The sequence below is a fragment of the Delphinus delphis genome, chromosome 19 (genome assembly GCF_949987515.2).
Source record: "Delphinus delphis chromosome 19, mDelDel1.2, whole genome shotgun sequence".
In the NCBI taxonomy this organism is placed as follows: Eukaryota; Metazoa; Chordata; class Mammalia; order Artiodactyla; family Delphinidae; genus Delphinus; species Delphinus delphis.
The window spans coordinates 58,299,645-58,849,056 of record NC_082701.1 but is presented as its reverse complement, the minus strand read 5'-3'; the positions used below and the strand labels follow the sequence as shown (position 1 = coordinate 58,849,056).

General features: G+C 58.8%; 16 protein-coding genes, 1 long non-coding RNA gene and 1 pseudogene across 53 annotated transcripts in view; 11 read left to right on the top strand and 7 right to left on the bottom strand.

Annotated features, from left to right (window-relative positions):
* Positions 1-21,624: 21,624 nt before the first annotated feature.
* RAI1 (retinoic acid induced 1) lies at positions 21,625-126,739 on the top strand. 4 transcript variants are annotated; one of them, XM_059997986.1, is made up of 6 exons: positions 21,625-21,953; positions 56,522-56,659; positions 112,737-118,260; positions 121,910-122,003; positions 125,103-125,152; positions 125,475-126,739. In XM_059997986.1, the coding sequence occupies exons 3-6, from the start codon at positions 112,753-112,755 to the stop codon at positions 125,487-125,489; spliced, it is 5,667 nt and encodes a 1,888-aa protein (XP_059853969.1). In that variant the 5' UTR covers positions 21,625-21,953; positions 56,522-56,659; positions 112,737-112,752; the 3' UTR covers positions 125,490-126,739. The 4 variants fall into 4 exon arrangements, with proteins under 4 accessions (XP_059853969.1, XP_059853970.1, XP_059853971.1 ...); XM_059997987.1 differs by lacking the exon at positions 56,522-56,659; XM_059997988.1 differs by lacking the exons at positions 21,625-21,953; positions 56,522-56,659 and adding an exon at positions 112,103-112,217.
* A 1,004-nt stretch (positions 126,740-127,743) lies between these two features.
* Positions 127,744-143,975, bottom strand: SREBF1 (sterol regulatory element binding transcription factor 1). Of its 9 annotated transcripts, XM_059997999.1 has the most exons (21): positions 143,719-143,975; positions 137,124-137,136; positions 136,657-136,700; positions 134,909-135,325; positions 134,364-134,551; positions 134,148-134,285; positions 133,846-134,067; positions 133,014-133,128; positions 132,648-132,868; positions 132,237-132,438; positions 131,938-132,116; positions 131,398-131,659; positions 131,151-131,317; positions 130,830-130,998; positions 130,299-130,407; positions 129,932-130,041; positions 129,684-129,816; positions 129,352-129,517; positions 128,775-128,975; positions 128,563-128,674; positions 127,744-128,199 (listed from the first exon to the last, which is right to left on the bottom strand). In XM_059997999.1, the coding sequence occupies exons 1-21, from the start codon at positions 143,852-143,854 to the stop codon at positions 127,970-127,972; spliced, it is 3,534 nt and encodes a 1,177-aa protein (XP_059853982.1). In that variant the 5' UTR covers positions 143,855-143,975; the 3' UTR covers positions 127,744-127,969. The 9 variants fall into 9 exon arrangements, with proteins under 9 accessions (XP_059853982.1, XP_059853977.1, XP_059853981.1 ...); XM_059997994.1 differs by lacking the exons at positions 136,657-136,700; positions 137,124-137,136 and having other exon boundaries at positions 143,764-143,975; XM_059997998.1 differs by lacking the exons at positions 136,657-136,700; positions 137,124-137,136 and having other exon boundaries at positions 134,909-135,113; positions 143,764-143,866.
* A 6,220-nt stretch (positions 143,976-150,195) lies between these two features.
* Positions 150,196-232,863, bottom strand: TOM1L2 (target of myb1 like 2 membrane trafficking protein). Of its 7 annotated transcripts, XM_059997732.1 has the most exons (16): positions 232,726-232,863; positions 189,313-189,397; positions 183,607-183,685; positions 179,833-179,982; positions 175,492-175,626; positions 174,137-174,277; positions 172,355-172,471; positions 167,509-167,642; positions 165,556-165,604; positions 165,132-165,255; positions 163,661-163,778; positions 162,263-162,335; positions 160,159-160,248; positions 155,607-155,666; positions 153,996-154,032; positions 150,196-153,353 (listed from the first exon to the last, which is right to left on the bottom strand). In XM_059997732.1, exons 1-16 carry the CDS (start codon positions 232,775-232,777, stop codon positions 153,205-153,207), a joined length of 1,593 nt encoding a protein of 530 aa, XP_059853715.1. In that variant the 5' UTR covers positions 232,778-232,863; the 3' UTR covers positions 150,196-153,204. The 7 variants fall into 7 exon arrangements, with proteins under 7 accessions (XP_059853715.1, XP_059853711.1, XP_059853712.1 ...); XM_059997728.1 differs by lacking the exon at positions 160,159-160,248 and having other exon boundaries at positions 162,260-162,335; positions 165,132-165,258; XM_059997729.1 differs by lacking the exon at positions 160,159-160,248 and having other exon boundaries at positions 162,260-162,335.
* A 516-nt stretch (positions 232,864-233,379) lies between these two features.
* Positions 233,380-256,747, top strand: DRC3 (dynein regulatory complex subunit 3). Of its 2 annotated transcripts, XM_059996416.2 has the most exons (12): positions 235,720-236,891; positions 239,447-239,563; positions 241,815-241,981; positions 244,508-244,654; positions 247,209-247,328; positions 247,875-247,987; positions 248,981-249,155; positions 249,950-250,081; positions 251,679-251,749; positions 252,802-252,925; positions 255,769-255,900; positions 256,073-256,747. In XM_059996416.2, the coding sequence occupies exons 1-12, from the start codon at positions 236,735-236,737 to the stop codon at positions 256,184-256,186; spliced, it is 1,569 nt and encodes a 522-aa protein (XP_059852399.1). In that variant the 5' UTR covers positions 235,720-236,734; the 3' UTR covers positions 256,187-256,747. The 2 variants fall into 2 exon arrangements, with proteins under 2 accessions (XP_059852398.1, XP_059852399.1); XM_059996415.1 differs by lacking the exons at positions 252,802-252,925; positions 255,769-255,900; positions 256,073-256,747 and adding exons at positions 233,380-233,638; positions 234,019-234,098 and having other exon boundaries at positions 236,730-236,891; positions 251,679-252,251.
* Positions 256,748-257,316: 569 nt separating this feature from the next.
* On the bottom strand, positions 257,317-270,294 carry ATPAF2 (ATP synthase mitochondrial F1 complex assembly factor 2). Of its 5 annotated transcripts, none has more exons than XM_059996417.1 (9): positions 269,989-270,294; positions 264,045-264,092; positions 263,658-263,803; positions 262,565-262,662; positions 262,177-262,281; positions 261,081-261,161; positions 259,446-259,558; positions 258,986-259,101; positions 257,317-257,590 (listed from the first exon to the last, which is right to left on the bottom strand). In XM_059996417.1, the coding sequence occupies exons 1-9, from the start codon at positions 270,119-270,121 to the stop codon at positions 257,453-257,455; spliced, it is 978 nt and encodes a 325-aa protein (XP_059852400.1). In that variant the 5' UTR covers positions 270,122-270,294; the 3' UTR covers positions 257,317-257,452. The 5 variants fall into 5 exon arrangements, with proteins under 5 accessions (XP_059852400.1, XP_059852401.1, XP_059852403.1 ...); XM_059996418.1 differs by having other exon boundaries at positions 264,045-264,089; XM_059996420.1 differs by lacking the exon at positions 262,177-262,281.
* Positions 270,295-270,529: 235 nt separating this feature from the next.
* On the top strand, positions 270,530-288,900 carry GID4 (GID complex subunit 4 homolog). Its single transcript, XM_059996796.1, has 6 exons — positions 270,530-270,923; positions 274,932-274,991; positions 280,142-280,249; positions 282,307-282,408; positions 283,599-283,729; positions 286,049-288,900. Exons 1-6 carry the CDS (start codon positions 270,735-270,737, stop codon positions 286,110-286,112), a joined length of 654 nt encoding a protein of 217 aa, XP_059852779.1. The 5' UTR covers positions 270,530-270,734; the 3' UTR covers positions 286,113-288,900.
* Positions 288,901-295,562: 6,662 nt separating this feature from the next.
* DRG2 (developmentally regulated GTP binding protein 2) lies at positions 295,563-310,033 on the top strand. Of its 2 annotated transcripts, none has more exons than XM_059998708.1 (13): positions 295,563-295,719; positions 299,043-299,203; positions 300,731-300,820; positions 301,377-301,437; positions 302,710-302,800; positions 303,328-303,400; positions 303,503-303,593; positions 304,263-304,360; positions 304,585-304,661; positions 305,693-305,781; positions 306,498-306,556; positions 308,861-308,898; positions 309,250-310,033. In XM_059998708.1, the coding sequence occupies exons 1-13, from the start codon at positions 295,656-295,658 to the stop codon at positions 309,287-309,289; spliced, it is 1,032 nt and encodes a 343-aa protein (XP_059854691.1). In that variant the 5' UTR covers positions 295,563-295,655; the 3' UTR covers positions 309,290-310,033. The 2 variants fall into 2 exon arrangements, with proteins under 2 accessions (XP_059854691.1, XP_059854690.1); XM_059998707.1 differs by having other exon boundaries at positions 308,861-308,914.
* A 6,410-nt stretch (positions 310,034-316,443) lies between these two features.
* On the top strand, positions 316,444-367,013 carry MYO15A (myosin XVA). Its single transcript, XM_059996658.1, has 66 exons — positions 316,444-317,537; positions 317,682-320,136; positions 322,106-322,188; positions 322,723-322,786; positions 323,380-323,489; positions 323,822-323,896; positions 324,028-324,118; positions 327,685-327,690; positions 327,815-327,918; positions 327,997-328,060; positions 328,929-329,042; positions 329,574-329,735; positions 330,558-330,671; positions 331,234-331,292; positions 331,380-331,503; positions 332,432-332,527; positions 332,888-333,019; positions 333,507-333,632; positions 334,304-334,381; positions 334,925-335,073; positions 335,190-335,235; positions 335,371-335,495; positions 336,490-336,607; positions 336,930-337,105; positions 337,615-337,762; positions 338,350-338,403; positions 338,501-338,582; positions 338,660-338,790; positions 339,209-339,304; positions 339,730-339,965; positions 341,310-341,491; positions 341,758-341,830; positions 342,027-342,215; positions 342,443-342,603; positions 342,712-342,806; positions 343,307-343,427; positions 343,627-343,694; positions 343,767-343,844; positions 344,002-344,182; positions 344,275-344,407; positions 344,733-344,838; positions 344,978-345,050; positions 346,082-346,203; positions 346,377-346,436; positions 346,875-346,950; positions 347,236-347,351; positions 347,440-347,558; positions 348,655-348,796; positions 349,257-349,368; positions 349,467-349,541; positions 349,931-350,109; positions 350,661-350,776; positions 351,030-351,102; positions 351,536-351,608; positions 351,841-351,914; positions 352,145-352,227; positions 353,474-353,604; positions 354,707-354,801; positions 354,967-355,044; positions 355,383-355,479; positions 357,189-357,349; positions 358,072-358,205; positions 361,345-361,478; positions 361,741-361,874; positions 363,087-363,227; positions 366,244-367,013. The coding sequence occupies exons 1-66, from the start codon at positions 316,444-316,446 to the stop codon at positions 366,343-366,345; spliced, it is 10,599 nt and encodes a 3,532-aa protein (XP_059852641.1). The 3' UTR covers positions 366,346-367,013.
* Positions 367,014-370,428: 3,415 nt separating this feature from the next.
* Positions 370,429-394,067, top strand: ALKBH5 (alkB homolog 5, RNA demethylase). The gene is made up of 4 exons (XM_059997893.2): positions 370,429-371,376; positions 379,358-379,438; positions 388,883-389,038; positions 389,816-394,067. Exons 1-4 carry the CDS (start codon positions 370,607-370,609, stop codon positions 389,991-389,993), a joined length of 1,185 nt encoding a protein of 394 aa, XP_059853876.1. The 5' UTR covers positions 370,429-370,606; the 3' UTR covers positions 389,994-394,067.
* A 5,900-nt stretch (positions 394,068-399,967) lies between these two features.
* On the top strand, positions 399,968-415,457 carry LLGL1 (LLGL scribble cell polarity complex component 1). Of its 3 annotated transcripts, none has more exons than XM_059997376.1 (23): positions 399,968-400,115; positions 403,232-403,329; positions 405,176-405,257; positions 405,353-405,483; positions 406,483-406,641; positions 406,733-406,895; positions 406,983-407,118; positions 407,356-407,410; positions 407,529-407,683; positions 407,751-407,974; positions 408,144-408,211; positions 409,267-409,420; positions 409,494-409,598; positions 410,009-410,301; positions 410,433-410,580; positions 410,658-410,811; positions 412,476-412,771; positions 413,127-413,391; positions 413,493-413,607; positions 413,771-413,877; positions 414,066-414,186; positions 414,335-414,422; positions 414,966-415,457. In XM_059997376.1, exons 1-22 carry the CDS (start codon positions 400,035-400,037, stop codon positions 414,411-414,413), a joined length of 3,189 nt encoding a protein of 1,062 aa, XP_059853359.1. In that variant the 5' UTR covers positions 399,968-400,034; the 3' UTR covers positions 414,414-414,422; positions 414,966-415,457. The 3 variants fall into 3 exon arrangements, with proteins under 3 accessions (XP_059853359.1, XP_059853360.1, XP_059853358.1); XM_059997377.1 differs by having other exon boundaries at positions 410,664-410,811; positions 413,765-413,877; positions 414,966-415,456; XM_059997375.1 differs by having other exon boundaries at positions 413,765-413,877; positions 414,966-415,455.
* A 43-nt stretch (positions 415,458-415,500) lies between these two features.
* FLII (FLII actin remodeling protein) lies at positions 415,501-428,097 on the bottom strand. Of its 2 annotated transcripts, none has more exons than XM_059997372.1 (30): positions 427,934-428,097; positions 426,292-426,402; positions 425,914-425,985; positions 424,491-424,571; positions 424,078-424,163; positions 423,833-423,994; positions 423,592-423,695; positions 423,102-423,277; positions 422,861-423,018; positions 421,982-422,066; positions 421,489-421,636; positions 421,174-421,310; positions 420,824-421,036; positions 420,488-420,667; positions 419,714-419,796; positions 419,523-419,597; positions 419,227-419,310; positions 418,944-419,115; positions 418,347-418,451; positions 418,067-418,258; positions 417,633-417,821; positions 417,417-417,556; positions 417,113-417,335; positions 416,851-417,005; positions 416,714-416,774; positions 416,502-416,630; positions 416,320-416,426; positions 416,124-416,229; positions 415,966-416,031; positions 415,501-415,884 (listed from the first exon to the last, which is right to left on the bottom strand). In XM_059997372.1, the coding sequence occupies exons 1-30, from the start codon at positions 427,994-427,996 to the stop codon at positions 415,750-415,752; spliced, it is 3,798 nt and encodes a 1,265-aa protein (XP_059853355.1). In that variant the 5' UTR covers positions 427,997-428,097; the 3' UTR covers positions 415,501-415,749. The 2 variants fall into 2 exon arrangements, with proteins under 2 accessions (XP_059853355.1, XP_059853356.1); XM_059997373.1 differs by having other exon boundaries at positions 421,174-421,307.
* A 671-nt stretch (positions 428,098-428,768) lies between these two features.
* MIEF2 (mitochondrial elongation factor 2) lies at positions 428,769-433,104 on the top strand. Of its 3 annotated transcripts, XM_059997378.1 has the most exons (5): positions 428,810-428,872; positions 429,999-430,053; positions 430,456-430,613; positions 430,777-430,957; positions 431,380-433,104. In XM_059997378.1, the coding sequence occupies exons 2-5, from the start codon at positions 430,023-430,025 to the stop codon at positions 432,432-432,434; spliced, it is 1,425 nt and encodes a 474-aa protein (XP_059853361.1). In that variant the 5' UTR covers positions 428,810-428,872; positions 429,999-430,022; the 3' UTR covers positions 432,435-433,104. The 3 variants fall into 3 exon arrangements, with proteins under 3 accessions (XP_059853362.1, XP_059853361.1, XP_059853363.1); XM_059997379.1 differs by lacking the exon at positions 429,999-430,053 and having other exon boundaries at positions 428,769-428,872; XM_059997380.1 differs by lacking the exon at positions 428,810-428,872 and having other exon boundaries at positions 429,245-430,057.
* A 2,576-nt stretch (positions 433,105-435,680) lies between these two features.
* On the bottom strand, positions 435,681-462,669 carry TOP3A (DNA topoisomerase III alpha). 3 transcript variants are annotated; one of them, XR_009517081.1, is made up of 20 exons: positions 462,407-462,669; positions 455,266-455,325; positions 454,308-454,381; positions 453,301-453,376; positions 452,456-452,564; positions 451,192-451,335; positions 450,909-451,079; positions 450,590-450,690; positions 448,911-448,985; positions 447,599-447,681; positions 446,455-446,662; positions 444,954-445,139; positions 444,701-444,830; positions 442,248-442,361; positions 441,987-442,152; positions 441,196-441,339; positions 440,425-440,547; positions 438,882-439,570; positions 437,331-437,859; positions 435,681-436,498 (listed from the first exon to the last, which is right to left on the bottom strand). XR_009517081.1 is itself a non-coding variant. In XM_059998147.1 (19 exons), exons 1-19 carry the CDS (start codon positions 462,584-462,586, stop codon positions 437,681-437,683), a joined length of 3,012 nt encoding a protein of 1,003 aa, XP_059854130.1. In that variant the 5' UTR covers positions 462,587-462,669; the 3' UTR covers positions 435,681-437,680. The 3 variants fall into 3 exon arrangements, 2 of the variants coding, with proteins under 2 accessions (XP_059854130.1, XP_059854132.1); XM_059998147.1 differs by having other exon boundaries at positions 435,681-437,859; XM_059998149.1 differs by lacking the exon at positions 448,911-448,985 and having other exon boundaries at positions 435,681-437,859.
* Positions 462,670-462,873: 204 nt separating this feature from the next.
* Positions 462,874-474,392, top strand: SMCR8 (SMCR8-C9orf72 complex subunit). 2 transcript variants are annotated; one of them, XR_009516989.1, is made up of 3 exons: positions 462,874-465,706; positions 470,215-472,135; positions 472,941-474,392. XR_009516989.1 is itself a non-coding variant. In XM_059997287.1 (2 exons), the coding sequence occupies exons 1-2, from the start codon at positions 463,347-463,349 to the stop codon at positions 470,666-470,668; spliced, it is 2,814 nt and encodes a 937-aa protein (XP_059853270.1). In that variant the 5' UTR covers positions 462,874-463,346; the 3' UTR covers positions 470,669-474,392. The 2 variants fall into 2 exon arrangements, 1 of the variants encoding a protein (XP_059853270.1); XM_059997287.1 differs by having other exon boundaries at positions 470,215-474,392.
* An 11-nt stretch (positions 474,393-474,403) lies between these two features.
* On the bottom strand, positions 474,404-495,809 carry SHMT1 (serine hydroxymethyltransferase 1). Of its 2 annotated transcripts, none has more exons than XM_059997288.1 (12): positions 495,705-495,809; positions 489,469-489,583; positions 488,181-488,326; positions 483,601-483,716; positions 483,182-483,342; positions 480,698-480,779; positions 480,097-480,309; positions 478,391-478,507; positions 477,101-477,223; positions 476,118-476,234; positions 475,578-475,688; positions 474,404-475,373 (listed from the first exon to the last, which is right to left on the bottom strand). In XM_059997288.1, exons 2-12 carry the CDS (start codon positions 489,562-489,564, stop codon positions 475,201-475,203), a joined length of 1,455 nt encoding a protein of 484 aa, XP_059853271.1. In that variant the 5' UTR covers positions 489,565-489,583; positions 495,705-495,809; the 3' UTR covers positions 474,404-475,200. The 2 variants fall into 2 exon arrangements, with proteins under 2 accessions (XP_059853271.1, XP_059853272.1); XM_059997289.1 differs by lacking the exon at positions 495,705-495,809 and adding an exon at positions 494,833-495,256.
* A 32,923-nt stretch (positions 495,810-528,732) lies between these two features.
* On the top strand, positions 528,733-529,933 carry LOC132415320 (nucleophosmin-like; annotated as a pseudogene).
* A 13,853-nt stretch (positions 529,934-543,786) lies between these two features.
* LOC132414405 (uncharacterized) lies at positions 543,787-546,082 on the bottom strand. The gene is made up of 3 exons (XR_009516947.1): positions 546,030-546,082; positions 544,984-545,067; positions 543,787-543,953 (listed from the first exon to the last, which is right to left on the bottom strand). It is a non-coding gene; the product is annotated as an uncharacterized lncRNA (long non-coding RNA).
* A 372-nt stretch (positions 546,083-546,454) lies between these two features.
* Positions 546,455-549,412, top strand: part of PRPSAP2 (phosphoribosyl pyrophosphate synthetase associated protein 2) — a 39,080-nt gene continuing 36,122 nt past the window's right edge. For 2 of the 5 annotated variants that reach the window (XM_059998508.1, XM_059998514.1), the window contains exon 1: positions 546,662-547,159. The gene's annotated coding sequence lies outside the window, so the exon portion shown is untranslated. Of the gene's footprint in view, positions 546,541-546,657; positions 547,160-549,412 lie in introns of those variants that run through there. The other 3 variants (XM_059998509.1, XM_059998513.1, XR_009517114.1) reach the window with 3 other exon arrangements.

The window sequence follows — 549,412 nt, the reverse complement described above, 5'->3', positions numbered from 1 at the left end:
GCAGTCCCAGGAGCTGTTTGTGGACCTCTGAGTAGGGATGGCCCTCACAGCTGCCCACCCTGCCTTCATGTCTGTATCAGTTAGGAACACATTTACCTGCAGAACACCAAAATCCAACCAACAGAGGCTTAAACAAATTGACAGGAGGTTCGTTTTTCCACAAAACACAACTAGAGGCAGGCAGTTGCTAGCACCAGGGACCCCGACTCCACCATCCCTAATAAAACTGACCTCTCAGGCTTAGGCTTTGGCCTCATAGTCACAAGATAGCTGCCATAGCTCTAGTCATCACACTTGGCTTCCAGACAAGCCAAAGGTAGGGGAAAGGTCAAGGGCCACAGTAGCTGCACCTGTCTCTTTTCATCAAGTGAGCGAAAGCTTTCCCAGAAATGCCCTGCAGCAGACTTCCACTTTAGGACTGATTGGCCAGAACTGGGTCACACAACCAGCATGAGACACTGGGAAATTTGGTAACAAAATGACCATGACTGGCTTAGAACACCATATCAAAAACGAATGGAGGTTTTGTAAGCACAAAAGGAATAGGTGTTAGGAAAGAGGCCAACGATGTCCTCTTCTCCTAGGATCCAGAGGGCTTCCACGCCTGGTCTTCCGAAGGCCTGAGGCTCTGTGGGGATAAATCCGCGGGACCCTCCCACGTCCGCCCGCAGCTCTGTCCTGGTGCCTCTTCCCAGGAAGCCCTTGGTGTAACCTCTACAGCCTGTACAGATGGGCTCTCCCAGCAGAGACTATCCCAGTCACTCAGCAAAGCTGGACTCCGTCCCCAGGAGATGGAAGGAAAGTCCATGAGTCATTCCCCCAGTGAAGGCGGTGGCTGAATCAGTGGATTCTGCAGAATAAACACAGCATTCTCAGTTACTCCTATCTGAGGGACTGTCACAGCGCTCCACCGTAGCTGCAAATAACCACTGGGCTCACAGGTAGAATCCAGAATTCCGAGGAAATGGAACTAAAAATAGCCGGAGGCAGGAGGATGTGGTCCCAGGCAGACAACGTTCAACCAAATGTGGGAAACAGAGGGAGGAGTCCGGGGCTGACAACAGGGTGACAACAGCGAACTCGGACCAGGCACCTACTGTGTGCCAGGTACTGAATGGGGCTCGTCCAGGCATCAGGGTCTCATTGGAGCCTCCAGCCAGCCCAAAGAAGTTCTGTCACCTCCCCCATCCACAGACAGGGACACCGGAGCTGTCAGGGGTTATGATGTGAGCTCTGTGTTCTCCCAGCTTGTGGTTCCCTGGCTGTACCTGAAACCCTTGCACCTCAGTTTCCTCATCTATAAAATGGAAATGATAGCAGTACCTACCTCATAGGCTCACTGGGAAGACTCGCTATATTAACACAAGTAAAGCTCTCAGAAAAGGGCTGGCAGGAGATAAGCCCTTGAGCTACATGACTGGAGCAAATCCCTTTAAACCTCAGTTTCCTCAACTCTTATATGGTGATAATACCTCCATTCTCATGGGGTTATTGTGATAAGACGGTCCGGGTGAAGCGTGAGCACAACTCCCAGTAGCTGGTTTATGAGCCCTGAGCTGCTCGTTCCCACCCATCGCTGGGCTTTGCAAGGCTGTTGTCTCCCACTCCACAAGCTTCCCTTTGACGCCTCCAAACCATCCCTGTATGACAAGCTCCAGCTCTGGGTTGACCTTCTTGAAGAAACAAAAGAAATGTTTAAACACACCACTGTTGCTGGGAAGAGGACCTGCACAGATGCTCGCTGGGAGGTGGGCCGTCAACCTCCACGTCCTTTTTTGTGGGATGTATATCAACAAGAAGGTAAGCACACCTGCCCACTCACAGCTTTAGGGGACCCACTCACCTGTGCACCTAGTGGAGATGTTTCTGGGACTCAGGGCCACCATGCCCAGTTGCACAGGTTGGGCACTGTGCAACCCAACAGGGGTACATTTGCAGACCTGGACATGACTGACATCCTCCCTAGGGTTAGGCGGTGCACAGCTTGCACAGTGATGCCTGGCAGGCGTGGTCAGTGTGGAACTGCTGTGTTTGGAAGTAAAGGAGTTTCCTTGAGAGATGGGAATGTTTGTGAGAAACAAGACAGTTTTCTCTGCTTCTGAAGGTCAAGTGAACTCTGGCATTTAAACACAGCTGCTGGAGTCACCCTACATTCTGTGTTTTCCTCCTAAGAAGGAAAGCTTGGCCAGGGAAACGTCAGCTCTGAGGTCCACGCCAGCCTCCGAGGAGCTGTGTTGCGTCGCCCTGTTCACCTGGGCGGTGGGACCCCCCCACCAACCCCCCGCCTCGTGCATGCAGGACCTGACTCCTCACAGGCCAGGCAGGCCCCGCCTCGCTCGGCCTTGGGACTGCCGCGCTGGGCCGCGCGGGCTGTGCCCACACATCAGGAATCTGCAGTGGGCACAGCGCCCCCCGGAATTGTGCAGACACGACCTGCCCTCCAGACTTGGGCTGGAATCCCAGCTCCACTGGGGCTGGCTGTGGGACTTCTCTGAGCCTCTGTCTTCCTCTGCAAAGTGGGAACTAGAGATGGAGCTGCTGGAAGGGATGGGGTGTGCGCGGGGGGCCCTGGCCGGCCGCAGGAGCTGGGTAACCGTAGCCCTTGTCATGATCCCTGTACTCATTCTTGGAACAGGTGGGAGACACGAACACCGACCCGCACGCAATCCCAGCCAGGCTGCACAGTCCTCCGAATGCCCTTGCTAAGCCAGCACGTCTTACTGACTCTTTTGTTCTTCCTTTGTAAGAAAAACACCTAAAATGCAGGAAAATGGAAAGAATGATAAACAGCCAGATTTCCATCACTCAGAGAAGTCCAGCTTCCAGGCAGGCAGCCCTCAGTGGGGGGACCCGCTCGGACAGAGGCAGTGCTCCCCTGCCTGCCCACCCAGCTTCCCCTGGGGATGGCCTGGGTGAGATTCGGGGGCCGGCGCTGCAGGAGGCAAGGGGGCAGCCCCCCTGGTTAATCTCACAAAGACAGAAAGGCTGGACAGCATCACGGAGGTGCCGAGAGGGTCACGCCCTGTGGTCCTCACGCCACCACCGTCAGCCCCCTTGGCCGTGACGGGAGGCTGTCCGGGCAGGAGAGCCCTGCAGGCCGTGTCCACCACTGTCCCCGGATCAATGCCAAGTGTTCGTCCTGTTGCTGCTGCAGCCCTGGCGGCAGCCTCTAGCAGCCCCTCCCATCCTGGGGGTGGGCGGGGACCTAGCAGCCCGACGTGATGGTGCGGCATCACTGAGGGGACAGTTGTGCCAGGCTGGGGGCCCGATGGACCCTCGAGGGCAGGTGTCTACTGGGTATTTGGGTAAAGGAGGACCCTGGAGGGGTAAGTGAGGCCACGTATGTGACTGGCCTGGCCCACATGGGGCTCAGCAGTGTCTCAGGCTGGGGTCCCCTCGGAAGCAGACCCCAAGACGAGGGCTCCAGAGCAGTGACTTCTGTGGGGGGTGACCCCACCCCAGAAGCAGTGGGAGGAAGGTGAGGCGGGGAGGGAGTGCTGGCCACGCCAGCAGCTCTGGGGGTGAACCCAGCCCCCGACACTGAGCCCCAGGGGACGAGCCTGCACGGGGGCCAGGCAGGCCCAGCCCAGGTCCTGACTCTGCCGCCTCCTGGCCACTCTCCTGGGCTGGTTGCCGAGACTCTTCCCCTCGAAGGTGAGCTCAGGCCTCGTAGAACAGATGCGAGGGCACGAGGGGAACCACGCCAAGTGCTTGGGGCAGAGCCGGCCCTCAGGATGCGCTCAGTGGACACTCCAGAAACCCGTGGCGGGTCAGCTGTGATCCCAGGTGCCAGGGCGGGACCTTCCAGGCGGGGTTGGAGGCCAGCAGGAAATGCATTTCAAGTGCAAACCCCCTGAGGCCCGGTCCTGGCTGGTTTCGGCACCAGGCTCGGCGGGGGTGGGGGGGGCAGGGAAAAAGGGCCAGGAGACAGCGGTCAGAGTCTGGCCTGGCCCCGCGGCCACAAGGCCGGTCACCTCCCAGCACAGCCCCAAGCCCACCCCACCAGTGTCCAGAGAGCAGGTGGCCTCGAGGAGCAGGGGGTCCAGGCAGTGAAGCCTCAGGGAATCGGGGCTGCGGGGAGTCCAGACGGCAGGCCCTGAGGGAGCCACTGAGCCCTTGGCCCGGGAGGGGTCGGCACTAAGTGATGGGGGAGAGGCTGTGCCGTGCCACTCAGAGGACAGAAGCCAGCCTGCAGCCGGGTCTGCATCCTCGCCCTTGCCTCCATGGGCAGGTGCACTGTGGGGCCCGCAGTGGTGGGAAGGGGCCCCAAGCTGTGGACTATCCCGTTCTGACGCTCAGCTTTGCCAGAAGATACAAGCAGTTGCACATCCCTGCTGCTGGGACCTGCATCAGGTTCAGTGTGGAGCTGCAACCACACTTACGTGCTCAGGACGGAGTGGCGGACTGCTGTTCATTTATTGATTGAATGGTGAACCGGCCAACTGCGCGGCTACCACGGGCCAGGCTGGGGCCTGCTGGACGCCCTCACCCGCCGCCTTTAGGCCTCTGCTTCAACATCCCCTACCTGAGACAGCACCTCCACCCTGGACACGTGCCGCAGCTGAAACACGCCCCAGACACGTCCACGTCCTAACCCCCGGAGCCTGTGAATGTTCCCTTTTACGGCAAAAAGAATAAATAAAAATAAAAAAATAGAGGTTTCCAGGTGTGACTAAGTAGAGGATCTTGAGATGGGAGTTGTCCTGGGTCGGCGGGGCCCCGCCTGCTGTCCCCGGTTTCCTTATAGGAGGGAGGTGGGGCGGAGGGGGGTGAGATGCTGACCTTGAAGACTGGGGGGGGTGGACACCACGGCCAAGGGGGGGTCAGGCGCTGAAGCCAGAGCAGGTCTCCTGGAGGGGACCCTCCCCTGGAGCCTGGGGGCAGGCAGCCCTGCCCACACCCGCATCTTGGCCCAGCAGTACTGGTTTCAGGCTTCTGGCCCCCAGAGCTGGAGAGAATACGTTTCTGTTGTTTGTGTCCGTGAGTTCCAGCGGGAACAGGTACTCTCTCTGTCTCTGATTCCGCTTCCCCAGCTTCCAGCTCTTCTTCATCTGCAGGTCTCCTCCCAATGGGGGCTCCACACCGAGTCCCCTGCACTTGCCGTGGACTTGGGGCCAGGAAGCCCACAGTCCCCGCCATTGAGGGATTCAGGACCCTCTATTTTATCAACCAGACAGGTAGGGAAGGCAAGCCGTGAGGGGAGGGGAGCATGGATTTTCCCAGAAGACTGGTTTCCTGTGGGGTGAAGGCCGGGAGCAGATGTGAAGAAAGAGGTGGCCCTGCAGAGCTGTCATCTGAGTGGGGCTGCAGGCGGAACCCTGGTGTCTCTGGCCCTTTAGAAAATGCAGAAGGGACTTCCCAGGTGGTGCAGTGGTTAAGAATCCACCTGCCGATGCAGGGGACACGGGCTCGAGGTCTGGTCCGGGAAGATCCCACATGCAGCGGAGCAACTAAGCCCATGTGCCACAGCTACTGAGCTTGCGCTCTAGGGCCCGCGAGCCACAACTACTGAGCCCACGTGCCTAGAGCCCCCGCTCTGCAACAACAGAAGCCACTGCCGTGAGAAGCCCGCGCACCGCAACAAAGAGTAGCCCCCGCTCGCCGAAACTAGAGAAAGCCCAAGCGCAGCAACAACGAAGACCCAACGCAGCCATAAATAAGTAAACAAATAAACAGATGAACAAATAAATTTATTTTTTAAAAAGGATAAGGGAGGGAGTCATTGCCAGGGGAGCAGCGCCACCTGGTGGACTGCGGGGGCATGACCAGCACTGCTCTTTGGGCGGCCGGTGGAGGTTGGTCCCTGGTGCCCCAGGACCCCAGCCTCGCCCAGGCCACCGACACTGTGGCGCTGGTTCCTCTTTTCCTTCCTCCTGACGGGGCTTCCTGGGTCTCTTCCCCCACACGGCCACCACCCCAGGTCCCTGTCTGGACAGGCCCATCCAGCTCCGAGCACCTCTGACAGGTGGGTCCCATGCTGCCCCCTCCCCACCTGTGCTGACAACCAGGGCCAGGCGTGTCACCGACGAGGACACGGGGCAGCCACGCACCTGTCCTTCCTTGGGCCGGCCTGCTGACACCTGGCACCCTGCCCCCTTTCCCTTCCGGAGGCCCCACGTGGACGGCCACTCACATAGGGGTCGGCAAACCTGTAAAGGGCCAGTGAGCGGATATTTCCGGCTCTGCATCCCACACGGTGTCTCTGGGACCACTGGGCCCGTGTCGTAGCCCTTAACCCTCAATTTGGACTTGGTTCCATCCCCTTACAGGAATCCCCAGGCCTGGGAAGCCAGTATTCTGGAAGAATTCCTCAGTTTCCCCTCAATTCTGCCGATCAGGCAGGTGACCCCTGCTCCCCGGGGACACTGACCCGGCCATGACCGGGAAAGATGGTGACCACGGTCCTTAGCCTTCCAGGTGACTCTGTGTAGCATCTCCCCCTTATAAGGACACCTGTCATTGGATTTAGGCCTCGCCCTATATCCACAATGATCTCACCTTGAGATCTCTACCTAAGTACATCTGCAAAGACCCTGTTTCCAAAGGAAGTCACATTCTGTGGGGCTAGGTGCCCATGACTTTGGGGGGAATGCTCTCCGGGACCACAGCCAGGGTCAAACAGTAATCCATCTCTGGACCCCACCCCACCCCTCCCCACCCCTCCCCACCCCTCCTGCCCTCTCCAGGGCCAAGCTTCGCCCTGCCCTCCCCCTAAGCGCCTTCATACTTTGCCACCTGCCCATTCAGCCCCCTCCCCTCCCACCAGCCACCCCTAGCCTCTTCTGTTGGCAGCAGTGCTCCCTGGCCACCCCTACTGTGGGCCACAGCCAAGTGGCCCTCAGCACCCATCCCCCATCCCCACCTCCTTCTCCGCCCCCCTGGGCAGCGAGGCCAGAAAGCTGAGTCCCTGTTCCCGATCCCCTGCGGCCAGCTTCTGGGTTCGATATTGCTCTGGCCGTTCAAAGAGCTGATCCCCAGACCGGGAAGGAGAGGGAGGGAGGGGCTCCTCCCTGCCTGGGGGCGGGGTGTTGGCTCCAGGATCCAACGCTGGGGGCTGCTGTGGTGGCAGCGGCATCCTGGCCCAGCTTTGGCAGGGGGCGGGGGGTCCCCGACTCCCCACTGTCTGGATTGTAGCAGAGCTGGACGGTCTGCTCTGGAGCCTGACTCTGCAGGCCAAGTGACAGTCCTGTTCTAATTGCTGCATTAGTTAGGACACACGAGGTTATGCTGCCGTAGCAAGCAGCCCCGAAACCTCAGCGGCTTTTAAGCCTTAAGAGAACAAAGGCTGAGCGATGACTTTTCAGATACAACACCAAGTCGTGATCCATCACAGGAAGAATCGATGAGTTGGACCTCATTAAAATTTAAAACCTCTGCTCTGTGAAAGACACCGTCGGGAGGATGAGAAGGGCGGAAAGGACGAAAAAGAAAGAAGTGATTTCTCGCTCACGCTGCACATCTGACCCAATGGGCAGGGAGACACCCCACGTCAGAGTCACCCAGGCTGCCGAGGCTCGATCTTGGTGAGGGTGGGCAGGTTCGGGCAAAGGGAGAGGGAAGAACTGCAATCCCTCTCTGGAAGCTGCTTCCTGGAGCGCGATTTCATTGGCCGGAGCAAGTCTCCTGCCACCCTGACTTCAAAGCGAGCGGGGGCGTCGTGCCACCGTGTCTAGTGCCAGGAGGGGAAGCAGAGCGCCCGTGGTGGTCACAGACGTCACGTTCTCCGGGGGGCCACACGGAGCCCTGCCTCATGCACACGACACACGCACACCCACCTCCTCCGCACCCCCTGACATTCCGGCGCGGCTGTTCCTCAGCTGTTGAAAACAAGGGCCCTCAGTTTGGGGAGGGAATCGTTTCCAAAGCAGTCAATCAAACCTTCATTGAGAATGTTTGGTTCTGCTCTCACAGCCAGATGAAGGCCCAGGCGGCCGAATGGAACGGGGCCGAGAGTGGTGTCTCCGGAGGTCCCTCCGTGGCTCTAGTGGAGGGTGGGAGGTCATGAGCCCCAGGCTTTGCGGCTGGATCAGTACAGTGTAATGACATGCAGTTAAACTGACCGGTTTTTAGTGTACACTTCTGTGAGTTTTGACAAATATGTAAAGCCGTGTAACCACCACCACCACTGTCACGACACGGAACACTTACCTCACCCCCAGAACGTTCCTGGGTGCCCCCTGGGTTGACCTTCTCCCCACCCCCGGGCCCTGGCAGCCACCGGTCCATTTTCTGTCCCCGTCATTTCCACGCTCCCAGAACGTCACGTAAACAGAATCACAGTTTGCGGCCTCGCGATCCGGCTCCTTCCGTGCGGCGAAACGCGTGTGAGATTCACTGATGGCTCTGCCTATCCCGCAGTGCATTCTTTTTTATTGCTGAATAATATTTCACTGTAGGGATGTGTCGCATTTGCTTATTCATTCATCAGTTGACGAACATTTGGGTTGTTTTCAGTTTGGGGCAATTATGAATAAAACCGCCACAAGCATGTGTGCAGACATATGTTTTCCCTTCTCTCGGGTAAACACCTAGGAGTGGAAAGGCTAGATTGTGTGGTAAGCGTATATTTAACCGTATAAGAGACTGCCGGCCTGTTCTCCAAAGTGGCTGTGCATGTCACATTCCCACAGCCTTGTGTGAGCGCTCCCCCGGTCCCGTGTCCCGGATCCTCCCCTGAACTTGTGTTACCGTTTTTCCCTTGTAGCCGTCCTGGCGGCTGTGATGGGCATCGTCCCCTGCGCTCACCGTCCCTCTGTACCTCTTCTGTGGGGAAGTGTCTGCTCGGGTCTTTTGCTCACCTTGATTGTGTTGTTTGTCTTCTTATGAGTTGTGAAGGTTCTGGGTTTGTTTTGCTGAGCAGAGCTTGCAGAGGGGCCGGAGCAGAGTCACTCCGGGCAAGAGGAGAGGGGAGCTGTTTGCCACCAGCAGACAGCTTTGTCACCCACCTCTTTGTCACCCACCACTTGCGTCTTCCACACCAGTCCCCAGGCTCACTGGGCCTTTCCAAGGTGAAGAGCTGTCCAGGCTTCCTCGGCCTTAACTAAACCCCCTCCCCAGGCCTGGCATCCAAGGCCCGGCCGGCCCAGCCCTGTGGACAGCCCTGGTCCCTCTGTTCCCTCCCATCAATGCCGGTGACCTGACACGCCCCTCGCTGTGGAGCCCACACTGCTCCAGCACATCGGCCCTGCAGCACCTGAACCTCAGGGCCTTTGCACTTGCTGGTCCCTCTGCTTGCATGTCCCTCCTTCCTCTGGCCTCTGCTCACAGGCCTGCCCCCTGACCACCCATCACGCACTGTCCTTATTGGCTGACTTGCGTGCTGTCCATCTCCCATCAGGCTGAAGATTCCCAAGGGAAGGGACTTTGATCGCTGAGTCCACAGGGCCTGACACACAGTCAGCCCTCAATAAAGACATGTTGAATGAATAACGTTGCCGTCCCTGGACTCACGTGAAGATTATGTGAAATATCGGGTGCGATTGCCTTTCACAACCTCCTGTGTCCACAGAGGAGGAAACTGTGGCTCAGAAGGGGTGCCCACGAGGGCCGCAGTCAGACACTTGGGCCACCCCTCGCCCACCCGGCCTCAGGCCAGAGACACACGCTGCGCACACACTGCCCACATGTCTCCACGTGTAGATTCGTGCAGCTTTGCACACAGGTGTGGTGCACACACACACACGGGCGCACAAGCCACTCACGCTCGCGTCCCACAGCCCAGGCCCAGGTGACTGACAGCCCAGGACTCCAGCGGGCCTCCATCGCTATGACAACGGACAGTGCCAGCTCGGGCTGTGCACAGCGGCCAGGAAGGATTCAAACCATGTGCGTCACGGCTGTGGCGATGCTCCTGGGCTCCCCGCAGACCCCTGGTGCCAGCCTTTCCTGGCCGTGAGCTGACCTCTCAGACGTGTGTGGAAACTGCGCTTCCTCACCCACCTCGGGGACGAGGCTCCAGCTCCCCAGGGTCTGTGCCGGGTGCGGCATGGGCCCAGCGCTTCACACACGTTTTCTCCCTGCGTCCTCAATGTCCTCCAGATGAGCACTGCCAGGGAACCCATTCCACAGGTGGCAAACTGAGGCTCAGAGAGGGCAAGTCTCTCGCTCAGGGTCACTCAGCAGGTAGCCAGCAGGGCTGAAAGCTGGACCACTGCCCTGGGCCCCATCTCAGCAGCATGGTTTCTCCAGCAGCAAGCAGTCTGGCCATCCTTTGGAAGGTAGTGAGATCCCCCTCATGAGCGGCATTCAAGCAGAAGCTGTCAGAGTTCTTACCGAAAAGGATCTGGCTTCAGGACCAAGGGGTTGGATGAGCCGGCCTCCCATTAGTCTTTGAGTTGCAAATGACAAAAAAATTATTTGGTGAATGTAACTGGAAAGAAGCTAGCTTCGGACAGAGCTGGATCCAGCTCTCAGACGTCATCAGGAGGCTTCCTCTGGGTTTCCCTTTCTGCTGGTTTACTTCATTCTCACATCAGCTTTCCCTGGCCTGCATGACCCCCAGAGCTCCAGATTTATATCATATGAGCTTAGTGCCCCCCAAGAGCAAGCCCAGTAAACGTTTGTCAAGTGAACGCTAAAGCACGGATAAGGTAGAGGTTTGAGTCCAGTCGAGTCCCAGCCCAGCCTCTGGGAGAGGAGCCCGGCACCCGTGGTCACTCGGACACAGCGCAGGGCCTGTTCCTCTGCGCGGAACACCACCGTCTCTAAAATGTCAGAGCACGGACATGGTGTTTGCTGCGCACCAGGCTGTGTCTTGAGCACTTTACAGATATTAACCTATAGAAACGGCGTGGCAGCCCTGTGAGGCTGTCACAGTCCCCATCTCCTGGAAGGGAAACTGAGTCACAGAGAAGTGAGGTGGCCAGCCCAAGGCAGGGCTGCAGCCACAGGGCCACTCAACATGCCGGGCTCGGGGGGGCTCCACCTCCTGCAGGGGCACGAGCGCTGTCCTGAAGCCCTCGTCTGCCCAGGGGTGCAGAGGACAGCACCGACGCTCACTCTGCCAGGCCGTCCTGGGGTTACTATGGGATGGAGCCTGGAGGAGCTGAAGTTTCCAGCGGCTGAGAGCTGGGTCTGGTCCCAGCCTACCCGTCTGTAAAACGGGCAGGCCACTCCACTCAAAAACACGGCTCTCGTGTCACGCTGGACCCCCTGCTTTCCGTGATGTCCCCCGAGGTAGCCACACGTGGCTTCGAAAACCTGAGCTGTGGGTGGTGTGACCGAGAAACCACAGAAAACCTTTTTTTTTATCTCCTTTAATTAGTGGAAATTCAAACAGCCCCACGTGGCTACTGACACCTCTGTGAGCAGCCACCTCCAGGGCTCCAGACGGTCGGTCGATCGAACGTGGTTTTTCATCTTGGTTTTGTTCTGTCCGCTAGTTACCCGCCCTGCCCCCACTCCACCAGGCAGGTGGCCCCGCATATCCTCTCCAGGGGAGTTTTGCTGGTGTCTCTCCCGGCCAGGAAGAGGCGGTCACCTGTCCTGACCCACAGCCCTGCCAGATAAGATGGCCAGACTCAGAGTGGCCTGAGTACCTTCGCGTCACTGAAGGGGACGGGAGCTCCAATGACGGCTGGGATCTAGTTTCCCGGCAGCCAGCTGGAGGCGGGCTTAGCACAGGATTTAAACTGATCTAAAGACAGGAAGGAAGCCGGCTGCCTGCGGCACACCTGCATTTTCAGCTGGGTCTGTACCAGGTACGCACACCTACTCCCTACCAGTGTGGGAGCGCTGCGCATCTGTGCCTCACACCCCAGCACGCACACTCACACACACACACGCAGGTGTGGACCCGGCCCTGCTCTGTGGGCTTCCTCCTGCCGAGCTCCCGGCAAGGGTTGGGGGTAACGACATCCTGTGCCCTCTGTTCCGAGGCCAGGAGGAAGCCAGCCGCCTTCTCCAGGGTGACCCCAGCGGCACCCTGACACCCAGGAGCTGGGCAGAGGTCAGGCATCCCCAGGAGCCCAGGCCTGAGCTCAGGGTCCAGTAGCTTTGGGCCTCGGCCACCTCCCTCCCCTCCAGCTGTCCCTGGGGGTCTGCAGGAGTGAGTGACCACCCCCTGCCCTACACACTCACCTCCCAGCTCCGAGTGAGCAGTGGGCAGGGAGGGGGCTCAGAGTGGTAGCCGAGAAGTCCTAAAATGTAAGAGGATTCGCTTCCCGTGGCCCCTGTAACACAGGCCTACAAACGTGGTGGCTTAAAGCACAGACATTTATTCTCTCTCGGTTCTGGAGGCCGGAAGTCCAGAACCAGTATTGCTGGGCCGAATCAAGGTGCTGGCGGGCACACTCCCTCCTCTACCAGCTTCTGTGGCTTCCTAGGCCCGGGGCTGTAGCCCCGCCCCCATCTTTGCCTCTGTGGCCGCGTGGCCTCCTCCCCGGCGGATCACATCCCTTCGGCCTCTGTCTGAGGACACTTGTGTGGCGTTTAGGGCCACGGGCCTGATCCAGGACGATCTCCCCGCCTCAAGGTCCTCAGCTCAATCACGCCCTCAAAGACTCCTTTTGCTGTTTATATAAGTGACATCCAGGTCCCAGGGGTTGGGGCGTGGGTGTCTTTGGGGGCCGTTTTCAATGGGCCACAGAGAACCACGTGGGGTCTGAGCTGTGCCCGCTCCTGCAGCTGGCTCTGGCCGTGACCAGTGCATGACCGAGGGGAGCCGTGTACAGCGACAGACCCCGGATCCTGTGTGGTACCAACGTCAAGGGCCTCAGGGGCCTGCGGTGCCTGCCTGCGGGGACCCCTAGAATGAAGGGCAGGGGGGCAATGGGGCCGGGGGTGGCACTGGGGGGAGTGAGCACGGGGAGGACACCCGGGCCGCCTCCTACCTTCCCGAAGCCCCCTTGACGGGTCAGAAACTGGCAGGACCAGCCCACGGGACAGGCGCCGCAGCTCCAGGTCCAGAGGGGTGGACGCAAGGTAGACCTGCCCCAGGACACATGGCAACAGGTGGCAACAGTGGGCCCCTCCGGTGACCCGGGCCCCGCGTTCCCCGAGCCAGGCTTTGAGCTGGTCTTGGAGGCTGGGCAGGATGTGGGGAGGAGGGGAGTGGAGGAAGCCTGAGAGCTGAATGGACCCATGGGTGCTTCCTGACTTCCAGAGGGAGAGGCCCGGGGTGTGAGGGCTCGGGGGGCAGATTCCTCCTTTCGGGGCCCCAGGACGGACCCCAGCAACCCCCGGAGGGATTGGATCCACAGTGCCCACGTTCACCCCACGAGTGTTTCTTGAGGGCCTGTCGCGGCCCCTCCCGGCCCGTTCCCTCTGCCTTTCGCCAGCTCCCAGTCCCCAGGCCCTGGGGGCTGCAGAGAGGAGGTGGGCAGGGATCTGCTTGGCTGGGAAAGCAGGAGGGGTGGTGGAAGGGGTGAGAGCCCTGCCCTGGACTCTGAGGGCACATGCTCACAGCCGCGTGTGCAGACCCACGACCCCACCCTCACTCACCTGGGCCTGCGGACCTCAGACACCCACAAAGAGCGGGCCCCTTGCCTAAGGCAAGCACGAGGACAGTCGCTCAGGCCAAAGCCCCCGAGTGCCCTGGACTCCTCTCTTTCTGACCCTGTCAATTTTACCTTCAGAATATATCTGGGATTAGAACTTTCACAACCCACGGCCCACACCCTGGCCAGTCCCGTGGTTGCCCATCTGGACAGGTGTTCCCCTCACTCAGCGTCATTGCCAGAGGTCTCTCCGTGGCCACCCATGGCCTTCCTGACCGCCTCTGGCCCACAGGCCTCCTCCCATCCCCCTCATTCCGGCCTCAGGGCCTTTGCACCTGCTGTTCCCGTGGCAGGGCAGGCACTCCCCTCCAGCTCTCCACGACTTCCTACTTAAGTAACTCAGAGCCAGCTCCTCACAACTAGCCTGTGTATTTACTTATCTATGTGTTTGTCTGTCTCCCCCCACCCCCCAGAATGTCAGCTCCACGAGGACATGAATTTGTGTCTGTTTTGCTCACCGTTGCTCCCTGCCCAGTCCCACTCCTGGCACAAGGCAGACCCTACCGCCTGTGGACTGCAGGAAGCCGCAGATGCAGGTGGACACCCATGGAGACGGTACATGTGAGCAGCACTGCGGCCCACCACGCCCGCCGGGCCCCAGCCCCTCTCCTCCCGTCGTTCAGCCCTGACACATCACAGCCGGGAGGGACGCGGGCAGCCCAGGTGCGGCTGCTCCACCGAGTGGAAGGGGAGACTGAGGCGGGAGGTTGAAGCCCAGGACGTGGCTCCCTGCCCAGCCTGCCCCTGCTGGCTTGGCCACCTCCCAATCCGACTCCGCAGCCCGGGAGTATGCAGTCACCACGCACGCTCCCACCAGCCAGGCCTCCAGCCCCATCTTGGCCGGAGGAGCTTATCACCGATGACTTTCCAGACAGAAATCGATAGAAAACGTTTTATCTCCTTCCCCAGGGGCAGCCGGGCCTGAGAGCAGAGCTGGCTCCGTTACTATGGTGACCCTCCTGGACCTCCCCACTCCCTCCCCTCCCCCTCCTCCACTCCCTCCCCTGGTGCCCCCACTCCCCTTGTCCCCTCCCCGCAGCTCCCATCCTGCTGCCTGCTGGCTGCAGCATTGCCATTCTGTGGGCCTGAGAGGGAGCGGCCTCGGGGCCCCTCAGTCCACCCGAACGTGACCTTGGGGCCCTCTGCTTCCATACCAAAGTGTGGCTCTGGAGGCCAGCTTGGGCCTCATCCCTCTGCCAGGTACTGTCCTCCGTGTTGTGACAATCCTCTGATCATTCAGCTCAGTTTCCCCTCTGTACAATCAGACGGGGAACAGTTCCTCCCTATAGGGCACTATGGGCACCCTGGGCGACTGGACCTGTAAAGGCAGGGAGCACAGGGCTTGGCTGTGATCAAGAAACGCCAGCCACTGTAGATAAGCCTCGATCTGCACATCTGCAGAATGGGTACACGAGAGATTACGGTTGTCAAGTCTAAATGAGACAGGAAAAACCGTCTGGCCCTCTGCCTGGCACGTCCTAAACGGTGCATTCTCTGGAACGACCATCGTCCAGGCCCTGCTGTGGGGGTGGGAGGAGGTGGGAGGGACAGCGGTGCCCCACCCTCCACGGAGGCTCCCTGGCCATGGCCTCCATGTGGCCCGCCGTGGACAGTGATGCCTCACGGGGCCCACATAACCTGTACTCTCCCTCCACCCACAGAGCTGTGTGGATTTTCTCCCTGCCTGCAGGCTGGGGTCGCGTTCCTCCTTCTGCCTCGAGTGCCCTGCCCCACGCGGTCCGCTAGGCCACACACCTCCGGGATGGGAGGCACCACGTGTGGCACAGAGACTGGAGCCAGACCAGCGGGGGTGTCTCAGCTCTGCCGCTTGGATAATGGCCGCTTGGCCACACTTCTGTGGCCGCTGGATAATGGCCCCAGAGATATCCACACCCCAATCCCCAGAACCTGGAGTGTGACCTCAGATGTCAGAAGGGACTCTGCAGGTGTGATTAAAGATCCTGAGATGTGGGGATGATCCCACCTTATGCGGGTGGGCCTTACATGTCATCACAAGTGTCCTTCCAGGAGAGAAGAGGGGGAGAACCGACACAGGTGAGGAGAGGTGACGATGCAAGCAGAGAGGCAAGGAAGCGGCCACGAGCCGAAGGGCGCAGGCGGCCCCTGGAATCTGAAAAGGGCGAGACACCACCGTCGCCTGGAGCCGCAGGGATGCTGAGCTGGACTCCTGACCTCCAGGACTGCGGTCTTAAAGCAGTAGGTCAGCGGCAGTGGTCACGGCAGCCCCGGGAGATGCCCTCTTGGTGCCTCTGCAACTGGAAAATGGGCTGATGCAGTGCCCCCTCCCTGGGCTCTTGGGAGGCTGACCGGAGTGGACAGTGCAAAGAGCTTAGAAAACTGAGATGGATTGTTTTTAAAATGACTGTGCAAAAAGCTGGTCTGCCCTAAAGAGGACAGCACTCCTGCCCTCAAGGAACTAACTCATGACCTGGAGCCAGAGACTTACAACGAATAGTGATCTCTGGGAATGTGACAGGAGGGCCTCAGGGGACCGGGGAGGTCTGAGAGGGCTTCTTGGAGGAGCCCACTCTTTTTTTTTTTTTAAGATTCAAAATTATTTATTTATTTATTTATGGCCCCGTTGGGTCTTTGTTGCTGCGTGTGGGCTTTCTCTAGCTGCGTTGAGCGGGAGCTGCTCTTCGCTGCAGTGCGCGGGCTTCTTACGGCGGTGGCTTCTCTTGTTGCGGAGCACGGGCTCTAGGCGTGCGGGCTTCGGTAGTTGCGGCTCACGGGCTCTAGAGCGTAGGCTCAGTAGCTGTGGCGCACGGGCTTAGCTGCTCCGCAGCATGTGGGGTCTTCCCGGACCAGGGCTCGATCCCTGTGTCCCGCGCATCGGCAGGCGGATTCTTAACCACTGCACCACCAGGGAAGTCCGAGGAGCCCACTCTTCATTTGAGCCTGGAAAGGTGTGGAGGGAGAAGCCACACAAGGCAGAGAGGGAAGGGTGTCTCAGGCAGAGGTAGTGGCACGTGGGGACGCTCAGAAGGTAGGAGCTGAAGCAACTGAGGGACCTGTAACAGAGGGACCTGTAACAGAAGGTAGGAGCTGAAGCAACAGAGGGACCTCTGCAGGGCAGAGCCGGAAGGATGTGCAGGGGCCAGGCCAGCCCTGGGGTGTGTGTGGGGAGTGCAGGCCGGGGAGGGACACAGCGGAACAGAACAGGGCCACCGTGAAGAGGGTGGATGGGGGTGTTGAAACAGGGTGAGGAGACAAGTTACAGAGGCCGCGACCAAGCAGGGAGCAGAGTGTAGAACTGACAGGATTTCGGGACAGCCTGGACCAGGCGGGTGAGCAGGGGAAGGGCCGGAGAGCTTGGAGCACTTCGCCCGGACAGCCATCGTCCTAACTAGCGCCAGCACCTGGCTCTCACCACCTACACGCCAGGGGACGTGCCAAGTGCTGGATGTGCCTCATCTCAGCCTCAATCCTCACAGCCCTGAAATTGTGATTGGCCACAGTGTGCAGAGGAGAGACCGAGCCCAGACACAGAGCAGGGGGGCGAGGGGGCGGGGCGTAGGGGCTGGGAGGGCAGGGGTGGAATAGCTTTCATATAAACTCGGTAAGAAATGGTTTGGGGACTGCTTCTGTAATAGGTTTTTATTACAAGAAAGAAGTAAAGAAAGAAGGAAGGGAGGAAGGAAGAAAAATATTCATGTTTTATTAGTACCTAAGTGCTTTTATTTTCACCACTGGTAATAAGAAAAAAGTCTGTACAGCCTGAAAGTATGGCAATTCAAACCTCTGTTAAAGAAAGACCTGTGACCTGCACAACCCTTAGGACGGTGCACACGTAGTAACAGCTTAAAGCTGGAGCGGGGGGTCTATGACCAGGAGCTCAGCTGTATCGATGAGGTTTTATTTCTCGAGCTGACACTGGTGGATGCAGGGGTGATCACTGAATATTTCTTGTACCTTCTTGACTATCTTAAATATTTTACAATTAAACATTGGGAGTCATTGATGATCCCCAGCTGTCCACTAAAGCTGGTCTGAGGTCCCAGCTCATATCCATCTGATGACAGGACCGCTGTCCTTGCAGCCAGCCTGAGTCCCCTCCACCACATCCTGCCTGTTTGCACAGCCCCAAGGAGGGAACTTCCTCTGTCCTGAGGCAGTGCATGGTCTCCTCTGAACAGTTCTTATTGTGGGAAAGTTCTGCCTCATAAGGAGTCAAAATGCACTCGCTGGAAACCCACAACCTGCATGTGAGTACACAGGGCCAGGGCAGCCCTTCAGATCTTTGAAGAAGTCAGTCCCCTCCCCTCCTCACCCTCATTTTTCTTCTCCAGGTAAAGCAGCCTTAGTTCTCTTTGAGACAAGCGACAGAAAACAAACTTAGGCTGGTTTAGGTAAACAGGTAACCTTACTGGCTTGCGTGTAATGAGCTTCAGGTGTAGCTGGATCCAGGTGCCCAGCTGGTGTCTCTACGTGTGTTTTGACACTGCTCTCCTACATACTGGCTTTATTCTCAGGCCCACAACCAACCAGCTTAACACCCCCTGGAGGTTCCAGCAAAGCTCAATGCTTCCTGCAAAACTGCCAGTGGCCTTGGGTCATGTGGCCATCCCTGAACCAGCCACTGCAGCCAGGGAAATGGGGCACTTTGATTGGTTAAACCTGAATCCTAGGAACATCTCTGTGTACCGGAGGTAGCGTCAGCCCCGGCTGAACCACATAGGCAGATAGTGGGAAGGAATGTTCCCCCAGGAAGTCAAGGTGTGATAACCACCAAGAGACAGGTGTGTGAGCTGGGACAAAGGTTCTCTGTCGCAGAGATCCACAACGGCTGAGACAACGTCGGACTTTAGCCCTCCCTAATGTAGCTTCCTCAGGTAGGCAGGCTGGCTGCGCAGAGCTCAAGCTGGGCCCTCAGACGCACCTGCAGCCCACTCCGCACGCCCCACTCCAGGTGCCTCCCCTCCCTGTGCTTGGTCTTCCGTGTGACAGAGGGGTGGGGGGGGGCTCCTGAACTGGGGATGTCCCCACGGAGGCGAGCCACCAGTAAGCCAGTCCCTCAGGGTACGGGAGTCTGTCCGGAGGTGGATCCCCCTTCCCTGTCTTCCAGCCCCGGGGACCTCTCTCCCTCGGCCGGGAGTCATTGTCTCCTTTTGGCCTAGGAGAAAACCGAGGGGGAGTTCCAGGCCAAGGCACAGATGCAAAACTGAGTCTTAAGACCCCTGGGGAGCGGGGAGGATATCTCAAACCCAGTGCCTTTGGGGGCAGTCGGTGATTTAAATGTCGGTGTGGGTAGTGGTAGGGCCGCAAGAATTTATATTCCTTAAAGGTATTTCAACTCCAAAATCTTTAGACACTTTTCTCTCCAGTCAAAACAAGCCCACAGCCTGGATCCCACCTCGAGGCTGCAAGTTCGACATTTTGTAGCAGCACTGTCTTTACTGGGTGTCTGTGTTGGGCAGTGGGCCCACTCCCACCTTACCTCCCACCGCATCCCATGAGAGGTGACAAGTAGCTTCTCAGCAGAAGTCTCCCGGGGCCTGGCTCTGCTGACCAACCCCTGATGGTGCCCACAGCAGACTGAGCACTCTCCTGCTCAGAAGCCTCCCCTCCCTAAATTGGGCTACCCAGCCTTCTGAAGAGGCCTAAGGATCACCCTCCAGATCTCAGCTCACAGGTCACCTCCTCCAGGAAGCCTTCCCTGAATTCCTCAACAGGACCAGGTCACGACACTTTGTGCCTGGGCTCCACAGCACGTTTTTCACAGGTAGCTCTTACATGGCAACCCAGAACCTAACCCAGTGTCTGACCCACGGTGGGCACTCAATGAATATGCATGGGAGAGGTGAAAAAGCTTACCTGCTGTGTGACCTTGGATGAGGGACTGACCTCTCTGAGCCTCAATTCTTTCATCTGTAAAATGAGTTGTGATGAGGGAGCACTGAGAGGATGCATGGAGTGTGAGGCTGAATAACAGCTCACAGAGATATCTGGGTCCTGATCCCCAGATCCTGTGAATGTTCCCTTATGTGGTAAAAAAAAAACAGGGGGTGGAGGGTCCTTGTAGGTGTGCTTAAATTAGGGTCTTGAGATGGGACAGTCTCCTGGGTTATCCAGGCGGCCCGAATGGAATCGCAAGCGTCTTATAAGAGGAGGCAAGAAGGTCAAGGGAGGAAGCAGGAGCTGTGACAACAGAAGCGGTTATTTCCTGCCTTTTCTGGTTCCTGGAGGTCACCAAGGGGGCACGAGCCATGACATGCACGTGGCCTCCAGAAGCTAGAAAAGGCAGGGAACGGACTCTTCTGTTGATGCTGATTTCGGACATCTGCCCTGCAGAACTGCAGAGAATAAAGTTGGGTTGTTTTAAGCCACTCAATGTGTGGTCATTTGTCGCAGCAGCCCTAGGAAACTCACACCCACGGAGAGCATCTGGTGCACAACGGGCCCTCAGAAAGGCAGTGGTTAGTGCCTAGACCACGCCATCTCCTCCTCCCCCGGGACACCCCCCCTTCTCACCGCCCACCGAGGTCCCTGGTGCCAGGCCTTCCCTGGGTTCTTCCCAGAGCAGGGGAGGGCAGGGAGGGCAGGAGGCTGGACATGGCAGGGGGTAGAAGCCCCTGGATGTATGGAAGCCCCATTGCCCCTCCTCTACCTCGTGACCTAAAGCACTAACAGTGTTCACGGCCTCCAGGCTCCGAGCTCGACGCTCCACACTCCCACCTCCTTTAGTCCTCAGGAACCCGGGAAGTAGGTGCTACTCTTACCCCCATTTTACAGATGAGGAAACCGCGACTCAGCATGTCAACTGGTTTTTCCAAAGCCTCCCAGCTGGGCCCAGAGAAGCCAGGCTTAGAGACGAGGTCTGTCTCCCCCAGAACCTGTGCTTAAAGCCACGCTGCGCACCCTCTTATCCCGCTGCTGTCCGGCTCTCAAGCTCGCCCTCGGGGGTGGTGGCTGAGTTGGGTGCAGGTCTTGGGTCTCGCTTGTCACCTTAGCTTGAGACACTGGACAGATGACTTCACTGCTCTGTGCCTCAGTTTCCTCGTGAACAAAAGCGGTGGGTTTGCCTCCTGGGGGGCGAGGGGGCCGTGGGTGTCAGGATCGGATGAGAGGACGTGTAAACAGGGGGACAGTCCTCTGTCACAGAGTAAGAGCACCGTACCCACCACCTGGCCTTACCTACAGGTGAGGAGGCTGATGTTCCCGGGACCCTGGCTCCTTGACAGCCGTCCCCTGCTCGTGGGACCAACAGACCCCGGAGGCTGGGTGGGAGCAGGAGGCCTTCTGCCTCGGCTGTGGCGAGCGGAGGCTTTGGGGCAGGAAGTCAGGCAGTCTGTAAGCTCATAATAGGTTCACTCACCCATTCATTCAGCATTCCTCTGCCCAAGCTCTGCCGATGGCACTAGAATTGCATCCAAGGTCCCCACCAGGCCCTGGTAGTGCTGAAGACCCGGGTCCTCCCTACGGCTCTGCCTGTCACCCTGCTCTCTCCTGCCTCGGGGCCTTTGCACTTGCTCCTCCCCCTGCCAGGAACGGTCAGTTCCGTGCTCACACCCAGCTAAGTAGCCCCTGTTCTTCACGTCACTAATGACTAGCGCTCATTTGTCCCTGGAACGATCTTCCTCACGTGTGGAAGCATTTGTTTGCTGTCTGTCTCTGCCCACCAGGGTGCCAGCCCCATGACGACAGGACCACTTGTCTCTGCTGATTTGGCGTCCAGCGAGGTGCCAGTAAGTGAAGAAATCCATGCTCGGCGGCCTACTGAGCTTAGAGGTCGGAACGTTTCCCAGACTGTGAAGGGGAGGTCACGGGAGGGCTGTGGTGGGTGAGGGCGGGAGCCTGGCCCAGGGACCCGGCCAGAGCCTGGGAGCATCTGAAGACCGGTGCCGGTCCACGTCCTCCGCCTGAGGTTCCGGCCCCGACCCCGGCCCGCGAGTGCTTGAGGGCCCCCCGGGTCCCCCCGCCAAGCCCCCTCCCCCCAGGCCCGCGGCGGGCGCTGGCCGCCAGGGGGTGCTGTCGGGGCGCGCGGCCCACCTGGCTCCCGGGCGGCGAGCGAGCGCAGCCAGGCGGCCGGGAACTTTTCTCCTCGCGCTCTCGCCGCCTTCTCCCCCCGCGCGCCGCCCGCCGCCGGCTCTTCCTGCGCGGAGGGGACCGCATTTCCCCGCGGCCCTGCGACGCCAGCAGGCCCGGCGGTGCGCAGCCAGGGCCCGGTCCCCGCGCCCCGGGCGCCGCCCCTGCCCGCGGCTGCGCTCGGAAGGCGAGGTGCGGAGCGAGGCGCGGCCGGAGCGAGAGCGCGCCGAGCAGGCCGCCCAGCCCGCAGCCCGAGCGCCGGCTCGAGGAGGGGGCGCCGAGGCCCACCCTCTTTCCTGCCTGGCTGCTGGCCGGCCGGGCCGCCGCGCCCCGACCCCCATGGCCGCCCGAGTCTCCAGGCAGCGAAGTCGCAGCGCCAGAACCCGGGCCCCCGAGTGAGCGCGCGCTGAGGTGAGCACCAAGCGGCGGGGCGGGGGCGCGGGGGGCCGCGGGAAAGTGCTTTGTGTGCGGGGGGCGCGAGGTCACCGGATGGCCGTCCGGGGGGCTGCGGGGTGCGGGCGCGAGGAACGAGGGTCGCGGGTGCGGGGGTTGTGCGCGCGGTGGCGCCGGGGGTCAGCCGAGTGCGGGTGGGGACCGGGGCGTTCGCGCGGCGCCGGGGCCGGAGGCGAGCTTTGTGAGTGCGTCCGGGTGGGGGGTGGGGAGCCGACTTCTCCGGGGGGACTCGGGGCCTGGTGGGGCCACGGCGTGGGAGCCAGGGCCTCGAGGGACGGCGAGGGCCGTGGTGGGGAGGGGTGGCGCGCGGGGCTCTCAGCGGAGCCCGCGGCGGTGCCCCCTCGCGGGCGGCGGCGCCCGGGCCTGTGCGCAGGCCGCGCGACCCGGCAGGAAGCGGCCCCGGAGGCCGGGGAGCTCCGACGCGGGCAGGCCCGGGGCGCGCGGGCCTTTCGGGGTGACGTCACAGTGGGGGCTCCGGCCACGCGAGTCCCGTGTTCCCGGACGGACGGCTGCGCACCGGCCGTGTGCCTGGCTCCGCGGCTCCGCGCCTGGGAGGCAGGGGACCCGGGAGGAGGACGCGGGGACCGGGCGCAAGGCAGTGTCGCCGAGCGCGGCGGGTGGGGGGGTGTTGCAGGACGCGGGGTTGACATTTGGAGCCTTGGTCGCCGGGGGCGGCCGAAGAGGGGCGGAGGGGAAGCGAAACACCAGACAGGCCCGAGGCCGCGGCGGCCCCAGCTTCCTGGGGCGCCCGTTTTCCCAGCGAGCTGTTTCCCTTCTTGGGTTCTGGGTCGGCCTCAAATCCACGCCAGGGGCCGGAGTGCGGCCCGAGCCGTGCCCTGGTTCGGGGAGCCCCCGACGGGCGCGGCGCTGGGGCTCCGGGCCTGAATGGAGACGGCTGTCGAGAGTAACAATGCGCTACTGGGGGGCTGGGGGAGGGGAGGCAACGCGCCTGAATGGCGACCCGGGCCCCGGGCTTCCCAGGGTTTCCGCAGGCTCCGATCCGGGACCCGTGCGGGACCCTCACGGTTCCCTCCACCCAGAGTGCCCCCCCCATTTGTCTTCCAACGCAGCGGCGTGTTGAGGATTCAAGGGCATTACATCTGGTTGCAATCCAGTTTCATGCCGCTGTTGGGCTGTTAAGACCTCGCGCTGACGTCAGAGCAGGGGAATTACTTCTTTTTATTTTATCTTTTTTTAGTTGTCTGCTGCCCGGGGAGGGGAGGGGAGGCGGGGTGGGTTAGGCGAGTTCTGATGTGGAGGCGCCAGCGCCGTGGGAGCCCCAGGCTGGGGGCTCTGCCTCTCTCCCCACACCGCATCCTCCATTCAGACCTGGCTCTGCCTGGGGTCAGGCGCACCCTGGGTGGGGGCAGCCCTCGCTGCAGACTCAGTGGAGGCCCCTCCCGACTGACCACACAGCTGCATTTCCAGAGGCTTCCCTGGGACGTGGCCTCAGGATCTGGAAGCTGGAAAGGAATCTTCTAGTTTCCCACCCCTCCCCCTTGACAGTGAGGGCCTCAGGAGTGTCCAGAAGGGAGTCCTTAGGAAAAGTGGCCTTCTGGGTAACACAGAGGAGGGGACACAGACATTCTGGTTTGGGGGAGGCTCAGCCCCAAAACTGTGGCAAAGGCTCTCACAGGCAAGGGGCTTGGGAAGGAGAATGTGTCCAGGGGTGATCCCGGCCCCAGAAGCCGCGTATGGAGTGGGCTGAGTGTGACCCTTCCCAACAGCCAGAAGCTTCAGTAGCTTCCTAAACAGAGGGGGGGGGGGGTCACCTGCTCCGTAACGGTCTTTCTCTCCCCATTGACCAGGAGGCCCCTGCAGGCAGGGACCCTGCTTATCCCTCCTTAGACTCTTTAGTCTGGACTGTGGCTTCCAAACCCTCCGCTGTGACCTATAGTAAGAAATGCATTTTAGGTCACAATTCCATTCACGCCCACTGTGTGTAACTGGAAAAAAAAGTTCAGTGACATAGCTCTTTACTCTGTTATGTACCCTGGTCTGATACTTTCTGTTCTAGTCTATTTGGTTTTTGTTGTTTTTTTAAATTGCTTTCTGTGACCCACTAAATTGATTTCACGATCCACTAATGGGTCCTACCCAGAGTTTGAAAAAACAGGCCTAGGAAATGAGTCTGCCTTCTATTCATTCAACAAACATTAACTGAGGCCCTGACAGTTTCTCTCAATTTCTTCTTTTTGAATTTCTCAGGTAGGACATGGGTTTGTTCTCATTGTGAACAATGCAAATAACCCGGAAGTACACAGAGTACAAGTGCCCCCCAGGTAACCGCAGTTAACACCTCGAATATGGTTCGCTCTTCTCTTATGCATACGTGTATCATGTACACAAATACAGAGTTTTCTCTTACCCCAGACGAGACCGCCCCTCAGGCTCTTAGTGTCAGCTCCCTTTTCCTTCCTGTTGTCTTGGCGGGGTCACAGGTGGGGTGCTCCAGGGCAAGGCTTTGGGTGACTCCTGGCTCCATCACGTCCTGAATGAGTTGTTCACCTCTCTGTGCCTCTGTGTCCCCATCTGTGCAACGGGGGTAATAACAGTACCAGCCTCAGAGGACTGTGGTGAAGCTTTGACAAGTGAGTGAGTCCACGTCAGCCTGTGAAGCTGAGAACAGTACTTGTCCCAATAAACGTTAGCTGCCACTGTCACCATTACGATCACCACTGTCTTCCCATGGCCGTCCACGTTTGCACCTCGTTGCTTTAATAGCACCTGTGGCTGGGCATGGATGTCCCGCCAGCGACGTGTGGCTCCGCAGGCAGGCCCAGGCGGAGCCCTGCACGCCGGGCAGCGTTCCTTCGGGAGAGGCACCGGGGCTCACTGGCCCACCAGGTATTTTCCAAGGGCCCACGGTTTCGAAGTTCTGTGCTTAATGCACCTGCCTCCAAGGTCACAGCCCAGGGGTGAGAACCAGATGGTACCCAAGGGGACGAGTGGGAGCTCGCGCCAGGTCTTGGCAGGAAGCAGGGCCTCGCGTGGAAGCACTGACAGGTGTTCTGGGGACAACGTGGGAAGGAGTGGGTCGGTGTCTTTGGCGGGACTTGGGCACGCGGGGAGGGGCAGGGGGGACCACGGAAGCCAGTTCCAGGATGGTGGGCAGGTAGCCTGAGCTTTAGGGTCCAAGGATGAGTATGTCCCAACTTGACCAGGGTTGGGGCTTTGTGGAGGTGCGGCTCCATGGCAGAGGGGGCTTGGAGCAGGTGCTTGGAGCACAGGTAGGTGATGAGGGGGCGTTCCTGGCAAAGGGAACACACCAGCGATTCTTCGGCAGCTGCAGCGGACATGGCCGGTGTCCTATGGCCAGGAGGCAGGACTTGGCTCAGAAAGAACGTGGTGGGAGAGGGTAGCTGTTGCCGCGGCCTCCTCACCGGCCTCCCTGCCTCCATCCTGCCCCCTCCCAGCGTGGGCCACACTGCAGAGCGACCTTTCTCAACCATGGCGGTGACTCCCCGGGGCTCCGGCTGCGCTCTGAATCAAGATCTGCTCCGGAGTCCCTCCCGCGCCGTGCGGGCCTTTCTGGTCCTCGCCTGCTCTGGTCCCACTCAGGCCCCGTCCCCTCCTGCCACAGCCGAGCCCCCTCCCAGGATGCAACCCTGGCGTTACTGCCTCTGTACGTTGGCCCAGGCTGTTCCTTCCACCTGGGCTGCCCTTCACCTTCCTCCCTGCATCCCGAGACCCAAACAGACGTCCTGTCCCCTCCTTCTCCGACCTCCACGGCAGAACTGAGTCATCTCCCTTTGTCTATGGCTGAGGCATGGCGTTTATCACAGAATTATCGGTAATTCTGTCGGTGTCTGTCCTCCCCAGGAGGCCGGGGCACCCAGGCCCAGAGCTCGGCTGCCTCATCTGTGCGGCCCCAGCTCCAAGGGTGAGGCCGGGGGGCGCGGGGCGCTCAGAAGTCTTCCCGGCAGGAAGGGCCGGGCGAGGTGGGGTGGGGGAGCCCAGCATTGTTTCGGGGGCCCCTGTGGGATCTTGGGGATTCTTGGGGAGCCAGTCAGGGGATTCTATTCATCACCCTCAGAGGAGACCGGCAAGGCCAGAGAGGGGCCCCTGCTCCTTCTGGGGGGCTGAGGAGAAACTGGCTCGTCCTGTTTCCCGGGATTGAGGCAGAGCCGTGCCCCGTGCCTGGGTGGGTCACCGGGATCCGAGACTGGAATGTGACACCAGGGTGGGTGCCAGCAGCTGGAGGTGCAGATGGGGCTCGGCTGCCAGAGGAGAGCTTTTGCTCTACTGGTTCTCGAATCTGTGTGGATAGCGTGTGTGGTGGTGGGACACCGGTGGGGCTGGTGGGAAGGAGGAGAGGGCGACGTGGGAAGGACGCCTAGTCAGGAAGGACAGAAGGACAGGCCAGGAGCACCAGGGCTCTGCTGTGACCACCCGATCGTCGCTCACCCAGCAGACACCCCCTCCCCGCCACGTTTCTTCCCCTTGGCCCTGGGCTCGCCGGCCCCGGAGATGAGATGCTCAGGGCCAGTGGACAGCAGGCGTCCAGTTTCTGCATGGTGATCGGCCTCAGGAGGAGGGGGTCCCGCAAGCCCGGAGGGGAGCTGTCGGGAGGTGTAGGGGCCCAGTGGGGGGGCTGGGGCCCCTCAGGGTGAGGACGGGCCCCAGGCTGGGGGTCCCAAGGGAGCTTCTGGCCCCCCTCTCCTCCCGTCCCCTCCCTGGAGACATGCCTCAGTCCAGTCTGGGCAGCACGGCTGAGCAGGGGAGCGGCCCTGGGTTTGGAATCGGGACAGGGTTTGAGTTCCAGCTGCTGCTTCAGGAAAGTCACGCCCTCTCCGTCCCCCCTTCCCCCGTCCCCCGCCCCCACCACCCCAGCACATTTCCCCTCCTGTCCGAGAGGGGGCGGTAACTGCTGCATTCAGTGTGCTCTGTGATCTGGAAAGCATGGGGTCAGAAACACAGGCCAGCCCGGGTTCACATCCAGGTGCCACCGTCCTTTCAGGGGCTCCGTCTCCCCACCTTTGAAACGGGCACAGTCACAGGCCCCGAGTCACTGGCTGCTGGCCCGTGGGCTCGGCAGGGACCAGTACTCTTCCTGCTGAAGGACTTTGGGGGAAGAGGTCGCTGTTGTCACTCCTCCCCTAGCCTTCCCTGCGGTGACGTTGGCCAAAACCAGGAGTTCGGTGCCTGTTCCTTCCCCAGCCAGGCTGAGGTGGATGGATTGCGTGTCTCTGTCACCCGGTGGGGCAGGTGAGAATTACCGTTTTCCGGCCAGTTTCTGTTTGCAAAGAGGCTTTGCCCCGATGCTATAGGTGGACTTGGGCAGCAGTGTGACCACAAACTCATTCATTTCTTTGTGCATTCATTCATAAATCACATACTGAGTATCTCCCGCACACCAGGGTGCTGGGAACACAGCCGTAAACACAGACTTTTTGGCCGTGAACACCTTTCAGAGTTCAGCTGCCTGGGTTCGCATTCCGGCTCTGCCGCTTGCAAACTCGGACAAGTTACTTCTTTGCTTTACTCATCTGTAAAATGGGGGAAATCGCAGAGCTTGCCTCAGGGCTGTTGGGAGAACTAGTGAGTTGATGCAGATAAAATTCTTAAGACAGGGCCTGTTTTAATACCTAGAGATACACAGAAGGTGCTCGAGGATGGTTGTTTTTTATTCCTGCCCTGAAGAATCTCAGCGCCCGCTCAGCACTGAGGGAAGACGGTCCAGCCAGGGCCTTCCGGAGACGGGTGACACCTGGGAAGGGGGTGGCAGCCCTCCGAGCCCCGCCCTCGAGCCCCGGCCCAGGCGGGCCACTGCACCAGGTACCTCTGCAGTCAGACCTTCCGTGCGGCCCTGGGGCCAGGTATCTGCAGCAGGACCCCAGTGGGTGAGGCCTGTCCACCTGGGAAGGTCTAACTCTGCCTGCACCGGGCGGGCTTCAGACTTCGAAAAGTAATTTCAATATCAAGGGTTGAAGCTGAGCAGGTTTTCTGATTGGCATCCTCAGTTGCCAGAGGCCAGCAGACCACCTCTGGATGTCCTCAGGCAGGTTCCCCCAGCTCCCTGGGCCTCTCTTTCCTCCTTTATAGACAGCAGAAACAATAGTACCGACGTCATCGTTTCCCTTTTAAGAGGATTGAATGAGATGATGCCTGTGAAGCGCTCAGCTGTACTTGGCACATAGCAAAGTGCTTAATGATGTTGCCTATTAGTAATAATAATTCTCAGAGAATGTAAATTAAAAACCATCTGAAAGATTTCTTCTTGGGCACTACAGCTCCTTGGAGGTGTGACGTCGTCACCCTCCCACTAGCTAATAGGACAAAGAATTGTTACAGTGATGCAGAGACGTTGAGGCCCAGACAAGCTTAGCTGCTGACGCAAAGTCACACAGGAGCCCAGGGCAGGGTGTGGAAGGGGGAGCAGAACTGGGTTTTAGTCGGGTGCTCTCTGATGCTTTGAGAGTTATTCCTGCAGCAAAATGGTAACTGGTGATCAGCTCTGATATACAGCTGAGGTCCAATGGGCCTGTATTCTGGAAGCTTCTGGTCTGATAGGGAAGATGAAATTTGTACATGATTATGGTAAGAGGAAAAGAGGTAAAAATAAAAAAAATAAAAATCACCTGTTCTGTTGGGGGCAGAAGGGAGAGTCGTGCATTCACTCGTTTTGGGGGGCGGGGTGCCAGGCCTCAGAGCAGTGGTTCTCAGTTGTGGGTAATTTTGTCCCTCAGGGGACGTTAGGCACTGTCTGAAGGCATTTTTGGTTGTCTTCACTGGGTGGGGGATGCTGGCATCTAGTGGGTCGAGGCCGGGGACACCCCCCCAACAAATTACCGGGCCCCAAATGTCAACAGTGCTGATGGGGTTTGAGCAGCCTTGCCCTGGAGAAATGGGTGACTACATGACGGCCACCCCTCCCCTTTTGAAGCCCACAGTCGGGTAGGGGAGTGGACCTGAAAGACATGATTCATAGATGTGGATTCAAATGTGGTCGTGTTGCAGCTAAGAGGGCGCTCCTCGCAGGGGAGGCCTTGGGGGAGGGCTTCCAGGCTGGGGGCGCGGGTGCAGCCCAAGCAAAGGCAGAGAAGCAGAAAGGCAAAGGTGTGTGGTGGGAGGGGCAGACGCCTGGTGTGTGTCTGGGGCGGCAGCAGACAATGACCCGGCCTCAGGGCTTCCAGAACCGGAAGGCCGGAGGACTTCTCCGCTTTGCCTGGTTTGAAGCAACTTTGTCTCCTAGCCTGCTGTGCTCTGGGGGACTGGTTGTGGGGGGGAGGAATGCTGCCCTCCGAGGGGTCCCAGCTCTGCCCCTTCCCTCATTTGCATCCATCTGATAGGTGGGAAAGAGAAGCAGGATAAAAAGAAGAGGAAGAACGATACTTTCATTTCAAACACAGATAGGGATGGGGAGATGGGAAGGAATTCGGTTTAGGGTACCTTTGAGAGGAGCACAGAAAATCCCCACCATGGCCCAAAATAGCACTAAAAACGGACGTTTTGCCAGGTCAGACTTAACCGAGTGGCTCTCTCTTGTCGAGTCCAGCAGGACGTGGACGGAGTTGGCTTTGTTCCCTTGGGGTGACATTGACCCCTGGGGCCCCCTCCCTGGCAGATTAAACAGAGAGGCCCTGGTCTCCTGGACAGGACAGGAGCCTGGGGAGCTCAGCTTGAGCGTTCCAGAGGGCCAGAGATGGTGACAGGGGGCACGCCCGGCAGCAGGGCCAGATGGGGGATGGTTCCTCTAATAAGTGTATGCCTGGCTCTCTGGCTGCCGAGAGGGATCATGGAGCAAAGCCGTCATTTAATGAGTGCCTGCTTTTCTGCTTGGCGCTGGGTGGTCCTCTGTAAGCCTTATTAACCGCCTCATACAGATTATCAAGGAAACCGAAGCTCAGAGAGGTTAAGTGACCTGCATGAGGTCACACAGCGACCAAATGCGATTGGAAACCACATCTCTTGGGCACCAAAGCCAGGCCCTGCCTGCTCCTTGCTCACTTCCTCATGGTGGTCACTCATCCAGTCAGCAGATAATCTCTGACTGTGAAATAGTACTGTGACCTGGTGGGAAATTTTAGAGTCGGAAGTGGGCTTGAATTCTGACCGGAGCAGTTTTAGTGTCTGGAAGTTGGAGCCTCCTTTCATCTGTCAAGCGGGCGTAACCATACCTTTATCCTGGAGTTGCTGTAAGGGTTAAACTCTGCATGGAAGGGGACAGGAAGGGGAAGAGGGAGGCCCAGGGAGGTTAGGACCTGCCCTGGGCCACCCAGCGTGGCAGGGCGCAATAAAAGAGCCCTGGGTAGAAGGAACCAGGCGAGATTGTGGTATCTCTGTGCATCGGTGTTGGGTTTCTTTATTTGAACCAGGAGAGAGGGCAGCCCCACTCTGCAGGTAGAAAAGGTGGTGTGGAATGCGGGTGTTTATTTTTCTTTGCCTGTGAAAGCCTTGTTTCAGCTCAGGCCGATAGGGCTTCCCAAGACACTGCAGAGGGTGCCTGCCATGCTGAGGGGTCTGCTCAGGTGCCTGCCTAGGGTGGGCACTGAGGGGGCACCTACCAAGCCAGGCTCCCAGTGCAGCCTGTGGACCCCCAGAAAGAGTGAGGGTGAGTGAAGACCGTGAAACCGGGGCGTCGCTCTGCCTCCTTGAATTTGGCCTTCCTGGTCCCATTCATCTCCTTATCTCTGACAGCCCCCTTGGGTTGCTGGGAAGTCAGGGGCAGCCTTCCTGATTGACAAACAAAACAGGCCTTGCTCACAAAAGGAGAGGGGAGGTTGGCTGGACCGCTCTGGCTCCCCTCCCCCTGTCCCAGCCCCTGGCTGCAGGCATCTCTCCTGCTCCACCCAGAAGACACCCTACATTCTGAGAGGCAGTGAGGGGGCTGCAAAGCCATTTTCAGTCAGATCGCCCTGGCTGGTCCCCAGCCTCCAGCAGTAAGGAGGTGGATTCTCGGAACGATGGGGTGGCCGCGAGACAGGGCTTGCTGTATGGTCGGCGCCTCCTTCCCTTCAGCAGGCTGGGAAGGCAGCTTGGAGAGGAAGCCAGGCCGGCAGGTAGCAGAGAAAGACATCGGATCCAGGGGGAGCAGCAGAGAAAGCAAACAAACAGGGCTTTGTGTGGTTGTAGATCGGCGGCTCAGAAGGGAAGCCGGCTGGTGGGAGGGGGAGGGGGAGGAGGGGAGTGCAGGCCGGGCCAGTGCTCTGGGCAGATAGGTGGCCGGACCAGCCCAGGCTGGGTGGCCACGGAGCAGGGAGTGCCACTGTGTGTGGACAGGCGTCTGGAGTCAGCCTGGCCGAGTCCCAGCCCTGCCACTTCCCTCCTTAACAGATCTGGGCTTGTTTGCCCACCTACCCGGGCAGAGCCACTCACACAGGACTGGGGAGATAAGTCATCCGGCCCGACTGGCCTGGCCTGTCGTGTGAGCCCCCACCCTATGGGGATGCAGGCCAAGAAGGGGTCAGGGTCTGCCTGGCGGGCTGCCAGCTTGGCTGGGTCTCCTGGGAGGGCACTGCGGGGGCCTGGACGGCAGCCGAGCAGAGGAGTTTGCACTGTCCAGCAGCAGATGACTGGCGTGTGGGTGGGCAGAGGCCAGCATCTCGGGCCCCCGGCCCTGGCGCGGAACGTCTGCACTGTGGTGGAGGGGCCATCTCGGGGCCAAACCCTGGATCCTAGCGGGGCTGGCCCGCCTGTCCAGGAGCGCGCAGCTCCGCCTCGGGGAGGGCTTGGCAGGAGCGGGCAGGCCAGACACGCAGGCAGCTGCATTATCGCCTCCGGGGCCATGTCGTCTCCTCCCTGACCTCGGGAGGGCAAACGCCCGCGCTTTCTGGCCTCCCTTCGCTCCCGGCGGCGCCCCCACCGCGGCCGCGCCGGAGCCTCCGCGCGTCCGAGCGGATGAGCCCCGCTGGGGCCGAGACCGCGACACGGGGAGGGCGGGGCGGGGCGGCCGTTGCGTCGCCATGGCAGCGCCCCTCCCGGCGTGCCCCGCGCCGCCGCGGGGCGGGGCTTCCAGGCCCTGCCCCTCACCTCGCCAACCCGCGGCTTCCGGGAACCCGGGGCTGGGGGCGGGGCTTCCATGCCCCCGCCCCTCATTGCCCGCGGCTTCCGGGAACCGGGGCGAGGGGCGGGGCTTCCGGGCGGTCTGCCTTCGGCCGGGTTCTGCTCCCGCGTCCGGTACCGGCTGCCGGGGAGCTGCGGCCGTGAGTCCCGCGCTGCTCTGCGGCGCGGGCCTGGGGTTACCTCTGCCCCTCCCCCGCCAGCCGCCGCTCCTGTTTGGCGCCCCTTCGGTGGCCCGCTAGTCACTCCCGGGCTGCCTTCTCTCCCGGGGCACTCGCTAAGCTCTGCCCAAGCCCACCTGGCTTGGGCAGGCCGCCGGACGTGGTGCAGCCTTGGGCCTTGGAAGGAAGGGGGGCTCTGGGCGGGGGCAGTCGTCCTTGCCCTTTCCCGAGCCTCGCCCGGGGCACGCGCACCGGGAGGGTGAGAATGGGCTTCAGCAGCTGCGGGAGGGACTTGATACGGAAAAGAACTTCTCAGGCCTGAGCATTTTGTTAATAAAACCACCAGGTTATAAGCATGTTGATTTTAGAAAAACCTAAAAATACCGTAAGACAAGTAAAAATCTCCTATAATTCTACCCCCAGGACACACCATTGTCAACATTTTTTCTCTAGGCATGTGATAAACAACATGATAAATGTAATAAATATAAAATGTGGAATTATGCAATATATTTGGTTTTGTAAGGCACTTGGTGGTTTAATACCTTTTTTTAAATCACTATAGAGGGAGGACAGGCTTATTGTAGACTTTTGGAAAATAAGGCAAGTTAAAAGAAAAGCAGTTCACCCGAACTCCCAGTCTCCAAAGGCAGGTGCATTTGACTTTTCTTCGCACCCACCCCCACCCCCGTTCACGGGGTCTCTGTTTAAGTATGCTGCCACTCCTCCCCTGTGTCCGTCTGACATCCTGCTTTTCTCCCCTCCTGTTGTGGGACCTGCTCCTTTTTATTGAGTCTGTGAGTCTGGAGGGAACTGCAACCAGGTCTTGGGAGAGCTTCAGACAAGAGTCGGGCTGGGGGGCTGCTTCCTTACTTAGTTCGTCTTCTCCCCACCTGCCGACCCCAGGAGCCCTTCCCCACAGCCACTCACTCTGATCGGCAGCTTGGGCAGGGGCCACCCAGCCTGAACAGGTACGTTGAAGACTTGTGGCCCTCTCTGGGACCCAGGCTCCAGCCGCAAGGCCACACCGAGGTCTCAGACCTCAGCCTCATCCGGGGCCTCCTTTGCTCAGCACACTCGGACTCAAAGACCCCTTGTTGGTCCTGTGGCCCACCTTCTGCTCCTTCTCTGCCTCCTAGGGGCAGGTTTCTGCGGCCCTGGGCTCCTTAGCCTCTCCCCGGGGTTGTGTGTGGGCCTGGCACCAGGCACAGCCTCCCTCTGCCCAGCTGCCTCTCGAGCTACAAGCTGCCCTTGCCCCTATCCGTCCCTCCTGCCAGGCCTTCTCTTCCCCATTCCTCAACAGTTCGATTCTAACACATCCCAGCCCTGTGTGAAACAGACCTTGGAAAATCAGAGTTGCCAAAGATGGATTGGCATTTAAAAGGCATCCAAGGGTTGGGGGGAAAAGCCGGAGAGGCAAGAGAGCACAGGGCCCTGTCCCTGAGCAGTAGCAGGATTTAGTGGATGGAAAATCACAGAACGCTCCCTTCCCTGGAATAACAGCCTAGGCAGAGGGGCGGCGGGTAGGGTACCAGACAGCATGCCCCACTGGCCACCACCTGCCGTCACTGCCGTGTGCTCTCCGAAGTGAAAAGATGCGGGAGGGATGTTGGGAGCCTGCAGCCAGTGGCCCTGTAAATTGTATTCTTTTAGCAAGTTTATTCATGTATAAAATATGTAAGGCCTGCTTCACCTCACCTGTAGCAAGGAGGCGGCCGGGTTGGGGCTGAGATTGATGCGCTGAGCGGTTTACTTATCTGGAGCTGCCCTTCTGGGCTGGGCACTGCCTGCCATGTGGAATTTAACCAAGTGGCAAGATGGGTGTGTGTCTGTTCCTGGGCTTGGGGGCTGTGTGTATGTGGCGTGTGTCTGTCAGTCTTTGGGGGGCTCTGTACATGGAGGGTGATGGTTCTCGAGCGGTTGCTGCATCCAGGCATGTGTGTGAGTCTGTGTGTGTCGCATTGCCGAGCGTGAGCTCGTATGTGTGATGTGTGTGTGTGCCTGTGCGTGTGCGTCTCGGTTGGGAAACGAGTTAAGGGGACAGGTTTTGTGAGCGTGTCTTGGGCGCTTACATGTGCGGTAGCGTCCACGACGTGGGGGGAGGACACGTGCTCCTCTGTGTGTCTGCATTTGTGAGTGGGGCCCCACGTGTCGCTGAGTCTGTCGCGTGTATGTGTGTCCTGTTTCCGTGTGCACGTGCGGTGTGGTGCAGGACTGTACGTCAAAGGCAGAGGCAGTGCCGCCGGCTGGGTTGTGGAGGACCGGCTTACAGCCCTGGGCACTGGGAGGGATTGATGCCTGGGGCACCTGTGTTCTGTGACCCCTGTGTGGCTGGGCCTCAGGCTCCAGGAAGGACTGGCCTCGGGGACTCAAGGGAGGCTGACGCCCCTGGGCCTCTTCCAGCAGAACCGGGCCTTCCCTGCCCTGTGACTCAGAAACCAGAGGGAACTCCAGGGTCAAGGTGGTCTGGGCCCACGTTAAACTGATGGGGAAACTGAGGTCCAAGGGCACACAGCCTGTGGTGGCCATGGCAGCCCGTAATGCCGGGCATGGCTCCGGCAGCACACCCCCACCCCGCCAGGCTTAAGCTTCCGCTTCTGTGCCTGGGGGCTTGGTTCCCAGCCATGGTCCTCTCGCACAGAGGCCAAGGCACAGAGCAGGCAGGGGTTCGTCGGGGGTCACTCGGCAAGTCGAGTCCAACCTGGAGGCAGGCAGCGAGAACAGCAAGGAATGATGGGGAGACCCGGCTCTGGGGGCGGCTCTGCACCTAGGCGGCGTCGCCGTCCCTCCCCTAGCTGCAGCTCCCGGCCCAGACGCGGCCCAGTGGCATTCTCCTCAGCCTCGTGACAGCCCACAGCCTCCCCCACCTCAGCAGCTAACGCGTCTGTCACTACTTTCCTAATGAGGCTGCCGAGGGCCCCCCGGGACTGATGATACCTTTGCAGGCCAGCCGGCAGCTGAGAGGGTGGGCCGGCCTCGGGTCATGCCCGGGAGGGGCAAGCCCCTTTCCTGCCTTCAGCCCCAGCCAGGAGGGCATCGAGGTCCGTCCAGGCCCCTGAGCCTGCTGCTTGGGGGCGGGGGGTGCCCGAAGGCTCTGGGGAGGCAGGAAAGCCCACACCGGCCACATTTTTCTTTGGCGCCGCGACCGTTTATAGTAACAATACTTCATCCGGCCGGTAGGTGTGTTTGCGGGCCTACTGTGTGCCGGGGCTAAAATCATCCGTCATCTGGCTGTTCGTAAGCCCTGCCCTTGGGGAGCTGTGGCCAAAGCAGGAAAGACAGTAATCAACTGAGTTGTTTGGATCGTTACGCATTCCCGTGTGGGGATGCGCCTTTGTCACGAGCCAAGACAGAGGCATGGACCAAACTTGCAGAGTTTTTCTAACAGAGAGCAGGAGTCCTGTGCCTAGGCTGGGCCACACCGGCCCCTGCAAGGCTCAGCTAGGACTTGAATGAGTCAGGGGACCGAGACCCTTGCTGTGTGGCCCCAGGCCACTGCCCACCTTCTCTGGGCTCCCTAGGAGCTAGAAGTTCCCTTACGGCTCCATCACCTCTGACTGGAACTCAGGCAGCGGTGTCTCTTTGCCCTCCCCGCCAGGGCCCTCAAGACATCAAAGCTACAGCCTTGACTTGGGAATGCCAGAGGCACTGCCCCAGGGGACCCGGGAGCCTGTCCTCAGGCCCCACCTCCTTTTGCTCTCACAGAGGCTGTCCCTGGGCTGAAGGAAGCTGGGAAGAGACGCCCGAGTGTCAGGCCCAGCCCCTCTGCAGCAGAGGGAGGTATTTGTTCATTCATTCACCTGCCCACGAGTGCCTTTATTTTTTTATTTTTGAAAATTTATTATTTTTATTTTTGGCTGCGTTGGGTGTTCGTTGCTGTGCACGGGCTCTCTCTAGTTGCAGCGAGCGGGGTGGGGCTACTCTTCCTTGCGGTGCGTGGGCTTCTTATTGCGGTGGCTTCTCTTGTTGTGGAGCACGGGCTCTAAGCGTGCGGGCTTCAGCAGTTGTGGCTCACGGGCTCAGTAGATGTGGCGCACTGGCTTAGTTGCTCCGCGGCATGTGGGATCCTCCCGGACCAGGGCTTGAACCCGTGTCCCCTGCATTGCCAGGCGGATTCCTAACGACTGCGCCACCCTGGAAGCCCCTGGACGCCTTTAATTGCCGGGCACTGTGCTGTGCATGAGACCAGATGCCACACTGGTTGTCGTCTTGCCACATCTGGCCCCCAGACCCACCTTGAAGGCCCACCAGTGTTTGGGGGGGGGAAAAAGCAAATGAGTTGCCAGGGAGCAGCCCTTGGGAGATGTCACGTCCAATTCCAGCTTACAGCTCACCTGGATTATTGCAGCCTGCTTCCCTCAAGACCACGCTTGGTGGCCCTCCTACAGCCTGACACCCAGGAGGGGTGGGATGGTACACCTCCTCCTAGCCACAGCCCCCCCGCCTCCCTGGCGTCCTGGCTGTGTTGCCCGTGGTGATGCAGCTTCCTGGTTACGAGCCCAGCCTCAGGAGCCAGACGGTCGCCCTGTAAATCAAGTCCCTGTCTAAGCCTCAGTTTCCTTCTCTGTCAAGTGGGGTCACAACAGTAAGGACCCACGAGCTCCTGGAGTCACAGGAGGGATTAAAGGAGAGAATTTTTAAGTGCTTAGAACTGGCTTCAGCGTTGGCTGCTGCCCTTGTGTCCCTTGCTGGGGACCCTGTGTGGCACGCGCACCTCCAGGCTTGTTTCCCCAGGTGTTTCTTTGGGAGAGAGACACCTGCCATCCCCGTTGGACCTCGTCCCTCACCGTCCAAAGACCTAGTCTTGGGACCTGGACTGGGCCCCTGGGGACCTGGACCCCCACCCCGTCCCAGGCGGGGCCCCCGTGGGTGGGGCTTCACTTGGGACTCAGGTCCCGGCAGCCCTGGGGTCCCGTGGCCCTTGGAGGGTCTTCTCGTTCTTCTGCTAATGAGCTGCATTAATGCTTCGTGGCCTCGAGCATGGGTTTAATTGCTCCTGTCGGGTTGCCGGCCTGCGTGGCCTTCATTACCTGGAAGGTGTGCGGGGTCGGGGCGGGGTGGGGGGTGGGGGGAGGCTGGGGGGTGGGCTGGACCAAGGTGGGCTCAGGCTGCGTGCGGGTTCATGTAATTGATTCGCTGCCACCCGCCCGCCCTTCCAGCGCCCGGCCAGCTCTGGCTTGGCGTTCAAGGCCCTGCGGGACCGGCTGCTGCCTGTGGCCTGGCCTCACCCTCTGGCACCCACAGTAACAACAGTGGTCGCTCACTGCATGCCAGGCACCTGGTGGGCAGTCCGTGTCACCTCTCGGAGGCCCGACACCTCCCTCTCCCACCCTCCCTGACCATCCCTGCCCCTCCCAGGCGAGCCTCTGCGCCCCAGGGGTGGTCTGGTCCCCCTGCTGGGGGTGGGGCAGCCCAGGGGGAGGGGAGTCAGTTCCTTGAGGCCGCCTGGTCTGGCTGTCCTGCCCCCGCATGGCACCTGGGGGTGGCACAGGGCTTGTGGCTGCGGTGTTGCCCTAAGCCCTCTGCCCGGGCTAGGGGCCCCGGGGTCGTGGGAGCAATGGAAACCTCCCAAAGCCTTGAGGCTTAAGGGGGTCCCTGTGGGACCTGCCTCTGCTCCTCCGCAGCCTGCCAGCTGAGCTTCGGGGGTGCGCCCCAGTTCAGGGCAGCTCACGTCCCCTTCTCCCGCTGGGTCCTTCCCTCCCACCCTCTCCTCTCCCTCGGGGGGAGGGCGAGAAGGGAAGCGGGAGCGGGAGAACTGGTCAGCGGTTTCCCCAAGCTGGCCTTCTCCTCCCTGCCCCTCCCCTTCCCTGCACCCCAGCCCCTCCGCTAGGCCCCCTCCAGCCCACCCCCTCTGGTCTGCACCACCCGTGTCTCCCGAGTGCGCTCCTGCGCCCCTCCCCCCGTGCCACCTGAGAGACAGAAGCATAAGGGGTCACGCAGTGCCCCCCTGTGGACACCGACCCCGGCCCTGTCAGGTTGGGGCTCTGCCTGCCAAGGATCCCTGTCTGGGCGGGTGGCCTTAGGAGGGAATCCCTGTACTGCAATGTGAAAAGGACCAAGTTGGGGGAAGCAGAGAGCGTCTTTGAGCCCAGACCTGGAAGGTTAGGGGAGGCTGCTAAGCCCGGCCTGGAAGGATGAGTGTGAGCTCCTCAGAGAGGCTGGGAATAGCCCTCTAGGAAGGGGGCAGTTGGAGCAAAGGCCTGGCGGACGGTTCGGGGCAGGGGGTAAGGGATGAGCACGCGAAGCCCGAGCGCACAGATGGAGGTGAGGCCCGAGTCTGGAGATGTGGGCAGAGGTCTCTTTGCCACTCGACACTCTTAGTGGCTCCCTGCTGCCCAGGGGGCCAGATGCGTCCCTCTGAACTCGGGCCACCTCATCTCAGGACACAGCCTGGCCTCAGCCTGATTCCTTCCACCAGCACAGTCCTTGGTGTTTATTGTGGGCCGACTGTGTGTGTGCGGGTGGTGGTGGGCGTGGGGTGTTGGCAGTGACTCTGTGGCTCTGGGGCAGTTGGGCCTGCTGGGTGGGCCTCTTCTGTTTTCCTGGGGTCCTGGCACAGCTGGCCTGCAGCCAGGACTTGGCCTGCTCCATCCTGGCCCTGTGTCCTTGCAGACAGGATGGAGGTGAACGGGCAGGCTGCCAGGGGCGTCAGGTGGCATCCCAGCCGGGCAGACAGTCCTCCCTGTTTAATGAGGCGGTGGAAAGCCGGAGGGCGGTCTCCGTTGGCTCTGCCCTGGCCTGTCTAGGGGAGACATGAGGCCTACGCGGGTTGAGCACCTACTGTGTGCCAGGCTCTGCTTGAGGCTCGGTACCACCCACGCGGCAGATCATACTCCTGTCTCCTGGTGCAGATGGCGGCGCTGAGGCTGGCGGGGTGAGACAGCGGCCAGAGGCACTTAGCTGGGGGGCAGGTCTGTGCGCCTTCAAGCCCGTGTGTGTTCCCACGGGTCTGTGCAGCTGGACCGTGGGCTGGCGGGGAATGGGCCTGGCCGTTCGCAGCTCTGCCTCTCAGGGTGGACGGCACGTAGCAGATGGTGCACAGATGCTGTGGGCTGAGGGTTGGGCTGGGGAGCTAGGCGTAGGGTTCCTAGGTGCTGGAAGGTTCTGCCGCCCCCCCCCCCCGCCAGCAGCTGGCGGGGCGGGGGCTTAGTGGGTAAGGGGACTCGGAGACTCCAGCCTTCCGGGCAGAGGATGAGGCTGGGAGGACGGCTGGCCTCACTGAGCCAGTGACACTGCTTGGGGCGTGGATGCCGGGCGGGGTTTGGGTACGGGTGGGGGCTCTTTCTGACCTAGCTCCTGGGCACGGAACCCCTTTGGGAGGGACCAGGTGAGAGGAGCGCATTCTAGCGGCAGCCAGGGCGAGAGTCTGCACCCGTCATCTTTCTGGTGTGGGACCCCTGTAGTTCAAGAAATAAGTGAATCAAGGTCTGGGGCTCAGGCTGATGGGGGGCGTGGTGGGCAAAAAAATACCAGTAACAACCATAACGGCCACAGCGTTTGTATCAGGTATCGGGTACGTCATCTGTACTCCCGCTCACAACCCCATTTTACAGATGAGGAAACGGAGGCTTGGGGAGGTTCAGGTCACAGAGCAGAGCTGGGATCTGACTCCAGGTGGGTCTTTTCTCAAACTCCACTGCTCCCTTTTCTTTTGTTCCTTGCCACTCTGCACAACCCCCACCCCCACCCCAGTGTGGCCTTCTGAAGGTCACCAGCCTTGTTTTCAGAAGTCCTGGAGGTGACACCTTGGAGGAGAGACTTGCCTCCGTCTGTCTCTCTTTGGCCTCCGCTATGGGACTGTCCCTGGGAGCAGGTGCCGGCTGCTCAGCCCAGCTCCTCAGAGAGCGGCCCAGGTGGTCAGGGCTACAGGCTTGCTGGCCTGGAACTGGGGACACTACCTTAGTGGACCTGCCTGCAGGAAGGTGGAGTGTGTATCACCACCCTCACTTCTGAGGGTCCCTGGTTGAGGCTGTGGGTGCCCGCGGGCACCCAGTGCTGTCAGGGCAGTTGGGACAGTCAGGCCACAGTGGACAGGGACTTGCAGCCTCGTCTCTGCCATGCATAGCCCCACGGGGTGACCTTGGCCCGGTCACCCCTCCCTCTGGGCCTCCATTTCTATCCGTGAAATTTGGGACCAGCATCGGGGATGTCTGGTTATGGGACATGGCAGGGCCAGGAGGCTCTTTCTGGTGGGGACAGTCATCCGACCAGTGCAGTCCTTGCCCACAGCTGGCCTTGGTGGAGGAAGCTGAGAGCCTGTGCCCAGCAGTGGGCTCCATGGGGGAGTTCGCGAGGTCCCGGAATTACCCACGTGAGTTCTGACCTCGGGGTCCCCACGTCCAAGCTGGGTGATCTCGGTGAGTCAGTCACTTCAGTGTCTGGCCTTCAGTGATCTCATCAGGAAAATGGGGCTCTTCATGGCACTGGCCTCAGAATAACGCGTGAGCATTAAGGGAAATTCCACTTTGGCCCTCAGACCAGCATCCAGGGCACAGGAAGTACTGGATGAGTGGCCTCTGCTGTTGGTATTGGTGGCGGTGTCATCAGAGGTGTCAGTCGAGCTTTTGGTCCAAACTCCCAGTTCCCCATCCTCCCGAGCCCACGGTAGGATGAGCTTCTGGGACGGCTTGTGGTTGGTTGGGGTCATGTGACCAGGTCTGGCCAATGAAACGTGTGTCCCTCCCTAGCTGGGTGTGTCACTGCCAGGGCCACCAGCCAGGCCTCTTTCCCTTGGCCCAGGTGTGACGACTTGGTGAGCAGGAACCTCCCTGCCACCCTGCCGGACCTGCAGTGTGAACGGGAAGTAAACCTTTGTCATTTTGTTTTAAGCCCTTGAGCTTTGGGGCTTTTGTTACAGCAACACAGCCTAGCCCATTCTGACTGATGCACCGTGACTGTCGTCAGCATCGTGTCCAAGCGTGCCCCCTGCCAGGTCTGTACCGGAGAACTGTGCGCCGTGGAGGAGACCTGGCAGAAAGTAGAACGTGATTGCTGACCTGTTGCCAGAGCCTTTCCACTCAGACTCTCACTCATTTATTTACCTTCTCGCTAATTGGTTCACATCATTCATTCATTTATTCAGCAGGTGTCCCTTGAGCACCTGTTCACTGGCCTGAGGGAGCCCATAGGACGGTGGGGAGCTGGAGATCGTTGTGCAGAGTGACGGTGCCCGGCCCAGAGAGGGCCGGGTCCCCTAAGGGGCTAGTGGTGGGGGCACCCTGAAAGGGCGGCGGGCAGCAGACTTGCTGAGCCGGGCAGCGGGCGCTGCTCCAGCAAAGGCTGAGGGGTGACGAGAGACCTGGGCGGTTGGGTGTGGCCAGCAGGGCTGGGGCCAGGGCACGGCCAGGCTGGAGGGAGACTTTGGCCTTTGGTGCAGTGCTCTGGGCTGAGAGATGAGGCTGAATCACGGGTAAGACAGAGGCCAGCACTTGGAGAGGGAGACCAGGTAGGAGCCAGGCCGTGGATCCGGGTGGGCAAGGGCCGGACAGGGGTCTGAAGAGGAGAGACAGGCACAGGGAGAGCCTGGAGGACGGCCAGTGTTCCCGGGGGAGTGGTGGGTGGGTAGGGGCGCCCTGCACAGGGATGGGGAAGGTTTGGGGGGTCAATGCGGCCAGTGCCTGAGCAACACCCGGGGGTGACGTCTAGGATGCAGGGTGGTCAGCGTACTGAAGGAAAAGGATGACCACCCTTCCTGCCCCAGATCCAACCACTGCTTTGGGGGTGGGCCTGGGCTGGGAGGGGTGGCACGTGTGTCTTCTCTGTGCCGTCTCAGGAGAAAAGAGAATTGAAACTGCGACAGGGGGAACGTTATAAAGATTTCACCATTCAAGTGGAGGCTCTCCTGTCTCAGAGAACAGGGTGTTGTACCCATTCCCACGCATTACTGAGCCCCTGCCCTGTGCCGGGCGCTGTTCTGGGTGCACGTGGATGAACAGAGCAGAGGTCCTGCCCTGCTGGAGCGTCTGCCCTAACGGGAGACAGTACCACAGAGGATGTTAGAAGGCGAGAAATGCAGCGAGGAAAAAATAGCGCAGGAGTCGGGGAGCCGTTCACAGCTTTAAATTGGGGAGTCAGGAAAGGCCTCCTGAGCAGGCGACTTGAGGGAGGTCGGTGAACCTGGGGGACATCTGGGGGGAATGGCCGTGCAAAGGCCCTGAGGCAGGAGCGTGCTGCACATGTTGCAAAAACAAGCGAAGGGACCAGTGTGACGGGTGGAGTGGGGGAGGGATTGGGAAAGGCCTCTGACCACGGCCGGACTTGGCTTTCACCCCAAGAGAGCTGCCCTGAGCTGATCTAGGAGCTCACAGGCTCCCTGGGGACTTGAAGGGCCAGCAGAGCTCAGAGAGCAGGAGAAGCTTCCCGGAGTCCTCAGGCCCTGCAACCTCATGGGCCTCAGAGGCTACTGCCCACCCCATCTCCCAGAAATAGAGGAGTGGGTACCCCGCCACCCTCGTCCCCCTCCCCCTCCAGCTTCCCTGCACCCCACTCTCTGCCCCCTTTGCCCTCCAGGATCGCTCAGCCTGCAGGCCCGGGCCCTCTCCCAGTGTATGTGACCTGGAGGAAGCAGCAGGAGTGGGGGCTGCCCTCCAGGGGGAGACCCCTTGGTGGATGTGTGTGCCCGCGGCCCGGATCGAGGGCTTGGCTCCCACGTCCTCCCGCCCGCCCCTCTGGCTGCTCTCCCTCCCGGGTGAGGCTGGGGGACCAGGTGGAATCCTGAGGTCTCAGCGCTCCTGGGCGGGATCGGCCTCGGTGGGTCACGACCTCCTGCATCTTGCACGCCTGCTGTGACGTCCCCAGACAGTGCATCGTCTGTCACGCTTGAGACCCAGGGAGACTCTGTGTCCCCGTGTCCCCGAGCCCCCATCCTTCAGCGGTGGCCGTCTCCACCCACACTCTCCTTATTGTAACCGAGGGGTTCCAGACAAGGTGAGGGACACAGAGCAATGGCCCAGAGTCTGGAGACCAGGTCCCTGTCCTGGGCTGGGCACCAGCACACTGACCCAAGCCTGTCCTGTACGTGCTGAAATCCTCTAGCCCGGGTGGAAGCGCCCACAGCATCCCAGCTCGGCAACTGCGGGGAGCTGGGGGGTGAGTCCCGTGCCCCGCCCCCAGCTCCAGGCACAGAGGGGAGCGCACTCAGGGGCAGGGTGGGCCAGGGTGCCCCTTTTACAGGCGGGGAGACTGAGGCCCAGGGAGAAGCAACTTACAGTGGGAGCAGGGCTGCAACCCGGGGGTCTCCTGCGTGGTCGGGCAGCAGCCCGGGAACCGCTGCAGTGCCAGCCCCTGGCCTCCACCTGTGAGGAGGACGGTCCACGTCCCAGCCTGGGTCGGGGCAGAGCTGGGAGCCCCCGTCTTGTCCTGTGTGGCTGTTCGTCTCGGTGGCCCCCATTTGGTCTCTCCCACACGCTCAGAAACCCCCCTTCTCCGCCCATAGCCTCCACTTCCCCCTCATCACCCCGGCCTCCGGGGGCCCTGCTGGTCTCCTGGCTTCCAGCTCTCGTTACCCCTGTTCTGTTGTGCCTATAAGCTGACCCTCCCTTGTCCCAGCTGGGAGCAGTGGCTGAGCACCCCTGGCTGCCCCCCAGGGTCTCTGTCCCGCACAGCCCTGGGTCTGCTCCCTGCCCCCCGTGCCCTTGCAGGCCGCTGACCTCCCTCCTCTGGGCCAGGATGTGGCCTCGAGGCCTGACCCAGGACCTGCTGGGCCTTGGGAAGGTGGGCGGGCCCCTGCCCGGGCTCCTTGCACCCTAATACCGGGTCCAGAGTCCGTGCTCAGTGCCCAGGCACGTGGCCGGCAGCATTCCTCTGAGTGTCAAGGGGCCCCCAGATATGAGCCCCGGGCCGGGGCGCATGCGTGGGTGCAGCTGCCGGGGTTGGAAGCTGCTTGTTCTGGAGCCGGAGAGCAGGAGCCTCGAGGGGCAGTCCCTGGAGTCGTGCCTCGGCAGGAGGTCCTCCAGCTGGGTGCTCACCCTGGACGCCAGCCTCCACGCTGTGGGCACGCTCGTGGGTGCTCCCAGCCCTTCCACGGCCCGCACAGCCTGCGTCTCACACACACACACACACAGGTGTGCCAGCTGGCCTTGGACCAGCCGGACCCCGAGGCACAGATGGACATGCGGACGAGGGCGTCGGGCTCCTGCACGTGCTCCGGTCAGAACTGGTGGCCGCAGTGAGGGCGACTCAGCTTCTCACTGAGAAACAGCCACTGACTCCGGGGGGAGTCGCTCTACTGACACGCACACGCGTGCGCGCACACGGAATGACGCACGCAGACGCAGCCAGAGACTCACTTCCCGCTGCTGCTGTGGGGACTTTTCCTCTTGGCTTAGGCGGTGTCCCATCCCCCACCCCAGAGCTGGGCTCTGCCCAGAGACCCCCCCCTCTCTCCTGGCGCCGCGGGGGAGGCCTGCCCAGCGCCCTTGGTGCAGGGGATGGGCCTTCCGCTGGAGGCCCCGCCGGTCCCGCGGCGGGCGGGCGAGGCAGGCCTGAGCCCTGTGACTGGCACAAGCTGCTCTGCCAGCTCCTCGGCCCCCCCTGCCTACTGAGGCTTTGCCCTCCTCACTGTAGAGGTGGGGAGACAGAAAAGGAAGTGGAAAGAGCCTCATCGGGGACCCTGGGCACACCTCCCTCACACCCTGCCTCCTTTGTGACAGACAGCCCCCGAGGAAGCCCGTGCATCCTATAGCTGGGGACCTTCAGGGCTATCTTCTCCAGAGGCCCAGAGAGGGCAAGGGTCTTGCCCAAGGTCACACAGCAACTCCACGGCACAGCTGACCAGACTTACTCCAGAGCTCTCCTGGGGGCCCCACATGTGCATCGGAGGGGGTGTGGAGGGGGAGTGGGTGGGAGGCAGAGCTGGGTTCACATGGAGCCTCTCCTCTTACCCTCCCCTGCTCCCTTCTCTTCCTCAAACGGGTTTGTTTGGAGAATGACTCACAGGAATGCAGCAAAATCCTGATGGATGAGAAGGCAGGGCCGCAGTACCCGGAAAACCTCTCCGGGGAGGCGGGACTGAGCCGTGGGGCCAGGGAGCCTGGCAATCCAGGGAGCCCTGCATGCAGTGGGGGGGAGACCGAGGCCCTGGGAGAACTCCAGGCTCTGCCCACCGTGGAGCCTGCTATCGTCAGCGTGAACGCGCACACGCACATGTGCGGGCCCTACTGCAGCGGCGCATCTGGGCTCCAGCTCTCCCACCTCTTCTCTGTACCTGACCCCCTACCCCCACCCCCACCCTCCAGGGCTGTCCTGGGTTTTCCATCGCTGTGTCTCCTGCCAGCGCACAGTAGGTGGTTGGCAAGTGTGGGCACTGAGCGTGACCCCAGCCGGACTTTTCTAGGTGCGTGCTCGTTCCAGTAGATCCCTCAGGGCGGGGGCCGTTCACTCAGCCCCTTAACGCATCTTCCTGCCTCCTATGTGCCCTACTGTATGCTGGGCGCAGCCAGGGCCAGGGGAGGCTGGGAGGGAGAGGGTGCCCCCTAGCTCAGTCAGAGGGGGAGGTGGGGGACACCCGAGGGGGCAAGTGAGGTGGGGTCCCTTAGCAGGTGTGGGACCACGGCGAGAGCAGGCACCGGCTGCAGCAGCTGCTAGGGTGGTGGGAGCTCCGGTGCCTGGGGAGGGGCCGGGCTGTAGCTGGGATTGGGCGGGGTCGGCTGGGCCTTTGTGGGAGCCTCACCGCCTGCTGACGTCGTCGTGCGGCTGTGCAGGCATGGATGACCAGATCCGAGTTTTCAGAACTCCCCCGGCAAGGTCTGGAGAGGCGCCGTGTGGCTTGCACCTCGCATGCCCACAGGCAGAGGGGCGGCCGGTTACAACGGCTCTGTAGGCGCATGGGTTTTGCATGTGCTCCTTTACATTGCTTGTTCTATTGGAAACAACCCAAATATTCACTGAACTGCAACTCAGTGCTAGGTGCGAGCTGCCATTTTAGTGGAGAAGATGGGACAGAAAGAATGTCAGGTGATGTGTCCTGAAGAAGAAAGCAGAATTACAGGGAGTGGTGGGGAAAGTTGAGCCTAGCAGAAGCGTGTTCCAGGTGAGAGGAACAGCTGGTGCAAAGGCCCTGGGGCAGGACCATGCTTGATGGAGGCCAGCGTGCCTAGAGCAGAGGGAGCGAAGGGGAGGGTGGGAGGAGGTGAGGCAGCAGAGGTCCAATTGCACGGGACTGTGGGCCGAGGTGTAAGTGAGGTTGTAGCTCGGGTGAGGTGGGAGCCGCCACGGAGGGTTCTGAGGGCGCGTGGGCAGGTTATGATCTGACCTGAGTTTCAGCAGGCTCCCTCGGCTGCCAGAGTGCTGAAGGGGGCCGGGGTGGGCACAGGGAGGCCGGGAAGAGGTGCTGCCCCGGCCCCTAAAGACGGAGAGCAGATGAGCGGCTGACAGGGGCTGTGGTGTGGGGGAGACTGGGGTGACTGCTCATGGGTACAGGTTTCTTTCTGATGAAAATGTTCTGGAAATAAATAGTGGTGATGGTTGCACAACTCTGTGCATACACCAGAAACTGCTTTAAAAGGGTGAATTTTATAGTATGTGAATGGTATCTTAATTTTTTAAACTTTAGAGCACACGAGGATTTCTAACCAAAACTGATGTGTGTAGAGAAGATTGGAAGGAGGTATTAGTGGTCACTGTCCCAGGGCGAGGGGAACCTTGGCTTTTTCTCCTTTCTCCTTTTGTATACTTTCCAACTTCTAAAATCAAAAGTAGGCATTTCCCTCTAAAAGTTAAGTGCCTCGTGATGTGGGGGGTGGGGGGGCAGGTAGGGAATCGATCGGAGGGCTGGGCCCCTTCCTCCAGCCCGTTTCCGATGCCGTCGGTGGGTCTGCGGGCTTTCACCTGGCAGCTCTGGCCCCCAGCTCTGACCTTCTGGAATTCCGTGCCTGCTCACGTGGCCTCGGGCAAGTCACAGGACCAGAGGTCCCCGCGGCCCTCCCCCGGCCTGCATGCGAGCCGCCTGCGCGGGGCCCCCGCCCGGAGACCCCCTCGTCTGCTTGCTCACCGTTAGCCACAGGCCGCTCACCACCTCCCCGGGCGGCAGGCTCATTCCATTCCTGGGCAGCTCTTGCCTGTGAGCAAGTTCTTCCTTATATGGAGGCGAAAGCTGTCTGTTGCTTCTCCTTCTCCTCACCTCCCTCTCTGGGCCCTGGTTTCTGGGTGCGCGGCGCGGGGCTCCCGGCGCCTCCTTGCCCTGCGCTTGGCTGCTGGGAGGCTGTGGAGGGATCTGGGGATTAGCAGCCCAGGGCGGTGTCGGTGGCCGTGCGGTTCTGGGACGAAGCGGGTCTGGGCCTCTGCCCCAGGAGCACGGCTGAGGAGGGTGACCACATGCAACATTCAGACCATCGCCATGGAACTGGAATTTGATACTCATCCCAGAGGCTGAAAACTCAGCTCTCTCCGTAGACCAGAAGGGAATAACCCTCCTCAGAGATACAGCAGGCAGATCGCGCAGTGACTTCCACGTGCTAATTTCCATTCATCAACACCCCCTTTTAAAGGTGAAAAAACTGAGGCTGAGAAATGCGATGGGGAGCCGCTGAGTGAGTTCTGTTGCCTCAGGTCCCGGGAGCGTGTGGACCGTGCAGGAAGCTGACCAGCAGTCGGCCTCTCCGCCCAAAGCGCAGGGGAGCAGCTGGAAACGCTGCTAGTTGTGGCTGGTTGGACTTGGCTCTTGGCCCTGTCAGCTCGTCCAGTGAAGGGTCCTCACATCGGTTTTGGTCCTGGGTTTGGGAGGAGTCTCCTGGTCGCACACTGTGAGCTTCTTGCTAACTTTGGGAGAGACCTATTACAGCCTAGGAGCCTGCTGTCCAGCCCGTGTCCGCCCCACTCCCATCCCCCACCACTGTCACGCACAAGCCGGAGCAGACGCATTATCCCTCTTCTCAGCTGTGGAAACCGGGCCCAGAGAGAGTGTGGCGCTGCCCAGGGACACACAGCCGGGATATGGCAGAGCTGGACTTGCTCTGGGGGCAGGTGGGGGCCTGCCTTTCCTGGTTCAGGGTGTCTGGGAGTGTGGTGACCTCAGCTCCCACTAACTCTCCTGGAGAGCCCAGCAGGGCGTCTGAAGCCAGGGTTGGACCCTTTCTTCCACACGTGTGCCGGGTGGGCTGCGCGGGGCCGGGGCCTGGGCGTAACAGGTGCATAAGAGTGGCCCCTCGAGAAGCTCTGGGGACGGCGCAGCGGTTCGGGCTGGACCTGAAATCACCCAGGCCTGAACCTTGCTCCTCTGCTCCCCCAGCCCGTTTTCGCGTCTCTAAGGTGGGTTGAAGACTCCTACCTCCAAGGCTGCTGGGACGGTTCCCGGGGGAGCGCTTGGTGGAGTTGACGCCATCTCCACCCGCCACCCCTGCCCCCACCCATCACCTGGTTTCCACCGGGGGATTTGGGATGGAGCCAGACTAGGAGGCGGGGCACGAGAACCGTGATTCCCCTCCCCTCCCCCTCCCCCATCCTCGCACACTCACACTCACGCAGCTCCCCAAACGGCCCCCGCCCACACCCTCCAGCAGTTTCTTCTCCATCCTTCCAGAGGACATTCTCTGCAGATCCAGGAGGCCCTGAATTCAGGCTCTCGATGTGAATGTCCTCGGGATTCACCTGCCCCTGGAGAAACTGGGCCCGGGCCGCCCTCATCCTGCCAGCTGGGTCAGGGGACTGGGTCCCCCTTAGGAAGAGCGCACCACAAGCAGCCTGGGGCCAGGCGGGACAAGGTCAGGAGGACTCTGGGTCCTCAGGTGCCGGGGGCTGTGGGCCAGGAGAGTCCCTGGGGGCCGCATCCCTGGAGCCACCAAGTCGAGGGAGGGCAGAGGCCCCAGGAGCTCTGAGCGGAGCTGGGAAGGGGCTGGAGGGGTCACGTGAGCCACCAGAGGTAGGGGCACCACGAGCGCTGGGGTCGGGGAGGCAGGTGTGGGGTGTGTGTGTGTGGCGCTGTCACAGAGGAGTCTCTGCGTGTCCTCACCCTGTGCCCCTTGCACGTGCATACACGCCCTGTGTGCATCTCCTCGCCTGCATATGAGTACGTGTGTGTCTAATCGGGAGTGTGTGTGTGCACGTCCTGACCGCCTTGATCTGCTGTGTGAAGTGGGGGGAGTTTGGGGGAGGGAGCAACGCTCGCCCTCTTGCTGGACTCCCTCCCAGGCGGGCAGAGGAAGCCACGGGGCCCACGGAGGGGCCGTGAGGAAGTGGAGGGCTGTCTGTTGTCGCTCCCATTGTCTGATGCCTGGGGAGCCCCTGGGCCTGGGCCGGAGGGGCTGTGTGGCCCAGCGAGAAGGGGCCGGGGGCAGGGGGCACAGACAGTCTGCGTGTGCACACGTCTGTGTGCTGTGCCCTGGGGCCTGGCTGCGTGTGTGCGTCCAGCCTCCCCAGTCACCGCAGGCCTGAGGCCTCTGTGGCCACTGCGGGCTTGCTGGTGCTTCTTCCCTGGGGGGTGAGTGGCCCTGAACTGGGCCTTCTCCCTTCTTCCTACGTGGTCCCCAGAGGAACATGTCCACAGGATGGTCACCACAGTAGGCCTCTGCCAGCATCAGGGTTGAGGCTGGGGCCGGGGTCAGAGGTCAGCCTGTGGCTAGAGACTATGGCTGGGGTCAGAAGTCCAGCCCCGGCAGAGGGCGGGGGTCTGTCTGTGGTTGGGGTCGGGTCAGGATGCTGGCGCACTGACTGGGATCAAGGGTCAGTCTGTGGCTGGGGCCAGGGGTTCATCCGCATTGGTGCAGTGGACTGGTTAGGCCTCAGCCCCACTGTGGCCCCCAGCCCCTTGGTGGGCCCTGCTGGGCACCAAGCAGGCGTGTGGCTGCCAGGAGCTGCTCCCAGGGCCAAGTCAGGATCGCAGCCAGGCCAGAAGTGCTGGGAGTGGGTGGCCTTGGTCATAGCCAGGAACCGAGGTGTGCCCTCCGGTCCCAGGAGCTTTCCAGAGAATGCAGAGCGGGAGAGGCACCGGGGGACCCCTGCCCACCCTCTCCTCCAGGCTCCCTTCTTTCCTCCCTTCTGCTCCCATCTCTCACCTCCTTCCTTCCCCCCTGCCCTTCATCTGCACTTCCCGTCTGTCCATCTGTCTTCCTTCCCTCTTCTTTTCCCCCCACTGATCCGCTCTCCAAATCTGGGGCCTTGCAGTCTCCAAGCTCAGGGACAGAATCCAGCACCTTCAGGTGCGCTGGGACGCTGAGAGGGAGGTGATGGCGGGGTCAGGGTGATGGGGCTGCACTGGCCTGGATCCCCCAGCAGAGGGAGGCTGCAGAGGCTACTGGCAGGGTGAGTGTGTGAGAGAGAGAAAGTTTGGGACCTCCAGGCCAGGTCCCACACCCAGGGAAGAGGGTCCCCTAGAGGGTCCCCTAGAAGGTGGGTGTGCCCTATCTGAGTCTGAGTTACATGACCTCATCTAGTGGCCTCCCACCAGTCTAGAAAGGAAGGATGGACAGACAGATGGCAGAGATCAAAGGTCTTACAGACCAAAGGCACAGGGAAGAAGGACTGGTCTTGGCCTGACGTTCAGCAGGCACTGTGAGTGGACCCCAGTGCAGCCAGCCCCAGGGCCACAGGCCAGCCCGGGTAGGAGAGGTGGGCGCCACGCAGCCCTGCTCCTGCCTGGACTCTGAAAGAACCTAAATGAGGAGACCCCACACCTTCCTGCAACCTCTCCTGCTGGCCCCTGGGATGCGGGGGAGATGAACAAACTGAAAATGTGCCCCAAACTTAAGGGAACTTGGGCATTATACTCCTGATTCCCCGCCCCTGCCCCCAGCAAAAACATCAGGTTCTTTGCCCTGAGTCCACATTGTGGCCCAGCTCTCAGGAAGTGCTGGGCGTGAGAGGGTTTGGGGAGAAAAAGGAGGCGGGCGGGAGCTGTTTGCTGTCCACGTTGGCCCGCGAGGGCAGGGTGCGGGTCTGCCTTGTCCTTTGCTGTCTCCCCGGCTCCCTGACAACACCTGGCACCCGGTGGACACTCCAGAAACGTTGGGCCAAGGAGCGATCCGTGGGGCAGGCCTGCCTGCTGGTCTGTGAGGTGGACGGGAGCCGCAGGGAGGGAGGTACGCGGCCCTCGGCTGCTGACCTGGACCCACAAGTGCGTAAAAAGGGGAAACTGAGGCTCGGAGTGGACTCAACTTGTCAGGTCACCAGAGCTGACCCAGGCGGGCACGGCTCCTGGCACATCTGCTAACAGTGGAGGCATCTGAGCTGACAGAGTGGACGTGAAGGTCACAGACCTGTCACAGGCGCAGGAGGGCTGGGGGAGCCCGCCCCACGTGCTCACCTGGCTGCCCGCACCGGCTAATCCTGTCAGCCCCGCCTCCAAAACAAACCCAGAACTGGACGCCCTCTCGGCTCTCCCTGGTCCCCGTCCTGACCAGGCCACCTCCCTGGGCTCCCTGTTCCTGCCCTGGCCTCACCCCTGTGAGGACCCGTGGAGGTCCCTGGCCTCCTTGGCTCAGAGCGCTGCAGGGACACCTCATCTCGTGCCCCGCGAGAGCTGCAGGCCTCACAGACGTGCACAAGGGCCTGTGGGTGGCTCCTGTCCCTTCTCTGTCCCTGTTCCCTCCCACGTGCCCCATCGCACCTCCACTCCGGCCTCTGGGCTTCCTCCGCCCTCGCTGTCCCCTCTGTCTGCACAGCTCTGCCCCCGGTAGCTGCCTGCCTCACCGCCTTCATGTTTCAGGTCTGTTCTCACCTGTTTCAAGTGCCGGTTCCCTGGCCAGTGACAGGAAGACAGCATCCCCGCCCCGGGCTCCCAGCCCACTCCCCAGCTTCATTTGTCACAGCACACCTCCCCTAAATGTCACAGACCACGGAACTCGCTCACTCATGCAGTTTCTTGACAGTGTCTTGATGAGGACGAAGGGGAGCTTTGTCTTGTTCCTTGCTCTGAATCCTCACGTGCAGAACGGTCCTGGAACATAGTAGGTGCTCAGTAAATATGGGCCAAGCAGTTGGGTGACGGTGGGCCAGTCAGCCATCTGGACCTCAGGGACCCTGTCTCCGAGATGGGGAGGGTGGCCGAGATGAGGGAAAGATGGAAACTTGAAACTGCTGGTGCACCTCTGACCCCAGGCCTGCGCCCCTGCAGGCCAGATACCTGGTGCTGCATCCTCTCCTCGGCAAGCTGCAGCCGCCCTGAGGCCAGGAGGCCTGGGGGTCACCAGAGCAGGGCTGAGCTGGAACGAGACTTCTGGGTCTCGGTAGCACCCACCTGGCCTGGTGTCTGGAGCGCACGTCCCTTTTCTCCGCCTCTCGTGCCCACCAGGGTGGTGCCTGGCTCACCCCTTCCCTGATGGCCTGTCAGTGAGCCCAACATCTGGCAGCCCCACTGACCGCATTGCCTGCCTGGGGTCCCTGTTTATTATTTCACCCTGGACAGCATTTGGACACAGGCTTTGCAGGAAGGTGGCTTTGCAGACAGTGCTGGGAGAGTGAAGGGCCGCCAGTCCAAGCCCTGGCTCTGTGACTGCAGCCACGCCTCCCCAGGAAGCAGCGGCCCTTTGAGACCGTGAACACCCCACCCTGGCCCACGGGACTCTCCTGCCAGCCACGTGAGGGCATCCCCTGTCCCCGCCGAGCCTGGAGCAGGACGCACATGGTGAGCCGTGGACTTAGACCCCTGGCCGGAGCAGGGAGCTAGCCAGCCTGGCAGCCTCCCCTCAGTGTGGACAGAAGACCTGCCGTGTGCTGGGCACGGCTGCCACAGTCCCGTGAATCCTGCTAGTAGGGTCTGATGGGACAGGCGAGGGGTTGGGGGCTGTGCAGACCTAAGTCTGGATCTTGGCACCGTCACTTCATTCATTCCTTTGCTAAGTGCACACTGAGTGCGCGCTCTGGAGACTTACAGTCGGGTGGGGATCAGCTTGTCCTGCTGTGTGTCCTTGACGAGTCCTCTGATGGCTCTGAGCCTGGCTTCTCTCAGAGATTGGCAGATCCCTTCCATGAGGGGCTGTCCTCACCACCTTCCATGACGACACTGGTGGGAGGACCCTGGCCAGGTAGGGGGTCTCTGTCCTTTTTGGCGGGTGTGAATCTGGACCCTCAGCCATGCCCTTGTCCTCCTTTGGGATGAGCCATGGCTCACCATCTCATTCCTCCAGACTCTCAGGACTCGTGCTGGGAATCCAGAATCCATGAAGGGCCCTAGAGTGACCTTGGATGAGTCATACCGTCTGTCCTTGCCCCGCTGTTTTCTGTCCCCTCCCATTGTTCTCCAGAGGGGCCCTGTGTTCAAAGAGAAAGCCCTGGGCTGGGTCAGGCTCAGTCACCAAATACTTATTGAATGTGTGCCAAGCACCATTCCAGGCACGGAGGATACACCAGTGAGCAGACAGACAAAAATTCCTACAAAATACATATGTCAGTGAACTGTATGGTACGGTAGAAGGTGGGGAGGAGCATTCCAGGCGGAAGGACCAGCAAGTGCAAAGGCCCTGAGGTGAGAACGTGCCTGGTGAATTCAAGGAACCGCAAGGAGACAGTGGTGAGGGGCAGGGGGCGCTGATCGTGTGGGAGCTTCAGCCACTCTGAGGACTTTTTCTTCTGATCACTCTGAAACCAGGAAGGGGAGGGAGCCTGTGCCTGCCCCCCAGGGGAAGGGGGCATCCACTACCAACCTCATTCTCCCACCTGCCGCGTAGCCCGTGGGTGGCTGGAGGAGGTGGCTGAGTCAGAATGTGACAGGGACAGTCTGAGGCTGTGGGTCAGGTGGCACTAAGGCTGGGTCGGGGGTCCCAGCAGGGATTGGGACTCTTTTGTCTCATGGTGCACACAGTGGGCCTCTCCTGGCTCGCTGAGTGGCCTCGGGACTGAGTGAGCCTGGTTCCCAGGCCAGATAATTGAAGATGGAGCCTAAGCAGTCTGCATGTTAGAGGTGGGGGGTGGGGCTAGAGCCCAGAGCAGGGAGAGGCTGCTCAGGGCCTGCTGGTGGGATCAGGTGCCTGCAGTTGGCATCTCTTTTTTCGGTGCGTCCTTCCCAGGTGAGTCTGGGGTCAGCCTAGAGGGTCCATTTCTGGGAGCAAAAAGGGCTGCTCTTAGCGCCGGGCGGCTGCACTCAGGACTGGGCAGGCTGTAAGATGTTCCAGGCCAGTGGTTCCCAAGCCTGGCTGTGAGATGCTGATTCCCAGGCAGAGGGAACAGCCTATGAAGAGGCGTTGGGCACTTGGGTTGATGAGGTCTGGGCTAGAGCCCAGGAACCTGTTTTTTTCATCCCCAGTTGACACCCTACAAATGGCAGGTTTGGGAGTGACTGTTGTGGTCACTGGGGTCCACATGGCCCCTGTGCCACCAGGACCTGGGGGCAGAGCAATCCTTCATAAGCCCCCCCTCGAGTGCCCCCATCCCCAGCCCAGAGAAGGCCGGGCTGAGGAGGCCCTCCAGCAGCGGTGTGATGAGCTGCTGGCTACTGCCCTCACCAGGTCTCGAGGAGGGCGGGGAGAAGGCAGGGGTGGGTGTAGGCTGTATGAATCCGTTAGTGGGGGGGGGGGGTTAGTAGGCGGGGACAGGGGTCCCCTGAATCACTGAAAAGCAAAGCCCGAGTGTGACAGGGCGTGGGGTGCACTCCTCCCTCCTGCCAGGCAAGGTGGCGGCCGAGGAGAACGGCACGGACAGATTGGCGAGCAGGAGAAAGTGGAGAGAGCCAGCTCTGACGCGTCAGGGTGATCCCTGGCGCGATAATCGGGCGGACGGACGATAGGCCGGACACGTGTATGGATTGAAGGTGGGTGGATGGAGAGAGGATGGATGAATGAATGAATGGCTGCGTGGGCGGTGCGCTGCCGGGCGAGGGGCGGGCTGCCGAGCGCTCAATCACGGCCCCGGGGCGCGGCGCCCGCCTGCTACGCTCACCCCCGCCCCCAACCTTGGCCCCGCCCGGGGCGCGTAGTTCCGCGTCCCTGGGGCTCTGGGGCCGCTGCGGCGGCGGCCCCGGGACTGGAGCGAGGAGGGGCCGCCCCTCGGCCGCGGGGGAACCGGAGGTACGGTCCCGCCTCGAGGCCCCGGCCCCGCTCTTCTTTGTCTGGGCCTGGTCCTCCGCCGTCTCCGGACCGCGACCCGCCTCTGCGGGCAGCCCTCGCCGCGCGCTTCTGGGCTGCTCCCAGCTTGGGTCCCCGCTAACCCCCAGCCCGTAGGCGTCTTCCCGGGCCGGTAGGGTCCTCCAAACCCGGTGCCTCTAGGACCGCGGGGCTGGCCAGGGCCAGGATCTCCAAGCTGCGTCTCTGGTGCGGACGGGGGTGTGGGGTGGGGGCGGGATGCGGGCCCCCGGGTGTCCGCCTTCTCTTTTCCGCCACCACTCGTCTCGCTTCGCCCCGACCCCAGCGCGGCCTGTTCGTGCCTCAAGCGCCTCTTCTGCGGCGGTGCGGTCCCCGACGCCACGCGGACCCCCCCCGACTCCCTCACAAGCCAGGCCTCGGCCCTGCGCGCAGAACACTGCCCCGCCAGCCCCACACAAGGCCGCCTGCGGGCGCACCCCAGCCGTGCACGGTCCCTACAACCGCAGCCCCACGCAAACAAGCCCCCACGGAGACACGACACCCCTGAGACACACTCGAGCCCACGCAGACACAAGCCCATAAACACACAACCTCACGCAGACACGGCCCACACAGGCGCAGTCCCGCAACCGTCGATAAACAATCGCACACAAACAACCCCACGCAGGCACCGCATCACTCCGTGCCCCCGAGACCCAGAAGCACATTCGCAAGCTCGCCGCAGGCCCCCAAGCCCCGTGATATTCACACGGAAGACAGACCGGAAACACACAGCCACACTGATACACACACGGGCCCAAGCGCGCAGCTAGGAGCTCATCCACGGGCTCGTAAGTCACTGGGAAAATATTAAAGCGTTCCCTCCCTCTCTCCCTCCCCTTCCATGTCTTCGTGCGCGCGCGCGCGCGCGCGCACGAAGACACTTACCCCCACCCCCACCCCCCGCCCGGTCTCTAATCGCCTCGGAGCCTCCTAGCCGTTGACCCCGAGCCCCTGCGGTGAGAGCCGCGGGAGCGTCTCCCCGGCGCCCCCTCCTCCCGCTCGCTTCACCAGCTCCCGCTCCTCCCCCGCCTCCTCCTTCCCTGCCCCCTCCGCCTCCTCCCCTCCCCCGCGTCTGGGGCGCGGGCTGCGCGCAGCCAAGCCCCCTCATCGCGCGCCCCTCCCCGCGCGCGCCCCGTGCCCGCATCGCGCTCGCCGAGTGGATGCGGCCACTGGGCTGTCTCTACCTCCTGCCCCCGGTGGCCCGTGAATAATGGCTACTGAGGGCGCTCGCAGGGTCTGCTGAGAAGGAAACGCGGGGCGCTAGAGGCGCGGCGCGCGCGGGAGCGCGAGGGAGAAAGGAGCGAGCCCCGGGCCGCCGCGAGCGGCGGGCGGAGAGAAAGGAACCGTGCGAGCGCTCACATTTTTTTCTCCCAAGGATCTCATCCGGCCGCCGCGTTCTGGAAGAGACGAAGGGAGAGCGCGCGCGAGCTGAGGAGGAGGAGAGGCGGCGCGGGGAAGGGAGGCGGCGAGACGCGCAGCGCTGGCGCCCGGGAGACCCAGGAGGAACCCGCAGGTATTGTTGGCGGCGGAGCTTTGTGTCTTCGGGGGGCCGATCCGGGCGCGAGGGCTCTCGGGGCTGCCGGCGGGGGTCGCCTCCCGCCCCCGGCACCCCTCCCGCCGCGCCGCGATCTTGGCTAGAGTTGCAGATCTGCCTGTTTGGGGTTTTCCACACCGGTTGAGGAAATCGGGCTCAGAAGGAATTTCTTTTTTCTTTTTTTTGGCCGCAGTTTGGTTGTGCTGGGGATTCCTCCCTCCCCTTTTCTCCACCATACATAGGTGAGGGGTCTTGGCGACAGCGCCACTGGCCTAAGGCTGGGGTCTGAGATGGCGGGGCTGGTGGCCGCGGACGGGAGGGGAGGGACGCGGGGAAGGAAGGAGTTTGCTCAAGTTCGCAATCTGCGCCCGGGAGCTGGTCAGGCGGGGAGGGGTGTCTGCGCTCCCAGTCCTGCTCCGGGCCACTGGTGGGAAACTTCCCGAGAGCGCAGCCTCCCGGGGGACTCGGCGCCCCCGACGCCTCGGGCGCTTCCTCCGGCCGCCACGGCCCCTCCTTGCAGCCCGCGAGCGCGGAGGTCGCGCACTCCCCGCCCCCGCCTTCCTTCTCCCCCGGCGGCTTCCGGATCTGGACAGAGCGAGAGGAGCTGCTCTAAACACTTCCCCTGGAGACCCCTCCCCACTGGCCGCGATAGCTCCCCTGCCCTGCACCGCCGCCTCGCGCGCGCCCCAGTGGCCAGGTTGACAATGAAACCTCGCGCCTGTGCGGTTGCGGGGGGAGGTGGGGGGGGGCCGAAGCTCGGTCTCTCCGGGGGCTGCTGACCCTGGCCAGGGAAAGGGGGAGGGGGACTCCTTAGGGGGAGGGGCTTGTTTGGGTTAGAGATGTTGACGTCGGATGGGTCGGGCGGGGTGGGGTGCGCAGTGGAGGCCCGAGGCTTGGGTTCGGGGCCCGGGTCGTGGGTTCCAGCCTCTCTCGGGCTTGGTGATTGGCTGGTGACTCCAGGCACGTCGAGGCCCCCCACCACCAGCCTCCTCCCCTCGTGTACAATGCGGGCTTCAGAGGTGATCCCGAGGGTGGTGTGTATGTGTGTGTGTGTGTGTGTGTGTGTGTGTGTGTTTGTGTGACGGAGTGTGTGTCTCCTGCGATCCACAGTAGACGCTGCTCCTTGACCGGAGATCCGGACCCTCGCCCCTCCCCTAGGGGCTGGGGGAGGGGAGAAGAGGGGTGGGAACTTCTCCTTTCCCGCCTGGGCCCTGCGAAGGGAGCGCTGGCCCGGAGAATTTCTGGGGACCGCAGTCCTGAAGGGGGGCTCGACTCAAAGTGGCGGCCGCAGGGTCAGCTAAGCGCTCGGATTCCTTTGCTCCTTGGGGGCGGAGGGGAGGGGTGAAAGGGGTCGGGGCTAGTTGGAATGGGAGAGGGGGTGAAGGAGAGTCCGTGGAAATCTGCCTTCGTTGGGTTCCAGGCAGCGGCGCAGGGCGCTAAGGGGGGCTCTCCCCTTTTTCTCCCGAGGGTTGGGCCCAGCAAACCCGGTCAGGGGAAGGAAATCCTTCTACTTAAGAAGGCGTTCCTGCGGGAGGGGGGCAGCTGTTCTGTGGCTCCGTCCAGGTGTGGGAGGAGTTAACCCTCCCGGGAAACCTGTCAGCCCCAACCTGGCAGGCCGCAGTGTGGACCTTTGACGTGCTGTGCTCCCGCCTGGTGGGGTGGTGCTTTACTCAGGGACCCTGGGGAGGTGGGAATCTGAGCCCAGAGAAGGTGCCCGCAGCCAGATAGCAGCTGTGTGGCCTCAAGGGAAAAGGGGTTATGCCTACTGCCTTGGGGCTGTTGCCGTGGACGTGGGGTGGACGCGTTCCCCCGGTCCCCATTCCCCGGCGTTAAGCGTGGGTTTCTGACCCGTAGGCTAGACTGTGAGGCCCTGGCAGCTGAGGGCAGGCCTGCCGAGGCTGCAGGAAGGCAGGACCTGGCAGGATCGATTTCTGCTCACCCGAGGGCCAGATACAGCACAGGCCCCTGGTGTAGATCCTGGGGTAGGGGGGCGCGTCTTCCCTCCCCCACTGGTTTCCCTTTCCTGTAAGTGAGAGCCCATCCTGGCCATGATGAGCCGTGGGCTTTGGCCGATGGACACAGGGGTGAATGCATCAGTCATGAATGAATGAATAAATGAACGGTAGGGGAAAGTTTCTCAATTGGAGGCGTTCAGTCCTTGTTTTTTTTTTAAACGGTATCTTCAATGTATATGTTTTAAAATACGGCTAATAGAAAAATGTGAAAAATAGAGAAAAATAAAAAAGGTTACAGACAGCCTCGGTGGGCTGTGACAATTTTAGTATTTTGTGGTCTTTTTCCACGGTCTTCTTGACTCGGCGGTTGGTTTGTTTTTTAGAGACTTGTCGGCATTCTTTATGTTCAGACGTATATCCTGCACTTCGTTGGCGCTAACGGGAGCCTTTTCCTGTTTTGTAACCAGCTCTTCATAAACAGCGCAGCTAACGTCTTCAGGCTTTTCCAATTGGATGGATGTGCCACCGTTCACTTAATATTCCCCTTTTGTTCCACGTTCTGGATGCCCTGATGAATGAGATAGTGGATTTATTTGTGTGGAGAGCTTTTTTTGACGTTTAAAATGATTTCCTCAAAATGACACTGCTCCCACCTGCAGCGGGAGAAACGGGCTCCTCGTTTTTTCCCTGATAAGTGGAACACTCTTCTCCTTCCTCCCCACTATCTAGAACCTTCTCTCAGAGCCGAAAGAGCCTTGGCAGTGAATTGCCTGTCTGACCTCCTTCCTTTGACACAGGAGGAAGCGTGAGCCCAGAGAGGGGAAGTGAATTCCAAGGTCACACAGCAGCCGCTGGGCCTCGTAGCGGCCACGAATGGGCTACTGACCTGCCTTTTGGTTTCCGCATCTGGGAAGAGTCCCTAGGGGTCTTCTAGGCTGACCTTGGCCATTTCACAGATGGGGGCACTGAGACCACAAGAGAGGAGAGGCACCTGGCTGGCCTATCACGTTGGCAGCTGGAGCACCAGACAGGCTGCTCGGCCCGTGTGTGTCATGCACACTGGCTGTGGCCACGATGTCCACGGCACCTGGGGCCACCCAAGGTACCGGCCTGCCACTGGCCCGCCGTGGATTCCCTGTGGCCCCTCCACACGGCTCCCCCTCCCTCCTTGCCATCCCATTTTCCAGGAGGAAAAGCCGAGGACCCAAAGCAAGTGCAGAGAGACGGTGGGACTGCAGATGTCAGGGGACCCCAGGGGTCATGCCCCTTCCCCCAGGCCTCCGTTTACCTATCTGGAGACCTAGCTCTGGGTCTTTTCAGTGGCTGGGAGTGGGTATTGGCACAGACGGCCACTGCGGGGCAGTGGGGAAGGACCAGCGACATCTCACCCACTCCCTCTGGCTCAGCTTGACCCCAGGAGGCCCCTGGGGAGGAAGGGGAAAGAGGGAGGGGAAGAAGGAGGAGACAGGGAGAGAAGGCTGGGAGCAAAGGCACACGGAGAAAAAGGGATTAGAAGGGGGGTAGAGGCAGAAAATGGGGAAGGAAAGGACCTGTTTAAAGTGAAAAAAGGAGAGAGGAAGCCCCCGGCCCCCAGCCTCATTGGGCACCCGAAGGAGCGGCTGGGGGCAAGGCTCCCAGTGCCGGCGGGGACTGGCCAGACCTGCATGGCCCGGAAAGGCTGGACCTTGGGGTGGGCTCACTCAGGGCAGAGTGGGACAGCTGTTCAGGGGGCTCTGGAGATCAGGAGGACCCAGACCAGGTGGGTGGCAGGGAGGCAAGACCTGGGCGGTGGCTTCTCTGTTCGTGGGTCCCTGTGGGGCCCCCTCAGGTCCGAGGTCAGGGCCGGGGTGCATGCGGGGGCGAGGCGATTGTGGCTCGGACTCCCCACTGCAGGACAGGGGCCTTCTATCCCCGCTGTGCGCAGCCCTCCCACGATTGTGGGTATTTGGGCCTTTCTGTGGTGTCTCTGGGCTTGGACGCCTTCTCGTGTGCTTGCATGTGCATATGTCTGTGTGTCTGATCCTGTTTGTGTGTTCTTGGGGGTCGGCGTGCCTGCCAGCCTGGGTGTGTGTGCCCATGTCTGCGTGCCTCGGGCCGTTTGTACATTCTTGGGCACGTGTGCGTGCGTGCATACCTGTGTGTGTGTGTGAATCTGTGTGTCCCCACGTGTGCCGTGTCTGTGGGTCTCTGATCCCATTCGCGCATTTCCAGGGGGAGAGCGCGCCCTGGAGCTTGGGCACGTGCGTGTTTATCTGTGTGCGAGCACACACTTTCCTCCTAATGGCCCCAAGAGGGATCTAGGCACCAGGCTTTTGTGCTGCTTTCAAGGTTGCGGCTGGGGGGTGAAGGGGGGCGGCCTTCGACTGGGAGGGGGAGGTGGGGGGAGGCAAAAGAAAATCTTAAAAGACCGTCTTCCCTCTGGTCTCCAAGGAGATCAGCCTGTGAAATGATCTGCACGTTAATTAAAAACGATTATATCCTGATTGAGCCATTTCTGCTCACATCCCCCAGCCGGAGAGAGGATGGGGCTGCGGCCAGAGATGTAGGATGGGGCGGGGTTCCACTGCAGGGCAGGGCCAGCTCGAGACCCGGCCCCCAGAGTGGAGCGGACCTGGAGGTGGGGGCAGGTGGCGAGGTGTTGGGGGTACGTGTCCACGGTAGATTTGAGCTTCTCCTTTGAGTTTTGAAGGTGCCCCACTCCCAGGTATGTTCTCTGAGGTACAAACAGCTCCATCCAGGAGGTCGAGGTTGAGAGCCACCCTCCCTCGAGTGTGGGCATTTGGGCACTTCTGTGCTGTGTCTGTGTGCTTGGGTGTGTGCCTGGGTGTCGGGGTGGCAGCCACCAGGCCCCATAGATGCCCACTCATATGCAGGGCACTGGGCCTGTTTGCACACATCCTGCGAGTCAGCGTTTGTGGTTCCAGTTTTATAGAGAATTGGCATGCTTGAGGTCACGGAGTCAGAGGTTGGGGACCCCGTCCTCTGATCCCGAGGCCCAGACTCCCACGACGAGGGGTCCTCCCTCTGCAGGACCCCTGGGAAGCTGGGGTGCGCAAGGGCAAGCCTTGTCATGCTCACAGCACTTCTGAGCTTGTTCGGCTCTGAGGTCCGAGCTGCATGGGGTGTAGGGCTAGGGTGCCCGCTCACGTGGGGAGCAGATGGCTCGCCAGCCCGGAGCAGCTCCGGTCTCAATCGTGTTGTGTTCATCAGCCTGGGCAGGGCCTGGCCAGGAACCGCTGGCCACCGAGGAACCACACTCCTGGGTCCATTGCCACCAAGACCTTTCTGGAGAAGTCTGGGCCAGGTCACACTCTGCCTGGCCTGGTTGTCTGGCCCCCAGTCAGCCCTGTAAGCCCTGCAGTCATGGAACAAGTAGCCGTAATAATAACAAGAAGCCAGGAGACCCTCAGCCTGCATCCCAGAATCAGGTGTTGTCGCGGTCTGTAACTGGGAGGCGCTCGGGCGAACCGGGTCACCTCCCATTTGTGGGGACCCGACTGTCCAGAAGGTGGCCCACTGCCCTGCCCCTTGCACTGCACGCACTCGGCACCGGCCACGAGCATGGGCCTTTCATGCTTCCTCCAGCCTCAGTTGCCCCTTTGTGCTGTGGGAAGCACAGCTTTTTCCTGACCGGACTGTCGGGAAGGTAAGGAAAACCAGGTCAAGTTTGTTCAAGGGCCCGGTTGCATCCGGACGCACAGAGGCTCGTTAAGCGTTTGCCTGCGCGTCTGTCCAAGCAGGGCACCTGTGCGTTGCCACGGCAGGGGCCCTGGGTTTGCTGGCTTCTGGGAGGGAGATGCGCTGTTACTCCTTCGGTGCTTCCGGGGGACATTCTGGGGTTGAGGTGGCTGTCGTCTCGGTAGGAGCCTCCAGGGGACTAAGGAGTTCACTGGGCCCACCTGAAACTACATTATCAAAGGTAGAGTGTCTGGAAAAAGGGAGGGGATGTACCTGCTGGACCAGATCCCACATTCCTAGGGGGAGCTTGACCCAGGGGAGGGTTCTGGGGCTAGAAATGGTGTCATGAGGAACTAGAGGTGTCGATGGGACCAGAAAGGTCCTCTGTCCATTCCCAAGGGCAGCGCTAGGAGAGAGACAGGCAGATGTTGGCTTCTCCCACGAAAAGCCCTTCGCACTGAAGCAGGCAGAGACCCTGCCCGCCCGGGCCTGCAGGGTGCCACCTTCCAGGAGCACCTTGACCCACGCGGTATCGGCCTTCTTGCCTTTCCCAGGGCCGGAGAGGCCTCCTCTCTCCTCCCACAGAATCCTGCTTACACAAAGGCGTGTGGCCCAGGAGTGACCCGGGGTGAGCTCGTGTCTGCACAGCGCAGGGCCAGCAGGCATATCTACCGAGGGTAGGGGGGCCGCGTGGTCCTCGTGGGGGGCAGCAGCTCAGCTCTGCTGGGTGGCATTTGGGGATGTGGCCCAGGTGCCGTTACCCGCCTTCTTAGGAACTGGTACTCAGGTGTTTACGTGACATCTTCTGGTTAGGGTACGTTGTCACCTAATCCGGCAACTCGCCTGTGGCCAGATTGAGACCCCAGGCCGCAGTTTGCAGCCTCCTGGCTAAGTGGCTGTTCCTCAGGGGTCACTGTAACCACCCTCTGTGTCCAGCCTTGAACCTCAAGTCTACCAGCCTCATGCATGTCTGCACTGTCCCCAGCCCTGTTCGCCGTCTTGGAGGTGAGGCTGTGGGAGCAGAGAGCACACCCGGGGCTGCCGGGACCCACCTGAGCGCCAGCCTGCCCCGTCCCCCTGTGTGCACAGCCGGGCGGGGCGGGCATCTGATGGGCACCGGGGTCATAGGTCAGGCTCATTTCCTTCAGATGTTTGCCGACAGCACCCTGGCCCTGTCCCAGGGGAGTCAGGGTGGGCCTCCCAGAGGAAGAAGGGCACGGGCACACCTTACAGCAAGCCTGGAGGCGGGAGAGAACCTGCAGGGCTCTGGAGGTCAGACGGTGGGAGCAGGAGAGGTAGAGGCAGGGGTGGAGGCTGAATGGAGTCTGGGCCATGACTGCTGTGAAGGCAGTGGGAAAAGAAGGGTGCTCTGGGCGGGGAGCATGGCTGGAGCTGCGGCTTGGAGGTGGATGCACTGGGGCTGACGAGGGAGAAGTGGGAGGACCTGGTGGGCCAGCGTGACCCTTCAGGGCCTGAGTTTGCTCCCTGAGAACGCCCGCCTCCTCTGATTGTAATTGGTGGCACGTGGACTGGACAGCACTCAGACCTGGGGCGCCACTCGAGGGCGAGGCAGGGGCCTGCGGGGCCTGCAACTGAGCCCAGCCCCCAGCCAGAGGGATTATGACATCTTGGCTGGGGAGAGAGACGGCGGGCCACGGGGACCAGTAATTAAAGCCCAGCAGATTGTAATTCCCAGAAGGAAGCTCAGCATGGAGAGGAAGGACACCCAGAGAGGGCAGGAGGAGGGGCAGTAGGGATGGGGCAGGAGGGGGGGCGGTGGGGATGGCAGGGGGCAGAGGACTGGTACCTGGAGTCCTACTGTTCGGAGCATCCTCTCTGCAAGACCTCCTGCTGCTGGGCCCCCGAGCACTTATTTCCTGTCTTCAGACCCCCTGTGAAGGAAAGTCTCCTGTTGTCCCCATTTTACAGATGGAAAAACTGAGGTTTGGAGGAGTCAGGCACCTGTGGGTCAAGGTCCTCGGGGACAGTAAGACGCTCAGCTGGGGTGACCCAGGGCGGGCAGCGTCCCAGGCAGGCAGGCCTTCCCACACCATCCCTCTGTCTGGGGAGGGGGCAAGGGGAGCTGGCATCGTGGCTCGCATTGTGGTGACTGGAGGCGGCCGGCCACGCAGGGCATCACCTGCTGTGACACGAGGCAGGGGCGGCCCCTCCCAGGTGTCTCCGCACCTGCCCGGGGCTCCAGTTATCTTGGGGTTTCTTGTAGCCTGAGCAGCGGGGATGGCCGATAGGGCAGAGACCCTGCCGGTGAAGGGAGCTGACCTCTGGGACTTCCTCCTCCTTCCCCGCCCCATCCTACGGGTCCCTCTGAGCCTCTCGCACTGGGGGCTTCGGCCATCACCTCCGTCTGACAGAAGAGCACCCGAGCCATCTCCTAGAGAATTAAAACACTTTCTGCAGTCCTGCCCTCCCCCACTCCCCCACTTCACTCGGGGGAGAAACTTCTGTCGTGTCTGCCTTTGGCTCCCTTGTCTGAGCAGACCACCCTCCCAGGAGGGGCCAGAGACTGGGCGGGAGACCTCAGGCCAGAGGTTGTCCACTGATGATGCCTTCGGATGGGCGCTGTGTGGCCCACACAGGGTTTAAGAAATAGCAGATTTCACATAAAATTCCCACTTTTTGCTTCTCTTACAACTGGCAGGTCCTAGCACTGCAGGCAGAGCCGGGATCAGGCTGCCCACCACCTGGGCCTCTGCAGTCCCTGCTCAGTCTAGTCTCCCCCCCACCCCCCAGCTTACGCCTGAGTTCCCATCCCGGCACCCCAGCTTTCGGCACCCCAGCCTTTGCTGATCTTGGGCAGATTACGTCTTTGACGCTCATCTGTAAAATGTCACAACTGAGGAACCGATTCAAACTGGGTCTTGAAGAAATTCTCCAGCCAAAAGTAAATAAAATAAAAGGAAGGAGGGGGCTGCGTGGAGAAGAGAAGAGGTGTGGGAAGGGGCCCGGGGTGCCTGGGGAGCATCGCCGAGCTCTCCTGCCCTCACGCCTGCTGGGCAGCACCTGGACACTGCCCCCAGCCGGGCTCTGCTGGTTCCACATGTGACCGTGACTGCGACTGCTGGGTCCAGCCTCACATCCACCGTCCCGGCCTCTCTGATCGAGGGAAGAGGGTGCAGAGAGGTGAGGGACTGCCGGGTGCCACCCAGTCCAACACCCGTTCTCATCTCAGATACTGTAAAATTGGCCGCGTTTTCCCTGTGCATTAAAAAAAACGCTCTTTTGGTTAATATGTGGGAAGGATTTTGATGTTCTCACACATAACCTTTTGCTGAAGCGACAACGTGCAATGAAAGGGTCCCGGGAGAGTCGGTGTAATTTGGGCTATGAGGGACGGAGAATACCAATGCAGACGCCTCCAGAAAGTCTGCGGCCCCGGAGCTGAGAGCCCGGGGGACACCCCACCCGCCGTCCCACGCGAGGCCTCGCCCCCTGCTCTCCGTCCTGGCCCCGCAGACCACGGTCCATTCAGATTCGGCTTTTCTCTCTCCCGTTCTTTGAGTGGGGACGTGAATTCCCAGAGCGGGAGGTCTCCATGGAGAGAGGATGACTCTCTGGGACGAGAGAGATTGAGGGGGACAGATGTGGAAGCCCCCTTTCTGGGCAGGAGCTGGCCAGTGTGGTGGCAGACAAAGGGGCCCACGCCGAGGGAAATCGAAGGGCACCTTGAAGGTGTGTCGTGTCTGCCCTTGGCCCCAAAGGATCAGAAAAGGGGGCTCGGGAGGTTCCAGTTAATTGAGGCTGAGTGTAAATCGGGAGGCCTAATAAATGGTAATTATCTTCCCGTGGGAGCAGACCAGAGCTAACCGATGCCACCAGGAGCGGAGACCGGATCGGGCCCCCTTCCCCTCCTGCCCACCTGGAGGCTCTAAGAACGGCCGCCCCGAGGTCTGAGGGACAGACCTGGTGCGGACGGGCCACCTCCTCCCTTCCTGGCTGCGGGTCCAGGGCCTGGAGGTGTACTGCATGCCTGCCTGTGTATCTGCACGTGAGGACACACGCGTGCACGTGCCGGCACGCCCGCCCTCCACCCAGGTGTCTCCAGGCCCCTTCCTGCAGAACAGCTGACCCCTTACCTCTCCACACTGTCTGGGGACAGGGAGGGGGGCATCTCCTTGTGAAGTCTCGGTGGGACACAGGCTTCGCAACTCCAGACAGCAGTGCCGGGCCATGTGGGCAGAGGTGACTTCGTGGAGTTTCAGTTCCACCCAGAGAGGAACTTGCTGTCATTTCCCGTGGCCCGGAAGCAGCGGGACTGCTCTGGGGCCCCATCCTAGTAGGTATGCGAGCAGGTCAGGAATGCACACCCTCATCTCCCTTCTGAGCCCAGAGTCCCGGGCCGTGAATTTCCCCCGATGACACATAGCAGTTACTGAGGCCGCCCTGTCTGGTTGGAGGGCCCCAGCAGCGGCCTTCTGCCCCTCGGGGTCCCCAGACCTGCCCAGAGAGGCGGGGAGCGTGGAGGAGGGTGGGGACGTGTGTTCTGTGCGCTTGCCCGGGTGGGGCTGCACGCGTGTGTGATTCTGAGGGGTGGGAGGGGGGGCTGTGAGTGCGGGCACCGGGGCCAGTGGACGCGTTTGTGGTGGGGGGGGGGTGCCAAGGCCCCGCCCACCCTTCCTGGGCCAGACCTTCCCACCCGGGCCCCTCACTGCCCCTGCCCCCGGGTCAGACCCGAGAGGGTCCGTGCTTCCCCGCTTCCAGGGACCTCGACACCTGCCAGCCCACCTCTTACTTTATCCTTGCTCCTGGGATATGAGCAGGCCCTGCAGGTGGCCAAGAGATCCCCGGGAGATCCTGAAGGAAGTGGGTTCCTGAGTTTCTGCAGCATCTGGGCCAGAGGGGGAGACCCTTGTGGACACACCGTGAGCGTTTCCAGATGCAGAGGGAATATTTCCAGCAATGGAGTGTTTTTAGAAATGAGACATGGCGTTTCTGGAGAGAGGATGAGGACGTTTCTAGAGACGATGCAAAGTTTTTCTGGAGGAGGGGCATGAAGATGGAAGGTGAAATGGAGGCATTTTGGGAACTAGAGGGCATTTTCTGGGGTGAAGATGAGGCCTTTCTGGATTCCAAACATTGTTAGAGGCGAAACATCTCTGGAAATGGACTATTTCTAGAGACAAACTACGGTACTTCTGGAAATGTGGAATGTTTTTGAAGATGATGCTGGAGTATTTCTGGACATAAAATAGGGCACTTCTGGATCTGAGGTATTTTGGAAGCTGAAATGAAACATCTCTGGAGACGGGGTGTGATATTTCTGGAAATGGAGCGTTTTTGGAGCTAAGATGGAGCCTTTTTAGAGAGCGCTGGCATTTCTGGAGATGGGCTATATTTGAAGATGAGAAAGGATATTTCTGGAAATCAGATGGAACATTTCTGGAGATGGAACATTCTGGATTAAACAGAGGGTTTCTGGAGAGGAAATGGGTCATTCTCAGAGCGGGGACGTGTCTGGAGAGGGAGTTTTCTGGAGATGAGGGTGGCGTAGTTAAGGCTGGCTGTGACTGCTTCTTGAGGCGTAGATGGGGGGTGGCCTTGGGAGCCCAGGAACAACCCCACCTGCGACCCTTGCTTTGTGGGGTGGGCCCAAGGCCTGGAGGGGTGGTTCCTGCCTAGGCCCACCCCTCCCCGAGGGAGGCCGGAGCCTCCTGGTCCTGCTCCTGGGGTCCCCAGCCCCTGCCTGTGGGACCCTGGCCGCCTCGGGGCTCACTGCAGGAACAGGCAGAGGCTGAATGGTTAATTTCCCTTGATGCAGCTCCCCGGAGCCATCGGAGGCTCACTCCCCTGCCCCCCTGACAGGAGCTCCCACCCTCTCGAGCCCCCCAGCACCCCCTACTTTTGAGCAGCCCTGAGGTTGGTTTCGGTTCAGCAGAAGGGTTGCGGGGTTCAAGGCCAAAAGTGGGGGAAGGCCAGGTGCCTGCTCGGACCCAGGCTGACCTCGGGGTCCCGGGCCACCTCCCCCCCACTCCAGGGAAGCAGATTTCGAGGACTGTCACCATTTGAGCTGGCCTGGAGCCCCGGAGTAATTATTTCTCGTCCTTAATTGAAATTTCAGCCTCAGTGATCCTGCCTTGGGAGCACGGGGCCGGCAGAGACCCCGCACCTGGTGGGGTGGGAGAGGGCAGGGAGCCCCCCACCCCGGAAGGAGGGAGCTAAGGGGGCGCCCCACGCCCCGCATGCTGGCGGCGGGCATGGGGTGGAGGGCTGCGGTTCAGGGAGATGGAGGTCTCGGGCAGTTGTGGGGACACTGCAGTTAAGGGACGGACCCTTCACCCCTCACGGTTTGGGGAAAGGTCAAGAGCTGGAGGGGGGCTGGCCTGAAGCAGGTGTGGATCCGGGGCAGCCTGTGTTGGGGGCTTCTCAGCCAGGGTACCAGGGGGGCGGCCAGGGGCTCTGGCTCAGGCCGAGGCGACCATGGCCGTGGGCCCGGTTCCTGGTTCAGGGCCCGGGGAGGCGCTGGCCGGGTGGGCTGGGCTGGGGCTGGGCAGGGGGGCGGGGCGGGCAGCGGGGGCTGGGAGCCTGTTTTCCCAGCTGCGGTCAGCTGGGCGGAGCGTCCGGTGGGCTGGGTCACCGCACACACACACACACATTCGCTCACTCTCCCGCTCTCTCTGCCTGGGTGGTCCCTGCCGCCCCATGGGGCCGGGGGGGGGGGGGCCTGTCTGCTGGAGGGGACAGAGGACCCCAGGGGCAGCAGGAAATGGGGAGAAGGGTGGGCTCCAGCAGGCCTCCTCAGGCTGGGGGCGGGGAGCGGCTCTGAGGTTCGGGGATGCAGGGGGCCCCTGGGGGTCTCAGTCTTCCCCATCTGGGAAGTGGGGTTTGTGGGCGTTCTCAGGTGGGGCTGTTGGCGCGCCGGGTTGGTGCTAGGGGTGTTTTCCTGGCACCCAGAAACGCCTGTGTGGGGGCCCTGCACCCGGGGCGCAGGCTACGACAAGGGACGGTGGGGCCGTCCGGGGCGAGGGCGGAGGGCGCTGTGTCCTCTACGCACCCTGGAAAACCATTACGATGAGAACTGCGCGCGGCAAGGCTCCCTGGAGCCCTGGCTCTAGGAGCGCACAGCCCACCTCTGGAGGCGGTTGGGTGAGCTATGGCTGCCCTCCAAGGGTGAGGGGCCAGAGATGGACGGGAAAGGACAGGCCAGCCCTGGGCGCCGGGGAAGCAAAGACGGGGGTGTTTTCGGGGCGGGGATGCGGGTGCAGACAGAACCAGGCAGCAGGGGGCCGGGCCTGGGGCCCCTCCACCTGCAGAGCTGGGCGGGCGCGCTGCCCTCTCTCAGCCGCAGACCGTCCTGCGCCTGCCCCCTCCCCTGACCTCCAGCCGCCCCCCACTGGCCTCCCCTTGCTTGGGGATTTTGAGGCTTAAGCCACCACCTGCCCTGAGCTGGGCCCCATCCTCCCTCGGGTGGGGGGCCTGGAGCCCCAGAGGCTGCCTGTGGGCTGGGTCCCAGGCGCCAGCCCAGCCAGCCGGTCTGCTGCTGGGCTGACCTCCTCACCTTGGGCCCAGCAGCAGCGCCTCCCCCGAGCTGGCGGGCTGACTCACCTCACCGCCAAGGGGGAAGGGAGCCTCCTGATGCTGCAGCCTCCCCCCCCGCCCCCCCGCAGGGACTCAGAGGCCAGGCTGAATCCCCTTCTAAGCACGTGGCCCGGGGTCCAGGCATCAGTGCTCCAGAGCACATGGGGGTTGCTCATCTACGCGGGCCAGGCCCCATGCTGCAGCCTCAGGCTTGGTGCCCTCCTGGAGCCTTGGGACCTCGACGTTGCGGGGAGTGGTGCACACACGGAATGCAGATCTTTGGCACCTGGGCCAGGGCCCCTGCCTGCCCCTAGCTGCTGCCATGGCCTCCTTTTGGGAGGACCCTGGCCAGGGATCCCAGCGCCTCCTCCACCCAGAGAAACCCTGGGTACCAGGGTCAGGGACATGCCCTCTTCCTCTGAAACCTCCCAGAGGCTCTGGACCCTGCACAGCCACCCCTCCCCAGGGGAACTGGTGTCACTGTCACTCCTGTTTCTTTCCACACTCCCTCCCGCCCCATGGGAAAGTGACTCCTCCCATCAGCCCAAGAGCTGGCCAGGTCGGGGGAGAGACCTGACACTGTGCCAGGGGCTTCCTATGGTTGTCATGAAAGGCCAGCAAGCCAGGCGCGGAGAGCGAAAGAATTTGCCCCAGGCCACGGGGCAAATGTGGTCACTAGGCTGGGATCCGACCGGACTCTGCTGACCAGAGCCCTTTTGGTGGTGCTTCCCTGGACCACGCATCTCAGGCAAGAGGTCCAGGCGGCGCGGACCTGTGGGACGCTGCTGCTGCTTTTCGTGTTCCTTTCTGACCCCCACCCTGGCGGGCCCTGGGACAGACCTCCGTCTTGGTTTTCCCCAGAACAAAGCGGTTTTGCTAGACATGCCACAGCAGAGGCTTCAGTCAGAGCAGGTGGAAGGGGACTCCATCTGCCTTTTGTTACTCCAGGAGGGAGTGAGGGGATGGATTTGCCCTTGAACAGGGAGCAGCAGAGTGGGGAGGGGTGGGGACGTGTGGGGAGGGGGCCGGGGACAGACATACCTGAGACAGACACCCCGCCCCCTACTCCCACCCCCGTTGGCACCCCAAGAGTGTGGTCACCATTTTTGCATTCAGCGCACACGCCTGCGCACACACGCACGCTCACACACACACACACACACACAGGCGCACACGCGCGTGCGCGAGCTCTCACATGCGCACGCACACGCGCTCACACACACGTCACTCCCAGCTTTCTCCACCCAGCTCTGAGGTTCCCTGTAAACCAGGGAGGTAACCTCTGACCGGCAGAGAAAAAAGAAAAGGAAAGAGGAAGGGAGATTAGTGGAAGAAAAACCCGATCCTGGAGTTCCCTAGTTCCCAGCTCTAAAGACTCGTGGGGCGGCGTGGCCACCTTCCTGTGCGGGAGGACCATCCCCCGGGCCCCTCCGTTGCCCCATTAATGAGAGTTCTGCGGCAGAAAGGGAAGAATCAAGGACTTTTCAGTAAGAGAGAACTCCCTGGGTGGCTTTTTGTGTGGCCGCGAGGGACAGTCCTCTCCTCTCCTCGCCTCTGCCCTGGCTTCCTCCTGCTGTCTGGAGCTGCCACTCCTGGGTCTCCAGATGGACGAGCTCCTTTCTCAGGAGCCCAGTCCTTTATTGTTCCTGCCTTTCCCTCCAGACACCCTCAGCTTAGCGGAGGCCACGGGCGCCTTTGCATCTCAGGAAAGCAAGAGAATCCCTGAGATAATTCTCAAAAGGCTGGCACCTGGGGAGTGGGGCTCCTGCCCTGTGCCAGGGGCCAGAGGCGAGCCCCCCACCCCACCCCGTGCCCAGGTGCTGGACCTGCGGGGCCCAGGCCAAGCCGTGGAAGGGGTGGGACTGGAGGGAGGGTGGGCCCAGGGGAGGTGATGGTGGGAAAGGAGGCAGACAAGCAAATCTGTTTCATTAGATGCTGCATATCTTAGGAAAGCACGTTTCAGCTCTTCTGGCTTTTGGCAAGCTGGCCCCAGCCTTTAATTTTCTAATAAAAAGGAATTATGTTTGCTGAAAAGGCAGTAACCAGCTCATGCCCGTGTCTCTCCCAGAGACCGAAGTTCCATCTTGGGCGCCTGCCGGCTTGGGGGTGGGGGGGGGTGGGGGCTGGGCTCCCGTGGCCGCAGGTGACGCCGTACAGGGGCCAAGGGGCGGGGATGCAGGGGGCACACGGCAGGAGGCAGGCAGGGGCCTGTGCACCCCAGCCCGGCCCCAGGCCACAGCGCCAGGCCTACCACAGAGGCCCGGAGACTCACGGCAGACACGTGATAAATATCTGTGAATGAATCAGTGAATGAATGAATGAATGGCTGCTTACTGCCAAGGCCTGGGGTAGCTGGCAGGCAGCTCGGAGGGGCAGGTCTTTGCCTCCTGAATTAATGCCTGTGCGCACACGTGTTCCCCAGTCTGAAGTCGCCTACCCCGGAGGGCCTGCCAGGCCCACAACCCCCCACCCCGGGCACCGATTCACTGGCAACTTTGCCAAAAGTCATATCCTTTAAAAAAATAATAACGTGCATTCATTGTTTGAAAAAAAAAAAAGACAAAACAGAAGCGTGTGAACTCATAAGTTCATGTTCCCAGAGCTCCAGGCCCAAGCCGCTGCCACCCCCCACCCGCTGACCCCGGGTCGCATCCCGTCGCCGGGAATTCTGTGCGTTTCTCATGCCTCTGGGGTTATACTCCATGGGACCCTTCCGCACGCAGTGCTCTGCAGCCCCGCGTGCCCCTGCAGTGTCCCCTGCCTACCACGTGAACGGCTTTTCTGCTGTTACAAATTCCTTCATTCCAGTCCCAGTTTTATTATTTATTATTATTATTATTGGCCTCGCTGCTCAGCTTGTGGGATCTTAGTTCCCCAACCAGGGATTGAACCCGGGTTCTCAGCAATGAAAGTGCAGAGTCCTAACCATGGGACTGCCAGGGAATTCTCCCAGTCTGGGTTTTAAACAAGGTCATATAGGCAGAACGCTCGATAAACGGTAGCCTTTGCGATTTGGAAGGAATCTGTACTCACTTCCATGCCCGAGACATTTCTCCTGTCTCTTCTGTGTGCCGGGCCCCCGGCCGACGGGGAGGCCCCTGAGCAGCGTCCAGGGGCGCAGCTGCCCCCCACCCCTTGCAGTTCATCACCGTCGGCGCCCAGGCACCAGCGGCCTGGGTTATGGTACCGGCAGTGCTGGGGCAGGTGGGCGGCACATCTCACACTCGGCATTCTCTCTGGGACCGCCCCGCATGCCGCTCGGGGCGCCAGGCTGCTGCTCGTCGGCTGGCACGCTTGGGAGCAGCCTGGGGCTCGTCTGGTCGGGCGTCTGGTCAGCACACCGTCCCTGACCTTGGCCTGCCTGAACCACAGTTCCCGGGGTGGCCCTCAGGTGCCGCTGATGCCAGCCAGGGCCCCGTCCGCTCAGGAGTGCCCTGGCTGGGCAGCAGGGCAGCCAGCGGGCTTGGGGCGGGGAGGGGACATACGAATGGGAACGGGCGGTGGGACCAGTTACCCGTGTCCCCTGCACAGTTCTGGGCACACGGGGCCTAAGAGATGGCTCGCCCACGTGAGTGACCGCGCAGAGGGTGGCATTTGGACACGCCCACTGTGGGGTCCCACGTGCTGCCCGCACCCGCCCCTCCTTCTCACTGAACCAGCTTGGCTGGGGGAGACCCTGGGGCCGTTGCACACACCCCTTCATTGAGCACCTACTGTGCAGGGAACCCTCATCCTGCTGGGGAGACTGGCTGGGGCCGGAAGGGCGCCGCCTGTAGGTGCTGGGGAGGCGTCACGGGGAAGGGCCTGCTGGGAGACAGGTCGGGGCACTGTGGGGCTCAGGAAGGGCCCACGGGTCCCCTCGGGCCGTACAGACTTCAGAAGTGCAGAGGGGAGGAAGCACGGAGGGCACCTGGACCTGGATCCAGTTTGGGACCCGTGGCCCCTGGGTCCCCGCGGTTCTGCCGGGTCAGGCCCTCTGCGAGCAGCCCCTGGGAGGACAGGCGGGCGGCCTCGGGCCCTGCTCTGTTCTGAGCGACAGGAGCCACGACGGCCCGAGCGGGCCAAGCTCCGGTCCCCTGTGGGTGGGAGCCGACCTCCAGTACAGCTGTGGGCCGGCAGGCGGGTGGCCGGGGGCGGGGGGGGCGTGGAGGTCTGGCCTCCATCCCAGCCCCCACTGCCCGGCCCCCATCCTGGGCGGGATGCCCCCTGCCAGCACCTGTCACATCTCGCGGCAGACAGCAGTAGGCGATGACCGAGCGCCAGGTGCCCCGCTGGTGCCCCTGCCCCCGCCCGCCACCCTCTGCTGCTCCCCAGAAAGACAGACCTTGGCACAAAGCGGGAGAGGGAGCGGACGCGGCCCATGGCCCATCTGGGAGCCGACGTTATTTTCTGATCCAAGGAAACATGTGTTCCTGCTTCTCCTTTCAGAGCAGGGTGGGCAGCAGCCCCAGGACCGGGAGCCCCGCCCTGCACTGGGCAGGGAGGTAGGGACCTGGGCTGAGCCCAGAGCCCCTGTTCTCTGCCCTACTCCCCCCGCCCCCCTACCGCCTGTTCTCTCTCCAGGGACTCCTGGCCAGGTGCTCCCGCGTCACGCCCCCCCCCCCCCCGCCAGAAGATGCCCGAGGCTGTCACTGCCGACCCCCAGGTACAGGGGCTCCTGGGGCACACATGGTAGCCTCCCCTGGAGTGCCATGTGTGTTTACTGAGGGGCCCCCCTCCGCTGTTTCTCACACACAGGAGCCGTGTTTTTGAAAGATACGGCTGCCAAACAAGCTGCCTTTATTACATGATGATTAATGCATTGCCCCCATGTCTTATTAATCAAAGACATCCATAACTGCCTCCCCGAGCTTTGGGTGGGGGGAGATAGCCAGCGGGGCTGTGAGCTGACAGCTCCTGGCCCAGAGCAGGGCGCTGCTGGATTTGTGTGAGCGTGGCCTCGTCTGGGATAAATGCATAGTGCCCCTGAGCTTCCTGGAAGAAGTGGAGACAGCTCGGGGACCCCACCCGTCGCTTCCCTCAGCTCCTGGGGCCACCTGGGGTGTCTCATCACCCCTTCTCCAGCCAGCCCCGAGCTCAGGCTGGCCACTTGGCCACCGGCTGACCGGCAGCATGGCAGAGGATGAGGGAGCGGAGTGGGCCCATCCCCATCTCTGGGAGCTGCCGTCAGCGGCTGCCTGGGGAGGAGAGTGGGGGCCTGGGCCGAGGTCAGGACTGCTCCGAGCAGAGATGGACAGCAGCCTGGCAAGCTGGTCCCGAGCACGGAGGCTGAGAATCCTGGGGTCCAGGGGCATCTGAGATGCCTGTCCTCTCACCTACCAGGGGCCAGACAGAGGAGGAGGCTGCGGTTGGGCCTGTGCCATTCACCCCTTCTTGCAACTTCTTTGTCTGACACTGACTGTGGGGCCTGGCACCCACCAGGAAAGTCACAGTCATTGCTGCCCCGTGTGGTGCCGTGCCAGGGGTTGCCCAGGGAGGGAGGGACCAACAAGAAGGCACTTAAGCCAGACCAGGGGGTGTGGTCAGGGAAGGCTTCCCGGAGGAGGTGCTGCTGCAAGAAGTTGGTTGGTGTTTTTTGAGGTGGGGGGGCTACTTTTTAAATAACTACTTCGTGCTGTTTGCCATCAGGTGCTTTTCACAGACGCTGTCGTGTTTAATTTGCACCAACAATGCTGTGAGGTAAGAAATAGCTTCCACATGTTCTCAATGAGTAAGCTACGGCTTGGAGGGGAAGTTGCTTGGCCACCTCACTCAGCCAGGTTTAGAACTCCAAGGGGTTCTTAAAAAGATGATAGAAAAGATGTAAGGGGATGGGAGGTGAGTCTGGCACGCCTGGCGGAAGAAAGAGTGGACGCAGAAGCACGGCAGTGGGAGCAGCTGTGGTGCAGAGGTGTGCTGGGGTCTGGAGGAGCCTTGATGCTCTCAGCAGACAGCTGGGGAGCCGAGGCAGGTATATGAGGGCGGGAGTGACGTGGTCCCGCTGCAAGTCACTGGGGGCTCCAGCTCCTGGTCGGACCTCCCCTGGCCAGCAACCTCCTGCTTGCCCGGTGCCCGGCACGCCTCCCAGATCTGCTGTGTCTTTTTCTGCTCCTTATCTCAGGAGACAGCAGCCAGGCTGGCATGGGGCATCAGCGAAGTGCTCAACGCATCAGCCCCCAGGGACCTCCCAGACCTGCCCCCAGATCCTCCGCTGCCCGTTTCCCTGTCCAGAGGAGACTGAATAGCAGACAGCATCTGCCTGTCAGCAGAGAGTTCCCGCTCAGCCCCCCCCCCCCCCAGCCGCCTCCCCAGAGAGCCAGCAGCACTTCCGCTGCTGCCTAATAGCTCTCCCGGCTGGAGACAATCCTTGATGTGCAGCCTGCGTGCACGAGCCTGAAGAGCAGCCGCCAGCCCTCCCTGCCCAGCCCTGCTCACCTCCTGAACCGACGTCCCCCACCTGCACCGCACAGGCGGCCGGCAGAGGCCTTGGCTCCCACTCTGGGTGATGTCGGGATGAAAGGGCATCCAGGAGCGTCGCAAGTGGCGTTCTCTCCCCTGCGATCCAGAGATGCCCCGAGAGGCAGTCTTATTAGTGTCGCCTTCGTTTCAAAGAGAAAACGGAGGCTCAGAACGGGGAGGTGATGAAGTCGGGCCACTTCGGCTGCATCTTTCCACCTCTGGGTTCCAGGAGTGGACCGTGTTCCCTCAGGCCGAAGGACCTCCACTCCTGCGGCCTCTCCCCTTCTCTGCCCTCTCTTTGAGACCCCATCTCAGGGAGGCCTTTCTGCCCCAGTCCCCTGCCCTGAGCACTTACTGAGGATGGCCTTTGTTGACACCTAAGCTCCAGGAGGGCATCCCCAGAGCCCCTCATGAGTATTTATTGAAGTGGTAAACGAGGAAATGGGTAAGTGGATCCCTGAGCTAGTTAGGGTAAGGCTGGTTGCAGTAACAGACAAACGCTAACGTTTCCAGAAGTTCATTCTTCACACATGAGGGCAGCAAGAGTTTCTGGCCGATGGGTTGCTTCTCCTGTGTCGAGGCCCTGCCTTCCCTTGCGGCCTGGGCTTGGTCCCCATGCCTGGGCGGGGCACCTCACCTGCCCTCACATGCCACTGGCTGGAACTCAGTTATGTGACTGTCCCCAGTTGCAGGAGAGGCTGGGAGATACAGTCCAGCTGCGGCTCCAGGGAGAGGACGTGGGTTTTGTCAACTTCATCAATGTAGTTTTCATTGCGGCCCCGTAAGACGGGGATTACTCTCAGCCCCTTTTGCACACGAGGAGACTGAGGCTCAGATGACATGTTCCGGCCAGAGCCGGCCCGAGGACCCGTGTTGTCAAGTGCTGCCCTGCCCTGCTTCCTAAAGACCACCTGTCCAGAGTGTCCTGCTGACACTCTCACCCTGTCTCAACACACCAAACGCGTGGGCATTTAAGGAGGCGGCCAGTGTGCAGAGCCACAGGGGCTGGCTCCCCCTTTTCCTCGTCTTATGAGGGTTTGTTCTCGCCTGGGGGCGGGGTATGTCTCTCCATCATTTTAGCTGTCCATGTTTGTTGGACGGCTTCTGTTTGTTCCTGAGTCACCAGCTCTGGGCCCCTGCGGGGATCCTGTGCACGGAGGCTAAGGCAGGACTCACCCTCCCGCACCGGGGGCAGTAGTTAGTGGTTGGTAGGCTCACGCGTGCCCACTAACCACTGGCCATCGACTTCAGGTTCTGTCTTCCCCGTCCCCTGTGATTGACAAGTGCTCTCCTGCTGGCCTTTCTGCCCCTTGGCAGCTGGCCCCTGCCTGTCACCCACGCAGAGGAAGGACAGATGCCCCCGGAGGGAAAGCTGCAGGAGGGTAATGGTCAGTGCTGTGATAGCGTCTGGATGGAGGGTAGTTCCAGGAGTGGTGCCTCACCAAGCCTGGCTTCCGGGAGGAGGTGACACTTGACACGTTGACAGGTGGGAAGGGCGTGCCAGGCACAGGGAACAGCTTAGCAGAGGCTGGCAGAGCCTGGCTCCTGGCTCTGCCTTAGCCCCAGAGCCTGGTCTGCTGCCCAGACCAGTAACCCAGGTCCTTCCTATCTGAGCTGAGGGAGTAGTCTAGTTCTAGTTGTGGAGGAGAGAAGGCCTGGGAAGAGAAGAGGAAGAAGGACAGCAGGAAAGGAAGAAGAGGGGGACCTGCCGAGGCCCTGTGCTGTCACCTGTCAGGCCTGGTGGCCTCTGCTCCCTGTTCTCAGCTACATACGCGGGGCCGCCTTGCTCCCCGCCCCGTCGCACTGGCTCTTCCTCTGGCTCCAACGCCACACAGCTGATTCCTCTCCCTTTAGCCTTCCCTCGGTGTCACCTCTTGAGGAGGCCGCCAGATCACCCCGTGTAAGGCTGCGGACCCTGACATTTCCCATTCTGCTCACTCCAATCTGTGTTTTCCCCGAAGCGGCGCTTAGTCACCTCGCCCTGTAATTTGCTTACGTTTATGCTCGTTGGTTGCGTCCCTTCCGCACCCTGCCTCCCGGTATAAGCCACCCGAGGGCAGGATTTTGTTTGGAGTCTGACCTGTTCGGTGGCGGATCTCTAGCCTCTGGACACAGCAGGCTTTCAGTAAATGTTGAATTAAGGAGCGAATTCAGCCCTGGGCAAAACGTGACCCTATTTCTCAGTGGACGAGGGCGGGAGGCCGAGCGCACCGCGGGCGAGACCCCCCACTGGCCCCCACCCCCGGCCCGCGGGCGCGTCCCCGGCTGCGTCCGGGGCGGTGCGAGGGCGCCGGTAGTCATGGTTACAGCGCCGGAGACTGTGTGGGTTTCTGGCCTTTTGTGTTCGCACGGGCCCCGCCCCCGCCTGGCCGCCGCCCCTGATTGGCCGACACGCTGCGGAGAGGCGGGGTATCCCGGGCAGGAAGTGGGCGGGGCGTGTCTCCTCTGGCGCGCGCGCGTGTGTCTGCGGCTGGAAGGGGCGGGGCTTCCGGGACGGCCTCCGGGGGGCGTGGTTGGGGGAGTGCGCGTGGATGGCGCCCAGAACAAAGGCCGCCTCGACCTGGCTCCGTCTCTGGTCGTTTCTTCTGGTCCCCGGGGTCTGGCAGTGAGAGGCCCGACTTGGCCAGTGCCTCCTAATCCTGGTACGCGCACTTTGTGGTCCACCTCGCCAATCTGTCCCCGACCGGCCCCTTCCTGCCACAGGGCCTTTGCACGTGCATTGCCTGTTCCTGGTCTCCAAGTCCCTTATCCTGGCCAGTTCCTCACCCTTCCTCTGGAAGCTTTCCTAACAGACCACGTGCCCGCACCGCTTAGGCCGTGTCCCCCGTGTGGTTGAACCTTTAATCGTGCATCCCCCTCCCACACCAGATTGCCGTTCAGGCAGGGTCCTGCCCGTGGCCTGGCACACAGTAGGTGCTCAGTTTATATTGTTGAATGAATCCATTCATTTGGCTGCCTCCAAGGCCTCCTTGGCAGGCGGAGGGTTGGACGCTGGGGCTTGGGAGAAAGGGAGACAGATGTCCCTTCACTCCCAGACACAGAAGAGCTTATGTCCAAGGCCAGGCCATGGGGTGAGCATCTGGCCTGGATGCCAAGCCGGAGGAGCCTGGCTTGGCGTGTGCCCGTGGTGAATGGCCCCCTGTTCTGGCAACATGGGGAGCCGTGGGGTGGCCCCGCCTAGGAGGCACACATGGTACAGAAATGGGCTGGTGAGGGCTGTTCAGCACACCTTGGGGACAGAGACCCTGGGAGGCCCAGTGGCCCACTCACTGTGCCTGGAGTGGGAGTGACAAAACTCCACAGCCCCTGCGCCCACGGCACTCCCAGTTACACTGTTACGCACAGATGCAGCTTTCAGGGTTTGAATGGGCTCTGGGGTACATACGTTGTTCCCCACCAACACCAAAAGCGGAAATACAATGCTAGGCAAAGCCAGCAGTAACTGTGCATAACATCAGAGCTTTTGGAGCTTTGGCCGGTTTGATCGAAATCCCAGAGTTTGTACCACCGAGGATTTCTGGGCTCAGGCCACCCGCAAACTACAGATCTCAAGGGAAACAACTCAGGAATCTGCCTTTTTTCAAGCCTGTGTGGTGTTGATACTCAGAACCTTCAGTGTTTGAGAAACAGAATATCAAAGGTTTGCATCCCCAGGCTCTACTAAGACCCGTCTAGCCCTCTCCATCCCAGACCCTGGGGCCAGATCCAGGTCTAGACTGCAGGGACTCTGCACCCTATGGGAATTGGATAAAAGCTCTGCACTCGCTTTAGAAAAACGTGCTCGTGCGTGTGTGTGCACGCACGTGCACACACACACGCTTTGCATTGGATTTCAGGCTGCTCTCACACCTGAGTTCAGTGGTCTGAAAGGCTTGGGAGGCCTGTTTGGGGAAACGCCTCCATGCTGACACTCACCTAAACCTAGGGCTCAAATGTACAGTTGTATAGGTTGTATACTGCACAAGAGTTCCTGGCAGAAGTCCAGCCTACACTCCACTGGACACGTACAGCCTTGCACCTGGGGTATCTTTTCCTGTCTTATGCATAAGCATCATATGGCCTGCCCCCAACCCCTAGCCACACTCCTACCTCTTATATGATAACTCGGGTTAGCAGCACTAACGAAGTTGCAGAAATCATGTGTGCTATCACTGATCAGCTGGCCTTCCATAAATTCCCTTATTAAAGGCATGATGGACGACTTGGCAGCCCTCATCCGCTAACGCTTGGTTCCTGGTGCTCCCAGAGTCCTGGGATTGTATTGGGCAGTGGCTGGGGGCTGCCCACAGGCCTTGCTTGGGATAGGAAGATGGTCCAAGAAGCTGGTCTCTCGGCGGAGAGTGGGGAGAAGATGAGTATTTATTTGGTTGACATGAGTGATTCACTGGGCCCATTTTATAGATCAGGAAGACTGAGGCTTGGAGGGCTGGGCATTTGGAGTGGAGAAGCCCTGCCTGTCTGGGAAGACTTGATGAACAGAAGCTTTGCAGTGGGACAGGGAGGAGGGCAAAGACCAGGAGAGGAAGTAGCCAAGGCCACACCCCACAGCACCTCACATCACGCAGCTGATGAGTCTAAGTGACGCCACCTCGTGGAAGCCTCCTCTGATCTTTGGGCTGGTTAGAGGCTTCTGGGCTCACACAGCCTGGGCTTTTCTGTCACAGTGCTGCCACCCTGGTGTATGCACCGTATCTCCACAGCCTGGCAGCACCCAGCGCTGGGCAGTGAGCCCTAGACACGGGGCCTGGCACCCGGTGTGAAATACAGCATTGTTGAATGAATGAGGGATCAGTGGCTGGTTAAGTGGGCTCTCGGCTCCAAGCTTTGCCTTTGGACCACCACAGGCAGAGAGACCTGAAGTGGGGTTGGTGAGGCTGGGAGTCCCGGGCCACAGCAGACAGGAGGGGTGCAGGCCTGGGGTGGACCTAGAGGCCAAGGGGAGTCGGCACTGGAGCCGACTCAAGGGTGAGCTGGCATTTCCTGTTTGCCGAGGCCTGGCCTGCCGGCCACCCTCACTGCCCTCCCGTCCAGCTCAGCCAGGCTGAAGGGTGGCAGGGCCTGGACGGTGACGCTCCAGGGGACAGAGGCTGCCGGACGCTGGGGCAGGGCTCTCCACCCGGGGGTCTCTCTCCACCGGAGATCCTCAGACCCTCAAGAGCAACGTCCGTCCCACGCGCAGGCTGGACACAGCCCCCTGAGGGACCCCTGCCTCTGTGGAACGAGGATCCTGAAGCCATCGGGGGGCCACAACCCTTTAAGCCCCCTCCCCAGGCAGCACTCTCAGTCACCATCAGCCAGGGTCCCCCCCGCCGGGGGTGTTTCTCTGAGCCAGAAGAGGGGACGTCCCCCCAACCCTCGGCCCTGGCTCAGCCCCCCGGCCTGGGCCTGGCCTCACTGTCTCCGATCCCTGCACCCTCAGGTGTGACTGAGCTGCCCCGTGGCACCCGGCGCCCCGCAGAGCTGCTCCCCACACTCTCGTGTAGATAATTAGTGTGTCTCCTGGGGTGCCCCCCAGGTGAGGACCAGGTCGGATTCCCAAATGTCCCCAGCGTGTCTCCACAGGGCGTGGCTCAGAGGAGGGCCTTGGAGAGTATCTGGTGACTGAATGGCTGAGTGAACGAGCGATTCTCGCAGTTCCTGCAGGAGCCCCCCCACCCGAGGCAGGACTTCTCTCCCAGTGGGCAGGGGGCCTGACCCCCAAAGGCCTCCTTCTTGATTTAAGTGCCCAGGGCCCTGGCAGTACCGGCAGGGGCTCTGCAGGCCCAGGGCAGCAGCCCTCCATCTGTGGCTCAGGGGGTATTCAGGGGCCTGCTGGTGGGTGTGTGTGTCCTGGTCCCGTAAGTGCCCGGCTTGCGCCTGGCATAGGAGTTCCGGGATGCCCGAGCCCGGCAGTGGACAGCGGCGGGGGGAGGGGGCGAGCCATGATTACATCCAGCACCGGCCCCTGCCTGCAGGCCGGTCAGGAGGGGCTCAGAGCACACCTGGAGAGGGGACTCACCACTTCATGCCTTTATCCACGCAACCTGCCACAAACACCCATTGAACCCCTACCGTGTGCTCTGGGCAGGGCGGTGATCAAGACAGACAAAGACCCGGTAGTGAAGCAGGCGGGAGGGGGCCGGGGGGCTACTGTGGGGTCGGAGCTGTCCTCCCAAGGCCACGGTTCTCCTGCCTGTTCGTGGGGGCGTTGTGCCCACCCGGTGAGAATGGTCCTAACTATTGTGTCATGGCCACTAGCGGCGTGCCCACAGCCCTTTAGAGTTTGTGGGCCCTCACGCGCAGCCCCAGAGGGCGGCGGCGGCGGCGGGGCAGCGCTGGTGAGTCCACAGCAGGCTGGTGTGGAATGCTGGGCCCTGGGGCCTGGGTACACTTCACCTGATCCCCGAAGCAGGAGATGAGGGCCCAGGGAGGGCAGGGCTCTCCCATGCGTTTGGAGCAGGGGTCGCCAGGGCTCTTGGGTGTGCAGGGCCCAAGGAGGGAGGCAGGAGGACCCTGAGCCCGACACACCCCCGTTTGTAAGTGGGAGATGCCGTGACTTTTGGGGACAGCTGTCAAGGTGAGGGGTTGCGGTCTGGATATTGGGGTGCCCGGCCCAGGGTCCCGTTTCTTTGGCCCAAAGACTGGGGTCTTGGGGATCCGGGGAGGTACGGGCCTGTCTGAAGACCTCCTGGCCTGGACGGAGAGGCTGAGGAGGGTTGGGGGAGGCCGGGTGGGAAGGTCAGGGAGGGCACCCTCCTGAGGAGGGCCCCAGGGGAGGCGTCCAGGCCAGCCCCTCGCGGAGGCGGTGGGACCCGGCCAGCAGCCCTGCTTCCTGCCCACACGGCCTGCTCCCCACGGAGGACTTTCCGCGCCTCGACAGCGGTGGTGCTTGCAGCCGAAGGGAAGTTGGGACTTGCATTTGTCTCCGTGGAGCCTGTAATCAGCCCTGCGCAGCCCCCCACGGGCGCCATCAGCGCCGCTTCCCAGAGCCTACTTGCGATACACCTGCTCGCGCTAAAAGGAGAAGCAGGGATCCATCAGAACAACCCAGGGCGGGCGGGAGGGGCCGAGACCCTGCCTCCCCTCCTGAGGATGGGGCAGCCCCTGGGGTCCTGGCATCGGAGCCACGTGGCTCCGCCGCTTGGCCTCTGTTTCCCCGTCTGGCCAGGGTGGCGGGGGATACGCTCCCAGCTCGTGCCTCTGGGCCTCCTCCCTTGCCCGCACCCTCTTCCCTCCCTTTCCAGAGACATTATAAATCAAACGGCTCAGAACGTAAGGCATCAAAAATTCTGAAACCTTCATCTATTATTAACGCTGACAGTAAATTCCCCCTCCAAGCGTTTTACATAGCAACTGTTACCAAGACTCGCTGGTGGGCTGCAGCTCCAGCCCACCGCATCCCACGGCTCTAGGCGGGATGACAGGGTGGCGGCCGGTGCCGAGCCTCTACCCGGCCAGGCTGCCACCTGGGCATCCGCCTGGCTCTCCCCAGCGGTGGAGGGTAGGGAGCCCTTTTGGCAGGGGAAACAGTCGGCTTCCTGCCGAAAAGGGGTCCAAGCCGCTCTTGGTGAGCCTGCCAGAGGCTCCCGGCGAAGCTCAGCTCCTGACCAGGCAGAGGGAAAGGACCCCAGGCCCTTCGGAGGTGGCGCCTGTCGTCAGGGATGGGGTCCGGGGCCTTCGCTCCCCGCTGCCCTGTGGAGGAGCCCAGTGAGACAGAGGACGGGAAAAGGCTTCGGAAACTGTAAAGGGCCGTGCAGATGTTGTTTACCGACTCACCCACCTGTCAGCTAGACGTTCCTGAGTGCCTGTTTATCTGCAGGCGGTATCTGGGCACTAGGGATTTAAAACAAAGACAAAAGGCCCAGTCCCTGTCGCGTCCGGTTTGGTAGGAGACAGACGCGTCAACCCCTAATTGCATTGAGTGCAGTGATCAATGTGTACAGACAGACTCAGGAGGGAGCCGGGCGGGTAAGGGCCTGGGGGAGGGGCAGGGATCAGGGAGCCTCTTCACAGGGTTTTGAAGGATGAATAGGGGCAGGTCTGCCTGTTCTGGACAGAGGGACCGGCGTGTGCAAAGGCCCAGGGCTGTGAGGCAGCCCCGTTGGCAGCTGGGCTGTAGGCTGATCTGTTTTGGTCGGGGAGGGGACCTGCAGGAGGGAACAGGGGTCAGAGGGTACAAGACCTTGGATACGAAGCTGGCGGTGGGGGGTGGGGGGGGGAGGGCAGTGATTTCGGGACACTGAGGGGGCTGTGGAAGGTTTTAAACTGGGGAGGAGCAAAGTTGGATTTGAGTTTGCAGAAGCGCCACAGATGTTGTCTCTGGTTGCAGCATTTCGGGACCCTGGGCTGCGGGATAGCAAACAGCTATGAGCACTGGTATCAGCCCCCCTTGGCCTGGAGCGGGGAGAACACCTGCACGGTAGAAGGCAGGGGAGGCGGCCGCTCTCTGCGAGCTATTATTATGCACTTGCTGTATGCGCAGCCCCACGCTGCACCCGTGGTCCCTTCCCTGGCGACTTTGCCATCACAGTGAGGGCCAGACCAGTACAGACCCCACGGGGGGACAGCATGGGCAGGGTGGGGCCAGCAAGGGCCCAGGTGGAGGTCTGGAGAAGCGATGGGGTCACAGGGCCCACCCACGAGGAGTCGTATCACTCGCTTTCCGCTGCCTGGCAGGCAGGACACAAACGAGGACACAGACCAGGGCTCAGCCTAGCAAAGGCGTCGATTGGCAGACTTTCCCCCCTTGTGACGAATAATACACGTTCACTGTGGGAAATTCAGCAAATAGATAGCGGCCCCAGGAGGACGACCCCGCCCCGCCCGGGATCACACCACCCACCAGCGACCTGGCCACATCTTAGGTCCAGTTGCTCCAGAACCGGGCATGGTCATACGTTTTTTAAAAACAAACGTGGCGTCCTCTTCTTCTGCATCCCCGGTGACCTGCTGGTACTGCTGAGCGAGTTGGGAACAGCTCCCCATCTCCCCATGTATCCGGGGGGAGTTTGCCAAGAGCTGAAGTCCCTGGAGCGGGCCTGGCTGATGTAGAACGGCCAGCTCTTCTTTGGGGGCTGGAGGCTGGGGCTGTCCTGCTCCTGCACCCAGCGCCCAGCACGGAGGCTCGCACCTAGTAGGTGCTGTGGGAAGTGAGCCCTCCGTCCCCAAAGGTGAGTGAGCGGAAGTTGGTTGGAGCCCACAGGGATGCTGTGATTTGGATCTGGGGTTAAACTGAGCCTTGGGGTGAGATCTCTGCTTAATTACCAAGGGTGCCCGGTGACCAGAGTGGAGGGAGCAGGGTGTTCAGGGTGTCCTTCCTGGAGGAGGTGGGCCGTGGGACGTTATGGGAAGACAGTAAAGCATAGGATCTGTTTGCTCGCCTAACGGATATCCACTGAGGGCCCCTTCCTGGTCAGAGCCCTGTGTGGACAGGGCTGGGGGCCCACTCAGGGTTCTGGACCCCCAGGGCTGCCAGAGACTTGGGAGAGACAGACAAGTGCCCAGGACGTGTGGGTGTGTGTTCAGAGCTATGATGGTGGAAAGGGGGAGAGGGAGGGCCCAGCGACCCAGGGTGGGGGCTTGGTGTCTGGGCCAGAGTCACACTGACTGTCACCCAAAAGGTTGACCCAGTCCCGTGTCCCCTGGCCTTCCAGGAGCTCCTGGATGCTGGTGCTGATGGCAGCTCAGTTGGTGCCCAGGGCCCACTCCCAGAGTCCCACACCAACATGGGCCCCCAGCAGCCATGCAGCTTCTCAGAGTAGAGCTGGGACCCAGCTGGGGCCCAGCTGGGGCCTGGGGACGTCCCCCAACCTGACCGAGCCTGGGTCTCCTCAGCTATCCATGGTGGTGCAGCCCACTGGGCCCACCCTGCCTGGCCCGGGCCACCCAAGCCAGGCTGGGAAATGCTCCCGGGAGGGCCGCCACCTCCCAGCCAGAGGATTTGGGGATGGACTCAGGAAGGAGCAGTCTGGCAACAAGGCCAGGCTCTAGATGGGTGGCGATGGGGGAGTTTGGGAGGGACGCCTGGCAGACGGCCCCCTCTCTGCGGCCCCCCAGAGCCTCCTGGAACTGCGTGCTCCGGGGACCACAGCTCCTCTACTTCCTGGCTGTGTGACACTGCGCTAGTTCCTTGTCCTCTCTGTGCTCAGTCCTCCTCTGTACTTTGAAAGGTTGTCTTGGGGCTGGAAGAGGTGATCCCTGTGTGAACTCCTGGTGCACAGCGAGCGGATGAAAGCGGCTGCTGTCGTCCTGGCGCCCTGGGGACGGGTGGCAGAGCCCCTGCTGGTCTCTTAGAGGCTCGTGTTCAGCCCACAGCTTCGGCCTCTGGAATCACACGGCCCCGGTCCATTCGGCAGCCACATCGCTCGCTTTCTCTGAGCACCGACTATGTGCTGGGCACTGGGGCACCCTGGGAGGCAGACCCACAGCACGGTGGGCAGTGAGGGCGGGGGCAGGGAGGGAAACCAGGACAGACGACTGTTGGGACGTCACACGAGAGCCGAGAGGAGGTGACCCTGAACGTCTGCGAGGCGAACTAGGGAGAGGCGTACCCTAAGGTGATCGCACCCGGTATGTGCAAGGGGCGGCACGAGACAGCTGGTAGGTACAGGTAGCACCCTGTGGTTTAGCGTTGCTGGGCGTGAGGTCTGGGAGCTGGGAAGGTGGGTGGGGGTCACCCCTGGATGCCAGCCTGGAGAGATGGACCGGGAGGGGTCCGAGCAGGGGGCAGGGCTGGGAGTGAGGGAGTGGGCTCTGGAGGAGGGCCAGCAGATGCAGAGTGAGGAGAGAGAGTGCGGCCTGCGGCTGGGAGGACAGCCTGGAACCTGGAAGCAGCCGCAGCCTGGCCATTCAGCATGACAGACGGGACCCAGTGCTTACAGCTCACCGCCCATGGGGCAGACAGACGGAAGGGAGTCAATGAGTACACGAAAGATGTGACTGCAGAGGGCGGTGAGAGCTGTGGGGACCAGGAACTGGTGATCCAGGAGGAGGGAACGGCGTGTGCAAAGGCCCAGAGGTGAGGGCCCAGCACGTCCGAGGGGCCAGTGTGGCTGGAGAACGTACAGGGGAGAGGGGTGGGAATTGAAACTGGAGAGCAGTGCAGGCCGATCTCAGGGACTCGGTCTGAACCAAGGGGGAGGTCTACCCCGTGGCAGTGAGGGGGGCCCCCAGCAGTCAGGAGAGCGAGCCCCCAGCACTCGCTTCCCTGTGTGGCCTTGAGTAAGTCGCCCGCCCTCTCGGAACTTCCGAGTTCTCCTGTGTGGTGCTCAGAGGCCTCCCTGCTGTGGCCGCTGCCATCACTTTTGCTCCCACAGACCCCTGCTCTGGGTGGGGAACTTGCGGGGCGCAGGTGGGACGGCTCGGGGGAACCAAGAGCCCCGTGGACACGGGGGCCCTGGGACCTGTGCCTAGGCAGCCAGTGTGCACCTTGATGCGCCCAGAGTCCTGCCCACACCCCCCACCTTCGGCCCTCCTGCCACCACGACTGGAGAGTCAGCCGAGGCCCCTCTGAAACCCTGCTGCTCCGGGAGGGTCCCCGGCCACTGCTGGGAACTTGTAGCTGGGAATCCAAGGCCGTGCCGAGCTGAGATCATTTCTCACATGGCCTTAAACGGAGGCCTTTCTGGAAGAGAGATTCTTTTCCTGAGACTCCAACCAGTATCGTCTAAGATAGGCTAATGGGTGGTGCCGCCTCCCCCTGAGTGCCCCCGGATCCTGCCTTGCACCCCAATTTTCCGCAGCCACTGAGAGGCCCTCAGGGTGGCATGGCAGCTCTTAGACACCAGAGGAGGGAGGGTGGGTTTAAGACAAGCCGTGTTCTGAGCACGCCAGCCAGCTCTGCAGGTCTGGGAGGGTCCTAGAGCTTGGCCGGGGGGTCCACAGCCTCCTGGGCCGCCCTTGGCTTTGTGATCAAGGGCAGGGGCCACCTTTGAAGTCCCACCGCAGCAGCTGGAGGCCAAGCCTGTGTGCCTTTACCCCCTGCTGGTCCTGTAGGAGACGACGGTTGCCTGACTACATGCCTGCCCTCACGGGGCCTCTGAGAGGAGCAGGCAAGGGCGGTACGGGCTGGGCTGCATGGTCCAGAAGAGGGAGCGGCCAGCTCCACCCGAGTGCCTAGGCAGCAGGTGGCAGTCCTCCTGGGAGATGGATGGAGGCACAAAGGCCCAGGACAGGAAGGAACCAGCTGGGTCTGAAACAGCTGAGATCCCAGCATGCCTGGGGCAGAGACCCCATGGGGCTCAGGGCCAGAGTGTTTCTGTTTTGCAGAGCCAGAGAGCTCGTCAAGGACCAGGCCACAGAGAGCCTTGGAAGCCTGGTGTACAAGTCAGGACGGACAGGGTTGCTGCATAACAAGCATCCCCCAAAGATCAGCCCCTTAAAAACAGGGTTTATCCCTCCCTGGTGCTGTGTGTTGTGACTGGACAGCAGAGGGACTGCTCACTGCAGCCACTCAAGGACCCAGGCTGACAGCAGCAGCCTTCTGAGGGCTGCACATCCCGGGGTGTGGGGGTCGGGGGGAGACAGAGGCACCTGGGCTCATGGAGCTTCTGAAAGCAACACGTCACTTTCACTCAAATTCCGTTGAACAAGGCGGGAGCCAACCTTCCTCCTTGCGGGGGAAGCGCACACTACTATTGACCGAGGAGCAAAGCGAGTATCTGGAGGTGGGCTGACCTTGACCCAACGGGCTGAGGTGGTTCCCATCCTTCATTCCGAGCAAAGTGAGGAGCCTCGGGAGGCCTTGAGTAGAGAAGGCTGAAGTCTCGATGGCTTTACTTTTTAACTGTTTATTGATCCCATGCAGAGAAGGGCATGAATCCTGAGTGAACAGCCAATGAATTGCTGCAAACTGGACACTTGTGTCTGACCAGCACGCAGGTCAGGAGAAGGCATTACCGGCCGCATGTCCCCGTGTCCCCCCCAGGCCTGGCCTGCCCAGGGTCCGAGCGTCAACTTGTGAACTTCATCCGTGTGGTCTCTCGGGTCCAGCTCTCTGACTTGCCCAGGCCGCATGCAGCCGGTGTGGGTATTTCCATCGTGCTGTCCATCCGTGCCACCTCTGAGAACATCCCGTCCGTGTACAGCTGGAGGCTTCTACGACTAAGCCTGTGGGGAACGTTCAGGAGCACAGGGTCTGGTGCCAGCGCGTGGCACTCGCGTTGGCTGTGTGTCTCGAGGTGGGATTGCCGTGATCTCGTGGTGTTTAAGAAGGCCCCCCTGGACTCGGCGGGGGAGGGGAGACCAAGGGAGCAACCCTGGCCAGGGCCAGGGGTCAGGCCCTCGGAATCCAGAAATGTCCCTAGCGCAGTCTTATCTCCAATGGGACTTGGAAGGTGACGGTCACACAGAATCAGTGCCCCCCAAAATCCCGTAAAGCAAGACCAAGACGTGGGGCTGCGTGTTCAGCCCCAAATGGTGACAGCACGTGCTCACGTGCGGGCAGGGAAGGTCGGGTATCTTAACGCCTAGAACTCACCGGTGCCCGGCACACGTGTGGGGAGCGCTCCCGAGCCCGTCTGACACTCGGGGAGACCGAGACCCGCCAGGGGGTCGGCACAGGGTTTCCCGGGGCGACTGTGCTTGGCCGAGCCCCACTCTGGGCGCGTGGGACGAAAGTCGGGGGTCATGGCTCCCAGGGTCACCTCTCGGGGTGTCATTTCTTGATAGAGGGGCCAAGGGAGGGTGATTCTTTGCCCAAACCGAAGCCAGGAGTACAGGGTTTAGGCCTCGGCTTTTGGAAGACGGGACGCTTTGGGAACCTCACCTGGAGCCGCCCCGGCTCTCGAGGCTGGGGGCACTGCAGCGGGGGCCACGTGCTGGGCCCGGGCGGGGAGGCCTGGCTCCCAGGCCCGGTCTGCAGCGCTGGTAGACTTGCTCGGTGGGTCCAGGGTGCGCATGCGGCCGCTGCGTGCCTAGCCCCTGTCCTGCCGTCTGAGGCCAGAGCAAGGCTCCGCTGAGATCCTCAGACCTCTGGGCCCAGGCACGGCCCTACCCCCGAGCCCTTCAGGGTTGGTTGTTTTTAGTTTTTATTTTAATAGGCGTGGCTTGGTTGTTCCTTCGGCTGGCCTCCCCCAGCCCTGTGTCTGGGTGACCCAGGTACGGGGTGGTCCCTGAGACCCCTGCTCCTGCGGAAGCGGGCCAGGCACCAGTGGGGGCATCTTGGGAAGCCGGGTGGGCCGGGGGCCGTGGCCAGTCACGAGAAGAAACGCATCTTTGTTGCGAGACACATGTAGGCCTCACAGGAAGAAGAAAAATGGGGCTTTGATGTGGGCCGCCTCTCGGCCAGCCGGGCTGGTGCGATGTCACGATGTCACTCAGGCGCGTCTGTGGCAGCTTTTATTAAGGAGCTGTCAGCTCTTCTCAGGCCGGAGACCCAGGGGGATCTCGTGGCAGGAGAAGGCTCCAAGCTGTCTGCCCAAGGCCCAGCATCCACCTCCGCGGGGCAGAGGGGGCCCAGGCGGATTCCCTGGGTACTGTGCCAGGCCCGGTGGGCTCAGTGGGGGTGACCCGGTGAGATGTGGTCCACCGCGTGGCAGGGAACTGGGAGCGGCCCCTGCTCGGGACTGGGGGGCAGGTAGAGGCGGTGCTCTGGGCAGGGTCTGCACAGGCATCCAGCACTGTCCGGCCCCGGGCGATGAGGCTAGAAAGGGTAGCAGGGGCCACATTCGGGGCGGGGGGGAGTCTGGTCTTGTGGGTACTGCAGCGGTGGGGATCCACTGGGCTGTGAGCAGGAGAGGGTGGGGTGGTGTGCGTTCCAGGGGGGCCTCGGGGATGTGGGGGGACAGAGGGAGGTGGGGACCAGCGAGGGCCAGAGGGGAGGTCCAGCAGAGGACAGCACTGCCAGTGAACACCAGACCTGCCTCCTGACCAGCCAGGGGGGAGAGCAAGACTTGCAGCGCCCGGAAGCCCTCCCGGGGCCCACGGCATCCTGAGCACTAGGACTTCCCCGGAGAGCCAGGCAGGACCCGAAGCTCTGGGTAAACCCCGCTCCGTATCCGTGGCAACTCTTTTAACCAGGGCTCGGTTCCACAAACCCCCTTCCTCATTCATTCCAAAAACTCCGAGCTGTTGGTCTTTTTAAAAATCTCAGCTCACTGGAGAAAATACAAAAAATAACCAAGAGTGTAGAGAAGAGAAGTCACCGCCTGGCCCTCTGATGAGTAGATGCTGATGTGGGCATCTGTGTGTCTCCCGTCGCGTTTGCGTCCTGCCCTGCACCAGATCGTGAGCGTTTGCCTGCGTCTTTGGAAACAGGCCTGTTGAGGACAGGGATCGGGTCCTGCTATGCTGTGTGATCTTGCAGGAGTCGGACATCCTCTCTGAGCCTTAGTTTCTGCATCTCTGTGGGGAGAGTTTAGGGTGGGTTCTCAAGGCTCCATTCAGAGCCGACATCAGGGGTCTCGGCGTTTCAGCGGCGTGTGGTTCGGTCAGGAGCCCTGACACCCCAGCCCCTGGAGTCTGGGCTCATCCTGTCTCCAGCAAGGGACCCTGGGCAAATCACATTGCCTCTGAACACCACCGCCCCCCACCCCACCCCCGCCCGCCGTAAGCTGTAGAGTCCGTGATGGTTTTCTGACTTAATATGTACAGAGCTCTTAGCACAAAGCAAGTGCTTGGTCGATAGGAACTGTCGTTACGGGTGTGACCGCTTGCCGCGGGGTGTGGCGGCTGGCCCGCTGACCTCCTCTGGGCTGCGCCGGCTTTGTGGGCCTGTGGCCCTGCGGCCAGGCAGGGTCTGCACTCAGAATGTCCCGTGCTTGGTCTCGTGCTGCTCTGTTGCCATCCGGAGATGAAGGCCCTCTGAGCAGGGTTCCCCATTTTCATTTTGCGCTGGGCCCCTCAGATTACAAAGCTTGTGCTGCTCTTAACGATAGGGTTGCTGGAAACGGGGCATAGGATGGCCTGGCCGGCACCCCGCGCGGTGCTGCGGGGCTGTGTGTCAGGCGGGGGCGGGCCAGGACGCCCCCTGCCCGGGTCACGCGGAGGCTCAGGCCGGGGGCTGCCCGCGCGGCCGTGGAACCTGCCAAGGGCAGGAGGTCTGGGTGGGAGGCGGGCGAGCCCGGACAGGGGGGCCTGCCGAGCTGTGGCCAGACACCCTGGGAGGCGGTGGGCGACGAGGTCGGAATCGACAGAAACTGAGCCGAGCGCCCGTGAAGAGGAGGACGGGGTGCAGCGCTGGCACCCTTGCCCCGTGGTCCCCTCCACCCCCTCCTCCGGACGAAGGGAAGGCCCGTGCATCCCCTAGCACCCACCATGGGGGAGGGGCGGGGCCCCTGCCACCTGGCATCCGGAGGCTGGTGACAGTGCCGGGGCGCAGTCTCGGCCACCCGCACGTGAAGCAGCTCCGCGGAAAGGAAAAGCGGAAATTAAAGGGCCGAGAAGAAATGACTGCCTGGGGCGGCGCAGGTCTCCCCGGAGGAGCCGGGCATGGGGGGGTATGGGAGGGGTAGTCACTCCTTCCGCTGCCTCACCCCCGGAGGGCCGTGTGCCCAGAAAGAAAGGGGATTCGGGGGAGGCTCTGCCTTCCGACATCCCAGGTTGGCCTGTGCGGTGACTCTGGCCTAGTGTGGGCCCCAGGGGGACACTGCCCCATGCTGTGGTGGGGAAACGGACTCCAAGGGGCACCTCTCTGCCCCGGGGCACCCAGGAAGCCAGGGGTCCAGGCTGGCGCGACTGGGGACTCCAGGAGCTGTAGGAGCCATGGGAGGGGACCGTGGCACCCAGAGTCAAGGGAAGGGCTGCTTCCCGCTGAGGAAGTCCTTCTGCCTTGTGTTTGGGCTGCAGAGGGGGGGACGGGCGCCCCGGGAGGTGTGAGCAGGCCTGCTGGCAGGGCAGCCCCTGCTGGGGACACCCGAGGTCTGATCTCAGTGGAAGAGGGCAGGGCGTCGGCAGCCGGCTCTCCCCAGGACGCGGGGGCTGCAGAGTTCAGAGCAGCACGCTGAGGATGGGGACTCAGGTAGGTGAAGGTGATGGGGAGCCACTGAAGGCTTTGCAGCAGAGGGAGAGCGCCCTGAGCCCAGCTGGAGAGAGGCCACATGGGACAGAGGCTAGATCTGGGCTGTGGTCGTGAGGAAGGGAAGGGGGGTGCCCTGAGGACTCGGGGGCCTCCTCAGAGACAGCCCGTGGGGAGACTGGGGCAGAGGACAAGGTCTGTGGAGTGGTGCGGGGGGGCCTCGGTGCCCTGCATGCGCTGGATCTGGGGGTCTGGAGCAGAGGGAGTGGGGGGGGGGGCGGGCTTTGTTCTCAGGAACAGCCGAGCCTGTGGGAGGAGCAAAGTTCACCGGGGAAGAGAAGCCAAAGGTTGGGCCCAAGGGAGGGCGGGCTGTGCCAGGCGCTCCAGGACCCCGGAGGGTCCCGTCTCCCAAGACCTGTGCCGAGAGGACGAGGGAGCTGGAGCCGTGGGGGGGGTGGGAGGCGGCATCCAGAGGGGCTCGGCCGAGGTCCTCGTCCACCTGCCGGCGGAGGACAGCCCTTCTCCCAAAGGGCGGTGGGGCTGCCAGGCCTCAAGGACAGAGGCGGGGGGGGCCGGGGAAGAGCTTGTGGCTGGGAGCTTAATGGCCCCGAAAAAGCCCCCATAAAACTGGAGAATTATGGGGAGACATAAACAGAGCTGTCAGGCATTAGCTGCAGGGAGACGGCTCAGCCCGGGAAGAGATGCCGGCGGCGGGGCTGGATTCTCGCGTGTGCACAAAAAAGACGGAAGTTATCAAAGGAGGGAGATTAAGAAGCTGCCGCCTCCGTGCTCTGGCCGGATCTTTTCTCACGCCCCCGGCTAAGGCCCCAGCCACATGCTGACCCTGGGGGCCGGCCCACGTGGCCGGGGGGCAGGGGTGGGGCCTGCCGGTGGGGCGGGGGCCCGGCCCGAGCACGGAGGCGGCGCCAGCCCCACACCCGGTGGCGCTCACACGCCCGCCATCTTCATTTTCAACGTTGCTGCTGCTGTCATTAGCCAGGCTCTAATGGGCTTAAATTTCACCTTAAACCATCCTCACTGTCCCCACAGATGACAGACGTCCTGCTCGCTCCGGCTCTGCAAAGCTGCCGGGCGGGTTCGCCCCTCCCTCGTGTGCCCTTCGGGGCCCCAGCTCGAGGCTCCCAGGGACCCTGGCCCTGTGGACGCTTACAGGTCAGGGGGACGCCCAGGGGCCTCTGGCACAGGGCCCAGGAAAGGGGGGCTTCTGGGTGAGCTTTGGAGGCCCTGAGATGACACAGCACGGGGAAGCAGGGGCCCAGGATCCAGGGCCCCTCCCTGGGCCCCTCCATTTCCCAGCCCAGGCGTCATGATGTGTGGTTGCGTGGTTGCAGAGGGGACCCCTGGGACCTTGGGAATGGCCTGCCATGTTTGTTTGTTTGTTCCCTAATTTTATTTTTTGCTGCGTTGTGTCTTCATTGCTGCGCGTGGGGCTTTCTCTAGTTGCGGCGAGCGGGGGCTACTCTTCGTTGTGGTGTGTGCACTTCTCGTTGCGGTGGCTTCTCTTGCTGCGGAGCACGGGCTCTAGGCGCGCGGGCTTCAGTAGTTGTGGCACGCGGGCTCTAGAGCACAGGCTCGGTAGTTGTGGCGCATGGGCTTAGTTGCTCCGCGGCAGGTGGGATCTTCCCGGACCGGGGCTCGAACCCGCGTCCCCTACATTGGCAGGGGGATTCTTAATCGCTGCGCCACCAGGGAAGTCCCGCCTGCCATGTTCTTAAAAGCCTTGAGGAAATCTTATTTTGCTCAGGCTAAAAAAAAGTAGCAGTGGCTTTGCTTGGGGCTGGAATTCCACCCACCCATCCGTCTTTCCACCCACCCATCCATCCGTCCATTCATTCACTCATTCATTCAACAGGCACAAGGCCCACGACCCCCGGCTTGCTCGTGTCCATCAAAGTCCTAATTTGCCGTCCTTTTGCACCCATGAGAGAGAACACAGGGTGATCTCTAAATGCAGTTTATTTGGGAGACAATCTTTACGGCGCTGGCCCTGTGGGTAAAGGGGTAGTGGCAGGGGAGCTCTGGGGCTGTGGGGTGTTGTGTGGACCTGCGGGCCCATCCAGTTCTCGAGGGTCAGGTTTGCCTGAAAAGGAGGGGAAAGGAATAAAGATGGAGCCGCAGCAGAAGGAAGGCCAGGACGGACTGCCTGGGGTTCCCTCTCACGTTTGCACGTGTCCTGGCCTCTGCCCCGCAGCCTTTGTCTCCGCGAGGGGCAGGTGCCCGAGGAGCCGGCTGGAGCTTATCCACCAGCCGAGCCAGCCTGAAGGGGCTGCTGCTGGAACCACCCCTTTCCCATGGGAATCTCACGCCCTTCTGGGTACCAGTGGCCCTTCCTCATATGCTGGGAGCTGCGTGCCTCCCACACCCAGACAGCAGCGCCAGGGAGGCCTCAGCCAGAGGGAGGCCGCTGCCCCCCAGGCCTCAGAATCACACGGCCTCGGCAGTGGGACAGGGAGGGAGAAGAGGCTGGTGCAGGCCTGCGGGGGGGGGGGGCGGAGATGGGGGTGCGGCTCTGAGCCCCTGTGCTGCGCGGCCCCCTGCGCTCGCTGGGCCTCGACGTGCGATCTGCCGCTGAAGGGCGCTGACCCGCTGGCCACTGTGAGCCAGACAGGAGCTGGTGGATGCGCGCGGGAGGGGTGGGCGCGGCAGCCCTGGGGGGCTCTGGGGAACCCCGAGTCTGTCACCCATTCTCCCCACCAGCGTTTGGAACTGCCTGCTGAGCTCTGTGGGCGCTTGTGCCTGACACTTCCAGACCCCACCACGGCCCGCAAGGTCTCACGCCACTCGGACCCGGTGAGGGCGAGCCTCCGGGAAGCCCCCTCTGAGCCCCTGCTCCCGCTCGGGTGTGATGTAGGGCCCTTCCGCCCCGCACGTGACCCCTCTGGGCTGGCCAGCGCTGCCTCGGGAACAGCCTGAAGCTTGCCCATCCTTGGCCTGACCCACAGCCGTGAATTATAATAATAATATCATCCCTCACGGTACTTTCCTGTCACGGTGCTTCTGCCCCTCGCAAGCTGTGCGACTCTGGACAAGTGCCCTAACCTCTCTGTGCCTCTGTTGCCTCATCTGTAAGAGGAGTTAAAAATACGTTGACTGCTTCCTAGAACAGGGCTCTGCACACGTAAGCATCATGTTAGAATTAGCTACGAGGGTGATGATGACAAAGCACTTTTATGTCCGTTTTCTCATTGGGTCTTTGCTCAACCCTGTGAGGTGGGCACTTATCACTTGCCCTGTCTTACGAGCGAGGAAATGGAAGCCCAGAGAGGTGGGGTGACTCACCTGAGGTCACACAGTGAGTCAGCGGCAACCTTGGGCACTCGATGCTCTTTCCAAAGACACGGGAGGCTCTGGTCTGGAAAAAACAGCCTAGAGAAGGGCGGACACAGGGGCCTTTCTGAGACCTCTTTCCATGGGCCTGGGGCTGCAGGGGCTTCCAGCCAGCCGGCCAAGTCTGTTCTGCCCAACGTGCCAGCTCGGGAACCCAGACGGCCGGGCCCTGCTCCGGCTGGCCACTGCCCGCCGGGCCTCTGCCCGCATGGCAGGCACCGCTGCTCTTGTCACCCCGAGGAGCTCCCCACCTTCTTGGCCCCAGCTCTGTAGCCAGCACTAGGACCAGTCAGGGATTTTCCTGAACTTTCCCTCTGTTACATAAAATTATAGAAATGTTTACCTTTCAGAAGTAGCAGTTTGCTTGTTGGGCCCTGCTCTGCCAGGCCCTGTCCCTTGACACATCGCCCTCTGAGGGACGGACCCCCACTCTTCCTCACAGCCGGGGAAACAGAGGCCCAGCCCCACGGCACACGGGTGGCTCAGCCGGGAACTGGCCCAGCGTTCCTGGACTGGGTCCCCATGAGCCATGCCCTCACAGCCCACAGTCGCAGGGCCCCCGGAGCCAGAGTGGCCTTTGCCTCTGAGTGTTTTGATGATCGAAGGGAAGCGCGGTGCTGGGAGAAATGGAGTGGGAAGTTCGGTGACCCACTGACCAGGAGCGGCCCCCGTGAGCCCCGGGCCCCGTTTATAAGGGCCCTGGTGGCGGCAGCTGCCTCCGCAGCTCAGGGCTTGACCCAGTCCTGGCTTGTGTGTCCCCAAGGCCGTGCACCAGGAAGCGGGAGGACGTGGCCTCTATGGGGGTTCAGGTGGGACCTCGGTTTTCTCATCTGTAGGATGAGGGGATGACCCCTCTGCTGTCCACTTCAGGATGTGGACATCGGCTGCTGGGTTCCTCCCCTCCTGCTGCTGGCCCCTGGGCTTCTGCAGTCCAGCAGCTGGAAAGCGGCCATGCCAGATGGGAGCCCGACACCAGGCATGCTCTCCAGCCATCCTGCAGAGCCAGCCCGGAGAGCAGATATGTATCCACAGCATAAGTTTTAAATTCTCTCTCGCTCTTTTTTTTTTTGGCTGCTTCGGGTCTTAGTTGCGGCACACAGGATCTTTCGTTGCGGCGCGTGGGCTCAGTTGCCCCGCGGCACGTGGGATCTTAGTTCCCTGACCAGGGCTGTAACCCGTGTCCCCCTGCATTGGAAGGCGGATTCTTGACCACTGGACCACCAGGGAAGTCCCAAGTTTTAAATTCTTAAGTTGGTGTCACATGCTAACGGTAAAAAAAGAAAACTCAAATCCACTCTCCTCTTTTGTACAAATGGGGCATCTCTGCACACTTTCTACGCTGCGCTTTTCTCGCCCGACTTGAAGGCGGCACCCTATTCACACACGAAGCCCTTCCTCACTCGTATCCACTGTATGGAATTCCCCACGTGTGTTTCCCTCAGCCCCTTCACAGGGACATTTAGGGGATCTCCGGTCTTTGGCCTTTACAAACGATGCTGCAGTTAACCTGTGCAGATGACTCTGGGCCTGGCTGTAGGCAGGACTGCTGGGTCAGGAGGCACGTCTAGCTTCCATTTGGGTCCAGATTGCCAAAAAGCTCTCTAAGAGACCGTACCAGCTTACCCACACATCCCTAACTAGAGCAGGGGCAGCTGCTGGCCAGGGGAGATGCAGACGCCGCATGCATACCTGTGCTGGTGGGGCCGAAACAGGTGGTTTCCGCAGAAGAAATCCTCCAAGGTCTGGCGCGTCTGGGGGCCAGGCCGGGGAGAGCCAGAGTCCAGCCCCTGCAGGCCTGTTCCCTCCTGCGGGGTATGGTCTCTGGGCTCAGTGCTGTCATCTGTGAAACAAGAACGATCATGCGACCCAGCCCGCGGGACTGGCGTGAGGATGAAGTTTGTTGGTGAAAGTGCTTATTAGGTCAGCGCCGGGCCCGTGGGGCGGTGAGAACAGTGTGGGTGAGCCCTGTGCTCCCAGGACTGCAGCCCCTGGGGTCTATGCTGGGGTCCAGATATCTTGGCCCCTCGGAAGGGGTCAGGGAAGGGGAGAGTGTTCAGGAACCATCAGGGGAAAGGGTGGAATCAGGCCTGGACTTGAAGTGACAGTGGGTTCAGCAGCGTGAGCTGCCCTTTCATCGCTGCGTCGCTGCCAGGAAACAGGGCTGAATTCAGAGTCCCGGGCTTGCCCAGGCTGCTGCAGGACCCCGGCTCTGAGACAGAGGGCTCGGGAACGCCGAGCCACAGCCTGGTCCCTGGTCCTGGACGGCCCTCCTCGGACAGGACGGGACCCGGAGCCCCTGGCTGAGCCCGGCCTCCCGGCCTCCCAGGCCGGCAGACACACTCGCCTGGGAGCTTGTTAGAATCACTCTGGACCCAGCTCAGCAGACGCCATCTCGCTAAGACACGCCCTGCAGCGTAGGACACACATGGGGACTCCAGCCAGGAAACAGTCCGTGGGCAGACCTTAAGCCGCAGTCCCGGAGGCCCTCCCTCACTCTGGGGCGTTAGCCCTCCCCGGGCCCTTCCCGAGGACCCGCTCTGGCCCCCCACTTTGCTCCCCAAGAGGTAGAGGTAGAGCAAGGTCCGGCCCTCGCCCCGTGGATGGCGCTGGGGCGCTGGAAGCTGCTGCCCCTCGTGAAACCTCCACCGGGCACCAAGCACAGCGTCTCCGCCAGCCTTGCGGCCCGCCCCCCCCATCAGGTGGGGTCAGAGCAGCTCCAGCTGAGGAGCCTGAGGCTCAGAGAGGTGAAGTGAGCTGCCCAAGGCCACCCAGCAGACAGTGTGCAGAGCTGTGTGGCATCAGGGCCTAGGTATTGAGAGTCAGGGTGGGGATGGAGCGGGGGCAGGTGGTAACTCCCGGTGCCCCAAGGCCACACAGCCAGCCGCCTGTGAGCCATCACCATTGGCTGGCCTGGCCAGCGTGAATGTGACATCTCTCTGGAGCTCTGGTCTGGTCTCGGGAGGCGACTGCCACTCTTCCACCGCAGAGCCAGCCAGGAGGGATTCTCCTGCAGCTTTCCAGAACCAGGCTCTCTGGGTCGGGCCGAGTTAGCTGTGTATAGCTGGGAGAGGCACTTTCCCCCAGATGCTGAGGGACCCGGAAGCTGGGGTGGGGAGGGAGATCTGGAAGGGTCTGGTTTAGTTGGAGGTGAGGCCCGAGGGGGCTGGGCCTGGGAAGAGGGAAACTAGCCTTTAGCTGCAACCAGCGTGCAGAAAACGGGCAGAAAGTATGAGAAAAACAGCGCTGTTCAGAACGGCTGGATGCTGGACTCAGATAGCTGCCCTCACCTCATTTCTACCCTCCAGCACCTCCACGTTTCAGGGCTGTGTGGAGGAAAGTCAGCCAGGACGAGGCGGCAGCCGAAAACCAAAGGCAAATATTTTCCATCCTGAGAAGAGCGGTCCCGGGCCACCTCCAGATCAGCGCTGGTGGTGTGCTCTCCCCAAAGGCCAGTGCTTCTGGTCACCAGGCGACGTGTCTGGGGGCGCTGCCCAGGATCCACCCCGACCCTGGGAGAGGGATGTGTGCAGCAGGCCATCCATCCAAGCCACGCCCGGAAATGGAAGCTCCTTTCCCAGCAGAGGGGGCGACGGGGAAGTCCAGAGCACAAGGTGGCCCCAGCTGTTCATCTGGCAGGGCTCCCCCCACCCAGAAGCCAGTCTGGAGATGGAGACCCCCTTTCATATCAAAATCGGAGCTGTCCGTTGTTTGGGCAACGCAAAGCTGCCAGGCCCTGCATGGAGTTGTAGTGTGTTTGTCGTAACTACAGCTACACACGTGTAAAGAGCAGTGGTACACGGCCTTGTGACGTTTATATTTGGGCGGCAGATGAGGCCCTGCCTGAGCCCATCAGTAGGGCCTGGTGCCTTGGTGGCTGGTTCTGCGGGGGAAGCGGGGGGACGTGGGTGGGGAGAAGGCAGTGTGACTTCTCTACAGCGCTTCACCACACCAAGCCCCCTGCCCCTTCTTTCTCCCAAGAAAACCAGTTTTCTGAAATTTCCGAAGGAGCGAACCAGGGCTTCACTGTCATACTTGCGCCCTGGAACAGGGAGGGCCCCCCCCGGAGGGCCCCCCCTCACCCCGCCACGGCCCCTGTCCCGCTCTGCGGCTCAGTCTCCACATCTGTGAAATGAGAGGTCACGTTGCCTCCTAGAAGGGCAGTTTGAGGGTCAGAAGTACAGTCTACGAAGGCCACAGGAGGGGGCCAGGCACGCCGTGCCGCCGCTGCTGTTACACCCACTTCCACCGTCTGAGGGTTACCGAGAACTTCCAAGATCTGAGGGAGGCCCCGGGCCCTGTGTCCAGGCTGGTTGAGGGGAGAAGCCCCTGGAGAACCCCCCTCTGCCCTGCCAGGCCCTGCGTGTGCTCAGGGGGCCCCGCTCTACCCGCAGACTACCTCCCCTGCAGGCCAGGCTGGGCCTCCCAGCTGGCCCTAGGGTGTCACCAGACCAGCTGTCCTCACATCTGGATTCCACAGGCATCCCCCTGCCTCCACCCCGGCTGGCCAGGCTTCCCTCTCTGCAGCAACCCTGGCCACTGGCTGCTTCCTCGGGGTGGGGGTCTTGGGCTCCCCCACCCTTCAGCTAATCCGGGGAGAAACCTGGCCCCCGTTCCCAGATAGGCCCTTTTCTTTGCTGCCACTGGGCCAGGCAGCTCCCTCTCTTCCCAGCCCCTGCCCTCCAGTCCCCACCTCTGTTCTGCTGCGGTTTTCTCTCGCCCCCCACCTCGTTCAGGAGGGAGGTGGTCGGGGGTGGTCTGTGCCTGGGGGTCTCCAGGATTGGGCCTGAGCAGAGTCTGCAAAATGTCAAGTGACTGGTCCAGTGGAAGCCCTCAGGGGTTCCTGGGTTCAGACGGCTCCTCTGGGGCTAAGGACAGGCTGGGGTTTGGATTGGGTGGCCTTTCGGAGAGCAGGGTAATGGGAGTGGACGTGAACTTCCTGTGCCTCAGGCCTCTGAGTTAGGGGTCGGGGTCTGAGCTGCTGGGCCTCCTGGGGAAGGGGCCGGCAGGGAGGGGCGAGGCGAGGGTGGGCCTGAGGGAGGGCAGGCCCGGGAGGAGGCCTCGGTGCGTCCTGGCCCGGCCGGCGGGATCTGACTTGAAGGTGTGGGTGTGCAAGGCCGCTGCTGTGTCAACGGTGTGTGTGTTTGGAGCGGCTTAGGGAGGGGGCTGGAGATGGGGCAGGCGGCGCACCACTTGGCGCCGCCGCTGCCCGAGGGTCCGCGGGTTAGAAGCGCCAGCTTCCTCGATGACTGAAGAAGGGTGGGCGTTAAGGAGAGAAGGGCGAAATCCAGAGGGGGCTCGGCGCCCCGGCCCGGCCGCCCCGCATCTGCGGAGGGAGAGCCGAGCCGCCTCGCCGCCTCGCCGCCCAGGCGAGCGCGGAGGGAGGCGAGAGGACTAGCGCGCCGGGCTCCCCGCCCCCAGCCCAGCCGGTTCCAATATTTCGCAGAAAGGCACGCGGCTGCTAATCGGTCCTTTCCAGGCTGAGATTCCGCCGCGCTATGCCCGCGCAGAGGCGGGGGCCGCGGGCCGGGGGAGGCGCTCGGAGTCCGGAGCCGCTGAGCGAGGTGAGGAGCCCGCGTCCTCGGCTGCTGGGGGGGCGGGGGGGGGGGGAGGCGGGCGCGCAAACCCGAGAGGCTGGAATGGAAAGGGGAACAGGTTAAAAATAACCCTCTCCGGCTGGGAAGCTCGCGCGCGCTCTCTCGCCTCGTTCGGTGCCAGAGGACTCCAGGGGAGGTGGCGGCGTTGGGGAGGGCAGAGCGGGATTCCCCCTCCTCGGCGGGCGGGGTGCCCGCCTGCGCGCCGCGGCTGCACGTGTGCGGGGCCGCGCGCCCGAGCCCCCGTGCCCGGCCGGGGCGCCCCCTCCCCGGGACCGGGCGCAGCTGGCGGCGGCGGCCCCGCCCGCAGCCTCGCGCGGCCGAGGGAAGCTTCGCTCCATTATTCATTATTTACGAGCGTTAATCGGTTTGAGGCGCGGGGGTGGGGGCGAGGGCGCGGTGGGGACCGAGGCACCGGGGGCCGGGGTGCGAAGGGGTGGCCGGGCGGCGGCGCCACCGTGAGAAGGGGGGTCTCCGCCTGGGCCGCGGTGCTCGGGGTGCACCTCTCCGCCCGGCTTCTCTTCGCCGGCGCCGGGGCAGCGCGGGGCGCCGGGAGGGGAGTGTGGGCCTTTGATTTTGCACGTCGCCGTCTGTCCTTCGCGTCCTCGCCCTTCCCGGAGCGCGGGGAGGGGGTGCGGGTCGTACGCCCCGCCCTGCGCGCCCCTCGCGGCGGCCGCCGCGTCCCCGACGCGGCCCGGGCCTCATTTATCATCATCTTTGGTCAAGTGGAGTGTGCAAGGAACAGCTGCTTCACTCGGCTGACTTCCGAGGGCGGCTACAGCGGGAATCAGGGAGATGAATGATGGGGGCTGGAGGGGCGCAGCCCCCGGGGTCCCAGCGCGGGCAGGAGGGAGGCGCGCGGCGTCCACCTCGCCTCCGCCTCGTGGCGAGAAGAGCGCCCCTTCCTTGCTCCCGGCGCCTACGATCGCGGGACCGCGGCCGGGGGCGCCCCAGGAGGGGCCCGCGCGCGTCTGGCGGAGCCCGAGGTCGCCGCGACCTTGCTGGGGTCAGCGGGTTGGGCGGCGGAGGCGGCGGCGCGGCGTCTTTGGTGGCGCTTTCCGGATTGGCGCAGAGGCCGGGAAACCGGGCGGGGGCGGGCGGGGGGAACACAAATAGAAGGTGAAATTTTACCTGCCCCTGAGGGAGTCCTGCGGATTTTCTCCCGGCAGCGGCAGGCGCTCTGCCTTTGTCTTACACGCCTGAAACATCTGTTGCAGGGGGGCGGCGAGGCCGCAGACGCCCCCGCACACCCCGCGCGGCTCCCCATCCTCGTTCCCATCCCCCGCTCGGCCGGCGCCCGGCTCTCGAGCCGCGTTAACCCTGCCGGCGCTGGGGCACACGCCGGACGCCCGCGCTCCCGGGGTGCGTGGGAGCCGCGAGGGCGGGGGCGGAAGGGTTAACGGCCGAGGCGCAGACCCTAACTGTCAGACCCGGGCCCCGCTTCGTTTCAATTACCCTAAGTAGAGGCTGAATGCGCAATTAACGGAGTCAGCTTGCCAACTGGAAAGCCGGCCCGCTTCCACGTTGAGAATACTCCACCAGCTGACTCGGACTAAGCAATTTCCTTTCCTCACTCCCTTCCTCTCTGTCTCTCCTATAACCCCCTCCCTCTTTTTCTCTCTCCTTAATAATAAAATTATACCAAGCAGTTTGCGGTGTGGCAGGCGGCCAGAAAAGCGTTTCTTTAAACGCCGCCTTCTCACAATTAGGCAGCAAGAGGATTTGACACGCCGTGGCGGCCTGACAGGCCGCTTCCTCCCCTGGGGGCTGGGGGTGGGAGGGGGCGCCGATTCCCCAGCTCCCCCAGGTGGAGGGGGGATGGGAGGGGCTGTCAGCATGCTGCAGAGAGGGAGGGGGTGTCAGAGGCAGGGAAGGGAGGGGAGGTTCCCGCTCGGGCTGAGGAAGGGGGCCGTTCCCTGGCCCCTGGGAAACTGGGTGTCCAGGAAGAGGATCTGAGCCCCCACTTTAGGCCTCCAGCTCAGAGATCATTTTCTGGTGGACAGAGGGGCCATTCTGGGGCACAGAGCACAGATCTCAGCCCTGCTGGGCCTTCCGGACAAGTCACTGCCCCTCTGTGGGCTTCCAGTAACCCTCTGCAAAACGAGGGGGGAGGTTTGACCTCCGATATGCTCTGCAGAAAGTGGCTGCTGGTGGCTCACTGCTCTTAGCGGCTAGCCCTGTCGGCCGGGCGGTGGGGGGGCATGCAGGCACCCCTGTCGGAGACAGGTCGGAGACCCCACTCCAGCTCCGGCCACAGACCAGTGGGCCTCCCAGAGTGGGGGAGAGTGGCCCTTCCCCGGGAGCAGTGATGCAGGCAGCTGACAAATGGGGGTGACTTTGCAGGATTGCCAGGGATTGGTACCATGAGGACAGTGGGCATCTGACCATTGGCTGCAGCAGCCAGGCCACCTGAGGTGGGGGAGGGGCGGTAACTGCAGCCACCGCACCTGCTCAGTCCCCACCCCACCTCACTCAGGCCGATCCTCCCATGGGGCGGGCCCCCTCCTTCCAGCCTGCCCTGACCACCTCCTCTCCCGGCCCCCAGAGCCTCTTCTGTGCCTGTCTGCCTCAGGAGGGCTGGAGCCATTGCATTTTCCGGTGTATCCTCAGCGCCCAGGTTGGCCCCTGTGCACACTGTAGGCTAAGTGGAGATGGGCTTGACAAGCGAGTGGGCTCGGGCACGGAGGGCTGTGACCCGGGGGCTGTGGAGGGCAGAACATAAGCGCCATCTTCCCTTCCTGGTTGGCTGTTGCGCGTGTCCTGGCCTCCAGGCCTGCCGTCAGGGCTGTGGTGAGGGTCAGGCAACGCACCCTCACCCATCTGTTCATCCACCCACCCATCCAGGCAGCATTTAATAGGCAGCTACTTGGGGCAGTTTCTAGGCTTCGAGCCTAGGACCCAACAGATGAAGCCCCTGCCCTCATCAGGCTGCTTTCCAGTGAGGGATGCACAGGTGAACCGGCTCATTAGACCATTCATTACGTAATTACCACTGATGAGGGCCACCAGGGACCCAGCAACGTGGAAGGTGGGGCGGAGCTCTCAAGGAGGCTACGGGCTCCTCTGTGGGCCTCGGGCCTTCCGCCGCCCAGCCTTTGCAGCCCCCGTCGCTCTGGCCCCATGGGACCGCCGCTGCCCAGCGCCGCCCTCCCGCAGGCCCCCAGTGCTTCCCCTTTGGTTCCATCCAGAGCTTAACTGGTTCGTGCTGACCTCAGGGCTTCTCCCAGAGGCCAGGGAGAGTTCGGGGTGGGGGGGCTCCTGCTGTCACTCCTTCACACCAGGCATCCCCCAGGTGCCCAACAAGGCCCTGCCTCACTGGGGCCAAGTGGCATCTGCATTTGACCCCAGGAGCTTGTGAGCAAGTACAGCCCGAAGACCAGTTCTCTTGATCTCCGGGGTGTTAAAGGTTTTACTTGGTTGATAACATTTTTTAAAAAATTTTATTGAAGTCTGGTTGATTTACAATGTTGTATTAATTTCTTTTGTACAGCAGAGTGATTCAATTATACCTATATATATTTTTCATATTCTTTTCCTTTATGGTTTATCAAGGATATGGAATCTAGTTCCCTGTGCTATACAGTAGGACCTTGTTGTTTATCCATCCTATGTATACTGGTTTGCATCTGCTAATCCCAAACTCCCACTCCATCCCTCCCCCATCTGCACTTACCCTTTGGCAACCACAAGTCTGTTCTCTACGTCTGTGAGTCTGTTTCTGTTTTGTGGACATGTTCATTTGTGTCATACTGTAGATTCCACATATAAGTGATACCGTATGCTGTTCGTCTTTCTTTTTCTTGCTTAGTGTGATCATCTCTAGGTCCATCCATGTTGCTGCAGATGGCATTATTTCATTCTTTTTCATGGCTGAGTAGTATTCCTTTGTATACATGTACCACATCTTCTTTATTTACGTTGTTTCCATGTCTTGGCTATTGTGAATAGCGCCGCTGTGAACAGAGGGGTGCGTATGTCTTTTCGAATTATAGTTTTGTCCGGATACACGCCCGGGAGTGGGCTTGCTGGATCATATGGTAGCTCTATTTTTAGTTTTTTGAGGAACCTCCATACTGTTCGCCATAGTGGCTGCACCAACTTACATTCCCACCAACAGTGCAGGAGGGTTCCCTTTTCTCCACATCCTCTCCAGCATTTGTTATTTGTAGACTTTTTAATGGTGGCCTTCCTGACTGGCGTGAAGTGGTCCCTTGTTGTTTTGATTTGCATTTCTCTAATAACTAGTGACGTTGAGCGTCCTTTCATGTGCCTATTGGCCATCTAGCTGTATGTCTTCTTTGAAGAAATGTCTGTTTAGCTCTTCTGCCCAGATAACATTTTTTGAAGTGAGAGATTCCTCTTTCTATGAAACACGCGGAGGCTGTGGCCCCCTGGGCCCCCCTTCCCACCGGCAGCAATCGGCTGGAGCACTTTACCTCCTTTCTCACCCTTCACGGGGGCATTACCTGCCAGGCCCGAGGGAGATCTTCTTTGTCAAGTGACTGAGGAGGAGCTGTGGCCACAAGCCCCTCACCCCCACCCAAATGTGCTCTGCACCTCCACTCGACCTCGTTCTGGGGATTTTCATAATGTGACATTTTATTTATTTTTCAACAATTAGACTTTGGATTTTATTTATTTATTTATTGCTGCGCCGTGCAGCATGGAGGATCTTACTTAGTTCCCCGACCACGGATCGAACCTGTGCCCCCTGCAGTGGAAGCGTGGCGTCTTAACCACTAGACCACCAGGGAAGTCCCACGTGACATTTTTATTTATTTATTTATTTTTGGCTGCACTGGGTCTTCGCTGCTGTGCGCAGGCTCTCTCTAGTTGCGGCGCACAGGCTTCTCATTGCAGTGGCTTCTCTTGTCGCAGAGCAGGGGCTCTAGGTGCGTGGGCTTCAGGACTTGTGGCTCGCGGGCTCTAGAGCGCAGGCTCAGTAGTTGTGGCGCACGGGCTTAGCTGCTCCGCGGCATGTGGGATCCTCCTGGACCAGGGCTCGAACCCATGTCCCCTGCATTGGCAGGCGGATTCTTAACCACTGCGCCACCAGGGAAGTCCCCCATGTGACATTTTAAACAATATACATTCAACAAACAGTTATTGTTCAGGGACTTGGGGATATGGCTGTGAACAAAACAGGCAAAATCCCTGCTCTTGTGGAACTTACTTCCTGAAGAGGAGAGGCGTAATTAAGCCAGCCGGCCAGCCAGCCATGTGACTTGTTACCTTGGAGAAGTGGGGGGGGGGGGGCGGGGGGCGGTGGACTGTGGGTTTCCAACAGTGGTTAGGGTCGGCCACCTGAGGTGACGTGAGCAAAGGGGAGCCCAGGGGGCCAGAGGAGCCGCGTGGTACCTGAGAATGGCATTCCCAGCAGAGGAAAAGGCGGTGTAAAGGCCCTGAGGCCCCGGGAGGTGCCACACTGACCACCAGCTGGGCACCTTGGTACGTCCTCTTCCCCGGGAAGCCACGGTGGGTGGGGCACGTGGGGTGTCCAGGACAAGACTGGGGTGAGAGGTTAGGCTCTCTCCTTGCCTTCTCTGCCTCCCCTGAAAACCAGCAAACAGATCCTCTGTCACCTGCACTGTGCAGTCACCCGGGAGACCAGCGGGGCATGGGGCAGCTCCCCATGCCAGCCTCTGGACCAGCTCCTTCACCTTGAAACTGGGGGCCGCTGACCCCAGCCCTCTTAGCTGTGTGCCCAGCACCAGCCCCATTTTCTTTTCCTCATTTGACAGAGTTGGGGAGTGGTGGATAAAATGACGTAAAAGCAACCACTGTCCACGAGAGACTGATGGGCGTGGAGCCGATAGCAGGGTGGGCCCCCCACCCGCCAGCCTCCCCCGGAGGGCTCGTGAGTGCCAACAGCCCGGCTGCGCCGAATCCTTGCTGCCCCACACCTCACGGCGGGGAGGGGTCCGGCTGGCCATCTGCCCTCACCCCTTGGGCCGTGGGCCCCTCCGGCTCAGCTGACCCTCACATCCCAGAAACTGCACTATGGGGCAGGGGTGAGGCGGCCGGGCTGAGAGCTCCGCAGGCGGCGCCCGGATGGTGCCCAGGACAGCGGTGATGCCCGGGGCGGGCAGCGCCTCCTCCTGGTGGGTTGACCCTGAGGGGAGGCTCTCTTTCTGGGGGCTTAGTAGGTCTTGGCTGTCTCCGCCGCTGGGTCCTTGGAAGAGGCAGCGTTGGTGGGCTTCGAGGGGAGGCTTTCCAGACCCCTGGAGAGACCAGAAGCCTCTGCCCCCCCCATTCACACGTCCTCCAAAGAGCCCCGGACCTCCCCCTGCCCCACGGTCCCTAGCCTCAGCTAAGGAGCCCGGCTGTCTTCCTGCTTCTCCCCCTCTCACCCCATAACTTGTCTGAACATTCAGGACCTCCAGCCCTGCAGAGAGGGGTGTGCTGGATCCTTGTGGGGTTCTCCCGTGGGTGCCCGTGAACGAGGATGGTTGTTGCCCACAGAGGGTGGTCTTGAGACGCCGTACTTTGGGGTGGGGGCTGCCTTGTTCTCTGGGATTCCTTATGCCCGGGATGGGCCCCCTCTGCCCCAAGCTGACCTCTCCTGGTGCCTGTCCCAGAGGCCTGGGGGCCCTGGGCTCTCTTGTCTTGGGGAGTCCTTGGAAACACCCCTTCCCCCCATTTAGGCCAGGCTCTTGGGATTCAATAGCCCCCACAGAATAGCAGTGGGCCTGACTAACGATCGATCGTTTTCATCAAGGTGTCCTGTTTAGTATCCATCACCCACAGCACATGGGGAGGCACAAGGTGGTCCCACCATTCCGTTCCTCCTGGGACACCCCATCCCCGGCCTCCTGACTCAGGTAACTTTCCCCTCCTTCCTCGTTCCCAGGCCTTGAGTGGGTTGGGTTTTAAAGTTTTTTCCCTGCAGCTGCAAATCAGAAAACCAGGTCGTAAAAGAACCTTGGGTGAGCATGGCCCCAGGGCCCCCGCTGGGGAACAGAAGCTTCCTCCTCGCCCCTCCCTCCCAGGTCCCTGCGGGAGCTAGCTCCCGGCCCACGCTGGGCCACTTCCCTGACCGGGGCCTGACCCTGGGGGCTAGAGAGGCTGTGGGCCCAGTGAGTTGTCTCTGAGGCTGCCCAGGGCACAGCAGGCAGCCAGGGGCCGCCACTGCCCACTAGTAGATTCCCTACAGTTGGGTGGGGCCCGACCCGGCTTCTGGGGCCATGCAGGTTGCAGAGGGGACCTGGGCACCCCCATTTCCTTATCGTGCCCCAAGGGGCCTTCCTCTAAACTGGGAATTCTTGGCGAGGGCCGTCCATGCCGCTGCGGCATCCATCACAAGGAGCTGCCCTGTGGGGGGCTCACACTCAGGTCCTCGCCCCTCTGAGCCTCCCCTTTCTCTGTAAAAGGGCAGAACAGTCAAAGCAGTGAGTGTGCAGACACGGGGTGGGCACGCACCGCGGGCAAGGCTGCCCCTGCCCCCCACCCCAGCGGGTCCCGCAGTGCCTGTGCGGGGACCGCAGAGCTGTGCTCTTTGCCTGAAAACACGGCTGAGCCCTCGTTGCCCTGCCGCCGAAGGCCTTCGGGGGCTGATGGCCTCGTGCCTGGGGCCTGAGGGTGTCTGTGGGGCTCGTCACGCCCCCTTTCATGGCGTGGGGAGCAGGGAGACCCGTCGCTGAGCTAGAGGAGTCCTGGGGCATGGGCGGGCCCTGCGGCCCGGCCCAGCTTTGCGCTGTTTCTGCCTGGGCCAGGGGCCCGGGCAGGCCGGCTCACAGGAGTCGCCACAGAAGCACTGACGGATCTGGAGCTCAGGACTGACTTCCTCCTCCCTTCCTTCTTTCCTCTTTTTCCTTCTTCCTTCCCTCCCAGTTTGGCTAGAACCTGAGATGTGGCCTTGACCAAGTGTCTGGGGGGGGTGGGGGGAGGCGGGTCTGGACCAGGAGTCGTCCTGTGAAGGTATGTTACTGGGTGCCCTCCCCTGACCCCCACCCCTTCTCCCTCTAGCAGAACAGAGGCCAGACCCCCAGCCTGCACCCCTCCACTGCCACCTCTCCTCCCGGGTTCAGAGGTCACCATCTCTCTGCCCAGCGAACCTCTTTCCGCCCCCTCCTGATGCCGCCCACCCCAGCTCTCAGCCTGCCTCTCTCCCGCCTGTCCTTTTCTAGTGCTCTTGAAAACTAATCATAATCATAATAATTAATAACAACAGAGCCTGTGGCAGGCCTGAGGCAGCTCTTAAAGAGGCCGAGCCCCATTTTCTCCCGGCAGAGCTGGCGGGGGCCGGGGACCTGGTGGCTCTGAGAGGTGGCCTTTGCTCCTGCGCCCCCCTCCCCTCCCTGGGCCTGGGGTCGGAGGTGGTGCTGGGAGGCAGTTTTGCCTGCCTTCTCCACCAGCCACTGGGCTTCGCGTGTTTTAGTTGAACTGTCTTGTCTTAGAGATAGATGCTTTCACCGCGTCCAGCTGCTCCTGTGCATTGGAAAACCCGCTGTAATACGGCTCTGCGAAATTCAAAGACGCAGCAGCTGGACTGATTAAACAGGGAAGGGGACACTGGCCAGAGCACTCTTTTTAAATAATGTTTCTGGTAACGCATTTGTAGAGAATGCGAAAAAATATTAAAAAAAAAAAGCTGTAGAAATGTTAACGATATCCACAAGACGCTCAGCGGGAAATGAGAGCGATCTGGGTAATAAAAGCTGAAATGTAATTTGTGCGGATATGCGACGCGCGGCCTTCAGAGTGGGCCTCGGTTTGCGAATTCCGGGCTCATCAGGGAGGGCAGAGCGCGGGGACTGCAGAGGACACTCTGAGCAGAGGCCTCCACCTGCCGGCTCAGGCCTGGGCCAGAGGGAGTGCCAGTGTGCACTGCCCAAGGGCAGAAGGAGCCTCCCCTCCCCCGCCGGCACCCCCCTCCCGGAGCCCCATGGGGGAGGTGCGGGCTGCCCACCTGGCGGGGAGCCGCCCCGGAACCAAGGCTGGGTCACAGCAGGCACCTCCTGTTGTGTTTGACTGCAGCTACCAGGATGGACTAAACTGGGTCAGAAGGGGGTCTCCTCCGTGTTGGGGCGCCTGTGATGAGCCAGGGAGAGTACATGGCATGGGGCTGTGACCCGTCCTGTGGGCAGGGGCCGAGCCCTCTCCAGGGTCATGGGCTTCAGTCCCTGAGTTCGGGCAGCCGACTGCCAAGGGCAGGGAGGTTGGCCTGGGCTGTGCTGACAGGGTTTCTGGGGTTGCCCGGCCGCCCCAGGCTTGACCCCTCCCTGGTCAGCGCCCCGCCCCACCCCCCGGCCACCGCATGAGGAGAGCATGGAGGTGGGATCTGGGTGAAGAAGGGGTGAGCTGCACCTCTTGGGGGAGCCCCTCCCTCCACGTGTGCCTGTCCCCCACCCCGTTCTCTGTGCTCCCCCCGTAGAGCCCTGGAGGCTCGTAGCCCATGGCGAGCCACCCCTTCCTCTTTGGGGTTGGGAACGGGCACTGCGAGGTTCCCTGTGCCCTCCTGGGGGCCTGGGCTGTGCAGGCGAGCATGGTGTGTGTAAACGCCGTGCCCAGGGACGCAGGCTACCGCCAGCCCTCGCCATGAGGACTCCTGAGCCTGGGGCATCCTTACTCCTTCCTCCCTCCTCCGAGGGGCTTGGGTGGCGGCAGGACCACCATTAGCCTGGACGCTGCAGCTGGCCTGTTATGTGAATCCAGTTGTTCTGCCCTGAAGGCCCCCCACCCCCACTCCAGGGTCACTTCCTGACCCCCGATCCTGCTTTGGGGCAGGTCGGACCCTGTGCGCGCCGGCCCCTAAAATCATAAACAGATGGGCTCTCGGCCTGGCCCTGACCCCGTGCAGGCCCCGCCCACCCAGGAGGCCCAGGGCTGCCTCTCACGTGGAGGGACCGCAGCCCTGTCCCCCATCAGCATGTGCTGCCTCTCTCCGGGCCACGTAATCTGTTTACGTGCCTACGGTATGAAAAATAGGAGGCAGGTGCCGCCGTCCCGCGTTCCTGGGAGTCGAGGAGGGGACATTTTATGCCTACAGTGGCTCGGCAGCCCCTAATCAGCGTCTGCTGGAAGGAACACAGATTCCAGATGGCACGGCAGTGATGGAGGAGGTGTGTGTGTGTGTGCGCGTGCGTGTGTGCGCGTGCGCGCACGCCAGGCCTCGGTGAGTGGCTTCTGGGGCAGGGCAAGCTGTCCCCAGCCCCCCGCACGCTGGGTCACGCCTGAACACTGCTGCACTGGGGCTAGCTTACCGGATCCAGCAGCCCCAGGGGACAGGGGAGCGGGAATTGCCCTGCTAAATGATTCTGAAATGGCAGGGAAGGGCTGTGGGGGAGGGAGGGGGGAGCCGGCTGGGGGAGGGGGCAGCTCCCCAGTGACCTGGCGCTGGGCAGCCGGGGCGCACCTCCCTCCTCGGTGGCCTCCCTGTACCCATCCCTGTCGGAGCGGGAATTACAGAGCACACGTCCCTGACACAGAAGTTGTCAATATGTGCACAGCTGGTGGGGAGGCTGCGGGAGAGGGCAGGGCCGGGAGGGGGGCCGGCTCTCCGAGGGAGAGGAAATGGCTCGTCTGAATCGCTCTCCCTCTGCCCCTCCCCGCCCTCCCTCTCGCCCTTTCTCTTTTCACAGATAACCAGCCCGAGTCATGCAGTCTTTTCGAGAAAGGTGTGGTTTCCATGGCAAACAACAGACCTACCAGCAGACCTCACAGGAGACATCTCGCCTGGAGAATTACCGGCAGCCGAGTCAGGCTGGGCTGAGCTGCGACCGGCAGCGTCTGCTGACCAAGGACTATTACGGCCCGCAGCCCTTCCCCAGCTACGAGGGCGGCGCCGGCACGCCCGCCACGGCGGCGCGCGCCAGCAAAGGCCTGTCCTCTCCGCAGGCCCCGCAGGGGAGGCCGTCCTTCGCGGGCTACGCCGTCCAGGACGGCAGCCCCTACCCTGGCCGCTACTCGGGGGAGGAGGGCCTGCAGGCCTGGGGGGCGCCGCAGCCACCACCCCCGCAGCCGCAACCCCTGCCAGGGGCGGTGGGCAAATATGACGAGAACCTGATGAAGAAGACAGCAGCACCCCCCGCCCGGCAGTACCCAGAGCAGGGCGCCCAGCTGCCCTTTCGGACTCACACCCTCCACGTCCAGCAGCAGCTGTCGCAGCCCCTGGCTTACCCCAAGCTCCAAAGGCAGAAACCCCAGAACGACCTCGCCTCGCCCCTGCCCTTCCCCCCGGGCAGCCACTTCCCCCAGCAGTCCCAGTCCTTCCCCGTCTCCTCCACCTACTCCTCCACCGGCCAGGGTGGCGGACAGGGGGCCCACTCCTACAAGAGCTGCACGGCCCCGTCCACCCAGCCCCACGACAGGCCGCTGACCGCCAACGCCGGCCTGGCCCCAGGCCAGCGGGTCCCGAGCCTTCACGCCTACCAGCCTGGGCGCCTCAGCTACGAGCCACAGAAGCAGCAGCAGCAGCAAGCCCTCCAGAGCCGCCACCACGCCCAGGAGACCCTCCACTACCAGAGCCTCACCAAGTACCAACACTACGGGCAGCAGGGCCCCGGCTACTGCCAGCCGGACGCGGCCGTCAGGACCCCGGAGCAGTACTACCAGACCTTCAGCCCCAGCTCCAGCCACTCGCCCGCTCGCTCCGTGGGCCGCTCCCCTTCCTACAGCTCCACCCCGTCGCCGCTGATGCCCAACCTGGAGAACTTTCCCTACAACCAGCAGCCGCTTGGCCCTGGAGCCTTCCCCGCCGGTCTCGCGGACCACAGCCACTTCCTGCCCCTGCTCAACCCCTCCCCGACGGACGCCGCCGGCTCCGTGGACGCCCAAGCTGCCAACTGCAAGGCCCTGCAGAAGGACAAGCTTCCCGAGAGCCTGCTGTCAGACCTGAGCCTGCACAGCCTCACGGCGCTGACCTCGCAGGTGGAGAACATCTCCAACACTGTGCAGCAGCTGCTGCTCTCCAAGGCGGCCATGCCCCAGAAGAAGGGCGTCAAGAGCCTGGCGGCCCGGACCCCGGAGCAGCACAAGAGCCAGCACTGCAGCCCCGAGGGCAGCGGCTACTCGGCCGAGCCGGCGGGCACGCCGCTGTCGGAGCCGCTGAGTAGCACCCCGCAGTCCACGCACGCCGAGCCGCCCGAGGCCGACTACCTGAGCGGCTCCGAGGACCCGCTGGAGCGCAGCTTCCTCTACTGCAGCCAGGCCCGCGGCAGCCCCGCCAGGGTCCACGGCAGCTCCAAGGCCAAGCCCGAGTCCGTGTCCACCTGCTCTGTGACTTCGCCCGACGACATGTCCACCAAGTCCGATGACTCCTTCCAGAGCCTGCACGGCAGCCTGCCGCTCGACAGCTTCTCCAAGCTCGTGGCTGGCGAGCGGGACTGCCCGCGCCTGCTGCTCAGCGCCCTGGCACAGGAGGACCTGGCCTCCGAGATCCTGGGGCTGCAGGAGGCCATCAGCGAGAAGGCCGACAAGGTCTGGGCCGAGGCGCCCGGCCTGGCCAAGGACACCGGCAAGCCGCCCTTCTCGCTGGAGAACCACAGCGCCTGCTTGGACCCCATGGCCAAGGGTGCGTGGCCGCGGCCGGGGGAGCAGGACGCCCTGCCCGAGGCCCTACAGCTGGAGAAGGGCGGCGGCACCAAGGACTTCGGCCCGGGGCTGTTCGAAGATCCCTCCGTGGGCTTCGCCACCCCTGACCCCAAGAAGACAACTGGTCCCCTCTCCTTTGGTGCCAAGCCCACGCTGGGGGCCGCCGCCTCGGACCCCGCCACAGCGGCTTTCGACTGCTTTCCAGACACGACCGCCGCCAGCTCGGCAGACAGCGCCAACCCCTTCGCCTGGCCCGAGGAGAACCTGGGGGACGCCTGTCCCCGGTGGGGGCTGCACCCCGGCGAGCTCGCCAAGGGCCTGGAGCAGGGCGGGAAGGCCGCCGACAGCGTCGGCCAGGAAGACGCCCGCGAGGCTTCGGCCTGCCTGGGCTTCCAGGAGGAGCAGCCCTCGGCGGAGAAGGCCGTGGTGCCCCGGGACTCCCAGCAGGAGGAGGGGGGAGGGGTGAAGGAGGAGGCGGGCGGGCTGCTGCAGTGTCCCGAGGTGGGCAAGGCCGACCGGTGGCTGGAGGACAGCCGGCACTGCTGCTCCGCCGCTGACTTTGGAGACCTCCCGTTGCTGCCGCCCGCCGGCAGGAAGGGGGACTTGGAGGCGGAGGAGTACTCGTCTCTGTGCGAGCTCCTGGGCAGCCCCGAGCAGAGGCCGGGCCTGCAGGACCCGCTGTCGCCCAAGGCCCCGCTGCTGTGTGGCAAGGAGGAGGTGGAGGAGGTGCTGGACCCCAAGGCCGGCTGGGGCTCCCCGTGTGCCCTGTCTGGCGAGTCCGTCATCTTGCTGGGCCCCACCGTGGGCACCGAGTCCAAGGTGCAGAGCTGGTTCGAGTCCTCCCTCTCCCACATGAAGCCAGGGGAAGAGGGGCCCGAGGGGGCGCTGGCCCCAGGGGATTCCACCGCCCTGGCCCCGGAAGCCTCCCTGACCCAGAAGCCGAACAAGCCCGCTGTGCCCGAGGCGCCCATCGCCAAGAAGGAGCCTGTGCCTCGCGGCAAAAGCTTACGGAGCCGGCGGGTGCACCGGGGGCTGCCCGAGGCCGAGGATTCCCCGTGCAGGGCCCCGGCGCTGCCCAAAGACCTGCTGCTCCCTGAATCGTGCACGGGGCCCCCCCAGGGACAGATGGAAGGGGCGGGGGCCCCAGGCCGGGGGACCTCGGAAGGGCTCCCCAGGATGTGCACCCGCTCCTTCACGGCCCTGAGTGAGCCCCGCACGCCCGGACCCCCGGGCCTTCCCACCACCCCTGCCCCCCCAGACAAGCTGGGGGGCAAGCAGCGAGCTGCCTTCAAGTCGGGCAAGCGGGTGGGGAAGCCCTCCCCCAAGGCCGCATCCAGCCCCAGCAACCCGGCCGCCCTGCCCGTGGCCTCCGACAGCAGCCCCATGGGCTCCAAGACCAAGGAGACAGACTCGCCGGATGCACCAGGCAAAGACCAGCGCTCCATGATCCTCCGGTCCCGCACCAGGAGCCAGGAGGCCTTCCACTGCAAGCGGCGGCGGGCCTCGGAGAGCCGGCTCCCCAACTGCCGCGCCGCCAAGAAGCTCCTCGCCAACAACCACCTGCCCGCCACGTTCAAGGTCGCCGGTAGCCCCCAGAAGGAGGGCAGGGCGGGCCAGCGGGCAAGGGTCCCCAAGCCTGGTGCAGGCGGCAAGCTCTCCGATCGGCCCCTCCACACCCTCAAGAGGAAGTCGGCCTTCATGGCGCCTGTCCCCACCAAGAAGCGCAACCTGGTCTTACGCAGCGGCAGCACCAGCGGGGACACGAAGGAGGAGGGGGCCGAGGGCCCTCCCACCCTCTTCAAGAGGATGACGTCTCCCAAGAAGGCCAAGCCCACCAAGGGCAACGGTGAACCCACGGCAAAGCCGCCGCCCCCGGAGACCCCTGACGCCAGCCTGAAGCTGGCCTCACGGGCGTCCGTCCAGGGGGCCATGAAGACCAAGGTGCTGCCGCCCCGGAAAGGCCGGGGCCTGAAGCTGGAGGCCATTGTGCAGAAGATCACCTCGCCCAGCCTGAAAAAGTTCGCGTGCAGAGCACCAGGGGCCCCTCCCGGGAATCCTCTGAGCCCATCCCTCCCTGAGAAGGACCGCGGGCTCAAGAGCGCAGGGGGCAGCCCGCTGGGGGCAGAAGAAGGTCTCTTAAATGTGAGCGCTGGGCAGAAGTTCCCAGCAGCCTTGGGGGCCGATCCGTTATGCAGAAATCTGACCAACAGATCCTTAAAAGGCAAACTCGTGAACAATAAGAAACTGTCCTCGACCGACGGTTTCAAAACTGAGGCCTTCACATCCCCAGAGGCCCTACTGCCCGGGGGCACTGCCCTGGCACCTAAGAAGAGAAGCCGGAAAGGCAGGGCTGGAGCCCTCGGACTCCCCAAAGGCTCCCTGGAGAAGAGGCCTCATCTCGGCCCAGCTCTGCTCCTGACGGCCAGCAGCACGCAGGGGGGCAGCGAGGACAGCCCTGGCGGAGGAGGCAAGAAGCCAAAGACGGAGGAGCTGGGGCTGGCCTCCCAGCCCCCTGAGGGCCGGCCCTGCCAGCCCCAGGTGAGGGCACAGAAGCAGCCTGGCCACGCCAACTACAGCAGCTATTCCAAGCGGAAGCGCCTGACGCGGGGCCGGGCCAAGAACGCCACCACCTCACCCTGTAAGGGGCGTGCCAAGCGGCGGCGGCAGCAGCAGGTGCTGCCCCTGGATCCCGCAGAGCCTGAAATCCGCCTCAAATACATTTCCTCCTGCAAGCGGCTGCGAGCAGACAGCCGCACCCCTGCCTTCTCGCCCTTCGTGCGGGTGGAGAAGCGGGATGCGTTCACCACCGTATGCACTGTTGTCAACTCCCCCGGAGACGAGCCCAAGCCCCACAGGAAGCCTTCCTCCTCTTCATCCTCTTGCTCCTCCTCCCTGGATGCGGCCGGGGTCTCCCTAGCCACGCTCCCTGGAGGCTCCGTCCTGCAGCCTCGGCCCTCCCTGCCCCTCTCCTCCACCATGCATCTGGGGCCCGTGGTCTCCAAGGCCCTGAGTACCTCTTGCCTTGTTTGCTGCCTCTGCCAAAACCCAGCCAACTTCAAGGACCTCGGGGACCTCTGTGGGCCCTACTACCCCGGACACTGCCTCCCCAAAAAGAAGCCAAAACTCAAGGAGAAGGTGCGGCCAGAGAGCACCTGCGAGGAGGCCTCGCTGCCTCTTGAGAGGACACTCAAAGGCCTCGAGTGCCCAGCTGCCGCTGCCGCCACCACCACCGCCACCACCACCGCCACCACCACCACCACCGGGAAGCCCCCCAGGCCTGACGGCCCAGCCGATCCAGCCAAGCAGGGCTCCCTGCGCACCAGCGCCCGGGGCCTGTCCCGGCGGCTGCAGAGTTGCTACTGCTGTGACGGTCGGGGGGAAGGTGGTGAAGAGACAGCCCCAGCTGACAGGAGCCGCAAGCACGAGTGCAGCAAGGAGCCGCCGGCAGAGCCTGGTGGGGATGCACAGGAGCACTGGGTGCACGAGGCCTGCGCCGTGTGGACGGGCGGGGTCTACCTGGTGGCCGGGAAGCTCTTTGGGCTGCAGGAGGCCATGAAGGTGGCCATGGACATGGTAAGAGGCCAGCCCAGCCGGTGGGGACCTCGGGTTCTGCAGGCAGGCAGGCCATCTCTCTAATGCTACAATCTGGCCCAAACACACCACAATCACAAATGAATACGCGGGGAGCCTAGCCACAACATGGAGGCACGCTCCAGGCTGAGGCAGGACACATCTGCCCAGCCCTGCCCCAGACCTCCCACTGTGGCCCCTTACTGCCTGCTCAGCCCTGTACCCACCACGCACGCACTCGGCCCCTTCTGGCTGCAGCACACCCCCACCCAAGCCCCCAAGCACCCTGCTCACCTCATCAGCTGAGATGCTCAGGCCCCAGAACCGCACGTCAGGGGGTTGCCTCCGTGGCCTCAGGGGCAGCGGGACCTGCGGGGGAAGAGCCTCTCCAGCACCAGGTGGCTGGACTGTGAGCCCTTAGGGGCAGGTGGTCCAGGAACCTTTCCTGCGAGGCCCTAAAACGTCCCCTGAGGAACACAGTCACTGAGGGCTTGGTTTAGGTCCCAGCGCTGCCCCTTGCTGTGTGTCTCCAAGAATATAACCTAACCTCTCTGTGCCTCTGTTTCCTTATCTCTAAAGTGGGCATGATAGTCCCCTGTGGAGGGGCCCTGAGGATTATGTGAGTTCACACCCATAAAGCCATTACAGCCATGCCTGGCCTGTCCACGTGCTCCGTGACCATCTCCTGGGGCCAGTGACAGTGGCAGCCACCTGGATGACACTAGCATGTTGTCTCAGCAGTGTGACCATTACTCCGATCACCGAGGGGACCCCCGATCCCCTCACTCCCGGGGATGGGGTGGGACTCGGCACTCTGTCCTGCAGCCCGTGCTCCTGCCCCCTCCCCAGCCCTCGGGGCCCCACCGCCCTGTGCCCACCTGTTCCCTCTGGGTATCCCCACGCCGGCACCAGCCACGCGGACAGCCCTATGCTGGGCAGGGGGGCGCTACTGGGCTGCCCACACCTCCCTGTTTCCGGCGCCTGACCCTCTCTGTGCGGGGTCCTCTAGCCCAACAGCAGCCCCAAGACCCGGAGCCCTCACCCTTCCTGCCTCCGGTCTCCTCCCCACCCTCCTCACTGCCTCCTTCCTAGCGGCCCTGAAATAGGTTCAGGTGTCTCCCGCCATTAAAAGATAATACCAAACGCTCAGATCACCAGGCCAGCTAGCGGCCACCTGTGGCCTCCTGAAAGTCTCCCCGGCTTGCTCCGCCCCACTGGGCTGCACTGCTTCTGCACCTTGTCCAAGCACAGGGGCCAACCCCTCCTTTCCCAGGTCACCTGTTCCAGGCGCTTTGGTCTCACCTCACTGCACCAACCTCCTGTTGGCCTGGGGAGGAAGCCGGGGGGCCGAGTGGCCTTGCGGTTTCCTGGCGTCACGCGGCTGTTACGTCACAGAGCTGGAGCTTGGCCTGGTCGCCCCATCTCTGCCCGCTGTGCCATCCTCCAATAATGGTCCAGCGGCCTCCCACCCTGGGAGCATCCCTGGGAAGGTCAGAACACGGGTGGTCACCGGCCGCCCTGCCAGAGAGGGTGTCCCGGGCCAGGCGGAGCTCATTAAAGCAGCGCCCGCACCTGGAGAGCACCCTGCCTGCAAAGATGGGCGGGGTCTGGGGTTTCCCAGGTCATGGTTCAGCCCCCTGCCCACTGACAAGCCCAGACCTCCGTGGGCCGCCCGTCCCCCCAAGACCCTTTCTGCCTCGGAGCCTTGGAGTCGGGCAGACCCCGGTTCCAATCCCAGCTCTGCCCCAAGAGCCAGTTCTGTGACCCCAGCAAGTCACCGTCCTCTGTGAGCCTCGGGGCGCCGAAGCCCGTCAGCAGGGTGGGGCTGCGGGGACAGCCGGACCCCGGCCTTCACGCCCATCAGCACCCTGGCCCTGCGGGAACAGAACTTCTGCACAGGCCCGGGGGCACCCCTCTTCCTTCTGTGTCCCTTCCTGGGGGCCCCTACACACCTACCCGCCCTGAGCCGTGCTGTGCCCACCTCCAGGGACCTCAGTTTCCTAGTCTGCCCAGAGGCTGCCTCTCCCCACAAACTCCCAGGCCCCCCATCACCCGCCCAGGGGAACAGCTCAGAACGTGGGCGCTGGGGTCGGAAGGGCCCGAGGCCTCTCCGTACCTCCATTTCTCCACATCTGAGATGCCTGTCTCAAGGGTTTGGGGGCCTCAGTGCAGGCAGGGTGGCTGTGAGCCCATCACCAGAGGAGCCCACTGTCGCTGTTTAGCCATGAAGGGTCACTTGGGCCTGGTCTGGGGGCCCACTCCTGCTCCGTCACACCTTCGCCACAGAGCCCTAGGAGGCTCAGTCCTGAGCAGAAGGAGACTGCCGTCCCGAGGCAATGGATGTTCCAGACCGACCCCCAGCCCCCACCCCAGCTGGGCTCCAGAACGCGCATGCCCAGGCACTTCTCAGGCTAGGCCCAGGGAGGGCGTGAGAAGACTCATTCCTGGCCTCCCACCCGCTGGGGGTGGGGTCCCCATCAGTCCCTGGCATGGGAAGGAGCCCACCCCTGCCCCCCACCCCGAGCAGTGAGGCACCATGACCGCCAGCCTGTGCTCCAGCGGGGTTGCTGGGCTCAAAGCTCGTCCAGCTGCTCTTGAGCTGTGTGCCCTTGGGCAAGTTACTCGGCTTTTCTGAGCTCTCATCCCTCACCTGTATAAAATAAAGTGATGCTGATGCCATCGGGGTGTTCTCAGGAGGCGGCCTCCACGTGTGCCTGGTGTGTCACGAACTGCAGTTACTGGTTTCAGTGGCTTAGCCTCCGCGCGGGGGCCTGCCCCCCTCCCCAACCTCACTCCCCTGCTGCACAGGGGGTCTGCAGGATCTGGGGACCAGCCTGTCCCTCCCCAGGCCTCAGGTTTTGCTTCCAAGGGTCTTCTTGGCATCGCCATCCTGTCCTGGCACATCCCCCTGCAGGCAGCTGGGCCCAACCTGGGGCAGCCCCCAAGCTCAGACCACGGTTTTGGCTTTTGAGAGGCCGAGTGGGCCAGCTGCCGTGCCGGCCGGCGTAGGCTTTACGTGAACCCCGCGTGCAGGCAGTGGCTGTTTCCTCCTCGTGGGTCCTGGGCAGGGTGAGCAGCCTCTCTGAGTAGAGCACCGACTCAGGGTCCAGTGCTTGTTCTGACCCCGGAAAGGGTAGAAAATGATACTTATCATCTCCGCCTGGAGCGGGGGCCTCAGCTTCACTGTCTGTGAAGTGGCGTCCGTGAAGCTGCCCACCCGGAGGCTGTGGGGAGGAGCTGGCAGGCGAGGGCACAGCCGGGCGGTGACTGGCCCTGTGCGTTGTCGTCCGCTGGGCACACGGAGTTGCTCATTTCATCTTCACGACTGTCCCGTAAGGCAGGCGCCGTCCCCCCGTATGGAGGAGGCGGGAGGAGCGGAGTTGCTTGGCTGAGGTCGCGCGGTGCACAGGGGCTGAGCCGGGGCTCGCCCGGGCCTGCGGGACGCCGAGGCTTATCCACAAGATGGTTGCTTTCCCGCCCTGAGAGCTCCCCCCGCCCAAGGTGCCGGGCCGGCGGCTGCCACAAAACCAACCCTGTGGACGTCCATCCTGAGCCTCCCTCCAAGCTGCCTGTCCAGGGCCCCCTGGGAGGAAGGGGTGGGGGCCGGGCCCCTCGACTGCAGACTCACCTGTCTTCCCTCTCTCCTCGCCAGACTTGTTCCAGCTGCCAGGAAGCCGGGGCCACCATCGGGTGCTGCCACAAAGGATGCATCCACACCTACCATTACCCATGTGCCAGCGATGCGGGTAAGAGCCAGCCCAAGGGGACCGAAGGTCGGGGGACGCAGGCACAGCTCCTCGAGCTGACCCCACTTGACCCATCGGCTTTCCTCTTCTCCTGCCCCAGCAATTCTTTACCTTCTCATGTCTCTCGGCTGGGCCCTGAGCTGGGCAGTGCTGGTGACAAGGAGACACGTCCGTCCCCAGCCACCTGCTGGAGGAGGGCCCAGAAGCACAAACTACAAAGTGGAAAGCTGTATGTGAGCTGCCGTTGCCGAGGGGTGCCTACAGCTCGGGAGGGTCTCGGGCCTCCAAGAGCAGGGCTACTGGGCTGGGCCTTGGAAAAAGGCTGAATAGGAGTTCACTGGGTTGGAGAAAAAGGAGAAAAGATAGTTCAGTAACAAAAACTGAGTGAGATGGAAGAAGAGGAAGTTCAAGACAGACTCCCCCTGGCTCCACGGCACAGCTGTGGAAGGTTTAAGCAGGACGGTGGGCCCTGGAGTCAGGACCAGGCTCCCCTGCACCTGCCCCATTCTCTCCACTCCCCCACTCACTTGACCCGCGGGCATTTATCGAGCACCTACCATCACCAGGCAGGTGGCATACTGATGGCCTGGGCCAGAGAGCCCGGAGCCCCCAGTCCTGGTGGCATGCTTCAGGTGTGGACTGGGTGAGTCCACCACTGTCTCTGCACTCGGCTCCCCATCTGTAAAGCTGAAGTTAGAGTCATTTCTTCTTTCTGCAGCCGTCTGGAGCAGGGAGTGAGATCACAAGCACGACCCGGAAAGGGCAGCCCCGGTCCGATTTGGGGGCCAGCCCCCGCAATCTCTGTCCCCCGCCCCCTGCTGCCCTGGAAGAGGGTGAGGTTATCGTGACCCTGTCGCACGGCGGCAGGGCAGAGGCATCTCCTGGCAGGACCCTTGCTGCTCCCACAGCCCAGGGACCCCTCTTCCCACCTGAATGCCACTTCCTGGCATCAGCCCGCACCGAGCCGCCCCCAGGAGCACACACGGGACTGAGCGGTGATGGTTCCTCGGTGAGGGCTGAGGCGCTAGCTCCTCAGGGAGGGAACGCGCTGGAGCGGGACATGGGGCCCGCTCTGGCTCCACACCCTGCCCTGAGGGCCGCGGGAACCAGATTGTAATGTGGACTCCGCCACTTCACCAGACCGCGGGCCTGACCTCCAGGAACAGGTGCCGCGGGCTGCAGCTCTCCTCCCGCAGTGACTAGGTTTGCGCCTGCGCTCTGCCAGCCCCGTGCCAGGCCTTGCACTGTCTCCAGCGGCACCTTCACAGACAGGCTGTCTTACCCGTGGCCACAGCACTGCAGGAACAGGACCAGGGGGTGACTCACTGTCTGGCCGGCTCCACGTCCTGCGCGCTGTCCTCTCCAGTGTTGCAGCTTCCCAGCCTCCTTGGGGGCTCATGTCTCAGTGGGACAGACAGGAAAACCGTGATCCTTGCCTAAAGTTACGGAGACCAGACAAGGAGAGACTGTGCTGAGAGATCCATCCTGAGTTGGGAGGGAATCCAGGAGGGCTTCTAGGAGGAGGTGACATTGGAGCCAGTCCTCAAGAGGTCAAGGGAGGTGGGCAGGAGCTGGCTTGTGGTGGGACATATATACCAGGCTTGGAGCGATACAAACTGTTTCCAGTGATATCTTTAAGGGATTCCCCATCTAGTAGGGCTCTCTGTAGGGCCGCAGGGGGCAGATGAGATGCTGGCCTGAGCAGACCTGTGACGGAGCCCTGCATTCCGGAGAGAGGGGCTGCAGGTGCAGATGGAGCCTGCGCCTCAGAGGCTTTGCACGCACAGGAAGCCGGGCCATGCTGGGAGGAGGGGGGAGAGGGAGGTGGCCAGCGTCCCCAGGTCAGTGAGCAGGCCCGAGGCAGGGCAGGCTGTGCCACTGGTGTATCAGCCACCGGACCTTCCAGGCCCAGCCTCCAGCACATCTCAGGAGGGTATGTGTGGGCAGGCGGGCCCTGCCGCATGCCAGATTGAGCTCACCCAGGTGGCCGTAGTCAGCCGGCAGCTCAGCTGAGGCTGGTGGACCCAGATGAGCTGGGGCCCCAGCTGGGCAGCTCCTCTCTACTCTGCATGGCCTCCCCGCTCCACCAGGTCCAGCTGGGCAGCCCCCTTTCTCCTTCACAGAGGGGCTGTGCAAGGCCGGGTGGGGGGGGGCGGTTAATCCCCACACGTGCAGCTCCCTTTGGGGTTGAACTTGAGGCATCTGCCTAAAGGTTGGAGAGTTTGGCAGAGCCCGGAGGGGGCGGTGTGAGGGAGGGGCATGGAGGGGGTACAGTGGCCAGAGAAGGGGGCAGGACTAGTGAGCCTAGCAGCCAGAGGGGAGGGGAACCCGGCTCCAGGCAGCAGGGGGGCGCGGGGGGCACCCAGGGAGTGAGCTGGGCAGGCAGGAGCCCCCCGCAGTTACCCAGCCCCTGGTCAGCACCTTGCACCTGCCCGATCTGGGTCTGGAAGTACGGTCCTCCGTGGGGCTCTCCAGGGGTCTGGGCCGGACCCTGAGACCGCAGGGCACCAGAGCTGCCCAGGCCCACTGACCCTGCGCCCTTTGTTAGGCAGCCCACATTGGAGCTTAGCAGAGCGAGCACCAGGCCCCAGGCCACTTTGTCAGCGGGGCCCTGGCTCCCCAAGTGCAGATACCAAGAGAGGGGCTGGGGATGGGTGACTGGCCCTGCCCCCCCACGTCCAGAGTGGCTGCTGGGGGCGGCTGAGCATGGTGCCTCCGGAAGTGCCACCCCAGCCCCAGGTGGTCAACACACGCTCACTGCGCCCCCTGGGCGTCAAGGCCTACCTAGGGGCTGGGCCCGGACCACAGGACGGAGTGACCAGTGCGGCCCAGCAAAGCACAGCGGGGGAGGGCGAGGGGGAGAGTGGGGACGCCTCCCCATGACCAAACGGGGTTCCAGAGGGAGGGGAAAGGAGAGTAAAGGACAGATAGGCCAGCGGGGCTGGAGGGCTGACGGAGTTCGGACTGGGTCTGATTTCAAGCAGAGGCTGACTTACTCTTTGAAATAAAAACCTGCAGCTGAGGGCGTTCAGGGCGGTGGGCCCCCCTCCCGGCCGGACAAGACGCCGTTCTGACCGCACGAACTTCTCTTGCTCACAGGTTGCATATTCATCGAAGAGAACTTTTCTTTGAAATGCCCCAAACATAAGGTGGGTGACCGCGAGCCTCCCCTGGAGGGGCCCAGGCTGGAGAGGAGCCCCGGCGCGGGAACGCCGGCTCCGGGCGGACCAGGCGGGGGCGGATCAGCACGGGTGGGCCCCGGGCCACTTATACAGCCCGCACGTGCGGGAGGCGGGGCCAGCCCAGGGCGGGGCGGGGCGGGGCGCGGGGACTGGCCTACGGGCAAAGCTGCAGGTGGGGCCTCGCTCTGGAGGAGCGGGCGGGGTCGGGGCCGAGGGGCGGGTCTGGAGGAGTTGACTGCTCGGCAGGTGCCCCGCAGTCAGTAACTAGCCGCGCGTCTCTTCCCCGCAGAGGCTGCCATTGTAATCCACCCCCGGCCGGAGGAGCCGCCGGATCCCACCCGCCCGCCAGCCCGCCCGCCCGCCCGCCGACGCCGCCGACGCCGAGGAGAGGAGCCGCCGGCGCAGCCCCCGCGCCTTCGCGCTGCTTCCGGCGCGGGTCCAGAGCCGATCCTTGATCCGGAACCCGGATCTTGGATCTGGCCTCCTCGGGCGGAAACTAGTGGTCCCCGGTCGGGAAGAAAACAGGTTCCGGATCCGTCTGCTCCCGGAACTGGACGGCACAGGGCCTTCTCGCCCCCATCCCCCGGCCAGGCTTGGAGAGGGGGAGCCCGCGGAGCGGCCAGACTCCTTGGAACACCCAGGCTCCGGCGTGGGTGGGAGGCCTTTAGCCTGGGGATACGCTTCTCCCCCTGGAAGTTTCAGGACGACGTGGCACACAGTCTACGTGGGTCGGTAGTGGCACGCAGCTGGGCACCCTGGGAGTGGGGTGGGGTCCGAAGAGGCCGAGGCTGGCTTCCCTCCAGGACGTGTCTCCTGGAACGAGGCTGGGGGCGGGGGGGGGAGCCGAGGCCTGTCCGGCGCAGGAGGGGCCGGAGGCTGTGCGCCCTTCCTTCCCAGCCTTGGCCAAAACCTTCGTGCGGGTCGGGAGGGCCGGGGGCCTGGGGCCCGTGCTCAGGGGATGCGGGCTCCCCGGGCGTGGGCCGGACTGGCTCCCGCTGGCTTCTGCTCGTCTCCCTTCCAGTCCGCCCCGTCCCCGGAGCCCAGCCTGGGAGCGCAAAACTAAAAGTCGCGACCAGAGTGCACCCCCGGCAGACGCATGACCGACCCTCTGCACGACCACCGTCTCCGGGGGCCGCAGCGCCACTCGCACGGGAGCGGAGACAGCGCTAGATCCATGTACACACCTGTGTGCCCCTCTATATATATGTCACATAGAATGTATATATGTCGGGAACATGCTCGCTTCGCCCGTGTGTCGCCGCCGTGCGTCGTGTGCCCCTCAGCACGGGGCCCTTGCTGGGAAGGGGGCTCCGGCGCTGCCTCCTTCCCCAAGCAGCCACCACCGCCCGGGCCAGTGCCCGCCAGTTCGTCCGCCTGTCTGTCCGTGTCCTCAGCTCTGTCCACGCTTCGATAGGCCTGATGCAGCCCCAGCCCGGGGCCGCCCTAGAAACTTCCTGTACATATGACTGTAAAACGGTGAACGTGTGTATTATATCCGGCCTCGTTATATAGTGTATATATATGTATACATATACATATATATAATATATATGAAGACTGTAAATGTTAAGACGACTAGTGTTCTTATTAGTATATTGCTTCACACTGAAGATTGTGTGTATCGAGCTGTTTCTAAAAGATGTTTATTTTCCTTAAGAGTAAAAAAAAACAGTCATTGCATTCATAAAAAAAAAAAGTCAATAAAGATACAACGATTGTTTTGGAATTCTGCAGCCCGTGGATTCTGACCAGATTCTGCTGGGAGAGGGGCCAGGCTCTGGGGGAGAGGTTGGAATGGAGGGGAGGGGAGGGGAGGGGAGGGCTCTGGGGACCTTACTGCAGGTACAGGAAAGAAGCCCTTGCTGCCCAGCCACACCCACGTGACCTCCGGGAAGGGGACAGGGGTCAGGCAGGTGAGACTGACACCCAGACACACAGGGAGACCCAGGTTGTAGCTCCTGCTGTCCCAACAGATCCCCAAAGACATGGAGCTGTCCTCCCATGTCATCCCGGGACCTGAAGGGGGCAGAAGCTGGGAGAGGAGGCAAGGAAGCACAGCTGAGACCATATGGACCCTAAGGGTTAGGAGATGATATAGCCCAAACGCGCGGCCCCGTGATCAGTGGGACCCAAGTCAGCTGGAGGGAATAAAGCCGGGCCTCCCAAACCGAAAGGCAGGTGGGGATGGGAAGCATTTGCCTGGGTGCTGGGGGGACGGATGGCCCAAAGGATCCCCTCTGGTTGGCACACACACCCCTCCCCAAAGGAGCAAAACCCAGATTATAAATAAGTTCATTTTTTATTCTCTGTATAAAACTTCTCAACCTATGAAAATAAAGTTTGCAAAAGGCAAAGTAACACTTGGAACCTCAGAGGCCAGGAGGCTGGCGCACCACGATCTACACTATGCACAGGTCTCCCCAGACGGGAGGGAGGCGCCGGGGGCAGGGCCCTTCGGCTCAGTGAGACGCACCCCTCTTCCCTCTGGACGGAGAGGGAAAGCCCAGGATCGGCGGCGGCGCGCGTAACAGTTGACCCCCGGCAGCGGCCAGGCCCGGCAATCCCCCGGCCGGCCACCAGGGGCCAGCACCATCCCGGCCGCCGCTCATCGAGGGCTGGAGCGGGCTGGGGAGGCCCCAAGGTCAAGTGCGGAAGTCCCCGAGGGTCTCCAGCCCTCCAGGGACAGTGCACTCCGTGGGCGAGCCTCGGACCCCGGGTCTCCGGCGCTGCCCTCGGCCGTCGAGACAGAAACAGGGGCGCTGGGGCTGGGCCGCCAGCGGGGGTCTAGCTGGAGGTTACGGTGGTCCCGCCGCCCAGGCGCATGAGCATCTGCTGGCAGTCATGCAGCAGCCGGCGGTCACCGAGCTTCTCGAGCGTGCGTGCCGCCTCGGCCAGCATGCCCACTCGCTGCCCAGGCGCCGACAGGAAGCCGGGCGGCAGGTAGCAGGAAGCCAGGAGCAACGCCTCCGCGTGCTCCCGCCTCGTGGGCCGCGGCTCCAGCTCCGCCGCCGTGCCTGCACACATGCACAGTGGCATGTCAGGGGCGGGGCCGCGCCGGGGGTGGGGCTCGGATCCTTGCCCCGCCCCCTGGACAACCGGCCCCGCCCCAGGCTAGTCAGCACCCGCCCCCACCCGCCCCCCTCGGTCTCGGAGGAGCACGGAGCCTCGCCCCTTCCGCGCCTGCCCCTGGAGCACAGACCGCGTACCCAGTCGCGTGTCCTACAAAGGACAGTTGTCCCCACTGACTCTCAGGTTAGGCCTCCCATCAGGAAGCCACCACCAAGTCCCTCGGCCTCTGTGTGTCTCACACACAGCCTCCCTCTGCAGCCTCCACCTGGCGTGTGGCCCTTCCCACCTGGGCCAGCTGTCCTTCTCACCTCCTTTGCCGCAGGGGCCGGCCCTCCTCCTCAGGCTGCGGTCCAGGAGCTGGTGTGTCCGCGCCGGGCTGGCCCCTGCCATCAGCCGGGCAGTGGCTTCATGCAGGAACACCTGGGCAGGAGGGGCCAGGAGAGGTTCCAGCCAGGCCCCCGCTCCCTCCCGACACCTCACATACATCCCCATTGCAAGCCAGAGCCCCATGGGCACTCACCCTCCGCATGGCAGGCCGGAAACTCTGTGCCAGACGCCTCAGACCACTCAGGTCCCTCTGGAAGCCACGGAGCTCGAGGGCAGAGGCCTGGGCCCCACTGCCCGGGCCCGGTGAGGCCTGGGAGGGTGCCGGCAGCTTCTGCCGCTGCCACAGGCTGGTGCGCGCCCCAAGGAGCAGGTCACACAAGAGCAGCTGCATGACCTGGGGTGGTGGGCAGGGCAGGGGTCAGGGGGCTCTGGCTCTGGGAGGGAAGAGTGGGGGCCCATGGTGCCAGGGGCCGGCTCCGGGCTGCACTGCCGAGGCACTGCACCCGCCTCACACGTGCAATGCAACAGCAATGCACCGCGGGGCCGCCCGCTCTCCAGGCCCTGCCACACCGCTCACCCCAGCCGTCCGCTGGGGGTGGGGACACTGAGGCCAGAGGGGGGCAGCCACTCTCCCCTGGACCCAAACCTTAGCCCCCAGTCCTGTACTGTTGGGCTGACCCTGCAGTCTTCTGCAGCCCAAGGAGGACCGTCCGGGGAGTGGAAAGGCCAAGGCCCCCAAGATCCGCCAGGCCCCTGGCCCCAGCCCTCACCTTGTCAATGGAGCTGCCGGCTGGTGTAACGGCCAGGCTGTCCTGAAGGTACCCACTGGCCTTCTCACACATGGCCAGGCTGGCCGGGCCAGACTCTGCCTTCCCACGGCCCAGCAGGGCCCGGGCAGCCTTGAAGGTGTGCAGAGCCGCCCTGGGCAGGGGTCTCCTGTTGGGGCCAAGGCAGAGGTGTGACGGTCAGACCAGGCCTCAGGCCCTCGCCGAGCTTCCCCTGCCCTGGTTCTGGCTTCCCGGGAAAGAAATGACGGGACCCCAACCGCACAGAACAAAGCCGGGGGTCGGGGTGGGGGCACGAGCACGCAGCCTGCGCTCACTCAGACTCCTGCAGGGCGCGGGGCAGGTGCTCCACCAGCGGATACAGCCGCTCGGCCGCTGCCTCATCCCGCCGGAGCCAGTGGGTCACCACAGCCGTCAGCGAGGCCCACCACTTGGCCACCGGGTCTGTGCCTGCAGGAAGCAGGGCCAGAGGGGTCCCTGAAACTCGGCCACACCACACCCAAGGCCAAGCTGCTGTGGCGCTGAGCCCGAGGGTGTCACGGGGCGGGGAGGCCTGGGGGCTCACCGGCGGTGGCAGCCATGCCGGAGCCAATGGAAAAGCTGCAGGCAGGAGCCCCGGCCACGTCAGAACAGCTGTTCAGCAGCTGCAGGTACCCGAGGGCATCGGAGAATTCCCTGTGGCAGAAGAGGACTGGCCGTCGGGACAGGTGGCAGGGGTCCTGAAGCGGACGGCCCTCCTCACCTGCCCCCACGGCACAGCCTGGCTTCCTGGCTCCTCAAAGCGCGGCCAGCCCCTGCCGGGCTGGTGGGGAAACTGAGGCCACGGTGACCCGGCTCTGGCCACCGACACGGGTCCCTGGACGTAGCCTTTCCCAAGCTCCACTGGCCGGGGGTGGGGGACCTGGCCCGCTGAGGCGCAGAGGGACACTCACCTGTCCCCATCGGCTGATCCGGGGCCGGGGCTGGGCTGGGCCAGGCAATGCAGTGCTCGCTCCAAGAGATGTTCACGGAACAGCTGAGCCACGTGGGCCAGGGGGTCCACTGTGGGGAGGAGAGGGTGAGTGGGGCGGGGGGGAAGGGCCCCACCTCCCCGCGCACAGGCGCTTCCCTGCACCTAGGACTCTTCCCTGGGCACGGGGGGGCCTGGCTCTGAGACGGATGAAAGCTGGGCGATAAATATTCTGCCTCCCCCACCCCATGGACAGGATAACCTAGCTTGGGCACACGCCCTTCCTGACCTCCTCACAGCACAGCGGTGTTGCCTGGGAGCACCTCCCAAATCAACCACCTGCCCCCAAATCCCTCTTCCTGTTTGCCTCTGAAGAGCCCCAACTGAGACAGAGCCAGCCTGGCCTCCCTGTTCCTGCAGCCCCCGTGGCGACAATGGATGGTGGGGCAACAGACCAGGGTGGGCAGGGGACAGGGGATGGGGGACAGGGGACAGGCGCAGGGTGAGAAGGCACCTGGGTCCCCGGCCACGCTGTACAGGCTGTGCCGCGGAGCGCTGCACACAGCCCAGTCACCATCCACGAAGAAACGGTGGCCCGCAGGGTGGCAGAGCCACTGCATGGCAAGAGGCACTGAGCCGCTCTGTGCCAGGGAGGCCTGGCGGGCGCTGCTCAGGAAGAAGCGCTGTGGGCGAGAGGGGCGGGCTGTCACCCCAGACCCGGGGCTGAGACCCCAGAGGGCCTGGAGCCCACCCCATAACCAGCCGCCTCTCCCGGGCAGCCCTCAGCCCAGGGAGACCTGAGCCCCGTCCCCCACCAAGCCCACCACCTACTCACTGTCAGGAAATGCAAGGCCCGGGGGAGACTGGTCTTGACCCTGAGCGCGGTGGCCACATAGATCTCAGCCAGCGTGGCCACGGACATGGCCTCCCCCGCGCACTCGGCCAGGTTCAGGGCACTCAGTGCCAGGTTGGCGGCAGCCAGGTGCCCGCCCGAGTACTTCCCTGGAAAATGGGAGGGCATGAGGCTGGGCATGGCGCAGAGGTGGCGGGACGCCCTCAGGCCCAGCCCTCGCCCGCCATACCCATGGTGTGCAGCTGGTGCAGCTTGTGGTAGACGAGGGCCGCGTCGCGGGCACTGGTGCGGGCGTCCACCTGCAGGGCACCATCCCTCCGCAGGCCCCCCGCCCGGCCTGCCAGCCAGCGGCCCACCCAGAGATGCTGCAGCAGGTGGCGGATGAGGCCCCAGAGCAGGCTGCAGGCCAGGTCCAGGTGGGAGGTGGGCAGGGGTCGGCCCAGGGCCCGCAGGGCCAGCCACAGCTGCTGGGCAGCCTGGGCGAAGTCCCCCTGCGGAGGAAGGTTTTCCAGGTGAGAAAGGCGGGGTCAGAGCATCCCCGGCACGTGCCACCCCTCTAGCCCCGGAGAGCCCTCCATCTTGGGCTCCCCGCCACGACCCCACCAACCCCAGCAGTGCCGGCTGGGCCCCCGGGGCTCCGTGGGGGTCTGAGGGGGAGACAGGAGTGGAGAGAACAGGGCAGATTCACGGTGTGCCCGGCACCTTCCCAGGTGCTGCTGAGGGTCCCAGCCCTGCCCGCCCTCCACACCCCCGGGGTCCGGCCGCTTACCCGGGCCAGGTCCAGGTCGGCCTGCTTGCGATGCCTCCAGAAGTGCACGGCGGGGCCCGAGTGGGGCCGCGTGACCGGCTCTCCGTAGACAAAGAGCAGCGCCAAGGAGGACAGCACCAGCAGCCCGTTCATCAGCCAGACCAGTGGGGGCAGCAGCCACGGGGCCCAGCCAAGGCTGTCTGGGGGCAGACACAGGCTGGGGACATGCCACCCGGGAAGTCCAGAGCCCCAAGCCCACAGGCCCGGGATCTACGTCCCCAAGAGTCCCCCCTCGCACTGCCCAGGCTGGCCTGTCCTACCTCTGCCCTCAGCACCCAGCATGCTGCGCCCAGGACCGTGGTAGACACTGGTGGCATCTGAGGGGCCAGCGGGAACCCGGCTGCCCAGCAGGGAGGCCAAGGGGTTGCAGGAGACACAGAGGAAGACAAGCACACACAGGGCCAGGCGGGAGCGGTCCAGCATGCCCCGGCTGTGGGGGGGCGGCAGCTGCTCTGGCTTCACCTGGCGGGGTGGGCGGGGCAGTGAGAACGGGGTGAGCACAGCCCAGAGAGCTCAGCTCAGAGGAGGAGGGATCAGCTCTGCCCCCAGCCTTACTGCGGGACCCCTGCCCAGCTCCCCGTCTCTAAAACGGGAGGTAGGACACGCCCCAGTCCCGGAACTCAGAGGATGTCGCTGGATGACAGGGAGGGGGCAACGACGTGCAACCCAACCTGGCTGTCCTCAAAGACTGGGCTGTCAGGCTCTGAGTCACTGCCACTGCCACCACTGCTACTGCCCCTGCTGCCAAGGGACAGTGGGCTGCTCTGGAAGGGCGAGCCGGCGTCCGAGGGTGGCGGGCTCAGGGTGTCCACCACCTCTGGCTTCTCGCCCTCCATGGGCACGTCTGTGTGGCCTCCACTGCTGCAGGCTGACACCAGGTCCTTCAGAGATTCTGTGGGCCAGAGAGGAGCTGGGCTGGGGTGAGGGCTACACACCCTACCTCGCCCCAAATCGGAGCTGAGGGCCACGGGAAGGCCGACGAGAGGGTGAAGGGCCCTCGCAGGGTGAGCAGGCGTGGAGGGGAGGAAAGGACTCACTGCTTTTGTGGGCAGCGGTGCGCAGATTCAGGTTCTCCTGCTTGAGTCTCTGGTTGCCCTGCTGAAGGAAGCGGATGTAGTCGATGGCCTTGCGCAAGACAGCAGATTTATTCAGCTGCAGGCGGTAGGGAGGAGACACAGCACAGGTGGCCGGTCAGGCCGGACAAGTGGGCGGACAAGTGGGCGGCTAAGCGCAAGGGGTGGGACTGCTCTGCTACACAGTTGCCTCAGGGCCTTTGCACCTGCTGTTCCTTCTACGTGGAATGTTCCTCCCTAGTAGAACCCTCCTCCCAAGTAAAATGCATACAACAGCTTACGGCTAACCGCTGTCACCATCGTTCCACCTCCATGCCTTGCCCCCTCGCCTCCTCCAGGCCTCTGTTCACATATGGCATCACCTTTGCGAGGCCTCCTCGACCACCCGATTCAGATATGCGACTCCCACCGTCCCTCTTCCCGCCCCGTTTTCTTTCATGCCACCTGGCAAACCCCAGCAGAGATCTGTCCTGTCTGCTGGCGCCTCGACACCCCGCCAGCAAACCCCAACACGGATCTGTCCTGTCTGCCGGCACCCCGACACCCCGCCAGAACGTCAGCTGCTCAACAGAACAGCAGTCTGTCTGTTCACTGCTGAACCCCCAACACCTAAAAGAGCCCCCACCGCAAGGGGCCTCCATGAAGCTCAGCTAAACAGCCGCCAAGCCCGAGGAGTCTGGAGCCCCAGGCCTGTCTGTCCAGGCTCAGCCCCATCCTCCTGTTCCCCCCAGGTGCCTCCTCTTCCCCTCAGGTGCCTCCTTCCCCAGGGCCACCCCATCGGGGCCTCTGCCCGCACCTTGGCCTCTGTGCCCACCACCAGGTCCTTGAGCTCGACGATCTTGTCATTGATGGAAGAGCGGTAGCGTTTCTCAATGGCATTGTGGGCCGTACGCTTCTCACCTCGGCTCTGGGCCGAGCCCGGGGCCTTGCCGCCAGCTGCCAGCCGGTTGATGGGCAGCTTGTCAGCATCCACTACCAGCGGCACAGTCGCCAGGATGGTTCCGCCACTCACCAGGGTCTGTGGGGCCAGGCACGGTTAGCAGGTGGACATGCATGCATACAACACCCCCGCCCCCCTGCCCTGCCCAAGCCGCCCACCTGCAAGGGCGCTGCCTGCACAGCCATGCCAGGGGCCAGGGAGCTGATGCCTGCCGCCTTCATGGGGGCTCCCACATCTGTTTTCACAGTCGTCAGGAGCAGCGAGTCTGCCTTGATGAAGTGGGGCTGCAGCAGGACCTAAGGACGGGAGGGGGCTCAGCTGTGGGCTGTGGGTCGGGGCCACCACCTCCCTGAGGCCGGGCCAGACCCTCTCACCGGGACCTGCTGGACCTGTGAGGTCACAGTGGTTGTTCCAGGGGCCACCGTCGGGGTGGCTGTGGCCGTCAACAGCTGCTGGGGAGCCGCACTCTGGACCTGGTTGTGCAAGGAGACGGGCGGGACCCCTGGAAGGGCAGCCAGTGGCAGGCCAGGCAGCGACTGCGCGGTGCTCCCCGGGGGGGTCCCTGCAGAGATAAAGGCAGGAGCTGCGGACACAGGCTGCCCTAACCCACTTCCAACCCGCCCGCCCGCAGGTACTTATCACCCTGTGACCTTGAATGAGTCGTTACCCTCATGGCCTCAGGTTACTATCGGGACAGTCCCTGCCTGGGGCTCTGATGCAAGCCTGCTCGCTTCCCAGCCCAGCACCTATCTGCTGCGGACGCTGGGAGGCTGGGAAGCGGTGCTTCCTGAGAGCTGCTGGTGACGGGAGCACCTCCAGCAGCACAGCAGGGACCCGACTTCTAGAGCCTGCAAATTCCTCTACTGAGACCACAACAGACCCTCCTCCTGGTGCTCCTCCCTCCACACGCCCCCCTTACCTGTGGAGAAGCCTCCAGGAGGGCTGGGATAGCCCAACACAGGGGCAGAGCTGAACTGCGGTGGGGCTGGGGCCGGAAGACGCTGGGGCAGGAGGGCCCCCGGCAGCGGCTGGAGGGTGGTCTGGGGTGCTGGTTCCTCCTTGATAGCAGGCCCCGCGGAGAAGGCAGGCATGGAAGGGTACATCTTCAGGGGGGTGGGTGCAGGCTGGGGAGGGGACAAGGGTGGGGTTGTCGCCTTGGTCCCCCCCAGGAAGCCTTCGAGTGGGGAGCTCATCGTGGAAGGAGGTGGGGACAGGCTGCCTGGGGAGCTGGCATATGGACTGGCGGGCTCTGTGCCCCCTGCTCCGCCCCCAGCGTAGGGCGGGTCGAACAGGCCCGGGAAGTCGCTGTCTTGGTTGTTGATGAGCTGAAGCATGTCTGCGGTAAGGAGGAGAAGCTGTGTGAGCAACAGGGGGCAGGTGTCACGGATTTGCACGCTCCCCCACCCCCACCCCACAGTGTACCTGTGGGACCAGCGCCACGGAAACAGAAAGCCACCCCCAGGAGCCCCCACTCACAGACACCTGTGACATCTGGAGCTCTGCCAGGTGCGTCAAACGGCCTTGCAACACCGGACGAGCCCAGCGCCCCCCTGAGGCCCACCGACCTGCCCCAGGACCAGGCGAAGGCAGAACTGAGGCCTGGGCCCACCACTCCCGACTTCAGAGCTGCCTTCGCCAGCCCACTCCTCTGTGGGACAGACCGAGGCTTCGGGCAGAGCCAGCCGCTGGCCAAGTGTGTGCCAACCAGAGTGTCCCTGTGTGTTCTGGGCACAAGCCCAGACCCCGTCTGCAGCCAAGCAGCCTCGGGACCGGCCATTCAGGCTTCAGTCTCCCCTCGACAAAAGCAAACGCCGTCTGTCCTCTTTCCTCCTCGTACAGACTGGACACACTGCCTGCCGCGGCCCCAGCCTGGCCACAGGCCCTCTTCCCCAGCTGGCGATCAGCAGCCTGGCTGGGTCAGCCTAGGGCCCTCTAACCCACTGGGGGAGCCACCCACTGGGTCAGAGTGCTCTGCAGGATCCATGTGCAAACCCTGGGAGCCCGAGGTGTACCCCCGGTCCCCAGCCTGCTAGGGCTTCCTCTCACTGGGCCTCGGTTTCCTCATCTGCACAAGACAGATGAGACCCTTTGTGGCAGGATGGCCGCACGGAGGGGAGAGTCAACGTCGCCTGAGTCCCTCCTACTGACAGGTGCCAGGCAGGAAAGTGACTGCAGGGGACCCTCCCTACGGCCTCCAGGAGAGCGAGACGGGGGTGCCAGGCTCAGCCTCCTGGTCCTCAAACAGAAACACGGGACGGGCCCTCCAGGTTTGCGCAGGTCATGGGGCATAGAGACCTTTCACCTTCAGGACCTGCTCGCTCCCCAGGCTTCATGAGCCCCTTTGACAGATGGGGAAACTGAGGGCCAGAAAGAAAAACTGGCTGAACCCAGGGGGCCACTGTCTAGCAAGTTCAAGAAGCCCTCCAAACTAGGAGCCCCAGGAGACAGAAGGACAACCGGCCCTCCTCCCTGCGGAGCAGAGGATGTGGGAAGGCCACCCTCTCACGCCAGACGTGGGGGTGGGGGTGACTACTGAGGTGGGGGGGGGGGTCCGCCAGCTCCCCTGAGAGCCGGGAGCGCGTATACCTCCCCTCAGGGCACCGGGGATGAGGACCCCGCGATGCAGATGGAAACTGTAATAAAGAGGTCGGGTCCTCCAAAAAATACCTTCGAACGTGCAGTCCATGGCTCCGCGGCCTGCGCCCGCCGCCCTTCGGGGGGTCCAGGCGGCTGGCCTGCCGGTGTCCGCGCGCTGACTTCACCTGCGTGGCCGGCCGCGCTTTAAAGCTGCCGAGCGCGCCGCCGGTCCCGCCCCCGCTGGCTCCGCCCCCGCCGAATGGCCACGCCCCGCCGAATGGCCACGCCCTCCCGGGGCCGCGGCCCGGGCATGGGGTGAGCGCGCGCGGCCAATCAGCGGCCGCGCCACCGCCTCCTGGGGCCCCGCCCCACCCCCGCGGCGCGCGGCTCGGTTTGAGCCCCGCAGGGCCGGATGGGGCCGGGGTTACTCGCGGACGCCGTCCCTCAACCCGCTCGGCGCCGACGTCCGCAGGGGTTACTGGCAATCACGTCCCCTGCTCCCACCACCTCCGAGAGCGCGGCGGAGCGGGCGTGGGGCCGGCCAGGGGTGCCCCAACTCCGCATCCAAGCCTCTGCCGCACCCAACCGCATGGACCCCTGACAACAGGTCACTGTTGGGAAACTGAGGAAGGGAAACCCCTACCCCAAAGTGCCCAGCCGGTAACAACCAGAGCTGACGCCCCACACAGACATCCCTTTGCAGAGAGGCCTGGGTCTGGGATGGGGGTCGGTGAAGGTCTCACCCCCTCCCCCACCCGACTAGCAGTCTCTGGGTGAAGCCTGATTCACTCACTTATTCACTGTTGGGCCGGGGAGTCCAAGAGGCAGCCCAATCCCTGGGACAGAAGGTGAGGAAGTCGTAGGGTGACAGGCTCTGGGGGTCTTTGGAGGGGTACCTGGGCCTATCTCCCCTTCTGGGTAAGGTCAGAGTTCCACACACACACATGAACATAGCCTGGCCAGCAGCCCAGGTTGCCAGCTCCGGCTTTTGTGGCCAAGCAGACCCCGGGCTCAGGCCAGCCTCCCAACTGTGGCCAGGCCCACCCCGGTACCCTCTCCTGGTCTCCTGCAGCCTCCGAGGGTGTTGGGGTACTGGAGAACCCCCGGCCCGGATGGCCCTCCCTCTCCAGGAGGCTAGCCGAGGTAACGCCCCCCCATCCTCCTTTGTCCGGGTCCTTCCATGGCCTTGCAGGGGGTGCCAAGGGCAACAGAATTCTCTAGCATCCTCAGCTCCGTCTCTCCTCAGCCGGTGGCTCTCACACCCTCCCTCACCCCCAAAAAACAAACAAGACACTGCTGTTGGGAAGGCTCCTCCCTCACCTCAGTACCTTGAGGCTGGAAGACACCGAGGCCTGAATTCCAAGGCCCACACGCAGACACTCGCCTGCGACTCCGAAGGGCCGGGGCCAGGGCCGACCGCCCCGAGGGGTCCAGTCCTCCCAGCTCCTGACCCATCCTTCTGCCCTTCTCCCTTCTCACTCCCCTTCTCTGAGCCTTCACTCCTGGCCTCGGAGTAGGGGATTCCAGGAGGCAAGAGAGGTCCCCAGCGTGCACAAGTTAAGGAAGCGCCCCCGCAGCGGGTCTGAAAGGCTGGCCCCTCCGTGGGTGAGCTGAGCACTCGGCTTCCCGCATGAGGGAAGACTCAAGGCCCACGTGGCTTCTGCATGCACTGTCTGCACACTGCACATCGGGAGACCGGAGGCTCAGGCTCGGCCTCAGTGGGCCCACCTGCCGGCCCCCAAGCCTGGCTCCTTTTGCTCTCCTTCCTCCTAGCCTGCCCTGATCCTATCAGGACCCAACAGGAAACCTGAAACCTCCTCCCCCCTCCCTGGCTTGCCTTCAAACCTCCCTCTGGAGGCAGATGTGGGGCAGCCTTTTATTCTCCTGCGTGTTTATTCGGTGAGGCCATGATGCAAATCCTGGAGGGGCCCTGCACCACGAACCTACAGGAGCCCAGCTCTGACCGTCACGGAAGCCTCCGGCCCATCCAAACTGCACGAGGCCTTGCACCCTGAAGAAACCCTGCTTGCACGCTTCCTGGGACAGGGAGCTCACCACCTTCCCTACACAGCCTGGCCCACGAAGTCCAGATCTGCTTCTGTGGCAATACCTACTGCCCTTTCCTAAGTGTCTACTAAGTGTACCAGGCACTAGGGTGCTGGAACACAGCACGAAGACGTCCCTCGTGGAGCTTCTGTTCCATCTGTAACCAATGGTCTGCAAATCCACGGAGGAACAGGGGTACTGGTGGTGATGAGCACCATGAACAAACGGAGGCGGTCAGGGCAGGCCTCTCTGAGGAGGTGACATCAAGACAGCGAGGAGGCCGGTGTGGCCGGAGCAGAGGGAGTCAAGGGGGTGGGGGTCAGGGAGACAGTCAAGAGCTGGAGTTCCAACCCACGTTCGTCTCTCACCTGAGCCAAGGAGACCGTTTCTCAGGGAACGGGCAGGAAAGGGATTTGCAAGCAGGTCACAAAGTCTGCACAGCTGTGAAGAATGGCAAATGGTGCAAAGCAGCAGCCCCGTCCCAGCTCCGCCCGCTCGATGGAGGGTGCAGGGCAGTGGTGGGGAGGGGGGCTGCACCCTGCCTGCCACCCACCCTGCTGCTCTCTGAGGAGCCCGGTTGGCAGGCTCACATGTCCACAGCCGGTGAGTGTGCAGCAGGGGCACAGGCTGCCCTTTGTGTGCGCAGGGCTGCCCGGGGGTGCAAGTGGGTGCCGGCTCTTCCTGGAGTGGGACGGGCCCGGGGCTGGAGCCCCAGGGGAAGCTGGGCGTGAGCCCTCTAGACAGACGAGGTCACTAAGGCTCAGAGGGAAGCCACAGGCCCCAGGTCCCCTGGCTGCCAAGTGGACAATCTGGGACGCAAACCCAGGCCTGCCAACCCCCAAGCCCACAGCCCTCAGCCCTGCCTGCCAGGGGCAGGTGTGAGCCCCAGGGCCAGCCTGGCTCTGTCCCACCTCGCTGCCACCACTCACCCCAGGTCAGGACGTGTGTGCCGCGTGGGACACGGAGGCGAGGCAGCGCGAAGGTGCAAGGAGGAGCCCCAGCACCACCTCCGCTGCGAGGCCTTCCTAACTGCCCTGAGAGGAGCCCCTAGGGCGGGGTCAAGGCCTGAGCCAGCTGGGACACGCAATCACTCAGCACGGGGCTGAGCACAGAGGAGACCAGATCGAGGGGCGTGTGCACTGCCAGCCCCACCCCTGCTGGTCCCTGGCTGTCTGAGTCCGGTGAGCCTCACTCTCCTTGTCTGCTTTCAGAAGGCTGTGCGCTGGCCCAGCCCGTTCCCTCTGCCCCAAAGGCCCTTCCCACTATCCTGTGTCCACCTGCAAACTCCTCCTCCTCTCAAAAGCTGCTCTGAGGTCACCACCTCGCACTCTCCTCTCATCAGTGCCGCTCCACATGCCGCTACCAGTTACATGGACCAAGTGACCCTGAGCACGGCCACTGGACAGATTGGCCAGCACCAATCCCAACATCCTGTCCTGGGGTAGAGACTCCTTCCAGCAGCTGGGAAACAACCCATGGGCCTGACGCAGCGGCAATGCAGGGGGCGGTCCCGTCCTGCTGAGCAACGTTCCAGTCTAAATAGTGCTATCCACTCCTTTACATTAATTATATTTCCCCCTTCCCGGTTGCCTCACTGCAGCTGTTTTAAACCTGCAGTGGGTGTGTTGTTTCAAAGGCAGCGTGCTGCTTCAGAGCTGCCAGGCTGCTTTCTGGAAGGATAAACCCGTCTGCACTCTCCCCTGCAATGCTTCCCATTTCCTCGGAGCAGCCCCAGCACTGGGCTTTGTCGTTTTACCTACTTTTGGTCGCTTTCCTTAGTCCCCACAACTGTGTGACTGGAATCTCCCAAGTGCTTCAGTTTGCATCCCCAAGGCTGCCTGGAGGTGCTCTGCCCAGCAAAGCATCAACTATGGCTGGAGACTCGGAAACACCTGCTGTGCCCTGGCCCTCCTCCGCCAGCTAGAAATGGTCTCCAACAGGTGCTTGGCCTGGGAAGCAAGCACCGCGGGGCCTGGCCTTCCTGCCGCTGCTAACGCCCTCGGCTGCCGTACAGGCTGGGCAGCTGGGGGGCAGTGGAGGCGTCTGCTCCTTGTCTACACACTGGGTGAAGAGGTGACCATGGCATTTCTGAGGCCCTCCCCTCTCCCAACACATGTGCAGATGGGCAGCCCCACTCAGGTCCCGGGGTCAAAGGGCACATCCACAGGGCCTGCGGCTGGCAAGACACAAGGACAGAGACGCTTCCTCTGGCCGGCGCAGTCATTCTCACCTGGCCTGCGCTTATCAGCTGGGCAAAGTCCGGATCCCAGGCCCCTGCCTGGGGCTGACCAGGTCACTCAGGATGTTTGTGTCCAGTGACCATCGGGAAAGAGGGAGCTCCCGGCACGCTCCTCTCCGTGCCCCTCAGAGGCGCGAGGGCTGGAACCACCCCCATCTACAGCCTCACCCCCTGCTTTCCAGGGGAGCCGCTGCAGCCGAGAGGGCAGCAGATGGCCACGCTGGGGGGTGCCTTCTGCTTCCGGTCACCAGGCCGGGTACCAAAGGCAGGAAGAGGGATGGAGAGCGGGTCGTGTCTGGTGGAAGAGGCCTCTCCCAGGCTCTGCCGTGGGGACGAGGCGGGGGCACCGCACGGGGGCAGAACATGGCAGCGGCGTGGGGGCCTGAGGGGTGGGACCTGGAGGGACGGGAATCATCACGGAGGGCAGGCTTGGCCCACCGTACAGGTCTCGAACGCCATGCTGGGACAAGGGGACTTAGCTCGGGGCACTGGGGAGCCATGGTTGTTAGGGAGCTGAGGAGGTGCGCGCCGGGGCCAGGAGCTGGGCTGTAAGCCACCGTGAGCTTGTTTCCTAAGGAGGGCCCGTGCTTGGTGGGGCCAGGCAGACAACTGGGCATGAGAGACCGTGGGGAGAGGCCTGGGGGCAGGGTGGCCCCCGTGTGTCCTCTCCACCAGGCTGGCCTGGACCCCAGGAGGCCTGGCCCGTGCAGTTGATTCAGGTACTGGGCAGAGTGGTGGGCAAGATGCCGTAAGGCAGACACCTGGGGTGCAAAGACAGAGTGAACTTGGGGAGCCCAGCCAGAGATGACTACAGGCTGTGCGCGGGAGCCCCAGGCGCACCCGCGGGAGATGCGCGGGCCCCGACAAGCAGTCATCTCCACTGCCTCTTCTGCACTAAGCACACGTTCCAGGCCTGGTGAATTAACCAGCAGGGAGGTGAGGACTGCCCCGGAACCCACAACGATCCCAACGCTCGCGCGGGACAGCTCTCACGTGCCCTCTGCCCACGGCCACAAAGGACCCCAAAGCAAGAACCACAAGAGGAGGCCGGGAGCAGACTGACTCACCAGGAGCCACGGCGCACTGTGGCGGGGGCAGTGCCTTCGGCACAGAACCTGAGACTCCTGGTGAGAGCGCCACGCCAAGAGCTGGTCACACGACAGAGTCTGGTCGAGGCAGATGCCCGGCTGGGCGGGGCGCAAGGCCGGTCCTCAGTCTCATGAGTCAAAGGCTCTCGCCTGGGATGGGGAGGTGGCTGTGTGACCTATGACCCCTCCCCGACCCCCAGCATACCTCCATGTGGAGTAGCCTCCTGGGTCCCCTGCTCTATTGCCCACCCCCACACACACATGCACACACTTTTAGGAGTCCAGCGGTTAAGAGCTTGGGCTCTGGAGCCCACAGCTTGGGTTTGAATTCTGGCTCTGCCATGCTCTGGCTGTGTGACCTGGGACAAGTCACTTAACCTCTCTGTGCCTCAAGGCCCTCATTGGGGCTGTTGGGAGGACTCAGTGGTCAGCACAGTGCCTGGCATACAGTAAGTGCTGAATGAGTCTTCTCTACTCGTTCTGTGATCATCCACTCCAACAGCTAGAGGGAACTTCCCGCACAGAACCCAAGCATGGCATTGCCCTGCCCCAACCCCTCCCCCAAGACTCCCCACTGCCTCTGGGATCCAGTCCAGCTCCCCATCCTGGACTCGAGGGTTGCCTGGCCCTCCTCTCAACCCTCGTTCCTCTCAGGGGACCTGGCGACTCTTGGGCCCTGCCAGCTGGGTTCATCTGCAAGGCTGCAGTAAGGCAGGAGTGGGTGTCCGTTTTGCTAACCCCAGAGTGGCCACAGGCACCATGGACGTGTCTATCCAGGTTGTGGGAGGTTTGGGTCCTGTGCTCTTGGCCTGTTTCCCCATCAGCCAAGTGCAACACAGCAACCTCGGAGGCAACTCAGGGCGGCTGGGATTTGCTGTCTGCACAGTGGGCAACAGCCTCCTAACTGGCCCCTGCTTCAGCGTCTCCCCCAACCCCTTCTCTGTAGAACAATCAGAGCGGTGCTTCCACAGGTGTAAGCGAGCCGGCGCAGCTGCTCCCTCCTTTCCCTGCCCACAAGGGTCCTCGGTCTGCCAACCTGCCCAGCCTCACCTGTGAATCTCCAATTCCTCGCCGTGCCCTCTGCGGCGAAGACATCCTTCCCAGCGGGTCCTGGGGCTGACTTTCAGGTCTCACCCCACCGCTCTACCGGAAGCTGTCGCCCTGCCCCGGCTCGACCACAAGGTGTAACTAAATATCCGTTTGTGGGTTTCCTTGGCGATTTTTGTGCTTCCAAGAAAAGGGGAGCCCAGGTCTGTCTGTGAACCCCTGGTGCCTAGGACGGGGCCTAGTAGATGCTCAGTAAATGTGTGCCGAACCGACGCCCGGCGCCGGCTAGGAGAACCGGACCCTGGGGGGCAGGGGCTGGAGGCGCCCGCGCGCCTGCGCAAGAGCTCCTGCGCCGAGCTGAACTCTCGGGCCGGAGGGAATGACCGAGAATAACCTCCCGCTGACGTCAAGGCCGGAGCGGGGGCGGGGCCTCGGCGATGCCCGGGTCCCAGGCTCTCGCCGCAGCCGCCTAGGGGCTGAGGACTCACTGGCCGCGGGGGGCGGACCGGGACGCCCAGAGGCGCACGTGCCCAGCGCCGAGCCTCCAAGGACCCGGAGCGGCGTGAACAGCCAGGGCGGGCGCGGGAGGCTCCGCGCGGACAGGACAGCGAGGCCCGCAGCGCTCGGCGCAGAGACGCGGGGCGCCCCGCGCGCCCCGCACGGAGCCAGCGCCAGCGCCGCGCCCCGCCCCGCTCCGCGCCCCCCGCCGCCCCGGAAGACAAAGGCCGGCGCCTCCTGCGCGCCCCACTCGCGCGGAGCCCAGTGGCCCTGACGCACCTTCGATGTCGGTCAGCAGCGCCGCGTCCAGCTCGCTCGGCTCAGCCAGCGCCTGCTCCAAGGCCGCTTCGCTGAAGTGTGGCTCGTCCATGGCGCAGTCGCCTCCTCCCGGCGGCCCGCTCGGCCCGCCGCCGCTCCGCGATTTCGCGTCACGCCCTGGCCTCAGTGGGGCTCGGCGCCCGCGAAAAGTTCCTCGGCAACTGGGCTCCCCGGCAGCGGCTCTGCGGGGTGGGCGGGGGCGGGGAGGAGCCTTGCGGGGAGCCCCGCCCCCGGTGGACGGTCCCGCCCCACCTGGAGAGCGCGGGGCCGGCTCGGGTCTGGCCTGCACACCTACCCGGCCGGCCCCTCCATCCAAGTGACGACTGCTGCGGGGCTTCGGCAGGCCCTGGCCTCTCCAGCACCAAGCAAGGGGGCCGAGTGGAAGACCCGGACTGGGTCCGTCTCAGAGGTCTCTGGACTTGGGGAGGGAGGTGACCCGACAAACACTGTTCCGAGAGTTGGGTCTTTAGGAGACAGACCCGTCCAAGACCTGCTGTGTGGCCTCGGGCCAGGCAGCGGGCCCCACTCTGTGCCTCATTTACCTCAGCTGCAACGGGACTTGATGATGCCTCCGCATAGGTGGCCCGGACGTTAGTGACCACGGCTGGCTGGGCCTGTGAGATGAGCCTGACCCTCCTCAGTGTCCAGATCAGATGGGCCTCTTGAAGAGCCTGGAAGAGGCTGGAATTTCCCACCCTGACTTAATCTGGTTTGCTCCCAGATGCAGCTGTGGGAATGACAGAAGGGTTGGCCTCCACACCCAGGAGGACAGGAAGAGCCACAGAGTTCAGGAGCTAACCTGCACAAGGCCACACAGCTACTTGGGCCGGCAACAGGGCTGGGCCCCAAGGCCATCTGACTCCCATCTCCCATCCAGCTGATCCTAGGGAGAGACTCACATCTCGGTGTCTGTCCCTAGGAGCAGCTGGGATGAAGGAGCAGACTGTGCTTTAGACCTGGGCCACCTTGCCCTGGATCATGACAGGCTGGGGCCAGGTCAGAGGAGGCAACTAGGCTGGGGAGAGGGCTGGACCCTGGACCCTGCGTCCTGTGGATTGGAGGCAGAGATAGGTGGCAAGGGAGGGGTCTAATGAGGTGGATTGAGATAAACCAGAACTAACATCAGGTACTGAAAGTGGGAAAGCAGTGAGCTCCCTGTCCCTGGAGGTATGCAAGCAGAGAGGCACCCTTGGTAGGGGCAGCCAAGGAGACTTATCAAAGGCCTGGATCCCCAGGCCTCCCTAGCCCCCTGCCTCAGTGGATCCAGCCATCCCGAGTACTGCTTTGCTCAGGCTCCAGATATAGCCTGTCTGGCCACACCCTCTGACAGAGTGAAATTAGTGGCGCACTTTGGAAGGGGGTTGCCCAGGCCAAGAGAGCCCTTGGAGGCCCAAGTCCCTGAGGCTCAGCCCGGACACGCAGGGCTCTTTGTTCCCCTCCCGGAAGTGGCTGCTGTGGAAAATTACCCAGAACAGGGGTGGCCAGGACCCGGGGGCCTCCAAACCACATCTGTTCCCCAAGTGGCCCTGCTCAAAGACCCCCCCCCCACTCAGGGCCTGGCCCTCCGGATGAACTTCTGCTGGGGAACAGAGGGATCCCCTTTCTCAGCCCCCTGCATCCTGACGCCATAGACCCCTCCACCCCCCAAGTAGGAGCCAAGCACCCAGGGGGCCTTGGGAATCTGGTGGCTTCTCTGAAAATTCCAACAGCTCCTCCCGGGGAGAGGAGGGGGTGCTAAGTGAAGACTGAAGACCACCTTCTCAGAGTCAGGAAGCAGGTCCGGATTTTTGCCCACTTGCTGTGTGACCTGGAACCATTTACTTCACCTTTCTGAGTCTCTGTAAAATAAGAACACCCCTTCCTGCTGTGGGAAGGTGTATTGGAGTCACGGTCACGACAGACCTGCCTGACTGTCCTTTAGACGCGTTTACCGCATATGTAAAGAGCACACTCAGTCAATATGCACACAGAACTGCAGCAGCTCAGGAGAGAAGGTGAGGCAAGGCCCACGGAGACCTGCAGCCTGGACTCGAGCCGCCAGTTGCAGTGAAGCCTGGCTGAAGCCTCCTGTAGGGTCCAGTCGTGGGAGGGGGTAAGGATCTGCCACCAAAGAGACCACACTTCGCTGAGCAGCCTGAGACCAGCCGGGCAAGCGTCCAGGGGAGGGCTGGGAAAGCAGGCTGGGGCTGCGGCTCTTCGGGGAACCTGCTCCTCTGCGAGCCCCTACCCCGACCCTCCTGGGGGCTCTGCGCTCGCACCGCGCCGCATGCCGGGGCTGCGCGCGTCCGCGTTAACCCCTTACTCCCCGGTAGGACGGCATCCCATTTCACAGGTGAGGAGAGCGAGGCCGCGGAGACGCGCGCCGGGAGCGGCGGGGGCGCCGGCCGGACGAGCCCCGCCCCGGCCCATGGCGCAGCCAATGGGCGCGCGGCCTCGGGTGGGGTGACGCGGCGTCAGCGCCCGGCTCCCGGCGGCCGGGTCACGTGCGCCGCCTGACCGACCCGGGCGCCCCGCCCCGCCCTGTGGCCCGGCCCGGCCCAGAGCCGGCGTCCCGCCCGGTCCCCGGTCCGCGGCCCACCCGGCCCCGTGTGCCAGCTGTGAGGCCGGGCTCACTTCTGCCCTGGGCGTCCGAGAGGCGCAGGGGCATCTTCTGTGGGTTCAGAGCCGTTTGGGCAGGTGTCCAACGCGGGCAGGGCCAAGCCATGTCCTCGCTGCCCGAGCTCAGGGATGGGTGGCGGGGCAGGCACGGGAGTTGCCAGGGCTGCCGGCACTGGGCGTAGCTTCACAGGCTACCGAGACCCCTCCCCACTCCTGGAGCCCCCTTGCCACCCACCTGCCCGTTTGTCCTTCATTCTGCAGCAGCCGAGCTGGGACCTGCCCAGCCGTGGCCGAGGCTGCACAGAGCCAGCAGGGAGCCTTGGGTTCCCCCCACCCCCGCATCAGACATAATGGAACCACATGGCCCTTGACATGGATGATTCTGGTCCTAGATGACCTTGTGTTCTCATGCCAGCTTGCCCTCTACTGTGCGCTGTGCAAGTCATTTCTAGCTCTCTCTGAGCCTCTCTGGCAATAAACCCTCCACAGAAGAGCTGCTTGAACCCCGAGGTCTGCAGCACAGTGAGGGGTGGGCCTTACAGACATGGAGAGTGAGGCATCAGCTGACCCCCATGGGCCACATCCAAGTATACACGGGTTGTGATTTTGAGTCCACTGTCAAATGTTCATTTCACCTGAAGGCTGGATTCCTGGCTTTTCTTGAAAAATGGGACCATCTGGCAACAGCAGGCTACAATGGCCTGTGAGCTTCCCCAGTCCCCTCCATCCCCGGGGTCCACCCAGGCAGGGCCCTGGAGGCATTGGGTTAACTACCCACGACCCCATTTCTCACATCATCCGGAGCTCAGGGACCTGCCCCAGGCCTGCAGCCCCAGGCGGGGGTAGGGAGGGAATGGCACGTCCCATGGACTCCCTGGTGCTGAGGGCCTGGACCCCCTGCACAGACCCCCTGAAGTCCACCCAGCAAGAGCTGGCAGCGGCTCCTCTGCAGCAAACGGTATTTCTGGGTGAGTCGTGCCTGTTCAAGTCCTCTTGTCTGCCCACCCTAGCCCCTCAGGACCCCAAAGAGAACCTTTCCTTGCAAGAGGGGTGGTTGTAGAAAGACTCCTCCTCAGATGTTTCAGTGGGGGACTGGCAGGCAGGAGGCCATGAGCCATGAGCAGACCCACGGTGCTCCCACACTGCCCCCGTCTCCCCAATCTCTGGCTGCTCCCCCAGGGCCTCCCTGCCCTGCAGGCCCTGGAAGAGGGCTCCAGGGCTTCCTGGCTGCAAAGTGTCCTTGATTCTGGGAACTGGACAGGCTGCAAGCTCCCCGAGAGCAGGACCAGGCACCCCGCAGGCTCTCAGGAACACGGGCTAAAGCCCGTGGCGTCGTGGCAAGTCCACGATGGAGTCTCAGGGCCAACTCACTGTGCACGGGTCAGGGACACAGCGCCTTGCACAGGGGACATGCCTTCCATTCACGGGGATGGGGGCCCACACTTCAGAGGCCGCTCCCAGACTCCCCGGGCGCAGGGCCTCTCTCTCACTCCAACTGAGGCCCACCTGAGCTGGCGGAGGTCTGAACGTGGCCCGTCTCCTATCAGCAGGCATGGCAGCCCCCTCCTGAGCTGCCCTCCCAGAAGGCCTGGTGTGGGGGGCAGGGGGCGGTTCCCTTGCTGGCCATGGCGACGGAGACAGTGCTCTCCCTGCCCGCTCCTCCGCGGCCCTGGTCTGGGAGGTCCAAGGGCTGAGCTTGAGGGGGTTCTGCTGCTGATCCCAGGCAAAACGTCCGGGCCTCGGTCTTGTCACCTGCATGAGACGCGGGCAGATGTCTCCGCATTTATTCCAGGCTCACCTGGGGGCTTGATGAGTCCATCCCACTTGAGATGCATCCTTGAACCCTGGGAGGTGAAGGGATTAAAGGGCTCCCCACCTCCCCTAAGCCACCTGGAGAAGGCATAGGCCCCCCACGGCCCCTGAGCCTCAGGGAGAGGCCTGCTTCCCAGAGGACCACCGCCTGCAGCAGTGCCCAGCTCCCAGCACAGGAGAGGAGACGCGAACCCTTTTTAAAAGGGATAGGGGGCTGAGGGGGGTAACTGCTAAAGAGTAGGGGGTTCTTTTGGGGGTGATGAAGATGCTCTAAAATTGTGGTGAGGGTCGCACAACTCTGAATGTGCTAAAAACTACCTGATCATACTTTATTATTTTTTTTATAAATTTATTTATTTTTGGCTGCGTTGGGCCTTCGCTGCTGCATGCGGGCTTTTCTCTGGTTGTGGAGAGCGGGGGCGGGCTACTCTTCGTTGCAGTGCACGGGCTTCTCATGGCGGTGGCTTCTCTTATTTATTTTATTTATTTATTTATTTATTGGCAGCGTTGGGTCTTCGTTGGTGCACGTAGGCTTTTCTCTGGTTGTGGCGAGCAGGGGGCTACTCTTTGCTGCGGTGCGCGGGCTTCTCATGGCGGTGGCTTTTCTATTTTATTTAATTAATTAATTAATTTATTTACTGGCTGCGTTGGGTCTTCATTGCTGCACGCGGGCTTTTCTCTGGTTGTGGCGAGTGGGGGCTACTCTTTGTTGCGGTGTGCGGGCTTCTCATGGCGATGGCTTCTCTTGTTGCAGAGCACGGGCGCTAGGTGCAAGGGCTTCAGTAGTTGTGACACGTGGGCTCAGTAGTTGTGGCTTGTGGGCTCAGCAGTTGTGGCACGAGGGCTTCAGTAGTTGTGGCACACAGACTCAGTAGTTGCAGCTCACGGGCTCTAGAGCGCAGGCTCAGTAGTTGTGGCGCACGGGCTTCGTTGCTCCGCGGCATGTGGAATCTTCCCGGACCAGGGCTCCAACCCGTGTCCCCTGCATTGGCAGGCAGATTCTTAATCACTGTGCCACCAGGGAAGTCCCTAATCATACACTTTAAATGGGTGAAGCTGTCCCAGAAAAGGGGAGGAGTGGCTCTCCAATCCAGCAGCCAGCCACGCTCGGGGAGCCCAGCGGAGGGCGCTGAGGAGGTGGCTCAGGCCTGGATGCTCCTGGGACCCGGTAAGAGATGGAGGAAGAACCCCGGCCCCTGGTCTGAGCTGTCAGGCAGGCTGTGGCGGGTTTACAGCCGCTCCAACCGAAAGCCCCAAAGCAGGCGGTGCCCCAGGGTGGCCAAGCAGGGACAGGCAAGGGGTGGGAGGGGCCTTCCAGGGTAGGGGCTGCTCGAGGCCCGGGGCCGCATGTGGTGGTGAGCTTCCCTGCCTGCTCCCTCCAGCAGGGCCCACTCCGCCGCTGCCTAGAAAAAACAGGTGGTCGGATCTGGCTGGCCCTCCGGACAGTCACCGCCGACTTGACAGAGATCACACAGCAACAGTCTGTTTGTTTATTGTGGAGTATTTTACATGCAAGATCCCAAACTAGACAGACATGTCTGGAAGGAGAGCCAGTGGGTGGACAGACGCTCTGGTGTCGCTGACTCCCCTCTAGACGGACCGCCAGGCTGGGGGACGCTGGACCACAAACCTGAGAACCCTCACAAGTCAAGTGCAAACTCGAGGAAATAAATATCCCCCCCACCCCCCCCTTCCTCCAGGAGTGCCTGGAGAGACGCAGCGAGACTCCGGGGTTGACAGCTGTTCCCAGGGTGCCCCAGGGACAGCACAGGCTGGAGCAGGGCACTGGGAGAGGCGGGGGCCCCCGGGCGTCTTCTGGGTGCACACGCTCAGCCCGGGTGGCGAAGCCGGCTCTGCCCACGTCGGGGACGGGGGAGGGGCCCGGACCTGGCGGCAGCCAGCGCAGAGCACCGCCGCCCTCCACGGTGATTCCCCTTCGCCAGCCCACAGCCCCCTCGGACCCTCCGGAAGCCTGGGCTGGACTGAGTTAGAAGCGTGCAGAGGCAAGCGGGGCTGTGGCAGCAGGAAGGGACGGGAAGAGCCGAGTCTGGGCGCCTGCTGCCACCGGCCCCTCTCCCCACTGGGGCCTTGAGGGAAGGCCCAGGCCTCACGCCTCCCCAGGCCCCTTGCCCTGGACCCTGGGTGAGGAGGGGGAGGGCAGCGAGCCAAGGCAGCGTGGCCCAGGGCAGACAGCACGGTCGCTCACACTGAGGGGGCTGACAGAGAGACAGGAGGACAGACGGCCACCTTGCCCTCTGGCCCGGCCAGCAACGAGCCGCTGCAGCTCTGCGGCCCTTGTCCCGCGCGTGCTGATAAGCCAGTTGCTCACGTGTCCCCTGGGCCGGTCGGCCTGCACGGTGCCTGGGGGTCCCGGGCAGAGGCCGCTCTGGGGCAGGCTGGCCAAAGGCCCGCCGGTGCCCGGGTCGCACTGCACTTAGTGCCATTAGCTGCTGCCCACTGGCCAGAAAGGCAGGAGCAGAGGGTTAGTTTTCACATCTCAGCACACAACACAGAAAAGGTTACACACATCCCCAAGAAAATATCTTGACAAAATAAATATTTTAACCTATAATCAGGTATAATTAGTGCTTATAAGGAATCCCAGCAATAATGTAGTGTAATTAAGTACATACTGTATCTGTGATGTCTAACACTGGTGGAGAGGCTGCTGGCTCGGGGGGTCCCACTCCCCAGGGCGGAAGGCTCTGGCCAGCTTCCCTTCCCGAGCGCCGTGCCCCCCAGGCGGAAGGGAGCCAGTGGGAGGGGCCCAGGGCGCCTAGGGCTCAGGACAGGAAGGGTAGAGCAGCACCGCCCCGGCACCTGCTTCCCAGGCCGGCCTACGGCTGGGGCAGGCTGCTGCGACCTGATGGGCGAGCAGAGTGTCAGCTCCAGCTGGGACGGCCAGCGAGGCCACCACCACCCGCCGCCCCGGCGGCCCCACCTCTCTCAGCTGTGCCTGGCTGAGCAGCTGGGGCTGGGGGGCGGCTTTGCGGGGCCTCCCTGGGCAGGTACGTCTCCACTTCACCCTCCATCGGGAGACCCCTGGGCTCCCTGCTTCGCCGGGTGGAAGGCCGGCTCCTCCCTCAGCGGACGCTGGGCCTGGCTGCTGCAGCTCCCGTTGGACTGGCCACCCGAGGCCCACTGTCCCCCGCCCCCACACAGACACGCTCCCCAGGCTGCGCCCAAGGCCCGGGGATACCAGCTAGGGTCGCCAGGGACAACCAGGCCACCCAGCCACCTTCTGTGCAGCTCAAGTCGGCCAACTTCACACGCTCAGCATCCACGCCGGCCTCGGGGCCTCGCCCTTGGAAACGCCGGGGAGAGGGGTGCAGCTGTCTGAGGGTCGGGGCTGGGCGGGGTGCAGGCAGGCTGGCCCAGCTCTGTGGTGGGGACTTCCTGAGAGCCCTCTGAGGAACTGGAGTGTGACAGCCCCAGCCGGATCCCAGGCCTCCTCTCCAGAGGAAGCTGCAGGGTGCCAAGCTGGGTGAGGGTGCCAGGCTGGGTGTGGGTCCCAGACGGGCAGCACCCCGCTTTCCCCCACACCTGCTCCTGCTGGTGCCCCGCACAGCCCTCCAGCCCCGTCCTAAACGCTCCCGCTGGAGCCCACGGCGGCACTGATCCCAGCCTGTGTCAGGCCCAGCCTCTTCTCCCTGCTTGGGCTGCCAGGTGGGAAGGGCTGACCACACCGCGGGCCAGGCCCACCAGGTGGCCCTGCAAGGCCTTGCCCCGACGCCCAGGCCGCGCGTGCTGGAACGCTGATCTGGACCAGGGCTCACAGGCTGGTGGAAGCCGCGGCAGCAGTGTGTTCGCTCTTCTGGGCCACAGCACAGGGCGGCTCAGGCTGGACCGGGCTTGGGCCGAGCGGCTAGTGCCCTGCTCATGGCCCGAGATACCAGCAAGGACCCAAGACAGGAGTGGGTGTCACCAGCCCCTCCTAGGTTGGTTGGGCGCCGGGTCTGGGGTGGGAGGAGGTCAGGCTTCAGGACAGTCTGCAGGGGAGGCTGAGGCCCCGCCCAGTAGAGTGCAGGGGCCTTCGGCCACTGGGATCTCGCCTGGGGTGCAACACCGCCTGCTGCTGGGCCCTGGAGGCGGAGGCGTGGAGGCTGCCGCAGACCAGGCCGAAGCACATTCACCAACGTGCAGAGCTCTCCCCAGCTGGCCAGAGCCAGCCCGCACTGTGCAGGCCCCCCCACAGGTGGGGCGGCCACAGGGCCCGTGGTGCACAGGGGCAGCTTGGAGACAGTAGAGTTATCTCTGCAAGAGCTGACCGGCCAGGGCTGCGAGCTGCCCTCCTGACAGCCCATGGCTCTGCCCACACCAGGAGCATGCAGGCCTGCGGGGGAGCCCTTGGTCCCAGGCTCGGCTGCTGAGCCAGCTTGGACGTGGGTCTGGGCGAGCAGCTGAGTATGAAGAAAGGGTCAAGCAGATGGCGGGTGAGAGACACCACCCGTGGGCATCCACAGAGCCTTCTAAGGTGCCGACACTCATCAGGCAGCAACGGTCCAGGAGGGCGACCAAGCCCGCAGGTGCAGACCTGCCCTCTCTGGGGCACAGGGGGTCACGGGAGGGCAGGAGAGGCCCGCTGAGCTGGGCAGGGGCACGCCGGGCAAGGGGCTGGGGCCTGAGCCCCTTCTCTGTGTGCAGGTGACCAGAGGAACCGCTCAGGACCAGACCCAAAGGGACTGCCCTGCCCGGTGCTGGACCAGCTGTGGGCTCTTCCTGGGAAGGAACAGGCAGAGGGAGCTGGTGGGCAGGAAGAGCAGAAGTTGAGGGGCTGTGGCTACAGCAACGCTGTCCCGCCGCCCACAGAGAGGGTGGCTAAAGCTGGTCCTGACTAGCGGGAGGCCTGGGAGCAAACACAGTGGCGTTTCCATGGAGACACAGCAGCGCAGGACCAGGTGAGGGCTGGGGATGGGAAGAGTGGCCAGTGCCTGGTGTGGATGGGGGGAGCTAGAGGTGACCTGCCGTGGGGGGGCCCAACCACAGGATAGCTCACAGGGCAAAGAGGGCGTCCTCCGACTGCTCCGGCTTCTTCCGGCTGGAGGGATTTGAGGCCGGGGCCGGAGCCTCCGCTGGGGGAGAGGGGAGGTTGGGAACCATTTCGGCAGCTTTGGCCCTTTCTTCAAGGAATTTATCGAACTCTACAACACAAAACAAGGCCGGCCGGGACTGGTAAGGGCTCAGCTGTATTGAGGCTCCAACAGCCACGCCCACCTGCTCCCCACAGAGCACCGCCCCCTTTCCTCCTCCGCCATCACCAGGGCAAGCGGGAAGCCTGCCACAAGCCGGCGGGGTGGGGGCGTGGGGGGCTGGGGGGTGCCAGTTAGGATTCCTGCCCCACCACTGACTTGGAGCTTTTCCATCATGCAGATCAGCATAGAAGGCAGGGCAGGGGGAGCTGGAGGGGAGAGTTCCTCCTTGAACTTGGCAGGGAACCCCCCCCCACACCCACCAAGCAGGGCTCTGTGCCTGCAGAGGGGCCCAGCTGTGCGGCCACAGGGTGCCAGGCCCAGGGGTTCCCTGCGTGCCCTGCTGACTGCATGGCATGTGTCTTGCTTCAGCTGCACTGAGCATCTGGCGGGGGCAAACTGGTCAGCAGTGCAGGCAACTGTGCCTACTGTTCACCAGCTGCAGCACCTCCCTCATCAGCACAAGGCCTGGGTGGGACACAGCCCAGGAGCCCGCGGGGGAGGCCCGCCCAGGCGGCATGGCGGAGGGCGCGGGGGGGGCTCCCAGAGCCTGGGGCGGACACAGCAGCAGCGGGTTGTGGGGGGCAGGCCTACCTTCACTCGTGACGCCCTCCTCCAGGTCGTCGCCCTTCTGTGGGAGAGCAGAGAGAGGGCATTAGGACCCGCCCACCCTGCTGCCGGTCCCCGCCCTCGGCCACCCCAGGGCGGCACCCGAGCAAAACTTCCTACTTCCCGTCCCCCCAAGTTCTGTAAGAGCAAAGCACTGCTCTCGTCTTAATCAGAGACGCAGAAACTTTGTTTTTAAAAGGTAAAAACAAAAATAGTAGGTTCTAGGTTTTGATCCCCCAGAAGGGTCAGAAAGCAAAAATTCTAAAAGGTGCAGGTTCGTTCTCCGGCTGAGCCGCGGGGCAGGCCTGCAGGGCGGCCAGGAGGAGGCTGCGCCTCAGGCAGCCAGGGCCCCGGGCGCTCCTCCGCTGGGCGTCCCCTCGCGGGCAGCCACAGGGCGCTGGGAGGTCACGGCCACGCCAGCAGCTGGGAACCGCGTGAGGCCTGGAAGCACGGGGCCGGACCCTGCGGCGCTCTGGCAGCGTCCTCCTGCGCCCCGATGCTGTCACTGGGGAGGCTCTGGGGGGTCAATTCTGTGCGGAACGTGGGGGCCACTGGGAACTCTGCACAGTGATGGGGAAGCAGACACGGCCCGGGCTTCCTTCCTGGCTCTGCCCCTGACCTGCTGCGCGGCTGGCTGGGAGGTCCCTGGCCCTCGAGCGCGGGTGCCCCCCGTGAGGTGGGGGCCCCGGCCTGCCTGCTCTGCGATGGGAGCTGTTGCTTTCCGGGCATTCCCTAGGAAAGGCGTAATGGGGGGGCCCCTCCTCCCCTGGCATGGCACCCGAGTCTCCGGGAAGCCCGGCTTTGGTGGGGGGGTTGGGGGCTGGCCCGGAGCGGCAGGAGGCCCGTCCTGGGGGCTGAGGTCTGCCGTCCTAGGTGGGGGGGTGTCCTGAGGGGAGGCAGCGAGAAGCAAGGACGAGTTGTCCTCAGGTCATGGGGAGAGTCCCACCAGCCATGACCATGGACAAACACCTCCCCTCCCAGGGTGCATTTCTTCACCAGCCCCGGGGGTGGGGGGCTGGGGGTGGTGGTGAGAGTGCTTGGCGGGGGCAGCGGGGGACCAGCCATCACAGCCCTCCCCTCTCGGACCGGCTGCCCTTGCCAGCTGCACGATGTCCTAACCTTCCTGCCCATCTCTGGGGATAAAGACAATGGTCCCTGGAACCATTAAATCCAAGATACCAGGAGATGCTGGGGAAGGGGGATGAGAGTGAATTAAAAAACAAACACCAACTCATGTCTGTGTAAATTTCACAATTAAAAGAAAAAAATGTCTCTGGGTATATTTCACAATTAAAAGAAAAAAATGAAAATCAAAAAATAAATAAATAAAAATATAAATTAAAAAGCATACAAAAACCCCAAACCAAAAGAACCCAAGCACACACACACCTAAAACCGCAGTAACTGGGAAAAGTCAGTGTGCGTCTTGGGGGCGGCGTGGCCCACCGAGCAGGTGCGGACCCCGGGGGGCGCCTGCCCAGCCTCCCCTCCTCCACCTCCCCAGGGAGCGGCCCCGCGCCGGCCCCCAGGCCTCCTGTCCTCAGAGGCGCCTGGGCCTCGCCACTCCCCACACGAGATAGAAAAGTCGAGTCTCACCAGGTCGGTCCTGAGCCACACCTCAATGTCGTCCATGACAGACGGCTGCACCACGGGGATCTATGGAAGCGGCAGGCAGCGGCCAGGCAGCCCGCGGCCAGGCAGGGGAGACAGAACAGCGGACACGTCAACCCAAGCAGCCCGACGGAGCCAGACGTACACAGAGCAGAACACGTTGGCGCAGCAGGCGGGCGGGCACGCAGGCAGCCACGTGGGAAACGGCAGGTGAGGGAAGCAGCAGCTCTAGGAAGCAGGGCTAGCGACGGGACGGGACGGGACGGGACGCGGTGGGGAGGGAGGCGCAGTACGCGTTCTTCAGTGGATAACTTTTTGACTAGCGTGTCTGCCTGTCAGCCCTGGGGCGCCGGCCTGCAGGCCGGTGTGGAGCCCCTCCGCCTGCGACAGTCCCGGCCCCGACAGGACGGGGAGGCCATGTGGCCGTCCGCCCAGGGCGGGGCAGGGGGCAGGTGGTCCAGGCTCGCTCACTGAAAGGATGGTGTCCTGGGGCATTTCTGAGTGGGAAGGGCACCCAGGCCTGGGTGTGGCCTGGCCCACAGCAGCCCGGCACATTCCTCCACCAGCAGACACAGGCCAAAGCAAGGGCTTTGATGACAAAAGGGACCGCAGGCTTTGGTTGTCTTTGTGTCCCTTTGGTGGAAAAATCAGGAAGCGGCCTGAATGCCGCAGCCTCCTCCCATCTCACCCTTCCCTCCCAGCTTCCAATGGCTGTCTGTGGCCCCAGCAACAAAGAAAAGAAGTGCAACTGAAAGCAGGGGAGTCGGGGGGGGGGAACGGGGGGAGCAGGGGAGCGGTTGGGAAGGGGGACCAGGGTCCCGAGCAAAGGAGGGCACCCCTCTGGTGCCTGGGCCCTGTCCACGCCTGGGCCACCCATGCCAAGGGCCTGAAAATCTATCTGGCTAGAAATACTTAAGCTGCTGTCAGACATAATCAAATGATCGTATGATAAGAAGGAAAAGGAACCTTTAACCCCTTCGAAGCCACGTTAATGAAATGTTGGCTCCCAGACTAGATAAACGAGAGGATGGTCCTTGACCGAGGTGACCTGCATCCTCACCTTGGCTGGGTCTGGGAGGTACCTCCTAGAACTCACTCACAAGCTCGCTATTTCTAGAAAAACTGCGGGCACTGTGTCTGTAGCTGGGTTCACCCCAACGTCACACAGCTGGGCCGGCAGACCCTCCTCTGGCTTCCACATGTGTCTCAGAGCGGCTCAGGCCAACCTCGATCAGATGAGGGAGATTCTGCCTATGTTGCCATTTAATTTCTTTGACCTACTGGGGACTTAAGAATGTTGAAATGAAAAAATACCAAGGAGTTCAAACCACCCTGAAATGACTCATGGTGACAAGGAACACATGGTCCTCCCTCCGGGCAGGACGCCAAGGGGCTGCTGGCAGCACCTGGAGCCGACTTCCCTCCCCACGGAGCAGGGACCAGCGGCGTCCAGGGTGCGACCGGCCAGTCTTACGCCTGCTGACGGGGCTTCTGCCCGACACGTTCCCATGACAGGAGATGCCAATTTTCATTATCATGATGCTTCTAAGCCAGGACGCCCAGCCTCAGGGAGGACTCGTGCCACACCGCCAAATCCCCAGGACCAAGCGTGGGAAGTCAGTGTGTCTCCAGGGAGAAACCCGCCAACCCACCAGCCTCGGCCCGCCCAGGAGGAGTGGGGATTCCTCCGGTCGCAAAGCTTGAAAAAAGACACTAAGTTGTCATGCGCCTTAGGCCTTCAGGTTTTGCTCGTAACTTTTTTGTTACTGTTCAGAATTGGTCCCTCGGGGGCAGGGATAGTGCCTCAGTTTTCTCCTCTGGACCGATCTTGAGAGCCAGCACGCTCAGAAAATAAACACTGACACATGAGAAGCTCCTCACCCCTCAAAACAAGCCTGCCACCCACAAGTCAGGGGTGGACTTGCTCCCTTCCAGGAGCTCCCCACCTCCGGGGCCCCAAGAAGCCCCAGGTCTGGGGCCTCAGCCTCGTCTGTGAAATGGGGCGACGTCTTCCGCCACTCACGACCCCAGAGCCCTTCAGTTCTAGTCGGGTGCTTCCGTTTCTAACTCAGAAACCCAGGGATGCCGGAGCCGTGGGGCCTGAGCCCTGACTGAGAGGCGCTGGCCGAGGGCATGCATCACGTGGAGTCGGGTGTGGGTGACAGGATAGCTCACGTGACGGGGGGATGGGCCGCCCTGCCAGGCTGGATGCAGCCTGGGCTCACGAGCCGCCTGCCTGGGAATCGATGGGGGAGCACGGCGCCAGGAGCGCGGCAAAGCTGCCCCAAAACCAGGTGCTTCAGACACAGTAGACACTTGCGCTGCCCTGCAAACAGGAGCTGCTCTGTCACCGCTCCAGCTGCGGGCACATCCCCAGGCCAGAGAGGCCTCAGCGTTCTCACCCTGAGCGACCTGGGCTCTCACACGCCCTGGGGTGAGCACCTCCCGGGCAAGGGGGCTGCCAGAGTGTGAGTTGGAGGAAGGAGACAGAAAGGGAAACAGATGCAACGAGAAAAAAATAAAGGGAGCGCGTGTGGGTACACCCTTGGATACAGACCGGCCGCCCAAACTCCCTAGCTCCGAGGACGGCCGGACGGGGCTGGCTGGCTGAGGCGCTGGATGCGGAGGGCAGCCGTGGACGTGGCAGGGGTGGGCCAGCCTGGGCTCAGACGGGCAGCCCTGCGTGTGGGCGGGAGGGTCACCGGCTCAAAGGGGAAAGGCACTGCCCGGTCTGCGTAGGGGGCCCCGCCCCAAGCCTGGGCCTGGGCAGCGGCAGACTTTTCCCTAATCTCTTTGGGTTCCTGCTGCGACTCCTACTCTTTCACCTATCCTGGCTGCACCCTGCGTGTGGGTGACAGGCCTCCGACCGCCGCCGGGAGAGGCAAGAGCACCGCCGTCCCCGGGCAGGCTGCTCGAGAAGGTTCTTGGGGCTCTCCTCCACGGTAACGGGCCTGGTGCTGGACCTGGATGCCCGACACGCCTCCCCGCAAGGAAACCAGCACCACTTCCAACGCGGCCGGACCAAGGGCTGCGCTCGGGCGCAATGCTTGCAGGGGCTCTTGCCCCCGACAGTCCTCCTGCCGCCTCCCCAACCTGAGGCTCAGTCTACAGGCCCTTTGGTCTCGCTCAATAGTACAAAAAGTTTCCAAGTAAAGAATTTGTACTTGGCAGGTTTGGAAAGACTCAGGGTTTCTATGCTATGGGAAATGAGGCAAAGCAATTAATATACGCTGTTTAAAAGAAAACAAAACAAAACACTGCAGTCGGGCAGGTGAGACACAGGGTTAGCTGTTAGTCGGGCTTGTTTCTGAAGTCGGAGACTGGAGCTCTCGGTGGGGCCGGGCAGGGGTGGGTGCCACCACCGGCTACCAAGCCGCACGCGGGGCGGCTGTGTGGGCAGTATCATGTTTTGCAGGACTAATAGGCACAAGGACACACAGCTGGATCCTCCCAATTTGGACAGTGGAGTGGACGTGGTCTCCAGGAGTGCTGCTCTAAGGCCACCCGCACGTGTGGGCCAGAGCCCCTGCTTGTCCCCACAGAAGCAAACAAGGGGCCGGGCTAGCCCACGTCCCTAAGAACGGCCTTGGGGTCTGGTGCAGCAAGCAGGACGGGCTGCCGGCAGGTGGAGGGAGACGGCCCCCCGAGTGCGGCTGTGCTGGGTCGCCAGCTCCCAGCTGGGCGGGCAGACACCCTGGCCCCCGGCTCTGACAGCCCTTTGGCCCGTGTCCTCGAGAGCTAGTCACACTTGCTTAGGCAGGTGACCCTGTGCTGCCCGCAGGCTCGGGCATGCTGGCCCAGCCTGAAGAGCCCTCCCCTGGCCCCAGGCTGGCCCGGCCCCAAGGGGTCAGTTCGGCTTCCTCCTGGTGTGTCTAGGTCTCCCGCTCAGGCTCCACCATGCACAGACCCCGGTCTCAGAGGTGAAATCGTCCCTGCACCGCAGGCAGCCTGCAGCAAGTGACCTCTCTGTGCACAGACTCGGGGCCACCTGATCACGAGGCAGGAGGGATCCTGCCGGGTCTTGGAGCCATGGACACCCTACTTCCTGAGGCTGACTGCGTGTATGATCCCCACATCTTCTTATTCCGTTCCAGTAGCGTTTGTGTTTCTTTAGGAGGTCTCAGATCCTTCCGGGGGCACAGTGGGCACAAACAATTACAGGACGAAACCCCATCGGCCTAGACTGCCACATTCACAGGCTGGGCGGCGTTCTCTGCCCAGTCAGATGCTTTGAGCCTGTCCTCTCAGAAACATCCCCTCCCAAGCAGAGGCCACAGTAACTTGTGCTCATCCTGGAAAAGTGAATACTGCCCAGAGCTCCAGAAACGGTAGAAGGAGGGAAAGGGCCCTCCCCTCACTCCTGCAAACGCCCGGACCTCCACAGAAAACCAGAGATGGAGTTTCTGGGGCTGGAAGTCTGCAGCTTAAGGAGACAGACAGGAGGGGAAGACTGGGCACCCGCGAGAAGACAGAGGGAAGCGCCGAGGGTGGTGGTGGTGGGGGGACAAGGGGCTCAGCGCGGCTGGTGACCTCTCACCATTCCTTGGGCTATGAGCCAGCTGTCTATGGGCTCCAGGTCAGAGTCCCCACCTTTACCTCTCTTCTGGGCCGAGGACAGAAAAGTCCCAGAAAGGAAAGTCACAGCAAGACCCGTGGTAAAGAAGCCAATAGCACATGTCATGGAAACAGAAAAGCCACTGTCAGAGCTGGTGCCCCGTCACCTGAGGAGCTGGGACCCAGCGGCCCACCCCCCAAACATGCCCTTACCTCCTGGATAAAAGAAGAGGCGTTTAGTAACAGGCACCCCAAGAGGGTAACACGCACTTGAACCCCTGTTCCCACGCCCCTGGGGCCGCAGAAGGCCGGCCGGGGCTGCCCTCCGCCTAGGCTCTCAGGGTCACTGAGGGGTGGCTTCACAGAACCAGCTTTTGCACAATCATCTCTACTTTCATTATCTTTTTCCTCCTCAGTTACCTGTGGCGTTCTTTTTCCAAACTCTTAATGTGAATGATGAATTTGGGGATATTGCCTTTTCTAAATGATGAAAGTATTTAAAGTTAGAACTACTGGTGTGGCTGTACCGTGAAGGTGTGGCTACACAGTTTTTTCTCCGTTACCGTGTTCTCAATTTCTCCCATGGCCCAGGTTTCATTTCCAGGGCAGCACTGTTTAGGATATGGAACACCATGACCCGAAGTACAGGCCTGAAGATGCATATAAGTGTGTGTGCACAGATACAAAGACACACCCACAGACAGGCGCGTGCGCGCGCACACACACACACACACACACACACACACACACACACACACACGGCCCACACGAACCCTGCTCCCTGCATCACCCCATCGAGCAGGGCACACGAGGAGCAGCCTGCCTGCTGCAGGTGGAAATGTTGAAAACAGGAGGCAGGCCAGGCACCCGGGGTGAAAGGCAGGGAGCTGGCTGCATTCCTGTGCTTGGACCCCGGGCACTGGCAGAGGCAGTGGCAGAAGGGCACTCCTGGCCTTGGCGGGGCAGGCCCTGGAGGCAGAGTGGAGAGCTGACCGGGCCGGCCTGGCCAGCTGGGCCAGGAGGATGGGCCGGCCTTACTGGCTCCCTGGTGCCCTGAGTTGGGGTGGGGGCCGTCCTCAGCAACAGGACCACTGGGCCACGGCACAGTCCCGGCCTCAGGGGTTCTGCGGGGGGCGGGGCACTGAGAGCCGCAGCCTGGGTGGCTCTTCTGCGCCCCCTGGTGGCTGGTGCAGAGGGACGCACGGCCCTCAACAAGCTGGCTGAGCCGGGAGGGACATGGGGACCAGGCGATGAGCTTTCTTGGGGACGCCAGGCCTCAGCACTGCCGCCTGCCTGGGCCACTTGGACAGGGGCTGCGGGAGGCCAAGGGCTGGTGTTTGGGAAGCCAGGCTCCCCTCCAGTGGACAGATGAGCGCTGCCCCTTTGTAGCCCGGGATGGGGCGGGCCAGGGGGCGGCTGTTCTGGGGCCACTGTCCCCCCAACGCCACCCCCCACACACACACACACATTCATTCGCTCGTGGCCACACACATTTCTCAGGCGAGAAGGGAACCACCTCACGAGAAGCATGGAGGCACAAACCTTTTCCTTCCGGGCACTGCGATCTCCCAGAAATCACAGAAGCCCCTCCTTCACCTCCGAGCACCTCTGCCCTCAGCGCTGCTCCCCCACTCCAGCCCCCTCCCCAAGCCAGCCCCACCAGCCACCTTCTGACGGCAGGCCTGCAGGGACAGGCCCAGGCCTCCATTTCCCTTCTGTCAGAGAGCCGCCCACCCCAGGGCACTGCAACCTTTGGGGAGAGACCCTCTCTGGCCACAGGAGCCCTGCGCCCTGAGAGCTTAGAGCCACCATGGGGGACAGCAGAGGCTCCCCATCAGACCCCACCGGGGTGCAGCCCCGCCCAAGGTGGCTCGCGGAGTGCCCTCCGCACATCTCTGCCTCTCTGGGCCTGTCTCCTCCTGGGTGTCCAGATATGGGCGTCCCCACGGGTGGGGGGCACTCAGGAGCTGACATGGCTCACCCCAGTCTGCCCTCCACGCCGCCAGCTCTGCCTAACTCTCCAGCTGGCTTTACCAGACGGCCCTGCTTTCCCCCCAGGCAGAAAAACAGGGCGAGAGACCTACCACTTCGGGGTTCTGTTTCCGACCGTCTACCGCAGAAGCAATTACTCCGACGGCCTGGGGGTCCTCGTAGGTGGCCCTGGGGACGAAGCAGCACAAGCAGAGTGGTCACAGGGGACGGGGGGGTGGTGACCTGCAATCACCCTCCATCTTCGGCACCTTCCTCACGAATACTCAGAGGCCTCGGCTTTAGGTCGTGGTCTGGCCGCAGCTGAAGCCAGGAGGCCTGGGTTCAAGCACAGCCCAGCCACTCGCTCCCTCTGGGTCTGGGACTCTGTACCACCTCCATTTCCCTCTGTTAAGTAACACTAGAGGCATCTGCAAAGCTCAAGGACAGGGTGCCAGAGGGCCCGGAACTGCTTAGAGGGAGAGGCTGGATACAAGCAAAGGGGTCACAATTCTCATTTTAAAAGCAGCGGCCTTGGCTTCCCTGCTGGCGCAGCGGTTAAGAATCCTCCTGCCAATGCAGAGAACATGGGTTCGAGTCCTGGTCCGGGAAGATCCCACATGCCGTGAAGCAACTAAGCCCGTGCGCCACAACTACTGAGCCTGCGCTCTAGAGCCTGCGAGCCACAGCTACTGAGCCTGCGCGCCTAGAGCCCGTGCTTCACAGCAAGAGAAGCACCGCAACGAGAAACCCGTGCACCGCAACGAAGAGTAGCCCCCGCTCGCTGCAACTAGAGAAAGCCCACGCACATCAACGAAGACCCAACACAGCCTAAATAAATAAATAAATAAAATAATAATATTAATAAAAAAGCAGCAGCCTCAGTGGCATCTGACAAGGAAGGTGGTCTCCCGGTCTGGGGTGAGGGTCTGTCACTCATTGCGGGGTTGTCTTCTTCTGCTCCCCGACTTCTTTTGCTGTATCCATTTTGAAAGCAGCTAAAAGGTGCCTGGGGCCCTGGGCTTCTGGTCAACCGGCTGAGTCCTGAGTACGGGACTCAAAGAGCTGGATGCATCAAGATGCTGGGTCCCGGGGGAGGGGGTCAAAGGCTGAACAGAAAGCTCAAAGCAGGTTCCAGGGAGATGCAGGGGGCTGTGTGTTTTGGAATCAACTCCCCTAATTCCACAGGGCTCATCTTGGCCAAAGCCGCTGTCAGGAAAGACGCTGCTCGCACCCCAGGGGCGAGGAACCAACTCGGTGCCTGCCTGCCCCACCCCGTGCCCCCAGCTCCTCCTACAGATGAAGTTTCTGAGGCAGCAGCAGCGCGGGGGCAGGGAGAGCAGGGGAGCAGGTGGCAGGAACCCGCATGGCCGCCCGGCTCAGGGCGCTGGCCTCCACTCAACAGCTGTGTCTACTGCCAGGTCCCGGCAACCGAACCCCAGTGAATAAAAGGCCCCTTTGTGCTGGCCGCGGGCCCAGGCCAGGGTCTGAGAGCCCCCGGGAGGGTCCCCACATACGTCTTGCGCTGCTCAGCCGAGGAGCTCCCTCTGGTCTGGGCGAACATGTCAAAGCCGTCCCGGGGATGACACTGCTGGAGCGAGCTCAGGGTGCCACTGACGCTCTCCGCGCCCAGGTCTGTGCAACAGAACAGAGGAGGGGTGGGCGACAGCAAATGTGGGCCTGACCTTGGGAAGAAGTCACCTGGCGGGCTGAAGTCCTGCGGGGGCAGAAGGGAGCGAGGACAGCCCCTGAGCCCCCCAAGTCGCTCCTGAATGAGGGCGAGCGGCGAGCAGGCGGGCCGTGCAGGCTCCTGCCCGCACCAAGGCGCCCCTGGGAGCCGGTCACAGAGGCCACAGGCCAAGGTCACTCATGTGACAAGTACTTCGTAGGCGCGCGCACGGCCAGAGCTCGACCCTGACTGGACCACAGTGACTCTGGCGCGGTTCCCGGCCTCAAGGGGGTACACAGAGTAGGCGGACAGACAGCAGCACAGAATTAGGTGGAGATATGGGCGGGGGACCGGAAACTGCTACAGGAGCGGGAGGGGGGCTGGGCGGCGGGCAGAGGGGGTGACGCGGGAAGGGTGCCGGCGGAGAGACGAGGCTGCTGAAGAGGTCACACGCCAGCAAAGGAGTCGATGGGGAAACACTAGAGCTTTTTAAAGCAGGGGCAGCGGAATCCAATCTGAATTTTAGGTATTAAGCCTGGTGGCCACATGCTGGGTAGACTGAAGGCAGAGAAAGAGAAACAGTGGCTACGGATACATGAGAGATCGAGAAGCCACTACAGCAACTGCCAGGGCACTGAGTGAAAGCTTGATTCAACCGAAATGAGACGAAGGTACAAAGACAAATACTAAGGAAACAGGAGCGCAGGGTGGAAGACGGCATTTTGAGAGGGCCGTGCTGAGTGGTAATGTAACACTGTGACCTCCTCTGTCCCAGACTGGGCTCATCCAGCCCGGGTGGGCATCCAGCGTCACGGACACACATTAAACCGAACAAACTGCGAGAAAATGGCATCTTTTGTTTTAGGTTTCAGAGGATGGCGCACTCTCACTGATACTAGCTCAAGGAGAGCAAACCCCTTCCTGTTGACAAGCCCAGGGCAGACGTCACCGATCAGCCATGGACTCTTCCAAGCCCCGACGTGGGCTCAGCATCCTTCCTGGGCCCACGCGCCAAGCACCCAAGCAGCTGACACCTATTTGCCACCCTTGGCCTGGTTGACGTTGAGAAGGAAATCACTCCAGCCATAGAGAATAAGCCACGTACAACACAGCAGCCACCTTTCTTCAAAAAGCCAACAGCTTCCAGTCCCTTGGACCACCTCGCACCCCTGCTTTCCAAGCTGGGTTCAAACTCTAAGTTTAGGGAACAAGCCTTCAGCTGAAATGGCACAGCAGGACTCAGGCACACGCTGTCCCACGGGTCCCCCACAAGGCTGGCGGGGGGCGGGGGGGGCGGGAGGCAGTTCCGGGACACTCACCCAAGCCCGCAAGCTGGGAGGAGAGGGAAGACGGGGGCACCGTGCCCCCCACGGTCGGGCTCACCACGGCTGGAGACCCCGGGCCCAGGTCGATGAGGTTGTCCTCTGTCACTTCGCTCAGCACCTGCTGGGCAGGAGGTGGGCTGAGCCCCGGCCCATGTGCTCGGCCCCGAGGGGAAAGCTGGCAGGCACCACCCAGGGTCCCGGGTGGGCTGTTGTGAGTTACCCCCTGCCCCTCCCCCATCTAAGGGACAGCGAGGTCCCAGGGGCTTCTTTGCCCCCTCCCGCCAGGGATGTGCCCTGCCGGCACCTCCTCAGAGCCCACCCACCAGAGCTTGCTCTCCCATCGCCCGGATATTTTAACCCCAGGAGACCCCAGGTTTCCCGGCCTCCAGAAAGGCGAGAATTCTGAAGGAATACTCACTCCATTACTGGCATTTTGAACGGATCGGCCTGACCTGTATCGTTCAAACCTAATGGGGAAAGGAAAGTGGAGTAAGGAGAGGGAGTGCCCGGGACACGGCATCGCGAAGCCCACTGGCCTGGGAAGCTCCCGGGGCCCGTGGGCCGGGAGGCCAGCAGAGACCCAGGCTCTGGGGAAGGAGAACCACCGGGCCCATTTGGGGGGCCAGGGAGTGGACAACCCCCAACACACAACTTCGCCCTTCCTGCTGCTGCATGGGGCTCCCCCGAGTGGGGATCAGCCTCCCAGCCTCCCCAAGGGCACTGCAGGTGCGGGCTAGCGCATGCAGGAGGCCATCATAAGCACCCCCAGGGCCAGCCACCTTCCCTGGGGGCGCCCCAGATCCAGAGGAGAACAGCAGCCCCTCCCTGTTGGACAGCTCTGTGGCGGAGTGACGAGCGGAAGGGCTAACTTGCTAGGGGAAGGGGTGGGGCCCAGGGCCAGGCCTGGGGAGCAGGAGGGCAGGCACAGGCCCCAGCAGCTGCGGGAGGGTCGGTGAGCCAGGGCCCCCGCCTGCTGGCCGCAGCCTGGCCGAGGACAGACTCTCCTCTCCAGCACCCAGGTCATTCTCTATCAGGTGGGGACCAGCATGGCAGCCCCTGACGCCACAGGCTAAGAGGCCGCCAAGAGACCTCTCCAGCTGGGGATCTGCTGAGATTCCCTGCTCCACACTGTTCTCCCCATGTGCTGGGGTCAGCCCCTGGTGAGCAGGGATCCCCGGGGGGACAACTGGTCAGGCCACCCGTGGGACGCAGTTTATCCTCAGTGGTCGACAAGGACAGAAATATGACCCCCCCTGAGGTTCTCCTGCGGGAGCACCTTCCCACGCCCTTGCTGACCATCAGCCTTAGCAAAGGCTCTCTGGCCGGAAGGGCACCTCAGGGCTGCCGGCCCCGGGCTTTGCCTCTGGATCGCTGTCACCCTGTGCCAGAAAGGGCTGAGACGGGTTTAACAAGTGAAAAGCTCAGCCTGTTTACAGTGGAGACCCTGGCACCGCAGGGCAGGAACCCGGGGCTCTGGGGCCGGGAGTTGAGGCCCCCGGCTCTGTTCCTGCGCTCCCGTGGCACAGGGGGCCCCAGACGGGCCCCCATTCCTCCTGTGGAGGGCTCGTCATCTGTCGGGTGGACACAGGGCCACCCACCGCTGCCACCGTGGTCAAAGCTGAGACACAGCCCAGAGCTGTGGCAACCCCAGCAAAATCACCCTCCAAGGCCAAGACGCGAGCATCTGTCACCCGGACCCTGCGTGATGCCAGGCCATCAGGCCACGAGTCAGCGGCCCGGGGCCCAGGCCTCATCCTTAGGAGCAGAAGGCTGGCCAGGCCAAGGCGCTTTCTGGGGCAGCCCCGTCAGAGCCACGGATGGGAGCCCGCTCGCCACTTCCCTGCTTGCTGAGCACTGCCTGGATCACTCACCTTTCTCCCTGAGGGACGGCTCTGGGAAGGCAAAAGAATATGCACGTTTGTCACCTCAAACCCGAAAATGATTTGGAAGAACGGAAATGCGTGTCTCTCCCAGCACTCACACCTGCCTGCTTCCGCGCTCCACACATGCTGGCGGTGGCAAAGGAAGGGAAAATCTCTCTTTCTCTTTTTTTAAAAATGGGCAAGAGGAAATCTTTTTTTCCCTGATAGAGATTTCTCCCCCTTAATCCTTTTCAGATTCAGAGGATCTTCAAAGGAGCAGGTGCAGGAGCGCAGGGTCCCCGAGCCCCATCCTCCCTCCTGGGCTGGGGTGACAGGGGCCAGCCCGAGGCTCATGAAGGGCAGCGCCTGACTCTGCGGCACGTTCCTGCTGCTGGCTCCCAGGAGAACAAGAAGCACTTCCCCGTCATGGGAACAGGTCAGCATCTCCGAGGAGTATTTTCCGCCTCTACTCTGCACGCCCCAACCCCCACCCCCGCACCGGCTCCCACCTCTCGTATCGGAGGAAGACGTTGTTGAGGTCATCGTTGACGTGCAGCAGCTCCTCGGTGACCTCCTCGTTGCACACGCGGGAGATGAGCTCCACAACGCGCTGCTGCATGGCGCGGCAGGTCCTGTGCAGCTCCTGCGGACACAGGTCTGGCTACCGCGGGTGCCCCTTGTTCACACTCTACTTGCTTTGCAAATACATGTGCCAGTTCGTAAGGCTACACGGGCCCAGGCTTGTCCACAAAGCCGGGCGTGTGCGGGAGGCCAGGTGGACCCCGCCCCGCCCACCAGGCGGCGCCTCTTGATGGACAAGCGTCCTAGCGCACACTCTGCTGTGCGCAGAGCACGGGTTTGCACAAACCGTCTGGAAAATCTAAAAACGTGATTCTCTGCAGTTGCTTGTTCTCTTCAACAGACCGTGCCAGACGCCACTCTACCACTTGGGACAGGACGCCCCAGCCTCTGTGTATCATCGTGCATCTCGCCCGCCAAGACTCCCTGTGCGCTATGAACACGCCCTGAGCCCGCACTGCCGCCCCAGACTGCCTAGAGCGCCCTGGGCTCCCCTTCACCTCCAGTAGGTGCAGACTGGCTCCCAACCACCCCAGAGGGCGAACCCCCCCAGAGGAGGCTTCACGGAGGCGCCGCCAGCCCTCAGTAGGCTGCAGGGAGCATCTCAAGCACCTGGCACACACGCCCGAAGCACCAGTAGCACCCGCAGGGAGAGGCCAGGGCTGGATTCAATCTCCCCCCAGAGCCCAGTCCCTGCCGGGTGTGGCGGCCAAGGCAGCAGCAAGCAGCCCTGACCACCCGCTGTCCGGGGGTCCAGCGCCCTGGGCTCCACCTGCTGTCCGGGGGTCCAGCGCCCTGGGCTCCACCCGCTGTCCGGGGGTCCAGCGCCCTGGGCTCCACCCGCTGTCCGGGGGTCCAGCGCCCTGGGCTCCACCCGCTGTCCGAGGGTCCAGCGCCCTGGGCTCCACCCGCTGTCTGCGGGTCCAGCGCCCTGGGCTTGGCCCTCCTAGGGTGGGATGGGGGCGCCGGGCACCACCACGGCAGCCAGGGTGGCTATGCTCTCATCTGTTCGGACACTGATAGGCCTCTGTAGAGTTTCACTCGTGGAGGAGGTGTTCCATCACTTTGCAGAACGTTTGGGAAGCGCTAGGTGGTTTCTGGGGCCTCGCCTGGAGGAAGGATGAGACCCGAGGCCGTGCACTGGGGTCTGGCTCCCGTGGCCTTCAGCTGGGGCAGAGGCGGGCAGGACATCCCCCACCCGCTGGCAGGGCCTCGCGTGCTCTACGCCTGGGTTGGCACCCAGGGACCCCCCACGGAGCTTTGCCTAAACACGGCCCGGATGAGGGGTCTCCAGGGGTCTCTGCAGAGAGAAAGTTTCACTTCCTTGCTTCAACCTTTTAAGTTACTGTCTTAAAAAAATTAAACAGGAAGAAACGAGACGAGATTGCACGGGAGAGGAGGACCAGAGCATGAAGATCTGTGCCACCACAGACACCCGCTGGCTGCCTGCGGGCCCTCCACGCCGTCACCAGCAGGCAGACCCTACCTGCCTCCAAACCACCCGGACAGGCACCTTCTCCTGGTCCTGAGCCACAGACAGCCAGAGCCTGCCCGGCTTGCCCTTCCCGCCTGGCAACAGCTGGGACAGGAACTTCCTAAACGCAGACGGTCTCATTCTGGCCTCTGGGGTCTGGTTCTCAACAGAAGGGAGGGCGGCTGGTCACTGCTCTTGGTGCAAAAGCCCTCCATCCACCAGAAGGCTTTGTAAAATGTCCCTTTTCTGTCTAATTCATCCCAATGCCTGTATCTTTTCTTCAAGGGACATTTTCCTCCCCACCTTGCAAAACCATCTTTTAATCATCTTCTGGGTCTCCTCTGAACCCACAGGGAATAAGGCCCTGAAGATCTGCTTTCTACAGCTGCAAAGGAGACAGGAGGGAGACACAGTCTTTGTTGAAGAGAAAGGGGGAAATAATGAAGCTGAACACATAGAATAAACTAGATTTCTCTAGAGAAGATGGTCCTGGCCCCCCTGGTTTTTGTTGAAATGAGAGGCAAGAAGCGAGAGGGGATAAACCATCTGCTACTTGAAGACACAATGTGGGATGGGCCTCCTTCGTCAGCTGAGGGATGGCCGTGAGGGATGCCCATCCTGGGCGTCACTGGATTAATCACGCGTTATCACTAACTGCAGACAGAGCTGGAGAGGCTGATCTGGGGGCGGTGGGGGCACGGCTGCCGGCATCGGGATCTTTAGAGATTCCCAAGGCCGGACTCCCAGGCGCAGCCAAGGGCATAAGGTCCAGCAGACAGAGATGTAGAGTCTCAGGACAGGGAAGACGTGGCTGGACAGCCCGTGAGGGAGGGAGACGGAGGCGGCAGGTTCCCCAGCGCTGCCCCCTGCTCAGAGCCACCGGGCCACCCGAGGGAGGGCGGCCGACAGCCTGCAAGCATGGAAGGACCTGCTACGTGAGGGAGGAACTTGTGTCTGCTCCAGCGGGTGGAGCAGACAGACCGGGGCTGCAGGCACGGTGTGGACGGGCTTCAATCAGCCGCTTCCCAGCCGGCCAACGGGGGGAGATTACTCCAGGCCCTAAGTCACCTGGCTCATCAGCGGCCAGGCCCAGAGTGAAGCCGGGGATCCCTAGGCCGCAGCTCTTCCTGCCCTGTCGTGCTGCTTCCCAAAGTCTATCCAGGTCATGTGTTTGGAGGCGGAAGTGCCTCCCCAGCCTGTCGCCGAGGATGTTCAGAAACAAGGCAGCACCAGGCATGCTGCCGGCATGGGGAATCAGCACAGGGTGGGGCTGGACAAGCCGCCTCCCAGGTCTCTCCCAGCCCAGAGGGGGACGCTGCTGTGCTCCCTCCGGGGTCCCGCCTCCCCTCGCCCACGCTGCCTGAGTTCCTGCCACGCTGCGAGCCGCGGGTGAGGCCACACCTGCAAGTCCTGTGCGAAGCACAGGAAGCCGTCCGGACGGACGCAGCCGGCCAGGATGCTGGTCGGCTGCAGCGGCGCGCCCTCGCCGACACCTCCCATTTCCCTCTTCCCATTTCCTCCCAGCAGTTTACACTCAAATCCGCAGCAGCTTCTGTGGGCATGAACACTTGGGCTGGTGACAAATGCATTTATTTCCACTTTGAGCTCTGGGTAGCTTCTGCCCTGAGCAATCTGGCCACCCTCCAGCTCGAGTGAGGGGTCCCAGGGCACAGTCTGATCCCATCCCTTTCCAAGCAGACCGTAGCACTTTCCCACATGCAGCCCCAACCCCTGGGAGATCCTGCTCGGCTGGCTCGAGGAGTGAGGCCAGCGGCCAGGACGGCCGTGTCTGCTTACAGAGCTGCCGGCTCCCGAGTCTCTCGTGCCGAAAGGACAGCCTCCCACTGACACCCAGAACCGTCCTCTCTGTTTGACTTATAAGATAGCAGCGACGTCGGCAGGCTTGGAGTTGGAACAAGACAGAGGGAAGGGAAACGTCATGGGAAGCAACCTATTTTTGAAAACTGAGCTGACGCCAGGAGATCAGGTTCTGTTTGTCTTGGCTGACGGGCTCGTTTAAACACACACGCACACGCAGAGGTGTGTGCTGTCTGGTTGGCCCTGGCTGTCCGCAGGGCTGGCTTTGTTCTGCTGCGCCTGCTACCAGGAACTCAGCTCTGTCCACTGCAAACCCCTGTCAGCAAGAATTCTGGTGCTGACACAGCACAGAGCTGCCTCGAGAGGCCCCTCAGTTCCTGCACCGTTCCTGGACTGATCTCAGTCTCCTGTGCCTGGGGTAACGCCTGGGAGAACCCTGCAGACCGCAGATGGAGGCTGACGCGGCACTGATGGCACACCTGAAGCTGGGCTGCTGCGGCATCTGGTTGCTCGGCGTCCAGAGCAGCCGGAGGGCCCGGACCCAGGTAGGTAGGCTGCCCGCTGTGAGACCCTCCAGAGCGGGGACCACAGCCCACACCCTGGGCAGGTCTCCCCCACCCACACCCTCACCCCCTTAGGGGCTGGAAGGGGGCACGGCAAGCAGCTGCTTGGGCCAGGCCACCCGGGAAGCATGCCCTCCTAAGGACAGCAGCCAGTGTGGCCCTCAGGGGACCAAGACCGGCTGCCCCGAGGGGCAGGCGTGGGGGTGCTCCCCGCTGGCCCTCACATTTCACAGCGTCCTCTCCACCCTCCAGGAGGTGCTGCTTCTGCGGGCGGGGCCGCTGCCACTTTCCACCGATGCCAGAGTCTCTGAGACGGTGTCAGGAGAGCTGGGCGCCAGCTCTGGGCATGGCGGACCTGGGGTAGGAACCCTGCAGGCCAGCTCTTTCCGCCTGGCTCCCAGACCTGCAGGTGGCCAGTGAGCCACAGAGCCTCCGGAGCCAGGACGTGGGCCACCCTGGCCGGGGACCCTCAGCTTCACCCCAGAAGTCTCAGAAGTGGCTCCCACGAGCAGGAACAGCTAGCAGTCCCTGCACGTTTGTGACGTCATGTTGGGTGAACAAAGCAACACATAAAATCATACACCTGATACCATCTCAACCCCACGTGAAATAAACATGGAAAAAAGGTCTGAAAGAAAATACATCAGAACACCGACAGTGCTTATCTGCGGACGCTGGGGTTAAAGAAAACGATTTTCTTCTTTGTACTTCCTTTCTCTTTCAATGGGCACGTATTTTGCAACTGGCATTTTACAATGAGGAAAAAACGTTTTTAAGGAGGATAAAGAAGAGAGCACCTGGGACTGGCCTCTGACCGCCTCCGGGATGCGTGGGCTGGACGCGGGCCTCCTCGGACTCGGTCCCTCTAGAGGACAGGCCCCAAACCCCATCCTGCCCAACCCCCGGCCCGGAGGCCCTCACCTGCAGCAGCTCCAGATCGGACGAGTCCTCCTGCCCAGGAACCATCTCCGTTAGCATCTCGGACATGACCTTTGTGTTTCCCCGAACGACGTCCAGTTCGCTCCGCAGCCTGGCGATCTGTGGGGGCCGGGGGAAGTGTGGGGACGGGGTCAGCGAGCCTGCACCAGGTGGACGCGGGCCAGCTCCGTCTGCATCTGCGCACGGGGGGCGCCGGCAGCTGGCAGCTGGGAGCCCCAGGAAGCGCGGGCAGTGCTGGGTTGGAGCGCGGCGGGAGGGGGCCGAGCGGGGCCTGCAGGGGAAGTGAGCCTCTCAGGCCCTGTTTCTGCTCCTTCACGTGGTGGAGAGCGTGGCCCCCGAGGTCCCAGCAGGTCTGGGGTCCTCGACTAGGAACCTCACAGTTGCAGGCTCTGGCCCGGAATCGAGGCTCCAAGCACAGTGACCTCTGAACCGTGCCTTCCCCACCGGCTCCCCATCCAGAGGTGCCTGTCCCCACTGCCAGCTCCACAGAGCTCCCCAGAGCCGGGACCCGGGCTGCCTCTCCCACAGCAGGGACAGCTCTCTGAGCCTGTGTCCTCACCTGTGCAAAGGTGACCTCACAGGCCAGCCGTGGCCATCCAGGGGCACACCCCGCACTGCCCAGTCGGGTCTGCTGTCTCTCTTCACCGCATTCAGCCCCCTCTCGTCCTGCCCATGTCCCCTCGCCCATCCCAGACCCTCCTTCCAACCGCTCCCGAGCTCCCCCCGGGCGCAGATGGCCAATCAGGGGAGGGTCTCGGTGGCCGTCCAACTGCAAACGCGTCTGCCTTCCCTCTTCCCAGGGCCACCTGGGAGGCCTGGTGCCGGCTGTGGCGGGGGCCCAGGAGGGGCAGCGGTAGTTTCAGCTGCGGCCTCCACCTCCTCCCTGCTCTGGGGATCCCAGGGGGCTTCCTGCCACTGCCCAGCCAGCCCATGACGCCCGGTGGGCAGGAGAGAAGGACTGCCGCCCGGTCTACTGACAGGAGACCGAGGTTAAGCGACCCGGCTGAAGCCTCACCAGGAGCAGCGGGCTGAGCCCAGGCCTGTCCGATCCCAGCCCACCACCTGCCCGGCCGCCCCATCCTCGGGGCCCACAGAGCAGAAATGTGCGCACACTCCGCTAACCGGACACAGTCGCTTGAGCCCTCTGTTTAAATGAGGTTCCATAATAATGAAACTGTCGCAAATAGTAAATGAGAATTTAAAAAACAGAAACAGTGGATGGATTTTCTTTCAAGTCTGACCAATCCTCACTTTTTAACTAATGGAAGTTCTATAGATTCGTCTAAGGACTCGTCTCCAGACTCCTCCAAAAGAATCCAGGCTGGCATTGAGGCAGCATTAGCTCCGCAGGAAATAACTCGGGGAGACTGGGCGTTGCTCGGGACGCAGCAGGACTTGGTCCTTCCTGCAGGCTCCGCCCTGGCCCAGGCTGCCTTCTCTCAGGATAAGTCTAAACCTCTCTGTGGACGCCCGAGGCCCTTCACAACTCCGCTGGCTCCCGGGCTTTTGGCCTCACCTCCTGCTGTGATTCTTGCCAGCCCCGCCCCCGCCCAGTCCTCCAAACCACCCACCTGCTGTGCCCGGAGCCCCTCACCTCCCACCTCGAGTGACCACCGCCCTGGACAGCGCGCCCTCAGGAGGGCCGGGCACTTGCACCCGTGTCGCCGACACCCTTCACAGGGCCCGTCTGGGGAGGCCTCCTCTGTCTCCTGGGAGACCAAGGGCAGCGGCAGGCTGGCCTGTGGCCCCTAAGCGTGCACGTACCTGCTCTGAATTGGCCGTGATGGGGCCCGCAGCGCTCAGAGCCGGGGCCTGCGGCACCAAGGAGGAGCCGCTGCTCGTCCTCGGCTGCAGCTGCGACTGGGACTTGGGCATGCTGGTGGCTGGGTCCACCTCCGGGACGCTCTGCACGGCAACGACAAAGCCTGCTGTCCGCCTGGGCCGCCTGGGCCCCCCCACCCCTCCTCCCTCCAAGAACCTCACAGACACCGAGGCGGGCCACAGAGGCAGCCCCCAGCGCAGCCTGTGCGGGCTCTGGCCACCCTCCCACCGTCAGGACCACCTCGGGATCGGAGGGGAGGGCCTGCTGGTAAGTTTTCTAATCAGGAGCCCCCGTTTGGCACCAGAAGGTTACTTTTTGGCCTTTACAAGCGGACTAATAGAAACAGTAATTATGCAATTTACTGAACGTTCTCTGTAACTACAGGAACCGCCACGCTGCTCTGCGTCATGATTCGAAGAATAAAACAGGTTTACTACACAAAGTGCAGCAAGTGGCTTGGAGGGATCATGTGAGAGAAACGCTAGGAAAGCCCAAGTCCTCGTGCTTCCCTCTGGGCCCCTCGTGACCCCTTGAACGTGAGCCGTGCCCATGCGGGAGGCCTGCACGGCACCGTCCCTCAGAGATGGACAAACGGGGCCGTGGCAGAGGGAGCTGGGGTGGGTGCCTCTCCCAGATCCTGAGCCTCCCGGGGCTCTCCCGGGGCAGAAGAGGGCCTGGCTGCCCCCGAAAAGGAAGGATGGCGTTGCCTGGGCACCTTCCCTCCTGAAGCTGCTAGCATGTGGGAGCTGCCCTCAGCGGGCCCTCCCGGGGCTTTGCATCCCAAGGCTGGCGGGAGTCAAGGGTGACCACTCATAGCCCAAAGTAAATTTTAGATCCATGTGACTTGTCCAGTTCAAAAACCCATGAACAGGGACCTCGCCAGCCCCTCGGCGTTGCCGATGTGGAGGTGGGGCTCCTCCGGCCGCCCTGGGAGACGCGGTCCCCACACCAGACGCCTGGGCTCGGGAGAGCAGGTGCCGCGCCCCTCCCAGGATGGCTCCACCTGAGCGGCCATCTCCATGACAGCGTCCACACGGCTCCTTTGTCACCTTCTCCCACAGTTGGGGTGAAAACCAGGGCGGGTGGGGGGTCCCTGAGCCACCAGCCACCAGCCGTCTCTCTCCCGCACCTGGGGCGGGTGGGGGGGTCCCTGAGCCACCAGCCACCAGCCGTCTCTCTCCCGCACCCACTCGTTATCAACAAGAAACGCCCTGGAGCCCTAAGGAGGCTGGTGACAAGCTGCATAATTCAGAGGCTGTCCCTGCAACAGGCCCTTGGGGACGCGGCCGAGGCTCACCCGCTGGGGTGTGTGTATGGGGGACAGCGCGTCCAGGTCGGCCATGGGGAACTCCATGCCCTTCCTCTTCAGCTCTTCGTAAGCGTGCACGACGCCCGTGAGGTCAGGGCTGCTCCGGAAGGCGTCGGCCCACGCCTGGAGGGGAGGAGGGGGCCTGTTAGGGGCGACGGGGCGCTCAGGGCTGCGGCCCAGCCACCCTGCTCCTTCTGCCAGTGCCACCAGGCTGAGCACGAATGAAAGCAAAGCACAGAACTCAGTCCAGCGTGGGGCACAGCCTAGAGCGGAGACGGAGCGACCACACCGAAGCATGGGCTGAGCCCAGGAGATGTGCCTGGCAACGTGCGGCTGGAGAGGCCGCGCCCGCAGGCACAGCGGGCACAGCGGCGTGGCCTCCACGCTCCGCGCATGAAAGTCCAGGCTGACCCTAGTAGGTCAGGGAGCCGGAGTCCACACTGCCTGGCCGCCCATCCGACGGCCGAGGTGACTGCGGCCGGGGCAGGTGCACCCGCGCTACTCACAGCGCTGGCACCAGGCGCCCGTGTGCGACAGTCCGCTGGGAAGCTCGGCCACTAGCTTCCGTTATGTAAGACACAACACGGGGAGGAAGGAACACATATTTCAAAAGGCTGCCGCTCGTCTCTGATTCAAGGAACTGTCAAAATTTATCTTTAAATTCTGTTCTTTGGAAGTTATAGAAGGTATCAAAAAAGGAAGTTCCTCCAAAGGGCAGCCCCCAAGAGGGGCCCAGAGGACGAGGAACGCCGTCCTGCCTGCGGCTCTGTCACTGCCACAGGGCCCAGCTGCTTCCCCCCATCTCTGACCAAGAGGGCAGTTTCCAAAAAGCCTCGTTCAGTTTGGCTGCTGCATCTCACTGACCACAAACCCTGCCGTGAGCCTGGCCTCCCAGGGCCTGCTCATCCAACCTGCACACGTAGGGACTTAACGCCCACGTCAGGACAGCCCCTCGTGGTCACACTTCCTCCTGGACGCTGGTGGGGGGCGCGTTTCACTGCCCACGGGGAGGCGGGGAGAAGCAGGCGGCAGTCAGCTCCTCCTGGAGCTGCCTCCGGCCTTCGTTGTTGCAGAAAGACAACAGCTCCAGGGGAGCCCTTTTAACTTATCCTGCCTTCCACCCCCAGCAGACAGACATAAGAAGACCACGACTGTTCTCTCCAGTCGGCGGACACTTCTTGGGGCACCTGTCCAGCAGCGATCAGCAGGCCCCATGGACGGCCCCGCAGGGGGTACACGTGCCCAGCTGAGCAGCTACGGCCTCCTGCTTCAGGAGCCTGGCCCTGGGCCCTCGGAGGGCTGGGCTGCTCTATGGGTAGATGTGGGCCCTGGGTCGCACCCACATGCCAGCCCGGACCAGGGAGCAGGGAGAGCCTGCCTGCTGGGACGGCGCGGACACTCAGAAGGTCTGTCCCCTCCCTGGCCGTCACCCCGGGGTTCTGGGTAGCCTGCCTTGTCATGACCAGCACTGCTCGGCGCGGACACTCAGGAGGTCTGTCCCCTCCCTGGCTGTCACCCCGGGGTTCTGGGTAGCCTGCCTTGTCATGACCAGCACTGCTCGGCGCGGACACTCAGGAGAAGGTCTGTCCCCTCCCTGGCCGTCACCCCGGGGCTCTGGGTAGCCTTGCCATGACCAGCTCTGCTCTTTGCCCAGGCAGCTGGGGTTGGCATCTGCTATCTAAGCAGCCAAGCAGTCCCGGCTAATCACCCCCGTCCTGCGCGGGACCCCTGTGCAGTCTGGGTGCGGGGCTGCTAGCAGAGTGTGTGTCCACGGCAGTGCTCTCTACTGACCACACCCCTGATGCCAGCACCTTGGGGGGAAGCACAGGGCGGGAGATGCCGTGTGCCTTGGGCACCTTCCGGGCCGGTGCCCACACCTGTGCCCCCCAGCTGCCGAGTCTCCCGGGGGCACAGAGAAGGCAGTCAGACAGCATTTGTCAAGTCAGAGCGAACATGGCCTCACCGATGCGAAGATTCCTGCTGCAGGGACAGGGGAGCATGGCCACGCAGGCGGCCAGCGGACTGAGGTGACGGTGACAGCGCAGGAGCCCCTCTAGACAGCTGGCCCCGCTGAGAATCATGACCCTGCCTCAGGGGCTGTGGCCTCGGGAGGTCTGCTTCCCCACAAGAAGCCAGGGAGCGGCAGGGCGGTTGCTGTCAGAGCAGAAGGCCTGTCCTGGGAGCTGTGGGTCAGCATCACAGCGCCCGCTCACTGTCCTACGCCCTGCCCCGCCCACCCGTGCCCACGTGTCAGGGGTTGGAAGGCCCAGAGGGAGTTCCGATCTCCTTTCCCCTGGGTCGCACACCAAAGAAAGGACTAAAACCTTATGCAAACATGAGCCATTTGCTCCAGACCCCTCAAGCCTCTCACTGCTGTGGTCTCTCCCGCTGCGGAGCACAGGCTCCGGACACACAGGCTCCGGATGCGCAGGCCCAGCGGCCATGGCTCATGGGCCCAGCCGCTCCGCGGCATGTGGGATCCTCCCAGACCGGGGCACGAACCCACGTGCCCTGCATCGGCAGGCGGACTCTCAACTGCTGCGCCGCCAGGGAAGCACTCGACAAAGTTTTAAATCATCCAATTTCAGATCAATAAACAATTGCTGATTTAAACAATGGGTTCCGTTCCCTGGACAAAAGGAAGCTGCTGTGCCGTCCTGCTCGTGCTCCTGGGGTTCTCACTCACAGGGACAGGGTTTCGGGAGCTGCCCATCCACAGAATCTACTGCAAGCCCGGCCACCGGCTCCCTGACACCTCCTGAGAACACAGCCCCCCCCCGGCTCCCCCTGCCCCTCCCACCCCCCGCCATCAGCTCCCCTCTTCAGTGGAAAGAAAGAGAATTTTTAGACACTACTCTGGGGGGAGTGCGGGAGGCAGGGATGAGGTTCCTCCACCAGAACCACGTCCTTTCTGTTCTGGAACAACCCCAGGAAGAGGCTGAGGGTGGCGTAGAGCGGGGGGATGTCCCACAAAGGGGACGTCACGGGAGGCCCGCCCTCTGGACAGGCCCCCTCCTCCCGGGCCACCGGGAGCCCTGTCCCTTCCAGAAGGGCCTGCTGCATCTGGCACGCTATCCTCCTGAAGGGCAGGGTCCCTTGAGCACACGAGCCCGAGGGGGTGTCTTTCCGTGTGGCCCAGAGAGGTGGGGTGGCAGGAGGGCAGCCAGAGGACACGGCTGCCTGGCTGAATGGAGGGATTAGGGGTGGAGGGGAGCGGGGAGGGACGGGCATCCTGACTTCACAGCGGACCAGACGGTGGCAAACGTGCACTGGAAACGCCAGCTCTGTGGGCCACCCTGGGACCACGATGCCTGGGATCGGCGTTCTAGGAAGGTGTCAGAGGGACGGTGGGTGGGGAGCGAGGGGGCCGTGCAAAGAGAGACTTTCTGAAATCTCCCGTGCCTGTGGGGACACAGGTGCTGGAGACTTCAGAAAAGCTGCAGCCCTCGCCCTCCCAGGGGACCATCAGACCTTAACTTCTCATTTTAAAAGCATATTCAACATGGAAATAACATCACCTTCTTTCCAAGACGGGTTTAAAAAGGCCAACGGGATGCAAAACCTCTGTGCACCCGTCAGACGGGCTATGAGGAAGACGATGGCGAGGACGTGGGACACTAGGACACCTGCTGCAGGCGGGGGGGGGGGGGGGGCCGCTGGCGGGGGCGCCGCGTGGGAGCAGCCTGGAGGCAGCTCCTCCAGCCCCAGCCGAGCCTTCGGAGGAGGTGGCCCTGGCCGACACCCGGACGGCACCCTCCCGAGAACCGCCCAGCTAAGCTGTCCCCGAAGCCCTGCCCCACAGAAATCAGGAGGCAATAAACGTCTGTTGCTCTAAGCTGCTAAGTCTGGGCTAATTTGTTACCGGACAATGAATAACGAACACGTCCCAAAGTGTCACCTGTGCTCTCGATGCTCCAGGCCTTTGCACACACTGCTCTCTACCTGCCATACCCCTTGCACTCTGACCTTTCCACCCAGCTTGTCACCCCTCAGGGTTCAACAGAATTGTCACGTCCTCAGTGAATCCTGAACACCACCCCCACGACCCCAGAGTTGGCCCCGCCCTGTGGCACGTGGACCCGGCACGTGGCTCCGTTAGGCTCCAGGCCTGTCCCCCACGGGCAGCCGAGGGCCAGGCACCCGGACACAGCCAGCAACGGCCAGGAGAGCCACCGCTGAGGGTGTCATCTCAGCGGGATGAGGGTAAAAAACAAGTGTTTCTCAACCAATATTTAAACCCAGAAGCACCCATCCTTTCCTCCAAATGATGGGGAAGCGTGAGGACTTGCTGCTGGGAGGCCCCGCCTTCCTCTCTCCCCGCCGACCCACCTGGATGAGAGCCAGCACCTTGTCCTGCACGATGGTTGGGGGGTTGCTCTTGGGAGAGATGATTTTGACCAGGACGCCGTCAATGAAATCCCGGTTGGCCACGAGGACGTGGAAGCGGTGGCCACAGTTCTTCACGCACGTCTCCAGCACCTGATGCGGGCGGGATGGAAACAGAGGTCACCCCCAGGGGCCAAGGAAACGCGGCCCCCTCTCCCCACTGCCGACCATCCTGCCGATGGGCTCCTCCAGAGGCAAACCCTTCTGCAGGACACAGGTGGCCCCTTGCTGGCTGGGGTCTCTGGGCCTGCACAGCAGTCGGGCGGCACCGGATCCGCACGAGAAGGGTACTGGGGTCTCAGCGGGGTCAAAACGACCAAGCATCCCTGGAAACGAGCCTCTGGGCTGGTGGCAACAGCCGGTGGATGCGGGCCCTCCCGGGCGGAGCCCACTGGAGCAGCCTGCGCTGCTGGTGAGTTACTGGACCTGGTCGTGAAGAGGCGAATGCCCCACACGGCCGCACAACCCTGCTTCCACAACTGAGACCGGCCGTGACCCAGGTCTCTCACCCCCATATGCGGTTTGTGGCCTTGGCCACATTCGAATCAACTCTGCCCCTCCTTCCTCGTCCGGAAAAGTAAGTTACACAGGCCTCGGCCACTAGAAGAGCGCAGCGCTTGTGGGCTCTGAGCAATGGCCAGCGCGGGCTTGAATCTCAGGTCCACTTTCAGGGCCAGTCTGTCTGAGCTCGGCTTCCCTGCCTGCAAAGTGGGCGCGAGTGCCCTGCTGCAGGACTGCAGTTAGGGTGAGCGTGTCTGAAGCGCAGACCTGCCTGGCGGGCCAGTGCAGGAGGATGTGTCACAGGGTTACTGTCCTGGGCCCCCACCGCACGAGCGAGGGGCCTTGAGCTCACAGCACCCACTGGAGGGTCCCTCTAGCCTCGCAGGCAGCTCTCCGGACCCCTTCGCTCTCTGGAAACCCCCTGACCCGGACGATGACCCGGCCCCTCCCACGCCGGCACCCAGGCCACAGCTGGCTGGTGGGGACTGCCTCCACGGAAGGACGTCACCAGCATCAGGGGACACTGCTGGCCGCCTTGCTTGTCCTCATTCGCCTAAACTAACTGACCACTGGTGACCCCAGGCAGCCACTCCCCGGGGCTAGGGTCGGACAACGGGGCTTTCCCTGGACAAAGCTTGGTCATGGAGAAAGTTCCTAACACTGATGTTAGGAATGTGACTGCATGGCTGACCCAGGGGAGACCCTTTCATGTTGTATGTCATTTCACTCCATCCTCACAACTCATTCACCCTTTTTAAGTGGAGGCTGTTATCCCCTTTTTTTCCCAGAGTTAAAAGGCTTAGAAGGTGAAGAAAGTGGTGTAGGTACAAATTGCTGGTCAGGCCAGAAGCAGGACAGGATCCCCTGCAGCCTCCTCTGAGCCTCCGCCCGCCCTGAGGCACAGGGCCACCCTCCTCCAAGATCAGTGAGTGCCTCAGACAACAGGCAACCACTGCCACGCTCTCGTTCCCTCATTCGGTCCTTAAAATGCCCTGGACAGAGGCGGTGGGGCCGCCCGGCAGAGCAGGAGCTGTGGAAGTGCTCCCGGCTGGCAAGCCCACTGCAGGCTGCTCTACCAAAAAGGCAAATCTGTCGCTGTGGGTTGTTGGTCCTGAAACACGGTGGGAACTTTCCTGAATGCAGCTAAGGCCCGCGGAGTAGGCAAACAGCGCCTCCAAGCAGTCAGAGCCGCACTGATGACTGAGCAGGAAGCCCCAGACCTCTGACCAACTCCTATTTGGGGTACATCCTGACAACCTTGGTGGGGGCAGATATGAAGTTAAAAGGCCCTCAGGAAGCAGGAGGACTGTGATGGACGAACAGGGTTAGTTCAAGGACAAGACAGAGAAGCCACGAGAGCAGACGTGAGCCCAGGCAGTGTGTGCCAGGCTGGGCCTCCAGCGGACGAAAGATGGGTCTGCACCTTTCACAAATCTCCCAAAGGCATTACGGGATTTGCAGCAAAGGCCTGACCACATCAAAATAAATAAATACTTAGGAATAAATCTAACCAAGGAGGTGAAGGATCTGTGCCCTGAAAATTACAAGACATTGGTAAGAGAAAGTAAAGACACAAGTAAATGGAAAGGTATCCCATGTTCTCGGATCAGAAGAATTAATACTGTTAAAATGTCCACAGTACCCAAAGCCATCTACAGATTTCACAGAAACAAAAAAACAATCCTAAAATTCATATGGAACCATAAACGACCCTGAACAGCCAAAACAATCCTGAGAAAGAAGACCACAGTGGGAGACATCACACTTCCTGATTTCAAACTATATTATAAAGCTATAGTAAGCAAAACAGTGTGGTATTAGCATAAAAATAGACACACAGACCAATGGAACAGACCTGAGAGCCCAGAAATAAACCCTCACATATACTGTCAACTAACATTTGACAAGGGAGCCAAGAATACTCAACGGGGAAAGGACAGTCTCTTCAATAAATGATGTTGGGAAAACTAGATATTCACATGCAGAAGAATGAAACTGGACCTCTAACTTACACCAGTCACAAAAATTAATTTGAAACGGTCTAAAGACTTAAATGTAAGACTTAAGGAAACACTAAATGGTGGCCCTCATGCTCTACTACAGGAAGGAAGGAATGGCAGGGCCCACGGTGGAGAGATCTCCATCCCAGGCAGCTACCACGATGCTGGGCATGGAGTGGGAGGTGTTTAGATGCCAGGAAAATGGCCTGCGTGCTAAGAGTTCGTGAGTTTTGCCTGTCCCTGGTGATTTCTGTTTCTGAAAACAGTTCATTTTGGGCATCACTGTGGGTTTAGTGAAAGCTGCAGTTGAAATTCTGAGGAAAAAACAAAAGCTTTCAACTCCCTGTTTCTCAACTGGTCTTTTTCTCATTATTCAAACGCCAATTCCCTGGCAGAGAACTCTAATAAGTCTTGGGTTTTCACTTGGGCAAGAAATCCAAACAGTTTCTCTGCTTTAAAAGGAACATGTTATGGCTGTTTTGGATAAACAACCCACTACTCAACCCTACAGGGAGGTCCACACGCTGACCTGTTACAGTTTCTATTAGAGCAACATGTTGTGGCCTGGTTTTTGCCACATTTGAAAAAATGTTAGCTTTCAAGACAGAAATAATACCTGAAGTTGTCCCTTTTAATTTTCTGACATCTGAAAGACGGGCAAAAACCTGGTCTGTTCCTTCCTGAAAGGAGTCACTTGCTGACTTTCCCTAGAACCTCTGCGGCGATGTTCAGTTTTTATCCCATGATCCAGTTGGCACCTCACTAGCTGTGAAGTCTGGGCAAACTTCTGGGCCTCTCCGAGCCTCAGTTTCTGCATCCGTAAAAGCGGACGATGAAACCCATTTAGGAAGGTTTCTGGAAGCATTTGAGTTAACATCTGAAGAGCTAGCCTAGTCTCGGGCAGGTGCTCGGTGGAAGTTGGCACTTTTACAAGGAGGAAGCTGACCCCTAGAGAAGCAGCTGGCCTCAGTGCCTCACAGCAGGCTGCTGGCCCCCGGGGACCCACGCCCAGGCCTGTGGCTTCTCTGCTCTGGGCTTCTGCACCGGACAACACTGCCCGTGCCGCGTACCTGCTGGCTCACCCGTCTCAAAGGGTGGACACACTGGGGCGGCAGCAGGAGGCACAGCTACCCCTAGCAGCGCTCACTCCAGGCTGTCCCCCAGCTGCGGCTCCCGGACGTTCTCCCGCCCTGGGGGAGGGCAGGGGGGCACTCACCGTCAGCGCCAGCATCACCTCTCGGTAGTTCCGGTTCCCGTTGAGCCGCTTCTTCAGGGCTCGAATGGCATCCTTTGGCCTGGAGAATAGACATATGCAGATCCTGCCAATCCCACCGGAGCCCCAGCCTACAGAGTCAGGGCCACTCGTGCCAACTAGCATGTACACGAGGTTACTTGCTACCGCCCGTTTGTAAATGTGAAAGACTGGAAACAAACGAAATGTCTATCAATGTGAATCAGGTTGAATTAAATTGTGCTTATCCATACAACGGAGTACTATGCAGCTGCACAGAAGAATAAACACTCTTAACGCACCAAAAATACAGACTAGCGTCATCTGCAGAGCAGGGCAGAGGGGACGCAGCCATGTGAGCTACAAAAGGACAAGGAATGCCCAGCGCACACACCTCTGCCAGGAGGGGACCCTGGAGGGAGCCGCCCCTGGGGAGGGCGCCAGGGCCGAGGAGGAGGGGCTGTTCCCCAGGTCGCAGGCTGCAGCCCTCTTGAATTCCACATCACGTGCAAGTATGATTTACCCAGAACAATAACCAGCCTGCCACTGGTGGGTTCACTGAACGGACCCCGCCAGAGAAACACAGGCGAGAACGGCCAGGTCCCTGTGCAGAGCTGGATGTCCAGGTTCCAGGCTCTGTGGAACTCCTTTTTCCCTGAGAAAACAGAAGTCTGCTCAAAACCCTGGGAGTTGTGTGTTTTGGTACCAGATCTGACCCGGCTTCCCGGGGGCCCTGTAGGCAGAGCTGCAGGGTCCTCCAGCTGACAACAGCTCTGTCATATGCCAACTGTCTGCTCTCAGTACACACTCCTGCTGAAACCACAGCCACGCTGGGAGGCGGGTCTCCAGCCAGCCCCTGAGGGCATCTACCTGGCGCAGTGCCCGTGTCTAAGGGTCCCCCGGTGCCCATGGCCCGCTCTGGGGAACCCCGCCCTCTGCTGTCACAAGTGGGCTCCTGCCGCCCACCCATCAGCAGGCCAGCATAATCTGGGTCTTTCCTAAAGTGAAGGTTCATAAATCGGGGCCTCCTATTCCGACAGTTTGGAAATACAATCTATTTACCAGGACTTCCCTGGTGGTGCAGTGGTTAAGAATCCGCCTGCCAATGCAGGGGACACGGGTTCGAGCCCTGGTCTGGGAAGATCCCACATGCTGCAGAGCAACGAAGCCCATGCACCACAGCTACTGAGCCTGCACTCTAGAGTCGGCGAGCCACAACTACTGAGCCTGCGCGCCTAGAGCCCGTGCTTCACAACAAGAGAAGCCACCGCAATGAGAAGCCCATGCACCGCAAAGGAGAGTAGCCCCTCCCGCCGTGACTAGAGAAAGCCTGCGCCCAGAAACAAAGACAAAAAAAAAAAATACTCTCAAGAAGTGTGTGAGGGAGCTGGGGAAGGAGAGGGGAGCAGCTCTGCCAATCAGCCCAATTTCAACAGAAACACACAGAAGCAAGGCGAGGCTTCTAGAAGGAATAAACAGACCCGAGTCACCTGAAGCATGGCTTCCCCGCGGAACTTCTCGGCTCCCTGGGGAGGGGTCCCTGCCAGGTGTGTTTGCAGTGTGGCTGCAGTTCCCAAACAGGGGTGCTGATTTCTGCAAACATGGGGCTCGACAGGCTCTCGGCTTTGAGGACTTGGTGGCCTGGGGCTGATGAAGGTCAGCAGCCGCCGGCCAGGAGCGGGGACTGATTTCCTGTCTCAAAGGCCCCGCCGGGCACGCTCTCATCCCTCCTCTTGAACTTCCACGGGGCACTACATGGGAAGAGCCTCCCAGGGCTCTGCTCACTTGTGACTCATGGAGCTCCTGGGTTGGGGGGGCACGCGGTGGCGGGAAATCAGAGAGGCGGCGGCTCCCGGGTTAGAGAGAAAGTGAAAATCCACCGAAAATCCACGGGGGAAGTGCTGCTTGAGAGGCACTGGGGACACCAAAGCAAGTACTTCTCCCTCTCCCCGGGGAAGCAGCCTCGGAGACAGAATCAAAGTCCTGTCAGAGGAACCACACAGCAGCCCATCAGACGCAGAGCAGGAAACTGGGAGAGGGGAGTGGGGTGCTGGAGCCCAGCAGAGCAGGAAAGGGCCCCAAGCAGGGGGAGAGGTCGGGGCTGCGGGAGCTGGACCCCAGACCCAGAAGAGACCTTCTCTCTGGTCATCCTGAGCCCACCTTGTCCTTCGGCTCCAGAACTGCCACCTCTGAGCTGCTTCCCACTTACCCCGCGGGGGGGCGATGCCCCGCCCCGCCCACCCTGGACACCTCCTCTCCTCCTGGCCGCCCCCTCCCAGCTGTTCCCTTGCTCCATTGCATTTATCCGGGGCTACTCCAGTTTAGAGGCTGGGGCACAAAGAGTCCATGAGCTGGGGACGGTCCAAGATGGTCATGAAAATGACCAGGTCAGGGGATCCTCACCAGAGCCGCATGTCAGAATTGCCTGAAGGGCATTTACTAAATCCACACGCCTGCTGCATCTAACTTGGCGGGTCTGGGGGAGGCCTGGTAAACAGGGCCGAAAACATCCCGGGGAGGTCATCTAGCCAGGGCACTCCTGCCTAGTGACCAAGGGTCCAGGGCACGAGGGACAGCCACACAAGGCCCCAGGCTGGAGGTGACCTCAGCCTGGGTGTTAGGGCAAGCCCAGGGAGGGGCCTGCAGGACAGCTCACCAAATCGGTGCCCAGCAGGACCGTCTCCCAGAGGTGACCTCCGAATAAATAAAGGAAGCACAGACAGAGCTCCCATGCTAGAGCCTGAGCCCCTCAACATTAAAATGGTCTGGCCCTGCCCTGTCGGGCTGGAGGGTGCTGCCTGAGCTGGTGTGGGCCGGGGCTTCGCATGGGCCGGGCACAGGGCGCGGCAGTGAAGCCACGAGCGGCCACTGCTGGGGCCCACTTTATACCTGAGCGAACCGAGACGGGAGGGGAACCCACCCAGGGTCACCCAGGCCCCTGGTCCCTCTCTCCTGCCCTGCCATCCACCCACCTTGCCCGCTGACCCCTGGGCGGCTGCTGGACCCCACCTGGATGCCCCTCCCCAGGCGCCTGGCACTGGCCTCCCTCGTGGAGCCCATGTTGCCCTGGGTCACGACCCCCTTCGTCCTCAGGCCCTGAGTCCCCAGGGACTTTATCCACTTACTCTCTTACCTCACGAATGTGTCCAGGTGGTGGAGATGTGGCCGTAAGGAAGACAGATGCCTGCCTCAGGGAGCTCGGGGCCCAGGGCTTTGGGGGCGAGACAGACACTCCCTCCCACACACATCAGAACACACGAGTTTTAGCTGTGGCGAGCCCAAGTACAATACGGGCTGTGAGGGGATCACACAACGGGGGCTTATCCGCGGGGCGTTGGGACAGCGAGAGGGCAGGCTTCCCCTCATTCAGGAAGAGGCCGACAGCAGGGGCCAGGACCCTCCCTCGACAAGGCAGGGGGAGGGGCTGCGCTCCAGCCCCCATGGGACGAGGACGCTCCGTTCCGACACGTGTGCACGTTCCGCGCTTCCTGGGGACCCGCAAGCTGGGCATGAGAGTGGGAGGTTCACGGAACCAAAAGACCAGCGGGGCCAGAGAGACGTCAGGAAGGCCCGTGGGTGACGGAGGAGCTCGGTGTGGCAGACGGAGGGGTGGGCGACATGGGCAAAGGGAGCTAGAGTGCCCGCGGCCTGAGCCCCCTTCCGGCCTCTGGTCCAGATGCCCATCCCACCCCCCCGCACTTCCCACTTCCTCCCCTCTGCACCCACGGCCTCGGCCACCCATCCAGCACCCGCCTCGGCCTCCAGAGGCCGCGCCCCACCCGTGGGCTCAATAAACGTGGACAGGCCGGGGGCGGGGTGGGCAGGAAGGAGGCCAGGGGCTGCGGGGTTAAAATGCCTTCTCCTCAACACATCCCGTCTCCTGCCAGGACCAAGCTGGTCGCCTGGAGCTCCCCTCCCAGAGGGCTCCCAACCTGTTGCCCCTAGGGCGGCCAAGCCCTCCACCCCTCCCGCCAGCGCCGCCTCGGAAGGGCTTGAACCTTAGCTGAACCTCCAACCCGGCCTGCTGGGCCTCGGGATGCAGCTGCCCCGAACCTCGGATTATCTATCCTGTCTCTCCTCTCAGGCCCACGGCACAAATTCCACCGGCTCCGCCTTCAGAAATGCTCAGACTCTCATGGCTTCTCACCCCCTCTACTGCCACCCCAGTCAAAGCTGCCATCGCTTCACACCAGGGTGATTGTGACAGCCCCAGCCTAGCCGTCCTGGGCATGGCAGCCAGTGTGGTCCCTAAAATGAACCTCAGGGACTTCCCTGGTGGTCCGGTGGCTAAGACTCCATGCTCCCAAAGCAGGGGACCCGGGTTCAATCCCTGGTCAGGGAACTAGATCCTGCATGCCACAACTAAGAGTCCACATGCTGCAGCTAAAGATCCCAAGTGCTGCAATTAAGACCTGGTGGAGCCAGATAAATTTAAACACAAAAAAAACTATAAAAAAAAATAAAATGGGGACTTCCCCAGTGGTCCAGGGATAAAGAATCCGCCTTACAATGCAAGAGACGTGGGTTCGATCCCTGGTCAGAGAGCTAAGATCCCACATGCCGCGGAGCAACTAAGCCCGCATGCCACAAACTACAGAGCCCACACCACAACTACAGGAGAGAAAACCCACGCGCCACAACTAGAGAGAAGCCCGCGCGCCACAAGGAAAGATCCCGCATGCCTCAATTGAGACTTGATGCAGCCAAAAATAAATTAAATAAATAAATCATAAATAAATCTTAAAAAATAAATAAATAAGATGAACCTCAGACCAAGTGGAAGACAGGGTCCCTGCCTGGATCCCGGCCCCCCGGCCCCAGTGCTGTCCCTCAGACGCAACAGAGCCCCTCTGTCCTGGGACCGTGCGCTGGGAAGCCCTTCCCTGGCCTGGTGCTCACACCTCCGCCCCTCGAGCCACCTGGGCCAGGCCCTCCTGGGTGACTTGTTCACAAGCACTCACCCCCAGCTCTTCCTCCCCAGCCATGTCACCAGCTGACCTGGGTGTGTGGTAACTGTCCTGCTCGTGGCGCAGGGGAGGGACTCCGTCTGTCCCGTCCCTGCTGTGCCCTCAGTACTCACTCTGGGACCCGGCACGAGGTGGTCACTCAGGACATGTTTGTTGAATGAAGGCAGGGCCAACCGTCAGAGGCTGGTCCCCAGCCTCCACGTGGCAAGGCCAGTAAGGACAGCGCCAAGGCCAGGGCCGCCCAGGTCTGGAGAGGGTTTAAGAGGGCGTGGCTACCGTAAATTCCATTTTTACAGTGTGGACAGAGGGCCACATACCGACTAATTTGGAAGCAGTACACATGGAATGTACCTGTGATGCAGAAGAGGACGTAAATACAGCAGCAAGAACAGACCCGGCGGCGCAGGGGTGGGGGGGCCTGGGCCTCACAAGTCTTCCCCGCGCCCCGCCTTCCACTACCCCACAGACCCCGGGGCCTCTCCCTCCTGGGACTCCAGCCAGTCCCCAGGGCTGCGGAAGGCGGGAGGAGGTGGGGATCGTGCTGCAGGGGACCCCGAAGCCAAGCAACGTCATTCCCCTTGTGATTAAGAGGCGGTCACTGCTCTGACTGCGGGCGGGGGGAGGACGGTGAGGAAAACCACTTGTCAGACGTCAGGGCAGCGGGCTGCACACAGACCGACTCGAGCGGCCCGCCGCCCGCCTGCCCTGGGTGGGGGACACGCACCCTTCCTCCGTCTCATTGATGATGTCGCAGATCTCCATGTTCAGCGTCCAGTCCTCGCTCTGCAGGGAGCCGTCTGTAGCCTTTTCTGCAAATTCAGAAAGAAAACTGGCTTACACTTCTCCTGGAATAAGGACCCCGGCGGGGAAGAGGAGGGACCCGGACCCACCCCACTCTCCCACCAGGCAGATGGGCTGAGCCGACAGCACCTCTGGGTGCTGCTCCCACGAGAATACCTGGGAGGGGGGCCGGGGGCTGACTCCTAAGCCTGCCCTTCATTCACCAAACTCCCATGAGCTAGAACTAGAACTCTCAGAAGAGAACGCAGGGGAAAGGCTTCATGACATCGGGTGTGGCAATGATTCTACTCATGGAGGTGACGACAAAAGCACAGGCAACGGAAGAAAACATAGATAAACCGGACCGCACAAAAATTTAAAACTTTCTGTGCATTAAAAGACACAACCAACGGAGTAAAAACGGAGCAACCTACGGAATGTTAGAAAATATTTGCAAATCTGAGAAGGAGTTAGTATCCTTTAGAATAAATAAAGAAGACCTGAACAGACATTTCTCCAAAAAAGATATACAAATGGCCAATAAGTCCATGAAAAAAAAAGTGTTAAAAATCACTAGTCATTAGGGAAATGCAAATCAAAACAACGAGATACCACCTCACACCCACTAGGACGGCTGCTATCAAAAAAAACAGAAAATAGGGACTCCCCTGGTGGTCCAGTGGCTAAGACTCTGCGCTCCCAATGCAGGGGCCCCAGGTTCGATCCCTGGTGGGGGAACTAGATCCCACATGCGTGACACAACTAAGAAGCCTGCATGCCGCAACTAAAAGACCCCTTGTGCCACAATGAAGATCCAGTTACATAAAACAGCCATAAATAAAATATATATTAAAAAAAACAGAAAATAACAAGTGCTGGAGAGGATGTGGAGAAACGGCTTGTGCACTGTTGGTGGGAATGGAAAATGATATAGCCCTTATAAAAAATACGGCAGGGGGCTTCCCTGGTGGCGCAGTGGTTGAGAGTCCACCTGTCGATGCAGGGGACATGGGTTCATGCCCCGGTCCAGGAAGATCCCACATGCCGCTGAGCGGCTGGGCCCGTGAGCCATGGCCACTGAGCCTGCGCGTCCGGAGCCTGTGCTCTGCAGCGGGAGAGGCCACAACAGTGAGAGGCCCGCGTACTGCAAAAAAAAAAGAAAAAAAAATATGGCAGGTCCTCAAATTATCAAAAAGAGAACTACCATATGATCCAGAAATTCCACTTTTGGGTACACACCCAAAAAGAGTTTCAAAAGAGTTGAAAGTAGGATCTCAAAGAGGTATTTTCACATTCATGTTCACAGCAGCATTATTCACAATAGCCAGGAAGCAACCCAGGTGTCTAGACACAGATGATGGATAAACAAAATGTGGTAGGTTCACACAATGGAATATTATTCAGCCTTAAAAGGGAAGGAAATTCTGACACCTGCTCCAACATGAATAGAACCTCAAGGATATTATGCTGAGTGAAACAAGCCAGATACAAAAAGATAAATACTGTGTGATTCCACTTATTTGAGCATCCTAAAGTAGTCAAATTCATAGAGAGAAAGTAGAATGGTGGGTGCCAGAGGCTGGGGGAAGGACAGAGGCTGGGGAAGGAGGTGGTGAGCTGCTGCTGAATGCGGACGGAGCTTCAGTTTTGCAAGACAAGAAAGGTCTAGAGAGCGGTTGCACGACAATGTGAAGTATTTAACACTTAAAAATGGTGAAGATGGCCAATTTTGTTATGTGTATTTTAACACAATTAAAAATTTAAAAAAAAAATCCCCCTAAGGTAGGCATGATTCTCTCCCACATTTAGAAAGAAGGAAGTGAGGCTCAGAGGTTGGGTCCTTGGCCGGGATCACATAGCTGAGTTGGTGGCACTGACATCCGGTCTCAGGTCTGTCTGTCTCTAACGCCTAGGCATTTGCTGATATGGCCTCAGCAGTTAGCACGCGAGTTTGGACCCAACGTTGGGATCTTAGCTGAATTCCAAGCCTGCCCCATCCTAACTGCACAATTTTCGAGAGGGAGACCATCACCCCCCTTTCAACAAAAGCTTCAAACAACCCGCACTTCCACTGACGCTCCATAAAAACCCCGCGACCTCTGTACGTGTTGGAAGTGGCCTTGTTTTACCTGAGGCAGCTGCGGAGAAGGGACGCTTGCTTTGCACACAACACCCTGGAACTCACACGCCCAAACGAAGGCTGTCCTTACAAGCGGTGAGCACACACTCCAAACAGCTACTGCTACTGCTCCAAACATCTGTGCAACAGCCTTCAGTCTGCATGGAAAAAGCCTCACTGCTTTAATTTTTACCGAAAAGGCTATATCCCCAAAATTTTCACCCCCTTTACTCGTCACCCTGGGCACCCAGACTCCCTACCCACGAATGAGCAAACCTGCCCCCAAGCGGTGAGAGTCACCCCTGATGAGCCCATGTGTGCGGTGGGCTGGGCGGGGGGCGGGGGTCTCAACCACCAGAGCCCACGGTGCCACTTGGCAGGAGCATTTGATCGGGGGAGAGCAGGGGCAGGCGCGCAGGAGGAATGGCCAAAGCACCGTCCAGTCTAGAGAAGGGAAGACCGAGGGCAGAGGCTGCTCGAGGTGAGGGCAGAACGAGGCAGCGTCGGGACGACCCTTGCCCCCACACCCCACCCCACACCCCACACCCCCGCTCGTCCAGCCACTCGGCTCTCTGAAGGGCCCTCCCCTTCAAGGTGTCCACGCCCAGAGGAGGGGACTCCCCCCAGGGGCCACACAGCAGGGGTGTCTGCGACCACAAACCCAGTGGCCTCCTAATAAAGCCGTCCTGCCTGCGACCCTACGGAGCCAGTGAAGGGACAGGCCAGCTGGCCAAAGGGCCGCCCTCCGCCGGTGGTCTGGCCAGTCACAGCACGGGCCACGGCACAGACTCGGGAAGAGAGAGCGGCAGTGGCACCGTGGCAGGGCCACGGGGACACTGTCTTGGAGACTTAACAGAGGAAACGTTCAATCAATGAACCTCACATCCAAGTTAGGGGTAGCAGCAGAGTCCATGAACCTCCCCCTCCCCCGGCACCGGGAAGGGGGTCAAAGGCATGAGAACCCATCCTCGGGGTCAGCGCTTTCTATCCAATTACCGGCGTTCTGAGTTTTCAAGCTAAAAGATAGATACTCCTTTTGATTATAAAGAACCAACCCCCCAAAGAATGCTGCTTTCTTTTCATTTTGCTGGATATGCCACAGAAATGCAGCTGTGGGTATTTGGCTCGGCTGAGACAGATGAAGGAGGTACGGCTGACAAAGGAGCTCAAATCAGTTCTCGTTTTCCTCTCCTCATAAAAGAATTCCCCCAGCAACAGAACTGAGTTGGATCTGATTGCCCTGCAACTGTGGCCACTCCCACGGGCTCCCTCCCTCCGTCCTGTCCCCAGGCCAGAGGACGCAAAGTTCAGGCTCATTTCTTTTATCACGTAAATTGTCAAAACAGAAGATAAATCCTGGTGCAACAGCAGAAACACAATGCTCCAGGGGACAAGGGCCAAGTCATTCCCGCCAGCTAGCCCTTGGGATGGAGAAAGATCAAAGCACCAGTGACCCGGGCTGCAAAGGGCTGACCTTTTAGAGGTCCCCGGTGATATGCTAATGACCAGGGGCTGAGCAGGCCTGGGCAGGGCAGGGCTGGACAGGGCTGTGAAGGGCAGGGCTGTGAAGGGGCAGACACAGCTCCCATTAAACCTTCAGCGTAAAAGAGTATGTCATCCTGATGCTGTTGCCATGGCATTTTCTCCATTCAGAAAAGGCTGCCTCCTGCCTGGTGCGGGCTGGGGGCCAGGGCGCCTTGAAGGTCGACCCTGGGACTTCCCTAGCGGTCCAGTGGTTAAGGCTCCGCGCTTCCACTGCAGGGGGGACGGGTTTGATACCTGGTGGGGGGCCGCTCGACCCTGCCAGCCATGACAGTGCCCTCTCCCAGCCGGGCTTTTCTCCAGCAGCCCACCCCTCACCCCTCCCACGCAGGGGGAAATCCCAGGCGGTCCTGCTGGGAGGAGCCTCGAGACCCAGTGGCTTGGTTTCTTGGCTGCGGACGTCCACACTCTGCTGTGAAATGGAGCAACTTCAGAAACAGCCAGCCCCAGAAGGCGGAAGAGGCTGGATTAGCATTTTTGCATTCAGCAACATCCTTCTGGTGAGAATGGAGGAAAAAACAGCCAAATTTTCTACCTCCCCAACAATCAAGAGTGTGAGAAGGAGCCCAGAGGTGCCGGCGCAAAGAAACAGCGTTCCGGCTTGCTTCGTGCCCGGTGTGGAGAACGGAGGAAAGGGGGTCCGGATGGGCAAGAAGCTCATCTGATGATACGCACCAATGACGGAAGCAGCCATCTGGATTCCGCATTGCTACATGCTAGTGGGGCAGGTGGCCACAGACCAGCCAGGGGGAAAGAAAAATCAACCCCAACACTGTACTCAGAGCCATGGTGGCCGCTTGCTCCAGATTCCTAACCTGCTCTGTGAATGTTAATTGCAGCTGGCCCTCTTCCACTGGAGAGCCTCGCCCCTGCTTTATGGGATGTCCTTTTCTACGCCAGCAGGCCCCACTCCTCCTTCACCCCTCTTAAAAGGCAGATAAAGTACATCTGAACAGCCCACAGACTACAGAGGCAGCTTCCTCTGGAACTTTAAGGCAAAATAAAACCCCGTGGTCCCCATGCCATGTACTTGAGATTAGCAGCCTGAGAAGTGCCCTGCACCGTCCTTGACCTGCGGGCAGGGAGAGGGAGATGGCCAGTCGTGACCCAGTCCAACCACAGCACTGGGGCCCCGATCCCTGGGCCCTAGTGCCACGGGGCCATGGGGAAGTGAGTGGCAACCCCGCCCCTGCCCACCAACTGTGACAGACCACGGCAAGCCCCTGTAAGCAGGGCACATAGGACAAGACAAGCCAGGAAGAACCAGCCAGAGCTGGTGTGAAGTCCTCAGGGACTGGGTAAGCCCCTCTCCCCGACCCCGCAGCTGGAGAGGGCCGGGGGGTGGCTGGTGATGGAGAACTTGCTTCCAACCTTGGCTGCAGGTGAGACACCCCTGCCTGGGTCCCGCCCTGTGCCTTCCCACCAGAACCTGTGGGCACGAGGCAGGGACAGACAGACGTGTTCCAACAGCGCCAGGGGGCTGGGGGTCCCACCCCGGGGAAGGAACGGGACACAGCCCTCCAGCTAACAGCCACTGAGGGCTGGGCATGGGGAAACAGCAGGAGGCAAGACAGACCGAGTCCCTGCCCTGCAGCTCGAGGACCCTGGCTCCAGTCCTGGCTCTGCCATATTAACCCTGAGCTCCTGGACTCTGCTTCCCTTTTCTTCTCTGGTTCCTTCTCTAGGTGTTGTTTCCCGCCAAATGAGGCAACAGGTCTCAGTGATCTCTGATCCCCCCAGTCCCCTACCCCACTCTGACAGTACATTGGCCTATGATTTCTTTTCTTCTTCTCTTGGTGATTTTTAAAATAATATTTATTTATTTATTTGGCTGTGCCGGGTCTTAGTTGCGGCATGTGGGATCTTTAGTTGCGGCACGTGGACTCTTAGTTGCGGCATGTGGAATCTAGTTCCCCGACCAGGGATTGAACCCGCGCCCCCTGCATTGGGAGCTCAGTGTCTTAACTACTGGGCCACCAGGGAAGTCCCCATGATTTTTTGTGTGTTGGGGGGTAAAATATACACAACATAAAATTGACCACCTTAACCATTTCTAAATGCGCTCAGTGGCATTCCGTGCATGCGTGTTGTGTGCAACCGCCATCGCCATCATCTCCAGAAATCATTCATCTTCCCAAGCTGAAACTCTGTCTCCATGAAACCCTCATTCCCATCCCCCTCCCCCAGCTGCTGGCACCCACCCTTCTGCTTTCTGTCTTTAGGAAGTGACCCCTCTAAGTACCTCACATAAGTGGATTCATACAATATTTGTCCTTTTTGTGACTGGCTTACTTCACGGAGCATAATTTTCTCAAGATTCATCCATGTTGGAGCAAGTGTCAGGATTTTCTTCTTTTCTAAGGCTGAATAATACTTCATTGCGCGTAGAGACCACACTTTGTTTATTCATCTGTATGGGCTGTTTCCACCTTTTGGCTACAGTGAATGATGCTGCTATGAACATTGGTGTGCAAATACCGGTTTGAGTCCCTGCCTTCCGTTCTTTTGGGTGTATACCTAGAAGTGGGATTGGTGGTCATACGGTGATTCTATGTTTAACTTTTTGAGGAACTGCCAGACTGTTTCCCCCAGCGGCTGCACCATTTTATGCTCCCAGCAGCAGTGCACAAGGGTTCCAATTTCTCCACACCCTCGTCTCCTTGTTATCTTGTATCTCATCACAGTCTTGATTTGCATTTCCTAATGACTTAGTGATGTTGAGCACCTTTTCACGTGCTTATTGACCAACTGTATATCTTCTTTGGGTAAATGTCTATTCAAGTCCATTTTTAAATTGGGTAGTTTGGTTTTTTGTTGTTGAGTTGTAGAAGTTATTTAATTTTTATTTATTTATTCATTTTTGGCTGTGTTGGGTCTTCGTTGCTGTGTGCAGGCTTTCTCTAGTTGTGGTGAGCGGGGCCTGCTCTTTGTTGAGGAGCACGGGCTCTAGGCACGCGGGCTCCAGTAGTTGTGGCACACACGCTCAGTAGTTGTGGCACACAGGCTCTAGAGCACAGGCTCAGTAGTTGTGGCACACGGGCTTAGTTGCTCCGTGGCATGTGGGACCTTCCCGGACCAGGACTCGAACCCGTCCGCGTCCCCTGCACTGGCAGGCAGATTCTTAACCACTGCGCCACCAGGGAAGTCCCTAGAAGTTATTTATATATTCTGGAAATTAATCCTTTATCAGATACATGCTTTGCAAATATTTTCTCCCGTTTTGTGGGCTGTGTTTTCCTCTTTTGATAATGCCCTTTCATGCACAAAAGTTTCCAATTTTGATTAAGTCTGATTTATCTATTTTTTTCTTTTGGTGTCAAATCCAAGAAATCATTGCTAAATCCAGTGTCATGAAGCTATCCCCGTTTTCTCCTAAAACGTTTATAGTTTTAGCTCTTATGTTTAGGTCTTTGCCCTATTTTGAGTTAAGTTTTCTATATGGTATAAGGTATGGGTCCCACTTCATTCTCTTACATGGGGATATCCAGTTTTCCCAGCACCATCTGTTGGAAAGACTGTCTTTTTCCCACTAAACGGTCTTGGCACCCATGTCAAAAATCAGTCGAGCATATATGGGAAGATTTACTTCCAGGCTCTCTACTCTATCCCATTGGTGTGCATCTGTCCTTATGCCAGTGCCACGCTGTTCTGGTTACTGTAAATTCTGAATCAGGGAAGCTGAGTCCTCTAACTTTGTGCTTCTTTTTCAAGGTTGTTTTGGCTATTTGGAGTCCCCGAGGTTCCATCTGAATTTTCGGATGGAGTTTTTTATTTCTGCAAAAATGCTGGTGGGCTTTCGATGCGGGTTTCATTGAATCTGCAGATCACTTCGGGTAGTATTGTCATCTTAAAAGTACTAAGTCTTCAACCCATGAATATGGGTTGTCTTTCCATGTATTTATCTTCTTTCCTTCCTTTCAGCAATGTTTTGTAGTTTTCAGTGTATAAGTCTCTTACCTCCTTGGTTAATTCCTAGGGATTCTATTCTTTTTCATGCTATTATAAATGAAATTGTTTTCTCAATTTCCTTTTCAGATTGTTCAGTGTTAGTGTATAGAAATACAGCTGATTCTTGAGTGTTGATTTTTTTATCCTGAAGCTTTGCTGAATCTATTAATTCTAACACGTTTTTTTTTTTCATGAAATCTTTAGGTTTTCTACATACAAGGTTATGTCATCTGTGAACAGAGATAATTTTACTTCTTTCTTTCCCATTTGGATGTCCTTTATTTCTTTTCTGCTGTAATTGCTCCAGCAAGGACTCCCAGTACCATGTTGAATAGAAGTGGTGAAAGTTAGCATTCCTGGGCTTACATAGAACTTCACCAAACCCGATCATCACTGTGAGAGCAAATGAAGGGAAGAGGAGACCCATCGGAGCTGAGCCCTCATTTCAGGAAAAGGTAGGTTACCTGCCCGAGTGTGAAAGCGGGAGCCACATCCGGGTCCAGGGGACTCTGCCAGCCAAGGGGCCTTGTATCTGCGTCCCGCCCCCAGGAGGTTACTTGGACTTCTCCGGCCTGGAAAGCCTTCGCCCCCGCCAGCCTGCCCATGTCTAGTGTTGCCGCCACGTCCTCCCCCGAGCCTCCTTAGATACCATCCCTAGGGATGCTTCTGACAGGCGCCAGCACCTGACGGTACAGTCCATGCAACGGCCAAGTTCTCAAGGCCGTTCCAACTCTGTTCTGGGAGGTTCTCCCAATGTGACGGCCGTAACAAACCGTGGGGGTACCTGGCTTCCCGTCTAAACCTGCAGCTGCACGAAGGCAGCACGTCTCCGCATCCGCGGCAGGGCCTGGCCTGGCCTGTGATGCCAAGCAGTGATGACCGCACACCCTCTGCGGCCCTGGGCGCTGGGCCCTGGGTGGCCTGGGGAGATCAGCGCTGGGCGCCAGCTGTCCCCAGGGTCTCCCTCTGGGCTCAGAAGCAGGAGAAACAGGCGTGACTGTGGAGTCTGAGCAGGGAGTTGGAACCCACGCTTTGGTGGCTTCAAACTTCAGCCAATTACTGTGTGACCCCCGGAACGCAACCTCTTTAAGGCTTTCCGTCATCTCTAAGATGCGATAATCACAGCGGGTTTTCTCACGTGGCAGCTGTGAAATGAACTAAGCACGAAACAGGAAGCACTGCAGAGCCCATGACTCAGTGGCCTCCCCCCGCCCCGCCCCCGTGCCATGGCCCCCCACACCCTTCCCTCGCATTCCCATGTCACCACTGCCACCTACAGGTAAACAGCCGCCCACCAGCCACCCCGGCCGCTTGATGCCCAGGAGCCTGCAGATACCCAGCTTCCTGATTTCTGGGTTTCTGCGCCACAGGGGCTCCCCTTCCGGAAGGAAGCGCCCAACGGCCCGGCCCACCTGCGAGGCAGAGGCACCGTTTCCTCAGGGATCCAAACGCTGAAGCTCCCAGGTCTCAGAGCCCAGCCGGTAAGATTGCCTACGAGTCACTCACGACACACGTCACATCTCCCGACTCTGGACATGGGCCCTGGGCAGGCTGCCCGTGCCCCACCGGCCATGTCTCACCCTCAGAGCTGCCACCTCTGACCTCGCGTCGTCAAGGCGCTGGTGCGCACTCCTCTCGCACAGCAGGAGCGCAAGGGGAGGGAATCCGGTGTCCAGCGAGCACACCTTCTGTTGGGCCGGGCTCTTCACAGACTCGTCTTATGTACCCCAGACCCGCCCCCATGGAGGGCAGCCCGTCTCAGAGGGGAAGACAGTGAGGCCGAGGGGTGATCAGCCCGATGGCGACAGCGCACCGCCTGCAGGGAGCAGCGACCAAGGTCACCCTGGCGCACGCAGCCTGGGACCCCGACACCCACAGACAGGGCTGGGGCCTCGAGAGCAGCCAGGGCCCCAGTCCCCGGCCACAGCCTGCCCTCCTGATTTCCCAGGTGGAGCTGAGAAGGCCTGGGCCGAGAAGTGAACAGGCAGCAGGGGTGAGGGATCAGTGCAATCGGCTGCCAGGTCAACTCTCTCCTTGTTCTTCCTTTTTTCGTTAATAAACTTTTAATATTGGAATAATTTCAGATTTCCTGAGAAGTCGCAGAGATTGTGTAAGGGTCCCTATGTGCCCTTCTCCCAGTTTCTGCTAATGTTAACATCTTACAGAACCGCTGCTCACGTGTCAAAACTGAAAAATTAACATCGGCAGAAAACTACTAACTAAACTCCAGGCTTTATTCGGATTTCTCCGTTTTTCCACTAAAATGCCCTTTTTGTCCAGGATCCAATCCAGAATACCACACTGCATTTAGTCTTCTCTTTTTAATCTCCTATTTTCTTTAAAGACTGACAAATTCACAAAATCACTAACTTACTCTCCCACCTGGAGAGCTCGGTTCCAAGGGGCAGCTCTGTCCGAGCCCCAACTCCACGACGGCCTAATTAGGACACCACACGCTCCCCTCCCGCAACAAAGAGGCCCTTCAGGCCAGCCCGCAGCAGAGAGGAGACGCCTGTCAGCCTCACAGGCCCCAGGCTGCTGACCCAAGTTCTTTTTAACTGGGACCCCCCCCTTGGGGGTCCCCAGCTTAGGTGCACGTGGGTGTGTCCTCTAGAGGCAGAGACACGGGGCACCCGATGGAGCATTTCCCGAGTAGGTACAGGCGGGTGCAGGACGGGGGCTGGGGGCGCCGACTTAGGGCCGGGTGGGCAGCTGGGGGCGCAGGGCTCTGCAGGAGCCGGGCCAGGCCGCGAGCGCGGGGCCGCCGGGGTCTCCGGCTGTTATCCGACAGCCAGGCCGCTGGGCCGGTTGACGGGAAGAGAAAGGTCCGGTGGGGGGCTGGTGCTCAGGTCAGAGCTGCAGGAAATCGAGCTGACCTGCGGCTCTGGGGCTGCTGGCCTCGCCCATGCGCACCCCCAAGGCAGAGGCGAGGGCAAGGGGCCGAGCCACGGAAGGCTTCCCAGTTCAAGCCCAAACTGCCTGAGGGGCCTCCGCGCCAGGGCACTGGCAGGCACAGTACAGAAGCAGGCAGGAGGCACGCACACCGTGACCCAGCGAGTGCAGGGGAGCGCCATGCGGAGGGAGGCCCACAGAGGCCCCGCCCCCCCTCACCCCCGGGCCTGCAGGAGGAGGGGCCGCGGCTGGGAACAGCCCCCTGTCCTCTGAGAGGCAGGCTTCCTGCAAGAGCAGCGACAGCGTGTGGTGGAGACAGATCACGGTGACCCCGAGGGCCCAAGCCGGAGCACACAGCCAGCTGACTGCTCGGGGAAGAGGGAGCGAGCACGGGGCCCAGGCCGGCCCTGGGCATCTGACCGTGGCCACATTCCTCCAGCTCTCTCAGCTGCAGCTTAGTCATCCATAAAAACGGGCACACAACAGTCCCTTCCCCTCACAGGGGGTGAGTATTAAGTGAGTTAGTGAGTGTGCAACAGACAGGACCTACCTCAAGCCTTCTGTGGACGGGAGCTCAGGAACGCAGAGGAGCCGCCTCCACGGCTTTTAGGGTGCTCCTAGTGTGTGGACGGACAGGACCACGACCAGGACAGGCTGCACCCCGCCGGCCAGGCACCCATCAGCCAACGAGACTAGCCAGGGACCACAGCCGTCACCATGAACGACACCAAAAAGGAAGGTCTCCTTCCAGACTCAAAGACCAATTACAAAACTCCCAGCCTGGAGGAAGCCTCCCCCAAGTTCCCCAGGGCTCACCCTGGCTGTGCTCGGTGAAGCCTGAGTGTGTGGCCCCATTCCTGCAAAGAGCTGGCCCCCGGAACCAGGTCCAGAGGAACAGGCTCCTGGCCACCCGCTCACAGCTTCTGTGGGGACCAGGCGAAAACAACCCCTCGAATGGGGCTCACATGTTAGCAGATGTTTCCCACCTGGAGGTCTAGCCCGAGGAGGAAGAGCAGCTGATAAGAACAAATACCGTGTCGGACCAACGAAGCGAAATTCCTACTCCTGAATCAACACACACTTTTAAAAGGACGATGCCCACTGCTGGGACGGCTATCGGGAGACCAGGGCATCACCTCCCTGGCGGCCACACACCTTTAAGAACCTTCTGGAAAAACAACAGACATCCAGGGGCATGCTGTAAAAGATTCTTGTCCTTTGACCTAACAATCTTTTTAGGACTCTTAGCTTAAAGGGATATTTCAAATAAAAAAGCTACCCAGCCCAGCAATTGCACCCCTGGGTCACCCAAGAGACATGAAGACATCTTTCCACATGAACACCTGCACCTGAACGTCATGGCAGCACTATTCATAACAGCCAAAACGCTGAAATAACCCATGTCCATCAACTGAAGAACAGATGAAGATCCATACAATGGAATAACACTTGGCAGTAAAAAGGAAAGAAATGCAGATGTGTGTTCCAACATGGATGGACCCTGAGGCACTGTGCCAACTGAAAGAAGCCAGATGGGGCTCCCTGGGGGCGCAGGGGTCAGGAACCCGCCACCAGCGCAGGGGACACGGGCTCCAGCCCTGCGCCGGGAAGATCCCACAAGCCGCGGAGCAACTAAGCCCGTGCGCCACAACTACTGAGCCTGCGCTCTAGAGTCCGTGAGCCGCAACTACTGAGCCCGCGTGCCACAACTACTGAAGCCCGCGTGCCTAGAGCCCATGCTCCGCAACAGGAGAGGCCACCGCAATGAGAAGCCCGCGCACCGCAACGAAGAGCAGCCCCCACTCACTGCAACTAGAGAAAGCCCGCGCGCAGCAACAAAGACCCAACGCAGCCAAAAATAAATAAATTTATTTAAAGAAAAAAAGAAAGAAGTCAGACACAGAAGGACACGTACTGCATGATACCACTTACAGGAGAGATCTCGAGGGGACAAATCCATAGAGACAGGAAGTAGAAGGGTGGGGGCCGAGGCCTAGGGGAGGGGTGGGGAGTGAGGGTTTAATGGGGTAGCATTTCAGTTTGGGAAAATGAAAATGTTCTGGAGATGATGGTGGTGATGGTTGCACACAATATGAATGTACTTAATGCCACTTAAAAATTTATATTTTTTCACAATTTTTCAAATGGGAAAAAAGACCCCAGGTTGGATAAGTCCATTTACATGAAACGTCCAGAATAGGCAAATCTATAGAGATGGAAAGTAGATTGGTGGTTGCCTAGGGTTGGGGGAAATGAGGGGTGACTGCTGATGGACATGGGAGGATGGAAATGATCTAAAACTGATTGTGGTGACAGCTTCGCAATGCTGCGAATATACCAACAACCACTGGACTGTACACTTTAAAGGGTGAGTCGTATGGTATGGGAATTAGATCTTGATAAAGCTGTAAAAAAAGGAAAAAAGCTACACACGGGGATGCATTCAATATAGTCTTATTTAAAATCCTTTTTTTTTTTTTTTGGCCACACTGCAAGGCATGCCGAACTTCCCTAACCACGGATCAAACCTGCGCCCCCAGCAGTGGAAGCATGGAGTCTTAACCACTGGACGGCCAGGGAAGTCCCTATTTAAAATTCTTAAAACTTCTCAAATATGAAGTAACAAAGTGGTGGCTAAGTAAATGATGGTATCTATATCAACTTAACTAAATACCATATAGCCATTATAACTAATCGCTATTAAAACCATACAGAAACATTTTGTAATGATGTAAAGAACACAAGACACAATTTTTTTTTTTAAAAAGGGATGCGTATGGATTGTGCCGGGAAGAGAAACAGAAAGAAGTGAAAATAATCAGTGTGGCTTAGAGGCAAATCTTTAAAATTTCTTTCTGTTATTATACTGTTTTACAAAGAAGGGGCTATTGTACTGCAAAAGACTAAGAATAAAATGGCAAACTTGTGACCAAAACTAAAATCCAGTCATTTAATTCTTTTTTTTAAAAAAATAAATTTATTAAAAAAAATTAAAAAATAAATAAATTTATTCATTTATTTTTTGGCTATAATGGGTCTTCGTTGCTGCGCGTGGGCTTTCTCTAGCTGCAGCGAGCGGGGGCTACTCTTCATTGTGGTGCGCAGGCTTCTCATTGCAGTGGCTTCTCTTGTTGCAGAACACGGGCTCTAGGTGCACAGGCTTCAGTAGTTATGGTGCATGGGCTCAGTAGTTGTGCCTCATGGGCTCTAGAGCGCAGGCTCAGTAGTTGTGGCACACAGGCTTAGCTGCTCCGTGGCACATGGGATCTTCCTGGATCAGGGCTCGAACCCATGTCCCCTGCATTGGCAGGCAGATTCTTAACCATTGCGCCACCATGGAAGCCCAACTTATTTAATTCTTCCATCAAAAATAGCTGGGCCCAGGATGCAATTCTGTCCCGAGCATGAGAAAACCTCTCCATGGACTATAAAGGCATCTTCATCCTGACCAGGTCTCCCCAGTAACAGCTCCTGTCCCACAGCGGGTGACCCATGACTTGGTTTTTCTGCCACCTGGTGGGGCACCCGGACAGTCAGGGAGGACCAAAGGGAGAGCCAGTCTGGGCAGCACGGGAGATACAGACACGACACACGTGTGATTTGCATTCCAAGGCCAACCCAATAAGGCTCTGAATCACCTGGGAAATCGTGCCTATCTATCGACATAAAAAAATCAGGAATACCAACACTGAAAATAAACAGGGAGATTACATGGAAACGTAGCCATAATTCTTTTTTTTTTTTTGGCTGTGTTGTGTCTTTGTTGCTGGGCGGGGACTTTCCCTACTTGCGGCGAGCGGGGGCTACCCTTCGTTGTGGTGCGCGGGCTTCTCGTTATGGTGGCTTCTCTTGTTGCGGAGCACGGGCTCTAGGCGCGCAGGCTTCAGTATAATACACAAGCCCTAGGTGTGTATTTCTGAAGGATAGGAATCTCGGGCTTCCCTGGTGGCGCAGTGGTTAAGAATCGCCTGCCAAGGCAGGGGACACGGGTTCGAGCCCTGGTCCGGGAAGATCCCACATGCCGCGGAGCAACCAAGCCTGTGCGCCACAACTACTGAGCCTGTGCTCTAGAGCCCGCGCGCCACAACTACTGAAGCCCGTGCGCCTAGAGCCCGTGCTGCACAACAAGAGAAGCCCCCGCTCACCGCAACTATAGAAAGCCCGCGCACTGCAACGAAGACCCAACGCAGCCAAAAATAAATAAATTTATTTAAAAAAAAAAAAGAAATACACACCTAGGTATTTATAGATGAAATTATGTGATGTCTGGGATTTGGATTTGTTGCACAGCAATCGGGGCAGGAAAAGTCTGTGGGGCTGTAGGTGACCCCAAGCGCCCTGACTTGATCACTGTTGAAACACACCAGTAAATACACGGGAGGGCCTCTTCTTTCCATATGTTTGAAATTTTCCATAATAATAAGAAAAAATTCAGTAGGAAAGGCATAAAACTATTCATAACTTTGGCTCAGCAAGACACCCCTCAGGAAATAAGTTAGGGGGCGGGGGGGGAGCTGATTCTGCAAGGATGCCTAATTGAGAAAGTCCCTGTTGTTCTCAGCAAATGAGAGGATGGCTGCTCCACGAGGCTCCAACAATAAGGCAGAAGATGTACATGGCTTTTAAAAATGATAAATACCTCGGCCTCGCTGCTAAGTGGAAATCAGTGCAGGAATGCTAAGTGAAAATCGGGGAGCCAAAGTATCAGATGCATACTAATCACCACAAGGTAAAAATGCACGCTCACATACGAGAAGGGTTGGGAGAGAACACAGAGCCGCATCCTCTCACAGAGGCCTGGCCGCTGCTGCTGACTTGATAGCACTCGGGGCCCCGCAGCCTCCCTCCCTGGTTCCCCGCAGCCTCCCTCCCTGGTTCCCCGCAGCCCTAGGGCTGGGGCCGTGTGGTGGCTACTCCCGAACCTCCCTGCCCCAGGAGACCAGGGATTCCACAGCACACGGTTAAGGACGCGGCAGACGCTCCCCAAGCGAAACAGAATCTAAACGGCTGCGGTCCAGTCTGAGGTTTGGCCTGGTTTGTTCTGCAGAGCTGTTCCGCCCACAGGAACCCTTCGGAAAAGGCATCTTTAGTAAGGACAATGCTTCCTTTCTGTGCACAAAGCACCCTGCAGCCCTGGGCTTGGGAAGAGCGCAGGCAAAACCAAACCACACTGGACACAGGCAAAGCCGTGCTGCGTTTCTGCGAGCCTGCCCTGGGTCTCCCCTGCCCGGGTTCCCAACACACACGGCCCAGCACAATTCGGCGGCAGGGGCTGGGGGAGGGGGACTGCCCTCCATGCCACGTCCCCCGGTGCTGGCTTTGTGCCTCCATGGCCCGGATGGCCCCCCACCCCTCTGCCTACAGCTGCTCTGAGCAGCATGCTTTGGGGGAAGTGGTTTGATATGGATATTCAAGAAGGTCAGGAAGAAAACCAGAGGCCGTTTTTCAGAGCAGTGGTTGCAGAGCACAGGCTCCGGATGCGCAGGCTCAGCGGCCATGGCTCACAGGCCCAGCCGTTCCGCGGCATGTGGGATCCTCCCGGACCAGGGCACGAACCCGTGTCCCCTGCATCGGCAGGCGGACTCTCAACCACTGCGCCACCAGGGAAGCCCCAGAGCAGTGGTTCTTAACTCTTTCTGGATGGAATGTTAAAGGAAGCATACATTCCCTGTGAGCATCTGGGAAGACCTTTCCAGAAAAATGCATCCGAACCCGACTCGGCACACACTCTGGACAGGCTGGTCCGAGAGCCCGACCCCAGTGGGAGAGCTTCCTGCGCCAAGCATCCCAGGTGCTTTAGCTGCGCTGTTCATAGGAACACCTGAGAAGCTAAACAGAACATGAATTTCCATGGCACCCAGGCGGCCGCAGCACTCTCTGCGGAGGCCCCTCCGGAGAACGAGCAGACTCTGCACTCAGGGTCTGCAGCCTCTCTCTGTGGGCCTGGGACGCTGATGTTAACTGTGCAGAGTCATCTCCCAGAGGATTTCCCTAAAGGCTCCGGGAAGCGGTTACGGAGAATTGCCGACACACGACCTAGTCCATTCTCCCAGTAAGAGCCAAAAAACGTCCAGGGGGTTCTAGGGAATGAGCGGATCACAGCCAAGTGTGAAGACAGAAGGAAAGAGAGGCGAGCGGGGCTGCAGAGCCCAGGGGGCACACGCCTGCAGCTGGCTCCCCAGACTCGGCGCCTCCGCGGTTCCCAGGGACGGGCTCTTTCCCTCCCTTGGCCAGGACGTACAGCGCCCTTCCTGGAAGCCTCTGGCTGGCAGTCCAGTAACCCGAGAGAACGCTTTCATCCACCACTGCCCCGGCCTGGCCCTTCACGGCTGCTCCTATGACCATACGAGGAAGTCAGTCCCGGTTTCTTCTTACCAAGAGTTAGAATATATTTAAAGGATACACCCTGCCTACTTCCAAAAGGAACTTATGGTCGTCTTTAATAATAATTTATACTCAAGGCAAATAAAATGAAATGAAATGAAGACTAGAAAACACATGGAATAAAAGATGAACCTTTTTACCAAGAACCAGAGAGGTACGAGAGTTATTACAGTCAGATACCAATCAGGCCTGGCCTTCCTGGCTGCCTGGGCAGAAAGGCAAAGACAACAAGCCCACAGCCTCACTTTCTGATTAAAGGCAGAGTAAACGGTGCTCCACTGGGAGGGGGGGACTGTTTTCTCCTGGCGCTAAGTGAGTGACTTCAAGATGAACTTACTGCAGTCATTCTTGTGTTAAGGAATGATGGGCAGCATAATATAAAACATCTTGAAAACAGCTTCACATGAAACACAAAACGTTCTTCCCCCAACTTCCCGGTGCCTCGCACCCTCGCTGACTTGACCCGTCACCTTCCCAGCCTCACGTCCTCCTCTGGCCTCCCCAGGTCCCCGGGGGATGGCACAGTTCGTCCAGCCGGGCTCCTCCTGATTCCCAGAACACACTGCGACCTTCCCAAGTTTACCTGGAATTACCCTACACTCTAGATCCTGCCTCTGCTCCAAAGGCCTCCCAGATTCCCAGTCAAAAGAGGCCTCGTCCAGCATGCTTCCCGGGCCCCTGCCGCCGCCCAACACAAGCACCAGCACCACGGAGCCAGGGTCACACAGCCTGCAGTCGGGCTGACCTGAGCCCAAGTCTGATTCTGCTGCTATCGGCTGTGTGATCCTGAGCAAGTAACTAGACCTCTCTGAGCCTCAGTTTCCTTACCTAGGGATCGGGAAGAGTAACACCTACACCTTGCAAAGCTTTTGTGAGAACTGAATGAACATCTGTAAAGGCCTGGCACAGAGCAGCCCTCAGGAGAAGTATGGGTGGCCACAGCTGCTACCATAGAGACCCCCCAGCAAAGGAGGTCCCTGAAGGCGACGTAGGAAAGCATGTCCAGCGTGCCCCGCGCCCAAGGGACCTCAGGAACAGTGCTGTCTGAGAGTCTGACTGCGTGGAATTAGTCAGAGATCCGACACACGGTGGCTCATGCCAGACCCAGGGCTAGAACAAGGAGCTCCTGCCCCCAGGCCACGCTGGGTCCACAGGACGCGCTCAGCCCCCCTGAGGGGCTCCAGGGCACTGACCCCCTGCTTCTCGCAGCAAAGACCCTCTTCACCATCAGAAGAGCATTCTCGTCATACAAGTCTCCAAATGCCAGGCAAATCGCGCTATTACAACCTGAGGTGGCCACCTTACCCAGAGTTAACCTCTCTGAGGGAGCTGGTGTGTATTTAACCGTTATGAATGTACAGCGCTGACCAAGCCTTGCTGAACTACAGATAAAATCTATCAGCTCGTGATGGCTAATTTGGTAGAACATGAATCCTGCGAGTTCTAATAACTCACAGGAGACTCCTCACGCACTTACAAGCTATACGTCTTCCACGCTCATAAAACAACCATAATTACCTTTCACGGGTGAGATGGTCTAGTAATTCTTAAGTGACTTAACCAGAGAAAGTCTGTGGAAAAAACTAATTTCAAAGAAGTTTTGTTTCAAAAGCAGAAGACACGACCAAGAATTGATGAGTCCACTTTTTAACCAACACACCAGAAAACCATACTTGGCTTCCTCTCCTGGGGACATGTGCATTGCAGGGATACTGCCCCGGACAGCAGTGCAAAACCGTGTCCAAAACAGTTTTGAATCTTCCAGTTTGGAAGTTCCCTCCAGAAGTAGTGTGACAGTGAGGTGGAGGGGAAGCCAGGCCTCCCTGGGGTGAGCAGGGCTTGGGGGCGCACTCTGGAACCAGACACTGCTGGACACAAGTCTCACTTAAAAATACTGGGAGAATAACCTAAATGGGAGAAGAACTTGAAAAAGAATAGATACATGTATATGTATAACTGAATCACTTTGCTGTACACCTGAAACTAACACAGCATTGTTAATCAACTATACTCTGATATTAAAAAAAAAAAACTGGGATAAGTCATTTAAGCTCCTTGGGCCTCAATGTTTTCATGTATAAAATGGGAACAGTATTAATGAATATGGAAATGATTTATTTTACAACAGATCACTGGAGAGTTTGTTAAAAATAGATATGTGAGTCCCATCCCCAAAGATTCTGTTTCAGTGTGTCTTTTGTGGGCCCAGAAATCTGTGGGGATTTAAATTATTTTTCATTTTTAATTACACAATATGTAAATACATTTCTCCCTTGTAAAATATTAAAACATTACCTTATCAGGTATGATTGCATTCAGCTGCAAGCAATTAAAAACGAACTAACAAGTCGCTTAAACAGATGGTGGGTTATTTTCCTCACGGAACCAGAACTCTGGAAGCAGGAGGCTCGGGGCGGGAGCAGCCCCTCCAGGCCCTCACGCAGGACCGGGATCTGCTTGTCTTGTTGCTCCGCCGGCCCTGGCCTGTGCTTCCGTCCCTGTACCTGCGAGACAGCCGCTGCCCCAGCAGGCAGAGTCCGTGAAACAGGAAGGAAGAAGGCGCGTGGGCCAGAGGGCTTTGCCATTTTACTGCTGAACGGGTACTGTCCCTCTCGGAGGCCAAAACCGTGCCCTACGGCCACGCATAGCTGCAAGGGAAACTGCGTAAAAGAATGGTCCAGCTGGGCCCAGAGCCACCCCAAGACAGGGGGAAACGAGGAGTGTCCACCGCAGCCACAGGCAAGGTTCACATCCCTCTGGCCCTCTCCCCTGGGCCATCCATCCCGTCCTCGTGGGCGCATTGCCAAGCTCCCCGGGTCTGAGCACGACGCTCATGCCCGGCTCAGAGCTGGCTTCCAAGGCCCCGGCCCGGCGGGGCACCCCAGGTGCCTGAGGGCTGCACCCTCTCATCCTCTCCACTCCCCTACAGGTCACCCAGGAAGTGTGCTCTCCTTGGCAGCAGCCAAGTCTCAGGTTCAGCCTCGCCCAGCACAGGACGCTGGGCCCTGGAAAATGACTAACTTGCTTTAAAAATCGAAGCCATCCTGAAAGGATGATGATCAGACGGCATTTGAAGAATGCGACGGGACTCAAACCTGGCTGAAGCCACAAGGCCCTGACCGAGATGACAGCATGTCCCTTGAGGTGACTCACGGCCTGGGAAGGCTCGCCTGAGCCCCCGGGCACACGCGCCTGCTGGTGGGGAGGAAATGGGACGCTGGGCAAGCGGTGCCCGCCCGTCAAGCAGGAGAACGTCAAGGCAAAGATCGTACACGCAGGTTTACGTTAAACAGCGCGCACCTGTGGACGGAGGAAGGCCTGCAGACCCAGGCCAGGCCGTAACTGGGCAACACCGCAGTGTGAGAGCAACCATGTGTGTGTCTGCTTCAGCTTTGTGGGGGAGGAGGTTAACTGTCCACATTTTTCTATAAAAACTGTGTATTTCTTTTCAACCAGGACTCATCAGGACTCTGGAATAGTTTCGGGAAGGCCTCCAGTCAGTCAGCTCATCCAACTCTCTGCCATGCCTTATCTGATCTGGCCTTGGTGTCAAATTTTTTTTTTCATTAACTAATTTATTTATTTTTGGCTGCGTTGGGTCTTCGTTGCTGGGCGCGGGCTTTCTCTAGTTGCGGCGAGCGGGGGCTACTCTTTGTTGCGGTGCGCGGGCTTCTCACTGCGGTGGCTTCTCTTGTCGCGGAGCACGAGCTCTAGAGCGCAGGCTCAGTAGTTGTGGCTCAGGGGCTTAGTTGCTCTGCAGCATGTGGGGTCTTCCCGGACCAGGGCTCGGACCCGTGTCCCCTGGATTCTCAACCACTGCGCCACCAGGGAAGTCCCTGGTCTTGGTGTAAAATTAAATGTCAAAGTGGGGGGACTCCAGCCACAGTGAGGGCACGACCGCGACAAGGCCCGGCCATAACAGTGGCCTTTTAACAATCTGACACCGTTCAGATTTAACCGGGAAACGCTCCAGGATGAGACGCGGCTCAAGGTCCCTGGGTTTCCTAATCCAGAAGCTGCAAAGAGAACGCTGATCATTACTCAGCCACCCCGCCGCCACTCGTACCGCGACTCAGCGACCCCGTCACAGCGACCAGGGTGGAGCTGGGGTGAACATACTGCACACAGAGCCAGCCACCCCTCAGGGGGGACCAAATGCAAGAGACCCTGCCGTCTGGCAAGCAGCCAGCTAGGAAGCAACGTTTTCCAATCAGGGTTCGCTCTTGGCCAGCCCCTGCCTGTGATTTCCTCAGGAAGCTTCTGGGGCTATCAGAAAAGCCAGCGACAAATACGTTAATAGGCAAGGTCTCCAAGCTGGCTGCCGTTAACTCTGGGTCGGGGCTGGGAGGTAACCGCGTCCCCAAGGCCCTGTTCTCACTCACCTTCTCCGCTCCAGCGAGTGCGCACGGCCTGCTGGTAGGATCCAGCCTGGACTGGGCTTCTCCTCCAGCACAGCTGACCCCGCTCGCTAGGGACCCCCTGACTTAGGCTGACTTGGCTGCATCCTGAGCCTCTTCCTCAAATCTGATGGCAGAGAAGCGACCTCCAGGGCCACTTTTTTTTTTTTTTTGATGTGGACCATTTCCAAAGTCTTTATTGAATTTGTCACAATATTGCTTCTGTTTTATGTTTTGGTTTTTTGGCCACGAGGCATGTGGGATCTTAGCTCCCCGACCAAAGATCGAACCTGCACGCCCTGCATTGGAAGGCGAAGTCTTAACCACTGGACCGCCAGGGAAGTCCCTCCACGGCCACTTTTACTACTCTCTTGGTCAGTAGACCCTGAGCTTGCCGCGCCATGCTTTCCAAGGCCCTGGTCACGGTGCCAGCTTGAGGAGAACGGGACAGAGCAGAGGACGTCCCGGGACCCAGGCACCACCTCCCCTCGCTGGGTCTCCAAGGGCTCCGGTGCAAAGCTGGACCACGCGTCTGGCCACACCTAACATCTGCAGCGACGGCGCCTCTGGGACCCATCAGGACACATGGAGTCAAGTCACAAATGATGAAATACAGTTGGCGAATCAACATAAAAATGTCCAACCTCAGCAGGAATTGAAGAAATGTAAATTTAAACGAAATGCACTGTCTCCTATCCATGTAGCCAAGTCTGCGAGGAACCCCTCTCACCCAACGGTCCTAACTGGCGGCATTCCTTCCCGCCCTGTCCTGTCCACCCTCCGCCCGGCAGCCAGGTGACCCAGCACGCACGCCTCCTCACGTCACCTGCCTGCTCAAAGCCCCTCCCTGGTTTCCCCCTTCCATATGGCCAAGTCCACGCTCTGTTCCCAGGCCTTGCTCGCGCCCCCCCACTCCCGCCCCACCCTCTCCCGTCCCCCCTCCTCTGGCCCCAGCTCTCCCAGGTGCACACTCACTAGCAGCCCTGGGCATCTGAGTCTCCTGCTCTGCCTGGGTGCCTAGGACAGTCTCCCCACCCTCCCCACCTGCGTCTACCCTCAGGAACGACCAACCCCTTCGGAACGTGGCCTAAAAGCCCTCTTCCACGAAGCCTTCCCCAGCCCCGTTCCACACACTAACCCGCCACCTGAACCCACGCTGGATCCCAAAACAGGCTGAGAAAATAAAAGGCAGTAAAGTTTTTAGAGAGTGATGACCTCGAAAAGGAGCATCCCCTCTGACAGGGTGATTCCAGTGACAGGAATTCATTATCATAACCTAAGACACAGACAAAGACTTAAGCCCTACCAGGGCTTATTGCTGCATTAATTATAACGGCAAGGAAAAAATAAAAGAAACAATCTGAATGCCTAACATTTAGGGAATGGTACAGTAAACCACGATATACCCACATGATGGAACATGATGTAGTCATTTAAACATGATATTTATAAGCTGTTTTTAATTTAAAATGCTTATTATGGTAAGAAGAAGGACACAAAACAGGACACAAAATTGTATTTACAGTATAATCTCTGTAAAGAAAAATACATTAACAGCACAGGAAGGAAACAGGCCGAAACGTCCAGAGCAGTGGCCTCTGGGTAGTAGGATAATGACTTTCTCTCTACTTCTCTACGTTTCTTCACGCTTTCAAATTCTGCGGAAGAAAAAGGCTCCAGGGCCGAAACCGCCCCCTCCCATCATCCCGCCCTGCTCTCCAGCGGCCACGTCTGCGGGGTCAGACAGGGTGAGCACACCTCCCGTGACCCTTCCCCTCAGGGTCTCCAGACCCATGGCGCATAGTGACAAGTGTCGGGGGGAGCAGAAGAGGGAGCCGGGCCCATCTGTCCCTGCACCCAAATATAAAGGCAGGCAAATCTGGGCAGGCTGTCCCCACCGCGGTTCGTGTCCCCAGAGCTCTCTGGGTACCTCCAGGGAACCCCTTGGTCTGACCCCGTGTCCCCGAAATGCCATAAAAGCCCAACTGACTACTCCCCTGGGTTTGGAACAGGCGTCCTGCTCTAATCCCACCCGAGGAACACTAGACCTTTCACTTCCATCTTTTACGGGGGTCGAGCGACAAGGAAATGACCGCGTTCCTGAGGCAGAACCAGAGTGTTCAAGGCCCCACGGGGTTCAGAATCGGGGGGCTCGCGGGCATGGGCTCAAAGGCCGAGGCCTCCAGAAGGTGGGGGCTGGGACCACCGAGCAGGTGAAACGAGGCTCGTCTCCCGCGCTCCCAGGGGTGGCGCTGTGCATGGGTTCTGACCCCTGGGCTCACAGCAGCTTCCCGGGCCCTGGAGCCACCTTCTCTAGGCTCAGCTCAAGGCCCACCACGGGGGCCATAGACTCGCCGTGACTCACGTGGTCCACACGATAAACGGTGGCCAGGAGGGACCCAAGACGCCAGGTGGCCGCGAACCTCTCCAGATCTGCCCCCGCCCAGGGCAGGGCCTCGTCCTGGGGACAGGCCATCGGGAGAGCCACCACCCTGGGCGCCGAGGCCCCTGCCTGGTCCCTGAGTGGAACCCCGGCCAGGACCCTAAGGGAGCTGCCCCTGCGCCCCTGTCCACACACCCAGGGCGACTCGCCCAGACCCGCAGGGCAGCAGGCTCACCGGGGTCGGCTCTGGCTTCTGATCCCAAGAGCCTTGCCAGGCGGTACAACGCAGCTCCCTGGGAGTGGGGTGACCCCGACCTGTGGACATCCGCTAAAGGACTTGTCTACAGTCCTTTACTCCCAGTACACAAGGGTCTGCCAGCTGAACTAAACCTCTCCCCGGGCCTGCAGAGGGAGGCCAGCCCTCTCCTCCCAGACACTGCCCATCTTTTGGTGTTGAGACTAACGCCAGGCCAAGCGGGCAGCGGCTTTCAGAGCCGAGAAGAACTGAGCTCTCGCTGGTACCCGGGGGGCCCCACGCGAGGCCGCCCCTGCTGCCCCAGCGCTCTTCCCCAGGGGCCGCCAAGCGCCCTCCAATGCCGAGGGTGGAAGGGAAAAAGCACAAGGACATGAGCGGGGGTGGGTGAGGGGAGCGTCGAGTCAAAGGGACAATTTCATTCCTCTCCCGGGGAGGCCCATTTCCTAGCGATCGATTGGTCAGTGAGCAGGAATGCTGAAGAGAAGCCAGAGGGCAGAACTGGTAGCGAGTCTGAGTCTTATGAAGCCTTCTTTGTGCCTGGCCCTGGGACAGGCACCTTGAGGAACAGGTCCTCGAGGGAATAAAACCCAGTTTGGAAACCATTTACAATCCCTAAAGACACAGTGGATCTAGGCCCTGGTCATCAGTGGTTGTGAACAGTGCAAAGAGACAGCAGAGGTCCTTGCCTCCTGAGAGGGAGTCCTGTCAGGAAATTAAACCTGAACTTGGTCAGACTGTAGCTTACGGGAAACAGAGGAACACGTGAGCATGTCAGATGACACCACAGAGATACAATCAGCACAATCCAAACCACGGGAAACTCAATAGGACAAGTGACCTGGTTTCTTCAACAAATACCCTGCAGTAAAGGAAATATGGAGGAGGAGCCTACAGATTAAAAGAGACAGAAGAGACACATCAACCAGCCGCAATGCAGACCTTATCAGAGCCTATTCAAACAGACTGTAAAGAGACATCAGAAAACAAATACGCATATTAACGTATATACGTGGAATCTAGAAAAATGGTACAGATAAACCTGTTTGCAAGGCAGAAATAGAGACACAGATGTAGAGAACAAACGCATGGATGCCAAGGGGGGAACGGGAGTGGGGTGGGATAAATTGGGAGATTGGGATTGACATATGTACACTAATATGTATAAAATAGATAACTAATGAGAACCTGCTGTATAGCACAGGAAACTCTACTCAGTGCTCTGTGGTAACCTAAATGGGAAGGAAATCCAAAAAAGAGGGGATATATATATACATATGGCTGATTCACTTTGCCGTACAGTAGAAACTAACATAACATTGTAAAGCAACTATATCCCAATTTTAAAAAAAAAGAGACAACTAGAAACTTGAATGCCAACTGAATATGCAATATTAGGGAATTACTGTTCATTCTTTTTTTTTTTTTTTTTTTTGCGGTATGCGGGCCTCTCACTGTTGTGGCCTCTTCCGTTGAGGAGCACAGGCTCCGGACGCGCAGGCTCAGCGGCCATCGCTCACAGGCCCAGCCGCTCCGCGGTATGTGGGATCTTCCCGGACCAGGGCACGAACCCGTATCCCCTGCATCGGCAGGCGGACCCTCAACCACTGCGCCACCAGGGAAACCCTACTGTTCATTCTTGAAACACAATAATGGTATTATGGTTGTTTTTAAAAGAGTTTATTTTCTTATAGAGATACACACGGAAAATATATGGCTGAAATACTATGATTTGGGGGATTTACTTCAAAATAGTACAGGCCAGGAGAGCGAGTAGATGGGCATATTGACAGAATATGCCGTGAGTCGATAACTGCTGAAGTTATATAAAGGGTTAAGTGGAGCTTCATTATACTATTCTCTTTTTTTGCACATGCTTAAATTTTTCCATAACACAAAGTTTAAAAAGTAAACCCAGATTTGAAGATAAGATTGATACATTCAATATTCTCAGAGAAAAGTTAAAGTAAAACCTAGAGGGCAGAGGGAATTCCCTAGCGGTCCAGTATTTAAGACTCTGTACTCTCACCGCCGGGGCCTGGGTTTGATCCCTGGTCTGGGAACTAAGGTTGCACAAGCTGCATAGTGCAGCCAAAACAAAAACAACAAACAAACAAAACAACTAGAGGGCAGAGATGATAAATGTCAGGGACGTTTAGGCGCGGAAGATGCCCGGGCTCGATAAACTTCCACTGAGTGCTGCGGTGTGCTAGGCTCCGCAGGGGGCACGTCACTAACCAGCTGCGTCTTCTCTGCCCCTCAGCATCCTCACCTGTGAAACCGGATGTTTCGGATTCTGCTTCCCCTGCTTGTCACTCAGATGAGATGCGCTTACACGTGTAGAGCACTTGCAGTAGCACGTGGCTGCAACAAAGGCGCTCCAGACTCGGCAGCTTTACCCAGCTTCATGCAACAAACGCACACAGGCCTCATGCGGACCCTGGGCTCCAGAAGCAGCCCCCCAGCTTGTGCAGGCAGAGGGGCCGGGGCTGCTGACAGTGTGTGGAATGGAGCGTCGGGGAAGAAACAAGCTCTGACCCTGGATGAAGACTGGGCCTAAGGCGAGGCTGGAAGAAGCCAGGAAGGAAAACAATGGAGGCCCTCAGAAATGCCATTCTGATGAAGTTCAGGGCAAATTCTTCTCCTAATTAAAGACTAGGCTCCACAGCTGTCATTGGAGCGACCTCGCTAATCAAATAAACAGCCACTGGGTTTCAGAGGGAACAATTTTAACTCCACTTCCCATAATAAGAATTCTGGATTTCAGCCCAAAGCTTTAGCTGGTTAAGCATAGGGGTCAGTCTCATAAATTGTCTTCTTGGCTGGACCCCAAGAAAGCCAGGCTGTCATTCCAGCAGTGAAGTAACCGGTTTTGCTTTCCTACCCAAAGGGCAGGCTCCTCCACGGGGCTTGCAAGTCATACCTGTAAGATCTGTACCACTGGGACTCTCCACCTTCCCCTAAAATCTGTTCTAGCGTTTGATTTGGGGAAACTACACCACTGAAGGTTGGTGTTCCAGATGTGACACCCCAGAACGCACTCACACCCACAGAGAAGATCATTTCTCCAGTGAGAGGCCGTCCTCCACCTTTGCTAACTGCCACTTCTTCCCCGGGCAGGCTGAGCAACTGGGAGGAGCCATGGGTCCCCGGCGATTCTGCTGCTCACTGACGGAGGCCCAGCGGCCACGGTGGACGCGCAGGAAGAGGCCTGGCCGTGGCCTAAACATGCCCAAGTCCGCGTTCTGCCCTCCGACAGCTACAGACAACTCGCTCATCTGCCTGGCTTGCGCGTTTGGGTAACGGAGAACCTCACTGAACAGGTGTGGAGAGCCAGACAGGAAGCTGAGTCCTGTCCCAGTGACGCTGACTCCCATTAAGCCAGAACTGGACCGGATCTTCCAGAGGAGGGTTCCGAGCCAGTGGGTCACCTGCCGGCAGCGTTTCTCACCTGCCCCCGGGGTCTCTGCCTGCGTGGCCCGAGGCACCGTGGACCGAAGAGACCGGCCGGGCCTGAGTTTGATGTCCAGCTCTGCCACATTTACTTCACATTTTCCGTTCCCATCAATTTTACAGTTGAAATGGATAAATCCGTCCTGTCCGCCCCTCACTATCTCGGCGGACTGGAAAACAAACATCTGCAGGTGACCAACGGCCCTCACTGCCCTTTAGAGCTTGCCTCTTTCCACGAAAACTCAGCACAAAAGGGCTGATGTGCCCGTGTTTGACCTGAACTGTCTTCCCTGGCCCGCCCCGTTTCTCTGCACTGCGGGGCTGACTGGCGCTAACAACGGAGAAGCGGGAAGAAGGCGGAGGATACGGGCGAGGGGTCTGGGGAGAACCTGCATGTGCTGTCAGGTGCTAGGAGACTGCGCTGGCTGGAACATCAGACAGAGGCAGGACCGCATGACCTTGGTCTGCTGATCCAAGACCAGCACGTTCTTTTCCTCGAGGCCGCCGAGCACGGTTCAATAAAGAATTAGCCATAACAAAGGGGGGCCGTGGGGGAGTCAGACCTGGGCTCAGACCCCTGGCTCTATAATTCACTCGCCCCAGGAGCGCAGGCACGTGACTTAATCTTGGTGTTAAGGCTCCGTTGCTTCATTTGTAAAACGGGGATAGCGGCTAATATGCTGCAGGGTGTATTACCGGAAGAATGTTTACAATACAAGCTACCGTGCACTGAGCTTATCATGGACGGACACATAACACATTGTCTCCTTTAAACCTTAAACCCAGCCTATGAGGGAGCTCCGACTGCCCCATTTTTAAAGATGAGGACACAGAGGCCCAGCCTAAGCCACTGCCCCAAGCACGGTGGTGAGCGCTGGGGCCGGAGAACAGGCCCGGGTCTCGCCCGCCCCCAGGCTGTGACGGTGCCGGGTGCGAAGCAGGTCGTGGAGAAAAGGAGCTGTATGGGTTCTGGCAAAGGCCTCCCGAGCGACCCCGTGCCCAGCAGCCCTGGGCGAGGCGTCCTCACCCACCGGGCAGGCAAGAAGGCCGGGCTCAGGGAGTCCAGGCTCCCGGGCTTCAGCCAAAAGCCCTGACCTTTCAGAGACGCGCACGGTCACAATGACAGGAGACATGGAATCTGCTTCCACATAATGAGGCGAGCCGAGTCCATGAGACTAGGTCGGCTCAGCCAGATGCCGAGGACTTGGGGAAGCTGAGTCATGGGGAACGTAGAAGCTCATTACACTGTTTTCCCTATTTTTATGTTTGAAATCTTCCCCAGGAAAAAGTAAACACCAAAAAGATCGCCTCATCTCCTGGAGAATGTGTAAGGCGGAGGAGGCTCTCAAACTGAGGTGTGTTGTCCCCCAGTTCTGAGTCCCCTCAGATCCGCTGTGATAATTGCTCTGTAGCCCCCGCCCCCTCTTCTACCCACAGGGCCCAGCCCCAGGGGACTGCCCATGCCCGAACCGGGGAGTCGAAAGCAAGGTGGTCTCCACTGAGGGTCCCGTGGTGGAAGCCCAGGCTGCTGTAGGGGGGCTGGGGAAGGGTGAGCCCCTGCCCCAGGGGTCCCGGGAGGTGGCTGAAGGGAAGCAGGACTACTGGGGTGTGGAGAGGCTCTGGGTGACAGGAAGGAGGATGGAGTCATGAGAGACGGAAGGAGGAGAAGGCAGTGAGAACCGGAGCGGGACAGGGGCTCTCGGCCCTCGCTGGCGTCACCCCTGCAGCCCTCTTCCCACAGCCCGCCCTCCACATCGCCCAGGATGCTCTTCCCCAAACAGAAGCCTGGCCACGTGGTCCCCCCACGCATTCAAAACCACCCCAAGCCCCCCACCACTTTTTAAAAAATTTTTTATTGGAGTACAGTTAATTTACAATGTTGTGTTAGTTTCAGGGGTACAGCAAAGTGGATCAGTTACACACATGCATGTATCCACTCTTGTTTAGATTCTTTTCCTATCTAGGTCATTACAGAGTATTGAGTAGAGCTCCCTGTACTCTACAGCAGGTCCTTATTAGTTACCTATTTTATATACAGTAGTGTGTACATGTCAATCCCAATCTCCCAGCTTATCCCCCCGCCCCTCCCCCTCCCCCTCCCCGTAACCATAAGTTTGTTTTCTACCTCTGTGACTCTATTTCTATTTTGTAGTAAGTTCATTTGCCAGGCTTCCCCCTTGACTTCAGACGAGGACCACGCCCTCCAGCCCGACACCCAGGGTGACTGTCCGCCCCCGAACCAGGCCCCCGCGGACACCCAGAACTGTGTCCTCCCCCAGCACCCCCCTCAATCCATACAACCCTGCGGGGGACCAGCTCTGGGGGCACCTCCCGTTGAGCCCAGCACAGCGCACACTCCTCTTATCAGGACCCCCCAGACTGCTCTTATTTCCAGTTTGCCTCCTGCGAGAATGCGGGTTCTGGGGCAGGGCGAGGCCACCCCTGATGGCCCCCCCCAATACAATGGGCGATCAAGATGAGGTGGCCGTTATCACGATTAGTGACTTTAAAAACGCGGCTCTGGGCTTCCCTGGTGGCACAGTGGTTGAGAGTCCGCCTGCCCATGCAGGGGACACGGGTTTGTGTCCCGGTCCGGGAAGATCTCACATGCCGTGGAGCGGCTAGGCCTGTGAGCCATGGCCGCTGAGCCTGTGCGTCTGGAGCCTGTGCTCCGCAACAGGAGAGGCCACAACGGTGAGAGGCCAGCGTACTGTAAAAAAAAAAAACCGCGGCCCTGGGTAGATGGGCGGGCGCTGTGCCGGCTGCTGGGAGGGCTGCCCAGTGAGTGGAGAGGTGAGGACGGCAGGACGCTGAGCAGAGGGCTCCTCCCCGACCTTGGCTGAGGCAGCCTGGCTGCGGCGCCCTTCACGTGTCCGTAAAGCCCATGGCTGCAGCAGGCTTACGCGGGGCCTAAACATGCTGTAATGAGTTCCTTCCAAAGGTGCCAGACAAATGGAAAACGATAGCGACAGCTTGCTGCTCCCCTTACCTCCGTGCCTGCAAACCTAAAGAATATTTATGATCCGTGGGATCAGAGATTTGGTGTCTTAGAAGCAAAGAAAGGTCACAAAATGAACTGACGCAGACCATCTGCTCCTGGGAGAGGGTAGAGACGCCGTATTCATTACTCTCCCAACGCACAGCACCTGCTTCTCCCGCGAAAATCTAGGCGCCAACATGACGATTTTTATTTAACTTAGAATAAAGCCGACATCCCCCACGGGGGCGAACGCTGAACGCAAACAGGCTGATGCGCGGGCAGCCTCTCAGGACGGGGGCACCCGTGCCCCCCGTACTTGATTCTCAGCCACAAGGTTTAACGGAGGAGAACAAATGCTCAGAGGTGTCCGCGTGGTTGCAAGCGGAGAGGAGCTTCCCTCTTCCTGCATTTTTCATGGGCCTGCTGCTCCTGCCATTCCCATCGCTGCGCTCCTGACATTACAGCAGATGCCTCGGCCACCGCAGTAATCCCTCATCCTCAGAGGCCAATGGGAACGTACGGTTTCCCATTCATCAGGGCCACGGACGCCAGAATCGCTCATCTAACCTTTGCAAATACCAAAGGGTGGATTTAAAGGAGAAAAAGGTAATGCAAGAGTCTTTAGCTTTCCTTTCAAAGATGATTTTATCTCGTTAGCCAAGAAACAGTGCCTATAGGATGAACACAGTTAAAAACTGGGTAGAAAGAGTCAAATTGTAAGGGAGGTGGCCACCAATGTTTCAGCATACACACGTTCCTTGATGAATGATTTAACATATATTAAAAATATAGGGCCTCCCTGGTGGCGCAGTGGTTGAGAGTCCGCCTGCCGATGCAGGGGACACGGGTTCGTGCCCTGGTCCGGGAAGATACTACATGCTGCGGAGCGGCTGGGCCTGTGAGCCATGGCCGCTGAGGCTGCGCATCTGGAGCCTGTGCTCCGCAACGGAAGAGGCCACAACAGTGAGAGGCCCGCGTACCGCAAAAAATATATATATATAAATTAAAAAAATATATATATATATACATTTATATATATATGTATACATGGCTCAGAAATCTCTGGGCACAGGATAGAAAACAGTGTCAAGCTGGGAATGAACAGCTCTCTGAAAGGACACACACACACACACGAACATAAATAAACATGGATTTCAATGCCCAACACCAGTTGGACTCCACTAGACAATAAAGAGCTAATTCTGCCGCAAACCACGGACGTGCGCTGAGGAGGGGACAGGCCCACATCACAGCAGAGCAAACTCATTATCAAGCTTCAGCACACACTCACCCATTTTCCCTCTATTTTTTAAAAAAAATTTTTAAATTAATTAATTAATTTTTATTTTTGGCTGTGTCAGGACTTAGTTGCGGCACACGGGCTCAGCTGCCCCCCGGCACGCGGGATCTTAGTTCCCCGACCAGGGCTCGAACCTACATCTCCTGCACCGGAAGGCGGATTCTCAACCACTGGACCACCAGGGAAGTCCCTCCCTCTTTTTTTAGCCTGGAAACCTTAGTCAGTGTTGATATTTTAGGAGCAAAAGTGACCCCTTAATAGTCCACGGAGATTTTCTGTGGCTCTGATTCGGCACCACACAAAACTAGATCCCAAGTAATCTTCACGAAATGGAGAACTCTGGGTTTTTCCACTTAAAAAAATTAATTACAGAGAACTTGGAGGACAGAGAAGAGAAGGAAAGCCACGCACATTATCATGCCAGCAGGATGGACACCAGGATGGATGCCCCCAGCCCTTACCTAGGGGGTGGGTGTGGGCCACGGCTCTCCAGCCAGCCCACGGGGAGTGCTGAGCAAATTACAAAAAAGTGCCCCTTTTGCAGAGCTGGAGCAGCCCCAGGGCACAGCCCCGGACTTTCCGCTTGGTCCACGTGCCCCTGCAGAGAGTGGGCTGGGCGCAGGGCCTGGTCCCCCCCAGCAGCTACATCTCCCCGCATAACCTGCCGCCCACACCAGCCAGGCCATGAGATGCGGTCACGCTGATCCTGGGGAGGGGGTGGGAGGACAGAGCCAGGCCTGTCCTCCCACCCCCTGTGGCAATGCCACGCAGGGGTGGAAATGCCGGGCGGGGCGGGGGGGCCGTGAGGGTGGACTGTCCCAAAGAGCAGGTGAAGCCTAAGCAGGCGGAAGCCGAGGGGCACGTGCAGAGGTCCTTGCTCAGATGCTGTCAGGGCACACTCCAGCCCGCCCCTCGGGGCCCCACCTGCCTCCTCCAGCGCCGGGAGGGGCGGTGCGGCCTGCCCGCCAGCAGGGCCCAGTGCACTGGCCATGCTTCCCAGCACCCGGCCCGGCAGGACCAGGAGGGAGGGCTGGGTGCAGGTGGGGGGAACGGCCCGGCCCTCGAGGGCTCCCGGGGGACTTGGGGAACCAGCGCCACGAGGTGCCCTTCTCTCACGCAAATTCATCTGGCATTAATCCGAAGTAACATAAAAATAACGAAAATAAACAAGGACAGTGAAATCAAAACCAGGTTATTCTAGCTGGATCCTGTTGCCTCCCTAAGGCCCCGGCCAAGGCCACCCCCCACCGAGTTAGAACAGGGAGCAGGCAAGCTGGGGCACGAGACCCTCAGAGCACTGACTCAGTGTGACTGCCCGCCAGTCCCCGGTGGTCGGCGGCCCACTCCCGGGGGAGCGCCCCCAGCAGCCGGGCACACCACCCACCTCTGGGCCTTTCCTCCGCCCTGGCCCCCATGTACGGCTCTCTGCTCTGCCTCTCCAGCTCCTCCCGAGAGGCAGGCTCGATGCCACCTTACTCAGATGCCCCCCGATCCCAGGGCCACCATGGTCCTCGCCGCAGGTGTCCCAATCACTCCCCGGAACTTTCTTCACGTGTCCATCCTGGCACAGATCCGACTGTGGAGGGAGCCTCTGAGCTGAGAGAAGGGCGCCTCGTGGCGCTGGCTCCCCAACTCTCCCGGGAACTTAATAATACACCCCAAAAAGTATGCAACCTCTTCACACCCTTCAGGATGACTGCTATCAAAAAACCAGAACATAAAGTATCAGCGAGGATATGGAGAAACTGGAACCCTCGTGCACCGTGAGTGGGGATGGGAAATGGGGCAGCCACTATGGAAACAGTACGGAGGTTCCTAAAAAAATTAAAAATACAACTACCACATGACCATATGAGACAGCAATTCTACTGCTGGGTATATACTCGAAAGAATTGAAAGCAGGATCTTAAAGAGAAATCTGTACATCATGCTCACAGCAGCATTAATCACAACAGCCAAAACGTGGAAGCAACCCAAGTGTCCAAAGATAGATGTGTGGATACACAAAACATGGCCTATACGTACAATGGAGTACTATTCAGCCTTAAAAAGAAAGGAGAGGGCTTCCCTGGTGGCGCAGTGGTTGAGAGTCCGCCTGCTGATGCAGGGGACGCGGATTCGTGCCCTGGTCCGGGAGGATCCCACGTGCCGCGGAGTGGCTGGGCCCGTGAGCCATGGCCGCTGAGCCTGCGCGTCCGGAGCCTGTGCTCCGCAATGGGAGAGGCCACAACAGTGAGAGGCCTGTGTGCCGCAAAAAAAAAGGAGAAAGATTCTTTTCACCTGCTCCAACATGGGTGAATCTTAAAGACATTCTGCTGAGTAACATTAGCAAGTCACAAAAAGAAAAATACTGTCTGATTCCACCTATATGAGGTTCCTGGAGTCGTCAAATTCATAGAGACAGAAAGTAGAAGGGGGGTGCCAGGGGCTGGGGGAGGGAGAATAGGAGTTACTGTTTAATGGGGACAGTGTCGGATTTACAAGATGTAAAGAGTTCTAGAGATGACGGTGGTGATGGCTGAACAACCAGGTGAATGGACTTAATGCCACTCAACTGTTCACTGAAAAATGGTGAAGATGGTGAATTTTGTGTTATGTATATTTTACCATAATTTTTTTTTAAGTATGCAGAGAGTTGTTCTGTGCCCTTGAGGCTGAGTTATGGAGGCTAAAGGTCTGAAGAAAAACTGAAAGCTACTCTGATTTAGGCCTTAAGCTTCAGGCGTGGAAATGAACTTGTTCAACTCGTCCTCATCACAGGAGTTAACGGTCGGACGTGACCTTTCCAGAGTCACACAGCAAATCAGCAGCGGGGCGCCGGCCAGCCCCGGCCCTCCTGAGTCCTGTCTGGGAGCAGCTCTTCTGTTCTGGACGGAAGCCAGAAAGAGCAGGAAAAACAGAAGAGCAAAGGGGAGTTTATGAGCTAACTTTATCAACCACCAAACCGGGAACTAAATAGTCCCATGTGATTAGACTAAACGTGGTTAACTTTGAAACAAAACAAAAGTTTTCATCTTCGTGAGCTGGAGTCATTCATGATGTGACGGACTTACCCTGAAAACCAAATAAGGTGTTTTCCCGTGTCTTGTGAGCTAAGCTAGCAAATTCTCAAACCTGAAGAGGGGGTCACAGGAACACCCCCAATTTACAGCCAGCTGGTCAGAGGTGCTGGTGTCTGAAGTGCGGCGGTCTCGTGGGGCTGAGCCGTTTCCCTGCGGTCCTGCAACAACCCCAGGCAGGCAGGCAGGTCGAAGTGAATCGAATCAGATTGGATTGGGGATGCCAGTTGGTGTCAGAATTGGCTAGCGTCCAGAAAAAACCCACACATTTGGTGTCAGAAGTGTTGTCGGGGTAGGGACAGCCCTGACAGTCCAATGGTTAGGGCTCCGTGCTTCCACTGCAGGGGGCACGGGTTCCATCCCTGGTCGGGGAACTAAGATCCCGCATGCTGCGCTGTGTAGCCAAAAAAAAACCCCCAAAACAAAAAAAAAACAAAAAGAATTGTTGGGGTAGAAACAGCACAGACCTAGCCTATCTGGGCCTCAGTTTCCTCAACGGTAGTGGTGAGGGGTTTGGATCAAATGCCACGAAGGCCCTTCCAGCCAGAATTCAGTGGTTCCTGGAATCGCTGGTTGAAGTTTCCGGAGTTAACTCCGCCTTCCGACACCAGGCAGCACCCTCCCCAGGCCGTGTTTCCCACAGTGACAACGCCACGCCGGGAGCCCGTGTGTAGTGGCTGAGAACGTAACAGCATCGCTTCCGGGCCCTGGCCTTGTTCCCAGCTCTCAGAGGCCCAGTTCCCTGAGAGGAGGGACCAGGCTCTCTCCATCAACCTCCACTTTAAACCAAAACCTCAAACAGAATTTTGGACATGCCCCCCAGACTACAAGGCCTGCGCTTCAATCCTGATTAAAACAGCAGCTGGTGATGCCTGAAAAGCAAGCTGGCCACTGGAGAACCTGGCGTCTATTCATCCCTCTTCCTCCTCCTGACACTGTGGATCCAAAGCACATCCGAAGAGAAAGGAAAATCCACAGTGAGAGTCTTGGTGCACTGCCTCTCACCGAACTCTCTGGAAACAGGGGTGACAAGGACACTCTGCACCGACTCGCACTGGAACCAGTGAACAGCGAGTAATGCTAAGGCCGATCTGAACTTGAGACGACTATTTCCAGATTTTCAGCCACAAGTGCATCTACTCAACTCCACAGACAACTCCGGTTGAGTGGGTAAGGGCCCTGGCTCTGGAGCCCACAGGCCTGGTGCAAGTCCCTGCGCTGCCCCTTGTTACCCCAGGCCTCCGGGAGGGACTCGCCTGCTGAGCCTGTCTCCTTCTCTACCAGACGTGAGTGACTGCGCCTGCCTCGCGGGGCTGCTGCCTGTGGGGCCCTCAGCCGGCACCTGGTGAGGAGTGAGGCCGACCAGCACAGCCCGCGTCACCCTGCCTGTCCTCAGGGCACGTGTCAGACTCTTCTGAGAATCAGGGCAGGACGCCAGAGGCACAGGCAACAAGAGAAAAAACAGATACGCTGGGTTTCATCAAAGGACCCAAGCAACAGAGTAAAGAGGCAATATTTTCTCCCCCTGGGGAGAAAATCTAGTATCTAATAAGAGGTCAATATCCAACATATAGAGAGAATTCCTAAAACTCAACAACAAAACCAACCTGATTAAAAAATGTGCAAAGGATGTGAGTCGACATTTCTCCAAAGATACACAAATGGCCAATCAGCACATGAAAAGATGCTCGGTATCAACTCAAAACTACAGTGAGAAAACACTTCACAGCCATTAGGATGGCTACTATAAAAAAATAAATAAATGACAAGTTTTGGGGAGAATGTGAAGAAACTGGAACCCTATGCACAGCTAGTGGGGATGTAAAACGGTACAGCTGCTGTGGAAAAGAGCATGGCGGTTCTCCCTCCAAATATTGAAAACAGAATGACCACACGACCCAGCAATTCCACCTCTGGGTTTATATCCAAAAGAATTGAATGCAGGGACACGAACACAAACATGGGATATCCGCACACCCATGTTCACAGCAGCAGTATTCACGACCGCCCAAAGGTAGAAGCAACTTAAAGGTGGATGAATAGATACACAAAATGTGTTCTATACACACAGTGGAGTATTACTCAGCCTTAAAAAGAAAGAAGGGCTTCCCTGGTGGCGCAGTGGTTGAGAGTCCGCCTGCCGACGCAGGGGACACGGGTTCGTGCCCCAGTCTGGGAAGATCCCACATGCTGCGGAGCGGCTGGGCCCATGAGCCATGGCCGCTGAGCCTGCGCGTCCGGAGCCTATGCCCCGCAACGGGAGAGGCCACAGCAGTGAGAGGCCCGTGTGACGCAAAAAAAAAAAAAGAAAAAGAAAGAAAGGAAAGGAAACTCTGACACCTGCTCCAACATGGGTGAATCTTGCTGAGTGAAACAAGCCAGGCATAGAAGGACAAGCACTGCATGACTCCATTCACGTGAGGCCCCTGGAGTCGTGAGATTCATAGAAAGTAGAAGGGTCAGGGGGGTCAGGGCCTGGGGGGAGAGGAGCGGAGTTAGTGCTTAATGGGGACAGAGTTTCAGTTGGGCAAGATGAGAAAAGCTCTGGAAATGGATGCTGGTGATGGTTGCACAACAAAGTGAATGTACTAAATGCCACTGAACATTCTGAAACCGTCAGAACGGTAAATTTTCTGCTATGTGTTTTTCTACAATTTTTAAAAAGTAAATAAACAGCTACAAATAAAAACGAGTGCCCTCATGGAAGACGAGTCGAGAAGGTGTGTGGGAAATACTGTAACATAGCAACACATTTTGCTTTCGCATACAGTGTCTCAGTGATCGCCTTAAGGACCCTGTGAGAAGCAACGGAGCAGCATTTTGGTCACACACACCCTTCCCCATGTCCAGTCAGTGGACCCACATGCAGGGAGCTGCTCACAGAGGCAGAGACGGGGCTGTCTCCAGCCAAAACACAGTGCCCGTGGTGGAAGAGAACAAGCAGGCAAAGGGCACCTAGAAGGCTCTGGAACTCACAGTGGATCAGCGAAGGCCACCTCTTGTCTACAGGCTCCAGGCCAGGCTTGCCGTCTACGGGGCAACAGGACGAAGCCCTGGAGCTCAGGCCCTGGGTGTGGAGCACGGCTCAGCCCTGGGCAAGTTGCTTAACTCCTCTAAGCCTCCGGTCCTCACCTGTAAAATGGACATGACACCCCTGACTTCATGGAGTTTCCTGAGAAAAAAAATGTTGAATGAGATAACGTTTGTACAGCACTCGCAGGGTGCCTGGCACGTGGTGAAGGGCCAGTAAATGATGGCTACTATTTTTAGCTTTGAAAGATGCTAAAAAAGTAATAATAATAACATTCATAGAAAGGAACCTTTGGAGTGAGTAACTGTGCAGAGCAGACTGTACCACGTGCTGTGAAGGTCACAGGGAAACAGAAGGTACACATCCTGCCCTGAGGAAGATAAGGCAATAAACAGGACAGGACGCAAGACAAACAACAGGAAACAGCACGGCAGGAGGAGGCAAGAGTATGTTAGCTGTGCTGGGGACCCACACACATTCTCTCCGCTAGTCTTCACAAACCCTGGAGGGTGGGGGCAGAGCCAAGTGAATGCCTCAGATAACACACACGGTGAGTTCAGAGAAGAGACAGCACCACAAACAGGCTGGTCTAGGAAGGCTGCCTGGAGGAGGAGGCAAGTGCTGACAGCCAGGACTGGATGGAGGAGATCGGAAATTCTTCTAGGTCAGGAGGGTTGGAGGGAGCACTGAAATACGCACCAAGTCTGAGGCTGGTTTTTAACAGGCCCTTCTCCTGGCCATAACAAGCTGAGTCACCAAAAAAAAGTCTGAACGTTCTTTCTTTCTTTTTAGACTAGTAGGTTAGCCTAAAAATTCTGAGTGACTTATCTGCTAGGTCAAGAGCAACAGTGCTTAACCGATGCCCCTCTGGGCACTGTGTTTATACCCCCTTCATCAGCTGACATCCACCCCACAAAAAAGCAGGCGTACCGCCCAGAAATATGCTAAGAGCACTTACACAACACTGCATCTCCAAGGCTTGAGAAAATACAGGGTCAAATACACAAGCACTCTACTATTTTACTTATTCTGTGAAATGAGAAGAGTCTCAAAGAGTTTGTAAGAAAGCACAGGATGGTGATTTTTCCCCCTTTGCATTTGCGTGTATGTTTCAAGCTTTCTACACGGGTCTGCACTGTTTCTTAACAGCACAGTTCTATGGGGCCTGTTCACAGCCCCATAGCGCCCCCTAAGCAGGGCAGCCCTCCCGCCAAGCCCTACGAGCCATCCTCTCAGCTCCTGTCCTCCTGAGCGGGAAGCAGGGGGGCAGGGAGCGGGCCGGCGCTCTATAACCATCCAGGCAGTTAAGAACAGATGCTCTCAGAACCCCACACTTCTTCCCGTGCTCCGTCCACCCACCTCAGCACCCCTCATCTCTACTGGGGGCTTCCAGGAAGGGCCCAACCCCGGACCTCGGGGAACTGGCACGGCGTGTGCTGATTCCCCCATCGGACCCCTGCTCTGCACACACGGGGGCTCTGATGGTCAGAGAGGAATGGCCTTCTGGGGGCTGCCAAGGGGAAATGTCCCCGGCTCTGTAATGACAGCTGTGCCACTCCCCTCCCTACAAATCACCCATGGCTCCCCAGTGCCACCAATGAAAGAGGCCAAACCACGCGGCCTACATTCGAAGCCTCGTCAGTCAGGCCTGATGTCTGTCCACCTGGCCCCCCACCGCTCCCCAGGCTGGCGTTACTACCACCCCTCCACACCCAGCCTTCGCTCAGAGCGCCCTCCGAGCCTCCTCTCCTCTCCTACGTGAGCCGAATCCCACCCCCTGAGGGCTGGGTTCCTCCTGCCCCCGAGGTGCCCCTCCTCACCTGCCCCCCAGGGCAGCAGCTCCAGAGCCAGAATGCTGGGACGCTGGGTTGCAACTCCAGCTCCCTCGCTACTAGCTGTGTGACCCTCTCACTGCCTCCGGGTCCCTGTCCGCAAAGTGGAAATAATAACAGTACCTCACTCACAGTGTTGTTCTAAGAATTAAAGGACTGCAAGATACACAAAGCACCTACTGCAGTCTCCGGCACACGGTAACACAGTACGCAATTTTAAAAAAGCAAAACCTTTAACTAGGGACTTCCCTGGTGGCGCAGTGGTTAAGAATCTGCCTGCCAATGCAGGGGACACGGGTTCGGTCGCTGGTCCAGGAAGGTCCCACATGCCGCGGAGCAACTAAGCCCGCGCACCACAACTACTGAGTCTACGCTCTAGAGCCCGCGAGCCACAACTACTGAAGCCCGCGTGCAACAACTAGTGAAGCCCGTGCGCCAAGAGCCCGTGCTCCGCAACAAGAGAAGCCACTGCAATGAGAATCCCACGCACTGCAACAAAGAGTAGCCCCCGCTCGCTGCAGCTAGAGAAAGCCCACGTGCAGCAATGAAGACCCAACGCAGCCAAAAATAATAAATAAATAAAATAAAATTTTTTAAAAAAACAAAAAACCTGTAACTGTTATTACTGCTGCTGGAGGTGACCCCTCTGTCCTCCATTACCTTACTTTGTTTATCTGTCCAATCTTGTGCCAACGTTTTCTGTCTTACCTGATTTAGGTCCCTGTCTTAGCTCCTTTACTGGACTGAACGTCCTGGTAAGCGTTTCGCTTGGTATACAAGAGAGGCGATACAGAGCCCCTGAATGCATGAAGCTCCAGGAGGCAGTTCAGACCCCACATCACCCAATCCACGGGCACAAGCCCTGCAGCAGAGAAGCGCTGGTCCTCCCGCTACCAGCCTGCCCCCAATACTCTGGGTGCAATTAACGAACTACTCACCAATCTTTTCATCTAAATGAATCCAAACTTCACTCCTGGAAAAGGACAATCTGAAAACGTTTTCCGGCCAACACAAGGAGAACCGTGCACGTCTGCAGAGCACCATAGACCTGCCTCGGGGACTCCGCATATGCGACAGCCATTAGGACAGGACCATTTGAAACTTGTTTCAGAGGAGAGAGTCGGACGGCACGAGGAAGCACTCCGCCTTCTTCCACGCTTCTCAGCCCTCACACTGCAGCCCGTCCTAGCTCTGACCCGTGCCCTCCACTTGCGAGCCACCTTCCAGGACCACGGGCAGCGTGGATGCAGGGAAGGCACGTAACCACATCAGATGGAGCTTAGCCGCCGCCTTGCGACGGGCAGACCATGCGTTTGACCGAACAAGGCCAGGGAGCTCGAGTGAGGCCAGGCACGAGGCGGGGTAATCGCGGCTCTACGGACCCCCGGACGGTGAGCCTGAGGCTCTGCAGCTCAGGACACCTTGGTGGGTGCGTTACCGCTACAGAAGGGCCCCTCCGAGCAGCTTTTTAATATCTGTATCCTGGGGCCTGGTACCCAATACGCACTCAAAATGCCTGCTGAAATGGACTGAGGGAATGGTTTAGGGAGAAGCCGCAGCGGCTGCTGAGTAAGGAAAATGAGGTCCAGAGAGACTAACAGTTGTGGTCAGCTACAGAATGTGGCCTTTGATGCCACCCACCCAGGACAGGGCTCCATCCTGGGCCCAAACCCAACTTGCCCCTGTTCCCCACAGCCACCTCTGCTCCACGCGGACTGGGGACCGCTGAGGTGCGCACGCCCCCTGCCCGCCTCCTCCACCTGTCCCCAGGCACAGGGGGCCTCTTCTCTGCTGGTGCAGTTCCCATCCATCCTCACCAACGGCCCTCTGACTCCAAGACGCCAGGCGCAGGCCGCAGCTCCTCTGGGCGCAGTGGCGTCCTGACAGCACTCACGGTGCCCACGAGGCAACTGAGCACCGGCACTGCGTGGCCTCCTGTCGGTCGACATTGTCCCACGCATCTCTGTTCCCTCTCCTGACCCCCTCAACCCCTTGAGCACCGGGACGGCTACGAAATCCCAGCTCCCTCTGACCGGCTGAGCCATCCTTCCACCTCGCTGAGCCTCAGTTTCCTCATCTCTAAAGTGGGAAGGACAATAAAGCTTGCTTCGCAGCGCAGCCGTAGGGAGCAAGTGATGGCTGCGGAACTGCTTCGCGTGAGGCATACCTCTGCTCGTGATCACTAGCTTTGTCGCTGTTGTTTTATTTCTGCACCCCCTCCCTCCCACCAACCCCCTAGCACATACTTTTAAAAGAACACTAACAGCACTAAATGCCGTGAGAGTCGCTTTTACACCGTCACAACAGCACAGAAGACACGTTAGATACTCACTCTGGCCTCTAATCATTTATCTGAACTGAGCTGTGACATTACCGAGGTCTGGCCTGCTGGCCAACTGGCAATGAGGAGGCTCCATCCTCTTCATGGTCAAGTGTTTTGTCCACGGGACGGTGGACGCGGGGCCTGATCACAGATGGGCCCGCTGTCCCACACAGCCTCTCCAGTGTGGGGATGAATCAATCTCCGCCCCCCACCAAGCAAACTAAGGCTCAGAAGGGCCGCACAATTTTCTCGGGTCCCACAGTTGAATCGGGCGAAGCAAAATTCAACTCAGGTCTTCCTGAAAGAAGCATCATGCTCTTTCCCCTTGCTATACACCTGTACATCCCTTACGTTTGTATGTTTTAAAGTCCCCTTTAACTTATACCCCTCATCAACTACCTTGGCATTTCAAAGGTAGTAACAGAGTCTCCTACTGTAAAGCAGACAGAAAAGAAAAAGAAAAAAAAAATTCCCCAAGTTTACTGGCTCCCTCTCATAGCTGACTGGAATTCAATACCCAACTGAGAAATGAGTTTCTGGAACGTGGATGCAGTGAAAGAGCAGCTGAGGAAGAAGAACGGGGGTGGGAGCCTCGAGAAAGGTGGGGAAACACTCTCCAGGGCCCATCACCCCTCATCAGAGACGCTACACTACAGAGAAAAGAAAGGCTCCCAAATGCCAGTTAGCCAACGCGAGAGGCCTCAATAATTTCACAGGCCCCACTAAAGGCTGAAAAGTAAGCTGGACATTTATAAGTAAAGCAGGAAATAAACAAATCACTACAGCCTAATCCAGCCAAGCCCATAAGGACTCCAAAGGTCCGTGCTCATGAAAGACCTTTCACCAGTCCTTCCACCAACCAGGAGGAACCCAGTTTTAAAAGAAACCAATCAACATTCTAGACTGATCACACTTGGCATGAGCGCCCACCTTGGGTGAAAAGGCACGTTGCTTTTTCAGTAAGGAAATTCCATAGGGCGGGCCCTCTGGTGGTCCTTCACCTGCACCTCGGGCTTTCCGAGCCCCCCACAGGATTAGAACTGCCGAGTAACCCTCTATCTGCCACCGAAGGGTTCACCGCTGGCAGACTCAAGAGCGCAGGGGAGCGACAGTCACCGTGCAGACAGCAGCACCACGGACATCAGGACCCCCGCCTCTGACAGACGGAACTCCAGACCCGACAGGGCAGCGACTCGCACAAGGTCACGGGGAGAGTCGGCGGCAAGGCTCCCCGGCCGGGGCTCCGGTCGTTAGCCGGCACGGCCGCCCCCGCCCCCGATAGCCTCCCCAGGAGCGCGCCCGGCCTCCCGCTCCCCGCCGAGGGCGGCTCCGCCGGGCGGGCCCAGGGCAGGGAGCCCGCTGGGAAAGCGGCGGCCGGGCCGGGGCGGAGGACTGGGCCCCGCAGCGCAGGGACGCGCGGAGCACCGCCCAGGCCTCGGGGCGCCGCCGTGGGGGCCTTACCGAGGCACTGCCCCACCGGCGTGCTGAACGGGTTCCCCAGGAGGAACTCCATCTTGGGCGGACGGCTCGGTAGCAGCCCGCGCGCGTCAGCCGCCGGGTCTCCGCGTCCCCAGCGGCGTTCCCTGCCTGACTGACACTTGCCCCGGCCCCACCCTCGGGAACGCCGGTGCCTGCCCCTGGCCCCGCCCCTCCGGCGTCTATTGGGCGATGGCTGCCATGCCCTCTTCCGATTGGCCCCTACAGCTCCTTTCGCGAAGTCACGCCCATCCCGCGGCGTCCGATTGGGCGGGGCGGTGACCTAGGTCACAGGAATCTCCGTCACCTCCCCTGGCCCGCCTCCCAACGCGAGTCTGTGTATTTTGATTCATTTATGTATTGGTCAATCCAGGGAGTCCTTAATATTATTGGACAAGAGTCGAGTCAGTCACTCAAGAGGGGGCGGGGGCAGGGCGGAGCTAGTAAGTTCCTCTCCCTTAGAAAGTGCTGATTGGACAAGCATTTGTTTTCCCTACGGCTAGTTGGTTCTGGGAGGCTTTCCCCGCCCAGAAATGTGATCACGTGGTCGTCAACTTTAACCCAGGATGTCTACTCCCTGACTTCCCCCTAGCAAAGGAGCGCGGCGCTTGGTTCACCTAGCAACCGGGCTCAGCGAGGAGGCGCAGGCGGCGGACGGTGCCGGCGACTCTGAGAGCCCGTGGCCGAGAGGCTGCGGGAGGAGCCTTTTTTCCCGGAGGAGTCCGCCGGCCGCCCCACCTAGAGGAGAGCGCGCAGGCCCCTGGCAGCCCCTGCCGGCCGCACGCCGATCTGGGGCCTTCAGGCCTTGTGGGGAGAGAAGCTGAGGAAGCCTTCCCTCCGGGCGCATGCCCCCAAGAGACCTTTGAGGTCCCACCCCCGGCCTCCGGGCCAGAGAGAGGTACTCGGCCCAGCGATAGACGCTTCTTCAGGAGGGCATTACTGACCCTCTGTCCGACCTCTCAATGCTGCTAACTTGTTCCTCTTCCTTAGACCTAGACTTCCTCTTGGTGAAGGCTTTTGGCTTGGAATGTGGATGCCCGGGTCCATGTCTGTCCCTTGTCAGCAGCTCCCTTCCCGGGCCTCAGTTTCCCTGTCTGGGAAATCAGGGCATTAGGGCTCCCTTCTCTAATGGCTCCCAGAGCTGACCTGTAATTTGATCATGAACGTGCTCTAGCTCGGAGTGAGCACTCAGTAAAGGGTGGGGTTTCTCTTATTAATTCACGGCCAATAGGCGCTCTATTTTCCAGGTCCAGTTGATCCCAAGGTCTTGTTTCGCAGGACAATTCAGGATCTGTTTCTCTGTGAGGAGGTGTAAGGTTCTCTGCTGCTTTCCCCGCCCACCACAACACTATTGTCAGGCAAGTCAACAGCAACCCGGGCTGGGTGGTGAATTACTGATAAAACCCCCTTGGGAAGGAATGTTGGGGTTTTGGCCCCGACCCCGAACAGCTGTGAGGAACTGTGTGAACTGTGACAATGATCCGCAGTGTGCCTGGGCACAGTTGAGTCGTGATTAAGAAAATGGGCCCTGGAGGCCTGTCCTCCTGCCTCTGCCATGTACTAGATGTATCCACGTGGGCATGTAACTTGACGTTTCTAACCTGCTTCCATTTTCTTACGTGAAAACTGCGGAGAATCAGTCCTTCATGTAAACTAAGTTCCTAGAGGTCTCTAAAATCCACATCTTACCTCCACCCCCGCCACCTCTCGCCTCACGACTCTTGCTGTTCTTGGTACTACAAGCCAGAATGAGCTTCTTAAAATGAAAGTCTGATCATGTCACTGCCCTTAGTAAGCCCCAGGAGCTTCCCGGGGATCCTAGGATAACCGCCACACTCCTGCAGGCCTCTCCAGGCTTGCATCGCTTCAGCCACAGTGGAACCTGTCTCCTCCTCTCCCACCTCAGGACCCTCACCACGCAGACCCCTTTTCCTTCTTTCCTGCTCATCCTCCAGGTCTCAGCGGGGTCTCCCCTGGCCAGCACAGGTCCCTGCATGTATGCTGTCACAGTCCCCTACACCTACAAACTTGTCATGGTTTGTAATTAAAGATTTGTATAATTGTCTGATTCAGGTCTGAAACAGAGGTAAGGAGATCGGTTTTATTCACAGCATGTAGTGACTACTCATTACACGTATGTGGACTAAATGAATGATCTTAAACAAATGTAGGAGGGAAGAGTTACCCATCTTTTACAGGTGGGAGGTCAAAGGCTTGGAAGGCGAAGTTAGTTGCCAAAGGATGCAAGTCCTGCCCTTGTGTGTGTAACAAACACAACCATTCCACATCACTCGGTGATTGTTGGGCCTGATGGAAAGCAGGCTTGACCTGTCACAGGGGCCAGACCCTGGTGGGGTGGGAGTGAAGAGAAGTCAGCCAAAGTTTTGAAATCAGAGTTAAGCATCCTTTCCCAAAGTACAGCACTTTTCTTTAAAAAAAAAAAAAAGCACAAACACTGTCAGGTAACATCTGCTAAATGCAGCACGTTAAAATTTCCCCAAAGACAAGTTGGTGTCAAGTTATGTGAAATCTCAGAAAAAATTGTTTCAGAGGACGGGGAGCTGGAGGACTGGAAACGTCCTCGGGAATTGAGTCAGTCACCCTAAGGGGATGGAGCAGAGACTGGGAGGCAGGTAGGCACCAGAGGAGAAGGGGGCGGGGGGCGGAGGTGGGGGCAGGAGGAAAGGCCCCGTGAAAGTTAAAGGCCCTGGGACCATGGGTCATGGACACTCCAGAAACAGGAGATGCACATTTGCATAAGCTGCACGGCACGGGAAGGGGAGGTGGGCAGTCTTGGAGACCAGGTGCAGGATGGCTAGGCCCACCCTGGCTCGCCCAACGTCAGGAGTGTCCCCAGTAGCGCTCGGTGGAATGAAAGGCAGAATGTGGGGCTGCCCAGCATCAGGGACCAGTGGGGCAGGGAGGCCTGGCTGTGGGGACGCAGGGGCCAAGGCAGAAGGTGAAGCCAGCAGGGAGGTGAGAACGGGGTGGAAAGTAGGGGGAGAACTGAGTTTGCAGAGGGTTCGGAGGCAGAATTGGGGAGTTTCCGGTGGCGCGCGCCCTCCTGCAGGGTCCAGCCCTTCTGGGTGTTCTCACTAAGATGGCTGGCAATGATGAAGTGAGGTCAGGCTGCCCAGGGCCACGGCTCTGTCTGGCCACGAACAGCAGCCCAGGTCTGCCCGTGACTGACCCACCCCACAGACCCCCCGTAGCGTCTCAGCCAAATCCCTTTGGACCATTAGCAACAGACACCTCCTGGGGTTAGTTTAACGAAAAGAGGATTTAATGTGCGAAGTCAGGACACTCCCGGGGCCTGGGGTCGGGACAGGAGGGGCCCGGAAGCCAGCGAGGAGAAGGCAGCCTCTGTGTCAGTCTGTCCATCCTTTCACCTTTATTGCTGGATCAGATTCTCATCTCTGCTTCTGTCTGTCCGTCTGCCCCAGGCCCTCTCACTCTCTCACTCACCATGCACCTGGCCAGCTCTGATGGGCACTTTGTCCTCCGGCCGCAGCTCACGTCTCTCGGGGGGGAGGGGGACACGAATGACCAGCTTGGGTTGGTGTCCACCAGTGGCCACACGCTGGGCAGCTGCGGTTGAGGGCGGGGAGCTTACAGACATGGCCACCTGGGGGGCCTCCGAGGATTGTGGTTGGTGGTTGGTGCCAAGAAACCCGACGAGGGCGGGCGCAGAAAGCCAGAGGCCTGAGGTGGCCACGGCTGTGCGCGCAGCTGAGCTCCACAGGCTGAAGAGAGCCGTGTGGACACCGGGGCCGGGGTGGTGACACAGCCTGCTCGTGGGGCCAGGCGGGCGGGGGTCCAGAGAGGCCCCGGAGCAGCCCGGGTACAGCAGCCGAGGGCGGGAGGGGGCCGCCTTCAGAGTGCCGTGGCCGCCACGCTGCCCCACGATGCCGTGGATGGACCCCAGCCAGACCCCGCCCTCAAAGGGAGGCAGGAGCAGCGGCCTGGGCGAGGGACGTGGTGTTTTCCAGGGAGGATGAACCGGCTGTGCGACGTGGAGCCCAGGGTGATGGATGATGAGATGCTCAAGCTGGCCGTTGGGGAGCAGGGCCCGCGAGACGAGGCTGGGCAGCTGGCCAAGCAGGAGGGCATCCTCTTCAAGGACGTCCTGTCCCTGCAGCTGGACTTCCAGAGTGCGTATCCTGGGTGGGGCGGGGCAGGCGCAGGGCTCCCCGATTCCATGCGTGGGCCGCGGCCCGCGGTCGCATTCGGGCTGCCTGGGTCGGAAGGTGCGGTACCAGCACGGGCGGTACCGAGCCTGATACCGAGTGTGGGTAGCACTTGAACAGCCACAACACTCCCAATTCTGAGTAAGAACAAAGCAAGGTAACATCCTCCCGTTCCAAGTCTTAAGTGACCCCCAGAGGCCACGCTGGTCCCCAAAGGTGGGGGGGACCTAGGAGGGTGGTCCACGTGGCCAGGAAGGTGCGGGGTCGGGGGAGGGCCATGTGCTGGGGGAGCAGCTTCAGAGGAGGGACTGGAAACAGAAGGGGGGCTCCCCTCCAGGTCGCAGGACAGCCTGGAGGGAGATGTGGCTTGGGATCAGGCAGGACCTCAGCACCCCACCTGTGAACCGGGGTGACCGGAATCCGTGTCTCAGGCGCTGGCTGGGAAGACGAGACCAGACAGCACAGGCCCAGTGCCCGGCTCACTAAAGGAGGCCCGCGAGTCGGGCGGAGGGTATAGGTGAGGAAGCAGGATGGGTGGGCGGGGGTCCCGTGACCCCTCATGTCCGGCGCAGGCCGGTCACAGCAGACGGACCGGGCTGATTCACGCTCCTGCTGTGTCCTGGGCCTCCACGCTGGCCTGCCGGGTCACCCAGTGACCACGAGGGGCTACTGAGTCAGCCCTGGGATGTGGTGCGCACGGCAGGCCCGGCCCGGCCTCATGGAGCCCGCAGGCCGCCCAGAGCAGGGAGGGCCCTGAGGCTCTCGGCGGGAAAGGGCTAAAGGGGAGGCGGAGTGGTCTTCAGACCTCCTTCTGCTGCCCCTCCCCCACTGCGTAGCGGATGCCTGTCCCGTGCAGGGCGCTGCTCTGCGCACCAGGGACTCGTGGAGCTGACCTTCGAGGGAGGGGGACACGTATGCTGTTGAGAGAAGTAGAGGCAAGAGAGGAGAGAAGGGGAGTGGGGTGCAGTGTGGTCAGGCAGGGATCAGCTAGCATCAGCCTCGGGGGCCGAAAGGCGGCGTCTGGCTCTGAGTGAGTGAGGCAGGAGCCCAGGGAGGTCCTGAGCAGAGGAGGGTCAGGAAGCCGTGACAACAGGCTGCACCAAGCCAGTGGCAGCAGAGGCAGATCCCGTGTCTGTGTTGAAGATTGAATGGGCTTTTTGGGCAGCCCTGTCATGCTGTCAGGTACATCTGGCTCTTTCGTGTCGTTCGGGCTTTTCCACGTGAACTGCTGAGGCCTAGAGCAGAGCCAGCACACAGGTGCGCCAGGCAGGGCGCCCAGGAGTGGGGGAGCCGCCCAGGGCTGGTGTCTGCACGGTCAATCACAGCCAAGGCCGTCGGTCTAAGGCCAGGGCCAGAGAAGGAAAATCCAGACCAGGAGATCCGGGGGCGGGGCTGGGCCTTGCCCCAGAAGCACAGGTGGGGCTGGTATCATTCCAGGAAATGTGACCACAGAGCTGGGGGACAAACTCCATCCCAGGCAGCCCTGGGGACCGGGAGGGACAGGGCCCTGGGTCAGAGAAATGCTGCCCACCACCCCGCCACCGAGACCCAGCTTGGGGTGGGCAGCTGGGAGGGGTGCCTGCCTGTCTGAATAAATGTTGAAACGGCTGCCCCGAATGTGTGGCTATTAAGGGCTTTTTTCTTTTTTTTTTCTACTCTTTTTACTTCTATGTTATTTCAGTTCTTTTAATGGGCATACTCTAACTTTATGTTTTGGGAATCATTATAGAAGCAAACGTAGAAAAAGGGGCATGTAAACAACAGCTCTCTGGTTTCTAAGAGAACCGGGGACAAGGTCAGGCCTCTAGAGTTTTACACACACAGTGTGTGCTTGTCACACTAAGCATTACTCAGAGCTCCTGGCAGCCGAGACAGAGACCAAGCTCCGCCTGGCTCAGGAGCAAGGGGATGGGTCGGCTGCCTGACCAGGGGGGTGGTCTTCAGCGGCCGTGGGGTCAGGCACTTGAGTGACGTCAGGATCTGCCTCTGTGGGGCGATTCATCCCCTCCCCGTATATGGACATTCGGGGCCTCATCCTCGGGCACTGGCACAGCGTGTGATTCCAGGTAGAGACACTGCAGGGTCAGTGGGCACAGACATTAACTATTTCCGTCCATGTGGCCAGAGCACCCTCCAAACGGCTCCACTAGTTGACTGGCCACCCCTGCAGCCTCAGTTCTATTTGTCACCCTGGGGGGCCCTGCCCGTGCCCTGTGTCCTGAGCCCAGGTGTTACGAGGGGGAGCCCTGTGAGTTCCCGCCCTGAAGGGCCTGCCCCCCTCCACCCTGCGCGGGCCCACCCGTCCCTGTGGTGGCCCCGGACGGCAGCACCAACAGGGACCCCGAGCTCCACGGAGCTGGGCCCACACCTCCAGGGCTCCCTGCGCTCCGGGGAAGGCAGCGGGGCTCTGGGGCCTCTCCCACGGTCAGCATCAGTCATCCGGCCCCCAAGACCCTGGAACTATACCCTAACCCTGACCCGGGCCAGAACCAGCCAAAGCGTGTCCAACATCGTTTCAGATATCCTCCGCATCGACAACCTCTGGCAGTTTGAGAACCTGCGGAAGCTGCAGCTGGACAACAACATCATCGAGAAGATCGAGGGCCTGGAGAACCTCACACACCTGGTCTGGCTGGGTGAGCCCCCGCGCGTCCCCCAGCCCCCAGTGATGCCTGCCGAGGCTGCGCCCCAGGTAAACTTCCCTGCCAGCCCCGTGGCGGCCCTGGTGCAGCAGGAGCTCCATCTGCTGGGAGGAAGGAAGCCTGGGCCTGCGCTGGGCAAAGCTCAGCACGTATGTGCTTGGACACCACAGGGCAGAACATCTGCCCCAGCTGTCAAACCTCCCAGTCTGGAGGGCTCATGGCAGCAGCCTGGACTCCGTCTAGGTACTCTAGACTCAGGGTGACAGATAACTGAGGCCCCTGCTATTTGGGGGGCCCAGATCAAACCAGAACTAACCATCCCCATGCTAGCGTGCGCTGAGCACTTTCTACCTGCTAGGCACGGCCCGTGCGCTTTCCGTGTGAGGCCTTCTAACCGCACAGCGACCCCACTGTAGACGGGAGCAAACTGAGGTCACAGCAAGCAGGGGGCTCGCCTGACTCCAGGGGTCCAGCCCTCACTGCCAAGGCAGCAGGGGCTTTGCCGAACTGCGTCCACCTGCCGGCCTCAGGCAGCACCCTCACGTCTGGCAGTGGGCACCTAACTAGGGGTGGGGCCGGCTGGGAGCTCCCGAGCCCACTGAGAGGGCTTCTTTGGCCCTCCCAGTCACCCTAGGGGCTCCAGAGGCCGGGGCACCGCCCAGAGCTCTGTGACCAAGACGCAGCAGAGCTGGGACGAGACCCACGCCTGTCTGATCCCAAAGCCACGTCCCCTCCATCCTGTCAGGCTGCTTCCCAATACAGGCAGCCTGGGGCATCAAGGCCCCTCCCAGCTTGCAGGACACGCAGCTGTGGTTGTAAGGACGGCCGCCAGACCACAGCAACCCCCCCGGGGCAGGATTACAGTGCATCTCACGGGTGCAGAGGCTGAGGGGCTGGTGGACTTGGAGCTGCACGTACCGGCAGCAGAGCAGCCCAGAGCCAGGTCTCCTGACTGCCGGGCCCAGGTCTCACCCAGACAAGCCCTCCTGGCAGCCCAGCACCCATTAATGCTGAGTCCCGGGCTCGGCGGCCCACCTGCACCACCAGGAGCTGGAGGAGGAGAGGTGACGGGTCAGCCTAGACCCTGAGCCTCACCCCCTCTGAAGGCCCTGCTTTTAGGCAAGAGCTCCCAGGCCCTGCAGTCTCGCAGACATAAAACAAGGGTCACGGGTCCCCGTGAGATGCCCCTGTGATGCCCAGTGTTCTGGGGGGGGGCAAGAGAGCCGGAGGGGAAAGTTCTGGCAAGAGGTCAGGTGCCCCTCAGAGAGTCAGAAGCCTGCCTTTGTCCAGCCACATGCGCTGCCCCCACCTGCCAGCACAGGCCCGGCTGGTGGCCTGGTCAGCTGTCCCAGCGCCGGGGGCGAGCGGGAGCCGGCTGGCACTGCCCCCAGAAGCTGACTGTCCACATCTTGTCCCAGCTTTACACTCAGGCCCGTCCTATTGGTAGCTTGAAATTGGCCACAGTGGGAGCACTTACACCACCAAAGTCAGCAATAGCTACAGATCAGGGCTGCCTGCGCCCACCCCTTTGTTAAACGTTTACCAGCTCGTCTGCAAAGAGCAGAGCCCGGCTGCAGGAGTGAAAGGAAGCAGGCTGACCCAGTTCAGGTCCCGCTCTGCCAGCGTGCTAGCTGGTTCTGTGCGTTCCCTCCGCCCCCTGCACCCGACCTTCCTTACGTGCGCTTGATCGTGAGCACGTGACCACCAGGCCCCTTTGAATCTCGGCTCCCTCAGCCCTAAGATGCAGGCGATGACAAACGAGGAAACGCCCGGGGAGGGCCTGGCGTAGGGAGAGTGTCCCGGGTGAGTGTCCCCTGAGGTGCCATGGAGGCCAAACCGACTTCCTGAGCCCCCTTTACACTGAGGGCTTTAGCTGAAGCTCTTGAAAAGTTCCCAGTTTGGGCCTCTGGGCCAACGGTGTTCAAGGACACCAACCCCAACCAAACCCCCAAACCCGTGGTGGCAGAAAAGCAGTTTTATTCCCAAAGATGAGAACCTTGGGCTAGAGGGGCTCCTGAGGTCTCAGCCGGGGCTGGGCCTGGAGTTTGGGGCAGCCCGGCCCGCGCGGGTCTCCCCCACCCCAAGGTGCGCTGCCCCGACCCACCAGGGAGCTTCCATCCCAGAACGAGGGCCGCACAGACGCGAGCCTTCGCCCGAGTCTGGGGCCGGGAAGGTGGCAGCAGAGCCGGGGGGGCGGGGGGGGTTGGATTCAGAACAGTCACCCTAACCCGGAGCCGTCCTCCAGACCTGTCCTTCAACAACATTGAGGCCATCGAGGGGCTGGACACGCTGGTGAACCTGGAGGACCTGAGCCTGTTCAACAACCGGATCTCCAAGATCGACTCGCTGGACGCGCTGGTCAAGCTGCAGGTGCTGTCGCTGGGCAACAACCAGATCGGCAACATGACGAACGTGAGCGAGGGTGCCGGGGGGGCCACGGGCTGAGCCTCTGACCTTCCCCTTGTCCCAGAAAGGCCAGAATTCCAGACTGGATGATGTTCACACACCAGCCTAGGCCACGAGAGCCCACGTGCGGGTCCGTTTGTGCCCCTGCCCCGGTGGGATCTTTCCTTCCCTGTCCCCGCACTCGCTCAGCAGACATTTGCTGGGGTGGGGCCCCCTCGGCCGTGGGGCCTCTGGCTCGTGCTCACTGGGGACAGAGACCAACAACAGCCCCGGGTCACTGGAAGGGTCGGGGTGTGGGTGCAGGGCGGTGCCCAGGGCCAGGCAGCCAGAGCGGCAGAGGAGAGCCGTGGGGGGCTCTACGCCGTGTGTGCCCAGGGCAGGCCTGCGTTTCAGAAGGAACACCCACCCCCTCACCCCCGCACGCATGAGTGTAGCAGGGATGGAGGTTTGCCTGCAGACCAGAGACGCTCGCTCTGCCAACACTCCCTGTGAGCTGGCAGCAGGGCCGGGGCAGGGCCCTGGGTGCCACGGGGTGACCTCAGGAAGCTGGGTGACCCCGGGGCAACCACAGCCACCGTGCAGGTGTGTGACAGAGACTGCCGCCGTGCGCGATGGGGGCTCCGTGCCACTGGGCGGGCGTGCAGAAGTGAACACCTGAGTGCCGGGGCCCAAGCCCCAGCCCCAGTCCTGTCCCCGCGGCTGAGCCGCGTCCCGGCATTAACTCCCTCCCGGCCTCGCTGCAGGTGGGGCTCGGAGAGCAGGGGAGAGATGGGCGCTGCAGCCGCGGCCGAGGCCGGAGCAGGGGGCTGCGTGGAGGGGGCCGACCCACCTCTCGGCTCAGCCGCCCTTAGCGTCGCCCTGGGCTGATGCTCCTTGTGGCTGTGACCCAGCAGTCCAGGCCGCAGTCTTCCTCGTCCACAGCTAGCAGGACAGAGAGCAGGAGAAATCTCTCCCACGGTGCCCCTCGGTGTGACGCGCCCTCAGCCACCCGACCAAGCCCAGAGGGGCGGGCGGGCCAGGCGGTTTAGGTGAAAGGCCTGGGGCGGGTCAGGTGCCGGCTGCTCACCTGTGTTTGAGGGCTGGACCCCGGAGGCCGTGTGGTCTGGGAGGTTTGCCCTGCACGCCCCTGGGAGGTGGTAAACCCAGCCCACCTCTTGCCAGTGTTCAAGACCTGATTGCTCAGCTGCCCTCTGCCCTGCGGGGCGGGGGCACACAGGACAGCTGAGGGAGGTGTAAGTGGAGAGCTGAGGTTTAACGGGCTCCTGGCCGCCTGGCCTTGGGCCAGGGACTCAGCACCCGGGGCCCGCGTGCCCATCTGTACGGGACAGCGGTGGCCTGCGCGGCAGGCCGGTGTGAGGGCTGAGTCAGTTAGGGCTGAGTCAGTTAGGGCTGAGTGGCTGCTACAGGACTGGGCACAGGAGAACTCTGCAGGAAATGATGCTTATTCAGGAATTTTCAGATTAAGGGCACACCCAATAGCCCCAAATCTTGCTTGTGAAAACCTTTCTGAGTGTCTTGAGCTGTTCCTGCCTGGGTTGGTCCAGTACCCAGGGCCACAGTGAGCAGATCCCCTCTGGCTTGCTGCCCCTCGGACACTGCAGAGTCTAATGGACGCAGGTCCAGGCCTGGGCGTGGAGGGGACACTGGCTCTCAGGCCACGCCCCGCCCTGCTGTGGACGCTCCGTTCCCTACCCTGGCCTCGCTGAGTGCCTGGTACAGGACGCTCTTTCCTGCCTCAGGGCCTTTGCTTGTGCTGGTTTTGCTTCTGGGAATGCACTGGCCCCTGCTCTTCCCTGGCTGCTCCCTCAGGCCTCAGAGGCCTCAGTCCTAACTGAAACCCCCCCGTCATGGTCCCTAAGGCCCCCTCTCCACCCCCTCCCCCTTTGAGTTCTTCTAGCACTTACACCAAACAGCAATGATTCTACTTACTTTTAAAACATTCTTGTCCCCTGCCTTACAGTGCCAGCTCCTGCTATAAGGGCTTTGTTCCCACTGTGTCCCTAAGGCCTGGCACGTACCTGAGGCCTGGTAGGTGCTTAGTGATCTTTGTTGAACAAATAAACCAAATGACAAAGACGCTCCTTCAGGAAAGCACAGGAGTTGCGGTCAGATGAGGTACGGGCATCTCGCTGACTTTCCCCCGGTTACTAACAATAGGAAGAATAAACGGCCGCCAGTGGACATCCCACTAGCTGCCACCCAGTTGGTCCAGGCCAACTGTAAATCAGGTTCCGTTGAAGTTAGGAGCGCTGGGCCTTGCACAGCACTTTACAGTTGGAAAAGGCCGCCCGTTCTGAGAGCAGCAGCGATGGGCACAGCCAGGGCATCACGGGAGCAGGTGGAGGCCCTCACAGCATGTGGCATTCGGTCCTCTCAACACCTATGCACCACATCCCTGCACCCACCTTAAGAAGAGGAGATGGGGACCCAGGTCCACGGGTCCTGGGCAAAGCCCATGGTTCCTCCCTCGTGGCTCCGCCCAGTGCGGGCAGAGGACGGAGAGAGGACCCAGGCGACCCCCCTCTCCCCCAGATCATCTACCTGCGGCGGTTCAAGGACCTGCGGACGCTCAGCCTCTCGGGGAACCCGGTCGCCGAGGCCGAGGACTACAGGACGTTCATCTGTGCTTACCTCCCCGACCTGGTGTACCTGGACTTCCAGCGCATCGACGACCACATGGTAGCGTGGCCCTCGTGCGTCCAGCTCCGCGGGTCAGCGTGCAGGCCCCGGGTCTGGGGAGGGGCGCGTCCACAGGAGGAGCGCAGGGCGGCCCTCCTCGCGGTGCCTTTACTGCCCCCATCACTGTCGTGCCACCTCCCACCTCAAGGCCGCCGTCTGCTTTTCTGGGTGAACAAGTCGGGGGACCAAGTGAGGGTAGGCGATTAGCGGGGTCAGCAGCTCAGGGCAGAGTCAGGACTCGCCTCCATGCCACGACAGCTCACGGTAGCGCCCTCTGAGCCGAGGGCACCGGCCCCAGAGAGAGGCCCCCCGCGGCCGGGGTGCTGAGCGGGGAGCTGGGCCCGGCGGTCTGGCAGCAGGGCCGGGAGGAAGCCCCCCTCCCCAGTGCACTGCCCGGCCTGGCCTGACCGCCCCTGCCTCTATCCTACTCCCCTGCTGTGAGCTTCCCGTCCTTTGCAGCATGACGTTTGTGCGTGCTTTGCCCCCTGGACAAAAGAACCCCGCCCGACATGAGGCCTTTGGCGGCAGGACCGGGATATCCCTGCGTGCTGAGCGTGGGCAGTGGGGGACAGGGACCTGCCCACCCTTCTCCCTGGGAGCTGGTGCCCTTCCTGGGAGAAAGGAGCCTGTGCCTGGGTGGGGCCTGAGGTGATGTGGGGCTCAGGGAGAGCCCAGTGGAAGCAGGGAGGGCGGCTGGGCCCCGGGTCTCGGTGCTGACGGTGCCGTCCTGGCTGCCACACCGCCTGCCAAGCGTGGAGCCCTCCACTCACGGGTGTCTTCCTGGGGGGTCCACGGAGAACAGCCGGGGTCGGGGTGCCCAGAGAGTTGCCCCTCCTCCGACCATGGCCTTCTCTTGTCCCAGAACAGGACAAGAATCTGAAATCTTGAATTCCAAGACTCTCAAGTCTTTTTTTTTTTTTTTTAATATTTATTTACTTTTTTTGGCTGCTCCGGGTCTTAGCTGCGGCACGTGGGATCTAGTTCCCTGACCAGGGATCAAGCCCGGGTCCCCTGCAGTGGGAGCGCAGAGTCTTAACCGCTGGACCACCAGGGAAGTCCCAAGACGCTCAAGTCTTACTTTTTGCATTTAGACAATAATTTGAAACGCAGCGTGGGCTCAAATGCTTGGAATAGCTGAAGAGCTGCTGGGGTGTATTTCGCTCATCATAAGAGCGTGCACAGGGATTTCCCTGGTGGCACAGTGGTTAAGACTCCGAGCTCCCAATGCAGGGGGCCCAGGTTCGATCCCAGGTCAGGGAACTAGCTCCCACGTGCATGTCGCCACCAAGAGTTTGCACGCCACAACTAAGGAGCACACGTACTGCAATTAAGGAGCCAGCACAACCAAATAAATACAATAAATATTTTTTAAAACCCCCAAAAACAAAAAACCATGCACAGCCGGACACCGCACGGTTCCCGAGCCCCTCCCCAGCCAGTTTCTCCTCTTCCCCAGAAGATTCCACAGGGGGCAGGCCGCCCAGCCTGGCCCCCCGCTGTGCTGCAGGAAACAAAGCCTCCTTCCGCATCTCAGAGGCTTTGCCTAGACGCACCAAGATCAGTAATAAGGGAAAGGTTGTAAGAGCAGAGCCCCGCAAAGCAGGGGCACCGGGAACCCCCGTCCATGCTGCTGCCTGCCCCCAGGCCAGCCCCAAGCCTCTCACCTGCTGGTGCTGCCAGGCTCGGGCAGCAGGACAGCCGGGCCCAGCCGAGGCCGACCAGGGCTGAGGGCAGGCTCTTGCGGTGCCTCCCCATTTCCATCGGGCCTGAAGGCTGGCGCAGCCCTGAGGAACGGTGGACAGTCCCAGCAGAGCACACGAACGGGTGAGGGCTGTGAGCTTGGGGGGCTTTCTGTGTTGTGGGGGGAGACAGGCAGGAGGGCGACGCTGGGGTTCAGGGCTTGTCCTGCTGAGACGGAGGCCTGTGGAGAAGAACCCTGTGGTTTTCAGCAGAGTTCATGATGTGATGAGCATTCAGGGACCTGGAAGCTGGCATGGGGCTTACAGCATAAGAGGGAGAGGGCAGGGCGTGCAGGCCACGGTCCTGAGAGAGAGGAGGGGGCGGGGGTGGGGGGAGCAGATACTGGAGCACAGAGAGTCGGCGGTGCTTGTACCTGAAGCCTTAGCACAGGCGATGTCACCTGGGGCTCCAGCAGCCCCCAGTGCAGGCAGGGGGATACGCAGGACGGGTGGAGGAGGGTCGGAGCGGGCAGGGCCCAGAGCCGAGGGCTGAGACCTCGTGCCCAGGCCTGTGGCTCGGGCACCCACTGCACCTCTCCCTTGTGCAGCCCTACAAGAGGGCCAGAGCCTGGTCAGGGAGGCCTGGGGGAGCGGCCGAGTCTTCGCTGGGCGCCTCCACCTCAGGGATGTCCCACGGACCCTCGGCCTGCCCGTGCTGCTTCCCCCACTGATTTCCCTGAGGCTCGGAATACTTGGCAAGGGCTGCGGGGAGGGGATCCCCGCCCACGCTGGAGAGGCCACAGCACGGCAGAGGCCAGCGGCTAGGAGGGACCCCACGACCCTGGTGACGATGCCGCTTCCCGATCCTCCAACAGAAAGAGCTGGCAGAGATGAAGCACCAGTGCAGCGTGGACGAGCTGAAGCACCAGGAGAGCCTGATGCAGGCCCAGCTGGAGGAAGAGCAGGCCCGGTGGGAGGAGCTGGAGGGGCACAAGGTAGGAGACCGGTGGGAGGACCTGCCCCACCCCGCCCCGCCCCCGCCCCAGGATGCTGCCGCCACCGGTCATGGGCCAGTGCCATGAAGGTCAGCAGGGCCCAGGCCCCCAGAGCCTGTCCTTTGATTGAGAATAGCTGGTGCCCAGGGCTGCTGGGCTGCCAGAACCTCAGTCAGGGCAGCACGCGGACCTGCCCCTCCTCATCCCACGGCCCCCAGGCGCCCCTCCAGCACAAGGGCCGGGGACTCTGTGCCAGAACCATCTCTCAGAGCAGCCCCTGTCCTTAAGACCCCTGGCTGGTTCCTGGCGGCGGGGGTGGGGTGGTGGGGGTAGGGGGGCAGCCAGAAAAGCTCATTCCTCCCCGTGGTGCCTCTCCTCCGGCCGGACCGAGCTGGGCACCCTTCAGTTTTCTGCCTCTGGACCCCCGCCTGTGCCGGGCCCATCGCCTGCCCTTCCCCAGCCTGCCTTCCCGAGGGCCGGGCGACCTTGGCCCCGGTGCCCAGCGCAGGGCCCTGCCCAGGGAGCCCACCGTGTCTCTGACCGCAGGCGGCCTTCGTGGAGCACCTGAACGGCCCCTTCCTGTTTGACAGCATGTACGCCGAGGACGTGGAGGGTAGCCAGCTGTCCCACCTGCCCGGCGTGGGCGAGCTCGTGCAGACATACCCTTCCGGGTCACGGCCGCCCCCAGGGCCTGGGCGCGGGAGTCCGGGGGGCTCCCTTTCCACCCAGGGCCTCGAGAACCAGGTTGGCTGTGAGCGCAGGGACACACGGGTATCTGGTCAGCAGGGCCCAGGCTGGCAGAGATGGAGGCTGGCTGACCATGTCTGTGACTCTGACCCTCATTACCTTGTTTGTGGGCTCCTGCTGTGCGCTTTGCATGCAGCATTTAAAACTGTTTCAACCACCCCATGGGGTGGGTGCTATACTGGACCCGAACTACCTTCTCATAGCTGGGGAAGCTGAGCTTGGAAAGGGTGAATTGTCCAGGCTGTGCAGTTAGGAGCTGTGGGCTGAGCCTGCATCCCATCCCCCAGATGATGTGATGGGCACTTGTCACCGTGGCTGAGGGACGCAGGGGCCGCGAGTCACAGAGAGAAACCTGCCCCTGAACACCCACCGCTCAGCAGAGTGCGGGGGGTCAGCTCTCCGCCCAGCCCGGCCCTAGGCTGCAGCCCTGCCTGACCTCAGCACCTAAGCGCCCCTCGTGTGGCAGGCGCTGCAGATGTGGGACCCTCAGCCCAGAGCAGCGAGGAGGCCATAGAAGCAGCTGCAGGGCCAGGCCTTGAACCTGGGGCTCTCTGCCCCGAGCCTGCGGTCCCCTGACCTCCGCAGCCTCCCTGTGCCCCTGTGGCCGCCGAGCAACAAAGACGGCCTGGACAACAGGGCCCCAGAGGCAAAAACACACACTGCTCAGCTCCCTGGCTGCTCCCCCTTCTCCGGGTTCCTGACCCCTTCAGGTCCCCCGGGGGGGGTCTCTCCTCTGTCGCCCCACCCCCACCACGCAGGCCCCTCCCTGAATCCCTCAGGCTGAGGCTGGAGATGCCCAACCACCAATTCATACTCCAAATCCCAACTGCAGCTCTGCTACGGGAGCTGCTTCCACCCCATGTGCGCCCCCCAGGCAGCCGTGAGCTTCCTTAACGGCCACTCACCTACAAGGACAAGTTCGTCGTCATCTGCCTGAACATCTTCAAGTTCGGCATGAAGCAGCAGGAGAAGCGGAAGGCGGAGCTCGACACCTTCATGGGGTGTGTCCAGGAGGCCATCCAGGAAAAGCAGGAGCAGGGCAAGCATGAGATCGCCAAGTTCGAGGAGAAGCACCTGCTGGTAGGCCCCGCCCCCAGCCCCTCCCCCCTCCTCCAGGTGCCCACCCGCCAGAGGCCCGGCCCCTCTGCCTCTGACGACCCGAGACACACGGGGCAAGCCGCTTGCTTTCAGGTCAGGCTTGATACCGGCAAGGGGCCTGATCTTCCTCCAGATGGGGTGGCCAAGACCACAAATACCCTTTGCCCCCCAGTGACGCCTGGTCACTCCGCTGACACTGCGTCTGCCGGCCAAGCCTCCAGGTCCCTCGTCAGTGAACAGCTGGTACTGGGTGCGGCTCGGACCCCCGCGCTCTCCAGCCCACGAACACCTCTCATTGCAGACGGACCTGACAGCTACTTGCACACGGGGTGCTGCGGGGGTCCAGCTGGCTTCCCCCAAGACAGGGCCCACCTTGTGTTCCAACCTCCCCCGCAGAGCCCCGCTGGGCTGGGAGTCAGCCCATGGTGAGCCAGGGCCTCACAGACAGCGCCCCATCCCCAGGCTTCGTGAAGCTCAGGCTCTCTGCCCCTGCACCCGAGGAGACGGGAGTCACTCGAGGTCCCACGGTGACCCAGTCGGGTCCCAGTTCAGGTCCACGTGACTCTGAAGCCATCGCTCCTTCCACGCCTAATAACTCACCAGCTGGTGGAGCCTCTGCTCTGACAGCCTCCGCCGTGGAGGGGGTGGAGCTGACGCTCGGACTTGGGCAGTCCGACCCCATAATCCAAGTTCCGACCCACAAAACCAAACTGCCGCCTGTCACTTCAGGAATTACACTTAATTGTGGATTCCTAAAGCACAGGTTTTGTTTCCAGACTTTAAGCTCCATCCGAGACGAGTCTGAACTGACCAACTTCGAGATAAAGATGGCGGAGCACAGCGAGAACATCACCGAGCTGGTCAACGTGCTCATGACGCTGGAGATGCAGCTGGTGGAGCAGCTGGAGGTGAGGTGGGGCCCAGGGAACACACGTGACGCGACGGCCCTGCCCGGTTCCTGTGCAAGAACCTGGTGAGGGAACACCTTCCCGGGAGCTACTCAGCGGGTCACACGAAAGCTTTCTGTGCTTCTGGTGCTTTTCAGTCGCTGAGATGACAGGTGGCCCTTGTGCAGCATGAGAGGTGAGCTCGTTCCTCTGGAACAGTCTCCCCATCTAGGAAGAGTGCAGAACCGCGGCAGGGAGAGTCCTTTATTAGACCCAAGGAGCTGTCGAGAAACAAAATGCACCCTGCTCTTCACACCCCACTCCGGGATAGAACGAAGGCTCCCGGCACTGCAGCCTGTAGTCGCTGCATCTCGGGGTGAGCGAGGAGCCTAACGAAGTGCTGCTACGTGAAACCCGGGGCGGCCAGACCGACCTGCGCGTTTGTTTACCAGGCAGCTGGCGGCGGAGGCTGGGGCCTGTAGAGCAGTGACCAACAGAACCTCCCGCCAGCTGCCGTGGCCCGCCCCCGCCAGCGCCTCCCCGATGCCTGCCTCGTCCAGGTTCCCAGCACATCACAGAGCAGACGCTCACTCCCCACATCTCTGGGGCATCGGGAAGCTCAGGCAGCGGCCCCCAGCCTTTCCGACCGGGAGGACCCCCTTGTCAGCATCTCGCAATTCACCAGAGCCTGTGCGTGACTTACTAGCCGCCAAAAGGCTACTAAGTGGAGCCGCACTTTCCAGTGGCCCGATTTTTTTTCATTACAAGAGGGTTTACACACATTTGAAAAATGTATAATTAGCTCAGTCTATAGATAGCCCTCGGATTCAGGTGCATTCCCTGCGCCGTCGGCCCACCCTGCAGCCCCTGGAGTCTAGAGTAGGTCAGGGGCGTGACCCACCCTGTGGGCTCAGTGGGTAGCAGCCCTCCCCAGGGCCTCTGGGTGAGGCCCGGGCGCCTTGCTCAGCACTAGATGCAGCAATACAGGGGTGCCCTCAGGGAGGGAGGCGGGAGACTTGCAGGTGAGAGGCCTGGGGTAACAGCTGGCATTCCCGAGGGTTTCCTCTCTGCCAGGCACCTTGCAAAGCATTTTGTGTGAAGAAACCCGTTTCTGCTTCACCACAACCGCGTGAGACACATACTATGCGAAGGGAACCCATTTCATAGGTGGGAAGTTGAGGCCCAGGGAAGTTAACAACGTTCCGAGTTACACCCAGTAGTGGAGCTGGCAGGCAGCCTGGCTCCTGGCGACCCTCCCGTTTCTCTGGAGGTGGCGGAGGCAGATGCCACCGAGAACCCCAAGGACGGGGTGAGCTCTGTGTGTGCCTGTTGGTGGGGGGCTCCTGGCAGAGAGACCAGCACAGGCAAAGGCCTGGAGAAGGTGTCACACTAAAGCCCCGGGGGGTGACCGAGGCAAAGTGGCTGGAGGGTGACGGCTGGGGGCAGCCGTCGGGAGAGGGGCAGGGTCGGCTCACAGCGCCACCTGGGGAAGGTCAGGTGGTTGGTCTTCACCCTCCAGGTCTGCGGTCACTGCCCGCTAAGTGGTAAGGAGAACTTCTGCTCTGGTGCAGTTCGCTGGCGTTCATGTCTGAATATGCACGTGCTTTATCATTTCCAGGAGACTATTAACATGTTTGAAAGGAACATCATCGACTTGGTCGGACTCTTTGTCGAAAACGTCCAAAGCCTATATCCTTTCCTTGATGGCCCTCTGCGGGGAGGTGCTGCGGGCCGCGGGGCTCTCAGGGCTCGCACCACCGCTCCCTGCCTGCAGGGGGCTGGGGGGAGGCGCCTGCATTTTAAACAAAAGGCACAGAGGGGCACAGCTTCTTTACAGCTAAGCAGGATGCAACTAAGTGGGGTCCCTTACAGGTGGCTCCCTGTGGGGTCACATGCCTGCCCCCTCCCACTGCCACCAAGGAAAAAAGCCCACCTTCAAAGGATGGAGATTTGCCAACCACTTGGAATGTTCGAGGAATACCTCCTGACCCTCAGCACAAAGGGGCCTTATTAGAGTAGAAGTCTGGATGCCCACTGGGTGGCTCTGCAGGCCACCGCTTGCGGCACAAGTCGTGGCCCGTCCGTTCTCTAATGAGTGACTTCACCAGGAGACCACACCCCCAGATCCACCCTCCCCGCCCCCCCCACTGCAGGTGCACATGCCCTGGGGGTGGGGCGACCTCTATGCTGAAGCCACTGACAAATACGTCATCTATCAGGAGATGGGTTAAATGTCAGGTCAGGAACCAACACTGGGGGCACGCCTGACCTTTTGCCACCTGAACTCTGGGCCCTGAAGTCCACCCCAGAAGTCCCCCCAGTCCTGCCCTCCTGGGCCCATGGTCCCGCTGGGTGACAGGGCTATATAAGCTCCCTGAAGGAGGGTCCACTCAGTGAGGGCCTGAGGGTGGGCCAGAGGGACGGGCTGGAACGGTGGGGAGGGCGTCCCAGGCAGGCTCAGGAGGCAGCCTGTGCAAAGGCCCAGAGGACGGGGAGAGGACGTTCCAAGAGGAGGCCTTTAGGTCACCACAGAGTGTGAGAGCCGCCAGCACAGCAGGGGCGGGTGGGACTCCGGCTGCTGCAGGGAGAAAGGGCTGGAGGGGAGCGGGCCAGGAGGGACCCCGAGGGGGTGCGTGGCGGGCGAGTCGGAGGGCCCTGAAGGCGGGGCTACACGGGGCCCAGCGCAGGGGAGGGCGCGCCCGGCCTGCTCCAGCCCGGCCTTGGCTTAACTCGCGCTGCACGATGGCTCAGTGCCGGGACCTGGAGAACCACCACCACGAGAAGCTCCTGGAGATCGCCATCAGCACCCGGGAGAAGATAGTCAAGGGCGAGCTGGACGAGGACCTGCCGGACGCCGTGCGTGCGGTGAGCGCGGGGGGCGGGGGCGGGGCGGCCTCGGCGCCAGGCAGACGCAGCCCCGCCCCGCAGCCCCCGTAAAGCCTGAAAAACCTGCCAGAGCCTCAGTCTCCTCATCTGCAAGAGGGGCGGTGGGCAGGCGAGATGGGCAAGAAAGGCAGCTGGTGGGCACCCAGTGCAGCCCAGCTACAGAGGAGCTTGTGATAATTCAGTGCTTTCAACGTACCGAGAGGTTGCTTTCCCAAAGCTCGTTTCTGTGGGGCTTCTGGCACCTTCTAAGAGAGGCAGCGACAAATAGAGGTTGAGGTCCGAGATTTCCCCGGAAGGTCGTCTCAGCCCCGAGTCTCTATGGCGGGAAGCACTGCTGGGGTCTCTGCCCGCTCGCGGGGCTCTAGGTCTGCTGCGCTGGGGGCCGGCAACAGGTGGGCTGTGTCTCTGCGAAGGGCACCCACTTTCCTTCTTTCACCATTCACTGCCCCCCTCACCTCTCTCCTCCTCCGCGTTCCACCAAGGCAAGCTACCACCGCCCTTTGCGGGACCCTGGCCTTACCGCTCTTCTCCACGCAGCAGCCAGAGACCAGGGACTCCTTCCCCCTAGTGAGTCCTGGAGCACGGTCTCCGCCGAGCCCCGCCCCGACACACCCTTCCCCCAGGCCTCCGTGCACCCAGCTCCTCCCCGTGTTTCAGATCTCAGCTCACACCCAGCTCCTTGGAGAGGCCCCCATCACCTTCCCAAAGGCCCACTGTCTCTCCGTCACAGCCGTTCATCCTTGTCAGAGCCGCTGTCACGGTTCCAAGCTATCGTGTTCGCGTCGACTTGCTTAGGTTACTCTTCACACTACATACAGGCCCCCCGGGGAAGGCAGGAGTGGCCTCTTCCCCACCGCGGTCAGCCCCCACCCGGGGTGCCGGGTTCACCACGCCCGCTGTCAGGTGCTGGCGGAGTCCTGCAGGCAGGGACCAGCAGTTCCGACTCCGCAGCCTGTCAGGGGCCGAGACAGTCGCCAGGGCAGTGGAAAGGTGGCAGGGCCTCCTCAAACACCCAGACACAGGGAGAGGTCACCTTCCCGAGCCTGAAGGCTGACCCCAAGAGCCCACCCGGGAGCCGCCTGACAGACCACCTAGCGGTCGTGGAGTTTTTGACGCAAGGCTCCGGGGTCTGTGACACCTCTCTCAGGACTGGGACATGCAGAAAAGGAGGCCCCGATGTCAACGGGAGGTGAGCAGCCTGGGCGGGTGCTTCCAGGGTGGCTGTGCACGGCGCCATCTGACACCTGTTCCCGCGCCCCCGGACACTCAGGCTGCTGACTGGGTGGGGCTCGCATGGGCTTAGTTAACTCACCAAAGGACCCCTGAAAGTGGCATTCCCACCCAGTCTACAGATGGGAAAGCTGGGGAGACAGGGTCTCAGAGAAGTTCGGTAAACACCCAGGATGTGTTGTGAGGCCACCTTGTCTTGTGAGGATGAGTCTGGATTCAAACCTTAGTCTGAGATGCCGAGCCCGGGCACTGAGCCCTCACTGCAAAGTGGGCGTTCTGGGTCTGCCCCTGGCCCCAGGCCCCAGGGTAATGGGCTCTGCCTCTGGGCTAAGGGGCTGCCTTGGGCTCCCGGGCGGCACTGGTATCGGGTGCCACCCTGGAGGCCTCACAGGGCAGCCGGCAGAGCCCGCTGGACACCCCTCCCTCTGCGGGCCCATCAGCTCTGTCCTTTAGGAACACCTGTAGCAGGAGATGCTACACCGTCTCCTTACGCTTAAGCAACAAAACGCGGGGTAGCAAGCCCTGACTAGAGCGGAATCACCACGAGGAGCTGACAGGGACCGAGGGCCTCCCGAGGGCCAGCTGCCTGAGCAGCTCTGCACGTGTATTTGCCCTTTTAATCTCCAAGCCGACACAGTGACATAGGTGCCAGTGTGGTTCCCTTTCACAGGCGAGGAAACCGAGGCTCAGAGATGACAGGGAGCGTGTGGGTGGTGGACACGGGCAGGACAGGGACTTTCAGATGAGGTCCTCGGCGATAAAAGTCTGGTTTCTGTTTCTAACCATCAGCGAGCGTATTAGTAGCAGGGTCTCAGAACACTCTTTTTGCAGAGACACTAACATTTCAAGATCCATAGACTGTATTCTGGAGACCATTAGGTTAACCACTCCCGAAGGAGAGAAAAAACCCACGTGTACACACCTGCCCGTGCCCTCTCTACAACACAGAGCTTTCAGGTCCCTCGCCATCGTGGCGACATGAAGCGCCTCTGCGTAAAGCTGAAGCAGCCGCCAGTGACAGCCTCCCCGCGCTGGGAAGCGACCATGTGGACCCGCAGCTGTGCTGGGCGCACGTGGCCAGTTCACGTGTGAACACCTGGAACCAGCCGGGCCTGGCGGGGCCCACGTCCCACAGCGTCGTCCACGGCGGGGAAGCGGGTGGGAACAAGGCAGGAGCCCAGGTGGGACCCCAGGTCCGACTGGGTTGACGTGAGGGGCAGCAGAGTCCCATCGGTTTGTGGGACCTTCTGTCGTCAGTGGAGCCCTGTGCCCCTCGGCCGGCCTCGTGCTGCCCACTCGACAGGCAGGTTTCAGGCAAGTCAGACCGGAGACGCTTGGCGAGGTAGCCAGGGCTGCCCTGCCTTCTCTTGGGGAGGGCACGCTCCCCCCAGGCACTGCCCTGCTGCCCGGGGGCCCCTTCTGGGCACTGGTGCCACCAGGCCGACGGCGTGGTCGCCTGAGACGGGCGGAGGAAGCAGGATGCGGGCTGGGCACGGCCTCCGCCTGCGGGGAGCTGGGCCCGTCCCCTCTGGCTCCACCGCCTCTGCACTCGTGCGGGTCCAGGCCCTCACCTGCACTTCCTTGCTCCCTAGCTCTTTGTTGACAAAGACACGATCGTTAACGCAGTCGGGGCCTCACACGACATCCACCTCCTGAAGATCGACAATCGGGAGGACGAGCTAGTGACCAGGGTCAACTCCTGGCGCGCACACCTGGTGGACAAGGTGAGCGCAGCTGAGGGCAGGCGTCTCCCGGCAGCAGGACCCCACGCTGGAGGCCCGCCCCGGGGCAGACGCGCACGCCAGACACACATGCAGGGCTGGAGCAGGGAGGAACGGAGTAAGGAAGGCAGGCTCAGGATCCCGCCTGACGGGCCAGCCGCCGTATGCTCCACAGATTCACAAGGACGAGATCATGAGGAACCGCAGGCGCATGAAGGAGATCAACCAGTACGTCGACCATGTGCAGAGCGAGCTGGACAGCCTGGAGTACAGCGACCTCCTGGACTAGGGCTGTGGCCCAGCCCTCCCCCCGACCCCCGAACTTCACAGGTAGAGAAATAAAGGACTTTGGTTACCTTTCTCCATCCTCTGTGTCCGCGTCTGGGCAGTTGGCATCTGCTGAGAGCGACTCCTAGGCTCTCGGCCGCCCCTCCGCGGGGCCCAGGGCAGACCCTTCCCCAGGTACAGCTCCCAGCACAGCCTGGGGGCCCGGCCAGCCCACCTTGGCGGAGGCTGCAGGAACCCAAGGACCCTCCACAGCTGAGAGCACAGCTGGGCGTCACCCGTGAGGTGGGGATGTGACAGTACCCCTGGCGAGCACACTCAGGGTGCGAGGTGGGGGCCTGCGGGGAGCTGGCCAGTGCCCCCGGAATGGGGGAGAGCAAGGCCTGGCAGCTCTGAGGCCTTTGTGCCCCAAACTCACACACTCTTCCTGCTCCCTGACCTGGGCCCAGGCACCCAGAGACCCCACCTGCAGTCTGGAGCCCTGTGAGTGGCCCTGTTAGGAGGACCTTGGGATCCCTGAGCAGGTCACGTGCACATCAGGTGGCCTCGCCCAGGCTTTTATCCCAGAAACAACGAACACCGTTTACTTTGTTTTTTAAAATATATATTTTAAAGTTTATTTATATATTTTTTTGGCTGTGTTGGGTCTTTGTTGCTGTGCGTGGGCTTTCTCTAGTTGTGGCGAGCAGGGGCTACTCTTTGTTGTGGTGCATGGGCTTCTCATTGCCATGGCTTCTCTTGTTGCGGAGCATGGGCTCTAGGTGCGAGGGCTCAGTAGTTGTGGCTCGCGGGCTCTAGAGCGTAGACTCAGTAGTTGTGGCGCACGGGCTTAGTTGCTCCGTGGCATGTGGGATCTTCCTGGACCAGGGCTCGAACCCATGTCCCCTGCATTGGCAGGCGGATTCGTAACCACTGCGCCACCAGGGAAACCCTACTTTCTATTTTTAAAAGTAAATCATTTTTGCTAAAACAGTAGGAACAAACAAGCAGAAACAGATGGCTTGGACCAAGAGGGACTCAGTTTTAAAAGACTGTTTGATTAAAAACCGGAAAACAAAAGTCTTGGGGCTAAGGGCCATGCAGAGCTCCCCGGTGGAAGCAGCACGTGCCCTGTGGGTGGGCAGGGTGGCCTCGGGGACCACGGGAGGAGCAACGAGTGGAGGCGCCACGCGTTTCGAGGCAAAGAATCGTTCAATATAATCACTCGTACCCACGCCCCCTGCCTCGGCCCGAGCTGGCCTCCACCAGCCGCGTGGCTTGGGGCCCGGCCTCACCCCTGCAGCAGCTTGTGCTTGACGGCCGAGCTCTCGGAGCAGAGTTGCACGAAGAGGGCGCCGGCGGCCGTGCGCGCCCGCAGGTCCCGCAGCTCGTAGTCGTGGGCCCACTCGACGTTGCCCCACTTCTGGATCTGAGGGGAGGACGGGACAGGCCACTGGGTGACTGGCCAGAGCCACGACGTCCCATAGCTGAGGAGAGTCGGCTCTGATCCCACCCGAACATGAGAGACACGCAGGGGGAGCGACAGGTGAGAAAACGCGGTGGGGGGGCGGGCAGAGCAGGCACCGTGCTCACGGGTACGGCCACACGTGCCTCTCCCCCAGGGGCCTGACCTTCCCACGGGGAGGCTGGCGTGAGGCAGTCTGCAAAGTGTCACCCTCCATGAGCTGCCTCGCTGGGCAGGGCTGTAAGTGCCCCGGTGGGGGCGGGGGGATGAATAAGCCAGCCAGGGCCACAAGGTCGCTGCAGCTGGGCTCCTGGGGGAGGCCGGGACAGCAGAGGCCGGCATGTCTGTACTGGGCAGGGCTGCAGACCCTCTCTCCAGGAGGAGCCCTGTCCTGAGCATGGCTGTCAGTGCAACTCCAGCCCACCCTGTGGGCCCCTCCCTGGCCAGAGGCCCAGAGGCGTGGGCCCCCCACCCAGGAACTCGAGATCTACCTGCATTTCAGGTGGCCCAGAACATCTGAAGGGCGTTTTATACTCTCAGAGAACTGTTTTGCGGTGGGTGGAATGTGAGGTTCAGGGAACGATGGCCCCGCTCGGACCCCGCAGCCAAAAGTAGAGCCCGGACTGGAAACCAGGCTTCCTGGCTGCCGCCTCCAGGCCCAGATCACCCTCTTCCCATCCAACCCTTTCTCACACCAGACAGTAGCCGGCCTCTCACAACACAGAAGCAGTTTTATCCCCTGGCATTTTCCTGAACGATGACTAGACGAACTTGGGAAATACTGTCATTACAAAAGGGTTTTCATCATGCTAGGAGCCAATTTGTAACAGCAGTTAACCTTCTGAGGCTGGAGAAATGACAAGGGCACTGCAGAGAACACCATCATTCTGAGTTAAAAAACGCAAACGGCAGTGCAGCAAAGCCTTATTAATTCTGAGCCCCCTGAACCAAACGTGCACGAGCAGCAGCCCCGAGGGCCCGCCGTGCGCACGCCCGGGTGTGCAGGCTCAGCCTCCTTCTAGAAGCACCCACGTGGCCCCTGCTCATCCTGAGGGGCCCAGCCTGCAGCTATGCCTGAACCGGCCTGAACCTCCACCCGCAGAGGGGGGCTCCAAGACCCGCCTCTGGCATCATCTCAGGGGGCGCCCACGCCTCGGATTCCTCCTGTGCAAGATGGGAAACGAGCCCTCACCCGACACGGTGCTGAGAAGAGGCGGCGAGGCGGTGAGGGAGGGCTGAGCAGCACCGCCGTGGTTTGCTACCATTGTGACGCGACACCTCTATGGGCCTTAGCGTCCGGGCTCCGCGTGTACACGGCGGGGTGCCCTTCGGGGAGTCTGCCTTGGGGCTGCGCCTCACCTGGAAGGCCTCCTCCAGGCGCGACAGCAGCACAGCCTGCTCCACCGTCAGGTGCAAGTCGATCAGGCCCAAGGTCAGCACCATGGACTTGAGCTGGCTCACCACAAACTCAATCCCTGCAGGGACACAGCCAGGTCAGGACCTGGGGCCCCCATCCCACACAGGGCAGTCGCCAGGCGGGGGACAGAGCCTTCGCCACACTTCTCAAGGAGCGCTCTGCTCTCCCTCGGGGATCCCTGCTCTGCTCCTGCCTGGGGCGGGCCCCGGCCCATCAGAGCGAGCACTCCACCCCGTGACCCGAGCCAGGCCAGGGAGACCTGAATGGAGATTCTTGAAGAGGGGAGAGCCACGTCCCCCAGGAAGGGTGTGAAACTGCTGGCCCGTGGACCAGGGGACAGGTTAGCATGACAGCCCTCCACCCCCGGCCCGTCCTCCCTGGCCAACAGGAAGCACCACGTACCTTGTAGGGCCCACATGTTGTAAGAGGCCAGGTGGCTGACCAGCACCTCCCGAGTCCGGGCTGGGATGCTGGGCCCCATGATGCTGGTGGAGGAGCCGATCTTCACGCCGTATCTATAAGGAAGAGGCTGCATGTCTGTCTGTCCTGCTGTGCAGCCCAGCTTCTGCCCAGAAGCAGAGCCCCAGCCTGCTGAGCACACGTGTGCCCCTTCAGGGGCCCGCTGGGAATACGGACAGCACCTGCCGCTGCAGTCCGTGGCCTCCTGACCTAGTAACCTTCTGTCACCAAGAGCAGAGGGCAAGAAACAGCTCTGGATGGAGACACAGCTGGCAAGTCAGGAAGCAGGGGGTCACTTACAGCTCCTGAGATTCGAATTCATTGGCCTGAACGTCCATCAGAACTATGGGCTGCCTGCGTTTCAAACCTTTGCAGAAAAGTCCTCACATATGAGCCATAAGAGTCTTCTTTTAAATATTGTTTTCTTTACAATAGTCGTGTATGTCCCATATCAGGCAATCACTTTTTCACACATTTATTAAGCCTCTACCATACACGAGGCACTGTTTTTAGTCTGGGACATGAGCTAGCTTCAAGAACGATACATTTTCAAGAACAATCTTAACTACACAAAATGCAGGAAAAAACAATGGAATAAAAGCAATTTTTGTAATTTCCTCTCACATATCACTGATTTTCCCCATTGCTTTAGAAACAGTCTTTCCGAAATTTCCAATAGTACAAATGGAACACAGGAAGTGGCCACGTTTTCCTGTAATCTGCTACGTGTGAGAAATTTCAACTGCCACAAAAAACTGACAATTCTGTACCACAGCAAAGGCCTGCAGGCACCAAACTACTGCGCCATTTCACTGGACTCCAAAATGGCATCGCATCTTTGCGGTTCTCACGTGGCATCTAGTCGTTCAGTTTTATCTGACCCTTCAGCACACTGGCTATGCCTCTTACTACAAAACCCAAGGATGCCGACACATCGTGGGTGCTCTGTAAACGTGTACAGATAAAAAACGCTATGCCAAAACCACTCCATGTACGCACACTTACAAAATACCGTGGTCAAGGGAGCACAGGGTCAGAGCCCGTTGCGAATCCCCTGGGAATGAAATGAAACTGAATCAACTGTGCCATATCAATGGCCTGTTCAATTCCGCACAAGAGTCTTCCTGCTAAGGAAAAGCACTGGGCATCATCAATCCCTGGAAACCTCCCACCCACAGGTTCACCTGTCCAGACTTTTCTCCATGTGTCAGGATCACACACGCTGCTTTGTGACTGTGTATACGACTGCACAGCAACTGTGACAACGAGCAGGGCGGTATCTGCCAATGCGAGCATTCAGTGTGTGCCAAGCAGGGTGCATCACTTCGCGTACACCTCCCGACACCCTGGGAGGTAGGGATTATGAGCCCCACTCACAAACAAGGGAGCTCAGAGAGATCAAGTCACTAGCCCAAGGTCACACAGCCAATGGGGGAAGAAGCACTGAACAGCATTTTCCCCCAAGGTGGCCCTGTCCTGAGTCCCCTGGGTGCTCTGAACTCGGAACGCTGACCAGCTCAGGGCCTCGGCTGTCCAGCATGGCCTGGACCCTGGCCTGCCCAGCGCTGAGCGGCTCACCTCCTCTCGGCCCAGCCTATGACTGGGTCCCACTCGTTCCTCTGCAGCTCCACCAGCGTCTCTGGTTCTTCCACCCTGCAGCTAATTCAGTGCAAAAGCACCTCCATTAATAAAAAAAGTACAATTCTTTCATCCAGCGACAGACACAGATACACAAAACGCAACAGCAGACCTCTCCACCCCCTACCCCTGCCCCCAAGCCTTTCCCCTAAAGCAGTGGTTCTCAAAGTGTGGCCCAGGGCTCACCCTGGACCTTGCTGGAAATGCACATCCTCAGGCCCCGCCCTCTGGGGGTGGACCAGCAACCTGCAGCTTCACAAGCCCTCCAGGGGTTCTGCGTAAGTTTGACTTTGAGACCCACTGTCCCGAACACCCCCAGTTATCGACAGGTCACTGCCTGCAGTGCTGCCCTGGTGCTGCCCTCAACACTAACACTGTCCCCAGACCCACACCCCCTTGGTCCCAGGATGCTGCACCAGAAGCTCAGTCACTCGTCCTGCCTGCCAGCCCCTCCCAAGAGGCGGCACCCCGGCCACGGGCCAGCTGCCTGTCTGCCCACGTGCCTCCCAGCCACAGATGCGGCCGCCAGCGGCCCTGCCCGGCACCACCGATGCCAGGCCACACCACTGTTCTGACCGAGAGACAGAGATGAGGTCAGCTGAGGGGAGCTGAGCTGCAAGGCCTCCTGGGACAGAAGCCTTGGGGGTGCCGGGGAGGCCAGGCTGGTGTGAGCAGAAGTGGCAGGGAGGTCACGAGGGTGCGGAGAGGCGGCTGCCCAGGGGAGAGGAGTGGTCCCCAGGGCAGAGAGGGCTCCCACCCGCATCTGCTCTCAGTACTGGGATGGTCTCCAAGAAAACCCCCTTCTCTGAGCTGGGCTGGAAGGGTGCTCTTCCCTGTAACCAAACGGTCCCTAATGCAAACAGCGCGGACTTTCCACCAGCAGTGCCAGCGGCCTCTGCAGGGACACCTCTGTCCCCTCGCCCCAGTGCCGATTTCACGTGCCATCCTGGAGGTACCCAGGTGTCGGAGCATTCGGGTGGCAGACATGGGGCTGCTCAGTTGTTCCTTCCACTTCCTGTCAACATCCCCAACCCACCCGTGAGAGAACCCGGGTGCAGGGAGGATGCAGACGAGGAGGCCGGCCGCTGGATGCCAAGGTCGGGCCATCCGTGACCCAGCGGACAAGTGAGGAGCAGGCGACCTACATGAGAATGTGCGGTGGCCGGACATGACCCCCTGGGTCCTGGAGCCTGAGAGAGCTGCAGAGGCCACCAGCCTATCCCGCCCCAGGCCAGGGGACAGCTGCTGGCTGTGGGAGAGGGCCGGCCCGACGCTGGGGCAGCCCGTGCCCTCCCGCCTGGGGTCTGCAGAGCAGCTGACTGCTGAGGAGGTAAGGCCTGCCCTCTCCTCCACTGAGAAGGCTCCAGGCAAACAGCCTGAGGAACTCGCTCAGGCCCCAGGGAGGCTGCCCGCACGTCCATTACCAGACGGTGTCAGTGTCCAGGAACTTTGCTGCTGCCCAGATGAGCTGGTCCTTGTCTCGCTGGGTCGGGTTGTCTAGAGACGTGTTGCACAGTGTGGTCTGGATCAAAGGCAGAGAGAGAGCCCGTCAGCACAGCCAGTCCCGAGGACACTGCCCAGGCCCCAGGAACAATGAACTCCCCCAAGGTCTCAGTCTCTGTACTACCAGGCTCTGCAGTGTTTAATTCAATCCTCACCACAACCCTTTCCAGGAGGTACTATCACTGTAACCATTACAGAGACGTGGGAAGCCAGGCCCAGGGAGATCAGGTCCAGCGAAGGCGACGTGGAGGCATTCCTGGATCCGGCTGAGAAGCTCACCCGCCAACTCCCCAACGCCTCAGAAAGCAGGGGACAAGCCAGCCAACCCAGGGGCAGGACAGTTTTTCCAGATCTGCCTTGTGGCCCACAGGCTGCTGAGCTACCCGAAGGCTCCGTCTGCAGCCCGTGTCCCCTGTTCCCTGGACACTCCAGGGGAGCTGGCACGCGGGCAGAGAGGCTGAGAAGCCTGCCTGGGGCTTGGGTCCATGTGCTGGGAAGCACAGACTCTCGACGCATCATCTGGTCCCATCCTGACCACCACCCACTTTTCAGGGTGGGGACCTTGCCCGAGGGGCGGCAAGTTGCCCAAGGTGACTGAGTGGGCCTCTCCCCCAGCTGCTCCTCTAGGGCCTCAGGGAGGCCAGCTTCTCAGGGAGGGTCTGCACCGCCACCAACCCTGCTGAGTGCGAACTGAGCTGAGACCAGGCTGGCTACGTGCTGCTGAGATGGACAGCAGGCATGACCAGCATGTCCATGACCAGCACATGACCCAGACCATCACAGACCCTCAGAGCCGACAAAACAAAGGAACGGCTGCCCCAGAGGGAAATAAGAGAGCCGGCGGCCAGGGAAGGATTGTGTCCCGAGACCCAGGGAGGAACCAGGCCCTGAGGGTGGGGGTGGGGTGGGTGCCCACAGCCTCAGGGCCTTATCGAAATCGGGAGAGGATCCCTAATTCTGCCCGGTGCCCCACGAAGCCCGTGGCAGCCTCGGGCGCGGGCTGCGACCTATTACCAGGTGCATGGTGTATGTCTTGATGGTGTCCTGCTGAGAGTCCCACTCAGTGGCCACAGCGACGGCCAGGGCCTCGCTGGGGACGGTGAAGAGCTTGGCTTGGGGAGTCCTCAGCTTCCTGTGGTCCAGATTGATCTCAAAGCCAGCTTGAAAGAACAGATGAAAACCTCTCAGGGGTTAATAAGCAGAATCGAGTGACCACCCCTATATTTAGCTACTTGATTCGGTGCAAAGACGCCCCGAGATCCTTCTGGGGGGTGGGTGGCTTACAGAAACACACCCGACGAGAGCGCCAAGGTCAAGCTCACCGAGGAGCTGGCTGGAGGTGAAAAGTGTTTCCACCCATTCACAGAAACAAAAGAGGCAGTGAAAATTCCAGACACTCACCTTCACCCTGTGTGATGCTGACATTCTGATAGAACCTCTTCCTTTCTGCTGGGAAGATTTTTCAAAAGCGCAGTTTAAAATGCTGTGGAGACTCAGGAGGAGCCTGTACCACCACTGCTGATTCTGACTGACCACCCCGACTTCCACACAGCACCCAAGGGTCTCCCCACTCCACATGGATCAGTGGCTTCTGAGTAAGAGGCTAGGGGCAGCAGCCCCGCCGACACGAGACTGGAGGCCCCTGCATCTGTCTGGAGGCCTCGGTCGGGGTGCCCAGACGATGTCCAGCATGTTCTCCAGTGCCTGGCTGGGCAGCAAGTCCAAAGCCAGACCAGGCAGGAAGTGGGGGGTGGGGGGACCTGAAGGCTGACTCATCCCTGGGGGAGGGACCCACCCTGCCGGTACAGCAGAGCATTCTACCACACGCCCCACACGGCCATGGGAAATGGGCCCAAGAGACCTGTCGGTCAAAGAAAGGACGGAGCAGAGACTGACGGCACAGGCTGAACCTCCCAAAGCTGCCGGGACAGCGATGTCTCCCGCGAGGGGGTCTTCTTACCTCTGCCCCCCTCCTCTGTCCTGGCCAATTCCACCTCTGTGCTGATCAGAGAGGCCGGCCAGGCGGGTTCAGGGCTGCGCTGACGGGAGGGCAAACTCCAGTCTTGGAGCAAACTTGGTGACGACTAACCCCCTTCCAGGGCAGGACTCAAAGCTACCCTGCCCTCGAGGCACGTACTGTCTCGTGGGTAGACGGACACTAAACCCAAGAAGACTCATCTCTTCTGGGCCAAAGGAAGACCTCCAAGCAGCCAGATGGCACCTGAGAGCTGCAGAAGAGCAGGGCAGGCCCAACCGTGCTGATGGCTTTCAGAGTGTGTGTGTGTGTGTGTGTGAGTGTGAGTGTGTGTGTGTGTGTGTGTGTGTGTGTGTGCCCACGATGGCTGCATAGGCCCACATCTGGGGAGGAGACCGGCAGGTCCCAGCGAGGAGGGTGGGGGAGCCAAGTAGGGGGTTCACACAGGCAACGAGACCAGGATCTGGAAAATTCACTTGGCGGGATCCATGCTCCCCAACAATGTCAAAAGATGGAGGTTTTCTCCCTGGGCCCTCCAAGGCCTTGGGTCTCATAAGACAAGTCATGAGATTAGGAGCCTGTGAAGCACCCACATCCTCAGTGACACAGGGTGAGCTACCAGCAACGGAAACCCCATCCTTACAGGCAGGAGACAGGCTAGTCTTGTACAATCACACAGAACAGTGACAGAGGGCGAGCTACCAGCAACGGAAACCCCATCCTTACAGGCAGGAGACAGGCTGGTCTTGTAGGATCACACAGAACAGTGACAGAGGGCGAGCTACCAGCAACGGAAACCCCATCCTTACAGGCAGGAGACAGGCTGGTCTTGTAGGATCACACAGAACAGTGACAGAGGGCGAGCTACCAGCAACGGAAACCCCATCCTTACAGGCAGGAGACAGGCTAGTCTTGCAGGATCACACAGAACAGGTCTATTTTGAGTACGAATCACTCCCTTTACAGAACGTCTGTTTCTGTAGCAAAGCCACACTTGGTGCCTTTTAAGTGACAATTTTAAGGACTATGTAGATACAAAGAAATGGGTATGTGAAAAAGCATTGAATTTTAAAAGCTGCCACAAGAAACCAGGCTATATAAGCGGGAACATTAACAAGCTGCTCCTGTGAAGAGTGCTGAACTGGAAATCAATGTCCACTGGCTCCCTTTCTCCTGCGAGGCTGCTTCAATACGTATAAAGAAACAGGCGATTTTCTGTGTCACTTCCCCGGACACTCCTCCTCCTGTCCCAGGCTTCACAGACCAGTGAGTGATCCTTCTACCAGCCTCAATTTCCGGGCTGGCCTTTGCTTTGGAAAGACTCAAAGCCTCAAAAAAAAAAAAAAAAAAAGAAAGACTCAAAGCCTCAGAACTGCAATCACCACGGTGCACCAGGAACAGAGGACGTGCCTTCCCAGAGCTGCCTCAATACCTTTCTCTCTCTAAACAGTGCCACCTGGCGGGCCTTAAGCCTTAAAGTTAGATTCTGACTCGGGGTCCCTCTACCCATAATCCTGGGGCGGCTGTGACAGAGCGTTTTCAAGTTTCAGAATTCTTTGGGCCAGCTATATAAAGAACTCTTGCAATTCAATAATAAAAAGACAAATAACCCAACTAAGAAATGGTCAAAGGATCTGAATAGACATTTCTCCAAAGAAAATGTACAAGTGTCCAAAAAGCACACGAAAAGATGTTTGACATCATTCATCATCAGGGGAATGCAAAGCAAAGCCCCGAGACACCACTTCACACCCACTAGGATGGCTATGACCAAAAAGACAGATGTTGGGAAGGAGGCTGAGAAACTGGGACCTTCATACATTGCTGGTGGAAATGCCACCTTGGAAAGCAGGGTGGCAGTTCCTCAGAAAGTTAGGTACCATTTGATCCAGCAATTCTACTCTTAGATACCTGCCTGTGAGAAACGAAAACATACGCCCACACAAAAACCTGTACTCAAGTGTTTACAGAGGCATTCAGAACACCAAAAGATGGAAACCACCCAAACGTTCACCAATGGATGACTGCATAAATAAGACATGGTGTGTCCCTACAATGGAATGTTATCAGCTGTGAGAGAGAATGGAGTGCTGACACATGTTACCCCTGGGATAAACCTTGAAAACATGCTGAATGAAAAAAAGCCAGTCCAAAAAAACCACATTTCATTTATATGAAATATCCAAACTAGGGAAATCTACAGACACAGAGAATAAAGCAGTGGCTGTCTAGGCCTGGAGGGATTGAGGGGGTACTCGGAGAGCGGTAGCTAAAGGGTACAGGGATTCTTTGGGGTGATAAGAATGTTCTAGAATCGATGGCTGCACAATCCCTTTGAGTATACTAAAAACCACTGAGTTGTACACTTTAAGTGAGTGAACTGTAAGCGCATCACATCTCAATAAAGCTGTTAAAAAATCCTTCAACGCACCTGTTTTCCAAATTGCTCTAGCATCCAGAGCAGGGGCTGGCACACTTCTGCCAAGAGCCAAATAAAGTATTTCAGGCTTTGCAGGCCATCCAGTCTCTGTGCAGCCAGCCAACCCTGCACTGTGGTGAAAGCAGCCCTAGATGCATGTCAGTGAATGAGCAGGGCTGGGTTCCAATAAAACTTTATTAACAAAAACAGGTGGCAGGCCGGCCTCCTTATCTACAGCATCTGCCTCAACCCAGCACAAGCAGCCTCTGAAGACGGGGCAGAGACTGAGAAGCTAAGCCACTTGTGCAGGCGACAGACAACTTGTAAACAGAGGAGACCCCCAGCCTTGCCCTCACCGGTGTCGTCCTCAGCTCGACAGGCAGCCTCTCTGAACACCTTCCCCTCTAAGCGGCTGACGGCTCCAATGGCTGGTACGGGGCTGGACGCCACACAGCCTGGTGACCCTCTCCTAACCCCCTCCTCGCCTTCCGACAACCTTCAATGGCACAGCTGTCCCTAAGGAGCCAAGTTCAATCTACTTGCCTCTCCAAGTCTTCACGGAGAAGCCACCACTTAGGTTTAAACTTCCACTCCTCCAAAGACGCACAGACGCTCAAGTCGGAAAAGCAGAGCGCTCAGGTCGGTGCGAGACGCTCCGTCCCACTGCTCGGCACTCTTTCACCCACTCTTATCTTCCTCCACGTTTGACTACCTACCAAGAGCCGAAGCTAGCAAGTCTGCAGTAGAAAGGAACAGGGGCAGGTCAGTGCCACCATGACGGCGAGTGGCACCCACCAACTGGATGAACCCTCTGATTGAGGAAACTCAAGGGAATTCCTGAACGTGTCCCCTTCGCTCGTGTGCTGCCTCCCTGGGGTGCTGTAAAGGAAAAACAACGCTCCCGTTTTCCTTTACACACTCACACAGATACTATGCTCCAAATGTGGAGGGGGGGCGGTTAGGGTTAGGGATCCCTACCGATCGGATACCACTGATCAACTGAGACACCAGCTGAGTGTCCTACAATTGACTCAATTCTGACACGACCCGCCTGGAGACAGCGCTGGATCCCATAGATTAAGGACTCAGTCTTACAAGAGTTATGTCCTGCATGATAGGTTGCTAGGGCAGTTGACGGAACTTAGGAGAACAATTTACTTACTAGAGCACCAGTTTACTACAAAAGGATACAACTCGGGGACAGGCAAATGGAGGAGATGCATGGGGCAAGGTATGGAGGAAAGGGTGCCGAGTTTCCATGCTCTCTCTGGGCACCCTCCCTGCATCTCCACGTGTTCCCCAACCTTGAAGCTCTCCAAACCCCATAGTTCAGGGGTTTTATGGAGGCTTCATTACACAGGCATGATTAAATCACAGGTAATTAGTGATCAACCTCCATTCAATCTCCAATCCCTCTCCCTTTCCCAGAGGTCAGGGGGTGGGGCTGAAACTTCCAACCCTCTAATCCAGCGTGTTTGGTTCCCCTGGCAATCAGCCGCCATCCTTAGGGGCTTTCCCTAAGGAAAAAGTCACCTTGTTAACATACACTCAGGTGTGGTTGAAAGGGGCTTGTTATGAGTAATAAGACCCTCCTTTCACCTTTATCACTCTGGAGCTCTTTTAGGACAGAAGACCGACTATTTTAACAAAAGATTCTCCGATAACTCTCATTACTTAGTAAGCTACAAAGGTTTTAGGAGACGTATGCCAGTACAAGAAAATGACCAAATGTGTACATTTCTTATCATAAATCACACGGTCACAGATGCCCTTCCTTCTTCCCCTTTACTGGCTCTTCATGGATCACCTCCAGGCCCTTCACCTGGGCCCTGACAAGTGAGATCTCTGCTCCCTGCTACATCCATTCCTCTTCCCTATTTGTAAAAATTATGGAACAGAAGGGCGCTCAGAGACAACCTAGCCCTTCAACTCACAGACGAAAATGATGTCCAAACGAAGCAGTCACATGCCTAAGATCACACAGCTCCTGGTTCAGCAGCATCAGACCCCAGGTATGTTCTTCTGCCACGATGCCAAGCTGCCTGTGGAGCTCTAGATTTCCTAAAGCAGGCAGTGTCACAGCGAGCTCCCTCACCCGCTGCCACCTCTGGACGTGTTCCAGCCGCCCACGTTCCACCCTCCCTGCTCCTCTACACCGAGCTCCTTCTCGTCTGTCAAGACTCAGCTTAAATGTCCTTTCACCCAAGACCCTTTCTAGACCCTCAAAACCCCCAAGGTGGGAATAGGTGCTTCTTTGTACCTTCCTCACGCAGGATATAGGCTATTGTTTAACCAGGGTGTTATAACCTTCTGCACTCGACACTGAACATCAACTAGGTAGAGGCTACGTCTCTCTTGAAGACAACGGTGCCTCCCGCCCTCAGCACATCAATACTGAGTGACTGGAAGGAGAGCTTTACTATCTTCACTCAAAGGAGTCACTCCCACTCTTACCCCTAAAACCTCTCCCCAGAAGCAACGAAAGAGCCACTACCTTCTCCTAAGCCTCATCTGAGTTGGAAGGGGAGGAAGAGGCACGGGGTGTTAACTCCTTAGCAGATGGCAAGGGTCGTGGGAAGGCAGTAGGAGGAAGGGTCAGGACAGCTGCGGAGACAGCGGCCGGGATGAAAGACTGAAAGCCCGGGCTCCAGGTCCCTTCGGTGCCGGGTCGCGGGAACACAGAAAGCAGCCCGGCAGACCAGCCTTTACCCCGCAAACCTCTCAGAGTTTGCTCTTCTCCCTTGGGGCAATCCCGACCCAGAACCCGAATTTCCCCGCCTGAAAACAAGGATGACTTCTGCTTTCCTAACGGAAGAGAAAAAAGCCACACGTGCTAAAGAAAACGACGCGCGTGCGCTCTGGGGCGGTCCCTGCTCTTGCCGGGGCTTCCCTTCCGACCTGTGACCCTGTACGGCCAACTCCTCAGCCTGCTCCGCCCTGGCCTCCCTCACCTGCTGGGGGCGCGTAGGCCCGGGCGTGGGCCGGGGGTTTTGGCCCGGGCCCCCTGGAGGCGGTGAGGCCACCCCGGGGGCAGTTCAGGAGGTGGCGACCCCCGCCCCGCAGCCGGAGGCAGCTCCTCCACATCGCGCGGGGGCCTGGGAGAACGACCGCGCGAGATCTGAGCGCGGGGAACACTGAGCGGAGGGACCGCACGCTGCGCACTCGGGCCGCACGAAGCTTCTCACCGGCGACCGGAACTTCTCACCGGCCGCCGGCATCCTCAGCCTCCCTGGGCGCCGCCATGTTGCGCACGACACTCGCGGCGCGCCGTCGCCGCGCGCCTCAGCGCACGCCGCAGCCAATCAGTATCACAAACGCCCAGGCCCCGCCCCCGCGCCGCGCCTCGGGAAGAAGACTACAAGTCCCAGAGGGCCTCGGTGCCCGCCACGTGCTGTCTCCGCCCGCCAATAGGCAGAAGCGCCGCGCTAGCCTGCTCCCGCCCCCCGGCGCGCCGGAGCCAATCGGAAGGGGTGTGTGTGCGAGCGCAGGCGGGGAGGGGGCTCGCTTAGCACCCGGAGGCCCTGCTCGCAGGTCCCGGGGTCCCGGTGGCGGCCGGAGCGCTCAGACCGCAGGCGGCCGGCGGGTAGACCCCTCCCGCCCCACGCGCGCGCCGGCCTTACCCCCGGCCACCCTCCTCGGCTCCCGCGCGGCGGTGGTTCCTCCCCCTCCCCCAGCCCTGGCTCCGGGGGACCCCGCGATGCCGGTCCGCACCGAGTGTCCCCCGCCGGCCGGTGCCTCGGCCACCTCCGCCGCCTCGCTCATCCCGCCGCCGCCCATCAACACGCAGCAGCCCGGCGTGGCCACCAGCCTGCTCTACAGCGGCTCTAAGTTCCGCGGCCACCAGAAGAGCAAGGGTAACTCGTACGACGTGGAGGTGGTGCTGCAGGTGAGCCGGCTGCCGGGCCTCTCGCGGCGCCCACTGGCCGGGCCGCGCCGCCGCCCCCTCGAGACCGCGGCCGCGGACGGGCCTCTTGCCCGGGCCTGCCGGGAGACTCCGGCGCACCCCAACTCTGCGGGCCAGAGCCGGGGACCGGCGGCCTCAGACCCGGCCCTATCTCCCCGTGGCCTGTTGCCCCAGGACCAGCCCTCCTTCTAGCCTTTCTCGGACCCCGAAGAGCTCTCCAGTGGTTCCCCCTGACTCGGGACCCTCCCAGGCCTGAGACGTGCCTGCTGCCCCATACGTTTTCTCGGTCCCAGGAAGCCCAGGCTCTGGGTCCCGCCTCCTTCTCCTGGGGTTTCCTCCTTGGGGGACTTCCTCAGCCCCCTCCCTCCATTAGCCCCTGAGCTTGAGAGTGCCCAGCCTACCCTGATTCCTGCCCCACCCCCCAGGCCGGGCCCTCATCCTGGGTGGGCTCCTCATCGTCTGTTAAGAAGCTGGCCTCCTAGCCCCCCAACCCCTAGTCTCTTCCTGGCCCAGGCTTCTCGTACTCCCTACCCCTGCCCTCTGGCCACTTCCAGGCTACTCCCGGTCTCCCTGGCCTGTCTGCCCAGATCTCCCTGTCCTACACCTCTGTTCTCCTCCTTCCGGGCTCCAGGGCTCTTTCGTGTTCTTAACTTTGATCGACACGGCCAGGGCTTCCTCCCAGTCTCTGATACCCATGTACTGGGAAATGTAACTCACTTGCTTTATTTCTCATACTGTATTTCCTTCCCGTGTCCACCCACCTCCCCCCATTTGACCTGGATTTCTGAGAACCTGCTGCCAGCCCCTAATGGCTTTGGAACTGCAGCTTCACCTGTCCCGGCCCTTTCCTGCACCTCACCCCTCTCATGCAAATGGGAGCACACTTGACATTTCTTCCCAGCCCAAGGAGATTGGCAGTGGTTGATACTCCTTTTTCTCTCCCTCCTAGAAAACTGTTCCTTATCTCTAGCTGCCCAGACCTGGATCAGGACCCACCTCCTCCTCCCTTTGCCCCTTTGTCCTTAGTCTGATACCTCACCTCCTAGGCTGTTCCCAGAAGCCCCCCCAAACATCTGTCCTCTTGAAAGGCTTTCCAGAAGCTTTGAGGTCTTGTGTGAGGACAGAACGTAGTAAGTGTCTTTTCCTTATGCTTGCCCTTTGCCCTTTAATAATTTTAAATCTTAAACAGCCTCTTTTCTGAGCAAGTAGTTCTCCCACCCAAAAAACAGTTGTGGATGTGTTTTCTTTCCACTCACTGCAGAGCGTTCATCAGCCTCTTTTTTCTTACTGCTTTGTGGGAATAGATAATTTCTTTTGATTGGGAGAACTCCATTTCCGTGTTGTGTCTTTGGTCTATAAACTTAAATATCTATCATGAGCCACGATATTTATTGTAATTGAAAATAGTAGGAGTTCCCTCGCGGTCCAGTGGTTAGGATTCAGTGCTTTCATGGTCATGGTCCAGGTTCAGTCCCTGGTCAGGGAACTGAGATCCGGCAAGCTGCAAGGTGCGGCCAAAAAAAAAAAGTACCATGGCTGAGTTATTTCAGTCTTCATGGTGAGATGCCTAATGTGGTAATCCCCCTTCTCTTTTGCTTCAAATAGAGTTTAGTAGGAAGTTACAGGCCTTTTTACTTTTTGCAGCTAATCATAAAATTCTAGAAGTGAGATCCCCGGTGAGGATCATGTTTTCAATGACCTTGAACTTGTGCCCCTTGTTGAGTTTGATGGTTTAGGATGGGGTCGGAGACAAGTGGCAGGGTAGCCAAGTGTCAGAAGAGAAGTTCGCCTTGGTTACTGCAGCAGCTCCCCTCCCTTTCCTTAGTGTGTTGTTTCTGAATTCCTGTCAGGTGCCAACTTCCTCGTGAACCGCTGGGAGTGGGGATTGAGTTGGTGCACGACTGGTAGGTCCCAGGGCGGCTCGAGTGGAGGACCTGGCCGGTGGCTGGAGGCCCCTTGGAGTGGTGGTGGGGGCAGTGGTCTCAGCCAGGAATGCTGCCTTGTATCCAGACTGGTGAGCAGCTTGTCCGTCGTGGAGACAGTGGCGTGTGAATAGCTCCATCATCTGGTTTTTCAGCCAGGACTGGGTTCTCGGGCTCAGCCTTCTTAGAATACTTATGCTTTTTGTAACTTCATTTATTTCCTGTTTTTCGTAACAGCTTTACTGAGATACGATGCACCTATTAACACAATTCGCACGTGTAAGGTGTACAATTCAGTCGTTTTTTAATGTAGTCACAAAGTTGTGTAACCGTCACTGCAATCTAATTTTAGAACGTTTTCATCATCCCCAAAAGAACCCTTAGCTGTCACGCCCCTCCAACCCTAGGCAACCCCTTTTTTTTTTCACCTAAGATTTGCTTCTTCTGGACTTTTGGTGTAAATGGAGTCATACAATAATGTGACCTTTCGTGGCTAGCTTCTTCCATTGAGCACAGTGTTTCCAGGTTCACCCACATCATAGCAGGTGGCAGTGCTTCCTGACTTTTTATTGTTGCCTAATAGTCCCCTATGTGGATCTACAGCATTTTGTTTATCCATTGATCCGTCCACGGGTGTTTGGATTTTTTTCCACTCTGGGGCTGTTATGAACACACTGCTGTGAGCATTCACGTACAAGTTCTTATGTGGACATACGTCTTCCTTTCTCCTGACGTCTCCCTACCAGTGGAATACTGGGTCATATGGTAATTATTTGTTTAACATTTGAGGAACTGCCAGACTGATTTCCAAAGTGGCTGCATCATTTTGCATTCCCACCAGCAGCGTCTGAGGCTCCAGTTTATCCACATCCTCGTCAACACTTGTTATTGTCCCTCTTTTTGATTGTAGCCATCCTAGTGGGTGTGAGGTGGTATCTCATTGTGGTTTTGATTTGAACTTCTGGGACGGCTAACAATGTTGGGCCTCTTTTCATGTGCTTCTGGAGTGCCTTTTTTTTTTTGGAAATTCCAGTTTAAAGAGTTCCTCAAACGTTTGTAAGATTCTGACTGCTCTTTTTGTGGTTGTTGTTTTGTCACTGTGATTGCTTTCTTTCTCCTCTGCCATCCAAGAAGCTAAGAGTGAAGTGAAGGCCAGGTCACTGTGGAAGGAATATTAAAAAGAGCAGCTGTTGGACACAGCTGTGCTGCAAGACCTTCTTGCTGAGCACTTGCCTTGTTATCTTTCTCGTTGAGATGCTGGCCCGTTGTTTGGTTGAAGCTCTCTGCGCTGTGGTGGGTTTGAGTTCATCAAGATCAATTTGGGCAGAAAGGGAGAGACACATGCTTGGATGGAGGCCAGGATGAAATTCTGATTCTTGAGCAGGTGGTAATCCGTGCAAAGTGTTAGCCAATTTACAGTGCAGTTTTTAATCTTATTAGCAAGTATCCTTGCCACCTGATACCCTTTCTGGCAGCTGTGAGACCCCAAACTATATTGAAATTCAGTGAGAATTGCATCCTTGAAACTTAAGGCCTTGGATTAGAGCTGTGCGTCCTTTAACACAACTTCTTTACTGACCCCTGTGAGTTCGGATCAGCTGCTCGGTGCTGTCCGATGCCCAGGTCAGCAGGTGAGGACGTTTGCAGGGCTGTGGTGGTTTTCAGGTGGAGACTGTTGTCCCCAACACCGGGTGGTGGGACCGCCCCAGCTTCGTTGACGCCCTCTTGCTTTGGTGCTGACCTCGTCTGGCTGGCTGAGTTCACTGCAGCTTTTAAGCACTGCCTTGGTGTTTGACTCATGGTGTATTGGAAGTAGTTGGGTCCCCAGACCTGGTAAATGCCACAAAATGTTCCTAGTTTCTTAAATGAGGCCTCACTCAATGTTGAACACTCAGCGTGCCACAGGACCTGTGAGCCCCGGGCTGCACTGGGCGAGCCGGCCTCCAGGCTCCCTCGCCCCCCACCCGCCTGCCGCCCTGGCCTCGAAGGGGCCTCTGCCTGCCGGACGTGATCCTGCTGTCTCCTGCTGGACCCTCCATTGGTAACGAGGCTGTGTGTGTCTTTTCAGCACGTGGACACGGGGAACTCCTACCTCTGTGGGTATCTGAAGATCAAAGGCCTTACTGAGGTAAGTGCCCCTCCCACGGGCAGGAGCCGGAGGGGGCCTCGGTGCTGAAGGGCCAGCAACCTCGACTCCTCAGGCCTGATTCAGGAGCCCCATTTGTAAGTGTGGTTTTGCAGGGGGAGCGTAGAGCAGGGAGTTTGGACGTGTCCTGTTGGAAAGCACGCAGACTCACAGACCGTTGACGTTTATAAACAGGTCACCATGTGCCCAACGCTACTGATTTTACTTTAATCCTTTTTTTTTTTTAAAGAAGATGTTGGGGGTAGGAGTTTATTACTTAATTTATTTTTGCTGTGTTGGGTCTTCGTTTCTGTGTGAGGGCTTTCTCTAGTTGTGGCAAGCGGGGGCCACTGTTTGTTATTTTTGTTTGTTTGTTTTGTTTTGTTTTGCGGTACGCAGGCCTCTCACTGCTGTGGCCCCTCCCGTTGCGGAGCACAGGCTCCGGACGCGCAGGCTCAGCGGCCATGGCGCACGGGCCCAGCTGCTCCGCGGCACGCGGGATCCTCCCGGACCAGGGCACGGACCCGCGCCCCCTGCATCGGCAGGCGGACTCCCAACCACTGTGTCACCAGGGAAGCCCGAGGGCCACTCTTCATCGCGGTGCGCGGGCCTCTCACTGTTGCGGCCTCTCTTGTTGCGGAGCACAGGCTCCAGACGCGCAGGCTCAGTAGTTGTGGCTCACGGGCCCAGTTGCTCTGCGGCATGTGGGATCCTCCCAGACCAGGGCTCGAACCCATGTTCCTTGCATTGGCAGGCAGATTCTCAACCACTGCGCCACCAGGGAAGCCCCTTTAATCCTTTTAGAGGAAAACAAACATAGTAAGAACATAGCTGCCACCGTCATGGGTCAGTTTCAGCCTCTGGGTGAGCATCATTCCTCCGAGGACTGAGGTCTTCGCAGTTCGGAAACGTAGGTGTTTTCCTTCCTTTGAACCACCTTAAACCTCAGAACTCCTGGGAATATCGGAGGCAAGAGAGAGTGTGCTTTCTTTTCCCGCTGGTGAGTGGGCAGCAGGAGGGCCTGGCGCCGCCCGGCCGAGGGTTGGGGGCCGCGGCGTTCAGTGGCACTGGCGGGCATCCTCGCGCCGCCTCTGCTGGCCCCACGACTGTCACCTCTGTCCATTCCAGTTTCCTCATCTGCGAGGTGAGAGCTCCAGGAGCCTGCTCTGTCTCCCGGGGAAGACGCAGGGTCAGTGAGTGGGAGGCTCCGAGGGACCTGACAAGGCTGGTCCTCCTCGGTCTGGAAACACTTGTTTGCGTCGCCCCAGTTCCTCCTGTTCTCCTGCTTCCCCACCGGGAGTCTGGGAATCTGTGAAATTTGTTGTTGAGACAAAAAGGTATCTCTTCCCTCCTCTAGAAAACATCCAATCAAGTCGGGGTAGAAAATGACAGCAAAAGGAAGGGTTCTCACCCGGAGGTTTGTACTAGTAGAAGACACACAGGAGGGCTTCCCTGGTGGCGCAGTGGTTGAGAGTCCGCCTGCCAATGCAGGGGACACAGGTTCGTGCTCCGGTCCGGGAAGATCCCACATGCCGCGGAGCAACTAAGCCTGTGCGCCACAGCTACTGAGCCCGTGAGCCACAACTACTGAAGCCCTTGCGCCTAGAGCCCATGCTCCGCAACAAGAGAAGCCACCGCCATGAGAAGCCCGCGCACCGCAACAAAGAGTAGCCCCTGCGGGCTTCCCTGGTGGCGCAGTGGTTGAGAGTCTGCCTGCCGATGCAGGGGACACGGGTTCGTGCCCCGGTCTGGGAAGATCCCACGTGCCGCGGAGCGGCTGGGCCCATGAGCCATGGCTGTTGGGCCTGTGCGTCCGGAGCCTGTGCTCCGCAACAGGAGAGGCCACAGCAGTGAGAGGCCCGCGTACTGCAAAAAAGAAAAAAAAAAACAAAAACACCAAGAAGACACACAGGAAACAGAATATGCTCAACTCTTAGGTGGCCAAACACATTTGTTGAGCGCAGAACATAGACATTTAACTCCATAAGGAAACCAGCAAAATCTGTAACGTGGGATGTGGACACCAATTCCAAATGGTCACAGGAAGCTTTGTGCGAATGGTTAAGTAGGATTAAAAATCCACAAACCGTGTACGGAAATGCTGTGGACGCCCCACCAGGAGCAGGTGGCGCTAATGAAGGGAAGCACCCCCGAGCCACCTACAGCCAGCCTCCTCTGAGGGGATGGGGCGCTGGCTTGGCCCTTCCCTGGGCCCGGCCCGTCCCGCCTGAAGCCGCCTTTTACTAGAGGAGGGCTGTGTTTCCTGAGGCCCTTCGTCCTGCCCGAGCGTCAGGAGTCTGTGAATTCATCTTTTTTAATAACTTTTTTTAGTCCCTTTGCTGAGATATAATTCACATAGCATACATTCACCCATTGACGGTGTGCAGTCTAGGACCTCCCTGGCAGTCCAGTGGTTAGGGCTCCGCACTTCCACTGCAGGGGGCACGGGTTCCATCCCTGGTTGGGGAACTAGTATCCCGCAACACGCGGCCAAAAAAAAAAAAAGCGTACAATCTGTTGGCTTTCAGTATAGTCACAGCATTGTACAACTGTCTGACATTTTTTTAAGTTACAAATCTAGTACACGGTCACTGTGGATAATTGGTAAAGTGCAGAAAAGGGTGATGATTCTTTGGTTTTACACCTGTTATAAAACACAGTTAACCATTTTGGTTTGCTTTTCCATTTATAGTTGTTGAAAAATCAAATATGTGATTTGCTTTAATGTAACCGAACGGTTTGGGTCATAGTCACGGTCTTCCTCGTCTGTACGGAAATAGGGAAAATTCACTGTTACATTGGAGATAAATTGCCTCTCACCTGCCTTACATTCACAAATAAGTACAGTTTTTGAAGTTTGTGTGCCTTGTGGAAATTAAATCCCAGAATTGTGAGAATGGGTGTCAAATAACACTCTCTTTGCAGTCCCGAGCCAGCCACCCGCGGGGAGAGGGGCGTCCCCGGGGAGGCCCGGCGGAGGCGGCTGGCACCCGGCCTGGGAGCCCAGCCTGGGGGTGTCATGGTCAGGCCTGCCACGCACTCTCCAGGCAGTTCTGGACGCTCCCGAGGCTGAACCGGGGAGCCGGTCACACTGTCCGGAGCCCCAGGTGCTCGTTTACTGCTGGTTTCAGAAGTTCTTGCTGACTTACTGGCCAGTCAAACGTGGCCCCCCCGGAAGGCAGGTCTTCACGGAAAGCTGGAGCCACCTCCAGGCAGGTGAGCCTGGAGTCAGTGAGGGGAGTGGGACCTGGCACAGGGAGCCCACCCCCGGGGGGTGCTGGCCACCCCCCGCCCCCTTTGTGACTCCCCCGCCAGCTGTGGTCAGGGCTCGAATGTCCTCGCCTGCCCTGTGAGAGGCTTTGTCTTTTTGGTTCCTTCTGTGCACATGACTCTCATTCATTAGGTGTTTATTTTATTTAATTTTGGAAGTTTGTGGGTACCTTGTGGTCACCCTGGTAGATTGCCTGAAACGTTTGAGAGAGAAGTCGGCGCAGAATCACTTATTAGGAAAACTCGTGACTTGAACATAAGTGTGTTCTTTGTGTTATAATAGGAGGACTTGACCATTTATCCTTCTATTTTAGGGAAGTCTTGATAAAACTCAGGAAGTCAATATACTGTCTATAGCTTTTTACTTAGCGCCTCAAGTCCGCTGTCAGCTTACACAGAACTTTTTCCCTTAGCAGTCCTTCCTAAAACGGATGAGTATAGATTGGTTTATACCTTTAAAAATCAGGTTTCCGGGCTTCCCTGGTGGCGCAGTGGTTGAGAGTCCGCCTGCCGATGCAGGGGACACGGGTTCGTGCCCCGGTCCGGGAAGATCCCACGTGCTGCGGAGCGGCTGGGCCCGTGAGCCATGGCTGCTGAGCCTGTGTCCGGAGCCTGTGCTCCGCAACGGGAGAGGCCACAACAGTGAGAGGCCCACGTACCGCAAAAAAAAAAAAAAAAAATCAGGTTTCCACTTAGGAACTTATCTCCTCTTTAATCTCTTCACTCTGTATCTATAAATACCTGTTTGAGGAACCCAGCACCAGTGTTGGGGTGAGGGCTGCGGTTTCGGGGGGTGGCAAATCTGTGGTGTTTCGAGCTCACTGCTACGAGGACAGGCTGCCTGGACGTGTGCGGTAAAGCAGCCACGGCCTTTCTGGAAGCCCCGGTCCACGTGGCAGGCGAGCCGGGAGAAGTGGCAAAGCCATGAGAACAGATTTATTTTAAACGGGTAGTTAAGTCTGATGCCGATCGAGAGGGGCTTACGTGGGGTGAGAAGAAAGCGGGACCTCTATGGTCCTAGGATTTTAGGGCGGTGACCCTTGCTGTGCCAGGCGGCGGGTCATCACCGCACCCTCGGGAGGTACCCGGGCGGGTGGGTGGTGCTGAGGGGCCACCTGGCAGGTGGGTTGGCTGGTTTCTAGAAATGCAGAGAAACGGTACACTTTTTTACGATGTTGACTTGTTCTTTCATTAAGTTTTTCAAAATCTTTAGTGCTTCCTTACTATCAGAGGAACAAGTAGCAAGGTTGCCCGGAGTAGTCCAAGCACCCAATCAGGATGACGGCTTATTTGTTTTTGCAGCCGTTGTGACTTCCCAGGGCCGACATGATTTATCAATGTTTCCCATCGCATAAGCTGTCTTAGCTCGTGCGATAGAATTATACGAATGCCTAATACAGGAAGGTATTCTACCAGCCTCCCCCCGCCCCCCGAAGCTGAAGAGTCGGCGTAAAAGGGACAGGCTGAGCCAGTCTGAGAAGCAGTGGCTGAGCCGTGGCACGAGGGAGACGGAGCTCGATTACGGAGCCTCTCTGGGTATTCGCCTTGGAAAGTAAAACCTATCAAGTTACCATCTGCTTTGTATTCAGAAATAACCTGTCCAAATATCTTCTCTGAGCCATCAGCCCTTAACAAGTGCGCCAAAGAAGGGTTCTCTGCTTCTGGCAAAGGCCCCGGAATCCAACAGACCCCCTCCCCCAGCCCCTTCACGGTCAGGCTCCCTCCACGGCCGCGGGCGTCGCTGGGCTGGGTGGTTGCTCAGCAGTGTGGCGGTCATTTCTGCAAAGTTTTGGGGAGAAATTACAGTGAGGTTGGTTTCTTCCTTTGTGAAAGGTTACAACTGCTGTTTGACGTCGTGTTTGACATTTGGGTTCTTACCATAGGAGTATCCAACCCTCACGACCTTCTTTGAAGGAGAAATAATCAGCAAAAAGCACCCTTTCTTAACCCGGAAGTGGGATGCAGACGAGGATGTTGACCGCAAGCACTGGGTGAGTGCCCCTCTGCTCTGGGCCCCCGGGGGCTCGTGGCACCGTCCCTCTCCAGCCCCTGTTCCTTTCTCGCTGCCTCTGCTCTGGGGAAGCCTGCGAACGGCCTCTGCCTTTAGGGTGGACCGGGGCGGAGGCGCGGTTCCCCCTCACGAGCAGGACCTCAGGGCCGCTCCGCCCCTGGAAACGCCCGCACGTGTCAAGCACGGGTGTGTGCTCGCAGCCGTGAGCTCCTCAAGACAGCTCAGAGCTCCTCCTCGGGCCTTTTCGCCAGGGCCACGCGAGTCTTGTGTCTTTAAAAACCCATTTCTCAGCTGGTCGTTAGAGCCTTTTGGCTTAGCTGGCTGTGGCGAGGATGAACCTTGGTTTCACACCGAGGAAGTGCAGTGCGCTCAGCCCTAAAGCACCCAGGATGAGGTGTCAGTAGTGGAGATTCCAGAGCAGCTCACTGTCCCCGCCACCACTCCACGCTCTCCTGCTTCCGGGCCCACGGTCTCCTGGGGGGCCCCTCCTGCAGACACTCTGAGTCAGCGTCCTTGTAGGTGAGCTGCTTTCTCATACTTGAGTTAGGAAAGAAACATCTATCAAATGCTGAGTTTCGATTGAATTTAAACTTGAGCTTTTAAACGGAGCAAGCAGACGCTGAGATAGATGGCCACCTGTGTTTCTAACAGAGTACGAACGGGGCCGAGCGTCTGGAAGTTGGGGAGCCTGGAAGGTGCCGCTGTCGGGGAGCACCCCTGGGAGCTGTCAGGCCCCGCCCTGGCTGGCTCTCCCCGCCTGGCACCTACCTCTCCTGCACAGCCCAGCGAGCACACGGCCTGTCTTCCTTCCAACTTTGTTTTCCATTTCAAATTGGTCCTGCAAAAAGGAAGGTCTTTGAGGCCCAATGAAAACTCAGTTTGAGGCTGGTTGGCTGCAGGTGAAGAACCTGGAGAGCAGCTCGAACTTCCCGTTGCCTTTCGTTAGAGCTGGAGACACCCGGACTCCAGCCTTCCTAGGCTGGGTTGAACTATTTTGAGTGAAAGAGGGGCCGGGAAGGCCACCCTGGGCCCCGGCCTGCTGGGCGTGCGAGGTCGGGCATGTGGACGGTTTCCCTCCAGGAGCGCTGGCTGCCTTCGCAGGACTCAGGGTTTCCCGATGCCCTCTCCCCACGTGGGATTCCCAGACTCCCACGTGGGCCCCAGGAGCTCTGAGTGCCCCGCTGTCTGTTGGGGAGCCACGATGTCTACTGCACACTGTGGTCAGGACACTGTAGTTGACCCTCGAGTTTTCCTGAATGAGATTTGAAGTGGGTATTATGATAAAGGGATAAAAGATTATGGTGATTATCATTATCACGATAAAGATTCCTCACACGTAATCTACTTAGAATAAAAATATCTGTGTGACAGATTCTATGACTTAATACCTCTCTGTCTTAACTTTTTATTCAGGAGTTTTTTTTATAGAATTAATACATACTTATTTTTAAATATTTGGAGGAAACAAAAGCAAAACATCTATAATGCCGAATACCTAAAGCTAAAACAGGGGTTGACCTTTTCCTAAATCTCTTTTGAGTATATGGACTTTTTTTTTTTTTTTTTAACAAAAACATGATCATAAAGGTACAGCTTTGTTGCCGTAACCAAGTGTTACTTGTTTCTGGTCTCAGCTAGCTGGCCCCAAGCCGCCAGGCCACTGCGTTGTCAGGGGACCCCACTTTACTAACTCCCCCCAACCCCCGCACTACAGGCTGGTTCAGCCTGAGTCTTTGCCCCCGTTGGTTGATGTACGGAGACCCCGTCCCTCATCGTCCGGCTGCGTCTGTCTGGGGTGAGGTGTGAGAGAAGGCCCGGGGGTGCATCCAACCCCATTCAGCGGCCTTTCCTGGGCACGTTAGCTAGGCAGGCGTAGGGCCCGGGCGTCTGCCCCGGGGTCCAGGCCCCAGTGCATGGGGTGACCAGACGCTCCCTGCCCGCCAGCCGCCGCCTCGCCCTGGAGGGACCACTGCACCGGCCCAGCACACTTGCCACCCCCTCTGTCCCTCATTCTCATACTCTGCTTTTGGCTTTCAGGGCAAGTTTCTGGCTTTTTATCAGTATGCAAAATCGTTTAACTCAGACGACTTTGATTACGAAGAGCTGAAGAGTGGGGACTATGTCTTCATGAGGTGGAAGGTAAGGCTGCCCGGCTGTGCCGACCTGTGGTGTGGCCCCTGGGTCCCAGGCCTGGGGCGGCACCCTCCACGCTCTTGTGTCCTCTCCCTTTGTTCTCTCCGGCGACCCTGCAGACTGGGTCATCCCAAGTGTCCTGTGTACTCAGGAGACCCCCATCGTCTCAGCCCCTAAGTGATCTCGCCCGGGCTGTGGGCCGTCACGGCGCCCCCGGTCCCTCCAGCTCAGGAAACACGGGGCTGGGGAAAGAATTTGGGTTTTCCCCCAGCCCCTGAGAACCCCATTGGGCCGGGCTCACTGGATCGGCTCTGCTGCCCCCTCTGGCATTTCCTGGGTTAGAGCCCCAGGGTGCTGAATTCAGCAGGCGAGTGTGTGAAATCGCTTCGAGAACCTACACCCACCTCCAGCCCCTCACCCCCAAGCTGTAGGAAAAAGCCGCTTGAGGTGAAATCTCGCCAGCTTTCCTGCAGATGAAGCCTGTAGCACCCTCCTTCCCGGTCTGTGTTTCTGTGGTGAGAACTGGGGCAGGGGCTTGGCACTGGCGGCAGACAGGCAGGTGCCGGGGGAAAACCTGAGTCCCGCCTCGCCGCCGGCCAGCTAAGCAACCCACTAAAGGAAGTGTCGGGTGAGACTCTACTTCAAAATTAATTTGAAAAACTACAATTTCAGAGACTGGGGAAAGGGAAGGAGAGTTGCTTGGTCTCCAAGAGTTTCTCACGCAGGGAGACTCACCCGTGGGCCGTCTAGGCCTCCTGCGGGCCCTGACCTCGCCCCCCCAGGGGGCTGGCTCTGCCCGGGGTCTGAGGAGAGCAGCACCATTCTGACCGCTGCTGATGGGGGGGGTCCCCAGGGCGAGCGAGCTCCACCTGCCCTCGGGGTGAGGCCCGGGCCATAGAAGTGACCCTCGGCTCTCAAGGTGACCGGGAGCCTAGCGACGGTTCCTGGGGTGCAGCAGAAGCGTGAGTCCGCAGCTCAGGGGTGGGAAGGTTGTGATGTACTCTCGAGGCGTGGGCACCACGGCTCCCACTCTCGGCTCTGACCCCGGTGACCTCGACACGTGGTGGCCGTGTTCGTAGGTTGAACATGCGAGTGGCTCGGGGGTTCACAGTTGCCCACAAGCCACCTGCAGGGGGCAGGGAGGCCTGGGGGGCCGGAGCCCCCGGCGCTGACCCTCCGTCCCCATCCATGTGCAGGAGCAGTTCCTGGTCCCGGACCACACGATCAAGGACATCAGCGGTGCTTCCTTTGCCGGCTTTTACTACATCTGTTTCCAGAAGTCGGCGGCCTCCATAGAGGGCTACTATTACCACAGGAGCTCGGAATGGTAAGGACCGGCCGCCGCGGCCTCGTGTCTCGAGGGGCTCGCTTCCGTCCACAGGGCAGTGTAAACAAGGTAAAGAAATGAAGTTCTGGGCACAGGAACTCACAGCTAAACGCTTTCAAGCAGCAAGTATTGTCAGCTATGTTTATCTCAATCTTGCAGGTCTTGTATTTATTCCTCCCCAGTTTACTCAGTAACTGAAGTGTCAGACCTTGCTGTGGACAGCGGGAACTTGGCTGTCAGCGGCCTTTTTAATTTTGTGCTCACGCTCCCACCTGGTGCCGGCCGGTGACCGGTGCCTGTGGGCGTGGTCGGCCCTGCCCTGGGCCTCTGCCCCGGTGACGGCCGCGTGCCACCCGAGGGCTGGTGTTTGTCACCTTTGCGGGCCTTCTCGTGGCTCCTTGAGCTTTTGTGAGTGCCCCGTTATCCCTAAAGGGCAGACGGTATCATGAAATACCTGATTTCCTCTCTGAATGTGGAAATTATTTCCTCGCGACTTTTGCACACTTTGAAGGCTCCTGTGGGACGCTGCGTGGGGCTATCCAGCGACAACCAAGTGCCCGGGGCTCCATGCAGCCCCGGCCTCTGTGGGAACAGCCGTTGTTGGGGTGTCAACACCTGTTCAGCTTTCAAATGAGCTTTTAAAAGTTTTCCTATCCTTTTAAAAATACCCGCTTTACGGAGATACAGTTCACCTGCTGTGCAGTCTCCTCACTGGAAGCGTACAGTCCAGTGGGCTTTCGTGTCGACAGAGTTGCGCAGCCATCACTGCGCTCAATTTCAGAACGTTTTCGTCGGCACGAGAGGGAGCCCTACCCCCTGAGCTGTCACCCCACCTCCCCGCCCCCTCCAGCCCCAGGCAACCACTAAGCTGCGCTCTCTAAGTGCAGGTTTGCCTGTTGGACGTGTCGTGCCAATGGGCCGCGTACCGTGTGCCCTCTGTGTCTGAGCGTCGGCTTTGAAGGGCCCCGGGTTGCGGTCTTTATATTGCTTTATATTGCTGAGTGATTTCCCACCGTGTGGATGGACCACCTTGTCTTTATCTGTTCATCAGTGGGTGGACACGTGGGTCATTCCCACCTTTCGGCTGCTGTGGACGTGGGTGTGCAAGAGCCTGAGTCCCTGCTTTCAGTTCCTCTGGTCACACAGCTGGGGTGGGATTGCCGGGTCACGGGGTATTCTATATTTCACTTTTCAGGGAACTGTTTCCCACAGCAGCCGCACCTTTTCACGTTCCCACCAGTGATGCACAAAGGTTCCGCTTCTCCCGTTTCCCCGTGTCCTTCCCAACATTTAGGATTACAGCCATCCCACTGGGTGCAAAGGCCTAGGGTTAGGGTTCTGATGGCTAATGCATCGTCCTTTCTTTTCCTTTTTTTTTTTTTTGGCTGTGTTGGGTCTTCGTTGCTGCTCGCGGGCTTTCTCTAGTTGCGGTGAGCAGGGGCTTCTCTTTGTGGCAGTGCACAGGCTTCTCACTGCGGTGGCTTCTATTGTTGCGGAGCACGGGCTCTAGACGCGCGGGCTTCGGTAGTTGCGGCACGTGGGCTCAGTAGTTGTGGCGCACGGGCTTAGTTGCTCCGCGGCATGTGGGATCTTCCGGGACCAGGGCTCGAACCCGTGTCCCCTGCACTGACAGGCGGATTCTTAACCACTGCACCACCAGGGAAGCCCCCATCGTCCCTTCTTGTTGATGTTTTGGGTAAGAGATAAACTGCTCTTCTCTGTGCTGCTCCTCCCTCTTCTGTGGATGGGGTGGGGGGAGCCGACACACTGAGCATCCCCGAGTGGGGACCGTCCCGCCCCATTTATCCTTCATCTGCTTCCCTCCTCGGAGCACCCGTCACGGGGACGCACACCCCGCAGAGCTCTCGGATGCTCTAGCAGCCACGTCTAGGGAGAAGGAAGATGAAGTCGCTAAGGTTGGGGGGTGGGGTGGCTGTGACGTCATCGATCCCAAGCTCTCCGGATCTCTGCTCTGCAGGTCGCACGGCTTCGGAGGGAAGCAGGGCGGTGGGGAGGGCTGGAGGGCCTGGTCTGCACCCTCCCCCAGAGGACTTGGCCTCTCATTTCCTGAGACAGGCTGTCGTTGCTTCAGGATTGGAGCGGGGCCCACAAACGGCAGGTCTTCTGCGTAGTCCAGGGGGATTAACCAGAGAAATGGAAACAAGGCCAAGCTCAGCTCCCCTGACGGAGTCTGAGATGAGCCAGCGTTTCATGTAGGCATGGGCTCTGCGGGCGCCGGCGGGGCAGGTTCCACACCCTGTGCTGGTTTTCAGGATGCTCTGACGATCCCCCCCCGCCACCCTCCTCTCCTCCCCACAGGTATCAGTCGCTCAATCTCACTCATGTTCCAGAACACAGCGCGCCCATCTACGAATTCCGGTGACAGCGGTCCGGGACAGCAACCAGATAAACTGAACTTGGCAAAAAAGAAATTTGCCAAGAAAACTGTGTACCTGCCAGAACCAGGAGAACGTGTGTTCCTGTTTCTTCACGAGCAGACTCGCATCAGAAAGCATGAATGTCAACCCACGGCATCCGAGGCGTGCGGCCGACCGGCGAGGGCAGGTGGAGGGCGGCCTCGGTTCCTCTTCCCTCTCTGTGGCAGTTTGGTCTTAAGCTGTTTTTAAGCTACCGTAAATGCACTTTTCCTCCTGCACAGCTGACTTCTGTATCACTGAGACGCACATCCCTTCCCCCACGCCCCCTCCAGCCCCGGCCCCCCTCGGCCTTGGTGCTCAGTGGGCCCCACCAGGCCCCCCGCCCCCCGGTTGCTTACTCTGGTAGCTCAAGGGACGGCCGAGCCCAGCAGCCGTGTGCCCCCGGAGCCCTGTGCAGGGAGGCGGCCGATCGCTCGGCGGGGTTGGGGCACTGCCAGCCCTGGGATGCTCACGCTGAGCTAGTCAGTGGCCGGCAGCTTCCCCGGGCCTGCTGTCCAGGTCACAGGATTTAAGGCTTCCCGATCCCTGGCAGGGACAGATTCCCGTCCTGCTCACTCAGCACGTTTGCTCCAAACTTTTGAACTTGAGGGCAATACTAAACTTAAAAAAAAAAAAAAAAAAAAAAAAAAAAAGGTTTTTTTATTACAAAATTATTTTTATGGTCCCTTGAACAAGGACCCTATGGCAAATGCACAATTATTCAGAATTACATTTTATCGTTTTCACATTGAAAACAGCAAATGTTGACTTAGTAGTTTTTATACCTATATCTATTTGTAAATGTATATTTAATCAGCCAGCAGTTTGAAACTGGTCATGTGGTACAGAAGTTTTGCAGCATTGCGTCAGTCACAGCGCTAAACGTGAGAGCCGTTTTGGGGGCCGTTTTAGCATTTGTGCGTCCTCCTTTCGCTACTCAGAACAGCAGTGCTTCGTGGCGCCCTGTCCCGTCAGGCAGCTCAGCAGCGTTGGCGTGGGGGAGGGGTGGGAGCATATGAGCACTCCCAAAGAGCTCGAGGCTCACGTGCCAAAGTGTGTGTGTGTCTGTGCGCGTGCGCGTGCAGTTGTGTCGTTTAAATGTTTAGAAAGCCTCATAGCGTGGCATCCGCTGTAGCCCGCAGATGTGGGCAGGGCTTGGGGGATTGGCATTTGCTGGTGCTTTACAAGACTTGCTCAGAATACTGGAGGGAAAGCTTTAACAACGAGGTAGTATTTTAACCCACGGGAGCAAAACAAACGCGAGGTGCGTGTCCACGGGCGGAGTAAGAAAGCACAAAGCCCTTCCGTCTAGGTGCGTGGTGGGGCAATCTCTTATTCCCAAGAAGTGACTTTCGTTTATTGACGTACGTACTGTATGTTCCTGAGGTTGAGTCAGGAGAAGCCTTAAAGGAGAAGTGTTGGGGAAGGTGGTGGGTGGGTGTCAGGGCCGCTGGGCTGTGTGGTCCTGAAGCTCCCTGCAGGGATGCACCTGGAAAGGCCAGGGCCTGGGGACCCTGGAAAGTTGCCTGGTGGCTGCATTGGAGAGATGCTTCACGTCTGTCTCCAGAGATGAGTCAGAAATGTTTCCCAGATTTTAAAACTCCCAAAGGCAGTGGAGTGGCTGGCTCTGGTCAATCCCAGCTGGGGGCACAAGGCCTGGGCCAGCGCCGCAGGGTGTAACCAGCTCCTGGAAGGGTTCAGGTGCCACTCAGAATGCCGCGGGTGAGGTCCGCCTGGAGCCTGTCGGGGCTGCGTGCGCGTCCTCCAGCAGGCAGGGCAGGGTGTCTGAGCGGCGCTGCTGCCCGGGCGGGCCGGGCTTTGTTGTGGGCTGGCTTCCTTGCTGAGCCAGGGGTCAAGTGCAGCGGTGTTCGGGGGTGAAGAAGTGGTACCCTTTGCCAGCTCTTTGGGACACACCTGTGATGAAGATTGGTTCTCATACAAACCTGTCTGTCGAGGATGCAGAAGGGGTGGTCTCCACATCCCCTGAGTAACTCCCAGACCACCTGCCCTGACTTAGCTCCCGAAGGAGCTCGGGCGGTCATCCCCAGCCCAGGTTATTCTTTCCTGGGCCTTCTCGTACACCCACATGCCTCTGCTTCTATGTGCAGTGTTTTTGGTTGACTCTTGTATTCATCGTCGAGAAACGAGGGCAGATGCACACTCGCTGCCGTCTCCCCCACCCCATCCTCAGGACTCAGCTCCTGCTCTGCTCAGATGCCCTCCACCCCGCACTCTCAGCCTCGCCACTGCTGCTGGTGTCGTCCCTTCCCACCCACCCATCCTTTCAGACTCGACGGCGTCTCAGCTGCAGTCCCACGGTAACGAAGCGATGCCTCCCGTGAAGCAGACGGTCCACCTGCCTGCTGGCTCTGTGGTGATGTGCACGGCACGAACTCCAGGGGAGCAAAGGGGGCTTTTCAATGTCTTTTGCTTTCAGAAACAGGGAATTTATATTCTAAGGCCTTGAATTGATTTTTTTTTTCCTCATAAATAGTCAGATAAGCTAATTTTTAAAAAGAAATGCCATTGAGTATGTGCATTGTGGTTTAAAATTACTAACGAGTTCTGGGAAAGAAAAGTAATATTTGATTTTGAATCTTACATGTTTTTAAAAATTAGATTTGAATGGGCAAAAAGTATTTTGTTTCTTTAGGGAGTACATGTGGAAAGGGTTTGAGGGTTTGGGACGGGAGAAGTATTTTGCAGAGCTATCAATGTCCAAATAATTTTTAAAAAATAATAAAGGTATTTAAGCAGTGAGTCTGTCCTATTTCTAAAGCAAAACGGTTCTGTTAGAAGAAACCAACCCCCTTTCTGGCCCTGTGGCCGTGGAGGTTTGTGGGCCCCCACAAGGGGATTCCAACACGGGGGGACATCTGCGTGATTAGGGGCGAGGCCTCCAGGCTAGTGAGCTGGCCCGCGGAGCAGGGTTACCTGCTGGGTAATGTCGGGGTAGAGATGCCAGCCTGGTGCTTGGCTGGTGTGTGGACGGAGCCAGTGAGACTTCCTCCCCGTCTGGAACCTCAGAGCCCGGGAAGTAAAGAGAAGGGACGGCGGTAGCCTCTCCCACGTCAGTGCTCACCTCCCCCAGGTGCGCTTGCTGTGTGCTGACCGCCGTCCTGGGTGCTTGTGACACGTCCACACGTGACGGACCCCGAGAATGGCCTATGTCCCAGCAGGGGGATACATGGCAATGACACAGTAAAGAATCCGTGTCTGTTAGATGTTGAGGGACAAGCGTTACAGGGGAAGAGCAGGCAGAGGTGCGGCAGGCTGGGGGCCACTGTGGGTTGCGCTGGTTGAAAAGACGGTCGGGTGACATTGAGCAAAGACCTGGAGGTGGGTGCGAGCCACGCAGACGTGTGGGGGTGAGCCCTCCAGGCAGAGGGGACAGCGGCGTGGGGTGTGTAGGAGCCTCGGGGCCTGTGGGACCTTGTCGGTCGCTGTCGGGATCAGGGCTCTGGCTTTACTCAGAAGGAGGAGAGGCATCGGAGGGTGTGGGCAGAGGTGGGATGGGACCCGATGCAGCTTTTAAAGGATTTTCCCGGGTGGACGGACTGAAGGGGCAGGTGGAGAGCAGTGGGAGCCCACTGCCGAGCTGGAGGGTGAAGCTGACAGGCTGCCTGGGCGGTGTAACAGCGAGAGCTGTCCGGGGGGTCCGAGGCTTTTGGAAGAACCAGCAGCCTCTGTGTTAGTCGGGGTCACTGTCTCATTTGTTCGCTGCCGACGTTTGATTCATGGAGGTGTCGGAGTGGAGACACGGAGAGATTTGTAAGAGAAGGGAGCACGCCTGCCACGCGGGGCCGCGTGGGGAGCACCAGGTTTTGGGCAGAAGGTGAACAGAAACCGCCGTCTTTGTTGGGCTTTCTGAGGGAAGGGCGGCGGGGGAGGGGGGCAGACCCTGTAGGGCCGGCTAGTTGGAGTGATTCGGGCGGGCCTGGGGCACGAGGCTGCCTGGCCCTGGGACGATCAGGCCAGGGGTAGTGGCTAGACCATTGCATGAGAAGGTGTAGCAGCAGTGTGGGCTCTGGGATGGTGGCCTGTGTGGGAGAATCACACGGGGGAGTGGGAGCCTTTGCCTCCCCTGAAAACGGGCCAGCTCTGGGGGGGGGCAGCAGGGATGCAGAAAATCAGAAGCTGTAGTTGATGTAATTGGCCCTGTGGTGAGCGGATGCCCAGCCGACTAAGAAACTAAGAAAGCACCGAGCCGTGATGGAGAGCGGCCCCCGGGAAGATGAACCTGGGCTGCGCGTGCGTCTCCAGTGCACATGGCACAGGTGGGGGGTTCCGCCCCCTCCAGCCGTGGGCACTCGCGGCCACAGGCTGGTCCGGCTCTAACTGGGCCGCCCGTGGTCGCCCTGGGCCCGTGAGGATCGGGCGGTGGGTTTCTGGCGGCCGGGTCTGGGGGGTACGCGTGGCCGCTCCCAGCTGGCTGGTGCCCAGGACAGCGGGTCATCAGGTGCAGCGGCCGACGGTGGAGGGGGTCTGAGGGGAGGGCGTGGAGCTCAGTTTTGGACGCGTTAAGTCTGAGGGAAATACAAGTTAGACTCCAAGTGATGGTGGCCGTGCGGCCCTGAAATTCAGGAGGAAGGTCTGGACTGGAGACGGGGATTGGAGAGCTGTCAGCATCTAGACAGGGTGTTTAAAACCATGAGATGGGGCTTCCCTGGTGGCGCAGTGGTTGAGAGTCCACCTGCTGACGCAGGGGACATGGGTTCGTGCCCCGGTCCGGGAAGATCCTGCGTGCCGCGGAGCGGCTGGGCCCGTGAGCCGTGGCCGCTGAGCCTGCGTGTCCGGAGCCTGTGCTCCGCAATGGGAGAGGCCACACAGTGAGAGGCCCGCGTACCGCAAAAAAAAAAAAAAAAAAAAATCCATGAGATGGGGGTGCTCATGGATGGGAGGAGGGATCCGCGGTGGAAGCAGGGTGGCGGGAGAGGCCAGGGATCTGGGGTCCTGCGGGCCGCGGGACGGCAGGGCCTTCAGGAGAAGGAGGGACCCACTGTGTCTGTGACGCTCAGGGCTGACCATGGGGTCCAGCGCGTGAAGGTCACTTCTAACCTTGGGGGAGGGGCTTGCACGGACAGGTAGAGGCCAGGGGGAGTCAGAGCAAGCGTGGGAGGGAAGGAAAGTGCTCAGAAGGCTTTGCGGGTAAATTATTTCACACTGTCACACACACTGAGGTTTTTTTTTTAATTGTGGTAAAATATTCACAGTATACATTTACCATTTTAGCCACTTTGAAGTGTACAGTCCAGTGGCATTAAGCACAGTCATCGTGTTGTACACCCATCGCCTCCATCATCTCTGGAACTTTTCCATCTTCCCAAAGTGGAGCTCAGTCCCCATTAAACACCAACTCCCCACCCTCGGCCCCTGGCACCCACCCTTCTACTTCCCATCTCTGTGGACCTGACGGCTCTAGGGACCTCGTGTAAGTGGGATTGCCAGTGTTTATCCTTTTGTGACTGGCCTGTTTCACTAAACGTGTCAGAACTTCCTTCCTTTTTAAGGCTGAATAATATTCCATTGTATGTATAGACCGCCTTTTGTTTATCCGTTCATCCATCAGCAAACACTTGGGTTACTCCCAGTTTGGGGTATTGCGAATAATGAACGTGGATGTACAAATTCCTCTTCAAGTCTCTGCTTTCACTTTTGGATACGTACTCAGAAGTGGAATTGCCAGATCATGTGGTGGTTCTATTTTTAATTTTTGAGGAACCTGCATACTGTTTTCCATAGTTGGCCGCACCATTTTATATTCCCAGCAACAGCGCAGAAGGGTTGCACTTTCTCCGTGTTCTCACCAACACTTGTTCTCCCCCACTCTCTCTCTCCCCCTCCCTCTCTCTCCCCCTCTCTCTCTCTCTCTCTCCCTCTCTCTCTCTCTCTCTCTCTCTCTCTCTCCCTCTCTCCCTCTCTCCCTCCCTCCCTCCCTCCCTCTCTCTCTCTCTCCCTCCCTCTCTCTCTCTCTCTCTCTCTCTCTCTCTCTCTCTCTCTATATATATATAAAATACACACAGACACACAAATACACACCCCATCCTCACGGGCATGAGGCGTTATCTCATTGTGGTTTTGATTTGCATTTTCCTAATGACTAGTGATGTGGAACATCTTTCCACGTGCTGTTGGCCATCCATATATCTTCTCTGGAGAAACGTCTACTCAAGTCCTTCATCCATTTTAAAAATCAGGTTGTGTTGCTGTTGACTAATGACTTTTTTTTTTTTTTTTTTGCGGTACGCGGGCCTCTCACTGCTGTGGCCTCTCCCGTTGTGGAGCACGGGCTCCGGACGCACAGGCTCAGTGGCCCTGGCTCACGGGCCCAGCCGCTCCGCGGCATGTGGGATCTTCCCAGACCAGGGCACGAACCCGTGTCCCCTGCATCGGCAGGCGGACTCTCAACCACTGCGCCACCAGGGAAGCCCTAATGACTTCTTTATGTATTCTGGGTATTAACCCCTTATCCAATATATAGTTTTCAGATATTTCTCCCATTCCGTGGGTTTCCTTTTCACTCCGTTGATAGTATCCTTTGATGCACAAATCAAATATTTTACAGTTCCACTAGCAGCCACTTCAGAAGCTTGTAAACTCTTACTCTGAGATTCCTTGGGTGACATGAACACGCGAGGTTGGTAGTTGGCGTCCCAGGTTTGGGTTTGGAAGACCCAGACCTTCCAAGCAGGAAAGGCCTCGTTGCCTAGAAAACGCTTGACATTTGGGTTTTCTCCCTTGACCCTGGGAGTAGGCCTGATTTCACAATATTTATGAAGAAACAGACCCCTGGGGATTGCGAGTGAAGCAGACACAACAGCAGAGATGCCAGGACTCTTGAAAGGTGAGTCGCATTCCAGGACATTTCCACCTTCCCAGATGTAAACCGGTAGTGAACACACCTCCGTGGGCACAAGGGTGGTGGCAGTCAAAGCCCGGAACCGCGTCTTGGGGCAGAGGGAATTAGAGGACCTTCCCCCCGCACCGGGCCAGGGCTCCACGCTTGCCTAGACTGCCCAGTTCCCAGAGGCTTTCACCTCCCATCTTCCCTGAACTTCACAGACCTGTAGACATAGATGTTCTCCTCGCTGTCTGCCTGTTACCCTGGGGTCCCTGGACTTCACATCTCAGCCCTGCCATGAAAAGCTTGAGCCGCTGGGCCAGGCACTTTGCATGACTTCTAACCTTGCTTTGTCAGAGGAGGAGGAGAGCGGCAAGCTGGAGCTTACGACACCCCTGTCCAGCCTGGAGCCTGGTGCATAATAGGCGTTTGGTAAACGTGGGCTAAGTCTGGGGAGGCTGTGACACCCCCGGAGGACACGTGATGGACAGTGGCTCTGGCATTCAAGGAGGACTTATGAGCAAGCAAACTTTATCTATTATTTCATTTTTACAGCAACCATGTTATCCCCGTTTTCAGGGTGTAGAAATAGGCTCAGAGAGGTTAAGAAATTTAACCAAGCACACACAGTTATGAACCTTGGATCTGAACACAGCGTGATTTCCAGTGACCTGCTCCCTACTCCCAACTTTGTGTAAAAAACATGCAGGAGGGCTTCCCTGGTGGCGCAGTGGTTGAGAGTCCGCCTGCTGATGCAGGGGACACGGGTTCGTGCCCCGGTCCGGGAAGATCCCACATGCCGCGGAGCGGCTGGGCCCGTGAGCCATGGCTGCTGAGCCTGTGCGTCCGGAGCCTGTGCTCCGCAACAGGAGAGGCCACAACGCTGAGAGGCCTGCGTACCGAAAAAAAAAAAAAAAACATGGAAAGTTGAAAGAATAATTCATATACACACACACACACACACACACACCCCCTTCCCCCAGGTACAACAAGTGTGAACATGATGCCACATTTCCTTCACACTTTCTCTGAATATACATATATACACACACGTACTTGAAAGTACGGTATAGACATCATGACCTTTTACCCCTGTTGCGGACTGAATGTTTGTGTCACCTCCCCAAATTCATATATTGATGCCCTAGCCCCCAGTGTGATGGTATTTGGAGATGGGCCTTTGGGAGGTTTTGGGGGTCAAGTGAGGTCATAAGAGGGGGCTAAGAAGAATCACCAGCGAGTTCTCTCTCTGTCTGTTTCCCACTGCGCACACTCCCCGAGGAAAGGCCACGTAAGGACGTGGCAAGAAGGCGGTGGTCTGTAAGGCAGGAATGGGACTTGCACCAGAACCCAACCATTCTGGCACCCTGATGTGGGACTTGCAGCCTCCAGACTGTGAGCAAATTAAATTCTTTTGTTTAAGTGAGCGGTATTTTGTTATGGAAGCCTGAGCAGACAAAGACAACACCTGAGCACCACCACGTGCATCTGCTAAGAATAAAGAAAATCTCCTACATAATTACACCCAAGAAAATTAGCAATAACTCTGTAATATCTAATATTCTATCCAAAGTCAGATTTTTCCCAATTGTCCTAAGAATGTCTTCTCATAACTGCTTTTTAAATTTTCACCCGGACGGGACTTCCCTGGTGGCACAGTGGTTAAGAATCCGCCTGCCAATGCGGGGGACATGGGTTCGAGCCCTGGTCCAGGAAGAGCCCACATGCCACGGAGCAACTAAGCCCGTGCACCACAACTACTGAGCCTATGCTCTAGAGCCCATGAGGCACAACTACTGAGCCCACGTGCCACAACTACTGAAGCCTGCGTGCCTAGAGCCCGTGCTGTGCAACAAGAGAAGCCACCGCAATGAGAAGCCAGCTCTCCACAACTAGAGAAAGCCCGCACGCAGCAACGAAGACCCAACACAGCCAAAAGTAAATAAATATATTTAAAAAAAAATTCAACCGGAATCCAGGCAAGGTCCACACATTATATTTAACATCTCTTAATCTAGAACAATCCTTTCCCCACCGCCAGCCCCTCCACCTACATCATTGACAATTTTGAAAACAGGCCACTTGTCCCATAAAATGTACCACTTTCTAGATTTGTCTGATGTTTCCTCGGGTGTAAATTCAAACACAGTATATTTTGGCAAGAATTTCCCATAACAGATGCTGTCTATACTGCGTCCTATCAGGAGGCATCTGTTGGCAGGGTAGTAAGGCTAGGTTGGGGACCCATATTTAACCTCGATACAAAATAAGCCACCAGACTTTCAGCTCAGCGCCTTTTCTTTACACCAGCGAAGTCGGCTGCGCTGGGACCCGCAGTGCGGAGTCCACCACGGGACGGTCCCGTTGGGTCTCCCACGCCCCGCTCCTGCACAACTTCGCCTGGCCTCGCCCCCGCCGGCCTGGCCACGCCCCGGCCCGGCCCATCCCCCACCCCTCTCCAGCCCCGCCGGCCTAGCGGGCGGAACCAATAGCATCTGGCACTGCGCTCGACGTCGCCCGCCCGGAGTCTGCATCCAGGTGCTCCGGGCGCACGCGGACGCCGTTCTCGGTAGGCTTCCGGCGCACGCTGATCTGCAGCCGCCGACGGGCCGGAGTTCGCGGAGCTGCTGCAGTCTGTCTCGCCTGTGCGCCTGGTTCAGCCGCCGCCATGGGGATCTTGGAGAAGATCTCCGAGATCGAGAAGGAGATCGCCCGCACGCAGAAGAACAAGGGTGAGGGCCGGCCCGGCGGGGCGTCTGCGGCGGGCGGGGGGGGGGCTGCCGGAGCCGGAGGAGCCGGGCGGGATCCCAAGGGTGCGGATCAGGGCCCGACCAGGGGGCCGAGTAGAGAACCCCAGCATAAGGAGCAAGCATCCGACCCGGAGAGGCGGGGTCGTGGTTCGAAGCCGGGTCTCCTGGCGGTCGGGCCTGGTGGATTGGCGCTCTGCTCCTTTGTGGGCCAAGTCCAGGAGGAGACCCCCCCACACACACAGGTACAGCCTCGCCAGCTGCCCGGAGCCCCTCGGTGGGGTGGAGGCAGTCAGGACTTGAGTCTGGCGGACCTGGGTTTGGACCCCGGCTCCACCTCGTACCTGCTGTGAAAGCTCGGGAAGTCACCTCACCTCTTGGAACCTGTGTCCCCCTCTGCAAATGAGGGTAATAACCCCGTGCGCCCTCTTAGCTCACAACTAAGTTAAACCGGATTCTGTTTGCAAAGCACTGGACGCGTGTGAGCACCCGGTATTAAAGTGGATCCCGCAGCACAGGTAGCGCTTGACGCATCAAATCTGGGCGCAGACTGTAAGGGCGGCGGGAGCTCAGAGGGGAGGAGCAGTGAGGAGAGGAGACCGGTGACACCCAAAGAGGCTTCCAGGAGGAGGCGGGACTTGAGCTGGTTGGGGGCAGGATTCCAGGAGAGGGGCACTGCTGAGGCAAAGACACGGGAGCTGAGGTGAGCACGGCGTGTTCATGGGAGAGGGAGGAGGAGAGTCTAGATGAGAAGGAGGGTCTGGAGTAGTGGGAGATGTGGTTGGCTGTGGTGGGCGAGGCCCAGTGCCTGACCAGCCCTGCTGTGGGATTGCAGGAGCAGGAAGCAAGCCTGTGGTTGGTCTCAGTGTCTGTCGTCCCTTGGCTGTGAAGTTGGGGGGCTGCCTTCACTCTCATTCTGTAAATACTCGCGGAACCCTTACTAGGTGCCAGGCTCTGTGGTTAAAGCAGTGAACGGCTGGCACGTCCTTGCCCGCATGGAGCTGACCTTCCAGTGGACCATCTGTAAACTGGTAGCTGAATACACAAGATAATTTCAGCCAATAATAAACACTGTGGAGACAAACTAGGATGATGTCGCAAGCGTGTCGGGGTAAGGGCTGGGGCTACTAAGGTGGGATGATCAGAGAACACCACCATGAGGTGGGGACGTTTGAGCCAAGACCAGAATGAGAAGAAGGAACCAGCCATGCAAAGACCTGGGGGGAGACTGTTCCTGGCAGATGAAACAGCTGGTGCAGAGGACCTGAGGCAGGAATGAACTTGGCTTGTTGAAGGAGCTGAAGGTCTGGGGCTGGAGTGCAGGATGGGAAAGGAGTGGGTCAGTCGTGTAGGCCTTGTAGGTCATGCGAAAGAGTCCAGGTTGTGTTCCAAGGGCAGTGGAAGCTAGTGGAGGGTGTTAAGCAGCAGAGACTTCTGTTTTAAAAGTTCCCCCTGGCTGCCCTGCAGAGCATCACCCATGGGGCTCAAGGAAGGTGGCAGGGAGGCTTGAGATGCTGCCGCTTTGGCAGTGGTCCAGGAGGAGACGTAAAGGTGATGAAGGGATCAAGACCTAGTCCTTCCCTTCAGAGATGCTCAGGGTCTCACGCGCCGGGGTGACAGAAAGGACCACGTGAACCTGACTTGCTGAGCCTGTCCTTGACCACTTCTCACTGCCCTCGATTCACTCATTCAGTTGCCAAAACACTTCCTGAGCACCACACCGGAAGCTGGGGATCCTGCCCTTCTGGAGGGAGGGAAGCAAAGAAACAAGATTCAGTCGTCCCTTGGTATGGGGGAGGGGGGCATTGGTTCCGGGACCCACCGCAGACCCCACGATCTTAGAATGCCGCATCCGATAGCCAGTCCTCCATGTCCACGGTTCCGCATCCACAGATTCCGTCAGCCGCAGACCATGTAGCACTGTGACATCACTGAAAAAAATTCCCGTATAAGTGGACCCGTGCAGTTGAAACCCGTGTTATTCCGGGGTCGGCTCTAGTTTCAAATGGTGCTGAGAAGCCATGAAGACAAATGGGACCAGCGAGGGGCCTGGCAGGGGTGGCGGTTACTGCAGACAGTAATAATAACCGACTTGTATTGAGAGCTTACCACGTGCTGGTCATCGTTCGCAGAGCTTTTTTAATTACAGAAATCTGCAGAAGTAGTTATCGCTGCTAACATCCCTATTTTGCAGATTAAGAAACTGATGCACGAGGAGGTTAAGGAACTTTTCCAAAGTAAAATGGCCCATAATTTCAGGATGGAATTCCAACACAGGCTCTTAAGCTCCGCGTGACATTGCCTCTGCATGACTGGGCAGGGGAGGCCTCTTTGAAGAGGTGACATTGAGCTGAGAAGGAGTCAGCCTTGGGAAGATGAGGTTGAAATGGGGTAGCAAGTGCAAAGGTCCTGAGGCGAGAATGGGCGGCTGGACTGTGCCCATGAGAGGGACAGTGGTGGAGACGGGACGTGGCCAGGCCGGTCACCTGACCACAGCAACATGACATGTAGCTGAGGTCCTGTACCCCCCCTCTGCCGCCCTGCAGTGCAGCTCCCATCAGTAGTGTAACTTACGTACATGAGAATTTGGAAAAAATTGATATCAAGGAGGAGAAAAAGGAAAGTAATTTATAATTAAAATAGGGTTTATTTCCATAAGTGAATGTAGGGGCACAGCCAAGATACAGTGGAGTTACAAGGAGGCGGTGAGGCGTTTGCAGCGCTGGACACGTGGTAGCCACAGTGCAGATGATGCAGGTGTGTCGTGTGGGTGACTCACGTCCCCTCCACGAGGCCTCCCTGTTGGCAGCCTGGGGTCCCAAGCAGGCAAGCCTGTCTGGGTAAAGTTTCAAACGAAACATGCCATACTCTTCCCTCAGCATACACAGTAGTTCCACTTCTGGGAATGTCAGTGTCTGTCAACGCTGTAAAAACGCCCTGTGAGGCTCTGGGCCCTGGAGATCCTGATCCAGGCTCCCTCTGTGGCCCTGCGACACAGGACAGTTCTTGGCTCTGCTGGTCTGACTTCCTTATAGAGCTGCGGGCTTCCCCAGCTCCTGCCTGATAAGTGCCGGTGAAGACTTCACCATCACTTCACCATCGCAGCGACACCTGAAAACGCCCTCCAGGATGCCCCCGGGAGTGGTGCCGCCCTGGCTGAGAACCACTGACCTTGGGTCGTGTCTGTCTGTCGGTTGCTGTCTGGCTCTGAGGGTCCCGGCCAGCATTCAGTTGCGTGTATTTGGTTGCGTATGGGACCCTCCCAACCCACACGGGACGCTCACCTTCCATCTTGTGTTGTCTCTTAGCCACCGAGTATCACCTGGGCCTGCTGAAAGCAAAACTCGCCAAGTATCGGGCCCAGCTCCTGGAACCCTCCAAATCGTCCTCATCCAAAGGCGAGGGCTTCGATGTCATGAAGTCGGGCGACGCCCGCGTGGCGCTGATCGGCTTCCCCTCTGTGGGTAAGGTCAGTGATGGGCACCGCAGGCCTCGGGGAGGAAGGTGGCTGGTCTCCGCTCTGCCGCGGCCGCGCCCCCTCCCTCCTCTCTGAACCGGCTCCAGGGCGCAGGAGACCCAGCCTCCCCGCGCCCGGTGGGGACTCCAGCAGGAGTGGCCCCGCTGGCCTCTGCCTTGTCCCCAAGCACAGATGTTCACCGAGTGTGCACCTCGTGCCAGGCATGTTCTGCCCCTGCCCACTCAGCCCCGAGCTTGCGGAGGAGAGGGGAAGGGCAGGCACGTGGAGCGGGGCGGCTGCCTTGTGAGCAGGTGTGTGAGCAGAGCCCCGAGGAGGGGACCTTGAGGCGGAGGCCGTCGGGGAGCGGGGGTGGCGGGGCGCCTTGAACTGACTGGGTGTGACCCCTGGGCGGCCGGCGAGCACGGCCAGGCTTTGACTCCTAGGGTGTTGCCGTGGATTCGCTCGTTTTAGCCTTTCCTTTCGACCTTACTTTCCAGCCTGCAAGGCCTTCTCTCCCGGGTGAGAAGCCCAGGCTGGGAGGAGCCACTCCAGTGACCGAGAGCTGTGCCCTTGGGGTCTGGGCCCTGTTGGGAATCTGGGCTCTCTGAGCACAGGAGGGCGCGGGCCGCCCTCCTGCAGGGGCCAGACAGGTTCGGGGGTGTCCCCCAGGTTGGCCTCTGTCAACCACGGCTCTCAGGGCCGCCCGGCTGACCACACCTGTCTACCCCACCAGGTTTTTACGTTTCCTCAAGTTTCCAAGAGGCCCCCTGGGCAGAGACTTTGTGACCTGAGGCCTGTGATCTCTCACGAGCCCTGTTTGGGTTCCAGGGCCTGAGGGCGTGTGAGCGAGCTGCGCCCCAGCTCCCTGCTGACTAGGGTGGGGGCGCCGGGCCGGGCCGGGCTGGCCTCGTGGCACTGCCCGCAGCTGTGCTGGCCTCTGGGCCACAGCGTCCGTCACTGTGGTCGCTGCGCTCCCCCTGCCTTGTCACCTCCTTCACAAGGTCGGGACCGGATCGAGGTCCTGGGTCCCCAGCAGAAGCAGGACCGAAGGCAGGGTCTCTCAGTCCCGGCCGGGTGTGGCCCCACTCCCACCGTGGGCCGGCCGCGAGGTCCCATCCGGATCCTTCCCCGCTCCCCTACCTCCCTCCCTTGCAGCCCTGCGCCACTGCCGGCGCTCTCAGGCGGGAGGGTCCCTGCCTCCTTGCCCTCCTGGGGGCAGCAGCTGTGTGCTGTGGGACCGACACCTACTCCAAGTTTTCTGGGCCCAGGAGGGTCTGGAGGTTCCGTGGAGCTGGGGATGGGCCCCAATGTAGCGGGGGAACCCCCTTAGGAACCAGGTCCCTGTGTCCACCCGAGGCAGGCCTGAGGCCTCAGGCACAGGGTGGCCCTGTGGTGTTGAACCCCCCAGGCAGGGCCAGAGGTGACTTTTCCAGCTGTTGTCATCACAGCCCAGCCGGGGGGATGGGGGTCTCCCCGCGTCGCACCTGGGCTTCTGGAGGCGGGGCAGGACCCCCGCTGCAACGAGCTGCTTTCTCCCAGTCCACCTTCCTCAGCCTGATCACCTCCACGGCCAGCGAGGCTGCGTCCTATGAATTCACAACCCTGACCTGCATCCCTGGGGTCATTGAAGTAAGTCGGGGCTTGCCGGATCCCAGGAGGGAGGGTGAGCGCGCGCGCGTGTGTGTGTGTGTGTGTGTGTGTGTGTCTCATGTGCCGGGGGAGGCTCTGGGCTGAGCTGCTCTGCCCTCAAGCACGGACACCGCTGGGGGCTGGGGCTGCCGGGACCCCAGAGACGCCTGGCCCGTCCTGCAATCCTGGCTGGTTCCGCGAGTCTGCCAGCATGCACAGCTCTCCCCGTGCCCCTCTGTGACCCGCTGCCCTGCACCGCCCCGGCTCGGGTCACCCGTGGCTGGTTGGCTCCTGTTCCCTGAGAAGCTTTGGAGCCTTGGGCAACGGGGGTTCTGTGGCCTTGGGCCTCCCACCGTGAGGTGGTTTCCTTGTGAAGAGCTGTTACCATCAGCAGTGGCTGCCGGGGGCTTATAGAGACTCCCGCCCTCCAGGCGGCCCCTCGGCTCGCGGGACATGGTCCGCCCAGGCTGGGGGGGTGGGGCCGCGGCTCACACTTGGCCCAGGAGGCCCCTTCACAGCCCGCCGGCCCCGCCTTACCTCCTTTCCTGCATCCTAGTACAAAGGCGCCAACATCCAGCTCCTGGACCTCCCTGGGATCATCGAAGGCGCAGCACAAGGTGGGAGGGGGAGCAGGTGGGGGGGGCGGGGTGGAGCCCAGGCCCCCCTGCGGGCGCCTGTGGACGGTTCACGGGAGGGTTGGGCTCACAGCCCCTCCCCGGGCCCAGTGCTCTGTTCCCGAGGGACTCTGGCCTCAGAGATGAGGGGACTGAGGCCCAGGAGGTGGGTGGCTTGCCCAGGGTCGCACGGCTCACCAGGCAGCTTTGGTTCCCACGTCCAGTGTGTGGTGGACCCCGCCAGGGACGGGCGCACGGCAGTGGAGCCCTAGCCCCGGAGCCCTGTCCTCTGAGATGGGACACGCCCTCGGCTTTGGTGGCAGGTGGCTGCCCGCTGGGGTCGTCCCTCCCTTGCCAGGTGCCAGCTCCGTGCGGACCGTTGTCTCGCTTAATCCTCTGACACCCCTGTGACTGAGCGAGTGTCGTCATTTCCTTCTCACGGCCGGGAGGAGCGTGGGGACGGACGGCTGAGCGTCTGCCCTAAACGACCGTGCACCTGTGCAGTGCGGGACTGGAGTTGGAGCCTCCTCCTGGGGGTCCCGTGCCCACCGCCCTCATCAGGGCGAGGTCCTGCCTACTTGGATTGGCGTGGGGAGCGATGGTGGTCCCCCAGGAACCTGCCATCCCAGCCAGCAGGAGGAGGCCTGGCCCCCACGGGGGAGGCTCACCCGCTGTAGTCAGGAGGTCCCTGGAGACCACCGGGTCCTCGGCTGTGACCCCAGTCCCCAAGTGGCTGTGTGACCTTGGCCTGGTGCCTGCCTTCTCTGGCTGTCCGATGGCAGGGTCTGACCTTGGTGACGGCTCCACAGCCCCTCCCTGTGCCTTCTGCTGCTTCCTCTCCGTAACCCTCGTTCTGGGAGGGGCAGACTCGTCACATCCTGGAACCACGTAGCTTTGAGGTCTTGGGCAAGTGGTTGAGTGTTTCTAAGTCAGGCCTCGGTTTTCTCGTGTCTGGGCCAGGTAGATAACAGCGACTGCCCAGTGTGGCTCTGCAGGCTGAGTGAGCAGCTGGTGGAAGATCACCCAGCCCGGCCCGCGGAGTGGGGTGGGGGTGGGGGGCAGCGGGGGGCGCCTCTGCTCCCCAGGCGCTGGTGTCGGGGTTGCTCCCAGAACACATTTCCACGAGTGAGACAGGGCTCAGGAGAAGTACCTGCCTGGGGGCGGCGCACGGCAGACCGCGCAGGCCTGTAGGGGCAGGAGCCTGCGCCATGGGCTGCGGGCGTCCCGCAGTCCTGCCCATGTCACTGTGTAACCACGTTCCTCCCTCCCGACCAGGGAAGGGCCGTGGCCGGCAGGTGATCGCCGTGGCACGCACAGCCGACGTCGTCATCATGATGCTGGACGCCACCAAGGGAGAGGTGCAGAGGTCCGCAGTTGGGATGGGGCAGGCTGACACGTCTGCGAAGGCCCTGCGGGGGGAACAGGACACTGCGGCTACCGCCCGTGTGTCCCTGAGCTCGTGGTGGGTGGTTCCAGGGGTGCTTGGCGCTCTGCCATGTGGGAGCAGTGGCAGGACTGTCCACGGCTACACCCAGTGCAGGCAGCCTGGGGCAGCCTCCCCGAGAGGCTTGCGTCTGGAGGTTGGGGCTGTGCCGTGCCACCCTGGCTCTGGCTCCTGTCTGCGGGGGCCTGGGTGCCCCATTGCTGCCCAGCGTCTGCCAGGAGCCCGGCCGCAAACAGCAGAGCCTTGCTCACGCCCTGGCCTGCGGCTGAGGGCACAACAGGCGATCTCCCCTCAGACTGGCCCGAGGGTCTGGGGCTCATCCTCAGCGCCTTTGGTTGCTGGGAGGGGACGTTCAGCGGCTGGTGGCGGGTGCGGGGGGGCCGGCCGTGGAGGGTGGGGGCCGCACGGCCTGCCCCGGGCACCTGTGAAGGCCACGGGGACTCCACCAGGTCCCTGCTGGAGAAGGAGCTGGGGTCGGTCGGCATCCGCCTCAACAAGCACAAGCCCAACATCTACTTCAAGGTGAGGCCTCGGCAAGGGGGTGGGACCGGCCGCGGCCGCAGGGTGAGCAGTGCGGGCTGCGGCTGCCGCTCTGTCAGCATCACCCCTCCCTCTCTCCTCCAGCCCAAGAAAGGAGGCGGCATCTCCTTCAACTCGACGGTCACGCTGACCCAGTGCTCAGAGAAGCTGGTGCAGCTGATCCTGCACGAGTACAGCATCCTTCCCGAAGGTGCGAGAGGGGGGCCGTGGTCCTCGGGCAGCGGAGGCCCGGGTGACGCAGACTGCCCACATCACCCAGCTCCATCCAAGCCGCAGGAAAGCTGCGGCCAGCTCACATGAGGCACTTCTGTCCCCTTTGCTTCACGCTCCCCAGGCTTCAGGCTGGCCGGGCCGTAGCCGTGCACCCCTGGCTCCTTGCAGGGTACAAGGCCGGTCACATGTGGAAGGAAGACGAGATGGCGAGGGACAGGGCCTCCTGGGCTGCGGAGACCTCGGGGCGACCCCAGGGGGCAGGAGGGGGCCAGGCTGGGGGCGGTGGTTGGAGCGGAGGCAGGGCGGCCGCAGGGGGCAACTCGCGTCGTAGTGGGAGCGGGACCAGTGCTCCAGGCTCTGGAACTGGCTCCCTTGGCGATCCTGGCAAGGGTGTCGTTTCTTCTGTTGTAACAGCAAAGATTCAAAATATTGAACCCCTTACACGTTGTGCTTCCCTGAGAAAAGTGAGGGAGCTCCCCAAACGTTAAAATCCTGCAAAACCGTGGAAGCAGGTAACCTTACAGTCCCTCTTGGCAGCGTCTCTCGCGATCGGCTGTTTCAGGCCCTGCTGGCAGCGGGGGTGGGGGGGGCGCTGCTGGCGCACAGGTTGCCCTTAACCCTGGCCCCTCAGAGATCTTCAACGCGGAGGTGCTGTTCCGAGAAGACTGCTCCCCGGACGAGTTCATAGACGTGATCATGGGCAACCGCGTGTACATGCCCTGCTTGTATGTAAGTGGTACCAGCCCCCGGGGCAGCCACGTGGGAGGGGAGCCCTCATCCCAGGGGCTGCTTCTGTCCCGCAGGCGCCTCGGGCTTGCCCCAGAGCGCCAGCGCAGCCTCTCCCTCAGGCCCCTTCAGCCTCTCCCCATCCTTGAGTCAGCGGGTGGAGCCCTGTTGCCACCCTGCTGTCTTCCTCTCATTCCCCAACACCCCCTCCCGCTTTCCAACCCCAGGTTTATAACAAAATCGACCAGATCTCAATGGAGGAAGTGGACCGCCTGGCCCGGAAACCTGACAGCGTGGTCATTAGGTGAGGTTCGCGGCCGCCCTCTCTGAGTGGGGGCCCATCTGTCAGGCCTCTGTGCGCCCCGGGGTAGCTGCTGGTGACCGTGGCCGAGTCCCCCCTAACCTGTCTGGGCCAGGTGGGTGACGGGGTAAGCTCTGGCTATGAAAACAGAAGGACTTCATCCAGCAAGGTCTGGGAGTGAGAGTGGTTAGCGGCTTCGTGGCTTAGCAGTTAACTGCAGACCCCCGGAGAGCCAGGCTGTAGCCCGCTGCTCCTGAGGCCCTGGAAGATGTGGCTTCTGTCCCCTCCGCTGGTGGGGGGGGAGAAGGGACTGAAGTCCTCAGGTGGGGGCTTCTCTGAGGGCCGGGTCCTGGGAGCCGCCTGCACTCAGGCTCGCCATGGCTGTGGGCCCTCTGTCGGGGCAGCCTGGCTTTGTGCCCACCCTGCTGGCTCCCCAGCTCCACCCAGGTGCTCTGCAGCGTCACGGTGGCGCTTGGCTTTTGGGGAGCGGGACCTTGGGGACTGAGGAGGAGCGGGCTCCTGGGCCCACGCGAGGACTGCTTCCCGGGCGTCCCTAGCGGCCACGAAGAGCAGCAGAGAGCGGGTGTCCTTCCCACAGGACAGCTCGGCTCCCCTCCTGCTGCTGCGTCCGGGCCCCGTCCTCAGGGCCCTGCAGGCCACCCCTGTACCTGCTCACGTGCATCGCAGGGGAGGGCGGGTCCCCACTCAGGGCAGTACAGCGGCAAAGGACCAAGCCAGGGGTCACCGCATTGCTGAAACCCCTGCCGGGCAGCCCTGGGCCACTCGGGGGGTGGGCTCTGCATTGTCATCCTCTGCCTCTGGCCACCCCAGCTGCCACAGGTGCCCTGTGCCCTCCACAGGGCCCCGGAGAGACGGCAGGCTGTGCTGGGCGTGAACGTGACAGTGACAAGAAGTGTTGGCAGCTGAAGCGCCGTCAGGCCTGCGGTTGTGCTGCCCCATGGGCGCCAGCTGGGCCGCACTGGCCTGGGTGCCGGGAGCCCTGGGTGCTCTGACTGGCCCCTTCCTCCCGGCAGCTGCGGCATGAAGCTGAACCTGGACTATCTGCTGGAGATGCTCTGGGAGTACCTGGCCCTGACCTGCATCTACACCAAGAAGAGAGGCCGTGAGTCAGGGCCGCACGGCCCGAGAAGCGGCCGGGCCTCCCCCTCCCCCGGGCCGCCCGGTCCGCGCGCGGCGCCCAGAGCCCCGGCCCAGCCAGTCTCTACACGACAGCTTTCTCCCATCTCAGAGCCGGCACCACCCTCTACCGCAGCCTGTCAGAGGCCTCGGCCTGAGCCCTTGTGGCAAAGAATGCCGAGTTCTGGGGCTGCTGGCCTTGAGGGGGATGTGGGGATGGGATAGACACCGCCAGCAGTGGCTCCCCAAGCGGTGACAGACGCTACGTCAAGGCTTTAGGGCACTGGGCACACGGGGGCCTCCCCGATGTCCCAGCCCCTGTGCACACGCCTCACATCCCACGGCCTAGCGGCCGAGCTTGGGCAGTTTGCGTCGACCTTGGCCGTGTCTGCAGAGGGAGGTGAGGCTGCCGGCCGGAGCCGGTCCAGCCTGGGTTCTCCTGCGGGTCCCCTCGGCCGGGGCTCTTGTGGCTGATGGGTTTGCAGGAGGTTGCTCCCTGGACTGGGGTGTAGTTTGATTTTCTGTGTTGAGTCAAGGCCGTAGAAGTCCGTTCGGGGCTCTTAGCGAGGGTGTGCCCGGGAGTGGGGGAAGCGCAGGCCAAAGCCGGAGACTGGAAGGGCCTCCGCTTCCTGCGGAGGGGGGCTGCGTGGCAGTGGGCCCTGACTCTGCTGACTTCCCGCCCCGCCCCGCCTGTCTGTGCAGAGAGGCCGGACTTCACAGACGCCATCATCCTCCGGAAAGGGGCCTCTGTGGAGCACGTGGTGAGTTGAGGAGACCTGTCCAGGCCGGGGTGGGGGGAGCTCTGCCCATCGCCCGGGGCCCTGCCTGACGTCTTCCCGGCCCTCAGCCGCCGCGTTGCAGTCGGGTGCTTGGACGCGTGTCCTGCCACCCAGCTGCAGTTAGGGGGCGGCGTGGAATGGGGCCCAGCGGGTAAGGCACTCGGCTTGCTGCCCGGTGCAGGGAAGACGCCTGGGAAGCGGTCGTCACCATCCTGTCCCACCAGGGCTGCGGGGTCCTCGGGGCCATTCAGGCGTTCGGTCAGTAGAGCTGCCGCCCAGGACGATTCTGGGTTGTGTGTTCCCAGTTGGGCCTCCCCCATGCTTGCCTCCACTCAGCTCCCCGCGCAGCCCGCCCCTCCACGCGCCCCATCGGCTCCGCCCCCAGGGGCTCAGTGCACCCAACATGCTAGTGAGTGTTGGTGTCCAGCCGAGTAGCCCCGGTTCCTGCCGGAACTGGGGTCCTTTGGGGTCAACAGATGCCAGCCACCCAATCCTGCAGCTAAACAGTCCCACACCGAGGGGAGTGCAGTGGGGGGTGGCTGGCGGCACGTTGGCACATGCCCTGGCCCTCTCAGGATGTGGGGCTTCCGCCACACCTGGCAGGAAAGCTGGAGAGGCCAGGAGCAAAAGGCTCTTCCAGGCAGTGGGGCGGCAGGTGCAAAGGCCCGAGGCAGGAGCGAACATGGACTGTGGGCCGTTGGCTGCCAGCTGGCACGGAGGGTCGCAGGGTCGAAGGCAGCAGGTGCTAGAAGGTGGGGAGGGGCCTGTGGGGCCCTTGGTTCCAGAGCCTGGATCTTGTCCCAGCGAGGCCTGCCTTGCAGGACCTCAGCCCCTCCTGGATACTCACCTATCACAGGTGCCATGCTGTGCACACAGGCCTGCCTGGGTGCTGACCACAGACCCAAAGTAGAGAAGCCAGTCAGACATGGGGTTGCACCCTGGCGCCCACATACTAACGTTGAGGGGTAACCTCATCTGGTGGTAACGGAGCCCCCGGGGCCTTTGCAGTCCACCTAGTGGAGCTGACAAGAGCCTTGCCTGCACAGGATCACGGGCCATAAGCCCCAGAGGCAGAAAGGACCTGGCAGGGCCGGCAGGGGTGAGAGACACTGTGGGCTTCAAGGGTCTCCCATCCACAAACAGTATTAAAAAGGATGACCTTAGGGGACTTCCCTGGTGGTCCAGTGGTTAAGACTCTGCGCTTACACTGCAGGGGGCGGCGCAGGTTCAATCCCTGGTCGGGGGACTGAATCCCACATGCTGTGCGGTGCAGCTTGGGTGGCCTTCCATCCTCCCTCATTGCTAGAGACACAAGTGCATAGGAACGCTTGTCTCCAGGGAGAGCCGTGGAGCAGGCTCAGTGGGAAACTACTGACTTTGGTGTCAGGGATGCCAGGGCACGATGGGACCTGCAGCAAACTGGAGGGCACCCTCCCCATCTGCCTCGAGGGCTCCCAGGGTCCCGGGACGACTCTGCAACCGTGTGACCCTGAGCTTGTCAGGCAGGTCTAGTTCTGTCGTTTGGAGGCAAGCGCATTTGCAGGCAGAGCTGACCTGGACCGTCAGATTTCGTCTTTTGGTCTAGAAAACAGCGAGTGTCGGGACGGGTGTGTGTGTGTCTGTGCTCGTCCCTGCCGGCAGTGTCCTCAGCTGTGGCCACGCATCCTTGGTCACCCAGAGGAGGCCCAGATCAGGATGGCCCCCCGGAAACGTTCCTGTAGGCCTGATGTCTGGGCTCAGGCATTTGGTCTCTGCCCAGGGCCTGTGAGGCTGTGGGCACGTGGAGGACAGGCGACGTCGCACTATCCTCACCCCGGCCGCCTCCACCACGCCCGCCCAGCCCGTGCAGCCAGGGGGCCACATTCTCGGGCGGAAGAGCTGGCTGCCCTCCAAGTTCTTCCCTTCGGGCCTCCTAACAGCGCTGGGTTCCTGTGACCTTTGTCCCTACTCGGGACTGCTACAGGATGTGGGCCATCCTGGGCTGGGGGTGACGTGTTATGTGGGAGGTTCCGGGTCAGGGCGGCAGGAGGTGAGAGAGGCAGGCCCGGTGGGGACCCTGACAGTCCTCATCCACCTGCCAGAGCACCTGTCAGGGCTGCCTTTCCAGCAGGGTGGGTGGGCGGGCCCAGGTCCTTCAGCGGCCGCGGCCCCATAGAGGCAGGAAGCGGGAGCGCCAGAGCAGCTGTGAGCACAAGGCTGCGTGGGGACCGCCAGAGCACCTGCCCTGGGCCCAGCTGCTTCTGGGCGCAGCCCGGGCTCACCATCCGTCCCTCTCCCGTCCCCCAGTGCCACCGCATCCACCGGTCACTCGCCAGCCAGTTCAAGTACGCGCTGGTGTGGGTGAGTCTTGGGCGGGAGGCGGGCAGGGTCGCCCGGGGCAGCCTCAGGGTCAGGCAGGAGCTCCGTCCTTCCGCATGGGGACTGGGGTGTCCGTCAGTCCTGCTCGCGGGGTGTGTGGTTTGTATGCTGACCCAGACCAGACACGGCCCTCCCACTTCGGGATCCGGGCCGGGTGGACCGCTGGGAGTCCTGCTGTCAGAGGCTGCGGGGTCTGCTGGCGCTGGGACCCCCACTCTAGACCCCCCATCTGCACCTCCACCCCCTTCCAGTGACAGTCAGCTTCGGCCGGGTGGGTACAGAGGCTGATGTGGTCCCCCGTCCCGCTCCCCACTCAGGGCACCAGCACCAAGTACAGCCCGCAGCGGGTGGGCCTGACCCACACCATGGAGCACGAGGACGTCATCCAGATCGTGAAGAAGTAGTGGCCCCGCCCCCGCCCCCGCCCCCAGTGGGACTCACCAGAGCCTAAAGTGGGGAAATACAAATGCACCCCAGGAAGGGGTCTCTCGTGTCTCTGCTGCTTGCAGAAATTTCTTCAATGGGCAGATGGTGGACAGCATGCTGGGGCCTTAGGACGAGGTTGGGGCTGGGCTGGGCTGGCGGTGTTTCCCATGAGACTGGACTCTGGAAGGGGTCCTATTTGGGTCCCTGGGCCTGCGCCTTCTCCCCCCGCTCCCCGCGCCTTCCAGTGCAGAATGAGCAAGCTGCCCACCTGTCCCCAGCTAGGGCCTAGTGCAGATGGCTGGCTTGATGCCGTGGGCCTACTTGGGTCCCTGGCGGCCCCTCAGCTCCTGCCGGTTTTTCTGGTTCTCAGGGAGGGGGCTGCCCAGGACAAAACCCCCTATCCACCCCCCACCCCAGGGCTGCCCCGTGATGGAAACCAGAGATCTGGGGCTTTGAAGGCCCAGCTCATGCCCTCCACAGCCTGACCAGTCCCGAAGGGCCACCCCTTCCCAGGGCACCCCCTGCCCAGCACAGAGCCCAGGACCCAGCCCGGTGCAGATACCTGGGGTGGCGGATTTGGAGTCTGGGCTCTGCGTTTTCTCTAAATACCATCCCACCCTGCACCCCCAAATCTCTCGGCTCTCCTTCCTGAAATAAAAAGTGGAAACAATGCCTGTTCACTAAGGACAGTTTTGTGAGTTTGCTGAACTCGGTTGCCAGGTTGGGTCGGGGCAGCAGTGAGTGTGCGGATCCTGGGCCTTGGGGAAGCAGGCCCAAGCCTGGGGTTCAGGGGGGCCTCTGTGAGGAGTGATGCGAGGCGCCGTGCGGGCCTGCGAGCAGCCTGGGCTCCAGGGGCAGCGACTTGCCCTCGGCTACACGGCTTGTGAGCGCAGAGCTGGGATTGGAGCCCCAGCTGAGGCTGCTGAGCCAATGAGAAGACATCCTCCCGGCCCTGCAGCCTTTGGGGCAGGTGGCAACAGGTTTTCGGAGGCACTGGGCCAGCAGGTGGGGCAGAGCTCCGGGGGCTGGGCTGTGGAGCAGGCCCACTGCCCAGCTCTCCCGGCTGTTCTTGGCTTCTCTGTCAGCAGCTCAGGCTCCTTTCCGGTGACAAAACAGGAATAATAGACGTTATTAAATATGCATGGGGGCCCCAGGCGGGCAGCGTGGGGGGCTGGGCTTGCCGCCCATGATACAGACGCAGCTTCTCCACTGGCAGCCGCACTCCTGGGGCCCGGCCGAAGGACCCCCGTCGGGCGGCATGCGGGCAGGGAGCAGGCCACTGGACCCAGGTAAGGTGACCCGGCCCTGGACCCCTGGGGTCTCCGACTAGCACCCCCAGGCGGAAGGGGGAAGGGGGAAGGGGGAGGGGGTGGTGGCTGACCTGTGGCCTTGCTCCCTCACCGTGAGGTCTGTCTCAGCCTCGGCTTCTTCATCTGTAAGATGACATGATCGATGCCCAGCGCCGTCCTCCTCTCGGCGACGGTGGGCTGCTTACCTTGGCCCCACCTCCTGCCACAAGGCCTAGCCGCAAGGTCCCAAGGGAGGGTTTCTGCCTGGGCGATGGTCATTGCCGCTTCCTGCCTCAGGTTCACAGAGCGTCAGATCCAGGCCTGTTGTGTCCCCCAAGCAGGCTGGGAAAGGATGGAGATGAGGCTAGAGGTCTGGGCCTCCTTGGCCGGTGCGGGCTTGGCGGGGCAGGGTCTGAGGCTCCGGTCACTGGGCCCCCACGTCTCTCCCGTGGGTGGGCTTGTTTCCAGGGTAGTCTGTGCGTCTGTGATGGGTCCTTGGCCTCTTGGATCTGTGGTCAGCATGGTTAGGCTGTCCAGCCTGCACTAGGGTAGGTCGGCATGAACTGGTCTCGCAGAGCCTCGTGCTGGGGAAGGCATCCCTCGGGCTGGTGCAGCCCCCCAACACCTCCCAAAAGTCCCTGCCCCACACCACCAAGGTGCACCCCAAGGGTCAGCCCCTGTCCCAGGCGCCCCCTATTGCCATCACTCATCCGCCTGGGCCTTCTGCGCAGGGAGGCTCTGGCCAGGGTGACCCGAGGTCCCTTCTGCTAAACGGCCTGTCTTTATGAGGGTCAGCAGTACCCACTCGTCCCTCTGCCCTGGCTGCGGGGCTGCGCTCCCAGGGGGCCCGGCCTGCAGCTTTACGGGACTCGGGTGCCAAAGGGCTCAGGACACGCATGTCCATCCACGTCCCCGTGCTCGTCCCTGTGTCCCTTCCTCTCCAGCTTAGACTCCCCGCTTCCTCATTTCAGAAACCTTCTTTGGCAAAAATCCCTAAGCTCATCTGTCCTCCTCAAGATCCCATGTGGCCCGGCCCCGGGGGGATGCTTACACCACCCAGGGTGGGCGTCTCCCTGTGCCACTGACAGCCTCTGAAACGGCCCTGCGCCCTCGAACCCCGGCTGGAAAACTCCCAACGCCCCGCACTCATCTGCAGCCACCCCTCCCTCCACAATGGAGAGGCCACCTCAGGGCCTTCACTCCTCTCGCATGCTCTCTCCCGGGTCTGTCCTGAGGATTTGCCAGTGGGTCTGTGTGACTCATCCTCCTGGGCCTAGCCGGGGCCACCATAACAAAGTACGCAGGCTGGTGGCTTAAACAATGGACAAGATGTTCTCACAGTTCTGAAGGCTGGAAGTCAGAGATCGAGGTGCCCCGAGGCCTCACTCCTTGGTGTGCAGACGGCCGCCTTCTTGCTGGGCCTTCCCCACTGAAAACTCACTCCTCCCGGATGCATCATTCCCTGTGGCCACCCCCTCCCCCCGACCAGTCACGGCCTGGCTTCCCCATGTCCACCCTCTGCCCTCAGCTTCCCCAGCGTGCTGCCAGAACAGCTCCTGCCGAGGCCACATGCCACCCGCTGCGGAGCTGCGAGGTTTCTAACCTCGTTCCCCTGGGCCCCTCCTCGGCAGCCCCTCCCCGCCTCCTTGGCACACAGTCCTTAAGGCCAGAGTTGGGGTCCCCCCTTCTCGCTCTGTCCCTCTCCTAGACAGCCTTGACCCTGTCACCCCCGACCTGCAGGGCTAAACTGCCTCCCCAACTCTCCACCTGGACGGCCCACGGTCACCCCAAAACCCTCTGCGTCTCAGACCAAACTTGTCATCTTCCCACACCTCCCACCTGGCCTCAGGCACCGGGCCAGCCCCGAAGGCCCCACACAACCCTCTCTGGGGCTGCCCGCTTGACTTGAGCGTGTCCCCCGCCACAGCTGACCCCGGCACAGCCACTGTCCCCCGCGCCCCATCCTCCACACAGTGGCCCAAAAGCTTTGGTCCAGGACGGCCACGCAAGGAGCAGCGTGAGGCCGCAGGTGAGCGCAGGACACTCTGGAGCAGGCGGTCGGGTCCTCGCTGTGGGCCCTTCGCTCAGCGACCTAACCTCCCTGAGACCTGTTTTATAGACCCTTCATCTACACAGCAGGAATGGCAGCTTCCACCCTACACACTGTGAGGATCTAGTGAGATCCTGGGGGAGAGCATTTGGCCCTGAGCCCGGCTCGTCAGAAAGCTTGGCGGTGCTGGTTACTTTTATTTCCAGACCTGCTCGCAGCATCCCTGACAGCTCAAAGCCCTGCCATGTTCGCTGCTGCCATAGGGATGGAGACCACAGTCCCACTCCAGCTCCCATTCTGGCCACTTGCCACTCCACATGCCCCACGTCACTCCACCTCTCTCACCACCTGGCCTTTGCACATACTCTTCCCTCTGCCCCAACATTGTTCCCTCTTCCATCTGATTAGCTCCCTCATCCCTCAGATCTTGGCTCAGGGTCAGAAACTCAGGGAACCCCCTGGCCTCCCCATGCAGCGTCCGCCCACCTGCGTCGTGGCCTGGCCTTCACGGCTCTTCCCACGGCTGTAGCTCCCCCCTTGTTGGTGTGGCTTTTCACTTAACATCCATGTCCCCCTGACACTGGGAGCTGAGTGGGGGCGGAAGCCATGCCTGGTTCTGCTCGACTCTGTGGCCCCCTGGAGCCCAGCACGGTGCCTGGCATGTGGCAGGTGACACATGAATGAGTGAGAGACTTGTTCCCTGACACCTGCTCTGTGCCTGCAGCAGAGGCCAGGGACCCCAAGAGGGAGGCGGGACCCTGAACCAGCCAGAGACGGGGGCTCCCCTTAGAGACTGCGGGGTGCAACCCCACCCCCCGGCTCCACGTGACATTTGAGGAAAGTGAGGACAGGAGGGGGGCCCAGGGACACCGCCCGGAGGCACACCTCTGCCTGCCCACACTGGGGGTCCTCGGTGGCCTGTGGTTTGCCCAGGAGAACAGCTGGGAGCCCAGCACTGGACGCTGGCCAGCGACTCACCGGGCTGCAGCGAACCTCAGGCAGGCGTCTTTGGGCTCCGAAGCCCACTGTCCGGATGAAGAGACGGAAGCCCAGAGCGGCCAGCCCAGCCATAGGAGCGCCCACGTTGCTCGGAGAAGGAGCCTGGGGGCTGGGAGGGGCGGCTCGGTACTCTGGGTCGGTCCCATCCCTGTCCTGGATGCAGCCTCTGCCCTGGGCTCCTCAGCTGTACGTGTGGGCACTAGGGCACCCTCCGCTCCTGGGGCCAACGGGCGCCTTCATGAGATAAACAGAGAGCCAGGCACAGGGCCTGCGGAGAATAAGCTGCTCTTATCATTGTCATTACCGACATCGTTATTCCAGGCCACGGCTCCTCTCTGCTCTGGGGAGGTGGCCTGGGTGACAGCCGGCAGCAGGGCCTGCCCACACCACCCTTCTGGTCTCTGGGGCCGGCTTGGCCCCAAACAGTGCAGCCCCAGGCTCACTCCTAGGGCCCGTCCTCCACGTGCACCCACCCCCGGTGCCATCCTGCCGAACTGTGGCCCCAGCACCACCCAGACGCCGCTGACTCCCTGACAGCCGTGCGAGTCCCGCCAACTCCCTGGACGGCGGACGTCCGAGATCACCACGTGCAGAGCTCCACCCACGGCCTCCCTCACCTCCACTGGCCGCCTCCACTCTCCCGCCTGCTTCAGTAAGGAAACCGTGCAGGTGCTCGTGAGCTGCCTGCAGGCTCCACCTGCAAAACATACCAGCATCCCCGCACTCTGTCCACCGCACTGCCCCAGCCCGGCCCAGGCCCCAGCGTCGCTCGCCCGGACCGCCACGGCAGCTCCCACAACAGCCACCGCTTGTGCCCTCAGCCCCTGCCATCCGTCCTTCCTGTGGCAGCGAGAGGGATCCTGTGAAGACCAAGGAGGTCCAATTCCATCCCTCTCTGCCACAGCCGTGGCCAAGTCCTCACCCCTGACCTCTGCCCCACCCGCCGTCTTCGCCCCTCACTGCACTCGGTCACCCTGGCCTTGCTGTTCCTCCATCACGTCCGGACCGCTGTGCCTCCCCCAGGCCTCCCTCCCTCCCCTCCTGCAACTCTCGGCCCCCGTGTCGCTTCCAGGGCACCTCAGCCAGGCCCTGTTCGGTGCTGTATACCCGAGTCTCGATGCCGCGTCCCTGCGCTATTCCAATGCCAGCACTCACGCCATCCCACCGGTTGTATCTTTCACTCACTCTCCTTGTTTGTTGCCAGTCCCCACCCCCCAGAATGTCAGCGCCACGAGGGCAGGTTTCTGTTTCCTTAGCTGTGTCCCCAGTGCTTAGACAGCGCCTGGTTCATGGCAGGCTTCCAGCAGATGCTTCTGAACAAATGAACGGACAAGTCAGTGCATGCTGTCCTGAGGGACAGGGGCCAGGCTGACCAAGAGTCCAGGTGGGGCCCACGCAGGGACACGGCCTGGGCGACCTCCACCAGCACATCAGGGCCTCTGGCTTGCTCAGTGGCTCAAGTAGGGCCCTCTGCCCCAGAACTCCTGGAAGGCCCAGACTCTGGGGTCAGCCCGGCTAAGCCCCTGCCTCTGGCCAGTGTCCAGAGCTGTTCCCCTCCCACACGATGGCCCACATGCCCAGGAGCCCAGAGGCGAGGAAGGCCTAGCACTAGCAAGAAATGTGGCTCCGGACCACGCAGGCCTGCGTTGGAGCCTGGTTCCAGGGTCCCAAGCTGGTTGACCTTGAACAAGTCACTTCTCCTCTCCAAGGCTGTTTCCTCATCTGGAGAATGGAGATGACAGTTCCCACCCCACAGCCCATTGTGAGACTCTCTTGAGATAACAGTGGCCAGGCCTCAATTTGGAAACCAGCTCCAGGAGGAGCAGTGGAGGGCGCGGTGTCGGCATTTCTGGGCTCAGAAAGCGTGAACCCCCTGCCCCACAGCCCAGAACAAGGCAGGAGAGCAGGCGGAATCAAAGGGGGTGATGGGGGACTGGATGCCCCCTCGAGACCCCATCCTGCGGGGGCCCAGGTCCCACGTGTCCCCACCCCCAGAAGCCGCCTGACTGTCGGCCTTACCAGGCCCTGCTGGAACCGAGAAGCCCCCTTCTTGCCCTGCCTTCTCAGCCAGCAGCCTGGTTCTCCCCGATAAATTATTCATGCTCCCAAGGGCCGGCCAGCTCTGGTTACACTGACCGCAGCCCTGGGCACCTGCCATGCCCACCACCCCTCCTCCCTTGCCCAGGACCTGGAGGGGCCCAGGTTCCCCCCCCCCAAGGTGACTTGGTGGTCTCTGAACGTCCCACCCTGGCTCAGGAGATGCAGCTCCGCTTGTGGCCCGGAACAGATGTGCTGGTGCTTTAGGGCAGGTGGCTGCCCCTCTCTGGGGCCCAGGGACCCAAGCACCCACTCGGTGGGGGAGCCGGCAGAGGCTCAGGGAGGGCTTGACTGGGCTTGAGGCACGGCTGTCCTCACGGAGGTTCTAAGGCCAACGCAGTCTCCCCGGCATGGGCCTGCCAGGCCTCCCCTGCTTCCCATAAACGACACCCAGGTGCTTTCCAACAGGCTCAAGGGTGAAATTCTAGGCGGGGCCTGAGGAGATGAATTATGGATCTGCCCTCCTGAAAGCCTGGTCCCAGCCAGAAGGAGCTTGGCTGTCCCTCCCCCGGCCACCGGGCCAGTCCCAGCTGCTCTGAGCCTGAGCAGGCTGCGTGTCCAGCCGCAGGCAGGAGACTCAGCAGGTCCCTGTGTCCCCAAGGCCCTGAGCTTGTGACACCGGCCGGCCTGGCAGGGAGCAGGTGGCCACCATGGCGAAGGAAGAAGAGGATGAGAAGAAAGCCAAGAAAGGGAAGAAGGGGAAGAAGGCGCCGGAGCCGGAAAAGCCCAAGCGGAGCCTGAAGGGGACTTCGCGGCTGTTCATGGGCTTCCGAGACCGCACGCCCAAGATCTCCAAGAAGGGGCAGTTCCGGAGTGCGTCGGCATTCTTCTGGGGCCTCCACACCGGACCCCAGAAGACCAAACGCAAGAAGAAGGCGCGCACGGTGCTCCAGTCCACGTCGAAGCTCATGACGCAGATGCGCATGGGCAAGAAGAAGCGCGCCATGAAGGGCAAGAAGCCGTCCTTCATGGTGATCCGCTTCCCTGGCCGGCGCGGCTACGGCCGCCTGCGCCCGCGTGCCCAATCGCTCAGCAAGGCGTCCACGGCCATCAACTGGCTCACCAAGAAATTCCTCATCAAGAAGGCCGAGGAGTCGGGCAGTGCGCAGGCCACACTGGACGCCTGGATGGACCGCTCCGGCTCCCGCGTGGGCTCGCGCAAGCTGCCCTTCCCATCGGGCGCCGAGATCCTGCAGCCCGGGGGTCGCCTGCGCAGGTTCCCGCGCGCCCACAGCATCTACGAGTCGGGTGAGCCCGTGGGCTTCCTGCCCTTCGAGGACGAGGCCCCGTTCCGGCACTCAGGCTCCCGCAGGTCGCTGTACGGGCTGGAGGGCTTCCAGGACCTGGGCGAGTACTATGACTACCACCGCGAGGGTGATGACTACTACGACCGGCAGTCGCTGTACCAGTATGAGGAGGAGCCCTACCGGGGCGCCTACAGCCTCCACGGCCCAGCCTGGCCGCCCTATGACAACCCGCACGGGTACCCGCCCGAGGACCCCTACGACTACTACGGCCCAGACTACTACGGGGGCTCCTTCTACTCCAACTACGGCTACCGCTATGGCTATGACGACTACGAGCCCCCCTACGCGGCCCCGTCGGGGTTCGCGTCTCCCTATGGCTACTACGACGCATACGCGGGCGAGGCGCAACTGCACGGCTACTACCAGGACCCCTACGCCCCTTCCGACGCGCTTTACCCGCCCTACCCGCCCTACCTGCCCTACCCGCCCTACGACCTCGCCTACGACCTCCCGTATGCCGGGCCCTACCCAGATACCTACGGGGCGCCCTACCCGGATGCCTACGGGGCGCCCTACCTGGCCGCCTACGCGCCGCCCTACCTGGGCGCCTACGCGCCGCCCTACATGGAAGCCTACATGCCACCCTACCTGGATCCCTACGCGCCGCCCTACAGCGTCCCCTACGGTGCCTCCCATGGAGTCCCCTACGCCGAAGGCATCTATGGTGGCGGGGACCAGGCCATCTACCCGCCCGAGGGGCCCTATCTTCCGCCGGAGCAGTCGGCCTTCGCGTACCCGTGGGTGCCGCCGCCCATCCTGTCACCTCACAACCCGTATGCCCACCCCATGGATGACATCGCGGAGCTGGAGGAGCCCGAGGAGGCGGGCAGCGAGCAGCAGGGCACGTCCTTCCGCCTGCCCAGCTCCGCCTTCTTCGAGCAGCAGGGCATGGACAAGCCCGCCAGGTCCAAGTTGTCCCTCATCCGCCGGTTCCGCCTCTTCCCGCGGCCCCAAGTGAAGCTGTTTGGGAAGGAGAAGTTGGACGTGCCCCTGCCGCCCTCCCTGGACATCCCTCTGCCCTTGGGAGACGCGGACGAAGACGAAGAAGAGGATGAGATGCCGCCGCTGCCCCCGGTGCCCTACGGCCACCCCTTCTGGGGCTTCCTCACGCCGCGGCAGCGCCGCATCCAGCGCGCCCTCTCGGCCTTCGGCGCCCCCCGGGGCCTGGGCTTCAGCTCTGACTTCAGACGCCCAGCGCCGCGCCCGGCCACCTCGCTGGCGCGGTTCCTCAAAAAGACCTTGTCGGAAAAGGAGCCCATCCCGCGGCTGAAGAGCAGCCAGAAGGCCCGGGCGCGAGGCCCGGCGGTCAGGGAGGCGGCCTACAAGCGCTTCGGCTACAAGCTGGCCGGCATGGACCCCGAGCGGCCCAACACGCCCATCGTGCTGCGGAGGGCGCAGGCGCGCGCGCGCAACAACAACAACTCCCACCGTCCGCCGTCCCCGCCGCGCGCCCCCAGCCCCGCCCCCAGCCTGCCGCCCGCCCCGGCCCTCGCCCCCGCCGGCCTGCCCCCGGGCCTTCCCCCGCCGGTTTCGCCCTACGGCTCGCTCCGCCGGCACCCGCCGCCCTGGGCCGCCCCGGCTCACTTGCCCCTCGCATCCCAGGCCAGCTGGTGGGCCTTGGCCGAGCCCCCGCCCGTGAGCCCCGAGGGGCCCCCTGACCCTCTGGCCTTCCCCGGACCCCGGCTCTCCTTCAGGGGCTCCCGCCGGCGGGACGCGGCCTTCGGCTTCCCCGGGCCCTCGCCCCGGCCCTCGCTGAGGAGCCCTCCCCGCCTGGGGTACCGCTCACCCCTGGGGCCCCGCTCGCCCCTGGGGCCCTTGTCCCCCCAGCCCTCCGTCCGCCGCGGCCCCTTCCGGCCGCCCTTCTCGCCGCCGCCCCGCCGTCCCCGCTCGCTGCGGGAGCCCCTGTCTCCGCGCCGAGCCTCAGGGCGCCCGCGCGCACCCCGGTCGCCGGTGCTGGGCTCCCCGCGGTCGCCCTCGCCGCCCCCTCTGCTGGGCCCCAGCCCACGGAACCGCTCGCTCAACCTGCCCTCGCGCCTCCCGCGCACGTGGCGCAGCCTCAGCGAACCTCCCATCAGGGCCGTGAAGCCCCGGCCGCGCCAGTCCTACCGCCTGCCGCCCGGCCTTCGGTCTTGGCGGGCGGCTGCCGCTGCCGCTGCCGCTGCCCCTGCCCCTGAGCACCGCGAGAGCCAGCGCGAGCCCGAGGAGTCGGAGACGCTCTGGACAGTGCCCCCGCTGGCCCCCAGCTGGGACGTGGACATGCCTGACACCCAGCGGCCACCCTCGCCCTGGCCGGGAGGCCCAGGCAGCCTCCGTGGCTTCTCCAGGCAAGCCGCTGTACCCCCAAACCCCTTCCTCCAGCACGTGGGCCCAGGGCTATCCCCTGCTGCCCAGCCTGAAGATTCAGCCTCTGACTCAACCGGTATCCTCCTGGGTACACATCACGACCCAGGGCCTGGACAGCTGACCAAATCGGCCAGCCCAAGCCTCGAGAAGCCTGAAGAAGAGGCCTGTCCGGCGGACCCCCAGCCACCAGCAGAGCCTGAACCCCCGACCCTGACACCCCCCAAGGATTCCCCCTCAGAGCGGAAAGCACTGAGGCCCAGCTTCTCCTACCCGCTGGCCGCCTCTGACCAGATGAGGGCCACATGGCCACCATGGCGCCGCTGGGGGACACTGCCCAGGGCCCCAGCCCCCTTGGCGCCCTCTGGGGCCCCAGGACCCCTGCCCAAGGCGGGTGAATGGCTCCAGGCAAGCCCTGGGCGTTTTGCTGTGGTCATGCCTCGTGTGCAGAAGCTGAACTCTTTCCAGCGAGCTTGTCCTGCTACCCTGCAGCCTCCCATCCAGGAGCCAGAGCCCCGGCCCAGGCTGAGAACCTGGAGTCTGCTCTGGTCCCGCCTGTGCCTGCCGGCGGAGGCCCATCAACCCTGCACACGAGTACACGCTCGCCCCCCACCCTGCCGCCTGGGCCCTGGAGCTGCCTGCCTGCCCAATGGGGGCCCCGGGGAAAAGGTCGGCCCCAAAGACTGGTGGAACAAGGTATGGGGGCACAGGTTAGAGGGAGGGCTTATGGTTCCATCCTGGGAAACGGGGCAGGAGACAGTCTCGGGACCTTGGCGAACTGCTGCCTGCTTGGGCCTCAGTCTTCCCATCTGTAGCTTGGGGAGAACAGCCTCCCAGAGCTTCTGGGGGATTGAACAAGGGGATGCCCGGCACAGGCAGGCAGAGGACAGAGATGCCAGAAACTGCCCCCAGGCACTTGGAGAAAGGGATCTTGTCCCAGTCTGGGCTCCAAGCAGTCCTGTCCTCGTCCGATCTGGATGGGACGTCCACTCAGAGCCCCCCGCAGGGATCTTGGCTCAGTACGAAACTGCAGACCCTGCCTACCCACCCTGTCCCACCCCCGCATTCACGTTCATGCCGTTCCTTCTGCCTGCTGCTGACCCTCCCTGGGTCCAAACTGGATCTTCTGTCTCTTTGGGGCTCCTGCCTAAGGGTAGTCCTCCGGGCTGCAGGGTTCTGGACTGTCCAAAGGTGAGGGCTCAGGAACCAACCTTCCAGCTTCTTTACTGCACAGTGGGGAAGCCAAGACCCAGAAGGTCACACAGCGGATCACGGCTGAGCCAGGAGCCTGTCTGGGCCCCCGCAGGGTGTGGCGCAGGCAGCCCTTCTGAGGGGTGCCAAGCCCGTGCCTGGCTGCCACGCTCGCGGCGGAACACGAGCCCGGTGCCGGGTGGCCCTCAGCGGAGGGGGGTGGTCACCGGAGCCTCCCCCGGGACGCCTGGGGTGGGCGGGGCACGCAGGGGTGGCGGGCGTTTCTCAGCCTCTGCAGACGGTGCCCCGTGGAGCAGGCAGCCAACGGGCCCATCAATGGCGACCGGGGCGCCCTGGCTGCTGGGGGGGCCCTGGCCCCAACGGCGGGTGCCCCGGGCTGTGTGGGCCGCAGCGCTGCAGGAGCGGGGCGCCAAGCGCCCGGGGGTGAGGGGCAAGGATGCATGGGCCCTCCTCACCCTGGAATACGTGAGTGGCTGAATTATTCAGGGTTTGCGGCCACTGGCGCACATGGGCAGGCGGGTGGGCGGGAGGCCAGGGCCTCTGGGGTGATACCCGCTGTGCCCTACTTAGCACGCGGGCTGCCTCCCGGTGTCCCCTTTCCTCTCCGCTCAGGGAGGGGTGTAGGCTGGACCCGAGAGGCAGGACAGGCGGGCTCACAAGTGTGCTCGCAGTCACACGGGTCACGTGCGGGCCTGGGACGTGTGCTCGGGCGCTCCACAGCTCAACGAGGAGAGCATGTGAGTGCGTGCGCCACGGCCCGGGCAGACGTGGTATCTGCGGGGTCAAGTGTACACACTACCAGGGCACAGTAGTGGGCCTGCAGCCCACAGGGGGCATCGGGACTTTCGTCTCGAGACCACCAGGTGTGGGGACACCTGTCACATGAGAACCTGTCCAAGGGACGTTGAGAGCACGTGCCCGCACTTGTGTGTGCCTCCAGCCAGGCACCGCAGGCCAGTGTGCACGTCCACAAGCCCCGTGCGAGACCACGGGTGGGCGTGGGAGCACCTGGGCTGCAGGCGCCGTTGCCTGTGGGTCTGTGCGTGTGGGTCTGCGTTTGCCCTGCACGGGGTGCGGCGCCAAACGCGAAAGTCCTGGTCCTTCTGGAGGCCCCGGGCACCAGATGCGGATGTTCTCCTAGTTGTCACATAGGCAGACCTGGGGTTCAGCCTGGGAGAACGTGAGGTGGGAGGCCTTCTGGCCAGGCAGAGGGAGCAGTGCCCCTGTGCGTGTGCTCAGCCCCTGGCAGGACCCTCGGGAAGACGGGCAGCGCTGAGGCCGGCCGTGTCCCTGGGAATTAAGCATTGTGTTCCGAGGCAGACAGCCCACAGGACCCGGCCGGCCTGGCCTCAGGGGTCCCTCCTCCACACGGCAGTGGGTCCTGGCCATGTCCAAGCCGGGGGGCCACGCTCAGGCACCCTCTGGCTGGCTGACCACAGGTTGTCTTCCCCAGATGCACTCCATCCGCAACCTGCCATCCACACGGCTCCGCGAGCAGCGCCGGGAGGACGGCGTGGAGGACATGACGCAGCTGGAGTGAGTGGGGGTGGCGGGTCGGTGAGTGGTCACCGCCTCCCACCGGGGTGCCCCTCACCTCCTGGAACATTTTCAGAGCCTGCTTCCTCCCCTGTTAGGCGAGGCTCAGGCAGTGTCACAAAGGCCCAGTAATTCAGATGGGCGCTTATTAGCTGGGACCTGGGCAGACACTCAGCCTCTCTGCCTCAGTGTGTCGCCCACAGGATGCTGTGGGGCGGCTGTTGGTGTGAGGGTGCTGGCACATTGGAGGTGCCTCAGACGTGAGGGTCGTGCTGGTCAATGTCATTATCCAATCACAGTGACAGCCTTCACGTTTGCTACCTGAGAGCATCCCCCACCCCAGCGAGGTGGGAACAGTGATTATCATACCCATTGGATGGATAGAAAAACTGAGGCACAGAGAGGTTAAGTAACTTGCTCAAGGCCTCACAGTTGGTTGGTGTCAGAGACGGGACTTGAACGCAGGCTTTTCTGACCAAGGCCCTACCCTGAGGGGAAGGTGGGCCCTGACTGCCTCTCTCCATCTCCTCACAGAGACCTCCAGGAGACCACTGTGCTGGCCAACCTCAAGACCAGATTTGAACGGAACCTCATCTACGTAAGGCCTGGGGCTGACCCCCCTGGGCTTGGGTCTGAGGGCAGCTGCCTCCCTGCCTCCTGGGGCTGCAGTGGGAAGCGTGGATTTCTCCTGCTCGCCCCAGACTTGTGGCATCTGGTTTGAACCCTGGAGTTTCTACTATTTGCGCACAGCATTCAAGAGCTGGGAGCGCTATAATCCAAAGTCCTAAAACACAGAGGCTTAGAGGCCTGGAGACAGGGAACCCAGAAGTGTGTGGCCCCCACCAGGGGCCCGATGGGTAACGCTTCCAGAGTCCTGGGAGCCATACACCTGGGGCCCGGCGGGGGGACGGTCAGGGGGCGGGCCCCAACTAGGAATGAAGGAAGCGGGCACCCTTGTGGGATCGTGGCTGTGGGGCTTTGCGTGCGCCACCCTCCTCCCAGCCTCAGCCTGGTTCAGTGCCTGACGCTCCACAGCCAGAGCGCACGACCCAGCAAGCTGTCTGGGGGCCCAGGGTGCAGACGCCAGGGCCAGGCAGCCAGACGTCTGTGCCCGTGAGACAGGGATCCCGGCTCCCAGGAGTGGGGAGGGAGGGACACAGACGGGCCCTGAGGCCGCCGTCTGCCCGGCAGACGTACATCGGCAGCATCCTGGTGTCGGTGAACCCGTACCGGATGTTTGGGATCTACGGGCTGGAGCAGGTGCAGCAGTACAGAGGGCGGGCCCTGGCCGAGAATTCCCCGTGAGTGTCTCCAGGGCTGGGAGAGGGGGCCTCCCCGGGGTCTCCTGGGTTCCTGTCTGAGCTTGGCAAGTCCCTGGTTACCCCTCAGCCGTGGGTGGTGGGTGGCGGTGGGGAGCCCGGCAGCCTCTCCCTGAGCCTGGCCACAGCCCCGTGGGCTGGAGGCCACTGTGGCTCAGACCTGGGTGGGGAGCCTTGCGGGGAGCATTCCCCGAGGGTGGGGTATGGCAGGATTGGCTGCTGGGCTAGGCAGAGATGTCCCCTGCCCATCCCCTGGGAGGTTTGGGAGCCCCAGCAGGGCCTGGCCCAGGAACGTGTGTGGCCTGTCTCTCCAGGCACCTCTTTGCAATTGCAAATCTCGCCTTCGCCAAAATGCTCGATGCCAAACAGAACCAGTGCATAATCATCAGGTGAGCAGCGGAGGGGCTGGGGGCCGGCCGGCCTGCCTGCCCGTGTCTTCCTGTGTCACGGTGGGGTCAGGGGAGCGCCCAGAAGAGGCCGTGAACAGGCTGGAGCTCACTCTGCCCCTCTGGCCGGTCAGCGGAGAGAGCGGCTCTGGGAAAACTGAGGCCACGAAGCTGATCCTGCGCTACCTGGCGGCCATGAACCAGAAACGGGGCGTCGCACGGCAGGTGCGTCTGTCCCCCCGGGGCCCTCAGCCCAGCGCCCCTCGTGCTCCTTGAGAGGCAAGACTCTGTGGCCCCACTTGGAGGATGGGCGGCCGAGCCCAGGGCTGCACAGAGAGGCCTCGTAGGACTTGGGGCCCTTGCTGCCTCCCCTCCCGGGAGTTCTCTCCTGCTTGCCTTCCCCTGCAGCTCTGCGTTCCAGCCCCCTGGGGCGGCCCCAGCAGAGGCCACATGGGCAGGGGGCGTCGTCCACTCCTCCCGCCTGGCCTCACATTCATGGTCGTGAAAGAGGCAGGACGGGCCCGAATGTGTGTGATGGCCAGTGTAGGGTCAGGAGAGGCTGCGGCACTGAGAAGGCACTGAGAAGGCCTGGCTGGGGCCTGCAGCATTGGAGGTTTGCCTAGAGAGCTGAGTTCTCTGAACCCAAGAACGTCAGAACCTCCGTAACGGTTTCCCGAGGACCTGCTGTGTGCCAGGCCCAGGCTAGGCTCTGGGGAGCAGGCAGCAGCAACACAGCCTGATAAACGTTCCCATCTTGTGGGAATTTTGTTCTAGTGTAGGAAACAGAAAGGAAAATAGGCAGGTAAATTCTGGGTAAGTTGTAGGGAAGCATGGGGGGAGGATGGGGCATGTTGGGGATTGCGATTTCAGGCGTGGGGGTCAGGGCAGGTCCTGCTGAGAAGGCAAGGCAGTGGGGCCTGCAGACATCTGGGGAAGAGCAGGTGCAAAGGCCCTGGGGTCCAGCAGGTGTGGTGTGCTGGGTCGGGAGAGGGGCAGCATGTGGTCCAGGCGAGGGAGGATGGTGGCTCAAACCAGAGAGGTGACAGTGGTGTTGGTGAGCACAGCTGGCCTGGGTGCGGTTCCAGGACTTGGTGAGGGACCAGACGGGGCTGTAAGAGGGGACGCCCAAGCTGGCCCCAGGCATTCGGCCTGAGTCACAGGAGCAGCCAGCAGCTGAGGGGCAGAATATGGAGAGAGGACGCAGGTGCCCTTGAGGGTCTGCGGGGCATCCACGCGCAGGTGGTGGGAGACGGTAGATGTGCCAGGAGCCTGGAGCTCAGGGGAGGTGGGGCAGAGGCTGAGGCCCGCCAGCTCAGACTCCAGAACGTGAAGCTCAGGCTCTGGCCCACCCCTCCAGAGGTTTGCAGTGGCCACAGTGTCCCAGCTGGTGGCGACCTCTGCAGGTGATCTGGAGGCACTGGGCAGGGGCTGCTGGACCTTCGGTGAGGAGGGGGTCAGCCCGGGCTTTGTGGTCAGGAGAGGTCACTTCCTGGCAGGCCGCTTCTGATACCGACCTTGGCCTGCCAGCCCCTCCCATCCCAGCCTGGGTCTCCTGGAGGCCAACCACATCATCCCTTTGCTCCAGGCCGGGGGTCAAGCCTCTAAGAGTGGACTCCTGGGAGGACTGGCTGCGTAGGCAGGCAGCCGTGTGCGTCAGGCACCCCCTGTGTGCGGGGAACCTTCCGCTCTGTCAGCACCAGAGCCTTGCGGCAGCCCTGGGAGCTGGAAAACTGAGGCCTGGGAGGGTAGTGACTTGCCCAGTGTCCCAGAGTGACGGGGTGGAGGGGCTGGGGTCTGAGGTTCGTGGCGGGGGGGCTGTCTCGGCAGGGGTCGGGGAGGATGGCGGAGGCGCGGGACGTGGCTGGGTCTGAGGGGTCGGGCCGGGCAGAGAGGAGCTGTGAAGATGCGCCTGCTGGCTGGGGTGACCGTGGACTCACCTCCTGGCCGCCATTGAGCCGCTCCTGCAGTCGGACGGTCTGGGTCTAGGGTCAGTTTCAGGCAAGGCTGGGTCCAGGGTCTTAGACAACGTCCCCTGTCTCGGCCCCACCCTCTCGCACGTTTGGACATCGTCCTCATCTGTCTCCCGTGGTCAGCACAATGATGCCGCAGCACCACGGCCCACACCGCCCACCGGGCCAGGAGGTCTCAGGGCTCCCTCCTGTTGGACTGGTTTTGGCCACGCGTCCTCACTGGACCCACGCGTGCCTTGATCAGCCGAGGTCTGGGCCACAGGCGCCACCTCTGGGCTGGGAACGAGACAAGGGTTCCCTGGGGTAGGGTCTCGGAGTGGCTGAATGCTGCTCAGCCCGGGGCACAGGCACCGGCGCACCCGCGGGTTGGGCTGGACAGCCCCACGGGGCCAGATGTTCCCAGCCCTGGCCGTGTGCCCTGCCCTGTGCTGGGCACTAGAGGAGAGAACCCACCCCCAGGTGCCCACAAGGGGCACCCAGGCTAAGGGACAGTACAGGCCAAAGCCCAGGCGGACCCTGACTCCCTAAGCACCCCCAGGACGGCCCCTGTGCCCCTCCGGGCTTTAGTCCACTCCTCTGTACGGTGGGCACAGTATTTCTGGGACTGAGCGACACTGTGGGTGAGCAGGTGGAGGGAACTGGCACCATCCCCAAGGTAAAGTGTATCATTTCTGTGCACACCGGGCCCCCTACTTCTCCGCTAAGAGTTTATCCTGAGGAAATGATGCAGCCAGAGAGAGCACTGCTTTCATCGCTGACATGGGCTGTGGTGCTTTGGGCCCTCGCTCTTTCCGACCCTGGAGTCCCGAGCACGCTGCCTCACCTCTCCCAGCCTCAGTTTCCTGATCTGTAAGCAAGGGCGATATTAGCCCCTACCTCGTAGGCTTGTTAACGATGCTGTTAATTGGGGCAAGAGGTCTGGCATGCAGTAGGTGCTTAATAAGTGGGTGCTGTGATTAGCTACAACACCCTGGCGGCTCTGCTCTCATAAAATGCTATCCCCCATTTCATCCATTTAGCAGATTTTTTTTTTTTGTATGTTTTGGCCGCATAGTGCGGCACGTGGGGATCTTAGTTCCCCAGCCAGGGATGGAACCCACACCCCCTGCAGTGGAAGCGCGGAGTCCTAACCACTGGCCCACCAGGGAGGTTCCCGCCCCCGCAGCAGGTGTTTGTTGAGAGCCTCCTACTGCCAGGTCCTGTGTGGGTGCTGACCACCAGGCATGTGCGCACAGAGTCCTGCCTGTTGGGCTGACGCTCTAGCGAGAGACATGGACGTACGAAGGGCTGAGGGCTGCAGGGGGGCAGAGCGCCAGTGCCCAGAGGCTGGCGCAGGCACAGTCAGGGGACTGCAGTGCTGGGCAGAGTGGGGAGGGGACAGGAGATGGGGCTGGGCCGTGCAGGGCCTGGAGCCCGAGGGGTGGGAGCCGGGGGTGGGGGATGGGACCTCCCGAGGGTTGCGGAGGACCCCTGGAGGGAGCCAGGCGGGGCAGGTAGGAGGCCTTTCCAGGAGACTGGGTGGTTCACGGCCGGTGGTGGCTGGGGAGGGGGGCGAGAACACCCCCAGAGCCCTTTGGCAGGAAGGCCCAGGAGACCCCCGACCTCGGGCCATGCCACGGTCCCCGAGCCAAGACACCTGGGGCTCTGAGGCTCTGGGGTTTGCTCTCAGCTGGCGGCTCTCCTGCCTGCGGGCCGGGAGGGCTCGGCCACTACCTCCGCGGTCGGAGGCCCCCGGCGTCCTGGGGGGAGCCGGTGGGTCCCGCGGGTGACCTGCTTCTGTTCTTGTCCCGCCCTCCTCCTCTGTGCTGGCGGCTCCTGAAGATAAAGGTATTGGGGGTGCGTGTGCGCACGCTTGTGCGGTGCGGGGCGGGCGGCATGGGGTGGGCGGTGGGAGACCTGGGGAGGCCCCCGCGGGCTCCCCGCAATGCCCGAGTCTTCCTCTGGCGCCCAGATCCTGGAGGCCACACCCCTCCTGGAGTCCTTCGGTAACGCCAAAACTGTCAGGAATGACAACTCCAGCCGCTTTGGGAAGTTTGTGGAGATCTTTCTGGAAGGGTGAGTGGGCCGCGGTGGAGCCGCCCCGGGGCCTTGCGTGCACGGTGCCCAGCGTAGCTGACTCTGCTCCCTCTCCAGGAGCGTGATTTCTGGTGCCATAACCTCGCAGTACCTGCTCGAGAAATCCAGGATCGTGTTTCAGGTGTGTCAGGATGGGGTCGGGTGTGGGGCGTGCAGACCCTCTGAGCCTGGCACCTGGCTGAGCTGATGCACGAGGCTCGGGCCGTGTGTGTGTGTGTGTGTGTGTGTGTGTGTGTGTGTGTGTGTGTGTGTGTGTGCCTGTGGCCGCGTCTCCTGCCCCCGTCCTTGGCCCTGAGGCACACCTGGCCCCATCCCGCCACAAGGCCTTCGCAGCGCCTGTTCCTTCTACCCGGAGCACTCTTCCCGCAGACAGCTGTGTGGCCGAACCCCTCACCTCCTCCAAGTCTTCGCTGAAGGTCACGCCCCAGGGAGGCGGCCCCGGTGAAGAAATGCAGCCCCCCCCCGCCCCCCACCACCGCCCACCCCCTTGGCTGCATTGTTTCTCTGCAGAGCGCTTCTCGCCACTCACGTTGCTCTGCTGAGGGTCTGTCTCCCCTGGCCGGCAGGTGGGCTCCCACGAGGCCAGGGGCTTCTGTCTGCCGTGTTCCCCTTTGTGTCCCAAGGGCCTGGCTTGAGGCCTGGCCACAGTCTGTGCCCACCACCCTGGCTGGCCCTGCGAGTACACGTCTGGTCCGTGGACACACGTGTGCAGAGGCTTGTGTAGCTGGTACACATGTGAAAAGGGCCACCTTTCTTTCATTTCTCCAAGCAGAGTTAAATCCTGTCCAAAGCCCCGCCCCACCACCACACCAGGGTCCCCCCAACCCCCCGCCAGTGCCAGGCTGGGGCTCACTCGTCACAGGGGCACCGGTCTCACCTGAGGCCCGTGTGTGTACTTGTATCTGTGGGCATAGCTGGGCTTGTACGTGTGTCCGGGGGTCACCTAGGTCGGCGGCTCCCCTCTCTGCAGCCTCCAACCCACTCCACAGGCCAAAAACGAAAGGAACTACCACATCTTCTATGAGCTGCTGGCTGGGCTGCCCGCCCAGCTCCGGCAGGCCTTCAGCCTGCAGGAGGCCGAGACCTACTACTACCTGAACCAGGTGAGAGCCAGCAGGCATCTGAGGGCCCTCGGCCCGGTCCCCTCCCACCATCACTCTGCGTGGGCCGAGAGAGCCAAGTCGTGGCGTCCTGATGGCCAGCGAAGGTGATGGAGGTTTGGGAGGGTGAGTTTGGACTTGGCGATGTCTCATCGTGGCAAGGGGGACAGGTGTCTTTGGGGTCCGAGGCCAGGGTAGGGGAGGCCGACCTGATTCTTTGTTTTTCTGGAGCCTAGAATAGAACTAAGTGGCCTGGAGCGACTACACTTCCTTCCAGAGCCTCACTTTCGTCGTCTGTAAAATGGGGACAGCACAGTCCCGCTTTGCAGGGGTGTGTGAGGATTAGAAGAGGGAAATGGACACGAAGCCCTCAGCACAGGGCCTGGTGTGCGGTGCCCGCGCGGAGCCTCCGGCCCTCGGGAGTAGACAGAGAACTGGGATATCCGGCCACACTGCAGGCCGGGGCAGAGCAGGGACCTTGAGGGCTCCTGGCCCCCACCCAGGGTCCCCGACCCCTGCCCTGCCCTCGCCCAGGGTGGGAACTGTGAGATCTCAGGGAAGAGCGACGCGGACGACTTCCGCCGGCTGCTGGCCGCCATGGAGGTGCTGGGCTTCAGCGCCGAGGACCAGGACAGCATCTTCCGCATCCTGGCCTCCATCCTGCACCTAGGCAACGTCTACTTTGAGAAGTATGAGGTGAGGGGACACCACGGCCGCACGGCCCGCTCCCTTGGGACATGGGCGTCCTCTGGAGGCTGAAGAACTGGCTGAAATACCGCCGCTCACAGCCAGAAGCACAGATCGTTTGGTCTCTTTCTCCGCTTTGGGGGTTGTTCGTCTTTTTCTAATTGACGTATGAGAGCTCTTTGTATATGTTAAGGGAATCAGCCCTTTGTCTCTAGGGTGAATTGCAAATATATTTTCTGGTTTATCATTTATATTTTCATTGTTTACAGGTCTTTTGCTGTTTCGGTTTTGGGTGGGGTTTTTGCTATGCAGATTAAAAAAATTATTTTCAGGTATTTCATTTATCAAGTTTTATAGAAATTTCAGACTTCTTATGATTTTAGAGATCTGTCTCTCTATAAAAGCCTGTGCCTACCATTGTTTGAAGACCTTTTATGGTTTCTGTGATTATTTTTTTAACATGTAAATCTCTGGTTCATCAGGAATTTATTCTAGTGAGGTACAAGGTAGGGATCTTGCTTTTTTGTTTAGATAGTGACTCAGTCTCCCAACTTGAGAAATACGTGTTTATCCCGTACTGAAAATTCCCGTGTACGTTTGTGTCTAACTCCTGACTTTTTTACTGTGCTTTGTTGACCTGTTTACGAACTGTGTGTCTGTCCCCACAGCGTTTTAATTATTCTAACTTCATGTTTTACCATTTCCAGAGACCCCTGTACTCCTCTTCTGTTTTAGAATTTTCCTGGCTGTTCTCGTTTGTTTCTGTTTTTTTTAGGAACTCATATAAAAAGCTTATTTAGCTCAGAATGCACTCCTGTGGGTGTTTTGCAGACAGACGCGCAGGAGGTTGCCTCGGTGGTGAGCGCCCGGGAGATCCAGGCCGTGGCCGAGCTGCTGCAGGTCTCCCCCGAGGGCCTGCAGAAGGCCATCACCTTCAAAGTGACCGTGAGTCCCTGGGTGCGGGGTATGCTATCGAAGCCTCCTGCCAGCCCTGGACGGAGCTGCTCTGTGCCCCGTCCTGTGTGGGCCCCCTGCCCCTCTCCCCCACCTCCCCAGCCTGTCCATCCTCTGGGTCTGGCTCAGAGGTGGGTGACCTCAGACCCCAAAGGCATTTGGTACCAGTCTCCGGGCCTCTGCCTGGAGTGCTGTGCCCTTTTTCACGCCTACTGGTCCTCAAGCCCAACACAGGTACCCTCTGCTCCGGGGAGCCGTCCCTGACCTCCGGCTGGGCCAGTATCTCCCACACCCCTGCCCTCCCCCCTCCCCAGGCTGATGTCACCATTGTGTCTGCTTCTGCCTCCGTCTGCCCCTCAGACCGGCAGCCCTCGTCCCACCAGCAAGCCAGGCAGGAAGGGGGACGAGGGTGTCTGTCCTGCCCCTGGCTGACTTCGTGCCTGAGACACCATCTCCCCGGCTCCCCTCCCCACGCCCCCCACCCCCAGTCCTCTGGGGGCTTTCCGGAGGTGGTGGCCAACCCGCTGTCACTCAGGGGCTGCATCGCCCGCAGGAGACAATGCGAGAGAAGATCTTCACCCCCCTGACCGTGGAGAGTGCCGTGGATGCCAGGTGAGGCCACACCTCCCGCCTGAGCCCCAGGTGCCCCGCCCCCTCACTGTGCCTGCCACCTCCCCCCAAACACCATCTCTGCTCCAGGGATGCCATCGCCAAGGTCCTGTACGCGCTGCTTTTTAGCTGGCTCATCGCCAGGGTCAACGCGCTGGTATCCCCGCAGCAGGACGCGCTGTCCATCGCCATCCTGGACATCTATGGCTTCGAGGTGGGACCCCGGGGGGCGCTCTCGCACCATCATCTGTTCAGGGCCCTCTCCTATGATTATCTCCCTCCGCTCGCCCGCAAGCACTCCCTGGGGCCTCCGGGCGCCAGGCCCTGTGGGCAGCACCAGGGACCCCAGAAAGAACCAGACCTGGGCCCCGACCTCGGGGCGCTTCCAGGAGGGACTGGGTGGGATGAGGATGAACACTGACGAACACATGTGGTCAGAGCTGTAACAGAGGCAGCCTCGCGCTGGGGGAGCCTGGAGCAGAACCCTAGCTGGGCAGGCATCAGGTAAGGTTTCCTGGAGGCGGAGGAGACGTCCTGAGCTCATTCCTTACAAACCAGCCAAGGCATTTGAGGTGGAGGGAACAGCCTATGCGGAGGCTCAGAGGTGTGGGCCGTGGTGTCTGGGGAGGTGGAAGTCATCTGGGCGGTTAGGGTGGGGGGCATGGAGAGAGACAGGCAAGATCAGAATAACAGAAGTGGCAGCTGCGGCTCCCGTGGCCCCTGTTGTGTGCCAGCTGACGTTCTAAGCGCTTTGCGTATCAGTTCACTTAATCCTTACAACCACCCTGTGAGGTGGGCACTGTCGTTATCCCCATTTTACAGGTCGGGAAACTCAGGCATGGGGGGCTTAGAAAGGGGCAGAGCCAGGATTGGAACGTAGGCAGAAGGTTCCAGAGCCTGGGGCTTCAGACACTGCATGTGCCACCTTGCATGGGACCGTCAGGTTCTCACCTGTGCGCCCTCGGAGCCACCGAGGGTTCTGGGCAGGGGGTCTGTGGGCGGGGCTCCAGTTTGCTGAAACTGCGGAAGGCAGGGATGAGTCTGCACCGGGGGCGGGGGTAGGGGGTGGGCAGGCCCTGGGCGGGACGGACGGGCTGCTGGCCACGGAGGGGCCGGGCCCAGCCTCACCACACGCCCGGCAGGACCTGAGCTTCAACAGCTTCGAGCAGCTCTGCATCAACTATGCAAACGAGAGCCTCCAGTACCTCTTCAACAAGATCGTCTTCCAGGAGGAGCAGGTGAGAGTCGTCCGTCACGCTCTGTCCCGTCCCGCTGGCCGCTGGGCTTCCTCGGAGGCAGATGGGTTGTGCTGGGAACCAGCACACGCGAAAGCCTGTGTTATGGAGGGGCAGGTGCGGGGGTGCTGAGCGCAGAGAAGAGCCCCTTGGGGGTCCTCCTCACCCTTGGCAGGGCTGTTCCAGGCCGGGGGAGGAGCAGGGCCAGGAGGAGGTGGTTCGTGTGGCCCCGCTGGGGAGTGAGCTCTCTGGGCTGGGAGGCGTGCACGCAGAGGTGCCCTGGCCAGGCCCCCGGATGGCGTCCGCCTGGGGGACGGGCTGGGAGGGGCCCGGGGCTCGGAGGCAGAGGCCCGCCGCCTGCAGGAGGAGTACATCCGCGAGCAGATGGACTGGCAGGAGATCACCTTCGCCGACAATCAGCCCTGCATCAGCCTCATCTCGCTGAAGCCCTATGGCATCCTGCGCATCCTCGACGACCAGTGCTGCTTCCCCCAGGTGAGCTTGCTCAGGACGCTGGACGTCTCTGAGCCTCGTGTCCTGCATTCCTCTCTGCTCTGGCGTGGGGTCGGAAGCTCAGGACTCCCAACCTGCCATTCAAACCCAGGGTGACTGAGGCTGGATGGGGGCTCGGGACGAGGGGCTGCACCAGCCTGGGAAGTCATAGAAGGCTTCCTGGAGGAGGTGACCTTGTGCTTGGACCTCAGATTCCGATTGGAAAACACAAGGGTGGGATGGGTGCTCTGGGCAGTGGGACTAGAGCGTGCAGAGACAGCTGAGCTGGATGGGGGGCAGCTGGGAGCACACCCGTCTTCAGGGTCCACTTAGGCCACCCCAGCCCGAGCAGTGGGCAGCCGGGGGCAGAGGGGACTTGTTCCCCCTCCCCGGTGCTCGCTGGGGATCAGTCGGGGCTGGAGAATTTGCCACTAGGTGAGGAATGGGATGCTGGGCCCCTGTCTACCCGCTGACCGCCGCCTGCCCCCAGGCCACAGACCACACGTTTCTGCAGAAGTGCCACTACCACCACGGCGCCAACCCGCTCTACTCCAGACCCAAGATGCCGCTGCCCGAGTTCACCATCAAGCACTACGCGGGCAGAGTCACCTACCAGGTGAGACCCAGACCCGTGGCCTCCAGCGCCCTTCCCCGCCACTGGAGACACTGGCACCTGTTCCCGTTTCGGCCCTGCTGATCCTCAGCTGTGTGACCTTCGCCAAGTCACTTTACCTCTCTGAGCCTCAGCGTCCTTCTCTGGAAAGTGGGGATGATAATAGTGCCCGTCTCACGGGGCAAGTGAGAGAAGTCCAGGGCCAGGGTGGGTGTGATGAGAAGGAGCCCCCAGCAGCGGTCACTGTCACCACTGTCACCTCTGCTCATTCCTGCCCTGGAGCCGTCTCAGGCCAGGATTTTGAGCCTCTGTCCCCGCTGGGCCTCGTTTTCCTCATCCGTAGAATGGGCACAGGGCAGTGTCCTCACTGAGGATGGGGCCAAGACGTGGACTGGTCACGTGAAGCTGTGGCTATTGCCCGTGCCCTGGGGGTGGAGAGGCTAGTGGGGCAGGAGGGGAGGGGACCAGAGCAGGGGGAGGGGCCCGTCCCTCCTAGGATAGACAGGGAGGCCGAGGCCTGGAGGGGCAGGGCCAGGGTCACCCGGGGCTGTGAGCCCCTGACCCACCATCAGGAGGAGGGGGGAGGAGGGGAGAAGGCAGGCTGACACACCCCGGGGCCGCGTGGGGTGGGAGTGGGGTCCAGCCCGAGCTGCCCCGCCCCTCCCCCTTTCCAGGTGCACAAGTTCCTGGACAAGAACCATGACCAGGTGCGCCAGGATGTGCTGGACCTGTTTGTGCGGAGCCGGACACGGGTGAGCGGGCCTCACCTCGCCACCCCAGCCCCCCGCAGCCAGAGCACGCAGCCCACCGTTAGGCCCCTCTCCCAGCCCGGTCCTGCCTCTGGCTCACCCCACCCCGTCCCTCCCTGAGCGGTTCTTCCATCCCCACACCTTCTCGGCCTCCACTTCCCCCTCTGTTGAACGGGCACCCTCCCCCTGAGGACATTGCCAGAGTTCACGGCCAGGTCTGTAACAGGCCACCTCGGGGCCAGGCACGGAGTCAGTGCCCGTGTGTTCCGCAGCCACGGGCGGGCCCCTTGGAAGGCGCTGAGCACCCTCGCTTGAGAGGTATGCCAGCTGGGAGGACACGGCCTCACAGAGAGGACGGGGGGCTAGCGGGTCACTTTTCTGACCCCTCTGGTGCAGAGACTGATGCCTTTTGTTCTTTCCCTGTCTCTCTCTGTCTCTCTCTCTCTTGCTCGTGCTCTCTCTCTCTCTCTCTCTCTCATTTCTGCCTCTGGGTCTCTCCCCATCCCTGTCTCTCGTCTCCCGTGCCTTGACTGCTGACTGGCCCAGGTGGTGGCACACCTCTTCTCCAGCCATGCCCCGCAGGCTGCCCCTCAGCGCCTGGGCAAGAGCAGCTCCGTCACCCGGCTCTACAAGGCGCACACGGTGGCCGCTAAGTTCCAGCAGTCGCTCCTGGATCTGGTGGAAAAGATGGAGAGGTGGGCGTGGCAGGGGCGCGGCACCCAGCCTCACCTCTGACCCACCCTGTGACCCTCAGGGGTAAGCACCCTCCTTCTCTGGGGCCTCACACTGCCCTCCTCCCGCCCCTGCCCAGGTGTAACCCCTTGTTCGTCAGGTGCCTGAAGCCCAACCACAAGAAGGTATGTGATGGTTGAGGTCCCTGGGGGAGCCAAGTCCTCTCCCCATGCTGTGTGACCTTGGGTGAGTGGCTTTGCCTCTCTGGCCCTCCGTCTGTTGGGCCGATGTGCAGGCTCCCTATCTGAGCCTTCCCCCAGGAGCCAGGCCTCTTTGAGCCAGATGTGGTGATGGCCCAGCTACGCTATTCGGGGGTGCTGGAGACTGTGCGGATCCGCAAGGAGGGCTTTCCGGTGCGGCTGCCCTTCCAGGCGTTCATCGACAGGTACCTCGGTCAGGGTGGTTCTGAGCTCCAGAGACCCCTTCCCAGCCCACCGTGGCCCTAGGATTACGCAACCCAGGATGAATAGGGCTTGCCACGCAGTGTTGCTCAGATTATGCAGTACACGAGACCAGCACGTGCCAGCTGTTATGTGGAACATGTATTTACTGTTTTGTATTTTTTCATAGCTTTATTCTGTGTGTGTGGATTCTAAAGAGTAGTAATTTTAATAGTTATTTTGATAAGTTTCCAGCAGATGGCAGTAAATCACCTTATTCTACTGAAACAATTTATTACAGTTTTAGGGTTGCTCAGTATTTTTTTTTTTATTTTTATAATTTTTGAGTTTACTTTTTTTTTTTTTGCGGTACGCGGGCCTCTCACTGTTGTGGCCTTTCCCGCTGCGGAGCACAGGCTCCGGACGCGCAGGCTCAGCGGCCATCGTTCATGGGCCCACCTGCTCTGTGGCATGTGGGATCTTCCTGGACCAGGGCACAAACCCGTGTCCCCTGCATCGGCAGGCGGACTCTCAACCACTGCACCACCAGGGAAGCCCTGAGCTTACTTTTAAGGCCTCTTTTATTCTATTTAATTTTATTTATTTATTTATCTATCTTTGGCTGTGTTGGGTCTTCATTGCTGCGCGTGGGCTTTCTCTAGTTACGGCGAGCGGGGCTACCCTTCGTTGCAGAGCACAGACTTCTCATTGTGGTGCGGAGCACGGGCTTTAGGTGCGCGGGCTTCAGTAGTTGTGGCGCATGGACTTAGTTGCTCCGCGGCACGTGGGATCTTCCCGGACCAGGGATCGAACCCATGTCCCCTGTATTGGCAGGTGGATTCTTAACCACTGCGCCACCTCAGCAGAGTCTTGAGGACAGAAAGCCCTTTTCTGGTTAGAAGACACAATGAGTAGAGGCACTGCTGGGACTCGGGCTTCCGGGAGACGGGGGCTGACCGGGTGGGTCCCATAGACCCACACTGGGTTTGGGCCCTGCAGGTACCGCTGTCTAGTGTCCCTCCAGCGCAACCTGCCAGCCACTGGGGACATGTGTGTGTCCGTGCTGAGCCGCCTGTGCACGGTCACGCCAAACATGTACCGCGTCGGCGTCAGCAAGGTGAGTCCTACCGGCACTCAGCCCCTGGGTGCCCCACGGCTGGAGCCTGTGGGCTCAGAAACACTCAGGCTGCAGGCTACTGTCCCAGAGGCCATCCAGTCGAGCTGGAAAATGGATGCTTGTCCTGCTTCCGGACTTTTCCCGGCCGTCCCCACTGCGTAATTCACCAGCCCGCCTTCCCCCGCCTCTCCGGACCCAGCACATCCTCCAGCCTACTCCAGGGCTGCCTTGTCTGTCTGCCTCCATGGACTTCTGGAGAGGGAGGGGTCTCCAGGCAGTCACATGGCCTTCCCCTGCCTCAGTCCTTGCCTCCTGCCCTCAGCTGTTCCTGAAGGAGCACCTGCACCAGCTGCTGGAGGGCATGCGGGAGCACGTCCTGAACCGGGCAGCCCTCACGCTGCAGCGCTGCCTCCGCGGCTTCTTCATTCAGAGGCGTTTCCGCTCCCTGCGCCGCAAGATCATCTTGCTGCAGAGCCGGGCCCGTGGCTACCTGGCCAGGTGTGGCCCAGAGAGGGCAGGACTCCCTGGAGTCCAACGGCCAGGCTCTGGGAAGGCCGAGCCTGAACTTGGGTAGTGAGCTCCCTGTCCCTGGAGGCATGCAAGCTGAGAGTAGGGCCTCTGCAGGAAGGGTGATCAGACTCTCTGTGTCTATGCTTTTGGATGTCCTTCCCTCCCACCCCCTGGTCCTTGTGACTGGTGGGTGGGAATCCCTCCAGCCAAGAGGGCCCCCCCCTCCCCGGCATGTCCCATATCCTGGGACTACAACCTGATTGGAGGTACATGGTCCAGACGGTTTAATCCAGGTCCTGCCACTCAGGTTGTCGTGTGACCTTGGCCAGGTCACTGGCCCTCTCCGAGATTGTTTCCCTTTGTGCAGAGGGCCCCGGAGTAAAATGTGGGCACTGATACCCAAGCAAGGCGGGTGTGGGCATCTCTGCCCCTTGGTCACTCATGACCCCTGCCCCGAAACCCCCCTACCCAGACCCTTCTTTCCTCCGCACCCCCAGGCAGCGGTATCAGCAGATGAGGAGGCGTCTGGTGAAGTTCCGGGCCCTGGTGCACACATGTACAAGCCACCAGCGTCACCTCAAGGTGCTGCAGGCCTGCCCCTCGCCCTCCTCCCAGGAGTCTGGCCTGCCCCGTCGGGCTCCGGGGGTGGGGGTGGGGCAACAGGAACGGGGAGGAAGCACTTGGCCCCCAGGCGGAGACTTGGCCGGGGCGGGCTTGGGTTTGAATCCCCGCTGGGCCCTCAGTAGCCGCGATCTCCCCACCCACCCCTTGGGGATGTGCAGGGAGTTGAAAGAGAGGCTGCATGGGAAGGGTGTGGCTAGTGCGGGACTCACAGCAGGGGCCCCAGTGACCGGGCCTGATTAGAATCTGGCGACCTGAACAGCACCGGCTCTGGTGGTGCTCTCGCCTTCGTGCCAGTCTCAGCTTATCGTTGTATAACCCACTGCCAGACAGACAGACATAACCCCAAAGCCCCGAGGAGCTGCGCCTTTACTGGAGGTTCTGTGGGCGCCGGGGAGGGGCCCTGTCACACGTCTCTCCAGGACTTCCCAGAAATCCTGTGCGTCTCTCCTTCCCAAAGTGTCACTCTGTGCCTTCGGCCTGTGTCTCTCTCGCTGTCTTTTCCCACACCCCGTTTCTCTGGCCGCACCTCTGCCCCCCATCTGTGAGGTGGGCCTGGGGCCGTCGCCTCTGCCCGCCGCTGCCCACCCTGACCATCTGCTTTCCTGCAGCCGAGGGCGGAGTGGAGGCTCTGGGTGGCGGAGGTGCGGCTACGGGGGCAGGAGGTGGGTGCGGGGTCCGGGTGGCCGCAGGGGACAGGAAGGGAGGCCGGCAGGTGGGGGAGCAGCAGGCCTGTTTCCTCACCCTGTGCCGTCCCCCCAGGAGCTGAGCAAGCGACAGGTGGTGGCTGTGGGGCACCTGGAGGTCCCGGGGGAGCTGGCTGGGCTCTTGCGAGCAGTGGCAGGTACATCGGCGCCAGGTGGTGTGGTGGGAGCGGGTGCGCGAGGGGACCAGGCCCCTCATGGCCTCCTCTGTCCACAGGCCTCAGGCCGGGCCAGATGCCCCGGGTGGCCCCCGTGCGGACTCCCCGGCTTCAGGCTGAGCCCCGGGTCACGCTGCCCCTGGATATCAACAACTACCCCATGGCCAAGTTTGTCCGGTGCCACTTCAAGGTAAGGGCTGGCAGAGGCCCAGTTAGAGCTGGCACTGTCCTCAGCCTGGGGCTGGCTCCTGGCCACCCGCGGTGGGATCAGGTATGAGCCTTTCAGTTGCTGGGTCTGTGTCATGAGGAGGCCGGGGTCTCCGGGGGCCCTGGATAGCGGTGGAGGGCCCTCGGGGGCTCGGGAGGTGGCTGCTTGGAAACATTTCAGAAACGTAACGAGCGGTGGATCCATAGCGCATCGTCCCTGCTCCTCATTTCCTGCCCCGAGGGGGCCTCGTGGGGGCTCTGTCACCGAGATGCTGGTGTCTGCCCCTCTGCAAGCCGGTTACCCGTCTGCACACTGGGGACCTGCGTTTCCCGGGCTGCTGTGCCCCAAACGCGTCCGTCTGTCCCAGCTCTGTGCCCACGTTCCTGCCCTGTGCCCCCAGGAACCTGCCTTCGGGATGCTGGCAGCGCCCCTGAGGACGCCCCTCACACGGCTGCCGGCGGAGCATCATGCAGAGGCCGTGGGCATCTTCAAGCTGGTACGGGTCTGCCTAGACCACCTTCGAATTCATAGCCCCTGTCCCCGAGGCCAGACGGCGAGGCCCCTCGCCCTGCCCTCCTGGACCCTCTACTAGCCCAAGCCATGAGCCTGGGAGGGATGTGGTCGGATATGCATGTTAGAAAGTACCTTCTGGGGCGTGGAATGTGCAGGAGGTGAGGGGCCTCCTGGAGGCCGGGGGTGCGGGGAGGGGCTGGGGCTATAGAAGGTTCGTGAGCAGGAGAATCTTGATTTTTTCCCAAAGGTTGGGTCACCTGGCCCAGGGTATGGCTATTACACTGTAACATGGGGGACTTTCATATGGGCAGGGGGACATGGGAAGGACACGAGAGGGATGTGGGGTGGGGGTGGGGACCTGGCGGGAACAGCCCTCCGAGAAGCCCAGGAGAGTCTGTTTGTGGCCAGATCCTGCGTTTCATGGGTGACCCCCAGCTGCACGGAGCCCAGGACCACGTCTTCGGGAACTACATCGTGCAGAAAGGGCTGGCGGTGCCCGAGCTGCGGGATGAGATCCTGGCGCAGCTGGCCAACCAGGTGTGGCGGAACCCCAGTGCCCACAACGCTGAGCGGGGCTGGCTCCTGCTGGCCGCCTGCCTCAGCGGCTTCACGCCTTCCCCGCGCCTCGACAAGTACCTGCTCAAGTGAGTGGAGCTGGGGGGCCCGGGGCGGACGCCGGGTCAGGCTGGGCCAGGAGGGAGGCTCGGTCCTTGGAAGCTCAGGCTTGGGGGCTGGCCCGGGGCTTCACTGCAGAGGGCGGAAGTTGGGTGAGGCGGGGTACAGGGCTTCTGGAACTCGGAGGTAGCCAGCCCAGGGTGCGGGGAATTTGGAAGAGAGGCGCTGACCTCTCACATCTTGGGGGGCGGGGTGTAGCGGTATGGTTAGGAGTAGGGACTGCGACAGTCTGTGTTCAAATCCCAGCTCAGCCGCGTATGACCTGTGTGACCTTGGGCAAGTTACTTAATGTCTCTGAGCCTGTTTCCTCTCCTATAAAACGGGGCTGATAAGAGTACCTCCGTAGTAGGCTGTGTGAGGATTAAATGTGCAAACACGTGTGAAGTGCTTAGAACAGACCCAGGCCCACGGTAAGTGTAGCCTGCTGCGTGCGTGTGGCCGTTGTCAGCATCCTGGTCTTGATGAGCTGATGGTGACGTTGCTGTCACTGTGCTGGGTGATATGAATGATTTGCAAGGGAAGGAGCTCAAGCAGGCCCTGGGCAGCATCGTAGTTCTGACACTTAGTTGCTGTGTGACCGGGGCCAAGTCACTGCCCGTCTCTGAGCCTCTTTCCTTATCTGGAAATTGGGGATGGTAACAGGACCCACCTCACAGGGTAACTGTGAACTACAGAGCGTGCAGAGCTCCCCAGAGCCGTGTGCAGTAGGGGCAGCTCCTTTGGCCGGCCCTGGGAATCTGTGCCGGGGGCAGGGCCACTACCTGCCTTCTGGGCTTCCCGTGGGCACGGCTCTAGCTTCCCTCTGGCAGCCGCTGTCTGCCTGCTCCTCTGGTGCTCTTGGCCAGGCTGCCAGCGGTGGGGAGGGGGCAGGGAGCCCAGCACAAGGAGTGCCCGCCACTGCCAGGGATCAGGCTGGTTGGTCCTGGGTCAGGTTGAACCCTCACGGCCGTCTCTGTGAACTTGGAAGCAGGCTCAGAGAGGGCCGATGACCGCCCGGGGTGGCCTGGTGAGGGAACAGAGGGAGTGCCCAGAGGCCAGGTCTTTGCCCACACCCCCTGCAGCCCCTACCCTGGCAGTGACATTTTGCTCCAACAAGCTTAGGTGGGCCAACCTGGAGCCGCTTTGGCCGTCCTTGGACCTCTGGCCTGGACGCTTTCCGCTTAGCCCAGGAACTCCGGGCTGCCCGAGATCATTTGTAGACCACTCTCAGAGCTCTGGGCCGGCCTGGGCCCCCTGACTAGCCTCGGGGCCTTCCCCCACTGCCGGCCAGCCTCAGGTCCCTCCTCACCCTCGCGCCAACTCCTACCCATCAGGTTTGTGTCTGACTATGGGCGGAATGGCTTCCAGGCTGTGTGTCAACATCGCCTCATGCAGGCCATGGGCCAGGCTCAACAGCAGGGCTCTGGCGCTGCCCGCACCTTCCCTCTGACCCAGCTCGAGTGGAAAGCAACCCAGGAGAAGGCCGGAATGGCGCTGGACGTGGGCTGCTTCAACGGTGAGCTGCCCTCTCCCTGCCCCACGGAGGGGCAGCCGGAGTCAGCAGGCGCCAGTAGCCTGGGCTTAGGAGGCGCTGGGGAGGGGCCTGCGGGATGTAGCCCTGGAGAGAGGTCAGTGTGTGTGGGCGCATGGCGGCTGGACCTGGAAGCGGGGAGGGGAGCCAGGGCCGTGAGATGCAAATTCAGGGTCCAGGACGAGAGCACAGGAGCCGCAGGACTGGCCCGCAGACGCTCCGGGCTGAGCCCTGCACCCGCTGCCGCCCAGGTGACCAGTTCTCCTGCCCGGTGCACTCCTGGAGTACGGGGGAAGAGGTGGCTGGAGACATTCTGAGGCACAGGTGGGCTCCTGGAATGCCCCACCCAGTGCACCCCTGTGCACCTCGGAAGGAGGAAGGGAGGGACGAGAGGCCAGGCCCCCAGCCCCAGAGGGTCCACTCCGGCCATGAGTGGTGTCTGGCTCCCATCCCAGGGTCTCCCCCGGTGGTACCTCTCGGCTCTGTCCCTTACTCCCAGCCCTTCGCGTGCTGTCTCCAGGGGGCTGACCGACGGCTGGCGGGGCTGGACGGTGGCTAGGAAGAAGGGGGTCCAGTGGGCAGAGCTGGCCGGCCACGACTACGTGTTGGACCTGGTGTCGGACCTCGAGCTACTCAGGGAGTTCCCGCGACAGAAAGCCTACTTCATCGTGGGTGCAGAGGGGCCCACGGCTGGCAGGGGAGGTCCCAGGTAGAGATGGCCTCTCCTAGCACAAGGCTCCCCCTCCTGGATGCTGGCAGTGGGGGACTGCGTTCTGAACTTAAGCTTTGAGGTCCTCACTGGGGTGGGGCTCGCCAAAGGGCCCTGCCTTTAAAGGGAGAGAGTCAGCCAGTTCCGGGGCACAGGAGAGGACGGGGGTTCTGGGAGGGCTCTGGGTCTCTGGGGGGTCAGCTGCTGTGTGTTCTCCATCCCCACAGGGTGTTTGGAAACAGCTGGGACTCGGACGAGGACGCGCCCGCTAGGCCCCAGCCCCTGGGGCACGTGCCGGTCGTGGCCAACTCTGATGGGTACTGCAGCCACAATGAGGACGGTACAAATGGGGAGATTGAGGCCCAGAGAGGGACAGCGACCCACCAAGGTCGACCAGCAGTGGCCGCTGTCTCTGGTGGGGGGGGGAGCCTGGGAGCCGGGAGTGGTCATCAGCAGGAGAAAAGGACTTGACTTTTGTGTCCCCCAACCCCGCCAGACTCGGACAGCCTTGGGGAGCCCGCTGTGGCCCACAAAGGACTGGACTGCTACCTGGATAGCCTCTTCGACCCCGTGCTGTCCTACGGGGATGCGGTAGGGACGCAGCAGGGCATTTGCAGACCCCAGCACGGCGTGTGCACACAGGAGCCGCTCTCAGCCAGGGTCTGGGGTGGCGTGTCCTCTCTGGATCTCTGCTGGGGGTCAAGCAAAGGATGAGGGTGTCCTTACAGCTAGAGGTGCTCGGAAGGACCCACAGCTGGGGGTCCCGGACACACTGGGAGCGGGCCCCCGGGCACCCTTGCTCACTCTGGGAACTCCCAGGAGCCCCTCCAAGGCATAACGTGAAGCCCTGAGCAGGGCGCAGCCCCTTTGAGCCTCAGTTTGCTCCCCTGTGGAAGGGGTGGGTTGGGGCTCGCAAGGTTGCCGGAGGCCTGACCGGGGTGCCGTGTGGGCAGAGGGCGGGCACGCAGCAGATGCTGGCCGGTGGGAGGCCCCCAGGACACAGGCGGTGGCGGTGTCAGGTGCCTGTTGCCTTGGAAGCTGGGGAGTACGGCACTGGGGCAGTCACTTGAGCCACCTGCCCCCGCTCCCAGGACCTGGAGAAGCCAACAGCCATTGCCTACCGCATGAAAGGGGGAGGCCAGCCTGGTGGAGATGGCAGTAGCGGCAGCAAAGGCGGCCCCCGGAGACCTCCAGAGCCAAGGCCAAAGCTAAGTCAGTGGCTGCCCCCGGTCGGTTCCAGGGTCGGGCAGGGTGGAGCCCCTCGGTTCTCAGGGCTGCTTTGGCCCTAGAACAGAGGCAGCCTCGGCCGTGGGGAGAGGTTGAGCCGGCGGAGGAGGGGCAGGCATGGTAGGGAATCCCCCCCATCTCCCAAGCCTCTGGATCCACGTCCCCTGACACAGCCCCCCTGCAGTTCCAGGCCTGGACGCCTCCACGTTGGCCCTGCAGCAGGCCTTCATCCGCAAGCAGGCTGTGCTGCTGGTGAGTGCCGGGCTTGGGGGCTGCGGGGGGCGGAGCCTGGGCCTGCCCGCTCACCACCGCTACTCTCCCCAGGCCCGGGAGATGACCCTGCAGGCCATGGCGCTCCAGCAGCAGCCCCTGAGTCCCAGCCCAAGGCCATCGCCCCCAGAGGTGAGTCTGGTTCCCCAGGTGAGTGCTGTGGTGCCCTGGGGCATCGCTGCGCCTCTCTGAGCCAGGACCCCCCTCAACCCGTCTTGGGCAGACATGGGGTCCCTGAGAGCAGACTGATGTGTCCCGGGAAGTCCACCCCACACCCTGCTCTCCACAGAAACCCATAGCGCCAGAGGCCCGGCCGAAGTTCGTAGGCACCGGACTCCCGGCCAAGCCCGTGCTCTTGCGCTGTGCTCCAAAGCCTGTGGCTCCCGCTCCTCTGGTCAAGGCCCCGAGGCCCCCCACCAAGCCCGTGGCCGTCCCCATTCTAGCTCAGGACCGGGCGCCTCCAGAATCCAGTGAGTGTCCTCTCCCGGCCCGGGGGGCCTCCCACTTCCCAGGGCAGGGCTGGGAGGGCACTCTCACCTGTGCCCCCGCGCCCCTGCCGCAGCTTCGCCCAGCCTAGAGCTGGTCCGGTCCTCGACCCTCAACTCGGAGCACTTCCCGCAGCCCACGCAGCAGATCAAGGACATCGTCAGGCAACACCAGCAGCCGCCCCGGGGAGGCTGGCCCGAAGCCTTCAGGTCAGCCTGGCCTCCCCAGCCCTCCAGCCATCTGGACGGCGGCCTCCCCACGGGCCTGCGCAGCCACCACCCATGTGCCCATCTGCTGGGTTCGCAGCCCCCCCGCCCAGCAACTTTTAGGGAGTGAGTGTGTTCACACAGGTGGTCCAGATGAGCCACCCGGGCAGAGGGAGGCCAGGACTGCTCTCTAGGGTGTGCTGTGTGTCCCCACACCCGTCTCTGGTCCTCTCTGGGTTCTCGTTTATAGTGATGGGGGTGGAGGAAAAAGTTCCCTATTGTAGAGTTATGTGGCTGGGAAGAGGAGACTCAGTGTCCCACCCACCAGGAAGGACGGCGGGAGGGTGTTCGTGAAGCGGCCGGACCCCCACGAGGAGGCCCTGATGATCCTGAGGGCGCAGATGAGCCATGCAGCGGCAGCACCTGGCACCCAGGTGAGGGGCAGGGTCTGGCTGGGCCCAGGTGGAACAAAGGACAAAGTGGGGCCTCTGGGGGAGCCTCAGAAACCAGCTGGCCCCTATAAGCTGTGGCCTTGCTGCTCCCCCCTGAGCGCTGTCTTTGGGGCAGGGACAGGTCCCCAGAGAGGCCGTAGCCCTGGTGAAGCCAGTGACCAGCACACCAAGGCCATCCGTGGGGCCCACTCCAGGTGAGGGCCAGGAGGGAGGGAGGGAGGGGCCCGAGGGCAGGTGTCCAAGTGTGAACACAGGTGAGACTTGGTCTGCGTGACGGTGGCACGTGTGTCCGTGTCCCTGGGCCCGTGTGGACCCACAGTGTGGACGTTTGTGTAATTGCATCAACACTTAAGACTGATTTCAGTCCCAGCCCACTCTGACTTCACTAAATCCTCACTAAGACCCTTCAACACAGTACCATTTGTGCCTCTAGATGTTACAGGTGGGGAGACAGGCCCAGAGAGGTTAAGTGACTTGCCCACGATCACACAGCTCAACAGTATCAGATCAGGGATAGAAACCCAGGCCTCCCGGCTGGAGCCCTAACCTCTGCATCTCCTGCCTCACGGCAGCCACAGCCCTCTTAACAGAGATCAGTCGGTTCACGTCACACCTGTCAACAGTGCTCCAGTGGCTCCTGGGATAAACTCCAGACTCCTCACTGTGGCCCACGTGACGCAGCATGACCTGCCCACCTTCCCAATCCCATCTCCTCCCGCCCCCCCCAAGACACTCTGTTCCTCACTGTTTCTGGCACACACCGAGCTCACTCCTGCCTCAGGGCCTTTGTCCTTGCTGTTCCCTCTGCTTAGAACGCTCTTCCCGGAAGATCTTTGCATGCTCAGCACCTCCTCAACATTCAGGTCTCAAGTGTCACCTCCTCAGAGAGGTCTGCCCGACCGCCCAGACCGAACGCCCCTCACAGACCAGCCCCCAGACTTTCCTAAATCACTGGTTTTATTTCCACCCCAGCTCCCGGCACTGAGAGCTCTGTCCTTCTGAACTGTCTGTTCCGCCCACACCTGCCGGGGCCTGGCCTCCAGGCAGCGGCCTGTCTCTCCTGCTCCCAGGCCCCCGGCCCCTGGCTGGGCTTGCGGGCGCCGGGTCTCCATGTGCGGGGAGGAGGGCTGGGCTGTGTGAGTGTGCACGTGTGCCCGCGTGATCAGGTGTGTGTACGCCACGGGCCGGGAGGCCTCTCTGCCCCAGCCCGCTTCCACCCCTGCAGTGCTGGCCTCACGGTCCCTGGAGCCGGCTGAGGACCCCGTGCAGACGCGGCTGCACCGCCTCCTCAGCCCCGATTTCTACGGCTACCAGCATGCCCCCTGGAAGATCTTCCTGCGCAAAGAGGTGTTGGAGCCCGGCTGGGGCTGGATGGGGGCAGAGGGGCCCGAGGCGGGCGGGAGACCGGGTCAGGGCGGAGCTGAGCCAGGGTCAGGGTCAGAGCAGGCTGGTGCAGAGCAGTGGGGCTGCAGCGGGGGAGGGGCCTCCAGAAGGTCCTCACGGAAACCCTGCCCCCACAGGTGTTCTACCCCAAGGACAGCTACAGCCACCCTGTGCAGCTGGACCTGCTGTTCCGCCAGGTGAGGGCCTCTTCTCCCTAAATGCCCCTTGTACTCAGCAGAGCAGGGGGTGCATAGCCTAGCCGTCTGCAAATCCTCCTCCTTGGATTTGGGGTCCTCGACCACAGTGAGGAGGGGAAGCTGTTCTGCCGAGGCCCCCACTGTAGACAGGGTCGAAGAGCCCACAGTCCCACCTAACCAGACTCACAGCAGGTCTGAGCTGCACGGGGCCTGGGGTCCAACCCAAGCCCCACCATACAGATGAGGAAACTAGGGCTTGGGGAGGGTGGAGGTGAGGAGAAGGGAGAGCATCCTCGGGAGTGGGATCTGATTTACACAGATGACCCCACTGTTGCGTAAAGGCACCCCTGCCACATTCCCAGTCGTCCTAAAACGGTCCAGCGTGGGCTCCCGGGTGGGGGAGTCCCACGGGCCGCCGGTGTCACACTCATCCCACAGATCCTGCACGACACGTTCTCCGAGGCCTGCCTGCGCATCTCTGCGGAGGAGAGGCTCCAGATGAAAGCCCTGTTTGGTACCGTGGGGGCCAGGGGGAGGGAAGGAGGTCGACGGGGCAGCCAGCTAGACACCCCACCCCCGCCAACCCTCCCCGCTCTGCTCTTGGCCTCTCCCACGGCCCGGCCGCAGGTCTGGCTTGGGCTCTGCCTGACTGGCTGTGGCCTTGGCTGTCCCTGTCTGTCTGTGGACATCAGTTTGCCAGTATGGACACTGGGAACACAACAGACTGACACCTCCTTGCTGAGGGTCAGCCTCCCCCCATGCCACGTGGGTCAGTCCCGACCCGACCTGTGTCCCTTAGCCCAGAACCAGCTGGACACGCAAAGGCCCTTGGTGACGGAGAGTGTGAAGCGGGCTGTGGTCAGCATTGCACGCGACAGCTGGGAGGTCTATTTCTCCCGCCTCTTCCCTGCCACGGTGCGAGCCCCCTGCCTGCCCCCTGCCCACCCAGGGGCTCTAGGGATGAGGCCGGAAGAGCCTCACGTGCCACTTGTCCTCACCCCAGGGCAGCGTGGGCACTGGCGTGCAGATCCTAGCTGTGTCCCACACGGGCATCAAACTCCTGCGCATGGTCAAGGGCAGCCACGAGGCCGGTGGGCCGCTTCGGGTCCTGCGCACGTACAGGTGACTGGCGGATGGGCGGGAATGGGGCTGGCCGGACGCTGGACGTGGGCCGGCACCAGCGCTTCCTCACCGGCTGGCTTCACGGCCGTTGACTGAGTGCAGTTGGCCCTCCATATCCGCAGATTCGACCAACCGCGGATGGAAAATACTCAGAAAAAAAATTTCAGAAAGTTCCAAAAAAGCAAAGCTTGAATTTGCCACTCACCAGCAGCTATTCACATAACGTCTACATTGCTTTTATGACTATCTACACAGCATTTCCATTGAATTAGGTGTTAGGAGTAACCTGAAAAGAAAAAAAAGAATCTGGACGTGGTTTAAAGTATACGGGATGTGCATAGGTTATATGCAAGTATCAGGCCATTTTATAGGAGGGACTTGAGCATCCGTGGGCTTTGGCGCCCTCGAAGGGCCCTGGACCCAGTCCCCCTGGGATACCGAGGGGCGACTGTACCTACCATATGCACGGCTCTGTGCCAAAGCCCTTCAGTCAGGGAAACAGGCTCATAGAGAGGTGTTGCTTGTCTCGGGTCCCACAGCCAAGAAGTGGGGAGCTGGGAGCCACGACCCCATCCCCATCTCCAGCCACGCTGCAGCCTGGCCCTCACAGAGCTCGCCGTGCAGCGGGGGCGACCATGTGAACAGCCAGATGCAGACGCAGCTCGGAAGGGAAAGGGTGCTTCGGTGGCGTGATGAGACCTTGCTGAGTCCTCGGACTCCTCCCTCCTAGCAGCCCACTTGTCCTTTATACCAGAGCACGGGGCGGCGGGGGGGGGGGGGGGGGGGGGGGGGGGGGGGAGGGGGAGGGGGAGCCTCGCTCACCGGTTAGGTGCAGGAGCTGGAGAGTTTGCTCAAGGACTGAAAGAGAGAGATTTGTGTGGGCAAAATCTGGGTGGTTGGATCACGAGGCAAAAAAATAAAAGGCACAACTTGGGGAGGGCTGGAAGGTTGTGGGTTCACAGGGTGCGGGGAACACAATAGAGCTGCGGACAGGAGGGGAGGGGAGGCCGGCAGGCGCAGAAGGAGCAGGACGGTGGGTGGAGGGCATCCCTCTAGCTGCAGGGTCCTGCTCTCATGCCACCTTCCCATCCTCCAGCTTTGCAGATATCCTGTTTGTGACCATCCCCTCCCAGAACATGCTGGAGTTCAACTTGGCCAGCGAGAAGGTCATTCTCTTCTCAGCCCGAGCTCACCAGGTCAAGACCCTGGTGGACGACTTCATCCTGGAGCTGAAGAAGGTCAGGGCCCTCCTACAGATGCCCCCAGCAGGGCTGAGGGCCCAGAACGGGGCTCATGCCTGGGAAGCATGGATGCGTGTGTGCAGCAGCAACTGTGTCCATAGGCTCTTGCACGGGCTGTGCCTTCCAGCCGGGATGCCCGTTCCCCTCTGCCCGCTCCTTCAAAGTCCTTTACTAATGCCTCTGGGCTCCATGGCAGCTGCATTGCTCATCCTCCTGCAAGGACTGCATTGCTCGCCGCTGCCCACTGCGGCGGGAGCATCCGCCCCCATGCTCCCTCCAGACCAGGCAGCCCCCAGGCCCAGCACCTGGCCTCAGTGGGGAGGCTTCGGGAGGGGTGGAGGGGGTGAGGCCTGGGCCAGTGCTCTGACGTCCTGTGTGAGGGGCAGGGGAGTGGCCCCTGGCCTCCGGGAGAAGGGGGATGGGACTGCAGCCCTCACCCAGCCCCTGGCTGACCCAGGACTCGGACTACGTGGTCGCTGTGAGGAACTTCCTGCCTGAGGACCCAGCGCTGCTGGCCTTCCACAAGGGTGACATCATCCACCTGCAGCCCCTGGAGCCACCTCGGATGGGTCAGCGCCACGGGGAGGGGTGGGCACGGCTGGGGAGGCGGGGGCGGGGGCGGGGGAGGGCGCTTCCCAGCGGGTGCTGACACAGGTCCGGCCCTCAGGCTACAGTGCTGGCTGTGTGGTCGGCAAGAAGGTCGTGTACCTGGAGGAGCTGCGGCGTCGAGGTCCTGACTTCGGTAGGTACCCCGGGACCCCCGTTCAGCTGCCACAGCTGCCAGACCTAGACACCCCAAACAGCGGAGGCACGATTCTGGGTTCCGGGGTCCCAGAGGGTCTGGCCTGGCTGCAGCTCCTAAGGCGGCCATGCAGCCCAGGCCTCTGCCCACATATCTGGCTAAAGGGTCTCCGTGGACATTAGCGTTTCCATGTGTGTGGCCCGAGGGTCCACAAGCGCTGCGTTGTGCTCTCTGCAGCTCCCGCTGAGGGAATGCCTTCCCTTCCCAGAGCTGTGTCCTCCTCTGTGAATGGCCCCGTGACACACCTCCTGCACAAGCTCTGTATCCCTGGGCCCCCCTGCTCCCCAGATGACACCCTCCCGCTGCTCAGAGCCCTTCCCGCCCCCTAGGTTGGCGATTTGGGACCATCCATGGGCGTGTGGGCCGCTTCCCTTCGGAGCTGGTGCAGCCTGCAGCTGCCCCCGACTTTCTGCAGCTGCCCGCAGAGCCGGGCCGGGGCCGCGCTGCCGCCGTGGCCGCTGCCGTGGCCTCCACTGCCGCGGCCCGGGAGGTGGGCCGCAGGAGGGAGGTGAGAGCTGCCCGGGGCTGGGCCGAAGGGCGGACACAGCAAGGGGGTCCGCCTGACTGTGGAGGGGGAGGGGAGGGGCTCAGCCAAGAGCAGGCCACCCTGGGGCCCGGCAGCCTGCTTGAGCCAGCAGTGAGCCAGCCAGATGTATGGCCTGTTGGGATGTGACCAGAGATGGCTGGAGGCGTGGCAGCTAGGCAGATGTATGACCTATTGAGATGTGACCAGAGATGGCTGGAGGCGTGGCCAGTGGGGTCGGGTGGGCGGGGGTCAGCGGAAGGGTTGTGACCAGGCCAATGGGGCAGGGCCAGCCTGGGCCGGCCAGCAGGCGAAGTCCACCTGGGCCGGGGCGGGGCCAGGTGAGGGGAGCAGGTCCAGTCCTGTGGCACAGAGCTTGCCAGGGTGGAGAGAGAAAGCAATGAGGGGTAAGGGTCAGCCGGACCAGGCCACTGGGGAGGCAGTGGGCCCACATGAGAGAGTCTGGGCACAGTCAGCCGGGGGTGGCATTGGGCCTACTCTGACTGGGCGGGGTGCGGCGGCTGGCCCTCTTGCAGGGTCCCCCAGTCAGGGCTGGCTCCGCGGACCGCGGGGAGGACGGCCTGGCTCTCCCACCGTACACGATGCTCGAGTTTGCCCAGAAGTATTTCCGAGACCCTCAGAGGAGACCCCAGTGAGTGGTGGCCCCACGCCGCATCCCCACCCCGGGGAGGGTCTCTCTGGGGCTTCTTGCAGCTGCCCAAGCGGGAGGCCCCAGTTCTGGGGGGGATGAGAAACCCTGAGGTGTGAGGCCCGCCTGCAGCCTCCACTTCCGGAGCCTTGCTGCCCAGTGGGCTGACACTGAGTCAAGCACACTCCAGGTGGGAAGGGGGTGTAGCCAAAGCTTGGAGACAAGACTGGTCAGCAGTGTCCGCTTCCTGTTGCAGGGACGGCCTCAGGCCGAAATCCAAGGAGGGTCGGGAATCCAGAACCTTGGAGGACATGCTTTGCTTCACCAAGGTGTCTAGCCCCAGGCCCCCTCCCAGGCCTGTGGGCCAAACAGCCTTGTCCCCAATAGGACCCAAGCACTCAGCACCCCAAGGGCCCGCGTTTCTCCCAGGGGCAGTGTCTTCCCTAGTGGCGTCCCGGCTGCCTTTTGGTGGTGTGGACCCTCCTGTTGTAAGAGGAGGCACCACGTGGCCCTCCCCCCTCCCCCTCCTGACCCAGTCCTCCCATCACAGACCCCGCCCCCATGACAGCCCTTCCCATCAAGACCCCGCCCCCTCCCGACCCAGCCCCTCCCATCAAGACCCTGGCCCCTGGTCACCCAGCCCCTCTCCCCACAGACCCCGCCCCTCCTGATTCAGCCCCTCCCATCACAGACCCCGCCCCCATGACTCAGCCCCTCCCACCAAGACCCTGCCTCCTGGTGATCCAGCCCCTCTCCCCACAGATCCCGCTCCAGGACTCCCTCATTGAGCTCAGCGACAGCAGCCTCAACAAGATGGCCACAGACATGTTTCTAGGTGTGGGGGTGGGACTGCGGCCAGGGCTCTGGGCCAGGTGGGACCCCGCACTGTGACCCCTGCTCACCACCACCCCTTCCCTCAACTCAGATGTGGGGCCCCTGCAGAGAGGAGGAGCCTCCCCCTCCTCCTCTGGCCACAGCCTCCCGGGGAGGCGTCCAACCCCAGGGTCCCCAAGGGGGGCAGGCAGCTGGGGGTCTGGTGGCCCGAGTGGGACAGGTGTTTCCTCCAGCTGTGATGCGGTTCATGGGGGACGCCTCGCTGAAGGGTCAGAGTGAACTGGACGTGCTTTGCACCCTCCTGAAGGTCAGTCCCGCTGACTGCTGGTGCTCCCTTGCCTGCCCCGTGGCTCAGTTTCCCCATTTATCAACAGAGTAGCAGGACTTTGGGGAGGGAAGCTCTCATGTGGCCCAAAGAGGAATGCATCCCACTGGTGGGGAGGGGTCTGGGGAAGGGGCACCAGGCCCATCTCCAAGTGCCCACCCTGTTCCTGTGTGCTGGGCGTGTGACCTGTGACCTGGCCCGCCCTCCTACAGCTGTGCAGGGACCACGAGGTCTTGCGGGACGAGTGTTACTGCCAAGTTGTGAAGCAGATCACAGACAACACCAGCACCAAGCAGTGAGTGTCTTCCCCTCCCCCAGCGCATCCATGCTCCAGGAGGGGCCAGGTCAGCCTCCGGAGTCTCTCCCCCTGTCTCTCCCTCACTTCGTAGACAGAGCGCGCTTGGTCTGGGACAAGCCCTTTCTTGTCTCTGAGCTTCAGTTTCCTTATCTGGAAAATGTGGTGATAATGTGTGAGTCCAGGTTTTTGGTTGCAAGTGACAGAAACCCAATTAAATCTAGTTTAAGCAAAAGAGGGTTCAGGTAACTGAAAAGTCTGACGTAGGACCTCAGGCACAGCTGGACCCAAGTGTCATCAGGAAGCAGTCCTTCTCCGTAGCTTGGCCCTGCTTTCCTCTGTGTTGATATCATTCCCGAGCAACATATCCCATAGATTGGAGAGAAACATTTCCCAGCTCAGCAATCCCAGGGAAAGCAAGACTGACCCAATATTTGCAGCAAAAATTCCCAAATGCAGTCTTACTGGTCCCATGCCCATCCCTGAGCCAACCACAACGGCTGGACGATACAGAGCTCTGATTGGCTAGACCTGGGTCATGTGCCTGTCCCCAAACCAATCACCATAGCCAGAGGGAGGCTGAACTCTAACTGGCCAGACCTGGCTCCCACACCCATCCCTAAACCAGTCGCCGTGGCGGGGGGCGGGGGCTGCGGTGTTCTAGTTGGGCAGTCCTGGCTCTGATACCCATCTCCAAACCACAGGGACCGGGGAGGGTTGGGTGGTTTCCCAAAGGAAGCCCAAGTGCTGTCCCTAGACGCCGGAGGTCCCCACAATGAAACCCTCACACCAGGGCAGCACAAAGGTATGCTTCCATGTCCCGCACACGACCAGCACACAGTGGGGACCCAAAGCGTGTGCCACCCTCCCGTCCACTTGCTCGCATCCCCCAGGAATTTCAGAGCCACTCAGCACGTCCTCCTGCCCCTCCCTCCCAGCCTTACCTGCCACCAGCTCTGCACATGGTCCCCCGGCCCTCCCGTCACCCAGAGAGATGCCCCCGGGGAAGGCTTGTCTTTTGGCCGGGGGGCGGGGGGGGGGCTCGTCCTCTGCCTTCCCTACCTCCCACCTGGATTCTCAATAGAACACAGCTTCTGCACGGCTCTGGGCCCGCCGGCCCTGCTCTCACTGGGCAGGGAGGAGGAGCCTCCTCAGAAGATGAGCCGCCTGAGAGTGGGAGAGACTCCTGGCGTGGCACCGTAGTGCAGCGGCCGCCTGCAGCGTAGCCCCATGTGTGTCCTTGCAGGGACAGTTGCCAGCGAGGCTGGAGGCTGCTGTACATCGTGGCTGCCTACCGCAGCTGCTCCGAAGTCCTCCAGCCACACCTCGTTCGCTTCCTCCAAGACGTGGGCCGGACCCCAGGCCTGCCCTTCCAGGGTGAGGGGCCAGCGGGTGGGGAGTCAGGGCCAAGGGCTTGTCTGCGTGAGGACCGGCCGGGCAGCTGGCCGAAGGGCCTGGCCCTTCACAGGTGCCCGGGCAATGTTTACTAACATCAGTCCATCCCCAAACGTTTGTGGAGGTCCCGCAGGGGCAGATGCGATGGGTTGTCTGATCTAACCGGGGGGGGGGGGGGGGGGGGGGGGAGGATGGCGTATCAGGGAAGGCTTCCCAGAGGAAGTGTTGCTCTGGGTCGTGAGCACATGGGAGGGATCTCTAGGTAGGCTGAGTAGCAGGGGTGAAGGCCCGGAGAGGAGGATGTGTGGCATGTGGGAGTGGAGGCGGAGGAGGCGGCAGGGCCCTGTTTCTCTGGTCTTTGGGAATCAACAGGGGTCTTGAGAGGGTTCAGGCAGGGGCGCCAAGGCTGGTGGCAGGGTCTTGGCCTTTTCCCCTTGGATTTTGGAGGAAAGGGGCCACTCCTCAGCCTCAGCCCCAGCCTAGCTTCCAGAGCAACCCCTGGGTCCCCCTAAGAGAGAGGCCGGGGCCCCTGTGGTTACCACGGCGGCCGTGAAGGAGACGGGGACCTCACTCTCTTTGTTTCTGAAGACTCCTCTTTGACTCAGGCAGCAGACTTCCCTGGACTCAGAGGTGAAGAGACTCAGCTCCAGGGAAGGTGGCAGAGTGTGCCCAGCCCTCTAGACCCCTCCCCAGAGCAGGGCGAGGGCACTGCTTAGCCCAGAGAGATGGGGAAACAGATGGTGGGGGCTCCTGCACTGGGATGCTGCACACAGCTGCGTCATCTTAGCCACACACGGCCTGCGGGGGACAAGCCCCGAGTCACCAGCTGTCTGCAGGGCTCATGGATAAGCAAGGCGTGCGGGCCTCCGCTGCGTGGGATGGGGTTCAGATCCAGCTCTTACACTCTGGCTCTTGACCTTGGGTAAATCACTGCCCTCTCAACTGTCTCCTCAGCTGCTGAAGGGAGAGCAGACACACGGCCCCACCCTTCTACCCGCCCCCCCCTTGGACTCAGGGCTGGGGCCAGAGGAGCCCCTTTCTCCCCTGCCCACCCTGGGCCAGGCCCTGACTCCCGTTTCTGCAGGGATCGCCAAGGCCTGTGAGCAGAACCTGCAGAGAACGCTGCGCTTCGGTGGCCGTCTGGAGCTCCCCAGCAGCATGGAGCTTCGGGCCATGTTGGTGAGCACTGGGGTGTTGGGGTGAGTGAGACGGCCCGGCCCAGAGACCCCATCACGCGCACTCGCCGGCCCTGCCCGGTCCCTGTCGGGGACCCCCACGGAGGGGACAGCAGCTGGCCCAGAGCCCTGGCCCGGCCTTTCCCACTCCCCAATCTCCTCACCCCAGGCCGGCCGCAGTTCCAAGAGGCAGCTCTTTCTTCTCCCCGGAGGCCTCGAGCGCCATCTCAAGATCAAGACGTGCACCGTAAGTGACGGGATGTCTCCGTCGGGCAGGGACCCCAGCCTCCAGGGTGGGCCCCCGAGGGTGCTGAGCCCCCCAGCCTCCCCAACTCGGCAGGATTTCTCTCTCAGAGGCGCAGCCTGAGCCTGGGGGAGGTGGGACCTACAGCTCAGGATCAAACTGCAAATAAGAGACAGGCCAACTCGGAACCCGAGTCTCTCAGACTCCAAAAGTTGTGCCCTTTCCTGCATGCGGCCGGCTCCCAGGGACCTCGGGGATCCTCGCCTCTGCGCAGGGGGTCTGGGTGGCCTTGGGGGCAGAGGTCGCCAGGCCAGTGCAGCCTCACGCTTCCCTCGCCGCAGGTGGCCCTGGACGTGGTGGAGGAGATCTGTGCTGAGATGGCTCTGACCCGCCCCGAGGCCTTTGATGAGTACGTCATCTTTGTTGTCACCAACCGAGGTGAGTGGCCAGAGGCCAGAGGGTGCGGCATGCTGGGCCCACGCCCACCACCCCCACTGTAAGGCCCAGGTCAGATGCCACTTCCTCCAGGAAGCTCCTAGGCCCAGGTAGAGGGACCTCTCTGCCCCGAGCCCCCACAGCCCCACGTCTGCCCCTCTCTGCTCCGTTCTGTGTGACCTTGCCTGGCCCGTCAGATCGCGAGTTCCTGGAAGACAGGGCTCCCCTGATGCCTCCCTCTGCCCCTCGGGCCACTCAGTGGGCCCTGCCCTCAGGGAAGATGAGACTTGATAGGATGCGACTCCTGGACCCACAAGTGCAAGTACTTTCACCTGTCTCTTAACGCCTTAATAGTGGCCGTAAGGGCCCCCACCCTTGGTCTCACCTGGCCCTTCTCAGTTCAGCTGAACCCCTTCCCCCTGCAGCCCACCTGCTGTAGGCTGTGGCCTTGCTTCCTGCCACCAGCCTGTCAGTTCCATCCACCTCCAACCAGCTCTCCCGCTGCTGCCTCGGCTCCGAACCATGTATCCTCAGCCCTGCTTGCCCGGAGTCCAGCCAAGACACAGGGGGAGGGGAAGGCAGTAACAAAATGATCCCAAAAACTGAATTTATGGAGCAGAGGCTATGTCCCAGGCACTGCTGAGAGCATGTCATCCTATAAACTGCTTTAATCCCCACCACAACCATATGAAATGAGACGGTTATTGTTCCCTTTTACAGATGGGAAAACTGAGGCCCAGGGAGACTGTATTAGTCTCCTGTTGCCGCCATAACAAATCAGCACATACTCATTGGGTTAAAACAACACAGGTTTATTATCATATGGTTTGAAGATCAGAAGTCCTGAAACCAGAGTGTCCTCAGGGCTAACTCCTTCTGGAGACTCTGGGAAAGAGTCTCTTTCCCGGCCTTTTCTGCTTCTAGAGGCGCCCACATTCCTTGCCTCACGACCCCTTCCTTCATCTTCAAAGCCAGCAGCATAGCATCTTCCAATCTCTCCTTCTTTAAGGACCCTTGAGTACCCACTGGGTCCATTTGGGTACCCACGATAATCTCCCCATCTCAAGATCCTTAATCACATTTCAAAGTCCCCTTTGCCATGAAGGTACATATGCACAGGTGGCGGGGAATAGAACGGGGACATCTTTGGGGTCAGGCTGTTATTCAGCCTGCTGCAGAGATTAAAGGACTTATCCAAGGTCACACAGTTGGGATTTGAACCCAGACTGTCTGGCCTCGAGAGTCTGGACTTTATCATCGTGCCACCCCGCCCCACCTTTGGTAAAATTTTACCGAAGGTGTGGGATGGAAACAGAAATGTCAGTTCAGGAAATGAAAACTTAAGCCTCTCGTACAGGCTGATACCTGCTCAGTGCCAGACCCCACCGTCCTCCCCACCCGCCCCAGGAGACCGGCAGGGGGTTCTCCCCTGAAGGAGCTCCGCAGAAAGGCATCCACTGGCCCTCCTGACCTGAGGCCTCGTGTGCCCCTCCTTGTCCCCAGCCCTCCTCTGGAAAGGGGCTAGGCTTTCTCGGAGCACCACGCAGGGCACTTCCCTAGACCTAGGCGGGCTGTAGCTTGCGGTTACAACTTGCACAAACACAGGCACCCTGTCCCATAAACGTGCTCTCCTTTACTGAGGATGCTGTGTCCCAGAGCGGGGAGGGGGCTTGCCACTCGTACCCCAGCCAGCTGCCCCCGGCTCCCCACAGGCCAGCACGTGTGCCCGCTCAGCCGCCGCGCCTACATCCTGGACGTGGCCTCGGAGATGGAGCAGGTGGATGGTGGCTACACGCTGTGGTTCCGGCGCGTGCTCTGGGATCAGCCGCTCAAGTTCGAGAATGAGCTCTACGTGACCATGCACTACAACCAGGTCAGCGCGGGCCGCTCTGAGGCTCTGGAACTTTCCGGGCTCCCCCGGGCCTTGGTGTTTGAGGCCTTCATGATTCGGGCCCCGAGGCGTCTGCTCCCTGCGGGCTCTGCTTTTCTGAGTCTCCGGCGAGGCCGCCCCAATGGCACTGCTTCAGGAGGCCTCTCTGTCCTCCTTCCTCTGGCTCTCCTCGCGCGCTGTGCACTTGGCCTGTCCCTCGCTGAAAGGCTTTGCCTGGCCTTGTCATTTCGTGGTGCTGCTCCTCCCCTTTGAGACTTGGTCGTCTAAGTCAGGGTCGTGGGGTTAACAAAGCCTGGTTCTTCCTCTTGTGCCGACACTTGCGGATGTGCTTGGACAGAGAGCGCATGCTTCTCTGGAGCTGGTGCCGCAGCTGCGACCGTTCCGAGTCCAAATCCGGCCACTGGGCTCTTGTGCCTGAGGGTCAGCCAGCGGCAGCCGGAGGACTTGTGGAAATGGGACCCCAGGTTCTGCATGCTGCAGGCGGGTGCCAGTGCTTCCCGGGGTCCTGTGGCTTCCCAGCCACAGCCCTCCCAGCTCACCGTCATGTGTCACTCCTCCCAGAAGCCCAGGGAAGTGACAGGCCACCCTCCCCCGGAAGTGAGTGGGGCTGGAACCACTCAGTGTCTGTGTCTGCGCCTCCCCAGTTGCCTGCCCAGTGCCTGGCCGCCCGCGGACCCTCACCTGCCTCACCCCGTCCCCCGCAGGTGCTGCCCGACTACCTGAAGGGCCTGTTCAGCAGCATACCGGCCGGCCAGCCCGGCGAGCAGCAGCTGCAGCAGGTGTCCAAGCTGGCCGCACTGCAGCACCGAGCCAGGGACCACTTCTACCTGCCCAGCACGTGAGCACCCACCCAGCCCAGCCCGTCCAGCTGGGCCCCCACCTCCGGGCATGACAGGTCACTTCCAGTTGGTAGTAATAGCTCAGAGCAAACGGAGTGACAAAAAGCTTTCGGGACACACACCCTGTGGTCCAGGAAATACACATGGCCCCGCAGAAAGATCTGGCCATGGAAACGTTCACCGTGGTGTCACCTACAATCTCTGACGACAGGGAATTCCTTAAAAAACTTGTGGAGGGATTTCCCTGGTGGTGCAGTGGTTAAGAATCCGCCTGCCACTGCAGGGGTCACGGGTTCAAGCCCTGGTCCGGGAAGATCCCACATGCCGCGGAGCAACTAAGCCTGTGTGTCACAACTGCTGAGCCTGCACTCCAGAGCCCGCGAGCCACAACTACTGAGCCCGTGTGCCACAACTACTGAAGCCCACGCGCCTAGAGGCCCTGCTCCGCAACAAGAGAAGCCACCGCAATGAGAAGCCCGCGCACCGCAACCAAGAGTAGCCTCCGCTCGCTGCAACTAGAGAAAGCCCGTGCACAGCAACGAAGACCCAACACAGCCAAAAATAAATTAATTAATTAAAAAAATAAAATTAAAAAAAATAAAAGATCCCGCGTGGCACAACTAAGACCCACTGCAGCCTAAATAATAAATAAATATTAAAAAACAAATTGTGGGGCATCAGGCAGCCTTTAAACTGATGTTTTCGAAGAGGCGAGACATCAGTCATCCCAGGCTCTCCATCTTCGGGCCTTTTTACTCTTTTTTTTTTTTTTTAACAAAATAATTAATTAATTAATTTATGGCCGCATTGGGTTTTTTTTTTAAATCTGGCTCCTTAATTAATTTTATTTATTTATTTATTTTTGTCTGTGTTGGGTCTTAGTTTCTGCGTGAGGGCTTTCTCTAGTTGTGGGAAGCGGGGGCCACTCTTCATCACAGTGCATGGGCCTCTCACTATTGCGGCCTCTCTTGTTGCGGAGCACAGGCTCCAGACGCGCAGGCTCAGTGGTTGTGGCTCACGGGCCTAGTTGCTCTGCGGCATGTGGGATCTTCCCAGACCAGGGCTCGAACCTGTGTCCGTTGCATTAGCAGGCAGATTCTCAACCACTGCGCCACCAGGGAAGCCCTATTGGGTCTTTTGTTGCTGCGCACGGGCTTTCTCTAGTTGCGGCGAGCAGGGGCTACTCTTCGTTGCGGTGCCTGGGCTTCTCATTGCGGTGGCTTCTCTTATTGCAGAGCGTGGGCTCTAGGCGCACAAGCTCAGTAGTTGTGGCACACGGGCTTAGTTGCTCTGTGGCCTGTGGGATCTTCCTGGACCAGGGCTTGAACCCGTGTCCCCTGCATTGGCAGGTGGATTCTTAACCACTGCACCACCAGGGAAGTCCCCTACTCTCTTAAAAATAAGACCCCAAAGGGCTTTCGTTTCTGTGCGTTGTATCTATTCATATATTTACACTATTCAAAATTAAAACTGAGAAACGATTTAAAATATTGACTTAGCAGGTAATTAAAAAAAGGACACCCCGTGTTAATATAAGGGCGTATATGTGATAATTATAATACAAATAGTGGAAGGTAACATTACACATTAATATAAATACGTTATGAAAACACAAGTGTATTTTCCCAAAAACTCCAGTGAGAAGAGCGGCACTGTTTGACACTCTGCAAATCTCTGTACCATTTGGCGTGACAGACGGCAGCTGGATGCCTGTCTCTGCCTCTTTGTCAGTCTGTTGTGATCTCACGTGTCACATAGCCTCTGGCGGACTCCACCGTGCACTTGTGAGGGAACGAGAGGGGAGAGCAGATGACCGCTCAGGTTCTTAAGGGAGTCGCGTTGCCCTCCCAGACCCTCGGCCACACTATGAGAGCCCCTGGTGTGAACCAGCGTAGGGAAGGCAGTGGAGTGTGGACAGAGGATGTCCCGGTGCCCAGCACACTGTAAGGGCTCAGCACCCAACTCTCTTTCTGTGCTGTCATTTTAAGGGGAAAGTGCAGGAAGCACAGAAAGTTATCATCCCAGCGCTGGAGAAATACAGTTGTGGCCTTCCTACTCTTTGCAAGGCACTCTGCACACATTGTCTCAGCTAATCTCCCCGACCGCACTTTTTAATTTTTTAAATTTATTTATTTATTATTTATTTATTTCATTTTTGGCTGCATTGGGTCTTTGTTGCTGCGCGTGGGCTTTCTCTGGTTGCGGCGAGCGGGGGCTGCTCTTCATTGCGGTGCGCGGGCTTCTTATTGCGGTGGCTTCTCTTGTTGCGGAGCACGGGCTCTAGGCACACGGGCTTCAGTAGTTGTAGCACGCAGGCTCAGTAGTTGTGGTGCACGGGCTTAGTTGCTCCGCGGCACATGGGATCTTCCTGGAGCAGGGCTCGAACCCGTGTCCCTTGCATTGGCAGGCGTAGTCTTAACCACTGCGCCACCAGGGAAGTCCCCAACCACACTTTCTTTACCCCTTTTACAGATGAGGAAACCGAGGCCCAGAGAGGGGTATGGCTTCCCCAGCTAATAGGTGGTAGGACCAGGATCCAGACCTGGGGAGACTGGGTCAGATGCCAGGCTCTTACCCAGCAGAGCAGAGAGGAAAGATATTGCCTGGAGGGTCTTTTGAGGGGTTCCCCTGACGTTCCCCCTTCCCCAGTGTGCAGCCCATGGCAGCCGGGACCGGTATTTGTTGGTATTTTTCAGATGTCCTGAGACACAGGGCTGCCCCAGGGGATCCAGCATGTGTCAGGGGGAGGCCTGGCCTGGTGGGCCCAGTGCTCTGTGCCCTCCGTCTCTGACCAGCCACTGGTGGTTGCTCTGCTGCCCTGATACTTCCCTCAGCGTGTGCTTCTCACCCCTTTGGCCTGGGCTTCTCCCTGGGGCGGGGGCTACAAAGGACGAATGCACCTTGGGTTCAAGCCTCGTCCCAGACCGGTCACTGTGTGACCTTGGACTGGCTGGTAAAGTTCTCAGAGTCTCTGTTCCCTCCTCTGCAAACGGGGAGCCTAGTGGTACTGGCCAGCGGTTATTGAGCACCTGCTGTGTGCCCAGGCACTGAGTCAGCCTCACTCCGCAGTGAGTGGGGGTCCAGGAGGTTTAGCGTAAAGCCTGGCGGCACTCAGAGCAGCCTTTCCCTGCACGCCAGGCGCGAGGCCCAGGAGTACATCCCGGCCCAGCTCTACCGCACTGTGGCCGCCTCGGCGTGGCCCAGCCTGCTCGGCCAGCACCGGCAGCAGATGCAGGCGCTCAGCCCCCACCAGGCTCGCGCCCAGTTTCTGGGTGAGAAGGAGTCCGGGCTGGGGAGGGAACCGTGGGGGCCTGGTTGAGGAGGGCGGGGTGGGGGCACCTTTGCCTCTGTACAGAGGCATTTTTGGTGCCAGCTTTCGGAAGTCCTCGCCGGGGCCCCACCTAGGCTGGGGGCCCCGGCAGGGAAGGAGGGGGGCCTGAGGCCGGCAGCTGGACCGGCGGGAGGGGCCGCCCGAGCAGGTGGGGGGCGGCACTGAGGCGCCTGCGTCACCTGCCCGCCCCTCCCCCGCCCCAGGCCTCCTCAGCGCCTCGCCCATGTTCGGCTCCTCCTTCTTCTACGTCCAGAGCTGCAGCAACGGCGCGGTGCCCGCCCCCTGCATCCTTGCGGTCAACCAGAATGGCCTTAACTTCCTCAGCACCGAGACCCACGTGAGTGGCCTCAGCCCCGCCCCGCCCCTCCCCCAGGGGATGGGAAGTCCAGCTCCGCTGCTTACACCTGCGTGACCTTGGGCGAGGCTCCTTGCCTGTCCGAGCCTCACTGCCTCACCTGGGATGCAGGGCTGTTGTCAAGGTGAAAGGAGGTGAAACACAGGCCAACGCTCAAAGCCTGTGTTGGTCCGCTGGGGCTGACGGGGCGGGGCTGGCGGGGCTTCAGCAACGGAAATTGTTTTCCTGGTGGTTCTGGACGGTGGACATCTAAGATCAAGGTGCCCGCAGGGTTGGTTTCCTCTGAGGCCTCTCTCCTTGCTTGTAGATGGCCGTCCTGCCCGTTTCCTCACATGGCCCTTTCTCTGTGCACATCCCTGGGGTCTGTGTGTCCCAATTTCCTCTTCTCATAAGGACAGTGGTCCCGTGGGATGGGAGCCCACCCTAACCTTCTCTCTTCAAAGGTCTGTCTCCAGATTCTGAGGTGCTGGGTCAGGGCTTCAGCATATGGATTTGAGGGACACAATTCAGTCCAGGACAAAAAGGATCTGCTACCCCTATTCTTAGTTCTTCCCCCGGGAGTGGGCCCTGAGATGAGGGCTCCAGGGCACGTAGCTTACGTGGAAACACTGGAGCGAGGAAGTGAGACCGGGAGGAGGGTCGTACCCTGGGGGATGCACCTGGGGAGGAGCGTGTTAGCAAGCAGGTTCCTGCTGTGGGGACTGGCGCTCGGTCCAGCGGGGAGCACGGCCCTCAGAGGATGCCCCCCATCGTGCGGGTCGGGGAGCTGGGTTGTCTGTCTGCTGTGGCCTGTTGTTCGTGATGGGGTGCTGACTCCCATCACTCTGGCTGTCCCTGTGTGGGAAGCTTTTGCTCCTGGGGCCGGAAAGAAAGCTCCAGACCAAGAGCGGCGGGTGTGAAGAAGCAGCCTCGATGTGAAGGCATTTCCTGCATCCCTAGATCGCAAGCATTTAGAGCAGTGCCTGGCACGCCGCACATGCGTGCAGCAGTATTTGTTGAAATAATTTCACAGGTGAGAAACTGAGGTCCAGAGAGGTAAAGTAGCTTGCTCCGGGTCACACAGCAAGTCACTGGGGAACTAGTACTCGAACCGAGCTGAGCTGTCACGCCACCTACGGATCTGACCTCCAGCGGTGGGGTAAGGCTGGGTGAGACTGTCGCACCCCCAAACCTGTCTGCCCCCATTTCCCCCAGGAGCTGATGGTGAAGTTTTCCCTGAAGGAGATCCAGTCGACGAGGACCCAGCGGCCCACGGCCAGCTCCAGCTACCCGTACGTGGAGATCGCACTGGGGGATGTGGCGACCCAGCGCACCATGCAGCTGCAGCTGGAGCAGGTGGGCCCCGCCTGGCAGCCCAGCTTGTCCCCCGGACCCCCACTCCCTCATTCCACTCGCCAGGCTTTTCTCTGGGTCTGGCTCCGAGATGGGTCAGGTCCTAGCCGTGTCCCAGGGAACATCCAGCCCAGTGCAGGGGACAGAGCTAACCCAACACCTCACAGAACTGTGGGTCATGAGGGCGGTCTACCAGAGAAGCATCTTGATGGTGGGATCATGGGAAAGGGTGGGCCCAGGTTGTTTTTAGAATAGTGAGGAGTTTGATGGGGAATTGGGGAGACACAGCCAGGGAAGGCAGGTCTTAAGGGTCCTTGAATATAAAGCTAAGAATCTGGGGCTTCCTCCTGAGGGCACTCGGGAGCCATAGAAGGTTGGTGGGAGGGCAGGACCCAGGCAGTTGGAGGACGTTCACCTGGGCTGAGGCTCGGAGGATGGACTGTTGAGGTTGAGGGGTGGAGAGTGGGGTTCCCATGCGACAGGGAGGCCAAGGCCCAGCTGCCCTGGACCTTTCTCCTGTTTGCAGCAACTGTGGCGGCTCATTAAAAGCTGTGGCTGACCTCTAGGTCAGTCAAGTCCAAGTCTCGCAGTGCCCGGGGATGGGGCAGGACCAGAGTTCTCAGCCCACTGGAGAGAGGGGACTGAGGTCCAGAGCAGGGGTAGAATCGGGGCTGGGCCCACACGTCTGGGCCCACTGCACCCACTCAAGATGTGGGCCCAGGACCACTTCTCACGGCACGGCCTGCCTTGGTGGGGCTGCTATCCCAGGGCACGAGACAGGGGCTCCCACTGCCCCAGCCCTGCCTCTAAAGGAGGAGCCCCCCGCCCCGGGATCAGTGTGCTTCCCACTGCTCCCCAGTCCTGCTCCTGCTGAGGTCACCCCCACCCTGGCCTTATCTGTGGCTCAGCCTGCTTCCCAGAACCCCCAGTCTGAGCTCCCACCACAGCAAACCCACCTCCTCGGGCCTGCCCGTCCGTTGCCCCTTGGGCCCCTTTTCTGGAGAGCCCTCCCCTGGACGACTTCTAACTGGTGCTGAGTCCGGTCCCCCCTCCCCAACCCCGGCACCCCTCTGACCATGAGGCGTCCAAAGCCAGCTCTGCTGAGACAGCCCCTTATTTCTCTCTCCTGCCCTGACCCCGTCAACATTGCCCTTGGAGACCAACAGGCCTCTGCCCTCACCTCTCACCCTTGAAGGCCCTTGGGCCCCCAACCCAGCAGCCCTTCCCATCCCTGCCCCCTCCTCTGATTACCTCCGTGGGCTCCGCTCTCATCCCTCCCCTCTGCTTACCTGCCCCCCTCCCCACCCCAGACCCACTGCACTCACTGTCCCCTCTACCTGGGACACGCTTGCCTGCATCACGGGGCTCCCTCCCTCCCTTTGTTCGGGTTTCAGCACAAACATCACCTCCTTCTAGAAGCCTACCCTGACCCTCCTCCCCGATAGTTCACTCTCTCCGCCTCAGCAGCCCTCATATGGCTTGGAAATCCCTTAGTTATTTGTTCCCAGATTGTCTGTCTCCCCACTAGAATGTCAGCCCCGAGAGGGCGGGGCAGGGCAGGGCTGTGTCCAGCTTGTCCCCACGGTGTCCCTAGCACAGCCCGGCTGTAGTGGGTGCTCAGGAAGTGAGTGGGTGGAGGAGGAGGCCTCTCTGGCTTCTCCGCTTGCTCCCGGTACCCTCCCCACCCGCGACCTCTTTGCGTTGCCACCTCTGCTCTGCCTCTGTCATGCATGTGTAGAGGACACATTTATTAATTAATCATTCATTCTTTCAATGTATAACCAGTGAGCATCTCTACGCAGCAGGTTCTGCACTTAGCTGCAGAGATACTGAGCAGACCCTCCAGCCCTGGCCCCCACAGAGCCCCAGGTCTCAGGGGTGTGGCAGATATCAAAGCCTCTCTAATGAACCGTGATCAGTGCGGGGAGGGTGTACCCGTGCTATCCAGGAGGTAATCAGCGAGGGCTTCCAGGAGCAGGTGATGTCTGAGTGCAGCAGTGATCCCGCCTACCTCTGACAGGCTGTGTGAGGGCATCTGGAAGCAGCCCAGCTTCTTATTGAGCCCCAGTTTCCACACCTGCCAAGTGGGGCAGCATTCCCAGTGAGGCCTGGAGTGCTGCAGCATGTGGGTGGGAGGATGGCAGGTGGGGAGGAGCCCACTCTGATCTCATTAGCCGAGGTGGCCCCCAGGGTGTGGCCTTGGGTTCAAGTCCCACCATCCCCAGCTGTGAGGTCTGGGGCAACTGGCTTCAGGGCTCTGGCCTCAGTTTCCTCACCTGTGGAATGGGCTCTAAGAATGTCTGACTCATAGGGACACTGCCGGGACTGGGAGGGGTGGGACATGGGGGGCTCTTGGGACAGTGCCTGGTCTTCAGTTGCCACCCAGTAAGTGCTGTCCTGCTTATTTTTACCCTCCCTCTGGGCAGCTTCCCAGCCCCCAGGAAGCGCCTGGGGAGATTCCGGCACTGGCGGTGGTCTGAGAGACCAATTTTCCACAGTCCCCGCTGCCTGCCCCGCCCCCAGCAGGTGGGAGCCCTGAGGCTGGGTCACAGCTCATTCTAGGCTGTGGGCGCCAGGTGGTAACCACGGCAGCAGCACGTGGTTAGAAACCATTTATTGATGGGGCTAATAGGTGTCAAGTCTAGAGGATTCACGTGTAGTAAAATCTCATAGCATCCTCCCCATGGCTCCGAGAGCCAGGCCCTGGTAAACCGAGCCCCCAGGGGTGAGACCACTGAGGCTCAGAGAGGTGCAGTAACTGGTTTCAGGTCACACAGGCCACATGCAGCAGAGCTGGCAGGTGCACTGCTCTCCTCCCGGCTCACCCCTTCCCACCTGCCGCCTGGCATTCCTCCCCCTAGCTGCTCGCGGGCCACCCAGGGCCCTGGGGGGGTGGGGATGAGGGTGGGGCCCACTAGTCCCGCCGGAGGCTGGCCTCCATCTCTCTCCCCTCTCCCGGCCACATCTCACCCCAGGTGAGAGCTGGGAAGTGTTGGGCCTCTCACCGTCTCTCCTACAGGGCCTGGAGCTGTGTCGCGTGGTGGCCGTGCACGTGGAGAACCTGCTCAGTGCCCGTGAGAAGCGGCTCACGCTGCCCCCCAGCGAGATCACACTGCTCTGACCCAGCCCCCAGCCCCCAGCTGCCCTGTGCCAGGAGGCTTGCTGTGTGGTCCCAGGGGAGTTACTGGGCCAGAACCTTAGGGGAGACCAAGAGGCAGTAGGTGGCATGGCGCAAGCCCCCAGGAACCTGAGAAGACTGATCCAGAGTTGGGATGGAGTTGCAGTGTGCAAACTTGGGTCAGATGGCAGGAGGGACTTCCAAAGACTGACTAGTGGGGCCTCCTGCCACCTACCACTGTGGCCCTGCCCCGACTCCCCCTGTGGCAGGGAAGCCCCACACCAGTAGCCTAGACCAACTGAACCTGCGTTTGCTTTCCTTGGGGTCTGATGTTCAAATCTGCCCCATGTCCCTGCCCCGGCCCCTCACATGTCCCCCCGTCAGGTGCCCCTGCACTGCTGCTGAGCTTGGGTTCCTGACTCTTGGTCATTTCTGTGCAAATAAAAGGTACGCCTGGCAGCCTGTTCTCCATGTGGTTGTTGAGTGACTGGAAAATGAGTCTGAGGGAGGAGCCAGGAGGTTCAAAAAATACTGATTAATTATAATTGCTATGAAATCATTTTATTCTGCATTATCGTGTTTATAAAATTACATTGGTAATGAAGCAAAGGGGGCAAAATGTTAATAAGTAGCCAATTTGGGTAAAGGTGTGTAGAAATTTTTTGTTCTGCTTTTGCGACCTCTATAAGTTTGAAATTATGTTAAAATTATAAAGTTATATAAATTGCATTGAAAAAAAAACAAACAGAGCCAGCTCTGTTCAGGGGAACCTGGGCCTCCAGCAGAGACATCTGTCCTTACCTCTCCCTGCGGGCCCCTGCCCCTCTACCCCACACTCCTTGGGTAGCCCTAACCCCAGGACCCCGTCACTGGGTGGGCCACACAATATTTGAGAATGGTATAGTAGAGGGAGAGAGATGTTTCATGTCAGCGGCTGGGGAGGGAGAAGGCTGGGAAAGGGCTTCCCAGGGAATGGGATGTTTGGGTTGGGTTTTGAACCATGAGTAGGAGTTTGCTATAGGAATAGATGGAGGGAAGGGGAATGAACATTCTAAACAGAGAAAACAGTGTTTGTTCCCTACTCTTTCCCCCAAAGCCTAGGACAATGCCTAACGCAGAGTAGGTGCTTAAAAAATACTTGTCGCATGAATGGAAGAATAAATGAATGAATGTTGATGGGAAGTGCTAGTGCTTTGGGGAACTTGTCGGGGAGGGGAGGCTTGGGAGAGGAGGGCTGGATAGGTGTGTGGGGGCATAATTGGCTGGAGCCAAGGTGTCCGAGGAGGGGCTTACTTACTTATTCAGTACCTATTAAGCACCTACTGTGTACTAGGCAAATGCCAGGCACCGGGAGTTGCTCCCAGTTAGAGGCTCTGCCCAGGTGAGAGGACTTTCGGGTTTCAGAATGCAAGTGGGCCGTGTGAGTGAGGCCCCAGCTGAAGCGCATGGAACCGGGAGGAACCTCCTGGCCCAACCCTGGCCACGATGCAGACTCCTGAGCTGGATGGTGTCTGAGGTCTGAGTTTTGGGAGGTTTGTTACACAGCATTGGATAACTGAACAGCAGGACTTCGGGATTTCAGGACCTGGGCCTTAAGGCATAGGCTCATGTTTTAACAGCTGTTCTGGTGCCTCAGTGGTGGCACCAGCAGGTCGAGCCCTCGTCAGAGGTAACGATCCCCAGGAGGCAGAGTGGGAAGACTCGGGTGGCAGGAGAATCAGACCTTGCTGTGGCCCCCAGACCCAGAAAGACAGGAACTCCAGGTGGACGTGGGGAGAGCCAAAGCAGAGGGAACCAAGCCCCAGGGTGCCCGGCCTGGCATGGGGTGAGAACACAGGAGACACATCTGGGAGGCATGGTAGCGTGAGACAGTCACGTCCTGTCTTCGTGGGGAAACTGAGGAAGAGGTGAAGCAAGTAACCACTAACTGGCCTGGCCGAGAGTCAAAGGCAGGCAGGCAGGCTCCAGAGTCGAGCTGTTTCCCCCTGAGGCTCGGATGGGAGAGGGGAGGGCCCTGGCTGCAGAGCATGGGGAAGCCTCCGAGGGGGTGTCTGGGGGCCCTGGAGAGGTGACTCCCATGTTTGCCTGGTGAGCGGAGCACAGGGGTCTCTGGCAGGACTTTCTGATGAATGAGGTAGTGAGCTCCCTGCCACCAGGTGTGCGTGCAGAGTCCGATGCCCCCGGTTGGAGGGCCGTTGAGAGGTGGGCGCTGGGCTTCTGAAGGGCCTGAGCTCTCGTAGCCAAACTGCCAATATGCAGGCAACGGGGCCCTGACCGGGCGTTCACATAGAATTGCCCAGGCAGGACTGGGGCCCAAGCCCAGCCGCCTGACCTTGGCTTTGCCCACTGGCCACCTTCTCACCACCTGCAGCTGCCTTCCTGCCGCCACCACCAGCGGTGCCCTCCAGGCTGGGTCAGGAAAGGGCAGGAGCCGATTCCCTACGGGTTTCACGCCTGCCCCGTTTCCCCTGCACCTGCTGCTGCTTGGAAGAGAGGGTCAGGGCCAGGGTCCCAGGTGTCCAGGCTTCCCCATACCACAGGCCCTGCTGGCCTGGACTTTCTGTGGCCCCATGACAGACCCCACTTCCCACCAGGGACCGGTAGTCCCCTAATTTAGGACGTGGAAACAGGCCCACACTAGAGGCCAGTGGTCCTCTCTGCTTAACGTACAGGATGCAGGACTTCATCTCATCTTCACACCCACCGCACATGGGAACGGATTTCATTCCCGTTTTACAGAGCTTGTCTGGGGTCCTACAGCCCGTCAGGAGGTCAAGGTCCAAACCCACGTCTGTTGGGTAGCAGGGTCTGGAGCTCAAGCTCCGACCAGCCGGGGGCGGTGGGTGGAGAGGGCGCAGGGGCTGGGGGCATAACGGCCAGGGTGGCGAGGCCACGAAACCCAAGATGCATTTCATCCCAGTGAGAATCTGGGGAGGCTGCTAGAGGGGTGAGCCGAGTCTCCAAAAACCACAGTTAAGGAACGGGTGGGAGGGACGGGGACCAAGGAGCGTGACCACGCGTGCAGGCCCCGCCGTCAGGGGCCGGGAGGGTCTGAACAAAGGCCTGGGCGCCCGGGAGGGCAGTGACTCCGAGGACCGCAGCCCGCGCTGCCGTCCCCAGCACCCCGCCGCCCCGGGAGCGCCCGGCCCAGGAGGGCCGCGCACGCGCCGCCGCCGGGACGTGACTAGGACAACGTACACGCCGGGCGGCGGCGAGGGGGCGGTGTCTGTGGCAGCAGCCGTCGGGCCGGGGGCTGGGCCGGGGCTCTCGGCGCCGCAATCTGAGCGTATCCTTGCGCCCTGAGCGCTTCGCTGCGGTCTGGTCTCCACTCAGGCACTCCCTTAGCCACCCGGTCACCCTTCAGGGGTCCTCGCGGCCCGCCCGCCGCTAATTAGGGGACGGACGCAGTAGCCAAGGCGACCGCCGGATTGACAGGCATGCGCGCCAACCGGCTTCCGGAAGCTGCCGTCTGGGCCTGCCCGGCGCGTGGCCGGTGGCCCAGTGACAAAAGTGGAAGCGCCAAGGGGGCGGTGACCGGGCAGGCTGGGTTGTGTCGGTTCCCCGGTGATTGCGCGCTGGGGGCTGAGGCGATTTCGGGCGTTCGGACGATGCCGTGACGTAGCGTGGCGACAGCGTTGACGGCGTGAGCGCACCCCCGTGGAGGGAGCCCTACGGCCGCGGGGGAGGCGCGGACAGGAGGCAGGCTGCTGTTTGGGGCGTTCGCGGAGCCCTTCAGTGGGTGGGGGAGGGGCGGTGGACGGCCCCCGTCTGCGCGTGCGCCGGCCCCTCTGCTGACCCGGCCGCAGGCGCGCGCATGCTCGCTGCACGCGGAGCCGCCGTGGCCGGTCGTACTGCGCCTGCGCGCGGAGCCGCCCGCTGAGGAGAGGCGCTGGCGGACGTCGGGCGGGCGGCCGTGACGTCGTGAGGAGCGCTTTAAAGTGCGGGCCGAGCCGGGCGTCCGAGGGTCCGGCCAGGAGTCGGGCCGAGCCTCCGCGGCCGCCCTGCGCGGCATGAGGCCCTGCCGGCGCCCCTGCCCCCCGGGACGCGGAGAAGGCGGAGGAGGAGGGAGCCTCGTCGCCGTCGCCGCATGACTCGCCGTCCCTGAGGCCGCCCCGCCGCCCCTCGACGCCCCTGCTGGGCGGCGCGGCCTCGCTCGCGGGCCTGGCGCTGAGGGCCTCTGCGGCCCGGGGCCCGGGCGCGTCCCCCAGAGCCATGCCCGGCCGCCCCGCCCGCCGCGGAGGGCCCTAGAGCAGCGGCGTGGACCATGGCGGCCGCCAGCGGCTACACGGACCTGCGGGAGAAGCTCAAGTCCATGACATCCCGGGACAACTACAAGGCGGGCAGTCGGGAGGCCGCGGCCGCTGCCGCCGCCGCAGTGGCCGCCGCCGCTGCCGCCGCCGCCGCGGCCGAGCCCTATGCGGCGCCCGGGGCCAAGCGCAAGTACCCAGAGGACTCGGACCCCGAGCGCAGCGACTTCGAGGAGCAGCAGCTGCAGAAGGAGGAGGAAGCGCGCAAGGTGAAGAGCGGTATCCGCCAGATGCGCCTGTTCAGCCAGGACGAGTGCGCCAAGATCGAGGCCCGCATCGACGAGGTGGTGTCCCGCGCCGAGAAGGGCCTGTACAACGAGCACACGGTGGACCGGGCCCCGCTGCGCAACAAGTACTTCTTCGGCGAGGGCTACACGTATGGCGCCCAGCTGCAGAAGCGCGGACCCGGCCAGGAGCGCCTCTACCCGCCGGGCGACGTGGACGAGATCCCCGAGTGGGTGCACCAGCTGGTGATCCAGAAGCTGGTGGAGCATCGCGTCATCCCCGAGGGCTTCGTCAACAGCGCCGTCATCAACGACTACCAGCCCGGCGGCTGCATCGTGTCTCACGTGGACCCCATCCACATCTTCGAGCGCCCCATCGTGTCCGTGTCCTTCTTCAGCGACTCCGCGCTGTGCTTCGGCTGCAAGTTCCAGTTCAAGCCTATCCGGGTGTCGGAGCCCGTGCTTTCCCTGCCGGTGCGCAGGGGGAGCGTGACTGTGCTCAGGTAACCGCCTGGGAGGAGGGAGCGGCCCCCAGGAGCCCGCGCTTTCCGCTTCTGACCCAGGCTTCTGTTTGCGGGGCGGGGGTGGGGGGCGGGGAAAGGGGTCTGCGTTTAAAACACGGGCAGTAAGAAAACAGGGAGCTGAGCTAGAATTTTCTATCCCGTGGGCAGACTTGACGAGATCGCAGACTTGACCCAGAACTAATCTAAAGGCATCTTTCTGGAAGGGTGGTTTTCGGAGTCTCCTTTACCTTCGTGATTTGAGCAAGTCACTTCCATTTTGGGCCTCCATTTCCAACTCTGTGTTTTTAAAAAAATTAGCTGGCATTACCGTCTAAAAGTCTTTCCAACTTGCCATTCTTGGTCTTTTTAACAGAGAACATGTTCGTGGATTCCTTTAAGAGAGGAGATCCTCACAGAGGAAAGCCCTTGAGCGTATTTAATTGATACACGTTCTTCATTCCCAGGAGGGGGAGTGGCTTCCCTGGAGTTGAACAGATCAGGGGTTGGACCAGGAATAGAGTGCAGCAAACTTAAAATTCAGTCCCTCTTGGCTGCAGAAGAGCCCATTGGTCCTTTGTAAGATGCATTACCTGTAATCAGGACCATATGAAACAAAATAAAGCTTGTCTCTTTTCCTGGTATTAGGCTTTGTAGCTGTTCAGCAGATCTTAGGCTCTTGGCCTATTTTCAGCCCCAGAACCTGCTGAGAGTTAGCTCAGTGCCCTGGCCCTCAGAGAAGATTGCCTGCTGCAACACCTTTGCTGTTTATATGAAGCAGAAAATTTACTTGGAAGCTCCCTGCTTCCAGCCCTGAAGCAAGTAAATCGAACGATGTACTTCAGTAATCCCCAAAACCTCTTAGGAGATCTAGACTGCAGCTGTTCCGAGCAGCTTGGTTGACCACCAAATTCTAGTACAGGATCGGCAGGCACTGCACTTTTGTTGTGAGCAGCTTAACCTCTGAATTTCGGTCAGTGCCGTAGGCCACGGTCACGGGGAGAAGCAGGGTCCCGGGAGCCCTCTCAGTGCCCTGAGGCAAGTGTTCTGTCTCATTTGAGGGGAACAGCTGAGGCTGCCTCCGTATCTGGGAATGGCAGCAGAGCCGTGTGGTGCCCACCATGTCTCCTGAGGGGGCAGTTAGCGAAGTCAGTGGCAGCAGGAGCAGTACTTCGGCTTCCTTATGCGTCGAAATCTAGAGGCCACCTACCTCTCAGGTACCCCCTTGTCACGTGGGCTCCCGGCTTCTCCTCGGATCTACGTGGTGCTCCAGATGGATGTCTTGGCAGAGCCCTTTAAGATGGGATTTCCAGGGCACACTCTCCCAAGTGGCCTGCCGTGTAAGGCAGTTAGGTGTCTGACTTCATCGAAGGGCTCTCCGTGCTTAAAGGGGTCTCTCGCACGAGGGCCATTTGCTCTCCTAAGGGGATACTGGTTTCCCACATCATCACAGGTCCTCAGGGCTGTCAGCAGGAGGTCTGGCAGTGGCCCGGTGTGTAAAGGGGGGGCCACAAGAGGCAGTCTGTGACTTGCAGAGCCCCCTCCCTCCCACACACGCACACCCTGTATTGAGGAGAGGTTTCAGGTTCCTAAAGCGCAGGTCTGTTAGCGATCAGCAGCGGGATTGCATCACCAGGAAAACGCTCTTCATCTTTGCCTTAGAGTGGTGAAGTCCCGAGGCTTTCCCAGTCCCTTCCTCCTGGATTCTGACTTGGCTGAGGGGTCAGTGTGGGAGGCTCGGCCACGTCCTGAAAAGTGCTGCCCCTGGCTTTGAACCCAGCTCTCCTCTCCTTTGCTTTGGGACCTTGTGGGCGTTCTCTGAGCTGGCTTTTCCATCTGTAAATAGGGTGATGGCAACTTGCACAGCCTGTTAGAGCTAAAGGTGGTGATTCGGAGTCTAGCAGAGGGCCTGGCACAGGGTCGACCATACACAGCCACTTCGTGCTCCCCTGCTCTCTTGGCGGGGAAGGGGCTAGGGATTTGGGGGAGCCTTAAACATGGCTCTTCCCTTCACAGAGTTCACGGCCCAGGGGAGGCCACAGTCAGTTAGTTACAGCCCAGGAAGGTAACCGCAGGAGTACACTGGGGGGGATGTCTTACTCCACTGTGGAGTTTGGAGGTTTTCAGGAACTTGAAGGGGGCTGGGAGGTGACTGGGAGTGAGCCGCTGAGCAGAGGTGCGGGCGGAGGGGAGCGCATGAGGGCTAGGTGAGGGGTAGGTGCTGACTAGAGGCAGCTGGAGCTCCTTACTAGTCCTCAGAGCCAGCCTGGACCTGAGGTAGACGTTCTGGTGTGGCGTGCCTCGGTGAAGCTCTAGAGCAGAGCTCCTCCGCCGCAGTCCTGTTGACGTGTGGGCAGTCCTTGTGGGGGCTGTCCTGTGCCTCTTGGAACGTTTAGCTGGATCCCTGGCTTCTGTCTGCTATGCCAGAAGCACCTTCCGTGACGACCAGAAATGTCTCTAGACACTGCCACGTGTCTCCCAGGGGTGAAACGTCCCCCAGGGGAGAGCTACTGCTCTCAGGTTCCGGACACCCCCGCTAATTTAAGTTCTCCAGCACCTGTTCACTTAGCTCTCTGAGCTTACTTGCTATGCAGGTGTGTGAACACCTGCATGTTAGTGCTGCCTCTGTGCAAGTCCTGCTCGGGCTCTTCCCTGAGCTGGTAAGAGGGGATGCTTGCTTTCACTTCCTGGTAAGTATCCCAGCGCAGAGGTAATGAGCTGTAAGGCTGCCGATGGAAGGGGCTGATGAACACAGTGGTTCTCTACAGGTGGGCAGGGGTTCTAGTAGTTCTCATCTGACTCAGACTTGTGTTGTTGATGGCAGTGGTGTCTGTACCCGTCCAAGGCAATATGGCAGGAATACAGTTTTATATTTAATAGTTGTCAGCGTGGATTCCAGTGTGTGGCAAACATTGACTCAGCAGTGTCCAGACGTGGGCATTTAGAGCAACTCCGGAGCAGACCCTTCTGGAAGTGCTTCAGACTTCTTTCCAAGCCAGCTGGGAGTTGTCTTCCTGTAACCTTTCCACGCTGGGCCTGAGTGGGTCCTGTCTTAATGCTGTTCTCTAGAGAAATAAATCTTTTTTATCTCCTTACATCAGTTCATCTTGTATTCCTTTTCCTGTTCCCTGTATGGTAAGTGGCAGATTAAAACAGATTTCAGATGGATTAATTGGAATAATTACCTCAAGGCTAATTGCATACTTGCTGCTATTTTTAATCACTGCTGAGTGGTCTGTGGTTGCGGTGGCCACATGCCCAAAGAGCCAGGCCTTAGCCACCTGTCTGCAAATTACTGTATCGCCCAGCCATGAGACCACGCAGTGGTGAGCGCAGCCTGTGACTTCCAGATAGCAGTTGATACTGGGTGGAGCGGGCACCCCTTCAGTTCTGGGCAAAGGACTGATCATGTTCAGCTGGTTGAAAGCAAAATTTAGCTTTCTGGCTTAAAATAGTTAGGAATGTAGGGCAGATAGGTCTGGGCCACATCTCTTGTGTGGAATCTTCTGATTCCGTGAGAGGGGGAGGAACTTGAGGATGAAGTCAGGGCTGTTTATTCTCAGGAGGAGCTGGGCTACGGGGTGTTGGCTGGCCTTGGTTCTGCCAGGCGTGAGAAGAAGGCAGAGGGCAGCAAAGGAAAGGAAGCTAGCAGGCTAGTGATGGTCTTAGTCATGAAGGTCAGAGAAAGCAGAAAATAAATAGGCCATAAAAGTTTCAGGGCTGGCTGGCCATTCTTGGCTGGGCCGTTGGTGTGCTGCTGTTACTGGGATATGATGCTAACTCGCTGGAGGCATGGGCTCATCTTTGCGGACTTTTTCCCTGGAGGTGGTTGGAATACCTGTATCCTTTGCTGAGGTCGGTGAGGCCCCCACGACAGATTGGACCTTGTCACTGGGAAACACAGATGGGCTTTTCTTCCTACTCCTCGTTACCTACCTCTCCCCACCGCCACTCCCATCAAAAAACAAAAACCAGTGTAGCATAGACACTGAAACCGAGAGTTTGATTAGAGTTCCATTGCCACCACTTTAGCTGTTTGACTTTGGGCAAGTTATTTAACCTCTCTGGGCCTTAGTTTGCCTCTGCAAAATGGGGCTGTTGAAGTCCTAGAGTTGTTAGCAAAGATTGATTGTCTTTCACGTGACCGAAGGCTTGAGGTTTTGGTGAAGTGTCTGGAAACAAGCTGCCTCTGTGCTCAGCTGCTTTCTGTTTATACTTCGATGTGTACAGAATTGGGACTTGGAGCAGGTTGGCCTTCTTCCTTCTGGGTTCAGAAAGCCCCAGGACTGCTTCATCGTGTTAGGCCATGTGTCTTCTAGGAGGTTCAGGTGTGATTGTAACTTGAGTCTGAGGTCACAGTTCTGCCCCTGTGCCCAGGTGGCTGGCCTGCTGCCCCCCAAATCCTAAGTGAGGTCCTGTAGGCCTCTCAGGGGTGAGGCAGGCTCATGGGGGCTGCCAGAGCAGGTGCCCCCGCTGGAGGGAGGTGTCGCCAGGCAGTCTTGGTGATCTCAGCCAGGCCCTCCATCTCTGGCTCTGTCTGCCCTGGGCAGGGTACAGAGTAGATGGGGAATGGCGGCCACCTTGGAACTGTGCCTTAATAATTCCGTCTCCAAGGCTGTCCCCTAGAGGAGAGGTGTGTAGTCCTGCACAGCCCCTTATAAAGAGTCTTCCAGACTCCTCATTTGACCTGCACCTGATCCTCTGAGGAAGGACTTGCTGCAGTCTGTGTTTTGCAGATGCAGAAACTGAGTCTTCACAGCAGTAGGAACGTTGACCTCGACACACACACGTCATCTAGCGTCTGCTGTATGCAGAGATGAGTAAGGCCTTTGCAGAGCTCTGTCTTGTGGGGAAGACAGTTGCCACAAGGCCGAACTGCAGTAGCAGAGAGGGTTGGGTGGGTGGTGTGGCGGAACCCAGCCTGGGGAGTTGAGCAGAGCTTCCCAAGAGAGGGGAGACTTTTCAAGAGTCACTCTAAGGCATAGTGTGGTGGGTGACAGCCAGGCTCTTGCTCTGGGTGGTTGCAGCACACTAGTCACTGCTGCATTGGGGGGGGCGGTGCTTGGGCTCAGTGCAGGGCAGTACCAGCCTCAGGTATTTCCCCTCTCCCTTCCCTGTGAGAACAAAAGAGGAGGAGGCACTGGAACTTTTCTTCATGCCAAGGTTAGGCCTGGACCCAGGGTATATTAAGTTTCAAGCTGGCAGACTGGCACTTTCAAACAGTTTGTCTTGTAGCAAGTAAGTTCCTTAGCAGTAAATAATCCTCTGTGGTCTCTGTTGGACACTTTCTGCTGAAGTTTGGACAGAAGAGCTTCCTCTGATAGGACTTGGAGCCTCCTACTTGCAGCAGAGCTTGATACTGAGGACGGGGTCAGTAGGCTGTGTCGTAGCTGCCAGGAAGTTCTAGAAGACCAGTGCCAGTGAGTTCTTCAGGTGGGGGTCAGTGAGCGCCATGGTCATTTCTGTGGGCCCGTGTGGTCTTGCTTCTGCACTAGTTCTTCTGAGGCCTGGGCTGGGGGACAGGAACCTGGCATGACTTGCTCTTTGTTCTGGAGCACGTTGGGAGGTGGGGGGCACTTAAAATTTGACCAGCGTCTGGATCTGCTGCTTCTGTGTTACAGGATGCAGTTCCTTGCTGAAGATGGGAAGTCAGGGCCCTTGGCAGGTCCTATAGCCAAGTCAAACAGATTAGTAACACTCGTTAACAGTAAGGAAGGTTGCCTGCAACCGGTACTGCAGGTCTAGGCCTTAGAAATATGCCTTGGATTGCCTTTGGGGAACTGGACTTCACTCTTTGGCAAAGTCCCGTGTTAGTATGGGACTGTCTTGGAACCCAGATCTGCACTCCCCTAATGTGGAGTGACAAGAGAGAGCATAGGATAAGCTTTAGAGCTCCTAGCCCTGGGAGGGGGCCCAGGAGGCCTCTGCTGCAGGGGGAGCCTGGATGAAGGTTGTCCAGGACGCCTGGCTTGTGTCACGTGCTCAGTAAATGGGGGTGCCAGGCACCCTGCATTATCTCACTGAATTCTCATGGTAGCCCTGCAGGTGGGCCTCCCGCTGCTCTTCTCCAGGGGTGCTAACCAGGAAGACATATAACTGTAGTTCTGCCTAGAAGAGACGAGCAGGAGCACTGACCCTTTTAACAGTCTCATCATTAGTCACCACAAAGGAATGTCGTAAGTGACAGAGCACAGAGCAGCACCACATGAACACCCGAGAATCTACTGCTGTCCCTGCAGTTGGCCCAGCATGTGACTCAGCTAAGGTGACAGAGCTCAGGTTGTAACCCAGGTCTCTTCAACTCCTCGATCACTGTATGGCATTTCTCACTGGGCCTCCAGATATTTTCTTAAAGATTTTTTTTTTTAATGTGGACCATTTTTTAAAGTCTTTATTGAATTTGTTACAATATTGCTTCTGTTTTATGTTTTGGTTTTTTGGCCATGAGGCATGTGGGGTCTTAGCTCCCTGACCAGGGATCGAATCCACACCCCCTGCATTGGAAGGCGAAGTCTTAACCACTGGGCCACCAGGGAAGTCCCTAAATTTTTTTTTTTGTATTTTGGCCATGCCACGCGGCATGTGGGATTGTTCCCCGACCAGCGATCGAACCCAGGCTTCTGTAGTGAAAGCGCTGAATCCTAACCATTAGACAACCAGGGAACTCCCGCCTGCAGATGTTAATAGGTGTTGTTTGAGAGAAGGTTCCTTGGTCAGTGCTCAGTTAAAGTCAGCTGTAGTAATTCTCAGGTCCTTTAACATACCAGTGCTTTCTTAAACTCATCAATATTTCCAGATTGATTTGACTGTGGACATTTGTCCGTAGTTATCTCACAGGACGGTTATTTACAGAGAAAATTGAAAACCTGTGGTCGAGGAGCAGCTCAAAGGGGAAAATCCCTAAAATAAGAGCTCTTTTCTCTGCCCTCCACATGGCCCCAAATCAGATTTCTGAATCAGAGGTACTTCTCTCTAGGACTGTTTATTCGCTCTTGCATCTAGTTCTTGCCCACGTGGGGGCAGCCTGGCCATTTTGAGGAGTCCTTCCCAGGCCTGTGGTGTTTCTGACCATTGCTCCATCCATGTCTTCACAGCTGCCCTTGAGAAGGAGCTGATTAGCAGCTGAATAGAGAAGATTGGTGGTCCCCGGTGGCAGCCAGGGAACCTGAGCAGGGGGAGGAGGCCTGTGGCTGCGGAGCTGCCTTGGCTCAGTGGAGGGCTTAGTGGGGGGTGGGAGTGCCTCATGGCTGCCAGGCTCCCAGTGAGGGCCTGTACTCAGGGAGCTGAGTTTGCTTCCAGAGTTTCAAATCGGAGAGACATTAGCTGTGAAGAGGACAGCCGTCTACCCACATTCATTGGTTTGAGCAGTTTTCAAAATCATGTAACTTGATGAAGGAAATAAATAGATACTTGAGTGTGATGGGAATTTTTAAAATATTCCAAACACAGTTGTCTTCAAGATTTTGGATCCCCCAAAATGAAGGTGTTTGAAAGCATTTTTTCCAAGTAGACAAATTCTCTTTTTGAACCTTGCAGCCTTAGTTCTCTCTGGTGACTCAGTGCTGTCAGTGTCTGCCTTGGCCTCCTCTGCCAGCCCAAGGGTGGGGGAGGGGGAGATGCAGTTCTTATCTTCTCCCCAGGGTCTGGCCTGAGTCACTCCATCGGCCTCCAAAGCCACTAAAGGTGTGCCCTCTTGGGGACCCTTTGAAAGAAGGGCTCCTGGCCTGTGCAAGGAGATTCCTGCTTCTGCTTCTGCTTTAAGACCTGCTTTTACCTCATTCCAGGTTTTCTCTTCAGTGGTTTCTGGGCAAAAGCATCCTGGAACTTAACACGTTATTTCCTCCCACGTAGATCCTTGAACATGTCACGTAATGGGGTGGAGGGTGGCCGTTAAGACTGGGACCCTATTTCTGTCTCCGTAACCCTGGGGATCTTTGGTTGTCCATCTACTCTCCATGCTCACGTGCTCTGTGTTTCTTTTCAGTGGATATGCTGCTGATGAAATCACTCACTGCATCCGGCCTCAGGACATCAAGGAGCGCAGAGCAGTCATCATCCTCAGGAAGTAAGTGTCCTGGTGTCTGGCTCCTGCAGACCTGACTGCAGGTGGAGGTCTGGGTTCCTCTGTCAATAGCCCTCAGCACGAGGGCTGAGCAAAAGCACACGCTCCCAGTGTTTGTGGGCTGGGTCTTGAGACAGGATTTGGGGGACATTCTTCCAGGCCCTGCCTCCCCCCACCTCTTCCTTTTCCTTCCTCCTTGGTTCTGATTTGTCACGTGTGCTTCTCACTGAGTATTTTTAGATTGTGCCTCAGCAGCTTGCTTTAAAAATGCCTGGGTTTTCACTTCTGAGAGGAGCAGGGGGTGAGGACAGGGGATGTAGGTGGGTGGCTGGCCGCGTGTTGAGCAGGCGCATGGCTTGTGGCTGTCCCTCTTCTTTGGCCAGGGGGTCAGGGACGCACTGACCAACATTGCCAATCCTGGCATCTCCAGCACTTCTTTTTTTTCTGCTCACGAGGTGAATGGACTGACCACGTGGACGCTGGGTCAAGACAATCCTGCCTTGAGGCAGGGGTCCTGAGAAGGCTGGCTGATTGCCCAGGCTCGTGTAGTCGTCAGTGAGCAGGACAGTGCCTAGACCCAGGCTGGAGCAGGATGTCCTATAGCTTGCCTTATTTGTTTTTTTTTTAATTTAAGTAAACTTTATTTTTTAGAACAGGTTTAGGTTTACAGAAAGTTGTGAAGATAGCAGAGAGCTCTCCGTTCCCCTTCCTGGTAATGTCTCACATCAGTGTGGTATGTTCATCACAGTCACGGAACCAATACTGATCCGGGACGGTTAACTGGAGTCCATCCTTTACTCACATTTCCCTAGATTCTCCTCACGTCCTTTTCTGTCCCAGACCCCACAGGATGTGCAGTTGTCGTGTCACCTTAGCTCCTCTCCACTGTAACACTTTCTCAGACTTGCCTTATTCGTGGTAACACTGACCGCCAGGTGTGTGGTGGAAGGTCCCTCAGTTGGGGTGTTGCCTCATGGTTACACCGGGGTTGTGGGTCTGGGGAGGAGACCGCAGAGGGGCAGCGCAGTTCTCCTCACGTCACGTCCAGGACGCAGGACCTTCCACTGTCAACGCTGACCCTGAGCGCCCGGCTGAGGCTGCGTTCGTCACTGTTGCCCCCTGTCCACACTGTCCTCCCAGGAGGGACGTCGCTGTGAGCGGCACACGTGTAAGGAGTGGGGGGTGAGCGCCACCTTTTTGAGGGCGGAGTGCCACCTCTTTGAGGCGGAGTCGCCACAGAGGTTGCCTGGAATCCTTCTGTACAGGAGATTTTGTGTCTTGTCCCCCACTTGTTTATTTCTTCGTTCACTCATTCCTGACATCAGTGTGGAGTTGTGGTGTCTGTTCTGTGCTCAGCTTGTCCCAGCTTTGGCCATTGGGAGCTCTTTCTTTTTTTAAGTACATCCTTATTCTCTGGCTTGTCATCTTTTTTTTTTTTTGGTCATCTTTTTAACTGCAATTTATCACTTCTGCATCTTGGCCCTTTGGGTCCGGAGCTCCAGTACATTGTGGTGGTGATGTCTCTTTGGCACGGCCCTGCCGCTTTGCCAAGTCAGAACATTGAGTCTGTTTTATCATCTGTAGAATGGAGATGACCCAGACCTGTGGGACAGTCCTGCGGTACAGGCAGGGCGCTGGGCACCTAGGGGAACTCCAGTCAGTGGTCAGCCTGGCAGCGTTTCTCCTCTAGCCTAAGAATATTCCCAGAATCCATCAGAAGAAGGGTTTTTATCTGCTTTTCCGCTTGCTTTTCCTGTGGTTCCCAGCACAGTCCAAAACCCAGGACCCAGAAGTGAGGCAGCCCAATGTGTTGCTCCCTTCTGGCCTTTCCTTCCCAGTCATTTCTTGTCAGGTGTGCCTGGTACCGCCAGCGGCAGCCAGAGACCAGGTGGCCCACCCGGGGCAGGAATGAGGGTGGGGGGGGAGTAGAACCAGAGCAGCGCCTTCTAGGTGTTCCTTCCCAGCTCCTCATAATAGCTCATCCCAGGGAAAGCTTCACTGGAGGTGCAGGAGGAAGTGGCCAGAGCTGGAGTGTTGGGTCGTTCTTCTGGCTGTTTCCTTCCTCGAGCGGTGGCTCCCGTACCTGTCTGCCCGAGCCGGATGCTCCTTGGTGGAGCTAGGACTCTGCACTGTTGTTGTTTTTTTGTTTGTTTGTTTATTTATTTGTTTATGGCTGCGTTGGGTCTTTGTTGTTGCTGCGTGTGGGCTTTCTCTAGTTGCAGCGAGCGGAGGCTACTATTTGTTGCAGCATGCTGGCTTAGCTGCTCCGCGGCATGTGGGATCTTCCCGGACTAGGGCTCAAACCCGTGTCCCCTGCACTGGCGGGCGGATTCTTAACCACTGCACTACCAGGGAAGTCCCCAGGACTCTGCACACTGTTAACCAGCTCACCCCACAAGCTCTTTGGCCAGCTGAGCCCCTGTAGCGTTCTGACCGAGGAGAATGGCTGTTGTGGGTGACTGGGCTCTTTGACCTTCTGCCCTGAGTGTATCCAGGAGCCCGCCGGGGACTGGGCTGGAAAGGAGTGGATGGGTGCCCCCACCTCCGCAGCTTCCCTAGGCTGCTAAGCTGGTGAAGTGCCTAGCTGTAGGCAGCCCACCCAGGGGACCAGAGCAGAGGCAAGGGCAGCTCTCTTGCCTGCAGAGTAAAATCCAAGGTCTCTGTTGGACTTTGCCTGTCCATCCAGCCTCCTCCCTCAATGTTCTCCCTGTTGTCTCCTTCCCACTTAACGTTAAATTACCTGCGGCTCCTAGTGTGGCCCACGCACTGATGTCCCAGACTCTTGCAGCAGTGTGGCCTCTGTTGGGAATGCTTTCCCTTCTGACCCACACCCACCCCCCAGATGACCCACATTATACGCGCTGAAAGTTGGTTAACCTAGCCGTCCTTCAAGGCTCGAGGGTCAACCATCTTGACACGCAGGAAGCATCATATACGTGTAGCTCTCTCAGCCCACCCCCTACCCCCTGCTGTCACAGCCTGTACGCTTGCCATTGTGAGTTCCAAAGCTGTGTTCTGTGGGGGGCAGGGAGAGCCGTGTTCATCTGAGTCCCAGCACTGAGGCCGGTCCAGAGGAGGACAGCTCCGGTCGATGAACAGCACCAGGTACAAAAGGACAAGCTGGTGACCTGATGAAAAGGGTTGCATCCTGGCTCAGGCGCTGCCCAGGGGTCAAGGATGTGGCCTTGGTGGGTGCCTGGCTGACTCTGTGTCCTTCGGTGAGGCCACATCCTGACAGGTGGGACCTGGGCACTGAGCCCGGTCCTGCTCCTCGTAGGCAGGTAGGGTGGAGCCAGCTCTGCCTTCTCTTAGGTTTGGATATAGATGCACAGGCTGCAGAGGGAGGGCCTGGGGCCTCTGTCACCACTTCAGGCTGGTCAGCACTGCGGTAGTCTTTCTAAGGGCCTCATGGGGGGAAACGGGTGGGCGGCGGTCAAGTGCTGCCTGGCTCAGCAGAACACGGCTCCTTTGCACGGGGATGATGCTGAGTCTTCATAGGAGGTGCCATAGTTTCTCGCTGGGAGTGACCTTCGGAGAGCCTCCCCGGGGGTGCAGTCCCTAGGCTGCAGTGTAGTGTCATCTGTTTGGGGTCACAACCAGTAAATGGCTGAGTGCGGCCTTGAACCTGGGTCTCCTGGTGTTGGGTCTTGTGGCCCTTGGTGGTTTGCACAGTGGAACACCCCGAGCCCTGCCCCAGGGCGGATGCTGTGAGTTGAAGAACCCAGAGCCTTACATACAGAAGGGCTTTCTTGCCTCTGCTGTGCCAGTAGAGAGCTGGGGGCTGAGAGTATTTTAAGCGGTAGGGGGCTACCCTCCAGGGTGTGGGGTGAGGCTGCGGCTGCAGGTTGGTCAGCTCTTGAATACGCCCAACTTCCTGGAATGTCGCTGTTTCCCAGCCCACCCAGAACAAGCTGCCCAGCATGCATCTTTGTCAATCATTGGTTCCCCTGGCAGGGAAGCTGGACCTACTTTTTTGGAAGTGTGGTTTAAGTTTTAAATGACTGGTTAGAGAACCAGGAGGCTGGCCAACTTCTGAGGTGTGGCAGTCATTGGGGTGGGGGAGTATTTGGTTTTTCCCACAGTTCCCTGACGTGCGGCCTTCTAAGGGCCTTGTGTGCTGCCCTCTGCCAAGCACCCGGCTACTAGGGGCTGGGCGCCGGGTAGAGTGCTTCCCACACATTAACCCTGAGAGTGGAGGGTATGAACTCTGTTTGGACAGGGGTTCAAGCAGGCAGCTCACTGCCTCGGCTTCTCTAGCCAGTTTGGAGTGATCTCTGAGCAGGGATTCCTGACTTGGGAACATGAAGCATCTCGTGTGCACAAGGCACCCGAGGTGGGCATGTAGGAGACTTAGCGCTCCCTTGGGGCCGGGTCTGTGGTAGGTGGGCACTTCGCACGCTCAGACAGCACAAGCAGAGTGAGCATTGTCCTAGGAGCACAGAGCGTGTCCACTGGGGCCCAGCAAACACAAACAAAAAGACGACCTGCAGCTTCGGGGGCTTGTTGAGACACGCTTGGTAGCTCTGGCTCCTGAGCTGGAAACTGCTGGCCAGGCAGAATTGGTGAGCTTGAAGGCGGGAAGTATAGAGGGCCTCTGGAATGGAGGGGCAGTGAGGGGAAGGAGGCACTGGATCCAAACTTCAGCATCAGGCGATGGCTTGTGGCCCTCAGGGCCTTCTGGTTGGTGGCCAGGGCACCCAATCTCTTGGTGTTCAGGAGGCCCCCAGGCCTGCATCGGGTTGGCCTACGAGACTTGTGTTCCTGCATGATTAACCAGAGGAAACGGCTCAAGGCGGTGTAAATAGCCTGTTTCTTTGCTGCTGGTCAAGTGGAGCTTGGCTCACAGTGGGCTGAAGTTTGGAAAAGCAGCTGGAGAGTCACTTGCCAAATGTTAACCAAAGCTGGTGTGTGCTGGGCTCTGTGCTGGTGCTGGGAAAGTGGTGAGTGTGGTCTCTTCTCATTCACTTTACCTTTGGGGGAAGGTAAAGGTTTAGCGCCTCACCGGAGGCTGGTCAGGGAATGCTATCGAGAGAGGTGCCGCCTGAAGGCAGTCAGGGGTGGTGTGTGGGCCTCAGGCAGGCTTCGAACAGGCTCAGGGGCAAGGACAGGTCAGGCGGAGGTGCTGTCCCTAATAGAGGCCCCGAGTGGGGAACACAGTGGAGACGGATGGGGCGGGACCCAGTCGGAGCTCGTCAGAGTGCTCGCTGCTGTGCGGGAGGTCTGGAGGGCCCTGGGGAGGACCGAGGCCTGGGAGCAGCAGGTGGGGGCTTGTTTAGGAGAGACTGCCTGTGGGAGGCTGAGCTAAACGGCCTACTGGGTCATTCGGTCCGGGGGTCCCTGGGGTCAGAGGGAGGCCCTCCCGGAAAGCAGAGCAGCCGAATGCAAGGCTGTGTGTGTGGATGAGCAGAGGGTGTGCGCTGGGCTTTGTCCCTCAGCTCTTCGTTTCCCTGATCCCGGCCAGGCATGAGATATGGCCCCCACCGGGACACCTGCCTGCCACTGCTTGTGTCTCCATGGTTTTTGTCCCGGTACCAAGGACTACGCACCTTTGTTCCCGGGGAGTCCGGAGATTGGGTGTATCCACAACCTGCCTAAGGAATAAGGAGGCGGTGAGGCCGCCAGGGATGTGACTGGCTTGGGCTCCTGGCCTGGCTCTGTCCCTTTTTTACTGAATACAAGTTGGTTACCTGAGCCCTGTGTTCTTACCTGAAAATTGGGGCCGTTGGGATGCTGGAGATGATTAAACTCGAGACTGCTGTGTGTGCTTCTCGGCCCTTCCTCACCGTTGCCCCCTCTGATCTCGATGGGGCAGGGGTAGGGATAAGGACGGCTGTGCTCGGTCAGGTACAGCGTGAGGAAAGGGGAGCCCAGAGCCATGGTGGTCAGCAGCCCCGGTGCGGGAAAGCAGCCTCAGTGTCAGGTCTCCTGGTGTCCTGGAGGACAGTGAGCCCTTACCAGGGCCTGAACTGGGGGATCCCTGAGCACCCTGATCCTGTGGTCTGGCTGGCGTCTGTGGGGGCCCTGGGTTACACGCATGTGGCATGGATGGCGTGGTGGTAACCAGGCTGGGCGATTTGGAGAGGCTCCCCTTGGGGACTGGGTGTTTTGTTGGCCTGGGTCGGGGGAGGTCTGCTGGGAGCCCAGGACCATGTACGTGCTTGGGGTGCCCTTTCTTTGGGTGATACACTCAGGTGTCCTTCAGGCTCCTCTGACCTAGCAGGCTGCTGCACCCGTGTCAGCACTGCCATGCGGGGAGAGCAGGGCAGGAGTTGGAGAGAAGCGTGTGGTGTTGGTGGGAGCTGGGAGGCGGTACTATTGCAGGAGGGATGGGTGTGGGTCTGGGCTGTGGGGGAGTCTGATACTTAGAGGGGCAGGAGCGTAGACCTGGGGGCCCAGGGCACTCGTAGGCGAGGAGTGTACTCTGACAGGCCTGCCTCACTGTGCCCTGCCTGCTCGCTTCATTGGGAAAGCCAGGCTTTGTAGTACAAGGGTGCTTGGGGAGGGCGGAACCAGCAGTTGTGGGTGGTTAGCAGCGGGGCCTGAAGTGCAGACTGGTTCCCCGTCTCCTAGAAACGGTGGCCTGCCTCTGCCAGGACAGCTCTCTGCTCTGCCACGGTGAAGAGAGCCTGCCTGGGCTTCAGGGGCATCCTGGGGTAGCAGCTGTGTGGCTGAGGCCAGTGACTGGGTCTCTGATTTCGCACTCTCCCCCTCCCCCACCCTGCCCCGCCCCGCCCCAGCAGCTTCTCCGCGGGAGTCATGATTGATAAAGGAACGAGAAGGCAGCACCTAGACAGTCAGTCTCCTCCCTTCCTCTCTGGTCACATGGTAATGTTACCTTAATGCTTGGCCATCCTCCCTTGGTTCCGGCTTCCCGGTACCTAGGACCAGTCCATGCTTTGTCCTGGGGGCTGTCCCGACATACCTGGGGTGCCTTGCCATGACCCCTGGATGTTGGCTCAGATCTGTAAGGAAGGTCTTGGTTCCTGTTAACCACCCGAGGAGGCGCAGGCCCAGACCTTACTGCTAGAACTGGGCTTCCTGCCTCCAAACCTGTGGCTCTGTCTGCTGAACCCTGGCCTGCTCCCTGGGAGTTGGCTGCCCTTTAAGAGGGGAGGGGGGTGTGCTCTGAAGGCACACTGCTGGTGGGCTCTGGGCTGCGCATCTGGCTCTAGCCCGGCTTCTTGCAGCTTGGTGGCTTTTCAAAAGTAGAGCTCCTCCAATGTTCTGAGATGTACTTGTAACAGCCCCAGGGAATGTGTCGGGCCCCAGAGCTCCTACTGCCCCCAAAGTGGGTGCGGGAGGCTGAGTTTCTGGTGGGGCTGCTTCTGATCACCCCTTCCCTGAGGGCTGGCCCTGACAGTAGCAGAGCTGTTGTGGGGGGAGCTGCGCCTTCCGTCTCTTCTTCTCTCAGGCAGCTGGAGGGACACAGAGCCTGTCTGTGTGCCTGGCTTCTGTCCACTCTCAGCTGGTCCCACCTGTCTCCCCAGCCTCCGCAGCAGTCCTGGACCCACAGCGAGGGGCCCCCACCACTGCCCCCGGCTGCCCGGGCCGGCCGCCCTAGTCGCAAGCAGCTCAGGAAGGGCGGGCCCCAGCAGGGCTCAGTGTGTGCCAGCCATGCCTGCGTGGCAGGATGTGCCTTCCAGCCCCGGAGGTGTGTGGGCCAGGCTCTCCTCTTGGTGGCGCTGCTCTTCTCTGGCCTTCCGCACTCACCCGAGGAAACCACTTCACGGTCTTGGGCTGCGGGTCCTGCCCACACGGGCTTTTCTGTCCTGGGCGTGTGCTCCCGGCACCCGCGGGGTCTTCGGGTCAGCTCGGCTCGGCAGTGCTGGAGGGGCGCTTTCCTTCCTGAGGCTTCAGACTCTGGAGTCCTCTGAGTCGAGCTTTTTGGCTCATGTCACATTTGGTGTGAGCTCTCAGCGCAGGGATCTGAGGCCTGGCCTGGTCAACGAGGTCTCAGGGCTTTGGTGATTCTGGTTCCCACCCTCAGGTCTGGGTGTGCCCAGCACCACCTCTTCCCAGCGCCCCTCGAAAGGAGCCTAGCCTTGAAGGGGGCGACTTAGACCCTCAGAACTGAAAGAGGCCTTTGCTCAGATGGGGAGACAGGCCCTGAAAGGGATGGTGACTAGCCCATACTCTTGAGTGGCAGCCTCAGGGCTGGATCTTCTGTTGCTCCTAGGTCCTGTCTCCTGTAGCCTGGGGTCCCCAGAGTGGAAGCCGAGGCTGGTGGGCCAGTAAGTGCAGCTGGGCCCTTCTGGCTTCCCTGTCTAAGAGGCCTGGAGGCTCACCTGGACTAGACTTCTCTCCCAGGACTTCCTGGCACACGTGCCTTCCCTCCTGACTGACCTAGTCTTCCCTTCTGTTATGAGGACCGGGCGCAGTCATTCCCAAGAAGCCAAGGCAGCTCTTGGGTTCCCCTTCTGCTCTCTTCCCCCAGCGTTCTTGTGAGGATGTCCTTTGAGGTACCATAGCACCTTCTTCCTCAGAACCCAGTTGTTCCTTTGTGGCCAGCAGCCCATGGGAAAGATGCCTCCAGGGCCTTCTGCCAGCTGCGCCCCCATCACTCCCCGCCCCAGGCCTCTCTCTTGCCCCTTGCTGCCAGCAGCCTGACTTGCTGGCTTCTGTATCCCACAAGAGGCCTTGGGGCTTCTTTGAGGCTTCCCAGGCCAGCTTCCTCCTGGCCTGACTTCTTAAAGGACTCGGATCACTGCCCTGGGCTACCCCTACCCAGTTTCTCCATCCCTTCTTCCCCCACCATACTTGAACGCTTTTCCTCGACTGACTGGTGTGTTCCAAGTGCCAGGTGGGGGCTTTGCCTTCAGAAGCCCTCTGGCCTTGGCTTGGTCAGTGTCCCGGAACCAGCAGAAGCTGCCAGGTGGCTGTGTTGGGACCAGAGCCGAGCGTGAATGTGGGATTGGGTCTGGGCCCTCCTCCTGGCTCTACCACAGCCTTGGTGTCCCCGTGTAAGGGTAGGGAAGCTCTTACTCTGTTCCCTTCCAGTCCTTCCACAGGCCTGGACCAGGGGAACCTTCCTGTCTGGTTTTTCAGGCAGGGGTGGATGTGTCTGTTGGAGTGTGTTGGTGCCCACCAGTGGGGCCCTCAGTCTTCTGGCAGGTACAGTAGCTGTCCCTTGAGAATCTCTGGGCCGGAGGAGGGTGAGATGGGGCTGTCTCATCCAGCTGAGAGAGCCCTGGGATCCTTCCCCTGGGGCAGCAGGTCACTGGAAGTCTCCAAACAGAAGTGTTCCCGTTCCCGACTCCTAAGCCTGAACTTGGGAAGGGCGGTCTTTGCAAGTCAGCTGGACCAATTCCTAGTTGAACCATGAGGAGACTGAACCTCAGAGCAGAGACTGCTGGCCTCCACCTAGCCCGGCCAGAGAAAGAATTGGTCTAATGGGGCCACACCCTCCCCAGAGGCCTGCTGGTGACCCCACGTGCATTTCCTTTGCAGGACGAGATTAGATGCACCCCGGTTGGAAACAAAGTCCCTGAGTAGCTCCGTGTTACCACCCAGCTATGCCTCAGATCGTCTGTCCGGAAACAACAGGGACCCGGCTCTGAAACCCAAGCGGTCCCACCGCAAGGCAGACCCTGATGCTGCCCACAGGTACTCAGCTGCGGTCCCTCAACGCAGGCGCCACGGCCTGGCTGCAGGGCAAGATGGGTGGGAAGCCTGGGGTAGGTGGTTGGGAGCCGGGCATTGTCCACCTTTCCAATGCCTTCTCTCTGGTTCCCTGGGGTTGGTGGCATTCTCGACTAAGCCCTGGCCATCCGCCTGTGGGAACGCTGTGTGCCTTCCCACGCCTTCCCTGGTCCTGCTCCCTGACACACGCTCCGGTGGGTTACATGGGACTTTAGCAGGGAAGTGCAGGCCTCGGAAGGTCGCAGAGCAGGGGCCCGTTTCAGAAGGGTTTCTGAGGAAGCTGCTGAAGCTGAGGCTGGAAGGATGGGGAGGATGTATGGGAGGGGCAGTGTGGGCCAGGGGTGCCGTATGGGCTGAGAGCCGGAGACAGTAAGAGCTTGGTAGTTTCAGGGCTGGTGGGGTTGGTGAGCAGAGAGGGAGACTGGGAGTCGGGGGAGGACTGAGAAGCCGAGGGGGATGCCAGAACCAGGCAGGGGCTTGAGGCTGTGATAGGAAAGCCGCCTTCTGCCCGGCAGCCTTGGCGGTGTCCTGGGGCACCAGGCTCAGAGCCCAGCAGACCCCACAGGGTAACCGGGGAATGTCTCAAAGACGAGGGGTGACCGTTGGCACCTGCTGGGCAAAGAAAGACACGGTGCCAGTGCTTCTGCCACTGCCACACACCCCCCTCCATGGAGACCTGGTGAGCTGGGGTGGCCCTGGGCCAGTCTCTGGGTAACGCCTCCCCCACCCCTTCCCTCACAGGCCTCGGATCCTGGAGATGGACAAGGAGGAGAACCGGCGCTCGGTGCTGCTGCCCACACACCGGCGGAGGGGCAGCCTCAGCTCGGAGAACTACTGGCGCAAGTCCTACGAGCCCGGGGAGGACTGCTCGGAGGCGGCGGGCAGCCCCGCCCGCAAGGTGAAGATGCGGCGGCACTGAGGCCTGAGCCTCCGGGACTCGGCTTGATCCTCACTAGCTGCCCCTCCTTTTGTTGCGTTTTGAGGGGTTTTTTTCCTTTCCTTTTCTTTTTTTGATTCTTATATTTTTTTCCTTGGTTTGTTGCCTGTTAAAGCTGAAGAACAGAATTGGCCAGGACCTGGTTCTCGTGTTCTTGGTTTTCCTCCTGGATGGAAAGGCTGTTGGCATCTGTAGGCACAGAAGCTCACGCTGGAGTGGCCAGTGGAGGCGTGGGGGGCAGCTGTCCTCACGTGGGGCTGTGTCTGGCTGGGTTTATTTAAAAGCAACAAAATGTTTTGGTTTAGAAAAATTCTTGTTTTGCTTTAAATGTAAATCTTCTTAGTGTTGTAAATGAAGTTCAATCTCCTCCCCCTCCCCCCACTGTCTGCCATGGGTTGAGGTCTTGCCGGCTCTGCAGGGGGCCTGCTGCCCTCCCACCCCTCACTTGCTCTCCAGGCCCCAGCAGCTCCCGCAGATACCCGCTCCTCCTGCAGCAATTGTTAGGGATGACCGGGCAGAGGCCTAGGTAGTGCCAGCCCCTGTTGTCCCAGAGCTGTTCAGTTGGCTGAGACCCCGGGCTTCCTGCATGCCCTCTGGCCTGCTCTGCCCACGGGTCCCTGGGCTGCCCAGGGGCCGGCTGCAGTGGTCCTGACCTCTTGCCAGGAGCCTGCCTCTTTGCTGGGTTGCTCCTTTTAAGCATACACGTGTGATTGTGTGGAACAGTTAGACTTGCCGTATTGGGGCAGTTTTAGGAATTGTTTCTAGCTGGAGGGACTGGTGTCCTTCTGAGTCTAGCGTTTGGGCTATGGAAAATTGTTGTGGTGTGTGGTAGGGTTTTTGTTTTCTTTTGTTCTGAGTTTTCATTTTTTCCTTTGGTCTCCTGGCTTTTTCCTTTCCCTTTCCTTTCTTCTCCATCGGCCCTCCTTGGGCCTTCTCCCTATGTCAGTCCCCATAGGAAGCTGCCCGCCCCCTCTGTCCGCCTGCAGGATGCATCCAAGGCCAGAGCTCAGGCCTGCAGACTGGGTTGGTGCCTCCTCCGCCTCAGGGGCATGAGAGCTGGGGAAGGAAGGGTCCTTTAAAAGATAATAATGAAAGGGAAAAAATAAGTGAAGTCTTCGGCAGTTTCCTCCTGCTCAGATCCTTGAAGGCTGCAAGGTTTTGCTGATCTGGGTTCATTAGGAATGTCTTCTTGCCAGCCAGGGCCAAGACCCAGGCCTGCTGAGAGCAGAGGCCCTCCCAGTCCCCAGGCTGCTACCATCCCAGGGGGCTAGTCTTACAGAAGAGGCTGCAGAAAGCTGGGGGGCAGCCCCCATCAAGAAGCCCCTCTCAGGGGTCAGAGCTCCTTTGCCAGTGTGGATTCCTCGAGTCGGGGCTGCATAACTAAAGCAGTTGCAGTTTTTTTTTGTTTTTTTTTTTACAGCTTTTTTCCCAAAAATGATTTGTAGTTGTGTGTGCAGCACTTTGCCCTGATATGTGTGCTCTACAATAAAAACCAAATCTAATATATTTTGAAACAGTTGTCTGATGCTGTCGTAAGAGAGGACTTGCCTTTGGTTCTTCCTTAATCCCTTTGTTTTGCCCTGAAACTCTGAAGGGGGTGGGGGGGCAGAGTTCATTGCCCACCGAGGCTGCAGAGGAGAGGAGCAGTTGCTGACGCAGGGCTGAGGACGGGCTCGCCCAGTCTTTTCTCCAACTGCAAGGAGGATGGACTTCGTAAGCCGTATGTCCAGGTGCCCAGGGCACCGTGGGCCCACAGGAGCCAGGATCCTACTGTGCTGAGTTCTGGAAGCCCGTCTTCCTTGGGGTGATCAGAGAGGCTGCGGGCCAGTGGAGGAGGAACAGCACGAGCAAAGGCAGGAGAGGGCCTGGCCTCTGTAGACAATACGTAGGTGGTTTTGCTCGTTAAACAAATTCTGGAGTTCCTGCTATATGCTGGCCAAGCCCTTACTGTGGCCCCATAGTGAGCAAAACCCTTCCAGCCCCTGCTCTCAAGATGAGTACGGTAGAGCGGTGGATGCAGATCCAGGCTTGAGGCAGAGGGGTTTGGGTAGAGTAGGGGTGGGGTCCAGGGGGTTTAGTCCCTCCAGATCCTGGACCTGGCTCCCAGGTTCTGATCAGGGGCTTTGGTCTAGAGTCTCCCTCATTCATTTCCAGTGCCCAGAGCCAGTCTGCTTGGCCAAATTCTTGCTGTGAAAACCTGGCAAGCCACTTAACTCCCCATTTAACAGGGAGGGGAGAGTCCAGAGGGAGCAAGTGAGTGGCCAGGGCTCAGGCCTGCAAATCAGTGACAGGATGTGAAGTGGGGGTGGGGTGGGCAGAGCCTCCTTGGGGTCTGTGGCCAGTTGGGCCTGCAGGGGTAGCCACGGGGCTGGGCGGATAGGGCCCTGGATGCCCTGGAGAGGAGACATTGGAGCTGAGGGAAAGGTCACCCACACCGTGCCTGGGCCCCTGACTTGGGTCACGGGATGGGGGCTCATGCGGAGGGCTGGGGAGCTGCGAGGGATTCTCCACTGCAGCTGTGATAAAGCCAGACCTGGGTTCTTCCTAGTGAGTGAAGGAGGCCCTTTGCCTTGAGGACTGAGGGATGAGGCCAGAGGAACGGGGTCCAGCCCTCAGAGGTCCTGCTGTGTCTCTGGCGCTGGTTTCTGTCCCTGTACAGCGGTTCCATGGCACCCCGTCTCTGGGACTGTGAGAATCCTCTGAGTAGTTCCCAAGCAGATGGGGGGGCCGTATCTGAGTCCCTGAATCTGACTGTTCCCAGCCCTCTGCTGGGGCACTAGCTAGCTGTTTGGGCCACGTGCTGAGTCCCATCTCTGCTCCCAGCCCAGGCTTGTATACAGAGGTGCTCTAACAACGTCAGGCTCCAGCCCTTCCCAGCTGGGGAACCCATCCCATTCCTATAATCCTGTTGTGTGGTGGGGGAAACTGAGGCCCAAAGTCACATTCATTCATTCAAAAAATACGAGTGTCCGACTGTGCTGAGCTCTGGTGAGGGTACAGGACAACCTGGTGTGTGTCACACACACACACACACACACACACACACGCGTAAGGTTATTGTAGAGCGTACTGATAGATGTGTAGCACGTAAGTTACCAGTAGTAAAGCGTAGCACTCTTTAAGTTCTGTCTAGCCCGCTGTTTCTCACAGAATGCTCTTACTGATTTTAGTTGTTGAGTTCTTGTATTTGTAGCTCACCTGTGGTGGTAATTCAGCCACAATATGGTAAACGGAGCTGCATCCCATCTACCTGTATTAGTTTCCTGTGGCTGCTGAAACAGATCGCAACACGTCCGGGGGCTTAAAACAACAGACGTTTATTTTCTCACAGTTTGGAGGTCAGAAATCCCAAATCACCACCACTGGGCTGGAATCAGTGTGGCAGGCCCACGCTCGCGTCTGACAGCTCCCGGCGGCTGTTGACATTCCTTGACTTGTGGCCACATAACTCTCGTCTCTGCCTCTGTGGCCACACGGCCTCCTCTTCTGTGTCCCAGATCTCCTCTGCCTCTCCCTCATTACAGCCTCCCTTGATAACCAAAAATAATCTCCCCATGTAAAGATCTTTAATCACACTGGCAAAGTTAAAAAACGTTAAAAAAATTTTACATTCCAGGGATTGAGACCTGATACCTTTGGGGGCCACTGTTCAGCCTACTACTACCCTGCTCTCTTCCCAATAAGTTTGTCCTTAAATTTGAGACATGACCTACTGATCACTCACTGATGAACAGATTGTTAGTGGGATTGAAATGTTTCAGCCTCAGTATTAGTTTTAAATTTAATCTGCATCGTTAATATTTTCTCCACCCATTTCTTAAGTCTAGACCTGTGCTGTCCAGTACATTAGCCACTGGAAGCTCGGCTGTTGAGCACCTGAAGAAACGTGGCTGGTTTGAATTGAGTTGTGCTTTAAGCGTAAAATAACACACCAGAATTTGAAGAGTTAGTACAAAAAAGTGTAAAAAATATCATTAGTTACTTTATATTGATTACATGGAAATGATAATATTTTGGACATACCTGGGTTAAATAAAGTATGCTATTTAATTTTACCTGTTTGCTGTTACTGTTTAAGTCTGGCTACTAGGGAGTTTGAAATTACATGTGTGGCTTGCACTGTGTCTCTGTTGGAGGCACTGGTCTAGAACATGAGTGGTAAACCCAGCCTGATTTGTGGCCGTGGAAACATTCCCTTCTGGCTGGTTCCAAGCACAGCCGCGAGCGCCGTTATCACAGTGTCTCCACCACACAGATGCAGCCAGTGTAATGCAGAAGAACAGACAGGAGGGAAACAAAGTAAACCCGGAAGTGCTTAGTTCTGAACTTTACCTCTGTTTTCAGTGTAAGTTAGTTTTTAAACAATGGCTGTGTTTAACAGCCGGCTCACAAAGATTCTTAAATCCTGACAACTGGCAGTTGCAGGGCTTTGCGGAGAGGAGGATGTGGTCAGACTTAGTTAGGGTGAGAGCAGAGAAGGAGCGTGGCAGGCACGGCACCTGTAGAGATTAAGGGGCTCCAAACGGAGGGCCTGGGGTCCTCCAGCTGGGTGTCGGGGCGTTCCCTGGCGCACTCCCTCCGGTGCCCACAGTGCGGCAGCAGAGTCCCAGCGGAGAGTCCCCACTCACTCGGAGTGGGCGGGGCACAGCCCTCCCTTGGTTTAGATGGGGAGCTGAGGCCCCGGGGCAAGAACTTGGGTTCCCCACTGCTGCCACCCTGCTCAGCCAGGGCCCCCGGGTGAGCGGCTGTGCAGGGCCACCCAACTCGCCGGGCATAGTCCCCCGAGCCTTTGTGCTGCCAGTGCCCTCTGCCTTAGGCGGCTCCTGCTGGAAGCCACCTTGTGGGACAGGGCTCCCCTGGGCTCCGTGGACCGCAGGCTTCCCTCAGCACAGCCCAGGGAGTTCTGTGTGGCCCAGTGCTGCCACTGCAGGCTGGGAGACCAGGACCTGACTCCCTAACTCCCACCCTCTCTGGACTCATCGTGAGTGAGGCCCTTTACGATCTGTCTCATTTAATTCTCACCACAAACTCTAATACCTCCCTTGGGGCCCGGGCTCAAATCCTGACTCTGCCATGTACTAGCTGTGTGACTCTGGGCAGGTTACTTAAATCTCTCTGATCTTGGGTTCTTCCTCTGTAAGATAGGCGTAGAATGAAAGGAATGACTGGTGCCTGGTACAGATCAACTACTCAGTGTTAATAAATGGTAGCAATTACTATTCACCCCCATCTTGCAGATGAGTAAACTGAGGCCCAGAAAGATGAAATGGCAGAGCAGGATTAGAACTTGCAGCCACAGAGACGAATGAAGCACAGAACCCCACCTTCCAGTAGGCCTCTGAGAATCTCCTGGATCCTCAAACCTGACACCCCTGCAGGGGGCTGGTGCATCCAAATCCCCAGGTCCTGTGACCCAGTGTGAGCCGAGAAAAGCACAGTTCAGACCCAGGCTCAGGGCAAGTGTCAGGCCTGGCAGCCCTGTATCTGGAGAGGGAGCTCTGGGCTGGAGGTCCAAAGACCCCTGTGTGGTCCCCCACGTGACCCTGGGCAGGTCACTTCTCTCTGAGCCTCAGGTTCCTCCCTTGTAAAACGAGGACAGGCTGGGTCTGCCCCAGCCTCCCGCTGCCTGGCCCCTTCCCTGAGGCCCAACACACTGCTCACCCTCTGTGGGCCCCAGAGCCCCTGCCCCTGCCCCTGCCCCTCCCCTATATGGGCCCTCAAAGCCACCATGCAGGATGAGGGCTCTGGTGCTCTCCCAGGCAGCCCCCACCCTGCTGGACCCCTCATCTCCTCCCACCCAGGCCCTGCCCGCCTGCCCCCAGCCCAGATTCCACTCCAGGAATCGCGGGGCCTGCCAGGCCCCCCGGAGCCGAGCCGCCAGGAAGAAGCTGCTTGTGTGGTTTGGGCAGCAGAGGAGGGTCGTGGCCTCAGCCAGGATCTGGGCCAGCTCCTGGAAGGCGGGGCCGTCTCCCTGGCCCAGGCTGTCCCGCCTTCCCTCCCACTCCCTGGCTGCCCCTACTCGGCCTCCCTGCGGGGCTTTCGCCCTTCTTCCCTCCTCTCCACAGGTGGCCTTGGGCCTTAGCTTCCGTTTCCTGTCTGTGAAGTGGGCTGTCCTTGTACCTACCTCCAAGGGTCACGGCCAGGTCCAGGCCGATAAAGCACAGATACAGCATCTGTGGGGCGCCTGCCTCTGAGGATGCCAGCCTGGCTCGGGGACACCCCTACTCTGCACCTGCCTCGCCACAAGCTTCAACCACCATTTCCTATGACCTCTGACTCCCAAACAATGTGGACTGTTGTTATTTGCGTTTTGTATTTTTAATGCTGTATTTCAAACACACTGAAAAATACTTGGGAAGCCACTCTACCACCCACACGTGTTAACAGTTTGTCGCATTTGCTTCTGACCTTTTTTTATTCATCTGTACATTATTTTTTAAACGTGTTGAGTACCTACCGTGTGCCAGGCACTGTTCTAGGCACTGGGGACACAGCAGTGAACAGCAGCATTAAAAACTGAGCCCTCGGGGAGCACATTCTCAAGCTGGAAGACAAGTAATGTACACAGAAGTCAGATGCACGGTGGGTGAGAAGAGGCAGGCAGAGAGGAACAGGCAACGAAGGCATCAGGAATCGAGAGGCCGGCGGGGGGGCTTACTTGAGCAAGTGTCGTGATGAGGTCAAGACCAAAAGGAGGGGAGGGATTTGGTTAAGTGAAAACCTGGGGGCAAAGCGTCCCAGCTAAGGAAATAGCCATTGCAGGGGTCCCAAGGCAGAGCCTGTCTGGTAGGTTTGAAGAATGGTGAGGCAGCTGGTTATGAGCCAGAGTCTAGGAATGGCTGGCTCACTAGGTACACAGCCTGCCAGGCCCTGGGCTCCACGCCTGTTTGGAATCATCTCATTTAGTCCTTACTGCATTTTACAGATGGGGAAACTGAGGCCCAAGGTGGACAAGTGGCTTACCTGAGGTCACCCAGCTAGCAAGGGGATGTCTTGGGATTTGAAGCCAGACCTGGGTCCCACCTCAGAGCTGGGCGAGGGCCCTGGGGTGGCCAAGGAGAAGGAGGAGGAGGAGGGTGTAGGGAGAGGCCACCCCACCCCGGAAATGCCGAGAAGGTAGCAGCCCATCCCTGGCCTGAGGCTGACCTGAGGCTGGGAGGCTGCAAGAGGGACCGGCTTTCCCTTTGAGTGCTGCTGACTCAGGCGCCCTCCTGCCCCCATCGTCCCCCCAACATCCAGGACAGGTGGGGGGCCGCCTGAGGTCACTGAAGACCTTGTGTCCATGCCCTTGCCTGGGCTCCCCAGAGCCTGTTTCCTGCTTTGAGCAATGAGCAGGCGTGGCCCTGTTGCCCTGTGACCATGGTAATCATACACCTGGGCCTGGGCTCACGGGGGAGGGGAAGCACAAGCAGTCCGTCCTTGGCGTCCCACACTCACCCCGTGCCATTCCTAACCCTGCCCCACGTGTGGATGGGCTGGGCCTATCTGCTCACGTCTCAGTTTACCCATTTAACCCCTTGAACCTGATCAGATGGGGCCAAGCTGGGGCCTTAGAGTCACCTGGGAAAGGACTGGTTTAAAATCCAGGCTCTGGGGCCCTACTCCATAGGCATTCGTACAGGTGTGGGGGGAGTTCTGACACTCTGAGAACCCCTGCTTGCCTGGGCCCCTCCTCTCCACCCCTTGCCCGCTCTACCGTTGAATTGCTCACCCATTACAGCCCAGCTTGAACTGCCCCCCTCCCTCCAGGGGCACCTACCCTGCGTCAGATGCCTCTTCTGGGCTCCCACCGCCCCCGGGTGTCCCCATCACAGCACAGCGAACTCCGGGTGGCTGTGGTCTCCACTCGGCTCTGTGCTCCCCTAGACTGTGAGCTGTGGGTGTGCGGTGGGGCAGGCATGGCTGCTTACTGCCTGCTGACTCGGTCCCCTTTCAAAGACAGAAGTGGAGACTGAGGAAGGGCAGGGACTTGCCCAGGGTGACAGAGAGGCAGAGCTCAAACAGCAATTAGCAAGAACACTAACGACAGCTGAGTCCCACACGGCACTTCCTGTCTGCCTGGCTGCGGTCTGGTCCAAGGGCTTTACAAGTGCTAATTCATCTCATCTTCGAAACGACCCTCTGAGGCAGGTACTAGGATTACCCACGTTTTTTTTTTTTAAACTTTATTTATTTATTTATTTATTTGCAGTACACGGGCCTCTCACTGTCGTGGCCTCTCCGGCGGTCGCAGAGCACAGGCTCCGGACGCGCAGGCTCAGCGGCCATGGCTCACGGGCCCAGCCGCTACGTGGCATGTGGGATCTTCCCGGACCGGGGCATGAACCCGTGTCCCCTGCATCGGCAGGCGGACTCCCAACCACTGTGCCACCAGGTAAGCCCCCCTACCCACGTTTTTACAGGTGAGGAAACCGAGACAGAGAGCTTAAGCATCTTGCTCCAGGCCGCACAACTTCTAAAGGCAAGGGACGGACTAGGGATGTGAATTAACACCTTCCTAACGTTTCCCCGTGTGAGGCCTTCGTTCTGCAGAAGAGGCCACTGGGGCTCAGGCTGTGAAAGTCAGCCATGGGTGGCAGGGCACGGACCAGAACCCAGGCTTCAGACCTGCTTGAGCTGCCTGTGCTGGGCATGGCATGGGCAGAGGCCGGAGGTGCCTGACCCTTCTCAGTGCAGTCAGCTCAGGCCCCTTGCCTGCGCCCACCTGTCTTAGCTTCCTCATCTAGAACCTCGGGGGCTTCCTCCCTCACAGAACTGTTGAGAGCACTTAATCAGCTGAAACCAGGAAAGGGATGTGATTGGTGCCTGCCACACCTGTAGACACTCATAAGCCTTGTTCTTATCTTCCTTCGTCTCACCTCCCTGCCCCTCTGCTCGGGCCTCTTCTAGATCCAGCCCCAACCCCAGGTAAGGGCTGAGCCGGGCTGACTGGGGGCGGGGGGGTGGTCAGGCCTGTGGCTTGGCAACTGCCTGGGGTCACAAGTCAGGTGCCTCCCTTGACACAGCTGGTGGGGTCTGGCCAGGCCTACCTGCCCCACCTAAGCTTCTGGGACCCTGAGCCCAGGGCAGCCTATTCTCAGTCTCGGAAGGAAAGGTTCAGCCTCCAGGCCACTGTCCAGATGAGAAAAGGAGGCCTGGGATGTGGGTGGGGACAGGCCATCGTCCCTCAGCGTGGAGGCGGTGCAGCTTTGCTTATACACCATTCCCTGCGTAGGGAGGCCCTCCCCCCATGTCGGAGAAGCCCGGATCCAATCTCGGGACCAAATGCCAGCTCCCCAGGAACGGCCTCTTCTCCCCACTGGGTCTCTGTCCCTCTCTTTAGCTGATGGCGCTCCTAAGAATCTCCCGTGCTGCCACCAGAGCTTTTTATGTCGGATCCTGAAGGATGTATATAGTTGTTCCCCAGGGGGCTGTGGGCGGAGGAGGGCAATCCTGACTGACCACCCAGCGGGACCAGGAGCGTGGCGTGGGCGGTGCTCTGGCGCGCTGGAGGATGGTCCAAGTGGTGTCCCGTGAAACTGGTCAAACATAATACAACTCGTCAATCACCGGGCCAATGGCGCAGATGGGGAAACTGAGGCCGGGGACCAGGGAGTCGCCCCTGTCAGAATTCTCCTGGCTTTCGGAACGGGGCTGCCTCATTACCTGAGTGTGCGCGTCGCTCGCTCATTGCAAGAAGGGAAAAGCCTCCTCCAAATGGGGGAACGCGCGCCTCGCCTCAAAAACTCGTTCCCAGTAGCCCACGCCAGAGCTCTGCTCGTGGACTACAAGTCCCGGGAGGCCCCGCGGCGCAGCGCACGCGCAGCGGGCGTGCTCGCGGGCGCCCACCGAGAGGCGGCAGGGGCGGGGCGGGCGGCGCGCGGGCCGCCCATTGGCCAGGAGGCACGTCCGTTGGGCGGGCCCGCCCCTTGCAGGACCCGCCCCACCGCGCCCGCGCCTGGCGCCCGCGCCTCAGGACCTGCGGGGCCGCGCGGCGCATCCTGCGGGCGGCGGCGGCGGCGGCGGCGGGCGGCCGGGCGCAAGATGATGAAGTTTCGGTTCCGCAGACAGGGCGCCGACCCGCAGCGCGAGAAGCTCAAGCAGGAGCTCTTCGCCTTCCACAAGGTGCGGCGGCGGGCCGGGGGCGGCTGGCCGGGGGCGGGGACCGGGCCGGAGCCACGTCGGGCCGGGGGAGGGGTCGCACGCTGGGCCCGGCCGCCCCGCTCTGCTCTGCCCGAGCCGCGCGCCAGCCTCGCTCCGTCTCTGCTCTCCGCTCCCCTGCTTCTGTCTCCGCGCCTGGGACTCCGCCGGCCTCTCCCTGCGGGCCTCTCCGCCTCCGTGTGTCTCCGGGCGGCTCTCAACTCTCGCTCCGGCTCCCACTCTCTTGTCTCTTTATCTCTTTCTCGGGGACCCCTCGGCGCCCCTGCGCAGCCCTTGGGCCCGGTTTGTTTTGCTTTCGCACCCAGGCCGGTGGGGAGGGGTGCGGAGTGGAGGCAGATGTTGGGGGGTGGGGCTGGGAAATCCCTTCCCGGTTCCTCTCCTCCCTTCCCCCACCGCCCGGGGCTCCGGCTTGCGCTCTGCCCGGCATCGCCGGGGGCTCCAGCGGGGGATGCCTGGCCGTTTACTCAACTGCAGTTCGAATCGCGGGGCCTCAGTTTCCCTTGCTATGGAATAGGGCCACTGTCCTCCTTGCTGTGGGCTCTGTCACAGGGGCAGCCGACCCACCGCCTCTCCTGGAGCCAAGGCGGAGGTGGGGGCGGAGGGCTGCTCCTTCCTTTCTTTCCTGGGTAGGGCCAGAGGGGCCACGGGAAAGGGGCTGCCTTCAGCCCCGCCTCCCCTGCGCTGGTGTGTGGTTGAGAGAGGCCCCAGCCTGCCCCTTGCTAACTCTCCCCAGGGGTGTCACTTCTGGCCTCAATTTTACACCCAAGCCCTTTGATCGCAGGGCCCCTTGCTGCTCTTGGGGCCTAGAGTCATTATGCTCACACACCGGTGAGAAAATTGAGGTTTAGGGCTGACCACGTGCCCAAAGTCAGAGTGAGCTGGGGCACTTGGTCTTTGGGTCCCCTTGTCAGTGGTATCTTACTTTAGCCTTGAGGGCCAGGGGCTTCGGGAGGGGTGCTGTGGTCCCCACCTGGCTGCCCGGAGACTCGTCCAGGAGGAAGCTCTGGGGCGACCGGTCCCGCAGTGACCGAGGCTGGGTCACCTCTCAGGGTAGGCGGGGTTTTCCAGGTGGCGTAGGGGCTGCCAGGACCCTCAGACTTGGTGGCCAAGGGGCCCAGAGAGGAGGCTGGTGCCCAGGGGCTCTGAGGTGTCCCCCTTCCTGTGCTGAGTGGCCGAGGATGAGCCCCCTCGAGATGAGAGGACAGTGATGGTGGGGCAGGCGTAGTGCTCAGGTATCACTTCCTCAGCCAGGGAGTCGGGGTGTGAAGTGGGGACCTGAGACAGGTGGAAGGGAGGCTTGCTCCCCCTGGCTGGCGCCTGGTGGCAGAAGCTGGTCTCCCTGCCAAGGAGGGTGAGGCCCTGTTCTGAGTGGGCAGCAGTGGTGGGAGGGGGTGGTCTTGGGCAGAGGGTCACTAGAGAGGAGGGGCTGGTAGGTGATCACTAGAAAATAGGCCCAGATTCCCGAGTGGTGGGGCATGGGCAGGGGGTGGTGGTCCAGGGTGAACCTGGACTTTGGACTCAGTCTTGGGTCCAAATCCCAGCCCTGCCCACAAGTTGCCTGTGGCATGTCCACTCTATATCAGTTTAACGAATACCGCATCGGGGTGGGGCTGATGTACTAGTTGGGGAGATAGTGAGAAGCCGAAAGAAGAGAGGCAAGTGTGCGGCGTCCAGTGGTTTGGTTGGTGGTCAGTGCCGTGGGTGAAATCAGGCAGGTGAGGGTGTGGAGCGATGGCTGCTGGGCCAGCGCAGGGGGCCTCTGAGCAGTTGTCTTCTGAGCCGTGGGAAGGAGCCCACCGTGGAGAGTGCCGGGTGAAGCACGTTCCAGGTAGACGGACCGTAGATGCAGAGGTCCTAGTAGATTGGAGGAGGGCGGAAGGCCATCGAGTGAGCTGGGGGCCGGTGGGAGGAGCCAGGTGGAGGGGACTTGGCCTTGACTCGGAGTGAGCTGGGAGCCCCCGAGGTCCTGAGCAGAGGAGTGGGCCGCCAGACTCGGTCAGGTCCAGTGTGGGCATGGCGGTGCCGGTGCTCCCCAGCCCACCCCAGTCAAGTGGGCTCACCAGTGCCCATATGGGAAGCCGAGGCTTGGTCAGTGCTGTGACTCACCCAAGGCCAAGCCAGGTGCTCAGAGGGCTCAGTCCCTGCCCGGATGGGGTGAGGCTGGAGGCAGGCTGGGGCCACAGGCCTGGGGACCAGGGTTCCTTATAAAACTTGTGTCTTGCTGATGCAGTGGTCAGGGGGTACCAGCACCCACATGGGGTGTCCCACCTTGGTGTTGAGGGCAGGGGGCTGGGGGCCCAAGGGTGCAGGCTTCCCAGGGAGGGCCCCCAGCCAGGCCTCGGGGTTGACTAGGGGCTCCTTGGGTAGGTGGGGGGGGCGGCGAGCCAGGGCTGGTCTGCACTGGGACTGGCCCTGCCGGGAGCTGGGGACCTGGTAGGAGCCGTTGCATTGACACCCCCAGTGCACAAGCCCCCTGCCCACCATCCCAACCAGGGATGGGAAGGGAGTCACGTCTCCCAGTTTCCAGGTGGGAACCCAAGTCTGGCAGGTGCGTGACACCTTCGGGGCCGGGGCAGGAAGCTCCTTCTCTCTGGGCTCCAGTCTCCCTGTCTCTGGGGCTGGGGAGCAGCCCCGGGTCGGGGTGGCGCTCGAGAGCCTCTGCCTAGCTGGCCTTGGCTGCTGGCCTCTGACCACCCGTCAGAGCCTGTGTTGGGGGTTGCCTGGGACCACACCCCACTTCAGTCTGCCAGGAGGAGTGGGGTGCGGAGGCCTGCTCTGTGGGGCCGCGGGGTTCACTTCTGTGCCTGCGCCTCCTCTCGAGCCCCGTTCTATTTGTTTTCAGAACCCTGCGCACGGTGGGGTGGACCCGAGTGTAGAGAGGGACGTGGCCTCGACCGGGGGGCGGGGGGCCTCTGTGGCGGGGCCAGGGTTTCAGGCCCTTCCTCACCGGAGCTGTGATTACCCGTTTCGCAGCTGAGGGCACTGAGGCCCGGAGCATGGGTGCGAAGCAGTGGCAGAGCCTGGACGCTGCCTTGGGGTGGGTGGGCCGTGCCTGTGCCAATGCCCTCGTCTCCTTGCAGACCGTGGAGCATGGCTTCCCCAACCAGCCCAGCGCCCTGGCCTTTGACCCTGAGCTTCGCATCATGGCCATCGGCACCCGGTCTGGGGCTGTCAAGATGTATCCTTTGTGGGCCGCGGCCTTCGGAGCCCGTCAGAATGTCCTGGTTGCAGCTCCCCGTGTGCCGGGCCCCTGGGGCAGGGCCCCGGCTGGGAGGCCACGGGAGCTGCCCGGACCCTGGTGGAGGCTGGTGCAGCTGCTGCCCTGAGACGCCTCCTCACAGAGACGATGGGGCTCAGCTCGCGGTGGCCCCGGCTGCGCCGCGCTGCCTTTCAGCCAGCCAGTTACCTGGCAGTTACCATCCCAGCAGCTGTGACTGGGGAGGTGGGCCGGGGCTGGTTGCACACGGTCCCCAGCAAGGGTGGTGGGTGGGCCAGGGTCACGGCGGGCCTTGCCCTGGTGCCCGGGCACACACACGTGTGCCAGTGTGAAGACACGTGTGTCCAGCCGAGGCGCTGTGGCAGTACCAGGCTCGGCATGGTGGGCGCCGCGCGGCCCGCACCTGGACGCTCGCGCCACACAATGGGCCTGTGAGCCGCACAAAGGGGCATTTTCCGGCGAGCGCAGGGCGGGTGTGGGGGGAGGCGGGCAGCTGGACGCCTCCCTCCTGCCGTGGGGGATCCCAGCCCCGCTGCACGGGGGGAGCCCCTCAGGTGGGGCCCCAGGGGCAGGGTCTGGCCAGCCACTGCATGGTGGCACGGGGTCTCCCCACCCAGGGGCTGGGGGCACTGGCCAGGAAGTTGTGAGTTTGTCGACTCCAGGGAGAGCGGCTGGACCTGGGTGCCCCCACCTCCCGTGGGCCCCTGAGGCATCAGTGGGCACGCAGGGGCCGGTGCCCCGGCCGCCTGCCGAGGGGTCCCACTTCCTGGCCCGCTGCTTCTGCGTCTTACGGCACTGTCCTGCCCCGCGTGTGCTGTGGGCCCGGAGCCCCTTCCTCTGTGTCCCGGCGGAGTCTCTGCTGGTGGCACGGCCTTTCTCGTGCTCACAAAGGACAGGCAGGCAGACAGCCTCAGAGGGGGACGAGGCCCCCCACCCCTCCCAGACCATTCCGGCCTGAGTCCTGGGCTGGGAAACTGAGGCTGGCCACAGGGGCCGCGGCCCACCCCCCACCCCCCCACCCCCGGGTCTGGCCCCGTCTCCTTGGCGACCCTGGTTCCCTCCCAGTGCTCCTGCCCTGTTTTTTGTCCCCTTGTCTGTGTCCTCCCGGCTCCTGCAGGGAATCCCAACTCCAGCTCCAGGCAACGGCTCCTGCCTTGTCTCCAGGCAACGTCCCTGACCCCTGCCCAGTCCTCCCTCCTGGGGCCCCTCGGCCTGCCCGTCCACTGTGAAGCCTGGGGTTGCTGGGACTCTGGCGCTCACACTGGGCGCTGGAAGCAGGTCACCTAAGCTCTCCAAGCCTCCGTGGCCTCTCCCCTTGCAGTGGGGGCTGCCTGCCCCAGAAGGAGGTGGGGTTCCTGGCCTGCAGCTGGCATCGGCCTGTGGCCGAGCTTCCTGTGCCTGGCTTGGCATCTCCGCCTGTGTGATGCGGTGTGCGGGGCCGGCTCCTGTGCACACAGCCCGGAGAGGCTGACGCAGAGCCGTGAGCCGGGCCCGGGCCATGTGTGCGGGGGGCGCTTTTACCCTCACGTGCCCTGCGTCAGCCCCGCGAGGTGGGAGTGCAAGTCGCCAGCCCCTTTTACAGATGAGGAGGTGAAGGTCGTGCAGCAGCACTGACTTGCAGGACCGAGCGAGCCTGCGTGTCGAGTGGCGGTGCAAGACGGTGCTCCTTGCGGCGAGGAGCACCGTGGACTAGGGAGGCCCCTGGATAGGCAGGCCCATTGGATAGGGCCCTCAGAGTGGTCCTGGGAGGAGGAGGCGTGGTTTCCCAGCCTGTGCCTGCTTTCCGCCCTTGACCCGTCACCCTCAGCTACGGTGCCCCCGGCGTGGAGTTCACGGGCCTGCATCGAGACGCGGCCACCGTCACCCAGATGCACTTCCTGCCTGGCCAGGTGAGCCTCGGCCCTGCCACTGGCTCCCGTGAACCCCATTTCCGCCCCGCCCCCTGCCCCAGACCGGCTCAGTCTTGGTCTCACTCACCTGCCAGGGCCGCCTCCTGACCCTGCTGGACGACAGCAGCCTCCATCTTTGGGAGGTCGTCCACCACAACGGCTGCGCCCACCTGGAGGAAGCCCTCCACCACCAGCCACCCAGTCGCCCGGGCTTTGATGGTGCCAGGTACTGGGGGACTCGGCCAGGGATGGCTGCTGGATGTGGGGCGAGCCTGTGGAGGGGCAGGGGGACAGGAAGCCGCCCCGGGGCTGGGGTTCAGGGGGCACGTCTGATGGCCTGGCAGGCGTCAGGTGGGCATCCTGGTAGAGTCTGAGGTGAGCAGGGACAGTCTGTGCTCCAGGACCACTGGGGCCCCAGGAGACACGGGACGGGAGAGTGTGTCCAGAGCCCGGTGAGGGGCATTTGGGGCAGGAACTGACATCAGCACAGGTCCCCTGGGCCCTCAACTGGTGCGGGGCGATGGGCCACAGTGTGCCTGGGTGAAAGGGCGGGTCGGAGAAAGGAGGGTCCCGCTGGGCTGTGAGGTGCTGGCAGGTGCCCCAGGGGGGTGACAGCATGGGCTTGGACCCCTGGGGAGAGAGTACGGGGCCCCTTGGTTCCTGGCCCGGCAGCCCTTGTTGAAATGGCCAGCGCGGGTGAGTCCTTCAGGTTGCAAGGTGCCTGTGCAGCTCCGCGGGAGGCTCGTCCTGCTTGGGCTTGGACTGGGGCTAGATGACCCCTGCCTCCCCCCCGCCCCCGTGTCCAACCCTAACCCAGGATGGATTCCCGGGAAGCGATCCAGGGCCCTCCTGCAAGTCAGGGAGACATCCATGGACTGGGGGCGGGGCTTCCTGAGTGGGGCTCAGGGGGCCGTGCGTCCTGAAGGTTCTGGTCCTGGCCCAGGTGGGACTTGGTTCCTGCCTTCCCCTCTTGGTGGGTGGGAGGAGCTCAGGGGCCCTTCTCCAAGACCTGGGGACCTATTTTTATCCCTGTCCCTGCTGATGTCCTGATGAATAACCGAGCGAGCTAATTACGACGTCCGCAGCCACCACCGTGCCCTTTCTGGGGCTGTGGCGAGTGCAGAGGGGCTTTGGTGAGCTGATGGTAGCGGCTCAGCCCCCTCCACGCCCTCCTCAGCCGGCGGATGGGCTCCCGCCCTCACCCCCCTCCCCTCGGCCCCCACAGTGGCCTGCCCAGCCTCGCCCGCATCACTGTGGTCCTGCTGGTGGCTGCCGGTGACCTGGCAGCCCTGGGCACTGAGGGCGGAAGCGTCTTCTTCCTGGATGTTCCCACCCTGACGCTGCTCGAGGGGCAGACCCTTGGCCCGGACGAGGTTCTGCGAAGGTGAGAGGCCACCCGGCTTCCCTGCACCCCGTCCTCCGGGCGCGCTGCCACTGGCTCACCCCCCACGCCCCCCTCCCCTCTGCCCCCGCAGCGTGCCTGACGACTACCGGTGCGGGAAGGCCCTGGGCCCCGTGGAGTCTCTCCAGGGACACCTGCGGGACCCCACCAAGATCCTTATCGGCTACAGCCGAGGCCTGCTGGTCATCTGGAACCGGGCCGCGCGGTGTGCTGACCGCATCTTCCTAGGGAACCAGGTGTGTGGCGGAGCGGGGAGGCCGGCGGCTGTGCCGGGGCCTCAGCTCACAGCTGCTGCGCTCACGCCCGTCCACCCCGCCCCGCAGCAGCTGGAGAGTGTGTGCTGGGAGCGCAGCGGCCGCACGCTGGTCAGCTCGCACAGCGACGGCAGCTACGCCGTCTGGGCCACGGACGCCGGCGACTCCCCGACGACACAGCCCACCGTGGCCACCACGCCCTACGGTGAGTGCCGGGGAGGCCTGTGCGAGGTCGGCAGTGACCCTGAGCTCAGACTGGCCTTGGTGGGGGGCTTTGGGAGGACTTGTAGAAGGTGGCGGGGCTGAGCCCAGCCGCAAAGATGAGACCCCCCCGGGGCTGTCGGGCAGCGTGCCTTCCCTCGGGAGGTGGGAGCGTTGGAGGCAGGAGGAGAACGGAGAAGCGGCCGGGGCTCGGTGAGCCTGATGCTGTCCTACCCCCCAGGCCCCTTCCCCTGCAAAGCCATCAGCAAGATCCTGTGGCGAAACTGTGCGTCGGGGTAGGTGGTGCGCCGGGGCCACACCCGGCTGCGGGAGCGCAGGGCGGGGCTGGGGGAGGCTCTCCTGGTCCCCACGGGGCCCCTCCGGTGGCTCACGTGGCTCCTCCGCCCCGAGCAGCGAGCACTTCATCGTCTTCAGCGGTGGCATGCCCCGCGCCAGCTATGGCGACCGCCACTGCGTGAGTGTGCTCCAGGCCGAGACCCTGGTGACGCTGGACTTCACCTCCCGCGTCATCGACTTCTTCACGGTGCACAGCACGCGGCCCGAGGACGGTGCGTACCTGCCCTCCCACCCCGTGCCCGTGTGTCTGCGGCTGCACTCACCCACCCCGTCCCGCAGAGTTCGACGAGCCCCAGGCCCTGGCCGTGCTGCTCGAAGAGGAGCTGGTGGTGCTGGACCTGCAGACGCCCGGCTGGCCGGCCGTGCCCGCCCCATACCTGGCCCCGCTGCACTCGTCCGCCATCACCTGCTCGGCCCACGTTGCCAACGTCCCCGCCAAGCTGTGGGCCCGCATCGTGAGCGCTGGCGAGCAGCAGAACCCCCAGCCGGCCTCCGGTGCCTCGGTGTGTGCCCGGAGGAAGGGTGCTGCCTGGGCACGCGCCTGAGATGGGGGTGTGGCAGGTGTATGTGGGGAGCTCAGAGGGACTTTGTGCCCTGGATGCCACTCCTGGGGTGAGAGGAGGAAGATGCTTGTCCTGACCTTCTGCTTCCGTCTCTGTCTCCGTCTCTCAGAGCTGGCCTATCACCGGGGGCCGGAACCTGGCTCAGGAGCCGGCCCAGCGAGGGCTGCTGCTGACCGGGTAGGCGAACACGTGTCCCCGGCTCAGCCCAGTTGTGACGCGTGGTGTGAGTGTGTGTGTGTGGGCGAGCAGGGCCTGGCGCAGCCCGTGCGGGTGCGGGAGGGCCCATCCTGGGCCTGGTGGGAGCTGACCTGCTCGCTGACTCAGGCCCGGCCCCTGGTGGGACCAGGTCATCCCCATTCCCGCAGGGTTCACTGGGGTGAAGCCTCTCTAGACTCTGGTTTAAGGCTCAGCCCTCCTTTTAGCCCGAAACTGGGCTCCACCCACTCAGCCTGCCCCGGGACTGGAAAATCTGGGCTGGCCCATGCCGAGCTGCACAGGGCAGGTGCCCGAGAGCCCAGCCTGGGCCTGGCGGGCGCTGACGTGCCCGGTGACTCGGGCCCTGACTTCCTGCCCAGCCCCTGCCATCCGCCTGTGCTGGGACCCTCGGGCCTCTGACTCCAGCGGCCCCTCTCCAGTGAGAACTCCTCACCGTGGCTTTCAGGACCTCCGGAGCCGTCCCACCCGGTCCCACGGCCTCACTCACCTCATGCCCTGGCTCTGGGCTCCCCCCACCACCCAGGCGCCGGTGACCTGGACTCTGCAGCTGTGTCCTGAGGCTGCACCCCAGTTTGGTCTGCTTCTCCCCCATTTCCCTCTCTGCTTCCTCCCGGCCTCCCCAGGCTTCCTGCTGCTGCCCCTGCCCCAGCCGATCCCTCCGCTCTGTGACTGCCTCTCTGGTCACCTTTTCTGGAGGCTCCCCTGGGGGCAGAGCCTCCGTAGTCCTCTGTTCCCTGCGTCACCCGCCCCTCACCTCCTGCTCATCATTTCTGGTGATTATTTCCGCACCTTCTCACCCTCTTTGCAGGGAAGGGCCCAGCACCTGCTGTATGTGGCCTGGCATACAGTAGGCGCTCAGTATGTGTCCTGTACGGTTGGTACTTCCTGTTTGCTGTGTGCAGTGGGAGTCTAGTCAGTGTCTGGCTTAGGCACTTAGTGCCCAGTGCGTGGTTGCTGGATGACTGGAGGGGGCGGGGGGCTGGAGGACCTGGGACCTGACCTCACCTTCCCTGCAGGCACGAGGATGGCACTGTGCGGTTCTGGGACGCCTCCGGCGTGGCCCTGCGGCCGCTCTACAAGCTGAGCACCGCCGGCCTCTTTCAGACAGACTGCGAGCACGCCGACAGCCTGGCCCAGGCCGCCGAGGACGACTGGCCACCCTTCCGCAAGGTGGGCCCCTCCCCTGGCTCCGGGGAGCCTGGTCCGGGCTCCGCCCTGTGTTACCAGTCCTTCCACCCTGCAGGTGGGCTGCTTCGACCCCTACAGCGACGATCCACGTCTTGGCGTGCAGAAGGTGGCGCTCTGCAAGTACACCGCCCAGATGGTGGTGGCCGGCACCGCGGGCCAGGTAGGGCCAAGGCGGGCCAGGTAGGGCCAAGGCGCCCCCAGGGCTGCGGGTCTTGGGGGGCTTTCTGGAGGGTCTGGTGGGGTGGTAGAGGGACCGGAGCAGCAAAAACCCAGAGGCGGGAACGGGGCTCCAGGTGGGACCAGCCAGGGCTGTGGGGACCCACAGAGGCTTGGGGCTGGGGTGGGAGCACAGGTGTTAGATGAGCCCCGGGAGGGCAGGGCTGGCAGGTCCTGGTCGCCACCGTGTTGTTCAGTGAGGGCCCTGGTATACAGTGGGCGTCCAGTAAGTGTTTATTCAGAGGATGCACTGGAGACAATCCTGGGACCACCCTGGCAGAGGCATCGGAGGCTCGGGTGGGGCGTGGGTGGCCCCCTTTGTGCCGACCGCCCCATGCCCCCCCCGCCCCTCAGGTGCTGGTGCTGGAGTTAAGTGATGAGCCGTCGGATCAGGCGGTGGGCGTGGCCAGCGTGGACCTCCTCCAGGACCGTGAGGGCTTCACGTGGAAGGGCCACGAGCGGCTGAGCCCACGCACAGGGCCGCTGCCCTGGCCGGCCGGCTTCCAGCCCCGCGCACTGGTCCAGTGCCTGCCGCCGGCTGCTGTCACTGCCGTCACGCTCCACGCTGAGTGGGGCCTTGTGGCCTTTGGCACCAGCCACGGCTTCGGCCTCTTCGACTACCTGCGCAGGAGCCCCGTGCTGGCCAGGTGCGTGCGGGCCCCTCCCGAGGTTTGCTGGGGCGCAGGTGGGGGGTGCTTTAGTTAGGCCCCCTGGTGGCTGGGCTCGAGGGCGGGCTTGGGGCTCGGGCTTCCCTGATGCCCGGCACTTGCGCCCCCAGGTGCACCCTGCACCCCAACGACTCCCTGGCCATGGAGGGGCCGCTGTCCCGCGTGAAGTCGCTCAAGAAGTCACTGCGCCAGTCCTTCCGGCGCATCCGCAAAAGCCGCGTCTCGGGCAAGAAGCGCTTGACTGCCGCCAGCAGCAAGGTGGGCCAGGCGGCTGGGCGGCCGGGTGGGACGACAGGGGCGGGAAGACCGGGCTCCCGAGCCTCGTGCCCCTCAAGTTGCAGGAGGCCAACGCGCAGCTGGCGGAGCAGGCCGGCCCCCACGACGTGGAGGTGACGCCCGTGCAGCGCCGCATTGAGCCCCGCTCGGCCGATGACTCCCTCTCGGGCGTCGTGCGCTGCCTCTACTTCGCCGACACCTTCCTTCGCGACGGTGAGGCCGGGAGGGGTGTGCTGGGGAGGTGGCCCTGGGTGGTGTGGCCCGGATTCCGGTCAGCCGCCTGGGAAACGGGCGTGGAGTGGCGCCTCCCGGAAGGTTGGAAAGTGTTGCCTGCTGAGTGCTGGGCTGCGCTGGCAACAGGGTGCCCCGGGACAGCCCGACGGTGGGGTTGGTGAACGGAGACCCGAGTGGAGACGGGAGCCCGGGTCCTGGGGGGGTGTGTGTGCCGCAGCGCCGAGGCTGAGGTGGGCGTGTGTCAGGAGACCCCGGGCAGCGTGGCTGGAGCAGAGGACGGGCCCGGGAGGTGTGGGTTCCGGCTGCCTAGCCAAGGAGCTGGCTTTATATATAGTAAGGTTTTTTTTTTTAAATATAAATTTATTTATTTATTTATTTTTGGTTGCGTTCGGTCTTTGTTGCTGCGTGCGGGTTTTCTCTAGTTGCGGCGAGCGGGGGCTACTCTTCGTTGCAGTGCGTGGGCTTCTTATTGTGGTGGCTTCTCTTGTTGCGGAGCACGGGCTCTAGGCGCACGGGCTTCAGTAGTTGTGGCGCGCGGGCTCTAGAGCACAGGCTCAGTAGTTGTGGCGCACGGGCTTGGTTGCTCCGCGGCATGTGGGATCTTCCCGGACCAGGGCTCGAACCCGTGTCCCCTGCATTGGCAGGTGGATTCTTAACCACTGCACTACCAGGGAAGCCCGAGGAGCTGGCTTTGACCCCGAGCGGTTGGAGCCCCTGAGGGTCCTGCAGAGGGCAGTGATGCGGTCGGGTTTATGGACGGAGTTGCTGATTGGTTTAACTTGATGATGGGGCACATCTGTCGTGTCTCGGGGATTTTAAGTGAAAGCCCCTGTGTGAGCAGCTCAGTGTGCGTCTGGTGGACATAACCTACAGCCAGGGTTCCCGAGTCGCACGCCGTAGCATTGACGCTGAAGCTAGAGTCTTCCTGTCACACTCGGCCCACAGGCGGCTCTGTTCATCTCAGAAACGCCTTTTTGGGGTTGGGTCAGTGTCCAGCTAGTCTGCACGTGGCGCTGTCATTGATGCGTCTTTCCGTCTCCGTCTGGGAGGGGAGCCCCCACTCCTGGTGGTGTTTGTGGAGCCTCCCTCTGCCCGGTGGATCCTCCCACTGTCTGGATGCGGCAGCCCCGGGGTTTTGGTTGGCCTGCTTCCAGTGTCCCCGAGAAGCCAGCTGGGCTTTGGCAAGCATGGCTTTGATTGCTCACTAATTTTTTGCTCCGGTTCCGCCCCCCACCGTGGTTGCTGCTGAGGTCACCAGTTCATCAAAGGTGCACAGTGGTGACTGCCTGGTCCATCCACGCCTGTGCGTTTTTAGCCGATTTTCCACTTCTTCCTGAGGGGGGGTCAGCTTGCACGGGATGGCAGGCTTGGTGTCTGCGGCAGGACCAGTGATGGACGTAGGGGAGTCGTGGCTCCGCGATGGGGCCGCATCCCCGGGATGCTGGCGGGGGCGGGTCTGAGAGGTCAGGGTCCAGTTTGACATCCCCGCGGAGGTGCCCTAGAGGTCACTCCTGCGCCTGCAGGAGGACTGGCCGAGGTCACCAGGGAGGTGTGGGCTGGAGAGAACCAGTTCGGGTCCCAGGGCATCGGGAGGGGCGGGGAGGGGAGGCACGTGCCTGCCTCACCAGCCCATCGTCCCCCAGCGGCCCACCACGGCCCCACCATGTGGGCGGGCACCAACTCGGGCTCCGTGTTTGCCTATGCGCTGGAGGTGCCTGCGGCAGTGGCGAACAGTGACAGGCGGCCCGAGCGGGCAGTGGAGGCCGTGCTGGGCAAGGAGGTACAGCTGATGCACCGCGCACCCGTGGTGGCCGTGGCCGTGCTGGATGGACGCGGCCGCCCGCTGCCGGAGCCCTACGAGGCCTCAAGGGACCTGGCACAGGCGCCTGACATGCAGGGCGGCCACGCTGTGCTTATCGCATCTGAGGAGCAGTTCAAGGTGAGCTGACACAGAGACCCCTGGGGCTTCCGTCTCCTGGACACCGCCAGACCCTTGACGACGCTTGCCCGCCTACGCCCACTTGCTGAGACCTCCCGAGAGCCCCCAGCCGGCAGCGACGCCCCGGGGAACCCCGGGGGCCCCCAGGACCTCAACCGCCCCCCCAGAGCTCCAGGTGTGGGGGGTCCCGGCCCCCTGCCCTTCCAACCGGCGGGACTGGCTCCACCACAGCGGGAGGGGCCTGGCAGGTTTCCGGGCAGAGAAGCGGGTGGGGCTGGAGAGCCGGGCTGGGTGGCGGCATGGGGGCGAGGACGGGCCAGGCTCTGCTCAGTGGCCATCCCCTGCCCGCCTCCAGGTGTTCACGCTGCCCAAAGTGAGCGCCAAGACCAAGTTCAAGCTGACGGCCCACGAGGGCTGCCGCGTGCGCAAGGTGGCCCTGGCCACCTTTGCCAGCGTGGCCTGCGAGGACTACGCCGAGACCTGCCTGGCCTGCCTCACCAACCTGGGCGACGTGCACGTGTTCTCGGTGCCTGGCCTGCGGCCCCAGGTGCACTATGCCTGCATCCGCAAGGAGGACATCAGTGGCATCGCTTCCTGCGTCTTCACACGACACGGCCAGGGTGAGGGCCCCGGACGGCAGGGGAGGGGCCGCTCACAGGGCTTCCGGAAGAGGGGGCAGGCCCTTCACTACGCTCTCTGCTCCCCTCCCACCCACCCCTAGGGTTCTACCTGATTTCCCCGTCGGAGTTCGAGCGCTTTTCCCTGAGCGCCCGGAACATCACGGAGCCGCTCTGCTCTCTGGACATCAGTTGGCCCCGTGATGCCATGCGTGCCAGGTGCGTGGAGGGGGTGGGGCCTGGAGCAAGGAGCAGGGTTGCCATCCCCGGTGTCACCCCTCTCTGGTCCCAGGGCTCAGGAGTGGGAGGGTGGGGGCCTGGCCCTCGAGCCATGAGGCACCTGCCCCTGGTCCCCAGCACAGACCCATCTCTGCAGCTACAGGCCCCAAGAGTCGCCCAAGCTGAGCCAGGCTAACGGGACCCCTGGCGTCGTCCTGGGTCCACAGAGCCGCAGCGGAAGCCCCGATCCCACCCGCAGCGAGGGAACTGGTGAGGAGGGAGGGTCTCTGCGGGATGCGGCCCCTGAGGGGGCTGGGGAAAGGGCATGCTGGGCACGAGAGGGTGGGGGTCCGTGTGCTGGTGCCGTGGTCCACTGTGCGCTGGACTCAGGACCAGGGCCCCAGGTGTGGAGGCTGCCCCGGGGCCCTGAGAAGGGCCTGATCACTTCCTCTCTGCAGACACCCCGGAGCTGCCTGAGGCCACGCTCTCACCCACGTCCGTTGACTCAGCCACCAGTGCCGACACGACGCTGGACACGACAGGGGACGTGACGGTGGAGGACGTGAAGGACTTCCTGGGGTGAGGAGGTGGCTGGCTCCACAGGAGGGGGTTGGTTGGCTCCCAGCCTCCCACCCCGCACCCTTCAGCCAGCCTCATATCCCAGCTGGGCACAGAAGGCCGCGGAGGGCCTGACCCCAGACCCGCTGACCGCTGCCCCTCCCCACAGCTCTTCGGAGGAATCTGAGAAGAACCTGCGGAACCTGTCAGAGGACGAGGCCCGAGCCTGCCCCATCCTGATTGGATGAGGCACTCAGGTGCGGGGCCCTGGTCCCCTCGGCGCGGCCTCAGCCCCCCACCCCCACCCCCCGGGTCTTGCACCCGAAACCCTGGCAGGCCCGGGGAGGTGTTTCCCCAGCAGGGCCGGCCCATCAGCCCCCAGATAACACGGCTGGTGTCTGGAACGAGACCAGGCCAAACCACCTAGGGGAACGGCAGCTTGGGGCTCAGATGGGTTTGGTCAGCCTGTTTCGCAGGTGAGATCACCCAGGTGTGCGAGATCAGGCGCTGCCCGAGGCTGACCGGCCCAGGCCCGAATCTGAGGCCGTAGGTCTGCCCCGCCCCCCGCCTCTCCCTGCACGGACGCTGTGGCTCCCTCTGTTGCTGGGGTCACCACTGCCCCCTCCAGGGCCACGCTTTGGTCTCAGGGGCCCAGATGTGGTCAGGGCTAAGGCCATCACTACAGGGCCCTTGCCCTCGTCCTGGACAGGAGACTGAGCGGTGGCACACGTGTGGCCAGGCCGCCTGCCCCCTTGGACCTCCCTGGCCTTTTGCCGATCCCTTTTTCCTTCATCCACCAGGAAAGCCAGAACTGCCAGGCCTGCCCTGTTCGGAGCTGGGACCCAGGACCCCGGCCCTTCATGTAGACCTGCACCTGCTAATCTCAGGCTCCAGCGGGACCTGCCCAGCCTGGCCCCGGAGGCCACCCGGGAGGTCAGGTGCCACAGGGGAGAGCAGCTGGGGCTCACAGCCCCGTCACCTCCCAGGCGACAACACCGTCCTTTCCCTCTCCTTTTGCAAAGAGTATTTTTCTAACGCCTGTGCCAGGCACCACAGTCATTTCTAAAACTATTTTGGTACGTGCTCCCGGGCCAGCACCCCCAAGCCCCCCCCCCGCCGCAGGCTGTGCACGAGAGTGTGTGTGTGTTTCTGACTGAGAGCTCCACCAGGAGTGTGTGTGTGTGTGTGTGTGTGTGTGTGTGAGCTCCACCAGGAGTGTGTGTGTGTGTAGCGGGGGTCAGGATGGGTTTCCTTGTAGATTGTACCCTGGGTTTTTTTTTCCTGTCATTTTGTTAAAATTAGCAATTTTAATATTAAAAATACTGATTTTTAATATTGAAAATAAAAGCATTTAATATCTCTTAAAGGGCAACCACACCTGCTTTTATCCCTGGCAGAAGAAGGGGCATCACACGTGAGCTCACGGTGGAGATCCACTTGCCCAGGCCCCTGGGGGCACTGGTCAGGGTTACTCTCGTTGCTGCTGCTGGGGACTGTGGCACTGGGGTCAGGTGGAGGACAGACAGGCCCTTTCTCTCCCTCCGCAGAGCCTGTGGTGGCCAACAGGGCAGGCAGACAGCGGCCCTAGGCCAGGGCCGGGCGGAAGGTGCTCCAGGCGTGGAAGCAGCGGGTGAAGGCGTGCTGCTCGTTGCCCTTGCGCACCAGGCGCAGGCGGCGGGGACGCTCGTGCTCCTTGGAGCGCAGGTGCTGGATGTACACCTGGTGGGCGGGATGGGTGAGTGCGCACCTGCAGCCTCAGCCCCTCCCCCCAGGCCCAGCCGCGGCCCCTCCCCCACTCACCTGGCAGGCCTTCAGGCTCAGCTTGATCTCCACCTGGCTTGTCTGCGTCCCCACCCACATGTAGACCTGTGGGGACAGCGGGGGAGGTGGCCACCCGGCCTCAGAATTCCCATCCGGGGACGGCAGGGCTCCCCGGGGCAGGGCCGAGGGGCTCTCACCTCTTGGCCGTTGTCCAGGAGCATGATGTCATCATCTGCTAAGTCGTCCTGGCAGAAGTCAGAGCACTTCTCGGTCACCGCGAAGTAGCCCTTCTCGTTGGAGCACCTGGGGTCAAGGGTCACGGAGAGGCCGAGGGTCACGGCAGCGGGGCCGGGACTGAGGGGACACTGGGGGCTGGGGCGGGGCTGTCCTCACCGGAAGAGCCGCGTGTGCTTCATGTACTCGGCGTCGTCGTCGTAGGGCTTCTGTGCCCCGATGCCCACCCAGAAGAAGTTCTCAGGCTCCCCGCCCTCATTGATGACCTGGGGGAAAGGTCGGTCAGCGCAGGCCCGGCAGCCCACCCCCAGCCACCCAGTGTGCGCCACCACCCCGCTCACCTGCTTGCTGTAGGAGGCCTCAAACATGCTATTCAGGATGTCCTCCGCCAGCTTGGCCTCGTCGGGGTCCGACGCCCGGCCCACCCACGCGTACACGATGCCCTGGTTGTCCTCGCTCTCGAAGGGAACCTGGGTGTGCGGGGGCCCAGGTCACGCCCCGCCCGCAGCCCCGCCCCGCCCGCAGCCCCGCCCCCCGCCGCGCCAGGCCCCACCTTGAGGATGAAGCAGAACTCGGAGTTGAGAAGGCCAGAGTCGGTGCTGATCTGGATGCACCTGGGGGAGGGCAGGGGTCAGCAAGGAGCCCGGGAGGGACACGGCCCGCCGGCCGCCCGCGCCCGCTCCCAGGCACCGGGTGCAGAGGGCGCTGCCGTTGGTGCGGATCTGGTACAGGCTTGGCTGCAGAGCTCCCTGGGCCGCCTTCCTCTTGCCCCGGTGGATGATAAACTTTCTCTTGAAATGGGACAGAAACTTGGGGTTCTCCTGCTGCTGTGTCATGCGCACCACCTGGGGGCACAGAAGCCGTCAGGGGCAGCTCCCTGGGGGGGCAAGGCTCCCCTGGGTGAGTCCCAGGGACACCCCCTCCCCGTGTTCTGGGGGTGCGGCCGGCACACCTCCAGTTTGCCGGGGAAGAGGCTCTCAAACTTCTTCTGCAGGCTGAAGGTGAACGTCAGCCAGCCCATGTTGGAAGCCTCGCGGCCCTGCCAGAAGTACACTATGCACTGGAAGTCCTCCTCGGGCTGCTTCTCCTCCGCCTCGGCCGCCACCTCCTCTCCCTCGTCCTCAGCCCCCGCCTTCTTCTCCTCCTCTTCCTCATACTCCACGGGGACCCAGTACCTGTGGGGCCAGAGGGCAGTGGTCAGGGCTGAGCCCCCAGCACCGGGGGGGGGGGGCGTGAGGGGCACGCGGGGGAGGCACCTGCAGAGGAAGACGTAGCAGTCCTGCGTGTAGAAGTGGCCAAACTCCTCCTCGGGCAGCCGTGCGAACTTCTTCCCCTCGAGCACGAAGCCCTCCATGCCGTCCAGGTCCTCGTTCCACTCTTCCATCAGCTGCTCTGCCTGCGTGCGACCCCACCCGTCCTGGTGGGACAGCCCAGCCCAGCCAGCCCGCCCTGCGCCCCAGCCCCATGCCCACCTCCGCCAGAGGCATGCGCGGCTGCCGCGGCAGGAAAAGCGAGGTGAGGTCGGCCTTCATCTGATCTTTCTTCTCGGCGTCACGCTTCACCTTCCCCGCGAGACCCGGGCCCTGCAGCACAGCCTCTGCATTGCGCGTGTAGTCCACAGTCAACACATCGTCCCAGTTCTTGAACTTGGCCTTGAACACCTGAGAAGGCACAGCTGGAGTGGCAGACAGAGGAGGCGGGGCCTGGGGAAGCAGGGTGGGGCCTAGGAATTGGGAGAGGTGTGGCCTAGCAACCTAGGGGGACTAGGAGTGGGGGTGGGGGCGGGGCATGGGCGGGGCCCGGGAAGCTGTGGAGCTGGGTAACCAACCGGTCCACAGAGGGTCAGGGCAAGAACGCGCCCGCGGGATCTCGGGGAGGCGGACTCCGGGGGCACCGCATCGCACACCTGCGCCTCGGTGCCCTCCAGGCTGCGGCTGACCGCGGCATGGCGCGGCCGGTGCAGCATCCCGCACAACTCCTGGCCCAGCTTGAGGGCGGCAGCGCGCACCAGGCGCGGGGACTTGCGGCCGAGCCAGATGAACACGTCAGACCAACAGTCCAGGATGTACACGCAGCGCGTGTCCAGCAGGCTCTGCAGCTGCGGGGCCCCGGAGGCTGGAGGTCAAGACCAGGGCCACCAGCAAGAAGGGATCCAGCCCCCACGCCCTCCTCCCCGTGCGTCTCACCAGCCGCATCCCAGGCATCAGTTCCACCCTGGGCCGTATCTTATGTTCCACAGAGAGCTTGTAGTTGATCTGCGGCAGCTCCAGGTAGCCCAGACCCAGGCCCACCTGGCAGGAGCAAGAGGTGGGCTTAACCAGGCTGGGTCTGGGGAACACAAGCCTCGGCCACAACAGCCCCTGCTTCAGGCTGGCCCCTGCGCTCAGGTCCACAGCCTGCTCCTCTCCGGGCCGGCTTCCTCCCTCCACCCCAAGATGCTTTCTAGAAAACGCTCTCAGTGGAAGAAGGACTAGTAGACGGTGCCTTCCCTACCCGCCCTCTCCAGGTCCTTACGAGTTTCTCTAACCTGTCCTCTTTCCGCCCACAACACCTACAGCACGAAGGCCAGGTCCCCAGGCCTGGCACCCATGTGCTTCTTGGCCTCCCTCTCCAGCCTCGCCTTCCCGGAAGCACAGAGCCCAACACCAGTGCCCCCCGGCCCCACTCAGAGCCTGCCTCAGACCCGTGCTGAGCTACTCCTTGCCCAGAAGGTGGCACCCTCTCCCCGCCGAGGTCCCGAAGGAGGCCAGTGCAGTCAGGCAAGCCCCGCGCCCCCGGTTCACCTTATACAGCTTGGGCTGGGGCGGCCAGAAGTCGTCGGGCACGTGCTGCTTGATCTCGGAGGGCTCCCCGCCCAGCGCCTCCCAGAACTCTGGGGGCTCCTGGCCTTGTACCAGCAGCGAGATCTCCGCCTTCCCTTTGCGTTCGTTCTTGTTAATTTTCTCTGCAAAGAGCCTGAGGGCGGGTGCGAAGCCTTAGTGGTGAAGCCCACGCCTCCTCCCTGGGTGACAATTTTCCTCTGCACGGTACACCCCAGCACATCTGGGCAAGTCACAGTCCTCTTACCTGGCCTTGGTGGTGCCGCTCAGCGTGGCCTGGGCCCCCCGCCACACGTAGATGTCCAGCCCTTGGTCCAGCAGGAAAACAAACCTGGACAGGAGGAGTGGGAGGGGCTGCCACTGGCCACCGCAACGACCGCCCCCATGCCTCTGACCCCGCCCCAAATCCCTCCTTGCAGGACCTCCTGCCAAGCTCTGCAGGACACGGGCTGGAAGGCCTCTCTGTCTAGAGCCAAGCCCTGCCCCCCACCGATGGGGAGAAGGTTCGGGGTGAAGCACCCCACCTCACGTCATGGGGCTCACCTTGGGTCCAGGGAGGCCCCCTTAAGAGGCACGGGCTCCAACTTGAGGTTCTTTTTCCCATACACACGGTACATCCTGGGGGCCAGAGCAAGAGTGGCTTGGCGGGGGCACCAAGGGGCAGATCTACCCCAATACCCTCCCCCCATCCTGCCCAGCTGAGTCCAGGTCACTGCCGCCCACACGCCCCTCACCTGGTTACGTAGTGCGTGTCCTCCACAGTGTAGAAGCCACTGGCTGTTCCACCCTCGATGTAGGAAATGTCATTGTCAAATACCTGCGTTTGGGACATGTGGACTTTCACTGAGCTGGCCCCCCGACCCCCACCCAACACCACCTGTCAGGAGGGGCGGACTTGCGTGTAGCCGAGTCAGATGCTGTGAATCCACGACGATGTTAAAAATACAAGATCTGCGTCTACAGACGTAAACGCACACGGGGTGGTACGACGTACATAACCGTGAACGCGTCTGCTCGTGTCCGGACACAGCATGCTTACACACGCGCGTATCGGGACAGGACCGGGCGAGTTTATGGAAGAAGGTAAACTCAGGTGGAAGTACCCACAATCTCGTCTCATCTCGTGTAGGTACCTACATGTGACTAGCTGGCAGGCAGGCCGGCGCCTGTCACCAACCCAGCCCCCTGGACTCTGGCCCCGCCTCCTTCGTGGCCGGCCGGTGGGCCACCCTCTGGCAGCTTGTAGTCCCAGCTCCTCATCCCTCCTGGTCTCCTGCACCGCCACCAACCCAGTTTCCAGCTCCCAAACTAGCCTGGTCTCCTTACCCTCACCTGAGCCAGGACTTGCCTCCACTGACCCAGGCTCCCAACTGGTGGCCTCACCTCACTTCCCTGACCTCAGTCCATCCGTCCCCGCCGTCTGCCGTCGCGGGGCTCAGCACCTGATACGGTTCAGTCAGCCCCGCCCACCGGCCGTCGGCTCCGGCCCCGCCCCTGCCCCTCCGCACCTGCAGGAACTCGTCGCTCTCCTCGCCCATCTCCTCGCGCACCGTGCGGCACTCGGCGCCCAGGTAGTTGCGCAGGTTGACTGCGTGGATGGCAGAGCACGCCTTCTTGTCAAGTGTGGCCTCCCCGCCGATCCAGTAGTAGATCTCCCAGTTCAGAGACCCGCTGTCATCCAGAAAGGTCTGAAGGCCAGGGCAGTGGCTGGGTCAGCCCCCGCCAGGCTTCTGCTGGGCAGCCTCCCGGGCAGAGACCTCGCCGCCCACCCTCCCCTGGAACACGGCTGGGAGCGGGCGGTTCTGAGCCGTCCAGGTCGGGCCTCGCAGCCCCCTGCCCCGCACCTTGAGCACAATGTAGCAGTCGGCCTCGTAGAACCTGCCGTGGAGGGCTTCCCCCACCAGCACGGGCACGAAGTTCTCCATCTGCCAGATGGTCAGGCCAGGCAGCTGGCCCACGTCCTCCGTGAAGAACTCGGAGTAGTCGAGGCGTGGCTTCTCCAGGCCCTGGTCCCAGCGCCGCACCTTGCCCCCAGGTGCTCCAGAGTCCATGCTCTCCTGGGATCACAGGCACGACGCTGGCTTGACTGCACAGCCGCTCGCGCTGGCCCGCCTGCGACCCAGCTCAGGGCCCCCTCTCCCGCTGGGCCAGGGGCCGCACTGCTGAACAGAGCCTGAGCCCCGGCCCGGCTTACCTCCTGCTTCTTGTTCTTCTCCTGGGCCACGTCCGACATGCCCTTCAGCACCTGCTTGGCCTGGTCATCCTGGGCCGAGTCCTTGCGCCTCCGCAGCCGCATCTTGCGAGCCAGGGGGTCCTTGGGCCCACTCCCTGCTGAGGGGAGGGGTACACAGCTGACCTGGCTGCCCCCTACCCCGCCTGGGGCGTCCAGCCAACCAGGGGCCAACCCCACGCCCCGCATCCAGAAAGCGTGTCCCACCCAATTTACAGACGGGTAAGCTGAGGCCCAGGGAGGAGCCCCCACTGCCAGGCCAGACCTTCCCCTGCTCACCAGCCGCCGCCGCGGCCACCGTGGCAGGGGAGGCTCCCGCCAGCCGCAGCTGGTTCTGCAGCGAGAAGTCAATGTTGTACCACTCGGCGGTGCGGTCAGCGGGCTTGGGGGGCATGACCAGGCTGGGGTTCTCCCGCACGTCCAGGACCTGCCTCGTGGGGCGAGCGGAGCCGGCGCTGAGCCCGAGTTCTACCTCACGGCCACCCCAAAGCCCTGCTCTTTGCAACCCCCGGGGCCAAAGGGCTCAGGTTCTCATCCTGCAGTCACCCTCACGGGCTTGGGCTTTCCCGTCTGTGAAGTGTGACCTCGCAGACTGGCTGGTTATGAGGCTTAAGTGATGCTGTCGAGCGTGATGTGGACACAGGACGTGGGTCACCCCCTCCTCACCCTGGCACCAGCCACCCCTCCAGGAGCCCTTTGCTCAGTCTTCTCTGGGGGTCTGTCCGCACCTCTCCCGTTCCTCCCTCCCCCCAGTACCAGCTGCCTGCCCAACCTCGATCTCCGTCAGGAAGTGGATGGCCTCCGGGAGGGTCACCAGGCGATTCTTGTTCAGGACCAGCTTCCTCAGCTTCGTGCACCTGTGACGACATAGCTGGGCCTCAGGGGGGTGACAGACGGGGAGCCGGGGGCCTTCCAATCCTGGGTTGGGGAGGCAATAGGGCCAGAGAGACTAAGCAGGCCAGCTAGTTAGGAAACCAGCCAACTTGAAGGTGCCGGCAAACACGGGAGGGGCCGGGGTCTCCTCATGGCTAAGTGACCGGGAGGGTCTTTCTGCAGCTTCTACAGGGCAGCACCTTCCAAAGGGGCCTTCCGAGAACTAAAGACCCCTGGGTGTGAACAAGAGGGCATCAAAAAACACGTTCTGGGGCTTCCCTGGTGGCGCAGTAGTTGAGAGTCCGCCTGCCAATGCAGGGGACGCGGGTTCGTGCCCCAGTCCGAGAAGATCCCACATGCCGCGGAGCGGCTGGGCCCGTGAGCCATGGCTGCTGAGCCTGCGCGTCCAGAGCCTGTGCTCCGCAACGGGAGAGGCCACAGCAGTGAGGGGCCCGCGTACCGCAAAACAAACAAAGAAAAAAAAAAAAACACATTCTGCCCTTAAATTAACCCAGAAGCTGCCGAAGGCCCCCCGTCCTCAGTGCCGGGGACAATGCTGGTGGGCGCTATGGCCTCTTGGAGGGGACGGAAGCAGCACTGTGTCCCAAATGCAGGTGGCGGTGGAGCCCTTCTGGCCGCATCCCTATCGCGTCCCCCCCGAGGCTGCTCTGGGGGCTGCACCCGCAAAGCCAACGCAAGCCCTCCCGTCTCCCACGCCGCCCGAAGCCCACAGGGGCAGGTGGGGGGGCCGCGTGCCCCACCCAGCCCCGCCCGGCACCTGCAGAGGCTCTCGGGGATCAGCTCCAGGCTGTTGTCGGCAGCCGCGAACTCTTCCAGGCTGGACAGCTTGCCGATGCCCGAGGGCAGCCCGTCGAAGTCCAGCTTGTTGGAGTTCAGGTACAGCCTCTTCAGCTTGGCCAGCTTGCAGATGGCCGACTAGAGGCAGCACGGGCAGGGGCGGGTCAGGGCCGGGCGCGGGGCGGCCGGCAGCCTCCCGCCCTCCCTGGGCCCCAACGCACGGGCAGTGAGGTCAGCTGGTTGCGGGACAGGTTCAAGGTCTCCACGTGCACCCACTGGTCGATGCAGAGGGACAATTCCGTGATCTGGTTGCTGCTGAGGTTCAGGCGCCGCAGGCTGGGGAGGGTGTACAGGCACTCGGGCACCCGCGTCAGGTCGTTGCAGGACAGGTCCACATCTGGGCGAGGGGTGGGTGCGTCAGTCGGGGCCCCTGCGGTGGGCTCCAGGGGCGGCAGGCCTGTGTGAACCCCGGCTCCCCCTCCTGGCTCTGTGGCCTCAGGTACAAGGCCTCACCTCCTGGTTTCTCAGAGAAGGGGGTCTACGCACAAAGCCTACGCGTAACTTGGTGTTACTACCAGTCATCACGGTGACAACGGAAGGAGATGTGACAGAACCGCACCCCCTTCCCCCTAGAGATGCTCACTGAAGCAGGGTACCATCCCCTCCTCTGTGATAAAGTGAGGGCCTGAGGAGTCCCCAGGGACTGCCAACCTGCGAGGTGGCTCAGGCCCTCCAGGCTGGTGGGCAGGTTGCCCTGGGTGCGCTGTGTGTTCCTCAGGTGCAAGGTCTGCAGGGCCGTCATGGCCGGGAGCTGCCTGTGGGGAGACGCGGCGTTCAGGCCGGGGGCTGGGGCCCGGGGCTGAGCGGGCCCGCAGCACGAGGCCGACGGTGGCCGGGACGCGACCCCCAGCAAGGCCGGGGCCCTGGTCGGGAGGGCCAGGTGGGCGCCCACCGGAGCTGGGCGTGCAGCAGTGGGTTCCCGTTGAGCACGAGCGTCTGCAGGTGCACGAGGCGGCGCATCTGGGGGGGCAGGCTCTCCAGGCGGTTCTCGCTGAGGTCCAGGAACAGCAGGTCGGTGAGGCTGATGAAGAGCTGGCTGGGGACGGCGTCGATGCTGCGGGCGGAGGGCTGCCGGGTCAGGGCCGCACTCCCACCTCCAGGACCGGCCCCGGACCGCCCAGCCCACCCGCTACGCACCTGTTGTGGCTGAGGTTCAGCACCAGCATGTTCTTGGCGTTCTCCAGCTCGCGAGGGCACTCCGTCAGCTGGTTGTGGCTCAAGTCCTGGGCGGAGGGGCGAGGCCGGGTCAGGGGCGTCAGGGCTGGTCCCACCCTGCCAGGCCTCCGCCGGGCTCGAGGGTCAGGACAGGCACTGAGAGGGGAGCAGAGGAGGGGGCTTCAGGGCAGAGAGAGACAGTGCGACCCCGGGCGGAAGGAGGCCTAGGTTAGGGATCTGACTCCATAAGCGACCTTGAACAAGGCACCGCCCTCTATAAATGTCAGGTGTCTGTGTCTGTAGAACAGGATCACCACGGCCCCAGGGTCCAGCGTAGTGGGTGGGCACTGAATGGTGGGGCTGGCACAAGGGCCAGGTGGCAGATAACCACTGACCAGAACCGAGAGGTCATCCAGCTTGAAGATATCATCGGGGACTCCGGAATTCTTCAGGCTGTTGGCTCGAGCCACGATGGCCTGGGGATACACCATGAGAATCTGTGACTCCTAGCTTCCACCCCCCAGGAGAAACAGGGATCGGGGGAGACACCACCTCCAGAAGTCCACCAAGGCCAGGTCTGAGTGCTCTCCCACTCTGGCTTTTGCTCATAATCTACTTGGCAAGCCTTTTCTAGACTACCAATGAGCTCCTATTTATACCTCAAAACCCAACTCAAATGTGCCCCAGAGCCCAGCACATGGAATCTCAGGGAACCTTTCCTGATGGAATAATCCCTCTTTCTCCCAACCCCAAAGGGCAAGACAGGGATAGAGCTCTGAGTCAGAGCTTCTAGTAAAGAAGAAGGTTGAACCAAAGACAGGTCAGGGCTTCCCTGGTGGTGCAGTGGTTGAGAGTCTGCCTGCCGATGCAGGGGACATGGGTTCGTGCCCCGGTCCGGGAAGATCCCACATGCCGCGGAGCGGCTGGGCCCGTGAGCCATGGCCGCTGGGCCTGCGCGTCCGGAGCCTGTGCTCCACAACGGGAGAGGCCACAACAGTGAGAGGCCCGCGTACCGCAAAAAAAAAAAAAAGAAAAAAGAAAAAAAAAAAAAGGTCAGAGCGCAGACTCAAAGCAAGTCCGTTTTCTCTCCCCTTAGGGCTGAAACTTGCTCACGCTTCCAAAGTGCAGGAAGTTAGTGCAGGATGGCTGGTGGGGAGGGGACAGGCCAGGTGATGGCAGCATGACTGCAAGTGACAAAAACGCTAACAAGAGCCACCGCTGCTGCTCCCTCAGCCCCAGCGTCTGTGTGGCGCCACCGTGTTGCTTCATGGCGGTCACTGCTGGACCATCTCGGGAAGTGGAAGGAACTCGTCCAAGGTCATGCGGCCGGGAAGTGGCAGAGCTCAGATTTAAACTCGAGTCCAGACACTGTGCCCTTAACATCTCAGGGCTCCGACCTTGGATGGGAATAACCCTCGACGAGACCTGAGGGTCTGGGATGGGGGCTCCAAGGAGAGCAGAGGCCCAAGTGAACTGCCCCGCCCACCTGCCCTCCTGGACAAGCCCCACCCTACCCCGGCTCTACCACTGCAGCTGTGCGACCTGCCTCCGTGGCCAAGTGTCCTCATCTGTGAACTTGGAGGAGGTGAAGATCACATAAAAAGCTCTCATGAATCAGCTGAAACAGCGCTCAGCTGCTCACAACTGCTATAATACTTGTTACTCAAACGGGGTGGCATTTGGGGTTTTTCAGCGCTTCCCCCACGGTCACTCGACACGGCATTACCGCATGCTCTCCCCCCAGAGTGCGGGTGCAGAGAGGTGCTGGCCCGACCCTCAGGCCCTGGCCCGAGGTCTGCGGCCTGGGGCGGCACTCACCCGCAGCGACGGCAGGCTGGACAGCTCCCCGTGGAGCGTGGTCAGGTTGTTGTGACTCACCGACAGGTGCTCCTGGGCAGGGACGGGGAGAAGGGCTCAGCAGGGTGGTGGGGCATCCACGGAGCCCCCATCTACCACCACAACGCTGCCCCATCCAGGGGGCCCTCAGCTACAGAGGCCCAGTCCATTTCTGCAACTTCCCTCCCTCACAGACCCAGACTCTTCTTGCACACCTGCCGGGATGGGGTACTCGCTCCCTCTCCACCAGTTTTGCTGCGGTCAACATCCTCCTCTGTGATGTCTGTGTTCTGTGCAGTTTCTCCCCACCTGGCCAGCCCCATCCACAGCGACCCTCCCTGCCTGCCCAGAGCCTCTTACCAGCTTCTGCAGGGCGGCCAACTCCTCCGGCAGGTAGCAGAGGCCGGTGCGGTTTAGCTTCAGCCATCGCAGACTAGTCATGGCCTTGACATTCTCAGGGAAGTAGCCACCCTGAGGAGTATGTCGTGGTAAGGCTGGTCTGGGACAGGGTACCCTTGTTCTACCGCCCAGTGGCCCCCACTGCCCACGGAAGCCTTTGAGAGCAACAGTCACCTCTCACTAGCTGTGTGACCCTGGACAAGTCACTCTGCCACTCTATGCCTCAATTTCCTCGCCCATAGAACTAATAAAACCCCCTGATGACAAAAGCATTATAAGGAACGACTAATGGTCAGGATGGCTGCTGATCTAGAATCTGTCTCTCTTGCTGTGTTCTCGGCCCCAAAAAACCTTATTCCAGGTGCCACCCGCACACCTAGCTGTGTGGTTACATCAGCCAAATGCTTCTGCCTGGCATCAGCGTATGGCCACTAGTAGCAAGGTCGACTCCCCTTGTAAGGTCCCAGTGCCCCACCCTGCACAGGCACAGCCTTACTCGTTAGTTCATTCAGCCCTTTGTTCCCCATATTCAAACGCCCACCTCGGGAGCCCCCGCCCTTGTGGCCGGGAGCCTGGGCAGCAAGGGCCTTCAGCGCCCCTGGCTGGCGTCCCCTTCCCCCTCCGGGCACATTCCCAGCAGGTGACTCAGACTCTCCCAGTCTGGAGAGGACACACGGGGACTCCAGATGAGCATGGTTGGGATGGGGGCAGAGAGAAGTGGCCACCTGTGCCTGGGGTCAAGTGCGCACACGTGGGTTAAACGCAGGAAGGCGGCCTGTCTCCTCGGCCCTGGCCCAACCCCCGACCCCAGCTACAGCTGGGGCCGCGGACGCTGCCGACCCAGGCTCACGCTACACTGCCCCCAGCCTGAGCCTGCCCACACCCCACCCTGCAGCCTGGACCATCCTCCAGGAGCCAGGCCAACTCTCGGGGCCTCGTCTCTGGTCACCAGCCCTAACCCTGCCAGTCTCATTCTCGGGCCTCCAGAACCACTGTGCCCCCCAGTCCCCCCACTGGCTGGAGGGCTGGGCTCGGGTTCCTGGTGGCCCGGGTCAATCAGTCCAGCAGCTGCTCAGACAACTGCTACCCAAGCCCTCGCCCAGCTGCTCGACACCAACCTCTCCACAGCAACTAACCCCTGCCTCCAGAGGACTAGTTTTAAGCCCCTTCACCGGACGAGAAAGCGAGGCTCGAGGAGGGGAAGTGACTTGCCCAAGGCCACACAAGATGGGGGTGGCAGGCGGGGGCAGGGCAGAGCCGGCGGCGCGGCCGTGAGTCAGGGCCCGGCTTGGGCGTGTGACGTCACAGGGGAGGGGAGGGAGGACTGGGGAGGCGGGAGCAAGAGCTCCGACCCGGGCCACCAGCTGGTCGGGCGGGGCCAGGCGCCAGGCAGGGGCCCGGTGGGGGTTCCCCACGCACCCCGAAGCGGCTCCGAGACCCCGCGTGCGCCCGCCCGGCCCGCCCTGGGTCTCCTTCGCGGGCGCCAGACGGAGACCTAGGGGTGTCGGTTCGGGGCGGGGCCCGGGCGAGCCCGTCCGCGGTCCCGGGCGCGTAGAAAGCGGATGGGCGGGTTGGGGGGCCCGTCCGCCGTCCCGAGGCTCACCTTGAAGTCGTTGCCGCTGAGATCTACGCCGCGCACGAACGGCAACACCCCGGTAGCCTCCATGGCGGCGCTCGGCTGCTGGGAGCGGGGAGCGGGATGCCGGCGGGGCGGGGCGCACGGGGCGGGGAGCGCGGAGCCGGCGGGGCGGGGAGCGCGCTGGCCCCACCCCTCAGTGCGCCGCTGCCCAGCCCTAAGTTCCGGACGCGCCCGGGGCCAGCCTTTGGGGCGCGGGGACTCGAAGAGTACGGCGCGCCTGTACCCCGCAGGGCCTTCTCGGCCCGCGGCTCTGTCCCCTTAGCTGGCCGGCGCCCAGGACCCCGGTGGTTCGGGCCCAGGCTCGGGCGCGCGGGGGAAGCAGCAACAGGACGCCCGGGTCCTCGTTCCGAGCCTCGGGCCTCCTTCCGGGAGACGCTCGCTTGGGGGAAGCGCCCGCGCTCCTCGGCGTCCCCGCTCGGAGGCGACCCCCGGGTGCGCGGTTACGTGCCCGCTCGCCCCCCGAGGGAGGCGTCCCCGGGCCGGCACATGGCGGCCCCAGTAGGTGACAGGGCTAGTGTTCCCTTCACGGGAGAGGCGGCTGCAGACCACAGTGACCAAGGGCTCCGCTGGGTGCGTGCCCGGCGCGGAAAAGGCTCGCGTCTCTCCTAGCCGCGGCCGGGATCGCTGCCTTGCTTCTTTAAGACGGAGCGCGCCGGGGAGCTCCGCCCCGAGGAGCGCGCGGCCGCCATTGGCCGAGGCGGCCTCAGGGTGGCACGTGGGCGCGGACCTCGAGCGCTCCGATTGGAGCCGAGGCCTGCCCGTCTGCGAGCGCCGGGCTCTCGGCCGAACCCGGCCTCGGCGTTCGGCTCCTAGGTCCTCCACGTTCCATTCCTAGGTGGGCCAGTGGCGCGGCCCAAGCGGCCCCCTGCGTACCCCGGCCGGGGCGCCGAAGCAGCGACGCAGGTACGGCCGGGGCACGGGGCGTGGCCTCCGCCAGCCGCGCGGTCCCTGCCAGAAAAGGGGGCACCGGGGAAGAGCCGGGGCCGGGCAGAGGTCGAGTCGCGTCCTGGGTCCCTCCCGGGTCCATCCCGGCGTTCCCAGGGCCGCGGTGACCCTCGCGGCCGGGGCTTGGAGGAGGGGCCGCCCGGCCTCGCCCTCTCCCCTTCCTGGTTGGGGTCTGCGCGACCCAGCTCAGGCAGGCAGGGTGTTTGAGCGCTTTACAGCTTGGAGGCGGGTGGCAGTACTGATCCCCGACGAGGAAGCCGCCGCGGGGCCACGCTGGGTCACCCCCCGGCCTTCTTGCCTATTTTTAGCTTGGGAGCGGGGTGGGGCGGGGTGCGGGGCTGCCGGCCCCACCTGGCAACCGAGCCCGGGCACCCGCCGCGAGCAGGGCGACAGAAGTCCTTGGGGTTGAGTTGGTTCTGAGCTCAGGGTCATCTGTTCGGGCGTCCTCAGCGAGACAGTCCTTTTTGGCCATCTGATTGGTCCCCTGGGCTTGTCCCCTGGTCACACCTCCTCAGTGCTTGGGACCTGAGGGCAGGTCCCCTGTAAGAATCTGAAGCTGGGGCTTAGCGCACTGGCCTGGCAGAGGTACCTGCCTTCCCAGCCCCACACTGGGGCTCCTCACGTTGGACCTTTCCTCACCCCACCTGCTCCATCTTACAGATGAGCAAACCTCATCTGGGGCATTCCGGCCCTCAGCTTACCTTCTGTTGCCTGGGCTCCCAGCAGCCGAGGTCGGCTTCCCACCCACCATTGTCCCAAGTACGAGAGGCAAGAGGCCCCTGTCCAGGGCACTGGGCGAGCCCTGTTTGTGGTCTTGAGTTACCCTGCTGCAGCGGGGCCTTCAACACTGTCTGGCAATACCTGTTGACAGGAAGCTCCTGCCCGCAGGGCAGCCTGGGCCATCTCACTTGTCCTGCTCTCTGACCTGGTAGCATTGTCTCTGGGGTCTGCCTTGCTGAGATTTGGGGGGCAACTGGCCCCCTGAGCTTCACTGAGGTCCCCCCAAGGCCTGAGTGGCTGTCCGGGGCAGGCTGCCTGGGACCTCAAGCCGTGGTCTTCTCTGGGCCTTGGTTTCCTCCTGCAGTGCCAGCCCTGGTTAGGAACCAAGATGAGGCCGCTCCTAGGACCTGGCCATAGGGGTAGGTAAGAGTCCAGAGGTTTTGTGGGTCTGAGTCCCCAGCACTCGCTGTGTGGGCCAGCAGCCCATTTCCTTGTAGAATGGGGGTGGTGTCGATAAGATCCACCTCACGGTCTTTCGCGACGTCGGGGGGCCTGGAGGGTGGGATGGGGGAGATCGTCCCCTTCCTCTGACCTGCCGTGGGCCTTGGGGCCTTGAGCCCCCCTGTCTGGGGGGGGTTGTTTGCAGCTGCCAGTCTCCTCCCAAGAAACTCTGCAAGTGGCCCCTTTCTCCTCAGAAATTCTCAGGAAGGCCCCTTGAGGGCTCGCCTCAGTGATCCCAGCGTGATGGCAGCCAGAGCACCTGCCCTGCTGCCAGGCTGGCCCCCTCGCTGAGCAGTCCCCGCACCCTGGCTCCCTCACAGGCACGCTGACCATGGCGGAGTTCTCCCAGAATCGGGGCAAGCGGCGTGACAGCGAGGTGCTGGGCGGTGCTGTGGACTTCCTTCTGGCCAACGCGCGCCTGGTTCTGGGGGTGGGCGGAGCTGCTGTGCTGGGCATTGCCACCCTGGCTGTGAAGCGGGTAAGGCTGGGCTGGCCCGGTGACCCCGGGGCTCCCAGAGCGGGGCGGCGATGGTGGGACTGCCCGAGGCCGCACCTGCCTCTACCCCACCAGCCTGGCTTTGCCCTCGGCTCTGCCGTTCCTGCCCGGGCTTCAGCTGTCTCCTCTGTCACTCTGCCTTCAGCTCATCGACAGGGCCACCAGCCCTCGGGATGAGGATGACGCCAAGCGGGACTCCACGTGCCTGGAGGACAGCTGGCAGGAGCTGAGCCTGCTCAAGGCCACACCACGCCTCCAGCCCCAGCCGCGGCCCGCAGCCCTCAGCCAGCCCGTGCCACCCCCGGCCCCCTCACCCTCAGCCCCAGGTGAGTGGCACTCTTTCCTGTCTGACCTGGGTGGGTCCCCTTTTGGTGGTCAGGTTCAGGAGATGCAGCCAGGCCCTGCCCCTGACTGACCGTGTGACCCATTTGGGTCTCTCTTCCCCCAGGGCCACGGGCTCCCTGAGTGTTCAATGATGCATTTGTCTGTCCTTCCCCCTCCTGGGTGGTGCCGAGGCTCCAGCCACCAGAACGGGGTGGCACTGGAGCAAGGTGGCAGCATTAGGACGGCGGGGCCCTCAGGTGGGGGCCAGTTTCCCACCCTGCGTGGAGCCGTCTCGGCCTCAGGGTGTAGGACGATGAGAACCCGTCATCAAGTGCTCGCTGTGCGTGAGGACCTGAGCTTGGTGCTTTCTCAGGTGGTCACGTTACAGTGCCTCTGACACGACCCCCGGCCCTTCACTCTACAGAGGGGCCCGCAGACGCAGATCCCCCGACGTCACCTCAGCCCTGCTCCCCAGCGCCGTCGGTGTGCCTGACGTTCCAGGAGAAGCTGCTGGCGTTCGAGCGGGACCACGTGACCATGCCGGTGGCCCATGTGGCTCTGGCCAAGCAGCTGGCCGGCGACATTGCCCTGGAGCTGCAGGCCTACCTGCGGAACAAGTTCCCAGAACTGCCCTTCGGGGCACTCGTGCCTGGCGGGCCGCTCTACGACGGGCTACAGGCGGGGGCCGCCGACCCCGTGCGTCTCCTGGTGCCCCTGGTGCTGGAGCCTGGCCTGTGGAGCCTGGTGCCTGGCGTGGACACCGTAGCCCAGGACCCTCGCTGCTGGGCCGTGCGCAGGACTCAGCTGGAGTTCCACCCCCGCGGGAGCAGCCCCTGGGACCGCTTCCTGGTGGGCGGCTACCTCTCCCCCCGGGTCCTGCTGGAGCTGCTCCGCAAGGCCCTGACCGCCTCCGTCAACTGGCCAGCCATCGGCAGCCTCCTCGGGTGCCTGATCCGGCCGCGCGTGGCCTCGGAGGAACTGCTGCTCGAGGTGCAGCACGAGTGTCTGGAGCTCCCCGTGGCTGTGCTCCTGTCCACTGCCGGCGCCCAGGCCGGAGACCTCCTGCTGGCCTGGCCCCTGGAGGGGCTGGCCGGCAACCTCTGGCTACAGGACTGGTACCCGGCAGAGGCCGCCCAGCTGCGGGCCCTGGATGAGCGCGACGCCGGGACCCGCCGGCGGCTGCTGCTGTTGCTCTGCGGCGTCTGTCGTGGCCACCCGGCACTGGGGCGGCTGGGCCGCGGCCCCCTGACCCAGGTAGTTCTGCACCTGGGCGAGCAGGAAGCGGACTGGGCTGAGGAGGCCCTGGCGGAGCACTTCCTGCAGGCCCTGGAGTTGCTCGTCGGCAGCCTGGAGCAGGCCAGCCTGCCCTGCCACTTCAGCCGTGGCGTGAATCTCCTGGACGGCCTGCGGGAAGAGGACATCGACGACATGGGCTGTGCGCTGTACTGGGGCCTGCGGGCCCCCGAGAGGCTGCTCTAGAGGCGCGGGCCCAGGCGGACGCCTCCCTCCAGGGCGTCGAGAGCACCCTGCCCTTGCTTTTACCCCGAACGGGTCAGCGCGAGCTTGGGCGGCCCGCACTCGCACTCACCCCTCGGCCTCAGGGCTGATCCCAGGGCCTCGGCCCGCGGTAGCCACAGTGCGTCCCGGGCAGGGGTAAGGTTGCCTCTGTTTTTCTGTCCCAAGGGTGAGTCACGCTCCCCTCGGGTGCAGGCTCCTCCAGGCTGCTGGTGCTGGGCGGTGGGCACGGCCTGTGGTCCCCCAGGAGCCGGAGTCGCCTGGAACCCTCGGGATGCAGCTTTTGGCTGGCTGACAGGCTGGCGTTTTCCATGCTGTGTGTCTGGTTTGCTCTCTAACGTGGGCCAGCGGGGGCTCACCTGGGGGAAGGCCCTTCTCCAGCTGGGGGAGCTGAGGGTGTGTGTGCTGCCCACCTGGCCCGGAGCTGAGGGTGTCCCCTGGCTGCTGCTGGGCCCAGCCCCCGCGGTGTTGGCACCAGTCGCACTCGCTGACTGCACTCTCCCTGAAGCTGGCTGGGTCGGGGGGGAGGTTGTCTGCCTCCCCTCCCAGGTGTCTCTCCTCGCTCTGGTATCCTTTCTGATGAAGCAAAGCTATGCCTCAAGAACTGTGAACTAGAATAAAAAGGAAAACTTCAAACGTCCACGGGACTCATGTTGGGCTCTTACATGCAACCACTTGAGGTTCTGTAAAGTTGACCAGAGGAGCTTGGGATCAGCCTGGAGGCGATGGATTGAATTAGAAAAGTCGGTTACGTGGGGGGGAGGATGTTACAGGATCCCTAGAGCGATGTCTTGCTTTAGTAACGGAACCAACTGGCTAGGGTTTTGTTTCTTCTCCAAAGCCTGCCCCCTGGAGCCCACTGTGCTTTCCGGGACGGGCGGGGCTGCCACACAGCCCTTCGGCCAGCACTGTCAGTGTGCAGAGAAACGTGGCCCCAGAAGTGGAGGGCAGGACCCCGCGTCTCGGTGTCCCCATAGGAGCCATGGCCATGGCTAACTTCCTGTCACCACACATGGCAGACGAGGCCGGAGAGGGCTTGGGGCCACGTGTGCTGGTGGTGAGGCCACCGCAGCTGTGCCAGGCCTGTGCTGCTTCTCCTTCCCATCCCGTGTGTGTCCCCCTTCCAACTGGGATTAGGGACAAGAAGTGGTGACAGGCTCGGAGGCCTCCCTTGGTCGAGGGCCAGCACAGGGGCCAGAGGAGGTGCTAGTGTGTACCTCTGGGTGCAGGGCCAGGCCTCGTGGGTGCTCACACAGTCTCGGTCTCCGAGCACAGAGGGTCACAGGGCAGGAGACTGGCTCGCCCGAGGGCCGTTAGGTCACTTGACTCAGGAGCTCCCTGGCCTGAGTGCTCGCAGCGGTGAGCAGCTGTGACGGCAGCGGAGGGTCAGCAAGGGGGCAGGCTGGAGGCGGGGCGGCCTTGGCCCCCTCCCCTATAAAACAGGGGTTCCAGAGTACCTGCTTCACAGGCAGCAGCGGGAGCGTTAACCCAGCACAAAGCGAGGCACCCCCGACCCAGAGGTCCTGGACACAAGGTCCAGCATCACTGAGCCTGAGCGCACCAGGACTCCGCTGCAGGCCTGTGTCCAACCAAGGTTGGGGGTCTTGGGCGCCGATGGGTGAAGGGCTGGCCAGGCGTGGCTGGGGAGCAGTCGGGACGCAAGTGGGGTCAAGGCCCCTCTCAGACGACCCGACCACACTCGCGGGCCCTCTGGCGGCCTCCTGCTTCAGGTAGGTCTCCGTTTCCCCTCATACCATGATTTCAGTAAGAAAAACCCAGAATTAACCAAAGAGGAGAAACGAGGTGCTCGGGGCGACGTCCCCTGTCCAAGGCCAGCATCTGGCACGCGGTCGTGCTGGGGCCTCCACGGTGGCCGCTACCCAGCTTCACTCTCGCCCCTTTAATGAGGGAGGTTCTGACCTGGGAGTTGCAGACCCTTCAGCTGAACTGGGCAGTCCTCGTCCCTGGCTTTACCAAGTGACCCGAAGCCAGGAGCACGGCGGTGATTCCACCTGCCAGAGTGAACAGACGGCCGGTGCAGGTGGGAAGAGTAGCGCAAAAGGGCAAACAGACACTGACCTACAGCTTCACCATCTACACCCGTTACAAGGCAGCTCAGCAACGAGTCATTCCGCGCACGAGACGCACCCTTTCTGGGTGAGCAGGAACGAGCAGGACCCCTCGGGACCACTGCGGCCAGTCCATCAACTGGGCACCACTCGTGCCCCAGAGCTGACCCAGCCAGTGGTATCAGGCCGCGCTATTACTAAGCAGAAAAAGCACTGACGAAAGTCTGCACAGGAACATTCTCGCTGAGGACTGCAGGCGAAGTGGGCGCACCGTGCTCAGGTCCCCAGAGGTCTCGCCAAACCTCCTGGCGGTGTTGCAGTCAGCAAGCCAAGCCGGAAAACCACCCCCAAGGCCCGGGGGGCCCTGACGGGCGGGGCTGGAGCTGGACGGGAGAGGGAAGCTCTCAGCCCTAATCCAGGGCCCCTGCCCCACCTCTGTCCCGTCCCCTCCAAGACAGCGGCCTTCAGCCTGGTTTAAGTCACGTGTGTCTGATGCATTTGCATTCTTTTGTTTTTGACCACGCTGCGCAGCATGTGGGATCTCAGCTCCCGGACCAGGGATGAAGCCCACACCCCCTGCGTTGGAAGCAGAGTCTTAACCACTGCACCACCACGGAAGTCCCCGCGTTTGCATTTTAAAGTACATTTTTCTTTTGTAGTCAGAAAAAATAATCTTGTAAAAAACCCCAGTAACGTTACAGTTTGGTGGCACTTAGTTTACTGAGGACAGACGCTGAGGCTGTGGGGACAACACCCAAGGCCAGCGCAGGGCACCCGGGACGCTGCTCTGGGTCCTCTTGGCACTGCCGCCCGTTTCCTGAGACAGCAGTTCAGCTCGCGGGGGCCTCAGGCTCACTTGCCTGTGTGACTTCACAGCGAAACTTTCCAGGCCGACCCCGCACCCCCGCCCAGCGTGAACGCTGCTGGTGTAGCAGGGACGGTGCACCCCTGCCCCCTGCGGAGCCGGCCCCTCCCGCCTGCAGGCTGGACGCGGCATAGGACCCCCAAATCTGCGGTCCTGGAGGGAAAGGCGGCTGATCCACCCCGGGGGCAGTGGGTCCTCCACCCAGCATCCTGAGAGGAAAACCCCCTCACAGCTTCCGTCACTGTAACCAGGACGACGGCAACCCTCACCCCCAGAGAGGCCACCAGGCTCGGCAAAGGCACAGCCCAGGAGCACAGCAGGACCCCAGTTCCACCCGGCAGCTCTGGTCCTCGTGTGCACAGGAGCACCCTGCGGAAAGACTAAAATCCACAGATGCGTTCAGCATCGTTCGACTCAACAACAAAAGCACAAACACTGAAAAATGGGCAAAGGACTTGAAAAGGCATTTCTGCGAAGATACGTGAAAGGCCACGTGAGCACTGAAAGGATGCTCGACTTCAGTGGTCATTAGGAAGATGCAAGTCAGAGCCACGAGACACCACCTCAGGCCCACGAGGATGGCCACAATTAAAAGAAAAAAAGGGGGGGGGCTTCCCTGGTGGTGCAGTGGTTGAGAATCTGCCTGCTAACGCAGGGGACACAGGTTCGAGCCCTGGTCTGGGAAGATCCCACATGCCGCGGAGCAACTAAGCCCGTGCGCCACAACTACTGAGCCTGCGCTCTGGAGCCCGCGAGTTACAACTACTGGAACCCGCACACCTAGAGTCCGTGCTCTGCAACAAGAGAAGCCACCACGAAGAGCAGCCCGCGCACCGCAACAAAGAGTAGCCCCCGCTCACCACAGCTAGAAAAAGCCCGCGCGCAGGAACAAAGACCCAACGCAGCCAAAAATAAAATAAACAAATTTATAAAAAAAAAAAGGAAAAGGGGGAAATAAGCACTAGCAAGGATGCGGAGAAATAGGAACCCTCGTACGTTGCTGGTGAGAATGTAAAATGGTGCAGCTGTTGTGGTTCTTCAAAAAATTAAACATAGAATTTCACGACCCAGCAACTCCACTCCTAGGTGTAGATCTGAAAAGAATATAGAACAGGCGTTCAAATGCTTGTACGTGAAGGTTTACAGCCACACTGCTCACAACGGGGCCCATGCACACAGCGGACTAGTTCAGCTGTAAAAAGGCACAGAACACCGACACGCAACCACAGGGGCGACCCTGGAAGACACGCCACTCAGAGAAAAGCAGACACACGGCCCATGTGCTGCACGGTTCCATCTATGTGAAATGTCCGGCACACGTAAAACCACAAAGTAGACTGGGCTGCGGGGCCGACCCACACCCACTGTCCGGATGCTCCAGGGGCGACTGCGGGCATCCCGCCCCCCAGCCAGGGCACAAGGACTGGTCTGAGTGAAGGGTTTGGGGCTGGGAGTCCCAAGACCTGAGGACAGTTCATTTCTCCACTAGCAGGGTGACGCTGGCAGCCTGTCCTCCAGCTCGCTGTCTAAACCACGGAGTGAAGCCGACCTGCTTCTGCTCGGCTCCCAAGGCTCTCGGGAGGCGGGCGAGGCGCACAGAGACCTCTGCAGGGTGTGGAGACGGGAAGCGTCGGAGTCTTGCACCGGCGGCTCTTCTCTGCCCCAGAGGACAGCGGTGCGGCCGGGGGAGGCCACTGGGGCCAGAGGATGGCAAGAGGACCCAGGCGCTGCCCGGGGTCCTGCAAGTGCCCGTCACTCCTGCCAACTCTCACCAGAGGCTACACCATCACCCGCCAGGGTCAAGGGGTAGAATCCTTTATTGAGGCACATGAGCTGTGGGGCGTCCTGGCCACAGCAGCTTCGAGATAAAGAGGGATAACCCTTCTGTAGACACAACTTCTGAACAGGGGATCCCTGCCGTCCTACCCGTTCTCAGGACGTCTGTGGAGGGAGGCCCCTCAAGGGCCGGGCTGATTCCCGCTAGGGCGCCGACAGCACGGCCCCTGTGGATCGCAGGGGGCAGCCTCCATGGCGTCTCAGCTGTGGCCATGGCCGTTCCTGAGCCCCAGACACAGGGCCGCTGTCCACCAGGCGTGGCCTTCTTGAGAGAGCGGTCTGGACCCGGACTCCTTAGAACACAGGTCACACTCCAAGAGCAGCCACTTTCCTCAAAGCCGCCCTGGCAGCGCAGGGCCACCTGGCCCTGGAGAAACGGCTCGTTTCCCGAGACAAAAGCAGCAGGTGGAGGCAGTGGCCCCCTTGGCCCTACCCTGCCCTCATCTGTTCTGAGGACAGAAGGGACGGGTGTGTCCAGGCTGGTGGCAAAGGCTGCACTTCCGGGGTTTCTTGGCCGCGGACCCGGCGTCCGAGGAACCAGCCCGGGCCCTTTTGCTTCTGGCCTCCGGCTCCCGGCTTCCTCCTCTGGCTCCTGCCCAGGGGGGGCCTCCAAAGGTCCCTGCGGGGAGAGCGAGGGGAGAAATGAGTGTGGACGGCAGAGCCCCAGCCCTGGTAGGGGACCCGTGTCACCTACACGCAGAAGCAGGGACCAAGCAAGTAGCCCCCTGAGCGCGTGCAGAGCCCGAGCTCTGGGCCCTTCCAGTCCTCCAAGAGCCTCACAGTACTGGCCGCCCCATCACCCAGGACAAATGACCAGGCAGCCCAGAGACCAGACACCACCTCCGCCCACCGGGAGCCCTTGTGCGTCTGCCGTGAGCGCCGAAGGACAACATCCCGCACGGCACTAGCGTCTCCAGCCTCCGCCTGCCCCAAGCCTCTGGGTTCTCCCTGTGTGTGCAGACCTGCCGCACGTGTGCTAGAGTCACAGTTTCAGGCTAACACAGACCCTAGAAGGGTGGGCAGGTGCCCGTCTTACGGAGGAAACAGGCTGAGAAGCCGCACCAAGTGGTTCAAGGTCACACAGGTGGGCCCCAAGAGAAAGCTCCCGCCAGGCTCCCTCACGCGTGACCAGGCTTCCGCGTGTCCTGGAGGGGCCAGGTGCCTTCAGGTGCGTCATTCACCTTGACCCAGCGTCCAGCAGCGGTCCTCCCCACACCCATCCGTGGGGCGCCAACCCAAGCTGTGTAACCCAGGGCAGGAACCAGGTATCAGGGCCAGGGCCTCCGCCTTACAGGATGAGGCTCCGATACAGAGCCCTCCAGGTTTACAAAGGCGGGAGGAGCGCAGGGCTACGGGAGCAGGCGGACCCAGGAGCCAGGCCTGGGCCGTGTCGCTGTGTGACCCCGACAGGTCCCGCCACCCGTCTGGGCCTCGCCCTCCTCTCCTGTGAGTCGCAATCACAACCGCCACCCGATGAAGGTGAGAGAAGACACACAGATACAACGGCGTGGCGCCCGGCACACAGCAAGCTGCCCGTGACCTTGCAGGAGGCGTGACTGAGCGGGGAGGGGGAGCAAGGCAACCCGTGCCCCCACCCCACCACCCCTGCCCTCCTCGGGCAGGCCCTGTATGCCCCCTCACCTGGGGCCACGTTCTCGTCCACCCACTGGAAGAAGCCGCACTGCTGCTCCCGGGGCTTGGCGCACGTGTGGAACTGGCGCCCCTTGTTGGGCCCGTCCTTCTGCACAGTGCGCGTGACAGCGGGCTGGCTGCACAGGCAGCGTGCGCCGCCGCCACCATCGCCGGGGCTTCCGGGCCCGCCCAGGGGCTTCCCTGAGCCCGGCGGGCGTCCCAGTGAGCCGCCCGGGGGTCTGGGCACCTCGGAGGGAGGCCCCCCTGCTTCTGGGTGGCCGCTGTCGGCCCAGAGGAAGAAGCTGCAGCCGCCGCCGCTGCACTTGTAGAACTGGCGGCCCTGGTTGGGCCCCTCCTTCCGGACGGTGAGCAGCAGGGCCTCCCGGCCACAGTTGCAGGTCACCGAGTTGCCTTCGCCCTCGGCGGCGGGCAGGGGCGCAGTCCTGGCCAGAGCATTCGAGGGCCTGATGGCAGGAGGCTGGGGGTGGCCGTGCTGGCTGCTGCCCATTCTGTCCAGGGGCTGGCTGGCCTGCAGGTGGCCGGAGGGCTGGCTGACCGGCTGGCCAGCTCGGGCGGGCCCCCGTGAAAACCTGAGGTCCAAGATCTCCCTCAGGGTCTCGTCACATCCACCAACGCAGCCGACAAATTCCAGTGGCATGGTTGGGGGAAGGCTGCCTCGCTTAAACTTGAACTTCAACCTAGTGAGGCCAGAAGATGAGAAAACACGTTAACTACCGGGTGCGAGTCTTCTTGGTCCACACAGGGCTGTGCCCACCCCACCTAGGAAAGCCACACAAGACGCAGCCGGCCTGGCCCCTGCGGTCGCACAGGAGCGCAGAACAGGAGGGAGATGAGCTCTAAGGCCCATCACCCACCAGAACCCAGGAGCCTCTGGAAGGTGCACCTCCCTGTGCCCCAGTTCAGCGTGGTCCAGGGCCTCTCAACGTGACGGCACACTACTTGGTAGCGGCACTAGGACGCACGCGGGCTTTGCTCTCATTCTCCTGTGTGCATGCATTAGGGTTTTCCAGAAGCTCCGAAACGCACAGTAAACTCAGCAGACTGACTGCAGATGGAGAGCTGAGAATCCTACCGTCTCCTGTTAAGCCAGACCGTTAAATTGGCAAAAATGGAAAACAAGGCAATCTTCCTCTCGTTTTTTTTCTGAAAATAAGTACATTTTATCCTAAAAACATGTTCCCTTGTGTTAGTATGCATTTGTTACAAACACGTTAATAAACATTTTAAACGATGCCTCCACTTCAGCTGAAAACGTGGGAGAATCTTTATAAACATGAACTCACAACGGAAGCTCTCTGGGTTCCTCCGTGATTTCTGAGAGTTGAAGGGGTCCCATGACCAAAGGTCTGGGGACCAGCCCTAGGCGCGGGCCTGGGGCTTTCTGGAGGAGACCATCTTCCTCAGCCTCCGCGTCAGCCCACGGTGGGAGAGGCGGGGAAAGGTTGGGCTCCTCCAGGAGGTGCCAAGGAATGAGGGCCCCCAGGGATGCCACCCTGTGCCCATCCTGCAGGTGCCTCGGCCCCCAGCTCACCTGTAAACGGGGTGTGGCTGACACACTGGACACACGCTCCCGTCCCTGCTGGCCTCCAGCACACTGTCCGGGAACCACACGGCCGAGCGACATTCTGGGAACCCCGTGCAGCTGAGGTAGAACCTGGGGAGTGAGGGCCGGGGTCACGCAAGAGCTGCCGGAGACAGCTCCAGCTGATGACATGGGACACTCATGGTTCTGGAAGACACGATGGACACTGACACTGAGTGACAGGAAAACCAGCCTGCATTTACGTCCCTGAAATCCCCACAGTCACACTGCTGACGCCTCTTCCTGCTTAAAAACAACCAAGCCGCTGCCAGCGCCCAGACCACGGCAGGGCCCCGCTGGCCCCTGGGTGCTCCCTGAGCCCGCCTAGGCCTCCGGCAGCCTGGACACCTGCCCAGGCTGCACGTGCTGCAGAGAATCCGATCCTCCCCCTCCCTGCAGCTTTGGGAGGAGGAAAACGGGCTCAGTGGGTCAGCGACCAGTGGGGTCTGCATCGCCGTCCACACACAGGGCGAGTGCCATCCATCCCCAGGGGATAAGCCCCGCCCTCACCAGCCCCCCACCTGCCCATTCCCACAGGGCCTCACACCCCCAGGGCCACCATTCCAGCCCCAATGCCCAGTCCAGGGGCTGGTGAAGCAGGCCTGCATCTAAATAGCAACGTGGGAACAAGAGGATGGGCCCTGCACAGCCTCCCGTGCTGGGCTGCAGGGGTGGGGCGGGGCGGGGGGCGGGGCCGGGAAGGCACAGCTGGGCACTGACCCGCCGCTCTTCCTGGTCTTGAGGACCATGTCCTTGCCGCACTGTGGGCACTTCCTGACGGGCTCTGGCACAGCTGGGAAGATGGCTTCTTGCTGGGCCAGCTCCACCCCTGCCCCAAAGTACTGCGACAAGGCCTCGTCCAACCTGAAGAACCAGCAGAGCATTTACCGCGTGAGCACGCACGACCCAGGGAGCCGGCCAGTCAGCCGGAGGCCTGAGGTGGAGCACCGGGAACAGGGCGCCGTGCTGGCCAAGCGGCCGGCTCCTCCAACCCGCGGCTCCCAGGAGGGATCCAGCCGCAGGCAGGCGCTTCTGCCTCGCCACTAGCCCCACAGCAAGCAAACAAGATGGCCCGGCCGCGCACACACCCGAGTGTGGGTCTGGAATCAAGTTTAAACTAGTGCATGCATTTCTTTTCAAAATTGGTACGGGGTTAGGAAGCGTGTTACTTCTAACAGAATACACACATGCTACTTATTACAGCCACCTCCCAGTGCCCTAGAGAACAGCGGGGTGCACACCAGCACCCGGTGAACCCACCCACGAGGCTGTGCTGCCTGCTAGCTCAGGACAGGATGGAAAGGGCGTTTCCAAAGCCAACAGCCCAGAGAAACTGGACCAGGTCTTTCTGGTTACGGTCTCCAGACTGGCAAGGCTCTGCAGCAGGAACCAGCCAAACCCGGGAGGAAAGCCTGGAGGGGCCGTGGCCACCGGCGAGGGTGAGCTGCCTGGCGGGAACAGTCGTCACCGGGGCTGAGCGGGCTTGCACAGGAGAGCAGGCCCGTACTCACCTCTGGGCTTTGGCCATGGCTTCGATGAAGACCTGCTTGTACTTCTGCACCTGCTGCTGCAGGACCACGAGCTTGTCCTTCTTCCCCTCGCAGATGAGCTTCAGGTCAGCCTCCAGCTCGGCCCGCAGGTCAGGCTTGGACATCTCGTAGCCCATGGAGTCATAGCCTGTGAACAAGGGCAGTATCGTGTGGCTCGGACACACCCGCGGAGCTTCAGTGACACCCCGCCCTCTGCCCAAGCTCGAGCCCCCGGCTCCTCACCTTCCACAAGCCCCATGCCCAGGTGCCCGGGGAGAAAGCGCTTGTCTGGCGTGAGCCCGACGTACATTCGGGTCTTGATGGTCTCGATGTGCTCCGCGTGCGTCGCGTCGGTACCTGCAGGCCACCCTTGTCACTCAGACTAACCCACGCCCCAACCCCGCGCAGCCCCCCTCCTCTGCCTGGACTTCCTGTTGCAGGTGACACACCTCCACTCAGAGCCGGCCACGTGGAAACCACAACAGCAGCCTCCTCTCCCCCACGTCCACACACTCCAGCTGTCAAGCCCAGCTTGGAAATCCCTTCTGTAAGCCCCCCTGCCCCCCGCCACGTGTCAGGGCCCACATCACTCGTCCACATCATTACAACGTCCCTGGTCTCCTGGCTGCTGGTCTCTTCCTTCACCCAGCCCACTCTTTATGCCACAACCAAGGGGATCTTCTGAAATGTAGCTCTGCCACCAACGAAATGCAAATCAAAACCACAAAGAAATACCACTTCACTCTTACTGGGACAGGTACAACCCAAAAGACAGAGAGCGGCAAATGTTGGTGAAACCCCTGACTCTTGCATGGATTGTAAGATGGTGCAGCCGCCGTGGAAAAGTCTGGAGGCTCCTCATAGTGTTAAACACAGAGTCACCATGTGACCCCTCAATTCTGCAACAGGGATGTCCCAAGAGAACTGAAATCATGTCCACACAAGAACCTCTACACAAATATTCATAGCAGCACTATGCACAGTAACAAAAAACTAGAAACAACCCAAATGTCCACAAGTTGATGAATGGACAAACGAAATGTGGTCCATCCACACGACGGAAGAGGTTTGGTGGTGAAAAGGAGTGAAGCACTGAGACACGCTACCTGGACGAGCCCGCAGAGCAGGCAACGTGGGACGCCAGGTGCAGAAGGCCACACACTATGTCGTTCATTGATCAGAAATGTCTAGGACAGGCACATCCACTGAGGCAGAAAGATGAGGGCTGGGGGGCTGCAGGGGAGGGGGACAGCTAACGGGCATGGGGCTTCTGAGGTGACGAAAATGCTCTGAAGTGGACTGTGGCCATGGCTGCACAATTCCATGAATCTACTGAACACTGGACTGTACCTCTGAGCTCAGTAGAGTGGACGGTGTGTGAATTATGTCTCAATAAAGCTGTTACCACTGCTTCAATGTAGGTCTGTGAGCTCCTTTCTTAGAAATCTCAGGCGGCTCTCTGCTGACCTCGGGCACATCCGACCCCTGAGCCCGGTGTCCAGGCCCCGCAGAGTCGGGCTCAAATCATCTTTCCGGCCTTGCCTTCCAGAACCTCCCCCCACAGCATGTGCCTGCTGGTCCCCGCGTCCTTCCTCAGGCCCTGCCTTCATTCAGCGCGAGTTCTCACCACGAGGTTCTGAGATCCCTGCAGAACCTCTCCCGATGCATCTAATGTTTTGGTTGGGTTTGTTTCTCCTGCTGGATGAGCCCTTGAAGGGAAGGACCAGGCCTCATTACTGTGTCCCCAGGGTCTAGACCAAGGTCAGCTCTTGTGGACCAAAGTTTTTATAAACAAATTATGCTGGGTGAACTACCTCTACTTGTACCTAAACCCACAGGCTTTCTGGGTAGCACAGTGATGGCCAGTGGGCTCCAGGCAGGGGCACAAAACTCACTCTGCAGTGAGGCGGCTGTGCCTGGGGGCCGCCCCTCCACATGCGCCCCCTGCCCTGTGGTGCTGGCCCTTCTGGACTCAGCTGCCAGAGGTAGTCCTTGAGATTGCAGAGCAGTGGTGAAAACTGAGGGGGGAAGCAGATCAGTCACAAGGGACCCACCTGCAAAACTTGGGCCACGGGACTTATTGGGAAAAACAGTTCTGGCCCAGTTTTTTTTTTTAATCCAACTTCTGATTCTTAAACAATTATGGGAAATGCTTTAACAGAAGCTGAGCAAACGGCCACCCATGGCAAAGGGCGGGTGGCAGACTGAGACTCTGAAGGGCCCAGCACGTGCCAAGCAGGTGAGCGAAGCCAAGTGTGAGCGACAGAAAACGGCCACCACTCAAGGCTGCCAGACCTCCTGATGCTTCAAAAGAGTGTTTACGTGAATCCTGGCAGTTTAAATGTTAGCACCTTGTTAAGAATACAACAAAAACAACAAATTCCTGTGTGGGCCAAAAATCCCAGTCAGTGTGCCCCAGGTGAGACTCCGAGTAACGGGAAACACTATGTCCCTATGCGGGTGGTGCAGGGCAGTGGTTAAGGGCACCGACTGCAGTTATCTGGACCCAGGTGTTCACAGCTCACACACTTTGTGACCTGAGGCAAGTTCTTAACTGCTCTTAAGCGTCCCTTTAGCTACAAAGTGGGGAGGAGAACACAGCCCCCTCGTTAGACCTGTCGTGAAGATCAGAGAACTGGGCCCCACACCCATGAGAGGGCAAGAGCCGCTGGTTACCATGATGACAAGCTACTTACCGATGCCGTGCTTCTCCATGAGGGCAATAAGGTCGGCCTCAGTGAGCAGCTGGGGTGGACTGGTCTCCCCGTCCACCATCTCCACGGTGCTGGGCTGAAAGCAGGAGCCTCGACTGTAGACAGGGAGGGTCTACATAGGGCAGCAGATGTGGTGGTCAGACCCCTGCCCGGCGCCCAGGCACAGACCACGCTCTGTTCTGTCACGTGGTACGGGGGCCGGGAGCACGACGGTCCCCCCTCCCCGCTGTGTCACCTTTTCACTCCAGCGATCGTAGGGGTACACGTCCAGATAGTTTCGGGCCAGGATTACGAGGCCGTGGGCCACGAAGCGCTCCTGTGCGATGTCAATCTCCACGGTGGTCTCCTGGCCCTGGGCATCCTGGGAGCAGCAGGCCAGGAAGTGGCGGACGATGAGCTCGTACAGTCGCTGCTCGTCCCCCTGTGGGGAGAAGAGGAGCCCTAGTCCCTCTAGACGCTGCCGGCAGTTCAGTCTGGCTGGTGCTAGCTTCCAGCCCAAAGCTCCACACACCAGAGCGCAGCTCCTGCAGCCCCGTGCCCAAGTGCAGTGTAGGCAGATCCCTCGCTGCTTGTGGGTTTAGGCCAATAAACTTCACAAGTGGAGTCCCCTTGCCATCAAGACTGGAAAGCAACTCCTCTGATGTAAACCCAGTCTGAGCAGAAACCAAAGCGAAAGCACCCAGTTTCCAAGAGGCCCAGTGTGTGTAGGACACACAGACTAAAGATGCACCGGCAGCCTCAGGCCTGTCACAGGGCTCGTGGTCATCCTCCACCCTTTCGGGAACAAGGACGTAGTGAAGCCCCTCTATCAGAAGCCTGTAAGACGATCATACTGATATCCGAAAGTTCTCCTTCTAACAATGTCTTCAAAGGAAATGTGACATCCACATAAATATCTATTATGCAAATGTTAACTGCAGTAGATCATCCTTTAAAAACAGATCTAGCAAAATACAGTATCTCTATGCAATCATCATATACCATACGTTAAAATATTTTAGCCTGTGGGGAAATACTCATGATATAAAACAGGAAACATTAGTTTACAAAGCTGTTTAAGATTATAATTTAGTTGTAAGAGTTATATACGCACAGAGGATAAAAACGTGGTTCTCAGGAAATGGTGAGGTTACAGGCAATTTTTTACTTCCTTATAATCTTTTTTATTTTGTGAATTCTCTAAAATAAACATGTACGGCTTTCAGAATCAGAAAGAACGTGTGTTATTAAAGGAAGAACAAAACAGTAAGCCTGCAGCCGCCAAGCAGGCCTCAGCAGCCGTGGCCCCTGGAGCGTGTGCCTGGCTGAGAGCACGGCCGGCCCGTGTTACAGGCTCCAGGCGCTGGGTGAGGAAGCCCCCAGCCTGGAGTGCGGCCGGAGGGTGGCGGTGAAGTTTCGGGAAGGTGACGGAAACCGGTCCGGTCTTGGGAGGAGAAGGGTGGGAGCCGAGCTCGGGCTCAGGGAAGGGGCCACCTGGTTTGTGGTGAGGGTCAGGGCAGCAGCAGAGGGAGGGGATGGAGTGCAGGGGAGGGCTAGATGGAGCAGAGCCCCCACGGGGGTCTCTCGGGAAGCCAGGCAGACTGTGGGAGGAGGATGTTGACACGACCTCTTTTCTGAGATGGAAATTTCGAACCCATTTAGCTCCGGAAGACAGAGCCCGCAGAGTAGATTCAAACCTCAGCCCTGACCCCTGACCTCCCTGCGGGTTCTGCGGCAGCACAGCCAGGGAAACCAACCTGCAGGCTGTCCGTGTACTTGGTGGGGTGGATGGGAGGGTGAGCTTGGTCAGACTTGTTCCCGTTGCGTGGAGTGGGGCCGCCCCGCTCTAGAATGCTCTGGGCGAAGGGCCCCCAGCGTGGATCGTGGGTCTGTTCCTCCACCAGCGCCGTCAGGTCTAAGTCTTTGGGGAAAATGTTTGTTTCAGTTCGGGGATAGCTGATGTACCTAAACAAAGCCAAACACACACAACAAGAAATTGCTGAATTGGTCTATAAACGACTAAATCAGCTTGAGAACACTGGTGACACCTGCAACAGCCTGTCTGATCCAGGCAACCACGTTACCCACGCTGGGGAAAGCCCTGAGACGTGACCCCCGCAGTGGGTGAGGAGCAACAGGCGTCCTGCTGGGTCACTCCCGGAGGTCGGGGACAGATGCAAGGGCACACCTGCTCCAGCCCAGCCCCCCTGCCCCCGGGGCACTTGGGGCACTTCCCCACCTCCCCAGCATGGGTGGACAGAATGACCCCAGGACAAGCCGTGCGGTCCTGACCCGGGCGGCCCATGCTCCGTGGCTCGTCTTAAAGAAGAGAAAGAACGATGCTGCCCCTGAACTACAAGGTGGACCCTGTGTGCAATTTTAAACATTCCATTAGCCACTTAAACATTGCTGGGACAATTTACATCCTTTTCTCACACGAGCCTTCAAAACGCATTATGTTTACACTCTCAGCACGTCCCAGTTTGGACAACCCAAATTTCACGTGCTCGACAGCCACCTACGGCGAGTGGCTGCCACATGGCTCAGTGTGGCCACACTGTCCCTGGATGGCACTGGGTGCTCACGACCCCCAAGGCAGGATGGTTTACAGCAGGCACACGAGTCCTAAAGGTGCCACCCGCCCCTGCCAGGGCCCCGGCGCCCCGCCTGCTGAGAGCTCGAGAGTGGGATTTGAGTTTACTCTGTGGAGTGTTATTTCAGGATTTGAGTGACTTTGAAACGCCTTTTCCATCAGAAAAGAGAAGTCAATGTCAAAATTCCTCTACTTGAGAGCTGGGGGGTATCTAGACAGTCTGGTTTCCTCATAAGCTCTATTTCTAAACTATTTCACCCTGATAAAGGTGCATCAAAGTCTCTTCCCAGATGTGGGCGAATATTTACCCTTGAGTGTAGAGCTTTTCAGCAATCCTCATGGTTTCTTTAGCATTTATCCTCAACTTTCGAGAAGCCAGCTTCTCAAGCTCCTGTAAGATGTGTGGACAGGCACAGTGCGTGAGTCGCAGGCCCCCAAACGCCCACACGCCTCCTCTTCAGAACTTCCTGGCGTCCCTCCAGCTGCTCTCACATGTCTGCGTGAAAGGCTGTGCTGCGGAAAGGTTTCCGGGACTGCTGGGCAGAGCCAGGCCCCAGCCCAGGGGTTCCCAGACTCCAATGTGCAGAAGCCAGAACCACCTGGGATGCGAGCAGGCTCCTGGGCCTGAGCACTAGGGATTCTGAGAGAGGAGGGCCAGCACAGAGGCTGGGAATCTGCGCTTTTAACAAGCGTCTAAAGTATCGATTCTAATGCCAGCAGTCTGAGACCCGCACTTTGGGGACACCATCTGAACCCCGGGGACATCCCCTGGGTGATGAACGCCATTCTTCCAAGTCTCGTGGGGGACCACCAGATGTCCCTTCCCCTTGGCGACCCTCCGACAACGCTGCTGGCTACACATGAAAGCGTATTAACCAGTGAGGGATGAAACACTCATGCCTACAGTACACAATCAATCCGTAACCCCCTCCCATCGTCCCTCACCACGCGCGTGCACGCACACACACACACACACACACACACACACACACACGCCCACCCCGCAATAAAGGGTGCACTGCCCACCAGTCCCTGCACGTTCTGCATGTTCAACCTTCAGAGGCAACCCTGACAGTAATTACACCCTGAACTTTCCTACAGAGTGGTGACTGGGAAGGGACACCCTAATGTGGTTTTATTCAGACTTGTGTCCCGTTGGGTGGTTCTTCTTGGGATCTAGAAGATCTCAGAAGCCCTGTTCTAGGGTAGGCTAATAAAGTAGATATTTAAAATGATGTTTACATACATTACGCAAAAACATTAAAGAAAATGTTTCGGTGGAAAACACTAACTATTCCAGTAATGCTGTAAAAAATAAGGACACCGAAAATAAAGGAAGACACCAAAATTACATCAGCAATTACCTAAAGACGGAGAGGTGATGGGTGATTTCTATTCCTTGTTTCCAAAACCCCACATAGAGCAGTTATATCGCGTTTACTAGCTGATGTAAGAGGTCAGGCAGGCCTGCGCTCTGGGGCTTCTACTTCTAAGAGCGTTCCTGTGCGGCACTGGGAAGAGGTGCTTCCGGCCACTGGGCCCCACCCTCCGCAGCAGAAGCCCCACCCCAGCCGCAGAAGTCGGAGCTCCTCAGGGCTGGCACAGACCCCGAGAACATACCACAGTGTCCAAAGCTTGAGGCCTCCACTTGCTTTTTGCCTTGGACCTGACCTCCACCACGGTCGCCCTGGGATCCTAGAAAGCCAGGAAAAGCAGAGGCCACTTAAACCTGCTGGAGCATCCTCCCAGCTTTCCTTGGCCGCCCCCGGCACTGCCCACAGTGGCCCTGCTCCCCACCTCAAGACGTGAGCTTGCAGCCCACAGTGTGCTGGACACCAGCGCCTGCTTCTCACTCAAAGTAAGGCTCTGAGGGGCAAGTTCACAAGCCCCAAGGCGTCCACTCCAGAGCCTCGGCATCTCCTTAGTTTCCTGTCTACGCATACACGGTGCTACTGTTTTGTTTTTTTTTTTTAATTCACGACAATACAGAGCTGGAAATAGGAGACGTTACATAATACAAACTGGAGAACTCTAATCTTAAGACCAACCTCACATTTTTAAGGGAATGCAAAAGGATAAAGAACTCAGCTTAAGTGATTTGTTCGTGAGGATATTTACAAATCAAAACTCAAATTTCTCTCTGCAAATAGACTTCGGACCAGGTGCTCTTGGACAAGGAGCTCCAAGCACCCCACCTGCCATGTTTCCCTGCACCACATCCTGGTAAAGCAGAAAACGGGCAAGTCTTTTTATTCAACAGACAAACGTGCAGACTGTGTAACCTTGAGGGCCAAAGGGGAGAGCAGTGGACAGGTGGGGCGACCCGAGAGGCAGCGTGGTCTGCAGGAGCTGTCCGAGCTCGGGCCCCACTAGCTCGAGTGTGTCTGCACAGTTACTCAACTTTCTCCAGCTTCCCCGCCTGCGGCATGGGTTGGCATTACCACCCCCAGAGGCACCACCAGGACCGAACAAATAACACGTAACATACAGCGCGTCTGGCCTGTAGCAGGTGTGCAAGTTATTACTCCCCGATACCAAGTCAGTACTAAACCTGCCGGGGGCCAGAGCCAAGAGGCATCCCTGACTCACTAAACCTAGAGGCCTCTGAGTATTATTCAGGTACCACCGCGTGCAGCCCCTGGCTTAAAACAGGCCATCGTGTGCTGAGCGACGGGAAGCCGCACCACAGAGCGGACGTCTGAGGGTGGACCAGAGGCTGACTGGCCTGCGGCCTGAGCAGGTCTTGATCCTCCCACGGCCATCGCTGCTGACCACTCCCACCTTCACTCGGCGGTCACCATGGGATGCCTTTCTCGAGTCCCAGCCCTAGAGCAGTCCCTCCCCGCCCCTGGCCCTTCTCCTTTCCTTTACCCTACTTTCCTGTCCTGTCGTTATCGCTGTATGACATTCACTCATCTGTGCCTTTCCCGTCTCTGGATTTCATCATCTGACCAGTGGAAGGCGCTGGGCAGACGCCATCTAGCTCCACCCAGCTCTAGGATTCGGGTTTGGACTGGCCCAGCTGGTCCTTATCAGTCTCTGGTGTCAGTGTACTGCTTCACGAGGGATTTTAACTATGTGTTTCTTAGCATTTCTGGTTTCACCTAAAAGTTCTACAGGTCTTTCCTTCCACATTTCTAGTGCTGTTTTCATGGGGTTCTAGTGTTACTGGCACCCAGAAAGTGATATCCTGGATGCAGAATAAAGCTACAGTCTGGTGGGAAATGGGGCAGAGAGGGAGTGGCCTGGGAAATCACAGGATGGGTTTCCGAGATCATCACCTTCAGAGCCCTTCTCACCTCCATGCACAGCTGATAGAGGACGAGACAAGCCGTGTGGTTGAAAAGCCGATGCCTTTTCCAGCTGAACTCCACTGCGCCATCCCTGTGGTCGTGAGTCACTGTGGGGGGCACACAGGAAGGCCGTGACCCGGAGAGGGCAAGGTCCATCACGGTGAAAGCCAAGAGCCATGAGACAGAGGAGACCACCTTGGACACTTGAGGTGGGTCCTGAACACAGTGCCAAGGGGGTCAAGGGCAGCGAGATGCAAACCACAGCCTGAATTAGCACCCAGGACTCCCCACGTGCCCTCAGCTTCTGCACCCCGAGCGGCCTCACCTCTGATTCTGTGGAAGGTTTCTGGTACAAATGCCTGAATGGCTTTGAACCTCTCCACCACGAACCCCAGGGTGGGGAACTGGCAGCTGCCATAACTGATCAGCTGCTCCGCCAACACCTCAGGGAAGATCTTCTGCAGCCGCAGGGTCTGGAACCTGGTGAAGGCAGCCCCTGAGGAGAGAGGACGGAGGGAAGGAAGGAGAGGCCGTGCACTGCAAGGTCACAGCCAGCTGCCACCGTCTGAGCCCGAGCCCTGCCCCCTGCCCACCACCCCACCCCTCACCAATCCGCAGGTCCAGCTCCTGTCTCACGTCCACGGCGTCGCTCACTCTGCGGTCGGGCTCCATCAGGTTTTCACAGGCCGCCTGGACAGCGCGGGCGGTGATCTCGGAGAAACGGGCTCGCAGCACCTGCAGGCTGGGCTTCACTGCGGAACAGACAAGGGCACCGGGGCAGGTCCCCCGTGAACGGAGGGTAAACCAGTTCATGAAGCTGCGAGGCAGCCAGTTTGACTGGTTCAGTTAAATCAGAGACATGCTGCCTAAGAGGGAAGCCTCACTGTAACCAGGCTGAGAGGTGTCAGAAACAGCAGCGAGTGCATCTCAGCCATTAGCTAAACCCTCTCCGTGAGCCTTTCTAGGTGTCAATCTCGTGCTCTCCTGGGCCTTTAGGGAAAAGGGAGTTGTTAATTAAAAGGTCCTGGGGGAAGTTCATGTCCTGTTATGGATATAACACAGGACATGCACCCTGTCCCTGAGAGTGAATACTGAATATGTTTAATCCTAGGAGTCGGTATAGTTTGAAACACAAGAGCATTTAGGGAGAAGAGCAGCCCCCCACTCTCTGAAGCCCGAGAATGGCCTGCTTGTCACTTCCTCTAAGTTACCTGAAATCATTACGCTCACTTCAACAGTTATTAATGTTCAGGCATTGTACAAGGAATATAGACAATTAAAAAACAAAACCAGAAAGAACATTCTAGAACTATTCTTTGTACTTTACATACAGTGTATACATTCTTTGTGAATATTTAAGTTTTTAATTAATTAATTAATTAATTTTGGCCGTGTTGGGCCTTCGTTGCTGCGCACGGGCTTTCTCTAGTTCCGTCGAGCAGGGACTACTCCTCGTTGTGATGCAGCTTCTCGTTACGGTGGCTTCTCTTGTTGTGGAGCACGGGCTCTAGGGCACGTGGGTTTCAGTAGTTGCAGCACACGGGCTCGGTAGTTGTGGCTCGCGGGCTCTAGAGCACAGGCTCAGTAGTTGTGGTGCACGGGCTTACCTGCTCCGCGGCATGTGGGATCTTCCAGGACCAGGGCTCGAACCTGTCTCCCCTGCGTTGGCAGGCGGATCCTTAACTACTGTGCCACCAGGGAAGCCCGTGAATATTTAATTTTTAAAAACAGAATATCAAGTCTCTGCTCTCAAGGATCTGGCAATCAACTGGGACCAAACACACAACAAGCCTTGGGCTACAGCCGGTGAGCCGGGCAGAGGGACTCAGGACAGGGTGCCACCCCTGCCGCGGCCCCAGAGCAGACACTCACCAGCCTTGCACACGTGGATGATCTCAAACCCGATGTTTTCACCTTCTCTGTCACAGTCGGTCCAGATCACCAGCACCTGGCACTGCCGAGCCTCTCGCTCCAGAGTTTTCTGAAGCACCCGGTGGGGAAAGAGTGGTGAGAGCGTGATCTGCAGAGCATCGCACGACAGCTCCGCACTGGATCTGCCCCAGCATTAATGAGGTTCTTGGAGAACGCCAGCTTGGTGAGGAGACACGGAGAAAACTGTCCCCGCCGTGCGTGGTAAGGACGGCAAGGTCACTAGTACCGCCCCCCACCTTAGACCCACCCGCCCACCCATGAGCTTCTAGAAGACAGGGGTTTATTATGACGACACCATCTTGACGAGCCCTGAAACTCGGCTCTAACACACCAACAGCTCTAGGGGTTCTGATCATGTCCTCAATTAAAAAAAAAAAAAATCACCCCCTAATCGAGCTTCATCCCAAAAAGCGCTCCTAGTCAGCAGTGAACCAAGGACAGGCGCCCTAACTGCCCAAGACACCGCAGCTCAGCGCCAGATGGCCTCTTGCAGATCGTAGTCTCTTCCCTCCGACAGGGGGCGGGAGGGGAGCTGACACTGATGACGCAACCACACTCACTCCCAGGGTTTAGTCAAGCAGCCGCTCTTCGTGAAAAGGCTCACTCGGTCCCTCAGCGCTTAGCTGAAATGGCCTCATTTATATAACGGGCGGGAATAATTTTTTTAAATCGTGGTACTTAGTTTAGTGGAAAACCTATCCTTCAATTTTAGTGCAGTCAAAACACAGAAACCACTTGGTTTCATTAGGTGGTGGTTGTTCAATATGTCTTCCAAAAGATCTTACCTTGATGTCTAAAAAATTCTCTGGGCAGTACTTTTCAATTTCTGCTTCAAAGAGGACAAGAGGATTGCAGCTCTGCCTGGAAAAGAAATGAAAACACACGAAATCCTAGCTCAGCACACAATGGGAGAAGGTTGCCCCAGTGCCCTCATGGGTGCATCCCCACCAGACAGAGTCCCCTGTGGAACGCCAGAGGATTACAGGCAAGGCGTTACCCTTTGGGCAACGCACTCCCCGTGACGATTAACAGGAGCTGCTAAGAAGAAATTCTGGAACTTTCGTACGCATCTGCGATAGGGTGACTGCAATCCAATGCCTGCATGCAAAGGGTCTGGGCAGGGAGTTCCCTGACGGTCCTGTGGTTAGGACTCAGTGCTTCCACTGCGGCGCCTGGATTCAATCCTTGGCTGGTCGGGGAACTAAGACCCCCCAAGCCGTGCAGCATGGCCAAAAAAAAAAAGGTCTGAGTGTTTTGGGGGAACGCACCTAAAGTGGCTGTTTATTCTAAGCATATGGTAAAAAGTCACAGCGAACCAGTTAATCCTAGGTCACTGCTACGGTATCTATGGTTTGTGTTCCCTGCAAATTCACATGCTGGAATCCCGACACCAATGTGACGGTGTCAGAAGGTGGGGCCTTTGGCCGGTGATCAGGTCGTGAGTGTGGGGCTTCATGAAGGGGACTCGCGGTCTTATAAGAGACCCCGGCCCGCTCCCTAGACCCTCCACTATGTGAGGACACAGTGAGAGGTCAGCAGGCCACAGCCTGGAAAAGGCCCTCGAGGGACCATGCAGGCACTCCGACCTCCTACCTCCATAACTGGCAGAAACACATTTCTGTCCTTCATAAGCCACCCAGTGTGTGTATTTTGTTACAGCAGCCCAATGGATTCAGTCGTCTTACTGCTGTAAGTAACAAAGTAACACCGACATGCCTCACACTGCCTGTGATATTTCACAACTTACTGTCATAATCAGAACGCTCCCCCCCGCCCCCGGAATCATACTGACCACTTGCGAAACTGCATCTGGAAATCATGAGCCAGCAAGTGTCCCGAGACTGAAGTCATTATCATGGTGACGTTCTGAATGATAACAAAATTCAAGTTAGTCTTTTAGCAATTAGATTTTCCCAAATCATTCAAATAGAAGAGGGGACCTTCTATCAAAGGGAAAAGAAAATAGTCATCAGGGGGTGGGGGGAAGGGAGGATGAACAGGCAGAGCACAGAGGATTTTTAGGGCAGTGAAAATGCTCTGTATGATATTATAATAATAGGTACACGTCATCCAAACCCACAGAATGCACACGATCGGAGTGAACCCCAATGTCAAATGTGGGCTCTGGGTGACAGTGGTGTCGTGTAGGTCCATCAGTTGTAATGAATGTGCCGTCTGGTGGGGGCTGATGATGACATGCAGCTGTGCATGCGTCGGGGCAGGGAGTATGTGGGAAATCTCTGTATTTCCTTCCTCTCAATTCTGCTGTGAAGCTACAACTGCTCTAAAAAGAAGTCTATTAAAACACACACACCCCAAAACCAGGTGACTGGGAAGAAACAAACAAACATACCTCTTCAAAGCCAAAACTATAGCGATACAATCATCATTCTAATTCTGGTACCGTGATGCCTTTTAAATTTAAACTATTGTATATTAGCTTCTTTTTTGTTATAAAGAGTTAAGATTGGGACCATATTTTATAAAAAAGAGGCTTCCAACGATCACCTGTCACCAGTGATCTTTAGGTCATAACAATAGTTTTTCTTAAAAGACAGTGACATATTCTACAAAGGCCAGGCTAATTCTCCTTGATTAAATAATTCTAAAATACAAGCAATTCAGAGAGGGCTTGTCGTAAACAGCTGCTCTTTTTAGCCAAAACTAAAAACCCAAAGAATGTACACCAGAATGGCGCATGGATCTGAAAGCATCCTTCAACCACAGCATAGAAGTATTACAGCACCTACCTGGCCACGCAGACAATAATCAAATTCATAGATCTTGTTGAATCTGGAAAGTCCTTCTCTCTACAAAACAAAAAGAAAATCTATAAATTACAAAAAAGACAAATGATTCCTCACATAAAGATCAAGCAAATCCCTGATAAGTGGGAATATTAAAAATGCAACAGTACCTCCTATAGATTAAAACAAGGTGAAATCACTAAGACCGTTTGTGAAGGGGCCCCTCCGAACTCAGTTACAAGCATGTACTTGCTCAAGTCCACAGAGCTTTCATGCTACAAGGTGACCTGAGATCAGCTAACACCACTTAACATCTTTCTAGAGCTGAGAATGGACTTGTCCAGGATCACATGACTATTACTCCAGAGAGAGGATTAGGACACGTGTCTCTTGACGGTTTTGTCCGTTCTCCACACACACCTCTCTACTTCCTGGCCATACAATTGCGCCAATAAACTGGTGTCCACAGGCAAGTTTTCACCTTCTGAACCTCAATTTATTCTGAGTAAAGTTACCTGTGAGGTCCCTCTGGCTCTGAAATCCAGTAACGCTATGAGCCGCAGTCAGGCCTGGGAACCAGCCCACACAGCTCCTCCTCAGCTGCACTTATGTGTGAACGAAACCGTCTCAGAGAAGATCCCACCTTCTACAAAGGTGTTAAAAGTAGCTATGCATGTGCGTTTCACACCAACGCTGCACAGAAGACAAGACACAGGCAGAGTGGGACTGGGGGAACCTCCAAGCGCCAAGAAGGATCGTGTCGAGAACATCCTCACACAATTTTTCTGTGTCGAACACTGAATGAGGCTCTTTTCGAGGCACAATGGCAAATTTAAAGACGGAATTTATCTTAAGAGTTCACTCGTCTAGTGTTGCCAAGAAAGGAAACTCCCCTCTACAAACTCCAGTTGCTAGTTAAGCCCTTTTAGTACCAGAGAAAAGAAATCGTTGCATCACTGGGGTTTCTACCTCTTTTTAAGAAAGCACTGAAGCTTCCCAGACAAGCTCTTACATGGACCCTGATATGTAACAAGGTCCAAGTATTCTGGCTGCAACAAGGCTGAGCTCTGCTAATAGCCTAGCCCCAGTCCGGCCCCAGGTGGCTCCTGAGGTGCACGTCCGTGGTCTCCTGGGTCTCCCGGGAACAGTCTGGAAACCACTGTTCTAATCCTCTCCTAGTGGATGACCTGTCCAACAGCATGTGTGCGACCCGGGGCCAGGGCTCTCCCAGGCAGCCTCCTCCACCAATGGATGGTCCTGAGGAAGTAAAATGTTTTTCCTGGCATTTCCAACTTGCCTCCCCGCAGTTCCCAGCTGAGGACAGTACTCAATTACGTATGATTCCACCACTTGGGTGAGGTGCTCAGGGGAATGGGTTGCTCCCAAATTACAGCAGAGTTTTGGAGCCTAGCGAAAGAAGAAAACCTAGTAGACAGACCAAGAATGTGGCTTCTGTGATCTCTTTGCAGCGCCATCCACGCCATTAAAACTAAAGAAAAAAAAACAAACTCCCCCAAACCCCAGAGCAGTCCCATCTTCTCTAAGTGCTCTGTAGGGACTGATCACATTGCTGCCACTGAATCTACTGGATTCTTTTTTAAGATTTCTCCTCCTGAATATAAAGCCCTCAAAGATCTATAAGTTACTAACAGTGGTCACTGTGGACAGTGGGGCTGGTTTACTTGATACACATTTGTATCCTCTCAACTATCTGAAGTAGTTACTAGCGTTTGAGCACTACTTTTAAAGAAAGAAGAGAGAGATTCTATCTTGCGTCAATATTTTGGTGAATTTCTCTCAAATGTATACATATTTGTGTATATGTTTGAAAGTCTTTTCCATAACAGGTATCTAACTATCTATCATAAGAAAGTACAATTTATTTTGATACCCGCTGCCATGACCAGTCCTCGTTACTTCCATTCTTTGCTATTACAAAGCTGCAACGACTATCATCTGATTCTGAGCTCTGCGTGCAGATGTCTTAGCTCCTCCACAGAATTTAAGTCCCTTAAAGGCAGGGATTGCTTCATTCGAGGCAAGCCCTGTGTGAGGGATAAATAAATGAACAGACCCGTCACTGTCTTAGGGAGCGACACGCCATGGGAGAGAGGGATGAGCAGCAAGAGAACTCGACCCGTGATGATGGCCAGCATCAAGAGTGATGAGAAGGGCTTCCCTGGTGGCGCAGTGGTTGAGAGGTTGCCTGCCGATGCAGGGGACGCGGGTTCGTGCCCCAGTCCGGGAAGATCCCACATGCCGCGGAGCGGCTGGGCCCGTGAGCCATGGCCGCTGAGCCTGCGTGTCCGGAGCCTCTGCTCCGCAAAGGGAGAGGCCACAACAGTGAGAGGTCCGCGTACCGCAAAAAAAAAAAAAAAAAAAAAAAAAGAGTGGTGCGAACGCATCCGGAAACAGAGAAGGAAATGGATGGCGAGGACGCTGAGGAAAGAGTTCACAAAATAGGTTCATTTAAGTTGTCCTTTATTTTTTATTTTAAAAGGTGAAGAGTTCATCAGGAGAAAAGAGGGAAAATGTCATTTTAGGAAGAAGGACCAAAACGTGTGAAAGCACGGTGAACTTTTACCTTTTACATCCTGACTGCTTTCATCATTCCCTTCCTCTCCGTTCCCTCTGCTCCCACCCAGTGCTCCGGGGTCCCTAGGGTTCAGGCCTCTTGCCCCCCACATGGAGAACCCCAACAGCTGCCTCCCAGACTCTAGCCTTCCTTTCTTCAAGTTCTCTGTGGCCACAATGACTTTATAAAACACAAGTATGATCCACTTAAAACCTACACTGCTCATCTCAACTGATGCAGAAAAAGCATTTGATAAAAATTCAACAGCCTTGGGCTTCCCTGGTGGTGCAGTTGTTGAGAGTCCGCCTGCCGATGCAGGGGACATGGGTTCGTGCCCCGGTCCGGGAAGATCGCACATACCATGGAGTGGCTGGGCCCGTGAGCCATGGCCGCTGAGTCTGCACATCTGGAGCCTGTGCTCCGGAAGGGAGAGGCCACAACAGTGAGAGGCCCGCCTACCGCAAAAAAAAAAAAAAAAAATTCAACAGCCTTCACCATAAAGTGAAGTGTGGCATTTACAAAAAACCCACAGCTAACATCACACTCAATGCTGAAAGACTGAAAGCTTTTCCACTAAAATCAGGAACAAAACAGAATGTCTATTTTCGCCATTGCTATCCAAGATTACTACAAGTTTTAACCAGAGCAATTGGGCAAGAAAAAGAAAGAAAAGACATTCAAGTCAGAAAGGAAGAAGTAAAACTGTCTATTCACAGTCAACATGATCTTATAGATAACATCCTAAAGAAGCCACAATGAAACTATTAGTGCTAATAAACAAAGTCAGCGAAGTCGCAGGATCCAAGATCAACACACAAAACCCAACAGTAACGAACAACCTGAACAGCAAATTAAACAATTCCATTTATAACAGCATCCAAGAGCACAATGAAAACTGTAACACACTGTTGAAGGAAATAAAAGAAGACATACTCAGCCATAGAAAGAATGAAATCATGCCATCTGTAGCTACACGGATGGACCTAGAGGTTATCATACTAAGCGAAGTAAGTCAGAAAGAGAAAGAGAAATACCATATGATATCATTTATATGTGGAACCCAAAATATGACACAAATGAACTTATCTATGAAACAGAAACAGACTCACAGACACAGAGAACAGATTTGTGGTCGCCAAGAGGAAGGGCGGTGGGGGAGGGATGGCCTGGGAGTTTGGAATTAGCAAACTATTTTATATAGGATGGATAAACAACAAGGTCCTACCGTATAGCACAGGGAACTATAGTCAACATCCTGTGATAAACCATAACAGAAAAGAATATGAAAGAGAATGTACATACATCTATAACTGGGTCACTCTGCTGTACAATATAGATTAACACACATTGTAAATCAACTACACTTCAATAAAATACATTGAAAAATTAAAGACATAAATAAATGGAAAGACAATCTGTGTTCATAGATTGGAAGACTTAATATTAAGACAGCAAATTCATATGGAATTGCAAGGGGCCCCGAGTAGCCAAAAAATTTTGAAAGAGAAGAACAAAGTAGGAGGACTGCCACTGCTCAATTTCACAACTTACTACCAAGCTACAGGAAATCTAAACAGTGTAGTACTGGCATAAGCAAAGACATACAGAAGAATGGGACAGAACTGACAGTACAGAAATAAACCCAAATATCTCTGGTCAACTGTTTTTGGACAAGGATGCCAAGGCCATTCTACGGGAAACAAACAGTGCTGAGAAAAACTGGCTATTCATATGTAAAAGGATGAGGCTGGAGTTTTACTTTATACCACATAGAAAAATTAACTCAAAATGGATCAATGACCCAAATACAACAGTTTAAACTCTTAGAAGAAAACACAGGGGCAAATCTTCATGACCTTCAGTTTGGCAATGGCTTCTTAGATATGACAGTGAAAGTATAATCAACAAAACAAGGAAAAACAGATAAACTGGACTTCATTAACATTAAAAACTTAGGTGCATCTGAGAACACTATCAATAAAGTGAGAAGACAATCCACAGAATGAGAACACCTGCAAATCATATATCTAACAAGGACCTAGTATCCTGAATATATAAAGAACTCTCGGGCTTCCCTGGTGGCGCAGTGGTTGAGAGTCCGCCTGCCGATGCAGGGGACGCGGGTTTGTGCCCCGGTCCCAGAGGATCCCACATGCCGTGAAGTGGCTGCGCCCGTGGGCCATGGCCGCTGGGCCTGCGCGTCTAGAGCCTGTGCTCCGCAACAGGAAAGGCCGCAGGGGTGAGGAGCCCGCGTACCACAAAAAAAAAAAAAAGAACTCTCATAGCTCAACTACAAAAAGACAATTCAAAAATGGGCAAAAGACATGAATAGACATTTCTCCAAAGAAGGAGACACAATGGCCAACAAGCACATGAAAAGAGGCTCAGCATCATCGGTCATTTGGGAAACGCAAACTGAAACCACAACAAGATATTTCACACCCACCAGGACGGTGATAATTAAAAAAAGAAAAGAAAAAGAACAAGTGTTGACAGAATGTGGAGAAACTGGAACACTGATGGTAAGAATGTAAAATGTTTCAGCCACTGTGGAAAACAGTTTGGCATTTCCTCAAAAAGTTAAACATAGAGTTAACTTATGACCCAGCAATTCCACTCCTAGGCATTTACACCAAAGAACTAAAAACAGGTATTCAAGTAAAAACTTGTACATGAACGTCTATAGTAGCTCTATTCACAAGAGCCAAAAGGTGGAACCAGTCCAAATGCTCACCAACTGAAGAAAAGATAAACCAAACGTGATCTATCTATATGATAGGATATTATTCAGCCGTAAAATGGAATGTAGTACTAACATACTACAACATGAACGGATCTCAAAAATGCTAAGTGAAAGAAGCCTGACACAAAAGGCCACGTATTGTATTAATCTTTTTGTGTGAAATATCCAGAACAGACACAAATCTTTGAGGACACAAAGCAGCTTAGTGACTGCCAGCGGCTTGGAGAAGTGGGGAATGAGGAGTGACTACTTCATGGCTACGGGGTTTCCTCCTGGTGTGATAGAAACTGGAACTAAACAGAGGTGACGGATGCACAACATTGGGAAAGTACTAAACGCTGCCGAACTGTATACTTCAAAACAGTTGAGGGGCTTCCCTGGTGGCGCAGTGGTTGAGAATCTGCCTGCTAATGCAGGGGACACGGGTTCGAGCCCTGGTCCGGGAAGATCCCACATGCCGTGGAGCAACTAGGCCCGTGAGCCACAACTACTGAGCCTGCACGTCTGGAGCCTGTGCTCTGCAACAAGAGAGGCCGTGATAGTGAGAGGCCCGCACACTGCGATGAAGAGCGGCCCCCGCTTGCCACAAGTAGAGAAAGCCCTCGCACTGAAACCAAGACCCAACACAGCAAAAATAAATTAACAAACTCCTACCCCCAACATCTTCAAAAAAAAAGTTGACACTCACGTGTAAAACACGTGGCTCTCTACTCCTCTCACAGTGTGCCTTCAACTGCCATGCTTGCCGTGCCCACTGGCTCCTTCCCCTACCATGCCAACTCCCAGCTTTTGAACTTGCCAAGCTGTTTCAAGCCACTGGGTTGTTCTTTGAACATGGCGTTTCCAGTGCCTGGTAAAACTTTCAAGACTGAGCTCAAATGTTCATCCAACAAAGATGGATTGAGGGCCTCCTGTATTCCAGACACGTGTTAGGTACCAGGGATACAGCATCAACAGCACATTATCGAACTGTAACTGGGAGGTGCCTTCCAAGTAGGACAGGGTGAGCTTATCACACAGCACCCTGACCCAGCTGGGGGAGAGGGATGTGAGGAAAAGCTTCCCTGAAAAAGAGATACTCAAACAGAGCCCGAAGGATACACAAGTTAGCTCTGTGTAGACGGGCCCGTCTCAAGCAGCCTGGAGCCCTAGAAATGGGCACAGCCTGGGGCTGGTCACCAGGACACTCAGCTCCGGAAAAGAGGTGACGCTGTCAGCTAGCACCCGCACAACCTCGGCTCCTGTTCCCACCATCCACCGCGGGAAGCAGAGACCTGAGGACCCTGTGATGTGAAAGAAAAAAGAGCAGGGAACGTCCACCCATGCTCTGGGAAATCTCCAGAAAACCGTTTCAGGATCCACTTTTGTAATTGAGAGTGTCCTGACAGCTCTTGAGGCCTCGTGTCACCTCCTTCCCAGACCCTTTCTCACCATTCCTCTCCTTTGGGCCTTCCGTGTTCAGAACACACCTGATCCCCAACTCGCCTGACTCTCGGAATTCGTTAGTAGCAACGGAACAGGGGCTCGGGCGGGTCGCCCTGTCGGATGCACCTAGACTGTAGGGCCGGGCGTGCAGCGGGGGACCTCGCAGGCTCGAAAGCAAGTCGGGGGAGTGTGGCCTGCGGTTCCGAGTCTCAGGCCCGCTTGGCATCCGCCGCCGTGCAAGGCGGACCCAAGGTCTCCAAGCAAACGAGAAACACGTTAACTCCGTTTCTAAACGCCCGTCGGTCGCAAGAGGCGCCCGGAGGCCCCGGCCCAACGGCTAGGACCCCCAGTGGGAGCAGCGGCCGCTCGTCCCCGTTCCGCCCGCCCAGCGGTCTCCTCACCCGCCGCATGCGGCCTCCGGACAACAGGTCCGCGATGCCCTTGGCCGCGTCGTTCTTCTCGGCCACGCAGAGGATCTTCCGCACGCCTCGCAGGGCCACCTCCATGTCGGCGAGGGTCAGCGCCCGGCTCCCAGGCCGCGGCAGCCAGGTGAGCGCGCGGCGGACGACAGGGAAGATCATTCCCAGGCCCCGCGAATCTGCAGTGCCACCCCAGGCACCCGGAGCCTCCCGCTAACCCGCAGTCCCTTGCGCAGCCCGCTTCCGCCCGCCTTCCCGCCGCTTCCGTCGGCGTGAGGGGCACAGCCCCGCGAACTACAACTCCCACGCTGCACGGCGCGGCCACCTCACTCCCCTCCCTTCCCGCTCAGCTCTCGGGAGACGCCGCTCTCCGGATCGGAAGTTGACGCGAACGCTTCCGGGTCTCGCGGCACGATGTCTCGAGTCATGTGATACCAAGATGGCGGCGCCGCGGTAGCAGTCTCTGGGTTGTGGCGTCCGGGGAGTCGCGACGGTTTCTGCCCTCGGGCCGTGGGGGCTGCTACGCCTGGATGGTCCGTGCGGCGGCCCGTACCCCCGCACTGGGCACCTGTTCAGGGCTGAGGCTGTTGCCGTGGCGGTGGGTTCTGGGGAGTGCCGGTGACCTCTCTGCGGGTGCCCTGCGCCGGCTGTGGTCGCCCGAAGAGTAGAAGGGCAGCCGGCCTCCCGGTCTTCCCGACTCGCGGAGTTCCTCAAGCCTCCGAGAGCTCTGGAGGAGCCACAGCTCTGAGGGGCTGCGGGAGTTCGAGCCCGCGGGTATGTGATCGGCTGCCTCGTACCCCTGAGGGCGCAAAGAAGCCCGTAAGAACTTTGCTTCCTCCTCCAGAGGCCTGGCTCCCTCGCTTTGGCTACCCCCGCATTCATTCCCACTTCCTCTCAATGTACTCACCATATATCTGGAAATATGATCAGCGCCCCTGACGTGGTGGCCTTCACCAAAGAGGACGAATACGAGGAGGAACCTTACAATGAGCCGGCCCTGCCCGAGGAGTACTCGGTGCCGCTCTTCCCCTTCGCCAGCCAAGGAGCCAGTCCATGGTCCAAACTGTCCGGGGCCAAGTTCTCTCGGGACTTCATCCTTATTTCCGAGTTCTCTGAGCAGGTGGGACCCCAGCCCTTACTGACCATCCCCAATGACACCAAAGTTTTCGGTACTTTTGATCTCAATTACTTCTCTTTGCGGATCATGTCTGTGGATTACCAGGCCTCCTTCGTGGGCCATCCCCCTGGTTCTGCCTACCCCAAGCTGAACTTCGTGGAGGATTCCAAGGTCGTGCTGGGAGACTCCAAGGAGGGGGCCTTTGCCTACGTGCACCACCTCACCCTGTACGATCTGGAGGCCCGTGGCTTCGTGAGGCCCTTTTGTATGGCTTATATCTCAGCAGACCAGCACAAAATCATGCAGCAGTTCCAGGAGCTCTCAGCTGAATTTTCCAAAGCTTCAGAGTGCTTGAAAACAGGCAACAGGAAGGCATTTGCTGGGGAACTTGAAAAAAAACTGAAAGACCTGGATTACACCAGGACAGTGCTGCACACCGAGACAGAGATCCAGAAGAAAGCCAACGACAAAGGTTTTTACTCATCTCAGGCCATCGAGAAGGCCAATGAGCTGGCCAGTGTGGAGAAGTCCATCATTGAACATCAAGACCTGCTGAGGCAGATCCGCTCGTACCCTCATCGGAAGTTGAGGGGGTCCGATTTGTGTCCTGGGGAGATGGCGCACACCCAGGATCCGCCCAGCCAGGCAGCCACTACCTCTGACCCCGAAGAGTCTGCTGACAGAGACCATTACACCTGCAGACCCACCTACACCCCAAAACTCATCAAAGCAAAGTCCACCAAGTGTTTTGACAAGAAGCTGAAGACCTTGGAAGAGCTCTGCGACACCGAGTACTTCACCCAGACCCTGGCCCAGCTCAGCCACATTGAGCACATTTTCAGAGGAGACCTGTGCTACCTCCTGACCAGTCAGATCGACAGAGCACTCCTGAAGCAACAGCATATCACAAACTTCCTCTTTGAAGACTTGGTAGAGGTCGATGACAGGGGGGAAGAGAAACAGGAGAGTGCACCCCCTAAGCCCAGTCACGACAGGCCGCCTTCCAGGTCTGTAGAAGAATGTCCAGTTCCTCAAGTGTTAATTAGCGTGGGCTCCTACAAGTCCAGTGTGGAGTCCGTGCTAATCAAGATGGAGCAGGAACTTGGGGAGGAGGGGTCCAGGGAAGTGGAGGTGACAGAGTCAAGCAGTTTTGACCCCCAGGAAAACTTGGACTACCTGGATATGGACATGAAAGGAAGCATCAGCAGTGGAGAGAGCATTGAGGTTCTTGGCACGGAGAAGTCCACCTCTGTGCTGTCTAAGTCTGACAGCCAGGCCAGCCTCACGGTGCCCTTGAGCCCCCAGGTGGTCCGGAGCAAGGCTGTCAGCCACAGGACGATCAGCGGGGACAGTATTGAAGTCCTCAGCACCTGCCCCTCTGAGGCCCTCATCCCCGACGACTTCAAGGCCAGTTACCCAAGTGCCATTAATGAAGAAGAGTCCTACGCAGATGACGGTGGGGGAGCCATCCACTTCCAGGCAGGCCTCAGCCCGCCGGAGCTGGGGGAGGCCGAGGAGGGCGGCTCGGGGGTCACCCCGTCACAGACAGACTCCTGCTGCATTGGGAGGGAGGGTGGCACTCTGCGGGTGCCGCTCTCCACCCCGGGCCACACGCTCTCTGACGAGGACGGGGTCGTGAGTGTCCCCCCGCAGCGCTACCGGCAGAAGGACCAGGAGTTCCACATGGACTTCTCGGTGGAAAACGCCAACGCCTCTTCCCGAGACAGCGGTTCCGAAGGCTTCCCTGCTTATGAGCTGGACCCGAGCCACCTTCTGATCAGCCGGGACGGCAGTAAGACCAGCCTGGATGACCGCTCCGACGCCACCAGCTACGGGAGCAGCGTCATCTCCTCCAGCTCCGACAGGACTCCCTCTTCTGTTCCTCCCACTGGCCCCTCTTCCGAGAGGCATAAGAAGAGGGCGGGCCAGAACGCCTTAAGATTCATCCGCCAGTACCCCTTTGCCCACCCAGCCATCTACTCCCTGCTCAGCGGGAGGACGCTCGTGATCCTCGGGGAGGAGGAGGCCGCAGTCAGGAAGCTTGTGACCGCGCTGTCCATCTTTGTCCCCAGCTACAGCCTCCACGCCAAGCCCGTGAAGCACTGGGTGTCCTCTCCGTTGCACATCACGGATTTTCAGAAATGGAAGCTTATTGGTCTGCAGAGGTAATTGGTCACAGGTGGTGGGGATGGGCCCTGGCTGGTCAGAGATGAGGCTTCAGGTGGCCGTCCCTCTGGGTGAGGTTCACGAGTCGGTGTGGTGGCCCCAGAACCAGGAGGCCTGGCTTCCAGATTGGCCCCAGCACCAACTCGCTGTGTCGCTTTTGGCAAATCCTCTTCCTTTTCTGACCTGTTGCCTTGTCTGTCACATGAGGGGTTGCAGTTCCTAAGTGGTTCCCAACCTGGTCTGCACCCTGCTGTGTCAGAATGGTTTGGGAGGATTTTCTAGAATGCCGCAGGGTTGTGCTTGGGTTGGCCTGGGGTACGACGTGGAGTTCGCCTGGTGTGCAGCGAGGTTTGGGAACGACTGGACCGCTGGGTCTCAGGTCCCTGCTGAGTCTCTAACTCACGCTATGGGGTAAATGACTGAGGCGGGGTCTGCCTCTGAGGAGGGCAGGGGTGCTGGCAGAGGCAGCCGCCCCGGCTCTCCCTCCCCTGTCCCCTCTGCCCCAGGAGCCCATCCCCTCCCCCCGCCCCCTGGAAGCTTTCTCCTTTTTCCCCACGTCACCGGCTTGTGCTATAGCAGGTTCTTTTGGGTTTTTCCACGTTCTGCTTGTCTGGCTCGGGGGACTTCTGCCCTGGCGTGCGCACTGGGCTCACTTCTCTCCCCGCACCTGCCTTTGCTCACCTGAGACTCATGCGCGTCAAGCTGGGTGATGGTAGGAGTCCACTCTCTGGACTACGGAGAGGGCAGGAGGCCTTTCCTCCCTGTGGCAGTCAGCGCCTTTATGCGGGTCCCTGGCATCCGTGAGGTCAGCGTCCCAAGCCGCCTCGTGTTCGCCCTGCTCACGGCCACCTGACTCGCTCGATCCCTGGCCGCCCCGCGGGGGCATGGTGGTGGGATTCAAGCCCGGGGCGCTTCCACGTCCACTTCACTCTCGGGCCGTGCTGGCGGGGCTGGGGTACGAGCTGGAGGGGCCCTGCTCTGGGAGAATTCGTGCTCCGGAGGCCAGAGCCCGGCAGCACAGGGAGCAGAGAGCTCTGACGGGGGCGCCTCACATGGGAGGCGTGGGACGGGTGCCCGGAGGAGGTCTGGGGTCTCTGGCTTGAGTGGCAGGGAGGCTGGGGTCGCAGTGGGGGAACAGTGAGGACGGGCCTGCCAAACGGGGGCAAGCCCAGCCCGTGGGCATCGTGGGAGTGTGGACGCAGGGCCGAGGCCCAGCGGGTGCCCGGGCCCCCGCGCCCCTGCCGGCGCCAAGTTTGAGCAGGGGTCGGGGTGGGGGCAGGCCTTTAAGGGACTGTGTTTGGCTGCTGTTCTCGGTGGGATGACGGGCGGGCGGCCCCTACACACACACCTTCCCTTCTCCAACTCTCCCTTCTCACCCCAACCCCTGACCTTTGATTTTTTTTTGCCTCAAAAGATGGAGAATCTAAAACACACGTCAGTCTATCGACATCACCTGGCTTATCCAGGACCAGGTTCAGGATGGCCTTGCCCTTTCCAGAGGCTTCCCCTGAGCTTCCTTCCTTAGAACGCGGTGGCAGGCAAATGAGGTGCATCCTTCACGTCAGTTCCACTCTCCTGGGCACCCAACTGCAGTGCTGTGTTGAGAAGGATTCTGCGGCCCGGCGTGGCTGCACTGGGGAGCCAGCTGTGATCAATCACGATGTCTCTGGGATGCAGGCGGGGGTAGCGGCAGGTGGCAGTGTCCCTGGAAGGGGGCTGTGAGCTGCTCCTCCGCAGTGGGCACCTGGGCAGCGCCTTCCTCCCTCCTGGGAAAATAGTGGTCATTTGCCAGATACTTACTGAGAGCCATTACAGGCCAGCCGCTGTGCCTGGAGCCAGGATACAGGTGCGTCAGCAGGGGGGCGTCGCGTGACAGGGCTGCCCTCGCTCCCATCCCAGCGTCACCACCCTGTGGGCTGGCGCTCCCCCAGGCTGTTTCCATTTGCACGAGGAAGACCTGCCTGGTGCTGGCAAGTGTCGGGGACCCATCGTGTCTGACCTGCGCCTGCTCCGTGCAGGCGCTGCTCTGACGTCCTGGGGGGCAGTGGAGGGGGGCGCCGATCGCCGTGTGGAAGGCAGGCCAGGTGGCCGGGGTGGAGCCGGGCCCTCGCCTCCAGACTTGGAGCCGTGGAGGGTCCCTCCAGGAAAGCGGGAGGCCCGTCAGCAGTGACAGCTGAGACCTTTCTAGGGAATGTCTGGTGACTCGTCCCACGAAGCCCTCCCTCCCACACCCCTGAGCGCACACAGGTGCTGGGAATCGGGAGATCTGACCCCGGAGGGCCCTGCTCCGGCGGGCACCACGGTCGACGGGTCAGGGACCTTGCCCCCCAGGGCACGTGTCACTGGAGGGTCGGCCGAGGGGCCAGGAGGAGAGAGGGGACTGGATTCGCTGCGGCTCACCCGAAGGCATCCCGGGCGCTGAGCAGCAGACCCGGTGGGGCGGCGCCATGAGGGGACGAGCCGTGGCCCCAGCTGTCGGGCGTGGAGGCTCCTGCCGCTACCCCGCGGAGCAGGGAATGGCTGCCCCCGGGATGCACGCAGAGCCCCGGCCCCGGGGGTGCCCAGAGCTGCAGGTGGCTAGTGAGACGGCCCCCGCAGTCAGATCCAGCACTGAGACGGAGAGGCAGGTGGAGGCCCACCTGAGGGTCAGCATTTAAGGGTGTGAGCAGAGGGCTGCCTTTGTGTGTCTACGGGGCTCGGTCCCGGGTGCTGGATCAGTCTGGGATCCGAGAGCTGTGGCCTAGGACAGTCCCTTCCCCCCGCCCGGGCCCTTGGACTGTGTGTAGGACTGTTCCTCAGGACTCTTACCCCAGAACCACCAGTGGCATTGGCCCTGGATTTTTCTTTTTCCACTGAAGTAGGCCCTCTGCCTGGAAATGCTTGTCAGTCAGATCAGACATTTGTGGGTGTAAGAGACGGATAAACAATCAAGTTGGTTTCCCACGATTATAAATCAAACCCAGCAATAATCGGGTTGCTTACTAAGCAGCAGTGAGAAGGCCTGGACTGTTTGGAAGACAGCTCCATTCTGCGCGGGGAGGTGCTGGTGTTGCGTCAGAGGCCTTGGGTTGAATCCCGGCTCAGCCGCCTTCTACGTGGGTGACCTAGGACAAGCCACAGACCCTCTGCGGGCCCAGTGTCCTCATCTGTGCAGAGTCCCCCCGCCACCCCGGCCGTAATGAAGTTCAAGACAGGGGTGGGCGGGGTGCTGCCCGAGGGACAGAGGCCCGGCCGCACCTCCTCCCGTGTCATCTGGCCTCCGGAGGAGCTTTGAGGGGAGCCAATGAAGGAAGAGTTTGGAGGCGCAAAAGAGGTGGTGCCGCCGTGGGCGGGAGTAGGCTGGGGCGCCAGAGCCCGGGGAGAGGCTGGCCTGAGGTGGGCGGCAGCCAAGTGTAGGGCAGGAAGATGAGGTGAGGCATTTAGCTCGTGGCCCAGCCCCCGGGGGGGGAGGTAAGGGTCACCCAGGAGCGGGCGGGGAGCCGCCGGCAAGTCTGACTCCTCGTGGCCTGTGGTGGGGGGCCCGGCCCCGCTTGCCCCTGCGCCTGCCGTGCTCTGCAGTCCCCAGAGCCCACCTCTCTTAGGACTCCGAGGCCCCTCCTCCAGTGCCTTCCCAGCCCGCGGCCGCTGCTGTGGACACGGAGGCCATGCCTCCCCTCACTGGGCCGGCTCGTGTGCGTGTCCTTTCTTCCCGGCCAGGCCAGGCCCCAGGTCACTGCCTGGAATACGCTAGGCGCACGATAAACGACTGTCAACTCTACAAGAAGAGAACACCCATGAGGGGGAAGTATGATGAGGTGACCTCAGTCCCAAGAGACCGTCAGTCCTTTTACAACTACTTCACAAGCCCCAGCTTCCAGAGGAGCGTCAGTGTGTGAAGCGGCTGGTCAGCCAGCCGTTTGCTGGACTCTGCAGGGTAATCCCAGCTCCTCTGGGAGACCTGGTCTAGACGGGGTGGTCAGGGGCCGCTTACTGAGGCCGACACTCTGGCCTCCTTCCCTCGCTGAGTGAACCCGGCCTGCCTGTCTCTGATGTGCCGGGCACGGCAGGGGGTGCGGTCCTGGGTCTGCAGGAGCTCCTGGCGCCACACCGGTCAGTGCCAGGCCGGTGGCAAGGGCCAGACGCTGTCCTGAGTGCCACAGCCTGTGCCTCCGCTGTGACGCCAGAGGCAGGACCATCGTCCTTGCCTCACAGACGAGGCTCGGAAGTTAAGGACCTTGCCCCGGGTCACAGAGCAAGAACGAGGAGCGAACAGGTCCGGGAGGGGCCCCACGGAAAGCCTGGGGAGGGACAGCTGGGGCGTCAGGGGCAGCAGGAAGCAGGTCGTCAGGGCCTCGTGGGCCACACTAGGCACTTGACCTTGGTCGTGAGAGGGGTGAGGAGCCTCGAAGGCCGTGGTGGCCAGACCTGCCTTCCAGAGTGTGCCGGCGAGTGGGGCCGGGTGGGGGCTGGCCTCACGGCAGGGGCCCACCCCAGCTTCTGCCTCCTGACCTTGGCCTGTGTGTTTCAGGGTGGCGTCCCCCGCCAGTGCCGGCACTCTCCACGCCCTGAGCCGCTACAGCCGCTACACGAGCATCCTGGACCTGGACCGGAAGACCCTGCGCTGCCCCCTCTACAGAGGCACCCTGGTGCCCCGGCTGGCGGACCACCGCACACACATCAAGCGGGGCAGCACCTACTCCCTGCACGTGCAGAGTGTGCTCACGCAGCTCTGCGCCAAGGCCTTCCTCTATGCCTTCTGCCGCCACCTGCACCTGCCTGCCCGCGGCACGGAAGCCGAGGGGTTGGCCGCCAGCCGCCAGGCCAGCTTCTTGCAGCTGAACCTGGGGCTGGTGAACGAAGACGTCAAGGTGGTCCAGTACCTGGCAGAGCTGCTGAAGCTACACTACACGCGGGAGCCTTCCGCAGCCGGCCAACCCGTGCTCAGGTTCGACTACGTCCCCAGTTTCCTATACAAGATCTGAGGTCAGGCCCGGCCACTGTGACCAAGACCTGTGACTCGGTACGGGGAGGGCGTTGGCATGACCGGGGGTCTTCTGAGCTGTTTAGACTTCTGGTGTCGTTGGCAGGAAGGAAACCGAGGTGGCAGCCGTGGTTCCCAGGTGGCTCTGGGCAAGGACGGTGGGGGCACTGGCCCCCTGGCGGCATCTGGAAGGACGGTAACAGCTCGCGGCCCCTTGGAGAGTGGCCTGGGGTTGGGACTGGGGGCCAGGGCAGAAGAAAGCTTCGGCACTGTGATGAGGGACAGGGAGGCGGAGCCTGCAGGGAGGACCGCGCCGGCCCTCTTGCGCAGCAACATCAAGGGGAGCAGCTGTTAACTGGATTATTTGGTCGAAAGCAGGACAATGGAACGTCCATTGCCTAGTGCAGACCCCAGCCGGACCTTTCGCGTGCCCTTGTGGAGCCGCCCTCCCAGGGGAGGTCCCTGGATGCTCCCTGCCCTGTCCTCACGTCCTCGCCAGGCACGGAGGGGCCTGCTGCTGGGCTCCCAGGCTCAGCGGAGTGACCAGTCACTGGCCCCTGGTCATCAGAACCGCTGTCGTGGGGGCCTGGGCACAGGCTTCCTGCTGTGAGGGCGAGGAGCCACCAGCTGTCCTGGGGGTGCCGACACTGTCCTCTCGGGGAGGGTCTGCAGATGGGCTGGCGCTCGCCCGGCAGAGGTCACCGCAGACCGTCGCTACCACTTCACTACCTCACGGGGTGTCGCGGGCACGGGGCAGCCAGCGGGCTGGGATCTCCTCCGGGAAGGCCGTGCTGGCCTGGAGCACACGCACTCACAGCAGCTCGTTCCGCCCCAGCTGAGTCCCAGCCCCACTTCCTGTTTACCCACCAGGACCCTCTTGACACAGTTACCACTGGTGTGTGTAGGTGGATGGTTTTTTGCAACCTTGAAAATGTCATACTTTTCTTCTTTAAGTTGTTTGTCCCTAAGCAGGGAGAACTCTTGGTATTACTGCTTTTTAATTTTTTTCCCCAAGTTGTGGTAAAACGCACCTGAACCAGCCATAGTGGTTGCTCCTGAGCATGCGTGCGTGTCTGCCAGGGCCGTGTTCTGTGTCGTCAGAGTCCTGCTGTTGAGACCTGGTCCGCCACCAGCTTTGCAGCACACCACAGCGGTCAGGACCCCCGGTGACCAAGGAGGCTTCGTATCATCTCTTTCCCGTGGCCCTCCCTGCCCAGGCTTCTGGTCAGGGTCCCCATTCCTGCCAGAGTGTGATTCTGCTCCGGAGGCCGTGACCAAGGCCCACTGTGACAGGGCTGCCACCGCATCTCCTCGGGTCCTCGCACCTGTGCTGTCACCTGTGTCCCTCAGAGAGGCGTCTCCAGGGACCACATGGCAGCTTCCGAACGTGCAGTGTGGGTGCTGGTGGGAAGGCTGCCCTCCTGTTACCACCGCCCCCCTTGTGTTCAGATGCTGCTTTGTTTTCTAGGTAGGTGGCTAATTGCATCTACTTGGGCCTCCTGGGACACGAGCTTGTGACACCTTATGTCCGAGGGAAGAGCGGTCCATGGGGCCCAAATGACCAGATGGGAAGCGATCATGGGCCCACCCCTGTTTCGTTCCCGGGCCACCAACATGGCCTCTGTGGTTCACACCTCGCACCTGGGAAGCCAGAAAGGGCAGCAGGTCAGTCACACTGGCCTAGAAGCGAAAGTCCACTCTGGAGGGTGTTTGTGCAGAAGCTCCGCCTCGGGCGAGCCCTGCCGGTGCGAGAAGGCCTGGCCATGGGGCGGCCGCAGAGAGGGCACCCAGAGCCCCTCTCCTGAGCTGTTTCTTCATTGAGGAGTAGAGCTGTATTTGCTGACTAGTGGCTGAACTCCAGCATTTAAATTTTGGTTAAAATCCAGCTTTGCAGCGTGGCAGTTTCACAGAATGCTTGATGCCAAGTATGTTTCTCTTCAAAGGGAGCTCAAAGGGGAACCAGGCCCTCCCGGCCCCGCCACGCTGGGGACTGGAACCTGCCAGGAGTCTCAGATGCACCTGAGTCTGAGTGGTGGGGGCCTGTGCAACGAACTCATCTTGTCGGGAATCTTAAGAGGTTTTCCCTGGTAATAGGTCAGCAAGCGTCCAAATGCTGAGAAACGCTTCAAAAATCAGAGGGTGTCAGTGCCCTTAGTACTTTTTCAATTCTAAGTATTGCCTCGAAGTTCCAGGCACCAAAACCTTGAGGTTTGTTTCAACTTCACTTCCAGTCCATTACCTGCCCCCCAACCCTGCCTTTTTTCTTTTTCCAGTACGCAGGCCTCTCACTGTTGTGGTGTCTCCCGTTGCGGAGCACAGGCTCCGGACACGCAGGCTCAGTGGCCATGGCTCACGGGCCCAGCCGCTCCACGGCACGTGGGATCTTCCCGGACTGGGGCACGAACCTGCGTCCCCTGCATCGGCAGGTGGACTCTCAACCACTGCGCCACCAGGGAAGCCCCCACCCTGCCTTTTTAAAGCAGTCCAGGTTAAGAAGAACCTGCCCAGGCTGGCATTTATGCAGTAGTGATTTCCAGAAGCTCCACGGTAGACATCAGCTGAACCCTTTTCTAGCACCTGTGGCCCTGGGGACCCTACTCCTTTAGTAGAATCTGGAAATGGGCTGTGATAGCCCAGCTGCCATTTCCTATCTAGCTCTGAATTTCTTGCTTCAGATCAGTTACTGTGTGCAAAGTATCATAGACTTCATCCCCAAACAAGTAACAAATCCCATGTCAAAATCCCAGGATGGCCGATAGATTCTCCCCAGAGTGCCAGGGCTGCTGCAGCTCGTGACACGTCCCTGGAGGCCCAGCGGCCTGGAAGATCTCGCACGCAGCTCGCCACCCACTCCACCACTGCTGGGCGCGTGGCCCCCCCCCCTTCCCAGCCTGATGGCGCCTGGCCGGTCAGCTTCTCCACATGGCCCACGTCATCTTTGCACAGGCAGGAGCCCTCCTGGGCTGGTGCGGTCCATCAGTCCATGTGGACAGCCTTCGGAGGCACCAGCCCCCCAAGCCAGCATCAGCTCTTACCTCCCATCTCCCTAGAGGCTCAAGAAAGTGCCTTGGCTCGTGCTTTGAAGCAAACCAGCTAGCTTTCTGGCTTTTTCCCAATATTGTGATAGAAACTGATACAACTGGAATTTTTGAGAGAGAGATGGTATTAACATTGCAAAAAGGAAAAGTATCAAATCTCTACTTCTGGCTGGAAGGAAAACCAGCCTAGCCTCAGCTAAGGCTGGAGCACACCCAGCTGTTCTGAGCCCGTCCTGCTTTGAGGTTTGGTTTCAGCTGCGGGGAGGAGGGAGCACTTGGCCATGAATCAAGTGCTGGTCTGGGGCCTAGCCTCCCGGGAGTGCTTGTGTGGTGGCCTTTGTCTCCTGCGGGGGCGGGGGGAAGAGTCAAGCTCCTGGGTGTAAGGCTGTTTCCACAGCTGTGGAGGTGGCAGCCACCCTGCCCGCTGCGCTGGAGCCCCGGGGCGTCAACTGCAGCTGTGTTAAGGCCACGGTGAGAAGCATAGTGCGTGAGGACGTCGTATTTGTCATTTTTTGAAAACCTGTATTATTACTGCATGCTCCTCGTCGTGTGTGAGCGTGAGTCCCACCGGGTGAGCCGTGGTCACTGCGGCCAGGGCGAGAGCACGCTGCACGCCACACGCGTGCCTGCAGCTCCCGGTGTGGCTGCACCAGAGTTCAACCAGTCATGCCAAACCAATAGTAGGAGGTGTACTTTTTAAGAAATTAATTTATTTGAGTTGAGATATTTTTGAGATATAAAAATTGGTTGTATTTTTTAAAGCTATAATTCTTGTAGACATTCTGTGGTTAAAAATTTGTGCTTATTATAAATGGTCATCTATGTTTTGCACTTGAGATTTGTGAAAAATAAAGTTTCTGTGGGAAGGTGACCTCTGGTTTCCTGATCACGGGAGGGAGGTGGTTGTCTGCTCAGCGGCTTGGGACCAGGTTTCCTGGCCTGCCTGCCCTGGGCTGGGGGAAGGGGATCACATCCCCCTCCCGCCCAGGTGCTGTAAGCGGCCCTCCCACGGAGCTGGGTGGCACCTGAACAGACCCGTCTAACTTGTGATTCTGATTGAAAGCACAGCAGAAGGACCAGGACGCTCCCTCCTCGTTTGCGACGGTTATAACTGAGTCCTCCTTTGGTGCCCACGGGGGAGCAGATAGCAACGGGCAGCTCTTCCAAGCTCGAACTTCGGTGCTTCTGGCTGCCGCAGCAAGTCAGGGAAGCCCAGGGACTCTTAAGAGTGGAGTCTTCCCAGTAACCCTGCCCTCCACCCGTCTGGATAATTAAGGCTGAATGGCTAAATTGTATTTCATTTTTCCAGAACAACTATACGTAGCTGTGAGAAAGTGAGGTTCACATTTAAACTCCTTAATAACTTGTCCCAGGATGACTAACACTGAGCCTTAAACAAATGTTGGTTTGTGAACAAGGTAAAAAAAGCAAAGTCCGAAACAGGGCCTGTGTGGGGCCTCCAGGGCGCTGGGTCCCTGGGCGGGCGGGCACTCCTCTAGAAGTCGGGCAGGCCGGGCAGAGGGAAGAGGGCGGCGAAGCTCTCCACCTCTGCCCTGAGTGCCGCCACAGCCCGCTGATGATCCTCGGCCCCTGCCAGCTTCTCCGTGAACTCCTTCAGGGTAGCCTTCACCCCCACGGTGTCCTGGATCTGCAGGGTCAGCTCTATCCCTGCACCAGCGAGAGACGCCACTGCCCGTGTGCCCCCGGCGGCCGGGCCCGACTGCTCTGCTGTCCACGCGCCCGCCACCCTCTCAGCCCACGCGGTCTACTGGGCGATGCTCTGGCTCCCGGCCCTGCTCCAGCCTTGACGCAGAGCCGTCCTTCATCCCGACCGCACAGCCCCACGCGGCCAGTGTCCACGCCTCTCCTCACCTCTGTGAATAAAATGGGCAACTTTTTGGAAATCTTCTTCCAAGAGTCCTCGGGATGTCAGCGCCGGGGTCCCCAGGCGCAGTCCGCTGGGCCGCAGGGCGCTTTTGTCACCTTCAAGAGAAACAGGCTCTGTCCCTGGGCTGCACCCGTCTCCCCACTGACCGTCGGGCACTGAGAAGGGCCTCGTGGGCAAAAGGAATAGGCCCACGGACGCTGGCTCACACCTCGGCTGCGCTACTTGAAATATCAGGAGAGCCGCCTTTTGCGACGTGGTCCTTGCTCCTGACACCAGGGCAGCATCTGTCTGGGTTTCAGGGGCATCGCCCACATCTTATTCACGACCCGCTGAGAAATGCAGCCGGTTTTCCAGAGGCCCCAGCCTCCCTCTCCCTCTCTGTCCCCAGCGGGGTCAGCGCCGTGTCAGAGGGGGCGGGCAGGAGAGCACGGCCTGGCCCCGTCCAACGCTGCACATCTTGTCCCCAGAGCCAAGCCACCATCGGCCTTGAGAGGTGCAGACAGGAGAGGGCTGAGGACGCTCACCTGGGCAGGTGTTCTTGTTGCAGGCGATGGAACAGGCTTCTAGCACCTTCTCAGCCCGGCCGCCGTCTGTGCCTTTGGAGCGGAGGTCCACGAGGATCAAGTGGTTGTCAGAACCACCTGGAAACCGGGTTAGACACATGGAAGCCAAACCCATGCCGAGCCAAGGGATCTTTCTCTTCCAAAGAAACGGGGGTGTGTGACCCCCACCACGTGTCCTGCGGGGCTGTCATCACCTGCTGAAGACCATATACCCCAGGGCCTCAGAGTTTGAGAAGAAGCAGAGTAGTTTAAAAAGGGAACCTGAGGATGTAGAGGGGGCTGAGGGCAAACGACCAGCCCAGGCGGCCCGCTGCCACATCCCAACCTGTCAGGTGCCAGGGCAGCACCTCGAAGCCTGTTGGGGTGATGACGTCATCTGGGAATGTGCCCCTTTTCTCTAAGTCCACCTGCAAGGCTCCCTCTGAGGGGGCCTCAGAGTAGCGGGCAGTGGGCGATCTAGGTGACAGGGTGACGGGCACGTCAGGTGCAGACACTGCCAGCCATCGTGTGCTTTAACCCCAATGCTGCGAGGATGATAGTATTTTCAAAGTGGTGCAGAAGAGATATGGAAGAACTTTCTGGAACGGCCCAAGGAATCTTCCAAGCACCTGATCTTCACTTTGAACTCTAGTTAATCCCTGGGTTAACTAGACCCCCATCGCTGACTTAGGCGATGACCGCGGCTTCAAAGACGCATGTGGCCTAAGCGGATGTGCGGCTCTGGACCCACAGCCCCCTTGCTTGCCACGTGGCTTTAGGAACCTCAAACGCCCATTTGTAAAATAAGACCAGCGATTCCCAAAGCTATCTCGAGGTTTGAACGAGGTCGTGTATACAGAGCTGCGGGGATCCCGAGTCACCCCAAGGCTGTGGCCACCGTGCCCAGGCCAGGACCCTACAGCCACACCCTGACAGGGCCGGGACGGGCTCTGTTCCTGTCGTACCTGTGACCACTTTGTAGCCCAGCGCCATCAAGGTCTCGGCCAGAGCCCTGCAGTTGGCCAGCACCTGGCGCTGGTAGAGTCTGAACTCCGGAGTCATGGCCTGCTTCAGAGCCACCGCCACCCCTGGCAGGAGATGAAGACAGACCGTGAGTCAAATAAACACCCGTCTCCACTTGGGCTTCCCAGCTTCTCAGTGTCACCCAGGGCGGCAGGTTACATCTCCTCCCAAAATGATCCCTTTTAACCCTGCAATTACCCGGCTAAGCCTCAGACCTCTCTCTCTGAGCAAGTGCTTTTGAGGTGGCCTCTCTCCAGCATGAAGTCTCGGGCTAAGGAAATCACCAGGGGAGAGCTGTTCCCAGCAAGATGGATTTTATGTCTTTTTTAAGCTCGACGTGTGTAAACGGATCACTTAGCTGCTGATGCTTTGATGCCAAATTATGCACCTTTCAGAGCAGAGTCCAGATGAGAGGTACAGGCCTGACCTACCTGCACACCCAGACTCCTCTGGGACCTTGTTCGATCCCCAGGGCTGCTTAAAGGGGCACAGAGATGGAGGAGGATGCAAACCACGTGCCCACGTCCTGGCACAGGAGCCCCCAGTCCGTGTGTGGAGAACGGCCTGGAGAGGCTGGAGGGCTGGCATCCCCCCACTGGAGGGCGCTGAGCGGGTGGGTGTAAGGGGAGCGGCCCCTGCCCACTCTGGAGCCTAAAACTCCCCCTTCACTGCTCCCTCCATACCCCTTCTCGTATACACCGGTACTTCTCCTGACGGTCTCCCAATGGGGACAGGACACCTTTGTCCTGGCTCCCCCACCAACTGCTCTGCTCCAAAGACGGAGTAAAAGCTCTGAGGTCATCAGATTTTCTAAGGCTCGGGTACAACCAGAGAAGGAGTATGTCTATGACAGCTGCTGGGCCATCATGGAATAGGACCTAGGAGGTACCAGCGTGGCCCCAAAGTCAAGGCCGAGGGTCAGACACGGGTGTCGCCGTCCTCTCCCCTGGAGGCCAGGAGACCAGGGGAGGGCCGCCCGCCCGCTCCGTGCTCCTTCGGCTGTGCAGTCTTCCGTTGTCAGGTCCCCTCCCCGCGGTTTCTCAGGGGCTCAGGTGGGGCCTGCCCGACTCAGTGGAGTGGCCGTCACCTCTGTCCCTGCTGACATATGCACTGCTCCCCTTCCCTGACTCGTCAGCACCTCTTAGACAGTGCACACGCTCTGGGGGACGGGCTATGGGGGAGCTGCCCAAGGCGTGTGGCCACGGGGCCTGGGCAAGGTGGGTCTGCATTACCAGCAATGGCGTGGTTGTGGGGGCCCCCCTGCAGGCCTGGGAACACAGCAGAGTTGATGAGTGACTCCAGGTTGTAGCGAGTCTCTCTGCCCGTCTTCGGGTCCACGCTGCGCACTCCTGGACATAAGACAACACGGGACATGGGACAGACGATCCCCTGTTTTCTCCCCACCTGGACACAGACCCAGCCCCACTCCTGGAGGCAATGCTGCAGGCCAGGGAGGGTGCTTGTTCCCAGGGGGGCTGGGTGGGGGAACCACCCTTCCTTTGACCCTTCAAAGGTCAAAGGAAGGGGCTTCCCTGGTGGTGCAGTGGTTAAGAATCTGCCTGCCAGTGCAGGGGACACGGGTTCGAGCCCTGGTCCGGGAAGATCCCACATGCCACGGAGCAACTAAGCTCATGTGCCACAACTACTTAGCCTGCACCCTAAAGCCTGCAAGTCACAACTACTGAGCCCACGTGCCTAGAGCCCGTACTTGGCAGCAATGAGAAGCCCGTGCACCGTAACTAGAGAAAACCCGCGTGCAGCAACAAAGACCCAATGCAGCCAAAAAAAAAAAAAAGTGAAAGGAAAGATGAAAATGTCCCTCCACTGAGATAGTAACAAAGAATACACCTCGGGCATATTTCCTCAAAGAACTGTCCAAGAGAGCAGTCTTCCAAGATGACTCCTTTAGGGGAGACGTGACTCATTTGGCCAGAAACGGAGAAGCTTCCTTTCTGAGAAAAGTTAAGGACCAGTAATAAGAGCTGCCAGTGTCTCCATGGAGCTTCTTGTGAGCCAGGAACTGCTCTGAGCAGTTTCCCTAAATTCATTCATTCGATCCTCACAACAGCAGTCCCCAGGGACAGGTACTATTATTATGATCCCTACTCTGGAGGTGAGGAACTGAGGCACTGAGGCACAGAGAGGCTGCACAACTAGCCAAAGATCACACAGCACATCCATGGCAGAGCCAGGACTTGCTCCGCCTGGAGGGTCAATCGAATATCACCAACATACAGTGGGGAAAACAAACGTCTCCCCAGCAGGTGGGAAAGGCCGCCTGCCTCAGAAACCTGAACACAACTGAGGAGGGGCCTCTGAGGGGCACAGAGGCAGCAGGGCCCTGAGAAGCCCAGTGGGCACATGGTGTATCCAGTCCTGGCCAGCGGCTGGGCAAGGGGGTCCCGCAGGGGGTAAAAAGAGATGCGGTCACCAGAGGGGGGTTCTCTCTGCTGACGTGAGGTTAGTGCACCGGGACTGGAGACTATGAGACCCTAATCCTGCTTCTCAGGAATGGGACTCCCAAATAAGGGGACACATGCACGTAGGCTCCATCATGGGGAGGAAAAATTCCTCACTCAAACGACAAACTCCTACCATGGTTTACACATCAGTGTCTTATGGTTTGATTATTGAGTCTTTCTCTGGGAGAAACATGCTACAGTAAGTTCACCAAAATAACGCTACACTGCGAGGTCTCTGAGAGCCCCGCCAGCCACGCACACCCTCCTGTCACCCCAACATCTTCCACTCAACAGGATAAGTTGAGCCACAGGACGCTGGCCCCCAGGACACCCTTCCCCTTCCCCCTTCCCCCGGACCTGGACAGCTGTGCTCAGGGCTTCCTGCTCCTTACAGCATCTGGGTCAGTCTTCCTGGCTCCCTAAACCGACTGTGGGCCCCAAGAAGAAAGGCAGCCCTGGCCCCGCCAGGAGCGCACCCTTCCTGTAGAAGATCATGCCGGCGCGGCAGCCCCGCAGAGTCTTGTGGGTGGTGGTGGACACCACGTGGCAGTGCTCGAAGGGGGAGGGCACCACGCCGGCCGCCACCAGCCCACTGATGTGTGCCATGTCGGCCATGAGATACGCCCCGTTGTCGTCAGCGATCTCACGCAGCCGGGCGTAGTCCAGGTTCCGGGAGTAGCAGCTGGTCCCTGAGATGGCAAGGGTGACACTGAGTCAGCTCGAGAGCAGAGCCGCCTCGGTTGGGCACGATGTCTGAAAGCCGGCCTTGCCCCCTCTAAGGCCTGAGGATGGAAACGAGGGACGCCTGCAAATCCCGCCTGTGCCAAAGGCGACCCCCTGCTCTCTGCCCCTGTGTTGCGTGGCTGGGGCGGCCCCTGGCCATTAGCAGCCCAACTAGGCAGGGGCCAACATGTCCAGATGCTTCTGGGGAACAGTGCAGGACTAATGGTCCTGACAGAAAAGGAAACAGACCCAAGCAGCTCAGCTGCGCGGCAGAAACCAGCAGGGAATGAGGACAGGGTGGGAACAGCACACAAGCTTGTTTGTGAGAGGCTGGGGCCCCGCCGGGCTCCTCACCTGCGATGATGAGCTTCGGGTGGAAGAGTCGGGCATTCTCCTCCAGCTGGTCATAGTTGATGTAGCCGGTGTCGGGGTTCACCTGTGGACAGCACGGAGACGGGGGCTTGGGCCACTTCTTCCTGCCTGGCTGTCGAGGGTAAGAGGACTCCCTCCACCTGCCCAGAGCTCTTTGCTGCCCTCGCTGCCAACCAGGACTTGTGGGCGAGACGGGGCACAAGTGCTTAGGCAACGAGGCATCATGGCTCTCGGACAGGATGCCCTGGGGGTCCTGGGCGAAGAGCGAGCCCTGCTCCTGACTCGCCGCAGAAGGAACCAGAGGGACAAACATGCAGCACGTGTGCGGGTGCGAAGGCCCTGCCGCCTCACCCCATGTCCGTCTAGTCCAGACACATGAGGCGAAAAGGAGAAAGGCTCGGGGGCTCAAAGGCCACCCAGGCCGACGCTACTCGGACACCTCGATTGTGCACCACGAAGGCCTAGAACCAGTAACGGATCAGCAAGGCCCCCGGTTACAGGGCTGAAAAACAAAGGTCGTGTGTGTGTGTGTGTGTGTGTGTGTGTGTGTGTGTGTGTGTGTGTGTGTGTGTAGGAAAAAATAGAAAACAAAATTTTAATAATATCATTACATTAGTTTTGAAAAACTGTAAAATATTTAACAAAAGATGAACAAGACCTCTGCACAAAGCACTATTGAGAAAAACTTAAAAACACCTAAAAAGAGTAATTAAGGCAGCGTGTGCTTGCAGGACGATCTGACAGACAGAACTGAGCCCAGAAGCAGAATCCCTTGTGCTGGAAGGCCACCCGCATGGTGAGGACGGAGGGGGGGGGGCGGCCCTGCAGTAAGGAGGCCTTCCGGTCGCGGCACTAGGCCAGGTGGGTGCCCACCTGTCACCGGGGCACCGACCTCACCCCATACACAGAAATCCCTTCCCAACAGACCACGGATCCATGTGCAGCATGTAAAACACAACACCTTTTTTTCCGGGGGGTCGGGGGGACCTCATTTCTTAGTAATTTCAGTTTATTAAAGTTGTGTTAAAGCACTTGTGCTGGGGAGTGGGTATAACCACAGAGGGGTCGCTGTAGGGAGACTTTAGGGGCCTGGGAGCCCCTGGGGAGGAGGTGGTTGGAAGCCCCTGCCCCCGCAGAGGGAGGATTCAGGTTGGGTGGGCGCCCTTTCCAAATGAAAAAGGTGCCTGCAGCTTAGCACAGTTACAGAGCTTGTGTGAGACGTCGCTGGGACCGGCGGAAGGATGCTCTGGGGCTTGGTCTGGGGCTTTGTTTCAAGGGCGTGAAGCGGTTCCTCCTCAGTCACCTGAACTCGGTGAAGAAACTGTTGGCTTAATAAAAAATCAACAGCTGACCCACAGTAAAAAATTGGACATAATTCTAAAAAAGTTTTAAAGGAGACTGATTACCAAAAAAAAAAACAATCTGTTGCTACTCTCTCCCTCCACATTTTGCTTTTTAAATTTGTGGGATTTTTTAAAAAGGTTTTTTGTATCTTGAAAATTCAACAATACAACAGCTCCTGGAAGGATTCACAGGCGTTCGTCACAGGGCAGCAACAGGAAGTGGAGAGGAGAGATTCCTGCTGCGGTTCCTGTCTGTCCGTGTGGGGCGACTGCTGGGAGGTGACGGTCCCGCAGAGAGGGCAGGGGCTGGGGAGGGGCCTAGCAGGGAGGCAGCCCGGCGGGCAGAGGAGGGAAGCCGCTGGCTGGATTTTTCAAAGAGCAAAGTTAGCTCAGCGAGCGTAATGCTGCGCGGTTGCCGTGGCTCGGTGGGTGGCGGGGCACGTGGAAATGACCAGGAATGGCCATTCGACAAGAAACACCGGAGACGGGTCCAGACCCAAGGAAGCAGCACCCTGTGCACCACAAGCCACGATGCAGGTTACCTGCTTTCCACCCCACTCTGGTCGTCCCTGTTGATCAGCCGCCACGCCTCCGCGAGCCCACCAACCGTACATGCGGTTTTTGACCACACTGTTTATGATGACGAGGGCTGGTCCCATGCCGGGCACAGGCGGGTACTGGGTGCAGCTGGCTGAAGTCAGGTCTGGCAGGGGCGGGGGTGTAGACACAGGCTACTCTCACCATGCCAGGCGTGGGTGGCCGCACAGCCCCGGCTCTAGCCCCCCACCTGCAGGGACTCGGCTGGCGTGGAGGGCTGTGTGCTGGGGCCAACCCTGGGGGGTCTGGCTGTCACCCCCCCCGGTTCTGGACCAGCCAGCACCCCGACTGCGGCTGAAAGCCGTGGTCAGTCGCCTCCCCGCCCGTCTCCCTGCACCTCAGCTCAGCCCCTAGCGCTCCATCCCCTGCGAGCCCTGAGTGCCCGAGGGTCCCCAGGGCAGGGAAGGGACAGTGACAGGGGTACTCCCTGAGGTGCCTGGGAATGAAGCTCTGTATTCGCATGGGCGCGCCCAGCACTGGAGGCTTTGAGAACAGGCTGTGGAGCTGCGGAGAGACGCACTTGTACCTTGTAGGCCATAGATTCGAAAAAGATGGACGTAGCAGAGATCTTCTTCTTGTTGGTCATGAACCCATGGGTCAGGTGGCCCCCGTCGGGCAGGTCCAGGCCCATGATGCGGCCGTGGGGCTCCACCAGGGCTGTGTACACCGCGAAGTTTGCGGGGGAGCCTGGTGCGGGCAGACCAGGGAGGTGCGATTACTCCTGCCCACAAGGCCGTCGACCAGGGTGGCCAGAACAGGCCTGGCCGCGATGCACTCCTCTGGCCCCAGGTGCCCCTGGTGGGGACATTCAGAGACGGGGGCTGCCCGGGAGGCGCTCGTGTAGCTAGCAGCCGAGGGCGACAGGGGAACACCCCAAGCCCAGCGGGATCCCCGGGAGGCTGGCAGGAAGGGGTCTGCCCAGGCCTGTCTGGACGTGATGATTACCTGAGTAGGGTTGGACATTGACTCCCCAGCCCTGGGGGTCCAGGCCATAGACCTGCAGCGCTCGCTTCTGACAGAGGACCTCCAGCTCATCGATGAATTCCGTCCCGCCGTAGTACCTGCAGGGAAGGCAGGGGACGTGGGCCCACGCAGCCCACCTCTGCACTGAGGACGGAGGAGCAAGGGTGAGAACGCGCACCCTGAACCCACGCGACAGCTTCCGCCAGCGCCCAGGGGACTGTGTCTGGCCATCTGTGAGGAGGGGCGGACAGACCTTAGGGACACTGTCACGGCTGTGTGATCACCTATGTAAGGTGCCCACAGGAGTCAATTCACAGGGGTGGGGTGGGGAACAGTGGTTGCATTCTAATAAAATTTTACTTTTGGTTGAGTAATTCCATATCAAAATTTATCATGCATTTGTATTTTTTATTATTTGTATACTAATACTTGTAATAACTCAATCCAGAAGAAATTTTTAACACTTAGGCCTTGTGGTCACAAACAGCTTTAAAAATTTTAAACTAAATGTATATACGTTTTTTGAGTATAGTGAAAACCACATAACATAAAATTTGCCATCTTATTAACCATTTTTAAGCATTCAGTTCAGTAGTGTTACATTGATAAGTACGTTCACATTGTTGTGTAACAGATCTCCAGAACATTTTCATCTTGCAAAACTGAAACTCTGTATCCACTGAACAACAGCTCCCCACCCGCTTCCTGCCCCTGGAAACCACAGTTCTACTTTGTTCTGACAATTCCAGGAACTTCATCTATGTGGAATCATACAGTATTTGTCTTTTTGTGACTGGTTTATTTCATTGAGCATAATGTCCTCAAGGTTTATCCATGTTGGAACAAGTGTCAGGATTTCCTTCTTTTTTGAGGCTGAAGGACATTCCAGTGTATGGATGGACCACAGTTTGTGTATCCACTCATCCAACAGTGGACACTTGGGTTGCTTCCACCTTTCGGTTCTTGTGAATAATACTGCAATGAACATGGGTGTACAAATATCTATTTGAAGTCCTGCTTTCAACCCTATTGGCTAAACACCCAGGAGTGGGATTGCTGGATCATATGATAGTTCTATTTTTAGTTTTTTTTAGGAAACTCCACACTGTTTTCCATAGTGGCGGCACCGTTTCACATTCCCACCAACAGAGCACGAGGCTTCCAGTTTCTCCACATCCTCGCCAACAACTGTCATTTTATTTTTTTGATAGTAGCCCTCCTAGGGGGTGTGAGGTGGTATCTCACCGTGGTTTTGATTGGCATTTCCCCGATGGTTAGTGATGCTGAACGTCTTGGCGTGTGCCTGTTGGCCAGAGTTACTGTTTCATGGGTACAGAGCTTTGCTTCCACAAGATGAAAAAGTTCTGGAGATGGATGGTCACCATATCAAGAGTGTACTTAATGTCACTGAAGTTTTCACTTAAAAATGGTAACTTTTACGGTATGCGTATTTTACCACACTAAAGAGGGGGAATGTGAGGTCTGTACTCAGAACACTTCAGACACCAAACGTGTGGGCTTTTTCCTCACACCGACCAGCTCTGACAACCCTGTTGCCCTACAGTTCAGTTCTGACCTAGCTGCCCCGAGTTAGCGCCAGACCTACAGGACCTGCAAGGTTCGGGCCCCCCCATTCCGTGTGATGAGCCTGGGGTTCCTGTAACACCCCCTTAGGTCCAGCAATTGCTAGAAGGACTCACAGAACTCAGGGCGGCACTTTACTTACTGTTCCCGGTTAATTATAAAGGACACAACTGGGGCTTCCCTGGTGGCACAGTGGTTAAGAATCCACCTGCCAACGCAGGGGACACGGGTTCAAGCCCTGGTCCAGGAAGATCCCACATGCCGCGGAGCAACTAAGCCCGTGCGCCACAACTACTGAGCCTGTGCTCTAGAGCCCACGAGCCGCAACTACTGAGCCCGTGAGCCACAACTACTGAAGCCCGTGCGCCTAGAACCCGTGCTCCTCAACAAGAGAAGCCACCACAATGAGAAGCCCGTGCACCACAGCAAAGAGTAGCCCCCGCTAGCCGGAACTAGAGAAAGCCCGCGCGCAGCAACGAAGACCCAACGCAGCCAAAAATAAATAAATAAAATAAACTTTAAAAATAAAGGATGCAACTCAGGACAAATGAAGAGATGCATGGGCAGGGTATGGGGAAGGGGCTTGGAGCTTCCACACTCCCCCCCAGGCGCCACCCTCCCAGCACCTTGATGTGTCCGCCAGGCAGGACGGCCCCCAAGCCTCGCTGCTCAGGTTACTATGAGGCCTGACCGGTGAGATCGGCTGCCACGACTGACTGTGTCTCCAGCTCTCCAGTCAGGCCACCAGCCCCCATCCCGAAGCGCTCGAGGGGCCACCAAGTGTCACCCCCTTAACACACACTAGGTTCGGTGGGAAGGGCTCATCGTGAGTAACAAAAGCTGCTCAAGGGATTTGGGAGCTGTGTCAGGAATGGGACAAAGCCCCGATACCCTTCTACCATACTCTTGGGGTCCACAGAATTGAACACTTTACCTGGGGGGACTGAACGGCACGCATATTACATCTCAATAAAACTGTGATAGAAAATAAAAACCAGAACTTTGTTTTTCCACTTGTATCAGGCAGCCGTTAATGCTAGATCAATATTGTTTTCAAATATTAACTCTGAACACTAATAATGTTCCAAAAGGTTAACTGACGTTACTAACAAAACATGAAAATGGTTAATAATCACCTCTTAAAACAGTATTTTACCATGAATAAATGAGTTAATTATCTACACACCTATTTGAGTTTTTAACGACAGTCTTATTTGGTTCAGGGAAGGAACTGAAAACCACAGAACTAGTCTTACAGCTGAAAGGGGCGTCCCGGACTGATCTGGAGGGTCCCTTCTGCCTCATACTCCCTGCTCTGTGACCCAAAGGGCCTGGTCTCCCACAGCTTGCGGGAGAGCAGCCCACGCCAGGGACAGAGCTGTGGACGGGCAGGATGTCAGGCTGCACCACTTTCCAGGGGAGCAAAGACAGGACGGGATCTGAGTCACTGCAAGTCTCCCACAGAGGCAGCTGGGAGCTGTGGCAGGAGCCACGTGGCAACAGGGCCCATCAGACTGGAGCAGCCTCCTTCACGTATTCCCCAATTCCTTATCTGAAAAGGGGTGAGCATGCTTACTTTGTGGTCGGGCTGTGGATACCTAAAAATGAGGGTGTGTGACCATGCTTCGCGCTGCTAAAATGCGAGAAAATGAGGCTCGGGGGTGAAGAAAGTCAGCGAGTGCTCAGGGAGCGGCAACGCGGCCCCGGCTGCTGTCCCGCCCCACCCCCACTTTCCCCTCCATCCCCCCCCGCCCCACACACTCCCATCTGCCCGCACACCCCATTCTGTTCTGGGCTAGGGATTCGGTTTTGGCCTGGGATCCAAGCCATGGTCGACTTGACCCTCCAGAGAGCGGATGCCCCTCACTCATGTCGCCATGGGAACAGGGCTGGGGTGGGGGGTACTGCTGTGGCCACGGCGCCCTCAGCCCCAGCAGGAAGCAGCAAGGCTTCTGTACCACACCTCTCTGCAGAGGCACCGAAGCATTTTCTACAAGGTCAGCTGGAAATGCCAGAACCCCCGGGGCAGCCTGGGGTTTGGAGCGTGTGTGGTTTTCCAACATCAACGGCCAATTCTCGGACACCAACTAGGTGTCCAGTAATTCCACTCGGTTCCGACACTGACCACCCAGAGTCAGCACGGACCCACGGGCTGAGGGCTCAGGCCCACAAGTCTACCCCCAACTTCAGACGTCAGGAGAAAGTCCCCGGTCACCAGGCCACCCGCACTGCTGCCCAAGGTGGCTACAAATTCTGGGGTGCTCACAACCCTCTCAGGTTCAATAATTCACTGGAACAACTCGGGACTCAGGAAAGTGCTTTACTTATGATCACTGGTCTATCATGAAGGACTCACCTTGGGAACAGCTTAATGAAGGAGACGCGTGGGACAAGGTAAGGGAGGTGTGTGACCCACAACCACTGCCCTCTGGCTGCCCCACCCTGCCCCTCCCAGGGGGTTGGGCATCGGGGGCCAAAAGTGCTGACCCTCTAATCAGTGTAGCATGGCATCTCCACTCCAAGGTGACCCTCCCTTTTCCGTGTCCTTTGGGACACAAGTGTACAAATTTGCAAAAACCCCGTGTTAATTCTGGAATCACCATCTTTGCCTCACCATGACTGTAATGAAAACCAGAAATGAATACGACTTCTTGTGGTTCTCAGGGTGAAGGAGTTGACGGAAATCACTCGGTAGGTAAACCCAGCACTTAAAATGCTGAAACGCTTTCTAGGATGAGAGGTTGTTTTCACTTCGGGGTCCCCTTCCTGCTTCGGAGGCGATTCCCCACACAACCTTCCACTAAGCACTGACATTCCTCGGGAGGTTCAGCTACGGCCGGCAGCTGCTCCTTCGGGACTGGCTGGTATTCCAGAAAGGCCCCGCAGTTGAGAACCTGGCTGTCTTCTGAAATTTCCCCAGTTTTAGACTCCATCCTGATTCACTGCCTCGGAGGCAGGCCTGGATGACACTCACGTACCTTTGGCCCGGGTACCCCTCGGAGTACTTGTTGTTTAGGCAAGAACCCAGGGCCTCCAGAACAGCCCGGCTGGCAAAGTTCTCGGAGGCGATCAGCTCCAGGCCGACCCTCTGCCGGTTACTCTCCTTCTTAATGATGTTGTAAACCTGACGAGAAGAAAACAGGCGCTGAACACTGGGACGTTTCAGTTGAACGTTTCGCTCTGATCAAAGCTATAACCCGGTAAAGAGAAGAGACGCTATTACACACTCATACTTTGCCCTCAGAAGCCGAGCATAGCCGGACTAAGGTGATTCCCACAGCACCTAAGGAACAGAGGAAATCTTCCTCAAAGCTTTTAGCACCTGGGAAGGAATTAACAGAAAATGAATTAAGGAAAACAAAACGACGGAAGAGAAGATGATCCTTAAAACACATATCCCCAGAATTTTAAATTCTATACCATCTTCTTCTTTTCATCCCTACAGTTCACCAAGTTTTCCCCTCCTGAACCTTGCTCCCCTTCCTTAAAATAAAAGATGTTTAGATAAATCCAGAGAGACAGAAAATAGACCAGTGGTTGCCTCGGGCTGGGAATTTGGGGGGTGGATGGGGTGACTGCTAATGGGTTTGAGGTTTCTTTTTGGAGGGATTAAAATGTTCTAAAAGTGATCGTGAGTACTCTAAAAACCACTGAATTGTGTACTTTAAATGGGTGACTTGTATGGTAAGTGCATTCACTCCTCTCACGCATAAAGCTGTTATAAAAATACGTAAATAAAAGATGCTTCTAGAAATACTCCTCTGGGGCTTCCCTGGTGGCGCAGTGGTTGGGAGTCCGCCTGCTGATGCAGGGGACACGGGTTCGTGACCCGGTCCGGGAAGATCCCACATGCCGCGGAGCGGCTGGGCCCGTGAGCCATGGCCGCTGAGCCTGCGCGTCCGGAGCCTGTGCTCCGCAACGGGAGAGGCCACGACAGTGAGAGGCCCGCGTACCGCAAAAAACAAATAAATAAATAAATAAGAAATACTCCTCTGAATGTAAGGAAAAATGTAAGGTCAAATCTCAATGACCGACCGGTCCCCCTTTCCTCGGGAGCAGCCAGCACAGTGCTCTGCACTTCGCAGAAACTCAAATATCTAAATTTACCCTCAAAGGACTTATAGCCACTTTGCAGCCACTGCCTATAAATCCGCCCTCTTACCTGAACCACAAGGCTGTCCCGAGCACGGTTTATTTCTAGTGAGAACTAGAGGTCTGAACAAGGGCCTCCAACATCAGAACACCCGATAGGACCCGCAGCCTCACCTCCACGTCGCTATCTTTCAGGGGCTGCGCCAGCATCTTCTCATGCGAGGACCACAAGTTGGCATCCGCGGGGGCTCCGTTGACGGGAGTCGCCATCGTGCTGGTTCAGAGTCGCCTAAAAATGGGAAAACTTCCAACATTAAACTCAGTCACAGCTTGGGGCTTCCCCGGTGGTGCAGTGGTTAAGAATCCACCTGCCAATGCAGGGAACACGGGTTCGAGCCCTGGTCCGGGAAGATCCCACATGCCGCGGAGCAACTAAGCCCGTGCACCACAAGTACTGAGCCCGCGCGCCACAACTACTGAAGCCTGCGCGCCTAGAGCCCGTGCTCCGCAACGAGAAGCCACTGCAATGAGAAGCCCGTGCACGGCAACAAAGAGTAGCCCCTGCTCGCCACAACTAGAGAAAGCTTGTACACAGCAACGAAGACCCAATGCAGCCAAAAATAAATAATTAAAAAACCCTCAGTCATAGCTCAGTACCACCTGTTAGTTCCTGAGTCGCCAAAGTACTGACACACGTGTTAGCCTTGCCCCCAGAACCACCTGGAGACCACGAGGACTCTGCTGCAGAACCACCACAAGGGTTCCCTGCTGGTTCATCAGGAGACCCACCCTCCTTGCCTCGAGGCCAAACCAGCCTCAGGAGCCAGACATCCCCTCTTCACAGCTGAACTTATCCTAGTTGTGGCTTAGCTCTAAGCCAGCTTCCTTGAAGGCAAGGACTGAGGGTTACTTTTTAAAAAATCTCCCACAGTACCAGGCACAGCCATACAGGAGTAATATTTGCCAAGTGAGCAAGTGAATTGCTGGCTTATTATTCCTTCCATTTTTCAAGTACTGAAAATGAGACTCAGGAAAGTATCTTAGCCAAGGGCTGCAGAGCCCGCTGGCCACGGAGGACACACTCAAACCCCAGCTCACACTCCACACACCCAGAGTCCCGCCGCCAGGGCTGCAGGTAAAGCGCGTGCTGGCTGGAACCCAGGCCTCCCGTAAGGACCACGGTCAGAGGCACACGCCTGGATTCGGCATCACTGCAGTACAGCCAACTGGACAGGCGTGTGTCTTAACATACGTTCCCACAAAGAACGAGCATGTGAGCTCAGTGGTATTTCTGCTCAAGTGAGAGCTTAAATATTTACAGGAACTGCCCTCCTTTAATCAGTAGTTGGCAGCTTTTCAGTGCTCTCCTCAAAGTTTTCAGTTCAAATTCTTTCCCTCAACAATTACTTGATGGAGGCCTGCAGCAGCCATGGCATTGGGATTGGGAACACAGTGGGAACCAAACGGGCCGAACCTTCGTGGGGGAGGCGAGCAGGAAACAGAGCAAGCGCACTAAATGCAGGTGGATAACTGAGCCACAAGGACTAGAGCTGGGGCGGGCTCAGTCTGGACAGTGGCTGTTGGAGGAGAGGACACCAGACGGAGCACTGGGTGTGTATACATAATATATATAATATATATAATATATATAATATATATATAGGTCTCTGCTCCTAACCCCCCCGCGATTCCCTGGGTGATGGGAGTATCTTTTGTCCTGATGAGGTGACTCCAGGCGGGCTCCTGGATGGGCACTGGCCACCAGAAAGACCAGGGAAGCTTGGAATTTGCAGCACCCGCACGGACAGCCCCAACTCCCCCAGAGAGGGGAGGGGGCTGGAAATGGGGTTAATGATCCATCAGGCCTCCAGGAAGAAGCCCCCATAACATCCCAGTAGCACAGGGTTCGGGGAGCGAACCAGGTGGGTGAACATTCCACACCGAGTGGGTGATGCACCCCAACTCCACGAAGACCCTCCCCAGCCCTGCCCCGTGCCTCTCTCTCTCCATCTGGCTGCTCATCTGTGTCTTTTATCACATCCTTTAATAAACCGGCGAACGTAAGTGTCTCTCTGAGTTCTGTGAGCTGCTCTAGCAAACGCTCCAGTCCAGGGGGGCCCTGAGAGCCTCGGATTTGTAGGCAAGCCCGACAGAAGCTGTGGGTCACCTGGGGACCCAGTACTCGCAACGGCACCTGAAGTGGGCCGGGGGAGGCTGTCTGCTGGGACGGAACACTTGACCTGTGTGGTCTGTGCTAACTCTGGTTAGTGTCAGAACTGAGTTCAATTTTAAGACACCAGCTGGTGTGGCAGGAGTGCTGGGTAAGGAACTGTCTGGTGTCAGAAGTGCTGTGACTGGTAGTGGGGAGAGTAAAGGGGAGACACAGCAGAAAGAGCACAGTTTTTCCTACACAAGTACAGACAGTATAATTTGCTAGACAAATATACCCAGTAAATAAATAGGCTAATAGTTCCCCAGTCACAGGGGTCCTCCTCCATCTCTGGGAGAGCTACTGAAAAGACACCATCAGTAAACTTTAACCAGGAAATGCCTAACTGGGACTTTTGAAGCAGCCGTTATTTTACCACGAGCACAGCGTGATTAGAAATACGGCCACTCCCACAAACCCAACAGTGAGTGCTGGGACTTAAATGCCACGAATGCTTCAGCAGCAGAGGCAGCACAGGCCACCGTGCCAGGGCCTCATCCACACTGTGCCAGAAGTGGAGAGACGTGGGTGCTCTGGGCGTCCTGCCCACGGCTCCTCCTAACTCAAGCCCGGATTCCCACATGCCCTCAGCAGGTGGCAAACCCACAGAAAAAGCACAAGAGACAAAACAGGCCCTCTGGTCCTAGAATCTCAGAGAAAAGCTTCTTGTAAATACCGACTACTCAAGGTTAAAGAGGATTCAAAGGTGGCAAGCAACACAGAGCAGGTATTTCTCAACCACCAAGTAACTGAAGTCCGTTTGGAGCCCCCTCTCCCCGCCCTCCCCCCAGGACAGTCAGATCTACAACCGTCCCTGAGAGGCACTCAGACCAGCTCTGCTCAGGAAGAAACTGCTCTCTGCTCTCCAGCTGTGGTCTCGCTCGTCTCACTCAGTGTCACCACCTGTGGCCCTCTGCCCTCTCTGCAATCCCTTCTCTTACCCAAGTTGCAAACTCGGAGTCCCAGTTCCTTCTCGACCTTGGGGAGGGCTCTCTGTGTGGCCGGCGCCCCCTCCTAGGCGGGCAGTGCCCCCCTGCTCTCACTGAAACCCCGTGGGGGAGTTTTCCACCGTGTATCCTGTTCCCACTCAGGTCAAGTCATCCCCCAAATGGAGTGCTCAGTCCACACCCAACTTGAGTTCTAATTAAGCTTTTTTTTTAAACCACGAAGAAGCCTGAATTCTTTATTCAAACAATAACTTCAAGGTTTTTTGACTTGTTTCAATTAAATCAATAATATCTATTACAGATATAATCTATTATATCCTGGGGCATTCTAAACTACAGTAAGAAAAGCAAAGATCCTGAATGTGACGGTTAGTTCATGTGCCAGCCTGTCAGGGCTGAGGGACACCCAGATAGCTGGCAAACAAGTGAGACAAAGATCCTGAGACTGTGCTTTTTTAGATCAGAGGGAAGATCATTTTTAACTGATACTATATTTAGGGAAGACATACTTACCATCTATTCTTCGAGTCTGGAGGTTGGCTGGAAAACAGTACACCTTGAACTTCTCTCACCTTTTTTGAACTGTGATGTAAGTGCGCAGTTCAGTGGTATTAAATACACTCACACTGTCGTGCAGCCATCCCCACCATCGTCTCCAGGACGCTTCCATCTTCCCAAACAGAAACTCTGTCCCCATTAAACATACTCTGTTCCCTTCTCCTCCAACCTGGGGTTAAAAACTATTCTAGGGCTTCCCTGGCGGCGCAGTGGTTGAGAGTCCGCCTGCCGATGCAGGGGACATGGGTTCGTGCCCCAGTCCGGGAAGATCCCACATGCCGCGGAGCGGCTGGGCCAATGAGCCATGGCTGCTGAGCCTGTGTGTCTGGAACCTGTGCTCCGCAACGGGAGAGGCCACAACGGTGAGAGGCCCGTGTACCGCAAAAAAAAAAAAAAAAACACACAAAAAAAACTATTCTAGTTTCTATCTCTATGAATTAGACTATTTCAGGTATGTCATGTAAATGAAATCACAGAATATTTCTCCTTTGTGTTTGGCTTATTTCACATAGCATAATGTCATCAAAGTTCACGCATGTTGGAGCATGTGTCAGAATTTCCTTCCTTTTAAAGGCTGGGTAATAGTCCATTGTATGGATAGACTATGTTTTGTTTATCCATCCATCCATTGCTGATACCTGGGCTGCTCCCACCTCTTGGCTATCGTGAGTAACACTGCTATGAACACAGGTGTACAAATATCAAGTCCCTGATTTCAATCCTTTTGGGTATAGGCCCAGAAGTGAAATTGCTGGATCATATAGTAATTCTATGTTTAATTCAAAATAAGCTTTTGGTATTTAGGAGCTTTACTTCACTATTATTAGCCTACAATGGATTCATTCATTCCTTCAACAAATATTTATTGAGTGACTGCTATATCCCAGGCACTGAGCTAGGCGCTAAGAATACTAGGGTCAGCAAGACAGAGGCCCTGCTTTTATGAAAAGCAGGCTCTAAAAAAGTAAACAAGAAATACGCGGGATAACTTCAGGGGGTGATGACTGTTATGAGGGCAATAAACGGGTGGTGGGCTTCTGCAGACCGGCCGTGGCAGGTGCCTGAGCTAAGATCTGAACGGCGGAAAGGAGCCAAGCTTATGAGATGGGGGGAAGAGCCATCACCAAGAGCAAAGGCCCTACGATGGGAAGAGGTTTCACTTGCTGAGGGGCAGAAATCAGGACCAAAACAGAGACACAGGAGATGAGATCTGAGGGCCCAAAGGCCAGAGCTGGGATGGGAGAACAGATTCTCACCTTGACAGTACATAGCTGACAAGTTATTTCCCAGTGCACCTGTTTGAGAAATAACTGTCTGAAACTAACAACTAGAGAAACCCAATTGGAGAAGATCCAGGTTCCTTATGGAAGAGCAGGTGGACATCTCACGGGCTGGACCCCTCCCATTCTCCACTTCCCAACGGTGAAGACCACACCCCCACACCCCCACACCCCACACCCAGGGGAGCTGTGCTGAACTCACTGCAGAGGCAGCCTGTGGGGTTCAAGCCCCGCCCCCACTTCCTAATGTGCAGCCCCAGGTGCTGACACCTGTTTGTCGGTCCCCTCATATATGACTCAGGGACGACAGTTCTGAGTTAATTGGGAGTTAAATGAGGTACCAGACACAGAGCACTCAGACAGGGCCAGGCAGAGTAACTACTCAAAAATCAGCAGCTACTATTGTTATGAAAGACACCTGGGGATCTTAGAGCCATGTTACTACCACTCAGTAACCCCAGCTGAGCACCCCAGGAAACCACATCTCACTGCAGCGGTTACTATGTTACACTGTTGGTGCTTCCACTGGAGAAATGTCACTCACCTCTGGCATGATCCTCACCTCAACCCCAGGGATAAACAGTCCAAGTACGTGAATTTACTTGCCAAGGTTACCAGCCTCTCCATGCCCCCAGATCTTCCCTGGGCCTTTGTCACACAAGTGGTACCAGCCAGGAGTCTCCTGAGGGAACTACCATCTGTCCGTGTTCCCTACTTTATAAAGGAGGAAACAGACTCAGAAGCTAAGTGGCTTATAATAGTGAGAGTCAGAATCAACTCTTTTCCGTGACACTGCACTAAATAAAAGCACAATCGCCCACGTCCACTGCATGTTCCTTCAAGTAAAAAAATTATGAGTCCATAAGAACCTGAACTGGTGTTTCCAGTCCGCCAACTCTGCCCGACTGAAGCGCATGTTTGTGCCAGCCTAAGCTGACCAAGGGTCGCTTAACTTCCTGGACCTCGACGTGCAGGGCCCCGGGCCAAAAACCCCACAGGGCAGCGCTTGTCTCCTAGGCCGGGATGAGGCCTGGGGAAGACAGGCGCAGGCCCGCCCTGCAGGGCAACCGCACGTGCAGCGGCACCGCGCGGGCTACGCCACTGTTCAGGCTGCAGGGCGGCTCTCAGGCCCGCCGCCCTCTCCGAGCCTCCCCTTCCCTGCCTGCGAAATGGGCTACAGAACAGCACTCTGCTGCAGCCCCGCCGTGAGGATACTGTGGCGAGGTGACGCGCTGCACTGAGACCTAAAGTGCTCCACGAGCAACGCGGCCGCCAGCACGGGCAGCGAGCCTTCGCAGCTGCGGCCGAGGCCACCGCTCCCCCCCACCCCCCGGCACGGGTCTCGACCCGGGGCCGCGCGCGCGCACTGCCGCCGGGTCCCTCACCCCAGGCACCAGCAAGGCGCTCCGCACTCACCCGACCCCGCTTCTCGGAGCCACGGTTAAGTGCAGCCTGGGACACCGTGCCACTCGGTGCGGCCGGCTACACCGAAGTCCGGATCCGCAATCCGGCGCCCCCCGCCACGTGATCCGCGCGTTAGGCAGGCACCAGAACCTGGCGCGCAACGCCCCGGCCCGGCCCCGCCCCAGGAGCGCCCAATCAGAGCGCGCATCCCGGCGAGCCCCGCCCCAGAGGCGTCCAGTCAGAGCGCGAAACTGGGCGAGCCCCGCCCCCGGAGGCGCCCGCGCTATTGGCTGCAGCGGGCTGGGCCCCGCCCAGCACGGTGGCGAGGTGCCCCTGCTCACCTGGGCCAGGGGACACGGTGTCATCCGCCCGGGCTGCGGGCCAGGGGCCGGGGATTTCCGAGAAGACGGAGGATTAGAGGTGGATTCTGTTGCTATACTTAACTTTTGCATTGTCCTACTTACAGGTTAGCACAGTGGTCATTTAAATAGGACAAACGTGGGTTCCAACTCCGACACTATTATTCTGCACATACAGAATCCTAGACCAGTCACTTCACTTATTGAGTTTCATACTTCTCATCTTTGAATTGGAGATAATTATATCTGCCTGGCAGGGCTGTTGGGAGGACTCATAGACATATCTAAAACACTTGACATTGTGCCTGACACACAGTAAGGGCTCAATAATATAAACCATTGTTAAGAATTAAAAAACCGAGGGGCTGCACGATATAGGGAAAGAGCTGACAAAAGTTCTCTCCCCGACAGAAGCCTGACTTTTGGACTTTCCTGTTTGTCTCTGTGTTGTCGGATTTAATTAAGCAAGAATCCTGCTAAGTCAGTTTAGACAGAACCCTACTCCCCACCCACCCACCCCCCACCCCATTCTCCATATCTGATTGGATCCTCATCCTCTACGATCCTCGGTGATGTCTGATCACCCAGGCCTGGTCGGTTTAGCCAGAAACATCAAGTTTCTGACATCACATCAGAAACTTGATGTGATGTCAGAAACCCTGACCCCCCCGCCCCCCCGATGTTTCCTCTTAGTAATTTTCCATCCACCAACCTCACCATGTTCCTTGGCTATAAATTTCCACTGCTCCTGCTGTGTTCAGAGTTGAGCCCAATCTCTATCCCCAACTGCAAGATTCCGTGGCAGTGGTCCCTACACCTACTGAAATATCCCCGCCCCCTTGAATAAAATCTGCCTTACTGTGTCATTGAATATTTTTTTCTTTAGTAGCTCCTGATCTTTCAGTTCTCAACGTACCTACAACACTTTACCTCTTACAATGTCAAGCAATTTCCAAAATGTTGCAACAAATGTCACTGATGTCACAGTGAATGGATTCAAAGCTGATTCGGAAAAGTCCAGGGAAAGACAATGAGAGAGTAGGGATCCGTAACAATTCAGAGAGGAAGCACTGTTATTTCCAGGAGTCATGCACTGCAATGTATATAAAGTTAATCCTTGAACAACTTGGGGATTGGGGGCCCCAATGCCTGCAAAGTCAAAAATCCACTTACAAGTTCAAGATCAGCCCTCTGTGTCCGTGGTTCCACATCCAAGGATTCAACCAACGATGCATCGTGTAGTACTGTAGTTAGTATTTATATAGAAAAAAAAAAAAAAAACTCTCATACCAGTCGACCCGCACAGTTCAAACTCATCCTCCTTGAGGATCAACTGTAGTGAGAATGATTTTGTCAAATGCTTTTTTGCCTAGTGACTCCCTTCCTTCCCCTAGTTCCCCTGCCTTCCACTCCCCCCCACTTCCCCCATGGATTTTTGGAATTTAGAGCATCAAGCAGGAAGTAGATTGTAAAAATAAATACAAATTTAAAATAAAAGGCTTAATTTCCTCAGTTTAAATAAGAGATTTCCCTCCCCTCCATTTTCTTTGAGCATTTACTTTACAAAACTTGTAAGTGCTTTCTCTTCTTTGAAACAAAGCAGGACCCTGCAGGACCTTCCAGGGGACAGACACCCCCCCCCCCCGTGTCCCCTGCTTCTTGTTTGTAGAAAGGCTTTAGCCTCCTAAGCTTTCCCAAGTTCCAAAAAGCAAATTTAATCAGAGAAGTGAGAAAATGCAGAAACAAAGGAAAGCAGTCAAGCAAGATAAAATAATAATAGTTTACCCATAAACAAATTAAGAACCTTTAGTTCCTCCTCAAGGGCTACAGATAACATCCTGAGCCATATCCTTGAGCTGTTTTGCAGAAACTAAAACCCCCACCAGGTGGAAGGAGTTAGCTGCATGCTGCCCACCAGCACATAGACCCCAGACCGGTGAAAGCCAAAAAATTGATAATTGAGATTCCCAAAACACTACCCTGTTACCTCACCACCAACCAATCAGAAGAATGGTCACGAGCTGATCACACACCCTTGAACCCTCACCCCTAATATTGTCTCTAAAAACCCTCCTGAAAACCATTGGGGAGTTTGGGTCTTTTGAGCATGAGCTGCCATTCTCTTTACTTGGCCCTGCGGTAAATGCTGTACTTTATTTCACCACAAACCTGTGTCAGTAGGTTGGCTTTGCTGTGCATCAGGTGAGCAGATGCAAGTTCAGTTTGGTAACATCTCTTTGAAATGTATATAAATTCTTTTGAAGACTAGATAGGTCTTTTGTCAAATTTATGACCCAGGAATGTCGTTCTCAAGAACCTGGGAGCCATCTCTTTGAAACGGAAATGTGAAGGATCCAGCACAGCTATTTCCAAGTGACTGTGGGTGGGTAGGAGCCTCCTTCTAAGTTGCAAAACTACCTCCCGTCGTAAAGATAGAAGTTTGTTGTTCCTCCTGAAACAGGAATGAAGGAACAGAGCAAAACCATCAAAAGAATGACACAGCCTTTGAGGATACAATAAAAACTGGTTAGAACCAATCAGGCCCAAGATAGTAGAAGATTCAACTTCCAGTAGACCTTGAGCTTCATTATACGCTCACTGTAATGCATTAGCATCTAAATGACACACCACAGGCACCAAGACAGTTCGAAGGCTGACCATAAAAGAACAAAAAGTGGGCCGTGGCCCAATTCCTGGAAATCCCTGCCCCTTATCCAAAATAATTGGGATAATCCTCGCACTTGTTAGCCTATGAAATTACCCAGCCCGGAGAAACTAAAACTCCACACCCCAGCGCTGCTCTCACCTTCTGAAAGGGACTGCATTCTGCCTGAGGAATGTGTGCATATCTCTCTAAACAAACTCACTTCTACTTTACTATGGCTCGCCCTTAAATTCTCTCCTGTGTGAAGCCAAGGACCCTCACTTGCGGGTCTGTCCCGTCCCAGGAACTCGCGCGAGACCTGAGACGTGACTATTCTCTCACTCCCCCATTCTCCTGCAGCACCTTTTGTGGCGGCCACGAAAGGGACATCGAAGGGCATAGTGTTGATCCGCCTACTGAGCTATGGCTCCCCTCTGCGGAGGGTGGCCGGGACTTGTCCCGAGCCCTGAAAGTTCAAGTAGCTCTTAGGTGGCGGCTGACGCTGCCTGCGAGATTGGGCAGAGACCAGCTCTCTGGCCCTGAAGGAGCCTGCCGGGCCCAGGGCTTTTCTCCCCTCAATCTCCCTCATTCTCCCTATCACTCTGTCTCTTTGGACCCAAGATGATCCACAGGGACCACCACTCGGACTTCCAAATTAAGACCGTGGCAAGCCATCGGCAACTTGATTGGGTGAGTTTCCCGTCCGCGGCTCCTCAAGCCCGATTCCGCCCCCTTACTCGGTCTTAGTCTCAACCTGGTTCTGGAATGCCAGAACTGCATCAGGGGGCCCAAATGGGGCACTACAGGAGCCTCCAGCTAGATTGTGGCTCGGCCCTCCCTGGGTGCCGCTCAGGGCGCACGGCCTCACTGCACCCCTGGTCACACATGGTGGTCTCAGACTTTATCAACCCCTGAGCAGAGGTAGTGGTGGAGTTCCTTTCTCAATGGACCTACGAATCTCTGGCCTGGGAAGTGTCCTGGCTGTACACCTTCCCTCCTGTCCCAGATTTCTCTTACATCCTCCTTTTCTCATCCCCTCCTGATTTCTTAGACTGTCTACAGGTCCTGGAGCCTCCCTGCCAGCTCTGCCAGCAGATGGGGTGTTACCTCTGTTTTACTTCTGTGAAGAGGTGCCCCTCCTCAACAGCACAAAGACATATCCTGAGGGGAGCTTTTGCCTTGTATTGTTATCACTACAGCTCCAGCCCTACCCTTCAGCTCTATTTGTTTCTTTTTCTTTCTCAGAAAGATTTCAGGTGCCCACAGGGACCTCACTGTTGTCTTTGCCAAACAGACCCTTTCTCAAGGCCTGACAGCCACAAGCCCAGTTTCCCCTGCTTAATTAAACATCTCTTCTGCCGTGATCCCCTACCCTGGAGCTGGGAGCCATCATGGATCAAGCCAATTACACTATCTCCTACACTGCCATCAGGATTTATCTCTGTGACACTCCCTTGAGGAGCTCCACCCACTAGAGTCTCTGGCAGCACACTCTCTTCTTACATTTTGGGATATCAGGGACAACAACAAAGGCACAGTTATTGGCTGCAGCCCTAGCCCCTGCACCACCTCAGGGTTACCCTCCCTTGAGAAAGTCCATGGCAAGGACAGAATCCAGGAAGTCTGGACCAGAGCCATGGCCCTGCCAAGAAGAGATCTGTTTGAAGTGCAGCCAGGAAGACGAATGTCACCCATGAGGAAGACAGCCAGCAGTACCCTGTCCAAAATGTAAACACAAGGACCACTGGAAGTGGGACTGCCCTCAGTCCCAAAGGCGACTCAGGGCTCCCACACCAACGATGGCTGACAGGACCAAAGACTGATGGGGCCTGGGACCCTCCATGGCTCCCAAAGGACTCCTGGTCACGTCTCCAGAGGAGCTTCAGGCAGCCCTTGATGTGGCCAGTACGAGAGTTATTTTCTTGTTAGATACGGGGGCTGCCCACTCTGTGCTGACCGATTTCCCTGGACCCTTGTACAATCCTGTATGATAACGGGGGTTGATGGATGGCCCAAACCAAGTGATTCAGTACACGCCCCCCCTGCCCCCCGCCAGCTGCTTGCTAGGAAATTTTACCCTTGCACATCAGTTTCTGCTCATGTCTGAGTGCCCCATCCCCTGCTGTGAAGGGACTTGCTCACTAAGTTCCAGACAGTACTCCAAACTTGGAGACCCTCACAGAGAAGGCACCCAGCCGTGCGAACCTGCCTCAGTCTCAAGCCAGAGGAGGTCTCCATTCCACCCCATATTGTATCTCAAGAGAACCTCACTGTCTGGGACACTGAGGTCCTGGCAAAGCTACTAATGTGCCCCCAGTTCATATCTCGTTAAAACCCAATGCTGATTACCCGTGGAAGAGACAGGGTCCCTTGAGGCCCAAGGCTCAACAGGTATCCAACTTTTAATAACCAAGTTCTTAAAATATGGGCTGTTACGACCCTGCTGATCTCTGTGTAATACCCCCATTCTGCCCATCAGAAACAGAGTGGAGAATACAGGTTTGTTCAAGCCCTGAGGGCAGTTAATGAGGCAGTGGTTCCAGTTCACCCTCACCCGATAGTCCTTAATCCATACACCATATTGACCCAAGTCCCAGAGACTGCAAACTGGTTCGCAGTGCTAGACCTAAAGGATGCTTTCTCTAGCATCCCCCTGCACCCACACTCCCAATACCTCTTTGCCTTTGAGTGGACAAATCCAGACAGCCACATAGTGCCACAAATGCCTCCACTCTGTAGCATTCGAGTAGAGGGTAACCATGGGGTAAGTGGAATGGACTAAAAATAGTCAGGCTACCTTCAGAAATGGGACCACGTGAGGCCGTAGGCCAGCCTCTTCAGATCAAAGGCCGAACTGAGGGCCATAATTAGAAAATTTCTTAAACCCAGGGTGGATGCTCAAAAGTGTTTGCAAATAGATTTAACAAAATGGGAGGTCACCGATCTGACCAAACTGACCATAGCTGATAGGAATTTGGGGGGGGGGAGGGCCTTCTCCCCTAAGGTAAATGAGGGAAAGTGAAACATTCCAACCTAGGTGTCAAGTCTTTTGGTGTCATTGAGGTGGCCACCAAATTCTTTGAGAGAAAACACAAAAAGCTGTCCTTAATTTACAGGTCTAGTCTTTACAGGACCAGAGGTGTGGCCCCAAATAATCCGAAACCTACAAATCCTTTTACCACTCCCCAAACCTCCCCTACTTATCTTAAGAGGCTTGTAAGTGTTGAGGGAAAAAATTTTTTCTGGCCTTAAGGGAACAAAATCATCCTAGGAGGAACATGCCTTTCTCTTCATGCCTCTGAGATGCAAATGTTCTACCTGATCTTCTCCAGGAACCCTTATCTCTGCCTTCTTTTTAAAATGCAAATTTCAGGAAAGGGGGTAGGTAATTTGGAGCTTGACTGTCAAGGACAAATAGAAGTCTAAGTGCCTTTCATAAATATTAGTTAAAAGGGATCCATCTAGACAGGTGACCTTGACTTGTTCCATCTACCAGAAACCCGATTTGAATTCTACCTCTTTTGCAACTGATGGATTTTACGTTGTTCTACCTGATTCATGGCTAAAGCTTTGGAATGGCAGCTATGAGGTCTCTGTTTGTTTGCATGTTTGTATGTATCTTACCAAAATTAATCTGTAAAAGAGCTCTATTTAAATGGCTTTAAGGGGGCTTCCATGGTGGTCCAGTGGTAAAGAATCCGCCTTCCAATGCAGGGGACAAGGTTTGATCCCTGATCCCTGGTCCGGGAAGTAAGATCCCACATGCCACGGGGCAACTAATCCTGTGCGCCATAACTACTGAGCCCACATGCCACAAGTAGAGAAGAGAAAACCTGCATGCCACAACTAGCAATGTGCCCAGGCGCTGCAGCAAAGAGCCCGCGTACCACAACGAAAGATTCCATGCGCCGCAACTAAGACCCAACACAGCCAAAAAATATAAATAAATAAATATATTTTTAAAGTGGCTTAAAGGAAATTAAGCGCTTATATAAATACTCAGAAATATAAAAGAAACTGGCCAGAATGAATTTCAGAATGAAACTGGGAAATACTCAATACTGAATCTATATCTGGTATTGAAGCTGCTTAAGCTTGTTGGTTTAATACAGATGTGTCTTTACAATGTGAAGTATACTATTTCTGCTGTACCTAGGCTTACTAGAGGTCAAATAAGACCTTATGCCTGTAGGAAATTTGCCAACAAGGAAAGTAACTCAATGTGAAGAAACTTCTAAGGAACTTGCTTTTTTTTTTTTTTTTTTTTTTTTGCCACACTGCATGGGATGCAGGATCCTAGTTCCCCAACCAGGGATCAAACCCATGCCCCCTGCAGTGGAAGCCCGGAGTCTTTATTTATTTATTTAATTTATTTATTTTTGGCTGCGTTAGGTCTTCGTTGTTGCACACAGGCTTTCTCTAGTTGTGGCGAGCAGGAGCTACTCTTTGTTGTGGTGCACAGGCTTCTCATTGCAGTGGCTTCTCTTGTTGCAGAGCACACGTGGACTTCAGTAGTGTGGCATGCGGGCTCAGTAGTTGTGGCGCATGAGCTTAGTTGCTCCGCGGCATGTGGGATCTTCACTGACCAGGGATCGAACCCATGTCCCCTGCATTGGCAGGTGAATTCTTTTTTTTTTTTTTTTTTTTTTCGGTACGCGGGCCTCTCACTGTTGTGGCCTCTCCCGTTGCAGAGCACAGGCTCCGGACGTGCAGGCTCAACGGCCATGGCTCACGGGCCCAGCCGCTCCGCAGCATGTGGGATCCTCCCAGACCGGGGCACGAACCCGTGTCCCCTGCATCGGCAGGCGGACTCTCAACCACTGTGCCACCAGGGAAGCCCAGCAGATGAATTCTTAACCACTGTGCCACCAGGGAAGTCCCGGAATCCCGGAGTCTTAACCACTGGACCACCAGGGAACTCCCAAGAAACTTTTAAGGAAAGTAAATGTAAATGAGATAAGAGTTTTTAGGTAAACTCTATAGGAATAATTATGTTTTGGGAATGTCTAATATGGTCTCTTCAGATTTTGGTAACTTGAAACTAAACCAAGTTAAATGAAGAGAACTCACTGACTATCTGGGTCATTTCAAATAGGATAGAATACTAGAACATTAATTGCTGGGCAGGTCTAAGTCTACCTATGCTTGCCTTCTTAGAAGAGGAAAACTAAAGCATAAGTTTCCCAATCAGGAGAAGCTGGTATGAGAAACAGATCACAATTACTTGCTTCTTGATTTTCACTGGAGATTAAGCTTTTTAAGGGTTAAAATTATAATATATGTAATTAAAGCTATTAAAATAATAAGGGGGGACTTCCCTGGTGGTCCAGTGGTTAAGAATCTGCCTTCCAATGCAGGGGATGCGGGTTCAACCCCTAGTCAGGTAACTAGGATCCCACTTGCCGTGGGACAACTAAGCCTACATGCTCTAGAGCCCATGCGCCACAACTAGAGAGAAGCCCACATGTGCCGCAGTGAAGAGCCTGTGTGCCACAACAAAAGATCCCGCAGACCGCAACAAAGATCCCGTATGCCGCAACTAAGACCCAATGCAGCCAAGTAAATAAATAAATATTTTAAAAAATAACAAGAAGGGAAACATTTCATTATTCCAGGAAAGTAAGATGTGTGCTTTCAGTAAAAGAAGGTGTGAGGAAATGCATTTTGTTAAAGAGAAAAAGGTTAGTTTTGTCCTAGAGCTGGTTGTTTCTGAATGGAAAAGAAAATATGGGACAAAATAGTATGGATACAAAAAGTTGTAGAAGGCTCATGGAAAAGGAACCCTGAGAAAAGCTTTTGTACATGGTCAGGATTGGCTAAGATTGGATTAAATTTAATTAGGTAAATGGATTTTGTTATTAAGAGTAGGCTAGTACAAGACCGGAGCTTAGTTCTCTCTCTGTTAAGAGAACAAAGTTTTCTTGGAATCCTGTTTTAGATGACAGATTGTATGAGGTTCTTTGCATTTAAGGGATCTGTATTTGCTTTTGAAATATTCTGTCATTTTGGTTAAGTGAATAAGTGTTGTTTCACAGTGACCTGTGATCCTATTTGACAAAGTGCTTTGAAAGCTTTTTGATATTTTTGACAAACTTCCCAAATATCAAACTCCAACTGAAGTTCATTGACCTTCAACTAACTTTGGGTGGATTCTTTACCACTGGACCACCAGGGAAGTCCCTCTGGTTATTACCTTAAAATGTTGTGTGTAACAGCAGTAATCGAGTTTCTTTGTCTATTACCTTGTAATCAAGCGTTTAACTGTGGCTTTTTGAGTCTTTTGTCATCTATAGATAGTTATTGTTGTACTCTGATGCTGTTGCAAAAGTGCTTCATCAAGAAGATTTGTAGGAAGGCTATGGAGCAGTTACAACAGTTCCACATCAAGATGATGACTATGCCAGGATTCCAGCCCTTGCTGCCCTCTGACTCAAAACAAGGAGCTGTCCTGCCCCTGGGACCCCTGGATCAGGCATCCAGAGATATTTATTCCCTGACAGGCAGGGTCAACACCCCTACTCAGCCCTGAAACAAGCTACGGAAGACGGACCGTCACCCCTCTTCTTCCGACAAGAATATGGGAGTGAAATCTCTGAGAGAGGAATGAGACAGGAGGGAAGGGGGCAGGGTGCAACCATTAAAAGAATGACACAGCCTTTGAGGATACAACGAAAACTGGTTAGAACCAGTTAAGCCCAAGATGGTGGAAGATTCAACTTCCACTAGACTTTGAGCCCCATTATATGCTCACTGCAATGCATTAGCATCTAAATGACACACATACAGGCACCATGACAGTTCCGAGGCTGACCATAAAAGGCCCAAAAGTGGGCAATGATGGTCCAACTCCTGGAAATTCCTGCCCCTTCCCCCAAATAGTTGGAATAATCCTCCCACTTGTTAGCCTATGAAGTTACTCAGCCCATAAAAACTAACAACCCTGGGACTTCCCTGGTGGTACAGTGGTTAAGAATTCACCTGCCAATGCAGGGGACATGGGTTCGAGCCCTGGTCTAGGAAGATCCCACATGCTGCAAAGCAACTAAGCCCACGCACCACAACTACTGAGCCTGCGCTCTAGAGCCCACAAGCCACAACTACTGAGCCGACAGGCCACAACTACTGAAGCCTGTGCACCTAGAGCCCATGCTCCACAACAAGAGAAGCCATGACAATGAGAAGCCCACGTACCGCAACGAAGAGTAGCTGCCTCTCGCTGCAACTAGAGAAAGCCCATGCGTAGCAACAAAGACCCAACACAGCCAAAAATAAAATTAAATAAATAAAACTAACAACCCCATACCCTGGGGCTGCCCTCACCTTCTTTCACTTTACTATGGCTCACCCTTGAATTCTTTCCTGCCAAAGACCCTCACTTGGAGGCACAGTTAATCTCCCCAGTTACCAGGTAAAATTAGGATGAATGATATGTGATAGATGGTACAGTTGAATCCTTTACTAGAGGGCTAGTTATTGTTTAGCTCAAGAACACACGTGCAATGGAGAGTGCGCTTGGCTGTGTAAGGAGTGGATTCCTTTCTGTCTTTGCAAACTCTTAACAGGTGGTCTGTGATGCTTATCACGTTCTAGTTTAATGCTTATTCAATAGTAAAAGAGTTTTCTTTTTCTAGTGCCTTTGTGGAGATGTCTGGGCTGGGGGAAGGTTTTGGTTTTAGTTCTATTTTGCCAAGTTATATCATTAGCTTCACTTAGAGATGAGGAAATTGAGAGTAAGACAACCCACAATCACATGGCTAGTGTGATAGAGACGGGATGCAAAGTGAGGTCGGTCTCTGGAGCTTGGCTGGGTCCACAGTGCTGTGTGGCAAGTGCTGCAGCCATCCTGGAACCTGGCATGACACGTAGTAGGTGCAGAAGAAATACATCTGAATGTTTGAGACTGGAGTGCAGCGCGTGCGGATCTCAAACAACAAATGTGGATGTACAAGAAACGCAGCTGTGTTTTTCTTCGATACTGCCTTACGTTTAAGTCTCACCTTGCCGAATGTTTGGAGCTGGTGCTCTCTTCCACTATTCCTGCTGCGGCATTGAAGTTCAAGGGTTACGTGGTGCCCAGCATGGACTGGGCCAGCAGTGTCTACTTCTACGCAAATTACTGGCAACCTTGGTGCATTCGTGGCCTTGGTCCCTGAGGTGTTCAGTCATGTCCGCTCTGTGTACCCTACCACCACCCAGCCTCTTTGGCTTTGTAATGCCCCCATCTCCCCTGTGCCCACACGGTGTTGGGGAATCCTGCGCCTACCCCCTCAGTGCCCTGACAGGCTATGGGTCAGCCCACATGACTGTCTCTACTCCAGAGACTGGACTCAGACCCCCGGGTCCTGCCTTTCCCCAAGCACAGTCTTCTGCACTCCCAGCCCATCCAAAGCCATCAGGGGTTTTATTTACCCACTGTCCACAGCAGCCAGCCGCACAGCACAGCCGGAGCAGGAGCTCCCTGCACCCCTGGCTGTTCCCCTCCAGACCACTTGTTTCTCCAGCACAGAGAAACTCCTTTCACTTTAGAGGCTTGGGTGGGATGGGAAATTGTCTTACTCACCAGGTGTCCTCTTTGCTCTAAATCTCAAGAGAGGGAAGGTGTTTGTAAGCCCAAGGCCTCCCCTCTGCCACTCAAACCCTTCTCTCTCAAACCATTTCCTCTGTGAGGTAGTTCCCAAATGACTGGAAAATCAAGAACTAACCCCTTTCTTCTCTCTGCCTCCTGCTGTGCTGTCTCTTCCTGAGGCTATAGTGGGAGGAGGATTTGGAGTCGCAGCCAATATTGGGTGAGGAGAGTACACTTCCCTAAGCAGATCAAAATATTACCTGCCCGGGGCCAGGGGCGGGGTGGGGGGGCAGGCCTCGTGCAGAGTGGATCTAACCAATTAGGAGAGGGCACACAGGTCAGTGAGCGTGGATGCCAGCTAGAAACAAGGATGGCCAAACCAGTGCAAACCGGCTATCGTTAGCCTTGATCTTCCCACAAAGGCACACAGAGGCATGCGAAGTGAATGCGTGTGGCTTGGAGTACGTCGATTGACCTCTCTGAGCTTTTACCAAGTCCACTTTGGGCTCCTCTCTCTTCCTCTGCTTTCCTCCAGGCGTTGGGATCTCCAGACACCATCTATGGTCTTTGTTCTACACATTCTCCCCAGACCAGCTCATCCACACCCAGGCTGAGGTGACCATCTGGGTGAAGTGTCACAGGTGTTGGAAGAGAAGGAGACAAATACTGGGGTGAGGGTGGAGCGAGTGAGTGAGGCAGCAGAGGGGGTGGCAAAGAAAAGACCCACTAACTCTGCCTGCGGGGGGCAAGGAAACCCGCCCTGAGTGAGGATCACGTCAGACTCACAGGTGTGACTCCAGACGACAGGAGGTGGAAGGGAGGTGGACAGGACGCAGCAGCATGCAGGACGGCTGGAGTCCCATCCACTGCTTCATCCCTGACATCAGGTTGCCTCTGTAACTGTCTTTTCTTTTTTTCCTATTCAGCAACACTTAAAATAAAAGGAGAACTTGAAACTCCACTGCCGTCACTTCCCCGCGTTGCCATGTGACATTATTATTCTCAGAATGTTAAAAATATGAAACAGACTTCCTCTTCCAGGCATGATATGGTAGAAAGGACTGCACTTAACCCTCCTTGATAAACAACTAGGAAACTGGGCAAAACCTATCAAAGAGCTCTTTGCAAACTCTGGACAACCAGGGGTCAGGGGCTCGGACTCATGAGAAAGGGGGAGGGGGAGCCTGGGTCTGCCCTGGTCGGGTGAGCAGAGGCGGTCCTGGGTGCAGAGAGGGGACGGCACAGAGGCTGGTGGTCTCAGTGGGTGGAGGGGGTGGAGATCAGGGCTGGGGAGAATGAGCCATTCCTTTGTGTGTGGAATTCCTTGGAGTTTTGCCTAGTGCGTGACTTGCATGCACAGAGTAAAACTGCACAAAGACGTACAACCAGGGAACTGTGAGCTGACAAATTCCCAGAGTTCACAGGGAAAGCTGTTCAAGCTCTGAGCAGCCAGAGTAGCTTCCTCAGGGCTGACCGGGGGAACACAGCAGACACCCCGGAGCCGCCACGGCTGCGTAGTAAGTCCAAACTACCCCTGGGTGGAAGCTAACCTACCTTCCTCTAGGAAAACTTTAAACAAGCCTCAGACAGAAACCAGCCAGGATACTGAAGAACCCAACACCACCATCAACCAACTGCACCCGATTCACACTTCTCAGACACTCCACCCAACAACAGAACAGCAGAGTACACGTGCTTTCGAGTGACTGCGAATAAGGTGGACCACATCTTGGGCTGCAAAACAAACTGTGACAAATTTAAGAGAATTGAAATCACAGAGTGTATTCTCTGACCACAATGGAACCAAAATAGAAATCAATAACAGGAAGATAATACGAAAATCTCCAACAACCTAAATGCCCATCAACAGAGGAATGGATAAAGAAGATGTGGTACACATACACAATGGAATATCACTCAGCCATAAAAACGAATGAAATTTTGCTATTTGCAGCAACATGGATGGACTTGGAGGGTATCATGCTAAGTGAATTAAGTCAGACAGAGAAAGACAAATACTGTATGATATCACTTATATGCGGAATCTAAAAAAATAAAACAAACTAGTGAAGATAAAGAAAAGAAACAGAGGGACTTCCCTGGTGGTCCAGTGGTTAAGACTCCTTTCTTCCACTGCAGGGGGCACGGGTTTGATTCCTGGTCAGGGAAATAAGATCCCACGTGCCGTGTGGTGCGGCCAAAAAAAAAAAAAAGAAAGAAAGAAAAGAAACAGACTCACTGATACACAGATATAGAGAACAAACTAGTGGTTACCAGTGAGTTGAGGGAAGAGGGAGGAGGGGCAAGATAGGAGTAGGGGATTAAGAGGTACAAACTACTACTATGTATAAAATAAATAAGCTACAAGGATATATTGTAGAGCACAGGGAATATACCCAATATTTTATAATAACTAGGGAATATACCCAATATTTTATACTAACTAAGTGGAATATAACCTTTAAAAATTGTGAATCACTATGCCGTACATCTGAAACTTATAATATTGTACATTAACTACCTCAATTTTAAAAAAAGTCATTCTTACCGTAGATCTTAGCAACCTCAGCATATGATTTTTTTTCTTTCCTTATTAAGTCGAGAACTTCCACCCTTTCACTTAAAGGGAGCACTGTAGGGCTTCTCTTTGGCATATCCGAATTGCCAGCATCATTACTCTTGCACTTCGGGGACCTATTAAGTAAAATAATGGTCACTGGAACACAAGTCCTGCAATGCTGAGGCAGCTGGTCTGACAGCTGAGACGGTTACTAAGCAACTAACAGGTGGACTAAGCTGGACAAAGGCAAGATTCACATCCCGGGCGAGACGGTGGGAGATTTCATCACGCTGCTCAGAAGGCCTGCGATTTAAAACTTAATGAATTATTCACTTCTGGAACTTTCCATTCAGTAGTTTAGGACTGAGGTTGACCATGGGTAACTGAAACCCTGGAAAGTAAAACCATGGTAAGGGTGGGCGGCTGTACATGAATCTATACATGTGATAAAATGGCACAGAATTATACATACATATTTTATCAACATATATTTCCTGAGTTTGATATTGTACAATAGTTATGGAAGATGTAGACATGGGGAAAACGGTGAAGGATTCATGAGCCCTCTCTGTACTATCTTTGAAATTTCCTGTGAATCTGTAATTATTTTGAAATAAACTATTTTAAAAGTCTCAAAGAGATCGAACACATCAACAAGTAACTTACCTGCCTTCCAGAGCAAAGTCCAACACCCTTCAAAGGAAGACAACAAAGTCCAGATACTCAACAAATAACGTCCATGATGTCATGTGTCCAATGAAAAATTAGGAGACATGCCAAGAAGCAGAAAAATGTGACCTATACTAGGAAAAAACATCAATGAATAGAAACATGCAGAAATGACAGAGGTGTTGAAACTAGCAGACAAGGACATTAAGACAGCTTTTATAATTGCGCTCGACCATTTAAACGAATACATGAGCATACTGAGAAGACAAATCAATGAAATCTAAAGCTGTCTTGAGAAATCAACAAAATTGATAACCTCTAGCTCAAATACTCAAGAAAAATAAGACAGCAAACAAATTACCAACATCAGGAAGGGCAAAAGGAGACATCACTATATATCATACAAGTGTTAAATAATAATAAGGGAGTTTAAATGAAATGGACAAATTCCTTGAAAGACACAAATTACCAAAAATGACTTAAGTGGAACTAGAAATTATGAAGTTTCATATCAAGTAAAGAACTTGAATTTATAAAGTTCCCATAAAGAAAACTCCAGGCCCAGACAGTTTTCCTATCTACCAAACATTTAAGAAAGAAAGAATACAAAGTCTCTCAGAAAAATAGAGTAGTAAACACCTTCCAAAACATTTTATGATCCCAGTATTACTCATTATACAAACTAGACAAAAATTATTAGAAGAAAATTAAACTACATAGCAATATCCCTCATGAACAGAGACACAAAAATAGCTAGCAAAATATTAATCAATCAAATCCTGGGGCTTCCCTGGTGGTGCAGTGGTTAAGAATCCACCTACTGATGCAGGGGACACAGGTTCGAGCCCTAGTCTGGGAAGATCCCACATGCTGCGGAGCAACTAAGTCCGTGTGCAACAACATCTGAGCCTACACTCTAGGGCCCATGTGCCACAACTACTGAGCCCGCGTGCCACAACTACTGAGCCCGTGCGCCTAGAGCCTATGCTCTGGAACAAGAGAAGCCACTGCAATAAGAAACCTGTGCACCACAACGAAGAGTAGCCCCAGCTCGCCACAGCTAGAGAAAGCCTTCACACAGCAACGAAGACCCAACACAGCCAAAAGTAAATAAATTAATTACTTAATTTAAAAACAAAACAAATCAAATCCAGCAATATATAAAAATGAAAATACATTTGACAAAGTGGGGTTTATCCCAGAAATACAAGGTTTATTCAACATTTGAAAATCAATCAACGCAATTTACCATGTTAATAGCATAAAGGTGAAAAAAAGCGATCTTCACAATAAATGCAGAAAAAGCATTGGTCAAATTCAGCACCAAGTTTTTTACTATTATGAATAAAGCTGCTATAAACACACATGTACAGGTTTCATGTGACCATAAGTTTTCATCTCACTTAGGTAAATGTCAGAAATGGATGGCTGGGTCTTATGATAAGTGTTTGTATAACTTCATAGAAAACTGCCAACATGTTTCCCAAAGTGGCTGCATCGTTTTGCACCCCCATCAGCAAGGTCTGAGAGTTATAGCTGTCGCATTTCCTCATCAGGATTTGGTTTTGTCAGCGTTCTTTTTGTTTTGGTTTGGTTTTTTTTTTTTTTTTTTTTTTTGCGGTACGCGGGCCTCTCACTGCTGCGGCCTCTCCCGTCGCGGAGCACAGGCTCCGGACGCGCAGGCCCAGCGGCCATGGCCCACGGGCCCAGCCGCTCGGCGGCACGTGGGATCCTCCCGGACCGGGGCACGAACCCGTGTCCCCCGCATCGGCAGGCGGACTCCCAACCACTGCGCCACCAGGGAAGCCCTGGTTTGGTTTTTTAAGCCCTTCTAGTAGGGTAGAGGAATGTTATTGTGATTCTTACTTGCATCTTTCTACAGACTCATGACATTGCTCATTTACCTCCTATGTCTCTTTTTTGGTGAAGTGTCTGTTCAGATCTTTTGCCATTAAAAACATCTACTGGAGTATAATTGATCTATAACAAACAGTACATATTTAAAGGGTACAAATTGTACACCATCACGACCAACTTAATGGCTTAAAATGGTTCAAATCTCATGATAATCAGGTGTTTTAGTCAATTACTTTAGTGAAAAGTCGAAAAGATGGTATGGTTCCCGTGGGCTTAACATCTTTGTGAAAAAGCAGACATTCCCAGAGGTCACCTCCATGGAATATGCTTGTCTAAATCTTCCCCATCCTCTGAGACCACGTCTTCAGTGATTCTGTCTTTGACTCAATTGCATACAAATGGAGGTTGAGGTCCTACCACGTGCTGGAGGCTATGCGAGCTCATCCATCTCTAACATGTATGATTTTAAAATAGAATACAAAATAGAATGGGGAAAGATGCTGCACCATGATTGCATTTCACCTTCAATTCATTTGAGATCCTACATCTTCCCTTGTAAACCTGTGTTTGCACACACAGGGCAGGAAGGCAGAGGGAGCCAGAGTGAGGAAAAGAGAATGTTGACAGGAAACTAATAAGGAAAAAACTATCTTCACAATGTCAATCTGGCAAAGCACTTGCTGTGTGGCTACCACTGTGCATACAGATCCACATGTGACAAGTTCAGGCATCAGACTTCGTTGGGCAAAGCATGGATTAATCCTACAAAATCACTCCCAGAATAAAGCACAGGTTTTTGTCATTTTTTTCTCTTTTGGTCTTGTGATAATTATTGAAACCTCAGTTCACGAGTTGCTCCTTGTTTTGCATGACTACCCTACGCACTCACAGAGTTCCAGAAACAGCTGAGTGAGGTTGATAAAACCATGTTTCCACTTATTTAGATCCTATTTAATTGCTTTTAACAATGTTTTGTAGTTTTCAGAATGGAAGTTTTGTAGTTCTGTTAAACTTATTCCTAAGCATTTTATTGTTTTTTTGTTTAATGCCATAGAGTCGTTTTCTTAACTTTACTTACGGATTGTTCGTTGCAAGTGTGTAGAATTATAAATGATTTCTGCACACTGATCTTGTGTCCGGCAATCTTCCTGGACTGACTTATTAGTTGTAATAATTTTGGGTGGATACCTTAGGGTTTTCTAATTCAAGAGGATGCCATCCGGGAAGAGAAATTGTTTCACTTCTTACTTTCCAGTCTGGATGTGGTCCTTGTCTTTACTCTCACCATCATCGTCCTCCCTCACATCAGAATTTCTATGGAGACAGGAAGATTTTCATTTCAAGTGTCCTTGTTACTGGGCCCTTTCCAGATTCTTGGACAGCAATACCCTAGACAAGAATATCGCTTCCACAGGGCTCTTGAGCAAAGCTTTTTATTAAAGGAGACAGCTTGTGCACAAGGAAGACGGCGGAAAAAAGAGTGCCAGCTCCCTGAGCAGAGGGGTGAGTTGCTTTCATAACCAAAGGGAGGTTTTGTCTCATGATCACTGGTAATTTTCAGAAATCGTCAGAATTCTTGGATCAGCAGCCATGGTGGCTATCTATCGGGAATAGGGACTGCTTTTGTGAAGGGAAAGAAGTGAATGACAATTTTCTGCAAGAAAGCACAGGAACAGATAAGGTTAAAATTCATAATTGAGCTTCTTGTCTTGTGGCAACTAGGTATACTTGTGAGTGTAACAGAGACAAAGTTAATCTTTTACTCTTGGGAGCCTGGCTTTTGTCTCTGGGACTCAGGCCCCCAGGGCCTTTGTTCTTTAGTTTCAGGGCCTGTTTTGCCCAAGGTCATTCCCCTGGTCCTTTTCTAAAATGGCCAAGCAGCCCCAAACGCATGAGGATAAAAGGCTAGCCTCTCCCTTGGAGAGGCTGGAGTCAGAGAAATGTAGTGAGAAGAAAACCCGGCTAGGACCCATATACACACACACCATAACTGCACGGAGCCATTCAGCTATGTGATGTGTTGCTGACACGTCTGCTGAGACAGGACAGGCCTCGAAGGCAGGAACTGGGGCTGCTCAGGGGTATCCCCAGCATTGACACAGCGCATGGCCCATGGAAGGAACTCAGTACACACTGCAGGAGTGAAGGGATGAGTAAGTGACGAAAACTTTATTAGTGTACACAGATACCTTAAAAATACTTCATTTGTAAATAACTTCAAATGTACAGAAATGTTTCAAGAATCAGAATAATACAGAGAATACTTGTGTACCCTTTCCTTTACCCACATTCTCCTATTGCTAATATTTTGCCCCATTAGCTTTATTTTTTTTAATAAATAAATTTACTTATTTATTTATTTATTCATTTTTGGCTGCATTGGGTCTTCGTTGCTACATGCGGGCTTTCTCTAGTTGTGGCGAGTGGGGGCTATTCTTTGTTGCAGTGCGCGGGCTTCTCATTGCGGTGGCTTCCCTTGTTGCGGAGCACGGGCCCTAGGCACGCGGGCTTCAGTAGTTGCAGCATGCAGGCTCAGTAGTTGTGGCTCATGGGCTCTAGAGCACAGGTTCAGTAGTTGTGGCACACGGGCTTAGTTGATCCGCGGCACGTGGGATCTTCCTGGACCAGGGCTTGAACCTGTGTCTCCTGCATTGGCAGGCAGATTCTTAACCACTGCACCACCAGGGAAGTCCTGATATTTCTATTTTGTTCATACATTGTTTTCTTGACTTTCTTCACATCTTCCTTTAGTTCTTCAACCATCTTTATGACAGTTGTTTTAAAGTCTTTATCTGGTAAATCTGCCACCAGGTCTTTTTCAGGAACTATTTCTCCTGGCTGTTTGTTTATTTATTTTGTCGAATGGGCCATACTGTCCTTTTTTTTTTTTTAATGCCTTGTGATTTTTTGTTGAAAAGTGGACATTTGAACCTAATAATGTGATACTTCTGGAAATCTGATTCCCTCTCTTCCCCAGAACTTGCTGGTTTTGATTTTGATTTTTTAGTTGTTGTAGCTGTCTCTTTGCTGAGGATCAGCCTGAGGTGTAAACTTACAGTCCTGCCTGGTGGTTTTCTTTGTTTGTTTTGTTTTGTTATTTTGTTTCTGTTTTTATGTATTTATTTATTTTTTGGCTGTGTCGGGTCTTAGTTACGGCACCCAGGATCTTTCGTTGTAGTGCACGGGCATCTCTCTAGTTGTGGCGCGCAGGCTCTGTCATTGAGGCTTAGTTGCCCTGTGGCATGTGGGATCTTAGTTCCCTGACCAGGGATTGAACCAGCGTCCCCTTCATTGCAAGATGGGTTCTTAACCACTGGACCACCAGGGAAATCCCTTGTCTGTTGTTTTTTGAGTCTGCATTTTCCCTTGGTCATGCACGATGATTTTCTAATTTCTTCTGTATTGCAGGTGCTTTTGAATGTCTTATTTTTCAATGTCTGGCTCCCAAAATGGGGAAAAGAGAAAAATAAAGTAAGAAAAAAAGGCCTGGTCCTTTACATCCCCTGGAAGTCACTTCAGCCAGAGAGGGTGTGGCTTGCAACACTAGGTGGTGGAGCCACAATAGCCCTGCCTCTGGGTCTGCACCTGTGTGATCAGAAGCAGCAATCGGTGATTAGAGGGCAGATGTGCAGTATCTGAAGTACATGGTCCTCCCCTCTGCCCGGCTTCTGCCAACCTTGTACAAGGTGCTCCAAGAACACGTGAACAGCTGCCTGCCATGGCACTGAGAGGTAGGAGGAGGAATTAATATGCTACTAAGAGCTAAAATTGACTGAGATTAACCACCTTTTCTGTCCAAGCCTTTACTTGGAAGTTACAAGCCTCCAATAGACTCCAGAGTTCCAAAATATTTACAAGAGACAGATTTTGCCTGGGCAATTCTTGTCTAGGTGGGGAGACAAGTTTCTGGTGCTTGCTACCCCTCTAACTTTCCCAAATCCTTTTCCTTGTATGTGGCTTTTGAGAATTTGAATATAATACGTCTTTTGTAGATCTTTTTGGGTTTGTCATACTTTTAGTTCATTGAGGTTTTGAATATGCAGATTATGATTTCACCAAATTTCGGAAGTGTTTGGCCTTAATTTCTTCAAATATTCTTTTGCCCCTTCCTCTCTGTCTGTCTCTCTCTCTTTCTTCTGGGGTTCTCATAATGCATATATTGGTATATCTTGTGATGGCCCACACATCCCTCGGGCTCTGAACATTTTCCCTCATGATTGTTTCTCTCTGCTCCTCAGACTGGATGGTTTCACTTGCTCTGTCTTTGTCTGCTGATTCTTTCCTCTGCCTGCTCAGATCTGGTTCTGATACCCCAGCGAACTTTTTATTTCAACTACGGTACACTTCATCTCCAGTATTTCTGTACAGTTCCTCTTCATAATTTATGTCTTTTTAGTAATAGTCTCCATTTGTTCATACATCATTCTCCTGGGCTTCTTTAGCTTTTGAAGCATATTTAAGACAATTGATTTAAAGTATTTGTCTAGTAAGTTGAATATCTGAGCTTTCTCAGGGACAATTTCTCGTAATTTCTTTTTCTCCTGTGAATGGGACATACTCTTTCCTTCTTTGCATTCCTCGTCATTTTTTGTTGTTGTTGAAAACTGGATATTTTGAATATTATAACATGATAACTCTGAAAATCAGATTCTTCCCTCTCCCCAGAGTTTGTTGTTATTGATTGTGGAGAACTGACATTTTCTGTTTTGTGTGGGGTTTTTTGGTGACTTTTCAAAACTATTTTGTAAAAACTGTATTTCTTGCCATGTGCCATCACTGAACTCTCTGTTCTATTATCTCAGTGGACAGAAATTTTCATAAAAGCCTGGAGCCAAAAAGAAGAAGAAATAACCCTTCTCCCAGTCTTTGCAGATTGGATCTGACCTGGGGTGCTCCTACAATGCTTGGCCAGGCCACCTAGGACTCTGCTTCATCTCCTGCTTATACAGAGCCTACAGGTCAGCTAGACTTGTAGGCCTAGGATCCTATGAGATCCCTTCTGTGTATGCATCTGGCCCTGGGCATGTTCATTGTAGTCCAATACCGTGGTATATGCTACAGTCCTTCAAAGCCCTTATTCCACCCAGTATCTTCCTCCTCAGCCTCCTTCTTCCCAGGCCTTTTAGTATCTGCTGATATCCTTGTCCACTGACCCTTGCCCCAGATGGCTAAGGGGATTCTATGTCTTTGAATGCTTTTGACAGTCACTTCCTGAAAGTGGATTCAACCTGAGGGGGCGCAAAACCAAGCAAAACCTCAGCTCCAGTACCTTAGGGAACTGCCAAATTGGTTGAAACTTTCCAGCACAGTGTTTGAAAACAAAGTCCACATTGACCCCTGGCTCAGCATGTCACACCAGGAACATGGGCTACCATTTCCACAGCCACCTGTGTGCAGGGCAATGGGGGATGGTGGGTGGGAAGGAAAAGACACCACAATCCCCTCTTACTGAAACTTAACATTTTTTTTTGCTTCATTAAACACTCCCCTGGTTGCTGTAAGCTCTTGGTTGGATTCCAGAGTTCCAAACTAAGTTAGTTCTGTCAGTTTTTGCTTAATGGTTGCTTTAGTTGAGGGACTAACCCCTTGAACTCCCTATACTTCTATTTTCTGTTGCTGTCTTGCTCTCTTCCTCTGCTTTTTCAAGACTTTTTAAATGAGTCACTTGTTTTGTTTCCAGTTACTTCCTATTGTGAATAGTGCCGTTAAAAACATCTGCAGAGAAACTGCATATTTTCCCCTTGGGGATGATTTCCTTGGAATTTATTCCCAGATGGGGAAATTCCAGGCCAAAGGAAAGAACAGCTGCCCAGCTCTTATAAAATATTACCAATTGCTCTAGAAGGACTGGCTTGACTTACCATCCCGCCCACACCTCCAATCTGTCTTTGTTTTTCTCTTCAATCTGTTGGCAACTGTCTTATTTTTTATTTTTCTCACGTCTACTCTTTACTGACTGTCTAACATGTGCCAGGTGCCTTTATCTGCTATCTCTTTCTCTCTCTTTTTTGAATCTGCCATCTCTTAATGCATCTCCTCAAAGTAAGTATTTTCATTTTCTAATGAAGAAACTCAGAAAGTTCAAGTCTCTAGAGGTCACACAGCCAAAGGCAGATGAGGGCTCACTGGCCAGAACATTCCTACATGTTCTATGAGCCCTGTGGCTCCCACACTGGGTGATGACCTGTATCAGGAATGAAAAAAATATACAGGTTCAAATTGAAACACAGAGGGAAGAGTCTTGGATGACGGTGTCAGTGGTGGTATAGTACTTCAATAGCCACAAATTCCTACATAGAAACAGTTCAGCCAGGATAGCACACCCAGTCTCACAGACTAGATCTACAGCAAAACCAGGTGGCAATGAAACTGTCGTGAAGGTACGAGAACTCAGGAGGGAACAGTGCACCTACAAGCTCTTCCCGAGGAATCCAGCAGAACCTTTTTGGAGGATTAAAAATGGCGCTGAAGCCCTTTAAAATCCCTCCCACTGAGGGCTTATGTGATCTTTCCTTGAATTCAAGCGGGCCCTGTGACTGCTTTGCCCATTAGAACCCCAGAGAATGATGATAATGTTCCAATTTCTAGGCTCAGGCCAGCAGACCTTGCAGCTTCCCCTTCCTGTCTTGGAACACTCATTCCGGGGAAAGCTAGCTGCCAGTATCACAGAGCAGACTACTCTAAGGAACGTGGAAAGGTAGTCATGTGAGAAGGCTGCATGGAGAGAGGTCAAGGCCTGGCCAGCCCCTGGCGGTTGTAGCCATCCCAGCCCAGGTACCAGACAGGTGAGCCCAGGTGAGCAGCCTTCTGAGCATTCCAGCCCCAGCCACCATCTGACTACAACTGCATGAGAGACCCCATGGGAGCCACCCGAGTCCAGTCAATTCACAGAACCGTGACATGTAAACAATCGTTTTATGCCTCTATGTTTTGCGAAGGACTGTTACACAGCAGTAGATAACCAGAACTGCCTTCCTACAGGAAGTGTGGTCCTAAGACCAGCGGCACCAGCATCATCTGGGAGAGCATGAGAAATTCAGATTCTCTGGGCTATACGCTGAGAATCTGACTCTGCACCGCAGCCTGACCTCCAGTCCCGTTTACACACCACGCTCCGTGCCGCCTGGCTGCTACTCGGAGCGGCACTTGGAGTAGACGCCTGGGTGCCGCTGCTCTGGGGGTTTGTTTTTGTCCGTTACTTGCACCCGAGTACATTCCTATTGCTACACACAGGGTGGTAGGGTTGGTTTTTGGTTTTTTTTTTTAAGTGAGAAATAATCTGCATACTGTAAACTCACTCATTTAAAGTATGAAGTGCAGTGGGTTTCAGTATATTCACAAGGTTGTGCAACCCTCACCACAATCCAATTTCAGAGCGTTTTCATCATTCCCAAGAGAAGTTAGTCACTCCCACTGCTCTCTCCCCCAACCCCCACAATCCCAGTCTCTGGCAGCCCCTAATCTACTTTCTGTCTCTAGGGATGTGCCTATTCTGGACATTTCAGATAAATAGAATCATAAAATATGTTGCCTTTTATGCCTGTCTTCTTTCACTTAACATAATGTTTTCAAGATTAATGTTCATTTCGATGGTTTACTAAAACTTTGCTCCTAAATAGCTGCATTCGCTCCCCCCTTCACGCTGCTATTGTCAAAAAGTTCATCTTTATACATTATGTGCCCATCCTCATGGATTTCTAACTAGTGCTTGATGTAGTTGTCTTTTTCAGATAAGAAAATGGAGAGGAGTTACCAACCAAAAATGCAAGAACACTGGCTTCTGTATTTACCTGTGTAGCTACTCGGATGCAGAGCCGTGCAGAGAACAGTGGGGAATGACTGGGTCGCTGAGGGAGGGAAGCGCATGGCAAAGGGAAAACAGCTGCACACAGGGAAAATTCAGGACTGTCATCCCTGGTTGTGGAAACGACTTTCCACCCTGGACTGAATGAGGAAGGTTGTCACCCTGGTGACCGCTGACACTTGGAGGGGTGGGCAGAGCCTGGTCACACCACCCGTGACACTCAGTCACTTGGGCCAGGAAGTCCCCTCTCTTGTTGGGAGCTCTGTTGCCCAACCCTGGCAGCACCCTGCCTGCAGCTGCTCCCCTCACTCCTCTCACACAACCACACCGTTGCCCCTGGACTTCTCCGCACTTGGAATGCCCCTCCCCCAAGCCCGTCTGGTGCAAACCTAGTTATCCTCCAGTATCCTCCTCAGTGAAGCTTTCCCTGAGCTCCCAGCACAACCACAGGTCCCAGGACACACTGCCGTTGTATATACACTGTGCTGTTATGACTGGTTCTGGGTCTGGGTCCATCACTGGACTGGGGGCTCCTTTGGGGGAAGGCTAGGTCCAATTCAACTCTTGGCCCTCAACCCCCAGCACGGAGCTCAGCATAGCCTTCTGCAAGGGATTTATCCGTGTAGATAAATGTAGCCACAGCTCATTCCTTTTCATTACTGTATAAGGCCCCATGATATCAGACCATGATCTGTTTGTATGTTCCCCAAAGTCAGCTCATCATGGAGATCATGTCCATCCTTTTCGCTACAACACAGATTGCTGCCCAGAACATTCCTTTGCATGTATTCTTTTCTATTCACTGGGGTCTCCCTTCAGTGCTAAGTAACAGGGACATGAATAACAGTGGTGTAATAGACTGGACAATGCCCCCACAGAGATATCAAGTCTTCATCCCTGGAACCTGTAAATATTCCCTTGCTTGGAAAAAGGGTCTTGGCAGATATAATCATGTTAAGGATGTTGTGATGAGGAAGTTTTCCTGGATCACATAGGTGGACCCTGAATGTAGTCACATATCCTTCTAAGCGAGAGGCCGGGGGAGATTCAACACACATACGCACATAAGGCAGTGTGTAGACTGAGGCAGAGATTGCAGTGATGCAGCCACAACCCAAGAAAGGCTGGCAGCCCCCGAAGCTGGCAGAGGCCAGGAGCAGATTCTCCCTTAAAGCCTCTCTGGAGGGAGGGAGAGAGGCCCTGTTGACCCGACGTGGCCCAGCGATGCTGACTTCAAACTTCTGGCCTCCAGAACTGTGAGATAATAAAGGCCTGTTGCTGTAGGCCACCCCGCGTGCGGCGATCCACAGGAAACACATAGAAATGGCTTGAACGAGACAGAAGTTGGTGTCTCCTACCTATCAGAGGCCAAGTGTGAACAGCCCAGGGCGGCCATGGTGTCTCCACAGACAACCATGGCTCAGGCTGACTTCGCTTTGTGCTCTCTCATCCCTACGGTGCATCCCTGACTTCATAATGCCAGAAGGCACGCCAGCACCACATCCCATTTCTAAGCAACAGAGAAGAAAGGGCGAAGGGCACCCAGGAGCTGTCATTTGAGAAAGCTTTCTAGAAACCATCATGTAACACTTGTGTTTCATCCCATTGACCAGAACTTATTCATGCGGCCTCCCCCGCCACCTAGGAAGTGAGAAGTGTAGGCTCTACTCCAGGTGACCAACTGACCAGCTGAAAATCAGGGGCTTTAAGATGGGAATAACAGATCCTGGGGTTGGCAACTAGCTATCTCTTTGTGCTATCTCCTTGCACTTGTCTTCATTTCACAACACCGTGCCTTATTTGTGTATTATTTTTCAATGTTTGAAGTGAAAAATGAAACCAAAAAAAGGTTAAAAAGTTTTAAAAATATCACCATGCATTATTTGTGAATACATAAGGAAATGTCTGAATAAAAAGGAAAACAAAAACATTTTAAGTTTATAAAAATAACCACGTTATCTGTGTATTGAAAAAATATTTGAGGGCTTCCCTAGTGGCGCAGTGGTTAAGAATCCGCCTGCAAATGCAGCAGACATGGGTTCAAGCCCTGGTCCAGGAAGATCCCACATGCCGCGGAGCAACTAAGCCCGTGCGCCACAACTACTGAAGCCTGCGCTCTAGAGCTCGCGAGCCACAACTACTGAAGCCCACGTGCCTAGAGCCCATGCTCCGCCACAAGAAGCCATCGCAGTGAGAAGCCAGTGCACCGCAACGAAGAGTAGCCCCTGCTAGCCGCAAACAGAGAAAGCCCGCGCGCAGCAGCGAAGATAAAAATAAATAAATAAATAAATTTATTTATTTTTTAAAAAAATCTTTGAAATGAATAGGTGAGGGAAGCTGGGGTGTGGTGACTCACTGCATCCAGAGCCGTCCCAGGGGAGCTGATTCTAGGAGAAAATATACTGAACACCCAGGACACCGCTGTGTGCAGTAGACATGATCTAACAGACTTCCTGGACCCCCACCACCACCAGAGTGACTGTCACACCAAAGCCAGCAGCAAGCTCCAGGGTGAGCGCCAGCTCAGAGCACAGGGAATGGCAGGCATTTTCCAACAGACTTTCTGGGCACTGGATTGGGTTGAATAGTGCCCCCCTATTCATGTCCATCTGAAACCTCAAAATGTGACGTTATTTGGAAACGGTGTCTTTGCAGGTACTTAGTTAAGATTAAGTCGTATTGGGGTAGGGGAGCCCTAAATCCAGTATGACTGGTGTACTTAGAAGAAGAGGAGAGACACAGAGACACATACACCAAACCTCCCTGTGCCAAAAAAATAAAATAAAAATAAAGGACCTTCCTTGAGGCTTCAGAGGGAGAAGGACCCTGCCAACACCTTGGCTTCTGACTTTGAGCCTTCAGCACTGTAAGGGAATAAATTTCTGTTGCATTAGGCCCCCCAGTTGGGGCACTGTTTATGGCAGCCCAGGAAGCTAAGATGCTGCTCTGAGCCTGAGACACAGTTGTGAAGAAAGCTAAGATCCTGTCCTCAGAGCTCTCAGTCCAGGAGGGAGGCAGACCTGTACCAAAGCCCAGGAGGTTCTGGGGGTAAAGCGCTGAGACCCCTAACCCCTCTTCCTAACGTGGTCGGGAAAGTCCTATCGGAGGAGGTGCCCACCCAAGGCCTGGAAAGCTGAGCTCTCCTTTGGAGGGACACTTTCCCAGGTGGTGGCCAAGCTGAGGCTCCTTTGTTGTCACCTCACCACCACCACCACCACCCCCAACACACACACACAATTGCAGTTAAAGCGTCACAAACCCTCAACTCTTTCTGGGTCACCACACATGCCACGCTGCTCTGTGCCTCACCTGATCACGGTGATTGGGCTACACGTCTGTCTCTCTCTAGGCTACAAGGACCAGGTCTTCCTGATTTTTCAATCATTCATGTTGCTTAGCAAAGTGCCTGGCATCAAATAAGCGCCCAAAGACTGTTGAAAAAAATGAGGTTAAAAACCAAACTAAATCGGGCGTGAGGGGTCCGGGAATGATGCAAATGTTCTATAATTGGTTCACGGTGGTGGACGCACAACTCTGTAAGTTTACTAAAAATTGCTGAATTGTACACATGAAAACAGATGAATTTTACAGTATGTAAATTAATACCTCAGTAACGCTGTTTTTTAAAAATCTACTTGAATGGCTAACGTGGAAAAGACAGAAACTACCCAGTGCAACTGGGCCTGTTGGGAGTGTAAATCGGCTAAACTGCGTTGGAAAGGGCCTGGCGGTCGGTATCCGCTGATGCTAAAAAGTCTGTACAACCTGTGTCCCAACAAGCCCATTCATACGTATACACCCAACAAAAATGTGTATGTAGGTGTCTATCAAAACATATGTGAAAGGTTCCCAGCAGCATTATTTACCCATAAAGGCCCAAACCAGAAATCACCCAGATGCCCATCAGTAGTAAAACAGACAAATGACCGCAGGAACCACAGAAAACTGGGAAGTTAGCTCTGTTCACGCAAAAATACGACTACACACGACGACGTGGAGGAAGCTCACAAGAAGCCCAAACTGTAAAGTGGCACAAGTGTAAATGACAAACTGTGAGTCAGGACGGGGAGTGGCTGGGAACAAGGGGGGCTCCTGAGGTCACAGTCTGCTTCCCGAGCTGGACGCTGGCCTCGCAGGCTTGTCCAGTTTGTGAGGATTTATCGACTGCATGATATGCTTTTCCGTGTATAGTTTATAATTCACTATAAAGTGTCAACAACAAATTGGCCCTTGCCATCTACCTCTGCAAGGATTAAATCATGTGCTCGGCAGCTGCTGACTTTCAACACACCCCCCCGAAAGGAGTTCAGGGTGGAGAGCAGAAATGAGGCCTCTGTGCTCTGGGAAAAACTGGCAGAACAGGTCTTCAGAGAGTTAAATATTTTCAGAAGCCGATTTTATGAGCCCAGTTCTTGTGTCTCCTCGGATCTAGAAAAGCACTAAAATCCTTCATGGTGACGACTGCTCCTCGTGACTAGCAGAAACCTGCTGCAGAATAATATGTGCTCGATTGCATGTACTCCCCTCCCCCCTTCGCCCAAATCACATCTATCCTGACCTTCCCCGCTGCCTCTCTGGAGCAGTTTCTCAGAGCTAACTGAAATGCTGTCTCCCGGGTTGCAGTCCTCATTTTGCCCCCCAAAAAACTTAACTTGCAACCCTCATGTTGTGATTTTCTTTTTTTTTTTTTTTTGCGGTACGCGGGCCTCTCACTATTGTGGCCTCTCCCGTTGCGGAGCACAGGCTCCGGACGCGCAGGCTCAGCGGCCATGGCTCACAGGCCCAGCCGCTCCGCGGCATGTGGGATCTTCCCAGACTGGGGCACGAACCCGTGTCCCCTGCATCGGCAGGCGGGCTCTCAACCGCTGCGCCACAGGGGAAGCCCTGTGAATTTTTTTAGTTGACAGTTTTTATGGCAACCACTAAGGGATCCAGAATGGACTTCTCTCCTTCACCGAAACTCTATGAGGAACCAGAGCCTTGGTACCAGCAGAGGCCCCTTGTGCCCATCTGCCACCTTGGAGAGTCCAGATGAATCTGGGTGAGTCTCTCCTGGTTCTCAGATCTCCTGTATTGGTTGATGATCCTGAGTTTTATTTGGGGGTGTATAGCAGGTACCTGACCCCTCCCAGTTGAAAGATACTTGGGGGGGGCCTGGATGAAAAAATACCGGGGAATACCCACCCATTTGAAAGATACTGGGGTGCGGGAGGCTTGGTTGAAAGATACCAGGGTTTGCTCAGTTGTAGAAGACAGAGTGGCCTGCGTTGAGTGGTTAGATAATAGGCTGATCTGACGCTTTTCCTCAATTTGGCCGCCTTAATAGAATTTGTTGGGATAAAAGTGAAGATATGGGCTTCCCTGGCGGCGCAGTGGGTGAGAGTCTGCCTGCCGATGCAGGCGACACGAGTTCGTGCCCCGGTTCGGGAAGATCCCACATGCCGCGGAGCGGCTGGGCCCGTGAGCCGTGGCCACTGAGCCTGCGCGTCCGAAGCCTGTGCTCTGCAACGGGAGAGGCCACAACAGTGAGAGGCCCGCGCACCGCAAAAAAAAAAAAAAAAAAAAAAAGTGAAGATATTACACTAGAGCTTTGCTCCGAAGAAAAGGGACAAGACTCCTCCCGGCTGGTCACGGCTTGGAGGCAGAGTCCTCATACCGTGCAGTGGTCCCATAGGGAAGCCCACTCATTAATTAAAACGTTTGCTCATCCAGGGGTCGCAGATAAGAATCGGCCATTCAGCGAGCACCTGTGGTGGTCTTGGACCACCAAAAGGAGAAACTGAGACATGTAGGAGGGCTGAAACGACTCTGGGGGGGATGCCTAGTGGAGTTAAGCTCACAAGCAACACACTGGCAGCCACACAGTTTCACTAGTAAATTTTATCCCTAACAAATTCTACTTTAAAATGGGGAATAGGGGACTTCCCTGCTGGCGCAGTGGTTAAGACTCCATGCTCCCAATGCATGGGGGCTCGGGTTTCATCCCTGGTCAGAGAACTTGATCCCACATGCATGCCACAACTAAGAGTTCGCACGCCAGAACTAAGGAGCCGGCGAGCGGCAACTAAGGAGCCCGCCTGCCGCAACTAAGACCCAGTGCAACCAAATAAATAAATAAATAAATAATTTTTTTAAATATGGGAAATAGAGCCTCTCAAACACAGAAACAAGGGGCATCAGAAAGCCAGTCTCTGATGTATAAACCTCAGCCAGGTTTATACATGCAAGTACCTACGTAATTAGGGAAATTATACTAAAGGAGATCTCAACATAAAATGGCCAAATTGGGGTTCTTTTGCTATCCCAAAATTGCTGTTTTGTGCACAGAATTAGAAAAAGCCGCCGTAAGATCAAACGGATTGCATGGAATGCTTACTTTGATTGGTGTCTAGAAGCTTCTAAACAGGCTGCTGGCCCTCTGTCTCTGACTCGGTCTCTCCCTCTGCTCCTCCCACGTGGCCTCTTCTATCTGAATGGTCCAGATGCCATCTCCTTTTTCTCTCCCAACTCTTCTGCCTCCTGCCGCTGCCCTCTCCCCAGCAAAGGAGGACTAAAAAATCAGAAGTGATTATAGCTCCCTTTTAAAAATAAATTTATTTATTTTATTCATTTATTTTTGGCTGCACTGGGTCTTCGATGCTGCGCGCGGCCTTTTCTCTAGTTGCAGCGAGTGAGGGCTACTCTTCGTTGCAGTGCGCGGGCATCTCACTGCAGTGGCTTCTCTTGTTGGGGAACGTGGGCTCTAGGCACACAAGCTTCAGTAGTTGTGGCTCGCGGGCTCAGTAGTTGTGGCTCGCGGGCTCTAGAGCGCAGGCTTAGTAGCCGTGGCGCACAGGCTTAGTTGCTCCGTGGCATGTGGGATCTTCCCGGACCAGGGCTCAAACCCGTGTCCCCTGCATTGGCAGGCGGATTCTTAACCACTGCACCACCAGGGAAGCCCTATAGCTCCCTTTAAGGAGAAACTCATTACAGGGAGAGGTGAGCCGTCCTTGGTGCTTACATACACACCCTGAACCCAAGTAGAACTTAAGGGTTTTGGCTAAGGAATTTCCCGATCCAAGTCAGGATTCATTGGGATTTGCTAAGGAATTTGAATTAACCATCCGGCCTATGAGCGGGTTTCCAGATCTATATCAATTAATCCAGCTGTTAGTTTCTGAAAGCCAAGCAAGGGAATGGATAGAGAAGGCAGGATGGAAACGCCCCTTAATGGATTTTGAATCACATAGTCCAGAGGCTTGCACTGAATACAAGGAATTAGCTCAGAAATTACTTGAATTTATCCCAGAGCTTTTTCCAAAAACCGTAGACTGGACAGAGATTCAACAGTGCAAGCAAGGATCGGATGAATGAATTCTGGACTATTAGGAAAGGTTTGAGAGGGAAAAAAAAAACTTTTAAGCAACATTCTGGCTTGACACCTGAGTCATTCTCTAACCACCAAGATGATCCTCTGCTTAACTCTGCCTTTTTAGAAGGCTTAGATGAGGATTTATCTACTCTAGTCAAAAACACAATCTAGGTTGGTCCATGTTACATACAAACACCTTTGATACACTGGCTGACCAACCTTTGAAGACCATTAAAAAAAAAAGGGGGGGGAAGAAAGAAAAGGGAGTATCTACGAAAATTATGAACCTTCAGCTGCGCCAATTAAGTACACAATGTCAGTCAAAGGTTAACCAACCCCTGTTTAATTCCCAACCCATAGAGAAAGCTAGCTTGAAGGAAAAAAAAAAATCTCTTCAGAATTCTGACCCTGAGGGAATGAGTTCTACTAGGAAAGCCTGATTTTCTTTCCCTGTGCCTTGAGACCAGAGCTCTCGGGATCACTTACCTTATCTAGACCATCTCTAATTCCTGAGACTGAGGGATAAAAAGGACAAAAAAAAAAAAAACTTTAAATTTTTTTCTTATTCCAAGTGTTGTTTATAAACTAGTGAGTTTTATATTGTAATATCTGATTCGTGACTAAGTTTAGAAAATGCAGCTAGATTTCTTGTTGTGTCTGTCTGGATATATGTATGTCTTAGTATGTGTCTTTGTCTTTGGATAATATTGCTGTGGTTAATTTGTAAATAAGCTCTATTTAATTGGCTTAAAGAAAAGTAAGTGCTTACAAATCAAATAATTCTAAATGCAAGAGAAATTAAGCTAAATGAATTTCAGGTTCACGTGAACTGGGAAATAGTATTAAATTAATACCTGGTATTAATGTTTGTTTGTTGATCTAATTAATATAGATACGTCTTTAGAGTCATCAACATTATGGATAATACTTTATTGTGCCTCAGTTTAATATAAGCTAAATAAAATCTTGTTATATCTGTTACAAATTTGTCAGCAAGGAAAGTAATTTGATGTGAAAAAAACTTTTAAGGAAAGAAAATATAAATGAGATAAGAGCTTTTAGATAAACTCTATTAAGAACAATTATGCTTCTAAATTATGCTTCTAATAATTATGCATCTAAAATAGTCTCTCCACCTGCTGTGATTCCATCCTGTGCACCTGTTCCCTGGAGCAGTAGTCTTTTCTCTCCGTCCGCCTTCTCTCCCACCTAAGTGCGTGCCACCAACCCATGGAAGATTCGATGGACATGGACATGAGCCCCCTGAGGCCCCAGAACTATCTTTTCTATTGTGAACTAAAGGTCGACAAAGATGATCACCTTAAGGTGGATAATGATGAAAATGGGCACCAGTTATCTTCAAGAACGGTCAGTTTAGGGGCTGGCGCAAAGGATGAACTGCACATTGTCGAAGCAGAGGCGATGAATTATGAAGGCAGTCCAGTCAAAGTAACACTGGCAACTTTGAAAATGTCTGTGCAGCCAACCGATTCCCTTGGGGGCTTTGAAATAACACCACCTGTGGTCTGATGGTTGAAGTGTGGTTCAGGGCCTGTGCATATTAGTGGACAGCACTTAGTAGCTGTGGAGGAAGGTGCAGAGTCAGAAGACAAAGAGGAGGAGGGTGTGACACTCCTAAGTATATCTGGAAAGCGTTCTGCCCCTGGAAGCGGTAGCAAGCTTCCACAGAAAAAAGTAAAACTTGCTGCTGATGAAGATGAAGATGATGAAGATGACAATGATGATGATGACTTTGATGATGAGGAAGCTGAAGAAAAAGCTCCAGTAAAGAAATCTGTACGAGATACTCCAGCCAAAAGTTAACAAAAATCAAACCAGAATGGAAAAGACTCAAAACCATCAACACCAAGATCAAAAGGTCAAGAATCCTTCAAAAAACAGGAAAAAACTCCTAGAACACCGAAAGGACCTAGCTCTTAGAAGACATTAAAGCAAAAATGCAAGCAAGTATAGAAAAAGGTGGTTCCCTTCCCAAAGTGGAAGCCAAATTCATCAATTATGTGAAGAACTGTTTCCAGATGACTGACCAGGAGGCTATTCAAGATCTCTGGCAGTGGAGGAAGTCTCTTTAAGAAAATACTTCAAACAGTTTGCTAAAATTTCCCATCTTATTTCATTTCTGTAACAGTTGCTATCTGGCTGTCCTATTTAGAGTGCAGAGTGAGAACTTTCCCTACCGTGTCTGATAGTTGTCCAGGTTCCATTGCCAAGAATGTGCTGTCCAAAATGCTTGTTTAGTTTTTAAAGATGGAACTCCAGCCTTTGCTTGGTTTTAAGTATGTATGGAATGTTATGATAGGACATAGTAGTAGTGGTGGTCACACAAATGGAAATGGTGGGGAGACAAAAATATACATGTGAAATAAACTCAGGGGTTTTTTTGTTTTTTGTTTTCTCTCCAGGCCCATCCGCACTCGGCGCCCCGCCCCAGATCCTACTCGCTGCTCAGACGGATGTGGCCCCGGAGGCTTCAGGGCCCGGGGCCCATGGTCCCCTGGGCATACCCCTGCCCGCCCCTGCGGAGCTAAGCGCAGCTCAGCCAGGGCCCTGGCCGGCCTAAACTCAGTATTTTAATTAAAAAATAAAATAAGATAAAATAGTCTTTCCAGATTCTGGTAACTTGAAATTCTAGAACTGTGCTAAATTAAGTTAAGTGATGGAAGCTTATTGAATAGCTAGCATTCCCAAATAAAATAATATACCAAAACATTAATTACTGAATATTGGCTTCCTTTTACAGAGAAACAAAAGGTATTTAGGACTATTAATGAATATGTTTGGTGTCACGTTCTCTAAAGAAAGTAAATATTTTTAGAAAATATCACTGGTATTTATGTTCACCAATCTACAGAATGCCAATGTAAAGGACAGTTCATAATTGCTTACTTCTTAGTTTTCACAAGAAATTAAGGTTTTAAGAGCTGAGGATTCTAACTTAAACATGTAATTAAAGCTAATAGAAATAATAAATGAAACATTTCAGTCAACAGTAGGAAAGTAGGGTGTGTGTTTCCAGTAAAGAAGGGATGAAGAATGGAATTACATTTTATTAAGGGAAAAGGAAGTAGGTCTGACTTACAGGTGGCTGTTTCTGAATGGGAAAATAAAATGCTGGATACAGAAAGTAAGGAAACGTTTGTGGAAAGTGGACCCAAGAAAAGAGTTATGTGCATGGTCAGGATTGACTAAGGTTAAAATAAATTTAATTGAGTAGGGACTTCCCTGATGGCGCAGTGGTTAAGAATCCGCCTGCCAATGCAGGGGACACGGGTTTGAGCCCGGGTCCGGGAAGATCCCACAAGCCGCGGAGCAGCTAAGCCCATGTGCCACAACTACTGAAGCCCACACGCTGCAACTACTTAAGCCCACACGCCTAGAGCCCGTACTCCGCAACAAGAGAAGCCACCGCAATGAGAAGCCAGCGCACCGCAATGAAGAGTAGCCCCCGCTCTCTGCGGCTAGAGAAGGCCAGCACGCAGCAATGAAGACCCAATGCAGCCAAAAATAAAAAATAAATTAATAAATTACGTTTTAAAAATTTGAGTAAATGAATTTTAAAAGCAAGCGGGTGCAAAACTTGAATTTTGTTTTTCTCTCTCTTAAGAGGACAAGATTTCTTAAAATGTTGAATTGCCTTTGATAACAGATTTCAAGTTTCTTTCCTTTTAAGTGATTTGTTCTGTATTTGCCTTTGAAATCTTTATTGTTACTTTGCCTAAGTGAATAACTATTGTTTCAGAGTGACCTGTTGTCCTATCTGAGTGTTCTAAACCCTTTTTGATATTTTTTTTCACAAAACTTCCTGAATCAGGGACTTCCCTGGTGGTCCAGTGGTTAAGACTTCACCTTCCAATGCAGGGGGTGTGGGCTCAATCCCTGGTGGGATAGCTAAGATCCCACATGCCTCAAAAAACAAACAAACAAACAAACCATAAAACAAAAGCAATATTGTAACAAATTCAATAAAAGCTTTAAAAAAAAACCTCCTAAATCAAATTCCAGTGAAGTCCTTTAGCTAACTTTGGGATGCTTCGAAGTGCACCTGAAACATCCCAAAGAGAGATATTAAACTAACTGGGTTCATTTGGTATGTTAAATTACATGGGAAGTATTGTCAAATGAGTAATAAACCTTCTTAGGTTATATTGTATGGTAAATGTTATTAATATAGATATCCTAGAAATTATATGGAGTTCCTAAAATTCTGATACGTCCTGGTAAAATGTTGTCAGTCATAATTCTAGTTATTATCTGAAAGTGTTGTATGTCACAGCAGTAACCAAGTTTCTTTGTCAGTTGCATTGTAATCAGATTTAAACATGCCTCCTTAAGTCTTTCATCATTATAGACAGTTATGGTTTTATTCTGATGCCTTTGCAAAAATGTTTCCTCTTCAAGAAGATTTAGAAAAAGGACTTTTGGACAAATACAAGTTTCTGACTTTCAGACCATAATACTGAACTGGGTAAGAAATTAAGGAATCCTAATGAGAAACTGTTAACAAAAATAGTTACATAAGACTGAGTGAACTGGTGAATATGGTTATAGTTTTTATGGTTTCTATCTGAAAAATTACTGGTTTAAATCTGTGTTTTCCAGGTATTAGGAAACCTTTCCCTCAAACTCATTATGACTTACAGTAATTTGGTAAATTATATCTTTGTAAGCAGGATTGGAACATATCTTTTTTCTCTAACTGCTCCCTCCAGAGATTGTAAACTCTTAGGTTCCTAGCAGCTTTATCAGATAAATTAGGAAGGCCACTCACTAACAGGTACAGAAGGCTCAAGGTATTTGGGGGACCTTAAAAAGGGAGGAATTCACCTAGATCTGTTAGGTGAAATCTGTGATAAGCCCTTGGAGTGACTTTCCTAGCTCTGAGAGGTCTTTTAAAAGTTCAGTATGAGACTCCTTATAAAAGTTTCAGCAAAGCAAAAAGCCTGTATGATCAATGATAGTTTATATAAATTATCAGGCCAAGTTAATTGAGACCAGACTTATTTTGCAAACAAACTAGTCTTAATTTGGTTATATTTGGTAAACATGAGGGTAATTTTAGAGAGAAAAGGATTATATTTCAGTGAATATTAAGTTCCAGTTTTGTTAATGGAGGTCTGTATTTAATAAGACTCATTTCCCAGATAGTTCCTTGCTGTTACGTTATATTAATGTAAAGTTTAATTGAATTGTTAAAAGGACACTCTCAGTTTGTTTCTGAAGCCTATCTCAGTAATCTATTTTTGGATGAAGATCAGATGTCCCACGACATGCAACCAGGGGATTATGCATACTGGAAAAGACATAGTTTAAAGGACTGTCTCCAACCTAGATGGAAGGACCCTTATCTGGTACTTTTAACTAGCTCATGCACAGCGAAACTGAAGGGAATTGATTCTTGGATTAATTTCTACTCACGAAGGGCCCCTGCACGGACTGGTCTATAGAGAGGACTGCTGACCTCAAACTCACCTTAAAATGATGCTCAAACAGAGGAAACTCTACACTCACAGCCGGATGATAAGAAGACGACATCAGAAGTAGACAGCTTACCCAAGATGCTGGACCTGATTCGTAGGATCATTTATAATGTTTTCTTGTCTTCCAGGACCCTTGCATATAAATCAGATGTTTTTCTATCATGGACACGATCCTATGCTAGTTTGAAAAATCAATCCAATTGTTGGGTTTGTGGCCAATTACCTGTGTCTAGTCCTTCTGGATTACCTTGGTGGATTTCTCCACTCCAAGGCTCTAACTGGATGGCCCTTAGAACATTTATTTTACAAGAAAGAAAGTTCAGTCCTGTTCAGGCTACTCTTGATATTACTAGATGGGATCACCTCACCTAGCCAATTAATAATACCTGCTCTGACCCTGGCCAAAAAAATGAATTTTCCTCTAAAGTTATTCAAGCTCAATCAGAGCAACAGCAAAATTTCAGCCCAGGAATAAAACCTCCTATAATTTTTTATTTTTAATTTTTTTGCGGTATGCGGGCCTCTCACTGCTGTGGCCCCTCCCACTGCGGAGCACAGGTTCCGGACGCGCAGGCTCAGCGGCCATGGCTCACGGGCCCAGCCACTCCGCAGCATGTGGGATCCTCCCGGACCGGGGCACGAACCCGCGTCCCTTGCATCGGCAGGCGGACTCTCAACCACTGCGCCACCAGGGAAGCCCCTAAAACCTCCTATAATTATGTGATGGATTTATGTGGTTAACACCAGGCTATGGTCATTTAAGTTTTAAGGCCCCCTTTTATCTTGGGAACAATTAAATTATACTAAGGATAACCAGCCTAGTAACACTAGGAAGTTGGGCTGGGCTGGGGGTCTTATGGGCAGTGCCAATATATCATTTCCCTGAAAGATAAGGATTGGTACAGAACAGACCAAGTCAGATGACCTAAGGATATACTGAGCTGCTCCTAATGGAAGTTCTTGGCTTAATTCTCACTTACGACTTGAATAATACTGCTAGCTATGTTATCTGTATTTTACCTGTTTTACAAGATTGTTGTTTCTTGCATTACCAAATGTGTGACTGAGCCACCGACAAAAATATATAGTTCTGTGTGAGATCAATGATTGTACTAGTGTAACTCTAGATATGGGAAGATACAACAAGAGGGAATTTTTCCTGGACCATAATACATTAGTAAGACAGGTGGTCTAGAGTCTTTAGTTATTGCTTATAAGACGTAGTCAGTAACAGCACATTGAATGACCTCTCAGCGAAGTCTTCGCCAGACCTAGGAAGGAGCCTTCCTAGCACTGTGGGACGAATTGGTCATGAAATGCCTCCCAAAGCATGGTCAGATTTATGACTGCAAGGGGGCCCTGTCAACTACAATTGACACTTGCCATCTTCCTCTACAAGGATTAAATCATGTGCTCTGCAGCTGCTGACTTTCAACACCCCCCCCCCCCGAAAGGAGTTCAGGGTGGAGAGCAGAAATGAGGCCTCTGTGCTCTGGGAAAATTGGCAGAACAGGTCTTCAGATAGTTAAATATTTTCAGGAGCCGATTTTATGAGCCCAGTTCTTGTATCTCCTCGGATCTAGAAAAGCACTAAAATCCTTCATGATGACGACTGCTCCTCGTGACTAGCAGAAACCTGCTGCAGAATAATATGTGCTCGATTGCATGGACTCCCCTCCCCCCTTCGCCCAAATCACATCTATCCTGACCTTCCCCGCTGCCTCTCTGGAGCAGTTTCTCAGAGCTCTCTGAAGTGCTGTCTCCCGGGTTGCAGTCCTCGTTTTGCCCCAAATAAAACTGAACTCACAACTCTCACGTTGTGCATTTTTTTTTTAAGTCGACAAAGTTAAAAAGCAAAACCCAAGGAACAGGCTGGAGACTGGCTTCTTGCCTCTCCATTGCCACCTGACGGCCGCTCTGTGAACTACAGCCCCAGCGGCGCGGCTCCTGACAAGGCGGCTGAGCGCCAGGGAAGCAGGTTCACCAGGACTTTCAGGAGAAGAAAAGTCCAGCCAATCAGCCAAGCCCTTTCCGCGTCCAAAACCCACGCCCGGGACTCACAGGACGAAAAAGCGCTCAGAACCAGCAAGGACGCTAACGGCCTCTGAAGTGGGCTGGACCAGGTCACCAACCAGGCACCCCCATCTCTGGTCTCGTCTCTCACAGACGCCAGAACCCCAGCCGCTGAGTCACCTGCCTCCGAGGCTTCGCCTTCGCAGGGTCGACGCGGTCGCTGACTCACCTCAGGGCCAGGTGTGGAGCATATGACTCAGGAGGGCCAGTCAGGGCCGACGTTCCCTGATTGGTTCAGGGGTGGGCATGTGACTAAGCCTGGCCAATCAGAGCAAGCCTTGGGACTATCCCTGAGCATGCTGGGGCAAAGGCTGCTGCACGGAAGCAGCAGCCTCGGGAGCTGGTAGTTGGCGCGCGGAGCATGTTCTGCAAAGGGAAGCAGCCCCGAGGAGCAGCAGTGAAGTGATGGAACCAGAGCAATGGGGCCTGGCCGCATCCTTTGATCCCTGGGTCCAAGCCTTCCTGACACGGCACTGTTTGGTTTTGTGGAAAAGTTTCCTTTTTTTTCCTGTGCCTGAAGGAAGGCAACAGAAAGAGTCTAATGGCACGTGCTTCCAGAAGAATAAGTACTTGGATTGGAGGGAGCGATGGAGCCGATCCGGTAGTCAGGAGATGGGGGCGGGGTGCTGTGCGAAAGGGGGGAGATCTGTACGAAGACTTGAGATCAGGGAGCTTTAAACAGGCAGAATCAACTCACCAGCAAACCACACAGGAAATGAAAGCAGGAGGTGAACACCACCATTTTAAATTTTATTTCCTTTGATTTCCTGTAATAAAAATTTTCAACCACTGAAGCACTGGAAGAATAGTTTGATTAACTCATTACCTAGATTCAACAAGTGTCAGCCTTTTGTCACATTTACGTTAACTTTTTTGTTCAACCACTTCAAAAGAAGGCGCAGACATCATGACTAGAGGGAGAACTTTCACAGCTACCTGTGAATCCCTCCTCCAGCCTCAAGAATTGACGTGTGGTCTGCACTTGGATGAGGTTCCTGCAGGACCTGGGTGTGCTCTTAAACTGACCGAAGGCCACCCCTCGGCTTGCTGTCCTTAGCTATCCTGGCACAACTTGAAATATATGGGCTGTAGCTCTGCTGGAGATTGCAAGTGGCCTCTTACCTTCACAGGCCCACGGGACCAGCCCCATGGGACCAGTGGCTCCTCTGCTGAAATCCCCTGGGACTAGAACCTGCCCGCATATGCAGGGATCAGGGAGATGGAGAGCTGTATGAAGTACTGCTGTGCTTCCTGTTTCACATCCTTTCTAAGTCAGCTAGGTGCTGTGTGAGCATTGTATAGTGTGACTTTGATTGTCTGGCCTAAACCAAACCCGCTGCTGAGATCTCGCGTGAGTTTCACCTCTAAGTACTTAGGCATGCGTCTCTTAAACATAAGGATATCCTACACAGCGAAAGAGGCATTATCACATGCAAGAAAATTTAAAATTCTATAATGCCACCTCACATCCAGTCTATTTTCAAGTTTCCTCAACTGTCCCCAAAGTATTCATTATAGCTGCTGTTTAAAAGTAAGGATCCGGGCTTCCCTGGTGGCGCAGTGGTTGAGAGTCCGCCTGCCGATGCAGGGGACACGGGTTCGTGCCCCGGTCCGGGAAGATCCCACATGCCGCAGAGCAGCTGGGCCCGTGAGCCATGGCCACTGAGCCTGCGCGTCCGGAGCCTGTGCTCCGCAACGGGAGAGGCCACAGCAGTGAGACGTCCGCGTACCACAAAAAAAAAAAAAAAAAAAGGATCCAATGGAAGATTGTTGGCAAAGATTCTCTCCTTGACCAAATTTCACTCCGGCTCCTCTGAGTCCAACTTGGCCCCGTCCTTGGGCATATCCTCCACGAGCCCAGTTTTAGCAAGAATCCTGCTAAGTCAGTTTGGCCAGAATTTCCCACCTTGATATCTGATCATCCTGGATATCTGACCAAATCCCTCATCCTCCACTGCCCCCAAGTGATGACGGATCACCCTGGCCTGCCTTCAGCAAAAATCTTGTTTAGCCAGAATCCCCCCTTATCCCTGATATTTCCTTAATAATTTTCCATTCACTGACCCCCACCTTTGTTGTATTCCCACGTTTCCTCCTTGTATTCAGAGTTGAGCCCGGTCTTATCATGAGGCCTCTTCTCCCCTGTCGACTTAAAAAATTGCACAACGTGAGAGTTGTGAGTTCAGTTTTATTTGGGGCAAAATGAGGACTGCAGCCCGGGAGACAGCACTTCAGAGAGCTCTGAGGAACTGCTCCAGAGAGGCAGCGGGGAAGGTCAGGATAGATGTGATTTGGGCGAAGGGGGGAGGGGAGTCCATGCAATCGAGCACATATTATTCTGCAGCAGGTTTCTGCTAGTCATGAGGAGCAGTTGTCACCATGAAGGATTTTAGTGCTTTTCTAGATAAGAGGAGATACAAGAACTGGGCTCATAAAATCAGCTCCTGAAAATATTTAACTCTCTGAAGACCTGTTCTGCCAGTTTTTCCCAGAGCACAGAGGCCTCATTTCAGCTCTCCACCCTGAACTCCTTTGGGGGGCGGGGGTGTTGAAAATCAGCAGCTGCAGAGCACATGATTTAATCCTTGTAGATTACCAATGGCAAGGGCCAGGCGAGTGCCAGTTGTAGTTGACACCCCCTATTGCAATAGTTAAGTAAAACCTGCTTTTACCACTTTAACTACTGGCAGGCTCTGGATTTCTTTGACGTTGTGAGACTGGAGATTTTTATGGACCAAACCCTAAAGCGGTGTAAATTACTTGTCCTCACATTCCATTGTCCAGAACACTGTCACAAGGTCCCACTAGAAGGAAACTGGGACAGGTAATTTATCTGCGTGAGGCATTGTTTTTACTGCAGGAAGAGCATATCACAGTGGTAAACGTTAATGGCTATTGCTGGTTGCTCTCCAAGCACCCATTTTCCCCTCCTACTATTACCCCAATTTTTGTATCCCGAGGGAAACTGACACCGCCTTTGAGTATGGCTGGCAGAGGGGGACGTGAGTGCAGACTAGACTCCAAGGTTGGCAGGTGGAAGCCATTACAGGTACTTATGCAAATAAATGACATGGTGAAAATATATTTTTGAAAAAGGAACTCATCGAGATTCACGCATAAAATGCCCTTTCCCGACGTGGTTGCACGAGACCTAACAGACAAGACAGCTGTCTTGGGTGGGGTCTGCTTCACAGAGAGTTGCCTGTGGGGTTCTCTCTCAGAGGAAAGCGGTGGAGGATTGCGCTATTATTCACAAGCATGCGCTGCCGCTTTCTGCAGCAGACTTCTCCGGCCCTGCTCCGTTAATAGCACTCGTGGTCACCTGCCTTCCTCTGGCCAATGGATGCATTAAAGAAAAAATGATTCATCCTGCCCCCTGTTAAAGACTGGTAAGGCAGGCTTTATTCAAGAGGGGTCATGGGGATAAGTGGGGATTTGCAGTGGGGAAGAGGGATTGGGCTCGCCGCCAAGCACGACGAGGCAAAGTGGGAATTTATAACCTAGGAGCAGGGTGGAGTCTGTGGATGGAAAATTGATAAAAGGAAACAGGGGTAAGGGAGGATTCTGGCTAAACAAGATCTTTGCTGGAGAGAGGTCAGGGAGATTGCCCATCACCTGGGGTTGGTGGAGGATGAAGAACTGGATTAGATATGGAGGGTGATCAGGTAACAGAGGGTGGGGGATTCTGGCTAAACGGACTTAGCAAGACTCTTGCTAAAATTGGACAACGCAGAGATGAACACTGAAGTCTAAAAGTCGAAGGCTGGTTGAAAAAGAACTCAGAGGAGCCTGAGCGGAGTCTGGTCAAGGAGAGAAGCTTTGTCAGATGCGAGCAAAAGTGACATGTGTCACTTCCCAGCAGAAGCTTTACTGGTTGATGCATAACTAGCAACAGTTCTCTCTTTTCCCTCTGCTGTGCCGGGGACCGTGCCCCACACAGGGGCTGCTCCTTCAGGCTGGGGCATCAAGTGTGGGTGATGTGGATTGGAGCTCCCAGGTGACCCACGATGGACTCATAGTATGTGAAAGGACTCTTTGTTGGTAGAAGCCTAGTGGTTTGGGACTAATTTGTTACTGCAACAGAACCCAGCCTCTCCTGACCTACAGAGAAATCTTTATTTCCATTCCAGCAGTGCTTCCCAGACAGGACGGTCCTTCTGTCGGCAGCTCTGACCAGCTTCCTGAGGCTGAGACAGAACCTGTTTCCCTGCAGCCTCTGCCTTGGCCCCAGCTCCAGCCTCGGCCATGAACGGGGCCCAGTTGCTCCCTCCCATGGGACCAGCCTGCAGTGATTTACAGGTGAAGGAGCCTCTGCAGGGTCCACACTCTCAGCTTCCAGGAAGAGCTCCCACTTTGTCTGGCAAGCTCTTTTGGCACCAAGTCCAGGACTTATGACTGTTTCAAGGGCCTTCATTTATATTTGACATCTAAAAATTCATTTTGTTACATCCAAAAAATTTTTTCAAAACCTGTAAAACCAAGATTAATAAATGTTTAATTAAATGCCTACAAAATATAACATTACAGTCAATTTCTTCATCATTAAATCTCGTGTTCATAAAACTTTCAGGACAGCAGAAAACGTGGCTTAGATTTTCTCATTTTGCAAGAATTCCCCACAAAGTAAGATGAAAGATGATTGCTCAGAAACTACAGTCCATCATAAGTTGAGTGAACCACTTGTGCCAAATATTTTCAGAAGCAAAACCATAAAAATCCTTTCAAATTTTATAGCAAAGGATTATATTTTCTGTGATATGTGGGTGCATTTTTATATATTCAACAGGGGATATGGAGTGAGCCTCCAAAGGGAAAGCCTTTAAAGAGGGTCTTTTGTATGTTTGTTTGTTTTTTGCTTTTTGTTTTTTGTTTTTTCGGTTTACTGCAGCACTTTTCTTCACAATGATGCGTTGCTGGGGCCTAATGTTCTCACGTGACAATATAAAACCAAAATTTCTAGTCACCTCTTAAAGAACTGAGAATTGTGTACAAAAATCTTACATAAATTAAAAGGATGAATAAATGTTCAGGTGTAAATGCAAACCATTTTCTAACTCAAGGCTAGTAACAACCCACAGTGTACCGGCAGGAAAACATCAGGTAAGAAAGGAAAGCGCGTCCTAAGGCTTGGACCTCCCCAGACTCTATCAGGCTGGCAAGACAGAAATGACAGGTGGTTCAGGACTCTTGCCAGCCTCTAGAGAAATCCTGGAATAGGCAGTTCTGACATGTTAATACCCTGCACAGATCGGGAGATTCATAGTCTCACAGATTCTCATCCAGCCAACGATTTCTCTTCCATAAATATTTTCTCACCTCAGCCACGAAATGACAGAGCCGCCTGTAGCTAGGGGTTTAGATCAAAGTTATGCACAGGGTAGTAAACATACACCAAGGCAAGAATTGAATGAATACAAGGTCAAAATCAGCAGCGAGTTCTACAATCTCAGATATAAACTTCAAGGACAATTTTCGAAGGTTTATTCCAGTTTCAGGAGGCTGGCACGACTTGTGTGCACTCGCCAGGGCAAATTTATACTTCTAAATGAACTCACGCAGCAAATGCTGTGCATCTGTTTGCGGTCTGTTTAGAAGCATTTGTGGTGGACGATGGAGAGGCCAGGTCCTGCTGGCTGAGGCCAGGGTGAAGCCTGATCCCCACCAAGTACTTGTGTTCGGGAGGAGTGAGCATCTTTTTTTCTTTTTTTTTTTGGCTGTGCCACATGGCATGTGGAACCAGGGATTGAACCCAGGCCCCCTGCATTGGGAGCGTAGAGTCTTAGCCACTGGACCGCCAGGGAAGTCCTGGGAGTGAGCATCTTGATCTTCATCCTGCTGGCAGCCAGGACCCTGATCTCCCTCTGCACCTGTCCAGGATACTGGGGTACATGGTAGTCCAACCAGACAGCACCATTGAAGGCGGACAGGTCCTTCTGGATGTGGACGTTACCCTTGATGATGGAGAGGAAGGTGGTCTCGTGGATGCTACAGGACCCCAAACCCAGGATGGAGGGCTGGAAAAGCGCCTGTGGACACAGAACCCGCTCCTTGTTGATGGGGAGCACTTGACCGTCAGGTGGTTCACAGCTCTTCTCCCTCGCCTCCCGAGGGGTGTGCCCTGCTGTCTCTGCTGTAGCCCGGCTCTAACTGGGCCAGGCATGCACTAAGTTCTCAATATTTGCTGAGTGAGTGAATGGAGATGAAGTTCACCTAGCAAGGTGGCCAGGGCAGCTACAGGCAGCTGGACGTGGAGAAACAATTGTAAATGCCCAGGAAACATTGACCATCCACTCGGCCAAGTGAAAGAATGGTTAGTGCCTGGTGTCGGTGGGGATGAGGGGAAAAGGGCACACTCTTCACCTTCTGGCAAGAATGTAAATTGGTACAAAATTTCTGGGGAACAAAATTGTAAAAGGGCATATCCTTTGACCAAGCAAGTTCACTTCTAGAAATTTAGTGAGAGAAAATAATTAAAAAAAAATTTTTTAATGCATATTTTTACCAAAGTATAGTTGATTTACAATATTGTGTTAATTTCTGTCGTACAGCAAAGTGATTCAGTTTTATATATATATATATACACATTCTTTTTCGTATTCTTTTCCATTATGGTTTATCCCAGGATATTGAATACAGTTCCCTGTGCTATACAGTAGGACCTTGTTGTTTATCCATCCTATATATGATAGTTTGCCTTTGCTAATCCCAACCTCCCAGTCCATCCCTCCCCCACCCCCTCTCCCCCTTGGCAACCACAAGTTTGTTCTCTATGTCTGAGTCTATTTCATAGATACGTTCATTTGTGCCATATTTTAGATTCCACATATAAGTGATGTCATATGGTATTTGTCTTTGAGAGAAAATACTTGAGCAAAGGTGCAAAGACAGGTGTGTCTATTAGTCAAAAGTGCCCAGAATTGGAGATGGGTTAAAAATGTCATGGTACCTCCATATCACAACGGCTCACGGTAAGTGTGGCTGTAGTGAGAGGTTAGCACCTGTGTGCCAGGTGACAGCTCATTTGGATGTCACCACAACCCTGTAAGGTGGAAGCTGTGGTCGTTCCCATCTTATAGGTGAGGAAGCCAGTGCAGAGGGGTAAAGGAGGTCACACACCCAGTGAGTAGAGGAAAAGGAATTTGGATACAGGCCGTCTGGTTCCTAAGTCTCTGCTCTTTACTCCATTGTACGTGCGATGATGACATTGACCTAATTCATTAACATGAACCGTGTCCACAATAAACTGTTAAGTGGAGGGGCTTCCCTGCTGGCGCAGTGGTTAAGAATCTGCCTGTCAATGCACGGGAAACGGGTTCGAGCCCTGTTCCAGGAAGATCCCATATGCTTCGGAGCAGCTAAGCCCTGTGCGCCACAACTACTGAGCCTGTGCTCTAAAGCCCGCGAGCCACAGTGACTGAGCCCACTTGCCACACCTACTGAAGCCCGCGTGCCTAGAGCCCGTGCTCCGCAACAGGAGAAGCCACCGCAATGAGAAGCCCGAGCACAGCAAGGAAGAGTAGCCCCCGCTCGCCTCAACTAGAGAAAGCCCGCACACAGCAACGAAGACCCGATGCAACCAAAAATAAATAAATTAAAAAATAATAAATAAATTGTTAAGTGGAATAGGGAGGTTAAAAAAAGTCAAATGCTTATCTCTCCATAGTGAGATAATGGCAAATATCTTTTAAATTTTTTCTTCATGTTTGTTTGAACTTTTTATAACATGTAAATATTACTCATCACGAAAGATAATGAAGCTTTTCTAATGGGGGGGGGGTTAAAAAAGGAGAAAATCCGGAGGATGAGGGAAAGAACACAATGTGGGAAACTTCCCAATTTCCCTGTCTAGTGAGCAGGCCCCTGGCCTCTGCAGCCTCCAATGGCCAGACAAGCTGCCATCCTCCTCCACTTGCAGGAAAACCAAAGCCTTGTTTATTCATTCCTGATGGCCAGAGACACGAAGGCGGAGAGGCAGCTGCAAAACTCACTGATTCCACGGAAAAGTCATTCCCACCCAGAATCTCCATGCAGCTGCTGATCTCAGTGCCCATTTTTCAGATGGGGAAACTGAAGTTCAGAGAGGTGCCTTCACCTGAGGTCATTTCTGCAAAGAGGAGGCTGGACGCAGACTGGGGGTTTCTGGCTTACCACTCCACTAAAAACCTTTATAAAACTATAGCAGGGCTTCCCTGATGACACAGTGGTTGAGAGTCCGCCTGCCGATGCAGGGGACACGGGTTCGTGCCCCGGTCCGGAAAGATCCCACATGCCGTGGAGCGGCTGGGCCCGTGAGCCATGGCCGCTGAGCCTGCGCGTCCAGAGCCTGTGCTCCGCAACCGGAGAGGCCACAACGGTAAGAGGCCCGCGTACCGCAGGGAAAAAAAAAAAAAAAAAAACTGTAGCAAAGATGCTTTTCCTTCCTTTAAAAAAAGGTTGAAGGGAAATGTCTTAGGATCAGGTGTCTTGATTCATATTCTATGTGCAGCAGTTTGGCCCTTGAATATGGTCAATGAGGTGGTACAGGCAAACTGAGCACTTCAATAATATGCAGACCCTGTAAACCTCCAAGTGGGCAGGCGATTATCAAGCTTAGCAATAGGCTAACCACAACCGCATTAGAGTGAAACTGACCCCAGTCTTTAGATTCTGGTTTTGTTCCTTTCTTGCTCATTACCCATAGATGTGTATCAAGATATCTCCAAACTCAGCACCTTAATACAAATATTTATTATTATCTCTCAATCTTCTGTGGTTTGATTGGGCTCAGCTGGGTGGCTCTCATTTGGGGTCTCTCACAGAGTTGCAGTCAGGTAGTGACTGGGGCTGCAGCCACCAGTGGGTCATCTGGGCTGGATGTCCACCATGGCTCACTCCCATGGCCTAAACCCCAAGGATAAAGAGGAAGGGAGATGAGACATCAGCCTATGGAGGATTTCAAAAGAGTCTTTGGAGAATTGAAAGTGGATGGAGAAGTGGCATCTGGTGTAATAGAGCAAGGGAAACTGTAAGCTAAGTGCCTCCAATGAGGAGAAACTGATTGATTGAGAAACTAACAATTTCATTGCCAAATGCTGGGAGCATGGTATGTGGGAGCTAGCTCATACTGGCTCAGCAGAGACGATTTTTAAATTATCAGGAATATTGTCCCTGTGTGGTGAAAATACTATACAATTCTGTGCTACTGCCCTCCTCCTTTCCATGGTGGGGGGTAATTCTGAGATCACCCACGGTACCGACATTTCTTGAGTACCACACTTGTGCCAGGTACTGTGCTGGGTACCTGCAAACAGGGATCAGCAAAAGAGACAAAGAACCTGCCCGTAGGGGCTTATAGTCTATAGGGGCGGGGGTGGGGATATTTATAAAATGACCATCCACATAAACACATAATTAGCGATCATGATAAGCCTAACGAAAGAAAAGTACTTTTTTTTTTTGAGAAGGGGAGTGGTTTAGAGAAGGCTTAAAAATGACAATTGTGCTTAGACGTTTAAGTAGGAGTTAATGAGGGGCGAGGGCAGCAGGAGGAAAAGCATTCCCGGAGGCAGGAACAGCATGTGTACGTGCCCTACAGTTCAGGGATGGAGGAACAGGCTGGTGGGAAAGAACAACGACAAGTAAGCAAGGGGACAACACGCAGGCCCCTGGCTTCAGAGGTTGAAGGGAAGGAATTTACGGGCTCCGTAGCCCACTGCGGCGCGAGATTGCGTCTTCTGGGCTCCCATTGGCTCAACGGCCTGTCCTTGGAGCGAATCAGCGAGCTGAGAGGGATGAGTGGCCCTGATTGGTCAGGTCCAGTCACGTGCAACCTGGAGTGCTGGGTGGAGCCAACGCAGGTTGAAGCCAGGAGGTCGGGTGCATCAGGGTTGGGCCTGCGCAAAAGCAGTGGGTGAAACCAAAGTCCACTTACCGAAGTAAGGGCATTCAGTTTTGTACCTGAATCTGTCTGTGGGCTCACGGGGCTTGTTCTTCACAGAGGTATGATCCCGTGAAGCTGTCAGGCAAAGGAAATGTCTTAAATGACTCCATTTGAGTCCGGCCGCTTCTAGCTGGCCGTGCCACCTCTCACGAACGATTTCAAGACTCACTCTAGTGAAAAATCCAAAGCAGAACTGGAGCTGCGATGTGGTATAGGGTCTAGCTTAGTGCAGACCGTGATGCCAGACTGCCTGGGTTGAAGTTCTTGTCCATGTTTGTCCTTAGGCAAGTTATTGATATTTAACGTCAGGGTGTCAGTTCCCACAACTATTAAAATGGAGATAATAATAACACCTACCTCATAGTTCTGTGAGGATTAAATAAGTTACAGTTAATATATGTTAAGCACTTGGCCTGACACATGGTAAGTGCTCCATACGTGTTTCTATTATTATGTTTTATATATGTATTAAACATACTTAAATATAAGGAACTCAGGCAAGCACTAATTCCTTACTTTGTGATAAAAGAAGAAAGAGCAACAAACAAATAATAGTAATAATAACAACTGAGGGTTTACTATGCACCAGAAACTGTTTTGGAAGCTCCGCAGGTGTTATTTTACTGAATCCTCACAGCAACCCCTGAGATGGGTGCTACTATCATCTCCATTTTTCAGCTGAGGAAATTGAGGCTCAGGGAGGTGAAGCGACATTGCCCAAAGTTACAGGCCAGTAAAGACTTGAACCCAGACATTTGTAATTCCAGACATCAAAGTCCGCAGTCGCGGGCTTCCCCGGTGGCACAGTGGTTAAGAATCCGCCTGCCAATGCAGGGGACACGGGTTCAAGCCCTGGTCTGGGAAGATCCCACATGCCGCGGAGCAACTAAGCCCGTGCGCCACAACCACTGAGCCTACGCTCTAGAGCCGGAGAGCCACAACTACTGAGCCAGCATGCCTAAAGCCCGTGCTCCGCAACAGACAAGCCACCGCAATGAGAAGCCCGCGCACCACAAGGAAGAGTAGCCCCCACTCACCGCAACTAGAGAAAGTCCGCGCGCAGCAACGAAGACCCAACGCATCCAAAAATAAATAAATAAATTTGTTTTTTAAAAAAAAGTCCGCCCTCGGGTTCTCGAGGCTCAGCCCCACCCTCCCCGCCCCTCGCCCCGCCCCTCGCCCAGCCTGGCCCCACCCCTCCAGTCAGCCCCGCCCCACTCGTGGCCTCGCCCCGCCCATGGCCCCGCCCCTCATCCGGCGTGGTGTATTCCAGCTAGACTAGAAGGCCCCGCGCCTCCCCTCTGTGGGCGCCTTCCCTGCCCCGCCCCTCACACGGATGGTCCCTCCCGAGGCCCCGCCCCACATGCCCCGCCCCCTCTATCGGCCCCGCCCCCTTGAGCGGCCCCGCCCACAGGCGTCGCAGTCGCTGCGGACGCAGTTCTCGGGTTTGAGTCGCCATTTTGCTCTTGGAGAGGCCGCCGGTGCTCCGGCGCTTTCCTCATTCGGCAGCGGAGGCTGCGGCGGGGCCGGGGCTGGGGTCGGGGCCAGGTAGGCGGGCGGGAGCCGGCGACGGTGGTGGCGCGGCCGGCGGGCCGGCCCTGCGGGGCACAGGTGCAGGGGCGGGGGGCTCGGCGGGGACCCGGCCGCGCGCAGCCCTCAGTCTGGTCCGGTTCGTAGGCGTCCGCGGGCTTGGCGCGCGGCCCGTCCGGCCGTTACGGGACCTGCAGCTGCGGGCGGAAGCCCAGCCTCACGCGCAGACTGACATCCCTGGCGGTGCTGGGCTGGCCTTGCGGCGCGGGCCTTTCTGTTGCCCCGCGGAGCTTGAGTGAGGACAGGGATGTAGCTCTAAGGCTTTTTTCTGCTTTTAAATGGTTTCCAGCAGTACTGCACAGTGATGATACCGACTTTTACCACCTTTTATTAATATTGACGCGGTTTGGGTGTTTAGCTTTTGCAAGGAATGGGAAATTCGGGATGGGGATTTGGGGTGTGAGAAAATGTGATTTATAATGTTTAAAACTGTTCCATGCACAAATGTAAGTGATTCACCCACATTATTGAACCCCACGAAGTCCTACCCTTCTTGTCCGTATTCCTATCCCGACCTCGTCTGTACCGTTATTACCCAGCTTGGGTTGGAGGAGATGCAGTTCTGCTCTTACTCAACGTAAGCACTTTCGTACAGTCCCGGATATTTACCGTTTTTATTGTATTAAATGTATATTCAGAGTTTTACTTAATTACCCCATTATGTAACTTTTGCATATGTTCAGTGTTCCTCCTCTTAGAAAAACCATGCAGTGACCATCATTGAGCTTTTCCTTTCCGTAAGATAAATTCTCCAAAGGGGAAATACTGAATCAGAGTTATGTGTTCTTTCTTTGACACGTGATATAAATTGTTTTCCAAACAAGGCGTGTTTACTACGCACATTTTTCTAAATCTGGGTGTTTGTCGGGCTTGCCCCCTGAAATGCGGGGTGTCAGGTCACTCTCCGTGGTGTTGGGAGACTGCTGCTTCCAGGTGGGCAGCCTTGAGGAGGTGTCTTCATCTTCAAACGTCACTTATCCCGTGTCTCAAAGGGGACTTGTAGTACCTGTTTTATTGAGTTGTCATAAGAATTCAGAGCGCTCAGAAAATGGTATTTAGCCGAAAGAAAACAGTCTGATGAAGAGATAGCCAGGTGCCTGGGGTCATAGAGGCCTGGAGGATTAATTACATGTAGGCTTCACCCTTCTAATTCTCTTCAGTACTGACTCCCAAAAAGCAAATTTTCTTTGAGTGAGGTACATCACTAATAAAAATAATAATTCTTTATACTCTCTGACACCTTTTAGTTTGCAGACTTCTTTCAACTCCATGTGTTAATCATTGCAACTCAGTGAGGTCAGGCTTTATTCCACAAACATTTGTTATTTGACGAACATTTGTTAAGCCTCTCCCTCTGCCAGGTACTATGCTAGGCCCTGGGTGTACAGCAGAGAAAATAATAGTGGAAAAAATCTCTGCTGTCCTGGACCTTAAATTCTGGTGAGGGAAGCTGTTTTTTTTTTTTTAGGGAAGCTGTTTTTTAACCGAGCATGTATCTCTGCTGTCGGGAAGGGGAAGGCCAAGGACTCGTAGCTGGTAACCAGGGGAGGCAGGTCAGGTCTTCACGCTGTGACTCCAGCGGTCAGCACACGCGCTAGATGGAAAGCAACCCACTTTGCTGCCAGCCTTACTCATCTGAGATGTGCATGAGTCGTTTTGAAACGACTGCCAGCACTTGCAAAGCGAGTGGTCTTTCAGAGTGGTTTCCTTCATGAGACTTTTCGTAAGGTTCTGAGATTCTCTGAAAAGGCTGTGGTTTCATGTGTTGTATATAATTCTCACACATTCTAGAGTGAATTTAGGATAAAGGTAAAGGCAACTGTAGTTTATGGGGGGAAAATGGGAATGTTCTCTTTACTCTCCATTTCACACTATAGCCTTGTAGTAATGAGCCTTCTGCCAGCCCCATGCTGGTGACTATCTTGTTTACGAGGAGAATCTTTAAAACGCTTTTCTTAAAGCTTGGTAAAGAGCACAACTTGAATTTCCAATAGGAAAAGGAGAACTAAAACTAGCAACTAGTTTTATTGTTTGACCGACTTGTGAGATGGGTAGTCACAGAACATGACTATACTGATGACTGTTTCCAGAGGGACTCCCAGCCTGTGCCATTTTGAGGTCTTAGGTTAGGTTTCCATTATTGAAACCTGGTATCTGGAGACTGAAACCCTAGAGACCATAGTCAGTGATGAAGGACATTTAAACCATGACCATTAATGAAAGGTTCCAGGAAAAGAGAATACACAGAGGCAAGAGAGCCATCTTGAGATAGGTCGAGGACTGCCCTGGGGAGAAGGAATTTGGGGTTTCCCGTAAATCTTCAAAGAAAGGACAAGGCTCAGGATGGGGAGGCTGCTGGGAGAGAAGTCTGCGTGTTCTAAGGCTGGACCCTCAGGATGTGGGCATCAGGCCCGGGGCTGTTCAGGTATCTGGAGTGGCTCCTTGGTAGGAGTCCTAGAGATGGACTGAGTTACTTCCAAGATCTCTTCCTTCCCCTCAGATAGTTTGATTCTCAGTGTTCTCTCAAGAACGTCCTCTCAAGAACGTCCTCTCAAGAACACTGTTGTCCTTTAAGAAGCTTCTTAATTTGAAGGTTAGGGGATGTAGAAAAGTGGCCATCCCATGCATATTATGTACTCGTTCGGTAGATAACCAAAATATTAACAAGTTGACTCATCAGAGCTTCCATTTACCATGCGTATCCTGTGTGTGGGGCACTGTGTTAAGTGCCGTACAGGAATTAATCTTACAGTGACCCTGCAAGGTCAGTATTCGCAGTTGCATGGATGAGGGGGCGGAAGCTGAGAGTGACTAATTTATGCGAGGCCTC

Bases quoted from the DNA above. Each gene is read 5' to 3' on its own strand.
- RAI1 (XM_059997987.1), top strand. From the start codon at position 112,753: ATGCAGTCTTTTCGAGAAAGGTGTGGTTTCCATGGCAAACAACAGACC. The intron at 118,261-121,909 runs GTAAGAGGCCAG...TCTCCTCGCCAG, and splicing joins TGAAGGTGGCCATGGACATG to ACTTGTTCCAGCTGCCAGGA. The intron at 122,004-125,102 runs GTAAGAGCCAGC...TCTTGCTCACAG, and splicing joins CCCATGTGCCAGCGATGCGG to GTTGCATATTCATCGAAGAG.
- SREBF1 (XM_059997991.1), bottom strand. From the start codon at position 135,766: ATGGCCGGTCCCGAGGCTGCTTGGCTGCAGACGGGGTCTGGGCTTGTG. The intron at 128,675-128,774 runs GTGAGTGCCCAT...CCTCCTGCCCAG, and splicing joins TCCGGCCTGCCATGCGGAGG to GTGTTCCTGCATGAAGCCAC. The intron at 128,200-128,562 runs GTGAGAAGGACA...GCATGTGTGCAG, and splicing joins CGGCCCCTGCGGCAAAGGAG to GCACGGCGGCGGAGCTGGAG.
- TOM1L2 (XM_059997732.1), bottom strand. From the start codon at position 232,777: ATGGAGTTCCTCCTGGGGAACCCGTTCAGCACGCCGGTGGGGCAGTGC. The intron at 179,983-183,606 runs GTGAGTGCCCCC...CGCCCGCATCAG, and splicing joins AGGTGATGCTGGCGCTGACG to GTGCTGGAGACGTGCGTGAA. The intron at 153,354-153,995 runs GTAGGCCTGCCC...TTTGTGTTGTAG, and splicing joins GGAGGGCGTCACGAGTGAAG to AGTTCGATAAATTCCTTGAA.
- DRC3 (XM_059996416.2), top strand. From the start codon at position 236,735: ATGAACCGGCTGTGCGACGTGGAGCCCAGGGTGATGGATGATGAGATG. The intron at 249,156-249,949 runs GTAGGCCCCGCC...TTTTGTTTCCAG, and splicing joins TCGAGGAGAAGCACCTGCTG to ACTTTAAGCTCCATCCGAGA. The intron at 250,082-251,678 runs GTGAGGTGGGGC...TATCATTTCCAG, and splicing joins AGCTGGTGGAGCAGCTGGAG to GAGACTATTAACATGTTTGA.
- ATPAF2 (XM_059996417.1), bottom strand. From the start codon at position 270,121: ATGTGGAGGAGCTGCCTCCGGCTGCGGGGCGGGGGTCGCCACCTCCTG. The intron at 263,804-264,044 runs GTGAGTGTCTGG...TGTTCTTTCAAG, and splicing joins CAGCATCACACAGGGTGAAG to CTGGCTTTGAGATCAATCTG. The intron at 262,282-262,564 runs GTAATGGACGTG...ATTCTCATGTAG, and splicing joins CTGGACACTGACACCGTCTG to GTCGCCTGCTCCTCACTTGT.
- GID4 (XM_059996796.1), top strand. From the start codon at position 270,735: ATGCCGGTCCGCACCGAGTGTCCCCCGCCGGCCGGTGCCTCGGCCACC. The intron at 270,924-274,931 runs GTGAGCCGGCTG...GTGTCTTTTCAG, and splicing joins ACGTGGAGGTGGTGCTGCAG to CACGTGGACACGGGGAACTC. The intron at 283,730-286,048 runs GTAAGGACCGGC...TCCTCCCCACAG, and splicing joins TACCACAGGAGCTCGGAATG to GTATCAGTCGCTCAATCTCA.
- DRG2 (XM_059998707.1), top strand. From the start codon at position 295,656: ATGGGGATCTTGGAGAAGATCTCCGAGATCGAGAAGGAGATCGCCCGC. The intron at 303,594-304,262 runs GCATCCTTCCCG...CTGGCCCCTCAG, and splicing joins GCTGATCCTGCACGAGTACA to AGATCTTCAACGCGGAGGTG. The intron at 305,782-306,497 runs GTGAGTCAGGGC...CTGTCTGTGCAG, and splicing joins CTACACCAAGAAGAGAGGCC to AGAGGCCGGACTTCACAGAC.
- MYO15A (XM_059996658.1), top strand. From the start codon at position 316,444: ATGGCGAAGGAAGAAGAGGATGAGAAGAAAGCCAAGAAAGGGAAGAAG. The intron at 327,919-327,996 runs GTGAGTGGGCCG...CTCCCTCTCCAG, and splicing joins GTGGAGATCTTTCTGGAAGG to GAGCGTGATTTCTGGTGCCA. The intron at 328,061-328,928 runs GTGTGTCAGGAT...CCCACTCCACAG, and splicing joins AATCCAGGATCGTGTTTCAG to GCCAAAAACGAAAGGAACTA.
- ALKBH5 (XM_059997893.2), top strand. From the start codon at position 370,607: ATGGCGGCCGCCAGCGGCTACACGGACCTGCGGGAGAAGCTCAAGTCC. The intron at 379,439-388,882 runs GTAAGTGTCCTG...TTTCCTTTGCAG, and splicing joins GCAGTCATCATCCTCAGGAA to GACGAGATTAGATGCACCCC. The intron at 389,039-389,815 runs GTACTCAGCTGC...CTTCCCTCACAG, and splicing joins GACCCTGATGCTGCCCACAG to GCCTCGGATCCTGGAGATGG.
- LLGL1 (XM_059997375.1), top strand. From the start codon at position 400,035: ATGATGAAGTTTCGGTTCCGCAGACAGGGCGCCGACCCGCAGCGCGAG. The intron at 407,975-408,143 runs GTGTGTGCCCGG...TCCGTCTCTCAG, and splicing joins AGCCGGCCTCCGGTGCCTCG to AGCTGGCCTATCACCGGGGG. The intron at 412,772-413,126 runs GTGAGCTGACAC...GCCCGCCTCCAG, and splicing joins CATCTGAGGAGCAGTTCAAG to GTGTTCACGCTGCCCAAAGT.
- FLII (XM_059997372.1), bottom strand. From the start codon at position 427,996: ATGGAGGCTACCGGGGTGTTGCCGTTCGTGCGCGGCGTAGATCTCAGC. The intron at 422,067-422,860 runs GTGCCGGGCGGG...ATGTCGTCACAG, and splicing joins ATCCCCGAGAGCCTCTGCAG to GTGCACGAAGCTGAGGAAGC. The intron at 419,797-420,487 runs GTGCGGAGGGGC...TCCCAAACGCAG, and splicing joins AGAGCGACGAGTTCCTGCAG to GTATTTGACAATGACATTTC.
- MIEF2 (XM_059997378.1), top strand. From the start codon at position 430,023: ATGAGGCCGCTCCTAGGACCTGGCCATAGGG. The intron at 430,054-430,455 runs GTAGGTAAGAGT...GCTCCCTCACAG, and splicing joins CCTAGGACCTGGCCATAGGG to GCACGCTGACCATGGCGGAG. The intron at 430,614-430,776 runs GTAAGGCTGGGC...CTCTGCCTTCAG, and splicing joins CCACCCTGGCTGTGAAGCGG to CTCATCGACAGGGCCACCAG.
- TOP3A (XM_059998147.1), bottom strand. From the start codon at position 462,586: ATGATCTTCCCTGTCGTCCGCCGCGCGCTCACCTGGCTGCCGCGGCCT. The intron at 454,382-455,265 runs GTAGGTGCTGTA...GTTATCATTCAG, and splicing joins ATTATTGTCTGCGTGGCCAG to AACGTCACCATGATAATGAC. The intron at 451,336-452,455 runs GTGAGTGTCTGC...TCTGTTCCGCAG, and splicing joins CATCCACGTGTGCAAGGCTG to TGAAGCCCAGCCTGCAGGTG.
- SMCR8 (XM_059997287.1), top strand. From the start codon at position 463,347: ATGATCAGCGCCCCTGACGTGGTGGCCTTCACCAAAGAGGACGAATAC. The intron at 465,707-470,214 runs GTAATTGGTCAC...TGTGTGTTTCAG, and splicing joins AAGCTTATTGGTCTGCAGAG to GGTGGCGTCCCCCGCCAGTG.
- SHMT1 (XM_059997288.1), bottom strand. From the start codon at position 489,564: ATGGCGACTCCCGTCAACGGAGCCCCCGCGGATGCCAACTTGTGGTCC. The intron at 488,327-489,468 runs GTGAGGCTGCGG...TCTTCTCGTCAG, and splicing joins TGAAAGATAGCGACGTGGAG to GTTTACAACATCATTAAGAA. The intron at 478,508-480,096 runs GTGCGCTCCTGG...TCTTATGTCCAG, and splicing joins CATGATCTTCTACAGGAAGG to GAGTGCGCAGCGTGGACCCG.